This window comes from Falco cherrug, chromosome 3 (assembly GCF_023634085.1).
Source record: "Falco cherrug isolate bFalChe1 chromosome 3, bFalChe1.pri, whole genome shotgun sequence".
In the NCBI taxonomy this organism is placed as follows: Eukaryota; Metazoa; Chordata; class Aves; order Falconiformes; family Falconidae; genus Falco; species Falco cherrug.
Window position 1 is genome coordinate 13889939 of NC_073699.1, and position 448361 is coordinate 14338299.

The window sequence follows — 448361 nt, forward strand, 5'->3', positions numbered from 1 at the left end:
AAGACCACCGGGGCACCTCCGCCGCGCTGCTCCCACTGCAAGGCAGGAAGACCTCGGTGCTCTGGAAAAGTCTACTGCAAGGAAAGGAGCCCTCGGCTGACGGCCGCCCTACTTGCACCTCAGACCCGCTCCCTTCCCCTTGGTGCTCCTGCCATTTCACTCCTTTGCCTCAATAAAGTTCTCCCGCATGCCAGCCTCAGGTGCCTCCTCTTCCTTTCTTCTAAGGCTCTTCCAGCCTCACCCGGCACAGAACCGGGACTCAACAGGCCATCGGGGTGGGTGGACAAGGACCACAAGACCTCTCTTAGGAAGTATCGCCGCAGCAACACCACCTGCTGGCAAGCCGGTGGGCTTCCAGCCCGTGACACAAGCCCTTCACTTGCCCAAACAAAGGCTTGGACACGCTAATGCACTTCCACCCATGCCTCTGACGCAAGCTCCTCCTGTGCGCTGGGTTCACTTTGGCTGGATGCCAGGTGCCCGCCAAGCCGCTCTGTCACTCCCCCTCCTCAACTGGAAAGGGGAGAGAGAACACAACAAAACGGTTTGTGGGTCGAGGTAAGAACAGGGAGGGGATAGAGTCGTCAAAGGGGTTGGGTTGGAAGGGACCTTCAAGATCATCTAGCTCCAAGCCCTCTGCCGTGGGCAGGGACACCTTCCACCACACCAGCTTGCTCAAAGCACCATCCAGCCTGGCCTTGAACAGCTCCAGGCAGGGGGCAGCCACAGCTGCTCTAGGCAACTTCTTCCAGCATCTCACCGACCTCACGGGAAAGAATTTCTTTCTCATATCTAACCTAAAGCTACCCTCTCTCAGGTTAAATCCGTTACCTGTCGTCTTATCACTACACTCCCTGGTCCAGAGGCCCTCCCCACCTTTCCTGAGGGCCCCCTCAAAGTACCGCATGGCCGCTGCAAGGTCTCCACAAAGCCTCCTCTTCTCCCGGCTAAACGATCCCAACTCTCTCAGCCTGTCTGCAAAGGGGAGGTGCTGCACCTCCTCCTCATCTTTGTGGCCCTCCTCTGGACCCGCTCGAGCAGGTCCATGCCTTTCTTATGCTGGGGGCCTTCAGAGCCGAATGCAGTACTCCACTCTCACCAGAGCCGAGTAGGGAGGGAGAATCACCTCCCTCGACCTGCCGGCCACGCTGCTTTTGACGCAACCTGGCATACGACTGGCTTTCTGGGCTCCGCGCGAACGTTGCCGGCTCATACTCAGTTCTCCATTCACCAATACCCCCAAGTCCTTCTCCGCAGGGCTGCTCTCAATGCACTCACCGCCCGGCCTGCAGCCATCTTTGGGATTGCCCCTGGCACTTGGCCTCGTGGCACTCCATGAGCTTTGCACGGGCCCACCTCCCAAGCCTGCCACGGTCCCTCTGGATGGCATCCCTTCCCTCTAGAGCATCAACCGCAACACTCAGCTTGGCGTCATCCGCAAACTTGCCGAGGCTGCACACTCCAGCCCACTGTCCGTGGCCCTAACAAAGATGTTAAATCATACTGGCCCCAGCACGGACCCCTGAGGGACACCACTCATCACTGGGCTCCACTCGGACATCGAGCCTTTCATTGCAACTCATTGAGAGCACCCATCCAGCCAATCACACACCGAGCGGTCCACCCACCAAGTCCGCATCTCTCCATTTCAGAGACAAGGATCTTGCGCGGGACAGTATCAAATGGTCTGCACAAGTCCAGGGACGTGACGCCAGTCGCTCTTCCCTTACCCACCAATGCCTTAATCCTGTCATAGAAGGCCACCCCATTTGTCAGGCACGCTTTGCCCTCTGTGAAGCCATGTTGGCCGTCAGCAGTCACGCCTCCCTTTTCCAGGTGCCTTGGCATACTTTCCAGGAGGATCTGCTCCACGATCCCGCCAGGCACGGAGGTGACGCTGACCGACCTGTCGTTAACCTGGGTCTTCCTCTTGACCTTTCTGAAAAGGAGGGTTACCACCTGCCAACTTGCTGTGGGGACGCTCCATCCCACTGCCCGGATCACAGACGAGGATGCTGAACACGGCTGCCCCCCAGCGCCTGTGAGCGCGCAAGGGGAGACAGCGTCAAAGACTCTTCTACAAAGCTGAAGTGAACACCACCCACGTCTCTCTCCTTGTCCACAAAGCTAGCCACTCCAACACAGAAGACAGGGAGGTCAGTCAAGCACGATTCCCTCTTGGTAAATCCATGCCGACGGCTCCTCATCACTTGCTTGTCCTTCAGCAGCTTGGCAACGCTTCCGCGGAGGATTTTCTCCATCACCTCCCCTGGCAACAAGGACAGGCTCACCAGCCTCTGCTCTCCCACATCTTCCTTCCCGCCCTTCTGCAAGACAGGAGGCCTAAGAGCAATCTTCTGGACACCCGCAACTGCCCCCAGGAGCTATGACCTTTAAAAGACAATTGAGAGTGGCCTCCCAAGGACATCAGCCAGCTCCCCCAGCATTCGTGGCTCTGACTCATCAGGACCCAGGGACTTCCGTACATCCAGTCCCAAGGCACACCTTCCCACTCCCTTCCTCTTCCTCAGCAACAACAACGGCTCGCCCCACACACAGCCTGCAAAACGCTCATCCCGGCTCAACTGGGGCAGGCCTTGCCATTCATCGACCCTTCGGCATGCATCCACCACCACCAGGGCCTCGCTCTGCTGTGCCGTGCAGCGTGCTTATGTCCAACCACCCTCGGCAATCTCCAAATTCTCTTTCTGCCCGTCTCACACTGTGCAGAGAAATGGCCTCCCCTCCTCGGCATTCACCCCAAGTAAAGAGCCCAAAGGCCCTGGCTCCCCAGCCTCCCCCGCCTGCCGCTCCCACTCCACCTCTGCCTCTCGCCACACTCACGGGCTCTCCAGAAATTCACCTGCCTTGGTGAGCTGGCCCACATCAAGCACTGTGGCACGCCAGACACCAGGCTGCAAACGTGCCACCACAGCTAAGGGGTTCGCTACGGAACGGGCAGCACCAGCACTGGTGGAGCCAGGCAGGGCTCCCCACGTCACAGGACCGGCGAGCTCTCGGCCAGGGCTGCCGGGATGGCGGCCTGCTCTCCCAAAAAGGCCTCCTCTGCCTCTGCCCGCACCGACACCCCCAGGGACGGACCCCAGGGGGCACAAGCCGGGACACGCAGGCCCCTTTCTCCCAGCTACAACCTTACAAGCAAGGCGGGCACCAAGGCACGCACAGAGCACGCTCAATGGCAAAGGCCAGGCCTCAAGGCAGGCTTAGCAAGCTGGCAGCAAGGCAGGCACGGAGCAAATGCCACTGAGGGGGCCGCCACTCCTGCCCGCAACAGCAGAAAGCCCAGACCAACCTTCCGGGGCTGCGAGGAAAAGGAGCCCCTCCTTCCCAGCGCACCCACAAAACACATCACACGAGTGCCACAGCATGACCTCACTGACGACACCCCACCCCTCCTAGGCTTCGGTCACATGTTCTGCATGCCCTGACACGCGCCATCAACACCAAGCCTTTGGCCTCTAATATTTGCACCTCAAAGCTGCCGCCAGGACCAAGTGGACATGTCCTCAAGTGGAGGACACTACATTGCAGAACTGCGGGGGAAAAACGCACACCCCCCCTCATTACTCACCAGGCTGTGGCACGCAACAGCTTCTTGCTGCAAAACACCGCGTTGTGCAAAGGCTGTCCCGCCCCTCAGGGTCCAGCATAAAAGCTGGCCCAGCACCTCTCTCTCTCACACGCTGCTCCTGGTGCCTTCTCCTCCGCGGTCAACAAGGTGAGCCTGAAGCCCCTTCCCCTCCTTCTCCTGCCGCACCCACCCCATCTCTTCCAGCACGCGCTGCCTCCAGACTCAGCAGTGCCGACGCCTCCCCACCGCCGCGCTCCCCGCAGCCCCACACCGTGCCTCCACATTCCCCTGCCCTCCTGTAACGCCACCCCTCGCGCCCCCACCACCCTCCGCTTCCTCAACACCCTCTCTTACAGGGCCCCTCAACACCACAGACATGGCCTGCAACAACCTCTGCAGCCCCTGCGGACCCACCCCGCTGGCTAACAGCTGCAACGAGCCCTGCGTCAGGCAGTGCGAAGAATCCCGCGTCGTCATCCAGCCTCCCGCCGTGCTGGTCACCCTGCCGGGACCCATCCTCAGCTCCTTCCCCCAGAGCACCGCCGTCGGATCGTCCTCATCGGCTGCCGTGGGCAACATCCTCAGCTCCCAGGGAGTGCCCGTCTCCTCCGGCGGCTTCGGCTATGGCTTCGGAGGCCTGGGCTGCTATGGTGCCAGAAGAGCCTGCTACCCCTGCTAAGGGCTCCTTACACCACGCCTGATACCAGCCAACCACACGCTAGAAGCCAAGTCACGGATTGAGGACCTACCTTCAGGCTCCTGCTGCCACATGGGCTCGCCGTCCGTGGCTCCTCCGCCCCTCAAGGCACAAAGCAAGCAGCGAAGGGGCCAGCCCGCGGTGCCTGGAAACATGAGCTACCTACCTCCTCCTCTTCTCCCACTGTCTTCTTTGCATCGCCCCTACAGCTACATCCGGTACTCTCTGCTGCAAACACCTTCTCACAAGCCAAAGACCACCGGGGCACCTCCGCCGCGCTGCTCCCACTGCAAGGCAGGAAGACCTCGGTGCTCTGGAAAAGTCTACTGCAAGGAAAGGAGCCCTCGGCTGACGGCCGCCCTACTTGCACCTCAGACCCGCTCCCTTCCCCTTGGTGCTCCTGCCATTTCACTCCTTTGCCTCAATAAAGTTCTCCCGCATGCCAGCCTCAGGTGCCTCCTCTTCCTTTCTTCTAAGGCTCTTCCAGCCTCACCCGGCACAGAACCGGGACTCAACAGGCCATCGGGGTGGGTGGACAAGGACCACAAGACCTCTCTTAGGAAGTATCGCCGCAGCAACACCACCTGCTGGCAAGCCGGTGGGCTTCCAGCCCGTGACACAAGCCCTTCACTTGCCCAAACAAAGGCTTGGACACGCTAATGCACTTCCACCCATGCCTCTGACGCAAGCTCCTCCTGTGCGCTGGGTTCACTTTGGCTGGATGCCAGGTGCCCGCCAAGCCGCTCTGTCACTCCCCCTCCTCAACTGGAAAGGGGAGAGAGAACACAACAAAACGGTTTGTGGGTCGAGGTAAGAACAGGGAGGGGATAGAGTCGTCAAAGGGGTTGGGTTGGAAGGGACCTTCAAGATCATCTAGCTCCAAGCCCTCTGCCGTGGGCAGGGACACCTTCCACCACACCAGCTTGCTCAAAGCACCATCCAGCCTGGCCTTGAACAGCTCCAGGCAGGGGGCAGCCACAGCTGCTCTAGGCAACTTCTTCCAGCATCTCACCGACCTCACGGGAAAGAATTTCTTTCTCATATCTAACCTAAAGCTACCCTCTCTCAGGTTAAATCCGTTACCTGTCGTCTTATCACTACACTCCCTGGTCCAGAGGCCCTCCCCACCTTTCCTGAGGGCCCCCTCAAAGTACCGCATGGCCGCTGCAAGGTCTCCACAAAGCCTCCTCTTCTCCCGGCTAAACGATCCCAACTCTCTCAGCCTGTCTGCAAAGGGGAGGTGCTGCACCTCCTCCTCATCTTTGTGGCCCTCCTCTGGACCCGCTCGAGCAGGTCCATGCCTTTCTTATGCTGGGGGCCTTCAGAGCCGAATGCAGTACTCCACTCTCACCAGAGCCGAGTAGGGAGGGAGAATCACCTCCCTCGACCTGCCGGCCACGCTGCTTTTGACGCAACCTGGCATACGACTGGCTTTCTGGGCTCCGCGCGAACGTTGCCGGCTCATACTCAGTTCTCCATTCACCAATACCCCCAAGTCCTTCTCCGCAGGGCTGCTCTCAATGCACTCACCGCCCGGCCTGCAGCCATCTTTGGGATTGCCCCTGGCACTTGGCCTCGTGGCACTCCATGAGCTTTGCACGGGCCCACCTCCCAAGCCTGCCACGGTCCCTCTGGATGGCATCCCTTCCCTCTAGAGCATCAACCGCAACACTCAGCTTGGCGTCATCCGCAAACTTGCCGAGGCTGCACACTCCAGCCCACTGTCCGTGGCCCTAACAAAGATGTTAAATCATACTGGCCCCAGCACGGACCCCTGAGGGACACCACTCATCACTGGGCTCCACTCGGACATCGAGCCTTTCATTGCAACTCATTGAGAGCACCCATCCAGCCAATCACACACCGAGCGGTCCACCCACCAAGTCCGCATCTCTCCATTTCAGAGACAAGGATCTTGCGCGGGACAGTATCAAATGGTCTGCACAAGTCCAGGGACGTGACGCCAGTCGCTCTTCCCTTACCCACCAATGCCTTAATCCTGTCATAGAAGGCCACCCCATTTGTCAGGCACGCTTTGCCCTCTGTGAAGCCATGTTGGCCGTCAGCAGTCACGCCTCCCTTTTCCAGGTGCCTTGGCATACTTTCCAGGAGGATCTGCTCCACGATCCCGCCAGGCACGGAGGTGACGCTGACCGACCTGTCGTTAACCTGGGTCTTCCTCTTGACCTTTCTGAAAAGGAGGGTTACCACCTGCCAACTTGCTGTGGGGACGCTCCATCCCACTGCCCGGATCACAGACGAGGATGCTGAACACGGCTGCCCCCAGCGCCTGTGAGCGCGCAAGGGGAGACAGCGTCAAAGACTCTTCTACAAAGCTGAAGTGAACACCACCCACGTCTCTCTCCTTGTCCACAAAGCTAGCCACTCCAACACAGAAGACAGGGAGGTCAGTCAAGCACGATTCCCTCTTGGTAAATCCATGCCGACGGCTCCTCATCACTTGCTTGTCCTTCAGCAGCTTGGCAACGCTTCCGCGGAGGATTTTCTCCATCACCTCCCCTGGCAACAAGGACAGGCTCACCAGCCTCTGCTCTCCCACATCTTCCTTCCCGCCCTTCTGCAAGACAGGAGGCCTAAGAGCAATCTTCTGGACACCCGCAACTGCCCCCAGGAGCTATGACCTTTAAAAGACAATTGAGAGTGGCCTCCCAAGGACATCAGCCAGCTCCCCCAGCATTCGTGGCTCTGACTCATCAGGACCCAGGGACTTCCGTACATCCAGTCCCAAGGCACACCTTCCCACTCCCTTCCTCTTCCTCAGCAACAACAACGGCTCGCCCCACACACAGCCTGCAAAACGCTCATCCCGGCTCAACTGGGGCAGGCCTTGCCATTCATCGACCCTTCGGCATGCATCCACCACCACCAGGGCCTCGCTCTGCTGTGCCGTGCAGCGTGCTTATGTCCAACCACCCTCGGCAATCTCCAAATTCTCTTTCTGCCCGTCTCACACTGTGCAGAGAAATGGCCTCCCCTCCTCGGCATTCACCCCAAGTAAAGAGCCCAAAGGCCCTGGCTCCCCAGCCTCCCCCGCCTGCCGCTCCCACTCCACCTCTGCCTCTCGCCACACTCACGGGCTCTCCAGAAATTCACCTGCCTTGGTGAGCTGGCCCACATCAAGCACTGTGGCACGCCAGACACCAGGCTGCAAACGTGCCACCACAGCTAAGGGGTTCGCTACGGAACGGGCAGCACCAGCACTGGTGGAGCCAGGCAGGGCTCCCCACGTCACAGGACCGGCGAGCTCTCGGCCAGGGCTGCCGGGATGGCGGCCTGCTCTCCCAAAAAGGCCTCCTCTGCCTCTGCCCGCACCGACACCCCCAGGGACGGACCCCAGGGGGCACAAGCCCGGACACGCAGGCCCCTTTCTCCCAGCTACAACCTTACAAGCAAGGCGGGCACCAAGGCACGCACAGAGCACGCTCAATGGCAAAGGCCAGGCCTCAAGGCAGGCTTAGCAAGCTGGCAGCAAGGCAGGCACGGAGCAAATGCCACTGAGGGGGCCGCCACTCCTGCCCGCAACAGCAGAAAGCCCAGACCAACCTTCCGGGGCTGCGAGGAAAAGGAGCCCCTCCTTCCCAGCGCACCCACAAAACACATCACACGAGTGCCACAGCATGACCTCACTGACGACACCCCACCCCTCCTAGGCTTCGGTCACATGTTCTGCATGCCCTGACACGCGCCATCAACACCAAGCCTTTGGCCTCTAATATTTGCACCTCAAAGCTGCCGCCAGGACCAAGTGGACATGTCCTCAAGTGGAGGACACTACATTGCAGAACTGCGGGGGAAAAACGCACACCCCCCCTCATTACTCACCAGGCTGTGGCACGCAACAGCTTCTTGCTGCAAAACACCGCGTTGTGCAAAGGCTGTCCCGCCCCTCAGGGTCCAGCATAAAAGCTGGCCCAGCACCTCTCTCTCTCACACGCTGCTCCTGGTGCCTTCTCCTCCGCGGTCAACAAGGTGAGCCTGAAGCCCCTTCCCCTCCTTCTCCTGCCGCACCCACCCCATCTCTTCCAGCACGCGCTGCCTCCAGACTCAGCAGTGCCGACGCCTCCCCACCGCCGCGCTCCCCGCAGCCCCACACCGTGCCTCCACATTCCCCTGCCCTCCTGTAACGCCACCCCTCGCGCCCCCACCACCCTCCGCTTCCTCAACACCCTCTCTTACAGGGCCCCTCAACACCACAGACATGGCCTGCAACAACCTCTGCAGCCCCTGCGGACCCACCCCGCTGGCTAACAGCTGCAACGAGCCCTGCGTCAGGCAGTGCGAAGAATCCCGCGTCGTCATCCAGCCTCCCGCCGTGCTGGTCACCCTGCCGGGACCCATCCTCAGCTCCTTCCCCCAGAGCACCGCCGTCGGATCGTCCTCATCGGCTGCCGTGGGCAACATCCTCAGCTCCCAGGGAGTGCCCGTCTCCTCCGGCGGCTTCGGCTATGGCTTCGGAGGCCTGGGCTGCTATGGTGCCAGAAGAGCCTGCTACCCCTGCTAAGGGCTCCTTACACCACGCCTGATACCAGCCAACCACACGCTAGAAGCCAAGTCACGGATTGAGGACCTACCTTCAGGCTCCTGCTGCCACATGGGCTCGCCGTCCGTGGCTCCTCCGCCCCTCAAGGCACAAAGCAAGCAGCGAAGGGGCCAGCCCGCGGTGCCTGGAAACATGAGCTACCTACCTCCTCCTCTTCTCCCACTGTCTTCTTTGCATCGCCCCTACAGCTACATCCGGTACTCTCTGCTGCAAACACCTTCTCACAAGCCAAAGACCACCGGGGCACCTCCGCCGCGCTGCTCCCACTGCAAGGCAGGAAGACCTCGGTGCTCTGGAAAAGTCTACTGCAAGGAAAGGAGCCCTCGGCTGACGGCCGCCCTACTTGCACCTCAGACCCGCTCCCTTCCCCTTGGTGCTCCTGCCATTTCACTCCTTTGCCTCAATAAAGTTCTCCCGCATGCCAGCCTCAGGTGCCTCCTCTTCCTTTCTTCTAAGGCTCTTCCAGCCTCACCCGGCACAGAACCGGGACTCAACAGGCCATCGGGGTGGGTGGACAAGGACCACAAGACCTCTCTTAGGAAGTATCGCCGCAGCAACACCACCTGCTGGCAAGCCGGTGGGCTTCCAGCCCGTGACACAAGCCCTTCACTTGCCCAAACAAAGGCTTGGACACGCTAATGCACTTCCACCCATGCCTCTGACGCAAGCTCCTCCTGTGCGCTGGGTTCACTTTGGCTGGATGCCAGGTGCCCGCCAAGCCGCTCTGTCACTCCCCCTCCTCAACTGGAAAGGGGAGAGAGAACACAACAAAACGGTTTGTGGGTCGAGGTAAGAACAGGGAGGGGATAGAGTCGTCAAAGGGGTTGGGTTGGAAGGGACCTTCAAGATCATCTAGCTCCAAGCCCTCTGCCGTGGGCAGGGACACCTTCCACCACACCAGCTTGCTCAAAGCACCATCCAGCCTGGCCTTGAACAGCTCCAGGCAGGGGGCAGCCACAGCTGCTCTAGGCAACTTCTTCCAGCATCTCACCGACCTCACGGGAAAGAATTTCTTTCTCATATCTAACCTAAAGCTACCCTCTCTCAGGTTAAATCCGTTACCTGTCGTCTTATCACTACACTCCCTGGTCCAGAGGCCCTCCCCACCTTTCCTGAGGGCCCCCTCAAAGTACCGCATGGCCGCTGCAAGGTCTCCACAAAGCCTCCTCTTCTCCCGGCTAAACGATCCCAACTCTCTCAGCCTGTCTGCAAAGGGGAGGTGCTGCACCTCCTCCTCATCTTTGTGGCCCTCCTCTGGACCCGCTCGAGCAGGTCCATGCCTTTCTTATGCTGGGGGCCTTCAGAGCCGAATGCAGTACTCCACTCTCACCAGAGCCGAGTAGGGAGGGAGAATCACCTCCCTCGACCTGCCGGCCACGCTGCTTTTGACGCAACCTGGCATACGACTGGCTTTCTGGGCTCCGCGCGAACGTTGCCGGCTCATACTCAGTTCTCCATTCACCAATACCCCCAAGTCCTTCTCCGCAGGGCTGCTCTCAATGCACTCACCGCCCGGCCTGCAGCCATCTTTGGGATTGCCCCTGGCACTTGGCCTCGTGGCACTCCATGAGCTTTGCACGGGCCCACCTCCCAAGCCTGCCACGGTCCCTCTGGATGGCATCCCTTCCCTCTAGAGCATCAACCGCAACACTCAGCTTGGCGTCATCCGCAAACTTGCCGAGGCTGCACACTCCAGCCCACTGTCCGTGGCCCTAACAAAGATGTTAAATCATACTGGCCCCAGCACGGACCCCTGAGGGACACCACTCATCACTGGGCTCCACTCGGACATCGAGCCTTTCATTGCAACTCATTGAGAGCACCCATCCAGCCAATCACACACCGAGCGGTCCACCCACCAAGTCCGCATCTCTCCATTTCAGAGACAAGGATCTTGCGCGGGACAGTATCAAATGGTCTGCACAAGTCCAGGGACGTGACGCCAGTCGCTCTTCCCTTACCCACCAATGCCTTAATCCTGTCATAGAAGGCCACCCCATTTGTCAGGCACGCTTTGCCCTCTGTGAAGCCATGTTGGCCGTCAGCAGTCACGCCTCCCTTTTCCAGGTGCCTTGGCATACTTTCCAGGAGGATCTGCTCCACGATCCCGCCAGGCACGGAGGTGACGCTGACCGACCTGTCGTTAACCTGGGTCTTCCTCTTGACCTTTCTGAAAAGGAGGGTTACCACCTGCCAACTTGCTGTGGGGACACTCCATCCCACTGCCCGGATCACAGACGAGGATGCTGAACACGGCTGCCCCCAGCGCCTGTGAGCGCGCAAGGGGAGACAGCGTCAAAGACTCTTCTACAAAGCTGAAGTGAACACCACCCACGTCTCTCTCCTTGTCCACAAAGCTAGCCACTCCAACACAGAAGACAGGGAGGTCAGTCAAGCACGATTCCCTCTTGGTAAATCCATGCCGACGGCTCCTCATCACTTGCTTGTCCTTCAGCAGCTTGGCAACGCTTCCGCGGAGGATTTTCTCCATCACCTCCCCTGGCAACAAGGACAGGCTCACCAGCCTCTGCTCTCCCACATCTTCCTTCCCGCCCTTCTGCAAGACAGGAGGCCTAAGAGCAATCTTCTGGACACCCGCAACTGCCCCCAGGAGCTATGACCTTTAAAAGATAATTGAGAGTGGCCTCCCAAGGACATCAGCCAGCTCCCCCAGCATTCGTGGCTCTGACTCATCAGGACCCAGGGACTTCCGTACATCCAGTCCCAAGGCACACCTTCCCACTCCCTTCCTCTTCCTCAGCAACAACAACGGCTCGCCCCACACACAGCCTGCAAAACGCTCATCCCGGCTCAACTGGGGCAGGCCTTGCCATTCATCGACCCTTCGGCATGCATCCACCACCACCAGGGCCTCGCTCTGCTGTGCCGTGCAGCGTGCTTACGTCCAACCACCCTCGGCAATCTCCAAATTCTCTTTCTGCCCGTCTCACACTGTGCAGAGAAATGGCCTCCCCTCCTCGGCATTCACCCCAAGTAAAGAGCCCAAAGGCCCTGGCTCCCCAGCCTCCCCCGCCTGCCGCTCCCACTCCACCTCTGCCTCTCGCCACACTCACGGGCTCTCCAGAAATTCACCTGCCTTGGTGAGCTGGCCCACATCAAGCACTGTGGCACGCCAGACACCAGGCTGCAAACGTGCCACCACAGCTAAGGGGTTCGCTACGGAACGGGCAGCACCAGCACTGGTGGAGCCAGGCAGGGCTCCCCACGTCACAGGACCGGCGAGCTCTCGGCCAGGGCTGCCGGGATGGCGGCCTGCTCTCCCAAAAAGGCCTTCTCTGCCTCTGCCCGCACCGACACCCCCAGGGACGGACCCCAGGGGGCACAAGCTCGGACACGCAGGCCCCTTTCTCCCAGCTACAACCTTACAAGCAAGGCGGGCACCAAGGCACGCACAGAGCACGCTCAATGGCAAAGGCCAGGCCTCAAGGCAGGCTTAGCAAGCTGGCAGCAAGGCAGGCACGGAGCAAATGCCACTGAGGGGGCCGCCACTCCTGCCCGCAACAGCAGAAAGCCCAGACCAACCTTCCGGGGCTGCGAGGAAAAGGAGCCCCTCCTTCCCAGCGCACCCACAAAACACACCACACGAGTGCCACAGCATGACCTCACTGACGACACCCCACCCCTCCTAGGCTTCGGTCACATGTTCTGCATGCCCTGACACGCGCCATCAACACCAAGCCTTTGGCCTCTAATATTTGCACCTCAAAGCTGCCGCCAGGACCAAGTGGACATGTCCTCAAGTGGAGGACACTACATTGCAGAACTGCGGGGGAAAAACGCACACCCCTCCTCATTACTCACCAGGCTGTGGCACGCAACAGCTTCTTGCTGCAAAACACCGCGTTGTGCAAAGGCTGTCCCGCCCCTCAGGGTCCAGCATAAAAGCTGGCCCAGCACCTCTCTCTCTCACACGCTGCTCCTGGTGCCTTCTCCTCCGCGGTCAACAAGGTGAGCCTGAAGCCCCTTCCCCTCCTTCTCCTGCCGCACCCGCCCCATCTCTTCCAGCACGCGCTGCCTCCAGACTCAGCAGTGCCGACGCCTCCCCACCGCCGCGCTCCCCGCAGCCCCACACCGTGCCTCCACACTCCCTTGCCCTCCTGTAACGCCACCCCTCGCGCCCCCACCACCCTCCGCTTCCTCAACACCCTCTCTTACAGGGCCCCTCAACACCACAGACATGGCCTGCAACAACCTCTGCAGCCCCTGCGGACCCACCCCGCTGGCTAACAGCTGCAACGAGCCCTGCGTCAGGCAGTGCGAAGAATCCCGCGTCGTCATCCAGCCTCCCGCCGTGCTGGTCACCCTGCCGGGACCCATCCTCAGCTCCTTCCCCCAGAGCACCGCCGTCGGATCGTCCTCATCGGCTGCCGTGGGCAACATCCTCAGCTCCCAGGGAGTGCCCGTCTCCTCCGGCGGCTTCGGCTATGGCTTCGGAGGCCTGGGCTGCTACGGTGCCAGAAGAGCCTGCTACCCCTGCTAAGGGCTCCTTACACCACGCCTGATACCAGCCAACCACACGCTAGAAGCCAAGTCACGGATTGAGGACCTACCTTCAGGCTCCTGCTGCCACATGGGCTCGCCGTCCGTGGCTCCTCCGCCCCTCAAGGCACAAAGCAAGCAGCGAAGGGGCCAGCCCGCGGTGCCTGGAAACATGAGCTACCTACCTCCTCCTCTTCTCCCACTGTCTTCTTTGCATCGCCCCTACAGCTACATCCGGTACTCTCTGCTGCAAACACCTTCTCACAAGCCAAAGGCCACCGGGGCACCTCCGCCGCGCTGCTCCCACTGCAAGGCAGGAAGACCTCGGTGCTCTGGAAAAGTCTACTGCAAGGAAAGGAGCCCTCGGCTGACGGCCGCCCTACTTGCACCTCAGACCCGCTCCCTTCCCCTTGGTGCTCCTGCCATTTCACTCCTTTGCCTCAATAAAGTTCTCCCGCATGCCAGCCTCAGGTGCCTCCTCTTCCTTTCTTCTAAGGCTCTTCCAGCCTCACCCGGCACAGAACCGGGACTCAACAGGCCATCGGGGTGGGTGGACAAGGACCACAAGACCTCTCTTAGGAAGTATCGCCGCAGCAACACCACCTGCTGGCAAGCCGGTGGGCTTCCAGCCCGTGACACAAGCCCTTCACTTGCCCAAACAAAGGCTTGGACACGCTAATGCACTTCCACCCATGCCTCTGACGCAAGCTCCTCCTGTGCGCTGGGTTCACTTTGGCTGGATGCCAGGTGCCCGCCAAGCCGCTCTGTCACTCCCCCTCCTCAACTGGAAAGGGGAGAGAGAACACAACAAAACGGTTTGTGGGTCGAGGTAAGAACAGGGAGGGGATAGAGTCGTCAAGGGGTTTGGGTTGGAAGGGACCTTCAAGATCATCTAGCTCCAAGCCCTCTGCCATGGGCAGGGACACCTTCCACCACACCAGCTTGCTCAAAGCACCATCCAGCCTGGCCTTGAACAGCTCCAGGCAGGGGGCAGCCACAGCTGCTCTAGGCAACTTCTTCCAGCATCTCACCGACCTCACGGGAAAGAATTTCTTTCTCATATCTAACCTAAAGCTACCCTCTCTCAGGTTAAATCCGTTACCTGTCGTCTTATCACTACACTCCCTGGTCCAGAGGCCCTCCCCACCTTTCCTGAGGGCCCCCTCAAAGTACCGCATGGCCGCTGCAAGGTCTCCACAAAGCCTCCTCTTCTCCCGGCTAAACGATCCCAACTCTCTCAGCCTGTCTGCAAAGGGGAGGTGCTGCACCTCCTCCTCATCTTTGTGGCCCTCCTCTGGACCCGCTCGAGCAGGTCCATGCCTTTCTTATGCTGGGGGCCTTCAGAGCCGAATGCAGTACTCCACTCTCACCAGAGCCGAGTAGGGAGGGAGAATCACCTCCCTCGACCTGCCGGCCACGCTGCTTTTGACGCAACCTGGCATACGACTGGCTTTCTGGGCTCCGCGCGAACGTTGCCGGCTCATACTCAGTTCTCCATTCACCAATACCCCCAAGTCCTTCTCCGCAGGGCTGCTCTCAATGCACTCACCGCCCGGCCTGCAGCCATCTTTGGGATTGCCCCTGGCACTTGGCCTCGTGGCACTCCATGAGCTTTGCACGGGCCCACCTCCCAAGCCTGCCACGGTCCCTCTGGATGGCATCCCTTCCCTCTAGAGCATCAACCGCAACACTCAGCTTGGCGTCATCCGCAAACTTGCCGAGGCTGCACACTCCAGCCCACTGTCCGTGGCCCTAACAAAGATGTTAAATCATACTGGCCCCAGCACGGACCCCTGAGGGACACCACTCATCACTGGGCTCCACTCGGACATCGAGCCTTTCATTGCAACTCATTGAGAGCACCCATCCAGCCAATCACACACCGAGCGGTCCACCCACCAAGTCCGCATCTCTCCATTTCAGAGACAAGGATCTTGCGCGGGACAGTATCAAATGCTCTGCACAAGTCCAGGGACGTGACGCCAGTCGCTCTTCCCTTACCCACCAATGCCTTAATCCTGTCATAGAAGGCCACCCCATTTGTCAGGCACGCTTTGCCCTCTGTGAAGCCATGTTGGCCGTCAGCAGTCACGCCTCCCTTTTCCAGGTGCCTTGGCATACTTTCCAGGAGGATCTGCTCCACGATCCCGCCAGGCACGGAGGTGACGCTGACCGACCTGTCGTTAACCTGGGTCTTCCTCTTGACCTTTCTGAAAAGGAGGGTTACCACCTGCCAGCTTGCTGTGGGGACGCTCCATCCCACTGCCCGGATCACAGACGAGGATGCTGAACACGGCTGCCCCCAGCGCCTGTGAGCGCGCAAGGGGAGACAGCGTCAAAGACTCTTCTACAAAGCTGAAGTGAACACCACCCACGTCTCTCTCCTTGTCCACAAAGCTAGCCACTCCAACACAGAAGACAGGGAGGTCAGTCAAGCACGATTCCCTCTTGGTAAATCCATGCCGACGGCTCCTCATCACTTGCTTGTCCTTCAGCAGCTTGGCAACGCTTCCGCGGAGGATTTTCTCCATCACCTCCCCTGGCAACAAGGACAGGCTCACCAGCCTCTGCTCTCCCACATCTTCCTTCCCGCCCTTCTGCAAGACAGGAGGCCTAAGAGCAATCTTCTGGACACCCGCAACTGCCCCCAGGAGCTATGACCTTTAAAAGATGATTGAGAGTGGCCTCCCAAGGACATCAGCCAGCTCCCCCAGCATTCGTGGCTCTGACTCATCAGGACCCAGGGACTTCCGTACATCCAGTCCCAAGGCACACCTTCCCACTCCCTTCCTCTTCCTCAGCAACAACAACGGCTCGCCCCACACACAGCCTGCAAAATGCTCATCCCGGCTCAACTGGGGCAGGCCTTGCCATTCATCGACCCTTCGGCATGCATCCACCACCACCAGGGCCTCGCTCTGCTGTGCCGTGCAGCGTGCTTACGTCCAACCACCCTCGGCAATCTCCAAATTCTCTTTCTGCCCGTCTCACACTGTGCAGAGAAATGGCCTCCCCTCCTCGGCATTCACCCCAAGTAAAGAGCCCAAAGGCCCTGGCTCCCCAGCCTCCCCCGCCTGCCGCTCCCACTCCACCTCTGCCTCTCGCCACACTCACGGGCTCTCCAGAAATTCACCTGCCTTGGTGAGCTGGCCCACATCAAGCACTGTGGCACGCCAGACACCAGGCTGCAAACGTGCCACCACAGCTAAGGGGTTCGCTACAGAACGGGCAGCACCAGCACTGGTGGAGCCAGGCAGGGCTCCCCACGTCACAGGACCGGCGAGCTCTCGGCCAGGGCTGCCGGGATGGCGGCCTGCTCTCCCAAAAAGGCCTTCTCTGCCTCTGCCCGCACCGACACCCCCAGGGACGGACCCCAGGGGGCACAAGCCCGGACACGCAGGCCCCTTTCTCCCAGCTACAACCTTACAAGCAAGGCGGGCACCAAGGCACGCACAGAGCACGCTCAATGGCAAAGGCCAGGCCTCAAGGCAGGCTTAGCAAGCTGGCAGCAAGGCAGGCACGGAGCAAATGCCACTGAGGGGGCCGCCACTCCTGCCCGCAACAGCAGAAAGCCCAGACCAACCTTCCGGGGCTGCGAGGAAAAGGAGCCCCTCCTTCCCAGCGCACCCACAAAACACACCACACGAGTGCCACAGCATGACCTCACTGACGACACCCCACCCCTCCTAGGCTTCGGTCACATGTTCTGCATGCCCTGACACGCGCCATCAACACCAAGCCTTTGGCCTCTAATATTTGCACCTCAAAGCTGCCGCCAGGACCAAGTGGACATGTCCTCAAGTGGAGGACACTACATTGCAGAACTACGGGGGAAAAACGCACACCCCCCCTCATTACTCACCAGGCTGTGGCACGCAACAGCTTCTTGCTGCAAAACACCGCGTTGTGCAAAGGCTGTCCCGCCCCTCAGGGTCCAGCATAAAAGCTGGCCCAGCACCTCTCTCTCTCACACGCTGCTCCTGGTGCCTTCTCCTCCGCGGTCAACAAGGTGAGCCTGAAGCCCCTTCCCCTCCTTCTCCTGCCGCACCCGCCCCATCTCTTCCAGCGCGCGCTGCCTCCAGACTCAGCAGTGCCGACGCCTCCCCACCGCCGCGCTCCCCGCAGCCCCACACCGTGCCTCCACATTCCCCTGCCCTCCTGTAACGCCACCCCTCGCGCCCCCACCACCCTCCGCTTCCTCAACACCCTCTCTTACAGGGCCCCTCAACACCACAGACATGGCCTGCAACAACCTCTGCAGCCCCTGCGGACCCACCCCGCTGGCTAACAGCTGCAACGAGCCCTGCGTCAGGCAGTGCGAAGAATCCCGCGTCGTCATCCAGCCTCCCGCCGTGCTGGTCACCCTGCCGGGACCCATCCTCAGCTCCTTCCCCCAGAGCACCGCCGTCGGATCGTCCTCATCGGCTGCCGTGGGCAACATCCTCAGCTCCCAGGGAGTGCCCGTCTCCTCCGGCGGCTTCGGCTATGGCTTCGGAGGCCTGGGCTGCTATGGTGCCAGAAGAGCCTGCTACCCCTGCTAAGGGCTCCTTACACCACGCCTGATACCAGCCAACCACACGCTAGAAGCCAAGTCACGGATTGAGGACCTACCTTCAGGCTCCTGCTGCCACATGGGCTCGCCGTCCGTGGCTCCTCCGCCCCTCAAGGCACAAAGCAAGCAGCGAAGGGGCCAGCCCGCGGTGCCTGGAAACATGAGCTACCTACCTCCTCCTCTTCTCCCACTGTCTTCTTTGCATCGCCCCTACAGCTACATCCGGTACTCTCTGCTGCAAACACCTTCTCACAAGCCAAAGACCACCGGGGCACCTCCGCCGCGCTGCTCCCACTGCAAGGCAGGAAGACCTCGGTGCTCTGGAAAAGTCTACTGCAAGGAAAGGAGCCCTCGGCTGACGGCCGCCCTACTTGCACCTCAGACCCGCTCCCTTCCCCTTGGTGCTCCTGCCATTTCACTCCTTTGCCTCAATAAAGTTCTCCCGCATGCCAGCCTCAGGTGCCTCCTCTTCCTTTCTTCTAAGGCTCTTCCAGCCTCACCCGGCACAGAACCGGGACTCAACAGGCCATCGGGGTGGGTGGACAAGGACCACAAGACCTCTCTTAGGAAGTATCGCCGCAGCAACACCACCTGCTGGCAAGCCGGTGGGCTTCCAGCCCGTGACACAAGCCCTTCACTTGCCCAAACAAAGGCTTGGACACGCTAATGCACTTCCACCCATGCCTCTGACGCAAGCTCCTCCTGTGCGCTGGGTTCACTTTGGCTGGATGCCAGGTGCCCGCCAAGCCGCTCTGTCACTCCCCCTCCTCAACTGGAAAGGGGAGAGAGAACACAACAAAACGGTTTGTGGGTCGAGGTAAGAACAGGGAGGGGATAGAGTCGTCAAGGGGTTTGGGTTGGAAGGGACCTTCAAGATCATCTAGCTCCAAGCCCTCTGCCATGGGCAGGGACACCTTCCACCACACCAGCTTGCTCAAAGCACCATCCAGCCTGGCCTTGAACAGCTCCAGGCAGGGGGCAGCCACAGCTGCTCTAGGCAACTTCTTCCAGCATCTCACCGACCTCACGGGAAAGAATTTCTTTCTCATATCTAACCTAAAGCTACCCTCTCTCAGGTTAAATCCGTTACCTGTCGTCTTATCACTACACTCCCTGGTCCAGAGGCCCTCCCCACCTTTCCTGAGGGCCCCCTCAAAGTACCGCATGGCCGCTGCAAGGTCTCCACAAAGCCTCCTCTTCTCCCGGCTAAACGATCCCAACTCTCTCAGCCTGTCTGCAAAGGGGAGGTGCTGCACCTCCTCCTCATCTTTGTGGCCCTCCTCTGGACCCGCTCGAGCAGGTCCATGCCTTTCTTATGCTGGGGGCCTTCAGAGCCGAATGCAGTACTCCACTCTCACCAGAGCCGAGTAGGGAGGGAGAATCACCTCCCTCGACCTGCCGGCCACGCTGCTTTTGACGCAACCTGGCATACGACTGGCTTTCTGGGCTCCGCGCGAACGTTGCCGGCTCATACTCAGTTCTCCATTCACCAATACCCCCAAGTCCTTCTCCGCAGGGCTGCTCTCAATGCACTCACCGCCCGACCTGCAGCCATCTTTGGGATTGCCCCTGGCACTTGGCCTCGTGGCACTCCATGAGCTTTGCACAGGCCCACCTCCCAAGCCTGCCACGGTCCCTCTGGATGGCATCCCTTCCCTCTAGAGCATCAACCGCAACACTCAGCTTGGCGTCATCCGCAAACTTGCCGAGGCTGCACACTCCAGCCCACTGTCCGTGGCCCTAACAAAGATGTTAAATCATACTGGCCCCAGCACGGACCCCTGAGGGACACCACTCATCACTGGGCTCCACTCGGACATCGAGCCTTTCATTGCAACTCATTGAGAGCACCCATCCAGCCAATCACACACCGAGCGGTCCACCCACCAAGTCCGCATCTCTCCATTTCAGAGACAAGGATCTTGCGCGGGACAGTATCAAATGCTCTGCACAAGTCCAGGGACGTGACGCCAGTCGCTCTTCCCTTACCCACCAATGCCTTAATCCTGTCATAGAAGGCCACCCCATTTGTCAGGCACGCTTTGCCCTCTGTGAAGCCATGTTGGCCGTCAGCAGTCACGCCTCCCTTTTCCAGGTGCCTTGGCATACTTTCCAGGAGGATCTGCTCCACGATCCCGCCAGGCACGGAGGTGACGCTGACCGACCTGTCGTTAACCTGGGTCTTCCTCTTGACCTTTCTGAAAAGGAGGGTTACCACCTGCCAACTTGCTGTGGGGACGCTCCATCCCACTGCCCGGATCACAGACGAGGATGCTGAACACGGCTGCCCCCAGCGCCTGTGAGCGCGCAAGGGGAGACAGCGTCAAAGACTCTTCTACAAAGCTGAAGTGAACACCACCCACGTCTCTCTCCTTGTCCACAAAGCTAGCCACTCCAACACAGAAGACAGGGAGGTCAGTCAAGCACGATTCCCTCTTGGTAAATCCATGCCGACGGCTCCTCATCACTTGCTTGTCCTTCAGCAGCTTGGCAACGCTTCCGCGGAGGATTTTCTCCATCACCTCCCCTGGCAACAAGGACAGGCTCACCAGCCTCTGCTCTCCCACATCTTCCTTCCCGCCCTTCTGCAAGACAGGAGGCCTAAGAGCAATCTTCTGGACACCCGCAACTGCCCCCAGGAGCTATGACCTTTAAAAGATAATTGAGAGTGGCCTCCCAAGGACATCAGCCAGCTCCCCCAGCATTCGTGGCTCTGACTCATCAGGACCCAGGGACTTCCGTACATCCAGTCCCAAGGCACACCTTCCCACTCCCTTCCTCTTCCTCAGCAACAACAACGGCTCGCCCCACACACAGCCTGCAAAACGCTCATCCCGGCTCAACTGGGGCAGGCCTTGCCATTCATCGACCCTTCGGCATGCATCCACCACCACCAGGGCCTCGCTCTGCTGTGCCGTGCAGCGTGCTTACGTCCAACCACCCTCGGCAATCTCCAAATTCTCTTTCTGCCCGTCTCACACTGTGCAGAGAAATGGCCTCCCCTCCTCGGCATTCACCCCAAGTAAAGAGCCCAAAGGCCCTGGCTCCCCAGCCTCCCCCGCCTGCCGCTCCCACTCCACCTCTGCCTCTCGCCACACTCACGGGCTCTCCAGAAATTCACCTGCCTTGGTGAGCTGGCCCACATCAAGCACTGTGGCACGCCAGACACCAGGCTGCAAACGTGCCACCACAGCTAAGGGGTTCGCTACAGAACGGGCAGCACCAGCACTGGTGGAGCCAGGCAGGGCTCCCCACGTCACAGGACCGGCGAGCTCTCGGCCAGGGCTGCCGGGATGGCGGCCTGCTCTCCCAAAAAGGCCTCCTCTGCCTCTGCCCGCACCGACACCCCCAGGGACGGACCCCAGGGGGCACAAGCCCGGACACGCAGGCCCCTTTCTCCCAGCTACAACCTTACAAGCAAGGCGGGCACCAAGGCACGCACAGAGCACGCTCAATGGCAAAGGCCAGGCCTCAAGGCAGGCTTAGCAAGCTGGCAGCAAGGCAGGCACGGAGCAAATGCCACTGAGGGGGCCGCCACTCCTGCCCGCAACAGCAGAAAGCCCAGACCAACCTTCCGGGGCTGCGAGGAAAAGGAGCCCCTCCTTCCCAGCGCACCCACAAAACACACCACACGAGTGCCACAGCATGACCTCACTGACGACACCCCACCCCTCCTAGGCTTCGGTCACATGTTCTGCATGCCCTGACACGCGCCATCAACACCAAGCCTTTGGCCTCTAATATTTGCACCTCAAAGCTGCCGCCAGGACCAAGTGGACATGTCCTCAAGTGGAGGACACTACATTGCAGAACTGCGGGGGAAAAACGCACACCCCTCCTCATTACTCACCAGGCTGTGGCACGCAACAGCTTCTTGCTGCAAAACACCGCGTTGTGCAAAGGCTGTCCCGCCCCTCAGGGTCCAGCATAAAAGCTGGCCCAGCACCTCTCTCTCTCACACGCTGCTCCTGGTGCCTTCTCCTCCGCGGTCAACAAGGTGAGCCTGAAGCCCCTTCCCCTCCTTCTCCTGCCGCACCCGCCCCATCTCTTCCAGCACGCGCTGCCTCCAGACTCAGCAGTGCCGACGCCTCCCCACCGCCGCGCTCCCCGCAGCCCCACACCGTGCCTCCACATTCCCCTGCCCTCCTGTAACGCCACCCCTCGCGCCCCCACCACCCTCCGCTTCCTCAACACCCTCTCTTACAGGGCCCCTCAACACCACAGACATGGCCTGCAACAACCTCTGCAGCCCCTGCGGACCCACCCCGCTGGCTAACAGCTGCAACGAGCCCTGCGTCAGGCAGTGCGAAGAATCCCGCGTCGTCATCCAGCCTCCCGCCGTGCTGGTCACCCTGCCGGGACCCATCCTCAGCTCCTTCCCCCAGAGCACCGCCGTCGGATCGTCCTCATCGGCTGCCGTGGGCAACATCCTCAGCTCCCAGGGAGTGCCCGTCTCCTCCGGCGGCTTCGGCTATGGCTTCGGAGGCCTGGGCTGCTATGGTGCCAGAAGAGCCTGCTACCCCTGCTAAGGGCTCCTTACACCACGCCTGATACCAGCCAACCACACGCTAGAAGCCAAGTCACGGATTGAGGACCTACCTTCAGGCTCCTGCTGCCACATGGGCTCGCCGTCCGTGGCTCCTCCGCCCCTCAAGGCACAAAGCAAGCAGCGAAGGGGCCAGCCCGCGGTGCCTGGAAACATGAGCTACCTACCTCCTCCTCTTCTCCCACTGTCTTCTTTGCATCGCCCCTACAGCTACATCCGGTACTCTCTGCTGCAAACACCTTCTCACAAGCCACAGACCACCGGGGCACCTCCGCCGCGCTGCTCCCACTGCAAGGCAGGAAGACCTCGGTGCTCTGGAAAAGTCTACTGCAAGGAAAGGAGCCCTCGGCTGACGGCCGCCCTACTTGCACCTCAGACCCGCTCCCTTCCCCTTGGTGCTCCTGCCATTTCACTCCTTTGCCTCAATAAAGTTCTCCCGCATGCCAGCCTCAGGTGCCTCCTCTTCCTTTCTTCTAAGGCTCTTCCAGCCTCACCCGGCACAGAACCGGGACTCAACAGGCCATCGGGGTGGGTGGACAAGGACCACAAGACCTCTCTTAGGAAGTATCGCCGCAGCAACACCACCTGCTGGCAAGCCGGTGGGCTTCCAGCCCGTGACACAAGCCCTTCACTTGCCCAAACAAAGGCTTGGACACGCTAATGCACTTCCACCCATGCCTCTGACGCAAGCTCCTCCTGTGCGCTGGGTTCACTTTGGCTGGATGCCAGGTGCCCGCCAAGCCGCTCTGTCACTCCCCCTCCTCAACTGGAAAGGGGAGAGAGAACACAACAAAACGGTTTGTGGGTCGAGGTAAGAACAGGGAGGGGATAGAGTCGTCAAGGGGTTTGGGTTGGAAGGGACCTTCAAGATCATCTAGCTCCAAGCCCTCTGCCATGGGCAGGGACACCTTCCACCACACCAGCTTGCTCAAAGCACCATCCAGCCTGGCCTTGAACAGCTCCAGGCAGGGGGCAGCCACAGCTGCTCTAGGCAACTTCTTCCAGCATCTCACCGACCTCACGGGAAAGAATTTCTTTCTCATATCTAACCTAAAGCTACCCTCTCTCAGGTTAAATCCGTTACCTGTCGTCTTATCACTACACTCCCTGGTCCAGAGGCCCTCCCCACCTTTCCTGAGGGCCCCCTCAAAGTACCGCATGGCCGCTGCAAGGTCTCCACAAAGCCTCCTCTTCTCCCGGCTAAACGATCCCAACTCCCTCAGCCTGTCTGCAAAGGGGAGGTGCTGCACCTCCTCCTCATCTTTGTGGCCCTCCTCTGGACCCGCTCGAGCAGGTCCATGCCTTTCTTATGCTGGGGGCCTTCAGAGCCGAATGCAGTACTCCACTCTCACCAGAGCCGAGTAGGGAGGGAGAATCACCTCCCTCGACCTGCTGGCCACGCTGCTTTTGACGCAACCTGGCATACGACTGGCTTTCTGGGCTCCGCGCGAACGTTGCCGGCTCATACTCAGTTCTCCATTCACCAATACCCCCAAGTCCTTCTCCGCAGGGCTGCTCTCAATGCACTCACCGCCCGGCCTGCAGCCATCTTTGGGATTGCCCCTGGCACTTGGCCTCGTGGCACTCCATGAGCTTTGCACGGGCCCACCTCCCAAGCCTGCCACGGTCCCTCTGGATGGCATCCCTTCCCTCTAGAGCATCAACCGCAACACTCAGCTTGGCGTCATCCGCAAACTTGCCGAGGCTGCACACTCCAGCCCACTGTCCGTGGCCCTAACAAAGATGTTAAATCATACTGGCCCCAGCACGGACCCCTGAGGGACACCACTCATCACTGGGCTCCACTCGGACATCGAGCCTTTCATTGCAACTCATTGAGAGCACCCATCCAGCCAATCACACACCGAGCGGTCCACCCACCAAGTCCGCATCTCTCCATTTCAGAGACAAGGATCTTGCGCGGGACAGTATCAAATGGTCTGCACAAGTCCAGGGACGTGACGCCAGTCGCTCTTCCCTTACCCACCAATGCCTTAATCCTGTCATAGAAGGCCACCCCATTTGTCAGGCACGCTTTGCCCTCTGTGAAGCCATGTTGGCCGTCAGCAGTCACGCCTCCCTTTTCCAGGTGCCTTGGCATACTTTCCAGGAGGATCTGCTCCACGATCCCGCCAGGCACGGAGGTGACGCTGACCGACCTGTCGTTAACCTGGGTCTTCCTCTTGACCTTTCTGAAAAGGAGGGTTACCACCTGCCAGCTTGCTGTGGGGACGCTCCATCCCACTGCCCGGATCACAGACGAGGATGCTGAACACGGCTGCCCCCAGCGCCTGTGAGCGCGCAAGGGGAGACAGCGTCAAAGACTCTTCTACAAAGCTGAAGTGAACACCACCCACGTCTCTCTCCTTGTCCACAAAGCTAGCCACTCCAACACAGAAGACAGGGAGGTCAGTCAAGCACGATTCCCTCTTGGTAAATCCATGCCGACGGCTCCTCATCACTTGCTTGTCCTTCAGCAGCTTGGCAACGCTTCCGCGGAGGATTTTCTCCATCACCTCCCCTGGCAACAAGGACAGGCTCACCAGCCTCTGCTCTCCCACATCTTCCTTCCCGCCCTTCTGCAAGACAGGAGGCCTAAGAGCAATCTTCTGGACACCCGCAACTGCCCCCAGGAGCTATGACCTTTAAAAGATGATTGAGAGTGGCCTCCCAAGGACATCAGCCAGCTCCCCCAGCATTCGTGGCTCTGACTCATCAGGACCCAGGGACTTCCGTACATCCAGTCCCAAGGCACACCTTCCCACTCCCTTCCTCTTCCTCAGCAACAACAACGGCTCGCCCCACACACAGCCTGCAAAATGCTCATCCCGGCTCAACTGGGGCAGGCCTTGCCATTCATCGACCCTTCGGCATGCATCCACCACCACCAGGGCCTCGCTCTGCTGTGCCGTGCAGCGTGCTTACGTCCAACCACCCTCGGCAATCTCCAAATTCTCTTTCTGCCCGTCTCACACTGTGCAGAGAAATGGCCTCCCCTCCTCGGCATTCACCCCAAGTAAAGAGCCCAAAGGCCCTGGCTCCCCAGCCTCCCCCGCCTGCCGCTCCCACTCCACCTCTGCCTCTCGCCACACTCACGGGCTCTCCAGAAATTCACCTGCCTTGGTGAGCTGGCCCACATCAAGCACTGTGGCACGCCAGACACCAGGCTGCAAACGTGCCACCACAGCTAAGGGGTTCGCTACGGAACGGGCAGCACCAGCACTGGTGGAGCCAGGCAGGGCTCCCCACGTCACAGGACCGGCGAGCTCTCGGCCAGGGCTGCCGGGATGGCGGCCTGCTCTCCCAAAAAGGCCTCCTCTGCCTCTGCCCGCACCGACACCCCCAGGGACGGACCCCAGGGGGCACAAGCTCGGACACGCAGGCCCCTTTCTCCCAGCTACAACCTAACAAGCAAGGCGGGCACCAAGGCACGCACAGAGCACGCTCAATGGCAAAGGCCAGGCCTCAAGGCAGGCTTAGCAAGCTGGCAGCAAGGCAGGCACGGAGCAAATGCCACTGAGGGGGCCGCCACTCCTGCCCGCAACAGCAGAAAGCCCAGACCAACCTTCCGGGGCTGCGAGGAAAAGGAGCCCCTCCTTCCCAGCGCACCCACAAAACACATCACACGAGTGCCACAGCATGACCTCACTGACGACACCCCACCCCTCCTAGGCTTCGGTCACATGTTCTGCATGCCCTGACACGCGCCATCAACACCAAGCCTTTGGCCTCTAATATTTGCACCTCAAAGCTGCCGCCAGGACCAAGTGGACATGTCCTCAAGTGGAGGACACTACATTGCAGAACTGCGGGGGAAAAACGCACACCCCTCCTCATTACTCACCAGGCTGTGGCACGCAACAGCTTCTTGCTGCAAAACACCGCGTTGTGCAAAGGCTGTCCCGCCCCTCAGGGTCCAGCATAAAAGCTGGCCCAGCACCTCTCTCTCTCACACGCTGCTCCTGGTGCCTTCTCCTCTGCGGTCAACAAGGTGAGCCTGAAGCCCCTTCCCCTCCTTCTCCTGCCGCACCCGCCCCATCTCTTCCAGCACGCGCTGCCTCCAGACTCAGCAGTGCCGACGCCTCCCCACCGCCGCGCTCCCCGCAGCCCCACACCGCGCCTCCACATTCCCTTGCCCTCCTGTAACGCCACCCCTCGCGCCCCCACCACCCTCCGCTTCCTCAACACCCTCTCTTACAGGGCCCCTCAACACCACAGACATGGCCTGCAACAACCTCTGCAGCCCCTGCGGACCCACCCCGCTGGCTAACAGCTGCAACGAGCCCTGCGTCAGGCAGTGCGAAGAATCCCGCGTCGTCATCCAGCCTCCCGCCGTGCTGGTCACCCTGCCGGGACCCATCCTCAGCTCCTTCCCCCAGAGCACCGCCGTCGGATCGTCCTCATCGGCTGCTGTGGGCAACATCCTCAGCTCCCAGGGAGTGCCCGTCTCCTCCGGCGGCTTTGGCTACGGTTATGGCCTCGGAGGCCTGGGCTGCTATGGCGCCAGAAGAGCCTGCCTGCCCTGCTAAGGGCCCTCCACACCACACACACCCTGCAAGCCACGGCATGGACTGAGGACGCACCTCCCGCCTGCTGCTGGCACGGGGACCTGCCACCCGCACCTCCTCCTCTCAAGGCACCAAGCAAAGTAGCACGGAAGGGGCCAGCCCCGGCTGCCAGGATACATGGCCCACCTACCTCCTCCTCTTCTCCCACTGTCTTCTTTGCATCGCCCCTACTGCTACGTCCGCTACGCTCCGCTGCAAACGCCTGCTCACAAGCCAAAGACCACCGAGGCACCTCCCCCGCGCTGCTCCCACCACAGGAAAGGAAGACCTCGGTGCTCTGGCAAAATCTTCTGCAAGCAAAGGACCTGGGCTGACGGTCACCCTACTTGCACCTCAGGACGGATCCCTTCCACTGCGTGCTCCTGCCTTTTCACTCTTTTGCCTCAATAAAATCTCCTGCATCCCAGCACCACACGCCTCCATCTCCTTTCTTCTCCCAAGGCTCTTCCACTCTAAAACGGCACAAAGCCAGGCCTCAACAGGCCGGCGGGGTTGGGGGGAAAAGGGCACTCAGCCTCTCCGAGGGCACAGGCCACCAGCGACAACACACACTCGCACCTGCAGGCATACACAGCATGACACAAGCCCAGCACTGGCTCAGAAAAAGCCTCCGATACGACAACGCTCCCTGCGCACACCTCCGACCGAGGCTCCCCGTGCCAACACACGCTTGACTAACTCTCTTCCGCACCCTCCCCAGCAAAAAAGGATCACAGAAACATTTAGAGATGGGCAGGAATCTCTGCAGAGCATGTCCTTCCACCCCAGTGCTCAAGCAGGGCCAGCTAGAGCAGATTGTCTGGGACCACAGCCACTCGCGTCTTCAGTACCTCCGAGAATGGAGCCGCCACCACCTCTTCCACTCTTTGACCACCCTCACACTGAAAAAGCCCTGCCGCCTTTGCCCGGGCAATTCCAGATGCTTTCACTTCTGAACATGGCCTCTTGTCCTACCACTGATCGCAAGCCTCTGGGCACAGCCCTTCAGCCGCTTTGCAGGCCACCGCACCGGCCGCTTATGCAACCCGCACTTTCTCAGCTCGTCTAGGAGCACGTACCAGGAGACAGCGACAAAGGCTTCCTTCAAGTACGCCTCAGCAACAGCCACTGCTCTCCCCTTGCCCAACGCCCACTCGCCTCAACGCGGAAGACACGCAGCTCACTCAAGCATGATTTGCCCTTCCAAAATCCACGCCAAACACCCCCCAACACCTTCCGTCCGTCCTGGCCTTGGCAGTGATTTCCAGCAGCATTGCTTCCATCACCTGCCCCGGGAACAGGCTCAGGCTCACCGGCCTCTGCTTTCCCAGAGCCTCCCGCACCATCTTCTGCGGGACACGAGGGGTACCAGCTCCCTTCCACTCTTCAGGAGCTGCCCCCAGGCACTATGACCTTTCCAGGAAAATGCACAGCGGCCTCACAAGGAGGCCTCCGCAATGCCAGATGCCTCGGCATTCCTGGGAGCAACACGACAGGCCCCGGGCACTTACAAACACCCACTCCCACACCACTCCTTCCTACCTCCCTTCATCTTCCTCAGCAACAACCACAGATCACCTGACAAACAGCCTGAAAAACACTCACCTTGCCTCAGCGGGGGCAGGCCTTGCCACTCATCAACCCTTCCGCACGCACCACCACCACCACCACAGCCTCGGCTCTGCAGCCCCGTGCCGCATGCTCAAACCCAGCTCCCCTCGGCAATCGCCAAATTCCCTTTCACCCTGCCAAGCTCTGCGCAGAGAACTGGCCTCACCCCTCGACACTCGCCCCAAGCACAGACCCCACCAAAGGCCCAGGAGTGCCAGCCTCCCCTGCCTGCCGCTCCCAGCCCTGCTCCGCCTTTCAGCACACATACGGGCTCTCCAGAAACTCACCTGCCCTCGCACGCTGCCTCATACACAATCATAAGAGTCACTTCGGTTGCAAAGGACCCTTAACATTATCGAGTCCAACCGTAAACCTAATAGTGCCAAGGCCACCACTAATCCATGTCCCTAAGCGCCACGTCTACGTGTCTTTTAAACACCTCCCACAATGGTGACTCAACCACTGCCCTGGGCAGCCCCTTCCAGTGCTTGATAACCCTCTCGGTGAAGAAATTTCTCATCATAGCCAAACTAAACTTTGCCTGGCGCAACATGAGGCCCTTTCCTCTTGCCCTAGCACTTGTTGCTAGGGATGAGAGACTCACAACCTCCTCGTTACAGCCTCCTCTCAGGTACTTGGAGACACCGATAGGGCCTCCCCTCAGCCGCCGCCTTCTGAAAACGCAGTAGCCCCGCTTCCCTCAACCGCTACTTCTAAGGCTTCTTCTCTCGATCCTTCACCGCATTCGCTGCTCTCCTTTGGATGCGTCACACCACAGCCCAAGCCCCACCTCAGGGGTCCACGATGGAGGGGCCAACACAAGCACCGGCGGAGCCAGGCAGGGCACCTCTCGTCACAGGACCGGCGAGCTCTCAGCCAGGGCTGCCAGGAAAATGGCCTGCTCTCCCAAACAGCCCTCCTCTGCCTGCCCGCACTGACACCCCCAGGGACGGATCCCAGGGGGCACAAGCCCAGACACGCAGGCCCCTTTCTCCCAGCTACAACCTTTCAAGCAAGGCGGGCAACAAGGCACACACAGAGCACGCTCAGTGGGAAAGGCCAGGCCTACAGTCAGGCTTAGCAAGCTGGCAGCAAGGCGGGCAGGGACCAAATGCCATGGAAGGGGCCGACACTCATGCCCGGCACACCTCCAAAGCCCACAACAGCCTTCCAGGCCCATGAACAAGTGGGGGCCCCTCTTCGCAACGCACCCGCAAACCACACCACACGAGTGCCACGGCATGACCTCACTGACAACACCCCACCTCTCCTATGCTTTGGCCACGTCTGCCAAATGCCCTGACACGCACCTTCCATGCAAATCCTCCCAGATACCTGCTCTCACTTCAAAGCTGACGCCAGGGACAGACGGACACATCCTCAAGACGAGGACATGAGAAGGGAGCGTTGTGGGAAGGGACACACCCCCCACCTCATTACCTGCCAAGCTCTGGCACGCAACAGCTGCTTGCTGCAAAATGCCGTCACGCGCAAAGCCTGTCCCGCCCCCTCAGACCAGCATAAAAGACGGCCCAGCGCCTCTCTCCATCACACGCTTCTCCTGACGCCTTCTCCCCCGCAGTCAACAAGGTGAGCCTGAAGCCCCTTCCCCTCCTTCTCCTGCCCCACATGCCCTGTCTCTTCCAGCACGCGCTGACACCAGACTCAGCAGCCCCCACGACTCAACACCACCACACTCCCCGCAGCCCCACACCGCGTCTCCACACTCCCTTGCCCTCCTGTAACGACACCCCTCGCCCCCCCCAACACCCTCCGCTTCCTCAACACCCTCTCTTACAGGGACACTCCACACCGCAGACATGGCCTGCAACAACCTCTGCAGCCCCTGCGGACCCACCCCGCTGGCTAACAGCTGCAACGAGCCCTGCGTCAGGCAGTGCGAGGACTCCCGCGTCGTCATCCAGCCTTCCACCGTGCTGGTCACCCTGCCGGGACCCATCCTCACCTCCTTCCCCCAGAGCACCGCCGTCGGATCCTCCTCATCGGCTGCTGTGGGCAACATCCTCAGCTCCCAGGGAGTGCCCGTCTCCTCCGGCGGCTTTGGCTACGGTTACGGCCTCGGAGGCCTGGGCTGCTATGGCGCCAGAAGAGCCTGCCTGCCCTGCTAAGGGCCCTCCACACCACACACACCCTGCAAGCCACGGCATGGACTGAGGACGCACCTCCCGCCTGCTGCTGGCACGGGGACCTGCCACCCGCACCTCCTCCTCTCAAGGCACCAAGCAAAGTAGCACGGAAGGGGCCAGCCCCGGCTGCCAGGATACATGGCCCACCTACCTCCTCCTCTTCTCCCACTGTCTTCTTTGCATCGCCCCTACTGCTATGTCCGCTACGCTCCGCTGCAAACGCCTGCTCACAAGCCAAAGACCACCGGGGCACCTCCCCCGCGCTGCTCCCACCGCAGGAAAGGAAGACCTCGGTGCTCTGGCAAAATCTTCTGCAAGCAAAGGACCTGGGCTGACGGTCGCCCTACTTGCACCTCAGAACGGTTCCCTTCCACTGCGTGCTCCTGCCTTTTCACTCTTTTGCCTCAATAAAATCTCCTGCATCCCAGCACCACACGCCTCCATCTCCTTTCTTCTCCCAAGGCTCTTCCACTCTAAAACGGCACAAAGCCAGGCCTCAACAGGCCGGCGGGGTTGGGGGGAAAAGGGCACTCAGCCTCTCCGAGGGCACAGGCCACCAGCGACAACACACACTCGCACCTGCAGGCATACACAGCATGACACAAGCCCAGCACTGGCTCAGAAAAAGCCTCCGATACGACAACGCTCCCTGCGCACACCTCCGACCGAGGCTCCCCGTGCCAACACACGCTTGACTAACTCTCTTCCGCACCCTCCCCAGCAAAAAAGGATCACAGAAACATTTAGAGATGGGCAGGAATCTCTGCAGAGCATGTCCTTCCACCCCAGTGCTCAAGCAGGGCCAGCTAGAGCAGATTGTCTGGGACCACAGCCACTCGCGTCTTCAGTACCTCCGAGAATGGAGCCGCCACCACCTCTTCCACTCTTTGACCACCCTCACACTGAAAAAGCCCTGCCGCCTTTGCCCGGGCAATTCCAGATGCTTTCACTTCTGAACATGGCCTCTTGTCCTACCACTGATCGCAAGCCTCTGGGCACAGCCCTTCAGCCGCTTTGCAGGCCACCGCACCGGCCGCTTACGCAACCCGCACTTTCTCAGCTCGTCTAGGAGCACGTACCAGGAGACAGCGACAAAGGCTTCCTTCAAGTACGCCTCAGCAACAGCCACTGCTCTCCCCTCGCCCAACGCCCACTCGCCTCAACGCGGAAGACACGCAGCTCACTCAAGCATGATTTGCCCTTCCAAAATCCACGCCAAACACCCCCCAACACCTTCCGTCCGTCCTGGCCTTGGCAGTGATTTCCAGCAGCATTGCTTCCATCACCTGCCCCGGGAACAGGCTCAGGCTCACCGGCCTCTGCTTTCCCAGAGCCTCCCGCACCATCTTCTGCGGGACACGAGGGGTACCAGCTCCCTTCCACTCTTCAGGAGCTGCCCCCAGGCACTATGACCTTTCCAGGAAAATGCACAGCGGCCTCACAAGGAGGCCTCCGCAATGCCAGATGCCTCGGCATTCCTGGGAGCAACACGACAGGCCCCGGGCACTTACAAACACCCACTCCCACACCACTCCTTCCTACCTCCCTTCATCTTCCTCAGCAACAACCACAGATCACCTGACAAACAGCCTGAAAAACACTCACCTTGCCTCAGCGGGGGCAGGCCTTGCCACTCATCAACCCTTCCGCACGCACCACCACCACCACCACAGCCTCGGCTCTGCAGCCCCGTGCCGCATGCTCAAACCCAGCTCCCCTCGGCAATCGCCAAATTCCCTTTCACCCTGTCAAGCTCTGCGCAGAGAACTGGCCTCACCCCTCGACACTCGCCCCAAGCACAGACCCCACCAAAGGCCCAGGAGTGCCAGCCTCCCCTGCCTGCCACTCCCAGCCCTGCTCCGCCTTTCGGCACACATACGGGCTCTCCAGAAACTCACCTGCCCTCGCACGCTGCCTCATACACAATCATAAGAGTCACTTCGGTTGCAAAGGACCCTTTACGTTATCGAGTCCAACCGTAAACCTAATACTGCCAAGGCCACCACTAATCCATGTCCCTAAGCGCCACGTCTACGTGTCTTTTAAACACCTCCCACAATGGTGACTCAACCACTGCCCTGGGCAGCCCCTTCCAGTGCTTGATAACCCTCTCGGTGAAGAAATTTCTCATCATAGCCAAACTAAACTTTGCCTGGCGCAACATGAGGCCCTTTCCTCTTGCCCTAGCACTTGTTGCTAGGGATGAGAGACTCACAACCTCCTCGTTACAACCTCCTCTCAGGTACTTGGAGACACCGATAGGGCCTCCCCTCAGCCGCCGCCTTCTGAAAACGCAGTAGCCCCGCTTCCCTCAACCGCTACTTCTAAGGCTTCTTCTCTCGATCCTTCACCGCATTCGCTGCTCTCCTTTGGATGCGTCACACCACAGCCCAAGCCCCACCTCAGGGGTCCACGATGGAGGGGCCAACACAAGCACCGGCGGAGCCAGGCAGGGCACCTCTCGTCACAGGACCGGCGAGCTCTCAGCCAGGGCTGCCAGGAAAATGGCCTGCTCTCCCAAACAGCCCTCCTCTGCCTGCCTGCACTGACACCCCCAGGGACGGATCCCAGGGGGCACAAGCCCAGACACGCAGGCCCCTTTCTCCCAGCTACAACCTTTCAAGCAAGGCGGGCAACAAGGCACACACAGAGCACGCTCAGTGGGAAAGGCCAGGCCTACAGTCAGGCTTAGCAAGCTGGCAGCAAGGCAGGCAGGGACCAAATGCCATGGAAGGGGCCGACACTCATGCCTGGCACACCTCCAAAGCCCACAACAGCCTTCCAGGCCCATGAACAAGTGGGGGCCCCTCTTCGCAACGCACCCGCAAACCACACCACACGAGTGCCACGGCATGACCTCACTGACAACACCCCACCTCTCCTATGCTTTGGCCACGTCTGCCAAATGCCCTGACACGCACCTTCCATGCAAATCCTCCCAGATACCTGCTCTCACTTCAAAGCTGACGCCAGGGACAGACGGACACATCCTCAAGACGAGGACATGAGAAGGGAGCGTTGTGGGAAGGGACACACCCCCCACCTCATTACCTGCCAAGCTCTGGCACGCAACAGCTGCTTGCTGCAAAATGCCGTCACGCGCAAAGCCTGTCCCGCCCCCTCAGACCAGCATAAAAGACGGCCCAGCGCCTCTCTCCATCACACGCTTCTCCTGACGCCTTCTCCCCCGCAGTCAACAAGGTGAGCCTGAAGCCCCTTCCCCTCCTTCTCCTGCCCCACACGCCCCGTCTCTTCCAGCACGCGCTGACACCAGACTCAGCAGCCCCCACGACTCAACACCACCTGCTCCCCGCAGCCCCACACCGCGCCTCCACACTCCCTTGCCCTCCTGTAACGACACCCCTCGCGCCCCCCAACACCCTCCGCTTCCTCAACACCCTCTCTTACAGGGACACTCCACACCGCAGACATGGCCTGCAACAACCTCTGCAGCCCCTGCGGACCCACCCCGCTGGCTAACAGCTGCAACGAGCCCTGCGTCAGGCAGTGCGAGGACTCCCGCGTCGTCATCCAGCCTTCCACCGTGCTGGTCACCCTGCCGGGACCCATCCTCACCTCCTTCCCCCAGAGCACCGCCGTCGGATCCTCCTCATCGGCTGCTGTGGGCAACATCCTCAGCTCCCAGGGAGTGCCCATCTCCTCCGGCGGCTTTGGCTACGGTTACGGCCTCGGAGGCCTGGGCTGCTATGGCGCCAGAAGAGCCTGCCTGCCCTGCTAAGGGCCCTCCACACCACACACACCCTGCAAGCCACGGCATGGACTGAGGACGCACCTCCCGCCTGCTGCTGGCACGGGGACCTGCCACCCGCACCTCCTCCTCTCAAGGCACCAAGCAAAGTAGCACGGAAGGGGCCAGCCCCGGCTGCCAGGATACATGGCCCACCTACCTCCTCCTCTTCTCCCACTGTCTTCTTTGCATCGCCCCTACTGCTACGTACGCTACTCTCCGCTGCAAACGCCTGCTCACAAGCCAAAGACCACCGGGGCACCTCCCCCGCGCTGCTCCCACCGCAGGAAAGGAAGACCTCGGTGCTCTGGCAAAATCTTCTGCAAGCAAAGGACCTGGGCTGACGGTCGCCCTACTTGCACCTCAGAACGGTTCCCTTCCACTGCGTGCTCCTGCCTTTTCACTCTTTTGCCTCAATAAAATCTCCTGCATCCCAGCACCACACGCCTCCATCTCCTTTCTTCTCCCAAGGCTCTTCCACTCTAAAACGGCACAAAGCCAGGCCTCAACAGGCCGGCGGGGTTGGGGGGAAAAGGGCACTCAGCCTCTCTGAGGACACAGGCCACCAGCGACAACACACACTCGCACCTGCAGGCATACACAGCATGACACAAGCCCAGCACTGGCTCAGAAAAAGCCTCCGACACGACAACGCTCCCTGCGCACACCTCCGACCGAGGCTCCCCGTGCCAACACACGCTTGACTAACTCTCTTCCGCACCCTCCCCAGCAAAAAAGGATCACAGAAACATTTAGAGATGGGCAGGAATCTCTGCAGAGCATGTCCTTCCACCCCAGTGCTCAAGCAGGGCCAGCTAGAGCAGATTGTCTGGGACCACAGCCACTCGCGTCTTCAGTACCTCCGAGAATGGAGCCGCCACCACCTCTTCCACTCTTTGACCACCCTCACACTGAAAAAGCCCTGCCGCCTTTGCCCGGGCAATTCCAGATGCTTTCACTTCTGAACATGGCCTCTTGTCCTACCACTGATCGCAAGCCTCTGGGCACAGCCCTTCAGCCGCTTTGCAGGCCACCGCACCAGCCGCTTACGCAACCCACACTTTCTCAGCTCGTCTAGGAGCACGTACCAGGAGACAGCGACAAAGGCTTCCTTCAAGTACGCCTCAGCAACAGCCACTGCTCTCCCCTCGCCCAACGCCCACTCGCCTCAACGCGGAAGACACGCAGCTCACTCAAGCATGATTTGCCCTTCCAAAATCCACGCCAAACACCCCCCAACACCTTCCGTCCGTCCTGGCCTTGGCAGTGATTTCCAGCAGCATTGCTTCCATCACCTGCCCCGGGAACAGGCTCAGGCTCACCGGCCTCTGCTTTCCCAGAGCCTCCCGCACCATCTTCTGCGGGACACGAGGGGTACCAGCTCCCTTCCACTCTTCAGGAGCTGCCCCCAGGCACTATGACCTTTCCAGGAAAATGCACAGCGGCCTCACAAGGAGGCCTCTGCAATGCCAGATGCCTCGGCATTCCTGGGAGCAACACGACAGGCCCCGGGCACTTACAAACACCCACTCCCACACCACTCCTTCCTACCTCCCTTCATCTTCCTCAGCAACAACCACAGATCACCTGACAAACAGCCTGAAAAACACTCACCTTGCCTCAGCGGGGGCAGGCCTTGCCACTCATCAACCCTTCCGCACGCACCACCACCACCACCACAGCCTCGGCTCTGCAGCCCCGTGCCGCATGCTCAAACCCAGCTCCCCTCGGCAATCGCCAAATTCCCTTTCACCCTGTCAAGCTCTGCGCAGAGAACTGGCCTCACCCCTCGACACTCGCCCCAAGCACAGACCCCACCAAAGGCCCAGGAGTGCCAGCCTCCCCTGCCTGCCACTCCCAGCCCTGCTCCGCCTTTCGGCACACATACGGGCTCTCCAGAAACTCACCTGCCCTCGCACGCTGCCTCATACACAATCATAAGAGTCACTTCGGTTGCAAAGGACCCTTTACGTTATCGAGTCCAACCGTTAACCTAATACTGCCAAGGCCACCACTAATCCATGTCCCTAAGCGCCACGTCTACGTGTCTTTTAAACACCTCCCACAATGGTGACTCAACCACTGCCCTGGGCAGCCCCTTCCAGTGCTTGATAACCCTCTCGGTGAAGAAATTTCTCATCATAGCCAAACTAAACTTTGCCTGGCGCAACATGAGGCCCTTTCCTCTTGCCCTAGCACTTGTTGCTAGGGATGAGAGACTCACAACCTCCTCGTTACAGCCTCCTCTCAGGTACTTGGAGACACCGATAGGGCCTCCCCTCAGCCGCCGCCTTCTGAAAACGCAGTAGCCCCGCTTCCCTCAACTGCTACTTCTAAGGCTTCTTCTCTCGATCCTTCATCGCATTCGCTGCTCTCCTTTGGATGCGTCACACCACAGCCCAAGCCCCACCTCAGGGGTCCACGATGGAGGGGCCAACACAAGCACCGGCGGAGCCAGGCAGGGCACCTCTCGTCACAGGACCGGCGAGCTCTCAGCCAGGGCTGCCAGGAAAATGGCCTGCTCTCCCAAACAGCCCTCCTCTGCCTGCCCGCACTGACACCCCCAGGGACGGATCCCAGGGGGCACAAGCCCAGACACGCAGGCCCCTTTCTCCCAGCTACAACCTTTCAAGCAAGGCGGGCAACAAGGCACACACAGAGCACGCTCAGTGGGAAAGGCCAGGCCTACAGTCAGGCTTAGCAAGCTGGCAGCAAGGCAGGCAGGGACCAAATGCCATGGAAGGGGCCGACACTCATGCCCGGCACACCTCCAAAGCCCACAACAGCCTTCCAGGCCCATGAACAAGTGGGGGCCCCTCTTCGCAACGCACCCGCAAACCACACCACACGAGTGCCACGGCATGACCTCACTGACAACACCCCACCTCTCCTATGCTTTGGCCACGTCTGCCAAATGCCCTGACACGCACCTTCCATGCAAATCCTCCCAGATACCTGCTCTCACTTCAAAGCTGACGCCAGGGACAGACGGACACATCCTCAAGACGAGGACATGAGAAGGGAGCGTTGTGGGAAGGGACACACCCCCCACCTCATTACCTGCCAAGCTCTGGCACGCAACAGCTGCTTGCTGCAAAATGCCGTCACGCGCAAAGCCTGTCCCGCCCCCTCAGACCAGCATAAAAGACGGCCCAGCGCCTCTCTCCATCACACGCTTCTCCTGACGCCTTCTCCCCCGCAGTCAACAAGGTGAGCCTGAAGCCCCTTCCCCTCCTTCTCCTGCCCCACACGCCCCGTCTCTTCCAGCACGCGCTGACACCAGACTCAGCAGCCCCCACGACTCAACACCACCACGCTCCCCGCAGCCCCACACCGCGTCTCCACACTCCCTTGCCCTCCTGTAACGACACCCCTCGCCCCCCAACACCCTCCGCTTCCTCAACACCCTCTCTTACAGGGACACTCCACACCGCAGACATGGCCTGCAACAACCTCTGCAGCCCCTGCGGACCCACCCCGCTGGCTAACAGCTGCAACGAGCCCTGCGTCAGGCAGTGCGAGGACTCCCGCGTCGTCATCCAGCCTTCCACCGTGCTGGTCACCCTGCCGGGACCCATCCTCACCTCCTTCCCCCAGAGCACCGCCGTCGGATCCTCCTCATCGGCTGCTGTGGGCAACATCCTCAGCTCCCAGGGAGTGCCCATCTCCTCCGGCGGCTTTGGCTACGGTTACGGCCTCGGAGGCCTGGGCTGCTATGGCGCCGGAAGAGCCTGCCTGCCCTGCTAAGGGCCCTCCACACCACACACACCCTGCAAGCCACGGCATGGACTGAGGACGCACCTCCCGCCTGCTGCTGGCACGGGGACCTGCCACCCGCACCTCCTCCTCTCAAGGCACCAAGCAAAGTAGCACGGAAGGGGCCAGCCCCGGCTGCCAGGATACATGGCCCACCTACCTCCTCCTCTTCTCCCACTGTCTTCTTTGCATCGCCCCTACTGCTACGTACGCTACTCTCCGCTGCAAACGCCTGCTCACAAGCCAAAGACCACCGGGGCACCTCCCCCGCGCTGCTCCCACCACAGGAAAGGAAGACCTCGGTGCTCTGGCAAAATCTTCTGCAAGCAAAGGACCTGGGCTGACGGTCACCCTACTTGCACCTCAGGACGGATCCCTTCCACTGCGTGCTCCTGCCTTTTCACTCTTTTGCCTCAATAAAATCTCCTGCATCCCAGCACCACACGCCTCCATCTCCTTTCTTCTCCCAAGGCTCTTCCACTCTAAAACGGCACAAAGCCAGGCCTCAACAGGCCGGCGGGGTTGGGGGGAAAAGGGCACTCAGCCTCTCTGAGGACACAGGCCACCAGCGACAACACACACTCGCACCTGCAGGCATACACAGCATGACACAAGCCCAGCACTGGCTCAGAAAAAGCCTCCGACACGACAACGCTCCCTGCGCACACCTCCGACCGAGGCTCCCCGTGCCAACACACGCTTGACTAACTCTCTTCCGCACCCTCCCCAGCAAAAAAGGATCACAGAAACATTTAGAGATGGGCAGGAATCTCTGCAGAGCATGTCCTTCCACCCCAGTGCTCAAGCAGGGCCAGCTAGAGCAGATTGTCTGGGACCACAGCCACTCGCGTCTTCAGTACCTCCGAGAATGGAGCCGCCACCACCTCTTCCACTCTTTGACCACCCTCACACTGAAAAAGCCCTGCCGCCTTTGCCCGGGCAATTCCAGATGCTTTCACTTCTGAACATGGCCTCTTGTCCTACCACTGATCGCAAGCCTCTGGGCACAGCCCTTCAGCCGCTTTGCAGGCCACCGCACCGGCCGCTTACGCAACCCGCACTTTCTCAGCTCGTCTAGGAGCACGTACCAGGAGACAGCGACAAAGGCTTCCTTCAAGTACGCCTCAGCAACAGCCACTGCTCTCCCCTCGCCCAACGCCCACTCGCCTCAACGCGGAAGACACGCAGCTCACTCAAGCATGATTTGCCCTTCCAAAATCCACGCCAAACACCCCCCAACACCTTCCGTCCGTCCTGGCCTTGGCAGTGATTTCCAGCAGCATTGCTTCCATCACCTGCCCCGGGAACAGGCTCAGGCTCACCGGCCTCTGCTTTCCCAGAGCCTCCCGCACCATCTTCTGCGGGACACGAGGGGTACCAGCTCCCTTCCACTCTTCAGGAGCTGCCCCCAGGCACTATGACCTTTCCAGGAAAATGCACAGCGGCCTCACAAGGAGGCCTCCGCAATGCCAGATGCCTCGGCATTCCTGGGAGCAACACGACAGGCCCCGGGCACTTACAAACACCCACTCCCACACCACTCCTTCCTACCTCCCTTCATCTTCCTCAGCAACAACCACAGATCACCTGACAAACAGCCTGAAAAACACTCACCTTGCCTCAGCGGGGGCAGGCCTTGCCACTCATCAACCCTTCCGCACGCACCACCACCACCACCACAGCCTCGGCTCTGCAGCCCCGTGCCGCATGCTCAAACCCAGCTCCCCTCGGCAATCGCCAAATTCCCTTTCACCCTGTCAAGCTCTGCGCAGAGAACTGGCCTCACCCCTCGACACTCGCCCCAAGCACAGACCCCACCAAAGGCCCAGGAGTGCCAGCCTCCCCTGCCTGCCGCTCCCAGCTCTGCTCCGCCTTTCAGCACACATACGGGCTCTCCAGAAACTCACCTGCCCTCGCACGCTGCCTCATACACAATCATAAGAGTCACTTCGGTTGCAAAGGACCCTTTACATTATCGAGTCCAACCGTTAACCTAATACTGCCAAGGCCACCACTAATCCATGTCCCTAAGCGCCACGTCTACGTGTCTTTTAAACACCTCCCACAATGGTGACTCAACCACTGCCCTGGGCAGCCCCTTCCAGTGCTTGATAACCCTCTCGGTGAATAATTTCTCATCATAGCCAAACTAAACTTTGCCTGGCGCAACATGAGGCCCTTTCCTCTTGCCCTAGCACTTGTTGCTAGGGATGAGAGACTCACATCCTCCTCGTTACAACCTCCTCTCAGGTACTTGGAGACACCGATAGGGCCTCCCCTCAGCCGCCGCCTTCTGAAAACGCAGTAGCCCCGCTTCCCTCAACCGCTACTTCTAAGGCTTCTTCTCTCGATCCTTCACCGCATTCGCTGCTCTCCTTTGGATGCGTCACACCACAGCCCAAGCCCCACCTCAGGGGTCCACGATGGAGGGGCCAACACAAGCACCGGCGGAGCCAGGCAGGGCACCTCTCGTCACAGGACCGGCGAGCTCTCAGCCAGGGCTGCCAGGAAAATGGCCTGCTCTCCCAAACAGCCCTCCTCTGCCTGCCCGCACTGACACCCCCAGGGACGGATCCCAGGGGGCACAAGCCCAGACACGCAGGCCCCTTTCTCCCAGCTACAACCTTTCAAGCAAGGCGGGCAACAAGGCACACACAGAGCACGCTCAGTGGGAAAGGCCAGGCCTACAGTCAGGCTTAGCAAGCTGGCAGCAAGGCAGGCAGGGACCAAATGCCATGGAAGGGGCCGACACTCATGCCCGGCACACCTCCAAAGCCCACAACAGCCTTCCAGGCCCATGAACAAGTGGGGGCCCCTCTTCGCAACGCACCCGCAAACCACACCACACGAGTGCCACGGCATGACCTCACTGACAACACCCCACCTCTCCTATGCTTTGGCCACGTCTGCCAAATGCCCTGACACGCACCTTCCATGCAAATCCTCCCAGATACCTGCTCTCACTTCAAAGCTGACGCCAGGGACAGACGGACACATCCTCAAGAGGACGACATGAGAAGGGAGCGTTGTGGGAAGGGACACACCCCCCACCTCATTACCTGCCAAGCTCTGGCACGCAACAGCTGCTTGCTGCAAAATGCCGTCACGCGCAAAGCCTGTCCCGCTCCCTCAGACCAGCATAAAAGACGGCCCAGCGCCTCTCTCCATCACACACTTCTCCTGACGCCTTCTCCCCCGCAGTCAACAAGGTGAGCCTGAAGCCCCTTCCCCTCCTTCTCCTGCCCCACACGCCCCGTCTCTTCCAGCACGCGCTGACACCAGACTCAGCAGCCCCCACGACTCAACACCACCACCCTCCCCGCAGCCCCACACCGCGCCTCCACACTCCCTTGCCCTCCTGTAACGACACCCCTCGCGCCCCCCCAACACCCTCCGCTTCCTCAACACCCTCTCTTACAGGGACACTCCACACCGCAGACATGGCCTGCAACAACTTCTGCAGCCCCTGCGGACCCACCCCGCTGGCTAACAGCTGCAACGAGCCCTGCGTCAGGCAGTGCGAGGACTCCCGCGTCGTCATCCAGCCTTCCACCGTGCTGGTCACCCTGCCGGGACCCATCCTCACCTCCTTCCCCCAGAGCACCGCCGTCGGATCCTCCTCATCAGCTGCTGTGGGCAACATCCTCAGCTCCCAGGGAGTGCCCATCTCCTCCGGCGGCTTTGGCTACGGTTACGGCCTCGGAGGCCTGGGCTGCTATGGCGCCGGAAGAGCCTGCCTGCCCTGCTAAGGGCCCTCCACACCACACACACCCTGCAAGCCACGGCATGGACTGAGGACGCACCTCCCGCCTGCTGCTGGCACGGGGACCTGCCACCCGCACCTCCTCCTCTCAAGGCACCAAGCAAAGTAGCACGGAAGGGGCCAGCCCCGGCTGCCAGGATACATGGCCCACCTACCTCCTCCTCTTCTCCCACTGTCTTCTTTGCATCGCCCCTACTGCTACGTCCGCTACTCTCCGCTGCAAACGCCTGCTCACAAGCCAAAGTCCACCGGGGCACCTCCCCCGCGCTGCTCCCACCGCAGGAAAGGAAGACCTCGGTGCTCTGGCAAAATCTTCTGCAAGCAAAGGACCTGGGCTGACGGTCGCCCTACTTGCACCTCAGGACGGATCCCTTCCACTGCGTGCTCCTGCCTTTTCACTCTTTTGCCTCAATAAAATCTCCTGCATCCCAGCACCACACGCCTCCATCTCCTTTCTTCTCCCAAGGCTCTTCCACTCTAAAACGGCACAAAGCCAGGCCTCAACAGGCCAGCGGGGTTGGGGGGAAAAGGGCACTCAGCCTCTCTGAGGACACAGGCCACCAGCGACAACACACACTCGCACCTGCAGGCATACACAGCATGACACAAGCCCAGCACTGGCTCAGAAAAAGCCTCCGATACGACAACGCTCCCTGCGCACACCTCCGACCGAGGCTCCCCGTGCCAACACACGCTTGACTAACTCTCTTCCGCACCCTCCCCAGCAAAAAAGGATCACAGAAACATTTAGAGATGGGCAGGAATCTCTGCAGAGCATGTCCTTCCACCCCAGTGCTCAAGCAGGGCCAGCTAGAGCAGATTGTCTGGGACCACAGCCACTCGCGTCTTCAGTACCTCCGAGAATGGAGCCGCCACCACCTCTTCCACTCTTTGACCACCCTCACACTGAAAAAGCCCTGCCGCCTTTGCCCGGGCAATTCCAGATGCTTTCACTTCTGAACATGGCCTCTTGTCCTACCACTGATCGCAAGCCTCTGGGCACAGCCCTTCAGCCGCTTTGCAGGCCACCGCACCGGCCGCTTACGCAACCCGCACTTTCTCAGCTCGTCTAGGAGCACGTACCAGGAGACAGCGACAAAGGCTTCCTTCAAGTACGCCTCAGCAACAGCCACTGCTCTCCCCTCGCCCAACGCCCACTCGCCTCAACGCGGAAGACACGCAGCTCACTCAAGCATGATTTGCCCTTCCAAAATCCACGCCAAACACCCCCCAACACCTTCCGTCCGTCCTGGCCTTGGCAGTGATTTCCAGCAGCATTGCTTCCATCACCTGCCCCGGGAACAGGCTCAGGCTCACCGGCCTCTGCTTTCCCAGAGCCTCCCGCACCATCTTCTGCGGGACACGAGGGGTACCAGCTCCCTTCCACTCTTCAGGAGCTGCCCCCAGGCACTATGACCTTTCCAGGAAAATGCACAGCGGCCTCACAAGGAGGCCTCCGCAATGCCAGATGCCTCGGCATTCCTGGGAGCAACACGACAGGCCCCGGGCACTTACAAACACCCACTCCCACACCACTCCTTCCTACCTCCCTTCATCTTCCTCAGCAACAACCACAGATCACCTGACAAACAGCCTGAAAAACACTCACCTTGCCTCAGCGGGGGCAGGCCTTGCCACTCATCAACCCTTCCGCACGCACCACCACCACCACCACAGCCTCGGCTCTGCAGCCCCGTGCCGCATGCTCAAACCCAGCTCCCCTCGGCAATCGCCAAATTCCCTTTCACCCTGTCAAGCTCTGCGCAGAGAACTGGCCTCACCCCTCGACACTCGCCCCAAGCACAGACCCCACCAAAGGCCCAGGAGTGCCAGCCTCCCCTGCCTGCCGCTCCCAGCCCTGCTCCGCCTCTCAGCACACATACGGGCTCTCCAGAAACTCACCTGCCCTCGCACGCTGCCTCATACACAATCATAAGAGTCACTTCGGTTGCAAAGGACCCTTAACATTATCGAGTCCAACCGTTAACCTAATACTGCCAAGGCCACCACTAATCCATGTCCCTAAGCGCCACGTCTACGTGTCTTTTAAACACCTCCCACAATGGTGACTCAACCACTGCCCTGGGCAGCCCCTTCCAGTGCTTGATAACCCTCTCGGTGAAGAAATTTCTCATCATAGCCAAACTAAACTTTGCCTGGCGCAACATGAGGCCCTTTCCTCTTGCCCTAGCACTTGTTGCTAGGGATGAGAGACTCACAACCTCCTCGTTACAGCCTCCTCTCAGGTACTTGGAGACACCGATAGGGCCTCCCCTCAGCCGCCACCTTCTGAAAACGCAGTAGCCCCGCTTCCCTCAACCGCTACTTCTAAGGCTTCTTCTCTCGATCCTTCACTGCATTCGCTGCTCTCCTTTGGATGCGTCACACCACAGCCCAAGCCCCACCTCAGGGGTCCACGATGGAGGGGCCAACACAAGCACCGGCGGAGCCAGGCAGGGCACCTCTCGTCACAGGACCGGCGAGCTCTCAGCCAGGGCTGCCAGGAAAATGGCCTGCTCTCCCAAACAGCCCTCCTCTGCCTGCCCGCACTGACACCCCCAGGGACGGATCCCAGGGGGCACAAGCCCAGACACGCAGGCCCCTTTCTCCCAGCTACAACCTTTCAAGCAAGGCAGGCAACAAGGCACACACAGAGCACGCTCAGTGGGAAAGGCCAGGCCTACAGTCAGGCTTAGCAAGCTGGCAGCAAGGCAGGCAGGGACCAAATGCCATGGAAGGGGCCGACACTCATGCCCGGCACACCTCCAAAGCCCACAACAGCCTTCCAGGCCCATGAACAAGTGGGGGCCCCTCTTCGCAACGCACCCGCAAACCACACCACACGAGTGCCACGGCATGACCTCACTGACAACACCCCACCTCTCCTATGCTTTGGCCACGTCTGCCAAATGCCCTGACACGCACCTTCCATGCAAATCCTCCCAGATACCTGCTCTCACTTCAAAGCTGACGCCAGGGACAGACGGACACATCCTCAAGAGGACGACATGAGAAGGGAGCGTTGTGGGAAGGGACACACCCCCCACCTCATTACCTGCCAAGCTCTGGCACGCAACAGCTGCTTGCTGCAAAATGCCGTCACGCGCAAAGCCTGTCCCGCCCCCTCAGACCAGCATAAAAGACGGCCCAGCGCCTCTCTCCATCACACGCTTCTCCTGACGCCTTCTCCCCCGCAGTCAACAAGGTGAGCCTGAAGCCCCTTCCCCTCCTTCTCCTGCCCCACACGCCCCGTCTCTTCCAGCACGCGCTGACACCAGACTCAGCAGCCCCCACGACTCAACACCACCACCCTCCCCGCAGCCCCACACCGCGCCTCCACACTCCCTTGCCCTCCTGTAACGACACCCCTCGCGCCCCCCCAACACCCTCCGCTTCCTCAACACCCTCTCTTACAGGGACACTCCACACCGCAGACATGGCCTGCAACAACTTCTGCAGCCCCTGCGGACCCACCCCGCTGGCTAACAGCTGCAACGAGCCCTGCGTCAGGCAGTGCGAGGACTCCCGCGTCGTCATCCAGCCTTCCACCGTGCTGGTCACCCTGCCGGGACCCATCCTCACCTCCTTCCCCCAGAGCACCGCCGTCGGATCCTCCTCATCGGCTGCTGTGGGCAACATCCTCAGCTCCCAGGGAGTGCCCATCTCCTCCGGCGGCTTTGGCTACGGTTACGGCCTCGGAGGCCTGGGCTGCTATGGCGCCGGAAGAGCCTGCCTGCCCTGCTAAGGGCCCTCCACACCACACACACCCTGCAAGCCACGGCATGGACTGAGGACGCACCTCCCGCCTGCTGCTGGCACGGGGACCTGCCACCTGCACCTCCTCCTCTCAAGGCACCAAGCAAAGTAGCACGGAAGGGGCCAGCCCCGGCTGCCAGGATACATGGCCCACCTACCTCCTCCTCTTCTCCCACTGTCTTCTTTGCATCGCCCCTACTGCTACGTCCGCTACTCTCCGCTGCAAACGCCTGCTCACAAGCCAAAGACCACCGGGGCACCTCCCCCGCGCTGCTCCCACCGCAGGAAAGGAAGACCTCGGTGCTCTGGCAAAATCTTCTGCAAGCAAAGGACCTGGGCTGACGGTCGCCCTACTTGCACCTCAGGACGGATCCCTTCCACTGCGTGCTCCTGCCTTTTCACTCTTTTGCCTCAATAAAATCTCCTGCATCCCAGCACCACACGCCTCCATCTCCTTTCTTCTCCCAAGGCTCTTCCACTCTAAAACGGCACAAAGCCAGGCCTCAACAGGCCGGCGGGGTTGGGGGGAAAAGGGCACTCAGCCTCTCTGAGGACACAGGCCACCAGCGACAACACACACTCGCACCTGCAGGCATACACAGCATGACACAAGCCCAGCACTGGCTCAGAAAAAGCCTCCGATACGACAACGCTCCCTGCGCACACCTCCGACCGAGGCTCCCCGTGCCAACACACGCTTGACTAACTCTCTTCCGCACCCTCCCCAGCCAAAAAGGATCACAGAAACATTTAGAGATGGGCAGGAATCTCTGCAGAGCATGTCCTTCCACCCCAGTGCTCAAGCAGGGCCAGCTAGAGCAGATTGTCTGGGACCACAGCCACTCGCGTCTTCAGTACCTCCGAGAATGGAGCCGCCACCACCTCTTCCACTCTTTGACCACCCTCACACTGAAAAAGCCCTGCCGCCTTTGCCCGGGCAATTCCAGATGCTTTCACTTCTGAACATGGCCTCTTGTCCTACCACTGATCGCAAGCCTCTGGGCACAGCCCTTCAGCCGCTTTGCAGGCCACCGCACCGGCCGCTTATGCAACCCGCACTTTCTCAGCTCGTCTAGGAGCACGTACCAGGAGACAGCGACAAAGGCTTCCTTCAAGTACGCCTCAGCAACAGCCACTGCTCTCCCCTCGCCCAACGCCCACTCGCCTCAACGCGGAAGACACGCAGCTCACTCAAGCATGATTTGCCCTTCCAAAATCCACGCCAAACACCCCCCAACACCTTCCGTCCGTCCTGGCCTTGGCAGTGATTTCCAGCAGCATTGCTTCCATCACCTGCCCCGGGAACAGGCTCAGGCTCACCGGCCTCTGCTTTCCCAGAGCCTCCCGCACCATCTTCTGCGGGACACGAGGGGTACCAGCTCCCTTCCACTCTTCAGGAGCTGCCCCCAGGCACTATGACCTTTCCAGGAAAATGCACAGCGGCCTCACAAGGAGGCCTCCGCAATGCCAGATGCCTCGGCATTCCTGGGAGCAACACGACAGGCCCCGGGCACTTACAAACACCCACTCCCACACCACTCCTTCCTACCTCCCTTCATCTTCCTCAGCAACAACCACAGATCACCTGACAAACAGCCTGAAAAACACTCACCTTGCCTCAGCGGGGGCAGGCCTTGCCACTCATCAACCCTTCCGCACGCACCACCACCACCACCACAGCCTCGGCTCTGCAGCCCCGTGCCGCATGCTCAAACCCAGCTCCCCTCGGCAATCGCCAAATTCCCTTTCACCCTGTCAAGCTCTGCGCAGAGAACTGGCCTCACCCCTCGACACTCGCCCCAAGCACAGACCCCACCAAAGGCCCAGGAGTGCCAGCCTCCCCTGCCTGCCGCTCCCAGCTCTGCTCCGCCTTTCAGCACACTTACGGGCTCTCCAGAAACTCACCTGCCCTCGCACGCTGCCTCATACACAATCATAAGAGTCACTTCGGTTGCAAAGGACCCTTAACATTATCGAGTCCAACCGTTAACCTAATACTGCCAAGGCCACCACTAATCCATGTCCCTAAGCGCCACGTCTACGTGTCTTTTAAACACCTCCCACAATGGTGACTCAACCACTGCCCTGGGCAGCCCCTTCCAGTGCTTGATAACCCTCTCGGTGAAGAAATTTCTCATCATAGCCAAACTAAACTTTGCCTGGCGCAACATGAGGCCCTTTCCTCTTGCCCTAGCACTTGTTGCTAGGGATGAGAGACTCACAACCTCCTCGTTACAGCCTCCTCTCAGGTACTTGGAGACACCGATAGGGCCTCCCCTCAGCCGCCACCTTCTGAAAACGCAGTAGCCCCGCTTCCCTCAACCGCTACTTCTAAGGCTTCTTCTCTCGATCCTTCACCGCATTTGCTGCTCTCCTTTGGATGCGTCACACCACAGCCCAAGCCCCACCTCAGGGGTCCACGATGGAGGGGCCAACACAAGCACCGGCGGAGCCAGGCAGGGCACCTCTCGTCACAGGACCGGCGAGCTCTCAGCCAGGGCTGCCAGGAAAATGGCCTGCTCTCCCAAACAGCCCTCCTCTGCCTGCCCGCACTGACACCCCCAGGGACGGATCCCAGGGGGCACAAGCCCAGACACGCAGGCCCCTTTCTCCCAGCTACAACCTTTCAAGCAAGGCGGGCAACAAGGCACACACAGAGCACGCTCAGTGGGAAAGGCCAGGCCTACAGTCAGGCTTAGCAAGCTGGCAGCAAGGCAGGCAGGGACCAAATGCCATGGAAGGGGCCGACACTCATGCCCGGCACACCTCCAAAGCCCACAACAGCCTTCCAGGCCCATGAACAAGTGGGGGCCCCTCTTCGCAACGCACCCGCAAACCACACCACACGAGTGCCACGGCATGACCTCACTGACAACACCCCACCTCTCCTATGCTTTGGCCACGTCTGCCAAATGCCCTGACACGCACCTTCCATGCAAATCCTCCCAGATACCTGCTCTCACTTCAAAGCTGACGCCAGGGACAGACGGACACATCCTCAAGAGGAGGACATGAGAAGGGAGCGTTGTGGGAAGGGACACACCCCCCACCTCATTACCTGCCAAGCTCTGGCACGCAACAGCTGCTTGCTGCAAAATGCCGTCACGCGCAAAGCCTGTCCCGCCCCCTCAGACCAGCATAAAAGACGGCCCAGCGCCTCTCTCCATCACACGCTTCTCCTGACGCCTTCTCCCCCGCAGTCAACAAGGTGAGCCTGAAGCCCCTTCCCCTCCTTCTCCTGCCCCACACGCCCCGTCTCTTCCAGCACGCGCTGACACCAGACTCAGCAGCCCCCACGACTCAACACCACCACCCTCCCCGCAGCCCCACACCGCGCCTCCACACTCCCTTGCCCTCCTGTAACGACACCCCTCGCGCCCCCCCAACACCCTCCGCTTCCTCAACACCCTCTCTTACAGGGACACTCCACACCGCAGACATGGCCTGCAACAACTTCTGCAGCCCCTGCGGACCCACCCCGCTGGCTAACAGCTGCAACGAGCCCTGCGTCAGGCAGTGCGAGGACTCCCGCGTCGTCATCCAGCCTTCCACCGTGCTGGTCACCCTGCCGGGACCCATCCTCACCTCCTTCCCCCAGAGCACCGCCGTCGGATCCTCCTCATCGGCTGCTGTGGGCAACATCCTCAGCTCCCAGGGAGTGCCCATCTCCTCCGGCGGCTTTGGCTACGGTTACGGCCTCGGAGGCCTGGGCTGCTATGGCGCCGGAAGAGCCTGCCTGCCCTGCTAAGGGCCCTCCACACCACACACACCCTGCAAGCCACGGCATGGACTGAGGACGCACCTCCCGCCTGCTGCTGGCACGGGGACCTGCCACCCGCACCTCCTCCTCTCAAGGCACCAAGCAAAGTAGCACGGAAGGGGCCAGCCCCGGCTGCCAGGATACATGGCCCACCTACCTCCTCCTCTTCTCCCACTGTCTTCTTTGCATCGCCCCTACTGCTACGTACGCTACTCTCCGCTGCAAACGCCTGCTCACAAGCCAAAGACCACCGGGGCACCTCCCCCGCGCTGCTCCCACCGCAGGAAAGGAAGACCTCGGTGCTCTGGCAAAATCTTCTGCAAGCAAAGGACCTGGGCTGACGGTCGCCCTACTTGCACCTCAGGACGGATCCCTTCCACTGCGTGCTCCTGCCTTTTCACTCTTTTGCCTCAATAAAATCTCCTGCATCCCAGCACCACACGCCTCCATCTCCTTTCTTCTCCCAAGGCTCTTCCACTCTAAAACGGCACAAAGCCAGGCCTCAACAGGCCAGCGGGGTTGGGGGGAAAAGGGCACTCAGCCTCTCTGAGGACACAGGCCACCAGCGACAACACACACTCGCACCTGCAGGCATACACAGCATGACACAAGCCCAGCACTGGCTCAGAAAAAGCCTCCGATACGACAACGCTCCCTGCGCACACCTCCGACCGAGGCTCCCCGTGCCAACACACGCTTGACTAACTCTCTTCCGCACCCTCCCCAGCAAAAAAGGATCACAGAAACATTTAGAGATGGGCAGGAATCTCTGCAGAGCATGTCCTTCCACCCCAGTGCTCAAGCAGGGCCAGCTAGAGCAGATTGTCTGGGACCACAGCCACTCGCGTCTTCAGTACCTCCGAGAATGGAGCCGCCACCACCTCTTCCACTCTTTGACCACCCTCACACTGAAAAAGCCCTGCCGCCTTTGCCCGGGCAATTCCAGATGCTTTCACTTCTGAACATGGCCTCTTGTCCTACCACTGATCGCAAGCCTCTGGGCACAGCCCTTCAGCCGCTTTGCAGGCCACCGCACCGGCCGCTTACGCAACCCGCACTTTCTCAGCTCGTCTAGGAGCACGTACCAGGAGACAGCGACAAAGGCTTCCTTCAAGTACGCCTCAGCAACAGCCACTGCTCTCCCCTTGCCCAACGCCCACTCGCCTCAACGCGGAAGACACGCAGCTCACTCAAGCATGATTTGCCCTTCCAAAATCCACGCCAAACACCCCCCAACACCTTCCGTCCGTCCTGGCCTTGGCAGTGATTTCCAGCAGCATTGCTTCCATCACCTGCCCCGGGAACAGGCTCAGGCTCACCGGCCTCTGCTTTCCCAGAGCCTCCCGCACCATCTTCTGCGGGACACGAGGGGTACCAGCTCCCTTCCACTCTTCAGGAGCTGCCCCCAGGCACTATGACCTTTCCAGGAAAATGCACAGCGGCCTCACAAGGAGGCCTCCGCAATGCCAGATGCCTCGGCATTCCTGGGAGCAACACGACAGGCCCCGGGCACTTACAAACACCCACTCCCACACCACTCCTTCCTACCTCCCTTCATCTTCCTCAGCAACAACCACAGATCACCTGACAAACAGCCTGAAAAACACTCACCTTGCCTCAGCGGGGGCAGGCCTTGCCACTCATCAACCCTTCCGCACGCACCACCACCACCACCACAGCCTCGGCTCTGCAGCCCCGTGCCGCATGCTCAAACCCAGCTCCCCTCGGCAATCGCCAAATTCCCTTTCACCCTGTCAAGCTCTGCGCAGAGAACTGGCCTCACCCCTCGACACTCGCCCCAAGCACAGACCCCACCAAAGGCCCAGGAGTGCCAGCCTCCCCTGCCTGCCGCTCCCAGCTCTGCTCCGCCTCTCAGCACACATACGGGCTCTCCAGAAACTCACCTGCCCTCGCACGCTGCCTCATACACAATCATAAGAGTCACTTCGGTTGCAAAGGACCCTTAACATTATCGAGTCCAACCGTTAACCTAATACTGCCAAGGCCACCACTAATCCATGTCCCTAAGCGCCACGTCTACGTGTCTTTTAAACACCTCCCACAATGGTGACTCAACCACTGCCCTGGGCAGCCCCTTCCAGTGCTTGATAACCCTCTCGGTGAAGAAATTTCTCATCATAGCCAAACTAAACTTTGCCTGGCGCAACATGAGGCCCTTTCCTCTTGCCCTAGCACTTGTTGCTAGGGATGAGAGACTCACAACCTCCTCGTTACAGCCTCCTCTCAGGTACTTGGAGACACCGATAGGGCCTCCCCTCAGCCGCCGCCTTCTGAAAACGCAGTAGCCCCGCTTCCCTCAACCGCTACTTCTAAGGCTTCTTCTCTCGATCCTTCACCGCATTCACTTCTCTCCTTTGGATGCGTCACACCACAGCCCAAGCCCCACCTCAGGGGTCCACGATGGAGGGGCCAACACAAGCACCGGCGGAGCCAGGCAGGGCACCTCTCGTCACAGGACCGGCGAGCTCTCAGCCAGGGCTGCCAGGAAAATGGCCTGCTCTCCCAAACAGCCCTCCTCTGCCTGCCCGCACTGACACCCCCAGGGACGGATCCCAGGGGGCACAAGCCCAGACACGCAGGCCCCTTTCTCCCAGCTACAACCTTTCAAGCAAGGCGGGCAACAAGGCACACACAGAGCACGCTCAGTGGGAAAGGCCAGGCCTACAGTCAGGCTTAGCAAGCTGGCAGCAAGGCAGGCAGGGACCAAATGCCATGGAAGGGGCCGACACTCATGCCTGGCACACCTCCAAAGCCCACAACAGCCTTCCAGGCCCATGAACAAGTGGGGGCCCCTCTTCGCAACGCACCCGCAAACCACACCACACGAGTGCCACGGCATGACCTCACTGACAACACCCCACCTCTCCTATGCTTTGGCCACGTCTGCCAAATGCCCTGACACGCACCTTCCATGCAAATCCTCCCAGATACCTGCTCTCACTTCAAAGCTGACGCCAGGGACAGACGGACACATCCTCAAGAGGACGACATGAGAAGGGAGCGTTGTGGGAAGGGACACACCCCCCACCTCATTACCTGCCAAGCTCTGGCACGCAACAGCTGCTTGCTGCAAAATGCCGTCACGCGCAAAGCCTGTCCCGCCCCCTCAGACCAGCATAAAAGACAGCCCAGCGCCTCTCTCCATCACACGCTTCTCCTGACGCCTTCTCCCCCGCAGTCAACAAGGTGAGCCTGAAGCCCCTTCCCCTCCTTCTCCTGCCCCACACGCCCCGTCTCTTCCAGCACGCGCTGACACCAGACTCAGCAGCCCCCACGACTCAACACCACCACCCTCCCCGCAGCCCCACACCGCGCCTCCACACTCCCTTGCCCTCCTGTAACGACACCCCTCGCGCCCCCCCAACACCCTCCGCTTCCTCAACACCCTCTCTTACAGGGACACTCCACACCGCAGACATGGCCTGCAACAACTTCTGCAGCCCCTGCGGACCCACCCCGCTGGCTAACAGCTGCAACGAGCCCTGCGTCAGGCAGTGCGAGGACTCCCGCGTCGTCATCCAGCCTTCCACCGTGCTGGTCACCCTGCCGGGACCCATCCTCACCTCCTTCCCCCAGAGCACCGCCGTCGGATCCTCCTCATCGGCTGCTGTGGGCAACATCCTCAGCTCCCAGGGAGTGCCCATCTCCTCCGGCGGCTTTGGCTACGGTTACGGCCTCGGAGGCCTGGGCTGCTATGGCGCCGGAAGAGCCTGCCTGCCCTGCTAAGGGCCCTCCACACCACACACACCCTGCAAGCCACGGCATGGACTGAGGACGCACCTCCCGCCTGCTGCTGGCACGGGGACCTGCCACCCGCACCTCCTCCTCTCAAGGCACCAAGCAAAGTAGCACGGAAGGGGCCAGCCCCGGCTGCCAGGATACATGGCCCACCTACCTCCTCCTCTTCTCCCACTGTCTTCTTTGCATCGCCCCTACTGCTACGTACGCTACTCTCCGCTGCAAACGCCTGCTCACAAGCCAAAGACCACCGGGGCACCTCCCCTGCGCTGCTCCCACCGCAGGAAAGGAAGACCTCGGTGCTCTGGCAAAATCTTCTGCAAGCAAAGGACCTGGGCTGACGGTCGCCCTACTTGCACCTCAGGACGGATCCCTTCCACTGCGTGCTCCTGCCTTTTCACTCTTTTGCCTCAATAAAATCTCCTGCATCCCAGCACCACACGCCTCCATCTCCTTTCTTCTCCCAAGGCTCTTCCACTCTAAAACGGCACAAAGCCAGGCCTCAACAGGCCAGCGGGGTTGGGGGGAAAAGGGCACTCAGCCTCTCTGAGGACACAGGCCACCAGCGACAACACACACTCGCACCTGCAGGCATACACAGCATGACACAAGCCCAGCACTGGCTCAGAAAAAGCCTCCGATACGACAACGCTCCCTGCGCACACCTCCGACCGAGGCTCCCCGTGCCAACACACGCTTGACTAACTCTCTTCCGCACCCTCCCCAGCAAAAAAGGATCACAGAAACATTTAGAGATGGGCAGGAATCTCTGCAGAGCATGTCCTTCCACCCCAGTGCTCAAGCAGGGCCAGCTAGAGCAGATTGTCTGGGACCACAGCCACTCGCGTCTTCAGTACCTCCGAGAATGGAGCCGCCACCACCTCTTCCACTCTTTGACCACCCTCACACTGAAAAAGCCCTGCCGCCTTTGCCCGGGCAATTCCAGATGCTTTCACTTCTGAACATGGCCTCTTGTCCTACCACTGATCGCAAGCCTCTGGGCACAGCCCTTCAGCTGCTTTGCAGGCCACCGCACCGGCCGCTTACGCAACCCGCACTTTCTCAGCTCGTCTAGGAGCACGTACCAGGAGACAGCGACAAAGGCTTCCTTCAAGTACGCCTCAGCAACAGCCACTGCTCTCCCCTCGCCCAACGCCCACTCGCCTCAACGCGGAAGACACGCAGCTCACTCAAGCATGATTTGCCCTTCCAAAATCCACGCCAAACACCCCCCAACACCTTCCGTCCGTCCTGGCCTTGGCAGTGATTTCCAGCAGCATTGCTTCCATCACCTGCCCCGGGAACAGGCTCAGGCTCACCGGCCTCTGCTTTCCCAGAGCCTCCCGCACCATCTTCTGCGGGACACGAGGGGTACCAGCTCCCTTCCACTCTTCAGGAGCTGCCCCCAGGCACTATGACCTTTCCAGGAAAATGCACAGCGGCCTCACAAGGAGGCCTCCGCAATGCCAGATGCCTCGGCATTCCTGGGAGCAACACGACAGGCCCCGGGCACTTACAAACACCCACTCCCACACCACTCCTTCCTACCTCCCTTCATCTTCCTCAGCAACAACCACAGATCACCTGACAAACAGCCTGAAAAACACTCACCTTGCCTCAGCGGGGGCAGGCCTTGCCACTCATCAACCCTTCCGCACGCACCACCACCACCACCACAGCCTCGGCTCTGCAGCCCCGTGCCGCATGCTCAAACCCAGCTCCCCTCGGCAATCGCCAAATTCCCTTTCACCCTGTCAAGCTCTGCGCAGAGAACTGGCCTCACCCCTCGACACTCGCCCCAAGCACAGACCCCACCAAAGGCCCAGGAGTGCCAGCCTCCCCTGCCTGCCGCTCCCAGCTCTGCTCCGCCTTTCAGCACACATACGGGCTCTCCAGAAACTCACCTGCCCTCGCACGCTGCCTCATACACAATCATAAGAGTCACTTCGGTTGCAAAGGACCCTTAACATTATCGAGTCCAACCGTTAACCTAATACTGCCAAGGCCACCACTAATCCATGTCCCTAAGCGCCACGTCTACGTGTCTTTTAAACACCTCCCACAATGGTGACTCAACCACTGCCCTGGGCAGCCCCTTCCAGTGCTTGATAACCCTCTCGGTGAAGAAATTTCTCATCATAGCCAAACTAAACTTTGCCTGGCGCAACATGAGGCCCTTTCCTCTTGCCCTAGCACTTGTTGCTAGGGATGAGAGACTCACAACCTCCTCGTTACAACCTCCTCTCAGGTACTTGGAGACACCGATAGGGCCTCCCCTCAGCCGCCGCCTTCTGAAAACGCAGTAGCCCCGCTTCCCTCAACCGCTACTTCTAAGGCTTCTTCTCTCGATCCTTCACCGCATTCGCTGCTCTCCTTTGGATGCGTCACACCACAGCCCAAGCCCCACCTCAGGGGTCCACGATGGAGGGGCCAACACAAGCACCGGCGGAGCCAGGCAGGGCACCTCTCGTCACAGGACCGGCGAGCTCTCAGCCAGGGCTGCCAGGAAAATGGCCTGCTCTCCCAAACAGCCCTCCTCTGCCTGCCCGCACTGACACCCCCAGGGACGGATCCCAGGGGGCACAAGCCCAGACACGCAGGCCCCTTTCTCCCAGCTACAACCTTTCAAGCAAGGCGGGCAACAAGGCACACACAGAGCACGCTCAGTGGGAAAGGCCAGGCCTACAGTCAGGCTTAGCAAGCTGGCAGCAAGGCAGGCAGGGACCAAATGCCATGGAAGGGGCCGACACTCATGCCCGGCACACCTCCAAAGCCCACAACAGCCTTCCAGGCCCATGAACAAGTGGGGGCCCCTCTTCGCAACGCACCCGCAAACCACACCACACGAGTGCCACGGCATGACCTCACTGACAACACCCCACCTCTCCTATGCTTTGGCCACGTCTGCCAAATGCCCTGACACGCACCTTCCATGCAAATCCTCCCAGATACCTGCTCTCACTTCAAAGCTGACGCCAGGGACAGACGGACACATCCTCAAGAGGACGACATGAGAAGGGAGCGTTGTGGGAAGGGACACACCCCCCACCTCATTACCTGCCAAGCTCTGGCACGCAACAGCTGCTTGCTGCAAAATGCCGTCACGCGCAAAGCCTGTCCCGCCCCCTCAGACCAGCATAAAAGACGGCCCAGCGCCTCTCTCCATCACACGCTTCTCCTGACGCCTTCTCCCCCGCAGTCAACAAGGTGAGCCTGAAGCCCCTTCCCCTCCTTCTCCTGCCCCACACGCCCCGTCTCTTCCAGCACGCGCTGACACCAGACTCAGCAGCCCCCACGACTCAACACCACCACCCTCCCCGCAGCCCCACACCGCGCCTCCACACTCCCTTGCCCTCCTGTAACGACACCCCTCGCGCCCCCCCAACACCCTCCGCTTCCTCAACACCCTCTCTTACAGGGACACTCCACACCGCAGACATGGCCTGCAACAACTTCTGCAGCCCCTGCGGACCCACCCCGCTGGCTAACAGCTGCAACGAGCCCTGCGTCAGGCAGTGCGAGGACTCCCGCGTCGTCATCCAGCCTTCCACCGTGCTGGTCACCCTGCCGGGACCCATCCTCACCTCCTTCCCCCAGAGCACCGCCGTCGGATCCTCCTCATCGGCTGCTGTGGGCAACATCCTCAGCTCCCAGGGAGTGCCCATCTCCTCCGGCGGCTTTGGCTACGGTTACGGCCTCGGAGGCCTGGGCTGCTATGGCGCCGGAAGAGCCTGCCTGCCCTGCTAAGGGCCCTCCACACCACACACACCCTGCAAGCCACGGCATGGACTGAGGACGCACCTCCCGCCTGCTGCTGGCACGGGGACCTGCCACCCGCACCTCCTCCTCTCAAGGCACCAAGCAAAGTAGCACGGAAGGGGCCAGCCCCGGCTGCCAGGATACATGGCCCACCTACCTCCTCCTCTTCTCCCACTGTCTTCTTTGCATCGCCCCTACTGCTACGTACGCTACTCTCCGCTGCAAACGCCTGCTCACAAGCCAAAGACCACCGGGGCACCTCCCCCGCGCTGCTCCCACCGCAGGAAAGGAAGACCTCGGTGCTCTGGCAAAATCTTCTGCAAGCAAAGGACCTGGGCTGACGGTCGCCCTACTTGCACCTCAGGACGGATCCCTTCCACTGCGTGCTCCTGCCTTTTCACTCTTTTGCCTCAATAAAATCTCCTGCATCCCAGCACCACACGCCTCCATCTCCTTTCTTCTCCCAAGGCTCTCCCACTCTAAAACGGCACAAAGCCAGGCCTCAACAGGCCGGCGGGGGTTGGGGGGAAAAGGGCACTCAGCCTCTCCGAGGGCACAGGCCACCAGCGACAACACACACTCGCACCTGCAGGCATACACAGCATGACACAAGCCCAGCACTGGCTCAGAAAAAGCCTCCGATACGACAACGCTCCCTGCGCACACCTCCGACCGAGGCTCCCCGTGCCAACACACGCTTGACTAACTCTCTTCCGCACCCTCCCCAGCAAAAAAGGATCACAGAAACATTTAGAGATGGGCAGGAATCTCTGCAGAGCATGTCCTTCCACCCCAGTGCTCAAGCAGGGCCAGCTAGAGCAGATTGTCTGGGACCACAGCCACTCGCGTCTTCAGTACCTCCGAGAATGGAGCCGCCACCACCTCTTCCACTCTTTGACCACCCTCACACTGAAAAAGCCCTGCCGCCTTTGCCCGGGCAATTCCAGATGCTTTCACTTCTGAACATGGCCTCTTGTCCTACCACTGATCGCAAGCCTCTGGGCACAGCCCTTCAGCCGCTTTGCAGGCCACCGCACCGGCCGCTTACGCAACCCGCACTTTCTCAGCTCGTCTAGGAGCACGTACCAGGAGACAGCGACAAAGGCTTCCTTCAAGTACGCCTCAGCAACAGCCACTGCTCTCCCCTCGCCCAACGCCCACTCGCCTCAACGCGGAAGACACGCAGCTCACTCAAGCATGATTTGCCCTTCCAAAATCCACGCCAAACACCCCCCAACACCTTCCGTCCGTCCTGGCCTTGGCAGTGATTTCCAGCAGCATTGCTTCCATCACCTGCCCCGGGAACAGGCTCAGGCTCACCGGCCTCTGCTTTCCCAGAGCCTCCCGCACCATCTTCTGCGGGACACGAGGGGTACCAGCTCCCTTCCACTCTTCAGGAGCTGCCCCCAGGCACTATGACCTTTCCAGGAAAATGCACAGCGGCCTCACAAGGAGGCCTCCGCAATGCCAGATGCCTCGGCATTCCTGGGAGCAACACGACAGGCCCCGGGCACTTACAAACACCCACTCCCACACCACTCCTTCCTACCTCCCTTCATCTTCCTCAGCAACAACCACAGATCACCTGACAAACAGCCTGAAAAACACTCACCTTGCCTCAGCGGGGGCAGGCCTTGCCACTCATCAACCCTTCCGCACGCACCACCACCACCACCACAGCCTCGGCTCTGCAGCCCCGTGCCGCATGCTCAAACCCAGCTCCCCTCGGCAATCGCCAAATTCCCTTTCACCCTGTCAAGCTCTGCGCAGAGAACTGGCCTCACCCCTCGACACTCGCCCCAAGCACAGACCCCACCAAAGGCCCAGGAGTGCCAGCCTCCCCTGCCTGCCGCTCCCAGCTCTGCTCCGCCTTTCAGCACACTTACGGGCTCTCCAGAAACTCACCTGCCCTCGCACGCTGCCTCATACACAATCATAAGAGTCACTTCGGTTGCAAAGGACCCTTAACATTATCGAGTCCAACCGTTAACCTAATACTGCCAAGGCCACCACTAATCCATGTCCCTAAGCGCCACGTCTACGTGTCTTTTAAACACCTCCCACAATGGTGACTCAACCACTGCCCTGGGCAGCCCCTTCCAGTGCTTGATAACCCTCTCGGTGAAGAAATTTCTCATCATAGCCAAACTAAACTTTGCCTGGCGCAACATGAGGCCCTTTCCTCTTGCCCTAGCACTTGTTGCTAGGGATGAGAGACTCACAACCTCCTCGTTACAGCCTCCTCTCAGGTACTTGGAGACACCGATAGGGCCTCCCCTCAGCCGCCGCCTTCTGAAAACGCAGTAGCCCCGCTTCCCTCAACCGCTACTTCTAAGGCTTCTTCTCTCGATCCTTCACCGCATTCGCTGCTCTCCTTTGGATGCGTCACACCACAGCCCAAGCCCCACCTCAGGGGTCCACGATGGAGGGGCCAACACAAGCACCGGCGGAGCCAGGCAGGGCACCTCTCGTCACAGGACCGGCGAGCTCTCAGCCAGGGCTGCCAGGAAAATGGCCTGCTCTCCCAAACAGCCCTCCTCTGCCTGCCCGCACTGACACCCCCAGGGACGGATCCCAGGGGGCACAAGCCCAGACACGCAGGCCCCTTTCTCCCAGCTACAACCTTTCAAGCAAGGCGGGCAACAAGGCACACACAGAGCACGCTCAGTGGGAAAGGCCAGGCCTACAGTCAGGCTTAGCAAGCTGGCAGCAAGGCAGGCAGGGACCAAATGCCATGGAAGGGGCCGACACTCATGCCCGGCACACCTCCAAAGCCCACAACAGCCTTCCAGGCCCATGAACAAGTGGGGGCCCCTCTTCGCAACGCACCCGCAAACCACACCACACGAGTGCCACGGCATGACCTCACTGACAACACCCCACCTCTCCTATGCTTTGGCCACGTCTGCCAAATGCCCTGACACGCACCTTCCATGCAAATCCTCCCAGATACCTGCTCTCACTTCAAAGCTGACGCCAGGGACAGACGGACACATCCTCAAGAGGACGACATGAGAAGGGAGCGTTGTGGGAAGGGACACACCCCCCACCTCATTACCTGCCAAGCTCTGGCACGCAACAGCTGCTTGCTGCAAAATGCCGTCACGCGCAAAGCCTGTCCCGCCCCCTCAGACCAGCATAAAAGACGGCCCAGCGCCTCTCTCCATCACACGCTTCTCCTGACGCCTTCTCCCCCGCAGTCAACAAGGTGAGCCTGAAGCCCCTTCCCCTCCTTCTCCTGCCCCACACGCCCCGTCTCTTCCAGCACGCGCTGACACCAGACTCAGCAGCCCCCACGACTCAACACCACCACGCTCCCCGCAGCCCCACACCGCGCCTCCACACTCCCTTGCCCTCCTGTAACGACACCCCTCGCGCCCCCCCAACACCCTCCGCTTCCTCAACACCCTCTCTTACAGGGACACTCCACACCACAGACATGGCCTGCAACAACCTCTGCAGCCCCTGCGGACCCACCCCGCTGGCTAACAGCTGCAACGAGCCCTGCGTCAGGCAGTGCGAGGACTCCCGCGTCGTCATCCAGCCTTCCACCGTGCTGGTCACCCTGCCGGGACCCATCCTCACCTCCTTCCCCCAGAGCACCGCCGTCGGATCCTCCTCATCGGCTGCTGTGGGCAACATCCTCAGCTCCCAGGGAGTGCCCATCTCCTCCGGCGGCTTTGGCTACGGTTACGGCCTCGGAGGCCTGGGCTGCTATGGCGCCGGAAGAGCCTGCCTGCCCTGCTAAGGGCCCTCCACACCACACACACCCTGCAAGCCACGGCATGGACTGAGGACGCACCTCCCGCCTGCTGCTGGCACGGGGACCTGCCACCCGCACCTCCTCCTCTCAAGGCACCAAGCAAAGTAGCACGGAAGGGGCCAGCCCCGGCTGCCAGGATACATGGCCCACCTACCTCCTCCTCTTCTCCCACTGTCTTCTTTGCATCGCCCCTACTGCTACGTACGCTACTCTCCGCTGCAAACGCCTGCTCACAAGCCAAAGACCACCGGGGCACCTCCCCCGCGCTGCTCCCACCGCAGGAAAGGAAGACCTCGGTGCTCTGGCAAAATCTTCTGCAAGCAAAGGACCTGGGCTGACGGTCGCCCTACTTGCACCTCAGGACGGATCCCTTCCACTGCGTGCTCCTGCCTTTTCACTCTTTTGCCTCAATAAAATCTCCTGCATCCCAGCACCACACGCCTCCATCTCCTTTCTTCTCCCAAGGCTCTTCCACTCTAAAATGGCACAAAGCCAGGCCTCAACAGGCCGGCGGGGTTGGGGGGAAAAGGGCACTCAGCCTCTCTGAGGACACAGGCCACCAGCGACAACACACACTCGCACCTGCAGGCATACACAGCATGACACAAGCCCAGCACTGGCTCAGAAAAAGCCTCCGATACGACAACGCTCCCTGCGCACACCTCCGACCGAGGCTCCCCGTGCCAACACACGCTTGACTAACTCTCTTCCGCACCCTCCCCAGCAAAAAAGGATCACAGAAACATTTAGAGATGGGCAGGAATCTCTGCAGAGCATGTCCTTCCACCCCAGTGCTCAAGCAGGGCCAGCTAGAGCAGATTGTCTGGGACCACAGCCACTCGCGTCTTCAGTACCTCCGAGAATGGAGCCGCCACCACCTCTTCCACTCTTTGACCACCCTCACACTGAAAAAGCCCTGCCGCCTTTGCCCGGGCAATTCCAGATGCTTTCACTTCTGAACATGGCCTCTTGTCCTACCACTGATCGCAAGCCTCTGGGCACAGCCCTTCAGCCGCTTTGCAGGCCACCGCACCGGCCGCTTACGCAACCCGCACTTTCTCAGCTCGTCTAGGAGCACGTACCAGGAGACAGCGGCAAAGGCTTCCTTCAAGTACGCCTCAGCAACAGCCACTGCTCTCCCCTTGCCCAACGCCCACTCGCCTCAACGCGGAAGACACGCAGCTCACTCAAGCATGATTTGCCCTTCCAAAATCCACGCCAAACACCCCCCAACACCTTCCGTCCGTCCTGGCCTTGGCAGTGATTTCCAGCAGCATTGCTTCCATCACCTGCCCCGGGAACAGGCTCAGGCTCACCGGCCTCTGCTTTCCCAGAGCCTCCCGCACCATCTTCTGCGGGACACGAGGGGTACCAGCTCCCTTCCACTCTTCAGGAGCTGCCCCCAGGCACTATGACCTTTCCAGGAAAATGCACAGCGGCCTCACAAGGAGGCCTCCGCAATGCCAGATGCCTCGGCATTCCTGGGAGCAACACGACAGGCCCCGGGCACTTACAAACACCCACTCCCACACCACTCCTTCCTACCTCCCTTCATCTTCCTCAGCAACAACCACAGATCACCTGACAAACAGCCTGAAAAACACTCACCTTGCCTCAGCGGGGGCAGGCCTTGCCACTCATCAACCCTTCCGCACGCACCACCACCACCACCACAGCCTCGGCTCTGCAGCCCCGTGCCGCATGCTCAAACCCAGCTCCCCTCGGCAATCGCCAAATTCCCTTTCACCCTGTCAAGCTCTGCGCAGAGAACTGGCCTCACCCCTCGACACTCGCCCCAAGCACAGACCCCACCAAAGGCCCAGGAGTGCCAGCCTCCCCTGCCTGCCGCTCCCAGCCCTGCTCCGCCTCTCAGCACACATACGGGCTCTCCAGAAACTCACCTGCCCTCGCACGCTGCCTCATACACAATCATAAGAGTCACTTCGGTTGCAAAGGACCCTTAACATTATCGAGTCCAACCGTTAACCTAATACTGCCAAGGCCACCACTAATCCATGTCCCTAAGCGCCACGTCTACGTGTCTTTTAAACACCTCCCACAATGGTGACTCAACCACTGCCCTGGGCAGCCCCTTCCAGTGCTTGATAACCCTCTCGGTGAAGAAATTTCTCATCATAGCCAAACTAAACTTTGCCTGGCGCAACATGAGGCCCTTTCCTCTTGCCCTAGCACTTGTTGCTAGGGATGAGAGACTCACAACCTCCTCGTTACAGCCTCCTCTCAGGTACTTGGAGACACCGATAGGGCCTCCCCTCAGCCGCCGCCTTCTGAAAACACAGTAGCCCCGCTTCCCTCAACCGCTACTTCTAAGGCTTCTTCTCTCGATCCTTCACCGCATTCGCTGCTCTCCTTTGGATGCGTCACACCACAGCCCAAGCCCCACCTCAGGGGTCCACGATGGAGGGGCCAACACAAGCACCGGCGGAGCCAGGCAGGGCACCTCTCGTCACAGGACCGGCGAGCTCTCAGCCAGGGCTGCCAGGAAAATGGCCTGCTCTCCCAAACAGCCCTCCTCTGCCTGCCCGCACTGACACCCCCAGGGACGGATCCCAGGGGGCACAAGCCCAGACACGCAGGCCCCTTTCTCCCAGCTACAACCTTTCAAGCAAGGCGGGCAACAAGGCACACACAGAGCACGCTCAGTGGGAAAGGCCAGGCCTACAGTCAGGCTTAGCAAGCTGGCAGCAAGGCAGGCAGGGACCAAATGCCACGGAAGGGGCCGACACTCATGCCCGGCACACCTCCAAAGCCCACAACAGCCTTCCAGGCCCATGAACAAGTGGGGGCCCCTCTTCGCAACGCACCCGCAAACCACACCACACGAGTGCCACGGCATGACCTCACTGACAACACCCCACCTCTCCTATGCTTTGGCCACGTCTGCCAAATGCCCTGACACGCACCTTCCATGCAAATCCTCCCAGATACCTGCTCTCACTTCAAAGCTGACGCCAGGGACAGACGGACACATCCTCAAGAGGACGACATGAGAAGGGAGCGTTGTGGGAAGGGACACACCCCCCACCTCATTACCTGCCAAGCTCTGGCACGCAACAGCTGCTTGCTGCAAAATGCCGTCACGCGCAAAGCCTGTCCCGCCCCCTCAGACCAGCATAAAAGACGGCCCAGCGCCTCTCTCCATCACACGCTTCTCCTGACGCCTTCTCCCCCGCAGTCAACAAGGTGAGCCTGAAGCCCCTTCCCCTCCTTCTCCTGCCCCACACGCCCCGTCTCTTCCAGCACGCGCTGACACCAGACTCAGCAGCCCCCACGACTCAACACCACCACGCTCCCCGCAGCCCCACACCGCGCCTCCACACTCCCTTGCCCTCCTGTAATGACACCCCTCGCGCCCCCCCAACACCCTCCGCTTCCTCAACACCCTCTCTTACAGGGACACTCCACACCGCAGACATGGCCTGCAACAACCTCTGCAGCCCCTGCGGACCCACCCCGCTGGCTAACAGCTGCAACGAGCCCTGCGTCAGGCAGTGCGAGGACTCCCGCGTCGTCATCCAGCCTTCCACCGTGCTGGTCACCCTGCCGGGACCCATCCTCACCTCCTTCCCCCAGAGCACCGCCGTCGGATCCTCCTCATCGGCTGCTGTGGGCAACATCCTCAGCTCCCAGGGAGTGCCCATCTCCTCCGGCGGCTTTGGCTACGGTTACGGCCTCGGAGGCCTGGGCTGCTATGGCGCCGGAAGAGCCTGCCTGCCCTGCTAAGGGCCCTCCACACCACACACACCCTGCAAGCCACGGCATGGACTGAGGACGCACCTCCCGCCTGCTGCTGGCACGGGGACCTGCCACCCGCACCTCCTCCTCTCAAGGCACCAAGCAAAGTAGCACGGAAGGGGCCAGCCCCGGCTGCCAGGATACATGGCCCACCTACCTCCTCCTCTTCTCCCACTGTCTTCTTTGCATCGCCCCTACTGCTACGTCCGCTACTCTCCGCTGCAAACGCCTGCTCACAAGCCAAAGACCACCGGGGCACCTCCCCTGCGCTGCTCCCACCGCAGGAAAGGAAGACCTCGGTGCTCTGGCAAAATCTTCTGCAAGCAAAGGACCTGGGCTGACGGTCGCCCTACTTGCACCTCAGGACGGATCCCTTCCACTGCGTGCTCCTGCCTTTTCACTCTTTTGCCTCAATAAAATCTCCTGCATCCCAGCACCACACGCCTCCATCTCCTTTCTTCTCCCAAGGCTCTTCCACTCTAAAATGGCACAAAGCCAGGCCTCAACAGGCCGGCGGGGTTGGGGGGAAAAGGGCACTCAGCCTCTCTGAGGACACAGGCCACCAGCGACAACACACACTCGCACCTGCAGGCATACACAGCATGACACAAGCCCAGCACTGGCTCAGAAAAAGCCTCCGATACGACAACGCTCCCTGCGCACACCTCCGACCGAGGCTCCCCGTGCCAACACACGCTTGACTAACTCTCTTCCGCACCCTCCCCAGCCAAAAAGGATCACAGAAACATTTAGAGATGGGCAGGAATCTCTGCAGAGCATGTCCTTCCACCCCAGTGCTCAAGCAGGGCCAGCTAGAGCAGATTGTCTGGGACCACAGCCACTCGCGTCTTCAGTACCTCCGAGAATGGAGCCGCCACCACCTCTTCCACTCTTTGACCACCCTCACACTGAAAAAGCCCTGCCGCCTTTGCCCGGGCAATTCCAGATGCTTTCACTTCTGAACATGGCCTCTTGTCCTACCACTGATCGCAAGCCTCTGGGCACAGCCCTTCAACCGCTTTGCAGGCCACCGCACCGGCCGCTTACGCAACCCGCACTTTCTCAGCTCGTCTAGGAGCACGTACCAGGAGACAGCGACAAAGGCTTCCTTCAAGTACGCCTCAGCAACAGCCACTGCTCTCCCCTCGCCCAACGCCCACTCGCCTCAACGCGGAAGACACGCAGCTCACTCAAGCATGATTTGCCCTTCCAAAATCCACGCCAAACACCCCCCAACACCTTCCATCCGTCCTGGCCTTGGCAGTGATTTCCAGCAGCATTGCTTCCATCACCTGCCCCGGGAACAGGCTCAGGCTCACCGGCCTCTGCTTTCCCAGAGCCTCCCGCACCATCTTCTGCGGGACACGAGGGGTACCAGCTCCCTTCCACTCTTCAGGAGCTGCCCCCAGGCACTATGACCTTTCCAGGAAAATGCACAGCGGCCTCACAAGGAGGCCTCCGCAATGCCAGATGCCTCGGCATTCCTGGGAGCAACACGACAGGCCCCGGGCACTTACAAACACCCACTCCCACACCACTCCTTCCTACCTCCCTTCATCTTCCTCAGCAACAACCACAGATCACCTGACAAACAGCCTGAAAAACACTCACCTTGCCTCAGCGGGGGCAGGCCTTGCCACTCATCAACCCTTCCGCACGCACCACCACCACCACCACAGCCTCGGCTCTGCAGCCCCGTGCCGCATGCTCAAACCCAGCTCCCCTCGGCAATCGCCAAATTCCCTTTCACCCTGTCAAGCTCTGCGCAGAGAACTGGCCTCACCCCTCGACACTCGCCCCAAGCACAGACCCCACCAAAGGCCCAGGAGTGCCAGCCTCCCCTGCCTGCCGCTCCCAGCCCTGCTCCGCCTTTCAGCACACATACGGGCTCTCCAGAAACTCACCTGCCCTCGCACGCTGCCTCATACACAATCATAAGAGTCACTTCGGTTGCAAAGGACCCTTAACATTATCGAGTCCAACCGTTAACCTAATACTGCCAAGGCCACCACTAATCCGTGTCCCTAAGCGCCACGTCTACGTGTCTTTTAAACACCTCCCACAATGGTGACTCAACCACTGCCCTGGGCAGCCCCTTCCAGTGCTTGATAACCCTCTCGGTGAAGAAATTTCTCATCATAGCCAAACTAAACTTTGCCTGGCGCAACATGAGGCCCTTTCCTCTTGCCCTAGCACTTGTTGCTAGGGATGAGAGACTCACAACCTCCTCGTTACAGCCTCCTCTCAGGTACTTGGAGACACCGATAGGGCCTCCCCTCAGCCGCCGCCTTCTGAAAACACAGTAGCCCCGCTTCCCTCAACCGCTACTTCTAAGGCTTCTTCTCTCGATCCTTCACCGCATTCGCTGCTCTCCTTTGGATGCGTCACACCACAGCCCAAGCCCCACCTCAGGGGTCCACGATGGAGGGGCCAACACAAGCACCGGCGGAGCCAGGCAGGGCACCTCTCGTCACAGGACCGGCGAGCTCTCAGCCAGGGCTGCCAGGAAAATGGCCTGCTCTCCCAAACAGCCCTCCTCTGCCTGCCCGCACTGACACCCCCAGGGACGGATCCCAGGGGGCACAAGCCCAGACACGCAGGCCCCTTTCTCCCAGCTACAACCTTTCAAGCAAGGCGGGCAACAAGGCACACACAGAGCACGCTCAGTGGGAAAGGCCAGGCCTACAGTCAGGCTTAGCAAGCTGGCAGCAAGGCAGGCAGGGACCAAATGCCATGGAAGGGGCCGACACTCATGCCCGGCACACCTCCAAAGCCCACAACAGCCTTCCAGGCCCATGAACAAGTGGGGGCCCCTCTTCGCAACGCACCCGCAAACCACACCACACGAGTGCCACGGCATGACCTCACTGACAACACCCCACCTCTCCTATGCTTTGGCCACGTCTGCCAAATGCCCTGACACGCACCTTCCATGCAAATCCTCCCAGATACCTGCTCTCACTTCAAAGCTGACGCCAGGGACAGACGGACACATCCTCAAGAGGACGACATGAGAAGGGAGCGTTGTGGGAAGGGACACACCCCCCACCTCATTACCTGCCAAGCTCTGGCACGCAACAGCTGCTTGCTGCAAAATGCCGTCACGCGCAAAGCCTGTCCCGCCCCCTCAGACCAGCATAAAAGACGGCCCAGCGCCTCTCTCCATCACACGCTTCTCCTGACGCCTTCTCCCCCGCAGTCAACAAGGTGAGCCTGAAGCCCCTTCCCCTCCTTCTCCTGCCCCACACGCCCCGTCTCTTCCAGCACGCGCTGACACCAGACTCAGCAGCCCCCACGACTCAACACCACCACGCTCCCTGCAGCCCCACACCGCGCCTCCACACTCCCTTGCCCTCCTGTAATGACACCACTCGCGCCCCCCCAACACCCTCCGCTTCCTCAACACCCTCTCTTACAGGGACACTCCACACCGCAGACATGGCCTGCAACAACCTCTGCAGCCCCTGCGGACCCACCCCGCTGGCTAACAGCTGCAACGAGCCCTGCGTCAGGCAGTGCGAGGACTCCCGCGTCGTCATCCAGCCTTCCACCGTGCTGGTCACCCTGCCGGGACCCATCCTCACCTCCTTCCCCCAGAGCACCGCCGTCGGATCCTCCTCATCGGCTGCTGTGGGCAACATCCTCAGCTCCCAGGGAGTGCCCATCTCCTCCGGCGGCTTTGGCTACGGTTACGGCCTCGGAGGCCTGGGCTGCTATGGCGCCGGAAGAGCCTGCCTGCCCTGCTAAGGGCCCTCCACACCACACACACCCTGCAAGCCACGGCATGGACTGAGGACGCACCTCCCGCCTGCTGCTGGCACGGGGACCTGCCACCCGCACCTCCTCCTCTCAAGGCACCAAGCAAAGTAGCACGGAAGGGGCCAGCCCCGGCTGCCAGGATACATGGCCCACCTACCTCCTCCTCTTCTCCCACTGTCTTCTTTGCATCGCCCCTACTGCTACGTCCGCTACTCTCCGCTGCAAACGCCTGCTCACAAGCCAAAGACCACCGGGGCACCTCCCCCGCGCTGCTCCCACCGCAGGAAAGGAAGACCTCGGTGCTCTGGCAAAATCTTCTGCAAGCAAAGGACCTGGGCTGACGGTCGCCCTACTTGCACCTCAGGACGGATCCCTTCCACTGCGTGCTCCTGCCTTTTCACTCTTTTGCCTCAATAAAATCTCCTGCATCCCAGCACCACACGCCTCCATCTCCTTTCTTCTCCCAAGGCTCTTCCACTCTAAAATGGCACAAAGCCAGGCCTCAACAGGCCGGCGGGGTTGGGGGGAAAAGGGCACTCAGCCTCTCTGAGGACACAGGCCACCAGCGACAACACACACTCGCACCTGCAGGCATACACAGCATGACACAAGCCCAGCACTGGCTCAGAAAAAGCCTCCGATACGACAACGCTCCCTGCGCACACCTCCGACCGAGGCTCCCCGTGCCAACACACGCTTGACTAACTCTCTTCCGCACCCTCCCCAGCCAAAAAGGATCACAGAAACATTTAGAGATGGGCAGGAATCTCTGCAGAGCATGTCCTTCCACCCCAGTGCTCAAGCAGGGCCAGCTAGAGCAGATTGTCTGGGACCACAGCCACTCGCGTCTTCAGTACCTCCGAGAATGGAGCCGCCACCACCTCTTCCACTCTTTGACCACCCTCACACTGAAAAAGCCCTGCCGCCTTTGCCCGGGCAATTCCAGATGCTTTCACTTCTGAACATGGCCTCTTGTCCTACCACTGATCGCAAGCCTCTGGGCACAGCCCTTCAGCCGCTTTGCAGGCCACCGCACCGGCCGCTTACGCAACCCGCACTTTCTCAGCTCGTCTAGGAGCACGTACCAGGAGACAGCGGCAAAGGCTTCCTTCAAGTACGCCTCAGCAACAGCCACTGCTCTCCCCTCGCCCAACGCCCACTCGCCTCAACGCGGAAGACACGCAGCTCACTCAAGCATGATTTGCCCTTCCAAAATCCACGCCAAACACCCCCCAACACCTTCCGTCCGTCCTGGCCTTGGCAGTGATTTCCAGCAGCATTGCTTCCATCACCTGCCCCGGGAACAGGCTCAGGCTCACCGGCCTCTGCTTTCCCAGAGCCTCCCGCACCATCTTCTGCGGGACACGAGGGGTACCAGCTCCCTTCCACTCTTCAGGAGCTGCCCCCAGGCACTATGACCTTTCCAGGAAAATGCACAGCGGCCTCACAAGGAGGCCTCCGCAATGCCAGATGCCTCGGCATTCCTGGGAGCAACACGACAGGCCCCGGGCACTTACAAACACCCACTCCCACACCACTCCTTCCTACCTCCCTTCATCTTCCTCAGCAACAACCACAGATCACCTGACAAACAGCCTGAAAAACACTCACCTTGCCTCAGCGGGGGCAGGCCTTGCCACTCATCAACCCTTCCGCACGCACCACCACCACCACCACAGCCTCGGCTCTGCAGCCCCGTGCCGCATGCTCAAACCCAGCTCCCCTCGGCAATCGCCAAATTCCCTTTCACCCTGTCAAGCTCTGCGCAGAGAACTGGCCTCACCCCTCGACACTCGCCCCAAGCACAGACCCCACCAAAGGCCCAGGAGTGCCAGCCTCCCCTGCCTGCCGCTCCCAGCCCTGCTCCGCCTCTCAGCACACATACGGGCTCTCCAGAAACTCACCTGCCCTCGCACGCTGCCTCATACACAATCATAAGAGTCACTTCGGTTGCAAAGGACCCTTAACATTATCGAGTCCAACCGTTAACCTAATACTGCCAAGGCCACCACTAATCCATGTCCCTAAGCGCCACGTCTACGTGTCTTTTAAACACCTCCCACAATGGTGACTCAACCACTGCCCTGGGCAGCCCCTTCCAGTGCTTGATAACCCTCTCGGTGAAGAAATTTCTCATCATAGCCAAACTAAACTTTGCCTGGCGCAACATGAGGCCCTTTCCTCTTGCCCTAGCACTTGTTGCTAGGGATGAGAGACTCACAACCTCCTCGTTACAACCTCCTCTCAGGTACTTGGAGACACCGATAGGGCCTCCCCTCAGCCGCCGCCTTCTGAAAACGCAGTAGCCCCGCTTCCCTCAACCGCTACTTCTAAGGCTTCTTCTCTCGATCCTTCACCGCATTCGCTGCTCTCCTTTGGATGCGTCACACCACAGCCCAAGCCCCACCTCAGGGGTCCACGATGGAGGGGCCAACACAAGCACCGGCGGAGCCAGGCAGGGCACCTCTCGTCACAGGACCGGCGAGCTCTCAGCCAGGGCTGCCAGGAAAATGGCCTGCTCTCCCAAACAGCCCTCCTCTGCCTGCCCGCACTGACACCCCCAGGGACGGATCCCAGGGGGCACAAGCCCAGACACGCAGGCCCCTTTCTCCCAGCTACAACCTTTCAAGCAAGGCGGGCAACAAGGCACACACAGAGCACGCTCAGTGGGAAAGGCCAGGCCTACAGTCAGGCTTAGCAAGCTGGCAGCAAGGCAGGCAGGGACCAAATGCCATGGAAGGGGCCGACACTCATGCCCGGCACACCTCCAAAGCCCACAACAGCCTTCCAGGCCCATGAACAAGTGGGGGCCCCTCTTCGCAACGCACCCGCAAACCACACCACACGAGTGCCACGGCATGACCTCACTGACAACACCCCACCTCTCCTATGCTTTGGCCACGTCTGCCAAATGCCCTGACACGCACCTTCCATGCAAATCCTCCCAGATACCTGCTCTCACTTCAAAGCTGACGCCAGGGACAGACGGACACATCCTCAAGAGGACGACATGAGAAGGGAGCGTTGTGGGAAGGGACACACCCCCCACCTCATTACCTGCCAAGCTCTGGCACGCAACAGCTGCTTGCTGCAAAATGCCGTCACGCGCAAAGCCTGTCCCGCCCCCTCAGACCAGCATAAAAGACGGCCCAGCGCCTCTCTCCATCACACGCTTCTCCTGACGCCTTCTCCCCCGCAGTCAACAAGGTGAGCCTGAAGCCCCTTCCCCTCCTTCTCCTGCCCCACACGCCCCGTCTCTTCCAGCACGCGCTGACACCAGACTCAGCAGCCCCCACGACTCAACACCACCACGCTCCCCGCAGCCCCACACCGCGCCTCCACACTCCCTTGCCCTCCTGTAACGACACCCCTCGCGCCCCCCCAACACCCTCCGCTTCCTCAACACCCTCTCTTACAGGGACACTCCACACCGCAGACATGGCCTGCAACAACTTCTGCAGCCCCTGCGGACCCACCCCGCTGGCTAACAGCTGCAACGAGCCCTGCGTCAGGCAGTGCGAGGACTCCCGCGTCGTCATCCAGCCTTCCACCGTGCTGGTCACCCTGCCGGGACCCATCCTCACCTCCTTCCCCCAGAGCACCGCCGTCGGATCCTCCTCATCGGCTGCTGTGGGCAACATCCTCAGCTCCCAGGGAGTGCCCATCTCCTCCGGCGGCTTTGGCTACGGTTACGGCCTCGGAGGCCTGGGCTGCTATGGCGCCGGAAGAGCCTGCCTGCCCTGCTAAGGGCCCTCCACACCACACACACCCTGCAAGCCACGGCATGGACTGAGGACGCACCTCCCGCCTGCTGCTGGCACGGGGACCTGCCACCCGCACCTCCTCCTCTCAAGGCACCAAGCAAAGTAGCACGGAAGGGGCCAGCCCCGGCTGCCAGGATACATGGCCCACCTACCTCCTCCTCTTCTCCCACTGTCTTCTTTGCATCGCCCCTACTGCTACGTCCGCTACTCTCCGCTGCAAACGCCTGCTCACAAGCCAAAGACCACCGGGGCACCTCCCCCGCGCTGCTCCCACCGCAGGAAAGGAAGACCTCGGTGCTCTGGCAAAATCTTCTGCAAGCAAAGGACCTGGGCTGACGGTCGCCCTACTTGCACCTTAGGACGGATCCCTTCCACTGCGTGCTCCTGCCTTTTCACTCTTTTGCCTCAATAAAATCTCCTGCATCCCAGCACCACACGCCTCCATCTCCTTTCTTCTCCCAAGGCTCTTCCACTCTAAAACGGCACAAAGCCAGGCCTCAACAGGCCGGCGGGGTTGGGGGGAAAAGGGCACTCAGCCTCTCCGAGGGCACAGGCCACCAGCGACAACACACACTCGCACCTGCAGGCATACACAGCATGACACAAGCCCAGCACTGGCTCAGAAAAAGCCTCCGATACGACAACGCTCCCTGCGCACACCTCCGACCGAGGCTCCCCGTGCCAACACACGCTTGACTAACTCTCTTCCGCACCCTCCCCAGCAAAAAAGGATCACAGAAACATTTAGAGATGGGCAGGAATCTCTGCAGAGCATGTCCTTCCACCCCAGTGCTCAAGCAGGGCCAGCTAGAGCAGATTGTCTGGGACCACAGCCACTCGCGTCTTCAGTACCTCCGAGAATGGAGCCGCCACCACCTCTTCCACTCTTTGACCACCCTCACACTGAAAAAGCCCTGCCGCCTTTGCCCGGGCAATTCCAGATGCTTTCACTTCTGAACATGGCCTCTTGTCCTACCACTGATCGCAAGCCTCTGGGCACAGCCCTTCAGCCGCTTTGCAGGCCACCGCACCGGCCGCTTACGCAACCCGCACTTTCTCAGCTCGTCTAGGAGCACGTACCAGGAGACAGCGACAAAGGCTTCCTTCAAGTACGCCTCAGCAACAGCCACTGCTCTCCCCTCGCCCAACGCCCACTCGCCTCAACGCGGAAGACACGCAGCTCACTCAAGCATGATTTGCCCTTCCAAAATCCACGCCAAACACCCCCCAACACCTTCCGTCCGTCCTGGCCTTGGCAGTGATTTCCAGCAGCATTGCTTCCATCACCTGCCCCGGGAACAGGCTCAGGCTCACCGGCCTCTGCTTTCCCAGAGCCTCCCGCACCATCTTCTGCGGGACACGAGGGGTACCAGCTCCCTTCCACTCTTCAGGAGCTGCCCCCAGGCACTATGACCTTTCCAGGAAAATGCACAGCGGCCTCACAAGGAGGCCTCCGCAATGCCAGATGCCTCGGCATTCCTGGGAGCAACACGACAGGCCCCGGGCACTTACAAACACCCACTCCCACACCACTCCTTCCTACCTCCCTTCATCTTCCTCAGCAACAACCACAGATCACCTGACAAACAGCCTGAAAAACACTCACCTTGCCTCAGCGGGGGCAGGCCTTGCCACTCATCAACCCTTCCGCACGCACCACCACCACCACCACAGCCTCGGCTCTGCAGCCCCGTGCCGCATGCTCAAACCCAGCTCCCCTCGGCAATCGCCAAATTCCCTTTCACCCTGTCAAGCTCTGCGCAGAGAACTGGCCTCACCCCTCGACACTCGCCCCAAGCACAGACCCCACCAAAGGCCCAGGAGTGCCAGCCTCCCCTGCCTGCCGCTCCCAGCCCTGCTCCGCCTCTCAGCACACATACGGGCTCTCCAGAAACTCACCTGCCCTCGCACGCTGCCTCATACACAATCATAAGAGTCACTTCGGTTGCAAAGGACCCTTAACATTATCGAGTCCAACCGTTAACCTAATACTGCCAAGGCCACCACTAATCCATGTCCCTAAGCGCCACGTCTACGTGTCTTTTAAACACCTCCCACAATGGTGACTCAACCACTGCCCTGGGCAGCCCCTTCCAGTGCTTGATAACCCTCTCGGTGAAGAAATTTCTCATCATAGCCAAACTAAACTTTGCCTGGCGCAACATGAGGCCCTTTCCTCTTGCCCTAGCACTTGTTGCTAGGGATGAGAGACTCACAACCTCCTCGTTACAACCTCCTCTCAGGTACTTGGAGACACCGATAGGGCCTCCCCTCAGCCGCCGCCTTCTGAAAACGCAGTAGCCCCGCTTCCCTCAACCGCTACTTCTAAGGCTTCTTCTCTCGATCCTTCACCGCATTCGCTGCTCTCCTTTGGATGCGTCACACCACAGCCCAAGCCCCACCTCAGGGGTCCACGATGGAGGGGCCAACACAAGCACCGGCGGAGCCAGGCAGGGCACCTCTCGTCACAGGACCGGCGAGCTCTCAGCCAGGGCTGCCAGGAAAATGGCCTGCTCTCCCAAACAGCCCTCCTCTGCCTGCCCGCACTGACACCCCCAGGGACGGATCCCAGGGGGCACAAGCCCAGACACGCAGGCCCCTTTCTCCCAGCTACAACCTTTCAAGCAAGGCGGGCAACAAGGCACACACAGAGCACGCTCAGTGGGAAAGGCCAGGCCTACAGTCAGGCTTAGCAAGCTGGCAGCAAGGCAGGCAGGGACCAAATGCCATGGAAGGGGCCGACACTCATGCCCGGCACACCTCCAAAGCCCACAACAGCCTTCCAGGCCCATGAACAAGTGGGGGCCCCTCTTCGCAACGCACCCGCAAACCACACCACACGAGTGCCACGGCATGACCTCACTGACAACACCCCACCTCTCCTATGCTTTGGCCACGTCTGCCAAATGCCCTGACACGCACCTTCCATGCAAATCCTCCCAGATACCTGCTCTCACTTCAAAGCTGACGCCAGGGACAGACGGACACATCCTCAAGAGGACGACATGAGAAGGGAGCGTTGTGGGAAGGGACACACCCCCCACCTCATTACCTGCCAAGCTCTGGCACGCAACAGCTGCTTGCTGCAAAATGCCGTCACGCGCAAAGCCTGTCCCGCCCCCTCAGACCAGCATAAAAGACGGCCCAGCGCCTCTCTCCATCACACGCTTCTCCTGACGCCTTCTCCCCCGCAGTCAACAAGGTGAGCCTGAAGCCCCTTCCCCTCCTTCTCCTGCCCCACACGCCCCGTCTCTTCCAGCACGCGCTGACACCAGACTCAGCAGCCCCCACGACTCAACACCACCACGCTCCCCGCAGCCCCACACCGCGCCTCCACACTCCCTTGCCCTCCTGTAACGACACCCCTCGCGCCCCCCCAACACCCTCCGCTTCCTCAACACCCTCTCTTACAGGGACACTCCACACCGCAGACATGGCCTGCAACAACTTCTGCAGCCCCTGCGGACCCACCCCGCTGGCTAACAGCTGCAACGAGCCCTGCGTCAGGCAGTGCGAGGACTCCCGCGTCGTCATCCAGCCTTCCACCGTGCTGGTCACCCTGCCGGGACCCATCCTCACCTCCTTCCCCCAGAGCACCGCCGTCGGATCCTCCTCATCGGCTGCTGTGGGCAACATCCTCAGCTCCCAGGGAGTGCCCATCTCCTCCGGCGGCTTTGGCTATGGTTACGGCCTCGGAGGCCTGGGCTGCTATGGCGCCGGAAGAGCCTGCCTGCCCTGCTAAGGGCCCTCCACACCACACACACCCTGCAAGCCACGGCATGGACTGAGGACGCACCTCCCGCCTGCTGCTGGCACGGGGACCTGCCACCCGCACCTCCTCCTCTCAAGGCACCAAGCAAAGTAGCACGGAAGGGGCCAGCCCCGGCTGCCAGGATACATGGCCCACCTACCTCCTCCTCTTCTCCCACTGTCTTCTTTGCATCGCCCCTACTGCTACGTCCGCTACTCTCCGCTGCAAACGCCTGCTCACAAGCCAAAGACCACCGGGGCACCTCCCCCGCGCTGCTCCCACCGCAGGAAAGGAAGACCTCGGTGCTCTGGCAAAATCTTCTGCAAGCAAAGGACCTGGGCTGACGGTCGCCCTACTTGCACCTTAGGACGGATCCCTTCCACTGCGTGCTCCTGCCTTTTCACTCTTTTGCCTCAATAAAATCTCCTGCATCCCAGCACCACACGCCTCCATCTCCTTTCTTCTCCCAAGGCTCTTCCACTCTAAAACGGCACAAAGCCAGGCCTCAACAGGCCGGCGGGGTTGGGGGGAAAAGGGCACTCAGCCTCTCCGAGGGCACAGGCCACCAGCGACAACACACACTCGCACCTGCAGGCATACACAGCATGACACAAGCCCAGCACTGGCTCAGAAAAAGCCTCCGATACGACAACGCTCCCTGCGCACACCTCCAACCGAGGCTCCCCGTGCCAACACACGCTTGACTAACTCTCTTCCGCACCCTCCCCAGCCAAAAAGGATCACAGAAACATTTAGAGATGGGCAGGAATCTCTGCAGAGCATGTCCTTCCACCCCAGTGCTCAAGCAGGGCCAGCTAGAGCAGATTGTCTGGGACCACAGCCACTCGCGTCTTCAGTACCTCCGAGAATGGAGCCGCCACCACCTCTTCCACTCTTTGACCACCCTCACACTGAAAAAGCCCTGCCGCCTTTGCCCGGGCAATTCCAGATGCTTTCACTTCTGAACATGGCCTCTTGTCCTACCACTGATCGCAAGCCTCTGGGCACAGCCCTTCAGCCGCTTTGCAGGCCACCGCACCGGCCGCTTACGCAACCCGCACTTTCTCAGCTCGTCTAGGAGCACGTACCAGGAGACAGCGACAAAGGCTTCCTTCAAGTACGCCTCAGCAACAGCCACTGCTCTCCCCTCGCCCAACGCCCACTCGCCTCAACGCGGAAGACACGCAGCTCACTCAAGCATGATTTGCCCTTCCAAAATCCACGCCAAACACCCCCCAACACCTTCCATCCGTCCTGGCCTTGGCAGTGATTTCCAGCAGCATTGCTTCCATCACCTGCCCCGGGAACAGGCTCAGGCTCACCGGCCTCTGCTTTCCCAGAGCCTCCCGCACCATCTTCTGCGGGACACGAGGGGTACCAGCTCCCTTCCACTCTTCAGGAGCTGCCCCCAGGCACTATGACCTTTCCAGGAAAATGCACAGCGGCCTCACAAGGAGGCCTCCGCAATGCCAGATGCCTCGGCATTCCTGGGAGCAACACGACAGGCCCCGGGCACTTACAAACACCCACTCCCACACCACTCCTTCCTACCTCCCTTCATCTTCCTCAGCAACAACCACAGATCACCTGACAAACAGCCTGAAAAACACTCACCTTGCCTCAGCGGGGGCAGGCCTTGCCACTCATCAACCCTTCCGCACGCACCACCACCACCACCACAGCCTCGGCTCTGCAGCCCCGTGCCGCATGCTCAAACCCAGCTCCCCTCGGCAATCGCCAAATTCCCTTTCACCCTGTCAAGCTCTGCGCAGAGAACTGGCCTCACCCCTCGACACTCGCCCCAAGCACAGACCCCACCAAAGGCCCAGGAGTGCCAGCCTCCCCTGCCTGCCGCTCCCAGCCCTGCTCCGCCTCTCAGCACACATACGGGCTCTCCAGAAACTCACCTGCCCTCGCACGCTGCCTCATACACAATCATAAGAGTCACTTCGGTTGCAAAGGACCCTTAACATTATCGAGTCCAACCGTTAACCTAATACTGCCAAGGCCACCACTAATCCATGTCCCTAAGCGCCACGTCTACGTGTCTTTTAAACACCTCCCACAATGGTGACTCAACCACTGCCCTGGGCAGCCCCTTCCAGTGCTTGATAACCCTCTCGGTGAAGAAATTTCTCATCATAGCCAAACTAAACTTTGCCTGGCGCAACATGAGGCCCTTTCCTCTTGCCCTAGCACTTGTTGCTAGGGATGAGAGACTCACAACCTCCTCGTTACAACCTCCTCTCAGGTACTTGGAGACACCGATAGGGCCTCCCCTCAGCCGCCGCCTTCTGAAAACGCAGTAGCCCCGCTTCCCTCAACCGCTACTTCTAAGGCTTCTTCTCTCGATCCTTCACCGCATTCGCTGCTCTCCTTTGGATGCGTCACACCACAGCCCAAGCCCCACCTCAGGGGTCCACGATGGAGGGGCCAACACAAGCACCGGCGGAGCCAGGCAGGGCACCTCTCGTCACAGGACCGGCGAGCTCTCAGCCAGGGCTGCCAGGAAAATGGCCTGCTCTCCCAAACAGCCCTCCTCTGCCTGCCCGCACTGACACCCCCAGGGACGGATCCCAGGGGGCACAAGCCCAGACACGCAGGCCCCTTTCTCCCAGCTACAACCTTTCAAGCAAGGCGGGCAACAAGGCACACACAGAGCACGCTCAGTGGGAAAGGCCAGGCCTACAGTCAGGCTTAGCAAGCTGGCAGCAAGGCAGGCAGGGACCAAATGCCATGGAAGGGGCCGACACTCATGCCCGGCACACCTCCAAAGCCCACAACAGCCTTCCAGGCCCATGAACAAGTGGGGGCCCCTCTTCGCAACGCACCCGCAAACCACACCACACGAGTGCCACGGCATGACCTCACTGACAACACCCCACCTCTCCTATGCTTTGGCCACGTCTGCCAAATGCCCTGACACGCACCTTCCATGCAAATCCTCCCAGATACCTGCTCTCACTTCAAAGCTGACGCCAGGGACAGACGGACACATCCTCAAGAGGACGACATGAGAAGGGAGCGTTGTGGGAAGGGACACACCCCCCACCTCATTACCTGCCAAGCTCTGGCACGCAACAGCTGCTTGCTGCAAAATGCCGTCACGCGCAAAGCCTGTCCCGCCCCCTCAGACCAGCATAAAAGACGGCCCAGCGCCTCTCTCCATCACACACTTCTCCTGACGCCTTCTCCCCCGCAGTCAACAAGGTGAGCCTGAAGCCCCTTCCCCTCCTTCTCCTGCCCCACACGCCCCGTCTCTTCCAGCACGCGCTGACACCAGACTCAGCAGCCCCCACGACTCAACACCACCACGCTCCCCGCAGCCCCACACCGCGCCTCCACACTCCCTTGCCCTCCTGTAACGACACCCCTCGCGCCCCCCCAACACCCTCCGCTTCCTCAACACCCTCTCTTACAGGGACACTCCACACCGCAGACATGGCCTGCAACAACTTCTGCAGCCCCTGCGGACCCACCCCGCTGGCTAACAGCTGCAACGAGCCCTGCGTCAGGCAGTGCGAGGACTCCCGCGTCGTCATCCAGCCTTCCACCGTGCTGGTCACCCTGCCGGGACCCATCCTCACCTCCTTCCCCCAGAGCACCGCCGTCGGATCCTCCTCATCGGCTGCTGTGGGCAACATCCTCAGCTCCCAGGGAGTGCCCATCTCCTCCGGCGGCTTTGGCTACGGTTACGGCCTCGGAGGCCTGGGCTGCTATGGCGCCGGAAGAGCCTGCCTGCCCTGCTAAGGGCCCTCCACACCACACACACCCTGCAAGCCACGGCATGGACTGAGGACGCACCTCCCGCCTGCTGCTGGCACGGGGACCTGCCACCCGCACCTCCTCCTCTCAAGGCACCAAGCAAAGTAGCACGGAAGGGGCCAGCCCCGGCTGCCAGGATACATGGCCCACCTACCTCCTCCTCTTCTCCCACTGTCTTCTTTGCATCGCCCCTACTGCTACGTCCGCTACTCTCCGCTGCAAACGCCTGCTCACAAGCCAAAGACCACCGGGGCACCTCCCCCGCGCTGCTCCCACCGCAGGAAAGGAAGACCTCGGTGCTCTGGCAAAATCTTCTGCAAGCAAAGGACCTGGGCTGACGGTCGCCCTACTTGCACCTTAGGACGGATCCCTTCCACTGCGTGCTCCTGCCTTTTCACTCTTTTGCCTCAATAAAATCTCCTGCATCCCAGCACCACACGCCTCCATCTCCTTTCTTCTCCCAAGGCTCTTCCACTCTAAAACGGCACAAAGCCAGGCCTCAACAGGCCGGCGGGGTTGGGGGGAAAAGGGCACTCAGCCTCTCCGAGGGCACAGGCCACCAGCGACAACACACACTCGCACCTGCAGGCATACACAGCATGACACAAGCCCAGCACTGGCTCAGAAAAAGCCTCCGATACGACAACGCTCCCTGCGCACACCTCCGACCGAGGCTCCCCGTGCCAACACACGCTTGACTAACTCTCTTCCGCACCCTCCCCAGCCAAAAAGGATCACAGAAACATTTAGAGATGGGCAGGAATCTCTGCAGAGCATGTCCTTCCACCCCAGTGCTCAAGCAGGGCCAGCTAGAGCAGATTGTCTGGGACCACAGCCACTCGCGTCTTCAGTACCTCCGAGAATGGAGCCGCCACCACCTCTTCCACTCTTTGACCACCCTCACACTGAAAAAGCCCTGCCGCCTTTGCCCGGGCAATTCCAGATGCTTTCACTTCTGAACATGGCCTCTTGTCCTACCACTGATCGCAAGCCTCTGGGCACAGCCCTTCAGCCGCTTTGCAGGCCACCGCACCGGCCGCTTACGCAACCCGCACTTTCTCAGCTCGTCTAGGAGCACGTACCAGGAGACAGCGACAAAGGCTTCCTTCAAGTACGCCTCAGCAACAGCCACTGCTCTCCCCTCGCCCAACGCCCACTCGCCTCAACGCGGAAGACACGCAGCTCACTCAAGCATGATTTGCCCTTCCAAAATCCACGCCAAACACCCCCCAACACCTTCCGTCCGTCCTGGCCTTGGCAGTGATTTCCAGCAGCATTGCTTCCATCACCTGCCCCGGGAACAGGCTCAGGCTCACCGGCCTCTGCTTTCCCAGAGCCTCCCGCACCATCTTCTGCGGGACACGAGGGGTACCAGCTCCCTTCCACTCTTCAGGAGCTGCCCCCAGGCACTATGACCTTTCCAGGAAAATGCACAGCGGCCTCACAAGGAGGCCTCCGCAATGCCAGATGCCTCGGCATTCCTGGGAGCAACACGACAGGCCCCGGGCACTTACAAACACCCACTCCCACACCACTCCTTCCTACCTCCCTTCATCTTCCTCAGCAACAACCACAGATCACCTGACAAACAGCCTGAAAAACACTCACCTTGCCTCAGCGGGGGCAGGCCTTGCCACTCATCAACCCTTCCGCACGCACCACCACCACCACCACAGCCTCGGCTCTGCAGCCCCGTGCCGCATGCTCAAACCCAGCTCCCCTCGGCAATCGCCAAATTCCCTTTCACCCTGTCAAGCTCTGCGCAGAGAACTGGCCTCACCCCTCGACACTCGCCCCAAGCACAGACCCCACCAAAGGCCCAGGAGTGCCAGCCTCCCCTGCCTGCCGCTCCCAGCTCTGCTCCGCCTCTCAGCACACATACGGGCTCTCCAGAAACTCACCTGCCCTCGCACGCTGCCTCATACACAATCATAAGAGTCACTTCGGTTGCAAAGGACCCTTAACATTATCGAGTCCAACCGTTAACCTAATACTGCCAAGGCCACCACTAATCCATGTCCCTAAGCGCCACGTCTACGTGTCTTTTAAACACCTCCCACAATGGTGACTCAACCACTGCCCTGGGCAGCCCCTTCCAGTGCTTGATAACCCTCTCGGTGAAGAAATTTCTCATCATAGCCAAACTAAACTTTGCCTGGCGCAACATGAGGCCCTTTCCTCTTGCCCTAGCACTTGTTGCTAGGGATGAGAGACTCACAACCTCCTCGTTACAACCTCCTCTCAGGTACTTGGAGACACCGATAGGGCCTCCCCTCAGCCGCCGCCTTCTGAAAACGCAGTAGCCCCGCTTCCCTCAACCGCTACTTCTAAGGCTTCTTCTCTCGATCCTTCACCGCATTCGCTGCTCTCCTTTGGATGCGTCACACCACAGCCCAAGCCCCACCTCAGGGGTCCACGATGGAGGGGCCAACACAAGCACCGGCGGAGCCAGGCAGGGCACCTCTCGTCACAGGACCGGCGAGCTCTCAGCCAGGGCTGCCAGGAAAATGGCCTGCTCTCCCAAACAGCCCTCCTCTGCCTGCCCGCACTGACACCCCCAGGGACGGATCCCAGGGGGCACAAGCCCAGACACGCAGGCCCCTTTCTCCCAGCTACAACCTTTCAAGCAAGGCGGGCAACAAGGCACACACAGAGCACGCTCAGTGGGAAAGGCCAGGCCTACAGTCAGGCTTAGCAAGCTGGCAGCAAGGCAGGCAGGGACCAAATGCCATGGAAGGGGCCGACATTCATGCCCGGCACACCTCCAAAGCCCACAACAGCCTTCCAGGCCCATGAACAAGTGGGGGCCCCTCTTCGCAACGCACCCGCAAACCACACCACACGAGTGCCACGGCATGACCTCACTGACAACACCCCACCTCTCCTATGCTTTGGCCACGTCTGCCAAATGCCCTGACACGCACCTTCCATGCAAATCCTCCCAGATACCTGCTCTCACTTCAAAGCTGACGCCAGGGACAGACGGACACATCCTCAAGAGGACGACATGAGAAGGGAGCGTTGTGGGAAGGGACACACCCCCCACCTCATTACCTGCCAAGCTCTGGCACGCAACAGCTGCTTGCTGCAAAATGCCGTCACGCGCAAAGCCTGTCCCGCCCCCTCAGACCAGCATAAAAGACGGCCCAGCGCCTCTCTCCATCACACGCTTCTCCTGACGCCTTCTCCCCCGCAGTCAACAAGGTGAGCCTGAAGCCCCTTCCCCTCCTTCTCCTGCCCCACACGCCCCGTCTCTTCCAGCACGCGCTGACACCAGACTCAGCAGCCCCCACGACTCAACACCACCACGCTCCCCGCAGCCCCACACCGCGCCTCCACACTCCCTTGCCCTCCTGTAACGACACCCCTCGCGCCCCCCCAACACCCTCCGCTTCCTCAACACCCTCTCTTACAGGGACACTCCACACCGCAGACATGGCCTGCAACAACTTCTGCAGCCCCTGCGGACCCACCCCGCTGGCTAACAGCTGCAACGAGCCCTGCGTCAGGCAGTGCGAGGACTCCCGCGTCGTCATCCAGCCTTCCACCGTGCTGGTCACCCTGCCGGGACCCATCCTCACCTCCTTCCCCCAGAGCACCGCCGTCGGATCCTCCTCATCGGCTGCTGTGGGCAACATCCTCAGCTCCCAGGGAGTGCCCATCTCCTCCGGCGGCTTTGGCTACGGTTACGGCCTCGGAGGCCTGGGCTGCTATGGCGCCGGAAGAGCCTGCCTGCCCTGCTAAGGGCCCTCCACACCACACACACCCTGCAAGCCACGGCATGGACTGAGGACGCACCTCCCGCCTGCTGCTGGCACGGGGACCTGCCACCCGCACCTCCTCCTCTCAAGGCACCAAGCAAAGTAGCACGGAAGGGGCCAGCCCCGGCTGCCAGGATACATGGCCCACCTACCTCCTCCTCTTCTCCCACTGTCTTCTTTGCATCGCCCCTACTGCTACGTCCGCTACTCTCCGCTGCAAACGCCTGCTCACAAGCCAAAGACCACCGGGGCACCTCCCCCGCGCTGCTCCCACCGCAGGAAAGGAAGACCTCGGTGCTCTGGCAAAATCTTCTGCAAGCAAAGGACCTGGGCTGACGGTCGCCCTACTTGCACCTTAGGACGGATCCCTTCCACTGCGTGCTCCTGCCTTTTCACTCTTTTGCCTCAATAAAATCTCCTGCATCCCAGCACCACACGCCTCCATCTCCTTTCTTCTCCCAAGGCTCTTCCACTCTAAAACGGCACAAAGCCAGGCCTCAACAGGCCGGCGGGGTTGGGGGGAAAAGGGCACTCAGCCTCTCCGAGGGCACAGGCCACCAGCGACAACACACACTCGCACCTGCAGGCATACACAGCATGACACAAGCCCAGCACTGGCTCAGAAAAAGCCTCCGATACGACAACGCTCCCTGCGCACACCTCCGACCGAGGCTCCCCGTGCCAACACACGCTTGACTAACTCTCTTCCGCACCCTCCCCAGCCAAAAAGGATCACAGAAACATTTAGAGATGGGCAGGAATCTCTGCAGAGCATGTCCTTCCACCCCAGTGCTCAAGCAGGGCCAGCTAGAGCAGATTGTCTGGGACCACAGCCACTCGCGTCTTCAGTACCTCCGAGAATGGAGCCGCCACCACCTCTTCCACTCTTTGACCACCCTCACACTGAAAAAGCCCTGCCGCCTTTGCCCGGGCAATTCCAGATGCTTTCACTTCTGAACATGGCCTCTTGTCCTACCACTGATCGCAAGCCTCTGGGCACAGCCCTTCAGCCGCTTTGCAGGCCACCGCACCGGCCGCTTACGCAACCCGCACTTTCTCAGCTCGTCTAGGAGCACGTACCAGGAGACAGCGACAAAGGCTTCCTTCAAGTACGCCTCAGCAACAGCCACTGCTCTCCCCTCGCCCAACGCCCACTCGCCTCAACGCGGAAGACACGCAGCTCACTCAAGCATGATTTGCCCTTCCAAAATCCACGCCAAACACCCCCCAACACCTTCCGTCCGTCCTGGCCTTGGCAGTGATTTCCAGCAGCATTGCTTCCATCACCTGCCCCGGGAACAGGCTCAGGCTCACCGGCCTCTGCTTTCCCAGAGCCTCCCGCACCATCTTCTGCGGGACACGAGGGGTACCAGCTCCCTTCCACTCTTCAGGAGCTGCCCCCAGGCACTATGACCTTTCCAGGAAAATGCACAGCGGCCTCACAAGGAGGCCTCCGCAATGCCAGATGCCTCGGCATTCCTGGGAGCAACACGACAGGCCCCGGGCACTTACAAACACCCACTCCCACACCACTCCTTCCTACCTCCCTTCATCTTCCTCAGCAACAACCACAGATCACCTGACAAACAGCCTGAAAAACACTCACCTTGCCTCAGCGGGGGCAGGCCTTGCCACTCATCAACCCTTCCGCACGCACCACCACCACCACCACAGCCTCGGCTCTGCAGCCCCGTGCCGCATGCTCAAACCCAGCTCCCCTCGGCAATCGCCAAATTCCCTTTCACCCTGTCAAGCTCTGCGCAGAGAACTGGCCTCACCCCTCGACACTCGCCCCAAGCACAGACCCCACCAAAGGCCCAGGAGTGCCAGCCTCCCCTGCCTGCCGCTCCCAGCTCTGCTCCGCCTCTCAGCACACATACGGGCTCTCCAGAAACTCACCTGCCCTCGCACGCTGCCTCATACACAATCATAAGAGTCACTTCGGTTGCAAAGGACCCTTAACATTATCGAGTCCAACCGTTAACCTAATACTGCCAAGGCCACCACTAATCCATGTCCCTAAGCGCCACGTCTACGTGTCTTTTAAACACCTCCCACAATGGTGACTCAACCACTGCCCTGGGCAGCCCCTTCCAGTGCTTGATAACCCTCTCGGTGAAGAAATTTCTCATCATAGCCAAACTAAACTTTGCCTGGCGCAACATGAGGCCCTTTCCTCTTGCCCTAGCACTTGTTGCTAGGGATGAGAGACTCACAACCTCCTCGTTACAACCTCCTCTCAGGTACTTGGAGACACCGATAGGGCCTCCCCTCAGCCGCCGCCTTCTGAAAACGCAGTAGCCCCGCTTCCCTCAACCGCTACTTCTAAGGCTTCTTCTCTCGATCCTTCACCGCATTCGCTGCTCTCCTTTGGATGCGTCACACCACAGCCCAAGCCCCACCTCAGGGGTCCACGATGGAGGGGCCAACACAAGCACCGGCGGAGCCAGGCAGGGCACCTCTCGTCACAGGACCGGCGAGCTCTCAGCCAGGGCTGCCAGGAAAATGGCCTGCTCTCCCAAACAGCCCTCCTCTGCCTGCCCGCACTGACACCCCCAGGGACGGATCCCAGGGGGCACAAGCCCAGACACGCAGGCCCCTTTCTCCCAGCTACAACCTTTCAAGCAAGGCGGGCAACAAGGCACACACAGAGCACGCTCAGTGGGAAAGGCCAGGCCTACAGTCAGGCTTAGCAAGCTGGCAGCAAGGCAGGCAGGGACCAAATGCCATGGAAGGGGCCGACATTCATGCCCGGCACACCTCCAAAGCCCACAACAGCCTTCCAGGCCCATGAACAAGTGGGGGCCCCTCTTCGCAACGCACCCGCAAACCACACCACACGAGTGCCACGGCATGACCTCACTGACAACACCCCACCTCTCCTATGCTTTGGCCACGTCTGCCAAATGCCCTGACACGCACCTTCCATGCAAATCCTCCCAGATACCTGCTCTCACTTCAAAGCTGACGCCAGGGACAGACGGACACATCCTCAAGAGGACGACATGAGAAGGGAGCGTTGTGGGAAGGGACACACCCCCCACCTCATTACCTGCCAAGCTCTGGCACGCAACAGCTGCTTGCTGCAAAATGCCGTCACGCGCAAAGCCTGTCCCGCCCCCTCAGACCAGCATAAAAGACGGCCCAGCGCCTCTCTCCATCACACGCTTCTCCTGACGCCTTCTCCCCCGCAGTCAACAAGGTGAGCCTGAAGCCCCTTCCCCTCCTTCTCCTGCCCCACACGCCCCGTCTCTTCCAGCACGCGCTGACACCAGACTCAGCAGCCCCCACGACTCAACACCACCACGCTCCCCGCAGCCCCACACCGCGCCTCCACACTCCCTTGCCCTCCTGTAACGACACCCCTCGCGCCCCCCCAACACCCTCCGCTTCCTCAACACCCTCTCTTACAGGGACACTCCACACCGCAGACATGGCCTGCAACAACTTCTGCAGCCCCTGCGGACCCACCCCGCTGGCTAACAGCTGCAACGAGCCCTGCGTCAGGCAGTGCGAGGACTCCCGCGTCGTCATCCAGCCTTCCACCGTGCTGGTCACCCTGCCGGGACCCATCCTCACCTCCTTCCCCCAGAGCACCGCCGTCGGATCCTCCTCATCGGCTGCTGTGGGCAACATCCTCAGCTCCCAGGGAGTGCCCATCTCCTCCGGCGGCTTTGGCTACGGTTACGGCCTCGGAGGCCTGGGCTGCTATGGCGCCGGAAGAGCCTGCCTGCCCTGCTAAGGGCCCTCCACACCACACACACCCTGCAAGCCACGGCATGGACTGAGGACGCACCTCCCGCCTGCTGCTGGCACGGGGACCTGCCACCCGCACCTCCTCCTCTCAAGGCACCAAGCAAAGTAGCACGGAAGGGGCCAGCCCCGGCTGCCAGGATACATGGCCCACCTACCTCCTCCTCTTCTCCCACTGTCTTCTTTGCATCGCCCCTACTGCTACGTCCGCTACTCTCCGCTGCAAACGCCTGCTCACAAGCCAAAGACCACCGGGGCACCTCCCCCGCGCTGCTCCCACCGCAGGAAAGGAAGACCTCGGTGCTCTGGCAAAATCTTCTGCAAGCAAAGGACCTGGGCTGACGGTCGCCCTACTTGCACCTTAGGACGGATCCCTTCCACTGCGTGCTCCTGCCTTTTCACTCTTTTGCCTCAATAAAATCTCCTGCATCCCAGCACCACACGCCTCCATCTCCTTTCTTCTCCCAAGGCTCTTCCACTCTAAAACGGCACAAAGCCAGGCCTCAACAGGCCGGCGGGGTTGGGGGGAAAAGGGCACTCAGCCTCTCCGAGGGCACAGGCCACCAGCGACAACACACACTCGCACCTGCAGGCATACACAGCATGACACAAGCCCAGCACTGGCTCAGAAAAAGCCTCCGATACGACAACGCTCCCTGCGCACACCTCCGACCGAGGCTCCCCGTGCCAACACACGCTTGACTAACTCTCTTCCGCACCCTCCCCAGCAAAAAAGGATCACAGAAACATTTAGAGATGGGCAGGAATCTCTGCAGAGCATGTCCTTCCACCCCAGTGCTCAAGCAGGGCCAGCTAGAGCAGATTGTCTGGGACCACAGCCACTCGCGTCTTCAGTACCTCCGAGAATGGAGCCGCCACCACCTCTTCCACTCTTTGACCACCCTCACACTGAAAAAGCCCTGCCGCCTTTGCCCGGGCAATTCCAGATGCTTTCACTTCTGAACATGGCCTCTTGTCCTACCACTGATCGCAAGCCTCTGGGCACAGCCCTTCAGCCGCTTTGCAGGCCACCGCACCGGCCGCTTACGCAACCCGCACTTTCTCAGCTCGTCTAGGAGCACGTACCAGGAGACAGCGACAAAGGCTTCCTTCAAGTACGCCTCAGCAACAGCCACTGCTCTCCCCTCGCCCAACGCCCACTCGCCTCAACGCGGAAGACACGCAGCTCACTCAAGCATGATTTGCCCTTCCAAAATCCACGCCAAACACCCCCCAACACCTTCCGTCCGTCCTGGCCTTGGCAGTGATTTCCAGCAGCATTGCTTCCATCACCTGCCCCGGGAACAGGCTCAGGCTCACCGGCCTCTGCTTTCCCAGAGCCTCCCGCACCATCTTCTGCGGGACACGAGGGGTACCAGCTCCCTTCCACTCTTCAGGAGCTGCCCCCAGGCACTATGACCTTTCCAGGAAAATGCACAGCGGCCTCACAAGGAGGCCTCCGCAATGCCAGATGCCTCGGCATTCCTGGGAGCAACACGACAGGCCCCGGGCACTTACAAACACCCACTCCCACACCACTCCTTCCTACCTCCCTTCATCTTCCTCAGCAACAACCACAGATCACCTGACAAACAGCCTGAAAAACACTCACCTTGCCTCAGCGGGGGCAGGCCTTGCCACTCATCAACCCTTCCGCACGCACCACCACCACCACCACAGCCTTGGCTCTGCAGCCCCGTGCCGCATGCTCAAACCCAGCTCCCCTCGGCAATCGCCAAATTCCCTTTCACCCTGTCAAGCTCTGCGCAGAGAACTGGCCTCACCCCTCAACACTCGCCCCAAGCACAGACCCCACCAAAGGCCCAGGAGTGCCAGCCTCCCCTGCCTGCCGCTCCCAGCCCTGCTCCGCCTCTCAGCACACATACGGGCTCTCCAGAAACTCACCTGCCCTCGCACGCTGCCTCATACACAATCATAAGAGTCACTTCGGTTGCAAAGGACCCTTAACATTATCGAGTCCAACCGTTAACCTAATACTGCCAAGGCCACCACTAATCCATGTCCCTAAGCGCCACGTCTACGTGTCTTTTAAACACCTCCCACAATGGTGACTCAACCACTGCCCTGGGCAGCCCCTTCCAGTGCTTGATAACCCTCTCGGTGAAGAAATTTCTCATCATAGCCAAACTAAACTTTGCCTGGCGCAACATGAGGCCCTTTCCTCTTGCCCTAGCACTTGTTGCTAGGGATGAGAGACTCACAACCTCCTCGTTACAACCTCCTCTCAGGTACTTGGAGACACCGATAGGGCCTCCCCTCAGCCGCCGCCTTCTGAAAACGCAGTAGCCCCGCTTCCCTCAACCGCTACTTCTAAGGCTTCTTCTCTCGATCCTTCACCGCATTCGCTGTTCTCCTTTGGATGCGTCACACCACAGCCCAAGCCCCACCTCAGGGGTCCACGATGGAGGGGCCAACACAAGCACCGGCGGAGCCAGGCAGGGCACCTCTCGTCACAGGACCGGCGAGCTCTCAGCCAGGGCTGCCAGGAAAATGGCCTGCTCTCCCAAACAGCCCTCCTCTGCCTGCCCGCACTGACACCCCCAGGGACGGATCCCAGGGGGCACAAGCCCAGACACGCAGGCCCCTTTCTCCCAGCTACAACCTTTCAAGCAAGGCGGGCAACAAGGCACACACAGAGCACGCTCAGTGGGAAAGGCCAGGCCTACAGTCAGGCTTAGCAAGCTGGCAGCAAGGCAGGCAGGGACCAAATGCCATGGAAGGGGCCGACACTCATGCCCGGCACACCTCCAAAGCCCACAACAGCCTTCCAGGCCCATGAACAAGTGGGGGCCCCTCTTCGCAACGCACCCGCAAACCACACCACACGAGTGCCACGGCATGACCTCACTGACAACACCCCACCTCTCCTATGCTTTGGCCACGTCTGCCAAATGCCCTGACACGCACCTTCCATGCAAATCCTCCCAGATACCTGCTCTCACTTCAAAGCTGACGCCAGGGACAGACGGACACATCCTCAAGAGGACGACATGAGAAGGGAGCGTTGTGGGAAGGGACACACCCCCCACCTCATTACCTGCCAAGCTCTGGCACGCAACAGCTGCTTGCTGCAAAATGCCGTCACGCGCAAAGCCTGTCCCGCCCCCTCAGACCAGCATAAAAGACGGCCCAGCGCCTCTCTCCATCACACGCTTCTCCTGACGCCTTCTCCCCCGCAGTCAACAAGGTGAGCCTGAAGCCCCTTCCCCTCCTTCTCCTGCCCCACACGCCCCGTCTCTTCCAGCACGCGCTGACACCAGACTCAGCAGCCCCCACGACTCAACACCACCACGCTCCCCGCAGCCCCACACCGCGCCTCCACACTCCCTTGCCCTCCTGTAACGACACCCCTCGCGCCCCCCCAACACCCTCCGCTTCCTCAACACCCTCTCTTACAGGGACACTCCACACCGCAGACATGGCCTGCAACAACTTCTGCAGCCCCTGCGGACCCACCCCGCTGGCTAACAGCTGCAACGAGCCCTGCGTCAGGCAGTGCGAGGACTCCCGCGTCGTCATCCAGCCTTCCACCGTGCTGGTCACCCTGCCGGGACCCATCCTCACCTCCTTCCCCCAGAGCACCGCCGTCGGATCCTCCTCATCGGCTGCTGTGGGCAACATCCTCAGCTCCCAGGGAGTGCCCATCTCCTCCGGCGGCTTTGGCTACGGTTACGGCCTCGGAGGCCTGGGCTGCTATGGCGCCGGAAGAGCCTGCCTGCCCTGCTAAGGGCCCTCCACACCACACACACCCTGCAAGCCACGGCATGGACTGAGGACGCACCTCCCGCCTGCTGCTGGCACGGGGACCTGCCACCCGCACCTCCTCCTCTCAAGGCACCAAGCAAAGTAGCACGGAAGGGGCCAGCCCCGGCTGCCAGGATACATGGCCCACCTACCTCCTCCTCTTCTCCCACTGTCTTCTTTGCATCGCCCCTACTGCTACGTCCGCTACTCTCCGCTGCAAACGCCTGCTCACAAGCCAAAGACCACCGGGGCACCTCCCCCGCGCTGCTCCCACCGCAGGAAAGGAAGACCTCGGTGCTCTGGCAAAATCTTCTGCAAGCAAAGGACCTGGGCTGACGGTCGCCCTACTTGCACCTTAGGACGGATCCCTTCCACTGCGTGCTCCTGCCTTTTCACTCTTTTGCCTCAATAAAATCTCCTGCATCCCAGCACCACACGCCTCCATCTCCTTTCTTCTCCCAAGGCTCTTCCACTCTAAAACGGCACAAAGCCAGGCCTCAACAGGCCGGCGGGGTTGGGGGGAAAAGGGCACTCAGCCTCTCTGAGGACACAGGCCACCAGCGACAACACACACTCGCACCTGCAGGCATACACAGCATGACACAAGCCCAGCACTGGCTCAGAAAAAGCCTCCGATACGACAACGCTCCCTGCGCACACCTCCGACCGAGGCTCCCCGTGCCAACACACGCTTGACTAACTCTCTTCCGCACCCTCCCCAGCCAAAAAGGATCACAGAAACATTTAGAGATGGGCAGGAATCTCTGCAGAGCATGTCCTTCCACCCCAGTGCTCAAGCAGGGCCAGCTAGAGCAGATTGTCTGGGACCACAGCCACTCGCGTCTTCAGTACCTCCGAGAATGGAGCCGCCACCACCTCTTCCACTCTTTGACCACCCTCACACTGAAAAAGCCCTGCCGCCTTTGCCCGGGCAATTCCAGATGCTTTCACTTCTGAACATGGCCTCTTGTCCTACCACTGATCGCAAGCCTCTGGGCACAGCCCTTCAGCCGCTTTGCAGGCCACCGCACCGGCCGCTTACGCAACCCGCACTTTCTCAGCTCGTCTAGGAGCACGTACCAGGAGACAGCGACAAAGGCTTCCTTCAAGTACGCCTCAGCAACAGCCACTGCTCTCCCCTCGCCCAACGCCCACTCGCCTCAACGCGGAAGACACGCAGCTCACTCAAGCATGATTTGCCCTTCCAAAATCCACGCCAAACACCCCCCAACACCTTCCATCCGTCCTGGCCTTGGCAGTGATTTCCAGCAGCATTGCTTCCATCACCTGCCCCGGGAACAGGCTCAGGCTCACCGGCCTCTGCTTTCCCAGAGCCTCCCGCACCATCTTCTGCGGGACACGAGGGGTACCAGCTCCCTTCCACTCTTCAGGAGCTGCCCCCAGGCACTATGACCTTTCCAGGAAAATGCACAGCGGCCTCACAAGGAGGCCTCCGCAATGCCAGATGCCTCGGCATTCCTGGGAGCAACACGACAGGCCCCGGGCACTTACAAACACCCACTCCCACACCACTCCTTCCTACCTCCCTTCATCTTCCTCAGCAACAACCACAGATCACCTGACAAACAGCCTGAAAAACACTCACCTTGCCTCAGCGGGGGCAGGCCTTGCCACTCATCAACCCTTCCGCACGCACCACCACCACCACCACAGCCTCGGCTCTGCAGCCCCGTGCCGCATGCTCAAACCCAGCTCCCCTCGGCAATCGCCAAATTCCCTTTCACCCTGTCAAGCTCTGCGCAGAGAACTGGCCTCACCCCTCGACACTCGCCCCAAGCACAGACCCCACCAAAGGCCCAGGAGTGCCAGCCTCCCCTGCCTGCCGCTCCCAAGCTCTGCTCCGCCTTTCAGCACACTTACGGGCTCTCCAGAAACTCACCTGCCCTCGCACGCTGCCTCATACACAATCATAAGAGTCACTTCGGTTGCAAAGGACCCTTAACATTATCGAGTCCAACCGTTAACCTAATACTGCCAAGGCCACCACTAATCCATGTCCCTAAGCGCCACGTCTACGTGTCTTTTAAACACCTCCCACAATGGTGACTCAACCACTGCCCTGGGCAGCCCCTTCCAGTGCTTGATAACCCTCTCGGTGAAGAAATTTCTCATCATAGCCAAACTAAACTTTGCCTGGCGCAACATGAGGCCCTTTCCTCTTGCCCTAGCACTTGTTGCTAGGGATGAGAGACTCACAACCTCCTCGTTACAACCTCCTCTCAGGTACTTGGAGACACCGATAGGGCCTCCCCTCAGCCGCCGCCTTCTGAAAACACAGTAGCCCCGCTTCCCTCAACCGCTACTTCTAAGGCTTCTTCTCTCGATCCTTCACCGCATTCGCTGCTCTCCTTTGGATGCGTCACACCACAGCCCAAGCCCCACCTCAGGGGTCCACGATGGAGGGGCCAACACAAGCACCAGCGGAGCCAGGCAGGGCACCTCTCGTCACAGGACCGGCGAGCTCTCAGCCAGGGCTGCCAGGAAAATGGCCTGCTCTCCCAAACAGCCCTCCTCTGCCTGCCCGCACTGACACCCCCAGGGACGGATCCCAGGGGGCACAAGCCCAGACACGCAGGCCCCTTTCTCCCAGCTACAACCTTTCAAGCAAGGCGGGCAACAAGGCACACACAGAGCACGCTCAGTGGGAAAGGCCAGGCCTACAGTCAGGCTTAGCAAGCTGGCAGCAAGGCAGGCAGGGACCAAATGCCATGGAAGGGGCCGACACTCATGCCCGGCACACCTCCAAAGCCCACAACAGCCTTCCAGGCCCATGAACAAGTGGGGGCCCCTCTTCGCAACGCACCCGCAAACCACACCACACGAGTGCCACGGCATGACCTCACTGACAACACCCCACCTCTCCTATGCTTTGGCCACGTCTGCCAAATGCCCTGACACGCACCTTCCATGCAAATCCTCCCAGATACCTGCTCTCACTTCAAAGCTGACGCCAGGGACAGACGGACACATCCTCAAGAGGACGACATGAGAAGGGAGCGTTGTGGGAAGGGACACACCCCCCACCTCATTACCTGCCAAGCTCTGGCACGCAACAGCTGCTTGCTGCAAAATGCCGTCACGCGCAAAGCCTGTCCCGCCCCCTCAGACCAGCATAAAAGACGGCCCAGCGCCTCTCTCCATCACACGCTTCTCCTGACGCCTTCTCCCCCGCAGTCAACAAGGTGAGCCTGAAGCCCCTTCCCCTCCTTCTCCTGCCCCACACGCCCCGTCTCTTCCAGCACGCGCTGACACCAGACTCAGCAGCCCCCACGACTCAACACCACCACGCTCCCCGCAGCCCCACACCGCGCCTCCACACTCCCTTGCCCTCCTGTAACGACACCCCTCGCGCCCCCCCAACACCCTCCGCTTCCTCAACACCCTCTCTTACAGGGACACTCCACACCGCAGACATGGCCTGCAACAACTTCTGCAGCCCCTGCGGACCCACCCCGCTGGCTAACAGCTGCAACGAGCCCTGCGTCAGGCAGTGCGAGGACTCCCGCGTCGTCATCCAGCCTTCCACCGTGCTGGTCACCCTGCCGGGACCCATCCTCACCTCCTTCCCCCAGAGCACCGCCGTCGGATCCTCCTCATCGGCTGCTGTGGGCAACATCCTCAGCTCCCAGGGAGTGCCCATCTCCTCCGGCGGCTTTGGCTACGGTTACGGCCTCGGAGGCCTGGGCTGCTATGGCGCCGGAAGAGCCTGCCTGCCCTGCTAAGGGCCCTCCACACCACACACACCCTGCAAGCCACGGCATGGACTGAGGACGCACCTCCCGCCTGCTGCTGGCACGGGGACCTGCCACCCGCACCTCCTCCTCTCAAGGCACCAAGCAAAGTAGCACGGAAGGGGCCAGCCCCGGCTGCCAGGATACATGGCCCACCTACCTCCTCCTCTTCTCCCACTGTCTTCTTTGCATCGCCCCTACTGCTACGTCCGCTACTCTCCGCTGCAAACGCCTGCTCACAAGCCAAAGACCACCGGGGCACCTCCCCCGCGCTGCTCCCACCGCAGGAAAGGAAGACCTCGGTGCTCTGGCAAAATCTTCTGCAAGCAAAGGACCTGGGCTGACGGTCGCCCTACTTGCACCTTAGGACGGATCCCTTCCACTGCGTGCTCCTGCCTTTTCACTCTTTTGCCTCAATAAAATCTCCTGCATCCCAGCACCACACGCCTCCATCTCCTTTCTTCTCCCAAGGCTCTTCCACTCTAAAATGGCACAAAGCCAGGCCTCAACAGGCCAGCGGGGTTGGGGGGAAAAGGGCACTCAGCCTCTCTGAGGACACAGGCCACCAGCGACAACACACACTCGCACCTGCAGGCATACACAGCATGACACAAGCCCAGCACTGGCTCAGAAAAAGCCTCCGATACGACAACGCTCCCTGCGCACACCTCCGACCGAGGCTCCCCGTGCCAACACACGCTTGACTAACTCTCTTCCACACCCTCCCCAGCCAAAAAGGATCACAGAAACATTTAGAGATGGGCAGGAATCTCTGCAGAGCATGTCCTTCCACCCCAGTGCTCAAGCAGGGCCAGCTAGAGCAGATTGTCTGGGACCACAGCCACTCGCGTCTTCAGTACCTCCGAGAATGGAGCCGCCACCACCTCTTCCACTCTTTGACCACCCTCACACTGAAAAAGCCCTGCCGCCTTTGCCCGGGCAATTCCAGATGCTTTCACTTCTGAACATGGCCTCTTGTCCTACCACTGATCGCAAGCCTCTAGGCACAGCCCTTCAGCCGCTTTGCAGGCCACCGCACCGGCCGCTTACGCAACCCGCACTTTCTCAGCTCGTCTAGGAGCACGTACCAGGAGACAGCGACAAAGGCTTCCTTCAAGTACGCCTCAGCAACAGCCACTGCTCTCCCCTCGCCCAACGCCCACTCGCCTCAACGCGGAAGACACGCAGCTCACTCAAGCATGATTTGCCCTTCCAAAATCCACGCCAAACACCCCCCAACACCTTCCGTCCGTCCTGGCCTTGGCAGTGATTTCCAGCAGCATTGCTTCCATCACCTGCCCCGGGAACAGGCTCAGGCTCACCGGCCTCTGCTTTCCCAGAGCCTCCCGCACCATCTTCTGCGGGACACGAGGGGTACCAGCTCCCTTCCACTCTTCAGGAGCTGCCCCCAGGCACTATGACCTTTCCAGGAAAATGCACAGCGGCCTCACAAGGAGGCCTCCGCAATGCCAGATGCCTCGGCATTCCTGGGAGCAACACGACAGGCCCCGGGCACTTACAAACACCCACTCCCACACCACTCCTTCCTACCTCCCTTCATCTTCCTCAGCAACAACCACAGATCACCTGACAAACAGCCTGAAAAACACTCACCTTGCCTCAGCGGGGGCAGGCCTTGCCACTCATCAACCCTTCCGCACGCACCACCACCACCACCACAGCCTCGGCTCTGCAGCCCCGTGCCGCATGCTCAAACCCAGCTCCCCTCGGCAATCGCCAAATTCCCTTTCACCCTGTCAAGCTCTGCGCAGAGAACTGGCCTCACCCCTCGACACTCGCCCCAAGCACAGACCCCACCAAAGGCCCAGGAGTGCCAGCCTCCCCTGCCTGCCGCTCCCAGCTCTGCTCCGCCTTTCAGCACACTTACGGGCTCTCCAGAAACTCACCTGCCCTCGCACGCTGCCTCATACACAATCATAAGAGTCACTTCGGTTGCAAAGGACCCTTAACATTATCGAGTCCAACCGTTAACCTAATACTGCCAAGGCCACCACTAATCCATGTCCCTAAGCGCCACGTCTACGTGTCTTTTAAACACCTCCCACAATGGTGACTCAACCACTGCCCTGGGCAGCCCCTTCCAGTGCTTGATAACCCTCTCGGTGAAGAAATTTCTCATCATAGCCAAACTAAACTTTGCCTGGCGCAACATGAGGCCCTTTCCTCTTGCCCTAGCACTTGTTGCTAGGGATGAGAGACTCACAACCTCCTCGTTACAACCTCCTCTCAGGTACTTGGAGACACCGATAGGGCCTCCCCTCAGCCGCCACCTTCTGAAAACACAGTAGCCCCGCTTCCCTCAACCGCTACTTCTAAGGCTTCTTCTCTCGATCCTTCACCGCATTCGCTGCTCTCCTTTGGATGCGTCACACCACAGCCCAAGCCCCACCTCAGGGGTCCACGATGGAGGGGCCAACACAAGCACCGGCGGAGCCAGGCAGGGCACCTCTCGTCACAGGACCGGCGAGCTCTCAGCCAGGGCTGCCAGGAAAATGGCCTGCTCTCCCAAACAGCCCTCCTCTGCCTGCCCGCACTGACACCCCCAGGGACGGATCCCAGGGGGCACAAGCCCAGACACGCAGGCCCCTTTCTCCCAGCTACAACCTTTCAAGCAAGGCGGGCAACAAGGCACACACAGAGCACGCTCAGTGGGAAAGGCCAGGCCTACAGTCAGGCTTAGCAAGCTGGCAGCAAGGCAGGCAGGGACCAAATGCCATGGAAGGGGCCGACACTCATGCCCGGCACACCTCCAAAGCCCACAACAGCCTTCCAGGCCCATGAACAAGTGGGGGCCCCTCTTCGCAACGCACCCGCAAACCACACCACACGAGTGCCACGGCATGACCTCACTGACAACACCCCACCTCTCCTATGCTTTGGCCACGTCTGCCAAATGCCCTGACACGCACCTTCCATGCAAATCCTCCCAGATACCTGCTCTCACTTCAAAGCTGACGCCAGGGACAGACGGACACATCCTCAAGAGGACGACATGAGAAGGGAGCGTTGTGGGAAGGGACACACCCCCCACCTCATTACCTGCCAAGCTCTGGCACGCAACAGCTGCTTGCTGCAAAATGCCGTCACGCGCAAAGCCTGTCCCGCCCCCTCAGACCAGCATAAAAGACGGCCCAGCGCCTCTCTCCATCACACGCTTCTCCTGACGCCTTCTCCCCCGCAGTCAACAAGGTGAGCCTGAAGCCCCTTCCCCTCCTTCTCCTGCCCCACACGCCCCGTCTCTTCCAGCACGCGCTGACACCAGACTCAGCAGCCCCCACGACTCAACACCACCACGCTCCCCGCAGCCCCACACCGCGCCTCCACACTCCCTTGCCCTCCTGTAACGACACCCCTCGCGCCCCCCCAACACCCTCCGCTTCCTCAACACCCTCTCTTACAGGGACACTCCACACCACAGACATGGCCTGCAACAACTTCTGCAGCCCCTGCGGACCCACCCCGCTGGCTAACAGCTGCAACGAGCCCTGCGTCAGGCAGTGCGAGGACTCCCGCGTCGTCATCCAGCCTTCCACCGTGCTGGTCACCCTGCCGGGACCCATCCTCACCTCCTTCCCCCAGAGCACCGCCGTCGGATCCTCCTCATCGGCTGCTATGGGCAACATCCTCAGCTCCCAGGGAGTGCCCATCTCCTCCGGCGGCTTTGGCTACGGTTACGGCCTCGGAGGCCTGGGCTGCTATGGCGCCGGAAGAGCCTGCCTGCCCTGCTAAGGGCCCTCCACACCACACACACCCTGCAAGCCACGGCATGGACTGAGGACGCACCTCCCGCCTGCTGCTGGCACGGGGACCTGCCACCCGCACCTCCTCCTCTCAAGGCACCAAGCAAAGTAGCACGGAAGGGGCCAGCCCCGGCTGCCAGGATACATGGCCCACCTACCTCCTCCTCTTCTCCCACTGTCTTCTTTGCATCGCCCCTACTGCTACGTCCGCTACTCTCCGCTGCAAACGCCTGCTCACAAGCCAAAGACCACCGGGGCACCTCCCCCGCGCTGCTCCCACCGCAGGAAAGGAAGACCTCGGTGCTCTGGCAAAATCTTCTGCAAGCAAAGGACCTGGGCTGACGGTCGCCCTACTTGCACCTCAGGACGGATCCCTTCCACTGCGTGCTCCTGCCTTTTCACTCTTTTGCCTCAATAAAATCTCCTGCATCCCAGCACCACACGCCTCCATCTCCTTTCTTCTCCCAAGGCTCTTCCACTCTAAAATGGCACAAAGCCAGGCCTCAACAGGCCGGCGGGGTTGGGGGGAAAAGGGCACTCAGCCTCTCTGAGGACACAGGCCACCAGCGACAACACACACTCGCACCTGCAGGCATACACAGCATGACACAAGCCCAGCACTGGCTCAGAAAAAGCCTCCGATACGACAACGCTCCCTGCGCACACCTCCGACCGAGGCTCCCCGTGCCAACACACGCTTGACTAACTCTCTTCCACACCCTCCCCAGCAAAAAAGGATCACAGAAACATTTAGAGATGGGCAGGAATCTCTGCAGAGCATGTCCTTCCACCCCAGTGCTCAAGCAGGGCCAGCTAGAGCAGATTGTCTGGGACCACAGCCACTCGCGTCTTCAGTACCTCCGAGAATGGAGCCGCCACCACCTCTTCCACTCTTTGACCACCCTCACACTGAAAAAGCCCTGCCGCCTTTGCCCGGGCAATTCCAGATGCTTTCACTTCTGAACATGGCCTCTTGTCCTACCACTGATCGCAAGCCTCTGGGCACAGCCCTTCAGCCGCTTTGCAGGCCACCGCACCGGCCGCTTACGCAACCCGCACTTTCTCAGCTCGTCTAGGAGCACGTACCAGGAGACAGCGACAAAGGCTTCCTTCAAGTACGCCTCAGCAACAGCCACTGCTCTCCCCTCGCCCAACGCCCACTCGCCTCAACGCGGAAGACACGCAGCTCACTCAAGCATGATTTGCCCTTCCAAAATCCACGCCAAACACCCCCCAACACCTTCCGTCCGTCCTGGCCTTGGCAGTGATTTCCAGCAGCATTGCTTCCATCACCTGCCCCGGGAACAGGCTCAGGCTCACCGGCCTCTGCTTTCCCAGAGCCTCCCGCACCATCTTCTGCGGGACACGAGGGGTACCAGCTCCCTTCCACTCTTCAGGAGCTGCCCCCAGGCACTATGACCTTTCCAGGAAAATGCACAGCGGCCTCACAAGGAGGCCTCCGCAATGCCAGATGCCTCGGCATTCCTGGGAGCAACACGACAGGCCCCGGGCACTTACAAACACCCACTCCCACACCACTCCTTCCTACCTCCCTTCATCTTCCTCAGCAACAACCACAGATCACCTGACAAACAGCCTGAAAAACACTCACCTTGCCTCAGCGGGGGCAGGCCTTGCCACTCATCAACCCTTCCGCACGCACCACCACCACCACCACAGCCTCGGCTCTGCAGCCCCGTGCCGCATGCTCAAACCCAGCTCCCCTCGGCAATCGCCAAATTCCCTTTCACCCTGTCAAGCTCTGCGCAGAGAACTGGCCTCACCCCTCGACACTCGCCCCAAGCACAGACCCCACCAAAGGCCCAGGAGTGCCAGCCTCCCCTGCCTGCCGCTCCCAGCTCTGCTCCGCCTCTCAGCACACATACGGGCTCTCCAGAAACTCACCTGCCCTCGCACGCTGCCTCATACACAATCATAAGAGTCACTTCGGTTGCAAAGGACCCTTAACATTATCGAGTCCAACCGTTAACCTAATACTGCCAAGGCCACCACTAATCCATGTCCCTAAGCGCCACGTCTACGTGTCTTTTAAACACCTCCCACAATGGTGACTCAACCACTGCCCTGGGCAGCCCCTTCCAGTGCTTGATAACCCTCTCGGTGAAGAAATTTCTCATCATAGCCAAACTAAACTTTGCCTGGCGCAACATGAGGCCCTTTCCTCTTGCCCTAGCACTTGTTGCTAGGGATGAGAGACTCACAACCTCCTCGTTACAACCTCCTCTCAGGTACTTGGAGACACCGATAGGGCCTCCCCTCAGCCGCCACCTTCTGAAAACACAGTAGCCCCGCTTCCCTCAACCGCTACTTCTAAGGCTTCTTCTCTCGATCCTTCACCGCATTCGCTGCTCTCCTTTGGATGCGTCACACCACAGCCCAAGCCCCACCTCAGGGGTCCACGATGGAGGGGCCAACACAAGCACCGGCGGAGCCAGGCAGGGCACCTCTCGTCACAGGACCGGCGAGCTCTCAGCCAGGGCTGCCAGGAAAATGGCCTGCTCTCCCAAACAGCCCTCCTCTGCCTGCCCGCACTGACACCCCCAGGGACGGATCCCAGGGGGCACAAGCCCAGACACGCAGGCCCCTTTCTCCCAGCTACAACCTTTCAAGCAAGGCGGGCAACAAGGCACACACAGAGCACGCTCAGTGGGAAAGGCCAGGCCTACAGTCAGGCTTAGCAAGCTGGCAGCAAGGCAGGCAGGGACCAAATGCCATGGAAGGGGCCGACACTCATGCCCGGCACACCTCCAAAGCCCACAACAGCCTTCCAGGCCCATGAACAAGTGGGGGCCCCTCTTCGCAACGCACCCGCAAACCACACCACACGAGTGCCACGGCATGACCTCACTGACAACACCCCACCTCTCCTATGCTTTGGCCACGTCTGCCAAATGCCCTGACACGCACCTTCCATGCAAATCCTCCCAGATACCTGCTCTCACTTCAAAGCTGACGCCAGGGACAGACGGACACATCCTCAAGAGGACGACATGAGAAGGGAGCGTTGTGGGAAGGGACACACCCCCCACCTCATTACCTGCCAAGCTCTGGCACGCAACAGCTGCTTGCTGCAAAATGCCGTCACGCGCAAAGCCTGTCCCGCCCCCTCAGACCAGCATAAAAGACGGCCCAGCGCCTCTCTCCATCACACGCTTCTCCTGACGCCTTCTCCCCCGCAGTCAACAAGGTGAGCCTGAAGCCCCTTCCCCTCCTTCTCCTGCCCCACACGCCCCGTCTCTTCCAGCACGCGCTGACACCAGACTCAGCAGCCCCCACGACTCAACACCACCACGCTCCCCGCAGCCCCACACCGCGCCTCCACACTCCCTTGCCCTCCTGTAACGACACCCCTCGCGCCCCCCCAACACCCTCCGCTTCCTCAACACCCTCTCTTACAGGGACACTCCACACCACAGACATGGCCTGCAACAACTTCTGCAGCCCCTGCGGACCCACCCCGCTGGCTAACAGCTGCAACGAGCCCTGCGTCAGGCAGTGCGAGGACTCCCGCGTCGTCATCCAGCCTTCCACCGTGCTGGTCACCCTGCCGGGACCCATCCTCACCTCCTTCCCCCAGAGCACCGCCGTCGGATCCTCCTCATCGGCTGCTATGGGCAACATCCTCAGCTCCCAGGGAGTGCCCATCTCCTCCGGCGGCTTTGGCTACGGTTACGGCCTCGGAGGCCTGGGCTGCTATGGCGCCGGAAGAGCCTGCCTGCCCTGCTAAGGGCCCTCCACACCACACACACCCTGCAAGCCACGGCATGGACTGAGGACGCACCTCCCGCCTGCTGCTGGCACGGGGACCTGCCACCCGCACCTCCTCCTCTCAAGGCACCAAGCAAAGTAGCACGGAAGGGGCCAGCCCCGGCTGCCAGGATACATGGCCCACCTACCTCCTCCTCTTCTCCCACTGTCTTCTTTGCATCGCCCCTACTGCTACGTCCGCTACTCTCCGCTGCAAACGCCTGCTCACAAGCCAAAGACCACCGGGGCACCTCCCCCGCGCTGCTCCCACCGCAGGAAAGGAAGACCTCGGTGCTCTGGCAAAATCTTCTGCAAGCAAAGGACCTGGGCTGACGGTCGCCCTACTTGCACCTCAGGACGGATCCCTTCCACTGCGTGCTCCTGCCTTTTCACTCTTTTGCCTCAATAAAATCTCCTGCATCCCAGCACCACACGCCTCCATCTCCTTTCTTCTCCCAAGGCTCTTCCACTCTAAAATGGCACAAAGCCAGGCCTCAACAGGCCGGCGGGGTTGGGGGGAAAAGGGCACTCAGCCTCTCTGAGGACACAGGCCACCAGCGACAACACACACTCGCACCTGCAGGCATACACAGCATGACACAAGCCCAGCACTGGCTCAGAAAAAGCCTCCGATACGACAACGCTCCCTGCGCACACCTCCGACCGAGGCTCCCCGTGCCAACACACGCTTGACTAACTCTCTTCCACACCCTCCCCAGCAAAAAAGGATCACAGAAACATTTAGAGATGGGCAGGAATCTCTGCAGAGCATGTCCTTCCACCCCAGTGCTCAAGCAGGGCCAGCTAGAGCAGATTGTCTGGGACCACAGCCACTCGCGTCTTCAGTACCTCCGAGAATGGAGCCGCCACCACCTCTTCCACTCTTTGACCACCCTCACACTGAAAAAGCCCTGCCGCCTTTGCCCGGGCAATTCCAGATGCTTTCACTTCTGAACATGGCCTCTTGTCCTACCACTGATCGCAAGCCTCTGGGCACAGCCCTTCAGCCGCTTTGCAGGCCACCGCACCGGCCGCTTACGCAACCCGCACTTTCTCAGCTCGTCTAGGAGCACGTACCAGGAGACAGCGACAAAGGCTTCCTTCAAGTACGCCTCAGCAACAGCCACTGCTCTCCCCTCGCCCAACGCCCACTCGCCTCAACGCGGAAGACACGCAGCTCACTCAAGCATGATTTGCCCTTCCAAAATCCACGCCAAACACCCCCCAACACCTTCCGTCCGTCCTGGCCTTGGCAGTGATTTCCAGCAGCATTGCTTCCATCACCTGCCCCGGGAACAGGCTCAGGCTCACCGGCCTCTGCTTTCCCAGAGCCTCCCGCACCATCTTCTGCGGGACACGAGGGGTACCAGCTCCCTTCCACTCTTCAGGAGCTGCCCCCAGGCACTATGACCTTTCCAGGAAAATGCACAGCGGCCTCACAAGGAGGCCTCCGCAATGCCAGATGCCTCGGCATTCCTGGGAGCAACACGACAGGCCCCGGGCACTTACAAACACCCACTCCCACACCACTCCTTCCTACCTCCCTTCATCTTCCTCAGCAACAACCACAGATCACCTGACAAACAGCCTGAAAAACACTCACCTTGCCTCAGCGGGGGCAGGCCTTGCCACTCATCAACCCTTCCGCACGCACCACCACCACCACCACAGCCTCGGCTCTGCAGCCCCGTGCCGCATGCTCAAACCCAGCTCCCCTCGGCAATCGCCAAATTCCCTTTCACCCTGTCAAGCTCTGCGCAGAGAACTGGCCTCACCCCTCGACACTCGCCCCAAGCACAGACCCCACCAAAGGCCCAGGAGTGCCAGCCTCCCCTGCCTGCCGCTCCCAGCTCTGCTCCGCCTTTCAGCACACTTACGGGCTCTCCAGAAACTCACCTGCCCTCGCACGCTGCCTCATACACAATCATAAGAGTCACTTCGGTTGCAAAGGACCCTTAACATTATCGAGTCCAACCGTTAACCTAATACTGCCAAGGCCACCACTAATCCATGTCCCTAAGCGCCACGTCTACGTGTCTTTTAAACACCTCCCACAATGGTGACTCAACCACTGCCCTGGGCAGCCCCTTCCAGTGCTTGATAACCCTCTCGGTGAAGAAATTTCTCATCATAGCCAAACTAAACTTTGCCTGGCGCAACATGAGGCCCTTTCCTCTTGCCCTAGCACTTGTTGCTAGGGATGAGAGACTCACAACCTCCTCGTTACAACCTCCTCTCAGGTACTTGGAGACACCGATAGGGCCTCCCCTCAGCCGCCACCTTCTGAAAACACAGTAGCCCCGCTTCCCTCAACCGCTACTTCTAAGGCTTCTTCTCTCGATCCTTCACCGCATTCGCTGCTCTCCTTTGGATGCGTCACACCACAGCCCAAGCCCCACCTCAGGGGTCCACGATGGAGGGGCCAACACAAGCACCGGCGGAGCCAGGCAGGGCACCTCTCGTCACAGGACCGGCGAGCTCTCAGCCAGGGCTGCCAGGAAAATGGCCTGCTCTCCCAAACAGCCCTCCTCTGCCTGCCCGCACTGACACCCCCAGGGACGGATCCCAGGGGGCACAAGCCCAGACACGCAGGCCCCTTTCTCCCAGCTACAACCTTTCAAGCAAGGCGGGCAACAAGGCACACACAGAGCATGCTCAGTGGGAAAGGCCAGGCCTACAGTCAGGCTTAGCAAGCTGGCAGCAAGGCAGGCAGGGACCAAATGCCATGGAAGGGGCCGACACTCATGCCCGGCACACCTCCAAAGCCCACAACAGCCTTCCAGGCCCATGAACAAGTGGGGGCCCCTCTTCGCAACGCACCCGCAAACCACACCACACGAGTGCCACGGCATGACCTCACTGACAACACCCCACCTCTCCTATGCTTTGGCCACGTCTGCCAAATGCCCTGACACGCACCTTCCATGCAAATCCTCCCAGATACCTGCTCTCACTTCAAAGCTGACGCCAGGGACAGACGGACACATCCTCAAGAGGACGACATGAGAAGGGAGCGTTGTGGGAAGGGACACACCCCCCACCTCATTACCTGCCAAGCTCTGGCACGCAACAGCTGCTTGCTGCAAAATGCCGTCACGCGCAAAGCCTGTCCCGCCCCCTCAGACCAGCATAAAAGACGGCCCAGCGCCTCTCTCCATCACACGCTTCTCCTGACGCCTTCTCCCCCGCAGTCAACAAGGTGAGCCTGAAGCCCCTTCCCCTCCTTCTCCTGCCCCACACGCCCCGTCTCTTCCAGCACGCGCTGACACCAGACTCAGCAGCCCCCACGACTCAACACCACCACGCTCCCCGCAGCCCCACACCGCGCCTCCACACTCCCTTGCCCTCCTGTAACGACACCCCTCGCGCCCCCCCAACACCCTCCGCTTCCTCAACACCCTCTCTTACAGGGACACTCCACACCACAGACATGGCCTGCAACAACTTCTGCAGCCCCTGCGGACCCACCCCGCTGGCTAACAGCTGCAACGAGCCCTGCGTCAGGCAGTGCGAGGACTCCCGCGTCGTCATCCAGCCTTCCACCGTGCTGGTCACCCTGCCGGGACCCATCCTCACCTCCTTCCCCCAGAGCACCGCCGTCGGATCCTCCTCATCGGCTGCTGTGGGCAACATCCTCAGCTCCCAGGGAGTGCCCATCTCCTCCGGCGGCTTTGGCTACGGTTACGGCCTCGGAGGCCTGGGCTGCTATGGCGCCGGAAGAGCCTGCCTGCCCTGCTAAGGGCCCTCCACACCACACACACCCTGCAAGCCACGGCATGGACTGAGGACGCACCTCCCGCCTGCTGCTGGCACGGGGACCTGCCACCCGCACCTCCTCCTCTCAAGGCACCAAGCAAAGTAGCACGGAAGGGGCCAGCCCCGGCTGCCAGGATACATGGCCCACCTACCTCCTCCTCTTCTCCCACTGTCTTCTTTGCATCGCCCCTACTGCTACGTCCGCTACTCTCCGCTGCAAATGCCTGCTCACAAGCCAAAGACCACCGGGGCACCTCCCCCGCGCTGCTCCCACCGCAGGAAAGGAAGACCTCGGTGCTCTGGCAAAATCTTCTGCAAGCAAAGGACCTGGGCTGACGGTCGCCCTACTTGCACCTCAGGACGGATCCCTTCCACTGCGTGCTCCTGCCTTTTCACTCTTTTGCCTCAATAAAATCTCCTGCATCCCAGCACCACACGCCTCCATCTCCTTTCTTCTCCCAAGGCTCTTCCACTCTAAAATGGCACAAAGCCAGGCCTCAACAGGCCGGCGGGGTTGGGGGGAAAAGGGCACTCAGCCTCTCTGAGGACACAGGCCACCAGCGACAACACACACTCGCACCTGCAGGCATACACAGCATGACACAAGCCCAGCACTGGCTCAGAAAAAGCCTCCGATACGACAACGCTCCCTGCGCACACCTCCGACCGAGGCTCCCCGTGCCAACACACGCTTGACTAACTCTCTTCCACACCCTCCCCAGCAAAAAAGGATCACAGAAACATTTAGAGATGGGCAGGAATCTCTGCAGAGCATGTCCTTCCACCCCAGTGCTCAAGCAGGGCCAGCTAGAGCAGATTGTCTGGGACCACAGCCACTCGCGTCTTCAGTACCTCCGAGAATGGAGCCGCCACCACCTCTTCCACTCTTTGACCACCCTCACACTGAAAAAGCCCTGCCGCCTTTGCCCGGGCAATTCCAGATGCTTTCACTTCTGAACATGGCCTCTTGTCCTACCACTGATCGCAAGCCTCTGGGCACAGCCCTTCAGCCGCTTTGCAGGCCACCGCACCGGCCGCTTACGCAACCCGCACTTTCTCAGCTCGTCTAGGAGCACGTACCAGGAGACAGCGACAAAGGCTTCCTTCAAGTACGCCTCAGCAACAGCCACTGCTCTCCCCTCGCCCAACGCCCACTCGCCTCAACGCGGAAGACACGCAGCTCACTCAAGCATGATTTGCCCTTCCAAAATCCACGCCAAACACCCCCCAACACCTTCCGTCCGTCCTGGCCTTGGCAGTGATTTCCAGCAGCATTGCTTCCATCACCTGCCCCGGGAACAGGCTCAGGCTCACCGGCCTCTGCTTTCCCAGAGCCTCCCGCACCATCTTCTGCGGGACACGAGGGGTACCAGCTCCCTTCCACTCTTCAGGAGCTGCCCCCAGGCACTATGACCTTTCCAGGAAAATGCACAGCGGCCTCACAAGGAGGCCTCCGCAATGCCAGATGCCTCGGCATTCCTGGGAGCAACACGACAGGCCCCGGGCACTTACAAACACCCACTCCCACACCACTCCTTCCTACCTCCCTTCATCTTCCTCAGCAACAACCACAGATCACCTGACAAACAGCCTGAAAAACACTCACCTTGCCTCAGCGGGGGCAGGCCTTGCCACTCATCAACCCTTCCGCACGCACCACCACCACCACCACAGCCTCGGCTCTGCAGCCCCGTGCCGCATGCTCAAACCCAGCTCCCCTCGGCAATCGCCAAATTCCCTTTCACCCTGTCAAGCTCTGCGCAGAGAACTGGCCTCACCCCTCGACACTCGCCCCAAGCACAGACCCCACCAAAGGCCCAGGAGTGCCAGCCTCCCCTGCCTGCCGCTCCCAGCTCTGCTCCGCCTTTCAGCACACTTACGGGCTCTCCAGAAACTCACCTGCCCTCGCACGCTGCCTCATACACAATCATAAGAGTCACTTCGGTTGCAAAGGACCCTTAACATTATCGAGTCCAACCGTTAACCTAATACTGCCAAGGCCACCACTAATCCATGTCCCTAAGCGCCACGTCTACGTGTCTTTTAAACACCTCCCACAATGGTGACTCAACCACTGCCCTGGGCAGCCCCTTCCAGTGCTTGATAACCCTCTCGGTGAAGAAATTTCTCATCATAGCCAAACTAAACTTTGCCTGGCGCAACATGAGGCCCTTTCCTCTTGCCCTAGCACTTGTTGCTAGGGATGAGAGACTCACAACCTCCTCGTTACAACCTCCTCTCAGGTACTTGGAGACACCGATAGGGCCTCCCCTCAGCCGCCACCTTCTGAAAACACAGTAGCCCCGCTTCCCTCAACCGCTACTTCTAAGGCTTCTTCTCTCGATCCTTCACCGCATTCGCTGCTCTCCTTTGGATGCGTCACACCACAGCCCAAGCCCCACCTCAGGGGTCCACGATGGAGGGGCCAACACAAGCACCGGCGGAGCCAGGCAGGGCACCTCTCGTCACAGGACCGGCGAGCTCTCAGCCAGGGCTGCCAGGAAAATGGCCTGCTCTCCCAAACAGCCCTCCTCTGCCTGCCCGCACTGACACCCCCAGGGACGGATCCCAGGGGGCACAAGCCCAGACACGCAGGCCCCTTTCTCCCAGCTACAACCTTTCAAGCAAGGCGGGCAACAAGGCACACACAGAGCACGCTCAGTGGGAAAGGCCAGGCCTACAGTCAGGCTTAGCAAGCTGGCAGCAAGGCAGGCAGGGACCAAATGCCATGGAAGGGGCCGACACTCATGCCCGGCACACCTCCAAAGCCCACAACAGCCTTCCAGGCCCATGAACAAGTGGGGGCCCCTCTTCGCAACGCACCCGCAAACCACACCACACGAGTGCCACGGCATGACCTCACTGACAACACCCCACCTCTCCTATGCTTTGGCCACGTCTGCCAAATGCCCTGACACGCACCTTCCATGCAAATCCTCCCAGATACCTGCTCTCACTTCAAAGCTGACGCCAGGGACAGACGGACACATCCTCAAGAGGACGACATGAGAAGGGAGCGTTGTGGGAAGGGACACACCCCCCACCTCATTACCTGCCAAGCTCTGGCACGCAACAGCTGCTTGCTGCAAAATGCCGTCACGCGCAAAGCCTGTCCCGCCCCCTCAGACCAGCATAAAAGACGGCCCAGCGCCTCTCTCCATCACACGCTTCTCCTGACGCCTTCTCCCCCGCAGTCAACAAGGTGAGCCTGAAGCCCCTTCCCCTCCTTCTCCTGCCCCACACGCCCCGTCTCTTCCAGCACGCGCTGACACCAGACTCAGCAGCCCCCACGACTCAACACCACCACGCTCCCCGCAGCCCCACACCGCGCCTCCACACTCCCTTGCCCTCCTGTAACGACACCCCTCGCGCCCCCCCAACACCCTCCGCTTCCTCAACACCCTCTCTTACAGGGACACTCCACACCACAGACATGGCCTGCAACAACTTCTGCAGCCCCTGCGGACCCACCCCGCTGGCTAACAGCTGCAACGAGCCCTGCGTCAGGCAGTGCGAGGACTCCCGCGTCGTCATCCAGCCTTCCACCGTGCTGGTCACCCTGCCGGGACCCATCCTCACCTCCTTCCCCCAGAGCACCGCCGTCGGATCCTCCTCATCGGCTGCTGTGGGCAACATCCTCAGCTCCCAGGGAGTGCCCATCTCCTCCGGCGGCTTTGGCTACGGTTACGGCCTCGGAGGCCTGGGCTGCTATGGCGCCGGAAGAGCCTGCCTGCCCTGCTAAGGGCCCTCCACACCACACACACCCTGCAAGCCACGGCATGGACTGAGGACGCACCTCCCGCCTGCTGCTGGCACGGGGACCTGCCACCCGCACCTCCTCCTCTCAAGGCACCAAGCAAAGTAGCACGGAAGGGGCCAGCCCCGGCTGCCAGGATACATGGCCCACCTACCTCCTCCTCTTCTCCCACTGTCTTCTTTGCATCGCCCCTACTGCTACGTCCGCTACTCTCCGCTGCAAATGCCTGCTCACAAGCCAAAGACCACCGGGGCACCTCCCCCGCGCTGCTCCCACCGCAGGAAAGGAAGACCTCGGTGCTCTGGCAAAATCTTCTGCAAGCAAAGGACCTGGGCTGACGGTCGCCCTACTTGCACCTCAGGACGGATCCCTTCCACTGCGTGCTCCTGCCTTTTCACTCTTTTGCCTCAATAAAATCTCCTGCATCCCAGCACCACACGCCTCCATCTCCTTTCTTCTCCCAAGGCTCTTCCACTCTAAAATGGCACAAAGCCAGGCCTCAACAGGCCGGCGGGGTTGGGGGGAAAAGGGCACTCAGCCTCTCTGAGGACACAGGCCACCAGCGACAACACACACTCGCACCTGCAGGCATACACAGCATGACACAAGCCCAGCACTGGCTCAGAAAAAGCCTCCGATACGACAACGCTCCCTGCGCACACCTCCGACCGAGGCTCCCCGTGCCAACACACGCTTGACTAACTCTCTTCCGCACCCTCCCCAGCAAAAAAGGATCACAGAAACATTTAGAGATGGGCAGGAATCTCTGCAGAGCATGTCCTTCCACCCCAGTGCTCAAGCAGGGCCAGCTAGAGCAGATTGTCTGGGACCACAGCCACTCGCGTCTTCAGTACCTCCGAGAATGGAGCCGCCACCACCTCTTCCACTCTTTGACCACCCTCACACTGAAAAAGCCCTGCCGCCTTTGCCCGGGCAATTCCAGATGCTTTCACTTCTGAACATGGCCTCTTGTCCTACCACTGATCGCAAGCCTCTGGGCACAGCCCTTCAGCCGCTTTGCAGGCCACCGCACCGGCCGCTTACGCAACCCGCACTTTCTCAGCTCGTCTAGGAGCACGTACCAGGAGACAGCGACAAAGGCTTCCTTCAAGTACGCCTCAGCAACAGCCACTGCTCTCCCCTCGCCCAACGCCCACTCGCCTCAACGCGGAAGACACGCAGCTCACTCAAGCATGATTTGCCCTTCCAAAATCCACGCCAAACACCCCCCAACACCTTCCGTCCGTCCTGGCCTTGGCAGTGATTTCCAGCAGCATTGCTTCCATCACCTGCCCCGGGAACAGGCTCAGGCTCACCGGCCTCTGCTTTCCCAGAGCCTCCCGCACCATCTTCTGCGGGACACGAGGGGTACCAGCTCCCTTCCACTCTTCAGGAGCTGCCCCCAGGCACTATGACCTTTCCAGGAAAATGCACAGCGGCCTCACAAGGAGGCCTCCGCAATGCCAGATGCCTCGGCATTCCTGGGAGCAACACGACAGGCCCCGGGCACTTACAAACACCCACTCCCACACCACTCCTTCCTACCTCCCTTCATCTTCCTCAGCAACAACCACAGATCACCTGACAAACAGCCTGAAAAACACTCACCTTGCCTCAGCGGGGGCAGGCCTTGCCACTCATCAACCCTTCCGCACGCACCACCACCACCACCACAGCCTCGGCTCTGCAGCCCCGTGCCGCATGCTCAAACCCAGCTCCCCTCGGCAATCGCCAAATTCCCTTTCACCCTGTCAAGCTCTGCGCAGAGAACTGGCCTCACCCCTCGACACTCGCCCCAAGCACAGACCCCACCAAAGGCCCAGGAGTGCCAGCCTCCCCTGCCTGCCGCTCCCAGCTCTGCTCCGCCTTTCAGCACACTTACGGGCTCTCCAGAAACTCACCTGCCCTCGCACGCTGCCTCATACACAATCATAAGAGTCACTTCGGTTGCAAAGGACCCTTAACATTATCGAGTCCAACCGTTAACCTAATACTGCCAAGGCCACCACTAATCCATGTCCCTAAGCGCCACGTCTACGTGTCTTTTAAACACCTCCCACAATGGTGACTCAACCACTGCCCTGGGCAGCCCCTTCCAGTGCTTGATAACCCTCTCGGTGAAGAAATTTCTCATCATAGCCAAACTAAACTTTGCCTGGCGCAACATGAGGCCCTTTCCTCTTGCCCTAGCACTTGTTGCTAGGGATGAGAGACTCACAACCTCCTCGTTACAACCTCCTCTCAGGTACTTGGAGACACCGATAGGGCCTCCCCTCAGCCGCCGCCTTCTGAAAACACAGTAGCCCCGCTTCCCTCAACCGCTACTTCTAAGGCTTCTTCTCTCGATCCTTCACCGCATTCGCTGCTCTCCTTTGGATGCGTCACACCACAGCCCAAGCCCCACCTCAGGGGTCCACGATGGAGGGGCCAACACAAGCACCGGCGGAGCCAGGCAGGGCACCTCTCGTCACAGGACCGGCGAGCTCTCAGCCAGGGCTGCCAGGAAAATGGCCTGCTCTCCCAAACAGCCCTCCTCTGCCTGCCCGCACTGACACCCCCAGGGACGGATCCCAGGGGGCACAAGCCCAGACACGCAGGCCCCTTTCTCCCAGCTACAACCTTTCAAGCAAGGCGGGCAACAAGGCACACACAGAGCACGCTCAGTGGGAAAGGCCAGGCCTACAGTCAGGCTTAGCAAGCTGGCAGCAAGGCAGGCAGGGACCAAATGCCATGGAAGGGGCCGACACTCATGCCCGGCACACCTCCAAAGCCCACAACAGCCTTCCAGGCCCATGAACAAGTGGGGGCCCCTCTTCGCAACGCACCCGCAAACCACACCACACGAGTGCCACGGCATGACCTCACTGACAACACCCCACCTCTCCTATGCTTTGGCCACGTCTGCCAAATGCCCTGACACGCACCTTCCATGCAAATCCTCCCAGATACCTGCTCTCACTTCAAAGCTGACGCCAGGGACAGACGGACACATCCTCAAGAGGACGACATGAGAAGGGAGCGTTGTGGGAAGGGACACACCCCCCACCTCATTACCTGCCAAGCTCTGGCACGCAACAGCTGCTTGCTGCAAAATGCCGTCACGCGCAAAGCCTGTCCCGCCCCCTCAGACCAGCATAAAAGACGGCCCAGCGCCTCTCTCCATCACACGCTTCTCCTGACGCCTTCTCCCCCGCAGTCAACAAGGTGAGCCTGAAGCCCCTTCCCCTCCTTCTCCTGCCCCACACGCCCCGTCTCTTCCAGCACGCGCTGACACCAGACTCAGCAGCCCCCACGACTCAACACCACCACGCTCCCCGCAGCCCCACACCGCGCCTCCACACTCCCTTGCCCTCCTGTAACGACACCCCTCGCGCCCCCCCAACACCCTCCGCTTCCTCAACACCCTCTCTTACAGGGACACTCCACACCACAGACATGGCCTGCAACAACTTCTGCAGCCCCTGCGGACCCACCCCGCTGGCTAACAGCTGCAACGAGCCCTGCGTCAGGCAGTGCGAGGACTCCCGCGTCGTCATCCAGCCTTCCACCGTGCTGGTCACCCTGCCGGGACCCATCCTCACCTCCTTCCCCCAGAGCACCGCCGTCGGATCCTCCTCATCGGCTGCTGTGGGCAACATCCTCAGCTCCCAGGGAGTGCCCATCTCCTCCGGCGGCTTTGGCTACGGTTACGGCCTCGGAGGCCTGGGCTGCTATGGCGCCGGAAGAGCCTGCCTGCCCTGCTAAGGGCCCTCCACACCACACACACCCTGCAAGCCACGGCATGGACTGAGGACGCACCTCCCGCCTGCTGCTGGCACGGGGACCTGCCACCCGCACCTCCTCCTCTCAAGGCACCAAGCAAAGTAGCACGGAAGGGGCCAGCCCCGGCTGCCAGGATACATGGCCCACCTACCTCCTCCTCTTCTCCCACTGTCTTCTTTGCATCGCCCCTACTGCTACGTCCGCTACTCTCCGCTGCAAATGCCTGCTCACAAGCCAAAGACCACCGGGGCACCTCCCCCGCGCTGCTCCCACCGCAGGAAAGGAAGACCTCGGTGCTCTGGCAAAATCTTCTGCAAGCAAAGGACCTGGGCTGACGGTCGCCCTACTTGCACCTCAGGACGGATCCCTTCCACTGCGTGCTCCTGCCTTTTCACTCTTTTGCCTCAATAAAATCTCCTGCATCCCAGCACCACACGCCTCCATCTCCTTTCTTCTCCCAAGGCTCTTCCACTCTAAAATGGCACAAAGCCAGGCCTCAACAGGCCGGCGGGGTTGGGGGGAAAAGGGCACTCAGCCTCTCTGAGGACACAGGCCACCAGCGACAACACACACTCGCACCTGCAGGCATACACAGCATGACACAAGCCCAGCACTGGCTCAGAAAAAGCCTCCGATACGACAACGCTCCCTGCGCACACCTCCGACCGAGGCTCCCCGTGCCAACACACGCTTGACTAACTCTCTTCCACACCCTCCCCAGCAAAAAAGGATCACAGAAACATTTAGAGATGGGCAGGAATCTCTGCAGAGCATGTCCTTCCACCCCAGTGCTCAAGCAGGGCCAGCTAGAGCAGATTGTCTGGGACCACAGCCACTCGCGTCTTCAGTACCTCCGAGAATGGAGCCGCCACCACCTCTTCCACTCTTTGACCACCCTCACACTGAAAAAGCCCTGCCGCCTTTGCCCGGGCAATTCCAGATGCTTTCACTTCTGAACATGGCCTCTTGTCCTACCACTGATCGCAAGCCTCTGGGCACAGCCCTTCAGCCGCTTTGCAGGCCACCGCACCGGCCGCTTACGCAACCCGCACTTTCTCAGCTCGTCTAGGAGCACGTACCAGGAGACAGCGACAAAGGCTTCCTTCAAGTACGCCTCAGCAACAGCCACTGCTCTCCCCTCGCCCAACGCCCACTCGCCTCAACGCGGAAGACACGCAGCTCACTCAAGCATGATTTGCCCTTCCAAAATCCACGCCAAACACCCCCCAACACCTTCCGTCCGTCCTGGCCTTGGCAGTGATTTCCAGCAGCATTGCTTCCATCACCTGCCCCGGGAACAGGCTCAGGCTCACCGGCCTCTGCTTTCCCAGAGCCTCCCGCACCATCTTCTGCGGGACACGAGGGGTACCAGCTCCCTTCCACTCTTCAGGAGCTGCCCCCAGGCACTATGACCTTTCCAGGAAAATGCACAGCGGCCTCACAAGGAGGCCTCCGCAATGCCAGATGCCTCGGCATTCCTGGGAGCAACACGACAGGCCCCGGGCACTTACAAACACCCACTCCCACACCACTCCTTCCTACCTCCCTTCATCTTCCTCAGCAACAACCACAGATCACCTGACAAACAGCCTGAAAAACACTCACCTTGCCTCAGCGGGGGCAGGCCTTGCCACTCATCAACCCTTCCGCACGCACCACCACCACCACCACAGCCTCGGCTCTGCAGCCCCGTGCCGCATGCTCAAACCCAGCTCCCCTCGGCAATCGCCAAATTCCCTTTCACCCTGTCAAGCTCTGCGCAGAGAACTGGCCTCACCCCTCGACACTCGCCCCAAGCACAGACCCCACCAAAGGCCCAGGAGTGCCAGCCTCCCCTGCCTGCCGCTCCCAGCTCTGCTCCGCCTTTCAGCACACTTACGGGCTCTCCAGAAACTCACCTGCCCTCGCACGCTGCCTCATACACAATCATAAGAGTCACTTCGGTTGCAAAGGACCCTTAACATTATCGAGTCCAACCGTTAACCTAATACTGCCAAGGCCACCACTAATCCATGTCCCTAAGCGCCACGTCTACGTGTCTTTTAAACACCTCCCACAATGGTGACTCAACCACTGCCCTGGGCAGCCCCTTCCAGTGCTTGATAACCCTCTCGGTGAAGAAATTTCTCATCATAGCCAAACTAAACTTTGCCTGGCGCAACATGAGGCCCTTTCCTCTTGCCCTAGCACTTGTTGCTAGGGATGAGAGACTCACAACCTCCTCGTTACAACCTCCTCTCAGGTACTTGGAGACACCGATAGGGCCTCCCCTCAGCCGCCACCTTCTGAAAACACAGTAGCCCCGCTTCCCTCAACCGCTACTTCTAAGGCTTCTTCTCTCGATCCTTCACCGCATTCGCTGCTCTCCTTTGGATGCGTCACACCACAGCCCAAGCCCCACCTCAGGGGTCCACGATGGAGGGGCCAACACAAGCACCGGCGGAGCCAGGCAGGGCACCTCTCGTCACAGGACCGGCGAGCTCTCAGCCAGGGCTGCCAGGAAAATGGCCTGCTCTCCCAAACAGCCCTCCTCTGCCTGCCCGCACTGACACCCCCAGGGACGGATCCCAGGGGGCACAAGCCCAGACACGCAGGCCCCTTTCTCCCAGCTACAACCTTTCAAGCAAGGCGGGCAACAAGGCACACACAGAGCACGCTCAGTGGGAAAGGCCAGGCCTACAGTCAGGCTTAGCAAGCTGGCAGCAAGGCAGGCAGGGACCAAATGCCATGGAAGGGGCCGACACTCATGCCCGGCACACCTCCAAAGCCCACAACAGCCTTCCAGGCCCATGAACAAGTGGGGGCCCCTCTTCGCAACGCACCCGCAAACCACACCACACGAGTGCCACGGCATGACCTCACTGACAACACCCCACCTCTCCTATGCTTTGGCCACGTCTGCCAAATGCCCTGACACGCACCTTCCATGCAAATCCTCCCAGATACCTGCTCTCACTTCAAAGCTGACGCCAGGGACAGACGGACACATCCTCAAGAGGACGACATGAGAAGGGAGCGTTGTGGGAAGGGACACACCCCCCACCTCATTACCTGCCAAGCTCTGGCACGCAACAGCTGCTTGCTGCAAAATGCCGTCACGCGCAAAGCCTGTCCCGCCCCCTCAGACCAGCATAAAAGACGGCCCAGCGCCTCTCTCCATCACACGCTTCTCCTGACGCCTTCTCCCCCGCAGTCAACAAGGTGAGCCTGAAGCCCCTTCCCCTCCTTCTCCTGCCCCACACGCCCCGTCTCTTCCAGCACGCGCTGACACCAGACTCAGCAGCCCCCACGACTCAACACCACCACGCTCCCCGCAGCCCCACACCGCGCCTCCACACTCCCTTGCCCTCCTGTAACGACACCCCTCGCGCCCCCCCAACACCCTCCGCTTCCTCAACACCCTCTCTTACAGGGACACTCCACACCACAGACATGGCCTGCAACAACTTCTGCAGCCCCTGCGGACCCACCCCGCTGGCTAACAGCTGCAACGAGCCCTGCGTCAGGCAGTGCGAGGACTCCCGCGTCGTCATCCAGCCTTCCACCGTGCTGGTCACCCTGCCGGGACCCATCCTCACCTCCTTCCCCCAGAGCACCGCCGTCGGATCCTCCTCATCGGCTGCTGTGGGCAACATCCTCAGCTCCCAGGGAGTGCCCATCTCCTCCGGCGGCTTTGGCTACGGTTACGGCCTCGGAGGCCTGGGCTGCTATGGCGCCGGAAGAGCCTGCCTGCCCTGCTAAGGGCCCTCCACACCACACACACCCTGCAAGCCACGGCATGGACTGAGGACGCACCTCCCGCCTGCTGCTGGCACGGGGACCTGCCACCCGCACCTCCTCCTCTCAAGGCACCAAGCAAAGTAGCACGGAAGGGGCCAGCCCCGGCTGCCAGGATACATGGCCCACCTACCTCCTCCTCTTCTCCCACTGTCTTCTTTGCATCGCCCCTACTGCTACGTCCGCTACTCTCCGCTGCAAATGCCTGCTCACAAGCCAAAGACCACCGGGGCACCTCCCCCGCGCTGCTCCCACCGCAGGAAAGGAAGACCTCGGTGCTCTGGCAAAATCTTCTGCAAGCAAAGGACCTGGGCTGACGGTCGCCCTACTTGCACCTCAGGACGGATCCCTTCCACTGCGTGCTCCTGCCTTTTCACTCTTTTGCCTCAATAAAATCTCCTGCATCCCAGCACCACACGCCTCCATCTCCTTTCTTCTCCCAAGGCTCTTCCACTCTAAAATGGCACAAAGCCAGGCCTCAACAGGCCGGCGGGGTTGGGGGGAAAAGGGCACTCAGCCTCTCTGAGGACACAGGCCACCAGCGACAACACACACTCGCACCTGCAGGCATACACAGCATGACACAAGCCCAGCACTGGCTCAGAAAAAGCCTCCGATACGACAACGCTCCCTGCGCACACCTCCGACCGAGGCTCCCCGTGCCAACACACGCTTGACTAACTCTCTTCCGCACCCTCCCCAGCAAAAAAGGATCACAGAAACATTTAGAGATGGGCAGGAATCTCTGCAGAGCATGTCCTTCCACCCCAGTGCTCAAGCAGGGCCAGCTAGAGCAGATTGTCTGGGACCACAGCCACTCGCGTCTTCAGTACCTCCGAGAATGGAGCCGCCACCACCTCTTCCACTCTTTGACCACCCTCACACTGAAAAAGCCCTGCCGCCTTTGCCCGGGCAATTCCAGATGCTTTCACTTCTGAACATGGCCTCTTGTCCTACCACTGATCGCAAGCCTCTGGGCACAGCCCTTCAGCCGCTTTGCAGGCCACCGCACCGGCCGCTTACGCAACCCGCACTTTCTCAGCTCGTCTAGGAGCACGTACCAGGAGACAGCGACAAAGGCTTCCTTCAAGTACGCCTCAGCAACAGCCACTGCTCTCCCCTCGCCCAACGCCCACTCGCCTCAACGCGGAAGACACGCAGCTCACTCAAGCATGATTTGCCCTTCCAAAATCCACGCCAAACACCCCCCAACACCTTCCGTCCGTCCTGGCCTTGGCAGTGATTTCCAGCAGCATTGCTTCCATCACCTGCCCCGGGAACAGGCTCAGGCTCACCGGCCTCTGCTTTCCCAGAGCCTCCCGCACCATCTTCTGCGGGACACGAGGGGTACCAGCTCCCTTCCACTCTTCAGGAGCTGCCCCCAGGCACTATGACCTTTCCAGGAAAATGCACAGCGGCCTCACAAGGAGGCCTCCGCAATGCCAGATGCCTCGGCATTCCTGGGAGCAACACGACAGGCCCCGGGCACTTACAAACACCCACTCCCACACCACTCCTTCCTACCTCCCTTCATCTTCCTCAGCAACAACCACAGATCACCTGACAAACAGCCTGAAAAACACTCACCTTGCCTCAGCGGGGGCAGGCCTTGCCACTCATCAACCCTTCCGCACGCACCACCACCACCACCACAGCCTCGGCTCTGCAGCCCCGTGCCGCATGCTCAAACCCAGCTCCCCTCGGCAATCGCCAAATTCCCTTTCACCCTGTCAAGCTCTGCGCAGAGAACTGGCCTCACCCCTCGACACTCGCCCCAAGCACAGACCCCACCAAAGGCCCAGGAGTGCCAGCCTCCCCTGCCTGCCGCTCCCAGCTCTGCTCCGCCTTTCAGCACACTTACGGGCTCTCCAGAAACTCACCTGCCCTCGCACGCTGCCTCATACACAATCATAAGAGTCACTTCGGTTGCAAAGGACCCTTAACATTATCGAGTCCAACCGTTAACCTAATACTGCCAAGGCCACCACTAATCCATGTCCCTAAGCGCCACGTCTACGTGTCTTTTAAACACCTCCCACAATGGTGACTCAACCACTGCCCTGGGCAGCCCCTTCCAGTGCTTGATAACCCTCTCGGTGAAGAAATTTCTCATCATAGCCAAACTAAACTTTGCCTGGCGCAACATGAGGCCCTTTCCTCTTGCCCTAGCACTTGTTGCTAGGGATGAGAGACTCACAACCTCCTCGTTACAACCTCCTCTCAGGTACTTGGAGACACCGATAGGGCCTCCCCTCAGCCGCCGCCTTCTGAAAACACAGTAGCCCCGCTTCCCTCAACCGCTACTTCTAAGGCTTCTTCTCTCGATCCTTCACCGCATTCGCTGCTCTCCTTTGGATGCGTCACACCACAGCCCAAGCCCCACCTCAGGGGTCCACGATGGAGGGGCCAACACAAGCACCGGCGGAGCCAGGCAGGGCACCTCTCGTCACAGGACCGGCGAGCTCTCAGCCAGGGCTGCCAGGAAAATGGCCTGCTCTCCCAAACAGCCCTCCTCTGCCTGCCCGCACTGACACCCCCAGGGACGGATCCCAGGGGGCACAAGCCCAGACACGCAGGCCCCTTTCTCCCAGCTACAACCTTTCAAGCAAGGCGGGCAACAAGGCACACACAGAGCACGCTCAGTGGGAAAGGCCAGGCCTACAGTCAGGCTTAGCAAGCTGGCAGCAAGGCAGGCAGGGACCAAATGCCATGGAAGGGGCCGACACTCATGCCCGGCACACCTCCAAAGCCCACAACAGCCTTCCAGGCCCATGAACAAGTGGGGGCCCCTCTTCGCAACGCACCCGCAAACCACACCACACGAGTGCCACGGCATGACCTCACTGACAACACCCCACCTCTCCTATGCTTTGGCCACGTCTGCCAAATGCCCTGACACGCACCTTCCATGCAAATCCTCCCAGATACCTGCTCTCACTTCAAAGCTGACGCCAGGGACAGACGGACACATCCTCAAGAGGACGACATGAGAAGGGAGCGTTGTGGGAAGGGACACACCCCCCACCTCATTACCTGCCAAGCTCTGGCACGCAACAGCTGCTTGCTGCAAAATGCCGTCACGCGCAAAGCCTGTCCCGCCCCCTCAGACCAGCATAAAAGACGGCCCAGCGCCTCTCTCCATCACACGCTTCTCCTGACGCCTTCTCCCCCGCAGTCAACAAGGTGAGCCTGAAGCCCCTTCCCCTCCTTCTCCTGCCCCACACGCCCCGTCTCTTCCAGCACGCGCTGACACCAGACTCAGCAGCCCCCACGACTCAACACCACCACGCTCCCCGCAGCCCCACACCGCGCCTCCACACTCCCTTGCCCTCCTGTAACGACACCCCTCGCGCCCCCCCAACACCCTCCGCTTCCTCAACACCCTCTCTTACAGGGACACTCCACACCACAGACATGGCCTGCAACAACCTCTGCAGCCCCTGCGGACCCACCCCGCTGGCTAACAGCTGCAACGAGCCCTGCGTCAGGCAGTGCGAGGACTCCCGCGTCGTCATCCAGCCTTCCACCGTGCTGGTCACCCTGCCGGGACCCATCCTCACCTCCTTCCCCCAGAGCACCGCCGTCGGATCCTCCTCATCGGCTGCTGTGGGCAACATCCTCAGCTCCCAGGGAGTGCCCATCTCCTCCGGCGGCTTTGGCTACGGTTACGGCCTCGGAGGCCTGGGCTGCTATGGCGCCGGAAGAGCCTGCCTGCCCTGCTAAGGGCCCTCCACACCACACACACCCTGCAAGCCACGGCATGGACTGAGGACGCACCTCCCGCCTGCTGCTGGCACGGGGACCTGCCACCCGCACCTCCTCCTCTCAAGGCACCAAGCAAAGTAGCACGGAAGGGGCCAGCCCCGGCTGCCAGGATACATGGCCCACCTACCTCCTCCTCTTCTCCCACTGTCTTCTTTGCATCGCCCCTACTGCTACGTACGCTACTCTCCGCTGCAAAAGCCTGCTCACCACCGGGGCACCTCCCCCGCGCTGCTCCCACCGCAGGAAAGGAAGACCTCGGTGCTCTGGCAAAATCTTCTGCAAGCAAAGGACCTGGGCTGACGGTCGCCCTACTTGCACCTCAGGACGGATCCCTTCCACTGCGTGCTCCTGCCTTTTCACTCTTTTGCCTCAATAAAATCTCCTGCATCCCAGCACCACACGCCTCCATCTCCTTTCTTCTCCCAAGGCTCTTCCACTCTAAAATGGCACAAAGCCAGGCCTCAACAGGCCGGCGGGGTTGGGGGGAAAAGGGCACTCAGCCTCTCTGAGGACACAGGCCACCAGCGACAACACACACTCGCACCTGCAGGCATACACAGCATGACACAAGCCCAGCACTGGCTCAGAAAAAGCCTCCGATACGACAACGCTCCCTGCGCACACCTCCGACCGAGGCTCCCCGTGCCAACACACGCTTGACTAACTCTCTTCCGCACCCTCCCCAGCAAAAAAGGATCACAGAAACATTTAGAGATGGGCAGGAATCTCTGCAGAGCATGTCCTTCCACCCCAGTGCTCAAGCAGGGCCAGCTAGAGCAGATTGTCTGGGACCACAGCCACTCGCGTCTTCAGTACCTCCGAGAATGGAGCCGCCACCACCTCTTCCACTCTTTGACCACCCTCACACTGAAAAAGCCCTGCCGCCTTTGCCCGGGCAATTCCAGATGCTTTCACTTCTGAACATGGCCTCTTGTCCTACCACTGATCGCAAGCCTCTGGGCACAGCCCTTCAGCCGCTTTGCAGGCCACCGCACCGGCCGCTTACGCAACCCGCACTTTCTCAGCTCGTCTAGGAGCACGTACCAGGAGACAGCGACAAAGGCTTCCTTCAAGTACGCCTCAGCAACAGCCACTGCTCTCCCCTCGCCCAACGCCCACTCGCCTCAACGCGGAAGACACGCAGCTCACTCAAGCATGATTTGCCCTTCCAAAATCCACGCCAAACACCCCCCAACACCTTCCGTCCGTCCTGGCCTTGGCAGTGATTTCCAGCAGCATTGCTTCCATCACCTGCCCCGGGAACAGGCTCAGGTTCACCGGCCTCTGCTTTCCCAGAGCCTCCCGCACCATCTTCTGCGGGACACGAGGGGTACCAGCTCCCTTCCACTCTTCAGGAGCTGCCCCCAGGCACTATGACCTTTCCAGGAAAATGCACAGCGGCCTCACAAGGAGGCCTCCGCAATGCCAGATGCCTCGGCATTCCTGGGAGCAACACGACAGGCCCCGGGCACTTACAAACACCCACTCCCACACCACTCCTTCCTACCTCCCTTCATCTTCCTCAGCAACAACCACAGATCACCTGACAAACAGCCTGAAAAACACTCACCTTGCCTCAGCGGGGGCAGGCCTTGCCACTCATCAACCCTTCCGCACGCACCACCACCACCACCACAGCCTCGGCTCTGCAGCCCCGTGCCGCATGCTCAAACCCAGCTCCCCTCGGCAATCGCCAAATTCCCTTTCACCCTGTCAAGCTCTGCGCAGAGAACTGGCCTCACCCCTCGACACTCGCCCCAAGCACAGACCCCACCAAAGGCCCAGGAGTGCCAGCCTCCCCTGCCTGCCGCTCCCAGCTCTGCTCCGCCTTTCAGCACACTTACGGGCTCTCCAGAAACTCACCTGCCCTCGCACGCTGCCTCATACACAATCATAAGAGTCACTTCGGTTGCAAAGGACCCTTAACATTATCGAGTCCAACCGTTAACCTAATACTGCCAAGGCCACCACTAATCCATGTCCCTAAGCGCCACGTCTACGTGTCTTTTAAACACCTCCCACAATGGTGACTCAACCACTGCCCTGGGCAGCCCCTTCCAGTGCTTGATAACCCTCTCGGTGAAGAAATTTCTCATCATAGCCAAACTAAACTTTGCCTGGCGCAACATGAGGCCCTTTCCTCTTGCCCTAGCACTTGTTGCTAGGGATGAGAGACTCACAACCTCCTCGTTACAACCTCCTCTCAGGTACTTGGAGACACCGATAGGGCCTCCCCTCAGCCGCCGCCTTCTGAAAACACAGTAGCCCCGCTTCCCTCAACCGCTACTTCTAAGGCTTCTTCTCTCGATCCTTCACCGCATTCGCTGCTCTCCTTTGGATGCGTCACACCACAGCCCAAGCCCCACCTCAGGGGTCCACGATGGAGGGGCCAACACAAGCACCGGCGGAGCCAGGCAGGGCACCTCTCGTCACAGGACCGGCGAGCTCTCAGCCAGGGCTGCCAGGAAAATGGCCTGCTCTCCCAAACAGCCCTCCTCTGCCTGCCCGCACTGACACCCCCAGGGACGGATCCCAGGGGGCACAAGCCCAGACACGCAGGCCCCTTTCTCCCAGCTACAACCTTTCAAGCAAGGCGGGCAACAAGGCACACACAGAGCACGCTCAGTGGGAAAGGCCAGGCCTACAGTCAGGCTTAGCAAGCTGGCAGCAAGGCAGGCAGGGACCAAATGCCATGGAAGGGGCCGACACTCATGCCCGGCACACCTCCAAAGCCCACAACAGCCTTCCAGGCCCATGAACAAGTGGGGGCCCCTCTTCGCAACGCACCCGCAAACCACACCACACGAGTGCCACGGCATGACCTCACTGACAACACCCCACCTCTCCTATGCTTTGGCCACGTCTGCCAAATGCCCTGACACGCACCTTCCATGCAAATCCTCCCAGATACCTGCTCTCACTTCAAAGCTGACGCCAGGGACAGACGGACACATCCTCAAGAGGACGACATGAGAAGGGAGCGTTGTGGGAAGGGACACACCCCCCACCTCATTACCTGCCAAGCTCTGGCACGCAACAGCTGCTTGCTGCAAAATGCCGTCACGCGCAAAGCCTGTCCCGCCCCCTCAGACCAGCATAAAAGACGGCCCAGCGCCTCTCTCCATCACACGCTTCTCCTGACGCCTTCTCCCCCGCAGTCAACAAGGTGAGCCTGAAGCCCCTTCCCCTCCTTCTCCTGCCCCACACGCCCCGTCTCTTCCAGCACGCGCTGACACCAGACTCAGCAGCCCCCACGACTCAACACCACCACGCTCCCCGCAGCCCCACACCGCGCCTCCACACTCCCTTGCCCTCCTGTAACGACACCCCTCGCGCCCCCCCAACACCCTCCGCTTCCTCAACACCCTCTCTTACAGGGACACTCCACACCGCAGACATGGCCTGCAACAACTTCTGCAGCCCCTGCGGACCCACCCCGCTGGCTAACAGCTGCAACGAGCCCTGCGTCAGGCAGTGCGAGGACTCCCGCGTCGTCATCCAGCCTTCCACCGTGCTGGTCACCCTGCCGGGACCCATCCTCACCTCCTTCCCCCAGAGCACCGCCGTCGGATCCTCCTCATCGGCTGCTGTGGGCAACATCCTCAGCTCCCAGGGAGTGCCCATCTCCTCCGGTGGCTTTGGCTACGGTTACGGCCTCGGAGGCCTGGGCTGCTATGGCGCCAGAAGAGCCTGCCTGCCCTGCTAAGGGCCCTCCACACCACACACACCCTGCAAGCCACGGCATGGACTGAGGACGCACCTCCCGCCTGCTGCTGGCACGGGGACCTGCCACCCGCACCTCCTCCTCTCAAGGCACCAAGCAAAGTAGCACGGAAGGGGCCAGCCCCGGCTGCCAGGATACATGGCCCACCTACCTCCTCCTCTTCTCCCACTGTCTTCTTTGCATCGCCCCTACTGCTACGTACGCTACTCTCCGCTGCAAACGCCTGCTCACAAGCCAAAGACCACCGGGGCACCTCCCCCGCGCTGCTCCCACCGCAGGAAAGGAAGACCTCGGTGCTCTGGCAAAATCTTCTGCAAGCAAAGGACCTGGGCTGACGGTCGCCCTACTTGCACCTTAGGACGGATCCCTTCCACTGCGTGCTCCTGCCTTTTCACTCTTTTGCCTCAATAAAATCTCCTGCATCCCAGCACCACACGCCTCCATCTCCTTTCTTCTCCCAAGGCTCTTCCACTCTAAAATGGCACAAAGCCAGGCCTCAACAGGCCGGCGGGGTTGGGGGGAAAAGGGCACTCAGCCTCTCTGAGGACACAGGCCACCAGCGACAACACACACTCGCACCTGCAGGCATACACAGCATGACACAAGCCCAGCACTGGCTCAGAAAAAGCCTCCGATACGACAACGCTCCCTGCGCACACCTCCGACCGAGGCTCCCCGTGCCAACACACGCTTGACTAACTCTCTTCCACACCCTCCCCAGCCAAAAAGGATCACAGAAACATTTAGAGATGGGCAGGAATCTCTGCAGAGCATGTCCTTCCACCCCAGTGCTCAAGCAGGGCCAGCTAGAGCAGATTGTCTGGGACCACAGCCACTCGCGTCTTCAGTACCTCCGAGAATGGAGCCGCCACCACCTCTTCCACTCTTTGACCACCCTCACACTGAAAAAGCCCTGCCGCCTTTGCCCGGGCAATTCCAGATGCTTTCACTTCTGAACATGGCCTCTTGTCCTACCACTGATCGCAAGCCTCTGGGCACAGCCCTTCAGCCGCTTTGCAGGCCACCGCACCGGCCGCTTACGCAACCCGCACTTTCTCAGCTCGTCTAGGAGCACGTACCAGGAGACAGCGACAAAGGCTTCCTTCAAGTACGCCTCAGCAACAGCCACTGCTCTCCCCTCGCCCAACGCCCACTCGCCTCAACGCGGAAGACACGCAGCTCACTCAAGCATGATTTGCCCTTCCAAAATCCACGCCAAACACCCCCCAACACCTTCCGTCCGTCCTGGCCTTGGCAGTGATTTCCAGCAGCATTGCTTCCATCACCTGCCCCGGGAACAGGCTCAGGCTCACCGGCCTCTGCTTTCCCAGAGCCTCCCGCACCATCTTCTGCGGGACACGAGGGGTACCAGCTCCCTTCCACTCTTCAGGAGCTGCCCCCAGGCACTATGACCTTTCCAGGAAAATGCACAGCGGCCTCACAAGGAGGCCTCCGCAATGCCAGATGCCTCGGCATTCCTGGGAGCAACACGACAGGCCCCGGGCACTTACAAACACCCACTCCCACACCACTCCTTCCTACCTCCCTTCATCTTCCTCAGCAACAACCACAGATCACCTGACAAACAGCCTGAAAAACACTCACCTTGCCTCAGCGGGGGCAGGCCTTGCCACTCATCAACCCTTCCGCACGCACCACCACCACCACCACAGCCTCGGCTCTGCAGCCCCGTGCCGCATGCTCAAACCCAGCTCCCCTCGGCAATCGCCAAATTCCCTTTCACCCTGTCAAGCTCTGCGCAGAGAACTGGCCTCACCCCTCGACACTCGCCCCAAGCACAGACCCCACCAAAGGCCCAGGAGTGCCAGCCTCCCCTGCCTGCCGCTCCCAGCTCTGCTCCGCCTTTCAGCACACTTACGGGCTCTCCAGAAACTCACCTGCCCTCGCACGCTGCCTCATACACAATCATAAGAGTCACTTCGGTTGCAAAGGACCCTTAACATTATCGAGTCCAACCGTTAACCTAATACTGCCAAGGCCACCACTAATCCATGTCCCTAAGCGCCACGTCTACGTGTCTTTTAAACACCTCCCACAATGGTGACTCAACCACTGCCCTGGGCAGCCCCTTCCAGTGCTTGATAACCCTCTCGGTGAAGAAATTTCTCATCATAGCCAAACTAAACTTTGCCTGGCGCAACATGAGGCCCTTTCCTCTTGCCCTAGCACTTGTTGCTAGGGATGAGAGACTCACAACCTCCTCGTTACAACCTCCTCTCAGGTACTTGGAGACACCGATAGGGCCTCCCCTCAGCCGCCGCCTTCTGAAAACGCAGTAGCCCTGCTTCCCTCAACCGCTACTTCTAAGGCTTCTTCTCTCGATCCTTCACCGCATTCGCTGCTCTCCTTTGGATGCGTCACACCACAGCCCAAGCCCCACCTCAGGGGTCCACGATGGAGGGGCCAACACAAGCACCGGCGGAGCCAGGCAGGGCACCTCTCGTCACAGGACCGGCGAGCTCTCAGCCAGGGCTGCCAGGAAAATGGCCTGCTCTCCCAAACAGCCCTCCTCTGCCTGCCCGCACTGACACCCCCAGGGACGGATCCCAGGGGGCACAAGCCCAGACACGCAGGCCCCTTTCTCCCAGCTACAACCTTTCAAGCAAGGCGGGCAACAAGGCACACACAGAGCACGCTCAGTGGGAAAGGCCAGGCCTACAGTCAGGCTTAGCAAGCTGGCAGCAAGGCAGGCAGGGACCAAATGCCACGGAAGGGGCCGACACTCATGCCCGGCACACCTCCAAAGCCCACAACAGCCTTCCAGGCCCATGAACAAGTGGGGGCCCCTCTTCGCAACGCACCCGCAAACCACACCACACGAGTGCCACGGCATGACCTCACTGACAACACCCCACCTCTCCTATGCTTTGGCCACGTCTGCCAAATGCCCTGACACGCACCTTCCATGCAAATCCTCCCAGATACCTGCTCTCACTTCAAAGCTGACGCCAAGGACAGACGGACACATCCTCAAGAGGAGGACTTGAGAAGGGAGCGTTGTGGGAAGGGACACACCCCCCACCTCATTACCTGCCAAGCTCTGGCACGCAACAGCTGCTTGCTGCAAAATGCCGTCACGCGCAAAGCCTGTCCCGCCCCCTCAGACCAGCATAAAAGACGGCCCAGCGCCTCTCTCCATCACACGCTTCTCCTGACGCCTTCTCCCCCGCAGTCAACAAGGTGAGCCTGAAGCCCCTTCCCCTCCTTCTCCTGCCCCACACGCCCCGTCTCTTCCAGCACGCGCTGACACCAGACTCAGCAGCCCCCACGACTCAACACCACCACCCTCCCCGCAGCCCCACACCGCGCCTCCACACTCCCTTGCCCTCCTGTAACGACACCCCTCGCGCCCCCCCAACACCCTCCGCTTCCTCAACACCCTCTCTTACAGGGACACTCCACACCGCAGACATGGCCTGCAACAACTTCTGCAGCCCCTGCGGACCCACCCCGCTGGCTAACAGCTGCAACGAGCCCTGCGTCAGGCAGTGCGAGGACTCCCGCGTCGTCATCCAGCCTTCCACCGTGCTGGTCACCCTGCCGGGACCCATCCTCACCTCCTTCCCCCAGAGCACCGCCGTCGGATCCTCCTCATCGGCTGCTGTGGGCAACATCCTCAGCTCCCAGGGAGTGCCCGTCTCCTCCGGCGGCTTTGGCTACGGTTACGGCCTCGGAGGCCTGGGCTGCTATGGCGCCAGAAGAGCCTGCCTGCCCTGCTAAGGGCCCTCCACACCACACACACCCTGCAAGCCACGGCATGGACTGAGGACGCACCTCCCGCCTGCTGCTGGCACGGGGACCTGCCACCCGCACCTCCTCCTCTCAAGGCACCAAGCAAAGTAGCACGGAAGGGGCCAGCCCCGGCTGCCAGGATACATGGCCCACCTACCTCCTCCTCTTCTCCCACTGTCTTCTTTGCATCGCCCCTACTGCTACGTACGCTACTCTCCGCTGCAAACGCCTGCTCACAAGCCAAAGACCACCGGGGCACCTCCCCCGCGCTGCTCCCACCGCAGGAAAGGAAGACCTCGGTGCTCTGGCAAAATCTTCTGCAAGCAAAGGACCTGGGCTGACGGTCGCCCTACTTGCACCTTAGGACGGATCCCTTCCACTGCGTGCTCCTGCCTTTTCACTCTTTTGCCTCAATAAAATCTCCTGCATCCCAGCACCACACGCCTCCATCTCCTTTCTTCTCCCAAGGCTCTTCCACTCTAAAATGGCACAAAGCCAGGCCTCAACAGGCCGGCGGGGTTGGGGGGAAAAGGGCACTCAGCCTCTCTGAGGACACAGGCCACCAGCGACAACACACACTCGCACCTGCAGGCATACACAGCATGACACAAGCCCAGCACTGGCTCAGAAAAAGCCTCCGATACGACAACGCTCCCTGCGCACACCTCCGACCGAGGCTCCCCGTGCCAACACACGCTTGACTAACTCTCTTCCGCACCCTCCCCAGCAAAAAAGGATCACAGAAACATTTAGAGATGGGCAGGAATCTCTGCAGAGCATGTCCTTCCACCCCAGTGCTCAAGCAGGGCCAGCTAGAGCAGATTGTCTGGGACCACAGCCACTCGCGTCTTCAGTACCTCCGAGAATGGAGCCGCCACCACCTCTTCCACTCTTTGACCACCCTCACACTGAAAAAGCCCTGCCGCCTTTGCCCGGGCAATTCCAGATGCTTTCACTTCTGAACATGGCCTCTTGTCCTACCACTGATCGCAAGCCTCTGGGCACAGCCCTTCAGCCGCTTTGCAGGCCACCGCACCGGCCGCTTACGCAACCCGCACTTTCTCAGCTCGTCTAGGAGCACGTACCAGGAGACAGCGACAAAGGCTTCCTTCAAGTACGCCTCAGCAACAGCCACTGCTCTCCCCTCGCCCAACGCCCACTCGCCTCAACGCGGAAGACACGCAGCTCACTCAAGCATGATTTGCCCTTCCAAAATCCACGCCAAACACCCCCCAACACCTTCCGTCCGTCCTGGCCTTGGCAGTGATTTCCAGCAGCATTGCTTCCATCACCTGCCCCGGGAACAGGCTCAGGCTCACCGGCCTCTGCTTTCCCAGAGCCTCCCGCACCATCTTCTGCGGGACACGAGGGGTACCAGCTCCCTTCCACTCTTCAGGAGCTGCCCCCAGGCACTATGACCTTTCCAGGAAAATGCACAGCGGCCTCACAAGGAGGCCTCCGCAATGCCAGATGCCTCGGCATTCCTGGGAGCAACACGACAGGCCCCGGGCACTTACAAACACCCACTCCCACACCACTCCTTCCTACCTCCCTTCATCTTCCTCAGCAACAACCACAGATCACCTGACAAACAGCCTGAAAAACACTCACCTTGCCTCAGCGGGGGCAGGCCTTGCCACTCATCAACCCTTCCGCACGCACCACCACCACCACCACAGCCTCGGCTCTGCAGCCCCGTGCCGCATGCTCAAACCCAGCTCCCCTCGGCAATCGCCAAATTCCCTTTCACCCTGTCAAGCTCTGCGCAGAGAACTGGCCTCACCCCTCGACACTCGCCCCAAGCACAGACCCCACCAAAGGCCCAGGAGTGCCAGCCTCCCCTGCCTGCCGCTCCCAGCTCTGCTCCGCCTTTCAGCACACTTACGGGCTCTCCAGAAACTCACCTGCCCTCGCACGCTGCCTCATACACAATCATAAGAGTCACTTCGGTTGCAAAGGACCCTTAACATTATCGAGTCCAACCGTTAACCTAATACTGCCAAGGCCACCACTAATCCATGTCCCTAAGCGCCACGTCTACGTGTCTTTTAAACACCTCCCACAATGGTGACTCAACCACTGCCCTGGGCAGCCCCTTCCAGTGCTTGATAACCCTCTCGGTGAAGAAATTTCTCATCATAGCCAAACTAAACTTTGCCTGGCGCAACATGAGGCCCTTTCCTCTTGCCCTAGCACTTGTTGCTAGGGATGAGAGACTCACAACCTCCTCGTTACAACCTCCTCTCAGGTACTTGGAGACACCGATAGGGCCTCCCCTCAGCCGCCGCCTTCTGAAAACGCAGTAGCCCCGCTTCCCTCAACCGCTACTTCTAAGGCTTCTTCTCTCGATCCTTCACCGCATTCGCTGCTCTCCTTTGGATGCGTCACACCACAGCCCAAGCCCCACCTCAGGGGTCCACGATGGAGGGGCCAACACAAGCACCGGCGGAGCCAGGCAGGGCACCTCTCGTCACAGGACCGGCGAGCTCTCAGCCAGGGCTGCCAGGAAAATGGCCTGCTCTCCCAAACAGCCCTCCTCTGCCTGCCCGCACTGACACCCCCAGGGACGGATCCCAGGGGGCACAAGCCCAGACACGCAGGCCCCTTTCTCCCAGCTACAACCTTTCAAGCAAGGCGGGCAACAAGGCACACACAGAGCACGCTCAGTGGGAAAGGCCAGGCCTACAGTCAGGCTTAGCAAGCTGGCAGCAAGGCAGGCAGGGACCAAATGCCACGGAAGGGGCCGACACTCATGCCCGGCACACCTCCAAAGCCCACAACAGCCTTCCAGGCCCATGAACAAGTGGGGGCCCCTCTTCGCAACGCACCCGCAAACCACACCACACGAGTGCCACGGCATGACCTCACTGACAACACCCCACCTCTCCTATGCTTTGGCCACGTCTGCCAAATGCCCTGACACGCACCTTCCATGCAAATCCTCCCAGATACCTGCTCTCACTTCAAAGCTGACGCCAAGGACAGACGGACACATCCTCAAGAGGAGGACTTGAGAAGGGAGCGTTGTGGGAAGGGACACACCCCCCACCTCATTACCTGCCAAGCTCTGGCACGCAACAGCTGCTTGCTGCAAAATGCCGTCACGCGCAAAGCCTGTCCCGCCCCCTCAGACCAGCATAAAAGACGGCCCAGCGCCTCTCTCCATCACACGCTTCTCCTGACGCCTTCTCCCCCGCAGTCAACAAGGTGAGCCTGAAGCCCCTTCCCCTCCTTCTCCTGCCCCACACGCCCCGTCTCTTCCAGCACGCGCTGACACCAGACTCAGCAGCCCCCACGACTCAACACCACCACCCTCCCCGCAGCCCCACACCGCGCCTCCACACTCCCTTGCCCTCCTGTAACGACACCCCTCGCGCCCCCCCAACACCCTCCGCTTCCTCAACACCCTCTCTTACAGGGACACTCCACACCGCAGACATGGCCTGCAACAACTTCTGCAGCCCCTGCGGACCCACCCCGCTGGCTAACAGCTGCAACGAGCCCTGCGTCAGGCAGTGCGAGGACTCCCGCGTCGTCATCCAGCCTTCCACCGTGCTGGTCACCCTGCCGGGACCCATCCTCACCTCCTTCCCCCAGAGCACCGCCGTCGGATCCTCCTCATCGGCTGCTGTGGGCAACATCCTCAGCTCCCAGGGAGTGCCCGTCTCCTCCGGCGGCTTTGGCTACGGTTACGGCCTCGGAGGCCTGGGCTGCTATGGCGCCAGAAGAGCCTGCCTGCCCTGCTAAGGGCCCTCCACACCACACACACCCTGCAAGCCACAGCATGGACTGAGGACGCACCTCCCGCCTGCTGCTGGCACGGGGACCTGCCACCCGCACCTCCTCCTCTCAAGGCACCAAGCAAAGTAGCACGGAAGGGGCCAGCCCCGGCTGCCAGGATACATGGCCCACCTACCTCCTCCTCTTCTCCCACTGTCTTCTTTGCATCGCCCCTACTGCTACGTCCGCTACTCTCCGCTGCAAACGCCTGCTCACAAGCCAAAGACCACCGGGGCACCTCCCCCGCGCTGCTCCCACCGCAGGAAAGGAAGACCTCGGTGCTCTGGCAAAATCTTCTGCAAGCAAAGGACCTGGGCTGACGGTCGCCCTACTTGCACCTTAGGACGGATCCCTTCCACTGCGTGCTCCTGCCTTTTCACTCTTTTGCCTCAATAAAATCTCCTGCATCCCAGCACCACACGCCTCCATCTCCTTTCTTCTCCCAAGGCTCTTCCACTCTAAAATGGCACAAAGCCAGGCCTCAACAGGCCGGCGGGGTTGGGGGGAAAAGGGCACTCAGCCTCTCTGAGGACACAGGCCACCAGCGACAACACACACTCGCACCTGCAGGCATACACAGCATGACACAAGCCCAGCACTGGCTCAGAAAAAGCCTCCGATACGACAACGCTCCCTGCGCACACCTCCGACCGAGGCTCCCCGTGCCAACACATGCTTGACTAACTCTCTTCCGCACCCTCCCCAGCAAAAAAGGATCACAGAAACATTTAGAGATGGGCAGGAATCTCTGCAGAGCATGTCCTTCCACCCCAGTGCTCAAGCAGGGCCAGCTAGAGCAGATTGTCTGGGACCACAGCCACTCGCGTCTTCAGTACCTCCGAGAATGGAGCCGCCACCACCTCTTCCACTCTTTGACCACCCTCACACTGAAAAAGCCCTGCCGCCTTTGCCCGGGCAATTCCAGATGCTTTCACTTCTGAACATGGCCTCTTGTCCTACCACTGATCGCAAGCCTCTGGGCACAGCCCTTCAGCCGCTTTGCAGGCCACCGCACCGGCCGCTTACGCAACCCGCACTTTCTCAGCTCGTCTAGGAGCACGTACCAGGAGACAGCGACAAAGGCTTCCTTCAAGTACGCCTCAGCAACAGCCACTGCTCTCCCCTCGCCCAACGCCCACTCGCCTCAACGCGGAAGACACGCAGCTCACTCAAGCATGATTTGCCCTTCCAAAATCCACGCCAAACACCCCCCAACACCTTCCGTCCGTCCTGGCCTTGGCAGTGATTTCCAGCAGCATTGCTTCCATCACCTGCCCCGGGAACAGGCTCAGGCTCACCGGCCTCTGCTTTCCCAGAGCCTCCCGCACCATCTTCTGCGGGACACGAGGGGTACCAGCTCCTTTCCACTCTTCAGGAGCTGCCCCCAGGCACTATGACCTTTCCAGGAAAATGCACAGCGGCCTCACAAGGAGGCCTCCGCAATGCCAGATGCCTCGGCATTCCTGGGAGCAACACGACAGGCCCCGGGCACTTACAAACACCCACTCCCACACCACTCCTTCCTACCTCCCTTCATCTTCCTCAGCAACAACCACAGATCACCTGACAAACAGCCTGAAAAACACTCACCTTGCCTCAGCGGGGGCAGGCCTTGCCACTCATCAACCCTTCCGCACGCACCACCACCACCACCACAGCCTCGGCTCTGCAGCCCCGTGCCGCATGCTCAAACCCAGCTCCCCTCGGCAATCGCCAAATTCCCTTTCACCCTGTCAAGCTCTGCGCAGAGAACTGGCCTCACCCCTCGACACTCGCCCCAAGCACAGACCCCACCAAAGGCCCAGGAGTGCCAGCCTCCCCTGCCTGCCGCTCCCAGCTCTGCTCCGCCTTTCAGCACACTTACGGGCTCTCCAGAAACTCACCTGCCCTTGCACGCTGCCTCATACACAATCATAAGAGTCACTTCGGTTGCAAAGGACCCTTAACATTATCGAGTCCAACCGTTAACCTAATACTGCCAAGGCCACCACTAATCCATGTCCCTAAGCGCCACGTCTACGTGTCTTTTAAACACCTCCCACAATGGTGACTCAACCACTGCCCTGGGCAGCCCCTTCCAGTGCTTGATAACCCTCTCGGTGAAGAAATTTCTCATCATAGCCAAACTAAACTTTGCCTGGCGCAACATGAGGCCCTTTCCTCTTGCCCTAGCACTTGTTGCTAGGGATGAGAGACTCACAACCTCCTCGTTACAACCTCCTCTCAGGTACTTGGAGACACCGATAGGGCCTCCCCTCAGCCGCCGCCTTCTGAAAACGCAGTAGCCCCGCTTCCCTCAACCGCTACTTCTAAGGCTTCTTCTCTCGATCCTTCACCGCATTCGCTGCTCTCCTTTGGATGCGTCACACCACAGCCCAAGCCCCACCTCAGGGGTCCACGATGGAGGGGCCAACACAAGCACCGGCGGAGCCAGGCAGGGCACCTCTCGTCACAGGACCGGCGAGCTCTCAGCCAGGGCTGCCAGGAAAATGGCCTGCTCTCCCAAACAGCCCTCCTCTGCCTGCCCGCACTGACACCCCCAGGGACGGATCCCAGGGGGCACAAGCCCAGACACGCAGGCCCCTTTCTCCCAGCTACAACCTTTCAAGCAAGGCGGGCAACAAGGCACACACAGAGCACGCTCAGTGGGAAAGGCCAGGCCTACAGTCAGGCTTAGCAAGCTGGCAGCAAGGCAGGCAGGGACCAAATGCCACGGAAGGGGCCGACACTCATGCCCGGCACACCTCCAAAGCCCACAACAGCCTTCCAGGCCCATGAACAAGTGGGGGCCCCTCTTCGCAACGCACCCGCAAACCACACCACACGAGTGCCACGGCATGACCTCACTGACAACACCCCACCTCTCCTATGCTTTGGCCACGTCTGCCAAATGCCCTGACACGCACCTTCCATGCAAATCCTCCCAGATACCTGCTCTCACTTCAAAGCTGACGCCAAGGACAGACGGACACATCCTCAAGAGGAGGACTTGAGAAGGGAGCGTTGTGGGAAGGGACACACCCCCCACCTCATTACCTGCCAAGCTCTGGCACGCAACAGCTGCTTGCTGCAAAATGCCGTCACGCGCAAAGCCTGTCCCGCCCCCTCAGACCAGCATAAAAGACGGCCCAGCGCCTCTCTCCATCACACGCTTCTCCTGACGCCTTCTCCCCCGCAGTCAACAAGGTGAGCCTGAAGCCCCTTCCCCTCCTTCTCCTGCCCCACACGCCCCGTCTCTTCCAGCACGCGCTGACACCAGACTCAGCAGCCCCCACGACTCAACACCACCACCCTCCCCGCAGCCCCACACCGCGCCTCCACACTCCCTTGCCCTCCTGTAACGACACCCCTCGCGCCCCCCCAACACCCTCCGCTTCCTCAACACCCTCTCTTACAGGGACACTCCACACCGCAGACATGGCCTGCAACAACTTCTGCAGCCCCTGCGGACCCACCCCGCTGGCTAACAGCTGCAACGAGCCCTGCGTCAGGCAGTGCGAGGACTCCCGCGTCGTCATCCAGCCTTCCACCGTGCTGGTCACCCTGCCGGGACCCATCCTCACCTCCTTCCCCCAGAGCACCGCCGTCGGATCCTCCTCATCGGCTGCTGTGGGCAACATCCTCAGCTCCCAGGGAGTGCCCGTCTCCTCCGGCGGCTTTGGCTACGGTTACGGCCTCGGAGGCCTGGGCTGCTATGGCGCCAGAAGAGCCTGCCTGCCCTGCTAAGGGCCCTCCACACCACACACACCCTGCAAGCCACAGCATGGACTGAGGACGCACCTCCCGCCTGCTGCTGGCACGGGGACCTGCCACCCGCACCTCCTCCTCTCAAGGCACCAAGCAAAGTAGCACGGAAGGGGCCAGCCCCGGCTGCCAGGATACATGGCCCACCTACCTCCTCCTCTTCTCCCACTGTCTTCTTTGCATCGCCCCTACTGCTACGTCCGCTACTCTCCGCTGCAAACGCCTGCTCACAAGCCAAAGACCACCGGGGCACCTCCCCCGCGCTGCTCCCACCGCAGGAAAGGAAGACCTCGGTGCTCTGGCAAAATCTTCTGCAAGCAAAGGACCTGGGCTGACGGTCGCCCTACTTGCACCTTAGGACGGATCCCTTCCACTGCGTGCTCCTGCCTTTTCACTCTTTTGCCTCAATAAAATCTCCTGCATCCCAGCACCACACGCCTCCATCTCCTTTCTTCTCCCAAGGCTCTTCCACTCTAAAATGGCACAAAGCCAGGCCTCAACAGGCCGGCGGGGTTGGGGGGAAAAGGGCACTCAGCCTCTCTGAGGACACAGGCCACCAGCGACAACACACACTCGCACCTGCAGGCATACACAGCATGACACAAGCCCAGCACTGGCTCAGAAAAAGCCTCCGATACGACAACGCTCCCTGCGCACACCTCCGACCGAGGCTCCCCGTGCCAACACACGCTTGACTAACTCTCTTCCGCACCCTCCCCAGCAAAAAAGGATCACAGAAACATTTAGAGATGGGCAGGAATCTCTGCAGAGCATGTCCTTCCACCCCAGTGCTCAAGCAGGGCCAGCTAGAGCAGATTGTCTGGGACCACAGCCACTCGCGTCTTCAGTACCTCCGAGAATGGAGCCGCCACCACCTCTTCCACTCTTTGACCACCCTCACACTGAAAAAGCCCTGCCGCCTTTGCCCGGGCAATTCCAGATGCTTTCACTTCTGAACATGGCCTCTTGTCCTACCACTGATCGCAAGCCTCTGGGCACAGCCCTTCAGCCGCTTTGCAGGCCACCGCACCGGCCGCTTACGCAACCCGCACTTTCTCAGCTCGTCTAGGAGCACGTACCAGGAGACAGCGACAAAGGCTTCCTTCAAGTACGCCTCAGCAACAGCCACTGCTCTCCCCTCGCCCAACGCCCACTCGCCTCAACGCGGAAGACACGCAGCTCACTCAAGCATGATTTGCCCTTCCAAAATCCACGCCAAACACCCCCCAACACCTTCCGTCCGTCCTGGCCTTGGCAGTGATTTCCAGCAGCATTGCTTCCATCACCTGCCCCGGGAACAGGCTCAGGCTCACCGGCCTCTGCTTTCCCAGAGCCTCCCGCACCATCTTCTGCGGGACACGAGGGGTACCAGCTCCCTTCCACTCTTCAGGAGCTGCCCCCAGGCACTATGACCTTTCCAGGAAAATGCACAGCGGCCTCACAAGGAGGCCTCCGCAATGCCAGATGCCTCGGCATTCCTGGGAGCAACACGACAGGCCCCGGGCACTTACAAACACCCACTCCCACACCACTCCTTCCTACCTCCCTTCATCTTCCTCAGCAACAACCACAGATCACCTGACAAACAGCCTGAAAAACACTCACCTTGCCTCAGCGGGGGCAGGCCTTGCCACTCATCAACCCTTCCGCACGCACCACCACCACCACCACAGCCTCGGCTCTGCAGCCCCGTGCCGCATGCTCAAACCCAGCTCCCCTCGGCAATCGCCAAATTCCCTTTCACCCTGTCAAGCTCTGCGCAGAGAACTGGCCTCACCCCTCGACACTCGCCCCAAGCACAGACCCCACCAAAGGCCCAGGAGTGCCAGCCTCCCCTGCCTGCCGCTCCCAGCTCTGCTCCGCCTTTCAGCACACTTACGGGCTCTCCAGAAACTCACCTGCCCTCGCACGCTGCCTCATACACAATCATAAGAGTCACTTCGGTTGCAAAGGACCCTTAACATTATCGAGTCCAACCGTTAACCTAATACTGCCAAGGCCACCACTAATCCATGTCCCTAAGCGCCACGTCTACGTGTCTTTTAAACACCTCCCACAATGGTGACTCAACCACTGCCCTGGGCAGCCCCTTCCAGTGCTTGATAACCCTCTCGGTGAAGAAATTTCTCATCATAGCCAAACTAAACTTTGCCTGGCGCAACATGAGGCCCTTTCCTCTTGCCCTAGCACTTGTTGCTAGGGATGAGAGACTCACAACCTCCTCGTTACAACCTCCTCTCAGGTACTTGGAGACACCGATAGGGCCTCCCCTCAGCCGCCGCCTTCTGAAAACGCAGTAGCCCCGCTTCCCTCAACCGCTACTTCTAAGGCTTCTTCTCTCGATCCTTCACCGCATTCGCTGCTCTCCTTTGGATGCGTCACACCACAGCCCAAGCCCCACCTCAGGGGTCCACGATGGAGGGGCCAACACAAGCACCGGCGGAGCCAGGCAGGGCACCTCTCGTCACAGGACCGGCGAGCTCTCAGCCAGGGCTGCCAGGAAAATGGCCTGCTCTCCCAAACAGCCCTCCTCTGCCTGCCCGCACTGACACCCCCAGGGACGGATCCCAGGGGGCACAAGCCCAGACACGCAGGCCCCTTTCTCCCAGCTACAACCTTTCAAGCAAGGCGGGCAACAAGGCACACACAGAGCACGCTCAGTGGGAAAGGCCAGGCCTACAGTCAGGCTTAGCAAGCTGGCAGCAAGGCAGGCAGGGACCAAATGCCACGGAAGGGGCCGACACTCATGCCCGGCACACCTCCAAAGCCCACAACAGCCTTCCAGGCCCATGAACAAGTGGGGGCCCCTCTTCGCAACGCACCCGCAAACCACACCACACGAGTGCCACGGCATGACCTCACTGACAACACCCCACCTCTCCTATGCTTTGGCCACGTCTGCCAAATGCCCTGACACGCACCTTCCATGCAAATCCTCCCAGATACCTGCTCTCACTTCAAAGCTGACGCCAAGGACAGACGGACACATCCTCAAGAGGAGGACTTGAGAAGGGAGCGTTGTGGGAAGGGACACACCCCCCACCTCATTACCTGCCAAGCTCTGGCACGCAACAGCTGCTTGCTGCAAAATGCCGTCACGCGCAAAGCCTGTCCCGCCCCCTCAGACCAGCATAAAAGACGGCCCAGCGCCTCTCTCCATCACACGCTTCTCCTGACGCCTTCTCCCCCGCAGTCAACAAGGTGAGCCTGAAGCCCCTTCCCCTCCTTCTCCTGCCCCACACGCCCCGTCTCTTCCAGCACGCGCTGACACCAGACTCAGCAGCCCCCACGACTCAACACCACCACCCTCCCCGCAGCCCCACACCGCGCCTCCACACTCCCTTGCCCTCCTGTAACGACACCCCTCGCGCCCCCCCAACACCCTCCGCTTCCTCAACACCCTCTCTTACAGGGACACTCCACACCGCAGACATGGCCTGCAACAACTTCTGCAGCCCCTGCGGACCCACCCCGCTGGCTAACAGCTGCAACGAGCCCTGCGTCAGGCAGTGCGAGGACTCCCGCGTCGTCATCCAGCCTTCCACCGTGCTGGTCACCCTGCCGGGACCCATCCTCACCTCCTTCCCCCAGAGCACCGCCGTCGGATCCTCCTCATCGGCTGCTGTGGGCAACATCCTCAGCTCCCAGGGAGTGCCCGTCTCCTCCGGCGGCTTTGGCTACGGTTACGGCCTCGGAGGCCTGGGCTGCTATGGCGCCAGAAGAGCCTGCCTGCCCTGCTAAGGGCCCTCCACACCACACACACCCTGCAAGCCACAGCATGGACTGAGGACGCACCTCCCGCCTGCTGCTGGCACGGGGACCTGCCACCCGCACCTCCTCCTCTCAAGGCACCAAGCAAAGTAGCACGGAAGGGGCCAGCCCCGGCTGCCAGGATACATGGCCCACCTACCTCCTCCTCTTCTCCCACTGTCTTCTTTGCATCGCCCCTACTGCTACGTCCGCTACTCTCCGCTGCAAACGCCTGCTCACAAGCCAAAGACCACCGGGGCACCTCCCCCGCGCTGCTCCCACCGCAGGAAAGGAAGACCTCGGTGCTCTGGCAAAATCTTCTGCAAGCAAAGGACCTGGGCTGACGGTCGCCCTACTTGCACCTTAGGACGGATCCCTTCCACTGCGTGCTCCTGCCTTTTCACTCTTTTGCCTCAATAAAATCTCCTGCATCCCAGCACCACACGCCTCCATCTCCTTTCTTCTCCCAAGGCTCTTCCACTCTAAAATGGCACAAAGCCAGGCCTCAACAGGCCGGCGGGGTTGGGGGGAAAAGGGCACTCAGCCTCTCTGAGGACACAGGCCACCAGCGACAACACACACTCGCACCTGCAGGCATACACAGCATGACACAAGCCCAGCACTGGCTCAGAAAAAGCCTCCGATACGACAACGCTCCCTGCGCACACCTCCGACCGAGGCTCCCCGTGCCAACACACGCTTGACTAACTCTCTTCCGCACCCTCCCCAGCAAAAAAGGATCACAGAAACATTTAGAGATGGGCAGGAATCTCTGCAGAGCATGTCCTTCCACCCCAGTGCTCAAGCAGGGCCAGCTAGAGCAGATTGTCTGGGACCACAGCCACTCGCGTCTTCAGTACCTCCGAGAATGGAGCCGCCACCACCTCTTCCACTCTTTGACCACCCTCACACTGAAAAAGCCCTGCCGCCTTTGCCCGGGCAATTCCAGATGCTTTCACTTCTGAACATGGCCTCTTGTCCTACCACTGATCGCAAGCCTCTGGGCACAGCCCTTCAGCCGCTTTGCAGGCCACCGCACCGGCCGCTTACGCAACCCGCACTTTCTCAGCTCGTCTAGGAGCACGTACCAGGAGACAGCGACAAAGGCTTCCTTCAAGTACGCCTCAGCAACAGCCACTGCTCTCCCCTCGCCCAACGCCCACTCGCCTCAACGCGGAAGACACGCAGCTCACTCAAGCATGATTTGCCCTTCCAAAATCCACGCCAAACACCCCCCAACACCTTCCGTCCGTCCTGGCCTTGGCAGTGATTTCCAGCAGCATTGCTTCCATCACCTGCCCCGGGAACAGGCTCAGGCTCACCGGCCTCTGCTTTCCCAGAGCCTCCCGCACCATCTTCTGCGGGACACGAGGGGTACCAGCTCCCTTCCACTCTTCAGGAGCTGCCCCCAGGCACTATGACCTTTCCAGGAAAATGCACAGCGGCCTCACAAGGAGGCCTCCGCAATGCCAGATGCCTCGGCATTCCTGGGAGCAACACGACAGGCCCCGGGCACTTACAAACACCCACTCCCACACCACTCCTTCCTACCTCCCTTCATCTTCCTCAGCAACAACCACAGATCACCTGACAAACAGCCTGAAAAACACTCACCTTGCCTCAGCGGGGGCAGGCCTTGCCACTCATCAACCCTTCCGCACGCACCACCACCACCACCACAGCCTCGGCTCTGCAGCCCCGTGCCGCATGCTCAAACCCAGCTCCCCTCGGCAATCGCCAAATTCCCTTTCACCCTGTCAAGCTCTGCGCAGAGAACTGGCCTCACCCCTCGACACTCGCCCCAAGCACAGACCCCACCAAAGGCCCAGGAGTGCCAGCCTCCCCTGCCTGCCGCTCCCAGCTCTGCTCCGCCTTTCAGCACACTTACGGGCTCTCCAGAAACTCACCTGCCCTCGCACGCTGCCTCATACACAATCATAAGAGTCACTTCGGTTGCAAAGGACCCTTAACATTATCGAGTCCAACCGTTAACCTAATACTGCCAAGGCCACCACTAATCCATGTCCCTAAGCGCCACGTCTACGTGTCTTTTAAACACCTCCCACAATGGTGACTCAACCACTGCCCTGGGCAGCCCCTTCCAGTGCTTGATAACCCTCTCGGTGAAGAAATTTCTCATCATAGCCAAACTAAACTTTGCCTGGCGCAACATGAGGCCCTTTCCTCTTGCCCTAGCACTTGTTGCTAGGGATGAGAGACTCACAACCTCCTCGTTACAACCTCCTCTCAGGTACTTGGAGACACCGATAGGGCCTCCCCTCAGCCGCCGCCTTCTGAAAACGCAGTAGCCCCGCTTCCCTCAACCGCTACTTCTAAGGCTTCTTCTCTCGATCCTTCACCGCATTCGCTGCTCTCCTTTGGATGCGTCACACCACAGCCCAAGCCCCACCTCAGGGGTCCACGATGGAGGGGCCAACACAAGCACCGGCGGAGCCAGGCAGGGCACCTCTCGTCACAGGACCGGCGAGCTCTCAGCCAGGGCTGCCAGGAAAATGGCCTGCTCTCCCAAACAGCCCTCCTCTGCCTGCCCGCACTGACACCCCCAGGGACGGATCCCAGGGGGCACAAGCCCAGACACGCAGGCCCCTTTCTCCCAGCTACAACCTTTCAAGCAAGGCGGGCAACAAGGCACACACAGAGCACGCTCAGTGGGAAAGGCCAGGCCTACAGTCAGGCTTAGCAAGCTGGCAGCAAGGCAGGCAGGGACCAAATGCCACGGAAGGGGCCGACACTCATGCCCGGCACACCTCCAAAGCCCACAACAGCCTTCCAGGCCCATGAACAAGTGGGGGCCCCTCTTCGCAACGCACCCGCAAACCACACCACACGAGTGCCACGGCATGACCTCACTGACAACACCCCACCTCTCCTATGCTTTGGCCACGTCTGCCAAATGCCCTGACACGCACCTTCCATGCAAATCCTCCCAGATACCTGCTCTCACTTCAAAGCTGACGCCAAGGACAGACGGACACATCCTCAAGAGGAGGACTTGAGAAGGGAGCGTTGTGGGAAGGGACACACCCCCCACCTCATTACCTGCCAAGCTCTGGCACGCAACAGCTGCTTGCTGCAAAATGCCGTCACGCGCAAAGCCTGTCCCGCCCCCTCAGACCAGCATAAAAGACGGCCCAGCGCCTCTCTCCATCACACGCTTCTCCTGACGCCTTCTCCCCCGCAGTCAACAAGGTGAGCCTGAAGCCCCTTCCCCTCCTTCTCCTGCCCCACACGCCCCATCTCTTCCAGCACGCGCTGACACCAGACTCAGCAGCCCCCACGACTCAACACCACCACCCTCCCCGCAGCCCCACACCGCGCCTCCACACTCCCTTGCCCTCCTGTAACGACACCCCTCGCGCCCCCCCAACACCCTCCGCTTCCTCAACACCCTCTCTTACAGGGACACTCCACACCGCAGACATGGCCTGCAACAACTTCTGCAGCCCCTGCGGACCCACCCCGCTGGCTAACAGCTGCAACGAGCCCTGCGTCAGGCAGTGCGAGGACTCCCGCGTCGTCATCCAGCCTTCCACCGTGCTGGTCACCCTGCCGGGACCCATCCTCACCTCCTTCCCCCAGAGCACCGCCGTCGGATCCTCCTCATCGGCTGCTGTGGGCAACATCCTCAGCTCCCAGGGAGTGCCCGTCTCCTCCGGCGGCTTTGGCTACGGTTACGGCCTCGGAGGCCTGGGCTGCTATGGCGCCAGAAGAGCCTGCCTGCCCTGCTAAGGGCCCTCCACACCACACACACCCTGCAAGCCACAGCATGGACTGAGGACGCACCTCCCGCCTGCTGCTGGCACGGGGACCTGCCACCCGCACCTCCTCCTCTCAAGGCACCAAGCAAAGTAGCACGGAAGGGGCCAGCCCCGGCTGCCAGGATACATGGCCCACCTACCTCCTCCTCTTCTCCCACTGTCTTCTTTGCATCGCCCCTACTGCTACGTCCGCTACTCTCCGCTGCAAACGCCTGCTCACAAGCCAAAGACCACCGGGGCACCTCCCCCGCGCTGCTCCCACCGCAGGAAAGGAAGACCTCGGTGCTCTGGCAAAATCTTCTGCAAGCAAAGGACCTGGGCTGACGGTCGCCCTACTTGCACCTTAGGACGGATCCCTTCCACTGCGTGCTCCTGCCTTTTCACTCTTTTGCCTCAATAAAATCTCCTGCATCCCAGCACCACACGCCTCCATCTCCTTTCTTCTCCCAAGGCTCTTCCACTCTAAAATGGCACAAAGCCAGGCCTCAACAGGCCGGCGGGGTTGGGGGGAAAAGGGCACTCAGCCTCTCTGAGGACACAGGCCACCAGCGACAACACACACTCGCACCTGCAGGCATACACAGCATGACACAAGCCCAGCACTGGCTCAGAAAAAGCCTCCGATACGACAACGCTCCCTGCGCACACCTCCGACCGAGGCTCCCCGTGCCAACACACGCTTGACTAACTCTCTTCCGCACCCTCCCCAGCAAAAAAGGATCACAGAAACATTTAGAGATGGGCAGGAATCTCTGCAGAGCATGTCCTTCCACCCCAGTGCTCAAGCAGGGCCAGCTAGAGCAGATTGTCTGGGACCACAGCCACTCGCGTCTTCAGTACCTCCGAGAATGGAGCCGCCACCACCTCTTCCACTCTTTGACCACCCTCACACTGAAAAAGCCCTGCCGCCTTTGCCCGGGCAATTCCAGATGCTTTCACTTCTGAACATGGCCTCTTGTCCTACCACTGATCGCAAGCCTCTGGGCACAGCCCTTCAGCCGCTTTGCAGGCCACCGCACCGGCCGCTTACGCAACCCGCACTTTCTCAGCTCGTCTAGGAGCACGTACCAGGAGACAGCGACAAAGGCTTCCTTCAAGTACGCCTCAGCAACAGCCACTGCTCTCCCCTCGCCCAACGCCCACTCGCCTCAACGCGGAAGACACGCAGCTCACTCAAGCATGATTTGCCCTTCCAAAATCCACGCCAAACACCCCCCAACACCTTCCGTCCGTCCTGGCCTTGGCAGTGATTTCCAGCAGCATTGCTTCCATCACCTGCCCCGGGAACAGGCTCAGGCTCACCGGCCTCTGCTTTCCCAGAGCCTCCCGCACCATCTTCTGCGGGACACGAGGGGTACCAGCTCCCTTCCACTCTTCAGGAGCTGCCCCCAGGCACTATGACCTTTCCAGGAAAATGCACAGCGGCCTCACAAGGAGGCCTCCGCAATGCCAGATGCCTCGGCATTCCTGGGAGCAACACGACAGGCCCCGGGCACTTACAAACACCCACTCCCACACCACTCCTTCCTACCTCCCTTCATCTTCCTCAGCAACAACCACAGATCACCTGACAAACAGCCTGAAAAACACTCACCTTGCCTCAGCGGGGGCAGGCCTTGCCACTCATCAACCCTTCCGCACGCACCACCACCACCACCACAGCCTCGGCTCTGCAGCCCCGTGCCGCATGCTCAAACCCAGCTCCCCTCGGCAATCGCCAAATTCCCTTTCACCCTGTCAAGCTCTGCGCAGAGAACTGGCCTCACCCCTCGACACTCGCCCCAAGCACAGACCCCACCAAAGGCCCAGGAGTGCCAGCCTCCCCTGCCTGCCGCTCCCAGCTCTGCTCCGCCTTTCAGCACACTTACGGGCTCTCCAGAAACTCACCTGCCCTCGCACGCTGCCTCATACACAATCATAAGAGTCACTTCGGTTGCAAAGGACCCTTAACATTATCGAGTCCAACCGTTAACCTAATACTGCCAAGGCCACCACTAATCCATGTCCCTAAGCGCCACGTCTACGTGTCTTTTAAACACCTCCCACAATGGTGACTCAACCACTGCCCTGGGCAGCCCCTTCCAGTGCTTGATAACCCTCTCGGTGAAGAAATTTCTCATCATAGCCAAACTAAACTTTGCCTGGCGCAACATGAGGCCCTTTCCTCTTGCCCTAGCACTTGTTGCTAGGGATGAGAGACTCACAACCTCCTCGTTACAACCTCCTCTCAGGTACTTGGAGACACCGATAGGGCCTCCCCTCAGCCGCCGCCTTCTGAAAACGCAGTAGCCCCGCTTCCCTCAACCGCTACTTCTAAGGCTTCTTCTCTCGATCCTTCACCGCATTCGCTGCTCTCCTTTGGATGCGTCACACCACAGCCCAAGCCCCACCTCAGGGGTCCACGATGGAGGGGCCAACACAAGCACCGGCGGAGCCAGGCAGGGCACCTCTCGTCACAGGACCGGCGAGCTCTCAGCCAGGGCTGCCAGGAAAATGGCCTGCTCTCCCAAACAGCCCTCCTCTGCCTGCCCGCACTGACACCCCCAGGGACGGATCCCAGGGGGCACAAGCCCAGACACGCAGGCCCCTTTCTCCCAGCTACAACCTAACAAGCAAGGCGGGCAACAAGGCACACACAGAGCACGCTCAGTGGGAAAGGCCAGGCCTACAGTCAGGCTTAGCAAGCTGGCAGCAAGGCAGGCAGGGACCAAATGCCACGGAAGGGGCCGACACTCATGCCCGGCACACCTCCAAAGCCCACAACAGCCTTCCAGGCCCATGAACAAGTGGGGGCCCCTCTTCGCAACGCACCCGCAAACCACACCACACGAGTGCCACGGCATGACCTCACTGACAACACCCCACCTCTCCTATGCTTTGGCCACGTCTGCCAAATGCCCTGACACGCACCTTCCATGCAAATCCTCCCAGATACCTGCTCTCACTTCAAAGCTGACGCCAGGGACAGACGGACACATCCTCAAGAGGACGACATGAGAAGGGAGCGTTGTGGGAAGGGACACACCCCCCACCTCATTACCTGCCAAGCTCTGGCACGCAACAGCTGCTTGCTGCAAAATGCCGTCACGCGCAAAGCCTGTCCCGCCCCCTCAGACCAGCATAAAAGACGGCCCAGCGCCTCTCTCCATCACACGCTTCTCCTGACGCCTTCTCCCCCGCAGTCAACAAGGTGAGCCTGAAGCCCCTTCCCCTCCTTCTCCTGCCCCACACGCCCCGTCTCTTCCAGCACGCGCTGACACCAGACTCAGCAGCCCCCACGACTCAACACCACCACGCTCCCCGCAGCCCCACACCGCGCCTCCACACTCCCTTGCCCTCCTGTAACGACACCCCTCGCGCCCCCCCAACACCCTCCGCTTCCTCAACACCCTCTCTTACAGGGACACTCCACACCGCAGACATGGCCTGCAACAACTTCTGCAGCCCCTGCGGACCCACCCCGCTGGCTAACAGCTGCAACGAGCCCTGCGTCAGGCAGTGCGAGGACTCCCGCGTCGTCATCCAGCCTTCCACCGTGCTGGTCACCCTGCCGGGACCCATCCTCACCTCCTTCCCCCAGAGCACCGCCGTCGGATCCTCCTCATCGGCTGCTGTGGGCAACATCCTCAGCTCCCAGGGAGTGCCCATCTCCTCCGGCGGCTTTGGCTACGGTTACGGCCTCGGAGGCCTGGGCTGCTATGGCGCCGGAAGAGCCTGCCTGCCCTGCTAAGGGCCCTCCACACCACACACACCCTGCAAGCCACGGCATGGACTGAGGACGCACCTCCCGCCTGCTGCTGGCACGGGGACCTGCCACCCGCACCTCCTCCTCTCAAGGCACCAAGCAAAGTAGCACGGAAGGGGCCAGCCCCGGCTGCCAGGATACATGGCCCACCTACCTCCTCCTCTTCTCCCACTGTCTTCTTTGCATCGCCCCTACTGCTACGTCCGCTACTCTCCGCTGCAAACGCCTGCTCACAAGCCAAAGACCACCGGGGCACCTCCCCCGCGCTGCTCCCACCGCAGGAAAGGAAGACCTCGGTGCTCTGGCAAAATCTTCTGCAAGCAAAGGACCTGGGCTGACGGTCGCCCTACTTGCACCTTAGGACGGATCCCTTCCACTGCGTGCTCCTGCCTTTTCACTCTTTTGCCTCAATAAAATCTCCTGCATCCCAGCACCACACGCCTCCATCTCCTTTCTTCTCCCAAGGCTCTTCCACTCTAAAATGGCACAAAGCCAGGCCTCAACAGGCCGGCGGGGTTGGGGGGAAAAGGGCACTCAGCCTCTCTGAGGACACAGGCCACCAGCGACAACACACACTCGCACCTGCAGGCATACACAGCATGACACAAGCCCAGCACTGGCTCAGAAAAAGCCTCCGATACGACAACGCTCCCTGCGCACACCTCCGACCGAGGCTCCCCGTGCCAACACATGCTTGACTAACTCTCTTCCGCACCCTCCCCAGCAAAAAAGGATCACAGAAACATTTAGAGATGGGCAGGAATCTCTGCAGAGCATGTCCTTCCACCCCAGTGCTCAAGCAGGGCCAGCTAGAGCAGATTGTCTGGGACCACAGCCACTCGCGTCTTCAGTACCTCCGAGAATGGAGCCGCCACCACCTCTTCCACTCTTTGACCACCCTCACACTGAAAAAGCCCTGCCGCCTTTGCCCGGGCAATTCCAGATGCTTTCACTTCTGAACATGGCCTCTTGTCCTACCACTGATCGCAAGCCTCTGGGCACAGCCCTTCAGCCGCTTTGCAGGCCACCGCACCGGCCGCTTACGCAACCCGCACTTTCTCAGCTCGTCTAGGAGCACGTACCAGGAGACAGCGACAAAGGCTTCCTTCAAGTACGCCTCAGCAACAGCCACTGCTCTCCCCTCGCCCAACGCCCACTCGCCTCAACGCGGAAGACACGCAGCTCACTCAGGCATGATTTGCCCTTCCAAAATCCACGCCAAACACCCCCCAACACCTTCCGTCCGTCCTGGCCTTGGCAGTGATTTCCAGCAGCATTGCTTCCATCACCTGCCCCGGGAACAGGCTCAGGCTCACCGGCCTCTGCTTTCCCAGAGCCTCCCGCACCATCTTCTGCGGGACACGAGGGGTACCAGCTCCCTTCCACTCTTCAGGAGCTGCCCCCAGGCACTATGACCTTTCCAGGAAAATGCACAGCGGCCTCACAAGGAGGCCTCCGCAATGCCAGATGCCTCGGCATTCCTGGGAGCAACACGACAGGCCCCGGGCACTTACAAACACCCACTCCCACACCACTCCTTCCTACCTCCCTTCATCTTCCTCAGCAACAACCACAGATCACCTGACAAACAGCCTGAAAAACACTCACCTTGCCTCAGCGGGGGCAGGCCTTGCCACTCATCAACCCTTCCGCACGCACCACCACCACCACCACAGCCTCGGCTCTGCAGCCCCGTGCCGCATGCTCAAACCCAGCTCCCCTCGGCAATCGCCAAATTCCCTTTCACCCTGTCAAGCTCTGCGCAGAGAACTGGCCTCACCCCTCGACACTCGCCCCAAGCACAGACCCCACCAAAGGCCCAGGAGTGCCAGCCTCCCCTGCCTGCCGCTCCCAGCTCTGCTCCGCCTTTCAGCACACTTACGGGCTCTCCAGAAACTCACCTGCCCTCGCACGCTGCCTCATACACAATCATAAGAGTCACTTCGGTTGCAAAGGACCCTTAACATTATCGAGTCCAACCGTTAACCTAATACTGCCAAGGCCACCACTAATCCATGTCCCTAAGCGCCACGTCTACGTGTCTTTTAAACACCTCCCACAATGGTGACTCAACCACTGCCCTGGGCAGCCCCTTCCAGTGCTTGATAACCCTCTCGGTGAAGAAATTTCTCATCATAGCCAAACTAAACTTTGCCTGGCGCAACATGAGGCCCTTTCCTCTTGCCCTAGCACTTGTTGCTAGGGATGAGAGACTCACAACCTCCTCGTTACAACCTCCTCTCAGGTACTTGGAGACACCGATAGGGCCTCCCCTCAGCCGCCGCCTTCTGAAAACGCAGTAGCCCCGCTTCCCTCAACCGCTACTTCTAAGGCTTCTTCTCTCGATCCTTCACCGCATTCGCTGCTCTCCTTTGGATGCGTCACACCACAGCCCAAGCCCCACCTCAGGGGTCCACGATGGAGGGGCCAACACAAGCACCGGCGGAGCCAGGCAGGGCACCTCTCGTCACAGGACCGGCGAGCTCTCAGCCAGGGCTGCCAGGAAAATGGCCTGCTCTCCCAAACAGCCCTCCTCTGCCTGCCCGCACTGACACCCCCAGGGACGGATCCCAGGGGGCACAAGCCCAGACACGCAGGCCCCTTTCTCCCAGCTACAACCTAACAAGCAAGGCGGGCAACAAGGCACACACAGAGCACGCTCAGTGGGAAAGGCCAGGCCTACAGTCAGGCTTAGCAAGCTGGCAGCAAGGCAGGCAGGGACCAAATGCCACGGAAGGGGCCGACACTCATGCCCGGCACACCTCCAAAGCCCACAACAGCCTTCCAGGCCCATGAACAAGTGGGGGCCCCTCTTCGCAACGCACCCGCAAACCACACCACACGAGTGCCACGGCATGACCTCACTGACAACACCCCACCTCTCCTATGCTTTGGCCACGTCTGCCAAATGCCCTGACACGCACCTTCCATGCAAATCCTCCCAGATACCTGCTCTCACTTCAAAGCTGACGCCAGGGACAGACGGACACATCCTCAAGAGGACGACATGAGAAGGGAGCGTTGTGGGAAGGGACACACCCCCCACCTCATTACCTGCCAAGCTCTGGCACGCAACAGCTGCTTGCTGCAAAATGCCGTCACGCGCAAAGCCTGTCCCGCCCCCTCAGACCAGCATAAAAGACGGCCCAGCGCCTCTCTCCATCACACGCTTCTCCTGACGCCTTCTCCCCCGCAGTCAACAAGGTGAGCCTGAAGCCCCTTCCCCTCCTTCTCCTGCCCCACACGCCCCGTCTCTTCCAGCACGCGCTGACACCAGACTCAGCAGCCCCCACGACTCAACACCACCACGCTCCCCGCAGCCCCACACCGCGCCTCCACACTCCCTTGCCCTCCTGTAACGACACCCCTCGCGCCCCCCCAACACCCTCCGCTTCCTCAACACCCTCTCTTACAGGGACACTCCACACCGCAGACATGGCCTGCAACAACTTCTGCAGCCCCTGCGGACCCACCCCGCTGGCTAACAGCTGCAACGAGCCCTGCGTCAGGCAGTGCGAGGACTCCCGCGTCGTCATCCAGCCTTCCACCGTGCTGGTCACCCTGCCGGGACCCATCCTCACCTCCTTCCCCCAGAGCACCGCCGTCGGATCCTCCTCATCGGCTGCTGTGGGCAACATCCTCAGCTCCCAGGGAGTGCCCGTCTCCTCCGGCGGCTTTGGCTACGGTTACGGCCTCGGAGGCCTGGGCTGCTATGGCGCCGGAAGAGCCTGCCTGCCCTGCTAAGGGCCCTCCACACCACACACACCCTGCAAGCCACGGCATGGACTGAGGACGCACCTCCCGCCTGCTGCTGGCACGGGGACCTGCCACCCGCACCTCCTCCTCTCAAGGCACCAAGCAAAGTAGCACGGAAGGGGCCAGCCCCGGCTGCCAGGATACATGGCCCACCTACCTCCTCCTCTTCTCCCACTGTCTTCTTTGCATCGCCCCTACTGCTACGTCCGCTACTCTCCGCTGCAAATGCCTGCTCACAAGCCAAAGACCACCGGGGCACCTCCCCCGCGCTGCTCCCACCGCAGGAAAGGAAGACCTCGGTGCTCTGGCAAAATCTTCTGCAAGCAAAGGACCTGGGCTGACGGTCGCCCTACTTGCACCTCAGGACGGATCCCTTCCACTGCGTGCTCCTGCCTTTTCACTCTTTTGCCTCAATAAAATCTCCTGCATCCCAGCACCACACGCCTCCATCTCCTTTCTTCTCCCAAGGCTCTTCCACTCTAAAATGGCACAAAGCCAGGCCTCAACAGGCCGGCGGGGTTGGGGGGAAAAGGGCACTCAGCCTCTCTGAGGACACAGGCCACCAGCGACAACACACACTCGCACCTGCAGGCATACACAGCATGACACAAGCCCAGCACTGGCTCAGAAAAAGCCTCCGATACGACAACGCTCCCTGCGCACACCTCCGACCGAGGCTCCCCGTGCCAACACACGCTTGACTAACTCTCTTCCGCACCCTCCCCAGCAAAAAAGGATCACAGAAACATTTAGAGATGGGCAGGAATCTCTGCAGAGCATGTCCTTCCACCCCAGTGCTCAAGCAGGGCCAGCTAGAGCAGATTGTCTGGGACCACAGCCACTCGCGTCTTCAGTACCTCCGAGAATGGAGCCGCCACCACCTCTTCCACTCTTTGACCACCCTCACACTGAAAAAGCCCTGCCGCCTTTGCCCGGGCAATTCCAGATGCTTTCACTTCTGAACATGGCCTCTTGTCCTACCACTGATCGCAAGCCTCTGGGCACAGCCCTTCAGCCGCTTTGCAGGCCACCGCACCGGCCGCTTACGCAACCCGCACTTTCTCAGCTCGTCTAGGAGCACGTACCAGGAGACAGCGACAAAGGCTTCCTTCAAGTACGCCTCAGCAACAGCCACTGCTCTCCCCTCGCCCAACGCCCACTCGCCTCAACGCGGAAGACACGCAGCTCACTCAAGCATGATTTGCCCTTCCAAAATCCACGCCAAACACCCCCCAACACCTTCCGTCCGTCCTGGCCTTGGCAGTGATTTCCAGCAGCATTGCTTCCATCACCTGCCCCGGGAACAGGCTCAGGCTCACCGGCCTCTGCTTTCCCAGAGCCTCCCGCACCATCTTCTGCGGGACACGAGGGGTACCAGCTCCCTTCCACTCTTCAGGAGCTGCCCCCAGGCACTATGACCTTTCCAGGAAAATGCACAGCGGCCTCACAAGGAGGCCTCCGCAATGCCAGATGCCTCGGCATTCCTGGGAGCAACACGACAGGCCCCGGGCACTTACAAACACCCACTCCCACACCACTCCTTCCTACCTCCCTTCATCTTCCTCAGCAACAACCACAGATCACCTGACAAACAGCCTGAAAAACACTCACCTTGCCTCAGCGGGGGCAGGCCTTGCCACTCATCAACCCTTCCGCACGCACCACCACCACCACCACAGCCTCGGCTCTGCAGCCCCGTGCCGCATGCTCAAACCCAGCTCCCCTCGGCAATCGCCAAATTCCCTTTCACCCTGTCAAGCTCTGCGCAGAGAACTGGCCTCACCCCTCGACACTCGCCCCAAGCACAGACCCCACCAAAGGCCCAGGAGTGCCAGCCTCCCCTGCCTGCCGCTCCCAGCTCTGCTCCGCCTTTCAGCACACTTACGGGCTCTCCAGAAACTCACCTGCCCTCGCACGCTGCCTCATACACAATCATAAGAGTCACTTCGGTTGCAAAGGACCCTTAACATTATCGAGTCCAACCGTTAACCTAATACTGCCAAGGCCACCACTAATCCATGTCCCTAAGCGCCACGTCTACGTGTCTTTTAAACACCTCCCACAATGGTGACTCAACCACTGCCCTGGGCAGCCCCTTCCAGTGCTTGATAACCCTCTCGGTGAAGAAATTTCTCATCATAGCCAAACTAAACTTTGCCTGGCGCAACATGAGGCCCTTTCCTCTTGCCCTAGCACTTGTTGCTAGGGATGAGAGACTCACAACCTCCTCGTTACAACCTCCTCTCAGGTACTTGGAGACACCGATAGGGCCTCCCCTCAGCCGCCGCCTTCTGAAAACGCAGTAGCCCCGCTTCCCTCAACCGCTACTTCTAAGGCTTCTTCTCTCGATCCTTCACCGCATTCGCTGCTCTCCTTTGGATGCGTCACACCACAGCCCAAGCCCCACCTCAGGGGTCCACGATGGAGGGGCCAACACAAGCACCGGCGGAGCCAGGCAGGGCACCTCTCGTCACAGGACCGGCGAGCTCTCAGCCAGGGCTGCCAGGAAAATGGCCTGCTCTCCCAAACAGCCCTCCTCTGCCTGCCCGCACTGACACCCCCAGGGACGGATCCCAGGGGGCACAAGCCCAGACACGCAGGCCCCTTTCTCCCAGCTACAACCTTTCAAGCAAGGCGGGCAACAAGGCACACACAGAGCACGCTCAGTGGGAAAGGCCAGGCCTACAGTCAGGCTTAGCAAGCTGGCAGCAAGGCAGGCAGGGACCAAATGCCATGGAAGGGGCCGACACTCATGCCCGGCACACCTCCAAAGCCCACAACAGCCTTCCAGGCCCATGAACAAGTGGGGGCCCCTCTTCGCAACGCACCCGCAAACCACACCACACGAGTGCCACGGCATGACCTCACTGACAACACCCCACCTCTCCTATGCTTTGGCCACGTCTGCCAAATGCCCTGACACGCACCTTCCATGCAAATCCTCCCAGATACCTGCTCTCACTTCAAAGCTGACGCCAGGGACAGACGGACACATCCTCAAGAGGACGACATGAGAAGGGAGCGTTGTGGGAAGGGACACACCCCCCACCTCATTACCTGCCAAGCTCTGGCACGCAACAGCTGCTTGCTGCAAAATGCCGTCACGCGCAAAGCCTGTCCCGCCCCCTCAGACCAGCATAAAAGACGGCCCAGCGCCTCTCTCCATCACACGCTTCTCCTGACGCCTTCTCCCCCGCAGTCAACAAGGTGAGCCTGAAGCCCCTTCCCCTCCTTCTCCTGCCCCACACGCCCCGTCTCTTCCAGCACGCGCTGACACCAGACTCAGCAGCCCCCACGACTCAACACCACCACGCTCCCCGCAGCCCCACACCGCGCCTCCACACTCCCTTGCCCTCCTGTAACGACACCCCTCGCGCCCCCCCAACACCCTCCGCTTCCTCAACACCCTCTCTTACAGGGACACTCCACACCGCAGACATGGCCTGCAACAACTTCTGCAGCCCCTGCGGACCCACCCCGCTGGCTAACAGCTGCAACGAGCCCTGCGTCAGGCAGTGCGAGGACTCCCGCGTCGTCATCCAGCCTTCCACCGTGCTGGTCACCCTGCCGGGACCCATCCTCACCTCCTTCCCCCAGAGCACCGCCGTCGGATCCTCCTCATCGGCTGCTGTGGGCAACATCCTCAGCTCCCAGGGAGTGCCCGTCTCCTCCGGCGGCTTTGGCTACGGTTACGGCCTCGGAGGCCTGGGCTGCTATGGCGCCGGAAGAGCCTGCCTGCCCTGCTAAGGGCCCTCCACACCACACACACCCTGCAAGCCACGGCATGGACTGAGGACGCACCTCCCGCCTGCTGCTGGCACGGGGACCTGCCACCCGCACCTCCTCCTCTCAAGGCACCAAGCAAAGTAGCACGGAAGGGGCCAGCCCCGGCTGCCAGGATACATGGCCCACCTACCTCCTCCTCTTCTCCCACTGTCTTCTTTGCATCGCCCCTACTGCTACGTACGCTACTCTCCGCTGCAAACGCCTGCTCACAAGCCAAAGACCACCGGGGCACCTCCCCCGCGCTGCTCCCACCGCAGGAAAGGAAGACCTCGGTGCTCTGGCAAAATCTTCTGCAAGCAAAGGACCTGGGCTGACGGTCGCCCTACTTGCACCTTAGGACGGATCCCTTCCACTGCGTGCTCCTGCCTTTTCACTCTTTTGCCTCAATAAAATCTCCTGCATCCCAGCACCACACGCCTCCATCTCCTTTCTTCTCCCAAGGCTCTTCCACTCTAAAACGGCACAAAGCCAGGCCTCAACAGGCCGGCGGGGTTGGGGGGAAAAGGGCACTCAGCCTCTCTGAGGACACAGGCCACCAGCGACAACACACACTCGCACCTGCAGGCATACACAGCATGACACAAGCCCAGCACTGGCTCAGAAAAAGCCTCCGATACGACAACGCTCCCTGCGCACACCTCCGACCGAGGCTCCCCGTGCCAACACACACTTGACTAACTCTCTTCCGCACCCTCCCCAGCAAAAAAGGATCACAGAAACATTTAGAGATGGGCAGGAATCTCTGCAGAGCATGTCCTTCCACCCCAGTGCTCAAGCAGGGCCAGCTAGAGCAGATTGTCTGGGACCACAGCCACTCGCGTCTTCAGTACCTCCGAGAATGGAGCCGCCACCACCTCTTCCACTCTTTGACCACCCTCACACTGAAAAAGCCCTGCCGCCTTTGCCCGGGCAATTCCAGATGCTTTCACTTCTGAACATGGCCTCTTGTCCTACCACTGATCGCAAGCCTCTGGGCACAGCCCTTCAGCCGCTTTGCAGGCCACCGCACCGGCCGCTTACGCAACCCGCACTTTCTCAGCTCGTCTAGGAGCACGTACCAGGAGACAGCGACAAAGGCTTCCTTCAAGTACGCCTCAGCAACAGCCACTGCTCTCCCCTCGCCCAACGCCCACTCGCCTCAACGCGGAAGACACGCAGCTCACTCAAGCATGATTTGCCCTTCCAAAATCCACGCCAAACACCCCCCAACACCTTCCGTCCGTCCTGGCCTTGGCAGTGATTTCCAGCAGCATTGCTTCCATCACCTGCCCCGGGAACAGGCTCAGGCTCACCGGCCTCTGCTTTCCCAGAGCCTCCCGCACCATCTTCTGCGGGACACGAGGGGTACCAGCTCCCTTCCACTCTTCAGGAGCTGCCCCCAGGCACTATGACCTTTCCAGGAAAATGCACAGCGGCCTCACAAGGAGGCCTCCGCAATGCCAGATGCCTCGGCATTCCTGGGAGCAACACGACAGGCCCCGGGCACTTACAAACACCCACTCCCACACCACTCCTTCCTACCTCCCTTCATCTTCCTCAGCAACAACCACAGATCACCTGACAAACAGCCTGAAAAACACTCACCTTGCCTCAGCGGGGGCAGGCCTTGCCACTCATCAACCCTTCCGCACGCACCACCACCACCACCACAGCCTCGGCTCTGCAGCCCCGTGCCGCATGCTCAAACCCAGCTCCCCTCGGCAATCGCCAAATTCCCTTTCACCCTGTCAAGCTCTGCGCAGAGAACTGGCCTCACCCCTCGACACTCGCCCCAAGCACAGACCCCACCAAAGGCCCAGGAGTGCCAGCCTCCCCTGCCTGCCGCTCCCAGCTCTGCTCCGCCTTTCAGCACACTTACGGGCTCTCCAGAAACTCACCTGCCCTTGCACGCTGCCTCATACACAATCATAAGAGTCACTTCGGTTGCAAAGGACCCTTAACATTATCGAGTCCAACCGTTAACCTAATACTGCCAAGGCCACCACTAATCCATGTCCCTAAGCGCCACGTCTATGTGTCTTTTAAACACCTCCCACAATGGTGACTCAACCACTGCCCTGGGCAGCCCCTTCCAGTGCTTGATAACCCTCTCGGTGAAGAAATTTCTCATCATAGCCAAACTAAACTTTGCCTGGCGCAACATGAGGCCCTTTCCTCTTGCCCTAGCACTTGTTGCTAGGGATGAGAGACTCACAACCTCCTCGTTACAACCTCCTCTCAGGTACTTGGAGACACCGATAGGGCCTCCCCTCAGCCGCCGCCTTCTGAAAACGCAGTAGCCCCGCTTCCCTCAACCGCTACTTCTAAGGCTTCTTCTCTCGATCCTTCACCGCATTCGCTGCTCTCCTTTGGATGCGTCACACCACAGCCCAAGCCCCACCTCAGGGGTCCACGATGGAGGGGCCAACACAAGCACCGGCGGAGCCAGGCAGGGCACCTCTCGTCACAGGACCGGCGAGCTCTCAGCCAGGGCTGCCAGGAAAATGGCCTGCTCTCCCAAACAGCCCTCCTCTGCCTGCCCGCACTGACACCCCCAGGGACGGATCCCAGGGGGCACAAGCCCAGACACGCAGGCCCCTTTCTCCCAGCTACAACCTAACAAGCAAGGCGGGCAACAAGGCACACACAGAGCACGCTCAGTGGGAAAGGCCAGGCCTACAGTCAGGCTTAGCAAGCTGGCAGCAAGGCAGGCAGGGACCAAATGCCACGGAAGGGGCCGACACTCATGCCCGGCACACCTCCAAAGCCCACAACAGCCTTCCAGGCCCATGAACAAGTGGGGGCCCCTCTTCGCAACGCACCCGCAAACCACACCACACGAGTGCCACGGCATGACCTCACTGACAACACCCCACCTCTCCTATGCTTTGGCCACGTCTGCCAAATGCCCTGACACGCACCTTCCATGCAAATCCTCCCAGATACCTGCTCTCACTTCAAAGCTGACGCCAGGGACAGACGGACACATCCTCAAGACGAGGACATGAGAAGGGAGCGTTGTGGGAAGGGACACACCCCCCACCTCATTACCTGCCAAGCTCTGGCACGCAACAGCTGCTTGCTGCAAAATGCCGTCACGCGCAAAGCCTGTCCCGCCCCCTCAGACCAGCATAAAAGACGGCCCAGCGCCTCTCTCCATCACACGCTTCTCCTGACGCCTTCTCCCCCGCAGTCAACAAGGTGAGCCTGAAGCCCCTTCCCCTCCTTCTCCTGCCCCACACGCCCCGTCTCTTCCAGCACGCGCTGACACCAGACTCAGCAGCCCCCACGACTCAACACTACCACGCTCCCCGCAGCCCCACACCGCGCCTCCACACTCCCTTGCCCTCCTGTAACGACACCCCTCGCGCCCCCCCAACACCCTCCGCTTCCTCAACACCCTCTCTTACAGGGACACTCCACACCGCAGACATGGCCTGCAACAACTTCTGCAGCCCCTGCGGACCCACCCCGCTGGCTAACAGCTGCAACGAGCCCTGCGTCAGGCAGTGCGAGGACTCCCGCGTCGTCATCCAGCCTTCCACCGTGCTGGTCACCCTGCCGGGACCCATCCTCACCTCCTTCCCCCAGAGCACCGCCGTCGGATCCTCCTCATCGGCTGCTGTGGGCAACATCCTCAGCTCCCAGGGAGTGCCCGTCTCCTCCGGCGGCTTTGGCTACGGTTACGGCCTCGGAGGCCTGGGCTGCTATGGCGCCAGAAGAGCCTGCCTGCCCTGCTAAGGGCCCTCCACACCACACACACCCTGCAAGCCACAGCATGGACTGAGGACGCACCTCCCGCCTGCTGCTGGAACGGGGACCTGCCACCCGCACCTCCTCCTCTCAAGGCACCAAGCAAAGTAGCACGGAAGGGGCCAGCCCCGGCTGCCAGGATACATGGCCCACCTACCTCCTCCTCTTCTCCCACTGTCTTCTTTGCATCGCCCCTACTGCTACGTCCGCTACTCTCCGCTGCAAACGCCTGCTCACAAGCCAAAGACCACCGGGGCACCTCCCCCGCGCTGCTCCCACCGCAGGAAAGGAAGACCTCGGTGCTCTGGCAAAATCTTCTGCAAGCAAAGGACCTGGGCTGACGGTCGCCCTACTTGCACCTTAGGACGGATCCCTTCCACTGCGTGCTCCTGCCTTTTCACTCTTTTGCCTCAATAAAATCTCCTGCATCCCAGCACCACACGCCTCCATCTCCTTTCTTCTCCCAAGGCTCTTCCACTCTAAAATGGCACAAAGCCAGGCCTCAACAGGCCGGCGGGGTTGGGGGGAAAAGGGCACTCAGCCTCTCTGAGGACACAGGCCACCAGCGACAACACACACTCGCACCTGCAGGCATACACAGCATGACACAAGCCCAGCACTGGCTCAGAAAAAGCCTCCGATACGACAACGCTCCCTGCGCACACCTCCGACCGAGGCTCCCCGTGCCAACACATGCTTGACTAACTCTCTTCCGCACCCTCCCCAGCAAAAAAGGATCACAGAAACATTTAGAGATGGGCAGGAATCTCTGCAGAGCATGTCCTTCCACCCCAGTGCTCAAGCAGGGCCAGCTAGAGCAGATTGTCTGGGACCACAGCCACTCGCGTCTTCAGTACCTCCGAGAATGGAGCCGCCACCACCTCTTCCACTCTTTGACCACCCTCACACTGAAAAAGCCCTGCCGCCTTTGCCCGGGCAATTCCAGATGCTTTCACTTCTGAACATGGCCTCTTGTCCTACCACTGATCGCAAGCCTCTGGGCACAGCCCTTCAGCCGCTTTGCAGGCCACCGCACTGGCCGCTTACGCAACCCGCACTTTCTCAGCTCGTCTAGGAGCACGTACCAGGAGACAGCGACAAAGGCTTCCTTCAAGTACGCCTCAGCAACAGCCACTGCTCTCCCCTCGCCCAACGCCCACTCGCCTCAACGCGGAAGACACGCAGCTCACTCAAGCATGATTTGCCCTTCCAAAATCCACGCCAAACACCCCCCAACACCTTCCGTCCGTCCTGGCCTTGGCAGTGATTTCCAGCAGCATTGCTTCCATCACCTGCCCCGGGAACAGGCTCAGGCTCACCGGCCTCTGCTTTCCCAGAGCCTCCCGCACCATCTTCTGCGGGACACGAGGGGTACCAGCTCCCTTCCACTCTTCAGGAGCTGCCCCCAGGCACTATGACCTTTCCAGGAAAATGCACAGCGGCCTCACAAGGAGGCCTCCGCAATGCCAGATGCCTCGGCATTCCTGGGAGCAACACGACAGGCCCCGGGCACTTACAAACACCCACTCCCACACCACTCCTTCCTACCTCCCTTCATCTTCCTCAGCAACAACCACAGATCACCTGACAAACAGCCTGAAAAACACTCACCTTGCCTCAGCGGGGGCAGGCCTTGCCACTCATCAACCCTTCCGCACGCACCACCACCACCACCACAGCCTCGGCTCTGCAGCCCCGTGCCGCATGCTCAAACCCAGCTCCCCTCGGCAATCGCCAAATTCCCTTTCACCCTGTCAAGCTCTGCGCAGAGAACTGGCCTCACCCCTCGACACTCGCCCCAAGCACAGACCCCACCAAAGGCCCAGGAGTGCCAGCCTCCCCTGCCTGCCGCTCCCAGCTCTGCTCCGCCTTTCAGCACACTTACGGGCTCTCCAGAAACTCACCTGCCCTCGCACGCTGCCTCATACACAATCATAAGAGTCACTTCGGTTGCAAAGGACCCTTAACATTATCGAGTCCAACCGTTAACCTAATACTGCCAAGGCCACCACTAATCCATGTCCCTAAGCGCCACGTCTACGTGTCTTTTAAACACCTCCCACAATGGTGACTCAACCACTGCCCTGGGCAGCCCCTTCCAGTGCTTGATAACCCTCTCGGTGAAGAAATTTCTCATCATAGCCAAACTAAACTTTGCCTGGCGCAACATGAGGCCCTTTCCTCTTGCCCTAGCACTTGTTGCTAGGGATGAGAGACTCACAACCTCCTCGTTACAACCTCCTCTCAGGTACTTGGAGACACCGATAGGGCCTCCCCTCAGCCGCCGCCTTCTGAAAACGCAGTAGCCCCGCTTCCCTCAACCGCTACTTCTAAGGCTTCTTCTCTCGATCCTTCACCGCATTCGCTGCTCTCCTTTGGATGCGTCACACCACAGCCCAAGCCCCACCTCAGGGGTCCACGATGGAGGGGCCAACACAAGCACCGGCGGAGCCAGGCAGGGCACCTCTCGTCACAGGACCGGCGAGCTCTCAGCCAGGGCTGCCAGGAAAATGGCCTGCTCTCCCAAACAGCCCTCCTCTGCCTGCCCGCACTGACACCCCCAGGGACGGATCCCAGGGGGCACAAGCCCAGACACGCAGGCCCCTTTCTCCCAGCTACAACCTTTCAAGCAAGGCGGGCAACAAGGCACACACAGAGCACGCTCAGTGGGAAAGGCCAGGCCTACAGTCAGGCTTAGCAAGCTGGCAGCAAGGCAGGCAGGGACCAAATGCCACGGAAGGGGCCGACACTCATGCCCGGCACACCTCCAAAGCCCACAACAGCCTTCCAGGCCCATGAACAAGTGGGGGCCCCTCTTCGCAACGCACCCGCAAACCACACCACACGAGTGCCACGGCATGACCTCACTGACAACACCCCACCTCTCCTATGCTTTGGCCACGTCTGCCAAATGCCCTGACACGCACCTTCCATGCAAATCCTCCCAGATACCTGCTCTCACTTCAAAGCTGACGCCAGGGACAGACGGACACATCCTCAAGAGGACGACATGAGAAGGGAGCGTTGTGGGAAGGGACACACCCCCCCCCCACCTCATTACCTGCCAAGCTCTGGCACGCAACAGCTGCTTGCTGCAAAATGCCGTCACGCGCAAAGCCTGTCCCGCCCCCTCAGACCAGCATAAAAGACGGCCCAGCGCCTCTCTCCATCACACGCTTCTCCTGACGCCTTCTCCCCCGCAGTCAACAAGGTGAGCCTGAAGCCCCTTCCCCTCCTTCTCCTGCCCCACACGCCCCGTCTCTTCCAGCACGCGCTGACACCAGACTCAGCAGCCCCCACGACTCAACACCACCACACTCCCCGCAGCCCCACACCGCGCCTCCACACTCCCTTGCCCTCCTGTAACGACACCCCTCGCGCCCCCCCAACACCCTCCGCTTCCTCAACACCCTCTCTTACAGGGACACTCCACACCGCAGACATGGCCTGCAACAACTTCTGCAGCCCCTGCGGACCCACCCCGCTGGCTAACAGCTGCAACGAGCCCTGCGTCAGGCAGTGCGAGGACTCCCGCGTCGTCATCCAGCCTTCCACCGTGCTGGTCACCCTGCCGGGACCCATCCTCACCTCCTTCCCCCAGAGCACCGCCGTCGGATCCTCCTCATCGGCTGCTGTGGGCAACATCCTCAGCTCCCAGGGAGTGCCCGTCTCCTCCGGCGGCTTTGGCTACGGTTACGGCCTCGGAGGCCTGGGCTGCTATGGCGCCAGAAGAGCCTGCCTGCCCTGCTAAGGGCCCTCCACACCACACACACCCTGCAAGCCACGGCATGGACTGAGGACGCACCTCCCGCCTGCTGCTGGCACGGGGACCTGCCACCCGCACCTCCTCCTCTCAAGGCACCAAGCAAAGTAGCACGGAAGGGGCCAGCCCCGGCTGCCAGGATACATGGCCCACCTACCTCCTCCTCTTCTCCCACTGTCTTCTTTGCATCGCCCCTACTGCTACGTCCGCTACTCTCCGCTGCAAACGCCTGCTCACAAGCCAAAGACCACCGGGGCACCTCCCCCGCGCTGCTCCCACCGCAGGAAAGGAAGACCTCGGTGCTCTGGCAAAATCTTCTGCAAGCAAAGGACCTGGGCTGACGGTCGCCCTACTTGCACCTTAGGACGGATCCCTTCCACTGCGTGCTCCTGCCTTTTCACTCTTTTGCCTCAATAAAATCTCCTGCATCCCAGCACCACACGCCTCCATCTCCTTTCTTCTCCCAAGGCTCTTCCACTCTAAAACGGCACAAAGCCAGGCCTCAACAGGCCGGCGGGGTTGGGGGGAAAAGGGCACTCAGCCTCTCCGAGGGCACAGGCCACCAGCGACAACACACACTCGCACCTGCAGGCATACACAGCATGACACAAGCCCAGCACTGGCTCAGAAAAAGCCTCCGATACGACAACGCTCCCTGCGCACACCTCCGACCGAGGCTCCCCGTGCCAACACACGCTTGACTAACTCTCTTCCGCACCCTCCCCAGCAAAAAAGGATCACAGAAACATTTAGAGATGGGCAGGAATCTCTGCAGAGCATGTCCTTCCACCCCAGTGCTCAAGCAGGGCCAGCTAGAGCAGATTGTCTGGGACCACAGCCACTCGCGTCTTCAGTACCTCCGAGAATGGAGCCGCCACCACCTCTTCCACTCTTTGACCACCCTCACACTGAAAAAGCCCTGCCGCCTTTGCCCGGGCAATTCCAGATGCTTTCACTTCTGAACATGGCCTCTTGTCCTACCACTGATCGCAAGCCTCTGGGCACAGCCCTTCAGCCGCTTTGCAGGCCACCGCACCGGCCGCTTACGCAACCCGCACTTTCTCAGCTCGTCTAGGAGCACGTACCAGGAGACAGCGACAAAGGCTTCCTTCAAGTACGCCTCAGCAACAGCCACTGCTCTCCCCTCGCCCAACGCCCACTCGCCTCAACGCGGAAGACACGCAGCTCACTCAAGCATGATTTGCCCTTCCAAAATCCACGCCAAACACCCCCCAACACCTTCCGTCCGTCCTGGCCTTGGCAGTGATTTCCAGCAGCATTGCTTCCATCACCTGCCCCGGGAACAGGCTCAGGCTCACCGGCCTCTGCTTTCCCAGAGCCTCCCGCACCATCTTCTGCGGGACACGAGGGGTACCAGCTCCCTTCCACTCTTCAGGAGCTGCCCCCAGGCACTATGACCTTTCCAGGAAAATGCACAGCGGCCTCACAAGGAGGCCTCCGCAATGCCAGATGCCTCGGCATTCCTGGGAGCAACACGACAGGCCCCGGGCACTTACAAACACCCACTCCCACACCACTCCTTCCTACCTCCCTTCATCTTCCTCAGCAACAACCACAGATCACCTGACAAACAGCCTGAAAAACACTCACCTTGCCTCAGCGGGGGCAGGCCTTGCCACTCATCAACCCTTCCGCACGCACCACCACCACCACCACAGCCTCGGCTCTGCAGCCCCGTGCCGCATGCTCAAACCCAGCTCCCCTCGGCAATCGCCAAATTCCCTTTCACCCTGTCAAGCTCTGCGCAGAGAACTGGCCTCACCCCTCGACACTCGCCCCAAGCACAGACCCCACCAAAGGCCCAGGAGTGCCAGCCTCCCCTGCCTGCCGCTCCCAGCTCTGCTCCGCCTTTCAGCACACATACGGGCTCTCCAGAAACTCACCTGCCCTCGCACGCTGCCTCATACACAATCATAAGAGTCACTTCGGTTGCAAAGGACCCTTAACATTATCGAGTCCAACCGTTAACCTAATACTGCCAAGGCCACCACTAATCCATGTCCCTAAGCGCCACGTCTACGTGTCTTTTAAACACCTCCCACAATGGTGACTCAACCACTGCCCTGGGCAGCCCCTTCCAGTGCTTGATAACCCTCTCGGTGAAGAAATTTCTCATCATAGCCAAACTAAACTTTGCCTGGCGCAACATGAGGCCCTTTCCTCTTGCCCTAGCACTTGTTGCTAGGGATGAGAGACTCACAACCTCCTCGTTACAACCTCCTCTCAGGTACTTGGAGACACCGATAGGGCCTCCCCTCAGCCGCCGCCTTCTGAAAACGCAGTAGCCCCGCTTCCCTCAACCGCTACTTCTAAGGCTTCTTCTCTCGATCCTTCACCGCATTCGCTGCTCTCCTTTGGATGCGTCACACCACAGCCCAAGCCCCACCTCAGGGGTCCACGATGGAGGGGCCAACACAAGCACCGGCGGAGCCAGGCAGGGCACCTCTCGTCACAGGACCGGCGAGCTCTCAGCCAGGGCTGCCAGGAAAATGGCCTGCTCTCCCAAACAGCCCTCCTCTGCCTGCCCGCACTGACACCCCCAGGGACGGATCCCAGGGGGCACAAGCCCAGACACGCAGGCCCCTTTCTCCCAGCTACAACCTTTCAAGCAAGGCGGGCAACAAGGCACACACAGAGCACGCTCAGTGGGAAAGGCCAGGCCTACAGTCAGGCTTAGCAAGCTGGCAGCAAGGCAGGCAGGGACCAAATGCCACGGAAGGGGCCGACACTCATGCCCGGCACACCTCCAAAGCCCACAACAGCCTTCCAGGCCCATGAACAAGTGGGGGCCCCTCTTCGCAACGCACCCGCAAACCACACCACACGAGTGCCACGGCATGACCTCACTGACAACACCCCACCTCTCCTATGCTTTGGCCACGTCTGCCAAATGCCCTGACACGCACCTTCCATGCAAATCCTCCCAGATACCTGCTCTCACTTCAAAGCTGACGCCAGGGACAGACGGACACATCCTCAAGAGGACGACATGAGAAGGGAGCGTTGTGGGAAGGGACACACCCCCCACCTCATTACCTGCCAAGCTCTGGCACGCAACAGCTGCTTGCTGCAAAATGCCGTCACGCGCAAAGCCTGTCCCGCCCCCTCAGACCAGCATAAAAGACGGCCCAGCGCCTCTCTCCATCACACGCTTCTCCTGACGCCTTCTCCCCCGCAGTCAACAAGGTGAGCCTGAAGCCCCTTCCCCTCCTTCTCCTGCCCCACACGCCCCGTCTCTTCCAGCACGCGCTGACACCAGACTCAGCAGCCCCCACGACTCAACACCACCACGCTCCCCGCAGCCCCACACCGCGCCTCCACACTCCCTTGCCCTCCTGTAACGACACCCCTCGCGCCCCCCCAACACCCTCCGCTTCCTCAACACCCTCTCTTACAGGGACACTCCACACCGCAGACATGGCCTGCAACAACTTCTGCAGCCCCTGCGGACCCACCCCGCTGGCTAACAGCTGCAACGAGCCCTGCGTCAGGCAGTGCGAGGACTCCCGCGTCGTCATCCAGCCTTCCACCGTGCTGGTCACCCTGCCGGGACCCATCCTCACCTCCTTCCCCCAGAGCACCGCCGTCGGATCCTCCTCATCGGCTGCTGTGGGCAACATCCTCAGCTCCCAGGGAGTGCCCGTCTCCTCCGGCGGCTTTGGCTACGGTTACGGCCTCGGAGGCCTGGGCTGCTATGGCGCCGGAAGAGCCTGCCTGCCCTGCTAAGGGCCCTCCACACCACACACACCCTGCAAGCCACGGCATGGACTGAGGACGCACCTCCCGCCTGCTGCTGGCACGGGGACCTGCCACCCGCACCTCCTCCTCTCAAGGCACCAAGCAAAGTAGCACGGAAGGGGCCAGCCCCGGCTGCCAGGATACATGGCCCACCTACCTCCTCCTCTTCTCCCACTGTCTTCTTTGCATCGCCCCTACTGCTACGTACGCTACTCTCCGCTGCAAAAGCCTGCTCACCACCGGGGCACCTCCCCCGCGCTGCTCCCACCGCAGGAAAGGAAGACCTCGGTGCTCTGGCAAAATCTTCTGCAAGCAAAGGACCTGGGCTGACGGTCGCCCTACTTGCACCTCAGAACGGTTCCCTTCCACTGCGTGCTCCTGCCTTTTCACTCTTTTGCCTCAATAAAATCTCCTGCATCCCAGCACCACACGCCTCCATCTCCTTTCTTCTCCCAAGGCTCTTCCACTCTAAAACGGCACAAAGCCAGGCCTCAGCAGGCTATTCAGCTTTCTGGGTAATCATCCATTGCTCAGCTTCCTTTACGCCTGCTGAAGCTGTCCTATCCGAATACGGACATGTTTGTTGTTGAAGACAGCTGTGCATTTGTTCCCGATGGTGTCAAGACCAACACAGTTATGTAAATTTTTTCATTCCAGCACATGATGCACACCCTTACAAAAGTTTGGATACATTATTGTTCATCTGGCGATGCCTCTTATGCAATCTCTTCCTTTCAGCACACTTTTAACCATCTCATCTCCTCAGCACCACTCTCCACCCCTCACAAAAACTGTTGCAGTGAAGCAGAAGTGAAAGCTGCAATAAACAGAGCTTAAAAAATGAAGGAGAAAAGTACAGAGGCACAATGTGTAATTTCCCAACAGGTGTTCAGGTTTTGCCTTTGTTTCCATTCCATATTCCGAAGGGCATTGGCAATACTCTACTCTATTCTCTCCTGGAGCCATTTCTGCCCAAGGCATCTCTCTGATTTCTTAACATTCTCCCACTATTTCTCTGAAGAATAGTTCGCAACCAGCATCAAGAGAATACTTGAGAAGTACCACACTATCTTCTGCTCTCTGCCTCACACTGAAAGCTCCATAGAGCCAGACTTGAAGACCTTCAAGTGCACATCACCTTTTGTTAAAACCTTGCTCACTAAGGGTGACTCCATGCACCCTTATTGAGGGAGTGCAGATAACCTCATTGCCACGATGCTTAGGCAGGAGAGTTGGCACAAAAGCCCCAGCACACATCAGCACTGCTCACCTGGGGAATAAACCACAAAACACCCATGAGCTTCCTTTAGGCAGACCACACAACAGCCAGTGACTCATTGGTCCCATTGAATATCTCCAAATAGATGACTTGCAACTTCACACAACACCCAGCCCCTGCACGTCTGTCCTGTAGAGCCCGTATGCATCTATTACAGCACTCTAGTCACACAAGCTGTCCTACTAGTCTCAGGGAGTTCTGTGATGCCATAGTTCTGTGATCTGGCAACTGGCTCTTGCTCCTCCTGCTTACTTCACAGGCTCTGCACTTTTGCCTACAAGTGCCTCAGGTCAACTCTTTCCTAATCCTGTCTTTGTTCTTCCAAAGGGTTCTCCCGTCACCTCATCCATTGACTGATGAACCCAGCCTCTGCTTCTTCACTTGCCTGCCAGCAACAGACATCACTCCCAACAGAACCAGCTTACAGCCCTCCTCACCTGGTTTTACAGTGCCATGGAATGGTTGAGGTTGGAAGGGACCTCTGAAGATCATCTGGTCTGACCCCTCTGCTCAGGCAGAGCCACCTAGAGCTGGTTGCCCAGGACCGTATCCAGACAGCTTTTAACTATCCCCAAAGATACAGATTCTACCACCTCTCTGGGAAACGTATGCCACTGCTCATCACCCTCACAGTAAAAGTGTTTCCTGACGTTCAGAGGGAACCTCCCGTGTTTCAGTTGGTGCCACTGAGCAGCACTGGAAAAAAACTGGCTGCATCCTCTGTGCACACTCCCTACAGGTACTTACAGGCATTGATGAGATCCCCTAAGCCTTCTCATCTCCAGGCTAAAAAGTCCCAACTCTCTCAGCCTTTCCTCATATGAGAGATGCTCCAGTCCCTTCAACATCCTTGAGGCCCTTCATTGGACTCTCCCCAGTATGTCCTTTTCTCTCTTGTACTGGGGAGCCCATCACTGGACACAGAGCTCCACAGGTGATCTCACCAGTGCTGAGATGTGCTGGCAATGCAGCCAAAGACACCGTTATCTTTCTTAGCTGCAATGACACATTGCTGCCTCATGTTCAACTTAGTGTCCACCAGGACCCCCAGGGCCTTTTCTGCAGAGCTGTTTTCCAACTGGGTAATCCCTAGCATGCATCCTGGTGCCAGGGGTGGTTCCTGCCCAGGGACGGGACTAAGCACTTCCCCTTGAACTGCACAAGGTTCCCATCAGCCCATTTCTCTAGCCTGGTGAGGTTCCTCTGGGTGGCAGCATGACCCTCTGGCTTATCAGCCACTCCTCCCAGCTTGGCATCACCTGCAAACTTGCTGAGGGTATGCTCTGCCCCATCATTCAGATATTTAATGAAGATTAACATTAAACAGCAGTACTGAGCTCAGCTCTGGGGCCCGCAGCATAAGAAAGGCATGAACCAGCTCGAGAGCAGGTCCAGAGGAGGACAGGAAGATGATCAGGGGGTCAAGCACCTCCCCTTTGAGGACAGGCTGGGAGAGCTGGGGTTGTTCAGCCTGGAGAAGGACAGACTCCAGGCAGATCTTATAGTGGCTTTCCAGTACTTAAAGGGGGCCTACAGGAAAGATGAGGAGGGACTCTTAATCAGTGATAGGATGAGGGGTAATGGATTTAAACTGAAAGAGGGGAGATTTCAGTTAGCATTTAGTTAGAAATTCTTCACTGTGAGGGTGGTGAGGCGCTGGCACAGGCTGCCCAGAGGAGCTGTGTGTGCCCCATCCCTGGGAGATCAAGGCCAGGCTGGACGGGGCTTTCAGCAACTTGGCCTAGGAGAAGGTGTCCCTGCTCTAAGCAGGGGCATTGGAACTAGATGATCTTTAAGGTCCCTTCCAACTCAAACCATTCTATGATTCCCTGTGATTCCATGATTTAATGCAGCATTGACCCCTGGGGTACACCTCTAATTACTGGCAGCAGGCTAGACCCCACGTCCAGCTGGTTTTCAATACACAATCACTGTCTGATGAGCCCATACTTCATCAGCTTCTCTACGAGGATCACACCAGCCCTGACCTCAGCCCCATGAATTCAGCCTTCCCTCACCACAGCCAGGCACTCCCTCAGCACCCTCAACAGCCAGCCAATCGGGGGCAGGTGACAGCCTGCCAATCAGGGGGTGGCTAACAGCCTGCCAATCAGGGGGCAGCTGCAGAAGCCCCTGGAAGCTTCCAGAACGCACCCTGTCAGGACCCCAAAATCAGCATCTCTGGTACAATAAATAGATCATGTTCACCAAACAGCCCCCAAAAAACTGCTGGGAGGGATAGGGGGTGAACAAGGGAATGAATGAGTGGAAAAGGTGCTGAAAACCGAACCAAATACCTCACACAACAGTGTGTGAGTTAGGGGACTCAGAGGGGTAAGAGAGAGGGAAAATGCCCTGATTAAATAACCCCCCCAAAAAAACTATTCAATGAATACATCAACAGACCCTGCCCTTCTTGCCCATGCTGCAGGGTACCAGGGATATCGACATGGGGTACCCTGTCATCACCCTTCCCTTGCTATGGTCCCCAGCCCAACCACCTGATAGTCCCCACAACACCATCTTCCCTCACAGTGGGTTCCCAGGGCCACCCACACAGGGTCCTGTGTCCCTGTCCCCACCTTGGTGTGAGGTTCTGAGGCAACCCATCAGAGGTGTCCAGGTCACCACCCACCCTGCTGTCAATCACCAAGTGACCCACATGGCAGGCTGTAGAGGAATTACAGAGGAATGAAGGCAGGTTAATTATCATTGATAATATACAGCTGTGGGCTGGCTTCAGGGGCGGTGGGTTGGTTGATGTGGATAATGTGCAGCTGTGGCTGGTTCCTGCTAAGTGGTTAAATAGCTCTAATGGGTGATGAAGGGGAGGACTGTATCAAGAGATACCTGAAAGAAGCAGTGGGAAGAGGGAGTATGTGTGTGCCCTGGATGTAGGAGAGACACTGGGAGAAGCAGAGAGAAGAAAGTGACTCAGATGAGGAGAGGAAGGATGGATGAATGTAGGAGGCCCAGAGAAGGAAAAAATCCAGACAAAGCAGAGGCAAGAAGCAGGGTGGACTGGTCTGAAGGGGCTGAAGAAACAGCATGGACAGTAGATGAACTTTTGAAGCTTTGTGGGGGATTGGTGGCTGTGCTGGGGCAAGGTGTGGGAACTACTTAGTGAAGTTAACCTGGTATGGGCTGGTAAAAGCCTTGTTGCAGCCAGCTAGTTTTGATAGTGCTGCAACAAGAGCACTTTACCCCTATCTGCATGTTCCCTATTCAGTATGTGTGGGGGTTCCTAAAATACTGCCCCACCTTTCTATGGAGTCCAGCACCCACCTCAGCAGAACCTGGGAAGCCTTGCATTTATCAGACCTTTCCACCACCCATATGGATGCAAGCCTCTGGCTTGCAGCCCTGTGCAGCATGCTTGCCTCCAGTTCCCCTCTACAACATCCTCCTGTGTGGCAAAGATAGTCATGGTGGCAGTGAGTTGCAAGGCATCAGGGATTGTGCTGTTTTCTCAACTGCTCCTTGCTCTGACCAGATGTACCCCAGGTTCCTGAGTGCACCATGAGGGTCACATCTTTGACATTGGTGTGGTACCTTGAGGTCACTTGGTGGACCATATGGATGGCAGGATACCATGAACCTCCTCAACCCCTCTCCCTCGTCCCACCATGGACACATCTTTTTGCTGTTAGCATCTGGCCTTTGTTTAGGTTTGTGTTAAGCAAGCTGTGTCTAGAAGATGTAAAGCCCACCAGAATAAAGCCAGGAGCTGGGTGCAGAGACACGCAGACATGAATTGACTGCTGGGCTGCTTTTAGCTCTCACAGACTAGATCTGGGCACCATGAGGATGCTCCTTCTGAACCCTCAGCCCGGAGAAGCTGTCTTGTTGATTGGGTTAGAGGTGGTAAAAGCTGTCCCTGTGCTTGCCTTCAAGGGCATGCCTGCATCTTCATGTCCCTGCAGCCCATGGCTGATTCCAGAGCCTTCCTCTCCCAGCTCATGCAGAACATTTCAATGCTGTGTGTGACAAGGAGATGTGGATAAATGTAATTGGGGTGGTGCACTTAAGGGGGGAGATGGGGTTGATGCTGCTGCAGCTTATGCAATCATACCTTGATGGAAGGGTACATTTATTTTTTTCACTGCTTCTTCTGTTTAATCGTTGGGGGGTTGAGAGATGTTTCAAGTCTTTCATAGCTTAAAAATATTAAAACATAATAGTCTTCTGTTTCCATGGCAACAGATAGCGGGTATTCATGGGCTTGAGATGTTGGCATCTTGCATTTGTTTCAAGGTTTAAAAGACAGAGCAATTTGCTTCAACATTCCCAGAAAGCACCACCCAGAGAGAAGGGAGGCTGTGGCCTGGAAGGGACAAGCAGAAGCCAAAGCTTGGTCCCAGGGCTTCGGGCTGTGAACCTGGGGAAGCTGCAGTTTGCAGCTAGGGTGATGTGCATCTGGCTGGGGGCTGGGGTTTCCATGCCTCCTGCCCTTGTAGGCAGCTGGCCTGGGCACTGGGGGGAGGCAGAGATCTCTGTGATATCATCTGGGAGAAGAGGGCCATTACCACCTTCTTGCCATGAAGATGCTCAGGGGGCTGGAGCACCTCTTCTATGGGGACTGGCTGAGAGAGTTGGGGTGGGTCAGCCTGGAGCAGAGAAGGCTCCGGGGAGACCTTAGAGCACCTCCCAGTACCTGAAGGGACCCACAAGAAAGCTGGGGAGGGGCTTTGTACAAGGGCCTGTAGCAATGGGACAAGGGATAATGGCTTTAAGCTGAAAGCAGGGAGTCTTTGGTTGGATATTAGGAAGAAATCCTTTACTGTGAGGGTGGCGAGGTGCTGGCACAAGTTTCCCAGAGCAGCTGTGGGTGCCCCATCCCTGGCAATGTTCAAGGCCGGGTTGGATGGGGCTTGGAGCCACCTGGTCTGGTGGCAGGTGTCCCTGCCCATGGCAGGGGGTTGGAACTAGATGATCTTTAAGGTCCTTTCCAACCCAGACTGTTCTAGGATTCTATGACCATCCTGGGACTGAGGATCTGCTGTTCTCCCCAGCAAGGGCAGTGCAGGGCATTGCAGCTACGTGGGGACAGTCATGTCCCTGCAGTTACTTTTCCCCTCCCTAGGAAAGATGATCTCCAAATTCATCATGCCAGGACCAGCAGCAGGCAGGTACAGACTGCCTGAGCTTGGCCCACTGCTCTTGCTTGTGCATGTTTATAGCATCATAGAACATTTTGAGTCGGAAGGGACCTTTAAGAGTCATCTAGTCCAACCCCCTGCCAATGAACAGGGACATCAACATCTTCAGTGCCGAGGTGGGTACCTCTCCCCTAAGACCCACTGCTCTGGCTGTCCCAAGTGATGCTGAGGCACCATGCCAGATGTGTCTCTGCAGAAACCCTGAGCACAGGGCTAGGAGTGTAAGCAGGACCCCAAGCCTCTTCTCTCCAGATGTGTCCTCCTTTCTCAGCTATTGTATGTGCCTCCAGCTTTCTCTTCCTTCCATCCCTGTCACTTTCTGGGACCATTACCATCCTGTACTGGGGTTTCAAATCCTCTTGCCTCAGGTAATGAGTTCATCCTGGGCAGTGTCTCCATGCCACCAGCATGCTGGTTTGAACCGATGGCTCCATGCTTTCCATCTCATCAGATTTTGGTGTCCTCAGCTAGGCTTCATGCCTTCCCTACCCAATGCAGGCAGCCTTGTGCTCTTCAGAGCTTGTTGCTTTATCTGCAAGCCCCAGGAATGTATTGATGTATCTGTTCTTCCTCTGTGACACAACTTTTTTGTGGAGAACGAACAAGCTTTTTTTTTTTTTTTTTTGGTAAGTAAAATTCTAAGAACTGCCATTACCTCAGCACCTAAAGTGTGTTTGATCATGTTCAAGTGACACTGCAGGAACTGCAGGTACATTATTTAAGTAATTACAGGACAGCTTTAAAATCCAGCACAGTTCTCACTATTAAAAATATGTCCAAATACTCACATTTCCATTGGATGACATGCAGGTTAACTGCATCTTTCATTGTGACTCTCTCCCCAGGGGTTTGCGGTAAAGCTCCAGCATCCGGAGTTGTAGGAAATCAATAAATCTCCTGCTTCAGCTTGAAAAAAAAATGGATAAAAAGTGGTAATTGAAATGCAGAAAATGACAAAATAGGACCCATATCTTCTTTCTTAGAAAAAAATCCCACTATTTGAGGAAAAGGGGCTTTTTCTGTGCTGAGGGTGGTGAGAAACCGGACAAGGTTGCCCAGAGAGGTGGTCAATGCCCCATCCCTGGCAGTGTCCAAGGCCAGGCTGGATGGGGCTCAGAGCAGCCTGGTCTGGTGGGAGGTGTCCTTGCCTGTGGCAGGGGGTTGGAACAAGGTGATCTTGAAAGGTCACTTCCAGCCCAAACCGTTCAATGATTCTGTGAGTATCTGATGACTGTCTATGTTCAGTCTTTCCGCTTCATGTTCAGACACCCTTCTTTAGAAACCTCTTTCATATCTTAATGGGGCAAGGTGTACCTGTGTGTGTCCAGGCTGTCTGTGCATGCACCAACACTGCTGCACCTCCAAAGAGCCAGTTTCCCACGTTGAACGTGGTCTGTGGCCTGGGTGACCTCTGCTGGCCTTAGCAGAAGGTGTCTCCGAGCACTGCCCCTTCTCGGCCAGGACACTGCATGGAGCAGACTCAATCTCTGCCATGCACAGTCGCTTTGCAAACATGCAGCAAGGCCAGCAGTGCTGAGCAAACACAGCAAAATGAGCTGCAGGGCTTTGGGCCTGTGCCAGTGCTGGGAAGCTGGCTCTTTGGAGCTGCAACGGTGTTGGTGCGCAGTGTGCAGAATGGCTTTGGCTGCAGGCTGGTCCAGTTCAACATCTTCATTAGTGATCTGGATGATAAGGCAGAGCATACCTTCAGGAAGGGGTGAGGTTTGGATGCACAGTGAGTGTCAGGGGCACCCCTGGCTGTCAACGCCCTCGCAGACATCCCATGCAGGAGGTGATATGGAGAGGACATCCTTGCGCACAGTGATGTGCTAATGGGTGCTTGGACACAAGGTGACCCTGCTGAAGCAGGGGATGGTGTCCTCCAGTAAAGCTGTCACTTAAGAGCAGAGCCCCATCTTGAACATACCACAGACTCCATGGCCTATCCCATCACATGCACATCCACACTGAGCTCATCCAGAGACAAGTTTCAGGGCTGGTTTTAATCCAGTTCCTTCACCCAATCTCTTTTGAGGTTGCAGTGAAGAGCATGTGGACCCAATCCCCTTGGTTTCCAGCAGCCTTTGTGCAGGATCACATCTCTCTTTGGCGTAAGCGAAGATGATGGCAATGGTCTTTCCTGGATCAGAGTGCCCAGGGGAATGAGGCAACTGCTCTTTTATTCTGTATAAATCAGATGGAATTGAAAAAAACTAGTAACAACAGCTCAAAACTAAATGCAGGGCAGAGAGGGGACACGGAACAGACATGGGATGGGACACAGACATGGGGGGATGGGACACGACACCACCCAAAAAAATACCCAACACCCCAAAAAGCAACATCGATCTGAAGCAGCAGAAGGAAGCCACCAGGAAAAGACAAAAATGTTGGTAACTCACCATTTCCCGGGCTCTGTCCTGTACTCTGCACGTCTGAAAGAAGCTCAGAGGAGAAAACGTGACGTTCTTGGGTCTTTCTGCTCCAAAAAGCCACTGGTTGAATGTCAACAAGCTGTTACAGCTGCAGCGAAGAACATTAGATGAGCACTCAGGAGCCCCAGGCAACCCTGCACTGGAGACGCCAATGCCAGCACCATTCTGGTGAGACAACCAGGAGGACAGTCAGCCAAATTCCTTCAAATTTGCAAGTCAGGAATTTCGCTGAGGCTTGAAAGGTAATAAAAAAGTTTTGCGGGTGGCTTCGTACCGTGACCAAACTTGTCCCCTCCTGACAAACTGAAGTCAATGGGCTGCTTCTCCCAATTCTTTTTAGCAATGTCATCCCCGGATATTTGGGCATGGGGGAAAAGCTGCTCCAAGTTCTGGTATCCTCAGCCCAGGTGTCACCCTGGCCAGGTGTCCCTCATTGGATGTGTCGTGTGTGTCCCCCAACCATTTTGGGCTTCATTCTTCAGGTGCTCAGGCCATTGGGGTGCTCCCTGTTCTGCACAAAGGGGGGGATGGCGTAGGAGAGGTGCCAGTGGGCATCGTGGGGAGAAAATGTCTGATGGAGCAGGAGGGAGGTGATGGGAGGTGGATTAAAGGAGGTGAAATCAGGCTGGTGAGAGAAGAGTTGAGACTTGAGGAGACAAATTGCAGTGGGGACCCCCAAGTCAGGGAGACGAGGCAGTGCTGGCTTGGCCTCAGGGGGCTGGACACCCCCCTACTTCTGGTCTGGTATCCCCATCCATCCCAGTGACACCAGGGAGGTACTGGGTACATGTGGGTGGAGGTCAGGGGGTGTGGGGACACAAACAGGCAGGGGGGTAGGGGGGTGCGGGTCCCAGTGGGGTGCTGTGGAGTGTGGGGGGCGCAGGTCCCACGGGGTGTTGTGGGGTGCGTGGGGGTGAGGGTGTCACGGGGTGCTGTGGGGTGGAGGGCGGGACGCAGGTCCCACAGGGTGCGGTGGGGTGGGAGGGGCGGGGGTGCCATGGGGTGGGGGCAGGGGAGCGCAGGTCCCACGGGATGCTGTGAGGGGGGGGGGGGGGGCTATGGGGCACAGGGGGGTCACTGTGGGGTGCAGGTCTTAAGCAATAGCAGCATGCTGTGGGGCACAGCATGTCTGTACGCATGCACACGTGTGGGACAGGTATGTGGTAACGAGCACGTGGTTTGTGCACACATTGCGCAGCGTGTGTGCATGCAGTGTGCAATATGCGTGTGTGTGGGTGTGCATAGGTACCAAGTGTACATATGGGCATGTGCATGCAACGTGTTGCACAGACATATGTGTGTGTACAGGGACAGACACGGGCGCTACGCACCTCTTGCGCATGCAGACAGTGTGAAAGCATGCGTACATACACACCATGTGTACATGCCTGTGCAGTGGCTACAGGTAACACGTGAGTGCTGCACGTGCACGTACGTGAGCGCACAGTCCGTATGCATGTCGTGTCTGTGTGCGCGCGTCCGTGAAGCAGCTATGGGTAACGTGCACGTGCAGATGTGCGCATGTGCACACAGTATATATGTGGGGGGGCGGGTGAGGGGTCTGTGCAATGGCTACCGGCTGCGCGTGTGCTGCGCGTGCACGTGAGCACACAGAACGTGCGCATGCGGCAAGCGTATCCGTGGGGTGGGTACAGGTAACACACGTGTGCACGAGCGCGCGCGCACACACGCACACACGCGTATGTATGCGCGTGAGTACGCCGGCCAGGCGCATGCGCCGTGCGTGTCGGCGTGCCGTGCCTGCGTGCGCGTGCACAGGGCACCTCCGCACACACGCGTGCCCACGTGGGGCTGCGCGTGCACGCCGGTACGTGCCCACGGGCACGCACGCGCGGGTGCCCGCCCCCACGTCCATGTGCGCCCGCCGCCGAACTACCGCTCCCGTCAGCCCCCGCGGCTCACCCCCTCACCCACCCGCCAAGGCTCGGGGGCGGGGCCCGGGGCGGGGCTGGGGGGCGGGGCGCTGCTCTGGCCCCGCTCCCCAGGCCGCTCCTCATTGGCGGCGCTGCCGTTGTCGCTGGTGACGGCGGGACGCGGCGGGGCCGCGGCGCGAGCGCTGGCCTCAGTCAGCGGCGGGGCGGCCGCGGGGTAACCGGGGTAGCGGGCAGGGGCAGGCGGGTCGCCGGGGCCATGGGAGGCCGAACCGGGGCCGCCGCCGCTGCCGCCGCCGCCTCTGCTGCTGCTGCCGCCGCCGCTGGTGAGCGGTAGGACCGCCGGGAACATGGCGGAGAGGTGAGAGCCGGTACCGCGGGGTGGGGTTGGGGGGGGGGCGGGGGAGTTGAGCCCGCTGAGGGGCCTGAGGCCTACGGAGGGGCCCGCCTGGGGTCCGCGCCCCCTGGCCTAAGCGGCCCAGACCACCCTCAGCGCCCCCGGAGGCCCTGAGGGGGGTCTGGGGCCCTTTTTCTTACCCCTTGGGGCGGGTCTTCCCTCCCCACACAGATCTCTGTAGGGTTTCGGGGCTGCTCCCGCCTCTTTGAGGTGACCTGAAGCATGTTCCACCCCCCCACCCCCCACCTCGGGGAGTACCTGTTTGTGCCCCTTTTTGGGGTGGGGGCGTTTTCTCTTCCTTCTCTGCTCCTTCTGGGTGTATGAGGAGGGGTGGGGGGAGAGATGTCAGCACCACCCTGATTTTTATTTTTATTTTGGGGAGGGGAGGAGGGCAGCCCTACCTGCTCTGTGTGATGTAGGCTTGGATTCTAACCCCACCCTGCTTTCTGTGGGCTCTTGGGGTGCGGGTGAATTCCAACCCCACTCTGCCCACCCCCAGCTTTTGGTGGGGGGAGGGGGGGGGGGAGCTGGATGCACCCACCTGGTTCCCTGTGGTTGCAGTAGGGAGATGGGGGGGTTGTGTGCTGCATCCCAACCCCACCCTTATTTCTAGGGGAGCATTGGGAAAGGTGGAGGGGGCTGCATCCCACCCTGCTCTCCGTGGGGGGTGGTTATGGTGGGGCCATGTCCCACCCTGCTCCCTATGGAGGGGCTGGATCTTACCCTGCTCCCTGGAGGGAGGTTATGGAAGGGCTGGATCCGACCCCATCCTGCTCCCTGTGGCTGCTGTGCAGGGGGGGGTTATGGATGGAACCCACCACGTGGGATGCAGCCGGGGGAGGTATTTTTACGGAGGTGAAGGTGTGGCAGGGCAAAGTGGGGGTGCCTGGGGAGTGGACAGGGTGATGTGTGAGTGGGTGTGGACAGAGGGATACGCTGGGGAAGGGGTGTAGGCAGGGATCAGGCTGGGTGTGCTGGGGGGGGGGGGAATGCAGTAGGGTGTGTGGAGGTTGGGGGGGGACACACTGGCCTTGGTGGGGGGAGAAGTGGCTGAGTTGTGATGTTTGTGCAGAAATGAGGCTTATTTATTTCACATGTGGTGGATGGTGAGCTGCTGGTCGGTGGGGTGGTTGTTTTTTTTTTTTCTCTCTCTGCGCTGCTCTGCTGCTTCCCCAGACCTGCATTCTCTAGCTGCAAAAACTGCAGGATGGGATTTTTTTTTTTTCTTCTCCTTCCTTGGCGATAGCAGTTTAATCAACCCTTGAGTGACCTCTACAGATAAACCCGCAGCTGCTATGCTCCAGTACCTCACCCGGCATATGCAGCTGGGTGGGCTTAAGGAAAAAAAGAAAAATATATTTTTAATTTATTTTCTTTTAAAATGGGGGGCTGGGTGTAAGCTGTTGGGTACCTGCAAGCAGCAGGTGGCTTGGGCAGGGGTGTGCCTCTTGTCTGGGTGTATCTGGACGGGTCATAAGCAAGATGTGATGCTGTGCTTCGTGCCATTGGGCCGACATCAGTGGCTTTGCCATGCTGTCCGTAGATGGTTGGTTGATTGATCTCCTCCATGAAGCGTCTGTCCAGGCACTAGCTGCGGCTGAATGTTAATATGCCACATGATCATTAAAAACAGCGTGATTGCACCTTGCTGCAAATCTGTTGCCATCATTTGCAGCGGCGCTGAGAGCTGATTTCTTTGGTGCTAGAGGGAAGCAACACCCTTGCGATTCGATCATCTGGCTGCTGAAAACTGTCTCACTGCTGACTTTGGGGAGGATGGGGAGACTGACAGTAATTGGTATCTGGTGCTTGTGGATGTGAGTTAGTCTCTGGATATGAGATCTTGGCTTACGCTTGTGAGATGCGATCCTACATTAGCTGATAAATGCCTCTTGTAGTTCTCTTACTGAGTATTGTTCCATGCTCTACACCTCTTGTTATTTGGAAGGGAGAAGCTACCTGTTTCTTCCCCATCGTTTAGGGTGGGTGCAAGGAAGGCTCAAGACGTCTAGTGGTGTTACCCTTCCTCCAGTCAAAGGGAAGCACAAACATCTCAAATGGGGTTTTGTAGATCCTCGCCCATAAGCAACCAGTAACTTCTTTCAGCGCATCTTGGCTGGTATGTATGCTCAGCTGAACAAGAGCTATCTTCCCAGCCTAAAATTTGGATTAATTTAACTCTGCCGGAGTTCCAGTTGCTGATGACAGTGTACCTCATTCCGCCAGTACCTGTAAAGGCTTTCGAGCCGAAGTGACTCTTTCATGTTAATCCCAATGACTTGAGTTATGCTAATACCCTTGGGACAGAGAATTTCAGTGCTCTTCTTTTGGGAGGAAAGGCGTATGTTGAGGCCCTCAGCCTCTAGGGAAGTCTTTGCTCTGATGCTAAAGGAGCCACTGATGGGTTATTTCCCACTGAAATCTGTGGTTGCTGTATTCTTCCTGCTGCAGATCCAGACAAACCAAATTCTAGCCTGTCTGCAAGCCAGATGTCTTCATGTAGCTCTCTTCCAAAGGAGCTGGATATAGGTTCAAAGGAGCTTTTCAAAGGAGGCTGCTAGCAAGACATCAAGATTCGTCAGTGGCCTAAAAAGAGGGGAGGGAGTGAACTTGCTGTCTTCCTGGTGAAATTAATATAGCTGATATAAAGGTGCCTGAGAAGTGCTCAAAGCTGAATTTCTGTGATTTATTGTTAATTTCATTTCAGGAGCCTGTAACTGTAATTCCTGGGTATACTCTACATGGCTTAAATTAGGTCATTAACTATCCTAATAAGAGACGCAGAAATGCCATAGTCTCCTGTAACCTGCAGCTCTGAGGGAGCAAGAGAGAGGAGATGCAGCCAGATGGCCAGGAGCCCAGAGCTTTGTAGCTTGCAGCTGAATAAAAGGATGGTGAATAGATGCAGGAGGATAAATGTAGTTAAATTGAGTGCCTGCTGTGTCTTTGCTGGGAGGGTCCCACTGTCACGTGCCACAGGACTTGCTGCTGGGGTGTTGCTTTGGGGTGGTGGGAGCAAGGAGGGGTCGGAGATTGGTAGAATCATCTAGGTTGGAAAAAGACCATTGAGTCCAACTATAAAAGGTTGGAGGGAGAAGGAAGCTGCTCAAATCTAGACTGTGAAAGGTTATCCAAATCACGACTGATGTTGCATTTCACAAAGGATTTTCCAGATAGCAGTGATGGTGAGTGTGTGATTGGTGGGTGCACAGTTTTTATTTTTATATTGGGGGGAGGAGCACAGGGCAGAGCAGACAGGCAGGGCAGGAGGTTTTCTGCTGCTGTTCTGTTGAGACAGGAGCCACTTTCTACCCTGGTTGCAACCACAAAGTGGTTTTTATGGTTGCTCATAGACGGCTGCTGCATCTGTTAAACTTAACAGTGATGCTGGGTGTACTCTGGACCAGCTTTATGAGGATTAATGAAGATACGTGTATGTACACTGACAAACCTAGCAACATGAGAGCGGTGAGATGATACAGGTTGTGTGGATGGGAAGACCAGCTTTTTATTCTGATTTAAAAGTAAATCCCTTCTGCCTTGTTCTTCCTAACCTATACTGGGCATTTTGGACCTGTGATTGTGGTTTATAACTATATAAGTGTAAGCTAGCATCATCTTGAAGTAGGAATGTAGAGCCTAGACCTGATGGTTGAGAAAGTCTCTCCAACCCATCAACTAGTTGTAGGGTTTCCAGACATTTTAGATAATATAGTTGAATGCTAGATCCTGTCCAAAATAATACAAACCCGTATTTTACAGAGTGACTGGCTTCTGAAAAATAGGAAGATACCAAATGTGTTTGCACGATGTTTAACATCAGACATGTGCTGTCACACAGCCCTGCGTAAGGGCAGAGATGCCCCGCTGTGCATCCCAGGAGCGCAGTAGATCTGTGTGTCTTTGTTTTGCTTACCTGTTTACAGAGCTGTTCCTCCACTTCTTTAGTATTAAGAAACTGAAAAAAATCTGGGACAGTCCCAGCAGCCTTCTGTCTGTACATAACTATCTTTAGATCTGTGCCTTTCAGCAGTTGAAATCTCCCCTATTTGCTGTGGTGTGATATCTACAACTCGTCTCTCAATTAGGATTCATTGTAGAATGTCCATGGCAAGACTGTAGAATCATAGAATGGTTTGGGTTGGAAGGGACCTTAAAGATCATCTAGTTCCAACCCCCCTGCCATGGGCAGGGACACCTGCCACTAGACCAGGTTGCTGAAAGCCCTCCAGTGCCAGGGGGGAGTAAGGGATGTCCAGGCTGTGTGTTGGGCCCTTCCTGACAGACTGAACTTTCCTGTGAAACTTTTCTTCCTTAAGAGAAATGATGGGGTCTTTTTTGCTAAATATTTCAGCTTAGACTGGACAAAGCATCAGAAAATCTTGTCATATTGACCACCGTGACCCTTAGCATCAGAAAATCTTGTCATATTGACCACCGTGACCCTTCTTTAACAGGAAAGTAGAGGCCTATTGCATCATGTAGGTTCTCTCTAAGGACAAGCCTGATGGTCTCAGGTAGAGCTCCAGAGAAGGATGTTGTGTGTGTTTAAAGCTTTGCCAGGAGCTATCCCAGAGAATTAAGTGAATACACAGTTCTGTACCTGAATTTGAAGGTGACCTGCTTTGGTCTTGATCAAGTCCTTAAGCTGCATGCCATCAGCTCCTACCACCACGTGGGGGTTGTCATCTGGGAAAGGTTTGTGGGGTTGAAGTCTTTAGCTGCAGAAACACGTAGTGTGTTGGTGGAGACAACTTCCCCCCACAAAGTAATTTCCTTAGATAGTGAACTAGTAGCAGCTTCCTCAGTTGCTGTTCCTATTGTGGTTTCTCCTAGTTCAGGTTAACTGACCTGACCATTATTTCTTCTGGATCAGTCTGCTCAGACTCCTCAATCTGCATTTAGGCTGCTGAAGCTGAAGATCAAGGGCAAGTTTCTAGGTAAACTATAATCTAGATGGCAGACATCATGTCTCATGGGTAGGTATCTTGGTTTTAAGACTGGTTTGGGCAAGGCTCAGGTCCTCAAACTATTCTGGCAATCTGCTCTTGCTAAGACCAAAGACTTGTGGTATGTTGTTCCTCTTCTGAAAGACGAAGCTTTTAGAAGTTCACCTCTAGTAACTTGTGAATATATATGATTTAAAAACAAACAAACAAAACCCCTACCCAACAACTTTTAAACAAAACCCCACAAACCAAAACAAAACCACTAAATACAACTGAGAGGTCTGTAGGGACTGGGCTGATTCCAGGAGTAAAATTTATGTGTAAACTGGTAGGGCTGGAAGTTCCCTGATAGTGCGGCAGAGCTGTGGAGGGGACCAGCTCTCAGGACCAGATTGTAAATAGTCAGGTGTGGGATTTTCAGGCTTGACTGTAACCACCTTCACTGTACAGCAGTGTTTTTACGGCACGCTTATTTGGACATGTTTGCCCTAGACAATAAATACCAGTGAGAACTTCATTTTGCCTGCTGATTAAGATCACTACAGATGTTTAAATTACCTCTTCCCTCTAGTACCTTTAAAAAACAATTTCTTGTTCCTGTCTTCAGCAGCCATGCTCTCCTTCCTGCATTTTTGCTTCAGTGATTATTTCCTTACATGCTCTAGATAACTCATTGAACCTAGACCTTTCCTCTTCCTCCTCTGTCTCGTCTCAAAAATAAACATTTCTGTTGTAATACTTTTTTCACTTTGCGACTAATCCAGGCTGGCTATTTTTAATTTCAGTTGCCAAGAAGTGAGCAAAGGATAAATGTACTCCAGGTGCTGAGGGGAAGAAGTGGAGCACTGTCTAGATAGCATCTGCCCTGTGCCCTTGGAATTAGGCGTTACTCCTTAAATTGCTACCAAGAACCCCCAAAGCTGGTTTTCTGGGTTTACCAGCTCCTGACTAGCAGTGAAAGAACCACATTGTGCTGTTACAATGGGAGGTGCCTCGTTTCTCAAGTTCTTCATCCCTCGCCATTTCTCTGCCCTTAACGGATCTGGTGGTTGTATTTATTTTCTTCTCTTGCTGCTGGGACTTCTCCTACCCTTTAAGTATTCTCACAAACAGCTCTGCAACAGGCAGTCTTTATGGATGCCATATTTTTCGGGAGCCAAATATGTTGCTTTGATTTTCAGTGCTGTCCTAGCTGATTGGCAGGCAACTGGATCTCCTTACATCCGTGCTCTCAAACAAAGAAAAAAAAATACTGTTTTCAGATTGTTTAAATATTTTTAAACAATAAATGGGAGGGAGATGGAAACGACCAGAGAGGGCTCATTAATTGTGATGTTTAGTAACCCTGTGGTGTAATTCAGAAAGCAGAAACCACTATTCCTGCAGTGAAAGATGTGGAAATTCCTGATTGTTGATTAACATCTCATAAAACTTGCAGGAAATGAGGCCTGAAATAGACTGTCAGAGGGAGAAGGCTTCGCTTACTGTATTTTACAGGTGGTGTGATCCTAGAAGGTTTTGTTCCTGGATTGAACGTCGATTGGAAGTTATGTTCCCGGTATGGAGCTCAGCTTTTTGACTTCTGGCTAACGTTAAAGTTTGCTCATTAGCACCGAGTTTTTAATGCACAGTTTGACTCTGAAGAAAGCTCTTGCTGGAACGGAGAGAGGGGTGTAAGGAGCAGGGGATTAGTGATATCTGGGCTTAAGTGTGCAATAGAGGAAGCATGCCTGGAGGCTGGCCAGTGTCATGGCTGCCAGTGACTTGCTTCAGTTGATATCTGACCTAAAGGGGGCTTGCAGGCTGCTCTTACAGTGCTGTGCATAGAGACTGGGGTTAATGAATTAAAAACCTCAGCAAACATTGGATAAAAATGCTGTGTTGCATACCAAACCTTAGAATTTCTGGCCTTGCTTTGGGATGGGCATATTCTGCATCTCTATGTAGAATCATAGAATGGTTTGGGTTGGAAGACACCTTTGCAGATTGCCTAGTCCAACCCCCTGCAATGAGCAGGGACACCTTCCACTAGACCAGGTTGCTCCCAGCCCTGTCCAGCCCGGCCTTGAGCTCCCAGGGATGGGGGCACCCACAGCTGCTCTGGGCAGCCTCTGCCAGTGCCTCACTACCCTCAACAGTAAAGAATTTCTCCCATGTAAATGTGCCCTCTTTCAGTTTAAAACCATTTCCCCTTGTCCTGTCACTACAATCCCTGACCGAGAGTCCCTCCTTTTCTTTCCTGTAGACTCTCTTTAAGTACTGGAAGGCTCTATAACATCTCCCTGGCGCTTTTTCTCTCCAGGCTGAACAACCCCAATGGTGTTCCCATTCTACAGACTGGAAGACAGGAGACCTTAATGTGTCAAAAGGCATCCAGTAAAATAATACCAGAGTTTGTGATCTCAACTCTCTGGGCCAAGCGTGGTTTTGACCAGGTGGTCCCCTTCCTTTTTACCATCAAAAAGTATTTAAAAAAAAAAAAAAAAATCTCTGACTTGGAGCTAGGAGCCTTCCTTGTGGTGTAGCCCCTACAGAGAACACATGTGTCTGGTCCATTTGTGCTCTTGTCAGGTGCACACGGTTCCTGGGCTGCCTCTTCCTGAGGTGATGACATTTCTCTGTCTGCCTCGTTGCATTTTTATTGATCTTCCCTCTCTGCTCTGCGCTCTGCCAGAATGTAAATGACTTCCACGGGCAACGTGTTTGGAAACCCAAGCTTTTTACCATCCAGAAACATTACTTACTCTGCGAATTGAAGCTATAGTATTATGTTTTTTATTGATCTTTCTGTAGCGCTTCTTGCAAGCCTGAGAGCACTTCACACACAGTTGGGAGAGATCGCTGCATTAGATGGAAAAGTGCAATCGCTTATTGACTGCAGTGTGGCAGCTTCCTTTCCAGAAGAGAAGGATGGACAGTAGGGTGCATTTAAATAACAGTGGAATTTAGGTTACTATAGTCAAACATGTTTTGTTCAGGATGTTTAGACAAACCATCCCTCTTTCAAGTCTGAACCCTTTAAAAGACTACGAATGAAACTGCAACAGCTGTCCCTGGTAGTGTGCTGTGATGCAGAGTTGCATGTGGATACAAATGGGAAAAATGCTGCTTCTTGAAGAGCCTGTCTTGCTTCCTTTCAGTATGCTGAGGTGGGGGGGGGGGGGGGGGGGGGGGGGCGGGGGGATGTTGGTGCCCATCTGTTAAATTGCTCACGTTGAGCAACACATCTCAGGCTGACCAAGCAGTGCACTGAGCACACATGGAAGGCTTTGGAGGATGTACAGATGTATCATCGGATTTATTAGTAATTAAGCTGTCTTCTAAGTACTTTCTGAATCCTGTTGCTGACCTGAAGTTGGCTTTCTGGATGCTGTTGTTTCTGCTTCATAAACTTCTTTGTTGTCATTAATCTAATGTGTGCATCTGTGAATCCATGTCCCCTCAAAGGCAGGGACAGGAGAAACTGTAGAGCTTTCCACATGTGCCTGGTATACTGTGGTGGCTGAGGCTTTAAAAAAAAATAAATACAACAAATGCAAAAACACAAACACCTCTTACTCTGGCAACATTTAGTGTGGTCAGGAACATTTGGGAAGAATTAGAAAAAGAAGAAGGAAAAAAATAAAAAAAACCCCGAAAACAAAACAATCACCAGGCAGAAAAATCGCTCGTGGGAGAACAGGAGTTGAGGGATTTGTGTGCACCCATCTCCGAGCAGATCAGCAAGTTCTTGGTGAGGTGTGTGGTTTTCTTCCCCTACCCAGAAAAGTAGTGGGATTTGGGTGAAATGAGTGCTCATTTCACTGACGAGGTTGTTTGCTGAGGCTGCTGGGCTCTGATTCCCTGCTTTGCATCTGCTTGATTAAGCATGACCTCTGCTACTTGCTGCTTGGGGTTTTGTTGGAGTTAAGATCATGTTTCAGCCCTCACCGGTTAAATCCAGTGGCTGTGCAGAGAAGGGAGCAGTTTGGCTCCCCACAGTCCCTGGCAGCCTGTGCTGCTGTGGGTATGGCAAAAAGGGAGCGTGGGGAAGAGAAAGAAGTTGCTCAGGTCACAGTAGGTACCTCGGGCTTCTGGTGGTTGTCTCTCAAGGACATTGGCAGTGCCCAGAGGAGCCTCCCACATGGCAAGCTTTCTTTTTCAGGCAGTTTTCCTTTCCAGGGCAGGAAGGAGACTGAGGTCTGAGTGATTTGAAACCTTTGCAATGTCCCTGGTGGGTTTCTCACCTTTCTCCTTCATGGCAGTGTATCTCAATGCTTATTTGAAAGGCAACACTTTCTCTACCTCTCCAGTTCCTAAAAACCTTCCTGTCAAATCTTTGATCTCTACCTAAGGCCTGCTCTGAGAGATAAGAGCAGGGCTATGTCAGTATGCCAGTCTACATCCAGGGTTAATATCAAAGCACTGGGATTACTAGAGCTCAGGGCTGGGGTTTTTTCTCTGTCTGGCTTTGGGGAGAGCAGAAGGGTGCTGCTTTGCTTCATTGCACTAGGCAGGACTTGCCATTTAGACGGATCTCCATCCAGATTTATGCATTGGGACTTGCCATTTAGAATCACAGAACTGGTTTGGTTAGAAGGGGCCTTTGAAGGCCGTCTAGTCCAACCCCCCTGCCATGGGCAGGGACATCTCCTGCTACACCAGGTTGTTCAGAGCCCCCCGTAAGGCCTGGCCTTGAATGTTTCCAGGAATGGGGCATCGACCACCTGTGTCTCACCACCCTCAGTGTAACAAATTTCTTATCTCCCCTCATAGTTTAAAACTATTACCCCTTGTCCTGTTGCTGAAGGCCCTATTAAAAAGTCTGTCCCCATCTTTCTTATAAGCCCCTTTTAATTATTGGAAGGCACCAGTTCGGAAGGATCTCCATCCAGAGTTATGCATCAGGACTGGCTGAGCAGCAGTCACCAAATCTCTGTTTCTAGAGAAGGCTGCAAGCACACATTTCCTCTTCTCGTGCTCAGAGCTGGCTTGATGATGCTCCAGTGCTGGTGCAGAAGGCGCACAGCACTGACTGCGAGGTGCTGGGCCTCCGTGGGGATTCCTGACACAGGTCGTGCCGCGTGTGGATGGGAAACGCTGCTTGCTGGGTTGCAGCAGGCTCGGGGAGGTCTCACGTTGCTAACTTGCAGTCTCTGTGTGGATGATGCGAGCAACAGAGCAGCTTGCATCAGGAGTGTATCCCTGAGTGTGGCTTAATGAAATTGAGCAGTGGGGTGGCAAAAGCATACAGGAAGCTTTTTTTTTTTTTTTTTCCTCTCCTTTTCACTTCAGAGTGAAAGGACTTTGATTCCTCCCCCTGCCCCACCCAAGGCTGCAGAAAGCATTCAGCTCCCTACTTCCACCTTCTGTGCTGTTTTCAAGAGATGCTGTTGAATCTGTCAGAACTCCCAACAGCACTGCCGTAAAGAAAAATTGCAAATTAATACATCAACACAGCTTTCATTTAGAAGCCCTTTCTTTTCCCCTTTAATTCTGCATATCTAACATCTGAATGTCACCTTGAGGAATCTATATTGTAGTGTGGCTGTTCAGTGCAGTGGATGGTATTTGTGGAAATAGGTGGAGCATGTGCTCAGAAAATATCCCCCCCTCTCCGGAAAAAAAAGCCAGTGTTTTAGAGCTCACCTTAGCACATTTCTGTTTTAGACTTTTCTCTTTTTTATTATTTTCTTTCAGTAGGAAGTTATCTAGGTTTTTGTTCAAGGTAAGTAATGTGCCTAGAACTTCAAACCTTGACAAATGCCTCTGCAGTAATTATTTTTCTGTCAAACTTGAGTTCAACTAAGCAATGTACCTTTCTTCTTCAGCTGCAAGTGAGAAGGTGCAGTGGACAGGGGGTTTTATTACAAACAGGGGTGGGAATAAGTTCTCTAAGATGAGGAGGCTTGCTTTGAATGTATTGGTCAGGGGGGTTAAAGTCAGCTGGATTAAGAACGTGTAACACCTGCCTTACTCAAAGTATGTTCTACTATGGGATGGGCTTCCAAGCCGAGGCAAGACTCCTGACAAAAGGGGTCTTTCTGTGAATTGTCTTAACAGTGTCAAAAAGTAGGGTTTTGTACTGGAGGATGAAACCAGTCAACCTTATTTCCAGGCATGCCTTTGCTACTTAAACAGAGCATAGAACGAGGTTGAGGAGGGCTGGTGTGCAGAAGGCAATAGGAGGAAGATGGAATAATGCAGTGGGGGGGAAAGCAGGGCTTATTTTGTAGTCTCTGCAATCCCCCAGGTTGTCTTCTGAAAAGATGGTGACGCTCCAAACAGGAGACTAATACAAACCCTTGGTAGAAACCAAGCTTGGAGTGCAGGAGGAACAGGTTTGGCAGCAGAACCCTCTGTTGTCTGATGCTCCTCTGCATAAGAAGTATCTGATCCAGACCTGTAAGCCACATGTTATATTTTTCTTGTCACGGCTGCCTCGTTTCATGTGGCCAGTACTGATAGGCGTACCTGTGAACATTCCCATCTATTACAGGAATCTGTTATAAATTGCTCCAAGAATGGATTACAGATGGTTAGAGATAGCACTCCAAAACACGAAGGAAAGTTTGGCTGCAGTTTATGGCCATGGCTATCCGCTTCAGATGCTGTGCTCTTGTAAACAGTCTTGCTTGATCTTACCTGAATATGGATGCACTTTCCATCAGCTCTTGCCCATGCAGCACTGCAGGCATTATTTGGCTGTTCCTCGAGCATGTTACTTTAGTGAATCAACGTGTCTTGTAAGCAAATGGAGGGGTCTGTAGTTATTTGAATCTGTAGGTGCCTATCCTTCTAGCAATAGGGAAAATATAAAAATCTGTATATGTACTTTTGGATGTTCCTGGCATATGCCTCTCCATCTGCACTTAGAGCATGCAGATAATGTGGCTAAAACCACACTTGCAGATAACACTGTATAAATTTTCCCCCTATGAAGTGCAAATATCTCTCATTAAGACTTTTAACTAGGGAAAAAGCAAACTTTTTGGGGTATAATTTTGCAAGAATACGTACATATAAGGCAAGTCTACTCGGGCACTGCAGATAAGTCTCGTAGTATAACAGCGTGCTTCAAAGCACCCTACCAGTGCTTGCCTTCAGAATGGAAGCATGCTTCCTTTGCGTTAGCATGAAGACTGGCAAATAGTATGCATAGCTGCCCGTACACTGAAAGCAGAAACAAAAATACTTTGTTTTGGCACCCTGGGGTTAGATGCTACAAGCTAGTTTCAAAGCTAAACCATCTAGTGGCTCTGTTTCAGATCCCACTGCAAAGACATGAATTCTAATTCCCTTCTTTGTTCCCTTTCACAGAAATGAAAGTTGCAAAAAACTAAATGGGGAAAACTGAGGCTAGAGCACTGTATTTAATATGCTAGTGCCATGAACAGATGTTCTGTAGTTGGTTTCATTCTGGAGAACTTGTGAGCTTGGAAAAGGGACCTACAGAGGCTACTGGGGAAGGCTGCAAATCTGCACACCAAAGTAATTAAAGGTTATCAATGACTCGTATATTTCCCTCTGCCCACATAACTTTGATCCGAGAGCTTGCTTTCTCTTTTTGTGATGTATTCCAGACTGTCCTGTATGGCAGAAATCATTTAACCCTGAGAATTATCTTGTGATTTTCAGATCCCATCCCAAGGTATCCCTGTGGCTTTAGTGTCTGTGTAGCAGGGAAGCAGCTGTCATGTAACTACTTTCATCTTGCCTCCATTCAACTCAGTTTCACATGGCTACCAGGATCTTGCCTAGCAGCAGGATCTTTTTGTAAGAAAATGCTGTCTTGGCTCTAGAATACTTTTTTTTCCTTGATTCTTCAGTATATTGAGAACTTAAAGTGCTGACCACCTACAGTTCTGAAAACATGCATGGGATTTATCCCAAATTGATGAGAGACTTGTGTGGTGTGTTCGTCTCAAGGATGTGGCACTGAAAGTAACAACATTTGGGGTAAGTTCTTGTCCAGTCTCCACTGCACTGATAGTTTTACAGGTAGAGATCAAATGATTTTGAGACAGATTTGAAAGGCTGGAAGTTTTCTGGTAATTTGTTCATTGAAATTACTAAAAGAGGCATTGATACCATGGTAGGACACCCAAAATTGAAATTAATCTCCCACATGGTAGTGTGCTCCTCCAATTGCAGTATATCATGGCTAAATCCTGAAAACCAAAACTGCCTCAGTGGGGATTTGTTAGAGTTGCACCACAGGGGCCTTAAAGCCCTGAAATTTCGCACCCTCCCTGAAGGCCAGCCACCTGCCTTACATGGAGAGCGATCCCTGACCCCTGACATGGGAATAAAATGGATTTTTTGGGGTAATATCAAACACACTGCTTTTCAGCTGTGGATTCCCAAACCTCTCCATGGGACTGTAGGTGTGAGGGATAAGGAACATCATACAGTGTCAGCGCTGAGCCACATTGGAGATTGTCTTCAGCTGGGAATCTGGACTGGCATGGAACTAGTTTATCTGTTTGGGGACGATGTCTGAGATGTAATGTCCTTGGCTTGGGCTCAGGCATGATTTCAGGAGGGAAAGGAGCTGAAATAGGATTGTTTATACCAAGTTGGAGCAACATGTTACAAGCCCAATGTCCTGTCTCCTGACAGTGGACCCTGTCTTCATCATCTGTGGTCGTGGGAGATTGGTACGCAGTGATCACAGCTCTGCGTCCATGACTTTATGTAGCTGCAAAGGGTTTTGTGAGTGATGGTAGAGCTTTTAATGGAACCGGACTTCAACATGATGGCATAAAGAAAAAGTTAGCATTTTTGGTGATCCTGGTGTCCTCTTAACAAAGTTTTAATATGTATGTTGACTGTGTTGGGAACATACGAACTTAAATATCTTCGAGGTGAATATCTCCTAATGGTTTAAATATCTGGATCTTAAATATTGCTAAGTATCCTTTATTTTCCCATTCCCTAAGTGATATTTTAATCCTACAGTTTGCTGAAATATAATTGCCGTGCCCTTCTGTGAGTAGACTCTTGGAAAACTGTTATCCTGGAGCTATATGAAGGCTGGTTATCTCCTGTTTTTTAAAGACAGCCTTTGTGGGAGGCAAAGGTGCAGCTCTCCAGGAGGTACAAGGAGACCTTCCCTTCCTTGTTAGCTCTCTAGCATGGACACAGACTAGCAGCTGTAATGAGGTTATGGGCAAGGTGACTTGGTCCATAGCATTCAAAAGTATATCCAGAGAGTGTTTCCTACTGGTAAATATCCCACCTATGCTACAAAATCAGCCCTCTTCCCAGGAAGGTGAAGAATTGGCTGCTGGAAGACAAGATCCAATTAGTTGCAGCAATCAATGGCAATCAGTTAAAAACTACACTCCCTGGACTATGAAACTCTGAGAACATCTGTCCATGGTACCTTTAAGGCAAGATGTGGTTGGTTGAGCTAGTTTTGTGATGTTACCTTTTAACTTAATTTGGTTTAGCTTAGGAGGAACTTCAGGTTACATGAAATCTTAAACCTGTTTTGACTCGAGCAGCCTCCTTGCTGAGTGACTTACCCACTTCAGGGTTGTGTAATCATATTTTCTTTCTAATACATCTCTAAGAAGTGGTTAGACTGGGACTAGAAAGGCACTAATGTCTAAAAGATCTATAGAAACCTACAAAACTCTGTCAAAGAGCAGGGGTCAGCAAGCAGGAGAAAAAAGGAATGAGCAGTAAATGACTTAAGCCCTGTATAATTAATAAGTGGTAGGGACAAGGTGGTGTGTCAGGAAGACAGGATTGATTGCCAAAGTAGAAACATGGGGGGGAAAAAAACAGCGTGACTATAGTGTTAATATGAAGGGACATAAACTAGCAAGAAGAAAAGTGAATGTGAAGGAGGGAGAGGATACTCCAGGCTACACATCGAAGTTGCATGTGGTGAGAGGAACATAGAGGCTTTTTGATAGTGATAAGGAATGAAGTGGAGTGCAGGCTCGGGAAACACAGTGAAGTTCAAAGTGGCTGCAATGAGGCCATGGACAGCACTTCAGTTCCTAAGCAGCTGCTGGGTTCCTAAGTGATACTTGTTATTAATGTATTGCCTTTACCCGTTTAATACAACTCTGAGTACAATGCAACCTTGGGTACAGTGGCGAAAACACAGCACATAAAAATATTCCAGCAAAACTTAATTCAGGGAGAATATAGGGACGTTTAATGGGTTTGTTGGGGGGGGGGTTAGCCATTCTTTTCCTGGAAAGTCATGCAGTTAGGAATGCTTTCAAGGTACTCAGGCAGTGCAGAAATACATGAGCTTAAGAATTGCTCTCCTGAGATATGCCTGAAGTGGTAAGATCTAGCATGGACCAAAAGCCTTTGTAAGCAAGTCTTGTATGGGTCTTTTGGAGTAGTGGCAAATACTTGCTGTAGTAACATAAATGTGTAATATCCCTTTTCACATCAGTGAGAGATAACAGCAGAAACTGCTGGAGCAAGAACAGCGTATACCTCAGTACAAGTACTGTCAAAACTAGAAGGGTGAACAGGGTGGTGTAGGGGGAAAAACTAGTGAAAAATTATTTTTGTCTGCCCCAGAGGTCTGCAGACGGGCTCCAGCTGAAGTCTGGCACGAGTAACTGAGTGATCGGTGTTAACTGTGACTTGGAATAATTTGAATTGTACAAAGTGCCATTTAAACTATTTAGTAAATGCTTTTTGCACCTGCTCATGCAGTCAGTCTTATGAAAGATAACATTATTTAGCTTGGAAATAATGCAAAGGATGATTATTTTACAAGCAGAAACTAAGGCAGTGGAAGACTTCAGGTGAGCATTAGAAGGTTTCCAGATGTCACATGAAGAGCACCTGTCTGAGCAGGGAGTAGTACAGGTTAACAAACTGATACTGCTGCTAGCTTTCTTTTGTGCAATTTGCAACTCAAGGGAGTTGCAATTTTCTACTTAAGGAAGCAGAAATAACATGGCCATCTCCATTTCTTGGAGTGAAATGTCCAGCGTAACTCCTGCATGTTCATCTCTGTTTTGCTGTGTGGTGGGTATTTTGCTGGAAGTAGCTGTGCCCTTGGCACTTCCCTCACTTTCATCTGAGCTGCTGTTAATGATATGGTTGGCATTAGTATTTGACGATCTTGTAGCTCTTGCTCTGTCTGCTTCATAGAACCAAAAACTCAAGGGGAGAACTTGAGGTTGGGAAGAAGTATTGTCATTCATCCTGAACAGTTGAGAGAGAAGTGAACTGTGCATTAATGGGCAGGATGCCAGAGAGAGAGGGTGACCATACTTAAGTACAGAGAGATGGTCTGAGGATGCCCCCGAAGAGACAGAAGTTTCTGATCCTTCTCAGTGAATGGAAGTTTGTATTGTAGACAAATGTGTTGCCAAGAAATGCTGAAAGTGAGATTTTTAGAAAGTAACAAAGTGATGGTATCCAGCCACTGCACAAAAACCCCAGTGCTGGAGTGCTAGTATTCAGTGATAACAATTGGATGCCAGCTGTGGGTGAGGGGTAGTATTTTCAAGACAGAATTAAGCAATGTGTGTGAAGTGGCTGAGTCACCATCCCTGGAGGTATTTAAAAGATGTGTAGGTGTGGCACGTAGTAGGGACATGGTTTAGTGGTGGACTTGGCAGTGTTAGGTTTATGGCTGGACTCGATCTTAAAGAGTCCAAGTGTTCAATAGAGTAATCTGCATTGGAAGTGGTGCACAGCGCTGTCCCATTTGTCGCTTTCTTTTCAGCGTTGTACTAAAGGGTTTGCAAGGATGAACAAGGAAGGGAAAAATAAAGGGCTGTAATGTGAAGGGAGTTATTTGGGGGTTAAGCGTCTCTGTTGCTTTAGAAAAGCTGTCAGACTGAACCTACAGTGATTGCACCATTGCAAAGGCAAAATGAATAAAATTTAAATAGGCAAAGAAGTCCTTACAAGTTGGGCTCTGCGCTTGCTACCTTTGTTGTAAATCCTGATTGATATCGGTGCGGGAGGAAAATTAAGACAAAGCTTTCCTGATGTTGCTTGTAGCTGAAGCTATATGCTACTTTCTTCCCTTGAAAGTCTCTTCTGCTGATGACTAAATGCTGCCTTTCATAGCAGAGCTGTTGAGATACTCAAAGTATTTTTGGCTAGGAAAGATAATGAAGTCTTAATGCAGCAATCCAATTGATACAGAAGATGAAAAGACACAAAGAACTTGATTTAAAATCCAAGTGTTGCAGGACACAGAAACAGAAATGACAAAGTGTGTGAAAACTCATCTCCTAGCCATCTTCTTCCAGGCATTCGTTTTGTTCTAGGGGCTGGGAGATGAGATGGCAGGGCAGCTTGAAGTGCATCCCTTAAATGAGAAAAGGAGTGGGGAGGGTTTCTGAGGAGCCTCTGTATATTTTAAAAAACAAATAAAAATACAGTGTATCTGTACTTCAAAACCTCTTATCATACTTTTCATAGCCTATAACTTAGGAACATAGTAGACTTCCAAGGAGAGGGAAGACATGCTTGTGGGTGTTGAACTTCCTGAGGTGACTGCTAACATAAGATGTGGTGTGGAGGAACAGGAGACTTGCATTGTGACATACAGCTTGAATTGCTTTGTTGGTGTAGTCTGACCTGCACTCTGACTAGTGCTTTTAACGTTCCTGAGGAGGTGACCCTAAGTCTCCTTTCCAAAGCCATGCTACTTGAAGAGAGAGTTCCTTGACACCATCCTTAAGCTCAGTTCAGCTCTTAAATTGGAAGGAGTGCCAGTTCAGCTGTACTATTGTTCTAGCTTCTAGTCCTTTAGTCCAGTGTATCTCATGTTCCTTGAGACAAATGAAATACAGATGTTAAATGCAAACTCTTCCAACTTGGTCCACCAATTTTGTATGATGTACTTACTGCCCTTATTGTTTTAGGTTCACTTATTATTCACAAATTTTCTTTTATCTGCTAAAAGCAAGAAAAAGCCTTAAACGGGTCCATAGGGTGAAAATGTCTGGAGCAGATTTTTACATCCAACTCAGCTGGAGAAGGAGAAAGAAAAGTAATTGAAAATATTCAATACTTCATGAGCCACAGTCCAAGAAAACTTATAATGCAGCTGTAATACGATTTGGTTTTTAGAGCTCTCTGTATTGATTTGTCACTTTAAAAGCTGTCGTGCTCTGTGTCCATTGCACACGGAGGGAGGAAAAAGAAAATGCTTTATAAATAAATTTCTGAGGACATACAGAGTGCACTTGGAGTAATGGCTGGACCATAGTAGAGTTGCTTATTTGCTCTCGCATTGTGCTTTGGCTGTTAATGGTGTGTAAATTTTATTTCTATTTAAAGCCACTGTGGGATTTAATTTTTCATTGTTTCAAGTGCAAGGAGAAAAATGGAGGAGTGGGCAGGACCTCTTTGGGGCCCCTGCTTTAGGATACATCTCAGTGGGTATCTGTCTGTCTCCCCACCTCAAACGCTAGCCTTGCCTGATTATCAGGGAACAAGCACATTTTAGACTAAACATATGTCTTATACTTGCCTCTGGTTATGGCACTCAGTACTGGTGCCATTTATTAGCCTCAGTAGCAATAAATTATAAATGTGCTAGGGAAAAAAAAAAAGCTTGATGTTTAAGGAATTTTCTTCTTCTCTTCTACTCACCATCTTGCCTCAATTTTTTTAATTATTTTTTTTTGCTATCATTTAGGCCATGTGACCATGGCTTTTGAGAGCACAAGGCATTGACTTTCAGACTGGCAGGGAAACTTCTCTCCAGCTCTGATGTTGCTCTAAGCAACTGGTGCCTGGAAAAGCTGAATTGAGCAGAGTGAGCATGTTGGCTGAAGCAATCCCTGGTACCAAGTGGTGAAAGCATTGCTTAGAGCTGTGTAGAAAGCACCCTTGACCCATGTTCGGTATGTCTGGCAGTTCCTATTGCGCCTTTGCAATTTGTTGCCCAGTCAGCTGAAATAGTCTTTTCTCAGGACTGGAGATCTCGTGTTCAGTAGGGATAGGACCGTTGGGGTATCTGTCTATCTTAGCTTCAACTTGTGAACAAGGACTTGCCTAGTTCTTAATGAGTTTCCACTCTTTTCAGCACAAGTTTTGGGTTTATGATATCTCACTTGTGATGGTGTTGAGGGGTGGGACTAGTTTTCCTTTGCCTCTAAACACTGGACCATATTGAAAGAGTCCATTGGGTAGAGGGCACAGCCATGATGTTCCATACAGTTGTAGAAGAACAACAGAGCAGTCTGGTGTTGTCTAGAAAGTACAGGGCCTGGGAGGTGCAGCTTCTGAAGGCCAGTGCAGCTGATGCCACTTGGTAGCTCATTACCGCCTGGCAATGAAGCTTTCATTGCCTTCCCTTCTGGGATTGCAGGTAAAATGCCATTTTCCCCTTTTTCAGGGGACGTGTGTGGCTAAGCAGTGCTGCAGGGCGTGACAGTTCTGTTTGGAGCAGGCTGCAGAGAGGCAAACCATGCTCTTATAGCTGTATCAGTGAGTAGGTGCAGCCTCTTTGATGCATCTGCACTCTGCTTGCTTAAGTGTGTCTTTGGGGGTGTTTCTCCCCTAAATCAGGCCTGGGAGTCCATCTCCTTGTAGGTAGACAGAACTAGACATCAGTTGGTGACAGAGCTCACTTTGAAAGGATGCCCCTTGGAGGGTGACCTCTGATAAGCACGTCCCTTGGCCTGCGGTCTGAGCAGTATCCTGCCTGGCGTCTGTCTTGACAGTTGTCAACATGCATGCCATATCGATGAGCTCAAAAGGAAATTGTCATCACCCAACACAGAGCCAGTCCCTTAAACCAACGGAAGGGCTCTGTATTGATTTGCATTCGTCTGTCTTGGGCAGCAGTGCTGCTGTATCGAGAGCAGATCTCCCTTTAGATGCGCTAATGCTTCGGGCTCCTTGCCAACTTTTAGGTCCATGGCATGTAAGTTTACCATCAGGTTCTCCTGTTTCTGCAGATTCTGGGACTCTTGATCAGGGAGTGCAGTGATAGGATGAGGGGTAACAGATCTAAACTGAAAGAGGGGAAATTTAGACTAGATAGAAGGAAGAAATTTTTTATTGTGAGGGTGGTGAGGCACCAGCACAGCTTGCCCAGAGCAGCTGTAGATCCCTGGGAGTGTTCAAGGCCAGGCTGAATGGGGCTTGGAGCAAGCTGGACTTGTGCAAGGTGTCCCTGCCTGTGGTTGGGGTGTGGACTAGATGATCATCCAAGGGTCCTTTCCAGCCCAAACCATCCGATGATTCTATGATTGTCTCCTGCTGCTGCCACTTTGGGAGAAGTTGTGCTCAGGGACTGTTGATGCTGCTGATGCTTCTGCTGTTGGTGGAGGGCGGATAGCTATTTACCGCAAACTGAATGCTCGGTCTAACTTGTTGTCCCATATGTGGTGATCTGCTCTTATAGGTGTTGAGAAACAAGTTGATAAAAGGAGCTGAGGATCTAATCTGGAGGCCCAGGTGGTACAAGGCTTGAATAAAAATACAGCAGAGCAGTAGGGACTTCTGACCGTCATTTTTTGCTGGATGTTTTCCAAAATAGCCTTTTAGGTCTACAGAGTTATTCACTTTGCTTTTCATTGTTGGCTAGCAGCACCTATTTTTTTCATTTTACTGTTTTTCTAAGCAGTACGTTCTTTGATTGTCTCTGCACTAGGTAAACTTCCTTTCAAACACCTTGGAACTGAAACTATAGCCAGTGTCAAGCTGACTACAGACCTTCTCCGTAGACACTTAGGTAAACTTGCTTTATTCACTTGGAGAACACCCAGAGCAGTTCAGACTTCAGCAGTTCTCATGGTTTCTGGTGGTAAATGTTTCTGCTGAATTGTGTGAGAGGTGTATGCAAAGAGCGCTTTGATATTGTGAGTTGCAAGCGTAGTCTGAAACCCTTACCATGCAAGACAGGCAAAGCAAGTTCTGAAATGACGATGTCTTCTTCATGCCTAAATAACTACTGTTGTCCCCCAAGCTCCAGAAAACGTTGTGGTAAGATCCATTATCCTGAAAGGCAATGAACAGCCAGCGTTTCCTTCAAGTCACTAAGTAGTGTCTGGGTGGTGATTTGACTAATTTTACTGCTGCAGTGCTCTGCTCAAGGGATCTAATCAGTGAGCAAATGGAAGGGCTGGCTGATTCTGCAGACCATGCCTTATCTTACTGTCTTGCTGTTTGGGTTCGAGGGACCTGCTTGGCTTTGTCATTTTAAAGCAAGTTCCCAAAGTTGTGTTTTTTTTTTTCTTCAGGGCCATATTACTGGATTAGAGGCTTTACTGTAAGGCTTGGGCACAGAATAGCTGCTGATGTAAACAGCTTCTCCTTAAAAACTGCGCTGCGGCAGCATGCACACAGGCTTTTCTGTCAGCAGAGTACTGCGACTTTGTTGAACTGCAGGAGGCCTGTTGGGCTCTTTGAATCGCTCTGGTGGTGTAGCAGGTTAAGAGCCTTTCCATAGACAGTCCCTGTGACTCGGCCACTGCGTAGTAACATCCAGCTTGAATCACCACTGCACCGATAATCATGTTAAATATAGCAGTTCTGTCCAAATTCTCTTGTCATTCTTAAAATGTCCATTACGTAGCATCCTTTTAACCTGGTTACCTGGTTTTCTATGGCCTTTCAAAGGGATCCCTTCATTTCCTCTGCTCTATTTTTCCTGGCCACCTCTGTTGCAAGGATGACACAGATAGAAGAGAAATTTTTGCTTTCCCAAAGGGACAGAAGTCTGATTTTTCTCATGTAAGGCATCACTCATATAATCAACCTTTCTGATTCTTTGTTCTAGGCACATATTTTTGGAAGAGGATGTTGCTGTGAATTGCTGAGGACTCTTAAAAAGAAGTAGGAAGGTTTAAATAAAAAGGTAGCGAGTTCAGAGGAAGGATTTTGTAGCCTGTAGCCCTCTTTCTCACCACATATAGTATGTGGGAGTTGAGACTTGGGTCATTCGTCAATCCTAGGTAATAAAAACAGATCCTAATTGCTAGCAGTCCTTGGCTGTGTTATACCAAAACAGTTTCCAGTACTGTCATTCCAAAAATGACAGTATAGAAAATGAACCATTTTCATAACAGTCATTTCCCTGTTTCTCCAGTCCAAAGCTCCAGATCTTCAAACATGTGGGCGATGGGTGGACTGGTTGAAACTCTTTCAGTTCAATAGCAGCTTTTCTCCTGTTTTGTTCTTCAGAGTGGTGGAGCTTGGCCTTCCGTATCTTTGAGCATTTGTTTTGGGGTGTTAGTTTGAGAAAACCTGGGAAAATGGGCAGGAATTATTTTGTCTTAAAATGAAGTTACAGGCTTTAGGGTAGGGAATAAATCCATTTTAAATGAAGTGGGGGTGAAGGAAGTGGGCTCTATGCTAGGAAATTGGTCAGTGGCTTTGCTGTAGAACCACTACCTGAGTTGCTAAAAGTGTTTTTGTTTAATGAATCCTCTTTATGAACACCAGAGACAGCACTGACTTCCGTGTCAACCTGTTCTTCCTTCAAAGAACAGAGTTAACTGGCACTGTTGATACTTGCTTGAATTTGCTATCTGCTGGCCAACTTAATTTTCTGCTCTGATGAGCCATCTTAACATAGTGCAATAGCCTAGCTTAAAAATCTGCTTTGAGTCCTAAAGACTTAAAATTTTCTATTTAAATATGCCTGATGCAAAATGAAGTTTCTGACTTGACTGGTACTGCAGGTATTTCAATTACTAGCTCTGGTTTACAGCTTGGTTATCCCACAGCAGTCTCTCTTGCAGTCTATCTTCCAGTCTGTAGCAATAACCACAAATCCCAAAGTTTTGAGTCAGCTCCTCATCTGTGCTGGCTCCAGAGTATTTCTCCCCACACACAGAACTCCTCTTTGCTTGGCTTTCCTACTTGCCAGCATGGCAATCATTACCTGCTCTGGCACTGAATAAATAGCAATTAATCATACTGACAGCTATGTGATGACTTCCAGGGCACCTACTATTAAACACTATAAGACCAAATCTTATTTTACTGTGTCTACCTTTAGCCAGTCAGCTGTTCTTCCTCCTTTCCTTTACTGTTCATGTACTATAAACTTTGCCCCATCCATGGTTTTTTCCTGTTGCATTATTGTAATATTAATATGTTGAAGAATTGCTATGTGCTTGCACTAGTCATGCTAGTGTATAGACATCTGCTTTTGGCGGTAGAGTGCCAAGCTCAATGAGCTGCTGTCCAGACCAATGCTGTTCTTCTAGTGACTTGACATCTCAAGTTTAGATGAGGACTGGATGCCTGGGGATGGGGATGTGTTTATAAGTGCGACTAATCTTACGTATTTTTCTCATACATATTTTACATTATTTTTTCCTTCATTTACATCATCTTACAATAATCATATATATTTTACCTTTTTATTTTTCCCCATTGCTAAGGAGTGGGTAAAGCCCTGACATAAAAAATGCCTCAGTGTCATGTGATGGTGGGGTTGGTTTTAGGTCTCAGGATTTCACGGGCACGTTTAGTTTTTATATATGTGTGTTACTCATCTGCACCTTTCATAAAGCCAGAGATTTGCTGCATCTCTGGTGTGTTTTAGATGCTACACTCCGTCGGTGGATCCATACTGTCAGAAGTACTCGAGTACCAGGCTGCCTTGCTGGAAGAGCAGACCTAAATGTGTGTGTTCAGCTGCGAGAAGGGTTAAAGCTCCTTGGACCTTCTGTCTATCCACTCAGTCTCTACTAACTGGAGTTCTAACACTTTTCTCATTGAGCTGTAGGCTCTTCCATAGCTAGCTTGTATGTATAGGGCTGTAACTTTAATGCTGGATTCTAGCCAGCTTGTTTCTATTGCGTGGACCTGTTTGTGGCTATTGGGATATAGCTCTAAAAAGCACTTAAGGGATGGCAAGCTATGCTGAGGGTCTAGCAGGGCAGTACTCTCTGGTGAGTACTCGTGCAAATGTGCATGCGCAGCAGCGCATTGAGTCCTCGACTGCTGCCTGTTGGCAAGTTGAACTTCAAACACACAGCATGTCAGCTACTCTGCCGTGACTCCCTCAGTCCCCTTTCTCAACCCGTTAAAGTGCCTGCAGCTTTGTTACCATATTTTGACACAATCAGCTGCAATAAAGTTTTCAAGGTTGTAAGTTCTTCTAGTTCAGTCCATATCTGCCTCTGGTGTAAAAAGCAAATTACTAGACCCAAGCCTGCTGGTTTGATATCCTCTTTTCTTGGAAGTTTCAGAGTCTCTCTTACCCTTAGTAATTTCCCACCTTGGCAGATCTGTCATGACATGGTTTTGCTACCTATAGTGCTGTGGAACTGGACCTGCATCTTGAATGTCAGCATTCAGTGGAAAACCCCTAATGAATAAACTGTCACGTCTGGCTGCTGTGCAAGGTTATACTTTTAGGAGTAGATATTTCTGTAGGTAGTTGGCTCAGCCTTGCTTAGGCTGCAGACATTACACATACCACCAATGATGCAATTTTCTTAAACTCCTTACTGTAGCTGGGCTCCTTCTCCCTGGAGACCTTCTTCTACCTTATTATGGTTTGGGTTTGGATTTTTTTTTCTCTCTTACCCCTTCAGAGGCTTTACAATACAGCTTTCCGTTCAACCTTTGTTTCTGCTCTTACCTGTTGTATATGTGGCCACTAAACCAGGATTTGCTGGGCTGTCCCTGTAGCTGTAATAGGTCAGGGAGGTCTGAGAAGCAGGAACTGGGCAGCCATGTGAGATTTGCTGGAGAACTTGCTCCCTTCTGCCTTTATTTCTCACTTCTTTCTTCTCCATTTCTACTCTCTTGCTTTTTCACACCTTTTCCATCCTCCTTGTCAGCTGTAGCAGAAACCCCTCAACTGCCTTTATCCCTGGGAGGAAAGACTTTGTATTCTGGCAGAAAGCTGCAGAAACTCACACACACACACAAACAAAGAAAAAAACCCAAAAAAACAAAACCTTCCTGGTAGCTTTTCCTGTAGCTGCTAGAGTCCAGTGACACTGCAGAGGTGTGCTAACTCAATCTACAGATGAGGGGCTTCAGGAAGCTTCTCATTTTGCAGCCTGAGGGCCTCTGTACTGTTCCCCAGGGATCAGCCTTGTGGGTTTGCTTTTTCTCCCATCACTGGTTTTTTGGGAGTTGGTGGTTTTTTTGTCACTCTCTGCACAAGCTGTCTTGCATCTTGCTGTGAGTGCCTAAGTATTGCTTTTTCCAGTGCTCTTGGTATGACTGCTTTTCTTGTGCCCAAGTTGTTGTTTCTACTCTTCTTTGCTTGATTTTTCTCCAACTGTTGAGTTGCTACAGTCACACTTTTTGTCTTTTTTGTTTGGGTTTGTTTTTTTCTTCTTCTGTCCTCCCACCCCTGTTGGTCTCGCTACCATTCCTTCGGTATCTTGTTAGGGGAAAGATATTTTCACACTTCAGGATTTCATGGAATCTTTTGATGTTTGCATGTGCAAACTTATTTACATCTTCGTACTGCTGGTACCTTGCTGTGTCTTTCAGGTGGCATATTGTTGATATAGCTCTGCGTATCCTGATGGGATGTAACCATCGTGCTGAGAGACTACTGCTAGCAACTAATCCATGTAAAATTTGTATTAATTTCTGGCTGTTTTAGTAGAGGGGGGGGAATTGTTTGACCACTGTGAGCTGTAACCACATATTAACAAGAGGCTGAAATGAAAATCCAGGGTGCAGGATTTTGGAAAAACATGGTGAAAACCTAAGCTATGCAAAGAATGTCCTCTGACCTTCATTTAAGCCACAGTAAAATGGCTCTTGGTTGTGTCAAATTGTGATTAAATGATAAAATCCTTGATTACTGTGAGCTTGCTTCCTCAAGAGTAACTTGAGGTGATGAGCCTCTTGGGAGAGTGGTTTAAGGCTATGCCTCTGCTGGGTGAGGTGCCTTCAAAGTGGGGATTTTGACTGCTCTCTCGTAGTAGCAAGTCTATATGTGTGTCTTGGCGGTAGTGTGGAAGGTGGAGGTTACTAGATCTCTTAAAAAATGAGCTTTTCACTGCTGCTCTGCTATTACATCCACAATTATTTTTTGGACAGTTACACATGCAAAAGTCATTGCTGAATATCTATTTCCCTAGCTATTAGAATGGTTGCAAGTGACCCTGTCCATGGATGTCCACCCTGTTTGCACTGAGGAAAAATACTACCATAACCCCTCCATGAAGTAAATTACCATTTGAGAGGTGTTTTGAGGAAAGGAGTGGGCTGGAGAAGACTTCAGTCATTCAACTTCTTGTAACTGAGTTTTAATATGGGGAAGGTATGGCTCCATGCGATGGGGATGGGAACACGATGCATGCAGAGCAGCTGACTGGCTAGCTGGGAAACCAAAATACATAGTATGGAGTAGGAGGGAACAGATTTTGATGTGGTAGGGAACAAAAGGTGGTGTGGGCTGGCGTGGAGTTGCTTTGAGCCTTGAAGATGGGAAGAATTTAACCTAGATTCTTGCACCAAATCTGAAGATGAGTTACCCATTTGCTTCTGGTATGTAGATGGACAGCGTTGTTTGGCCCTGCTGCAGACTGCCGTATAGTTTATTTTTGGAGAGTCCCTAGTGCAACCACAAGCTAAGGGCAGTGACCTGGTGTAGAAGGTGGGGGATGACCTGGTATAGAAGGTAACCTGAAGAATTCTTTGGGGTGGGCTAAAATGGGCTCATGCATGTGATCCCACATGGTCAAGTGTGTTTCGGGGAGCACACCAACCATGCATGGTAACAGATCTGTGCGTAACATTTTGAGGTGACTTACTGAGCTTACCTTCAATGACAGCTACAGCAGGATTTTAAACTCTGAATTAAAACCTGGTTTATGATCCTGGTCCGCAGGTACGTTCCAAAGCTAATAATGGATGTTAAGGAGTGTTCTGGCTACTGGCAATTAACACTGCTAATGATGGAAATTTCTCATTACTTCCCTCGTGATTGCAGAGGGATGCTCCTGGTGCAGCCCCCTTGTGCTGCAGCCATTTTATGAGCATCTTCAAATACAGTTATGCAGCAATAATTAAAAAAAAAAAAAGTGCATATCTTAAGGAGACAGATTGCTGCCTTCATCTGTCTCCTGATTAGATGCCAGGGCTGCACCATGCTACAATAACTTCATTCTTTTTCTTTTCAACATGTGCCTTCCATATATCACCATCTTTTATTGAAATATTATTCTGCTGGGTGATTTTGACCATCTAGAAAGACTTGTCACTGCAAGCAGGTACCCAGCTGTCTGCTTGCTAACTGAACTTGTGAAAACCTTGAAGCATTCAGGCCCAAAGGTGACCTGCAAGGCAGGAGGAGGGAAACAGGAAGGCAGTGGAGACAGTGTGCTTTGCTCTGAGAGAGGCTGATTTAAAGCAATAATTCTGCTTGTTTTACCATAGTATTCCTCATCAAAATCTGAATTTTAAGTGTAGTTTTCAAAGGTCTCTAAGCAACCTGCAACCATGTGTGGCTTATCTTGGCACAATCCCAGCATCCTGTCTCTTCCTTTGGCTTGTCACCAGCCAGGAAGCTTCCTGCTGATTTGGAGTGGTAGGAGATGGCTGTCAGTGTCCTCTACTTCGGAAACCCACTGTCTGCTGTTGGCAGCTGATGTAGCTGGTTTAGTTAGTCCCTGGAGGTCTGCATGACAGTGCTGATGATAAGGATTCAGGCCCTTCTGAGATCACGTGCATGGTTATTTGGGCAGAATCCCCTTGACCTTGAAAATGAAGGGAGATGCAATCCCACCACTCTCAACTCAGGGACATCAAGCAAGCCAGATTTGGCAAGTATCCTTTGTGGCTTGTAATGCAGTCTAAACTGTTTGCTCTGCTGTGGTCTTTTATGTAACGTTATGCTTTTTTCTTGTTTGCAACACATACTGGGTATAAAAACTAGTGTATTCAGTTGTGTCTCTGCAGTCCAGATCTTTGAGTGCTTATGTTTTAATGTCATCATTTAGCATGCTGCTTCCTCTTCATGCCTCCTAGCCTCTTGCAAATCTGACTTTAAAGAATGAAGATGTAAAACAGGACTCACTTGTGGGCTGGATAGCATTTCTTCTGGAGTTGTTTTTTTTTTCCTGTGTCAGTGAAGTTGCTTTACTGGCTCTCCTGATGTTACATTCAGTGCTGAATAGGTGCCTAACTGCACTGTAATATCTTAATTCATGTTTGCATGGCTTCTTAGAAAGATGACCCTGTCTGACTGAAATTGTGCAATGTTGTTTTTCCACCTGTAAGCAGTAACCGTAGGAGTTCAGCCACTCTTCAGAAAATAATCTTGTGTAATACTGAAGTTAGGGAAACAAAAAAATAATTTATGCCATCGAGAGCATGTGCTTAAGTCCTCCACTGGTTCTCAACTCTTGTTTTTTAAGCAATCTTCCTAGGTAATAAGAAAAACTGGAGGGTGGGGGCAGGGGGCACAGCGTCTCCTGGCTTTGTATAGTTGAACAAATGAGGCACAGAAAGAAACCTGTATGACTCCCTTTAAGGAGTCATTCTGTTAAGAGACTGCTCTTACATAGTTATCCTAGTCTCTTCATTCTGGCAGCCTTTCTCTAAAAACGTGAATTTTCATGGTCATGGGATTTGGTTTAGGCACAACTTGCCGTCGCTTCTGAGGTTCCTCGGGTGTGGAGGAACCTGGGCTCCCTTCCCTGGGGGTGCGATGCAGTCCCTCAGCAGTGGCATGCTTCTGATGATGCAATCTTGGAGTGAAGGAATACGGCTGACAGGCTTGCTTCCTGCTAGAGCATTCCTGTTTTCTGTGAAAAGTCTGATTTCAATAAAAGCTACCCTTAAACTGCAATAGCAGCATTTTATTGAGGGCTCCTATTGAACTTGATGCCTTTTTTGGAGGAGTTCAGTGACAGTGGAGGGAGGAGAAGCTAGTTGATGGCTTGTGTTGGGGGATAATGATGCCAAACTGTCTCATAACGAAAATATTGCTGCTGTTCTTGCTGAACATCTCCACTCTGCAAGATTCAAGGTTGGCAGGAGCACTGCAGCAGTGGCCCTCTGAGTGTTACATGGAGCTGGTGTTCGGATGGCCTTGAGGACACCTTAACTGCTGTGCTGTTTCCTGTATTTAAAACTCAGTCGATGGCCAAGGCCATCATGCGATACAAGCTCTTATGTGCCGAGCAAAGTGGAAGAACTGCAATAGGCGTCTGACACACTGATGATATTAAACTATTTCTAGCAACTGTCCTCATCGTGGCAGGCACATGACCTAACTCTCGATACGTAGCTGTCATGGCAACTGTAAAGGTCAGCATACTTTCTGGCTAATACTTAAGGTGGGCAGATAATACTTTTCTGCTTTGGGCAAGCGAGCATCTGTTTGGCTTGAAGCTTGGGGCAAGAAGTTTGGTCTGGGTTGTCTGAGCTTTTCTTGAACCTATAGGTCTCCAGGTGGCCCTGAAAGGAAGGGAGGTTGTTCAGCTGTCCTAATGTACTGCTAATAGATTACTAGGAGATAATTAAAATTACTCTTCAGCAGCTTGTAATTATCCCTTGCATTTGTTTGCTGCTTGAGACACAGCAGCTGTGTCATAAGCAGAAAAGAGGTCTGGTAGAGTGAGGCCTCCTGGCTGTCTGCTGGTGGATTGGGCATTTGTCTCCATGTCTGTTGGATTTTGCACAGTCAAGCTGTCAGAGCTTGATGAGTTGTGATGCTTTGTTAGCTCCAGGGCAGTGCAACCTCACTACTGAGCAACCTGTATGGCAGGCTTTAACCAAAATGGCCAGTACCTGCACCAAACTACCCAACAGTCATAGAGACTCTGGATTTTGGTTGTAACTTTTTTGCCTTGTCAGCCAGTGTGCTGCTGGGAGGGACAGTGCAGTTGTGAGTGGGCATCTGGTGATGGTGGATGGGAGACTTGGGCCCCTGGAGTTTCAGAATTTTTTTTTTATTATGGATGGTGAAAAAAGGACAGATACTAAACACACCAAGTCACTTGGAGACACATGGAAGACCTCAAAGACCACCAGCAGGACTGCAGACCTCAGAGGCTGCCAAACAGTTTGGGTTTTGGTTTGGGATTTATTTCTTCCTCTGAAGATGCCAACATCAGTGATACAAGTGTGGCTTACTCAAAGTTCTGAGCTCCTTGACCTGGTTCTCCAAAAGCTGCCTCTTCCAGCTTTTGAAGAAAGGTCTTGAAGCCACCCTACAGAGGCTGGCAGACAGAGAGGAACCCCCCGTGCTCGTGGTGTTAGTGTAGGAAGCAGTAAATCTGTTGGAGACCTGATTCAGCTGAAGAATAGCAGACAAAAACTGTGCTCTGGTAAGAAGGGGCTCCTGGTGAGGAAGACAACAAGTGTAAGACTGCTCTTCTGTTAGCCAGTACTTGTTGGCTTGAAGTGACCATGGGAGATCACAGGTCTCAGGACTTGAGTGAAGTATCTTCTGATGATACTGAAGTGTAATGATTGAGGGCACCTTTTCTGATTCTTCCAGCAGTGGCAGAAGTCTTTGTTATGGACTTCAGCATCCTGATGGGTTGTCCTTGATTTTAAGGAAAAATCCAACTGCTGAAGCTGATTCTGTGCACAAAACACCTGGATAGCTGGTGTGGTGTCTTTAGGTCCAGAGGTTGCATCTCTATTTTGATCCTACACAGCTGGAAAGAACTTCTCCCAATAAGCTTGTTATGAGGTACAGAACCAAATACAAACTTGGATTTTTGTTAAATAGAATTAGCAGACTTAACACCCTAATTAATAAGGGTTTACAGTAGTCTTTCAGAATAAGTGAATGGTATCCCTCCTGCCTGTGGACTGGGCCTTTCTCTTCTCTCCCTATTTTTTGGGAGGTTTTGTAATACAACTTTTGTAATACTGTTTTGTGAAGCACTTGTGTCTCTTTCTGACTAAGAGTTTACTTACAAAGCCGTCCCTCCCAGAGGATGACAGAGGAAAAGGCTGGTGGAATATGGTGGAGTCATCTTCCTGTTGACTTCTAAGTTAATATATCTTAAGTATTTTGTTTTGGCTTTTTTGAGTTGCTTTTTATTGCGTGCAGGTGATGTGAACTGCACTTTACCAAACTAAAATTACCACCTTCACCCAGAGTAATTCAGCTGAGTCTGGGAAGTGGTCAGTGAGCTTTAAAAAGCACTAAAAAAAGCATGACAAGATGATATTGTTATAGAGGGAGCAGGCTTCAAACATGAAATTAATGAATGTACACTTTAACATTTTCGCTGGTGTCCTACGCTTTCCCAGAATCAACCAGATAAGTGGGTTTCCTGCCCTGTCAACCCTCAGAGATGAATATTCCCTTTATCACGCTGCCTGCCTTTCCCTATGATGTACGTCCCACAGTATGATGTCAGAGAAGCTTATATACTGCAGAGTAACAAACAGATGTTGTGAGGACTGGAACAAAGGTGGGTGTCTTAATGGGAAGACTTGCGGCACTGAAAACCTGCCAGCACCCCTCGTCAGCACTGGGGCTGCTTTTGTGGTGTTGGTAATTCAGTAAGAGCTCAACATCTTGCAAAATGAAGTTGAGAGCATTTGATTTGAAGGGCAACAGGAATACAAGGCTTCTCTTCTGATATGATTGACCTATTTTCAGTAGCATCTAATTATTTTTTTTTTTAAAGACTGATTCGTTGAGGAACTCTTATCTCCACCAGAAAATACAGTCCAACATCTTGGACAGGAGTTACGACAAGCACTGCAGGAAGAGTTACGCAATGAGATCTTCATGAACATGTTGTTCTAGATGCATGAGAATGGGAAGGAGACTTTAAGCTGCTTTTCTAGAAAGATGACTGTGAATCACTTTGGGGTTCTGTCCTTTGTGAGTGAAGCTGTAAATCTGTGGTGCTTGCAATAATGCTTTCACAGCCCACCCGTACCATACTGCACGCATAGATGGAGTAGCATCTCTTAGCTGTGCCTCTAGTTGGGTGAACTAAAGTTTGAAATTAAAATTTAAAAAACCTGACTGTTGACGTCCGCATGTGCTTGCTAAAAATATGAGCACACTTTCCTGTGTACGGTATTAGCATAGTTAAACTCTTGTCATTGGCATCACAGTTTTGCAAGAAGCCAAGCGGGCACAGCTGAAGGAACATGTTTGAAACAGGATTTGTCATCTGCAAGCTGTCATGGTTCCCATGACCTACTATTTTGTGAGAAACCATTCAGGTTGGAAACTTGCTTCGTGGGCACAAACATACCAAAGGAGTGGGTCACTACTGAGGACTATTATTTTTTTATTATTATTTTTTTGCATAGTAGTTCCCCTCATGCAAGCAACTAAGTGGAGGAAAGGTATCTGTACCACAGGGAGAATTAGATATAATCCACAATGTAGTGAATCTACCTTGCTTATTTTCTGGAAGATGCCTTCAACTCAAAGAATTATTTTGGTTGCTCCTGTTGTATAAGCAGAACCTTCCTCTGTGGAAATGTCCTTTTCAACCTTGCTGGCTTGTGGTGATGCTCAACATTGAGAATCTTGTTGAATGAACTCAGGTCAAACCTGGATGTATCAGCAGTGGTGAAAGCATCATGCACTTCCCCAGAGACATACCCTTATCTCAATCCTAAAGTGCAGCTTTACAAATTATTTTTGAAAGCCAAAATCTGTTCTAGTGAACAGATTTGCTAGCTTTATTTGTCCTGAGGTTATACTTTTGCTTGCACAAACACTGCTTTTTACTTGCAGTGGGCTATGCAACTGAGAAGTGGTGTTCATCATTGGTGTGGAATAGCAGAAACAATCCTGCATGGTTTTATTGTCCTTACTTTTCTGCTTCAGTTCTCTGAAGTGGTATGGGAGCGCTGCTTGCTGGGCGGAGACAGGGTGCTTAGCCGGTGACCTGCCAAGATGATGTAATGGTGCTGTGCGGCAGATATTTAAGTTGGAAGGAGGAAGGAATTCTTCAGAAAAACGGGGATACTGCTCAAACTGTGACGAGCTCTCAGCGCCAGCATCACTAAACCCTTCTTTCCCAGATCCACACCCCAAGCACACACAGCGCAGACTGAGCTTGGGTTTATGACAACCCCACTCTTAGGTGTTTACTGCGTGCTTACACATTCTGTGGCACTTAGATATAGTAGTAGTTAAAAGGAATTTAATAGTTTTCCTAACCTAATGATCCGTGTATCCTAGATTCTGGGTCGTACCACTGAAATTTACTGTTAGGAACAGCCAGGTGATAAATATTCCCTGCTGCAGAGCTCTGTCTGCTATATCCGTCGGCTGTGTTGCTGGTGACCTAAGCTGGCACAGGCTTAGGTATGATGTACTTCAGGTCTGTGTGCAGTATCATCAAATTCAGCTTGAAAATTCATGTAGCATCTCCTCTTTGTTCAGTGGTTGGCATTTGGCAGGTTTAACCTTCCAGCCTTCACGTATGGTCTAAAGAGATGAAAAGGCTGGTGCAAGACCAAAGGATGTGGTGGTCTTGGCGGGAGAGCATGGTTTTGATTCAAGTATGAGCTTTAGACACAAAGTAGTTGGATTTGGTGCCAAGACTGCACAATGTTTCTTTGAATTGCTTTGTTTTAACTGGTGTCGCAGCAGATGCTGGCACCGGTTAAACAGGTGCTGAGACTCAGCTGAGAACTCCAAGAAGCAAAACACAAGAGCACAGCAGAAGGAATTTGGAGGCCTCAGCCGACGAGAGACACGTTCTTGCTGCCAGTGGAGTTGGGTGAAATCAGAGAGCAGAGTACTACCTTAATTCCCCTATGTGCATTAAACAAAGGTCTGAATTAGTTTATCTCAAAATAAAGACACGGTGCCAAGCAACAGCAGTAACTCTAGCCCCAGTGTGCCCAAGGTACAGCTCGTCTTTTACATAACTGGTATTTCCCAGCTGACGGACAGACAAAACCATGCCGACTTCTTTAAATGTTTACTGGCTTGGTGATGATTAACAGTCATCAGTGACAGGAGGGAAGAGACAAAAGGCACTCCTGAATATTTGATTCCTTGTCCTCTCAACATTACAGTTGTTATAATCAAAAGGTTAAGTGGAGATCAAAAATAAATAGGAAACTTCGGCTGAGGAAGCTGCATTACTTGAGAGCCTTTTCAGGCTCTCTGGGAGGCACAGTGGAAAGGTTAAAATTTGCAGCACAAATGTTAGCTGTGATCTCACTTGAGTGAGAGTCTCAAAATATATCTCGAGTCTTGGTTCACAAAATGAAAGCTTAGAAGCCTGCCTTGGATGAGAGGCAAGAAGGCAGCAGGACTGAAGGGCACAGAAGCAGAAACTTGTGAACCTTCAAGATATTGCCTCACCCCCTTGGAATGGTTTGTCATGCAGCCTGGACTGCAGAGCATGATGTGGCGGATTAAACAAGAGGGCCATTGAAGGAGTGGGTGCTTAGCCAGATGTTTTCAGGGACCTTGACAATAGCCCTTTCATTTCTTGCGCCCAAGTTCCTATCAAAACCCAGCATAGCTCTGTGAGGAGGGAGGCTCGTGGTGGCTGATGTAGCTGCTGCCTGGGTTAGGAGGCTCATTGGTGGGGTGAATGTGCCAGAACAGAATAAAAGGAGACAGGTAGAGGCTGTCTCTGAACGGTAGAACCTCCATGGAAGACAGAATCAATATCCTCAATCTGTCAGAAGTGCAAGGTGGAGACTAGAAGAAGGGAAAGCTAGTTCTAACTTCAGTTATCTTTGTAAGACTTGAGGAGAAAATGTTACATGGGTTAGATTTCTGAAACCTTTAAAAGCTAATATTTGTATCAAATGTTTGTTTTGTACTGTCTCGTCTCAGATTTTCAGAGCTAAATTAATTTCATAAGTTTGTTCTAGCTTTTGTTGTTCTACACGTGTTACAGAGGTGCCACTTAATACAATTTGTTCCTTCCCACAAACCTTAAAACTTGTCTCGAAGGTCTCGCTGTGAAGCTGTTATGGGTGCTTTGAAGCTTAAGGTGTCAGATGTGAAGTCATATAATCCCTATCGATGTTATTCATCAGTGGAGAAGCTGGTGGGAGGTGTTCATGAATAATTCAGAGAGGCTATGGAGTCTATCCTTAAGAGATGTTCAAAACTCAGCTGGACACAATCCTGAGCAATCTCCCCTGGCTGGCCCTGCTTCAAGCAGGAGGGTTGGACTAGGTGATCTCCAGAGGTGTCTGCTAACCTCAACTGTTCTGTCATTCTATGAAAACACTCTTCTAGGGTGCAGGACTCTACTTTAAGCCCAGATAAGGGCTTAATTGCACTTTCCCTGGCGTGTTACCACAGATCCTTCTGCACAGAAGAAGGTAATGAGAATGACCGAAAGGGGAAAAGCAGCTGTCTTAAGAGGCTGTGAAAAGTCTGGGGCTCCTCCACTTACAGAGAAGTTGGGTGATGGTGGGGGGAATAGGATGTTTGTGGGCTCAGGAGGGTGGTGGTAAGATGAATGCAGAAGCTCCACAGCACTGGAACCAGAGGAGCCTCACATGAGTTAGGAGAGGATGCATTTGGCATGGGTGAGAGGACTTCTCCTAGTGGGTAGCAAACTTCTAGATATTTATCACTATCCCTATCCACAGAAGGTTGTGGAGACAGACCATATTAGGAGGTTTGGAATGGATTTTTTTGATTTAGAGATACTGGGAACAGGCAGGAATGGCTGCTCTGACCTTGAAGTGACTGAGGGTACTACAAAGGGGATGGAGACAGTGATCAAGTTGTGTTTAAACAGCATCTCCTGATGCCGCCATTGGAAAAGTATGGAGCTGTTCTGGCCCAGGAGAGTGTATCCCATCTTTACCAATAGACTAGCGAAACCCATATTTTGGATGTGCCGGTTCTGTTCAGCACCCAAGTTGCTGCTCAAATTGCTGTCTTGCATTTCTTATTTTTATTTCTTGTTTCTACTTCTGTGAAGAACATGAACACATTTGAGAGGCCACGTGGATACTTGAGTTAACAGTTTCCAGAGTACACCAAGCTGGGGGTGACCCTCAGGATCCTGCAAGTCAGGAAGATGCTTGGATCGCTTGGCTTGAAAAGATACTTAGTGTATCAGATGGTATGTACGTATGAGGGCTTTGGTTGCTGCTTCTCTATGGTAGCCTGCTCAGAGGGTCCATTCTCATGCTAAAGTTACTAGGAAATAAGATTTTTTTTCTTTCTTTCCCCTTCCCAAGCATTTCATAAATTTGTAATTTGCTGCTTAAGGTGGTCTTGTGGTCTCCTCTTCCTGACTGCACATCTGATGGCAGCTTTTCCTCTGGTGACTCCTCCTCTGTAGTCAGAGGACCGTGGCAGCCTATGTTGAGCACCTATGCAACGTGGCATGCTTCAGCCTGGTTTTCTTCCAGCCTTCCTTTACAGGATGCTGCTGTCCTCCTTTATAGGGGATGCAGCTGCTGAGTATCTGTGGGAGTGGAAATGTGAGTGCACTATTCACCTTGTAAAATTGGTTGTGCCTTTAAATTGGAAATACAGTTTTATCATGCTCTCAGAGAGCTACTGTGTAACTTCTTAGGGTGAATTGTGAGGTGAAGTGGTCTCTCATCTCAACAGCTAGTATTCAATAAAACTGGAAGCTGTCCAGATGAAAAGAAATAACTGTAAAAAAAGCTACCCTTAAAAATTAATTTAGCTTTAAAATAAGAAAACTATTTATGCTGTGTTCAGCTGTTGAACACAGGAATATAGGAGTTTCTGTAGTCCATTAGTTTCTTCCATTTTTTCATTACAACTTTAAGAGAATTTTCACTTGCTTAATCATTTTATCCTACCTAATTATTCTATATTTAAAAATAAAACCTCCCCAAACAAATGAAAAAAAACCAAACCCACCCTCATTTAAAAAAAAAAAAAATCAATCCTGTGCTGTTTTCAGAGTCATGGAACTTTTTTTAAGACCTGGATACCACCTAATTGGCTATACTGAGAGGCTGGAGGTCCTTGCTCAGTGCTGGGCACATACAGAGAATGGATTGTCATAAATAAAATGGTAAACACCTGCAAAGGGAGGTGAGGGAGACGCAGCAGGATGAAAAGCATAGCGCTGCAGAGAGCTTATTTTCCTCTTGCAAGGTTTAAGATGCTGCAGCATTGAGATAGCAATTGCTTAGGAATGTGTAGGGTAATTTTAAGTTCACAATAAATGTTGGTGCGTAATTAATTTGATTATTTGAGGTTTATTATTGGATCCAAACCCTATTTCCTGTTAATTCCTTGGCGTTCCCTTGCCATTCACAGCATTGGGGTAGGGTGGAAAAAGCGTTTATGAATTCATAACTCAACAGAGAAATAAACAGCAATTTGTACAACGTAGCTGCTTGATACAGCCTCGCTTAGGAGAACTACGAATACAGCTAATAAAACGTGTTGGGGACCCTGGATCTTGGTGCTTGGGATGGCGGTTTGAGGGGCTGAGAAGAATAATGTGTATATACAGCTTGGTTTAGACCCAGATGTGTGTGTGCACAGTATTTCAGGTGGTGTGCATGGCTCAGGATGGGATCAAATCAAAATATGCCTAAAACAGGATCTTGAATTTTAAAACCCTAAATATAGAGTAGGAATCTGAAGCACTTTATTATTTTTTTCCAGCACCTACCTGATACTGGAGATGGCTGAAATTATTTAGGACTTTCAATGTATTTTTGGCTTTAAAGATTCAACTCTTTATTTTAGACCTGAGGGTGCTTCTGTGCCCAGAAGCATGTGATCTCGCTGCTGGTATATTTGTTGATCAAAAAGTTATGGCTTCTCAGAAGAAGAGTGGTGAGGCTTATAGGGAATAACAGAACATCAAAGACATAGCTACCGGATAACCAGATGAATCATTAGTAGCTGAAATTGACTTATGATGGTGTAGAGCTTTTGTCAAAAATACCTAAAATTCAGATGGAGATCAGTCAATTTTTGTGTGGACCCACTATGCTTGTGTCATAGAAGGTAGTTTTTCTGTTCACTTTTCAGTAGAAAAGAATCAAAATATATTCAGAAACAGTGGTTGTGGTGGTTACTTATCACCTTTGAAGTTAATAAGTTTCTTCATATAGATGATTGATCCAGCAACACATCTTTTCAGTAGTGTCACACCCTTATGGATGGTATGAAAGCTCAGCCGTGGCATCCAAACTGAAAGCCCTCTGTAGCTAACATCTCTAACCTGGGCTGCTGTCATCTTCTAAGTAGAAAAGTGGTTCTAAGGGAGCATTTGTTCCCAAAGTATAGGGCTGTTTAATGTTTTCTTGGGTATGTTGGCACTTCTGGAAAGCATGGTCTGTTGGGGAATCGCTGCTTTCTGCAGCCTGCTCACACCTGTGTTCCACTGCTGCCTTCAGCCTTCTTGGTCTTGTGAGTTAACTGCTGGAAACCTTGTCCCGTGCTGGCTTTCAGAAATCTGAATGGTAGAGATCTATCTCCAGACCAGCTATGGTGCACTTAGTAATTACACTTGAAAGCTAGTGCTGAATTCCAGGGATTCCCAAAAGATTCCAGGTACCGAGGGTCACATATGGACTCATGGGGTTTGGGTTGGAAGGGACGTTCGAAGGCCATCTAGCCTGAGCCCGCTGCCATGAGCAGGAACACCTTCCACCACACCAGGTTGCTCTGAGCCCTGTCCAACCTGGCCTCGAATGTTTCCAAGGATGGGCCATTGACCACCTCTCTGGGTAACTTGGTCCAGTGCTTTACCACACTCAGCGTAGCAAATTTCTTCCTTCTATCTAGTCTGATTCTACCCTCTTTTAATTTAAAACCATTCTCCCTTGTCCTATCAATACAGACCCTACTAAAAAAATCTGTCCCCATCTTTCTTGTAAGCCCCCCTTAAGTATTGAAAAGCTGCAGCAAGGTTTCCCTGGAGCCTTCTCTTCTCCAGGCTGAACAAGCCCAGCTCTCTCAACTCTTTAGTGGATGACTTTGTTTCATCTGATCCAGTATCTTAATTTGAGATGATCTGCTTCTAAAAGGGAAAAAATTAGCACTGAAGAGCCCGTTTGAGTATTCTCCTGAAGCATGCTCAGCTCTAAGCAGGGACATGAAGTTAACACTGACAATAAAGTAATTGGCTCAAAGGCAGGTGATATTTTGAGTTACTGATGAAATACACTGTGGAGCTGCAGGTGGTAGAACTGGAATATTATTGTCTGCCTCAGGAATTATCTGAATTATTATTCATAACATTGAAAGAGCTGCAGTGGCAGGTAGTTGCTGTTAACTGTGTCGGTGTTGTATGTGTCTGGATGTGGAGCTCGGTGTAGCCCATCTAAGACTCTGTAGGGCAGTAGATGGCTCCTGCTCTGAAGAAGCTATGGCTTGAATAGAGAGGGTCAGAAAAGCAGAGATAAACCAAGCAAAATTAACAACACAGTTGTAGTTACTGTGTTCTCTGGGATGCTTGGCTTGGTGAATCTACCAGAAAGAAGAAGAAATGATGGGAGAAGGGGATTAGTGTGGGCAGAGGAAGCCTAATCAAAGCAGAAGGCAGTTCTCTAAAGCCAAAGACTCTTCTTGAAGCAATTTTTGTGACTGGTCCAACTGGATGGAGTTTGAGTGGCTTTTCTCATTTCAGAAAGCTCTGTGGTAGTGCATAGGACAGCAGCGAGGGCACCCTGTGTGGGGCAGATGTGTGGCTAGAGATGGCAAGTGCTGGGAATGGAGGTGGTCCCTGTGGTGTTAAAGATGCAGGAGGATAAAACCATGATTAGAGTTGAGAACATAGGCACAAGCTTAAAGGCTATAGTCCTGCATGTGCTGGCTGGAGAGGTGTTGAGGATTTCTCGCTCCATTTCAATGGTCACAGCAAAATCAAGTTTTGGAAGCAAGCTCCCGACTATTTTGTGTAGAAATTCAAACCTGCTTTTCCTTCTTAACAGTCAACCTACAAATCTGCACCTAACCAACTGAGTCAATGATATTTATGCTCTACCTTGCTGGTTTTCTGTCTCCTAAACAGCAAATCCAGCCTGCTACGAGGCTTCTGACTTTCAGCTCCTGCTAATTCATATTCTGCCTTTGGTTTTAATTTGAAAGGCCTCATCAGCTGTGTTTCCAGCCTGAGCCCATGTCTAAAGGGTGATTGGAGGGAGGATGTTGTTGCTTTACAGATGTGGAAATGAAGTAGTGAGTGCCTGGAGTTCACCCAAGCCCATGGTAAAGCCTTGAAGGGACACACAGTGTGAGACCGGGACTTGGCTGCAAAACTCATCCTGTTGCCAAATAATTGGATGCTAGCCTCACCATCACAGAGATCGCTGTAATCTGAAAGCCATAGTTAAGTGATAAAAACATGGCATGACAAAAAGTATGAGATAAGAGTATCTAGACAGAGATTCATGAAACACTGAAACTGTATTACCCAAATCTTCATTTACTGAAATGAGCGTACGAGTGAAGATTTTCTCAGTGCATGCTTTCAAATGTCAGTTCTCCTATAGAACTCTGGCATGGATGTCTTGTATAAATAGACTTCGACTAGTTGTTACTGGAGCTTCCAGTTCCCACGCTGATTCTTATCAAAAATTAGTTCCCAGCCAAAGCTGTATTTTTCTTTTTTTCAAGGGATTTATCACATCAAAACAAGTCTGTGGCTTACTGCAGGGCTGAAACTGCCACACTTATGTACTTGGACTAGTAATGACCTGCTGAGCCACTAGAAAATGGCATGGGGTTGCTTTAGCCCTCCCTGCCTCTTCATTAAGACTGGAACCAGGAACTGGTTCCTGTCTGGCAGCTTTGGGTTTGATAATCACCTGCCTGCACAAGGGGTGAGATCGTGCACCGATGCTTCCATTTTATATTCCTGGCTTCAGATAGTGTTGAGCAGTTGATAGCTTGATGGCATCAATTTTTTTTTATTATTTTTTTTACTGAGTGCTTGTCTACATCCCTGCATTGCTGGCACAATGTGATACAACCGGCTACTCCACTGATTGCCATAGCAGGGAGTGTTCTTTGAGAGGCACCCGCCAGACGCTGCAGGAAACTAAAACTGGAGTCGAGTTCATTTAAGGATTAGGTGTTTGTAAGGTACCTGTAATTGCCCTGCCTGACCAAAGTCAGAGAAAGAAATTAGGATAACACAAACCCTCTGTAGATATTTGAATCCCCGATAGCATCAGGACTTGTTGAAATTTGCAGCTGGCTCTCGCAACTGGAGGTGTGTGTTCAGAAGTGCCACTAAGGAGATTTTCCTGCTTTTAGCAGGTCAGTGTCTTGGTTTCCAGTTGTTTTCTTTGAACGCTGAGGTCAACCCAAAGCACCTAGTTTTGCCAGGAATGGTCCTTCTTTAGGAAATCTCCTGCTTGCTTGGCTAGCCTGGTGTCTGAGATGCTTGCTGGCTTTGTTGATCCAGAGGGGACCATCTCACCTCAATATTAAACTGAATGTCAGTGTAGCTATTCTACAATAGATGCTGTCATGTACCACTAGGAAGCCAAATTGTGTAGGCTGTGTGCCAGGAGCGTGGCTGGTGCTGTTTCCTCCCTCTTTGTATCATCCAATGAAGCTGGGGCTTCCTTAGGCTCTAGAAACAGCAAATCCAGAAAAAAAAGCACCACATGTATTTGCACCACTGTATGGAGAACATGCCTATATATATATATATATATAATTATAGTTTGATAACACTGAGCTGAGCAGGGCTTGCTCTGCTGCAGGAAGGTCAAGCAGAAAAAGCTTGGGGTTCCCCAGACCTAGTACTTGGCTATTCTTTGGGTTCCTGATTTCTTTCAACTCTTTGTCTTTCTGTGCTTAGCATGCAGTATGCATTTAATTCCTGTCGCTAAATTGGCAATAAAATTATGGAACTGGTAAATTCTGCCATGGAGAGCCTAACGCCTGTGGTATTAGAGTATGATGCATTTTTGCATCATAAAACTTAAGATACACTCACTGATGCTGTTATGGGTGTTAATAAAAGATTGTTTTCCTCAAGGGCTGTGCCATCTGTGAATACATTTTTTTTCTCAGAATATCTGCAGGGAAAGATAGTCTACAACCACCAAAATCTAAAGTACATCATGTAAATGGCATGAACAAAATCTTCTCCGTTCGGGTGGCCGAGTGCTTTCTGACCTCTCCCACTTCCAGTCCTGCACTGTAAATATTATGTAAAAGGAAAGAAGCTGTTCAGAACAGCTCTTACTTTTTTTAATGGTTGGGTCCGAACATGCTACACCAAGGACATAAACTGGTTTAGAAACAAAATCTCTTTAATGTGTGTTGATTTACGGGCGCTGAAGTTGTTAGTAGAACTCATGGTCTGTAGAATATTTCAGGCGGAAAAAAAAATTATCTCAAAAAATGGAGTGGATCTTTGAATATTCCTGAGAATGTTAATTGCTTTCATTAAATTTTTTTTATAAAGGTTTTAGAAGCAGTTATGACCTTTTCCTTGATCTACCAAGTCTGAGTGGCATAGTTGGACTGGGAAAACCTGTGCCACCAGCAAGTCCCTTCTTTTGTAGCTGAAATTTGGCAAGTGGGGGGAATCTCAACAATGATACCCAGTGCCTCTCATATCAAATAGTTTGTCTGGTTTTTGTTGTTTTCTTTTTTTCCTGTTAATCTATGATTTCTGGTGGACTTTTCTAGTAGGAGCCTATGGGAAGAAAATGCAAGTTAAGCGCATGGCTGCTGGCCAGGTGGGTAATGGCTGTACCTGGAGAGCTGAGGGAAGTTTGGCATATCTGACCCAAATCCATGGTCCGTGCATTGGATTTGAAAGCATAGGTTATGCAGCAAGTATCTTCTCTGGTAATCAAGCAGAGGTATTAAATACTTTTAAGTGACCTAAATGAATGGATAGATGGGACGAAGGTCATGAGGATTCAGGTGCAGACTCAGCTGTGCTTAAATATTTTAGTCCACAGTTAAGTAGGTTGGCATCATTACCCTGAACACTTAGTAAGTATTGATAGAAATAAAACACTGGACTTTTGATTTATTGCTGTTCTTGGTCTCATGTCACTTCTGCATGTTATACCAAGCACTGAAATGACCAGCGTTCGATTCGCTAGTGATATATCCTGGGTGGACAGAGGTCTAGCTTCTGTCTATCTGCTGTCATCCAGGTGGTAGGGCAGAGCATTCGCATCCAAAGCAGCATGGCCGGCAGGGCGAGGGAGGGGATTCTGCCCCTCTGCTCCGCTCTGGGGAGACCCCCCCGGAGCATTGCGCCCAGCTCGGGGGTCCCCAGCACAAGCCAGGCAGGGACCTGCTGGAGCGGGGCCGGGGGAGGGACACGGAGCTGGTCCGAGGGCTGGAAGCCCTCTGCTGCGGAGAAAGGCTGGGAGAGCTGGGGGGGCTCAGCCTGGAGCAGAGGAGGCTGCGGGGAGACCTGGCTGCAGCCACTCAGTGCCTACAGGGGCTGTAGGAAGGTGGGGACGGGCTTTTTAGCAGGGCCTGGGGCGACAGGACAAGAGCTGATGGTTTTAAGCTGAAAGAGGGGAGACTTAGAGGGGACATCAGGAAGACATTTGTTAGGGTGAGGCACTGGACCACGTTGCACAGAATGGTGGTAGATGTCTCATCACTGGAAGTGCTCAAGGCCAGGCTGGACAAGGCTGGGAGCAACCTGGTCTAGCAAGAGGTGTCCCTGCCCACAGCAGAGGGTTGGACTAGATGACTTTCAAAGGTCCCTTCTAACCCAAACCATTCTATGATTCTATGAGCCCACCACATCCCTCCCTTTGCTGACACTGTGATATTGACATGGAGGAGGGTGAAGAAGTAATCCCATCCTGGTTATCTGTAAAAAAAGAGATCAGGGCCAGTTACTAATTGCATACAGCTATAATAGTGAGATATAGCTTTGGCATGCAAATAGGTTGTATCTGTGATGCAATACCTCTTAATTGTGAATGAGAAGGGAGAGGGTGATCAGTGCATCGCTGCCTGCTGAGCGGGGAGGCATTGTGCATGGGGATAAACAGAGGTGCTTAAACAGGAGTCTGCTCTTCTCCCTGGAGAATTTGCCTACTTGTAATCAAATTCCTACTGAGAAGATAGTTTTCTCCAGTAAACTAAGCATGCAATGCAGTCCTTGGCTTGAGAATGGTAAATGGTTAGGGTAAGATTTGGATCCTGTTGTCTCTCACTTGTGTGTGTTGGAGAGCTGAAATAAAAGACCAGGAAATTGCAAAGTGCTGACCCCATCTTGCACAGTGCATCTTTTTGGTGTCTGCATGGCTTTAGGTTCCAGGGTGAAAGATGGTACTTCAAAATGAGTAACACTGAATAGCAATGCAGAACGCAGCCGTTCAGAGCAAATATAGCAGTGTTTGTCGAACTGTAAGTCAGCTGTCTGCAGCTAATTACAGAGATGTCAGGGAGTTTTGAATTTGTCAGCTGAATTTAAGATTGTAGAATGTTGCTTGGAAAATGTCTTTATTAAAAACCAAAAAAATCCCTCAAAGAACAACGTATTTACTTGTGGGGGTTCTGGGGTTCTGGCCCATACTGTTGTTCTGGTGGCTGTGCTGTAAGCTGATGAGGGACATGTAAAGGTAAGTAAGGCAGCAGCAGTGCTAGCAGGGCTAGGAGTGGGTCAGGGACCTGGAAGGCAGCATGTGCCCAACTTGCCAAAACTCCACTGCTGGTCAGTGGCCCAGTCACTGGTCCTCTTCCATCTGCAGAGTGGCAGAGCAGCTGTAGATGCCCCATCCCTGGAAGTGTTCAAGCCCAGGCTGGATGTGTTCAAAGTTGTAGCCTGGGAGGTTTTTGGTTTTGGTCTTTCTTAAACCACTGAAGGGAAGCAAGGGGAAAAAACAGGTAGGATAGGATATTTTCAGTTGGAAGGGACCTACAATGATCATCTTGTCCAAATAATTCCCAACTAAAGAGTAGCTGTGAATTTGTGCAAAGTGAAGCCTGTTCCTACCATAATAATATAGGAGGATGGGGCTTTGAGCAACCTGGTCTAGTGGAAGGTGTTCCTGCCCGTGGCAGGGGTGTGGAACTAGACAATCTTTAAGGTCCCTTCCAACCCAAACGATTCTATGATTTTATGATCCTTCAGCTGTCCAATTCACCAGAGCACTGGGTGGACACTGACTCATTCCAGGCCCTGTGAAGGTGAGTGGACTCTACCAGGTAGATTTACCAAGGCAAGCATCCCAGAAGACACAACAGCTACAAATGTGTTAATTATTTGGCTTAGCTTATCTCCGCTTTCTTGACCCTCTCTATTCAAGCTGTAAGTTCTTCAGAGCAGGAGCCATCTGCTTCCCTACAATGTCTTGGATGTCCTACCAGACCCCATGAAGAAGGGTGGAGAGGCTGTTGAATGGATGTTTGTGCAAGGGCGTTAAGAGGCACCACATAGTCACCTGTCACCTGGACCTTGTCACAGCTAGGAGCTGGTAATCTCTGAGACATTGCTTTACTTTGCTTTAAACGTTTTCCAGGAAGGAAGGGGTGCCTGAGTCTCAGCTCATTGATGGCCAATTCACAACTCCGTGTCTTTGCCCAAATCCTCCCTGCCCTTGTTGGTTCAAGCCACCCCAGGCTGGTAGGGGTTGATGTCAGGGTGGGAGTTCCATCCCAGCTTCACTGTAGAGGATGTAGCGTTGAGTGGAATGAGGCAGGATAGGAAAAATCAGATGACGGTTGACCTTTCTGAGAGGGCCGGTGAATCCGGACAGCCTGGCTTTGGCTTTGTTCATCAGTGAAGGCTTTGTCCCTCAGCTGTGATGCTCCTTGTTTCAGCTCATAGATAGTCTTCAGCACAGAGAGACTCTGGACCATTTTTCTGACCTTCAGCTAGAGGGTTTTATGACTCTCATGGTCTTCTATGCCATAGGGGATATTGTAATTTTACAGATGAATAAACTGTGGCAAACTAATGCAGAACCTCTTCTGAGCAAAGCTCAGACAGTAAAGCTTTCTCCAAATGAACTTTAATGTGCCCATTACTCTTCAGCAATTAGTAGGTACCAGTACAGGATGAAATCCATTGCAGTAGGTGTTGACAAACCTGTGGTGAGACTCCTTGTCCCCAGAGCTTTCCTGTTTTCTAGAAGGATGAAGGAGGTTGAACACGAGTTGGAGCTGGATGCCTGAAATCCTCCTACTTGTTTGTTGGTTTTTCCCCCCTGAAAGTGTTGGTGTACATCAGGCAGATGTTCAGTGCAGTGAACTTTCCAAGTCACGAGTGCATGAACTTGCTGCCATTCTCCAGAACAAGGTCAGTCTGTAACATCATTACGTGGGCACCGGCGATGAGCTGGGAGCCTTGGCTCAGCCTTTGTCTGCCCGGGTCCCTGCGGAGAGGGTGCAGCCCTGAAGCCGAATGCCATCGCTATGTGGGAACAAACAGCCCTTTTTTCAAAGGGAGAGAAGCCTTTTCACACAACTGGCCAAAGGCTCAAGCATCCGGTGTGTGGGACAAGGGGGAGAGGTAGAGATAGCATGCTGCAAGCCTCGGCCACGGCCTTCGGTGGCAGCTGAGATGGAGCAAAACTAAATCTTGATGCAGTAAGTGAGCAGGCTTAGCTCTGCTTTTGATAAAAGCAGAAGACCTTCGGGAAGTCCTACATCATTCTGGTAGGAACAGGCTTCACTTTGCACAAATTCACTGCTACTCTTTTGTTGGGATTTCTTTGGATGAGATGAGCATTGTAGGTCCCTTCCAACTGAAACTACCCTATCCTATCCTACCCTTTTTTTCCCCCTTGCTTCCCTTCAGTGGTTTAGGAAGGACTAAAAAGGGACAGCCTCCAGGTCTATCTTTTTCTTACCTTGGGGCAGACTACTGTGCTTGTGCACTTTTCATGGGAGCTCCATAAAGGTAGAATCTGTATTTATTGCACTTGAAGGTGTCTGGACATTTCAGCTAGTTGGGATATGGAAGCCCATGATGAGAGGAGCGGCATGAGGCTCCATATGCATTTCCCGGCATGATTTTAAATTCAGGATCTGTGATCTCATTCTGAAAAGGCAGGCTCTTTCCTCTACATTTGCATCATGTTGGCTAGTAAATATTCATCCTGCCTTTGCTGCTGGTTGCAGTAGCCCATTTCATTTAGGACCCTTCTCCTTGTCTACAAACCTCTGTTTGGTAAATGTCAAAGCACCATGTAAAGTTTGTTTGATTAGGCTTTTGGCAAATTGATAGAGGGATTTTGGATTACAGGAAAATTACTGATAACTGGCTTTCAAGCTGTCCCTCTGGTACTCTGTTAATGACTTTGTGGAATTCCCACATCTCCAGTGCCTCACATTTGGGTTGTCTTAAATCATTAAAAAGAGGAAAGAAAAAAAAAAAGAGCACAGGCTCTCCATGCTCCTGCCAAGTAGGTCAGGGGTTTCCCAGTTGTACGGTTTGGAAAACGGAGACATTATTCAGAGCGACTTTCTCCAAGTCGCATGGTGAGTTGAAGACAACTGAAGCACAATAGTGGTTTCAAGCATTAGTTCAAGACTGGTCTTCAAGTGATAATAAATCATTTGGCCTAATCAGAGACAGATTAAAATAAATCTTGGCAAAACCTGGCAAAGTAAATGGCACATTCCTGAATTCTGCAGTGTAGGAGAAGCTGCAGGGACACAGTCCAAGAAAAGTGAAGGGTGGGCAATTGGTGCTGCATAAAATGAGACAAACACCTCCTTGCATTTTAAGCTATTGAAAATGCCACCTGATGCTTCCCGTAGGAGGAAATAAGCCAAAAAGTTGTAATGGTTCTGCTACCACTGTGGGCTTTGATGTTTTTTGCTTGATCACAGCGGAAAAAACAGCAAGGCAGGAATATCACCATGGTCTCACCATGATATCAGACTTTAAGCTCAGAAGAGCTAAGCTGCTGCTCTTTACAGAGTTAGCTTATGGGATTGCGGTGTGTGGATAATCATAGAATCATCAAATGGTTTAGGTTGGAAGGGACCTTCAAGGGTCCAACCCCCCCCATGGATTTTCAGCTGTCAGGTTGCTCAGAGCCCTGTCCAGCCTGGCCTTGAATGTGTCCAGGGATGGGGCATCAACCACCTCCCTGAGCAACCTGGTCCGGTGCCTCACCGCCCTCAGCGTAACAAATTTCTTCCTTGCGTCTAGTCTGAATCTCCCCTCTTTTAGTTCAAAACCATTACCCCTTGCCCTGTCGCTACAGGTCCTACTAAAATGGTTGAAAAGGTTTTAATGTAGAAGGAGGAGGAGGTCGATTTGAATGACAGCAGGTTGGTGGTCATTGTTCAGTCTAATGGGGACAGAGTGGGAGTGAGGTAGGGTGGAAGGATGCCCTTCAATGGGAAGGGGAGAAAAAAGCAGTGGGTTTTAAAGAGTAGCTGGTAGGATTGACAGGCTGGTATCGACACCCTGGCATGCTTCTGACTTTAAAGAATAAAAGAGCCTCTTTGAGCAGTCCTAAAGCAATCAGTAGAAAATAACTCATTTATGAAATGGGTACTTCTAGCTGGGAGAATCATTACACTCAGAATCCCTCCTCTACTGTAATTTTAGTTTAATATTAAACTACTCAGGATAAATTGTTACTCAGGAAATTTTTTAGGCAGAAGGTGACATCGGGGAGAAGAATATGGAGCATTAAAAATGGATGATACAGTGTCATTTCTTGACTACTTGCCTGAGATATTAAATATGTAGGATTTAAAGCCCAGATTTTGTGTTGATTACACCATGGCTCTGAGGCTATCTAGGTCTTCTCCAGACTGCTGCTGCTTGGGCAAAATGGGGTTTTGCCTTGTCTGGCTAGGCAGAAGGACCTCTTCTCATGTCAGATCTCTTTCTCTCATCCTTTTATAATCGGAGCCTATTCTTCATCCCCTTTGCAAGCCATCTGCTGCAGCTGTAAGTTCAAAACTAATATACTGTGAGGTCAGCTTCCCTTTTTTTTTTTAATTTCCTTTTTTTTTTTTTTTTTTCCTGAAATAAGGCAGATTTAAGACAACAGGACCTGCCTTAGAGCAGGGGTCCTCAAACTACAGCCTGTGGACTGGATACGGCCCCCCAGGGTCCTCAATCCGGCCCCCGGTATTTACAGAACCCCCCTGCCCCCCCCCTGCCAGGGGTTGGGGGGGAAACCAAGCAGCCGCAGATGACTGCCTGCCACTTCATCCACGCACCGGCCCCCTGTGTAAAAAGTTTGAGGACCCCTGTCTTAAAGTATCAAGATCAGGGCTCTGTAAGTGTATGGGAAATAACTCATGTGGCTGCTGGGCAGTCTTCTCCTGTTTATAATTACTCTGTTCAGGTTTTTGTAGCAGGCGTGTTGTGAATGGGCTCTGAAATGGGCAGAGTGCAAACTTTCTGGGGGAAAAAAAAAAAAGCAACCCCTTGTTTCCCGTCTAAGCATCATGTATTTAGGAGCCCAACTAATTAAGCTCTTCTGAAAGAGCTGTCTGGCTCCAGCAAACAGCTTCTCTGTGGTTCTTTCTGTTGCAAAACCCTGAGGGAGGCTGGATTGGGAGGGCAGTGCCATCACCCACACTGCTTCGAAGGGGAGGGCTCTCTGCCAGGCCCTCTGGAGTTAGTCTGCCCACTCACTGCCCTCAGGGAGGCATGCAACGACTTGCTTTCACAGCCTCTCAGCAAAGCACCCCAAATTAGACCCTTCAGGTGGATGCGTCGTCAACCGAAAGGAAGAAGGTCGCCCTGAAGACTTGTCTTCTGAGCAGCCTGGAGGGATGGTGTGAGATGGCAGATGAGGGGATGACGAGACTTCTCTATGGAAGGAGGTGGGCATCAGGCTTATAGATAGAACAGCCTTATATCGCTGATGGCACTAATAGCAGATTTGACATGAATTTGTTTTGTGAATGTGACTTTCTTTTGCTTCACTGGGTTCAGTCATGCTTCTGGAAGCGAAAGCTTAGATAATAAACTGTCCCATTGAAACTCATCTTCTCGTGGTTTTGTGCTGCCCCAAAAGCTGCCTGGTGCCATGCTGCTTGTAGCAAGAGCAGGCTATAATTCATGGGCTTCCCTCATCGAAGCTCTCAACAACAGAGCTGTAAAGCCCTGGGGAGAGTGGGGATGATGGAGGGAGGGGACATCCAGAGTCTCTGCCTGGGCAGATGGAGATCTGTCAGCAGTTTTGACAGCAGAGGCTGATGGGTTTCTGGACTGAGCTTCGTTGCCGCACTTAAACTCTTGCAGAGCCTGTTTACCTGCTGTTGCTGATTATCTGGTTTCCATGGTGTTGTTTTTTTTATTGTTATTATTTTTATTAGGTTTACAGTTTGGGCTTTTGTGCTTAAAGTGAAGGAACAGAATACTTCTTCATATGCCTTGCTCATTAAATCCTTGCACTCACATGGGCAGCTCGTATACACAACAAATATTGACGGCAAAGGCGAGCTTAAGTGGTTAAGGACTGCTGAGAGCAAGCATTCCCTGGCAGGGGGACAGCCTTGCCCTTTATTGCTCTTTTCCATCCTCACTTGCTGTGACTGCATGGAAGCACTCCAGAGGGCTTCAAGAAACACTGCAGGCTCTGTTCCTGTCCCATGTCCTATGCAGACAGCGGATGCGGTCAAGGGCCACGGTCTGTGCAAGCGTGGGGCGCATGGGATGGTCCTGGAGGCATTGCACTGTGTAAGCCCATCACACGTGATCTTCTGAAAAGGGCTATACAGTTCTGGCCAGCTATTTGATTGCAGCCTGCAACATTGAGAGCTGCCCCAGGTCCTCCCTAGCACTGCTAAGTCTGCCCTATCCCGATTTATTCGAATAAGGCGAGCTTTCATCTCATATCCAAGCTCTTTCACTGTGGGGCTGAGTGTGTGTCGCTGTCTGGGACATGAAATCCTTTGCTTTGGATCAAAATGTTTTCTTCTTGGTGAACTGCGCTGCTGCAGGACTAGAGGAATGAGCTTTTTGTGCTCTAATTTCAGAGTCGATGTTTTTTTTGTACTCTAATCAAGAGGTTTGATGCAGTAATTAAAAACATGGACTTAATCGGTATTCTGCGGCATGTAAATTCAAAGGAGAAATACAAGTCAAACTTTTGAGACCAAAGCACTTTTGCACTCACTGAGTCTATTGTAATTAGGGGTGCGGTGCTTAAGGAATATCAATTAGCCCCATGGGTGAGGCTGGGGAGCAGAAAAATGCTGCCTCCGCCCCTATTCCCCAGTGGGAGTTTAGGAACTGCCTGCTGAGCTAAGCATGGGAGACAGCAAGCGACAAGGACCAAAGTTTGTTGGGGGAGGAAGTGTATCCCCCAACCTCCTCCTTTAAAAACAAACAAACAAGCAAAAATAAACCTAACCACTTTCAAGAGTAGGTTGCAACTTTATTAGCTGGTTTTGCCAAATGAGTTTAAATCACCTCTGTCGTTCCCCTGGGGATAGCAGTTGCTGCTTTAATTGCAGTAGCAAATTTCAGAAGACTTGTAGCAGTTGTTGAAAAAGGGGGTTGGTTGATCTGACTGCATGCAGCAGTTGGCCTCTACATACAGACAAGTGTCCTAACAGAGCATTTGCTTCTCTGGTAGATTGCTGCCTTAAATGAGATGTGGTGCCTCAGAAGACACTTATTCTAGCCATATCCCCAAGAATGTGCTGAAGGCATCTCCCTATCCTTAGAATATCTAAATTATAGCTAAATTACCCTGTTAGTCCCTGGGAATCCTGTAAGACTCCTCTGGATGAATAATGATGCAGGAACTGATCAGTTAACGAGTAGTTGCTAGGGTGCAGGTGATGGAGAGCTGCTCAGGTATTCAGTGAACAAGCCCAACTGGCAGCAGGTTTGTTTTCAGTTGGGTGACTACAACAGTTCCAACAGAAAAATGGGTTTAAAGCTTTAAAAGAGAAGGCTGCAACAGTTAAAAACAGTCAACGTAGAAGGAAAATAGCTATAGTAATTATGGTGGTAAATGCAGTGATCAGGAAGAAGGGAAAAATGATAGGGCAGAATTATCAATTAGATGCTGACTCAGGAGACAAAATGACAGAGGGAGAAATGAGTGCTGAGAAGTTAGCTTTGTGGTTAGCCAGTGTGTACAAAACTTGCTCTTAACCACGCTACGGGCCTATTATTCGATGCAAGGGATATACTTGTCGGTAATACAGAAAATGCAGAGGAGCTCAGCTGCCTTCTAATGTAATTTAACCTAGTACTGTTTGGAAAATGGAGACAGAGGGCAAAGTTTAGCTGCATTTTTAAGAAATTGGATCATTTATGGCAAATAGAATCATAGAATATCCCAGGTTAGAAGGGATCTTAAAAGATCATCTGGTCCAACCTTCAGACCAAGCTTCAGTGAGCTCTTCAGACCATCATTTTTCAGTGAGTCTTGGAAACTGAACAAAACCAGACAGTCTAAATAAAAGCTAATATTGTGCCAACCTATTAAAAGGGTAAACAGCAAGATCCAGGTAACTGTCCTGGCAACCTGGTGTTTGGGGAAAAACAATGCGTTGGCTGGTAGAAAACTATTAATAAAGATTTAGTGGCACTGTGAGGTCATATAGCATGAATGTATGTGTCATGTTGACCTCCGATTCTGGCAGAGACAGGAAAGTTGATCTGCTATTGTTTTAATTCTGGGAGGATCGAAGGCAACTGGTAAATAATGAAGGGAACAAACTGGACCTAGATTATGCGGTAAAGTGCTGCTGGTGGTGGCAGGACCTGGGGACCTAGAGAAGTGATTTCTCTTCTGTGGGCTAGTTGTTCATGACTTTCTGTGCCTTGTTGGAGTTTGCTGCTTGCTGGCATCCAGATACCTGAAAACAGTTGCCAGATGTCTGTGGTGCTCTGCTGGTCTGGTGGACAACCAGGTCCAAATACTGAGACTACAACAGAAACTAGGCTGAAATTTTTGGATTAAGGTTAGATGGTTTTTTTCAAGCTTTCCACTAGCATGTTCTAAAAGGGAAGAAGTACTTCCATAAGAAAAGCCCTTTAAGCAGTAGTATTTCTATTTTGAAGTTAAAACTAGTTCAGGGAGGTCTGAAGGCCTAAGTCATCTTAAGTCTTAACAAGAAGGTTAGACTGAGAGATAAGTTTTAACTTTTCAGTTGTGGCATGTGAGATCACTTTTTTTAAAAATACTCATTTCACTGGCAGCTGCTAGCTGTTTTCCTCTGAGATCTGGTTAACCCAATTTCTCCTCCTGCAGTGTCTGCAGTAACAAGATAGACTTCAGTCTGGTACCAGGCATGTCGCTGCGACATGTGGTGCTGTGGCTTTGTTATAAGGACCCGTGAGGAATGATGGAAGGGGACTAAGGTGCATGAGATACACCTGCTGCTGCTGCTGTGTCCCTCCTCTGCTTGCTGGCTCCCTAAATTTGGCTGCAACATCTCCTGCTTGACAGCATCTGGGGTGCACAGCTTGAGCCTGGACCTCTGCCGTGCTTGGTGCTGTACATAGCTTTAGCCTATTTAGACAAGGCAGAGGAGGTCCTGTGAGGTCTGATGTGCCTTAAAGGATCTGGGAAAGCTGGGGGAAGCCCAGCAATGGGCTGATCTCTTTCTGTTTGAGTATACTGACTGCTGAAGTGTTGGGGGACAGACTTGGCTTTGCATAGGTGGGCCAGAGTGCCCTGAGAACCTCTAGCGCTGTAGAAAGCAGTGTCAAACACAATTAAATGCAGAAAACCTATGTGGAAATGAGAAGAGGTGCTGTACTGCCTTAAGACATGGTGTGATCCCTTAATAGGTCTGTTCTGAAGTAGTTAGTGCTGTGCTAATGGACATCATCCCACTAATGGGTAGAAGCAAAGAACGGGAACTGACTCCTCGAGGTTGCACCAAGGACTTCACCTGCAGCGCTGTGTTCAGCTCTGAGTCCCCAACATAAAAAGGACACGAACCTGTCGGAACGAGCCCAGAGGAGGCCACGAAGGTGCTCAGGGAGCTGGAGCACCTCTCCTATGGGGACAGGCTGAGAGAGTTGGGGTTGTTCAGCCTGGAGAAGAGAAGGCTCTGGGGAGACCTTAGAGCACCTCCCAGCACCTGAAGGAGGAGGCTATAAGAAAGCTGGAGGACTTTTTAGCAGGGCCTGTAGTGATAGGACAAGGGGGAATGGATTTAACCTGAAAGAAGATAGATTTGGGTTAGCTATAAGGAAGAAATTTGCTGTGAGGGTGGCGAGGCGCTGGCACAGGTTTCCCAGAGCAGCTGTGGGTGCCCCATCTCTGGCAGTGCTCAAGGCCAGGCTGGATGGGGCTGGGAGCAACCTGGTCAGGTGGGAGATGTCCTTGCCCATGGCAGAGGATTGGAACTAGATGATTATCAAAGGTCCCTTCCAACCCAAACTGTTCTGTGACGATTGTATGACTCTAGATATTGTCCCTGTACCTGCTTCTTCCTCATCTCTGGTTCCAGCCTTGGGATCACAGGAATAAATGATCACGTTTAGCCAAACTTCACTTATATTTCTGCTCTGCTGTCATCTTTTCTAGAAGTTACTGTTCTACATCTGTCCTCTTACACATACAGTGCTCAACCAGAACATGCAGCCTGTGGAATGTATAACCTACAAAAAACCCAAAGGACAACTTGAAAGGCTTGCTACTACTGGGAGATTTGTTTGTTCTCAAGTACCTGACAACTGCTACCATAGCTGCATCTCCATAAAAATGCTGCTCTTCAGTTAGTTTTAACTAGTGAGATGCATTTTTTTTTTCTTAAAGATGAGACTCTTTGGCTTAGCTGTTTTGAATGTGGGTAGCTGAAGGACCGTCATGGGGAAAGACTATGGCTTTGTGTTGCCTTTCCTGGCAGGAAAGCATGGCAAAAACACTTGTTGTGGACTTCAGCTCTCTCTGGCCGCTTCTAAGCATGTTGCTTTGCATCCCTGTTGCAGTCACAGAAGAAAGAGCGGTGGATAAAATGGGGTCATGAGCACAGCCAGGCTTTCTGTGGTTTCTAAGTATTTCAGACACTTGCTGCCACCTGACATAACAAAAAAGAATTCAGCAGTTTATTATAATAAACTATGTACACACCCTGAAGATGTACAGGTGTCCTAAGTGTAGGTCCATGGGCATTTTTAATTAATTTGAGATGTATTTCATGCCTGGGCTTGACGCAGAGGTGAATGGACTTTCTTTGGCCATGTAGCTGACAGATGTCAGGGCATGAGCCTGGTCAGGTCTTCAGTGCGCTTCCTGCCTTTTTCTGAAATGGCTAAATCACAAAAAGCTGAGGGATATGGAGTAAAAAAGGAAGTGATTTGCATGTGGTTGGATGAAGCTGCAGAAGGTTAGGGATTAAACAGCACTGAGAGAACTGGAAGTTTACCAGGGTATGAGACCTCCCATGATCCAAAGGCTCTAGAAATTTTTCTGGGAGCACTGGTTACCATAATGCTTGCTAACATGCTATGGCACTCAGCACTCAGAGGCTCCTTCCCAGAGACAGATCATGCATTCTGTCTGGACCGGGTGGCCCAGAGAAGCTGTAGATGTCCTGCCCCTGGAAGTGTTCAAGGTCAGACTGGATGGTGCTTGGAGCAAACTGGTCTAGTGAAAGATGCCCCTGCCCATGGCAGGTGGATTGGAACTAAATGATCTTTGAAGGTCCCTTCCAACTCAAACCCTTCTATGATTCTACAGTTCCTTACCCTCAGTCCTTCCTTCTTGAACATCATCTTCACCTGTAGCTGTTGCTGCGCTCTCTCGAAACTGAGCCGTGACTTGTTTTCCCTTACAAAGACTGCCTGTGTGTTGTGGGCTCGGAATTATTGGACAGCCTGAACCTCTGCTCGAAGCAGTGTCAGTGTTGAATTCATCTGGGCTGCATAGGGCTTTGTGCAGTTGGGTCTTGAAAACCTCCAAGCACAGATTCAGCAGCCTTGTGGGGCCCCTTTTGCAATGTTTGACCATTATCAAGAAAAATGTTTCCTTGTGAAATATGGAAGTATTTTTCCATTCTCATTCTGCCAGGGAGAAGTGGCTCTTCATGTAAGTGGGAAAGACTTGGTTTGTATCAGTTTGCATTCAACAGATTATTTTTTTTTCAGCATTTGAATAAACTACTTCATTCTCAGTCTTCTGTGTTTTTGTTCAGTGGCAATCAGGATGGTTAAATATAGTTATTTTTGTAATACAGTTAAACACCTCCAGATACCATTACCACTTTCCTTGCATGTATTCATGTCACCTGTTTTTCCTCCCCACATTGGAATTCTTCAGGAAAAATGTATAACATCTGTTTTGCACTTGTGTTAGTCCAGCTTCGCTCAGCCTCCTGATAGATAGTGGGCAGCTTACTCTTTTCTGCACTCATGCAATTCCATTCATGCTTTTGGGTGCTGGGAGATTTGGGAGCTCATTCTGTATAACTTATGAGTTTTGATGATATGCTGCTAGTCCTTTTAACTTCTGTATGAATAAATGTCACTACGTGTACGTAACAACTCTGCCAGCTAATCCCATCTTTTCTTCAGGATAGACACAGGGATGGGATTTTTGACCAAAAAAATGATCAGAGGGCTGGAACACTTCTGTGAAGAAAGGAGGGGTTGAGGTGGTTCAGCCTAGAACAGAGAAGGCTCCAGGGAGACCTTCTTGTAGCCTTTCAGTACTTAGAAGAAAGTTGGGGACAGACTATTTAGTTGGGCCTGTAGGAGTAGGACAGGGGCTAATGGTTTTAAACTGAAACAGGGGCAATTCAGACTAGATACAAGGAAGACATACACTGTGGGTGGTGAGGCACTGGCACAGGTTGCCCAGAGAGGTGGTCAATGTCCCAACCCTGGAAACATTCAAGGCCAGGCTGGATGGGGCTCTGAGCAACCTGGTCTGGTGGGAGATGTCCCTGCCCGTGGTGGGTGGGTGGACTAGATGATCTTCAAATGTCCCTTCTAACCCAAACCATTCTGTGATTCTGTGAACTTGACCACCTGGCTGCTGATTTGTGCCTGCTGTTGTAGAGCTAGGACAAATGCATGATAAAATGATGGTGCTAGCTGAAAAATTTGGCAAAGAAACCCTGGTGTGTGGGGAAAGTGGAGCAGGGAAGTGTGTCTTCCTGGCAAGACCTTTGTCAGGGCTAAGCTGCCTTCCCATGGGCTGTCTGAAAAAGATGCTGCAGGGAGGGGTGCAACAGGGATATGGGACTTACTTCCAAGTGAGGAGTCCGAGGGAAAACTCTGTAACCTTGAGTGCTAAAGTTTAACATTGCTTTGCAAGAAAGGTCCTTCTGAAATGTAGCTGTATGCCAATTTACATATTGCACCATATGATTCTTAAAGAGTTAAATGTGAACTGGAAGACTGTGGCTTTGACGTGATGGCAAAGAGCATGCATAAATTGTGGGGGAAGCCTTACAAGTCAGTACAAGATGCTGAGAACAGGCAGTAGGACATGGTGTTTCAGCTCTTTGGACTGCCTGCCTGCTGGGCATGGACTGAGTTCAAGCCAGGAGCTGTGCCTGCCTGTGAATAGCTCCGGAGGCTGAAAACATCCAGGGCTTCAGCAGCTCTGGCTCTTGTCACAGTGACCAGGAGCGGGTGTTCAGCCAGATCTTGTCATGCTGATCATCTTCTGGGCTGCTTCCTCACTTAACGTCCTCAATTCTCTGCTTTATGGCCAAGAAAATAGACTTGCAATGATGTGAGATCTGTTTAAGAGTTTAATGCCCTCTTTGGTCCAGCTTCCAGGTGATGAAACCAGGGTCTCCTGCATGGCATAGTCTCTGCTGCTAGGACCTAGGCTTATCCTGATAAGATGTGGAAATTTCATGAAGCTGTAAAGACTTAAGCTAGATTTTCTGGCTTGTTTTCTGTTGCTCTCCACCTGGGCAACAGCAAAGGAAAAGTGAATTGATGTTCTTTATCTTACTGCAGACCGCCACATGTGTCTCTTTGGATGTAACTTAGGTAAAACCGTGAAGTGACCCCAACGAGGTGCTGAGTAGCATTTGGGGAATGACCTGGGAAAAGCCAGAATACCAGCGATGGAGTGTTGAGAGATGCTCTGGCAGCCGCCCAAGTCATCTGTCTGGGGGAGCTGGCTAACCTCCACACCATGTGCTTCAAGATCCTTCACTGGCAAATGAAAACTCAGTGCTGGAGCGTGTTCCAGATCAATCTGTTCCCGCTGGAAGCCGAGCGCAGACACTCCATATATTACTGTGGACTGGCCAGTATGTGCTGTATAAACAAAGGCAGGAACTGTTGTTGTGTGGCACTTCATCAATGCTTATTTAGCTCCTAGTCCTGAGCAAATGAAACTTGGCATGGGCTTACTTTTCTTGTTTTGTCTTTCCAAAGAACGAAACCAGTTGTTAGTTACCAGGGAATGTTTGGAACAGTTTTCAGGAGATTAGAACAGCGCCTCACCAACCTACAGATGCTGCAGAAGAAGCATTCCTCCATGTTTCCACCCCAAACAGTTATGCTCTGTATTCAGATACCCAGAGAAGTGGGTTAAATATCAGGCATTTGAGCATAATTCAGCTCAATATTACTATCGAAGCAATTTATCTGGCTAATTTTGGTAAAATATGTTTTTAAGTGGATTAAGGTAATTAAATGATGTTATCATTAATAGCTTACGTGATAACATGTCCTGCCACGGGGCCCTTCTTATCTGTGACCTCACTGTAACAAATCGGGGCCCACCAAAGATGATGATTAGTGTTGCAGAGGCAGCACAACATAATTTTTTAGTCCTTTAGTGCTACAGTAGGCTCAAACCTCCAGGTTTTATATTTCAGAAGCATTTGCCTTTAATGCTGTAGCACAGAGTCAAGACTCTGTAGCAGGGCGTTTGGTCTTTTTCACATTTAGGGTCAACACAATTCACCAAGTGCTGCTGATCCCCTCTTGGAAGAAAACAGAGATACCATCCGTCTTACAGAAGGAAAACCAAGAGCAGTTGTTGCGCAGTGAGGACAGCACAGCAGGAGCATGAGTTTCCACAGGAGATGCGATAGCAGGGGAGGATATGCTGCCACTCCGTACATGGGTAGCCGCAGTGCTAATTTTCGGGGCTACAATGATGTAGGCATCGGTTTTGCTTGGTAGCATATGAGGACTGCTTTTCACTGAGGGTGCCCAGCAGCAGGCAGAGCTGGCAGTGTACTAAAAGCCTTGAATAGCTCAAGCTGAATGGAAAAGCTGGGAGGTTTGAGGCCTCTGTATTTTTTTGCCTTTTGTTTTAGTACCAAATTAGCAAACGGCACTCTTTTATTTCTGTGCACGGCTGTAGGTCTTCTAGAATTTGGGGGAGGAGGAGGAACAAAAGCAAGCTGCTAGCAATATATCATTTTGAAACCAGTATGTGGCTGTTGACAAATAGGCATGTAGTTATGGTAATGCACAGCCCACCTTCAGACCCTAGAGATCAGGATTTAATGGCAGGTTTCTGTACTTTTCCCTGATCAGAAAAAATGCAGCAAGTTCTCTGAAGAGTTTTGATCCTTAGAGCTGTCAAACACTAAATGTTTTATGTGCCCTGTCAATTCAGGCAATGCTTTGGAATAGGATGAACACAAAATCTCCATAAATGGCATAAACAGCTGGGATTAAGGGCACAGCTCTTACGAAACACCTACTTCTGTGCTCACCCAAGGTGGCTGCAGCCACCTTCTTGGGCCTTGAGACTTCATGGAACTGAAACACATTAACCTCTCCTCCTGCCTGGCTCCAGATTTGGAGAGCATCTCTTTGAGAGGAAGGTTTTGTTGTTTCCTCTGTATGGCTGGAGACTTTCTGTTTGACAAGAGCAAGAAATTGTGGCATCCCAGCCCCTCTGTGGAACAAGGAGAGAGGGATACATGGAAGAGTCGTCTTACTTGCCACTGTATGAGCTGTTTCTCTCCTTCCTGGATACAGGCTGGGTGATGAGTGGATGGAGAGCAGCCCTGTGGAGAAGAAATCGGGGGGACTGGTGGATGAAGAACTGGGCACGAGCTGCAATTGCAATGTGCGCTCACAGCCCAGAAACCCAACCGGCTCCTGGGCTGCACCCCGAGCAGCGTGGCCGGCAGGGCGAGGGAGGGGATTCTGCCCCTCTGCTCCGCTCTGGGGAGACCCCCCGCAGCACTGCGCCCAGCTCGGGGGTCCCCAGCACAAGCCAGGCAGGGACCTGCTGGAGCGGGGCCAGGGGAGGGACACGGAGCTGGTCCGAGGGCTGGAAGCCCTCTGCTGCGGAGAAAGGCTGGGAGAGCTGGGGGGGCTCAGCCCGGAGCAGAGGAGGCTGCGGGGAGACCTGGCTGCGGCCACTCGGTGCCTACAGGGGCTGTAGGAAGGTGGGGATGGGCTTTTTAGCAGGGCCTGGGGCGACAGGACCTGGGGGGCGGCTTTGAACTGAAAGGGGGAGATTTAGATGAGATATTTGGAAGAAACTCTTCACTGTAGGAGCAGTGAGGCCCTGGCACAGGTTTCTCAGAGCAGCTGTGGGTGCCCCATCCCTGGCAGTATTCAAGGCCGGGTTGGATGGGGCTTTGATGACCTGATCTACTTGAAGATTTCCCTGCCCATGGCAGGTGGGGTTGGAACTGGATGATCTTTAAGGTCCCTTCCAACCCAAACATTCTATAGTTCCTTGTGATAACCAAGGTGGGCTCATCCCACTTCATGCAGTCCTTGGCAATTGTGTCCATAGCAAGTCTTTTCAATTCTTCTCTAGTTGGCCAGCCAGGTAACACCTTCAGCACTTGAGAAGCGGGGGTGGAAAGCCAAATTTCTCTGGGCTGTTAACAGCAGAGGATAGCTCTAATCCTCAAAATGGGATTATTGCCCACAAAATGCTCAGTGAAATGCAAAGGAAGGCTAAGGCATGAAACCAAGAGTGTGAAGCACACCGGAGCTGTTTGCGTGTTTGGTCGGGCTTCCTGTGCTGCACCACGTGTTGTACAATCTGGATGCTTTCCAATGCACCATGAAGTGATGTCGCTGCTGGTGTTTTCTTCCTTTTCTCTCTGCTGGAGTGGGCTGGGGCGATGTAACTACATATGGATGTCTTTGCATAGCAGAGGTCTATGCAGCATCAGACCAGGCTCTGGAAAGTGCTGTTGTGCAGGAACGAAGCTTTACCCCTGCACCAGACAGCCCAGTGTAGCTGAACAGATGGTGCTGCAGCCTGATCATTCCAGGAATGTCATCCCAGCCGTTGAGTAATTGGTGTGGGGGAGAGCCTCTTCCTTGCCGAGGACCAGATGGGTCCGCTGTGTCGTCTTAGAGGGCATTGCATTACTGTGAGCATTTAACCAGAGCTGAGCTTCTTCAGCCTGGAGAGGAGGCTGAGGGTGGATGCAACTGTTATCTTCACCTACCTAATGGGGTGATAGTGAAGACGGAACAAGGGTCTTCCATGGATGGCATGCTGGGGAAGAATGAGACTTGGTGTTCAGTGGCAGCACAGGGGGCTCTCAGTTAGGTCATTTGCAAGGTCTTCACCTGATATAACCTAGACAGGCTGTGAGATGTCCATCCTTGGAGATTTCAGAATCTGGCTGAAAAAAGACCCTGAGTAGGATAACTTCAAAGTTACCTGTGCTTGGGGGAGGAAGGGAAGGTGCTCAGGTGAGTTCCAGAGGTCTGCTCCGGCCTAAAATATTATAAAAAGAGGGGGAAACATGGTGTTTGGTTGTAATTCCTGTGCTGTAAGCTTTCCATCTCCCATCTAGAATAAGGATTGAGACCTTTAGAAAGGGCTGGTGTGTTCTTACTCTTCTGGGGGTTTTATTTGGGTTTTGGGGGTTTTTTTTGGAAGATGCACACTGTTTTCCCTAGTTGCAGAAAACTTGGTGCATTCTCATCTTAGATTTCTTCCTCCTTTTCTCCACAGCCTTGCTCCAGCTGGGACACAGAGGTTTCCTTTTCTTTTGTATATGTGGACCTCTGGGAAGCTACCGTAATATAAGTGTCCGAAATTTATAGCAGGGAGCAGCCCTCCTCATCCTAGCTGACCATCCAGGCCAAGTTTTGAGGACTATCCTATAGTTGTCACATTTGCCTGCCGAAGGGTGTGTGCCTCAGGAATCTGCTGCTTTTGCCAGAGGAGTCTCTGGAAACAGCAAATGCTCTGACACCTGCCAAGTCACTCTCTTGTGGTGGGTTATTTGGTTTGGGATGGGGTTTTGCTCTTTGGGCAGGTTTCCTTTTACAAAATTTGTTCCAAGGACTGGCGAAACGTGAAAGCGTTCCATTTCATTGCATTCATTTAATATGATTCATGTATAAAAGTAGACCTTTTAGGTGAAATGTTGCTTATTGACATCCATGATCTGTTTCTCAGAGTTAAATATCCAAGTTTTAATAATGGACAGGAACAAACTGCAAACATTTATTTCTGGCATTCTTTTTTTTTTAAGTTTCAAGGTTATTTAGGCCTCTCTTGCAATTGTTCAATTTATCCATAAGGTCAGCTGGATTTCTTTTCCCTAAGAGAGAGAAAAGCGAATGCAGTTTTGCTCACAGGCTATGCTGCGTACACTTCGTAATAATTGACTTTGTCATCTCATCCAAGAGCACTTGTGGAAAGTCTTTGAAAACAGCTGGTCTGCTTTGCTCCTGCACTTTTTTGGGGTAGCTTACATTATATAAAAGCATAATGATTGTGCATAAGGCTGATAGAAAAGGGGAGAAGCTTGAAAAACATGGTGCAGAAAGGTACCCTTGCTTTTCAGCTTGTTGTATAACTAATAAAATAGTTTTTGCTCATGCAGGGTCTTTATGATACAGTGTGAGAAGGTGCGCATGCTGGAGGTAGGAATCCAGGAATCTTTAGTACCAACTTTCATCCAAATAGGTTAAGCATGTTCTATGTTGGATTGCTTTTCTTGTATGCTTTTATCGAATCAGAAATAACAAATTGGGTTTCCAGATTGAGCAGGAACACTAGGTTTCATTGATTCTTCCTGATGCCTTTGTTTTCCCTCCCATGTGCATCCACGGCATCTTGTTAGATTATAAAGTGGTCTGGTCCTGGACCAGGCATATTTGAATAGCCTTTAAAGCTTCGGAAGAAGCTGTCTTTAGTACCTGTATGAACCCTTTGAGCTCCACAGCTGATATTTAGGGGGGTGGTTTCTGCAGCATCCTGGGGGGAACTGACTCAACGTTCAGTGTGTGTTCATGGAGAATAGATCCGTCAGCCGCTCTGCTCAGCATGATGCTCTGGATGCTCAAACTGCTGATTTACCAGAAGAGAGTCATAGAATAATCAAATTATTGAATGGTTTAGGTTGGAAGGGACATCTGAAGGTCATCTAGTGCAAACCCCCCTGCCATGGGCAGGGACATCTTCTGCTAGACCAGGTTGCTCAGACCCTTGTCCAACCTGGCCTTGAATGTTTCCAGGGATGGGGCATCCCCTCTCCAGGCAGCCTGTGCCAGCACCTCGCCACCCTCAGTGTAACAAATTTCTTCCTTGTGTCCACCCTACATCTCCCCCTTTCAGTGCAAAGCCGCCCCCCAGGTCCAGCCCTCGGACCAGCTCCGTGTCCCTCCCCCGGCCCCGCTCCAGCAGGTCCCTGCCTGGCTTGTGCTGGGGACCCCCGAGCTGGGCGCAGTGCTGCAGGGGGTCTCCCCAGAGCGGAGCAGAGGGGCAGAATCCCCTCTCTTGACCTGCTGGCCACGCTGCTCGGGGTGCAGCCCAGGAGCCAGTTGGGTTCCTGGGCTGTGAGCACACATTGCCAGGTCATGCCCTGTTTGTCACCCCCTAGTCCCCCCGATTTCTTCTCCACAGGGCTGTTCTCCATCCCTTCATCCCCCAGTCTGGACTGTTATGGGGGGTTGCCCCAACCCAGGTGCAGGACTTTGAAACTGGCCTTCTTGAACCTCATGAGGTTCACAGAATCACAGAATGGTCAGGGTTGGAAGTGACATGAGCGTGAGCATGTTGGTTTTGCTGTGTTTCTCTCCATGCCTGTGTCTCAGCAATCATCAGAGATGCCTTTCTTCTCACTGCCTGGGCTTTTTTGACTTTCATAGCAGAGATGCTCTTGGTTTTGGGATTCCCTTCTGCTGCTGTGTTAATTCTCACTGGTGTAATGATGATATGGAGGAGAAGCTCATCTCACAGGGTATCTCCTTCAAGTGGTCACATAGCGTGTGCAACCCCCAGGAGAATTTTAAACTTAACTCCTGAAATGCAAGGCATTTGCATCTCCTTGGGAGCAGAAATGGTCCTCGGGGAGGGCAGGGAAAGGGATGCTTGGGGCTTTGCTGGGAAGGTGCAGACCCATATTTCTCCTAGATGAGGAGAATGTTTGGAAGAAGGGGGAGATGGGGGGCAACCTGCTCTTCTAACTCACTTTTAAATCATCCTGGCAGCCTGAATGACAGATCTCACACCAACTGTGCCGAGCAATTGGATTCTATACCCGGGCACAAGGCATGCTATCAAGAGTGATTTATAATATTGGAACACATGGCCAGGTTTCAGTGTGGATAGCTGGCATTTCCTCTCCGTTTTGCCTCTGCTTTTTGTCCGTGGTTGTGTTTGGAGGAACGATCAAGGCTTTTTCTTTTCTACCGCTTGCTCTGGTAGCGATATACAGTGCTTGGGGAGTAAGGAAGTGGCTTAGGCAGGTGGTGGTGAGGAGCAGAAACTCCGACTGTTGCACAGATCCAGTGCATGGTTGTGAATTTGCTCCTGCATATCTGCAAAGGATGGAGAGATTTTGTGCTGGGTCAACCTGTGTGCAGCAAGCTTCTCCCTGCTGCTGTGCTGCAGGGGGTGGTTCTTTTGCTAAATGAGATTTGCTGTCTAGGGCTACTGTCTTGGTGCTTTGAAGCAGCGAGCATTTCATGTTTTACAGCATTATCTCCTAGTCCTATAAGTATCACCGCATCACTGTCGGGAAGAGGGGGAGTGCTGCTTCCTAATGTTTTCTTCCTATCACAGCAGGACCAAGAGGTTATCTGATATTTAGGTGGGAGCAGGCTCTTGCTGGTAATCTCTGCCGTTGTTCAGAAAGGTCATCTTGTCTTACAGGCTCTAATTGCTCCAATCATCGCAAGGATTTTTAGGGTCAAACTCTGCATTTACAGGATGCAGCAACTGCAGTGGTTAAATTGAGTTGACATTCTGGGAACAAGGATTGCTTGTTTTCATCCCCAGGCTTTCTGCAGCCCCGCTTGGCATGAGTCATCCCAAGTCACCGTCCCTCCTCCTCCTCCTCAGCTCTTCATGTTGTCCCGAGCCCAGCCGCGATGGGAAATCAAATGATGTCAGGACCATGACAGGTGGCTGCTCTCTGGCCTCAAAGCGGGGCAAATCACCTGCTCATGAGCAGCTGCCGCTTCCAGCCCTGCTCCGCCACTGCTGAGGCTCATGCATGAGTTAGGAGGACAAGGTTCTTCTGCCTTGCCCTGAGCAAAAACTCCCCTAAGACCCTGCTCGGTATTTGCAAGGCAGGCACTTGACCCCAGCGGAGCTGTGCCAGTGTTGAATCTTGCTCTGGCAAGCCCACAGGGAGGATGCATATTTTTCTCTGTGTGTCAGATCTGGTGTTCGTAGTTCCCCAGTCTTTTTGCAGACGTCCCAATTTCTTAAATATTTCAGAGTTCAAAAGCACAGGGTGTGCTTTCAGACTTGCTTTCCACAACTTGCGGTTAGGTTTAGTAAATCTGTGAAAACAACCTTTTCCAGACACCCATGCAATTCTAGTTAGTGCTGAAGATAAAATTAGTTTATTGCAGATTACTCCTTGTTCTCCAGCATTATCATATAGTCTCCTTTTCCTCCCAGTGATGTTTGTCATGAGAACTCTCACGAAAGGACAAACTTGGCACTGGGGGCTAACCTGGTATACCACAGCTGGAAGTTAAATATTTAAGGGTGTGTATTTACAGGCTTGCAATCCTATGCTGTAAACTGCTTTAACTTCCCTACATTCAATCTGCAAAATGCTATTAACCCCCTGTGCTCAGATACCACTTGAATTCACAAAGAGAAAGTGTGAAGTTTTACTGCTTTGGTGGAATTGTTATGCTTTTCCCGCTGCCTTCAGACCCTGATAACTTTGGGGTTTACTCTTGCAGTGGCACTGATGTCAGTGTGTGACACCTTAGAGCACGCCAGCCAGTTCGTGGTCATAAATTTCCTGCTCATTTAAGGGCTTGCACATTGTCACCAGTGTAAGAGTGTCACTATGGTGAGACTTGCAGCCTTGCCTTTCCTATACCCAGTACATGCTATCCCCATCCACACTTGGGCTTTTTTCCATCTAGGCTTTATGTTGTTTAGTTCTGAAGCCGTAAATTAAGTCTTTTTCCTTCAGAATTGGATCAAATTGAAATTTCCACAGCGTCAAAATGAAGCTTTTCTTAATCAATGAGTTAAAAAAATAGTAGTTCAAGGAAAGGGTGCCTTGCACACATGGTGAGGAGGGTTGGGATTCAGCAGCTGCAACCCTCCATACTGGAATGCCTGCCTGCCCCTCTCCGTCGCTGAGCTGCGGCTGCCTGCCCAGCTCCCAGACAAGAGCTCTGCCACTGCCCCTAACCTGGCTTTTTTCTTTCTCCTAAATATGATCAGCCACCATCCTTAGGGATGCTGGTACTCCTGTCCCCAGAGCCCAAGGATATCAGTCATAGAATCATAGAATCGTCAAACGGTTTGGGTTGGAAAGGGCCTTTGAAGGCCATGCAGTTCAACCCCCTGCCACGAGCAGGGACACCTCCCACTAGATCAGGTTGTTCAGAGCCTCGTCCAACCTGACCTTGAATATTTTCAGGGCTGGGGCTTTGACCACCTCTCTGGGCAGCCTGTGCCAGTGCCTCACCACCCTCATTTGTAAAAAAAATGTCTTATCAGTCTTCCATCTACTTTGTGTATCTTGGAGTTTGTCCCTTTCTGTTTGTCATGAAGTGGGTTTGGGGTGGGTTTTTTTCTCTCTTTAAAAAACAGGTTTAAGCTTTAGAGTAGCAGATCTTGCATGGCTAAGAAAATACACAGAACAGGATCGCTGCACCCTGGGATCAAACCATTACAAACAAGGGACATCCCAGCTTTAGCTTTTGATCACGCAGAAAGCATCGTAGGGGAGTAAACTGCAAAACTGGGGAAGAAAAAAAGACCCAGTTCAGCTGAGCTGTAGTAAGGACCCATCTCTGCATCAGCTCTGCCTGCACGAGTCTGCCAGGGCAGTGACGCAGCTGGGCACACAGCCATGGGGAATTTGGGGGGGGGGGGGGGGGGGGGAACATAACATCCTTGCCAATATTTTTATAGATTTTGCTGGCTGGGAGCTCGGCTTTGTGGTGTTTGATATACAGCCCCTGATGTGCTTGTTTTCTTCATGGTCTTGGAATCGAAATGGGGGCTTCTTACATTTGCAGAATTTCTTTTTCCAGAAATTTTGGGGGTGGGAGGTAAGTTTCTGCCTTCAATTCTGATCACTGCTGATTTTTCTTGATCTGCTACAGGTTGTTGCTTGTTCATAGGCTTCTGACAAATGGCTTAAAGTTCAAAGCATTCCACTCAATATTTCACACTTCCAATATTGCAAAGATATTATTACTATTAATAACACATTAATCATCTTTCCTCTGAAGATTTTGATGGGAAAAGCAAAATAAGATTTATTTATTTTTTAAGAAGCATTAGAATCAGTGTTGGCAAGTCCCAGTGCTCGGGTAATCTTTAGTCTGATTTTTAGAAACTTCAGCACTGAAAATTTGGGTTTGTGAATACAACACTGACACTGAAGTTGTACTAATGTCTAGACCTGATCGGGGGAGACATATGGCTTGTTCTTGGAGTGCCAGCACAGATGAAGCCACCATCCAAAATGATCCATCTTCAAGGTGGAAACCATCTGCTGCGTTGCTTTGAGGAGATGCAGCTTCACCCAGAATCCACCTCAGTCCCACCTCAGACGGTGGGTGAGAGCTCCCCTGGAAAACCCACTCTGCCTGTCCTGAAACTGCCCTGCAAACCCTGGCACTGGGGAATCTCCAAGTCCCTAAGGTGTAAGACATGTCAGCATAAGGTGTCTTGCTAGTTGGTCTGGCTGGAAAGACGTGGTTTGAACCCTTGTTTTGGATCTGGTTTGGCTAGAAACCCATGTGGTCTTACAGATTTAAGAAAAGCAACCCCACAGATACTTGAGAATATCAAGTTCTTCTCCTGGGCTGATGGATCTTCTGGGTGTTCAGCAGGGTTCTATGATGAATGGAAATGCAGAATCCCTTAAGTAAGGGAGAAGTTTCTTAAAAGCATCCCCAAAGCAACTGTGCATTGCTTATCTCAGCATCCTGGAGAGGACACTGGCTGCACTGATGGGTGAACACCGCACCTGCTCTTTCCCTCTCTAGCTCATCCCATGTCACCCTCCAGCTCTCTCTGCCACCAGTATTTGAATGAACAATGGCAGCAAACGACTCGGGCAGCTCAGCCCAGTGCTGCTGCCTCTCCCACGCCATGCAGGCTGAGCTCTCCGGTCCTCAGCAAAGAGCCAGTTTGTGTCCTTCTGTCCTCAGCCATCCTCTTCCCTTTAAAACAGAACTTCGTAGAGGCTGATATCCTCAAGACCTTGACCTCTTCAACTTGATTGAAACAAGCTGAGAAGCTAAAAAGTTATTAATTGGTGTATGGAGAGATATAGGATCACATAAGCCTCCGGCTAAAATGCTTGAGCTACTTTGAGAAGCTTGAGGTCAACCCTGCGAATTTGCTACTTTCATGCAGATACTTGATTCATCTCTGCCTGTTTGTGTTATCTGCTTTCTGGCAGCTTTCTAGACTCTTTTGGGGGGAGTTTAAAGGAGATAATGCATAGCTAACGCTCACGCTGTGAAGTTTGGATTGGGAGCATCGTATGTGCCAGAAAGCGGTCAAACTTGTTCTGATAAGAGGGAAGGAAATTGGATCCATCCTATCCTCTTTCTGAAGCTGTCCTTTGAAGTCGTGGGTTTTTTGTGTGCAGACTGGTGTCTTATCCCTGTGTCCTCTAGGCCAGAAGGCATATAACAATGCCAAAGACATCAATGCAAAATAGGACGTTTGGCGATGGGAGCAGGTAGAAAATCTTTGCACAGCTTCAACTCTGCTCACCGCAGCATAGGTTTCTCTGGGAAGGAGAAAAAATGTCCGAGGCAGAGCAGGGTGATCCCTCCCCCCAGTACTTTGCTGCTTCTGGGGATTTCCTAACCTTGGAATATCCTATTTAATAGCTACCAATGGGTTTGTCCTCCTTGAACTCATCTAATTCTGCTTTGAACCTATTTATGGGTTTTGGCTGCATTGCTAAATACATTCCACAGCTTAATTATGTGCTATGAAAAGTAATTTCCTTTAGTTGTCTTTTAAACCTACTGCCTGATAACTCCAGAGCAACCAATAAAACACATCCTGAAAAACATGAGTAATCATTTCCTAGTCCTCTTTTCTGCGTTACTTTTTAGGTATAATGTGAAACTGGATTTTCAGCAATGTCTCTGCTGATCTGAAATAGTCTTTGGCTATGTTTTATGCTCCTTTGGGATTTCTTTGCTGCGAGGGCAGCGAGGCGCTGCTACAGGCTGCCCAGAGCAGCTGTGGGTGCCCCATCCCTGGGAGCTGAAGGCCAGGCTGGACGGGGCTGGGAGCAGCCTGGTCTGGTGGGAGGTGTCCCTGCCTGTGGCCAGGGCTGGGACTTGGGCGGTCTTTTAAGGTCCCTTCCAACCCAAAGCACTCTGTGAGCCTACGATTCTACATTCCAGACTGCCCTGGCTGTCCTTTCCTGAGTCTAGCAGATATATAAAAATATATATGTATATATATATTATTTTTCTTTAAAGGGCTGCAATGGCACAAACATGCTAGATGTGAGCACTTTTTGGTGGACTTGCCCAACGATGTGGTCTTTGTCCTGTTTATTCCTTCCCAGTAATTCCTGACACCTGGGATAGGGAAGGTGGCTTGTGACAGCGCTTTGGGATTCCTCTTGGATCCCAGCTGACACTCAGCACCGTCTTACCACTAAGGCATGGAGACCCTAAGCTCATGACCAAATACCATCTCATTATGGTTCATTTCATCTGTGACATCTTCAAGCCTTTTTTTTCTGACATCTTGGTTTGACACAGTTTATTCATTCAGGTTTATCCTCAAATACGAAAGACTTTAACGTGGGAACGCCCCTCATATTTGAATTTAGTCTTCCTGCTGTGGCGTTATTTTTGGTTGCTTTTTTCTCTCCTTGTTTATCTATCAGCTATTCCCCACACCCGCTCACATGCCATTTCCTAGTAGATTCCTTTATTGAAGCTTTAATTTTCTTTTACCGTCTCCATTTTAGTTTAGTTTCTATGGGAACAGAGACAAAGATGGAAATGGAAACTACCTACTCTCATCTTCCTACTGGGACACGTAATTTTGTATGTATAGTGCAGTAGCTGAGAGAGGCTGATGTTCAGGAGGCTGCTTGGCTTCATCCAACAGGTCTTGTGTGAGTGAGCGGTGGAGTTAGATCAGACAGTGGGTTACAACATGATGTTCTTAGTTGCTGCTTTGTCTGCACTCGGGGGCAAAAAGGCTGGGAAACCTCTGTGGGAGTGTCTGCGAGCAGAAATACTTGCCAGGCAGCCTCCTGCCCTCCTGGGGACTGTTCCTTGGTGTTAAGCCTGAGATCTCTGGTGGTGAATCTCATCCCAAATCTCAGGGATTTTGATTCCCAGTGGAAGTGGGGTATTGCAGCAGGGATGGGTTGTCTGGTTTGGGAGCCCTGACGTGGTGCTCAGTCCAGTGCTGGAGAACATCAGATGTCCCTCCTGGGTCTCAGCTCCTGAGTCCCTGGTGGAGTCAGCGCGTGGTGGGGAGGAGGCAGCACACTGAAATGATCCCTTGATCAGAGAGAGATGCACGTTCCCCTGCCCTGCGTGGGCAAGGCAGCCTCTGCACATAAAACAAATCCTGAACAAATGGCAGCGCTTAGGTTTGTTCCTTCTGCTTTCTACAAGGTTTTTCTCACAGCTCGCCCATGACTAGGGAGGGCTAATTTTGTTTGTACTCAGCCTTTGTTGCTTGAGCAGACCTTTGCAAAGAAGCAAAGGCTTATGCAAGGTCTCTGTAGTTCCCATAGTGATTGTAATATTAATATTTAAAAGCGGTGTTCCAGGTTATCCAGATACCTGTTTCTTCAGAAAAGAAAGGAGCTGGCAAGAGCTGTAGTTCCTGGTGTCAAGCTGGCAGAGAGGGCTGGGAGGCTTATCCCTATGCAAAAATGCTCCTCCATGGTTTGGCTTCCAGAGAAGTGCTGAAGAAGAGCCTGGCTAGCTGGGAACAAGTGGCCCAGGAGCTTTCTCAAAAAGCATTTCAAGTGAACCGCCTGCAGCAATGGCATATCTAAATACATGTTGCCCCAGTTTAACCAGGGCCAGGAATTACTTAGGGTGTATAATTTAGATTGCAAATTACTCTTGAGTTGCAAATCTCATGTTCATATCTCCAGCAAATAAAAGGCACCAGATGACTTAGGAGAAGTTTAGCACAGACACTGTTGGTTCTGTCATGCCATGTTGCCCCTATGTGTGTCCTTACCTCTTCCAGAGTAGCTGTGTGAGCAGGGGTGTCCAAAACAGCATCTCTGAAACCTGGCTTGCTGGCAGTCTGCAAAAGATCGAGTGATCTGCAGCATCCTGCCACTCATTTTTCAGCTGTCAAATTCCCTCTAGACAACTACAGTACCCCACGGTTTTCCATGCAGCGCTGTCATCAGGCTTTAAACAGCAAAGGGGATGGCTGGGATGATGCAGCACTGAGCAAAAGGTGTTTGAGATGCCTTTAAGCACCCCCCACGCAGCAAGAAAAAGGACCCACAAAGCTCTTTTTAACATGTGGTGTAGCAGGCTGGTGTTGGAAAGAAAAAGATCCTGCTTGTTTAAGGTTTAGACTTTTAAACTAAAAGAGGGGAGATTTAGACTAGATATAAGGAAGAAAATTGTTACACTGAGGGTGGTGAGGCACTGGCACAGGTTGCTCAGAGAGGTGGTCAATGCTCCATCCCTAGAAACATTCAAGGTCAGGTTGGACAAGGCTCTGAGCAACCTGCTGTAGTGGGAGATGTCCCTGCCCATGGCAGGAGGTTGAACTAGATGACCTTCAGAGGTCCCTCCCAACCCAAACCATTTGATGATTCTATGAAATATAGCAATTTGTTGCCATTAAACTGAAAATCATTTTTCCCAGGCTTGCTTGCTAGGTGGCATCTTGTCTTCTCCCAAGTGAGTCGCTTGGGCTCCCTGGCTCAGCGTCGCTTCTTCCAGACCCTGGAGCTGCCTGTGTACACTGGAGGGCATGAAGGAGAAAAAGTCCAGGCCTGCTGGGGATCACTTATTTACACTCATTTTCCCAGTCCTTTTTCTGACGCAAATTAAACTGTGCTGCCAGAGAGGGAATATGAGATTTTTTAATTATTTTTTTTTAATTTCTTAACAGAGTAGGTGGTTGTTGTGCAACTCAGAGAAGTTATTTATACATTTCTGTACTCTGTCCTTATCTTGCGGTGTGCTTTCCTCCTCCAGTGCAGCCGTGGGTGGAGAACTGCAGCTCCATTTCTTCCTGGAACGTCTTTTCTGTTCCCTTGATTACCAGAAACAAAAGCTGGAGGTACCAAGTTAAACTTAAAAGCCTGGGGGCAAGAGTTTCATCTTCTCTTTCATGTCTTTCTGAGACATTGATCACTCTGGCTTTGGACCCAAAAATATCGTCTAGGGCAGTAATTTTTTCAGCAGCAGTGTGCAGACTGCCGGAGATGTAGGAGACCTGGGGTTTGTGGAGACTGGCACACTAAGCTGTGTTATCGGTGGCATCCCACTGCTCAAGGAATGCCTCTCTTTCATACAAACAGTCCCAAAAATCCTGTAGGCAGGATCAGAGCTCTCTGTGTCATGCTCATTAACGAGGCTCTGTCGTGGCACTAATTGCTTGAAGCTTCCTGTGAAGATGAAGGATGTGTGCATGTGGAGGGGGTTGCTTCTCAGTGAGGGTCAGCACTTCCTGGTGTAAATCCTGGTGCTCTCCCGAAGGCAAGAAGTAATTTGGGGTCATTTGGTCATGGTGTCTGGGAGACTGAAGATGACAACTCCAGCAGAAGGACACAACGTCCTGCAGAGCCCAAACTTGTTGGAGAAAACAGTAATGAAATACCTGGGGGCATGTCTGTGTGCCCAGTGTAGCTCATATATAACTCCAAAAAAGCTTAAAACTAATCTGACTTCCAGTCTAATAAATACAAAATGTCTGAGGGTCGCGTTGAGTGGAATAGGCTCTGACACGCATGGAAGGTCTTCGTTAGTGCTTTGCCCTGAAGCTCATTATCTGGTTTAGAAGGAGGTGGTAGGGAGGTAAGCGGTAGGGAGGAGAGTGATCAACCTCCTGCTTGCAGTGGTCTGCTGGGAGAGTAGGAGGGACTCCCCATGGGAAAGTGTAGTTTGTTCTAGTCTTTATCCTACAAAAGAGGTACCGCTGGAGGTAGAGCAGTGACAGTATGGTTGGGACCATGTTGGACCATGATTATGGATTATACAGGTAGTCTGCAACTACATCTCAACACCCACTCCCCCCTAAGTTGCTCCTGAGCATCCTTGTGGTGGCCTTCAACAGTCAACCATTGGTCTGGAGTGAGCTCTGCGTCCCCATCACATCCCTGTGGTCTTGGTTCTCTGCTTTTCATGGTTTCTTAAATTAGCTTGAAATTTCTGGCACCTTGCTTTATTACATTTTTTTCCAGATGGTTCCTTTCCATCCTACCTACTCAGGTAAATTAGAAATGGTTTTTCATAGAAAAGAATATGGTTTGAATCTGGAGATGCTGGGAGCAGTCTGTAAGCACTTGAGGAAGTGGTTGCATGCAAGAAGTTTGAAATGTTGAGATTTACTATATTCAGAGAACTGATCAGGAAAAGTCGCTTTGGTTTTTTGAGAGCTATCTGAGGTGACAAAGCTGTTAAGTTTAGGAAACAGTTTCAATATAATTGATGTTTTTAAAACAAAAATCAATCCTCTGAAAGCAGTGGTTTGATTCCATGAATTTGAAAGCACACAGCTTTTGGTCTTGTTTGATTCGTAAAGCAGGTCAGGTGAGAACAGTTATCTCTAGCTGTACTTACCCACCTGTGCTGCATCACTTCAGACTTCAACGTGTAGATTGCACTGCTACCTTTGAACTGGTGGAGATTTCTGGATACAGCGGGTATGTTTTGAGTCGATCCATAGAATCACAGAATCATCGAAGGCTTTGGGTTGGAAGGACCTGTGAAGGTCATCTAGTGCAAACCCCTGCTATGGGCAGAGACATCTTCAACTAGATCGGGTTGCCCAGCCTGGCCTTGAGATCCCAGGGATGGGGCATCAATCTCCTCTCCAGACAGCCTGTGCCAGTGCCTCACCACCCTCAGCGTAACAAATTTCTTCCTTGTGTCCACCCTACATCTCCCCCTTTCAGTTCAAAGCCTCCCCCCAGTCCTGTCACCCCAGGCCCTGCTAAAAAGCCCGTCCCCACCTTCCTACAGCCCCTGTAGGCACTGAGTGGCTGCAGCCAGGTCTCCCCGCAGCCTCCTCTGCTCCGGGCTGAGCCCCCCCAGCTCTCCCAGCCTTTCTCCGCAGCAGAGGGCTTCCAGCCCTCAGACCAGCTCCGTGTCCCTCCCCTGGCCCCGCTCCAGCAGGTCCCTGCCTGGCTTGTGCTGGGGACCCCCGAGCTGGGCGCAGTGCTGCGGGGGGTCTCCCCAGAGCGGAGCAGAGGGGCAGAATCCCCTCCCTCGCCCTGCCGGCCACGCCGCTCGGGGTGCAGCCAGGAGCTGGTTGCGTTTCTGGGCTGTGAGCGCACATTGCTTGTTCATGTCCAGTTCTTCATCCACCAGTCCCCCCGATTTCTTCTCCACAGGGCTGCTCTCCATCCACTCATCACCCAATCTGTGCTGGAAGTGGGGACTGCCCTAAACCAGGTGCGTGAAGTAGTTTGTGTGTGTCAAAACCCAGAATCCACCACTTCTGGGTAGCTGCTACTGTTTTGGTGCTATGAAATGAGGCATTAATGGCACAAGAAACTATTGCAACAATGCAGTTCTGTACCAGGAGGAAAATGCAGCTCTCATTTAGGACCTTTGAACTTCATTAACAATCCTTCCTCCCTTTTTAACCTTTTTAAGGTTTATTAACATCTCCATCCATAGAGCTTCTCCAGTTTCTGCACTCCCCAGCACAGCCCCTGATCTTTGCCCATCCCTGGAGCAGCTGGCCCACCAGCATGGTCCAGGTGGATCCATGCTCTGCAGGTCTCCATGCCCAGGCATCATCCAGCAACCACCACAAGACTTCCAGCTGTTTAAGGAGAGCACAAAACCATCACCTAATGTTCCTGCTGGCTCCATCCCTCTGCACAAGTTTTCCTAGGGCTGTGCAGCTGGATCGGCTCACGCTCAGCTGTCTGCACAGTCCTGTATTGGGGCACGATGCATTTTTTTTGTAGCTCAGATGCACAGGCTCCTCATGCACCCACTGATCGATGAGTCATGTGATCCCTGGGTCACCAGCCTGTAAACTGCTGAGCAAGATGGGGAGAAAGCTCTTCATCACAAACAGCATCCGGAGAGGGGCTTTTCTGTTTGGTCAGCATTTGGAGCTTCTTCTCCTGACAAAGAATTGTGAATGATGCTTTTGGAGGAACAACACCAACCCGCCACGTCCTGTGCGACAACAGGGGTTATTCTGCTTTTTTATGTTAAAAAGTTCACTGAAATCTTATAGAATCATAGAACCATCGAATGGTTTGGGTTGGAGGGGACCTTTGAAGGTCATCTAGTCCAACCCCCCTGCCATGGGTAGGGACATCTTCAACTAGACCAGGTTGCTCAGAGCCCCATCCAGCCTGGCCTTGAATGTTTCCAGGGATGGGGCATCAACCACCTCCCTGGGCAACTGGTGCCAGTGCCTCACAGCCCTCAGCATAACAAATGTCTTATTTCTTAGCACTCTTGGAAATCACGAGCACATCAGCTAGCAGGAGAGCCTCACAGCCAGCATCTCCACTTTGTTTCCCTGCCAGTCCCTATCAAATGGAAGTTTTGTTTCTCTTTCCAAGCCATAAGGTTCGAGATCCCACTCTCCTGCCATGGGAACGGACCCCCTGCTACCCACAAAACCAATGCTGATTAACTTTTCCTGACAGCCTCATCATGTGCCCCGTGCCGTAATGTTCCTACCGTCGACTGGCGCTGCGATAGTTACATTACATCACATCTCATCTTCACCGCATCAGCCTGCTAACCTTCCCCTGACATTGCAAAGGAAGTCAGATCCCGTCCTCATCAAAGCAGCGCACAGCGTTAATACGCACAGCCAACGGCTCTTGCCTGCCAGAGCAGGAGTTTCCTTTTTTTTATTTTGTTTGAAAGGGATGAGCAAAGGGTTGAGGCCAGTATACAACTGATTCACTTTGATAGAGAAGTTTATTATTTCCTAAGGTGGCTTTAGAGTTCAGTTTCTGCCTCGTCAGCACTTTCACTTACACTGAAATTACTGCAGATACATGTCAGGACAGAGCAGAGGTCTTTGTTTGCTCCCACTGTCCTGAAATAGCTATTGCCTAGCAGGGGATGCAGTGCTGCTGGCAGTCACATGCTGAATCTCTTTTCAGATCCTTAAAAGCTGCAAGGTTTGGGGCATTTATGCAGTCACAGAACAAGGCCAGGAGCTACTGAAGTATCAGGCTGGATCCCGAGCTCCGATTTGGTCTGACATTCACCCGTCTCCCCACATGGATGTATGAAAAATGGGACACAAACCGGCAAAGTGTGCTGGCAGCCCAGAAACCCAGCCGGCTCCTGGGCTGCACCCCGAGCAGCGTGGCCGGCAGGGCGAGGGAGGGGATTCTGCCCCTCTGCTCTGGGGAGACCCCCTGCAGCACTGCACCCAGCTCGGGGGTCCCCAGCACAAGCCAGGCAGGGACCTGCTGGAGCAGGGCCGGGGGAGGGACACGGAGCTGGTCCGAGGGCTGGAAGCCCTCTGCTGCGGAGAAAGGATGGGAGAGCTGGGGGGGCTCAGCCTGGAGCAGAGGAGGCTGCGGGGAGACCTGGCTGCGGTCACTCAGTGCCTACAGGGGCTGTAGGAAGGTGGGGATGGGCTTTTTAGCAGGGCCTGGGGCAACAGGACCGGGAGGTGGCTTTGAACTGAAAGGGGGAGATGTACGGTGTGTTGTAGCGCTCTCCAAACTAGCCAGCTGCAACAAGGTCTTTTACCATCTCATACCAACATACTCTTCATGCCAGTCCTTCTGCTGCCTTCTCCTAGTCTCACCTCATCCAGGGCACATGTTCTCTCTTTCTTCTCTCTGCTTCTTCCTCCTCTCTTCCTCAGCTGCTCCCTCTTCATTGGCTGCCCAACCTCCTAACAGAACCAGCCACACCTGCACTTTATCTACATCAGCCAACACACCCCTTCCCCCCAAGCCACCCCACAGCTGTATATTATCAATGTTAATTAACCCAGCTTCATCCCTCTACAAGGGTGGACACAAGGAAGAAATTCTTTGCTGTGAGCACAGTGAAGCACTGACACAGGCTGCCTGGAGAGGGGATCAATGCCCCATCCCTGGAAACATTCAAGGTCAGGTTGGACAAGGCTCTGAGCAACCTGGTCTAGTGGGAGATGTCCCTGCCCATGGCAGAGAGTTGGACTAGATGACCTTCAAATGTCCCTTCCAACCCAAACCACGTTTCACTTATTCTTTGCCCATTGAGCTGTAGCAACTGCTCTTCTACCCTCATGTAGAAGATTTGGTGATGTGGTTCAGCCTAGTTCACTGCAAGGGAGGGGAACCGAAATTATTTTGTGACCATCAGAAAGAGATTTGCCTGAGGACCATTACTGTGGTATGGTGGATGCAGGACAGCTGGAGTCAAACAACCACATAATTGTCTTGGGATTTTGGTGGGAGCATGCCCAATTTTGGGGGTCATCTATCAGCATGACTCCCTAGGCAGGATGAGGAGGGTGAGGACCAGTGTGCACGGGCAGCACAGCAATTTCATGGTTTGGCTTTCCAAGGGAGCAAACAGTGGAGAAGCAGAAGCTGTTTGCCTGGTCTCTGTGGGCTGGCTGAGGATCCCATGTCAGCCAGCCCTTGTGGCATGTTGCTTCTCCATTTAAGAATTCCCCAGCTTGGCACCTGTACCCTAAGCAGGTAACTCCTGCTCAGTGGGAAAGGCAGGATTTTTTGGGGGGTGACTCCATCCCACTTGAAGCTTTTCTACCAGCTCCAGCTGCTATAGAAGAAGCTGTGCTCCTTTGATAGCCTGTCCTGATTTTTTCAAGCTTCCTGCATCTGTCAGGCCAGTTAGTGAAAAAGTATTATACCTTTCAGCTTAATGATGTATTTTCGTAAAAATGTTCATTGGCACTGAAATTACTAGTACAGAAAAAATCCCCAGCTCCTAAACACTTTGATATTCTGCTATTACCTACCTACTGATAATACTGTTTTATTGCTGGTGCTCAGCAGTTCTGTATCTGCACTGTGCCTGTCTGTGTTCATCAGCCTGGGCTTTCTAAATCTTGGCACCAAGGAACTATGTTTTTCTGGTGGTTAAAATAATTGCTTTAAGTAAAATATTCCTGCAAGATAACATGCATAACAAATAAAACAACGTGCATAATAACAAAATTGTTCTGCTCAGAGTCCGGGTGTTTAAGAATCAAAACAACATAGTGTAGATTCGTTATAGATTATAGATCATCCCTGGAAACATTCAAGGTCAGGTTGGACAGGGCTCTGAGCAACCTGATCTAGTTGATGTCCCTGCTCATGGCAGCAGGGTTGGACTAGAAGACTTTTAAGTGTCTCTTCCAATGCAAACCATTTGATGAATCTATGATTAATTTATTTTAGTTTAGTTTTTAATTCTAAAGGTGAGAATGAGATGGGAGTCTTCGTCCTTGTGGGATCATGAACTAACAGGGGATTTTTGTTCTTGGACATGTTTGGATCTGGAATGCCAGCATGCTGAAGCCATCACCCAGGGTTGATCTGGGCGAGCAGAGCACCTCAGAGGCTGTAGCTCCAAGTGTCTTGCTCTCATTCTTCTAGGGTAGGCTTGGACCAGGTCTCCAAAACCTCACTGAGGAGTGGCAATTTGAACTGCTATTGCTTTGTTAACTTGAAGCCTCAGTTCTGGGTAAAGCTGATTCTGCTTGATCCTCCTGGGCATAGTTTACTCCTTCTTGGAAGGTTCAAGAGTTAAAAAAAACAAACAAACAAAAACAAAACCCAAACAATCCAGCTTCTTCCCCCTCCAGTTACACAGGAGGTCCTTGCTCTGAGCCTGTTCTTTCTGACCGAGATGCCCCCTGAATCGGAGGGGGTTTCGGACCCCATTACACCCTGATACAGAAAGATGCTTTCTCAGCTATTTTTCCCCTTGTAACTGCAGTTATCAATAAATTCCAAGTCGTTTAAAGTGTAAATTACTTTGTAATTTAAGCTTTTCCTAATCGGATTGGCCGGTGGCATTAATTTCTGCGGTGTCTGGAGGGATACGGAGGAGGCTTTCTGGAGAGATGTCTGGATGAGGGTCACCCAAGTTGCTCTAGAGCATCCGTTATTAACATTAAACTTAATGACACAAATTCTGGCTTGTTAAAACCCAAATCACAACACGAGTGCTGTAAGCCCTTTGATGGCCCCCACGCCTTGGGGTTGTTGTTATGAACCATTGTTCTGCATCACAGCCTGAACCTCGCAGGGGTGGGAGGTTCATCACACCGCCCGTGCCCGCAGCCCATCTGGAGGGTCTCTTGCGCTTATTGCATGGAGGGGTGACCAACAGCATCCCTCAAGCAACCCTTCGACATTCTCAACATACAGCACACACACACACACACAAAAAAAAAAAAAAGTTTTGAAGGAGGCAGCATTGCCGGGCATTAAATACGCAGCAACTAGTGTCACAACCATTAAACTGATGGGGCACGTAGTGGAAACACCTGACAAAGATGAGTCAGAGGACCCAAACAGTGGGATGTCCTTGCCTGGTTTCTACAGCAGTGAGGTGAGGCAGGTATTTGTTCTCTTTGGGATTTGTCACCACGTCTCCAATCCTGTACTGCTCTGGGGTGGAGGAAGGAAAACATAGCATCATTGCTGTAGGACCGAGTCTCCTTCCCAGGGAAGCACAGGATGACAATCCTCTTCTTAAATAGCAAAATAAACTTGCAGTTCAGTTGATTCTTATGGCCTTTTGAATAAAGTTACAAAGTTAAACTAAGCCTAGGGTTCATTTCAACTGGCTTTGCATTTTCAGAAATCTAATCCAAGCCTCAAGTGGGCTCTTTTTTGGGACAGTGCAGGGGGAAAATGGAGTTTTGGTGAGTCTCTGGACTTTTTTGGAGTGTTTCCTTTACAATGAGGCAGAGGTTTTCTAGGCAGCACTGTGAGTCTGGGGCTCCCTGAGCACCTTCCACTCTTCTGCATCAGTTATAAATCCCTTTAACCCCACGGCAATAAGGTCTGCACTGTCATGGACCATACTCAACGGGCTCTTTAAATTCAGATTACTGCACTGCACAGTGCTACAGTGAGATAGGTCTGAGGCTGTTTGGCTACCAGAGCTTGCGCAGACTCCTCTGCTATTCCTCAAGGAGGTTTTTTGGCTGGTGCAGTAAATAACGATGGTAATTCTGGGTCAAGACTGCATGTGGTACCCAGATTAGCTGTGCCATAGCTATGCACATTGCCCATCTCCCTGTAATCCCCACTGCTGTCCTGTTGTGTCATACCTGAGAAGTATGGTGTGTGGACTCTTACTTTGGGCAAATTCTCAGGAATTTTAGCCCTGGAGTTTGCATTTCTGAGGGGCGAAATGCAACATGGGAGTTTTTTGCAAAATTTAAGACAGGGTCTGGAATAAGACATGCCTTTGTTAGAGCCCTGTCTCCTAGTCCCATGAGGTTTTGTTTCCAGATTTGCTATCATGAGTACATCAGCTTCCCTGCCTGTGCCACAGGTCCAGCTGCTCCAGACACGTGGATTTTGTTTGACTTTCAGGCAGAAGAATCTTGGATTTGTTTATCTGATCGAAGATTTTTGTTCTCCCTTTCTGCTTCTAGTGCAGGGCTGCAGAGGTTGGCCCTTGGCTATTGATCCTCTGCTTTGCAAAGGTGTGGCGTATTGAGCTGCTTGAGTTGATGAATTACCCCAGTAAATTAAAAGACTGGGGAGGGAGGAGAAATGTGAACACTAAATTCCTTCTTCTCCAACAACAGGGAAAATAATGATGCAGAGAGAGAGAACCTGTAGCCCAGACACTGCCCAACGTTATTAAGCTGATAATTCACACTGAAAACCAAGAGGAAATTAAGGGCTCTAGGACAAAAGGTCCTATGTTTTCTTAACATACTAACTTTTTCTTTTGAGGTGCTGCAGGCCTTGGCTGGTTTACAGCCCATGATGATCCGCTTCTGTTGGGTCCAAATAGACCTTCATCTTCTTCAGGCTCAATGGGGCTGTTTTTATTCTATCCCATCCTGTCCTACCCTACCCTGTCCTAGCCCAGTCCAGTCCAGTCTATTTTTACTTCCCTGTGATAACTGTGGAGCTCTTGAGCTATCATTTCACCCTAGAAGAGCCCTGGATGAAGGACTTTTTATTCCTCCCTGATCAGATAGCTTAATATATTCTTGGTAGGAAGATCCAAAACCCTGCTGGAGCAGCTGCTCTTAACCCTGTGGAGGGGATTTTAAAGAGAAGAATTAGAACTGGGAGCTGAGTGCTGACATCGGTCTAGGGCCAGAATCATTTCAGTGGAAAATGCTGGGTCGGTGCATCATGCTCAGAGCCAAATTAAAGCCTTCAGTGGAAACCTGGAGAAAATAATTAACTCTGCAAAGCTTGAGTTGGCCTCCAGCTGTACTGTCATGCTGCATTAAGGCTGCTCTTTAGGTCTGAGTTTTGCAGAATGAGACGAGGCCTGGTATAGGATTTACACATCTCCGAGTGCTTTTAGTCTCTGTTCTGCAAGGAAAGGCTTAACTGCACCTTTTTCTCTCTCTGCCAAGAAGAGGTGGAGACGTTTTCATCATTTAGATATGTTTGTTCAAAGCTGGGAACTTCTGGCACCTGAAAAGCCCGCTCCTTTTTTTCAATCCTGCGGTTTAAATCGCATTGGAAGATGAGCTGGACCAGCCAGGGGGCTTGGGGCCAGGCTGCCAGTGCCTCCGGCTGCCGGGGGACAGGTAAGTGCCCCCACGAGGACTTTCCTTCTTGCAAGTGCTTGAGCAAATTGAGCATTTCTGAAAACCCCGCAGGGGACCGGCTCCCAGTAAAAGGCTGCGAGATTTGATCAGTCACTTGTCTGACTCACTAAATGTGTCAGTTTTAAATGCCACCTAGTTTGATAAGCTTCACTTAGCACTACTCCTTTTGTTTTTCCTTATCTATTTCTATACCTTTCTTAACAGACTTGCAAATGCAGATGAGGACAAATTCCAAGTAAGAAATTTTAGTTAATACAAACATCCCTTGTCTCTTTTTACATAAACCCACACAAAAAATGAATAATTTGAATAAGATGTGGCTGCCCAAAAGCCTCTGGTATTCCCTGAATTAGCAAAAGGTGACATCTGCAGTGTTTGGGGTAATCTGAAAAATGGGTTAAATTGTCTGTTCTTTGGGATTACAACTTCTTTTAATCCTCTTTTGCATTTCTAAGCTTCGTTTACTGCTTTATGATTTCAGTAACCCCCTTCGCTGTGTTTCTGAGTCAGCTGGGTCACCACGTTGGGCTGATGGTGCCTGGCCCTTAGCTCAGCAGGGGATGGGGTGATGGGAAGAAAGATCAACCATTTTCTGCTCCATATTTTAGTGATGAGCTCCATATTCTTTGCAGAGGCCAACGTGAGACCAAATCCTAATTTAATAAGGGTGCACAGAGGGCACCAAGCAGTATGTGGCTGATCTCTTTGCCCTGGTATCCAGTGATAGGATGTGTGGGAATGGCTCAAAGCTGCACCAGGGGTAGTTTAGGCTGGACATTAGGAAGCATTTCTTTAGCGAGAGGGTGGTCAAACCCTGGAACAGGCTTTCTAGAGAGGTGGTCAATGCTCCAATCCTGTCAGTGTTCAAGAGATATTTGGACAATGCCCTTAATAACGTGCTTTAGGTTTTGGTCAGCACTAAATTGGTCAGGCAGTTGGACTAGGTGATTGTTGTAGGTCCCTTCCCACTGAAAATAGTCTCGTCTCTTCTCTTCCTCTTCTCTTCCTCTTCTCTTCCTCTTCTCTTCCTCTTCTCTTCCTCTTCTCTTCCTCTTCTCTTCCTCTTCTCTTCTCTTCTCTTCTCTTCTCTTCTCTTCTCTTCTCATCTCTTCTCTCCCATTCCATTCCATTCCACTCTATTCTATTCTGTTCTACTCCTCCACACGGAGCCAAGGTCATGGTCAGGTCTTTCGGTCCTCGCTGGCTTCATCCCTCCCACCACTGGGTTTCGGTGTTGATGCAGCCTGTGGTTATCACTGACTCGAGGTGTGTCGGGGTGGGTGGTTTAGGGAATGTGCTGGGGGTGGGACGCACACGCTGGAGAGCTGGCGCCTTTGCCAGGTGTTGAAATCAAGACAGAGGAAAGGGGTGTTGGCAGAGCCGCGTGGGAGCCCAGTGCCGGCACACCGGGCTTCGTGCCGGGGAGCAGCGCTACTCCAGCTGGGCTGAAGGGGGTCAAAGCCATCGTCTTCAAGTCTTGCATGGGCATATGCTGCCAGGCTTGGTTGTCTGGGTGGCAGCACAGAGCTGCGGGGTGGTCTTGCAGAAAAAGTAAGTTCATCACCAGGTTGGTGCCTCTGGCTGGGCTCGGTCCATCCAGTCTCTCATCTTCCCCCTGCCCTGTACTGCCGACGTCGTGCTGAATATGCTGCGGCCACCGGGTCTGTGTCCCAAAGAGTTCCAACTGTAAAACACAGAGGGTTCGGGGTGGAAGCTGCGAGCCGGAGCGAGTGCTGGGGTGCTGTAACCTGGGCATGTGTTTTAGCTGGCTTACAGACTTGCTGAATTCCCTCAGGAGCTGAAAACTAGGAATTGGTTTGCAGCCCTTTGCAAATACTCTCTTTAGTGTAAATAATGCTGCAGGACTCGGCATCAATGAGGCCGGAGGAAAGAGTTGCTGTCCTCACCCAAGCTGCTCTTCTTCTCCATCTTGCCTCCTGAAATGCTGCTGAGCACTCGCTGCAAGCATTGGCTCATAGAATCAGAGAATGGTTTGGGTTGGGAGGGACCTTCAAAGGTCATCTAGTTGAAATATCTCTCTGTCTCTGTTTGTTCTCCTTCAGGCTGGAATGGGTGGAAATCATCGAGCCTCGAACTCGGGAGCGCATGTACGCCAACCTCATCACGGGGGAGTGTGTATGGGACCCCCCTGCTGGGGTGCGGATCAAACGCACAAATGAAAACCAGTGGTGGGAGCTCTTTGACCCCAACACCTCCCGTTTCTACTACTACAATGCCACCACACAGAGGACAGTGTGGCACCGGCCACAGAACTGCGATATCATCCCTCTGGCCAAGCTGCAGACCCTGAAGCAGAACACGGAGTCACCAAGGGCTTCCACAGAGAACAGCCCCGGAAGGAGCAGCAATGTCAGCAGGGAGGGCAGCACCAGCTCCTCCCTGGAGCAGGAACTGGAGGGCAGCGAGAAGGTGCAGGAGCAGAGATCAAGCCGTCAGTCAACCCAGTATGCCGTAGTGAAAGAAGAAACGGAAAGGTAAAAAAAACAAGGCTGTCTCTGCTGTCACATCACAGGCGCGTGTGACTGAGCTCGGTGATGGGTTGGTGCAATTAAATTGTGAGTTCAGATACCCTGGTAGCCTCCCAGTGCTGTGGAAGAGCGGAGTCCTGGTCCTGCAGCTCTTTCTCTCTCTTGCGCAGATGTAGTTTGTGGATGGCTTCTCTAGCTAGATTGCTCATGGGTCACTGCACCAAGTCTTGGAGAGTGGGTTTGCTCCTCCATAAAATAATCACTTACAGGAGGAAGAGGTAAAAGCATCTGTGAAAGGTGTTTCTCCTTCTTAGGGGCAACTTAGGTGTTTCCTCCAGAAAGGTACATTAGAGAAATAATTTCTTTTCCTCTGAATTACATGGTTTTATAGAGTGGTGTGGTTTTAAATCATTTCCCTGGATAAGATCTTCCTAACAAAGCAGCATGATTCATGCTGCAGCCATGGGTTGTCCCACTGGTCTATGGAGCTCCTAGCAGAGATGACTTCTTTTGTAAAGGAGACGCTTCAAACTGTACAGTAAGTTATTGTCCAGTTTCTAAGTTCCAGCTGCATACGGACAACATACTGAAGCATCTGCATTGCTGCTCCATGTGCTTTATTTCATGCTTTTATGGCTTGCAAGCTTCAGATCAGGCAGTTCATTACTTAATATATTTGTATTCTATTAAACAATGACTCTTACAATGTTAATAGCCCAACAGTGTCACTGGCGAGCAATCAGCAGCGTGATTTCTGCTCGCAACTAGTTCTGCTTCCTTACAGCTGGCACACAGAAACTGTGGCTGGGTGATCTCATGGCCGTGCAGGATGGGAACAGGAACTCCCAGCTCAGCAAGTGCTTTCATGTGGGACCTCAGACGCAGCCTTGCCTCCGTGCGTCTAGCCTGTGAGGGTAGGCTTGATCTCCCCGAGCTCTTGGAAGATTCCCTGATAAAAATGCTGAGTGTGGGGATGGCATCTTCCCTTGCAAGGCAGGTGGTGTTTGGAGAGGGAGATAGTTTCGGTGTTCAGTCACAGGGGTGCTGGGTGAGCTGACTGGCATTCACTGCAGGAAACACGGCTGCCCATGGTGGCCAGGTCCAGCTGGGGCTGTTCCGGGTATGTGCTGCTAGCTATTTAATCCAGTCTTTGCTTGGACATCCCCAAAAATACCAAGCCCTGACCTTTGATAGGACAAGGGGTAATGGTTTTAAACTAAAAGAGAGTAGAAGGAGATGAGATGTAAGGAAGAAATTTGTTATGCTGAGGGTGGTGAGGCACTGGCACAGGTTGCCCAGAGAGGTGATTGATGCCCCATCCCTGGAAATATTGAAGGCCTGGTTGGACAGGGCTCTGAGCAGCCTGGTGTGGTGTAAGGTGTCCGTGCTCATGGCAGAGGTGTTAGACAAGATGACCTTCAAAGGTCTGTTCCAACCCAAACCATCTGATGATTCTGTGACCTGCTACAGGCAGCAGCCTACTGTACTCTGCCCATCACCCCCTACTTCTAGCTTGTGGCCTCAACTAACGTCCGTCAGAGACCGCTTGTGCAGGCTACACCCAGAAACATGTAAATCCTCAGCTGTGGGGAATACAGATTCACTCTGGAGTGGGAGTGCTTTGTCAAATGAAACTACCAACATCCAGAATAGCCAGGACCCTGCTGCCCACCCTGCGTCCTGCTTTGTCTGACCGTAGCTGGAATGGGGAATATATTTCTCCCACCCCTTTGTGCTGGGCATTGCACAGGTATGGCACAATAACACCTTTCCTGAAGAGTTTCAGGGTAAAGACCAAGGGACTCCAGGCAGTCTTTGGAGTTGTGCTGAAACCAGTTGTTCTTTTTCCCAGGGTCATGGTGGCTGGCCCATGTGCAAGCAGAGTTCTCTCTCTCTCCCATCTCCTCCCTCCCAGCACCAAACACTTCCCTTGTCCACATCTGTAACTCTGCTTCACTGCTCTCTCTATACCTCCATCCCACCCACATTCACCTTCCCACCACCCTCTGGGTTGTCCAGTTTCTCCTTCATCCAGCTTGATGCTGCTAAGCTACAAGTGGCTTGTTGTCTTCAGGTATGTGCCCTGTCCTGGCATGTGCCCTTCTTGAAGGCTGCGTAGATAATGCCAGGCATCAAGAGAAATAAATGAGGTGCTGTCTGCATCATACCCAGAGGGTTTCCCAGCACTTGCCCTTGCGTGAAGGGATCCCATCTCCCATACCTGCATTTGGATGGGCAGGGGAAGTCATCCTGGGCACAAGGAACAGGAGCAATCACTATTGGAGCCTGTTTTGGGGGGTGCAGAGCAGAATCATTGGGTTTTGTTTCTAGGATTGCAGTTGCTGTTTCATAACATGCTGCCCTCTGGGGAGCGCTCTGTGCTGCAGCAGGCTGGGCTCAGCAGCTCTCTTTCTCAAGTACTTACTCCTGCAGCTCCATATTTCACACAACAAGCACCTGGAATGGACTTTCACCTCTCCCTGCTGGACACAGCCAACAACTCAGCTCATGGCTGGTAAACAAGCTGCTCGCAGCTCCCAGCCCTTGGGCTGAACTGGTCCCAGTTGCCCATGGGAATCTGGTGTTCTATGTCTGTTTTTAAACTCCCCATCACTGTCTTCTCCAGACTTCATAGCAGCTCCAAGAGGAACCTGGAGGTCGGTGAAAGTCATGGTACACAGTGCCCCCACGGGTGGTAGCATTGCAAATTTCTTCCTTGTGTCCACCCTACATCTCCCCCTTTCAGTTCAAAGCCGCCCCCCAGTCCTGTCGCCCCAGGCCCTGCTAAAAAGCCCGTCCCCACCTTCCTACAGCCCCTGTAGGCACTGAGTGGCCGCAGCCAGGTCTCCCCGCAGCCTCCTCTGCTCCGGGCTGAGCCCCCCCAGCTCTCCCAGCCTTTCTCCGCAGCAGAGGGCTTCCAGCCCTCGGAACAGCTCCGTGTCCCTCCCCCGGCCCCGCTCCAGCAGGTCCCTGCCTGGCTTGTGCTGGGGACCCCCGAGCTGGGCGCAGTGCTGCGGGGGGTCTCCCCAGAGCGGAGCAGAGGGGCAGAATCCCCTCCCTCGCCCTGCCGGCCACGCCGCTCGGGGTGCAGCCCAGGAGCTGGCTGGTGAAGCAGGAGCTTGTTCCTGAAGCACTGTGAAAGGTTGAGGGGGATCAGGTGAATGGGTTTTGATCTCCCTGGACTTTGCTGCCCAAACAGGTGGGGGATCAGTGGCTCCCTGGGTGAAGGTCCATTCCCCATAGCATTTGCATGCTAGACCACAGAAGCTAGTGTGGACACTGCAGGTCACTAATCCTTCGTGTCCTCCACCCACATGTTCTCTTTTCTTTTCCAATGCTTGGGGATGCAAAGCTGCTTAGTAGAGTGGGAAGAGAAAGGACTGCACCTGGGCTCTCAAATAGAAAGGTTTAACCCATCGAGACCTCCTGCTGGTGGAGAAGAGCAGGCCAGCCATGGGGAGGCTTTGCTTCTTGCTGCTGGAGGGTTGTGTGTCCTTTCAGCCCCAGCAATTTGTAGTCTTGGCCTTGCTGGGGACCAGCAGAGTGCATACCAGGTCTCCTAGCTTTAAAAATAAATCAAAAATTTTAAAAAAACAGATGCCACTAGAGGGAGCAGATATTCCTGTTCGCTGGACAGTTTCTACCTGCCTCCCTGGGGTGACAAAATGATCCTGTCCCTTCAGCTCAGCCAAACCATGGCAGCATCCTGCTTCACTGGAAGCACACTAAAGTCTCTTGACCTCCATGTCCTGGCTGGAAAAAATCACATTCCTATGCTGACCTGGCCTCCTGAGCAACTGGGCTGGGCATTCTGGAAAGCCTGGGAAGCTTTGCTGACACGTCAAGGTCACTGTGACCCATTAAGGGAGAGATTTCTGAACATTAAGGAACCCTTGGAGGGGCTGAGGATGCTGCAGCATGGTCTGTCGATGCCACGCAGCCTCACAGCTCTTGCCACAAGGGAAGTCTGCCTGCAAAAACAACTTTATTCCCACCAGAAGTGGGATGGTCTTTGCTGCAGCCTTTGCAAGGAAGGGGAGATGCTGTGGGTTGAAAGGGGAGATGTGGTTGAATGTGGTTGGCATGGCGTGACATTTCCAGCAGGAATGGGGCAGATGGGAAGCTGTAGAAGCACCAGTGTAACACCAGCAAATGGTTAGATCCATGTGGAATGGGTGTGGAAGTGGGTAAAGTACAGGCAGGCATGAAGGCCTTGTATGCTGCTGGAAACAGCTGCCGGGGATGTGGGATGCCATGGTGGGGTGTTTGCCCTGTAGCTGGATGACCAGAGGGGGTTTTATCTGGCTCTGATTTCTGTAGCGAAGTGCAGATGAAGAAGGAGGGCTTGCTTACGCTGATCTGCAGGAAAGCTTCCAGGGATGCAGAGATTTCATCTGCAAAAGTGGCTGATGCTCTCAGGCCCAGGACAGATAAGCCGAACATGAGCTGTGCAAATTAAAAATTGATTTTTGATTGTGGTGATAGCAGCTGCAAAGGGCAGAGCTGGTTCAGGCGTTTGTGCCTTGAGCTTCTCAGCATTCAGGGTATCTCTGCATTTTAGTGTTGGTTTCTGACCCCAAGCAACTTCCAGGCACAAGCTGAAAAAACACATATTTCTATAAAATATACTTGTTCTGTAGCTGCCCAAGTCTTAAAACTTAGGAAAGCTGCTTCAGGCAAGGAATGTTACAGGCAGACAAACCACGTGTTTCTTGTGGGGCTTAAAGTATCTGAAGACATGAAAACTTCTGCAGAAGGAGGCAGTGAGTACCATGCCTCATTGTACCTAAAGCATGAATAGGAAGCCACTTGGCAAAGGTCAGACAGTTGCCAGCTCTCAGTGACCCTGTGGATGAAGCTTTTTTTATTTTCCCTTCATCTTTTGCTTGCAAGCATTGAAGTATATACACCCATGGATGCCCTGGGCAAGCAGATGTGAAGTGGTGACTGATAGTGAGCCAGATCTTGAGTTTACATGATCTTTCAAGACACCTCCAGCCCTGCTTTCGGTGACATCTCTGATGCTGTATGGCTGTCTGCCCACCAAAGTGCTGGCCTTGACCTGGTGGGTGTATAATTGCTGGCTGTGGGAGGTGAGAGTCAAACTGCTCTATTTCAGTCTTCCTCAATGAAGAGCATTGCTGCAGCCCCTTGTTGTAGGGGTCATAGAAACATCGAATTGTTTGGGTTGGAAAAGATCTTCAAAGATCATCTAGTCGACCACCCCTGCAAGGAGCAGGGACATCTTAAACTAGGTCAGGTTGCTCAGAGCCCCATCCACCCTGATCTTGAGTGTTTCCAGGGATGGCGCAATCCAGGGATGGGATGGCCTTCAAGGGCTGATTTTGGCAAGGCCAGACCTGCTGGGCATTGTTTGAGCACTTGCAGGGCTCCAGGGTGTTGGTAGATAGCTCCTGGGATCACTGATCTCTCAGCACCCAGGGTTGCATCTGAGCCTTGCTGTCCATGGGCAGCCAAGGAGGCACCCTGGGATGGGGCCGATATGTACAATATCCATGGGGGAAGCAATTATTTGCGGTCACCTCTGCATGGGACAGTTGGTGTTTCTAATCCTCAACTCTAACAACCCCAAGATGAGGATGGATCCAGGCATCGTGTGATGTGTTGGAGATGACAACTGGAAATACTTCATTTGCATCAAGAGAAGGAAACAGAAGGGGATTATTTGTGAGGCTGGGGAGGTGGTGGATCTAGTAAACAGGGTGGGTGGAGAGCAGGCTGAGTAATCACCTTCAGTCAGAGACATGGCTGAAGTCTCCTTGGTAGGACAATGTAAAAAGTTGTTTTTCCAGTTCTTGGTTTTGTTTCTCATTGAAGAACCACAGCTGGAAGGGAGCTCTGTAGATTATCTGGTTGAACCTCCTGCTTCATGTTTCACAGTATTCTTAGAGTCATTTCAGCAAGGTTTCTGGCTAAGCGTTTCCCTCCTGAACTTGTCTGGTCTTAAAAGGGAGGTCAGGGGAAGTGGGCAAGTTTTGAGCAACTAATATTGTTGGAGTTTGCACTCAGAGGTGCCCCACACTCTGTGGTGATTGAAGGATTTAGGAACCAGAGCATCTGGTTTGGTGGGAGATGGTGGAGGCTGCTCTGAGTCCATTCCTCATGTCCTCGGTGCAGCTGTGGACCAAGTTGGGGATGGATCCATCACACGTGCAGGTTGGGGATGCCGTCAGCCCTTGCATCCACAGGGAATGTGCTATTGCCGAGCACTTGGATCTCGCTGGACTTGCTTGGCACTGCTGTAGTGAGATGGGATTTGTGCGTAGCTATAATTAGCAGCTGGATCTGGCTCTGGAGACTGCGGTAGGAAGCAATGCTGTGTTGTCTCAGTTCAGTGAGCTAGTGTCTGCTCATCTTCGGGATCTCAATAACAGGTTTATCTTGGTGGTCAGCAAAGGTAGAGCCCTTCCCAGCAGGGATTTCTTGCTTATGGTGGCTCGCCCTAGACTTTGCCTTGCTTGTCTTAAAATGGTAACTTTTCTACAAAGCATAACATGACAGCTGTGAAATCTCGGGGCGGGCTGCAGCCAGCACTTCAGCTGGGTTCTGTGTCACTGGGACTTTCTACGCTGTCTGAAAGTGTCTATGGTTATTGGTCCGTGCAGAGTCTTCCTATTGCTCAAAATCCTTGGAGAAGGCTTTGGAGGGGCAGAGGGGACCTCCTTCTTGGAGCTCATGCTGTCATCCACGGAGGACTCAGCTGTGCTGCCAGTGGGCAGCATCTCTAACTCCTGCTTCACCAGGGAGGAGTGACAAGGGGAGGCTTGAAGGACAAGCAGGTGGATCTTCTCTGACCATCAGAAGAGCTTTCCTTGGACCACCACCCAGGACTCTTTGAGAACAGGGGGTCTGTACCAAAGTCCCATCTGCTGTGAAATTGTGCCTGAGTTATTTCTCAAGACTTGAACTTTTCTTGCAGGTCTTCCCGTGATTCTGAAGGCATCATGATATTGGAGAAGACAAAATGCAGCACTTAAATCTTCCTGGATTAAGTGTAGCTGAGCTGAAATAGCTGAGGGGTATTCTCTTACAAGCCAATCCCTGAGATGCACCGGAGCTGTCTGGGGTCAATGTGTGATGGTAATAGGTCCTGTCAGGTGTCTTGGGCAGAGCAGAGCAGCTGCAGGTAAATGCACGGCTTTAAAACACAAAGTATTCTCCCTGATGCAGGCAGCAGCCATTTTCTAATTGCAAGAGCCCAAAAAAGCAGCTTTGTGGTATAAAAGATGGCTCAAACCTAGAAAATGTGTGTTTTGAGTGTCTGGAAAGCTGTTTCTCCGTGCCTTGAGTGAACAAAACCACAATTTTGTTTGCAATTCTCTGAATTTATGTACTTTTCCAAAGGCTGTGGGGAAAACCTGCCGTGCTCGGGTTTGGAGTGCCGGTGGATCAATGAAATAAGTCTCTGCAGCATCTGCTGCATGGGGATTTTCCAGGTCCCAGCAGGAATACTCAGCCCTCCTCCAAAACAAGCCTCCACTATGAAGAGAAACTGAGGAAGGATGTGGAGTTACTTCAGAAAACGGTGCAGCAGGGCTACTTGATCCCCAAAATCTTCCTTCCCAACATCTTGCCTCCAGCAGTAGCATAATGCATGGAATTCAGAGCATTTCTTCACCCAAGGGCTGGATTTTCCCAGCTGAATGACATCTCCATGCCTAGTGTGAAGATTTTGTGGGTGCTGGCTACATTGTGCATGTTCCTTTGCATCTCAGGGTTTGTGTGTTGAGGAGCACTTCTCCTGCAGATGGGTCAACATCATGCCAACAGACCAGCTACATCATGGGAAGCACAAGTTGCCTGCATCCCTGTGCCAAGAGCAAGTGCTTCTTCTCAACTTAGGAGTACTCTACCCAGGACAGAAAGTTGCCAGTGGTTGCACAGGCTGCAAGGTCATGCATGGGCCTGGCTTCAGTGCAGGTTCAGGCAGGATTTGTAGGATGGGCTTTCTTCTGGGTTGCCATCTCTTAAACACCACAACTTGATTAACTGTTCTGCCTTGAGGTTACAGAAGGGTTATTTTGATGCATTGGCACAGGCAGCTCGGGCAGAGGAGGGATGTGACCGTCACTGCTGGAGTGGACAACTAGGGTGCCACTTGTCCCCTTCCAGCTGATGAATCCAAGTGCTGAGGGCTTCTCACAGGGGAAGGGTGTGGAGGATACATTCAAAACCCATAAAGCTCTAGGAGTGCTGTTTTGGCATTTCTGAAATTGGCAATAATTAAGTTCTGTTCCTTGTTGCCTTCTCCATCTGCTGGCACCAGAGGACTGAATGTTTCTGTTTCCTGAGCGACCACTCCCAAGGTCTAGAAAACACCCTGCAAGCAGCCAAAGTGACCTGTGAAAGTACAGACTTCTCCATGCATGCCATGGAAGGACTCATTCTGAAACAGCATTTGGTGTCCTTCATGCCTCTATTGTGTGTTCATCTAGAAATGGGTGTCTTGGTCTGCCAGTATCCTAAGGCTGGAACAGGGCCACCCATGGCTGAAACAATATTTTTATGGGTTAAGTCCATAAAGCTTGGTCAATATTTAATGCTGCAATAATTAACCATGGGAAGAGTTTTCCAAAGAATGTGCCAGGTTCTTGATGGCTGTTACTAACCTGCTCCTTTCTGATATATGTGCCTGACTGACTCTTGGAGTGAAGGCATGGAGTCAGGAGCTTCTTCTAGGTGAAGGTCCAAGGGCTGGAAGCCCTCTGCTGCGGAGAAAGGCTGGGAGAGCTGGGGGGGCTCAGCCTGGAGCAGAGGAGGCTGCGGGGAGACCTGGCTGCGGCCACTCGGTGCCTACAGGGGCTGTAGGAAGGTGGGGACAGGCTTTTTTACCAGGACATGGGGCAACGGTTTTAAACTGAAAAAGGGTGGGTTTATACGGGACACAAGGAAGAAATTTCTTATGATGAGGGTGGTGAGGCATTGGCACAGATTGCAGAGCAGCTGTGGATGCTCCATCCCTGGCAGTGTTCAAGGCCAGGTTGGACGGGGCTGGGAGCAGCCTGGGCTAGTGGGAGACGTCCCTGCCTGTGGGGACAAAAAAACTAGATGATCATTGAAGGACCCTTCCAACCCAAATCATCTGAAGATTTGATTTTTTGTTCCACTACAGGAACAAAAAGTAGGAGGAATTTGTTGAAGCCTGGAGTCTGCTCACTGGCTGCTGTTACCACATCAGATAGTCTGCGTTTACACTGATCTAGATGAGCCCTAAGTAGTTGCATCGTCCCTCCCGTCACAGAAGGGCAAGGAGGATTGTCCAGAAGCCCTCTACCCTGCCAGTCTCCAGCACTGCGGGGACATCGTCCCATACCCAGACCACAGCGTACCACTGCAAATCCTTTTCTTCCTGGTGTTTTATCCGCAGGGTGTTCTGTGCAAGCATTTGTGCATACAGCCAGCAGGCAGAGCAGGAGGTCAGGGGACTAAGGCCCCCTCCTCGGCTCTGGTGGGCAGAAAATCCAGCACAGGCCCTGCCTGCCCTCAGAGCAGGCTCAGAAGAGTCCTGCTCACTGCTACAGGGATGCTGCTGGCCTGGGGGAAGGGAACGTTTGAGGAAATTGTAGGTATTACTGAATTTGAGACTTTTTTTTTCCCCTCTTATTTGCTGCCTGTAGCAGAACAGCCACACCCCTGCTGTTTCCGTCACCATGCTCATTTCTTTCTTCCCTCCTCCCCATAAGCCTTGCAGAGATAGTCACTCAGTTATTTTTCAGCAGATGTGAGATTCCACCTTACCAAACAAACCCAGCAAGATCCGAGGCAGTGACCTTCAATAGATGCCACTTTGACCACAGCCCTGACCTGTTGCCAGGGGTGCAGCAGCAGACCATGGCACGGGCTTCCAGGGCCACCTCAAGGGCTTTTACATAGACCTGCTCCAAACTGCTGCTGCTTTAGCCTCCATGGTGGAGTGCCAAAGGTCCATATGGTTTTGCTAATAGTTGCAGTGCATGTTTGCTTTGCTCTCCTGTGTCCTCTCACTTCCCATTTTCGCCTTCTATTGGACACACCTTGCCTAATATAAGGATTCATGTCCTCAGGACATGGGATATTCCAGCACCCAGGTGAGCAGGGCTGGGGCTCAGTCTCCTTTTTCCACCCAACAGCCTTCAGGCAGTCCATTTCAAACAGCTGAATCCATCACAGCTGGGTTGCTCTGAAGGTTTTGGGTTTAATGATTACCGAGCAGCTCCCCAGCTTCATGCTCTTCTGTTGGTTGCATGAGATCCCAAATTTCACAAACCTTGTAAGGCGTGATGGTGGGGAGGATGCTAATTGGAACCATTGGGGCTGGGGGAGACAGACAGCTTCATCTGCAGCATGGTGGGAATGGGTTTTCAGACTGTAATTAAAGGCAAGAGCTCCGCAGGAAATCACTTTCCAAGGCCATGCGTCTTCCTCCATCGCTTTCACATGCTGCAAGCAGATTGTGCATTGCACAGAGGCTGCACACAGAGCCAAGCTCCCAAATACAGTTTTCCAATGTCTTTTTGTCTTGTTTTATCCCTGTTATTAACTTAGCCGGGGTCATTTCCACCCATATCATGACAAAAGCCCAGCACTCCTTCTCTCCAAGTCAGATTCTCATCTGCTGATGCTTGGCATTGCTATGTTTTTCTTCTAGTGAGCATAGCTGGTCAAAGAGCAACTCGGTTGGGCTAGATGATCATTGTAGGTCCCTTCCAACAGAAATACTCTGTTCTATTCATGCCTTTACATTTCTTGTAGCTCCTCTAAGCAGATCATGAGGATCATGGAAGTCAGTTGGGTTGACCTGTGTTTCTGCTGCTGGGTATCCATATGGATATTGGGTGAGTGACCTCTTGTGATCACCTACTATAGGTTGCCAACAATTGCTGCCTTCTCTTAAGTATCGAGAGAAGATTTGATGGTTTCACGGATGCTTCTGCTCACCTTGTTATGAGAAGCTCAAGTACTGAACCACTTCAGGGTGGGCTTCATGGCTGATGTTGGATCCTCTGGCCATCAGTCTAGAGAAGTTCGTAGAAGCTTAAAATCATTGAATGGTTTGGGTTGGAAGGAACCTTCAAAGGTCATCTAGTCCAGCTGCCCCTGCAGTGAGCAGGGACATCTTCAACTAGGTCAGGCTGCTTGGAGCCCTGTCCAACCTGACCTTGACTGTTTTCAGGGATGGGGCATTGCCCAGCAGGGAGCAGCAGTGCCCTTGAACAGCCGGAGCATGATGGTTGTCTTTGCAGGCATACTCCTTCTTCAGTTGCGATCTCTCAGTATCCCCACTTTGTCTGGATTATTTGATTCCCCCTGGATGGGAGAACGTCTCACTCAACTTCCTTTGGCTTCAGTTTCCTTTCCCCCCCCTGCCAGCACCACAGGCGCTCAGGTGCTGGCCACATTGGGTCTTGCCCCACCTGTCTGAGTGAGTTTTGCACCAGATGTGACCTTTATCATGAGGCTGTTCAGAAACATGTCTTCTGGGCTTAACAAGTGTCATGGGCCTCTTCACTAATTTGGTTTCGCTCACCCTGCTCTGGTTCTGCGCACTTACTGTGGTCACAGCAATAATGATGTGAGCCGAGCTGTTGGGTGGTGAACCACTTGAAAAAGTATGTGGATATTTGGAGACGACTGTGAGTGGAAAATGCCTTTCCAATACAAAACTATCAGCATCTCAAGATTTAGCTCCACTTCCTCATACCATTCGCAAATATTTTAGAGAAAAATGTTCATATCTTGAATTTCTTGCTCTAAGCTCTAAGATGAAATCAGGGACAAAGCGCTCAGTCCTGTTTCTTTTTAATATCCTTCTCTTGAATTCTCTGCTGCCTGCTGCAAAACAGGACTCGGATTAGACAGATATTTGTCTAATGCAGCCAAGTGCTTACGTAGATCATCAGACCCAAAATACAGTTTACATAACTGCAAAGAAAACCATCTTTTAACTTTTATTAGAAGCAGTGGCTGTAATTAAGAGTATGAAGCCTTGCAGGCCAGTGATTAGAACAGAGGATTAGGTGCTGGGATTTCATTTCTATTCCTGGCTTTGCCATCGAGCTGTGCTATTTCAGTCAAGTCACTTTCCCTTATTTTAAAAATAAAAGCAATGCTGGTCTCCAAGCCACTGTGAAATGTGCCACTTCCTATTCGGGGGGGGGGGGGGGGGGGGGGGGCGTGTGGGGCGGGTATGCGGGAATGCTTCATTTATTCTTTTTATAATTTCTTAGAAGTTTGCTGTTCTGCCAGAGGTTCCCATGCTCCATGCTACCAGAAGCAAACTTGTGTCTATACTGGAGCCTTTGCAATCCACAGTTCAGGGTATTAATGGCAAATCACCTTCCAAGTGTCCTCCACCCCAGCTGAGAGAAGGTACATGCCAGGAGAGAGCTCCCATTGGAAAAAAAAAAAAAAAAAAAAAAAAAAGCAAAGCTGCCTTTTGCAAACACCACTGGCTCTGAGAGAGGTGGGAGATGAGAGGCAGGTCCAGATGTGCCCCTCCTCCAGGTATGCTGCTCCTTCTCACACCTCACTGCAGTACAGAAGCAGCTAGTGGCATTTCAGGCACCAGGGTTCATGTTGTTGCTCCTGCTGCTCTCTGCAGTTTTGAGGCTCACCACTCTTTTTTGTGCCCGCTGAGGTTTGTATCAGCATCGTGCCAGGGAAATGTAAGCATTGCAAGCACGGGAGCCGATCAGCCTTACAGTACACATGCCCTGTGTGTGCTGAGATGAAGCAGTGCCACCACTGGACAGCAAATGTTGGGAGCTTTTAGCAGCAGCTGCTGTATCTCAGTAGCATGTTGAAAACCTCGCCCAGGCATCTGTCTTAGCAATTGTCATAAAAGACATTTGGCAATCAGTTTTGGAATCTGGCTCCAGCATAATTAGGTTTGTACAAGATCCCATTAGTCAGACAGGGGATTAGCCCGGAGTCCTGGGTCCCGGCTGCGTTTGGGCAGGTGATGTGGTGGTTGGTGCAGGAGAATTGGAACTGGAAGGTGCACTCATCTTGTGGCATTTCAATTTGATGGGTTTTTCCCCGTATTAAGCTGCCTTAATTTCCTTGGTCAGGCCAGCGTAGGGCTCAGGAGTCACTGTCAGGCTGTGAGCACCCTGCGGCTCTTGATGTATATGGTGAGGAGGGTGCAGCTGCAACATGGGCTGGAGCTGCAAGAGCTCAACATGTTTTTCTGGAGCCTGTTCTGCTACAAGCACCAGGCTTGTTGGTGCATGAGGTTGTTCTGGAATAGCTCCAGGATGTGAAAATCAAGATTTGTCGGCTAGAGCCTCAGGCTCCCTTGAAGAGCCACAGAGACCTGGGGTTTGTGGGGAGATCTCTTCCCATTGCAGTAAGAAGACTGTTGATGTTTCTTGTCTCTCAGGGTAGACTTAACATGTTACAAGGCCTCCTGTTTCAGGATTAAGCATTCAGATTGACAATTATGGTGGAATAACCATTTTGTTTACATTTAGCGTAATGCATGTAGCATTTTTGTTACATCTTAGCCTAATGCAAGTCACAGAATCATCGAATGATTTGGGTTGGAAGGGACCTTTGAAGGCCATCTAGTCCACCCCCCCTGCCACGGGCAGGGACATCTTCAACTAGACCAGGTTGCTCAGAGCCCCATCCAGCCTGGCCTTGAATGTTTCCAGGGATGGGGCATCAACCACCTCCCTGGGCAACCAGTGCCCATATGATGAGTCTCACCACACTCATCATAAAAAATGTCTTCCTTATATCTAGTCTGAATCTCCGCGCCTTCAGTTTAAAACCATTCTCCTTTGTCCTGTTGCTACAGACCCTGCTAAAAAGTCTGTCCCCATCTTTCTTGTAAGCCCCCTCTAAGTACTGGAAGCCTGCTGAACACCCCCAGCTCTCCCAGCATTTCCTCATAGGAGAGGCATTCCATCCGTCAGATCATCTTCGCGTCCTCCTCTGGACCCACTCCAACAGGTCCATGTCTTTCCTGTACTGAGGACTCCAGAGCTGGACACAGTACTCCTGTGCAGCGGTACTGCTGTTGCTAAATGTGGCAAAACCCTGGAAGTCACAATATTAAGGGCACATGGTGGGGTGAAGTGTGCACAGGCAGCTCCTGCCAAGCAAATGGTGTGGCATGAGGATATCTTGACATATTTGCAACAATTTCATCATCTGCATGAGTGTGAAGACACTTAGCACTGATTTGAATTCATTTTTGGTGCATTGTTTAGACCATATTAAACACCTGCTTGACTGGTGCCATCCAGAATTGAAGGGCTCTTGGTTTGGTTTAGTTAAAGTGACTTTAGGGGCAACTTCAGAACCTGAGCTACAGACATTTTTAATTTTAGGGGAAGGCTGGGTTGCTTTTCGTAAAATAAATGGTCCCAGAAAGCTAAGTATATTGACTTAAGTACATCTTATAGTACAAACAGGACTGGGATTTGGGTACAGAGTCTTGATCCTGCTTAGCCTCCCAACAGAAGCTGGAGGAAAGGGAAACGTAGTGAAAGCACTTAAAACACACTGTCTTGAGCAAGGATTTTGCTTCAGATGTTTGTCCACCAACAAAAGAGAAAAGAATATTGCTAAAGTTATGGTTGCATCAGCCCCACCATGGTTTTGTCTCCTTGTGGAAGGAAGAGGACGTGGAAGATGTAGTGAGCGTCTCTGGTACAGACGATGTACAACCTTGCCACTTTGGAGAGATGGGCTTTGTATAGTCTTGCCAGTTGTCTCAAGTTGTGACAAACTAGTGCTCATTTTAGTCTCCTGATGTCTCTTTTGGTCTTCAGCTTCATTCTTGCAGAGGTGCAGGCTTTGGCTGTGCTCACCAGATTTTTTTAAATGGAAAGCAAGTGAGGTTGTAGGCAAGAAATGATGGGGTTGGGAAGGAAGAGGCTACTCAAGGGAGTGCCACATTGAGGGTGGCATTAGCAGGGGTATGGTGGCATCTGCAAGGGTGGCAGCTAAGGGAAAAGCAACCTGCCCACAGCCCTGAATTCCCTGAGTTAAAGGTTGGTCAGCGTTAACCTTGATCATGGAGCAAGTCTGCTTGGAAGCCATTTCTGTGGACAGGGATGACACAAAGGTGGTTGGGAATGGCCAGACCAATACAATTGCCATCTGTGATGGTATGACTACTACCTGGATGATGAGAGCATCCACCTTGACTCTGCCTAGGGTTTGGATGTATCTTCCATGGCATCCTTGTGTTCAAATTGGGACATTAAAGTCTAGACAGGGACACTACTAGGTGGGTGAAAAACTGGATCATCAAGTTCAGAGGGTGGTAGTTAATGGTTGATACCCAACCTAATGGTTAGCTGCAAGGGAAGCTCCTCCCAGGCCCATCCTGGGACCTATCCTGTTCCATATCCTTATCAATAAACTGCGGAGCAGACAGAAGTCGCCCTCATCTGCAGACCAGCTGCTTTGCTTGAGGGCACGGCTGATGTTCAGAGGGGCCCAGAGGAGTGAGGACAGGCTGGAAAGAACCTCCTGAAGCTCAGCAAGGCCAGATGTAGCGGTCAGGATTGACGAACCCTCTCTGGGCAATGGCTGGCTGGGTAACAGTTCTGCTGAGGACCCAGGAGTTCTGGGGAACTTTGCGCTGAATGCAGGTGAGCAGCATGCATTGGTGGCAAGGGGGGCTGGTAGCATCCTGGGCTGTAGCACCAGGCCTATAGCCAGTAGATCAAGGGAAGCAATTATTCTTCATTAGACCACAGCTGAGCAACTGTATGTAGTTTGGGGCTCTCCAGGACAAGAAGAACTTGATAAACTTGAGCGAGTCCAGCGGAGAGCCACCAGGATGGTCAGGGGCTGGAGCACATGATGTGTGAGGAGGAGGTGAGGGAGCTGGGCCGACTATGCCTGGAGAAGAGAAGGTTTCTGGGGAGACCTCAGGGCACCCTTCCAATACCTAAGCAGCACAATTGCGGCACTGCTGTAGCAGGACCAGTCAGCCTTTTGGTTAGAGCAGGATTTTGCTTTCTGTGATCAGCTTCTTGCCAATTTCTGGGTATGGTTTTGCCCATCAGGACTTGTGTGTGCAATGTGGTCCTCAGACCCATGTCTGTGGAAGCTCTTAACGCTATTCCTCTCCTTCCACTTCAGAAACTAATTTGGGTTGAGCTTTCTAGATTATCCCCATACCCACAGAGTTCAGGAGTTGTTTAAGATGCAGCTTTTACCTAAGAGCACTTCTGCAGATGTTCATGGGAAACCCATGGTGGTGTTTTGGTACCTATGTCTCTCTGCAGCCAGGTCGGAAGAGCAACTTGTAACTGTGCTTGCAGCTCAGTTTGCAGCTGGATGAGTCAATTTAGACAGCGAGCTGCATGGAGCTGTGCAAGCAGTCAGGGGCTGCTGAGGAATTACTGTGCTTTTTCTGCTGCTCCATCCTTTTCTGGGGAGGACAGCAGCCTTTGGCTGAGGTTGGTTGAAGCACTCAACCCACCTTAGTGAAGTCTGGTGGGAACACCATAGGAAACCCACCTGTGAAAGCAAGTTTTTCTTTGATTGCCTTGCTTCAGTTTTCACTCAAACCGACACCAATCATTGGTTTGGGCTCCTGTAAAGCAGAATAATAGGCCTGTGGTGCTACGTTAACTAAATCAGTGAAGGAGGAGGACCTCTTTGCTTCATCTTTGCACCCAACATGAGAGGGGCTGTCAGTACAACCACTTATGTGAATGTTGGGTTTTTTTTATGTAGGTTGTCCCACAGCTGTCAAGCTATCTATGGCTTCACCAGGCCATGCAGCATCTTCATTACCACCAGTTCGCTTCCTTGCTGCTGGCATCCCATGTAAATCCAGGTGCTAAAATCTGCAGCAAGGACCACCTTCAGTTTCTTTTCTGGCCAAGGCAGCAGCCTTCCAAGCGTCTAGTTCTCCAAGTTACTTTCTTAGAAAGATCAGTGGTGTGAGCATGAAGGTGGACCTCTGAATGAGAATGGCTGGTACAGGTACTGAGCGTCTTGGTGGTGGCTTGAACATCACACATCCCACTGGGTATGTAGTTTTGGGGATTGAGTACCTACCCATGGTGGTGGCCCAACAAAGTCTTGCTTTTTGTGCACTCTCACTTCCTTGTCGTTGCTGTTGGAAGCAGTGGAGGGAGGAGACTTTGCTCCAAGGTTGCCATTGCAGTCTTTCTTCTCATCTCTTGCATCTTCAGCCTGTGTCTTCATAGGCGCTCGCCTTGGTTTGTCAGCTGTGCTCTACCCTATGATGGCCATCCAGGCATCCCTTCATCTGTTTTACACAGCTGTGTATTGCTCGGTGGATGTTGGCTATAAAAAATAGCTGAGAATCTGTTCACAGCTGGGACATGTGTGGTCCAGGTCTGGTGCTGCTGTTGTGGCAGCAGCTCAGCGTCTGGGTTTGGGACTTGATGCACATTGGTGTGGTGCTGTGACCCACAGTCCCAGAGAGCCATGCAGAGCTGAAAACCCTCTGTATCCATGAAACCTGGGATCTGGAGGAGTGGGACATAAGGGGGTGTAGACCTTACTGATGTCAGTGGAAGAAGCTGTTGTCCATCACACAAGGCTGCAGGGAGTTCAGCCTTTGCCTGTTGGTTTTGATGGTCCTGCTTTGGTAGTGACCTGACTCCAGTTGAGTTGTTAGAAGGCAGCCCCTATGTTCCCACCAGACTTTCCCCGGGGATACTGCTGTATGTCTTTGCCATGCCCTGCCACTGCAGAGGAGGCTGTTCCCATGCATGGAGGTGTTCTAAACCAGGGAGGAGACCATCTTCTTGGGAAACCACAGGCTGGTGAGTGCTGTGGCAGCCAGAACAGGCACAATAGCTCTGAAGACAAGACATGGGCTTGGAGAAACATTTGTCCTTTTCCCAAAATCAGTTCAGAGCCTTATTTTCTGATAAGCCAGGGCAAGCACAGGCATTTGTAGGGGCTTTTTCTGTGCAAAAAATCTGTTTGCACCCCATGTGTGCAATGTGGAGGCAGGCAATATCATTTGCTTATCTGCAGAGGCCTCCTTGATGCAGCCAGGCTGTAGCAATGCCAGTTATCCTTCTGCAAAGAAAGTTAGGCTGGAAGGAGTACAGACAGAGGTGCATCGACTCCTTGAAGCCTGACAGAATTGCTCTGGAGGGCTTTAGTCTTGTCGATGCAAACCTGATTGCAGCTGAAATCATCAGAGTAAGCCTGCTGTGAAGACAGAAGTGTGGGACTCCTGCCTGACCTGGGCTTTGGGGCTGCTAAAACCAGTGCCCGTAATGTCTTCTGCACATCCTCAACCCCCCAGGGTGGAGGATACCACTGCACCCATCTTGGGCAGGGCACTGCTGGCATCAGGGCAAAAATAGAAGAAAAGTCCTTAACCTTCCAGTTTACCTCCTGGTAAGGAGTGTGCTCCCACACCCAGGGTTTATTCAAGGCATAACATTTCAGGAGCTTGCGCTTATCATTTTTAAAGTAGCAAAGGCTGGGATGCTCGGAGAACCTTCCTGGGCTAGATGTGGGCGTGCAGGTAATCCTGCACTTTGGTCTGATTCTGCCTGCACCCAGGGAGCTCCTGGCATACCTCAGGTCTCCTGGGAGGAGAATATGACAAGAAAAAAAAACAACCTCCAGCTGAGCCTGCTGGCAGCAGCAGCAGCATTTTCACACAGTGCAGTGGTGTATGCAGCCTCTGCTCTGGGAGCGAGCAGAGACCCTCCAGGGATGCTCAGTGGTTTCCAGCTGCCTGGTTCATGGCAAGCAGGTATGATGCTCTGCTAGGAGACGATTCTGACTTGCAGCATCAGCAGGACTGCACTTGGGACATCAGCAGAGCAGCAGGAGGGAGGGAAGGGGTCTACATTGGCAGATTGCAGCTCGGGGACCCCTGACCCCCCTGAAGCATCCCTCCTCCCTCCTGCACCATCTCCAAACACCCACTTAGTCCCATCAAGGATCAAAGAAGCTGAAACCATTGGGCAGCGATTGTTTTGGGCTTATTCCCTCTGTTCCAGGTGCCAGGATCAATTTCCACATGCCCCTTTTCGGATGCTCCTCTATCACTCTGGTTATTTTGGCAGACTACCAGGACAGGTGGTTTTGGCAACAAGCCTGTGCCAGGCAAAAATCAACTGAGAGCTGTTTGCAGCCACAGCTGATGGAGCTATTGCTACAGAGATCTTGCCAAAACCAGCCCCCAGTAAGCTCCCAACACCGGTCTGATGCTGAGCCCCCCTCAGAGCCCAGTGAGCCGACAAAATGATAAGTAGGTGTCAGCTTTGCCCATAAAAACCCTGTGTCAGTCCTGCTGGGGATGGTGATTCACAGCAGTTGTGGGGCTGATGTCCCTGAGTCTTTTTCAAAGCATATGTGTTTTGTGCCGCCTGTGCAAATGTGGCATTTATCTTCCCTTGCACTATTTCCAACGATCCCTTCTCATCCCATCATGTACCTGGAGGTGTATTCCAGGCAGAGCCATTGCTTGGTTTCCTACCATCCTTCCTCCTGCTTGGATGCTGCAGTGAGTAGGGGGCTTTGAAGGACCGGCTATGGCTCAGCAGGCAACACCAACCTGTGCCGAGCTGCGCCCAGTTCACATCCAGCCTTACAGAGCCTTGTTTCCCAGGTTGGGCTTAACATCAAGATTTGGAAGGTGCTTTTTCTCCCCAGGAAAATGATCACTTTTGTCTGTCTGTCCCCACTGCCACGGGGAGTGCTGGAGATGCTGGCATGCAGCAGAGATGGAGGCAGGCTGTTAAGGCGTCAGGAGGACCCCTCAACAGAGGAAAGGTATTGTAACCTCACAAAAGTGTGCTTTTTCACCAAACCATCAAAAACTTTCAGTTGGAAAGGACATTTAAAGACCATCTACTTCAACTCCCCTACAAGGAGCGGGGACATCTTCAACTAGATCAGTTGCTCAGAGCCCCATCCAACCTGACCTTGAATGTTTCCAGTGATGGGGCAGACTCTTGGGTCCTGTTTTGCCCCAGCTGTGGTGGAATATACTCAAATACGCCTTGGGTGCATGCTATGGGAATGGAATGGTGGTCGCTTTTCTTGTAGCGAGATGGATGTTTAGGGTCACTTTTCCACTGCTGAAAGACCAAAGTGGTGAGTGTCAAGCCGTTGGGCGTTAATGCTGATCTCAGCCCACATTTAGACATGACAAGCTGTTTAAAGGTGTTCCTGTGGTGTACTGAGGTGTAAGTGGGATGATCCAGAAGAGCTTTCACGGATGTTCCAGCCCCCTTGCAGCCAGGGTCACTGAGTATTTGGGCAGAGATGATTTTCCACTGCTAGGCCCCCAGATACTTGCAAGTCTCTTTCCTTCACCCTTTCTCCCCAGGTTTTTTCCATGGATAGGGCAGATGAACAAGGGATCAATTTGTTTTCCATGCAGACAGGATGGGCTGAGGCTTCCACATCTCACCAGTGTGACACATCCACTGTGCCCAGCACTGTGTGGGCTTGTGAGCGGGGGTGAACACAGCTGGGGAAAGCAGCAATCCCCCCTTCCCCCCTCCTAACTTCCATTTCGTAACTTGCCTTCGTCTTGAATCAAATGGGTTTCATTTCCCATCAGCAGTAATTATCCCCATCCACACTAGCCTGGCATCCTCTGGCATGTCTGGACTGTCTCCGCCAAGGTTTCTATGCAGACAGAGTTGACAGCTGAGCGAGTCCATCCCGCCGAACACCCGTTGAGATGCAGAGAGAGCAAAAGATTCGGGCTGGAGCCGATGCTGATGCCTGGAGGCAGCATGGTGGGAGCCAAGCAGGAGATCTCCACAGGGATCTGCGGCAGGATGGGGTGGTGGTTGCACAAACCTGGGGGTGGCCGAGCCGGCTGCACTTGCTTCTCCAAGACAAGCTGAATTTCAGGGGTTCATTAAAAGTCACTCATTGAGATTTCAGCATAAATGAATACCTGCTGGAAGCAGCAGGCGTGGAGCTTGCTGGAGAGCCAGGGGCAGGCTTGCCAGCTATTTAATATTTAAGTAGCAGCATTGTTAGATTCCTGCTAACCCAGCTTCCCCATGGGCAGCAGTGTAATGGAGCATTTGTCCCCTACCCTTTGCCTGCCCCCCCAGTAAGCTATTTTTTCGAGGTTTTTAAGCCAACGCCTTATGAATTGTGCTTGGCAAAGATCAGGCTAACAGAGTCATTGGATTAAAAGGAAGAAATTTGTTAGGATGAGAGTGGTGAAATGCTGGACGAGGTTGCCCAGAGAGGTGGTCGATGCCCCATCCCTAGAAATATTCAAGGTCAGGTTGGGCGGGGCTCCAAGCAACCTGATCTAGTTGAAGATGTCCCTGCTTGTTGGAGAGGGTTTGGACTAGATGACCTTCAAAGGTCCCTTCCCACCCAAACCATCCGATGATTCTATGATTAAGGTGATTTCTGCAATACCTGTCTCTAACCAGTGACTTAGCGCTGCTGCTTTTCGTGCCTGTTAGCTAAATGGAGATGGTGGAAGACCTGACTTGTGCTCTTCTGTGCAGTCACCCCGCTGTTCTGAGAACAAAGCAGCAAAAGGGTTTTGCTGGTGGGACTTTGCAGCCCGGCACAAATCTGAGTGGCGCTTGAATGCAGCACGGCATGCATGAGCATCAGTTATAGGGTGGCATTTGCTGTTGGTCTTGCTGAAGTTGGTGGGATGATCGAAGGTCCATAGTTACACTGGAAAGGCCAGTGGTCTTTTTGTCTCCCGAGACCATCAGCCTGCTTGCACCCCACACAGCGTGCTGTGCCTCTGAACCAGGGACGCAGGGTTTGTATCTTTAAGCAGGGCTTTTCCAGCCTCCACACCAGTTAGGATTGCCCAGGATTAGACTGAAATGGTGATGTGATGGGACTAAAGCAAGCCCCAAGCCAGGTCTGGGGAGCGATCTGTGCCATTCTTCATGTGCTGTATCATGCATGTGGGGCTTTCATGCCATAGCTGGTGGCACATATGAGTCTAGGTCACCAGGAGGGCCTTTGTCTGCAGAAGCATCATCCTGGTGGTGCTACTTGAAGGGGTGCAGGCTTTGAGATCTGCAAACTCAAAGGTCTGCAAGTTTTTAGCCCCCTTGACTGCTCCTTTCTGAAACCACGTAGATCTTTGCTTTTGTGGGTCTAAGTCTGATTGCTGAGAGTCTGTGTGGTTTGACAAGTTTCCACGGTCCTGCAGCAGAAGAGGTATTTTTGCTGAGTTTTGACAGAAGCACTTGCTTCCCCAGAGGGATTTGCTGCCTGTAGTTAAGATTTTTGCCAAATCTGAGCCGGCTGTCCCCAGGTAACCAGCCCCTGGCCTAGCAGGGAAGCAAGACAGGTCTTGAGCTACTGTTGGTTTTGTAGGCTGGGCGGATGTTGCAGCACTCCAACCTGCTCCAGGAGCACCCTCAGCTTCTTGCAGAGGTCCTTCTCTACAACAGGCTCCAGGTTTCAGCAGGAAAATGAACAAGCAAGAGACCAGTTTTATTTATTGGCAAGACCAAGGATTAAATCTTGGCTCTACAAGCTGAGGCTCAACGTGTTGAGTCCAGCCAGGATGGGGAGCTGCTCCTTGGTCTGGCCCTCTTCTGCTTCCTGGGGACACAGACCCTCACTGCAGAAGTAGTCACCTCCCTTACCTGGCCCCAGGCAGGGTGGTGGCATCTTTGACCCTTGACTCCCTTGAGACATCACAGCTTCAGGGAGAGGCACCTTCAGGAAACATAAAATGACATGCAGTGTCACAGCCTGTTGTCTCTGTGCTTCTGATGAAACACACGTCGTGCTCAGTCGATGCCACACTTCCACAGTTAATGCAGCGTAGCCTGCAGCAGCTCCCTGACCACCATCACACTGAGCTTCCATGTTTCCAGGCAGGGTCTTATCTGGGCACCGTGTGACCCACCTGCCATACTGTAATACCTTAGAGATGTCTTTTTGTTTTGGAAAGCTTCTTTTAAATGCCTTCCAACCCCCAAAATCTCCCCTTGAAGTTGAAGGGACCCTACCCACCTGCTCTGTTCAACACAGGAGGTGTGGAGACACCTGGTCCATCCAACCATGGCTCCCAGTAGAGACGGAGCAAGCCTCTGCATCTCAAACATCAGTAACCTTGAGACTCAGAACCAAAAGTAGGTCTGCAAAATGTCTGTGGATTATCAAAGATGAAACATATCATCATAATTTGGTATCTCTCAACTTTAGCATCCCTCAGCACCTTTGTCCTCCAGAACAGGTTACCTGGTGGAAGACTGTCACCAGTTCCCTGATTGTCTCCTGCTTGTGGCATGATACTTCCTTCCAAAAGAAGCCAGACCTCCAGTTCTAGGGTCACAGGTCAGCTAGCCACATCTTTTTTTTAGTCTTGGAAGTCTATGTACTGTGACTTCATGGCATCCTTTTTGTTCAGAACTTGAAAAAATCACCCCGAAAATAACAAGTGGGACCTTAGCAGTGGCAGCAGAGGTGTGAGTTTTCATCTCCTGTAAGGTACAGAAGAGCAGAGGGGACGTCCCAGATGTTAACATTGCTGTGTTCATCCTGACCTTGAAGCTCACAGCTCTTAGTGTTGCAGATGGATGCAATCCTTGCCATCAATCTCATTTGCAGCTTCACTGGTAAGAGTTGATTGTGACAGTAAGGGAGCCAAGTCTGACTCATCAGTACTTGAATGAGGAGCAATGCCACCCACAGTGTGCCCACAGCGATTTTACTCCTGATCTGGATCAACTGGTGGAATGGATTTGAAGCTCTCCAGTTGATCTCAATCTTACTGCTTTGCCTGGCATTTTTGGGCCATGCATGGATTGTATGTCAGCAAGACTGGAGGGTTTAATCAATTTATCTCAAGAAGAGGAGGTGGCAGCCTAAGGAAACTTTCTTTAAGATGATGAGGTGTTCATATATGTCAAGTTAGCATATGTATTTGAGAGCAAACCATGTTAAGCTGTTCTGCCCCACCAGCCTCATGGGCTGTTCGTGCTCCTGGGCATGTAGGACAAGAGTTGTACTGTACTGTGTGCTGCACAAAATAACAAACTGGGAGCAGAACATCCCTCCTTAGATATTTCATCCAAGTTTTGAAGCCAGATGTGAATAACCTCCATTCACCTATGAGCTCACACATCCCTCACCGCATGCATCCAGCTGGCATGGGCCAGAATATTAAAAACTGCATAACTCTGTGGTCACTTCAACAGCCTTTGCTGTATTTGGAAGAGCCTTTGCACCCACTGATTGGAAAGCATCTGAAATTCCAGCAGCTGTGCGTTGGCCGAGGAGCAGCGAACGTCGTTACTGGGAATTTACGGTCAGCTCGTTTTCTGGTAATTGGCTGGCCAGATGCTTGCGGTGCTGCTGTGTGCTCCTTAAATCCTCTCTGTCAGGTGAGCATGAGAAGAGACGGAGATTTTGGGAGCCAGCGCCCAGAGGAGGCTTCATCCCCACTTTGCTCCCGGATTCCCATTGCCTTTAGCAAGGAAGGTTTGCCCTGAGACACAAGGAGACATGCTAGGTGTCCTTACTTACAAATGTTTTGAAAAACATGAGGCCAGAAGGAACAGCTGATGACCAGGTGAATTTTATTATTATTTTTTTTTTAGAAGGGAGGGGAAGAGCTGAGGTGCACAGTGGGTAGAAAACTAATAGAATTTGTTGCACTGGGAAGCTGTGGAGGCTGACCTTGCTGCACGTTCAGGAAGGGGTTAAAAAAATTCAAGACAACCGGTCCATAAACATCGCTGAAGTGGGTACCTTGGAAGACAGCTCCCTGCTGTCACCCCTAACACAGGGACTGGGTGCTGTGAGGCATGAGGGCATGGACCACAGGCAGCAACCAGGGTCATGAGCTGTCCATAAACAGCATCTCTTGCTGCCATGGTTTGAAGCAGAGTATGGGCTGGAGACACCATTGCTCTGACCCAGGAGGACATTTCTTACCTTGCAGATCTTTACAAAAGGTCCATGAAGTAGGGCAAATGGACAGATTTTGTATAGGGAAGCTACGGTGATCCTGAAGTCTTTGGTTCCTGGGGAAACCTGGGGAAAAAGGGAGTCTTCTTTCAGCTCCAACAGCACCAGGTATTTGCCTGGATGACATAGTCCTTGAAGGTTCTCCAGGCCATGGTTGGGCAGGGATGCTACCGCCAGAAGAGCAACCTGTTTGCCATGAGGGTCTTTCCTTTGCTCATCTTTGATCACAAGAACTTGCCTGAAGAAGACTTCCCTTGAGGTCTTTCCCTTACATCCATTGCCTTTCTCTAAAGTAAACATTAGATATGGCCTCTTTCAGCAGCAGGGCTATTCATTAGGAAGCTTCCTGAGCATTAATTCCCTTCCATCCAGGGCTTTGCCCACTGGGGAGAAGATCCTGGAGCCACGGATCTGGGTACAGCACCAGGCATCAGAGCTGATGCCTTTCTCTTGAGAAGACACTGAGTTGTGGAGGAGGAGGAGCACTCATTCACGTGCACTCAAAGGGAAAAAGGGATTAAGCAATTCAACACAGTCATAATTCCAGGGCTCAGAAGTCTCATTAAAATTAGCTTTGACAGAAGCTTAATTTTATAGCCTCTTGCTTGAATAAAATTTTTGAGGTCTATCCTATTAGGAAGATTTGTTTCTTTTCCTTTTTTCTTCTTCTGAAACCAACATGTGATCTGAATTCTATTAACAGGAGCATCTTAATGTGTGCATAGGGGGGTGTTAACACTCTTTCCTGCTCAAAATGAAGTTATTTCTCCAGATGTTTGTTGTCATGTTTCAATGCAGAGCAAATGTCTAATAATTTGCTCAGTGCCTGGTGTTTTCTGAACAAGCCTGATTATTTGCACAACCCCACAGTGAAGGGCTGTTGAGGCAAAAAAAACCCAAACCCTTTCCTGTGCTCATTGAGCAAATACTGGACAATACTGGAAAGGGTGTCCTTAGATAAAGACAAACACCTGGTTGCATGCCTTATTGGGAGGTGTTGGAGAGTCTCAGTGTAGTTACTAGGCTGCTGGGCAAGCGTGAAACCAAAAGGAAAGTGGAGCAAGAGTGGGTTTGTTCTTACAGGAGAGGCTTTAAGTTGGTGGTGGTCCAAAAAGCAGCAGTGAATGCTGTCCTGCCCCTCCAGATGCTTTTTTCCACGTTTCTCCAATGAGTGCACTCAGGTAAGGTGTCTCCTGGAATAGGTTGGTAGCTATTGGTGCCATGACTTTCTCCATCTCATGGGAGTGAGGGCTCTGTGGGCTCAGATTTAACTGACTGCAAGGCGGTAGATAAAAATGTGCCGAAAAGGCCTTTTCTGGGGCTTACCGCCTCTGCCCGTGTTGGCTCTGACCATCTGAGACAAGCAAGGAGCAAGAGCGATGCTCAAGGCATGAGGAAGGGCTGCACTTGGAAAGGACCATGGGTGGGACAAAGCTATGAAATGTTCAGGGTCCATCCAGGCACGTCTCCAGCTGTTCTTCACAAAAAAAGTGTCGTTTAAGGGAGAATGTGGTGTCTGCAGGGTTTGAAATGAAGCTGGAGACAACAGCCATGGAGGGCTTGGTCCTCATCTGCTAAACAACTGGTAAATGACTCAAAGCTTGATGCAAGAAGGTGGGAGTAGGTCCTGAGGGCAGAGCCCAGACTGGTGGGGACCCAGAGCCCATGTCTATGGCCGCATCTTCATTAATCCTAAAGTGAAGGAGACTTTAATAAGGGCATGCAGGCGTTGCAGTCACTGTTGGTAACTCCTTGTTCACTATTACTGTATTGCAGTTCATCGCCATCTGGAGTGTTTGAGAAAGAATATGACATTTATCGGGATTACAGTGCGGAAGGTCAACTCCTCCACTACAGGTAGCTGAAATTTCCCTCCAGTATCGGGGTTGGGGTCTACATCGTGGCCTTGGCAGCGAGGTGGGTGTGTGGGACAGCCTGTGTGCTACCAGCTGACCTGTGGGGATGGCACAGCAGATAACACCAATGTTTTCTTTGTGCTGTCCTGGTCCTCCCCCCCATCTCCTTCCCTTCATGTGTTACAATTTTTAGCTTTAATACTGCCCTTAAATGAACCCTAAGATGTATTTTGATGGTTCTTTGGAGCAGGGACCATCCATCCTCTTTATGCCATGGTCCTCATTGGAGTGACTCCTACCCATCACCAGAAACCGGAGCAGGACGGGAGGAGCACCAGGACTGTCTGGTGATGGGGTCACACCTCAGGGTGAGCTCCTGGTTTGTGGGGTTTCATTAGGCTCCACCGTCAGGACAGGACTCACCTGGTTCTGCTGATGCACCCCAGTGCGTCCCATCATGGCAGGGTGATGGCTTGAACGTCTCTCCACACTAGAACTGGTTTCTAGGGTCTTTCCTAGGATTTTTGCATCAACTGTAAATAGGTTTGTGTGGGTATGGGTTTAATCTGTCAACACAGTGAGCCTGACTGATTCAGTGCGCTGCCTCCATAGGGCCCTGGAGGTGGGAAAGCCTCCAGAGAAATGAGCCATCTCTTGCATCCTGTGGGTCCAGCTGCTTTCAGAGTCCATTTGTAAGTCAGAGGGGAGCTTTCTCTTGCCCAGATCAGGATTTCAGGTGCTAAACCAAATACCACCTCCATCTTTCATGGATTTATGTTGCTAGAAATTAATACGATGTCATACTTGTCTTCATTACAGCTCAAAATGCCCCTCTTAGAGTTTGCACGAGTGATTCAGGTGTACAAACACTGTGACTTCTCACCAGTACCGATATGGACTAATGCCTTGGATGTGGGCAAAGTATCACCAGAACTGATATAGATAAGTCTGTGTCTATGTCTGAGTAGATGAGCAGAGATAAGGGAACGATCATTTGCTGGGCTCCTGGAGCCTGGGCCAGCACCTGCATCGCTGCTTGCAAAACAAGCTTTTTTCCTTCAGAACCCAAAGTGCTGTGAGCAGGGATGGGTTGGTGGGGGCTGAAAAATTGCTATTGATACAGCCCAGATGGCTCCTTGGCCACCCTTTGTCAGCGGCCAAAGGAGGCATCTTGGCTGACCCACCTCCTCCTGCCCCAGAGCTTTTGAGAGATGTCCCCCTTGGTCACCACCAGCCAGGATGGGGATGGTGGTGAGGGTCTTCAAACTCTGGGACCTCCCCAAAGACCCAGACAGACCCATCTTGCCCTGATCCCATCCAAGCCTGCACAGGTAGGGTTGTGTGGTACCTGCTGGCATCATCTAGATCAAATCAGGTGGGAGCAGGGAGGATAAACACCTGCACTGGATGCTTTTACTGATACAGGCCTGCACATCAGTGGTGGCCTGAAGCCTTTCTCTGTAATACAACATTCATCCCAATTCCTGCCTTTAACACAGCAGGTCTATAGACTATAGTCAGATTTTGGGGGGTTTTGGGGTTGATATCTGCCTGGTTGCTCTGAGCTTTGACAGATAACCCCAGTTTCTGGGTTTTTCTGGAGATGCAGGTGAGCTGAAGCACCTCTAGCTCTTGCTTTGCTTCCCATGCTGGCAGCGGGGACAGGGAGGGCACAATGCTCTATGCTTCCCTGGCATGATGGCCTGTGTTCCCTTCCCTGCTGCTCAGTGATGGCACAGGCTGGCAAGCTGGTCCACAGTGGCATGGTTAGCAGTTAGTCTCCATCCCTGTTCAAGACACGTGCGAGTGGAAAATCACCCAACAGCACTGGCCGTGTGCCATCCTGCCTGCCCTGTAATTCACTGCTTCTGCAGTGACCTCCCAGGAGCATCAGAATTAATTGCCATTTAAGCAAGAGGGGGAAAACCAAGCTTTCTAGGAGAGGAAACAAATAGAGTAATGGTGTCTGGTGTTCATTCTCACCTGCAGAATGCTCTCCTTCAGCATGGGGTGAGCTCAGAGAGACCTGCCCAAGGACAGCTTTACTCCAAAGCGTCCCTTCCGTACATGTGGGGATGCAATTCCCTGTCTGCAGGCACAAGTGAGGAAGAGTGGAACACAGCGTGATTTGGCAGGCCTGGATCTGCTGTTTGGTTTGGAAGTGGGGTTTGCAGGTGCCTCCTCTGCTCTGCTGTTAGGCATCACGCATGCTTCAGTTGGAGCTGGCAGTGGGAGCTGAGCCTGCATTCAGCTGCAGCCAGGCGAGATGGACTGGTGATGGGGACATGGAGCAGTGACAGGCACACCACGCTCTATCCTGAGTTTTTTCTGCAAACAGGGTTAGTGATTCGGCACTGATGGGTTCTGACCTGCCGCCAGCTGGGTGGCAGTGCCGGATACAGGCTGCAGTTGGAGACAAGGGACAATGCGGGTTTTGGGGACAAGGTCCCCACCCACCAGCTGGCTGATGCCCGTGGTTGCCCAAGCAATTAAAAGATTCAATTTCACTGCGGTTAGCACACATGACCTGTTTGCATCAGCATGTGCTTTGCTACAGGAGATGCCTCCATCTTCCCAACCCCAACTTTACTGCTTATAAAAACCCACAGACAGCCCTTGCTGCCCTCCCCCCAGTCACTTCCAGCCAGGAAGCTAATTAGCAGCTTTGCTTAATTAGTTGAGGGTGGACTTCCTTCTGGAAGAAAAGTCTCAAGTGCCCTCTGTCTGGGTGCTGCCAAGCGAGATGGAGAGAGGAGCCTGAGCTGACACAGCCCTGGGTGAGACTTTTTTTAACCATGTGAGTGCCACATGCATGCTGCTCTGGCACTCGTAAAAGCTGAAATCAAAGCTTGCCAGTCCTACCTCATGATGGCAGGGATGTTTTCTTATTAATGGGGTTAATTTTAAGGAGAAGGGTGTGTGGACATTCTGAAATTCACCCTGCATAAAGGCATCATGGTTTCAGCTTCTCCAAAACATAGCTGGCAGCCCTTCCTTGGATGGATCAAGTCTGGGCAGATCCCATAGGGTGGAAAGGCTGTGGCTGGAGGCAGCAAACAAGGCACAGGGGAGGCCACCTGGAAGCCCAACTTTGGCATCTACCTCTGAATGGGTCAGAGAGACGCATGCATGGTCCCTCGTGGGAATGGGAGGACCCTTGAGGTACTTCTGCCTGAAGTGTCCAAGACCTGGATGGGGGGACCACAGTCCAGACACCTCGTTCTGATGCTCAGCAACAGGTTTTCAGGAAAAGCTGGCTCTCCAGCACCCTTGGCCAGGTTGCAAAGGGATGGGGGAATCTCAGTTCTTCCCACGGGCTCATGCCAGCACTGAGGTGGTGATTGTGAAATGGGCTGGCACCCAACCAGAGCTTTAAAGACGCCATCATGGAGTGGGCTGAGCCCTCAAAATGCTTCCACCAGTGCAGTGCTGCCCCAGCTCCTCCAAATCAAGCCCTGAAATTGAGATGCTTCCAAATGCCATTCATTAAATCATCCTGGGGACTTCACAGTTGGGTGGGAGATCAGGTCTCCAGGCCAACAGCCTTCTCAGATCTTTCCAACACTCTCCTCCTCACCAAGTCTTGCATTAGTCCCTCAGATTTTTCTCAAAGCCATTGGAAGGGCATGTTGTCTCCTTTGATAGCCAAGATAAGAGATGGTCAGACAGCATACTTGGGAGAGGGACAGAGGTTTGAGTTACACAACACATCTGTAGGTCTGTGGTGGCTGAGGAAGCTTGGTGAGATCTAGGCTGTGGCTTGCTGCATTCTGGGTGTGTGTCATTCATTTCCGTCACCTTCTCCCCTTTGGCTGGGAAGGGAGAAGCTGGAGGACTTACAGATGTTTGGACAAAGTGTGGGAGCAAGGTGGCTTGTGAGGGGACAGCTGTCCTCACATGAAGGCTGGGTACAGGCAGATGGAGAAGCAGAGGGTTGGCTGATGGAGGAGAGGTTCTGTGGGGTTCAGCTGGGAGACCGTCCTCATCCATGGCATCATCATTCCCAAGTGCAGCTGAGGTTCAGCTGCCTGGGTCACCCCACAAGCTGCAGCAGCATCCTCAGGAGCAGGCAAGGGTTTTTTCCACTTCCTTGACAGCGCTGTCTCAGTGCTCCTGGCCAACAATTGCTATGGGAGATTTTCTAATATAATGAAGATTAGTGGGTGTCATTAAGAGGATGACGTCTTGCTCCATCTGTCTAGAAGGCATTTGTAGGAAAGCCCTTGCAACCAAATCCCATTGAGACAGGCAATTACGGTAACTGTTCTTAACCCTTTCCTCTTTATTCCGTCTGGTTTGTGGTCCCTGGAGCCCAGTTGCTTAACATCCTCATTTTTCCTCCTATGTTCTGTTGAGATGGCTGAACTCTTTGCTAATCCATGCGGTGGTTTTGTCAAGAAGGCTGTTTGTTTGTGGGACAAATCCCAGGTCTCTGTCATTGTCCCATGCTTGTGTTGGCCAGTCAATGGGTGGAGGGTCTAAGGCTGGTCTTCACATCAGAGACCTTCAACTTGCTTCTCTGAATCTGTCTCCTCTCCCAGCACACAGCTGATCTGCTCCTGTGACCCTCTTTGTTCCGTACTGCTGGTAGGGTGAATGTCATGTGCTACATGCAGGTGGTCAGGGCTTTGTGGCCACCAGGAAGACGCTGGAGCTTCCTGATGGAGGGAAACACAGCCTGCTGGACACGGAGCACAGAAGCAAAGCATTAATGTCCCTCTTCTCCCCTTTTGCTCCCTGGGAAACAGGAGGTTCATTACTTGGGAACTTGCAAGAACAGAAGAACCAGAGCCAAAAATGTGCCCCTGTCCCTGCTGTAGGCTCTTCTGCTCTGGGAGAAGGTGAGAAATCTGTTCACTTGAATATGCACACTGTCCAGCTCTTAGGGACACTTCCAGTTTGGCTTGGCTGCTCCGTTTGATCTGTAACTCTTGGGTCAGACATGGAAGTAGAGGTCATCAGTGGACTGTCCTCCAGTAGCGGAGCAGCTGGAATAGCTCCTAGGGCCTGGACCTGCTGCTTCTTTGTGAGCCCCTGCCTGTCCACCCCTGCTTTCTGCTCCCAGCAGCAGTGATGGCAACCTGCATGCTTCAAAGCCACGCTGAAACCCTTGTTCTGTGCTTCAGAGCTGAAAAGCTGAGGCCACCCACCCACCACAACTCATGTCTGTGCCCTGTTGTGTCTCCAGCTCTGCCGTCTCACTTGCCCTGGCTTTGTCTCTTTGGTAGAGAGGTAGGATGTCCAACCCGTGAGCAGGGAGAAGTGGATCCTTGTTCTGCTGGGGGCATGTTAGGAGAGCAGGACAGCAACTGCTTCATCTGCATGGGATCCTTGCAATATTCTTGACGTGGTCTTCCTCAATTTGTCTTGGACCTTCCCAGGCAGGAGAGTTTAAAGAGGTCTTTGATCCTCTTGTAGTTTTCAACATCTCATACTCAACAGGAGTCACTTGATAGCTGACTGTCTAGCAAAGCAAATATGGAAGTGAGAAGAGAATCGGGGTTGGCTTCCAAAAGACCTGGCACCATCTCTCTGGTACCTCCACAGTGCTTCATGTGGCACATCAGGCACCTGAGGTTTAGGAGGTGGTTGTGTGTCTGTCTGCTGGCCAACCTTTGTTTTGAGACATGGCTGCAGTTTGCCAACATTTTACAGCTGTCCTCCCCTCTTGGCTCTCACACAGGTTGCGTGCTCCAGATGTTGCTAGATTCATTCACCAGCAATGGGAGCGCTCAGTGTCCAGCACCTGCACTGATCACATTCAGCCCTTCTCTGTCTAGGCAGCAACTAGCTGGTTGTTGGTGCTGTAGTGCCTTCACATGGATGCAGGGAACAGATAGAATTTTGTACTGTTGGCAAGAAGGTATGTGAAGCCAGGTAGCAAATTCGAGAAGAAACTTGTAGGAGCTTGGAAGAAACCTGGGACAGAGGTGAGGAGCCCACCACACCAGACTCTGAACACGGCTCCTGCCAGCTGACCATGCACTGGATATTTGAGCACAAATACAGCCATGACACTGGGGAGAAGAAGGTCTCCAGTCCCTTCTGGTTGCAACCTCTAAATTCATCAGAGCTTCCTGAGGATGCCCATACCCTGGACCCATCCTGGGGATGGGACCTCATCATCTCTGGGCTGAAGCTCCCTTTGCCCCGGTGTCAGTTTTAGCCAGGGCAACTGCGAGGCCACATTCCTCTTCCAACAGTGACAAAGATGCATGGCTTAAGCATGCCCACAGAGACTTGCCAGCCAAGGAGACACCTGCCCAGCAGAAGTGGCATGGTGGCCATTCCAGCTGTCCCGCGTGGGGACACGTGCTACTGCCAGCTGCTCAATTTATCCGCCATCTCATTCTGCTCAGGCTTCATCGTTTATGACTGTGAGTTAAGACCACAGTGTAAGGCTTCTCTGTAAATAAATACGCCCGTTCCTGATATTTAAAGATATATCTGTTGCCTGGTTTCTTTAGAAGTAATGAAGGAGGTGCAGACCTAACACTGGTGTTCCTTGGAGAGCCATGAGATTAAAATCCCATATTTTGGAAGAAAACTGAAGAGCGGTTTGGCAGGTTCATCGCTGTTCTTGGGCATACTGCTGTGGTATAACCTTCTGGGCTGGGACCTCTGCCCCAACTCCAAGTCTTCATGGGACAGAATGGAGCCAAACCCAGTCTCTTCTCCCCATGCAGCTAAAGCTGGAAGTCCCTCTGTCTGATGGCTTCATTTTTGAGGAGCTGGAGCATCCTTCTTGAATGTAACTCGGAGCCCAGACCATGGAGCTGGGAGCTCCTCCACACTTTTTGCTACAGCCTGGCACTTTCTCCATGCTCAGCCAAACATTGATCTGTAGTCTTGCTTTGAAAAGTCAACCACCGTCCTTGTCCTCAGCATGAGCTGGATAACTTATATCAAATATGCACCTGTAGTGCCCAGATGATGGACCTGTATTGGCCTTCTAAGCCAAAAGCAATCCTTCCTGCTGAAGGGCTTCTAGCAAACAGATGAGCCTCAGGTCCCAGGACCTGTTCTTCAAAGCCACAGTGCTGCTGATGGCAGTATCTGGTTGTTTCCACACAAACCAGGGCAGCAGGTCTAGCTTGGCTCCATGGCCAAAAACTTCTCTGAGAGGAGAAGCTACTTAATCAACCTTGCCGCAGCCATGGTAGCAATCAGAAGCTTCAGAGTCTCCTGGGATGGGTGGAGGTGAGCCTATGGGAGAAGGTGCACATCACCCCAATGCCCAGAGTCCGGGCTTGGAAACTGGTCTTGTAGTAGTCCTTGGTATGTGGCAGGTCATATCCCAGAGCCTGATCAAAGATGCAGGAGAGGTCTACTGGTGAGGCAAGAGCTGAAGAGCTGAAGGCACCAGGCTGCAGACTAAGCCCGGGGGTGTTTGTAGCAGGGATGAATGATTCAGGTTGGAAATACCAGGAGGATGAAGGGCTTCAGCTTAGCAAACGGGGAGGGCTGCGCCCCAGGGCATGTGAAATCTGCTCAGGATAGGCAAGAGCTACAAAATCACCATTGTAGGAACTTGTTGTCATGCTTACGGAGACAAAGAAGGCAGATCCCCTATTGATCTGCTATTTAAGGAAATGTCACTTTTTGTGTCTGTATTTTGCAGCTAATTCCTCTTAATGATAAAGGCTTCTCTGTGCTCCCTTCCCCATGTTCCCTCCTCCCTCTCAAAGAAAGCAAAAATCTCATCTTGTTCCAGTGACATTTGGGTTTCAGAAAACAGGCTATTTTGGGTGATTGGTTTAATCATACATCTGAGATGGGGAGAGCAGCCTGACTGCCTCCTGGGGATCTGGCGTTCGGCTTCCTGCAGGCAGCCATGCCCTCCGCGCGTGGTGCCTTGCATGCTGTGCCTGCCTCGGCTGCCAGGACAGGTTGTGGGTCTGCCAGCCTGGCGGACTCTGTTCTTGTGCTTCCTCCTGGTCAGTTCCTAACGAGACTGATCCTGAGAGGCTCACTGGAGACCACCCTGGCCACCATGGCTTGTCCCCTTGTAGCATGAGAGCTTGCTGATCACAAACCAAGATGACAAAGTGAGTGCTGTGGCCACGTATGGCAGGTAACCAAAGCTAGCACAGACCTTCAGCAAGGTCAGCTTGGCCTTCAGCAATGAGCTACCAGCCCACAGCTCACCAAGGACAGCCGTCCAAGATCGTTTCAGCGTTTGCTGATTAGCTTCAGCCCACAGAAACCCTTTGCTGTGGATTCATAGCCTCCAACTTAGGGTGTGGAGGGTGAGCTGCAGACCTGTCCACCACACCGTGCTCCACTCAATGTGATGTTTAGAAACCACTGCCAGAAAACAGGGCGTATCATCACCTCAGCAGTGCCTCAGAGCCCTGCTTTCCCCCTCACTGCTTCAAAAAGAGCGGCTAAAAAATTCTGCGCTGTTGAATGGGATGGAGGAGACAGGAAGGCTCATTATCTCCCTCTTGTCTTGATTCAGCTTCCGCTATTGCTAATTAGAGCGGATGCCATGGGAGCAGCTTTTCGAGAGAGGAGTTAGCAATGCTCGGGCAGCAAACGTGGGAGATATTTCATGTAGAAATCTGGTGTTGCGGGCCTGAAGCTGAAAGCGATCTGATAGCATGGTCCAGAGACAAGGGATCAGACAATCCCTGAATGTTGTAGCCTTCTCCTTCCATTCAAAAACATACAAATTTAAAAAAAAAAAAAAAGGTAATTTAACAGGGTGGCTTTTCCTTGCCTTGGTCACAGATATCAATCCTTTGGTAATATTTTACTTGGAGAATGGAATCATCATGTGCAGAGGAGCCTTGTGAGACACCTTTGGCACCCTTCAAACCAAGCTTTGCAGTCAACGGAGACAGGCTGAAGGTTGGACTTCAGCCTTCCCATCACTCTGAATTTCCCCCAACAACACTGAGCCTGATACTCAGCTTTCAGGACATGCCATGATTCATGTTGTAGCTGTGAAATGGTCCTCATGATCTCGCCACTGGGATTTAGCAGGAGACAGCTGTGATGTCATCCCATTTGTGGTAATGCTGCACCTTCTCTGTGGTTCCTCCACAGATGGGTGATCCTGCCTAGAGCAAAGACCTAGTCCTGGATCATCCTGGGAAGAGGTTGCAGGTCATGGAGCTGGTCTCCTGCCACACGGCTCCATCTGGAGCTGTCAGCTCCCCATCATCCCACCGCAAGCAGTGAGCAACGTCTGGTGTCCGTGAATACAGGCAGCAAGATCAGTTCATCTCCTCCTCATCCCGACAAGTGTAAAACTTGTTCAGATTGCAGTTCCTCTTGGTTCTCCGCATCAGAGAGACACATCAGCCCATCCCAACCAAAGCTAAAGCAGGACAAGAGAGGGAGACCCACAGGCAGCAGTAAGCAAATGCAAGGAAGCTTGAAGGATGAGAAACACACAACAAAACACAAGCTCGAGGGTCCTCCCTGCTGTGCCAGGCTGGTTTTACACTGGCTTTGGGTACCAAGTGCAGCCTAACTGGGAGAGTTCAACCTGAGCCGTGGCTCAGCTCTGTCCTGCCCCATCCAGACCATTGCTAGGACACGGTCCAGTATGAATTTGACCACATAAACTGGTTTAGCATCACTGAGGTTAGTGCAGGGTTTGGGAAGCTTGAGCCTGGCACTCACACTTCTCTCCAGATAACAATTTTATTCCCTTGATCACACTTGTTTCTGTATGAATTGATTTTGACCATACCTGCAGGTTTCTTAGAAAATTAAGTCCAAGGAGGTTGTGAGATTTCCAGGTGTGTAGATAAACATGGGAAGAGAGATTGCAAGTGTAGAAGAAGGATTGGAGAGACCATGGTGTGGTGGTGGACATGCCTTCAGTGACCCCTAATCTCAAAAGCTGTAAGCAGTGAGCACTTGAGCAGGAATTTAAAATTTCAGGTTCAGTGTAAGCTCTGAGATATTTATATATACTGTAAGCATGTAATTCTGTACATGCAAATTTTGGGGAACAGCAATACTTGCAGATGAAAAGCAATGAAGTCTTAGGGATGGGGGATTATAGACTGTATTCCTATCCTCTATTTTAGTTATAAATTAGTAAAACATTGAGTTTTCCGGTGGCTTTTGTATAGCTGCAGACACCGGATCGCTGTCCTAAGGACAATTTCCTAGCTGTAAAATTTCAGAGGGAACATCAAAAGCTTTGATCTGAAGCCCAGGCATATTCTAGGCTTGCTGCGGAGAGCAGGCAGGCTCCTCCCAGCTGCCCACCTTTGCCTGCATTTACAGGAAGATATTTGTGTTGCCGGAGCAGCATCGGGCAGAGTGCCAGGTACAGGGAGGTTTTCTGCCGACGGCTCATTGCTGACCCCAGGCTTCCCAGCGGGACACGCTTGGCACGGCGGCCGCCCATCCCCGGCTGTGCTGGTGGTACCCAGCTGGGAGGAAAGTGGGCTGGGCTGCATCCCTCCACCCCACCCGGGGGGGTTGCGGTTGGTCCAGTTTAGCATCTAACGGGAGATCTTAAAGGCATTAAACCGGGAGGGTGGTGAAAAGCTGTGGGAAGGAGATGCGCCCAGCTCCCGTGGCCAGGGGAGGAAGGTGAGGAGGAGCGGGGGTACCGGGACAGTGGGAACAGCCTGGGGACAGCACAAGGACCTGGTTGTGTTGTGGGGTGGTGGCTGGGTGCCCAGGGATCCTGTGCTTTTCCAGTGGCTGTGAGTCCAAATGCCTTCACAGGACATCGGAAACCAATATATTTGAATTAATCATTCAAATTAAGGGCTTCCCCAAGAGGGGAAAACCCATTTAATTCTAGTACTAAATTATGTCCTTCATCTGCAAAGTCTAAATAATGCCAGCAGTAAAAAACTTGTCTTGAAAAAATGAATATTCTTGCTTTTAAATCTTCTTTGGAGAAGCGTTGCCATATCATTCACTTAAAAGCCAGAATGATGCTGTTAAAATAATTGTACTTAAGCCCAGCTGTGACCTGTGATTTATTTGCTGGTCCTGCATTGAGTTAATGCAGCTGCCGATCAACTACATTAAAGGCATTGTGGTAGAAATCAGTAACATAAAAAAATAAATTTTGTTTGTTGTGAGGTTTTTTTAAGGTAAATAGAGCTGTGGATGGTATTAATTATTGCTGGCATCAAAATAATCATATTTAAGTGTCGGGGAAGGTGTCTACCTGCCTGCAGCAGAGACAGTGCAGAGTGATGTTTGCTTGCATCTCCAGCAAAAGCAACTGGAAGCAAAGCAATTCCTGGGCGAGGGAGCCAGGCAGTGTGAAAGCAGCGTGCACACTGTTCACAGAGCATGCACAGAGCGCGTGGAGCCCAGCAGTCTGGCACCGGAGATTTCTCCTCTCACCTCTGTCACTGACTTTCCAAAAGCTGGAATAAGATCAGGGAGAGGGTGCTTAAGCAGGCAGAGATTCAAGAGCCTAAGTTGCTTGAGTGCTTTGGAAAAACCCTCCCCTAAATCAATTAAATGTTTCAGTCCACAGAAATTTCGCAAATTTGCAAGGAAATTGATCTTGCTGATAGAAGATTAGAAGGATTTGGGAAGTAGTTTGTCATGGAAAAGTACGCAGAGTCGTAAGTAAAATCTTGCCTTCTCCACAAGGAGAAAATAGTAAAGGGAACCCAGTGCCAAGCCAGAGATAACAGAAATACTTTGAATTTCTGGAGGACCTCCTGTGCCAGGAGTGGCCAGCCTCAGCGGGGCTCTCCCTCTTCTAGCAGCATTGCTTTTCATTTATTGGAGTAACTGAGTGGCTCATGGGCACGGTGGCTGCAGCAATTTAACTGCAAAAAGGCCTTTCACAATATTCCTTTTGCAGGCAGAAAATTCAATTTAGTCTGTAGCAATGCTTTCTAGTGTTAAGCAATAATCCAGGGCAGTACAACAGAGCTTTCAGGTTTATTGGTTGCTGTTCCTTAATATTTTGATTGAAAGCTCTGCCTTGGCTAGATGATTTGACAGTCAGGGCTGCTTTGCAGGGATTTTTTTTTTTTTCATATCCGCTGTTGCCAGATGCAGGCTGCTGTCTGAAATATTAATGCAAGCTGCAGATCCAGGAATTAAAGAGGTTCTTCACCTGGCTTGAGTTAAAACAGCTGGACCTGGGATGGATGCATGTCTGTATGGGGATGGTGGAAGACCTGAAGCATGGGTCTCTGCAGAGCATCACTTGGTGCTCATCTCTTACTGCTTTGTGGTACCCTGGTTTTTAGCTTAGAGGTTGGGAGCTGCTGGGGTGGGAAAAGGGCATCAGACCAGGCAGCTCTTCCTTACGGTGCTGCTCTTGATTTTCAGCTCTCCCTCCTCCTCCCTGGTGCTTTTCTGCTGCCAGGTCTGCAGGCAGGGATGCACACCGAAAACCTGCAGGTGACAGTGGCAGGACAAGATGAATGTCCTTGCAAGAAGAGGAGTCGCTGGGAAAGATAACAGCATGGTTGCAAAACCTTCTCCATCTATGCAGATGAAGTGCCTGTGGCTGCGGATCCAGGCTCCGCATGTCGGGGGGGAAAGGTCTGCCATCCCTGCCACACCTCCCTGCCGGCTCCCAGCAAGGCATCGCTGCCCATGAGGCAGGGATAACCCCAGCCATCCTGCCGTTGGCACCTTGCCCCAACCTTTGTGGTGTTGCCGCATCCCGGAGTGTGGCCATGACTCTGTTCTGGCCACCACACTGGTCCTGCTGTGACCCAGACCATAGATGTGTCCTGGGTGGCACTGGGGGAACACCATGTTTCGAGGGGTTGGGGGAAGATGTTCCCTCAGCTTTCCCTGGCTTTGTCTCTTTGCTCAGCACTGGTCTCCCCTCCTTTTAGCTGAAGAGGCAGAGAAACACCAGCAGGTTGGTCTCCCATAGCTTTGGAGATGTCTTGCTCTTCTGCAAATAACTTGCAGGAGAACAGCTGCCCATCCCCATCATCCTCTGGCCTTTGTGGTCCCACCAGTGTCACCTTGGTGCATCTGAGGGGCTTTGGGGACATCTTCAGTGTGTCTTTCTAACTGTAGCAATGCTGGAGGAGCAGGAGGAGATGGGGCTTAATGACACCAAGGTGACACACTGACGGCAGCTTGTGCCACTCCAGCAGCATGGCTTTGCCAAGTGTTGTCAGGGCCGTGTGATGCAGAGGCTTTCCAAGAGTGCTGATATTTTTAGGGCAATGGCTATTAATCACTCCTTGGCAGCTGATTGGCCTTACAGCCTTCAATGACTCCTTCTGCGGTGCTGGGACTTCATACTTAAAAACAAGCAAGAGCCTCAACCTCATCTCCAGAAACAAAACATGCATGGGCATGGCTGGATTTTGAATTACTTGTCTGTGTGTAATAGAAAAATGTGGGGAAAGGAGTATCAGAAAAGAGAGATGTAATGAGGGCTTGGGCTGTCAAGCGGCCCTGGAGCAGACAGCAAAGATCTTGGCTCCCAGTTGTTCGCCCATGAGTTTTGGGGGACCCCAGGGAGGCACCTGGAGCCTCCCCTTCCTCTGTGATGTGCTGTAAATCACTAATGAGCCAGTATGGTCCCATCCCAGGTTAGAGGATTAATGGGGGAAGCCTGTTTCTGAGCAGTAGAGGGAGGTGGGTGCTGATGCTCATGGTTTGTGGTCGTGCTTGAGACCAGAAACAATTTCTTTACCTACTGCAGAGAAGGAACCAGCTCCCAGGACAACAATTTGCTTGGTCCCGTCCCACCACAAGTTCCATAACATTGCTTATCCTTCCCTCATGTGTGGAGTTTTGCCATTAAAAGCAATTGGAGGATGCAAGGAGATGCCAAGAGGAGCTGTGAGATTTGGTCTAGGATTGCAAAGAGCTCAGAGATGTCTGTGGGGAGTGTTCTTTGCTGTCAGGCGATGAGTCCAGCACAGACATGGGTTAGTTATGTGTCATGCAGTGGATGATGGTGCAAGATCCAGCCTGTGGGATGCAGGAAACCTGATGATAATTTCCACTGTACCAGGTATGCTGCTTTGATGGTGCCAAAGCTGGACTGTGCAAGCAGTGGTGGGTACCAACCCCACATTAACAAGCAGAAGATATAGTCCATCACTTGGTGACTCAACAGCTTGTGCCATGGGTCATGAAATTGCTTGCAGATGATTAAGAAACCCGAAGGCAGCTGGTGCTCACAGCAGGACCCCTGGCGTGAGCAGCTCCGAGTGGGACATGCTGCCTGGCTCTGCTGGCAATCCTCGCTGACTCTTCTGCTTTCTTGCTTTGAAAGCTTTGAGGTCTGTATATGAAAAGTAGCTTATTCAGAAAGATTAATGACCTTCAGCTGTGGAGAGGAGGAGGAGCAGAAGACATAGAGAGTGACTGAGGGCTCACAGACCCCTATTAGGGGAGGAGAGCCCCACAGGAGCTGCACCCTGCAGCAAAGGAGTTGCACGTATGAACCTCAATTAACAAACCGACTCTCAATAGAATTTCCAATTCTACTTCAGTCTCAAAAAAGGCATTTCAGTGATTTTAACCATCAGAAGCACATATGTTCCTGTACTCCCTGCCTACAGCAGCGGAGGGTTTCTTTTTCATTTATTCACCTGAAGAATGATGCCAAGTTTTGCCTTGTTGGTTTTTGTGGAGCTTGGGGTGATTGTAGGAAGAGCCAAGAGCTTCTGCAGACAAGGCACTCTCCTGCAGTCACTCCAGAATGGGGTGCCACCATCCCCTTGGTTTTCTGCCCTTATGTTTACAGGGTCCATTAGATCCTCAGCAGTGAGCAATGGCATCCATGTGCCTAAACCATCAGAGCAGCCACACCACATATCCCAGGGCTGGTGGTCTGCCTTGGCCATGCTGCTCTGGTTCCTCCCAAAAAGCTCCAGCTGATGCCAGGTTGGCCAAGACTCTTGCACAGGGTTCAGCCAGAAAAAGCAGTACGTGCAGGAGCAGAGTAAGAGGTTTCTTTTTGTTTATGTTGGCTGGAAATCAAACTTGTGGGGTTTTAGCTTTGGCCAGTTTGAAGGCTAAAGAGATTGGATCTGATAAAAGCAGAGTCCAGGGACTGAAAGAAGATGCTTGAGATGTTCTGAAACACAGAGCCCACCTGCCAGTTGCATATATGTTTATGTTTAATGGGAAAGCCAGCACTGAAAGCATCAAAAAGCATGTGAGGAACCCATGACTGGTGCCCCACAGCCCTTGTGGGATGAGCAGGAGTGTCCTGGTCTGGCAGCTCCACCACATTGCTCCAGGTCTGATTTCCCTGGCTTCCACGCAGCCTTGGTCCGATCATCCATCCTTACTTCTTCTTCTAGTTTGTTATGCTCAAGATGCAAGTCCCCATCTGTTCTGGTGGCTGCTTAACCGTGGTCCTAACCAGCAGCATGATCTGGAGGGGAGGTGACGAGGATGTGCTGGGTACCGCAGGATGAGTTAAGCAGCCAGTTTCATCCTTGCAAGGGTACCTTGGGCTTCCCAACCTGAAAACTGGACCTTGAACTCACTGATTTGGTGGCAGAAACAAGACAATGTCCATGGAGGTGGCATGCAGCCAGTGGTGGTTGGTGAAGGACATTAAGGGCAGGCCAGTGACCCAGGCTGTAATTACTGCAGTTAGTAACCATGGCAAAAATAAATAGGTGTCCTCTGTGGTCAGATAATTGATGAAGAAAGAGGAGACCTTGATTAACATCCATGCGGCATCATTCTTGGTGGGTTCATAATCCCTTCTCACCTGCTGGCATCACACTGCCTCCGGACTCTGGTGGGAAATCAGCCTGTTAATGACAGAGCAGGAGGGGGATGAAATTTGTCCTTGGTGATCTCCATAGCAGATCTATCTTCTTACCTCACTCATCATTTTACTTTGATGATGCTGGGCAATGCAGCCAGGTGTTCCTTGGTGTTTCTGACACAGCAAGGCTTTCCCTCATGACCCTGCCCTGATAGTTCGTGCTGGCCAGGGCATGCTCCTATGGTTGTGGAGGGAGTTTCAGCGGTCTGAAAGGGCTCAATGAGTGGTTGAGATCCATCAACCAGTGTGGAGGGACCAGGAGGGACACAAACTCATGCAGGTCTTCACCAGCAAGAAGTTGGCAGAAGTCTCAAGTCGACAGGAGCTTGAAAAGCTGCAACAGAAAGGGAAGGAATAAATTGTTCCTCACATGCCCTGGAGCGAAGACAAAGTCATGGGCAAGCAACAAGCAGGGTGCCGGGAGACGGTGGAGCCTCATGCAGGGAGATATATATATATGCTTCCTTGTGGGCATTTTTCTGCAAAACTTGGTAACTGGACTCACTCCACCTTTTTCTGAAGGACAGAAAGGACAAGTGGCTATGAAAAAATAACTGAGAATGAGAGAGGAATGAACTGGGAGAGCAGACGGTGCCTCCGGTATCTTCTGTGCCAGCATGGGAGTCAGTGAGGAACTGATAACACAATGTTCTTCCCTGTGCTTTGGGAGACAGCAGCAAACTCCAGCTCAGAGCCCTCATGCAAGACAGGCAATACTTTTCCTCCTGAGTGTCCACTGTCTGGATAGCATCTCCCAAGGACTTGAAACATGGATTGAGCAGATGAAAAACCGAAAAACCTCTGTTAGTTGGAGTGATCCACATGCTACCACCCTGCACCAGGTTCTGCAGGGGCAGAAGAGCATCTTCTTGCAGAACACACCACCCCCTGCAGGCAGTGGCCAAGAAATCTTTTGAACAAGGTGGAAAAGACGGCAAAACTGAGATAGCTAAGATGAAAATCAAAACATGGTCTTAAGCAGGTAGAAGTAGAGAAGGCAGCATGAGCTGGCCAGAGCTGGTGGCTCTGCAGCCCTCTCGAAGAAACGAGGAACCATCTTCAACCTTCAGGACATGACGCAGAAGATTTTGCTGTAGGTGTTCCTCCACAAAAGCAGGGGAGAGGGTTTAATTCTTACTTAATGTTGTAACTTGGCATAAGGAGTGCTGCCTCCAGCTCTCAGGCTCCATGAGATCCACTGAGAGTAGTAGGTGGTGAGAAGTGTGCATTGGGCAAGGCATCAAACGGGGTGTTTTGGCACCAGAACTGGAGCCAAGGCTGGTGGGTTGTTCAGTGTGACCTCTGAGAGCTGTGCTGGTGATGGGGTGTCTGGAGATGGTGAGTGCTGCCAAAAAGGAGTGGGAAGGCCCTCTTCTTCTTCTGGGCATTGACCTCCCTCATCTCTGGGATTTCATTATGAGAAGAGGCTCCAGTGACTGTAACCAAGGGTCTCCAGGTTCAAGAGATCCAGTATGGAGTTGGCAGTAACTCAGAGTCTCAGACTATTAACTGTTTCAGAGCAGAAGCATGATCCAGCTCTTGGGCCAACTCTTCATGGTGTGAGGTCATAGTGTCTCTCACTGGAGCCACCATGGGTTGGGACAGCCCTGGAGAATGAATCTGAGCCAGGTGACAAGGATGCAGCCAGTGGTGGCTGGCTGCTGCCCTTCCCACCAACGGGGTCCATGGAGCACAGGAGAAGGGTTGATCTCCAAAGGTCACCCGACATTTGGAGGAGAATGAGGTGCAGACCACATCCCTAGTGTGCCTGCAGTTTGGGGAGTGATGGGGATGGAGGCATCTCTGTCCCGCTCCAACGTCACATCCTACTGCTGGGAAATTTGTTTCCTGGCTCTTGCCCAAGGTTATGATGATGTTATGAAATTATTTTCTCCTACTCCCCATCTGACAGCAGCATGTTGGCCAGGTGGTGGGCAACATCCCAAACTAAGTGATAGTTGCCTTTGAGGCTGGAGCAGCATAGACATGTCTAAGGCTGAAGCCCAAGCCTGGCTGAAATTTTGCTTCTCTGAGTATTTGATACTTTATTTTGTGAGGAGGTGGTAGCTTGAGGCAGTGGGCTGGTCCAAGCCTTGATGTCCACTCTCCTGTAGTGGAGATTTTCCAAGGTGGATGATCAGCCAGCTTGGAGCTACCCCTGGAGAGGTGGATTCCTTTGAGAAGGATTGAGTTGCGTCCCATCCTTGGGCTTTCTAGCTCATCCCAGGACACTGAACAGCCCTGAGGGGAAGGTTTGACCAGCCCAGCTGGAGCCCAGCCAGCCTTGTCCAGGTTGCACAGCTCCCTGCAACCCAGTCCCAAGGAGTTAATCCTGCAGGGCCAAGAGTATAGTTATTTCTGCCTATTAATTATTAATAAAGAGGGAAAAAAACCTCTTGGATTCATTGTGAATTGCAATTACGGTTGAAACGGAGAACCTGCAGGCATGCTGCTGGAGCATTGGTGATGGGAGACGCAGCTTTGCGCGACATATCATTTAGAGATGTTACCCATCAGGACTATCAAATGCCTTCATGAAAAGATGGACTTCAGGTAGAGATGAAAGAGGTCTCCTCCTGGCCCTGGTGGAAGGCTCCAGGCTTTTTTCACTTATGGATGAGTTGGTCTCCACTGAGCCCTTCTTGGTTGAGCTCCTGGTGCACTCCACATGTCACCTGGCTGAATTTTCATCCCTGCTTGCACCAGGAGTGCCAAAGAAGCTGCCTGTTGGATGGCTATTTGGGGATGATTATTCACATCTCAGAATTAAGAAGGTCCCTGTTGGCACTTGTTCACACATGGATGTTGCGTGTATGCAAACAGGCTCCACCAGGCAGTTTCCAGCTTGATGCCATGCGGGTTCGGGGTGTGCAGGTACAGTCCCTGCAAACCACGAAACATCAAGATGCTGTAGGGTGCTCCACGTTGAAAGATGTTCAGTGGAAGTGTGCAGGGTATCATCGCACAGGATGCAAAGTGGCTGAGGGATGCAGTAAGCTCCAGCATCAAGAAGAGGAAGCTGCGGGCATCCACCACCACCACTCCAGCTTCTGCTTGCCTCTCCGTGGGCATCATGCACATCCTCAGAGCCCTGCTGAGCTGCTTATCCCATCTGGGGCTGGCCCTAGGCATTTATTTTTGGTGATGAAGGGGATGGAAGACAGCTACTGCTCTCACCTGCTGTAGTGCTTGTGCTCCATCCCTTTGGAGGCCAAGGTGTCCATGCATCATGCGGGTTTGGGCAGTTGGCTAAGCTGTCCCTCCCCTCGCTGCCCCAGCAAGTCAGTACTCCACTTTGGTGCTGCCAGAAGTAGTTGACCCATGGCCTTGGGGTGCAAGGCAATGGGGGCTCATGTTCTGTGGGGCTGGGACATCCCTGCACAGGTCAGGGTTGTGTTTTCAAGCCCCCCCTGAGCTATTTAGCATCCCCACAGGAGCCAAACCGTGGGCAGAGGTTTGGTCCCCTGCCCCATCACCCCACTGCAGACTCCCTCTGCAGCAGAGGTGGCAAAGTCTGAAGGTTTTTGCCTTCAAGTTCTTTTTAAACCATGCTTGGGATTATTATTTTTTCCTGCTTTTAATATAACCCAGCTCCATCTAGGAACTGGAGGAGGATATTAATCCTGGGCAAGGGGTCGGATGGAGTGGGTGAGATAGGTTAATCCTGGGCGCTGCGAGGAATGGAAAGCAAGAAGAGGTGGGAGAGATGGGGCTTGTGCATAGGCAGCTTCTTCTCACCCTGGGATGGGAGATCCCAGCAAGGGACCAGTCCCAGGTGGGGACCATGGTGGGGTCAGTCCCCGCTCCCTGCAAGGATCGCGCACCCAAACATCCATGAAACTGTCCCAAATGTATGTCTGCCCCAACACTTGTCCCCAGCAGATGGCCATGCTCACTCCTCCATCACCATTCAGCTCGAAGAGCTCCAAGGCACGAGTAGGGAGGGCTGATTCAGGGCTGTCACCTAGAGTTGTGCTCCAGGGGATGTCATTGCATTTCAGGGCTTGGCTTTCCAGCCTGTGCATCCTTCATGAACCCTGGGGGTTGCTGAGGTCTCTGGGAGCCAGGGAAGCATGCAGGCTGATGCCACTGCGTTTGGAACGGTGGCAATGCCCTCGTCTCTCCTTCACTGACATGCTCCTCACCTGATGGGAGAGGCTTAGGGTGCTTGGACACATCCATCCGCTGGGCTCTCCTGCAACCAAGGGTCTGGGGGGTCCCAGGGCAGTGGTACAGGGTTGTCTGTCCACCTGTGGGCATGGGGGCTTCGCTCGCTGATGGCGGCGCTGTGTTTCTCCCCACAGGACATCGTCCCTGCGATGGAATGCTGGCACCAAGGAGCGGATGCTGATCAAGGTGACCGACCGTGAGCCCAGCTTCCTCATGCACCAAGGCAATGGCTACACACCTGAAAACCAACTGGGCACCCGTTCGCGGCGACCTTCAGGGGGCCAACAGTCACCCAACCTACAAACCTTCACTCCTGACACCGATAACTCTGTTTTCTTCCCAGAGAGGAAGCAGTCACCCTTCTTGAAGAGGGCTGAGCACGTGGGCAGCTGCTCGCCACTGCTTGGCCGGGGGGACTCCTTCTGCTCCCCCCTCCAAGCCCAGCACCGCAAGCACTCCAGCGAGTCGCAACCCTCCTCACCCCGCTACGCCTATGAGCCCCCCCTTTACGAGGAACCCCCCATGGAGTACCAGGCTCCCATCTATGATGAACCTCCTGTGGACATGCAGTACGAAGCCAGTGGGAGCTATAAAGCTGGCTCACCACAGAAATCGCCCATCCGTAAACCTCACCCCTTCCTGCAATCACCCAAGCAAGGCTCCAACTCGCCCTACCAGCAGTTGGTTCTCACCAAACAGAAGTGTCCCGACCGGTTCATGAGCCTGGAGTACAGCCCTGCTGGCAAAGAGTATGTCAGGCAACTGGTCTACGTCGAGCAGTCAGGCTCCAGCCCCAAGATAAAGACGGGGCTGAGGCACAAATATTCCCCCAACCCCATCGGCGGCTCCTACTCACTGCAGCACAGCCCCTGCCTGGTCCGGGACCAACGCTTAGAGATCAAATCAGGTGACTACAGCAGCATGGAGGGACCCGACTTCTGCCCTGGCCCAACAGGTGGCCAGGTGGCCCAGAGCGAGGATGCCATGTCTTGGTCCAGCCAACAGGACACCTTGTCCTCCACCGGCTACTCGCCCTCCACCAGAAAGCGGAAAAGCCGAAAGCCTTCTGTGTCCCATGACCCAAACACCTCCTCCACAGATGGCTCAGGGGACAGGGAGGTGTTGGGTGAGCAGATGCTGGGTGAGGAACGAGCCACCCCAGGACCCAACAGGTCACCAATGAATCGTACAGACAGCAAGTCAGCAGAGGCGGAGGTGGCACGGGGCTTCCCCGAGCCCTTCCTGGCACAGGCACGCCTGGCTTGGGAAGCCCAGCAAGCCCACTACCACATGAAACAACGGAGCAGCTGGGATTCCCAAAAGGACGGTTCAGGCTATGAGAGTGACGGTGCCCTCCCTTTGCCCATGCCGGGTCCAGTGGTGCGAGCCTTCAGCGAGGATGAGGCATTGGCACAGCAGGAGAACAAGCACTGGAAGAGGAACACCTTCGAGAAGCTGGGCTTCCCCCAGATCCTGCTGGAGAAGAGCGTCTCTGTGCAGACCAACCTGGCCTCCCCCGAGCCCTACCTGCATCCATCTCAGGTAACGTCCTTGGGGATGTTCTCGGCGCTGGGGGGCTTCACCATGTGCCCCGCCCCACCAAACCTCACACACCACATGGCATCTCCTCGGGTGTGGCACCAGGTTGGGCAGACCACACCATATGGCAGTGCAGCATCCCCACCACCCTCCTGGTTAAAGCTCCTTCTTCTTGTAAAGCTGGTTTAAATCCCTGCAGATCCACTGTAGATCCGGCAGGATGGTCCCCAGGGCAATCCTGCACCTTCATAGCCACCAGGCACCAGCGTGGGCACCTCTGCACCGTGGCACCCTCAGAACTGTGCTGCGGCTTCAGGCACTGCTTCTCCTCCCTTGGTCTGGCTGCTGCTCGGTGGGAGCCAGCTCCCAGACCCCGAGCAACCACCTGGGTCCCAGGGAGTCACGAGCACTCGTTCCCAGCTGTGCTCAGCGCTCCCAGCCCATGCACAGGGCTCGTGCACTTTGCAGTGACTCATCGTGCATTTCACATCACTGCACCATCAGATGGCAGCGGCACAGGAGATTTCCCTTAGCAATCCTGCAGTGGCTCAGTCCGGGCTTCATAGCATCCTCCAAGAGCACTGGATTCTGGGGACACCCAAAATGCCATCTCTGGTCCCCGTCCATCTGGAGGAGACATGGGTGCAGGGATGTCCCTTCTGCAGAGCAAGGGCAGATGGCCAGGGTGTGCAAAAGCATCAAGAAGGTCAGCCCCTTTCTGCTCCCTCCACCTGCTTCCATTTTCAAAGGGGTCCTCTGCCAGAAACGAGGGTTTGCTCACCAGATCGCTCCCCGCCATAGCAGTTCAAGGTGCTGGGGCAGCACTGCTGATCCTTGACTCTTGCAGTGAGCAGGAAGAGGCAGTGCTACGCTTGAGTTGGGATCTTGACCCACCATCCCAGCTCCAGCTATCCAAGTGATGGATGAACCCATCACCAGACCCACCAGTAACTCCGAGGCAGTTTCCAGTTTTTCCCAGTGAGGACTGAAAGTAAGTTGGGGAGCTTTGTCACCCTGGTGTAAGCTATCCTGTCTGGTCACAGGCAGCACCCCATGCGGGTCCTGCCTTGGTCTCTTCCCTGGCACATGGGAATGGACAGCGCTGCTGACCTGGCTGATAGATTTGATTTCTCATAGAAGGTGGTCCTTAGCACACTGGTCCCTCAAGATGGTCCTTAGCAAATTGGTCCCTCAAAGTTGCTTCCTAGCAAGCTAGGCCCACAAAAAAGTTGCTTCTTAGCAAGCTGATCCCTCAAAACCTTGGGATGAAACAGCCACAAGCACACCAGCTTTCCAGGATCTTCTTCCCAGGGCTCTGAGCTGCCTGTTCCCTCCCTGGGACTGAGCTGCCCTGGTCCTGGAGACCCCTCCTGTCCCACGCTCCCATGCCAGAGGAGCTCCTGGGGCTGCCATAGACCATTGTGACAGTGTAGCCCTCTTGCTGCTGACAGCCCTCCATGGGCTCTGACCTGGACCTGCTGGCGCTGGTGCCCATCTTAGAGTCCATGAGATGTTTCCCATCAGCGTCTCCTGGCTTCTGGCTTTCAGCTTTCATGTCTTTTACCCTCCAGCATCTGACACCCATAAAGCTGCCCCTCTGACCTGTAGTGCCCGCTCTGGGGAAGGATGGTGACACTGCCCACGTCCCCGCAGCCAGAGGAGCCCAGATGTGGGGTGCAGAGGTGGGGAGGTGAAGACAAGGGTTTCTGGAAGAAGACCACTTGATTTGCTTTTGGATGCAATGAGGAGTGATGTAAGGACGCTAGGAGAGGCTATAATGGCTTTTTTTAAATGGATGTTGGCACCGTGTGTGGGTATGGTTACTCTGGTGAGAGTAATCCAACCTGGAAAAAGGCCTGGAAGGTGGAGCTTGTTATCAGCAAGGAAGAGAAAAACCGAAAGACCCAGGACATGGACCTGGGAAACAGTAAATAATGTGGAAAATGCTTTTTTGCCCATGGGGATACGTAAGGAAATCAGTGGGACATCACATCCAAAGACGGCAAAAGAAAATTCCCCATGCACGTGTCCCCAGGCACTCACTGCTGCACAAGGGGGTGCAAACCCAGAACTGGAGAGCTCCAAGCCTGCTTTGGATGCTCATGTTGGCCAGGAAGAATAGCTGCCACCATTAGTGATCCTATGCCTTCTTCTGCATGGAGCTCAGGATGTGGTGGGACTCTTCTTCGCTGCCCAGGTGTTACTGTCTGGTTGACCATGTCTGATGCTTTCCTTAAGCACAGCGACACCCATTCCAGGAAGAGCAGATTTCCAACCAAGGTGGTGAGACACCGGAACAGGCTGCCCAGAGCAGCTGTGGGTGCCCCATCCCTGGGAGCGCTCAAGACCAGGCTAGACGGGGCTGGGAGCAACCTGGTCAGGTGGGAGGTGTCCCTGCCTGTGGCAGGGGGTTGGATTAGATGGGCTTTGAATGTCCCTCTCAACCCAAGCCACTTGATGATCATATCTAAGATTGTCACATGGTTTTAATTTGGTTTTTCATGCCCCCATCAGCTGAGGAACCTTCACCACTGGTTGAAATGGCAGCCTCTTGTAGCAGACCCAGACCTGTGGCCAGCCCTGGTGGGCAACTTTGTGTGGAAGATTATCACGGGATGTCGTGTGGGGAGATACAGAGACCTGGCGGAGGACAGAAGCACACAGATGTGACAAGGTGGCACAAGCAATGGGAACATGCCCAGTGTCACCAGTGGTTGGCCCCACAGTGGCCCCACACTGGGGTGCATCCAAGCCCGATCCACGTGGCACCAGGACCTCCTGTCCCCACAGCACGCTTGAGTTGGCTTCTGGGGTTGAGTGTTCCCCTAATCCCTAAGATGAAAGGAGGGTCACCCCATGGGAAGGGCAGCAGCCCCCTGCCAGGAGGTCATGGCCCGCTGCCATTGACACCCGGTTGCTTATCCCCTTGTAGCCCTAGGCTTCCCCTAAGTTCATTTAGGACTGTGCTAATTAGGGCTGAAGCTAATTTTGTATTGGCACTAGCAGCAGGGGATCCATCACATTTTGCTGCCTGTGTCACTCCCCAGCCTGACCACACTGTCCATTGGAGTGGACTTGGCTGGAGAAGGATGATGTCCCCAGCTGACATGGTCCTTTGCTTCTCCCTGGGTGCCCTGGATGAACAGCATGCCTGTGGCCCAGCTCAGGGACCAGTTTTTGGAAGAGCCACAGCAGCAATGGCTGCTGAGCAGGAAGCCTTGAAGTAAATGCTGCATCTCCTTCCACCGAGAAAGTCCTACATGCCTTCAGCTGACGAGCAGGTTGGAGGACACAGAAGGACCTTTTGGGTGATGTGGCCTCCATAGGAATGGTGGGGCTGGGTCCCTTGAGGGGTGAAGCTCCTGTGTCGCTATGGTCAGGTCCCTGCTGTTGTCTCTGCAGTGCAAGATGGGAGCTGAGTGACATCAATGGAAAGAGGAGACCTCAACACTGGGAAGGGATGAGCTGTTGAGCAAGGGGACAGGAAACTTGACCTGTTTGAAGAAGTAGAGGCTTTGTTGTCTACCAGCAGCTCTGGTGGCTCTTTGGGTGGCTTCCTTGTCCCCTCCTGGACCTGCCACCTCCATGTGGTTGTGGCTCCCTCCAGCTTGGTTCTCTGCTTTTCTTCCCCAGTTCCTCATCTAAAGCCCAGCCCTGAGGCTGTGGCACCACTGCATTCACCTTGCACACAGTCCCTGCTCAAGGCCACCACACTGTTCCCCTGCACATGGTGAGGACAGCAGCGTCACCTCTGGATGGTGTGGCATGTCCTTGCTTCCCTGTCAAGGGAAGGGCTCGCCTCCTGCCTGCCCATGGGTCACATCCCCCAGGCCACCAAACCCAAGTCATGCTGGCCCAGACATGGCACTTGCAGAAAAGGGAGCTGACAGCCGATGAAGCCACGCTGGCTGGCTGCAGGAGCAGGGAGCAGTCAGTCCCAACTGTCCCTTCTCCGTGTTGGTCATCAGCTGTTTGGGTGTCCCTCCGCCTTCTGGGGTGATATCCATAAGCAGTGCTGGTTCCAGTAGTAGAAGGACACTGCTCTGCAGGGGTACCCTTTGCTGAGTCCTTCCCAGCTGGGTGCTCTGCAGGCAAGGTTAGGTCCTGGGCAGCTCATGTCCCTCTGCACATGGGATGTAAAGAAACAGCATCCATGTTGCTCATGGTTTGGAGGAGCCACCATCCTCCTCCTGGGTATGTGGCCACTGGAGAACCATGCTTGAACATGATTTTGGGGAGAGGGGCTTATTTGGGGGACTTGTTACAGGTGAGTGTGTCCCCTCTCTGGTGAGCCCGAAGGACTGGTGGAACCCAAAGTCATTTGCCCTTTGCTTCCCACACATTACTAATAGCCAGCAGCTGCTTCTGTCCATGACTGCAAGGCGCGAGTGGCCAGGGTGCCAGGCATGGAGTCCAGCACATTGGCTTTTGAGTGGCTTCACTTATCCCTACTGGTCCCCTCCCTCCTGATGCCAATCAGTGTCACGACCTGCCTTGGCCACTGGCACTGGACCAGCTCCACTTGCCCATGACGGGATTGAGGAGCAGCTCCTTGGAGAGGACATAGCTTTTGGTGCAAGTGTGGGGCAACTTCTTTATGCTGCAACAGTTAGCTGGACTTGTTGGTTTCTTGGTTGATTCGTTGTATTGGCTGTGTGGCCATGCTGTTAGTAATACTAACTTGTCTGGCTGTTGTCTTCTAGTCAGAGGATCTTGGTGCCTGCGCCCAATTCGAGAGCAGCAGACAGACCAGGAACATGATGCCTAGCGCCAGCTGTGTCTTCCCCACCTTCAACCTGCGGAAGCCCTCCTCAGAGACGGACATTGAGAACTGGGCCTCCAAGCACTTCAACAAGCACACCCAAGGGCTCTTCCGCAGGAAGGTGTCCATCGCCAACATGCTGGCCTGGAGCAGCGAGTCCATCAAGAAACCCATGATCATGACCAATGACCGCAATGTCAAGAAGGAGGCGTGCGAGATATTTAAACTGATTCAGATGTACATGGGGGACCGGCGGGCCAAGACGGACCAGCTCAACGTGGCCTTGGAGATTGCCACCAAAGGCTGGAGCATGCAGGGTCTGAGAGACGAGCTCTACATCCAGCTGTGCCGGCAGACCACTGAGAACTTCCGTTACGAGAGCCTGGCCCGGGGCTGGGAGCTCATGGCCATTTGTTTGGCCTTTTTCCCACCCACTCCCAAATTTCATTCCTACCTAGAAGGATATATTTACAGGCACATGGATCCAGTGAATGACACTAAAGGTAAGAGAGAAACTGCTGCCCGGTGGCTTTGCTCCTGCTGATGTTGCAACCCATTTTTTTATTCTTATTTTTTTCCATTCCCCTTCGCATTCATTAGTCTCCTTGTTGAAAGGTGGGCGAGGAACTCATCCAGCAGCCCTCCCAGAGGTGCAACGAGTGGGTGGTGCCTTTACTGCTGTCCTTTCCTCCCCAGCACACATAAATCCAGCATGAGACCCAACACAGAATGAGCTTTGACACCTTTGCTGCAGGCTCAGCATCACCTCTGGAGTGGGTGGCTGTTAGGAAGAGTTCCTGGGACTTCTGGCCCACGATTACACCTTTAGAGGTCCCTTCCAACCCAAACCATTCTGTGATTCTTTGCTTTCACCAACCCAAACCATTCTGTGATTCTGTGCTTTCACCATTACCATCTCCATCTCCAAGTGCTTCTTCTGTCTTCTCAAGTAGGTTTGGATCAAAAAAAAAACCATGCTGGCAGGGGAGCCAGCTTGATTCCCAGCTCCTGAGGTGGTTTTTGGTCATGGCAGATAAAAGAGACATGAATATGGACTATCTGACCCAAAATGGGTGGGAATTCTGGGAGCCCCTCTCCAGTCCTGGGCTCAGCTGTCCCCGCTTCTTCACCACTGGTGTTGTCTCACAGGTGATGGGATCTGGTCTGGCAGGGCCACAGGCATCACCAGTGCCTGCCCTGAGTCTGGCAGGAGGGGATGCTGCCTGCTGGCCACCCACAGCACAGCTGGAGGGTTGGGTGTCCCCACTTCCCATGGGTTGGTGCCATCTCACAGCGGGTGGTGGATGAGGCAAAGGTGGGGATCTGGGAGGTCCTGGGTTTTGGCCATTGGCCAGTCACCCTTGGGAGACGGAGTCCGAATTGCTCCAGGGTTTTTTGGGTACCCTTTGGCTCCCAGAGTATGGCAGGGACATCTGGGGGGCACCAGCATCACGTGGAGCCTCGGTGGATCTGACCAGCTTGGGAACAAGAGATGAACCCAACTGAGGTGTCCACAGGGAAAGCTGTAGGGTGGTCAAGAAAGCCCCATGGGCAAGAGCATCCCTGAAGGCATCAGGACAGGACAGGCAGCGAGCGCTGGTGCCGGCATGCCAGCTTGGGGCTGATGCATGGGCAGGGGAGACCCTCCCCCTGCCCCGTCATGGCACAGCCAGGGTTGGGAGGGCTGGGGACTGCCTGTGTCTGTCCCCCCCGCCTGCCTGCAGCAGAGGTGTCAAGCTCATTTCATCGCCATCGCTGCGCTCATGCGGTGAAAGCCAGTGCTCGGCTGGGAGAGGCTCCCCCCACGCCCCCTTTGGCAGCGTGCCTGCACCAGCTCTGCTCCAGCCGGCCCCGCCAGCCGTCACCTGGTTGGGTTTTATTCTTTATTTCCATTTTCATTTTTAATTTCATTTTTGGTTTTCTTTCGTTTTCATTTTATTTATTTTATTATTTTTATTTTCATCTTTATTTTTCATTTTATTCATTTTCATTTCCTTTTTAGTCAATTTTTATTTTCATTGATTTTTATTTTAATTCTTATTTTCATTTTATTTTCATTTTTGTTTCCATTTTCCCCTTCCCTTCCGTTCCCTTGTCTTCATCGCTTTGTTTGTTTCCCAGTGACCCAGCACATTAAAGAAATCCTGGAAAGGACCAATAAGAAGAAATCCAAATTGAGAAAGAAACCCAAGCCCTATATCGAAGAGCACGATGGTAGGGGCCATGTCACCGCTCGCTTGGGGCTTCTTTCTCTTAGCCCTAGTAGCCAACTTCCTTCTTTTCAGCCTTTCATCTCCCCCTACACCCCCCCACTCCCCCTCGGCTCTGCTCACTGCCTGGATGCTTGGAGGGGCTGCGCTTGCCGGGGCCAGGGGGTGTGGGGAGGAGGGGGCAACCACAGGATGGCAAAAACATCTTTAATGTAGTGTTTAATCTAAATACAACTAATTTAAATATAATACATAATGAATAGATATAAACTATATAAATATATGAACATATCATCAATTTATATTTTTATATATTATATCTAACATTAGAAATATATATTATCTGTTATATAATATGAACATATATTATATATGTTGTACATTAAATAGGTGGTATTTAATACAGATAATGTAAATATAATATATAATAAATATAATCTATACGTGTATGATATTATATATGGTGTTACAAATAGATCTATAACATCATATATAATTATTTTATATAGATTTAATATTCTACAAATAGCAGTGTGTAAGTATATATTATATATAGTGTTATACATAAATGTATAATGTTATATATAATGATATCTATAAATGTACGTGAATGTATTATATGTAGTAACAAGAGGGGGAAGTAGGGATTTAATTAAGCGGAGCCACTTAGAAGGTGCTGATGGGTTTTCTCGATGACTGAGGGGTGACCCTGAGGTGGGCACGAGCATCCTTGGTGCCGCAGCCGTCACCAGTGGGGCGGGTGTGGGGACATGGGAATGAGACCCTTTTCCCAGCATCCCCCCGGGTTTTAGTGGGGGTTGCCTGGAACTCGCCAACCGGACTGGGATGCCAGTGAAGGCTTGGCGTCCTAGATGAAACCAAGAGGTTCCCGGTGCAAGGTGAGGGACCTCAACCTGGAGCCCCAGCAGCGGTGGGGCTGGGACCTGGAACTTGGTGGGTGGAGGCACCCCCAGAAACGGCTTTAACAGCATCCATGGATTAAGGTTGCTGTTCAATATCTTCATCAGCGATGTAGATGGTGGGACTGAGTGCACCGTCAGCAGGTTTGGAGATGACATTAAGCTGAGTGGTGGGGTCGACCCGCCTGACGGACCCGGACAAGCTGGAGAAGTCAGACTCACGTGAACCTCATGAGATTCAACCAGGCCAAGGGCAAGGTCCTGCAGCTGGGTGCAGGCAAACCCTGGTAGTCACACAGGCTGGGGGATGAAGGGATGGATAAGTACTTGGGGACATTCCTGGGTGACAAGTCCCCACTTGGAGAAGTCCCCACTGGACATGAGCCAGCAATGTGCACTCGCAGCCCAGGAAGCCAACCATCTCCTGGGCTGCGTCCAAACTAGCAACCTGATGCCCCTGCTCATCGCAGCGGGGCTGAGCTAAATGACCTTCAAAGGTCCCTTCCAACCCAAACTATTCAATGATTTGATGAATGGGCACCAGATGTGGGGTCACCCAGTCCTGGACATCCCCCAAGCCCCCTCCGTCAGAGTGGCTTCAGGCCCCACCATGCATCCACCAGCCCCTTTGGAGCATTTACTGCAGTGAAAAACTATCAGGGAAACCCTTTGAAAACAACAGCCTCAGAGACAGAAGGAAAAGTACGTGATCCCAAGTCTCCAAGCTTGGTTTTAACGAAAAAGTGCCCGTTGCGGGATCGGGACGGTGAGCAGCTGCCAGCCACCAGCTCTTCTCCAGGAGCCCTTTTTCCCTTCTTTTGCAGCAATATTAAATAGAAAAGGCACATTTTTAGCTCCTGGAGCTTTCTCACCAGCATGACAGGGTCAGGATGCTCCAGGACATGTGGCTCCAGTGGCACAAAAGCCACACCAATGGCAGGGCCAGTGCTGGCATCATGGTTTCAAAGCTACCAAAGGAGAGAAGGTCCAAGATGATGGATTTTTTTGTTCAGTTTGCCTGTTTTTAGGCTCTTGGAAGCATTTATAGGGCTGCCAGCATCTTCTGGGGTGGTCCAAAAAGTACCATCAGGTCCTCAGGGCTCTCCGCTGCAGGATGCTGGAGCACCCCTTGGGATGAGCTCATTGGCATCTTGGAGATGATCTGAAGGTTGAGGGTGCCATCTCCTTATTGAAGCAAATCAGGAGGAGAGGATAGATGGTGCGGAGAGGGATGAGAGTGGAAGTAGTGGCATCAGGAAGAGAAGGTAGATGGTGTAGGGGAGGTGACAGTGTAAGTGATGGCTGCAGGGTGAAAAATCAGCCCCAAAAGCTGGGACAACCCTGCATGAGGCCACCAGAGTGAATGGGGAGAGGATGGAGCTGAGGAGGCTCCAGGGCTCCACGTTTAGTGGGTAGGAGGACATGGCTGCCTCAAGGTCTGAAGCTCTTGGGGAGTGGGTTGCGTTGTGGGGACAGTCCCTGCAAGAAGGGTCCCAAGGGGACTTCGTCCTCCTCAAACCGCTCCCTGGGAGTGGTGATGGGGACAGAGATGGAGTAGCAGCAGCACTGACCCACCTCCCGGGGGGACCCTCATACCCTCCTGGAGCTGGGATGAGTGTCACCCCCCTTGGCAGGGGGCAGACACCCCCCATGACCCAGAGCTGACACCCCACTCCCACCCCACCCCACTCTCTGTTTTCTCTTGCAGGGGTGGCAATAAGCACTTACGCCAAGTACTGCTACAACAAGCTGCAGAAGGCAGCTCTGACAGGCGCCAAGAAGGTATCGTCCAACCATTGGGCATGGGAAGGGCAGCGGTGGGCAACCACCCCCCAGCTGGGGCCACCAAGGGGGCTGCTGGGGTGTGGGGATGGGGTCTGGAGGAGGAGGAGGAGGAGATGAAACTGGAGAGCGCTGGAAGCAGCAGAGCAGCTTGTGCCAGATCTATGGTGAGGATACTCCAGGCACCTCCAGCATGGTTTGCCCATCACTGCATCCCCTCCAGGGACCTTCTGGGGTCCCCCAGGTCCTTCCCAAACCTGCCCATCACCAGCAGATCAAACAGGGATTAAGGAAATGATCCTGGGAGCAGAAGTCCAGAGCAAAAGCATGCCAGGGACTGAAGAGGATGCTGCAGCAGCTCCCATCTACCCCAGCTTTCAGTGGGGGGCTGCCTTGCTGGCCCCTCACTCCTGGGTTGCTGTCACCACGGCAGCACGCCAAGCCAGATCCGTCCCTCGGGCCATCACTGCCGTTAGGGTGGCAGCTGATTTATTTAATAAAGTACCCCAGATAAGGATTAATGTACAGCCTGGGATGCTCTTCATGGTGGCACCACCATCACCACCACAGCTGCCTCAGTGTCGCCCTCCTCGTTTCGTGGGGATAGAGAGAGACACCGGGACCTCTCCTCCGTCCGCAGCAGCTCAGCTCTTCCCAGTAACATCTGCTGAGACAAGGCCCAGCAGTGGGAGGGGCTGTGTCACCCACTGGGCTTCCCAAGGGCTCGTTGGTGGCCATATCCTGCTGACTTTTTAAGGCAAAGACAGGAGCGACTGAGGACCTGAAGGCCACCAGCAGCTCGAGGCATGGCTGGGGCAGCTCGTTCTGTCATTGGCTCTGTCTGGAGTACAGGATCCAGCTGTCAGGAAGCTGCGTCCATCTCCTCTCCTGCGTCCCACCACACACATGTCCACTGCGTCCATCTCCTCTCCTGCATCCCACCACACACGTCCACTGGATCCATCGCCTCTCCTGCATCCCACAATGCACATGTCCACTGCGTCCATTTCTCCTGCATCCCACCATGCACATGTCCACTGCATCCATCTTCATTCCACCACACACACACATCCACTCTAACCATCTTCTCTTTTGTGTCTCACCATGCACACATCTGCTGCATCCATCCCTTCTGCATCTTGACAAGGCTGCCCACATCTCCTGCGTGGTGGGAAGAACAGCAGTGCCCTCCTGTGACCAAACCACCCACCCAGCCGTTGAGGGAACTGGGAGGTTTCCCCTGGCCCCACACCATGCAGGATCCAGTGCTGGTGGCAGTGGCAGTGCCCCCGCTTCAAACAGGCACAGATAAACCAGCCTTGGTGCTGGTGCTGTGCTTTCCAGAAGCATCCCAGAGCCATGGCTCATCTTGTTGATGTAGATGCTCCAGCATGGCCGTGGCCCCATGGCAGAGCATGGAGGTCCTACCAAGCACCATGGGGAGAGTCCCCAGGGCTGGATTCACTTTTGAATCAAGATGGTAGGTGGAGGCATCTGCCCACCGGACGCATTTTGGCACTGAGCTGCTGGTGTGCAGCGCCACTGGAGATTTTGGCCAGGTTGGCTGGAGTTCATCCATGGCTCCATCCACTGTCCCCATCACGTGATGGGCTTAGGCTCTGGATGTGTCACAACCAGCCCTAGAGCTCGGCCATGGGGTGATGGGGTTGAGCAGGACTACACATGCCCATCGTGGCTTCGGGGACACCAGCTGCAGGTCCTGACAGCACCGGTGGCTTCTCTTGTCTCTCACAGGGCCTGAAGAAGCCAAACATCGAGGAGATTCGCCATGCCAAGAACGCCGTCTTCAACCCTTCCATGTTCGGCAGCTCCCTGCAGGACATCATCAACATGCAGAAGGAGCGGTACCCTGACCGGCAGCTGCCCTGGGTGCAGACCCGCCTCTCTGAGGAGGTCCTGGCACTCAACGGGGACCAGACCGAGGGCATCTTCAGGTAAAGCCACTTATGGCTGTGGGGAGACCCCCAGAATGGTGGCAACCCAGATCTTTTCATGGGGGAAGCCATAATGACTCGCCTCATTATGGGGCAGCTACCCCCCTCCCCATGTCCCCATGGGTGCCTTCTCGTGTGGGACAGAGAGCAGCCCCCCAGCTCCTCCTTGCTCCAAGGCCATGGGGATTTCTCCATGGCAGGGTCATGCCTGTTCTCTGGCGCCCACCAGAGTCATGTTGGGGTCTTGGGGTCTGCACACCACCCACCAGCCCCATGCCACATCCCGGTGGGGCAGCAACCAGGTCCCAAAATGGCTCCATCCCCAGCTGATGTCCCCTCTTGTCTCTCCTTGAACTCTGCAAGCACCCAGAGGGACCCCCAAAGCCTGCCGGGGTGTGAGGCAGGTGGGTCCCCATCTTTTTCTTGGTGGCTGATGTTTCTTCCCCCTGCAGAGTCCCTGGTGACATCGATGAGGTCAATGCACTCAAGCTGCAGGTGGACCAGTGGAAGATCCCCACTGGCCTGGAGGACCCCCATGTTCCCGGTAGGATGCTGGGGCGCTGTGTGGGGTGCAGAATCAGGCTCTCCATCCACCAAGTCTCACATCTCCCCATCTTCTCCCCGATCCTCAGCCTCCCTGCTGAAGCTGTGGTACCGAGAGCTGGAGGAGCCACTGATCCCCCATGAGTTTTACGAGCAGTGCATCACCCACTATGAGAACCCCGAGGCGGCCATTGCTGTCGTCCACTCTCTGCCCAGGATCAACAAAATGGTGCTGTGCTACCTCATCCGCTTCCTACAGGTATGGCCAGGGCCCCCCCTGTGTCCCCTCTGAGGCCACCTCCCAGCCTGGTTGCCTCTCTTGAGGTGGCTTTGGGTTCCTCACATTGCTGTGGGGTTACCCACATGGTGACACCCATCTCTTCCAAGAACCAGGAGGTCCACGTGGTGCCTCCACCTGTCTCCCACCACAACATCACCGCTGCCTTCCTCCTCCCTCCCACCACAGGTGTTCGTGCAGCCAGCCAACGTAGCTGTCACCAAGATGGATGTCAATAACCTGGCCATGGTGATGGCCCCCAACTGTCTGCGCTGCCAGTCAGACGACCCGCGGATCATCTTCGAGAACACCCGCAAGGAGATGTCCTTCATCCGGGTGCTCATCCAGCACCTTGACACCAGCTTCATGGAGGGCGTCCTATAGCAGCTGCCACTGAGTCCCCCCCATGAGCCCCCTCCCTCCGACCCCACTCGGCCGAGGAGCACAAGCCAGACCCTACAGAAGAAGGGTGTTGGGTGGCTCACACACACCCCGGCCCAACACCATGGCACCCTTGCCCATCTCCATCCCCCTCTGCCCATCTTGCAACAAGACACAGGACTGTTCCCCATGCCCCACCCCGATCCTCTGGCCATCTCACTGCCCACCTCTTCACCAGCCAGAGGCATCAGCCACTTTAGGGGGTCCCCAGGGACAGCAGCACCTGCAGAGCAGGCAAGGAGCATCCTGGTTCCCCACGGACAGGCGGCATCTCCAGCCCAGGTGTCCTGCATGGCTGTGGGTGGCAGCAGGGACCTGGCGAGCGGGTGATGGTGTAGGGTACAGCGGAGGCTGGGCAGGGACGGGGGGAGCCAAATGGGCTCCCCCGCATCTCTGTTGGGTTTGGGTCTTTGGCTGAGAGCAGATCTGTGGGGCAGCCATGGGGCAGGGAGCACCTCCAGGGTCAGGAGGAGCCGCTGGTGCTGAGCTGAGCAAAGGTCGAGCACCCAGAGAACGTGGCACATTAGGGACCAGAGCAGCAAGTTGTCCCAGTGCCAGGAGAGTCCCAGCCCACAGGGAAGAAGACCACGGGCACAACGGGGGTGCATCTTGCGGCAGAGCTGGGTGCACCCAGGAGTGGGTGCTTGGGGTCCCTTTGGGAGCTGTTGTGCCCCAGGTGGCTCATTGCAGCCCGTTGCCCATCCTGGGGTGCTGGAGGACCTGGGCAGGCAGGTCACTGCCCACAGACAACACAGTGCCCATCCTTGGCACTGCACCGGATCCATCTCACCACATGCTGGCATCGCTGGACCCCAAAGGACCTGTCTCATCACCCACCATGTCTGCTTGGCCCTGCTGGACCTGTCACAGGACCATCATCTGCTGCTGGCCTTGAAAGACCCATCCTGACACCTACCATGTCTGCTTGGCCCTGCTGGACCTGTCACAGGACCATCATTTGCTGCTGGCCTTGAAAGACCCATCCTGACACCCATCATCTCTGCCTGGCCCTGCTGGACTCATCTTGGCACCCATCATCTCTTCCTGGTCCTGCCCAACCTACCTTGGCACCCATAATCTCTGTTTGGTCCTCCTGGACCCACCTTGGTGTCCATCATCTCTTCCTGGTCCTGCTGGACCCATCAGGGTGCCCATCATCTTCTGCTTCTCCTGGACCCATCTTGGCATCCACCATCTTCTGCTCCTGCTGGACCTACCTTGGTGGCCATCATCTCTGCTTTGTCCTGCTGGACACATCTTGGCATGTCATATCCTAATGGTCCTCCTGGACCCACCTTGGAGCTCATGATCTCCTCCTGGACCTGCGCACACCATTTTGGCACCTGTTATCTCTGCTTAGCCCTGCTGGACACATCTTGGCACCTGTCGTCTCCTTCTGCTTCTCTGGACCCAGTGTGGTGCTTGTCATCTCCTCCTGGTCCTGCCCAACTCATCTTGGTACCCTTCCTCTCTGCTTGGCCTTGCTGGACCATCTTGGCACCTGTCATGTCGTGCTTTTCCTGGACCCATCTTGGTGCCTGTCATCTCCTGGTCCTGCCCAACCCATCTTGGTGCCTGTAATCTGCTTGACCCTACTGGACCACCTTGGTGCCCATCATCTTCTGGTCCCATTAGACCCACCTCAGTGCCCATCACCTGTTCCTAGTCCTGCCCAACTCATCTTGCCACCCATGATCTGTGCTTGGCCCTGGTGGACACATCCTGGCACCTGTAACGTCCTCTTGCTGGACCCACCTTGGCACCCATCATCTCCTGCTTCTCCTGGGCCCGTCTTGATGCCTGTCATCTCCTCCTGGTCCTGCCAAAGTCATCTTGGCACCCATCATCTCTACTTGACCCTGCTGGACACATCTTAGCACCCATCCTCTCCTCTAGGTCCTGCCCAGCCCATCTTGGCACCCATCATCTCCTGGTAGTGCCAAACCCATCCTGGTGCCCATCATCTCTGCTTGGCTCTGCTGGACCCATCTTGGTGCCTGTCATCTCCTCCTGGTTCTGCCAAACCCATCTTGGCCCCCACCATCTCTGCTTGGCCCAGCTAGACACATTTTGGCACTCGTTATCTCCTCCCAGTCCTGCCCAGCCCATCTTGGAATCACATCATCTTCTTGTCCTGCCCAACCCATCTTGGGACCCATCGTCTTCTCCTGGTCCTGCCCAACCTGTCTTGGTGTCATCTCTGCATGGGCTGGCTGGACACATATTGACACCCATCGTCTCCTCCTGCTTCTCCTGGACCCATCTCAGCACCCACCATCTCCTCCTGCTCCTGGCCAGCCTGCCTTGACACCCATCATCTCCTGCTCTTGGACCCACCTTGGCACCCCCATCTCCCCCATCCGCACCACTGGAGTCGAAGGGCCCCCCCAGCAGCGGGATGGGTCCCCCCTCCCCATGGCCACCCCCAAGTGCCTTCGGCTCCACCCAGGGCAAAGCAGGACCGTTGGGGGCACCCAAGGACCCGAGGGGCACCCACCAGGGCAGGGGGGGCACCCATCAGAGTATATAGGTCTATAAAGAGAGTTATTAATTAGAACCCCCTAATTTTTGGGCCAGATGCTATTTTCTCAAGGGGGGGGGGCGCCCAGGGGGGATGTGGGGGGCTCCCCGGGGTGGGGGTGTCTCCTGGAGGGGACAGCCCAGCGCTACCTCCCAGCTCTGCTCACTGCCAGGTGCCGGGGGGGGGGGGGGGTGGGGGGGCAGCAGGGGGGTCCCGGCTTCCTCAGTTTCCATTGAATTATTTTTATTTTCCTCCAGTTTTTATATTTTTTTCTTGATTTTTTTCTCTCTCCTCCCCCTCCAATTTTTTTTTTAGACTCAAGGTTTTATTTATTATTAAAAATGAGAAAATTATTTAAAAAAAAAAAAAAAAAGAGACAAACCCACCCCCGCCACGGCGGGACCCTCCCCACAGTGCTGTGGGGGCAGGGAGCAGGATCCGGCCCCCCTCCCTCCCCCAGGGGTGGGGGGGTGTTTCGGGGGGGTGGAGGGGGTCCCATGGGCTGCCGAACTCTGTAATTGGGGGGGGTGGACGTATAGAAGCGCCGCCCCATCATGTGAATAAAGCTATGTATGGACAGTGCTTTGTTGCTGCTCGTTCACTCTGGAGCAGATCAAGGGCTGGGGGGTGGGGGGGGGGGGTGGTGGGCACAGAGGCCCTATAGGGGTGGCTGCAAGGGCCTGGCTGCACGCTATGGGGTGTGCAGGGCTGTATAGGGCCCATGTAAGCTGCAGAGGGCTCTATATAAGGCCCACCCATGCCATATAGCCTCTATAGGGGTGTACATAGTCATGAGCACCTGCCATGCAGGCTGTATAGTGTATGGGCACCCCCTGCAAGCAGTATAGGGTGTACCAGGCAGTATAGGATGCATGGGGCAGTGTGCGTACCCCCACCACCACCCCCAAGGGTGTATGGGATGTATAGATCCACCCAGGGGGCGTAGGAATGCACATAGGGTGTATGCAGGGTGTATAGGGGTGCTGGGAGGTGTATAGGGTCAAACAGGGGGTGCACATGGGATATACAGGGGCATAGCAAGAGATGGGGAAGCACTGCAGTATATATGGGTACATGAAGCTGCATAGAGTATGGATAGGGTGTATATAGGGGTATATAAACGTCCCCAGAGGTACATAAATCTACACAGGGATATATATAGGTGTACATAAAGATGCCCAGGCTACACAGAGGGGTTGCACAGGGGTGCAGGGAAGGGGCACAGGGAGGGTATGACAGTGTATAGGGTGCATGGATATATGGGTGTGTATAGGGCACAGAGTGGGTGCAGGGGTGTATAGGGTGCAGGGGTGTCTGTAGGGGTGGGTTGGTGTATCTAGGAGAGGTATGGGTGTGTACAGGATCACGTGCATCTATACAGGGGTGCGAGCATGTCTATGGAGTGAGTCTTTATAGGGGTACATGGGTCTCTATAGGGGTCTGAGTATCTATAGGGGGTGTAAGGAGTGTGTATAGGGGCACACGGGGTGTATGGGTGTCCATAGAGGAGGGTGTCTATTCAGGTATGGGTGTCTGTAGGGAGTATGGGTATCATCTGTAGGCCAGGAGATTATCTGTAGGGGCAGCTGGATGTGTACAGATAGTATGGGTGTCTATAGGGGGTACAGGTGCCCGCATGGGTGCCTATAGGTGGTATGGCTGCCTATAGAGTTGCATGGGTGCCTATAGGGGGTGTGGGCATATACAGGGGTGCACAGGGGGTACATGGGTGTCTATATAGTGTGTAATGGTGTATGCAGGAGCGCACGTGCCGGTGTCTATAGAGGTGCGTGGGTGTCTGTCGGGGTGCAGAGATGCCTGCAGCAGTTCACGGGCCGTGCGGGGTGGGGCGGGTGCCCATGGGGGCTGTGAGTGTCTACAGGGGCGCCCAGGGGTGCATGGGTATCCATAGGCAGCAGGGGTCTACGGGGGCTCTGGGAGTCCATAGGCAGCGGGGGGCTGCCTACAGGGGCTCTGGGTGCCCAAAGGCGACGGGAGATCTACAGGCGCTCTGGGTGTTCCCAGGGGCAGCTCCCCCGCCCCGGGCTTCCGGGGCCGGCGCAGGCTCCGCCCGGAGCGGTGCCGCTGTGGGACCGGCCCGGACCGGCCGCTTCCGGGGGCGGGGCCGTGGGGGCGGGGCGGGGCCGGGGCGGTGTGTCGGGGCCGCGCCGGGGCGGGATGCGGCTGGTGGCGGCGCTGCGGGCCGGGGCCGGGGCCGGGTACCGGCAGGGGCAGAGCCCGGCGCCGCGCACCCGCGAGTACTTCTACTACCTCGACCACCAGGGCCAGGTACCGACACCGCACCGGGGCCCCTCGCTCCGGGGGGGCGCGGCACCGGGGGGTAAACGGGGGCACCGGGTCCCGGGTGGATCCCAGCCCAATCCCAGACACAGGGATCCCGGACAGACCCCACAGAGGCCCCAGGTGGGCCCTGGACAGATCCCAGATGGATCTCGAACAGCCCAGACAAGCTCAGGACAGATCTCGGACAGATCCCAGACAGATCTAAAAAAAACCCCTGGGCGGAGTGAGGACAGACCCCAGACCAATCCCAGATGGATCCCAGACAGACCCCAGAGAGACCCTAGATGGACTCAGGACAGACCCCAGACAGGGACCCCGCACAGATTCTAGTCACACCCCAATCAGACTCCAGACAGATCCCAAACAGATCCCAGAAAGGCCTGGGACAGGCCCCAGATAGATCCCAAACAAACCCAAGACAAATCCTGCAGACAGATCCCTCTCCAAAAAACTCTAGACCCACTCAGGACAGATCCTGGATGGATGAAACTCAGACAGATCCCAGAGAGATCCCAAGGAGAACCCACATGGGTCCATGGCAGATCCCAGATGGATCCTGGACAGATGCCAGTGAGACCCCAGGCAGACCCTGGATGGATCGCAAAAGATCCCAAACAGACCCTGGACAACCCCCCACCCCACCACCACCAAAAGACCCTAAATGGACGCGGGACAGACCCCAGGCAGACCCTGGATAGATCCCAAAAGGATCCCAAACAGACCCTAGATGGATCCCAAAAGTATCCTGCCAGGATCTTCCTGCCAGGGGCTTCAGGCAGTTTTGAGGCTTTTTTCTGCTTTTCCACAGCTTTTCCTGGATGACACTAAAGTCAAGAACTTCATCACGTGCTTCAAAGGTACCAGCACCCCCAGAACCCCCACCCTCCCCGCCCCCCCCTCATCCTTAATTGGGGGGCAGAGCCTTAATCAGGATCTGATCCTTAACTGGGGTCTCATCCTTCATTGGGATCTCATCTCAGTTGTGGTCTCGGGCTTAATTGGGGGGAGGGGCAGCTGCGCACTTGGCAGCAGGGTCAGGGAGGGAGGGTGCCCCCCACACCGGTGCCTTTGCAGGTTGTTATTTGCATATTCATTACCTTATTAATTAAGTAGCTCCTGCTATTAATAGCTTCCGCTTGCGCTTCCCGGCACAGTAATTCCTCCAAGCCGACTGCTCCTCCCTCTGCCAGCCCCCCAAAATAGGGTCCCACTAATGAACAGCCCCCTACCCCGCGGCTAATCACCCCCCTGGGGGTTAACTGCGGGGGCGCAGTGAGCTGACACCTGCCCGCCCGGCAGATGTAGGGTTCCTCACCTTCTTCTTCAAGCGGCTGGAGCCGAACCGGAGCGGGCGTTACGAGGCCGAGTTCCCGTTCCTGTCACTCTGCGGCCGGGAGCGGAACTTCCTCCGGTGTGACGATCGTCCCATCGTCTTCACCCAGCTGCTGCCGGGTGCCGGCGGGCGCCAGCTCCTCTCCTACTGCGGCGGTGGTGAGCGCCTGGCTGTGCCCTTCCAGCCCCAGAGCTTGGTGATGTTGCCGGAAAACGGGCGGCTCTACCATCCGGCACCGGCGCAGGCGGGTGGCGCAGGCTTGGTGCGCTCAGCGCTGGCCTTCGAGTGGAGTCCCGGCTTCGAGTACGGCTGCGGGCAGGCGCAGCCCCCCACTCATTTCACCTGGGAAGGGCAGCGCTACCAGCTCACCCAGGAACTGCTGCCGCTGCTCCGCGCCGGCACACCGGGCTGTGCTGGGGAAGCGCTGGCTGTCCCCATCACCCCACGTCAGGGCTGAGGTGGGGATCCCAAGCCATCCCCATCACCAGTGAGGTGGGGATGGGGTATGGACCCCCAGCACCCCCACGCCGATGAGAAAACAGGGGGCAGACCCAGCACCGGCTCACCCATGGCAGGGTGTGCCCTGCCGTGGCGGCCAGGACCCCTGCTAGGCTCTGGGGAAAAAAAAAAAAAAAAAAAAAAAGCTAAAACCTCACGGGCGAGCTGTGCTGTCTCCTCACTGCAGTGCGCCAAACGCCCCCCGGGACTTGGGGTATGGGGGGGCTTTGGGGAACAAAGCACAAGTGCAGAGTTATTGCAGGGTCTGCCCTAAGCAGTGCCATGGTTGCAGTTTCTGTCATAACCCCAACACCTCCCAAGCAACTGCAATTTATTAACCAGACTCCCGGCATTAATTAATCAGCTAAGGATGGCCTAGACACCGGTCTGCCTGTAGTCGGCGTGCTGTCCCAGAGACACGAGGCATGGCCTGAGACACGAGGCCGGCTGGGGCTGATGCTGGTGAACACTGAGACAGTGAAAGGTATTGGAAAAGCACCAGGACAAGGAGGAAACACCAAATCTGGGGAGGAGGGAGGGGCTGCGGCGCATCGGTGAGGCTGCGGCGCTTCACCGGGTGCCATGGGGCAGGGGGAAGGCTCCAAGCTTTGCACCAGCTACAAGGCAAAGTAGTCGAGGGCGCTGTGCCGGCAGAGACTGGTGGTCCAGACAGCGCTGGCTCTGCCAGAGTTCACCAGCATCTGGCGCAGCTTGGCGCTCACCGCAGCGAAGCGTTCCTCATCCACCACGTCCTCAAAGAGCCAGCCAGAGGCAGAGGGCAGCTGGGGCGGCTCCTGGCTGTAGCAGTCCACGGGGTAAGGGTAGACAACCAGGTGTAAATCTGGCAGAACCACAGTTTTCCCTAACAAGGTCTGGAGTCCCCGCGTGGAAAGGGGGTTGCCAAAAAGTCCCAGGCAGTGGAGACGGGAGCAACGGCAGAGGGCCGGCAGCAGGGCCTCCAGCCGGGCGTCTGTCAGCTGGCACTCCATGAGGTCCAGGTGGAGGAGAGAGGCCGAGGTCTCCTCCAGGAGATGCTGGAGAGGTTGGAGAAAGTTCTCGGAGATGTTGTGGCCGCTCAGGTCCAACTTCTTCAGCGCTGGAGCATGAGGGCTTTGGGAAAGGAAGGCGAGGTCGCTGGGAAGGAGGTAGCAGAAGGCCAGCTCCAGGCTTTCCAGGGGAACCTGCAGGTCACTGCCGGGGTGGGGAGAGTGAGCCATGAGCCCCCCGAGGCCGTCACCGTGCAGGGTGTGGGCCAGGAGGGAGCTGCCACCGCACTAAACCTTGTATTAAATCTTTGAACGATGCGGGGGACGGTTCCCATATTCCTGGTGGAACCAAACCACACTAGGGAATGGCAGCCAACCCACCCAAATCCCAAACCCCCACGTGCGAGCGGGAACCCTTGAATTCCCCACCCCAGGGCAGGTCAGGGACCTGCTCCGCCAGGAACTTACCCGAGAAGTTGCCTCAGTTTCCCTGAAAGCCGGGAGGAACCCAAGTTGAGTTCCTTAAGGCAGGGCAGCCTTCCTAGCTCCATGGCGAGGCGCTGGAGGCCGGCATCCGTCCCCGTCACAAGCCGCCGCACATCGATGTTGCTGTAGGGCAGCTTGAGGCTGAGGAGGTTGGTGAATCTGGCGAGGTGCGGCAAAATGGCACAGAGGCCTGCCAGGCCCAGGTTGTTGAAGCGCAGATCCACCCGCCGCACGCCGGTGGGTTCCAAGGACTCCAGCAAACAAACGGTGCTGGCAACAGAGAGCTCCTCAGCGTGGAAATCCCGGCATCTGAGGCACAGGGGGCTGGCCGTGCCAGTCTGTAGAGCATCCCGTAGGATGCCATAGGACGTGCAGTTGACAAAGAGATCGGCACGGACCTCCACGCCGATGGGCTGCAGGGCCGCTGAGGCACCGGAGGGACCTTTATGTCGCTTGGAGCCGCGTTTCAGGCACTCGCTTTGGTGTTTGGAGACTTCAATGCAGGCTTTGGCCAATGCCACTGTGCCAGACCACAGACTCATCCTCTCCGGGCCGCGGTCGGTGTCGTCGTCCTGGAGACCCGTCATGTCCAGCACCCGCAGGCAGCACCGTCTCTTGCTGGGCAAAGACAAGAAACAGGTAAATAAACGAGCAGGGAAACTGGGGAACTGCAACAACCATGCAGCTGGCTCCTGGGAGAGCTGTGGCTATCTGGTGGCTCACTCCTGCCCTGAGGCAGGGTGAGGGTCACAGTCCTGCTCTCCTCCAGTGTTACCGGTGCACAAAACAAACCCAGTGCCAACCCACAGCTCCCTCCCTTCACCACAGCCAGAGCTCGCAGCCCCAGGACAAGCATCGTCACCTCCATCACCCCGAGGAGGAAGGAAACGGCTCTCATGGCATTTGGCATCCCAGTACCCACCTGGTGCCATGGCAGGGCTCCTGCAGCACCTGGCGGAGATGTGCCACGACAGCCAAAATGACAGCCTGCACACACAATTTGCTGGGTTTCTCCCCAAGGAGTGGGTGACGGTCACGGTAACGGCTATGGTGGCCCAGCAGCTGCTGGAAGCTGAGGACGGGGAAGGGCCACATCCCCACCAGGTCCCGCAGCGCCAGTGTCCGCCCGTCCAGGAAAGCGGCTTGGAAGAGGACGGGGTAGAGCTCAGCGGGGAGCAAGTCCAGGGCACGGCGGGCACTGGGGTGGTGGCTCAGCAGCCGGCGGGCACAGAGGAAGACGAGGGAGTGCATGGCACCCGGCACCGAGGGGCTGTGGGCAGGGAGGGAGCAGACAGACAGCAGGTGAGGCTGGGGGGTGCAGAACATGGCTCCACAGGCAGCCCCACGGCGCAGGGGCAGCCCCACGGCACCTCCTCAGCAGGCGGCACACATCCTGCCCCTCAAAGGCCCCCCACGGCAGGAGGGTAGAGCCCCTCACCAAAGGGGCACCCCATGGTGAGACCCGTAAACTGCCCCCCCTAGCACACGGGCCCCCCAGCACCTCTAACCCGGCCACCCCATCATAGGGACCCCCAGTCCCCCCAAAATGGCGTCCCCCGGCCCCGCCCCCTCACCGCGCTCCCGCAGCCCCCAGCTCTCCACTGGGCCCGCCGCTGCTCCGCCCCTGCGCATGCGTGCTGCCGCCTGACACGAGCGCGCACCAATCAGAGAACGCACTCTCATAGGGAAGGCGGGCCCAAAACCGTTCCTCGGCGACGCCACAGCTCTTCGCTTTCTTATTGCCTTCTGCCGCTGTCCGTCACCTCTCCTTCCCTTCCCATTGGCTGAGGCGCGGCGGGAGCGGGAGGTTCGCTTCCCTGCCGCTCCCCGCTCCCCCGCCGCTCTGAGGCTCGGGTGCCTGAGTACCCCCGGGCGCCATGGAGCGGCAGCAGGAGGTGAAGGCCCTGCTGAAGCAATGGGAGGCGGCCTTCCTCCGTGAGCGGCGGCGCAGGCCCAGCCAGGTAGCCGGTGCCCGGGGACGGCGCGTGGGCCGAGGCCCGTGGGGCCCTGCCCCGGCTGGTGCTGGCGGCGGGGCTGCGGCAGCACCCGGGTGGGCCGGAAAGCCCTGACGGGGATCCCCCGGGGGGGGCTGCTCGCTCGCCGGGAGCCCGTTTCCCGGGATCACTGCCCCGGCGGGCAGCACGCTGCGCCCCCGGCAGGGTCCCTGCCTCTCCCTGTAGCCTGTTTCCTGCACCGGCAAAGCCGAGCGAGGCTCCCCTGGCAAAGCCTGACGACACTGCCGTAAGGCCCGTCATTTTGTACCTAAAGAAGTTACAGAACAGACATCCTCGAGTCTGGAACAAGCGTAACACTGCCCCAACCACAATTTTATTTGGGGGAAAAAAAACCCAAACTAGCAAAGAGATAGAAGCCCTTTCTCGTTCTGCAGTCACAGAAAATAACGATAATTTCCTCCATAGCCTGAAATAATGATCTCTTGCGCATTTGCCTTGCAGGCGGACATCGAAGCAGCTCCAGAGGACACCCAACGTGAGTGGCAGCTGTGCCACCCTACCACCCCAAGGTGGTGCTTCAAGGCTGGGGGTGACCCCTCATGCCAAGGGTTTGACATCGAGGGGGCAGTCTTTAGCAGCATATGTTAATGCAGAAACTGATGAGGTTTTACAGTAAGTACCACGTGTACCCAAAACCAGCCTTTACTTGCTGTTACAGGGCTCTACAAGGAGTACAAGATGCTCAAGAAGCAAAGAAAGGAGTTGGATCCTTCCCAGCTTAGCCCCTCCTGCCAGCCAGCAGCACAGGAGATTCCAACTACAGAGCAGGTACTGGAGAAACCCCCACTCTGGCCTTGAGTTTTGTCTCCAGGAGCCTTTCCTCACCCTTGATGCAAGCGCTTCAGGGTGTTTCCACTTTGTCCTTCACTGCAGGCAAAGCCACGGTTGTCCCTCCTGTTTATAAAGCAGTTTATTTGACCTTAGGAGGGAAAATTGTCCAACTGGCACCATATAACACCTATTTTTGGCTTGGTGGATGAATAAGGCACCCCAAACAGAGCATGTAAGGGTGGGGGTAGGAAATTTAACACCTGCAGTCCCTCATGTGCTTTACACTCGCCAGCATCCAGGCTGCTGAAAGTGCAGGCTTTCAGCAATTGCCTCTTAACTCAATACAATTGCCTCTTAACAAGGCAACAATTAAGCCAGTCCCTGTACTTCAGGTGAGGCAATAACTGCTCCAGGGTTTTTTTTTCTCCCCAAGAGGTGCTGTATGTGCTGTCTGCGCTGTCTGTGGCCAAAAGACACTGTGGCGTGATAATACCGTGCTTGTTCTCCAGCTCCTTTCTCCTCTTGGAGGTATTGGAGCTCATCTTTGTGATAGGATTCACAGTTTGGGGATTTAAAAGTTTGGATTTAACAGGTTAAGGGATTTAATGGTTTGGATTTAATAGTTTGTGGGTGTCATTTGCAGGTGCCAGACTTCGGTTGTTGGGGTGCACACCTGAACCGGCAGCCAAAAGCCCCCAAGCTGAACCATCGCAGCCACGCTGTGCCAAAAGCCTCAGTGCAATACTATGGGATGAAGCTGAAATCCAACCTGGGAGCTGCCAGGAAGGTTAGGGCTTGCTGGGAATCAGCACTGAGCACTGCGGCTCAGAGAAGCTTCTCCTGAAGCTGCTTGTGACCTCTTTTCCCTCTTGTGGCTGCTCAGAAGTCATGGCCTGCTCCGGCCAGAATCCCCCACTGTTAGTGGAGGGTGGGAGCTGGGGGTAGGGAACACCCACAAACACTGGCAAGGGTCCTGTTTGATTTGGAGGCAGGGCACTGAGTTTCAGTGGATGACCTGACCCCTGTCTGTCCATCCCCCGACATGCAGGAGACACCCCTGACCCCAAGGAAGACCCTGACTCCCAGGAGGACCACAGCTGTCCCTAGACTTCAGACAAATTTGGGGAGTGGTGACAAAGCCGCATCCTCAGCACCGGCAGAGCCTTTGCAGAGCAAGGGAGGCGAGCCGGGAGATCTCCTCCTTCCTCCCTCAGTGTCAGAGCTGGCCCCCATCATCCTTGCTGCGGGGCTGAAGTCCCCACCACCACCACTGCCACCGAATAAATTCCAGCAGCTGAAGCAGACAGTGGCACAGAGGCTGGGCTCGCTGGATCCTGCCTGGCTGCAGAGGTGCCAAGGGACACCTGGGGATGAGGGGACAATACTGGGTGCCACGCAGGAAGGGGAGCAGGGAGAGGTCAGCTGGGCCCCCTCAAAGCAGGAAGGGACTGGTGGAGAAGTATCGGTGGGAGATTCCAGGAGGAAAAGGCCATGTGGAGATGGTGGAGACAGCATGGCAGCTTCCACAAAGCTCAAGCGGTGCCGCCAAGGCTCAGCCGAGGGAGCGTTAAGTGCTGCCAGCGGGCTGAAGCAGAGCAAGGAGGAAGGGGAGGAGGAGAAAGAGTGTGTGGCAACCCCAAAGGAGAGTGAGAAGGTGCTGGATTCCTCAGAAAACCTCCTGGGGGAGGTGGAAGAGGAGAAACCCAGATCCACCCGCAGAGCAGTCACTGCCAGGTAGGTCCTGTCCCTTGTCAGCAATGCTGGTGTGCTGGCAGCACTGCTGGGTGCTGTGCTGCAAGTTCATCTGCCTCAATGTAGCTCACTGCTTGCTTCAAACTCCTGTTGGGGCATTGCTGGAGCCCTTCAGTTCCCAGCCCCCACCAGTGTTTTCCCTGGGAAACAAAGCCAGCAGTTAAACCAAATCAAACAGGCTGCAGCAATGCCTCGTGGCACTCAAAAGCACCAAAAAGTGGTCAGAAAAGGATGCTGAGGGAGCAAGGGGACTTTTTCCTATCAATTTTTATAAATAGTGAGCTGTTCTTTCCTTAATTCCTCCTTTGTGTTTGGCAGGGGAAGGAATAAGTTTTGGGGGGTTTTGAGTCTGATTTTCTTATGTAATTATGCCCTGCGTGCCTTTCACTTCCCCCTGAGTGTCTGCATCGCCTTCAGTTGCATTTAGGGGACAAAAGATTTAGAGATTATTTTCCTCAAAGCCATTCCGTGAGCCGGGAGCGGAGGGGTGGAGGATGGGGACATGATGGCCCCCCACACATGGGCAGGGGGGTTCCTAGCCAACCTCTCTTCCCAGCAGAGCACCTTCACAGAGACGCGGCAACTTTGTCAAGCTTAACCTGAAGAAGAAATCTCATGTCCGAGGTTATGCCCTGCGGGGAAATCGCCTTCGCAAACAGGTAAAGCCGTGCCCAGTGACTGCCTCAGCACTGCCAGCACCTCCCAGGGTATCACTGAAAGCCTCCCGCTGGACAGAACTGTGCTGCTGTCACCACCAAACCCATTTCCAGTCAAATTTAAATTCATCCAATCCAATACAAATTCAAAACTTCCAGCTGTCGCTCGTTGTCATGCCACTATTTGAATTTCCATATTTTGCTTTTAGTTAATTTATGTTGTGACACTGTAGGAGAGCGGCACAGGCACAGCTTGGCTCCCTGCCCCTCCTGCTGCTACCTGAGCTTCCCTGTCTTCAGTGGCAGCTTTGCCCTGAAGACCCTGTGTTAGGGGAAAGACCTCACTGTAGTGGGCTTGTCCTGCAGGGTAAAGAGGGCACTCGGCCTTTCCAGCTTCAGCTCTGCCACAAAAACCTGTTGATTTGGTTTTTTTTAATATCTCCCCATTAATCAATGTGAAATCCTTTAGGATCATCTCTGGGTGAGGCAAGCAGCAGCTGGAAGAAAATGGCCTATGTTTTTTTAAAGCTCGGCATGTTTATGCAGTGCTTTGGCAAAAGCCCGGTGCCATGGTGAAGTCAAATATAATAAAATATACCTTTAATAAAAATAAAAGTATAAAAATAACTGGAGGTGGTCCTGCTTTGCAGGTGTGGAAGCAGAAGTGGCAGAAGAAAGCGGAACAGTACGGGGGAGGCACCAGATCCATTGACCGAAGCTCAGACATCTGCTTCAGTTGTGGCAGGACAGGACACTGGGCATCGGCGTGCCGGGGCCAAGGTGAGGCTTTGGGTGCTGAATTAGGGGTTTGTTTGGCAAAGCTGTGGGCCGAGTTCAGATCTGGCTGTGCCGGAGCAGATGTGACAGAGGTTGGAGGACAGGAAACATTGGTCAGGCGTTCCCACCTCCCTGCAGCTTCTCTCTGCTGTTGGCTTAAGGGTTTTCGGGGATAATAACTTGGGGGCAGAGGATGAAAAGATGAGGTGGTTTCTTTACCGTGGATTTAAGTAGAGAAGAGACCCCTTTCCTGCCTGCAGGGACGGCTGCTGGCCTGCTGCCAGAGGAGAGCAGCCATGCCGATGAAGAAGAGGAGGCTCCCCTGCCCACGCTGGAAGAAGTGGCTCGCAGGACCAACAGCATCTGCCCAGAGCTCTCTGGTGAGGCCCAGGACTTGCCGCGCTGCTGGCTCGCCTCGCTCTCCAGTGACACGCCGTGGCTGGCTCTGGGATGAACTCTTGGGGACATAGAATTGTTTCCTTTTCCCCCTAAGAAGTTTGTTTGAGCTCCTTGGGGGGGTTTCCCTGGGATCAAAAGGTGGTTTTGCCAGCCTGGGTTTATGCTGGGATGCGTATCCTCCAGGAACGCCAGCCTAAAATACAGGCAGGCTCGCCAGGCTTGCTCCTGTGCAGTGGTGGGAGTCCAGGCAGGGTAGGAAAATCCATCTGTGCATTCTGACTGCTGCCTTCATCCCTAGCAGAGAGAAGAGGCAGCAGCCGGGAAGGATCTGAAAAGATTTTGGAGGCACCAACTTACCTGGATGTGCGAAGGATGATGTACGAGCCACCTGCTCCCCCTGTGCCCATGGAGCCCCTCTACAGCCTGGGGCCGGAGGGGAAGGTTCGAGGTATGGCTCCCTGCTGCACACCAAGTAGGGCCACGTGCGTTTGGCCCTCTGGTCCCTGCCTGACTGTGTGTCCTTCCCCTGCAGAGACCCCAGAGGAGGTGTTCAAGGCTCTGAAGGCGCTGGGCTACAGCTCCTTCCGCCCGGGCCAGGAGGTGGCCATCATGAGGATCCTCTCAGGTGGGTTTGTTTCCCCCACGACCTCTCTTCCTCTGCGGGGTTTGGGCTCCCTGTGATCCCCTCCCACACGGGTGGTCCCCAACCCCCCGTTCTGCCAGGCCTGTCCACACTGGTGGTGTTATCGACGGGGATGGGGAAGTCCCTCTGCTACCAGCTCCCCGCTTACCTGTACCACAAGCGCTCCAAGTGCATCACCTTGGTTGTCTCCCCTTTGGTATCCCTGATGAATGACCAGGTACGGCTTGGATGTCCCGGTTTTCCCACCCCAACTCCTGCTTAGACGCTGCTGGGTGTGCAGTGCTGCAGTTAAAGGCTCACATGCACCCAAAATGGGGAGGTGGGTGTTCGGTGGTGACTCCCCCCCAAGTCACTGGAGGCACGAGTGGGTGACAGGCCTCGCTTCCAGGTCTCGGGGCTGCCGCCATGCCTGAAGGCTGTCTGTATCCACTCCAACATGACCAAAGCCCAGCGGGAAGCAGCGATGGAGAAGGTGAGGGACTCAGGGCTGCCAGCCTCAGGGAGACACGTGTGTGTGAAGGTGTCCCCAGTGCCACCTTGCTCGTGCAGCTGCGTGATCCCAATGAAGGCAGTGCTGGACAGTAGCAGTGCCAGTCAGCCTGCTTCCCTGGGAGAGCGGGTAAAACACCCCTTGTGTCGCTCTGGTGCTCCCCGCAGGTGAGGCAGGGCGGGGTGCAGGTGCTGCTGCTCTCCCCTGAGGCGCTGGTTGGTGGAAGCAGCTCAGGATCTGGCTGCCTGCCCTCTGCTGATCACCTGCCGGCCGTAGCCTTTGCCTGCATTGATGAAGCTCACTGTGTCTCCGAGTGGTCCCACAATTTCCGTCCCTGCTACCTGCGGGTCTGCAAGGTGTGAGAGGGGAAGCCCACCCTGAGGCGGAGGGAACCCGTTGGGGTGAGGAGGGACGTCAGGCTCCCACTTTTTCCCTCTTGGCAGGTTCTCCGGGATCACCTGGGCGTGCGCTGCTTCCTGGGGCTGACAGCCACTGCCACCCTGGCCACAGTGCGGGACGTGGCCCAACACCTGGGTATCCCAGCAGAGGAAGGGATAGCGGTGCGCTCCACCGCTGTGCCCCCAAACCTGCACCTCTCAGTCTCGATGGACAGGGACAGGGATCAGGTAGGGACCAGGATGGGTCTAAAGAAATCAAATTAGTTGCTGTGACACTGGGTTCAGGGTGTATCTCCTAGAAGATCCCCAAGCTCTTTTGGGGCACCTTTACCTCCTCTGTCCACAGGCCCTGATCTCCCTGCTGCGAGAGGAGCGTTTTGGGTGCCTGGACTCCATCATAGTCTACTGCACGCGGCGGGAGGAGACAGTTCGCATTGCGGCACTCATCCGGACCTGCCTCCAAGGAGTGCTGGTCAGGGAAGCCAGGGAGCCAGGGCAGGACACTGCTGAAAGGAAGAAAGCGAAGGGTAGGTGAGGTAGCCTCACTCTCCAAAGGGAAGCATGAGCCCAAAACATCCTGTCTGGTGAATCCACACTGGAACAGAGAATCCCTAGGGAGCGAGCTGTGCTTGCAGGACTCTCCACGGAGGTTTCTGGCTCCATCAGCCACCTCCCCCAGGTGCAGAGCAATGCCCTTGGCAGCAGTAAGGCATTTATCTTCCCCCATCTGCATCGCAGGCTTTAAAACTGGGCTTTGATTTTTTTTTCTAGTGACAGCCGATAATGATGGATGCTTATTAGCTGTGGTTAATAAAGCTGGGTGGTGGGATTAGTACACAGGGAGCCTTCGTTGTACAGCTCTGCAGGGTTTTTCTTTCCAAACCTGGTAGCTGTGACTTAGAGTCTTTATTTTTCCCTCAAAATCCACAATTGGATCCATGGCCGAGCTCTGCCTCGCAAAGTGCTGGACGTGTTTGGCCCCAGGGATCCTCTCCCCAGCCTGCTTTGTTTGCTGAAGCTGGGTGAGCTCGTGCCATCCCGCTTCCAAACCAACCAGGGCTTGACGACTTCTGGCAGCTAACAAGGAGCACACATCCCTTTGCCAGGAAGCAGCAGCCCTGCTCCTGCCCAGCACTGATGTCTGCCACAGGCAGGGTTTGCTGCTCGTTTCCATCCCTGATTTAATTAACAGCTGTGCTTTTGAGAAATCACTAATTAAATGCCATTAAAACATCTCTCCCCACTTGCTTTCAGCAAAGAAGAGTGGTCGCCAGCCGCTGAAGTGGATTGCAGATGCTTACCATGCTGGCCTATCCGCTGCCGAACGCTGCCGCATCCAGAACAGCTTCATGAGTGGCCAGCTCCGCGTGGTGGTGGCCACGGTGGCTTTCGGCATGGGGCTGGATAAATCAGATGTCCGTGGTGTTGTACATTACAACATGCCGAAAAATTTTGAGAGTTACGTGCAGGAGATTGGACGGGCCGGGCGAGACGGTGAGCCAGCTCACTGCCATCTCTTCTTGGACCCGGAGGTAATGCTTGCCAGTAGGGTGGGGGGGTCCCCCTAAATTCTGGGGGTCTTTCCCCAAGGCTTCCCGCTGCCTCCCCAGGGCAGGGATCTCCACGAGCTGCGACGCCACATTTACGGTGACACGGTGGATTTTTTCACTGTCAAGAAGCTGGTGCAGAAGGTTTTTTCTCCCTGCAAGTGCTTGGAGCTGCACCAGAAACACCAGGATGTCATCAGGGTGAGGAAGGGGCTGAGGCCCCCACTCCCGTGGCCTTCCCAGCTTCTTAACTCATTCAGTAATGAGCTAACAAGGCAGAAGAACCTTTGTGGGCTGGTGGCCGCATTGGGGAGCTTAAATCAGTTGAGGGAAGGTTGGGGTGAAGTGAGCTGTGGTGTAAGATCTGGCCAGGAACAGGCAAGAGAGCAGTTGAGATGTCACACAAGGGAAGGCAGGAGCCTGCCTGTCCTCTGACTGGTGACACCACACTGCGTGGTGCATCCCTTGCAGGATGGGGAGGTGAAGGATGCCAAAATGGCCGAGCTCTTGGAGGAGATGGTGGAAGAGGACAGTAGCGTGACGAGGCAGAGCAGGCAGCGGGTGTGCTACAAGCACGAGCGAGCTATCCCCATCCAACAAACTGTGGAGTCCCTGGACATACGGGAGGAAGGTGAGGTGGGGAAATCGGCCCCAAGTGAGGCCAGGGGGGGTCCCAAAGGGGATCAGGGTCCCTCTGCAGCTCCTCCCTGTCTTGCAGGCATCGAGACCCTCCTGTGCTACCTGGAGCTGCACCCGCAGCGCTGGCTGGAGCTGCTGCCTCCCACCTACTCTTCCTGCCGGCTGCAGTGCTATGGGGGACCCCAGCAGCTCCGGGCCACAGCGCGGAGGTTAGAGCTGCGCCGAGGGGCACCGCTGTGAATGCCACAGTGTTCCCTGTGCCAGGAGCAAGCCACCGCAGCATAGTCTCTGCTGGGTGGGAGCTGCTCCACGGTTCTGGGGTCTGCTGGAGGTAAAAAACAGGCTCCAAGCCATGGTACCAGTGGGTTCCTGGTGTCTCTTGCCCTCAGGTCTCCCCCTGTCGCTGTCTTCATGGCCCGGGAGCGCCTGGCAGGGAGGGACCACAGCCAAGCCAGCTTGCTGGAGTTCGACATGGTCTCGCTGAGCGACTCCATGGGTTGGGAAGTAGCGCTGGTGAAACGTGCCCTGCGCCAGCTCCAGTGGGATCCACAGCTGCGGAAAGGTACTGGTGTCCCTGCGTTCCTTGGAGGGGTGAGTCCCTGTGACACCAGCAGCTGGCTGGGTTTCAGTGCCGGATCTGGGTGAGCACCAGCTCAACCAGCTCTTGGCGCCTTCAGACAGCTGCAGCGCAGGGAAGAGTGGGGTCATGGTAGAGTTTGGAGATTTCTCTTTCCACCTACGTGCTTACGGTGACCTCACCGACCAGGAGCTGGACTCCGTCTGTGATTTCCTCCACCAAAGGGTGGTGGCCAGGGAGAAGATGGCTCTTGGCCAACTCCGCACCTGTTTCCAGGCCTTCCAGAGGTGAGTGTGGGTGAAGACCACCCAACCCCTACAGACCACTCCCTCCCAGTTTGGGACCCGTTTTGGTACTGGAAAGGGAGGAGACTGATGTCAGGGCACAGTGTGGCCTTCCAGACCTGCAGTCCTCACCCTGTGGAGGAGGAGGAGGAGAAGAGCTCCTGCCTGAAGGCTCTGCTCAGCAACTACTTCGAGAAGGAGCCTGCTGGAGAGCAGGCTGAACATGGCTGTGAGGAGGAGGAGGAGGACGAAGATCTCAGTGATGCTAAAGTGAGCAAATCCACTTTTATTGGGAGCTGCTTCAGGCTCTGACTGTCAGCTGGTATTTCTGGTACACGGCACCTCCAGTTTAGGTGACACCAGAGATGGGTTTGGGATGAGGAAGAGGAGGGAGGCCCTTGCTATGTCCCTTCTTTTGCAGCTGCGGGAGTGGGAGAGCCAGATCCGCGCTGACATCCGCCATTTCCTTGCCATCCGCCAGGACGAGAAGTTCTCTGGCCGAGCCATCGCCAGGGTATTTCATGGCATTGGTAAGAGTGGTGGGCAGGTGCCAAATTGGGTGTCTTCCACCTTGCTCCGGCACCTGCCCATCCCCTCCTAACCGGGGGCTTTGCCCGCTCCCTGCAGGCAGCCCCTGTTTCCCCGCCCAGGTCTATGGCCGTGATCGCCGGTTCTGGAGGAAATATCTCTCCTTCGATTTCCACCGGCTCGCCCGTCTGGCCACCGAGGAGATCCTGGCCAGCAGGTGATGGCAGGAGCCGAAAGGGCAGAGCCACCCCATGCTCCAGGGACGGTGGTGCCACACAGGCCATCACTGTGGCCCTCGGGGCTGTGCCAGCTGCCATCACCCCCCGAGGACCCCGTTTGGGGCGGTGAGCAGAGACCACCCTTCCGCCAAGAAGTGGGGCAGAGGAAGCACAGGCTTGTTCGTGGTGCGCGCTGCCCCTGCCTGCCTTGCCCTGCTGCTGCGTAGGAGCGGCTGGGGAGGCCAAGTGCTGCCTCCGACAGGGGTCCTGCCTCCTCGGGTGGGCTGCCCGCCCTCAGCCTGTCCCTGTGCCGGCAGGGATTTTTGTCTGGATTTTAATAATGAATTAATAAAGGACACTGATCTTTAACCCCTGTGCCGCTGCCTACAGTTCACTGCCTGTGCCTTGGGGAGTGAATTGGCTTTGGGTGACGACCCTCCTTCATGGGGGGGGGGGGGGGGGCGTTGCCATGGTGATGTAGCAGTGTTGTTACTATGGCAATAGGGAGAGGGGGGGTCTGTTGCCATGGTGATGCAGGGGGACTGTTACTGGCCTGTGGGGGGGCCATGGTGATGGGGGTCTATCACCATGGCAACAAGGATGTTGTCCTAGTGATGTAGGAAGTCTGTTGCCATGGTGATGGGGGGGGTAGGATGCCCATTGCCGTGGCAAAGGGACATCTATCGCCATGGCAAAGGGACATCTATCGCCGTGGCTGTCAGTGCATTGTGGGAGGATGCCACCACCCCTGCCCTCACTGCACCCAGCGAGCTGTGACGGCCCTGGGACAGCCAGGCGCCACCGTGGCTCTGGCCCCCTGCCCACACCGCCCCAGCAAGCAGCTGCTTGAGGTGCCAGTGGGGAACCAGAGCAGCTGGCACCATGTGCCATCCTCCTTCCCTACCCCCTTTCCAGCCAAAGTTGCGTGCTCTTTCCCAGCACCTAGCTCTTGCGGAGCTCCAGGAAGGATGAAGCCCTTCCCCACCCTGAAACACAGATTGGGTTTTGCTGTGGGCAGCTCTTGAACAACCAAAACCATCCAAGCAAGGCTGGGGTGGAAACTGGTATCCAACTGGAGAGCTTTACGCCCCAGTTTCCTCCTGGCGCTGGGCTCCCGTGGGACGCACCGTCCCTCCCCAGCACAGTGTCTTCTGTTTGGGAAGGTCACACCACAGGAGCACCCACCAGCATTGCCAAAACACTTCTAAACATTAACTGGTGGAGCTGGGTGCCAAGCCTGTGACATCCCCAAGGACTGCTGACGCCACACAGCCTCCTCCATCCCTCCTCCTCCTCCACCAGCCCTGGAGAAAAGCCTGGCTCACAGCACAACCCACTGCACAGGTGGTAAAAGCCAAGGGCTGGCCACCGGAGCTTTCCTCTTCATCCTCTTCCCTTTAGGTTTTCCTGGTGTTGTGCCGGAGCAGGGACGTGGTGAGGGTACACCGGCGGCCGGAGCATCAGGGAGGGGCTGGCAGGGACTTTCCAGCCTTCCTTCACCAGCCTGTCTTGTGGTAAGCACCGACAGCTTCCACCCAGACAGCGGGTCGGGACCGTCTCCCCACTGATCAGGGTGGTCCCTGACCACCACGTCCCCCTTCCACCACGGCCCGCTACACTATGGCCCTGCCCTGGGCTCTGCTACTGCTCGGTGAGGTCCTGGCACAGGATGCAGCCGCCCAGGGCTGCCTCCTTCCGCCGGCTGGTGAGTCCCAACCCTTTGCCCTTCCTTGCCAGTGGAAGCACCCCTGGTGGGACAAAGCCTTGCTGGGGTGCCTCGGTGGTGGGCTGACCCCCGCCTTGGCAGGTTATAACGCAGCGCTGGGGCGCCCAGCCCGCCAGTCCTCCGTCTTCCCCAACATCAGCATCGCCACCAACGCAGTGGACGGGAACCGGGACGGCGTCTGGCACCACGGCTCCTGCAGCCGCACACGGCGAGAGCGGGAGCCCTGGTGGAGTGTGGACCTGGGTGGGCGCCGCGCCGTGGCGGCTGTGGTGGTAAAGAACCGGCAGGATTGCTGCTGGCAGCAGCTGTGGGGAGCGCAGGTCCATGTCGGGGACGCACCAGCCGAGCGTGGCAGGGACAACCCCATGTGAGCCAAAAATGTGGGGTTTGGAGGGAGTGTCCCCACCCCACTGGTGCCACTGTCTCCTGAGCCCCATCTCTTCCACCCCGGCAGCTGTGGCGTCATCACGGACACCGGTCCTGGCTCACTCAGTACCATCTGCTGCCAGGGGCTGCAGGGCCGCTATGTCTCCATCCTCATCCCCAGCCGGGAGGATGCGTTGGTGCTGTGCGAGGTGGAGGTGGTGCTCCAGGGCTGCCTCCCCCTGCCCGGAGGTGAGGGGCTCCCAGGGAGGCAGTGGGGGCTGGTGGGGCAGCAGTCAGGGGCCGGCAGCCTCGTGCCATGCTCCCACTGGCAATTCCAGCCCCCAACGTGGCGCAGGGCCGCGCCGTCACACAGTCCTCCACGCTGAATGCCATCAGCCTGGCTGCCAATGCCGTGGATGGGAGCAGCAATGCCAGCTGGGAGCACGGCTCCTGCACCCACACTGAGAAGGAGCTGGAGCCGTGGTGGCGTGTAGACCTGGGCCATCGGCACACTGTCTACTCCGTCACTGTCACTAACCACCACAACTGCTGCTGGGAGAGCCTTCTCGGCGCCCAGGTCCACGTTGGGGACTCCCTGGCTAACCATGGCAAGCGCAACCCTGTGTGAGTGGGGTCCCCAGCAAGGTCCCCCCACCCAGCATGGGACTGTCCCGCCGGCCATAGCTGTGGCGGTTCCCTCCCGGCAGCTGCGGGGCCATCTTGGACACTGGTCCCGGCTCCACCAGTACCATCTGCTGCAACGGGCTGTCGGGTCGCTATGTCTCTATCATCATCCCTGGGCGGGAGGATTTCCTCATCCTCTGCGAAGTGGAGGTGACAGCCCAGAGCTGCGTCCCCCCGCCTGGCGGTAAGGATTGAAGCCCTCCCAGCAGGGAGCTGATACCTACCCGGTGGCTGCCAGCAAGCGCTGACCTACCTGAGCCCTGCAGAAGCGATTTGGTTCCTGCAGCGCCGGGGGGAAAGGGGGGGGCATGAGGGCCCCAACATGGGGGAGGGGGGTGTCACATGTCCCTGAGCCGGTGGCACATCAGTGTGCCAGTATGCAGTGCCTGGAGGGACAGATGGAGGCCGCAGTGCCGGCTCTGTGCCCAGGGGTTGATGCCCAGCCACGGGTCATCGCTGGCATTGAGCACCTAGGGCTGGTGTCACTGTCCCATGGTGTCCCCCAGCCCAAAGCCTGGCCCTGCGGCGCCCAGTGGCACAGTCCTCCACGGCCAGCCGAGCCAGCAGTGCCATCAACGCCGTGGATGGGAACCAGGATGGGAACTGGCAGCACGGCTCCTGCTCTCAAACCAAGAGGGAGTTGGAGCCATGGTGGACAGTGGACCTGGGCCATCGCCATGCTGTGGCAGCTGTGGTGGTGAGGAACCGCCTGGACTGCTGCTGGCACTGGCTGAAGGGTGCCCGCGTCCATGTCGGGGACTCCCTTGCCAGCCATGGCACCAACAACCCCATGTGAGTGCCACAGTGTTGACACTGTGGTGCACGGCTGCTTTGGCGCTTGGCCACCCTCACCCTTGTCCCCCTCCTTGTAGCTGCGGCACAGTCACAGATACCAGCCCTGGCTCCACCAGCACCATCTGCTGCCACGGGCTGCGCGGCCGCTACGTCACCATCACGATCCCTGGCCGCGAGGAACGGCTGAGCCTGTGCGAGGTGGAGGTTGTGGAGCAAGGCTGTGCTGTGCTGCCAGGGGGTGAGTGGGTTTGGGGGGCACCGCGGGGTCTTCTGGGGACATGGCACCCCCAGCCCAGCTGTTCCCGCAGCCCAGAACATGGCCCTGGGCCGCCCGGCCACCCAGTCCTCCATCCTGGATGCCAGCAGCAGTGCCGCCAATGCCGTCAACGGGGACTGGGATGGCAATCAGGAGCACGGCTCCTGTGCCCACACCACAGAGGAGCTGGAGCCATGGTGGCGTGTTGATCTCGGCCACCAGCACGCCATCTATGCCGTGGTGGTGAAGAACCGCCATGACTGCTGCTGGGAGCGGTTGAAGGGGGCTGAGGTCCGCGTCGGTGACTCCCCGGTTGACCGCAGTCGGCACAACCCTGTGTGAGCACCAGCCCCATCCTCTCTACTGGGAACACCACTGGCACTGTGCTGGCTCATCCTGCCCCCTCCTCTCCCGCCAGCTGCGGCATCATCACAGATGCCAGCCCCGGTTCTATCAGCACTGTCTGCTGCCATGGCCTTCGCGGTCGCTACGTCTCCATCCTCATCCCCGGCCGGAAGGATGCGCTGGTGCTGTGTGAGGTGGAAGTGATCCGGCAAGGCTGCACCCCGCTGCCAGGAGGTGAGCTGTCAGGAGAGCCCACCTCCCCCAGGAACCCCAGCACCCACCAACCCACCCCATGGTGTTCACAGCCCTCAACGTGGCGCGGGAGCAGCAGGCGACACAGTCCTCCACCTCCAATGGCTCCGGCTTCGCATCCAAGGCGGTAGATGGGAACCGGGACGGCGTCTGGCACCACGGCTCCTGCAGCCACACACGGCGAGAGCGGGAGCCCTGGTGGAGTGTGGACCTGGGCAGACGCCGCGCCGTGGCAGCTGTGGTGGTAAAGAACCGGCAGGATTGCTGCTGGCAGCGGCTGCGGGGAGCACAGGTCCATGTCGGGGACGCGCCAGCCGATCGTGGCAGGGACAACCCCATGTGAGCCAAAAATGTGGGGTTTGGAGGGAGTGTCCCCACCCCACTGGTGCCACTGTCTCCTGAGCCCCATCTCTTCCACCCCGGCAGCTGCGGCATCATCACGGACGCTGGTCCTGGCTCACTCAGTACCATCTGCTGCCAGGGGCTGCAGGGCCGCTATGTCACTGTCACCATACCCAGCAGGGAGGGGCAGCTGGCGCTTTGCGAGGTGGAGGTCTACACTGTCTTCCCCGAAATCTGAGGGGCTCCTGGGGGGCAGCTGATGTGCTACCAGGGGCCGGCACTCAGCAGGGGGCTCCGGCTGCTCCCTGGCGCCTCTGCGTGGGGCATCCCCCAGGATCAGCCCCACCAGAGGGGCTCCACGAGCAAGCCTTGGTCCCTCCCCAATAAACACGGCCATGGATCCCATCCACCGCTTGTGCCTTTCCTTGGGTTCACACCAGCACAGGTGCTGCATGGCCACGCGCGGGGTCCCCCCACAACCCTGCAGCCCCCCAGGAGGCTGCGGCACTGGAGGGGATGGATTCCAGCAGGGAGTCGGCATCAGGAGAAGTGGCGCAGGAAGGCGGTGTGGAAGCGGGTGAGGGCGAGCAACACTGGCTCCAGTGTCTCAGCTGGTGGCAGCAGTGACAGCCTGGGGGGCAGGAGAAGGGGGGCAATTGAGTGGAGGTGGGGACACGCCCCCCACCCTGACCTGAGCCCTCCGGTGTTACCCGATGTGGTAGGTGCCCTCTGGCTGCCCAAACTCGCTCCCTGGGGCCAGCACCACCCCCGTTGCCTCCCGCAGCTCCTGGCAGAAGAAGACGTCGGGCTCCAGGCCCAGCACCTGGAGGAGCAGCAAGAGCATGGGCACCCTGCGCCATGGGGGCACCCTCTCCCCTGGGCGTCCCCTGTCCCCAGGGGGCCACAGGGTGCCCTGTCTCCCCAGGGTACCCCTTGTCCCCAGGGTGTCCCATACCAGGGGGCTCCCCACATGCCCCCAGGATGGCTCCCGCCACCCTGGAGACCCTCATAGCCACATGATGCCCCATGTCCCCAAGATGCCCAGCACTCCCACAGTGCTCCGTCTCCCCAGGACATCCCATACATCAGGGTTCCCCGCACTCCCACAGCACCCCTGTGACTGGGGTGGCTCTGTGCTCCCAGGATGCCCCATGTCCCCAGGGTGTCCCATGTCCCACACCACAGGGTTCCTTGCACTCCCACGTCCATGGGTTGACTCTCGCCCCAGGAAGCCTCACGCGCCAGCACATCCCCAGGATGCCCCAAGTCCCCAGGATGCCCCACGTCCCTCCCCAAGATGCCCTGTACTCCCAGGATGCCCCCTGTCCCCCAGATGCCCCCTGTCCCCAGGGTGCCCCATCTCCCCAGGACACCCCACATCACAGGGCTCCCCACACTCTCACCCTGTCTCACACCCTTGGGATGACTTCCGTTCCCCACAGCGCCCCTCTCCCCGTCCCCACCCCCCACCCCGGGTCCCCCCTCCCCACGGCCACCCGTGGGTGCTCACCCGGGCCTGCTGCAGGGCGCGGGGCGGGAGCTGGATGCGGGGGAAGGCGCGGGCGCCGCCCTGCACGGGCTGGCAGCAGATGCCGGGGGCCCGGCCCAGCACCTCCTGCACCCGCCGGGCGTTGTGGGCCAGGTCCCGGCGCAGCCCCTGCCTCTGCTGGGGTGGGAGGGGGCTGAGCCGGGCGGTGGGGTGGGGCAGGGCATGGGATGGGATGGGAGGGGGATTGCCATGGGATTGGAGATGGGATGGGGAGGGGGATTGGGATGAAGATGGGGATGGGGATTGAAATTAAAATGGAATGGGAATGGGATGGGGATGGAAATGGGATGGGGATTGGGAGGGGATGAGGGTGGGAATGGGGATGGGGTGGGGATGGAGATGGAGATGGGGATGGAATGAGATGGGGCACATGCACCAGCTCCCACCTCCTCCAGGGCCTTCTGTATGGGATCCCCCTCATCTGGCGGGTCCATGAGGAGGTCAAGCAGGATCCGCCCCAGGACACAGGGCCGGGGGATGGACTGTGCCAGCTGGAAGGGCAGTGTGATTCCCTCCTCAATGTTGACCAGCTCCAGGAACCCCACACGGAAACCACTCCTGCGGGACACAGTGCTGCTCCTCATCCCACACACACACCCAGGAGGCCCTGGCACAGCCACCCGTCGCCTGGCAGTGCCAGCACTCACTCGCCTGCCACGCTTTTGGAGAGGGAGTAGAATGAGACAAGCTGGACGGTGGAGGCGAGCGGGGCACCCATCTCCCACAGCACCCGCTTGAAGGAGAGGAAGGGGCAGCCAGGGAGGAAGGCTCGTTCCTGCTGTACCTGCGGCACCCAGGGCTCAGGGGGAGCCAGGCTGGGGGGGCACAGCCACCCCTCAGCCCACCCCCGCACCCACCTCATCTGCCAGCAGCAGCAGGTGTTCCTCAGCCACCAGCCGGATGATGTCCTCCATGCTCTGCCGGCTCAGCACATGCCCTGCCAGGGGGAGCCCACTGGTGTCCCTCCATGCATGGGGAGCCCACTCACATCCCCCCACCTGGGGAAACTGAGGCACGGGGACACCACCACCCCCAACTCACCCGTGGGGTCTCCGGGGTTGACGATGCAGAGCACCTTGGGGTGGCATCTCACCCGTGCCTGCCGCAGCACCTGCCGCAGCGCCTCGCCAGCCACAGCCCAGCCCTGCTCCTCGGCCAGCGGGTACGGCACGGCCACGGCCCCCGCCAGCCCCGCTGCCGCTGCATGCAGCGGGGGGCCCGGCACCGGCACCAGCACGCCCGTCGGCTGCACCACCCTCTCATCCACTACCAGTGACAAAACAAACTGGGATGGGGATGGGGATGAGCTCGGGGAGTCCAGCATAGGGACCCCGCTCACCAAGGACGGTTGCTCACCGGGAGGATGCTAGCAGTGCCATTGCAGAGGATGATGTTGCGAGGGTGGCAAGGGACACCGCCGTCGCGGCGCTCAAGGAAACGGGCAACCCTGGTAGGGACCCCCAGCGCCCGGTGCTCGTGGTTGTAGCCTCCTGGGGACAGGACAGACCCGCTCCTGAGCACCATGAATCCCATGGGACCCCAACAACCCCCTCCCTCAGTGGCCTCAATGGGAAAGGGCACTTCATGGGGCTGGCACTGGGCAGACCATGGGCCTGGGCACCCCATAGACCAGGCACCCCATGAGCTGTGCTGGGCACCCTATAAGCCATACTAGGCACCCCTCTGCCACCATGCTGGGCACCCCATGGGACCGGTGCCACCTACTCCATGGGTCATGCCAAGCACCCCATGCGCCATGTGGGGCACCCCATGGGCTGTACTGAGCACCCTATAAGCCACAGCAGACCCACCCACCCACACTGAGCACCCCATGGGACACCCCCCCCCACGCAGCCTATAAGCCATGACAAGGGTGACCCCAAGCTCCCCATGTGCTGGCAAGGGGCACCCCACACTGACACTGCTGGGCACCCCGTGAGCTGTGCCACACCCTACCAATGTTGCTGGCATCCATCTCCTGCAGGATGCGCCGTGCCCGGCGCTGGGCACTCTCGGGCACAGCGGGGCTGCCCAGCAGATCCGGGTAGGCACAGGTGGCCGCGACCTGGGGGACAGGGAGCTGGGCTGAGCCTGGCCATGCTGGGGGACATGGTGACAGGTCAGCAGTGTCAACCCCAGTGCCCAGCAGTACCTGGCGCAAAACAGCCAGTGGGCCCCGTCCCACTGCATGAGCGTCGTCACCACTGCAATCCACAGGGACACCAGGCACCAGTACCGCTGGCTCCGATGTCCCCAATGTCCCCTGTGCCATGGCCATGGCCGCCGCGGTTGACACTGTCCCTGCAGGGAAATGCCAAGGGGTGGTAAAGGGGAGGGAAAAGGGGCGGGTAATGGGGCGTGTAACGAGGCCACGTGCATGGCATGGTCACAAGGGGACAGCCAGATGGCCAGGACCCTGTCCACCCTGGCACACCATGCACTGCCAAACCCCTAACCATTAACCCAGCCCACCCCCACCCCCGGCTGCATGCACCCGCCACTTCAGCTCCTGTCCCAGCCATGGCAGCGATCAGCACCCCGGGGGGCACTGACACCCCCCTGTCTCAGGTGAACCCTAGCAGCCAGCGCACACCGCCACCTCCACTGCAGCCTCTGCTTGAGCAGGCTACTGCCATTGAAGGCGAGCTGACCCAGGTGAGACCCCTACAACCACCCACGGGTCCCCAGAGCCACCCAGAGCCCCATGGGACACAGACACCCAAAGCCACAGACCCGCATGGGATCCACAGCTGACAACCATGGTCCCATGCTCCCATGGGTCCCCACAGCCACCCATGGGTCCCCATGGCCACCCAGAGCCCAATAGGACCCACAGACACCCATGGCCCCAGAGTCCCACGAGGTGCCCATGCCCACACATGCTCCCAGAGCCCAATGGTGTCCCCACAGCCACCCCAACCCTGCAGCCACCCATAACCATTCCTGTCCCCAAAAACACCTCCCTCCCTATGCCCATGCACATCCCTGTGTCACCTTCCAGGTCCCTGTGGTCCCCAGGTCCCTGAAGCCCCCCATCCAGGTCCCCCCATCCACCCTGATCCCATGTCCCCAAAGTCACCCACTCCCCATGGCAACTGTGCCTCCCCTCAGGTCCCCACAGCCCCCTGTGCCCCCACATCAGGGTGTCCTAGGATGCTCTGTAGTGCCATCCTCCAGCCCCACCGCCTATGACCATGTCCCCTGGGCCTCGGGGAGGGGGGTATAGGGGGACAGAGGACAGTGGCCTTGCTGAGCCAGCTCCTGTTCCCAAGGGAGAGGACAAGTCCTCCACCGAGGTCATCTGCTGCCATTCAGGGGATGCAGTTGCTGCCGGCCGCCAGCCCCCTCACCTACCTCCAGCAGGTAATGGGGAGCCCCATGGCTGCCTGCACTTAAAATCACAGAATCGTGGAATCGTTTAAGTTGGAAAAGACCTTGAAGATCGACAAGTCCAGGGTTGACTGAGCACAACGGGATCTATGATCCTCAGCTCCCCCCCCAGCACCCTGGTGATGGGTGGGGGGCTGAGTCCTGACCTTAGGTGATGGGGGGTGGGGTGGATCCTGACCTCGGGGTTACCCAGGGTGTTGGGGGGGGGGGCGTGTTGGGGGAGGGGGTGACCAAGGGGGGTTGGCCGCATCCCCACAGGTGGCTGCCATCTGCGCGTATCCCACACTGCTGGACGCCGAGTGCATGCCGGCGGACACCAAGCAGCGCGCACGCCAGATCCTGCAGCACCTGCAGGGTGGCAGCCCAGGTACAGTGGGGATGGGCACACCTCAAGGGGGCCAGCCCCCCATATGGGTAGTGGGGCATGGGGGGATCACCAGATGCAGTGACACCGTATCTGTCCCCAGGGTCCTACAACCTGGAGTACATCACTGACACCGTGGCCAAAAAAGTGGCCCGTTACTTGGAGCAAAGGGACAATGGCATTCCCAGCGATCCCCACTGCATTGTCCCCTGCAGTGGCACCGCCTCAGCCATGGTGGTGAGCGTGGGATGGGGACCAGCAGTGGCAACTGCATGGCCATGGGGACACTGAGGACCCTCCAGCCACAGCAGCTTTTCCCAGCAGGACGTGGTGACGCTGGTGGTGGATGAGAGGGCGCCACAGCCGACGGGCGTGCTGGTGCCGGTGCCGGGCCCCCCCGCTGCATGCAGCGGCAGCGGGGCTGGCGGGGGCCGTGGCCGTGCCGTACCCGCTGGCCGAGGAGCAGGGCTGGGCTGTGGCTGGCGAGGCGCTGCGGCAGGTGCTGCGGCAGGCACGGGTGAGATGCCACCCCAAGGTGCTCTGCATCATCAACCCCGGAGACCCCACGGGTGAGTTGGGGGGGGTGGTGTCCCCGTGCCTCAGTTTCCCCAGGTGGGGGGATGTGAGTGGGCTCCCCATGCATGGGGGGACACCAGTGGGCTCCCCCTGGCAGGGCATGTGCTGAGCCGGCAGAGCATGGAGGACATCATCCGGCTGGTGGCTGAGGAACACCTGCTGCTGCTGGCAGATGAGGTGGGTGCGGGGGTGGGCTGAGGGGTGGCTGTGCCCCCCCAGCCTGGCTCCCCCTGAGCCCTGGGTGCCGCAGGTACAGCAGGAACGAGCCTTCCTCCCTGGCTGCCCCTTCCTCTCCTTCAAGCGGGTGCTGTGGGAGATGGGTGCCCCGCTCGTCTCCACCGTCCAGCTTGTCTCATTCTACTCCCTGTCCAAGGGTTTCGGGGGGTGAGTACCAACACCTCATCCCCCCCCCCAGACCCCCCGAAACCCCCTTTGCCAGCCCCCTCCACCTCCTTCTCCCCCAGGGGTGGTTTCCGAGCAGGTTTCTTCGAGCTGGTGAACATTGACCCAAGTGTCCTGAAGTGCTTCTACACATGGGGGATGTCAGTGTATCCCTCCATCCTGGGTCAGGTGATGTTGGAGATGGCCATGGAGCCCCCACTGCCCAGTGACCCCTCCTATCCAGCCTTTAATGAGGTGGGTAGTGCCAAGACCCCTCCTCACAGCCAGCTGCCACCGGGACACACAGGTCTTACTGGTGGCAGTGGGGGGATATCCCACGCTCCAGCCGAAGGACAGGCAGGTGCTGTGTGGGCCCATGCCTGTTTCTGGCTCCATCCCCATCCTATCCCCATTCCATCCCATTTTCATCTCCATCTTATCTCCATCCCCGTCGCCACCCCCATCCCTATCACCATCCCCATCCCATCCCCACTCCCAATCCCATCCCAATCCCAATCCCCACCCCAAGCCCAATCCCATCCCCATTCCAATCCCACCCCCATCCCAATCCCCCTCCCCATCCCATCTCCAATCCCATGGCAATCCCCCTCCCATCCCATCCCATGCCCTGCCCCACCCCACCACCCGGCTCAGCCCCCTCCCACCCCAGCAGAGGCAGGGGCTGCGCCGGGACCTGGCCCACAACGCCCGGCGGGTGCAGGAGGTGCTGGGCCGGGCCCCCGGCATCTGCTGCCAGCCCGTGCAGGGCGGCGCCCGCGCCTTCCCCCGCATCCAGCTCCCGCCCCGCGCCCTGCAGCAGGCCCGGGTGAGCACCCACGGGTGGCCGTGGGGAGGGGGGACCCGGGGTGGGGGGGTGGGGACGGGGAGAGGGGCGCTGTGGGGAACGGAAGTCATCCCAAGGGTGTGAGACAGGGTGAGAGTGTGGGGAGCCCTGTGATGTGGGGTGTCCTGGGGACTTGGGGCACCCTGGGGACAGGGGGCATCAGGGGGACAGGGGGGTATCTGGGGGACAGGAGCCACCCCAGTCACAGGGGTGCTGTGGGAGTGCGGGGAACCCTGATGTATGGGATGTCCTGGGGAGACGGAGCACTGTGGGAGTGCTGGGCATCTTGGGGACATGGGGCATCATGTGGCTATGAGGGTCTCCAGGGTGGCGGGAGCCATCCTGGGGGCATGTGGGGAGCCCCCTGGTATGGGACACCCTGGGGACAAGGGGTACCCTGGGGAGACAGGGCACCCTGTGGCCCCCTGGGGACAGGGGACGCCCAGGGGAGAGGGTGCCCCCATGGTGCAGGGTGCCCATGCTCCCGCTGCTCCTCCAGGTGCTGGGCCTGGAGCCCGACGTCTTCTTCTGCCAGGAGCTGCGGGAGGCGACGGGGGTGGTGCTGGCCCCAGGGAGCGAGTTTGGGCAGCCAGAGGGCACCTACCACATCGGGTAACACCGGGGGGCTCAGGTCAGGGTGCTGGGGTGGGGGGTGGGGGGAGTGCTATGGTGCATGGTGGGGGTTGGGTGACGGGGGGGTAGGGAGCCCTTGGGGCTGATGCTTTGTGTGGAGGGTGGGCAGTGCTGGGGGCTCGGGGATGGCAGGGGAGATGGTTCGGGTTGGGTGATTGTGGTGATGGCAGGTACTAGGGGCTGGTGGGCTGGGGCTGGAGGGCTGGTTGTGTTTGAGAGGCTGGCACTGGTTGGCACTGGGTTGGGTGTTAGAGGCTAGTCAGGGGGGTTCGGTTGGGTCAAGGGGGCTGGGGGAGCTGGGGGATCGGGGCTGGGGGCTGGTTTGTGCCGGGACGTTGGGCTTTGGTTCTCAAGCACAGAGGTTTGGGGAGCTGGGCTGGAATGCTGGGGTTGGATGTTGGGGGCTGCTTGGGTTTGGGGTGAGGGGAAGCTGGTTTGGGTTGGGATTTGGGGGGCAGGGAGGTCAGGATGGATGTTGGGGGCTGGCAGTGGCAGAGGTTTGGGGGGGGGGGCTGGCTGCGATGGGGTGGGGGTGAGGACAGGTTAGGGAGGCCCAGCTGAGGTCAGACAAGAGGGACGTCATGGATGGTGGGGCTGGGGGAAGGGTTGGGATGGAGAGGCTGGTTGGGTACCATTGGATTGCTACACCAGGATGTTGTTGGGGGACAACAGGACTGGGTGAAGGGGGGATGTGGGACCACCCACCACCCCACCACCCTGTGCCCCCCAGGCTGTCGCTGCTCCTGCCGGCTGAGACGCTGGAGCGGGTGCTGCTCACCCTCACCCGCTTCCACGCCGCCTTCCTGCACAGCTTCTCCTGACATGGGGGCGACCCTGGCCCCCTATCTGCCCCCTCAACCCCATTAAAGCCCCCCACAGATCACACCATGCCTCTGCTTGCCCCCCACAGGGAGCCCGAAGGGACCCACGACATGAGTTTTGGGGTGTCTCAGCCCAACCCTGCTGGGTGCTGGTGGGGTGGAGGGGGCACCCATGGGTGGCAGGTTGTAGAGGATGCTTGGCTCGACCTGGCTGGTCACTACCCTTTTATTAGTGGGGTTGCTGAGAGGAGAGCTGGCCCTGCCTACTGCTCCCGTACCATCCCCCCCCAGGGGACACAGGGGCAGCAGGAGGGCGACCAGCCCTGGCACACGAGGTGCCCTTGTGTCCCCCAACAAAAAGGCACGAAGAAGTTGAAGGCACTTCAGGGACCACCTAGGGCAGAGTCCCGGCCCATGGCACGTGGAGCCCGGTGGGGAGTGTGGAGTGGTGGGTGCTGAGGGGGGCACAGGGGGGTGCCGGGGCTGGGGGGGTGCCGGTGTTAGGAGTACTCCTTGACGAACTTGGTGTAGAAGCTGCTGAGCTTCTCCAGCAGGACCTGCAGCTTCTCAGTGGGTGGCAGGATGGTCATCCTGGGATACATGGGGGGCTGACACCAGGGCTGGGGTGGGGGAACACCCCCCAGCAGCTCTCTGAGCCCCATATCTCCATCTCTACCCCCTAACAAGCTCCTCACCACCCTGCACCCAACCCACTGGGCACCCAAGACCCCCTTCTCCCTGCACCCCTAGACCTTGCACCCTCCCACCCCCACCTCCCCAGCCAACTCAAACTGAGGATGAGGGTCTTAGGGTGGGGTTCCAGCCCCATGGTGGGACCCCAACCTCATGCCCACCCCTGACCCCCTCACCAACACCCACCCCCATCCCCCAGGCACCCACCGAAAGTGGAAGGTGCCTTCCCGCTGCCCGAACCCGCTGCCCGGCACCACACAGATGCCCGTCTCCTCCAGCAGCTTCATGCAGAAGAACATGTCAGGGGCCTGACCCTGCGCCTGCGGGACAGAATGGGGCTCAGCACCACACACGGCCATGGGTGGGCACAGGGAGCATCGGACCCACAGATGGGGCAGGGCGCCACCCCATGCACCATTAAGGGCCTCGATCACTGCCTGGGACTCACCTTGCCCAGCCCTGTATGGCTCAGGACTCATCCTGCCCAGCCCCACAGCACTAGGGCTGATTTTTTCCAGCCCTACATTGCCCAGTATTCATCCTGCCCCGCCCCACAGCACCCAGGACTCACCCTGCCCAGCCCCACATTGCCCTGGATTCATCCTGCCCAGACCCACAACATCCAGGACAGATTCTGCCCAGCCTCAGCACCCAGGACTCATCCTGCCCAGCCCCACAGCACCTTGGCGGCGGCCAGGGCACGGGGCGGCAGCTCGATGCGGGGGAAGGAATACATGGCGCCCTGCACAGGGTTGCAGCGGATGCCGGGCACCTGGTTGAAGATCTCCTGGGTAAGCCGGGCCTTGTGCGCCAGGGCGCTGAGCACCGCCTTCTTCTCCTGCTGGGACAGCCGGGCTGGGGACATCTCCTTTCTATCCCATCCCAACACATCCCCATCCTCATCCTATGCCCAGCGCCATGCCCAGCCCATCTCATCCCATCTCTATCCCCATCCCCATCCCCATCCCCATCCCCATCCCCAACCCATCTCTATCCCATCCCATCCCCATCTCATCCCATTACACCCCCATCCCATCCCCATCCCATCCCTATCCCAACCCCTATCCCAATCCCCATCCCCATCCGATCCCATACAGCAATAAAGAGCTCATATGAAGGATCCCCAGGCTGTGGTGGATCAACGACAGTATCCAGGAGGATCTGCCCAGGCACAGGTGGGCACAGCCGCACTGACACCAGCTTGGCCAACTGCTGCTGCACGTCAGGGTCCATGTTCACCACCTCCACGTACCCACTGCGGAACCCGCACCTGGCATGACATGGCCCGAGGAGTGATGGATGGGAACCCACGGAGGAGCCCTGGATCCACAGATCGGAGCTGTGGATGGGGACCCATGGACAGGAACCAACAGAGAGGGACCTACGGATGGGGGTCTATGATGGGAACCCGCAGAAAAGAGCCGGCAGGCTGTGGCTCTATGTCCTCTAACACCCACAGAGCTGTGTCACGTCCCTACAGGGTCATGGCATCACTATCCCCACCCTTGGGACCCACAGAGTGGTGGCATCATCACCTCCACCTCAAGAGATCCATAAGGTTGGAGTATCTCCATCCCCTCCCCTAAGGACCCATGGGGCCATAGCATCACCAGCTCCACTCCTGGAACCCACAGGGCTGTGACATCACCACCTCCACCCTAGGGGATCCATGGGGTGCTGGCATCTCCATCCCCACCCTTGGACCTACAAGGCCATGGCATCATCATCTCCATCCCAGGGGATCCATGGGGTAGCGGCATCCCCATCCCCACCTTTGGACACACAGGGCTACGTCATCTCCATCCCTATTCCTCAGTCTGTGGCATCCCTAGGACCTGTGAAACCATGGCCACCCACCCCTAGGGTGACGGTGGTGGGACTCACTCGCCCATGAAGCCCTTTGAGACAGAGTGGAAGGAGGCCAGCTCCACCACCTCCGAGTAGGGCGGCCCCATCTCAAACAGCACCTTCTTGAAGGAGTGGAAAGCCGAGCCCTCAGCATAGATGTTGTCCTGGTACACCTGGGGTGAGGAGGTGGCGGGGTGTTACTCAGATGCTGAGGTTTCCCCGGGGAGGGGGGTCACCCCGTGGGTCTCACTCGCCTCATCAGCCATGAGGAAGAGCTTCTCCTCAAAGGCAAACTTGATGACGTCCTCAATGCACTGCCGGCTCTGTACCTGTCCTGGGGGGACACAGCATCAGGAGACATCGTGGTGCTGGCACTGGGGGCTCCCAGCCCCCCCACCGGCTGGGTTCCGGGGGACTGAGCCCACATACTGGTTGGGTTTTGGAGGTCCTGGTCCCAGCACTGTTAAGGCATTGGGGGTCCCAGCCTTGGCACCACCAGAGCACAGGGCATCCCAGTCCCAGCCCTCGTGGTGCCAGCCACAGTCCCAGTCCCAACAGGGAACTGGGGTCCCAGTCCAGCCCAGGGGTCCCAATCTAGTTTTGGGGTCCCAGACCAGCCCTGGGGTAACAGTCTAGTCTTGGCGTCCCAGTCAAGTCCCAATGTCCCAGTCCAGTCTTGGGGTCCCAGCCAAGCCTCAGGGCCCCAGCCCCAGGGTCCCAGCCCAACCCTGGGGTCCCTGTCCAGTCTTGGGGTCCCAATCCAGCCCTGGGGTCCCTATCTAATCTTGGGGTCCCAATCCAGCCCCAGAGTCCCAGCCCTGCCTCGGGGTCCCAGCCCCGTCTCGGGGTCCTGTCCCCAGGTACCAGTGGGGTTGCCGGGGTTGATGATGCAGAGGACGCGGGGGCAGCAATGCTGACGCCCCTCAGCCAGTGCCCGCCGCAGCTCGGCCACATCCAGCGCCCAGCAGTGCTCCTCGTCCAGGTAGTAGTTGAGCTGGACGGCGCTGAGCTCGGCGATGGCCGCCGAGTAGAGGGGGTACTGCGGGATGGGGATCAGCACCCCCGTGCGGGACCCCCCCTCGCCAGACACCAGCAGCTTCAGGATGCTCTGCGGGGGAGGGGAGAGGGGCAGCATGGGCATGGGGACAGTGTGGGGACAGGATGGTGAAGGCATGGGGACGGTGTGGGGACAGGGTGGTGTGGGCATGGGGACAGTGTGGGGAGAAGGAGGGTGAGGGGACAGGGATGGTGTGAGCACAGGGACAATAAGGGGACGGGGGTGGCGTGGGGACAAAGGATGGTGTGGAGACAGGGACGGTGTGGGGCTGGAGAGGTCATGGGCATGGGGACAGCAGGATGGGGTTGGTGTGGGCATAGGGGCAGCATGGGGACAGGGATGATGGGGGCACTGCAATGGCATGGGGACAGTGTGGGGACAGGGACACCATGGGGACAGCATGGGGACATCACAGGCACAGGGACGCTGCAGGCAAAGGGATACCATGGGGACAGGGACAGCGTCAAAAGAGCTTGGTCACCATGGGCAGGGTGCTGGCATGCACCCCACGGAGCCATGGGGACACAAAGGAAGCATGGGGACAGTAGGGACACATCATCCCCAGTGCCACCCCCCCATCTTGGCACTGCCCATCCTGGGGCCGGTGCCAACCCTGGCACAAAAGTCCCTTTGTGAGCATCCGCCGTGGGAACGGCTGGCGGGTGGCACCCAGCCCAGGGCCCGGGTGATGCTGGGGATGGCCGATGTCCCCATACCACGATGGCATCGCTGGCCCCGGTGGAGAGGAAGATGTCCTGGGGCTTGGCGGGGACACCATCACGGCGCTGGAGGAAGCGCGCCACGTCCTGCCGCACCAGCTCGATACCAGGGCTGGCACTGTAGGCACCTGGCAGAAGGGACACAGGGGTGACAGAGGCATCCGGGAGGTGACACTGGGGGGGTCCCTTCCACTGCGGGGCACGGGTACTCACCAGCGCTCTGCCCGGCACAGGCTGCCAGCAGCCGGCGGGCGCGACCCTTGGCATCCTGGGGGATGGAGGGCTCGGCGAGCAGCTCCGGGCACAGGCACAGGGCGGTCACCTGCCAGGGGACCCGCTCAGCCCCGGACACCTGGGTCCGCGCCGGACGCCTGGGTGTCCCCATCCCCCTGTCCCCCCCATGCTGTCACCCAGAGCTGGGTACCTGGCGGAGGAAGGTGATGGGTTTCTGCCCCATGGCGTGCGCATCACCAATGTTCGCCTTGATCACCTCGGTGAAGGGCTTGGGGACACCCTGTGGGGATGGGGACAGTGTGGGCACAGGGACAAGGAAGGAGACAGTGACAGAGTTGGGGGACAGGGACAGGGAAGGGGACAGGGACAGGGATGGGGACAGTGTGGGGACAGTGACAGATTCAGGGACAGGGATGAGGACAGGGATGGGGACAGGGATGGGGACAGGGAAGGGGGCAAGGTCAGTGACAGTGACAGAGTCAGGGACAGGGAGGGGGACAGGTATGGTGTTGGGGATGAGGACAGGGACAGGGAACAGGGGTCAGGGGTGACAATCTGGCCACCCCCACCCAGGGATGGCACCACTGTGGCTTGGGTGGCACTTTCAACAGGGTGACCCCAGGCCCTGGCACAACCCCAGTGTCCCCTGTCCCGGGGGGTGGGTGGGACATGGAGACAACTGGGACATGGGCACCCTAGGGATGGTTGGGACTTCGGGACCCCAGGGGGCACAGCTGGGACATGGGGACAAGTGGGACACAGGGCCCTTGGGGACACTGGGGAACAAGGACACTGGGTCCCCAATGCCCCACACCAGGTCTCCAGCCCCGGGTGGCCATGGCCACCTCCCGCCCAGCCCTGGACTTTGGCCACCTCCGCCAGAGGCCGGACTCTGCCCCAGACTGGCAATGCCTGCCACCACCACCCCTGTCACCTGCTGTCACTCCCATCACTTCCTGGCATCCGTCACCCCCGTCACCCTCTGCCACCATCACTCCATCACCCCCAACACCATTGTCACCCTTGTCACTGCCATCATCCTCCTGTCACCACCACCACCCTGTCACCCCTTGTCACCTCCCATCACCCACTGTCACCCCCTGTCATGCCCAGCCACCCCTGTCACCCCACCATCACCCCCCCATCATCCCGGGGCACTGGGGGACCCTGTCAGTGTCCCATGGGGAGTCACACTGCCACAGACACCCAGGGTGCCCCTACCCCCACCCAGCACCCAAGGGTGCCCGGGCTGGGTGCCAGGGACAGGGAGTGCTGGGGCAAGGTGAGGCTGGCACCCTGCCCCGCCACCACCTGCCCGCAGGGGCTGCAGGGACACCCCCACAGGACACCCCCACTACCACGGGACACCCCCTGCCCACGGGACACCACTTCCCACCCAGGGGACACCCCCGACCCATAGGACACCTCCCCCCACCCAGGGGAGACCCCCACTGACGGGACACCCCCTGCCCAGGGGACACCCCCCCGCCCAGGGGAGACCCCCCCATAGGACTCAGCTGACTCCAGGGTGGCAGTTGGGGGGCGCACAGGTGGATTCAGGGACATGGCAGCGGGGGGGGCATGGGGAGGGGGAGAGGTCCCTCCTGGGAATGGGGTGCTGGGCCTGGGGGTACCCGGTTTGGGGATATCCCGGTCTGGGGGTCCCCAGGGTGCCAGGTGTGGGGGTGCTGGGTGGGGGGTGCTGTGTCCGGCGGTGCCCCAGATAGGACACCCCAGCCTGGGAGGTGCCCAGGTGTGGGGGTGCCGGTGTCTAGGGGTGCTGGGTGGGGGGTGTCCAGGTCAGGAGTCCCCAGGTCTGGGGGTGCCTGGGGGGGGTGCCCAGTCTGGGGGTGCTCGGTTTGGGGATATCCCGGTCTAGGGGTGCCAGGGGTGGGGTCCCGGGGGTGCTGGGGATGGGGTCCCGGGGGTGGGGGTCCCGGGGTACCTGCCGCAGGTCCTGCTCCAGCTGCAGGGCGCGGGTGACGATGGGCCCCCGCACCGCGTACTCCACCCGCCGCACTGCCGGGTTCATGGTGCCGGGGGTCAGCACCGGCCCGCGGCCGCCCCCGGGGCCCGAACCCGCCGCTGCCGCCGCCGCCGCCGCCATGGTCCGCCCGGCCGGGAGCCTGCGGGGCCGCAGCGTCCTCAGAGCCCGCATCGCCCCCCCGGGGCCACCGGCACTGGACAGCGGCCGGGCCCGCCCCCCCGGCACCGCCCCGGGCACCGGGCACCAGCACCGGGCACCGGCACCGGGGGCAACGGGCACCGGCACCAGGCACCGGCCGGATCCGCACCTCCCCGGCGCCGCCCCGGGCAACGGCCACCTGCACCGGGACACTGGCACCGGGGGCAACGGGCACCGGGGACACCAGACACCGCCACGGGCAATGGGCACCGGCACCGGGGACACCGGCATCGGGGGCAAAGGGCACCGGGGGCAATGGGCACCAGCACCGAGGGCAACGGACACCGGCCGGATCCACCCACACCTCACGGCCGGCACCGTCCCGGGCACTGGCACCGGACAGCGGCCGGACCCGCCTCCCCCGCCCTGGGCAACGGGCACCGAGCTCGCCTCCCCCCAGCACCGCCCCGCGCACCGGGCCTTGGGCCCCGGTCCCGGTCCCCGGCCAGACCCACTTCCCCCCCCCCGCACTGCCCGGACACAGGCACCGGTCCCGGGGGTGTCCCCCCGCCACGGGGTGTCCTGGCCCACGGTTGGGGGGCACGGGGTGCGGGGACACGGGGGGACATGGGGGACACGGGGGACAGGACATAGGAAGCGGGAACATGGAGGAACACAGGACATGGGACACATGGGACATGGGGACACAGGGGGACACGGGAGGACACAAGAGGACATGAGACGTGGGGGACAAGGGAGGACACAGGACGACACAGTACATGGGGGGACACAGGACTGGAGGACGTGGGGACACGGGGTATAGGGACATGGGGACACAGGGGACACGGAGTACAGGGACATGGCGACACAGAACAAGGGGACAGGGGGGACCTGGGACCGGGGGACACAGGGCTGTGGGGGACACAGGACACGGGTGACACAGGTGACATGGGACACAACAGGTGGATTCGGGGTGTGACGCCCGGGGGACACACGGAGAGCCGGGCCCCGGCAAGGGGCCACGGGCTGAGATCCCCAGGGGCACGTGGGGGACTGGGACCCCCGGGGACACGCGTGGGGCTGGGACCCCCGGGGGCACGTGGTGGGCTGGGACTCCCGGGGACCGGAGTCGGGGGCTGGGACCCCCGGGGACACGCGTGGGTCTGGGACCCCCCGCCGCCCCCCGGCCCCACTAACCCGCGCTGCTTCATGGCCCCGCTGCCCACAGCGCCCCCTGCCGGCCCTGCCCGCCACCCCGCGCCAGCCCCGCCCCCCGCGCCAGCCAATCCCCGCCCACCCCAACCCCATTGGCTGCCGCTGCTCCCGGGGGGGGGGGTGTGTGCCCCACAACTGCCGGGGGCGGGGGGACCCCTGGCTATGGGGGAGCCACGGGCACCCCGCTGTGGGTGCCCCACAGCCCCTCTCCCCAGGGGTTGCCCCACAACCCCCCTCCCCCAGGGGGCGCCCCATAGACACCCCACTGCGGGTGCCCCACGGCCCCCTTCCCCATGGGTGCTCCAAAACCACCCACAGCATGTGGGGTGTCCCACCCCCCTTACTTCCACGGCGCCCCCTCGCCATGGGGCACCCCACATGTTGCCCTCTGGGGTGCCAGGGGTCCCAACCCCACATGTTGCCCTCTGGGCTGCCAAGGGTCCCAGACCCACGTGTTTCCTTCCGGGCACCCTGTTCCCGTGGGTGTGGGGCAGCGCGAGCCCTTATCAGCCCCACGCAGTGGGGAGGCAGCACAGCCCATGCCCCCCCAGCCCCCCCTGCCCCCCAGCAGCCCCCTCCCCCCCAGCAGCCCCCTCCCTTGGCGCAGAGCCTCATCCCAGGGGGCCCCAGCGCCCCCCCGGCGCCTCACCTGTGTCCGGGGGGGGGGGGGGGGGGGGCTGCGGGGTGACGGGGGACCCTGTGGTGTCACCGCCGCAGCCTGACCTTTGCGAGCAGCTGCGTGCCGGCTCCTAAATATACCCGGGGGAGGCAGCTGCCCGGCCGCCTGCCGGCCCCCAGCCCGGGGAGGTGGGGGGGTGCACAGGGGGCGGGGGGGGGGCACCACGCCCTGCCCACGCCCTGCCCACACCCTGCCTGCACCCTGCCCACACCCTGCCTGCACCCACACACCCCGCGGGGGGGCCAAGGACAGGGCTATTTTTACCACGTCTTGGAGCAGTGACACCGGCGCAGGGACAAGGAACACAAGGGACACAGGAACCACATGCCCCCCAGCCCCGGGCGGTGCCGCGGGGTGAGGGGGCCGGGCAGACCCCCACCATACGGCACAGAGACAGCAGGTGGTGCAAAATGACAAGGCTTTGATTTCAGCAGAAAAAAAGGCCCCATTTTCAAAACAGTCAAAAAGAGGCAAAAAACACTCCACACCCCCCAGCCGAGGGGCCAGGGCCACTGCAGCGCCGGGGGGGTTGGGTGCTGCACCCACGGGTGCCGCAGCCACTCACATCACCTTACAGCAGCGCTGCTTCTCGGCCGGCGCCTCCTCAGCCGGCGCCGTCAGCTTGAGGAGCGGGGGGTCTGCGGAGCCGGGGGCTGGGGGTGGGCCGGGCGCCCCCCCAGCCGGGTGCTCCTCGGGGCGCGGGCGCTGGAGCTTGGAGGCTGCCCGGTGCCGCTTGAGGTCTGCCAGGGTGTGGTGGGCTTTCTCCCGTGCCACATCCACCCCCGTGTCCACCGCAGTGCCGCCGCTGCCACGCTCTGACTTTTTGGAATAGAGGGCTGTGCCGTTGCGCTGTGGTGGCGGCTCGGGGGGCTCTGCTGGCGCCGATCCCGTGGGATCCTGCCGGGAAAGAGGGACACCATGTCACCGCCCCAGCAATGCTGCGCACGGGGAACCCTCGCCCAAAGTCCCAGCAACTCACGGCCAAGTGGCAGCGGAGCTCGGCGTCCGTCTGCCGGTCCTCATCCTCGCTGTCGCGGTGCTCGGTGCGCTGCCAGACAATGGCCTCCCGCTCATGCTCCTTACGGTACAGGTTGGTACGCTCCGAGACGCTCACCCGCCGCACCACCTTCCTAGGACAGAGATGTGGGGAGAGTTCAGTATGGCACACGGAGCCCCTGCACCCCCCTCCTCAGTGCCGGTGGTTACGGCTACGGCAGCAAGGGTCCCTCCGGCCTTACCCACGGCTGCCGGCACTGGAGGTGCGGCGCTGGAGCAAGGATTTGTGTTTCTCATGGGATTTCATGACGGCATCGTGTTTGTGCTTCAGCTCTAGGAGCTTGGCCCGGACCTCCTCATCCCCACAAACATCTGCAGCAAGGATAGTGGCGTCACCTGGCGAAAGGGGACGAGCCACCGGCACTCCAAAAAACCTCAGCAGCGTCCCACAGGGATGGAAGATCCCCCCCCACCAAAACAACAACTCACCTAGGGGGGTCTCATCCAGCACCGACTTCCCGTTGAGGTCGGCACCGTGAGCCACCAGCAGCTCCACCAGCTGCACCTGGGCAGACAAAGGGCACGGGGTGAGCAACAGCAAAACCCAGCAGAGGCTGCCCGCCCTGCCCGTGCCTACCTGCCCCCAGCAAGCAGCGGCATGGAGGGGCTCCCAGCCATCCTCGTCCCTGGCGCTGGTGCCAGCCCGGTGCTCCAGCAGCAGCTCAGCCGCCTCCATGTAACCGTTGGCCACCGCGATGTGCAGCTGCCGGGGATGGGGACGCGGTTGGGGGTGGCTCAGCCATCACTGTCACACCCCTCCTGCTGTCACCCCTGCCTCTGCCCATCCTACCAACGTGGCGCCGCCGTGTCCCCGTGGCGCGTCCAGGTCAGCCCCTGCCTGTACCAGCTGCCGGATCTCCTGCACCATGCTGCGCTCGGTGGCAGCACGAGCCTCCTCAATCTTCTCCTGGGTGATACCTGCTGGCAGGAGGCAGGTGAGGGGGGGGACACCGGGCCCTGACCACCACCCTGTCATATTTCTGCCTTCACCTGGCAGCCAACACCGCTTCACCAGCACCATGCTGGCACGGTGAAGCTCACCCTGCTCTGCCATGGATGTCTCAATGCAGTCAAGGGTCACTTCATCCTCACACAGGTCGTAGGGCATGTTCCCGTCCGAGTTGACGGCAAGGAGGTCAGCACCACTGTTTTGGAGACAGGCACAGCAGTCAGGGACATCCCGCAGCTGCTGCAGTGCGCAGCCCCAGTTCGGTGACACCCCCTGGCTGTGCCGTGGTACCGTTGGATGAGGAGCTGAACCAGGCGGAGGTGGCCACAGGTGGCGGCAGCATGGAGCGGCGTCCAGAGCTCGCTGTCACGGGCGTTGACATCGGCCCCCGCTTCCAGCAGCACTGTCACCACATCACCGTAGTCATCGATGCAGCACTGGGAGGGAGAAAGCACCACCAGCAGTTATGGGGTGCACCAGTATTGGGGAAACCTTCCCCAAAGCACCCCAAAATCTCCCGGGGATGGAGCCAGCATGGATTCAGGTACTGCAGAGGGATGGAGCCGGTGCTGGGACACCCGCACATCCCCAGCAGGCTGGAGGGAAGCAGCTCCCCAGTGGGGGCTTCACCAGGCCGGTGCACACCATGTCCAGATGCCAGCTGGGTTCTGTCACACTGGCTGACACCAGAGGGGCATGATGCTTAACTCCAGGCACCCAAACAGCCAGTGAGCACTGGCACGGCACAGCTGTGCCCTCCCCAGTGTGGCACTGCTGGGATGGACACAGCACTGCCCTGCCCAAGCCCTGATGCCACCACCTTATCCAGCCCGCGGCGTGGCAAAGGCTTGGCACGTCCTCCAGCATGTCCCCCCGCACTCAGGTCTGGCCATGCAGCAGCCTGGCATCACCAGGTAGAGCTGGTCAACAGGATGGAAAGGATGGAGGGACAGAAGCCAGAAGCCAGAGCTGCTGTAACAGCACTGGCACGGCATACCTGGTGCAGCGCGGTGAGACCGTCCTCGTTGCAGAGGTCGGGGCTGATGCCATTCTGCAGGAACTGCCGGACTACAGAGAAAGAGGGTTTGAATGAGGGTCCTGCCAGCCCTCGGAGCATCCCGCCAGGGCTGAAACTGACACTTTGGGACTTTGGGCTCGCTGCATGCAAAGTCCCACCGCACCAGTGCCAAACTCTCTGGTACCTCCAGGCGCCCAGTAAAGCCACAGCCGGCAGCAGGTGGGATCTGGGGTCCCAGGCACTGCAGCTGGATTTATGGACACTGGCTATGAGCTGCTACCTCATTTTCAAGAACACTTGGAGGCAAAATTGGGATTTATGTCCCACTTTTAACCCCAAAACCATTTACTTGGGAGTTTTTAGCGGTTCAAGCTTTCCCAGAGCCCCCACCGAAAGCAGTAACTCTGCCATTCCCACCACCGGCACCCACCTTCCTCAGCATCATGCCGGGCCGCCGCCTCCAACAGCTGGACACTGGCGGGGAATGTCACCCTCTTCCCTTGGCTGTTGCTCTTCCTCCTCCTCCTCTTCCTCTCAGCTGCCACCTTCATCCCCTGTATCTCCTTCTCTGTCTGCGCCCATTTTTTCAGCTGCTGGGCCCGGCGTTTCTGAGCGTGTTTCAGCCGCTCCGGCGTGCTCAGCCGTGCCACCGCTGGCATCTCCGCCAGCAGCTCCAAGTGCTCAGCCATGGCAAGAAGCTTTGCCGGAGAACGGAGTGTATCCCACCGGGAACCGGGTATGGAGCTGCTAGCTCCCCCACCAGCATCACCCACAGTCCCTCAGAGCAGGGACGGGTTTGGCTTAGCCCTGTATCCCAGTGCCTTCCCCAAGCTTCACCGCCAGCTCCGGAGACAGGGATCGGCGTTTCGGAACCATCTCCCTTGTCCCAGTGCTCCCTGCCTCCTCTTATAGCACCCAATACCACAGGCAGGGGGGTGGGCCAGAGGGTGCCGTTAAGCCTTGAGGGGGGCGATCCCCCCCCAGCACCTCACATTCACCAGTGGTTTGGAACAGAGCTGGCCAGCAACACCGGATCCAAAGGCACGGAGGAGCAAGGCAGGTGTCAAGGCCAGAGAAATCCTGCCAGTCCAATCCCAAATGCTTGTTTGCCACCTAATTATCCCAATGAGCTTTTGCCTTCCTGCCCCCTGGAAGCGTTTGCCGGTCATTCAGCGGCCGCCACCTCTCCAGTCTTGCCGAGGAGCTGATAACGCAGCTTGGAAAGCTGCCGACGGGCAGAGGTACAGGCAGTGCTGCCAGAATCGGGGCAGCTTCTCAGGTATCGCTGTGCTGGGGCTCCAGCCTCTCCCAGCTGTGGTGAGATGAGCTTCACTCAGTGGCTGGAATCCTATGGGAAAAAGGGAAAGAAATCGTTAAAGGATGGGGAGAGGCTCAGCACAGCCTGGCTTTGCCAGTAAGAGCTGCGCCGTGCCCAACCCACCACTGGTTTTTGCCGTCTTCCTAATCCAGGATTAACCTACAATCCAAGTTGAAGTGAATTCCCCAGGGCCCCAGCCCAGGAGCCGCCTTCACCGAAGCCACCGCACCCCAATGAGCGCCGGCACAGCTATGCCAACAGCACACCGGTAACCTTGAGGGGTCACCCACCACGCTGGCAGGCGCGGACCACACCTCACCAGGAAGAAACACCGATCCTCTGCCGGCCAAGGGGAGCCTGGCACGTCCTGGCCAGAGCAGCCTCGCCAGCACGCGCCGGTTTGGCACAGCCACGCTGGGAGAGCCGCAGCCGAGCACCTCGCGCCCACGCCAGCATGGCCCAGCGGGCAGGGCGCGTCCCACCAGCGGCAGGGATGGGCAGGGACAGGCAGGGACAGGCAGATTCCAGCACAGCCGGCGCCCTGCGGTCGGTCCCCAAACCGGGTTCCCCTGCGAGTCGCCACGACTTCACCGGGCAAAGTCCGGCAGGGAAAAAAAAATTCCTGCACCTTAATCCCAGCATAAATCCCTCAGGAACGCCGAGGCCAACGCCGGCAGCAAATCCTCTCCGAAGTCGGCCTGCAATGGAAGAGGGGATCGCACGGACAGCAGGACCACCGGAGCCTCCGCATCTGTCCGTCCATCCATCCGTCTGTCCGTCCATCCATCCATTCGCCCGTCCAATGGGACGCGGCTCCCCGGGACGCGCTGGCCGGAGCCCGGGGCCGCATCCCTGGCGCCACCCGGCCCCGAGCCGAGCCGGCGGGCTCCCCCGAAATGCCCCCCCCAGAAATGCCCCCCCAGGGATGCCCCGGACTGCGGAGCCCGCGCCCGCTGCCGCGCCCGCCGCAGGGCCGGTGGCGGCTCCGGTGGCGGGCCCCGTGACGGCCGGGCCCCCATTACCATTTGTAATGTCTCCGCCTGCCCAGGCAGCACCAGCCCCCCCCTCATCATTTATTAATCACCCCGCGCGTCGCCGCCGGCGAGGCCGCAGCGGCTGCCGGGGCGGGGGGACACCCTGACCCCCCGGACGCGCGCGGAGAAGGAATGCCGGGGTCCTGCCCTGCCCGCCCCGTGACACCCCTCGGCACCCAATCGGGGTCACCGCCGGGCCTGGCATCGGCGCTGCCGCCACCCCCCCGCCAGGGCTCGGGAGAGTCGGGGACCCCGGGTCCGGCCCGCGCTCCGGCGGTGCCCCGCGGGACCCCCGAGCCTGGGGGCTGCACCCCCCCGGCCGTACCTGACGGTGCCGGGGCCGCGGCCCTGCCCGCTCGGCCGCCGCTGCTCGGGGCGGGGCCGCCGCCGCCGCTCGCCATGGCAACGCGCCGCGCTTCCGGCGAGGGCGGAAAGGGCGGGGCTCCGGCCGGAAGAGCGGAGCGCTCGGCCACGCCCGGGAGGCGGGCGCCCCCTGGCGGGCCCCGGGATGGGGGTTGCGCGAGGCCACCGGGGGCGGAGAGGGGAGGGGCTGGGAGCTCCCTGTCCCTGCCCCCGTCCCCCGTCCCCCCTCCGGACGTGAGGGGAGGGGGAGGGTGCAGGGGGACAGGGAGAAGTGGGGACTGGAAAGACGGGGCCGGGGGGGCACAAGACAAGGGGTCGTGGGGACAGGGGGGACGGGAAAGGGATAGGGCACAGAGGGATGGGGGACGGGGACATTGGGACAGGGGACATGGAAATATGGGGATAGGGGACAGGGAGACGGGGACATGGGACAGTGGGACTAGGGAACATGGTGTGGGGAAGGGGACACGGGACATTGGGGCATGGGGACAGGGCTGAGACGTGGGGCACAGGTAGGTACGGACAGGGCAGTAGCCCAGGGACGTGGCAGAGGGGCTCACGCGGTGGGGGGCCGGGGACAGAGACACCGGTGGTGGCAACGGTCACCTCTGTCCACACAGCTCCGAACTGGGCCTAGTGTCCCACCCCGTGTCCCACCCCTCCCTGTGTCCCCTGTCCTCCACAAAGTGTCCCTCCCGCCCCCTCACCCCCCGGTGTCCCCACCCCCCCAAGCGTCTCTGTCCCCCTAGGTGTCCCCATCTGTTCCTCCACCGTGTCCCCCTGTCCTCCCCAGGTGTGTGTACCCCAAAGCATCCCCGTGCGCCCTCCCGCCCCCCCAGTGTCTCCATGTCCACCCCCCAGTGTCCCCTCGGGGGGCACAGATACACCCCTTCACCCACGGGGGACCCTATGGGGACACCCACGTGCCCCACACTGTCCCCTGTGTCCGAGGAGGGGGTGGGGGGCCCCCGGGCAGCACCCAGCACCCGCGGCTCAGCTCAGCACCTTTATTGCAGGATCTCACCGCAGCACCACGAGGGGGGCACAGCCCCCCGGCACCCCCCGCACCCCCCAGCTGTGCCCAATTCGAGATGGGGGAGGGATCCCCAAACCTATTGCACTGATCCCGGGGCGCCCCCCGGCCCCTCAGCAGCCGTAGGGGCTCACGGGGACACCCCCCCAGGGCTCACCCAGCTCCAGGGGGAGCCAGAGGGGGTGGGGGGTGGCACGAGGAGCACAGACATAGCAGGGGACGGTGCAGAGGGGAATGAGGGGGGAGTGTTGGGGGTCCCAGTGGGCCGGGTCTCCTGGCAAGGGGGTGCCCCCCGCCCAGGGCATGGGGGGCGGCGGGGGTGGCGGCGGGGAGGGCGGGGGGAGGCAGGCAGGGCACTGCAGCAGGCGCTCGATGGAGAAGGGGGCGGTGGGTGGGGGGTGCTGGGGGGCGGCGGGGGGGCTGGAGGGGGGCTCGGGGGGGTAGGGGCAGCCCCGTAGGACGAAGGGGGCCAGGTCCCGCGCGAAAGCGGCCGCTCCCCCCCGCGCCACCGCCGTGTTCTGCAGCTTGAGGGCGTCGGGGGGGATGCGGCTCACGTCCACCGTCCAGTAGTTGCCCTTGGCCTTGGGCTTGGCCGGGTCCTTCAGCACCTGCGGGGGGGGCGCAGGCACCGCTGGGACCCCCGCCCGCACACGCGCCCCGGGGCGCCACCCCCTGCGCCCCCCGCAGCTGCACCCCGGGAACGGCACCCCCCCGCCGGAGCCCACCCCTCGGGCAGGCCCCCAGCCCGGCCCCTGCCGCGGTGGGACACCCCCCCGCCCCATCCCCAGGGAGACCCCCCCCTCCCGGAACCCCCACCCTGACGGGACCCCCCAGCCCTGCCGCTCCCCCCCAGGGATCCCCCCAGCTGCCACATCCTCAGGGACCCCGCCCTAAGGGCCCCCCCTGCCTCATACCCCAGGTCTCCCCAGCCCAGCCCCTACCCCAGCCCAGAGACACCCCCTACCCCGAGGACCCCCACCCCAAGGGCCCCCTGCCGCCCCGGCCCACCTTGGCGAAGCAGGGGTTGGAGGAGAGGTTGTGGCGGATGGAGTCCTTCCAGCCCTGGTAGCCCCCCCCGAAGAAGGGGAAGAGGCTGCCGATCTCCTGGATGATCTGGGGGGGGCCCGTCAGCCGGGGGGGTCGCACACCCACACCCAGGCTCCCAGCGCCGCCCAGTGCCCCCCAGCACTGCATGGCTGTCAGCCTAGTACAGCCCGGTGCCACAGCACCACAGCCCAGTACAGCCCAGTATGGCCCAGCCCTGCACCCAGTGCAGCCCAGTCCCCCACACCCCAGTGCTCCAGTGCAGCCCCATCTCCCAGCACGGCACGCTGGCACCCCAGTGCTCCCAGTACATCCCAATCCCCCAGCCTCGCAGTACACACCTCTCCCAGTACAGCCCAGTCTCCAGCCCTGCTCCTTTGAGCTCCCAGTGCAGCCCAGTCCCCTGGCACAGCTCCCCAGTGCTACCTGTACAGCCCAGTCTCCAGCCCTGCAACCATGTGCTCCCAGTTCAGCCCAGCCCACTGGCATGGTTCCCTTGCACCCCAGTCCTCCTAGTAAAGCCCAGTCCCACAGCCCCACAGCCCAGTGCTACCAGTACAGCCCAGTCCCCAGCCTTGTAACCACGGGCTCCCAGTACAGCCTAGTCCCCAGCCCTGCAACCATGTGCTCCCAGTTTAACCCAGTTCCCCGGCGTGGCTCCCCAGTGCTCCCAGTTTAGCCCGGTCCCCCGACGTGGCTCCCCAGTGCTCCCAGTTTAGGCCAGTCCCCCGGCGTGGCTCCCCAGTGCTCCCAGTGCAGCCCAGTCCCCCGGCACGGCTCCCCGGCCCCCCAGTGCTCCCAGTACACCGCAGCCCCGCTCCCCAGGCGTCCCAGTGCCTCCCAGCCCCCAGCCCAGCCCCGGCTTCACACCCGTGTCCCTTCGCGGGGCAGCCCCCGGCACCCCCGGCCCAACACTCCCCCGGGACCCCCCCGCCTTCCCCGGCACAACACCCCCCAGGACCCCCCGAGACTCCCCCGCCTTCCTCGACACCCCCGGCCCAACACCCCCCCGCGACCCTCTGCCTCGGCATCCCCACCTCGGAACCCCTCGGAACCCCCTGGCCCCACCAGCCTCCCCCCCCGGGGGGGTGTTGGGTCGGGGGGCAGGGGAAGGCGGATGGGTCCCGGGGTGTCTCGGGGCCCCCGGGGTCGGTACCTGGGCGAGCTTGAGGCGGCGGCCGGGGGCGGCGCGGATGACGAGGGCGATGAGCGCCAGGTAGGAGTAGGGGGGCTTGGGGTGCCGCCGGTACCGCTGCCGGCCCCGGGACCCCCGGGACCCCGGCCCCGCTGGCATCGGCTCCGCTCGGCTCGGTTCAGCCCGGCCCCGTCGCTCCCCGCGGGGCACCGACGCGGAGGCGCCGGGTCGGGTCGGGCTTTATCAGGGGCCGGCACCCCCCGGGGCGGGGGGGATGGGCACTGGGGCACAACAGGGGGGGGCGGGGGCACCCCGACACCGTGCCCTGCCCAGTGCCCCCAGTGTGCCCAGTGCCACAAGTGCACCCAGGGGGCCCCATTGCAGCCGGCGTGCCCAGTGCCCCCAGCGTACCCAGTGCAACAAGTGCACCCAGTGGCCCCATTGCAGCCGGTGCTCCCAGTGCCCTCAGTGTATTCAGCGCTCCAGCTGTGCCCAGGGTCTGGGACCACCGCACCCAGTGGCCCCAGTGCAGCCCGTGTGCCCAGGTGTGGGACCAGTGCCCCCAGTGGACCCATTGCGCCCAGCGCTCCCCGAGCCACCGGTGCCCCCAAGTCTGGGACCAGTGCCCCCACTGCACCCAGTAACCCCCATTGTGCCCAGCGCTCCCAGAGCCACCAGTGTCCTCAGGTCTGGGAACAGCGCCGCCACCGCAACCAGTCCCCAGCTCCCTAGCCCCCACCATCCCAGTAGCACCCCACCCCCACCACTCTGTCCGGTGCCCCCACCCCCGCGTGCCGCCCGCCTTTTGTTGTGCAAAGGCCCCGGGGCCGCCAGCCCGGCTCCGCCACCCCCGGGGGGCACAGGGCGGGGGGGCAACGAGGGGAGAGGGCGAGGGGTCAGAGGATGGAGGTGAGGGGCCAAGGGGCGCGGCACAGCGTCAGGGGGTGTCGCACGGTAGTTTGGGGAGGGTCGCCCTGCTCCCCCCCCCCCCCCCCCCCGAGTGTGGGCTTTGTATCCCATGGGGCTGCCACGGGGCGGGGGCTGGGGAGGTCCCCATACTTGTGTCACCCCCCTCACGACAGACACTCCACGCGTCCATGCCACCACCTGCTTTTTACTGGGTCCCATCACGGCGGGTGGAGTGGCACGTCACGGACAGCGGGGTCCGCTCGGGGCGGGGGGGGGGGCTGGGGTGACATGGGAGGGGGGGTGACAGGGCCACGGCCAGGGGGACACAGGGAGGGCTGACTTGGGTATGGACGTGGGGGGGCCATACAGGGTGGGTGCATGGGTGCCGGGCCTGCTTTGGGTGCTGAGGTGTCCGAATGGGTGTGGGGGAGGGGGGGGTTTGCTCCCGTGCCCCCGGGAGCCCCCTCAGTCTCAGGGCGGGGGGTGCTAGCCATGCAACGCGGGGTGCACGATGTCCCCGGGGTGGCTCAGCCACACATCAAAGATGCTCTTGTTGGGGGGCATGGCCTGCGCCCCCCCCTCGGGCTCAGACCCCAGAGGAGGCCCAGGGGGCACCGGGGGACTGGGGGGCAGCACCCCCCAGCGCAGGGCGAGGAAGGGGGGACCGCTCGGGGGGGCCACGGCGTTGGGGGCCACGGCGGTGCTGTAGGACGTGGGCAGCTGCCCCCAGGCCAGGGGGGGAGCGCAGCCCCCCCCCGCAGGGTCAGAACTAGGGACACCGCTGGAGGCCCCCAACTGCCCACACTGGGGGGGGGCGGCGAGGTGGAGGATGGGCGTCGACCCCCACAAACCGGCCGCGGGGGGGTCCCGCGGGGCTGCCGGGGGGGTCCCCAACTTTCCCAAGTTGTGCCCTCCCCCCTGCGGGAAGTCCTGGAGCAGGGACGCAATGGAGAAGATGGAGCGGTGCTGGAGGGGTCCCGGGGGGCTGAGGGGGCGCTGGGGGGCGGCGGGGGGGCTGGAGGGGGGCTCGGGGGGGTAGGGGCAGCCCCGTAGGACGAAGGGGGCCAGGTCCCGCGCGAAAGCGGCCGCTCCCCCCCGCGCCACCGCCGTGTTCTGCAGCTTGAGGGCGTCGGGGGGGATGCGGCTCACGTCCACCGTCCAGTAGTTGCCCTTGGCCTTGGGCTTGGCCGGGTCCTTCAGCACCTGCGGGGGGGGCGCAGGCACCGCTGGGACCCCCGCCCGCACACGCGCCCCGGGGCGCCACCCCCTGCGCCCCCCGCAGCTGCACCCCGGGAACGGCACCCCCCCGCCGGAGCCCACCCCTCGGGCAGGCCCCCAGCCCGGCCCCTGCCGCGGTGGGACACCCCCCCGCCCCATCCCCAGGGAGACCCCCCCCTCCCGGAACCCCCACCCTGACGGGACCCCCCAGCCCTGCCGCTCCCCCCCAGGGATCCCCCCAGCTGCCACATCCTCAGGGACCCCGCCCTAAGGGCCCCCCCTGCCTCATACCCCAGGTCTCCCCAGCCCAGCCCCTACCCCAGCCCAGAGACACCCCCTACCCCGAGGACCCCCACCCCAAGGGCCCCCTGCCGCCCCGGCCCACCTTGGCGAAGCAGGGGTTGGAGGAGAGGTTGTGGCGGATGGAGTCCTTCCAGCCCTGGTAGCCCCCCCCGAAGAAGGGGAAGAGGCTGCCGATCTCCTGGATGATCTGGGGGGGCCCGTCAGCCGGGGAGGCCGCACCCCCACCCCCGTCAGCTACCCTCACCCACTCAATCGCGCACCGGTCCTGCCCCCCCTTCCCCGGTCAACCCCTGCCCTGTGGGACGCCCCAGCCCCGCACCCATGGGATCCTTAGAGCGTGCACCCCAGGGACTCCCCCCTACTGACACTCCCGCCCTGGACCCCCACAGCCGGCAGGTGGAGTGAGGGCAACTGGCGCGACAGAGCCGATAGAGCGACAGAGGCGACAGACCCCCCGGCGCCGGCAATCCGGCCCCCCGCCGGGGCATCCGGCTCTAGGGCTGGCGGCGCCGGGGGGTGCCGAGGCCCGGGGCCTGGGGAGGGGGCGGGGGGGCCGGGGGCGTCGGGATCCCGTAGCTGCGTGGGGGGTCCCGAGGGCTCCCGATGGTCCGGGGGAAAGTCCCGGGGCGTCCGGGGGGGGCTGCCGGGGTCCGGGAGGGGGGGGTGCCGAGGCGGGGGGTCGCGGGGGTGTTGGGTCGGGGTTTGCCAGGGAAGGCGGGGGGGGTACCGGGGGGTGTTGGGCCGGGGAAGGCGGGGGGGGGTCCTGGGGTGTCTCGGGGCCCCCGGGGTCGGTACCTGGGCGAGCTTGAGGCGGCGGCCGGGGGCGGCGCGGATGACGAGGGCAATGAGCGCCAGGTAGGAGTAGGGGGGCTTGGGGTGCCGCCGGTACCGCTGCCGGCCCCGGGACCCCCGCCCTGAGCCCGGCCCCGAGCGCGGCCGCACGGGCGGCACCGGCGGCATCACCGGGGGGGAACCGGGTGGAGGCGGCTGGGGCGGCTTTATGGGGGAGCAGGCGGGAGGGGCGGGAGGGGCGGGATGGGATGTGGTGGGATGGGATGGGATGGGATGGGATGGGGATGGGGATGAGGTGGGGATGGGCTCCGGGGTGGGGATGGGGATGAAGATGGAATGGGATGGGAATGGGAATGGGGTGGGGATGGGGTGGAGTGGGATGAGGTGGGGTGGGGTGGGATGGGATGGGTTGGGATGGGATGGGATGGCTGCAGAGGTGGCTGCCACACGCCACCAGGATCAGGTTCCCCCGTGTTGATGGTGGCAGCTCCAGCTGGTCCCAGGGCTGAGCCACCCCTGGGAGGTGAATGGATGGCCAGGCCTGCGGCCACCACAGGGCCAGGAGCCAGGGGACAGTGGACGTCCCGGCCACGGCCGAGGCCCCCCCGCCACCGTGGGCCCCACACGCCTGCCCGCACCGGAGCGACTTCGCCCCCAGCGTGCACGGGGGTGTGCAAGCCCTGCATGTGCAACCCCAGAGCCGTGCCCGCACCCCCCCACACACATGCGCACCCTTCCCTGCGCACACACCCTGCACACTCGCCTGGCACCCTGCACACCTTTGTGCCTGCCTTGCACGCCCCCCGCGTGCCTTTTCACCCTGTGGCAGGGTGACACATGAACACGTGTTTACGGGTGATGCATGTGCCTTCGCACAAGCCCTGCGCCCCACCCCCCCCATGCATTTGCACGGTGCTGGGCATGCCTGTGTGCACGCCCCGTGCACCCTTGCACACCCTTGCACAGTTGTGTGTGCTGCATGCGGGCCGTTGCACACCCTTGCGTACCCCGTGCACCCCTGTGCACACACACCCCACCCCCGCGCACCCCACGCACCCCTGTGCACGTGCCCCACACATGCTTGCACGCCCCCCACGTGCCTTTGCACGCCCTCGCACACCCCAGGCACCCTGCACAGTGCACGGCCCGTGCGTCCCCGCACCCCGCCCGGCGCCCCCCTGGCACCCCTCCGCACACCCCCGCACACCTACACACACACACACCCCCCCCGTGGCCCCGGGCTCGGTGCTCTCCCCGTGGCCCCCGCCCCAGGCCCCGCCTCTAACCCCGCCCCGCCTCTAACCCCGCCCCGAGCCGAGCCGAGCCGAGCCGGCCATGGCCGCGGCGGGCGGGGCGGGCCGGGCGCTGCCCCAGGCCCTGCTCTGCGCTGTCTGCCTGCTCTGCGCCCGCCCCGCCCCCCAGGTTAGCGCCGCGGCCGGGACCCCCCCGCTCTCCGCCCCCCCCGCCCCCCCCTGACCCCCGTGCCCCCCAGGCCCCCCCGTCCCCCGCCCCGTGCCACCAGGCCTGCCACCCACCACAGCCCTGTCACCCGCTGTGCCACCGGGCCCCTTCCCCCACCCCCACCCCCATCACCCCTTGGCCACCAGTCCCCTGTCACCGGGATGGCCCCGTGTCACCGGGATGGGGCCCTGTCACCGGGATGGCCCCATGTCACCGGGATGGCCCCGTGTCACTGGGATGGTCCCTGTCATCCAACCACTCCCATGTCACCAGGATGGGGCCCTGCCACCGGGATGGCCCCATGTCACCGGGATGGCCCTGTGTCACCAGGGTGGAGCCCTGTCACCGGGGTGGTCCCATGTCACCGGAACGGGGCCCTGTCATCCAGCCACCTCCCTGACACCGGGATGGCCCCATGTCACTGGGATGCTCCCTGGTCACTGGGATGGTCCCCTGTCACCACACTGCTCCTGTGTCCCTGGGCCAGCTGGGTGTCACCCTGTCCCTGCGCCCCGGCAGGTGGCAGGGGGCCCGGCGGCCGGGTTTCTGCTGCAGGCACTGGCGGCAGCGAGCGACGCGCTGGAGCCCGTCTGGCCCGGGGGGGGCCCTGACCCCCTGCCCGGCACCTGGGTCTCAGCCATGCTGGGCCAACCGCTGGTGGCCTTCGGCCTGCACCGCCTCAGCGGCGACCGGGCCACTGCCAACCTGCTGCTGGGGGGGGCCGTGGCCCTGGCCCCCGCTGCTGCGCAGCTCCCGGAGGAGGCTCGGCTACTGGCCGCCCGCGCCGTCACTGTCCTCACCGCCGCCACAGTCCTTATCCTCGCTGCCCTCACTGCCAACGGCCCCGCGGCGCTGGGCAGCCTGCTCATGGCTGCTGCCCACCTGCTGCCACCCGGCACCGGCCATGGCGGGCACCCCTGGGTGCTGGCAGCCGGGAACCTGGCACTGCGGCGAGCCCTGCGTGCTGCCAGCCACCACCCACCGCAGTAAAGCCACGTGGGGTGGCCATTGCCTTCACTGAGTGCCTCTGGGTCTCGTTTCATGGCGTCGCTCAGCGGGGACCCTGCTGCCACCATCACCAGCAGGCGCTGGGCCCTGTTGGGCCGATCCCCTGGGGCTGGGGGCCAGCACGGGGCCCCGAGGCAGCAGCAGTGTCCCCGGTGCCGTGGCTCAGAGCTGGGGCCAGCACCCATCGGGGCCGCAACGGGCATGGCATGCACGGCACCCACTGGCTCAGCTGGGAGAGGTGGCACCCTGGGGTGGGGGTCCCTGGCACAACATGGCACCCAGGGGTGGGGGTCCCTGGCATGGCACTCTAGGGTCCCCAGCACGGCAACCTGGGGTGGAGGTCCCTGGCACAGCACTCTGGGGTGGGGGTCCCTGACATGGCACCCTGGGGTGAGGGTTCCTGGCACACAACATGGCACCCGGGGGTGGGGGTCCCTGGCCCAGCATGGCACCCAGGGGCAGGGGTCCCTGGCACAGCACCCTGGGCCATGGCAGCTCTTGGGCCCCGCTGCAGGGTGGCAGGACCTCAGCTCTGTAGGGAGCCTATCAGCCTGGGCTGGACCAGGGGCACTGGGAGCACTGGGGGTACTGGGCCTGGGGGCAGCAGTGGCTTTCGTTGTACTGGGGCTGGGGGCATGCCCAGTACATGGGGGAGTACTTGTCTGAGGCTGAGGGCACTGGGGCACTGGTCACATTGGGACTAGGGGCACTGGGGGCTCTGGGGGCACCAGTTGTACTGGGGCTGTGGGCACTGGGGGCACTGGTTACGCTGGAGCTGGGGACCCCAGTTGTACTGGGGCCTCAGGCACTAGTTAAACTGGGACAGGGGACACTGGCTGCACTGGGGCTGGGGGTGCTGGTTGTACAGGGCTAAGGGTACTGGGTGTACTGGTTGCACTGGGGCTGGGACCACTGGGGGCAGTGGTTGTACAGGGCACTGGGGGCACTGGTCACACCGGAGCTTGGGGCCCCATTTGTACTGGGGTTGTGGACACTGGTTAAACTGGGGAAGGGGGCACCGTGGGCACTGGTTGTACAGGGGCCAGGGGCACTGGTCATACTGGTTGCGCTGGGGCTGGGGGCACTGGTCACACTGAGGCTGGGGGCACTATGTGTATTGGTTGCATTGGGGCTGGGGCCACGGGGGCATTGGTCATACTGGGGCTGGGGGCACTGGTGGTACTGGCTGCACAGGGGCCGAGGGCACCGGTCGCACAGCATCAGGGAGTGGTCCCTGGGCCACATTAGGCCGGACTGGGAAGCACTGGGCCGGACTGGGGGGCACTGGGAAGCACTGAGCCAGACTGGGCAGCACTGATAGCACCACCGCCCCCCGGGCGCCACCGCCCCGCCCCTCGCACAGGCCACGCCCCCTCGGGCTCCCCTCGCCCATTGGCCCACTCCCGATATGACGCACGGGCCACGCCCCACTGCTGCCCCGCGGCGGGGGGGGCGGTGCCGGTGGAGAAGCTGGCGAGGCCCGGCCCGGTGGGGGGCGTAGCCTCGGCGGCGGCGTGCCATCTCATTGGCCACGTGGGCTCCCTGCCCGCCCCCCGCGGGTCACGATTGGCGGGGCCCCTGACGGGCCGGGAGGGCGGGGCGGGGGGGTGGCCAAGATGGCGGCAGCGGCGGTGGCGGGGTGAGGCGGCGGCGGCGATGATGTCCGGGGCGGAGGATCGCGAGGCCGGCGGGGGCCCGGCCGCCCCCTCCGCCCCTTCCGCGGCCCTGCCCGGCCCCGCGGCGGCGGCGGGCGGCCCGGGCGAGGCGGGAGGCGGCGAGGAGGCGGGCTCGCTGCTCGGCGGGGCCCGGCCTCACGGCGAGGCGGGCGCCGACCCCGACGCGCCGCCCAAGAAGCGGCTGAGGGCGGCGGGGACGGGGGCGGGTGGGCCCGAGGGGGCGGCGGGCAGCGTGAAGCTGGAGGAGCGGCTCTACTCCGTGCTGTGCTGCACTGTCTGCCTCGACCTGCCCAAGGCCTCGGTCTACCAGGTACGGCCGGGCCCCGCGGCTCCCCCCCCCCTCCCCCCCCGGGGCCTTCCGGTCCCGACACCGGCCACCGACACCCCCCCCGGGGCCTCCCCTCTGGTTACTGCCCTCCTCCCGGCCCACCCCAACGCGGGGCCTCCCGGGCCTATCACCGGCCACTGACACCCCCCCCCCGGCGGGACCTCCCCGCTGGTCACGGCCTCCCTTGCCCCCTCCCCCCCGCTGCTCACCCACACCCCAGCACCTTCCCATGTCTCCCCTATCAGTCACCACCACCCCGGGGGCCTTTGTGGGACCCTGTGGGTGGCCAATAGCAGCTCATACACGCCCCGAAGGCCTCTGTGGCCCCTCACCCATCACTGACACCCACCACCCACCACCCCTTGACTGGTCGCTGATACCCCCTCCATTTCTCCTGAGCACCCCTCAGCACCCTGCCAAGCCAGGGGAATCCCCTCAAGCCAGGGCACTGGACCCCTCTGTGCCCCCCTCACACCAGGGGGACACCACTGGTCCCAGTCACCCTGAGGCCCTGGGGAACTCCCACCCCTGCTGCTTTCCCCTGGGGGCTCCTTAGCCCTGCTCTGGGCACCCACTCCCTGCTGGGGGGTCTCCCCTGTCCCCGCTGCTACTTGCTGGGGGCTTCAGGTGTTTCCCCCCCAGCTTGGGGGCTTTCGGGCCTGCTCCCCCTTTATGGACCCTACCCCCACCCTGGGCGCTCATCCCTGAGGGTACCAGTCCTGTGTCCCATCGCCCCCCCTTCCAGAACCCCAGCACCCACTGCTCGCCTTCCTCCAGCCCCTTCCCACTGACCCCATGGAGGGCTGGGCCCAGCCCCCCTTCCCATTTTACCCCGGTTTGTGCCACCCTGGGAGATTCCCTGGCCCAGAGGAAGGCGGGGGGCTCCCGGTGGGGAGCGGGATGGGCATTGGCAGCGCTCACCAGAGCGGAGCCACTGGTTACATAAAGGTGCCGGCGGGTTTCCCTCCGGCCAGCATCCATTTCGTGGCACACGGACCCGTCAACAGCCCCATGGTGACGACGGAGCTGCCGGCACGGCTGTTTGGTGCTTTGCTGGCAGAGCCCGCGTTCCTGGTGGCACCGGTGGCGTGCCAGTTGGCCATCGGTTTCAGCGACGGCAGAGCCTGGACACGAAGGTCATCCCCTTGGTGATCTCACGCCTTGCTGGTCACATACTAAGAGTATCCGGCAGTGGCGCAGCCAGCCACAGCGGTGGCAGAACCTGGGGGGGAATGGGGGGGCTTCCCCCGGCTTCCTTTGGGGGCGTTAATTTGTGGGGGGTCTAAGATGGCCGCTGGCTCGGGGAGGTGAGATCCCCCCCCCCCCCCCCCCCGGCCCCGACAGTGATGATTAAGAGCACAAAACCCTCGCCAGAGCCACGCCTGGTGAGAGATCCCCACCGATCCGGTGCTGGTGCTTGCCAAACCGGCTCTGTGTGCCCGACGGCGGGGTGGGGGGGGGGGCTGCGTCCTTCATGGCCTCCTCTTTCCTCCTCTGCTCCTGCGGTCACTTGTCCCCCTGTTTAATTATTTATGACGAGGGCTTTGCCAGGGATGTAATTAAAACCGGGAGCAACCGCGGTGTCGGCCGGTGGTGTGGCTGTGGCGGAACCTTCCCACCATCGGGTAGGTTCGTCGGGGCCAAGCCCTGACGAGCAGCTGTAATTACACGCTCACGCCAAAGCGGAGCCGTCACCGCTGCGGTTGTGCGAGCTCTCAGCTGGTGCTCGCCTCTTGTTTTGGCTCGCTCGCTGGTATTTTTAGCGCGGCAGCGACGAGGCACCGTGGTGGAAGCCAGCAGCTCACCAGGACTGTGCCGAGCCCAAACCATGAGGGATTTTTAGCTAGACACAGCCCCACATTCATCCCAGAGCTGTTGCGGGTATTTTGGAGCTGGGACCCTCACTTTGTGAGTGTGCTTTGGCACCATCGTGGTGGGGCCGGTTTAATGCCCGGCTGCTGCGCTCTGGGCCCGGCAGGAGGGAAAATCTGAAACCTTTTGGAGCCAGAACAATGGATGTCCTGGGTAAGCAGATCGGACGCTAATCCCTGCGGCAGGGTCAGGCCTTTCCCATCCCAGCTGAGGATTAAAGCTTTTTCCGGCGCTCCCAGGGGGGATGTTTTAACGAGCTCCTCCTGGTCATTGCACCGGCAGGAATCTTGCTGGAATTTGGGGGGTGACCCCCCACAACAGGCTGAACCCAGCTGCTGTGTCCTGGCCAGGTGGGGAAGCTGCTGGCTGTGCCTGGTCAGTCCCAGAGCTTGTCCTGGAGGTGCTGGTGTTTCGTCAGAGTGCTCCGGCTTCCCGCTGGATTTGAGGGAAGGATTTTCACTGCAGGAGCCTGAAGCCACAGGCAGGAGCTTTCCGATCTGTTGGGAGCAGTCGCGTGTCCCTCGAACAATCCCTGTGGTGACCAGAGACTATGGGGAAGCACCCAGCCTGGGTGCCATCTGCCTCCTGACACCCTCTGGCAGCTCCCGATGGATTTGGTGGTACCTTCTACCTGCTCTGCTGGGTGTTTCATAGGTGATGCCGTTGCCCACACCACCTGCTGCGATGAAGGCAGCTTCTCCCATCCTCCCATGGCATTGCCTGTGGCAAACTCTGGAACGCTGGCACTGGCTCTTTGCTCTCAGGGGGCTGCTCTTTCCCTCTGGTTTTCAGGATGGACGGAGGAATGGTTTGGGATCGCTCCGGTGCCTGAGGTGCTGACAGGATTGATCCAGTGCCACTCGCTGCCACAAAGTGTCCTAGGCCTGCATCCCTTCTTCCCCTCCTCGAGGGTTTTGCCCAGCTCAGCAGCTGTTGTAAACATGTCTTAAACTGATTTTTTTTTTTTTTCCTCAAAAGAGATATTTTTTTGATGCGAAGAGGGAAAACTAAGTTGAGTGTGTCTGCGTGCTGGAAGGAGATGGTGATTCTGGCAATCTGTGGCAAAGCCAGCATTGATCCTCTCTTGTCACCGTATCAAAACAGGAATGAATTGGAGTAAAACAGATTGATTGGAGTGTTTTTATCAGCCTGTTGAAGCCTCCCTGCCCAGCAGCCCGGCCCCACTCTGCCCTGAGATGCGGGATGCTGTGTTTGGCTACGGAGCTGGTCCTTGGCACGTGGGTACCCAGTGTGGAGGTGGACTTGCTGTGCCAATTGGAGACCTGAGTCCCATCCCGGTGATCCAAGCCCTCGGAGCCAGTGGGATTGTCTGCACCGATGGGTCTTCCCTGGTCCCCCTCGGTGGGCTCTGGGGCTTCATGCTGATCCTGCTGGTTTAACTCTGGGCGGGGGGGGAATCTCGAGTCTGCCAGAGCTGTCAGCACTCACATGGCAGCTGGGGAATGTCCTGGCCTTCAGGATCCCACAGAGTTGGGGGATACAGGGAGCGAGGGAAGCTTCTCCCTGCCCCATTTTGGTGTAACTCTCTCATTCCCCACGGCAGGAGGTGCCTGGGGGCTTCCTCTCTGCCCGGCTGTTTTTGGCTTAGTACCCAGCTCACCCCAAGCCCTGTGGGGTTGGGGGGGCAGCTTGCACCCCAGATGCACACACAACCCGTGCCCTCCCCCCCCCCGCCCGCCCCCTTCCAGACACGGGGAACTGGATTCCTGTGGGATGGATGGAAACCAGGGTGGGAGGAGAAGGGAAGCTGGATGAAACCTTTCCCTTCCTCTCCCGTGCCAGGCAAAAGAGGTCAGTCCTAATTACAGAAGCAACATGCCTGGGCCAGTCTGAGAGCCCGCAGGCACTGGCCGAGGCTGGAGTTGCTGCCTGCCCGGGCTCCAGCTTTGCAAAAACGCAGGCAGCCAGGGTCAGGGCTCAGCCGGCCAGTGGGAGCCATGTGTCGGGCAGGATTTTTAGGAGGAGTAGGGGCAGCAAAGCGTCATCCTGTTGATGGGTCTGAATTCACTTTATTTGCCTTTGCATGACTTGGTTTGCCCTGTGGTGGATCCCATGAGAGTCTGATGCTTTATTTCTCCTCTTCCACAGTGCACCAATGGCCACCTGATGTGCGCCGGCTGCTTCATCCACCTTCTGGCAGACGCTCGACTGAAGGAGGAACAAGCCACTTGCCCAAATTGCCGCTGTGAGATCAGTAAGAGCCTGTGCTGCCGAAACCTGGCTGTGGAAAAAGCTGTCAGTGAGCTTCCCTCTGAGTGTGGCTTCTGCATGCAGCAGTTCCCCCGATCCCTCCTGGAGAGGCACCAGAAAGAGGAGTGCCAGGACAGGTAAAGAGCTTTGCCTCCCTTTGGCAGGGTGCTGGCATTGTTGCATGGCTTGTGGTGCTTGGCTGGCCTGGCGTGGAGATGTGTGGGGTTTGGGAAACCTTGCTGCCTGGAGCAGGGGGTCCTGGTAGAGCTGACGTGCATGGTGCTGAGCCCCCACGGTCAGGGTGCCGCAGACTGGAGGGCTTCTCCAGCTTTCCAGTGCTGCCGGAGCCAGATCCTGTGTCGGGGTAAAGCCATCAGCACGCAGCAGCGCCCCATGTCCCCTCCAGCCCCTGGCATGGGCTGCCCCAGAATTCCCTCTGGCTGTGTCCCACTTCTCTTGGGAGGTGGCAGTGGTTCGGGGGAGGATGTGGCACTGCTTTGGCATGCAGCAGAGTCCCCCTCCCTCCCGGTCGCTGCTGGTGTGCCGCTGTGCCCGGTCTGCAGCTGCCTGCATTCCTTGTGAACCTGCCGCACTGGCGCTACCCAGCAGTTTTCCACGGGGTGTGAAACGGCTCTCCTGGCTTTGCTGGCCTTGCTGCCGGATTGGAGTCCGGCAGGAGCGAGCCTCTGCATATCCCTGCTGTCCCTACTGCTCTTCCTGGTGCTGGGACAGCGGGATCCATGTTGGTTGTTGCGTGGCATCCCAATCCAATGAATGTTCATGCTCGTTTTCTCCCTGACCCCAGGGTGACCCAGTGCAAATACAAGCGGATCGGGTGCCCATGGCAGGGTCCCTACCACGAGCTGACGGTGCATGAAGCCGAATGTACCCACCCCACCAAAACCGGCAACGAGCTGATGGAGATCTTAGATGAAATGGACCAAACGAGGAAAAAAGAAATGCAGCTTTATAACAGCATCTTCAGCCTGCTCAGCTTCGAGAAGATCGGCTACACAGGTAATGGCTCACTCGGGACGCCAGTGGCAGCTTCTCCGGCCCTTCTGCCGCATCTCCTCCGGCGCCAACACTGTTTCTGTGCTGCTGAAAACTGGTTTTATCTGGCGTGGCGATCGATTTAGTAGCGGCCGAGGGCTCTGCTGAGCATGTGGTGGCGTTTTGACTCGAGCCTCCATCCTCGACCACGAGCCCAGCGGCCAGAGTTTAAAACCAAACACATAAATGACATTCCCCGTGATGTTTTGTTGAGTTCTGGAGAAGCACCGGCAACGCTTCAACACCCCCAGCTTGCTGTCGCCTTCCCACTGTTCTTGCTTTGCCGAGGGGTTTCACCGAACCCCTCTCCCACCCGCTGGAAAGCTGCCGGTACCACGGCAGCGGTGTTTGTGGGACTTGGCTGATAACGGGAGTGAAAAGCCCCGCTGAAGCGGCAAGACCAGGTAAGCTGGGCCTTCCCTTAGGGCATCAGTGTTAAAACCGGGCCTGGAGCCGCTGGCATTGGCTGGGTGTGCTCTGAACACCAGGCAGCGAGAGAACCTGAGAGGGGAGGTGGTGAGCTGGGGCTGGAGGGACAAAGGCTTTCCCCCCAGCTGCCCTCCCGGTGTGCCGGCACTGTGGGGACAGAGGGTGCTCCCGGCAGCACAGCTCGCTTGTTCCAGCGTCACTGGTGTGGATGTGGCTGGGGATCCGGTGAGAGCAGCCCAGGCGTTTTGGCAGCTGGGTTGTGCCGGCTGGTGGCCCAGCCATACGCCGGCCCTCGCAGCCCTCGTGCCGGGGCACAGCCCCGGTGAAGCTGGGCAGCTCGGTGCCGAGGGGCCATGGTGCTGGGCTGCGGTGGCAGCGATGCTGCCTGGCAATGGGAGTGTAGTGTGGCTGGAATAACTGATCCCCCTCCTCTGTCCAGGTTTTGCCGGCCAGGCTCTCCTCTCCCTTTCTCTCCTGGAAGTGCCGACGACAGTGTAAGCGTGGGCGGAGGGCACCACACCGTCCCTTGCGCCTGTGGTTACGCTGGGCGAGGCCACGGTCCCTACGCCGAGACCGCAAGCGCCCAGCTTCTCCCTAACCTCCCCCCTGGCGCCTTTGCCAATGCCGTGCTGGGAGCATCCCAGTGCCGCGTGCCCGCACCGGGAGCCTCTGGGCCGCATCACCGGTGTTTGTGCCCTGCGGTTACGCTCACCACGCTGCCTCACTCGCCGGTTTGTACACCTGATCCAAATAAATGCTGCCTTACTAACCAAACTGTATCCTGTCTGTCTGTCCTGCCGCGCCGACGGACACTGTGGATCCTTTCGGCAGCTGGTGGTGGTTGCCAGCACACTGCTGGGTGCTGGTGAAGCCCTTCAGCAGCTGGTTGTGGTTACCGGTGCTGCGTCAGACACTCGTAAATCTTTTTGGCAGCTGGTGGCAGTTGCTGACATGCCGTCGGATGCTGGAGAAGCCTTTTGGCAGCTGGCAGTGGTTGCTGGTGTGGTGTTGGATGCTGGTAAAGCCTTTTGGCAGCTGGCGGTGGTTGCTGGCACAGCATCAGCTGCCGGTGAAGCCTTTTGGCAGCTGGTGGACACCAGTAATGCCTTTGGGCAGTCTTCGGCCACGTGCTGCCCCTCTGGGCACCGTCTCCGATCGCAGAACGGCCATGGGCTTGTTGCATCCCATGGGTGGCAGGGCTCAGCATCCATCCTGGGTCACAGCTTCACTTTTGGCACCGGTGTTGCTAGTGTCACTGAAGGGGGGGGGGGGGGGGCGGGGGGCTGCTCCCACCTGACCCCAATATCCCTGCGTTTTTTTTCTTTATTTTATTTCTGTTTTTTCCAGAGGTGCAGTTCCGCCCTTACCGCACCGATGACTTCATCACGCGGCTGTACTACGAGACGCCGCGCCTGACCGTCCTCAACCAGACATGGGTGCTGAAGGCACGGGTGAACGACTCAGAGCGGAACCCCAACCTCTCCTGCAAGCGCACCCTCTCCTTCCAGCTCATCCTGAAAAGCAAAATCAACTCCCCCATGGAATGCTCCTTCCTCCTCCTCGAGGGCCCCTACGACGACGTGAAGATCCACCCCGTCATCTACCACTTCGTCTTCAGCAATGAGAACAACGAGACGGATTACATGGCGCTGCCCATCGATTCGGTGGAGTGTAACAAACTGCTGGCGGCTAAAAACATCAACCTGCGGCTTTTTATATTTCAAATCCAAAAATAGGACTGGGAAACCCACCATTGGACCCGCCCCCACCACCTCATCACCACTGGGATCTCGCCCAAAGTGCAGTTTCGAGGCAAAAAAAAAAGAAAAAAGAAAAAAAAAAAAAAACCAACAGAAACCCAACCCACGCAAAATTGAGAGAAATCTGCATGCGCCGGCATCGATGCTGCTTCTCCTCCTGCGTCGGCAGCACGGCTGTGGGGGGGGGGGGGCGGCAGGGCTCTGGTTTTGGGGAGGGGGGCGGCCATGGGGCTCAGTAGTATTCTGTACAGCGGCTCCTCTGGCTGTTTTACTATTAGAATAAAAAAAAAAGGGGAATTTTCCAATTATTTGGCGGTTTTTGAAACTTCAGCAAGTGGCAGAGACTGTGGCGCTGCCGCTGCCGGGGCCGTCCCCTCTGCCTGTGCCTCAGACCAGACCCACGGGGGTTGGGGTGGGCTGCACCTCTTATTTGACCAAGATTTGAGTTGTTTGACAGAAAACTGGAGTTGGGATTTTTGTTTTTTTGGTGGGTTTTTAAAACAGATTGAGTGTTTTCTTGGTTGGTGGTTTTTTGTTTGGTTTTTGTTTTTTTTTTTTAACCAAAATTGAGGGGTTTGTGAGTTTGCTGGGAGTGTTTTATTTGTTTTGGTTGGTTGTGGTTTTAACCAAAATCAGAGTTTTGGAGGTTTTTAACAAAATTTGAGTTGGTTTGATTAGGTTTTTTGTCAAAACTGGGGTGGTGGGTGTGTTTTAAAACAGAAATTGAGATTTGTTTGTAACCAACATTTGAGGGTTTTTACACCAAAATTGCAGTAGTGTGTTGGAGTTTTTTTTAAATCTAAATTGGAGGTTGAGTTTTTCCCAAATTTGAGTCTTTAAAACTGAAATTGAGTGCTGGGGTGTGTTTTTTACCACAATTTAGTTGTTGGGGTGTTTTAACCAAAATTGGAATTCTTTTTTTTTTCTTTACCAAAATTGGAAGGTTCTTTTAACCAACATTTGAGTTTGCAGTGGTTTTTTTTAACCAAAATGGAAGGAATTTTTTTAAATCAAAATTGGAGCTTGGATTTTGCTTTGGTTTTGTTATTTTCTTTTTTTTTAACCAAAATGATAGTTTTTAAAATCAGAATTGGCATGTGGTTTTTTGTTGTGTTTTTGTGTGGTTTTTTTATTTAAACAAAACAGAAGGTTTGGGGGTTCTTTAATAAATCAGTGTTTCTTTATTTTTAACCAAACAGGGAGGGTTCTTTTTTTTTTTTTCTTTTTTCTTTTATGAAAACTTGAGGGTTAAAAAAAAACCAAAACAACCTAAACCCCAACCACCCCCAAACTCAGTTTTGGCTTTAACCCAACTTGGAATTGCCTTTTTTGGGGGGGTTGGGGGGGTGTTGAGTTTTTTTTTGGGGGGGGGGGGGGGGTTACCAAAACTGGAGAGGGGGGAGGGGGATGTAAACTAAAAGGGGAGGGGTTGTGACAGCAGACACCCCCCCCTCCTTAATGAATCAATTAATCAATTTTATATCACTACAGTAATGCAAGGGACAAGGGGTGGAGGTGGGGGAGCACAGGGGCTCCTAGGGATGCCCAGGGTGCTGTCCCCCCACCCTGAGGCAGGGTGCTGAGGCACGTTGCTGGCAGCAGGTGCTGCTGGGTTACTTAATGAGGGCCACCCACTAATTAGCTCTTCCCTGCCCTGCAGTAATGGGTGATAGGGGGCAACTGGGGCTGCGGCTGGGGAAACTGGGGGTGGGGGGGAGACAGGGTGCACTGGGAGCCACTGGAGAGCACTAGGTGTACTAGAAGCACTGGGGCTACGGGGCTGGGGGGTACTGGGGGCTACTGGGAGCCACGGGAAAGCAGTAGGAGTACCGGTATCACTGGGGCTACTGGGCTGGGGAGCACTGGGAGCTACAGGAGAGCACTAGGAGTACCGGGAACACTGGGCTGAGGGGCACTGGGGGATACTGGGAGAGCACTAGGACCTACGGGGGAGCACCGAGGCCTACTGAGCGCACCGGGGCGCACTGGGAGCGCTTATGACCCCAGCCGGGGGCCGCCCCCTTCCCAGCGCCCCCACGCGGCCGGGCGCGGGGCATGCCGGGAGTGGTAGTCCCTGTCCCGGGCAGTGGGAGGCGGACCCGTCTTCCGTCTGTAGCCAATGGGAGACCGCCTCCCGGCTTTCCCCGCGCGGATTGGCGAAGTGTGGCGGCGCGCTGGCCAATGGCGCGGCTGGGCGGGCCGGGGCCCAGCGGCGGCGGCGACGGCGGGGGATGAACGCGGGGAGCGCGCGGGAGATTCGCCGTGAGTCCGGGACCCCCCCGGGATCCCCCGCGACCCCCCGGGACGCCCTGGGGCCTCTGGGGCACCCCGGGCTCGGCCCCCCCTCGAGCGGCCCCCCTGGGCTCCGCGGGCCTGCCCCAGTCCCGCCGCCCCCCAGGCCGCGGCCCGGTGCCCTACACGGCGCCCGGCCCTCTCCCCGCGCCGGTAGCCCCCTCCCGGCCCCCCAAGCTCCTCAGCCCTCCGCCCGCGGCGGGCCGCCCCAGGGGGGCTGTAGACAACCCCCACCCCCCAGCTCAAGGGGCCGTGCTGGGCACTTTTGGGGGTCCCTGGCGGGGGTCCCCACCAGTCCTGGGCCATGTTGGGGTACGCGTGGCCGTGGGGGGGGGGTCACACTGGGCTGAGCCCCCCGTCACCGCACCCTGCAGAGCTGCAGAAGGCGAAGGAGAAGGCCCAGCGCAGCGGGAGCCTGGTGGAAGAGGCTGCGGTCTGTAACCAGCTGGGGGAGATCCTGGCCAGCCATGGTGCGTCCTCGCGGTCCCCCTCGGCCCCCGCCCCCACAGCCGGGGGGGCTCCTCGCCCCCTCCCCGCCCCGGCGCCTCTGACAGCCCCCGCGGTTGCCGGCAGGACGCTACGAGGAGGCTCTGGAGGAACATCGGCAGGAGCTGCAGCTGCTGGAGGGGGCCGGGGACAGCATCGGCTGCGCTGTGGCCCACCGCAAGATCGGCGAGCGCCTGGCGGAGCTGGAGAACTACGAGGCTGCGCTGAAGGTGGGGGCCCGGTTCTTGGGGGCAGGGGGCATGTCAGGGGGTTGGCGGGGGTCTCAAGCCTCTCCCCCACCCTGCAGCACCAACACCAGCATCTGGAGCTGGCCAGGTCCCTGTCAGATGACACGGAGCAACAACGAGCCTGGGCCACCATTGGCCGGACGTACATGTTCATGGCAGACAGCCGCACGCAGGGGGAGGAGGCAGCGGGGCTGCCGGCGCTGCGCAAGGCTGAACAGGCTTTCCACACCAGCCTGGCCATTGTGGAGGAGAAACTGGAAGGTGAAGCTGCGCCGGGTGGCCGCAGAGGCACATCCTAACCCTGGGAGGGCTTCGCCAGCTCCCAGAGTGGCCGTTTTTTTCACCAGGAGCTGTGCCGCACCGGGAGCTGACGGAGATGAGGACCCGGCTGTACCTCAACTTGGGTTTGGTCTACGACAGCTTGAAGGAACCAGCCAAGTGTGACAACTACATCAAAAAAAGCATCTTCCTCTCCGAGTAAGGAAGGGCAGGGCTGGCGGGAGCTGTCCGGCAGCAGGTTTAGGGGGAAACCAGCAGCAGCAGTGGCTCCGTTTGCAGGCAGGGGCAGCTTTATGAAGATCTCTACCGTGCTTACTTCAACCTGGGGAGCATCCACCTGCGGGAGGGTGAGCACTCCGGGGCCCTGCGCTGCCTGGCCCGGGCACGCGACTGCGCCCGCAGGATGAAGGAGAAGGGGATGGAGAGCGAGTGCTGCAGCAGCACAGCCCAGGTGGGTGCTGGGAGTCAGCACCAGACCCCTCCCCGCACTCCCCCGGGGTTTGGTGCCCCCCGTGATGGATGTCCCCGCTGTCACCCAGGTCCTGCTGAGTTTGGGTGACTTTGCGGCCGCCAAGCGCTCACTGAAGCAAGCCTACATGCTGGGCTCGCGGCAGCCCTGGCAGCGAGACCTCATCCGATCCAACCTCCGTTATGGTGAGCCTGGGACAGTGTCCTCAAGAGACAAACAGTGTCCCCAGGAGAGGGGAAGTGTCCCAGGGGGCTGCCAATGCTGCCCCATGCTGGCCCCAGCTCTGCTCTATTCCCCCCCCTTCCTCTTCTGTTCTGCTGTGGGTCAGGGCTGGGAGGACACCCACAGGTCCCCAGTGACACTTGAAGAGATGCTGACCCTCCCCTGGAGTGGTTCTGGGGTTCTCTGATGCGCCCTGATTGTCACCCCCACAGCCACCAAGGTGGTGCGGCTGCAGGAGGCTCTGGAGGAGGCAGCGGCTAGTGACCCATCAGCAGCCCTGGCCCTCTGCGAGCAGCTTGGGGACACCTTCTCCAAGCACGGGGACTACGGCCGGGCTGCAGAGTACTACCAGAGGCAGGTGAGTGGGGCTGGTGGAAGGGATGGGGGAGGTCCCAGGGAGTCGTCCCTGCTGACAGGGTGTCCCTGGGGGCAGCTGACCTTTGCCCAGGCGCTGGGGAGGCCAGCGGGGGAGCTGGCCGTCATCCATGTCTCACTGGCCACCACCTTTGGAGACCTGAAGGACCATGTGCGAGCTGTCCACCATTACCAGCAGGAGCTGGCCCTGCACCAGGGCAATGCACTGGAGGCGAGCTGGGTCCCTGGGGGTGCTCCTTGGTCCTTGGGGGGGTTCCCTGGGTCCCTTGGCTATGGAGGGGGGTGCTTAGCGAGGCTATCCCTGTGTTGGCGTGGGAGGTGACAAGGGCACAGTGGCTGTGGGGACCCGTGGGGTGGGGTGGCCCATGCCCCTCAGGGAGGCTGTGGGGCTCAGTGTGGGACCCCCATGCCCTGCCTGGGGAGGGTCCATGGCTCGGCGTAGCCCCCACTGGAGGCAGGCACTGACCACAGCTGTGCCCAGGAGGGGGAAAACATGGCTGAACATGGCACTGGCCATGGAGGAGGTGGGCAAGCCCCGTGCCGAGCTGCAGCCCTGCTTCCAAACAGCCCTGGAGCGAGCGGAGGTGGCCGGAGATCCCCGGCTGCAGGTGAGGAGGGGGACAGGAACCCCTCCCAGTGTGTGTGTGTGTGTGTATGTGCCCCTAGGCTGGCAGATGACCTTCCTCATTCTCTTCTTCCTCCCCAGAGGCAGATCTTGCAGCATCTCCACTTGCTGCAGCTGCGGGATGGTGACACCGAGGCTGCCGCTGGCACCGTGGCCCGGCTGGAGGGGCTGGGGGGCTCCAGCAAGGAGGAGGAGGAGGAGGAAGAGGAAGAACTGGAGAGTAGTGAGACTCAGGACGAGAGTGAGCTGGAGCTGTCGGAGAGCGGTGAGGGGGCACAGTGGGAGCTCTGGGGGGAGCAGGTCCCCTGGCAGTGTCCCCACAGATTGGGGTCTCCCTCATGGTGGGGGATCTTTTCCAGAGGGGGAGGAAGATGAACTTGACGGCTACAGCAAGAGCGTCCCCGGGCGCCGGCGGATCAGCAAGGTGAGAGGTACTGGGTCTCCCCCTGACCCCCCATAGAGGGTGAGAGGGGTTCTCCCCCTTCCCCTGATTCCTCCAAAGAGGGTCGGGGGGGTCTCACGGTTGCTGAGGTGCATTTCCGGGGGTCCCCATCATCCCCCTCTGTGTCAGCAGTGGAACCGGCGGAACGAGCGGGGTGAGACCCCCCTGCACCGCGCCTGCATTGAGGGTGACCTGCGCCGCGTCCAGCTCTTCCTCAAGCAGGTAGGTGAGGGGAATGGGGGTCCCCCACACCGCGGGGGGGTCCGCAGGAACTGCAGGTCATTCTGGGGAAGCGGGAGAGGGTCCCTGCGGCCCCTTGGCCGAGCCCAGCCTGACCAAACACTCCCCTCTTTTCTAGGGGCACCCCCTGAACCCCCGCGATTACTGCGGCTGGACTCCGCTGCACGAAGCCTGCAACCATGGGCACCTGGGTGAGTTGCAGGGGGATGGGGGCATGGGCAGAGCCCCCCTGTCCTCACCTCCGCCTCCTCCTGTCTCCCAGAGATCGTTCGGCTGCTGCTGGATTGGGGGGCGGCGCTGGATGACCCTGGGGGTCCAGGCTGCGAGGGCATCACCCCCCTGCATGATGCCCTGAGCTGTGGCCATTTTGAGGTGGCCGAGCTGCTGGTACAGCGGGGAGCGTCGGTGACGGCGAGGAACGCCAGGGTGAGCTGCTGGGATGGGGAGGGGGGACCCTAAGAAGGCAGGGGGGGTGCACTGGGTTGGCCTTGTGTCCCCCCTGTAGGGCCTGACACCGCTGGGTACGCTGGAGGAGTGGGCGAGCACCTACAGCAAGGAACTGGACCAGGAGACGCGGCAGCAGTGCTGGGCGGCCGAGCGCCTGCTCAGGGAGGTGGCGGCGGGACGAGGTGGGATGCAGCGCCGGCGTCCCCCCCCGCCCTCTGCTTTTGGGGTGCCCGCAGTGGGCTGAGGGTGCCGGCATCCCCCCTGCAGCCCCGCCACAGCTCTCCCAGGACTCGCCGCTGTTCGACGCCGAGTGTGCCGAGCCCCGAGCCCTGCAGCCTTGCTCGCCACCAGTGGTGGAGCCGGGGGACAGTGACATGTCGCCGCTGAGGCCGGTGAAGAAGCGGCAGCGGGTGCCGGGGCTCGGCAGGCGGGAGGGAGCGGGTCTGGAGTCGGCCGAGTACGAAGCCGCCATCCGGGGCCTCGGCAGCGCCAAGTCCCTTCTGGGTGGCGGCACCATGACAGCGTGCCGGCAGCTGGCACCACGGCCGGCCCTCATCCCAGCCGAGCAGTACCTGGAGGAGGATGACTGGTTGGAAGATGACCTAGGGGGGTCCCGGGGGGGCCGTAAGCGGCCCCGCCGGGAACCCCAGGAGCCGGCAGCCACTTCAGAGGACAGCACGGGGCCAGAGAGCAATGGCAGGGTCCCTGCTCCGGCCCAGCACCAGCCCCGGCACCGCCAGAGCGTGCAGAGCCGCCTCACCCGCCTGGTGGAGAGGATCCCACTGGGGCGCTCCCGGGAATGCCGACCCCCCGAGGCAGCCGGGCCCCCTCTCCCCACCGAGGGTGAGGGCAGGGGGAGCCCCCCATGCCCACCCACTGCCCTGCCTGCCCTCCGGGTCCGCGTCCGGGTCCAGGACAATGTCTTCCTCATCCCAGTGCCACAGAGGTGAGAGCTTTGCTCCCCATTCCTGCTCTGGGACCCCCCCCCAGCGTCCCCTTTGGGACCCCCGTGCCAGGCAGCAGCACTCGCGGGTAACCCTGCGGGTCCTGCTGTTGCGGCAGCGAGAGCCGTGCCGTGGGCTGGCTGGCGGAGCGGGCAGCCGAGCGGTACTACCAAACCTGTGGGCTGCTGCCGCGGCTCACCCTCAAGAAAGAGGGGGCTCTCCTGGCCCCCCAGGACCTGGTTGGGGACGTCCTGCAGAGCAACGAGGAGGTGAGCGCTGAGCCTGGACCCCCACCCCATGCCGGGCATCGTTGCCAGTGGTGGCAGCGGTGCCATTGGTGTCGCTCTGGCGTGGCAGGTGCTGGCAGAGGTGCAGTGCTGGGACCTGCCGCCCTTGGCCGAGCGGTACCGCAGGGCCTGCCAGAGCTTGGCCGTGGGTAAGGACCCCCCCGGCCCCTCAGGGACTGGCCCCACTGGGATCGAGGGTCCTGTGCTGGGGGGGTAACGCGTGTCATGGGCCGGTGTGGGGCCAGCAGCAGGATTAGGGTGTCCCTAAAGGGGTTGAGGAGGCCCTGGGGACCCCCCCAGGGCCACCCAAAGGCCGCCAACACCTCTCCCCGTGCCCCTGCAGAGCCGCACCAGCTGTTGCTGAAGGTGATGGAGCTGCAGGAGCAGAGCCCGGGGCTGGGGGTTGGGGGTAGCCTGGCCCTGCGTCCCCCCCACCTCCCCCCGCTGCTGCGGGCCCTCAAGCTGCAGGCACCTCTGCGGCAGCTCTGGCTGCGTGCCTGCGGGCTGTCGGATGACATGGCCGCCGATCTGCTGGCCACGCTGGCCACCCTGCCCGCCCTCACCCTCCTCGACCTGGCTGGGAACCGTCTGGGCGCCCAGGGGCTGCGGCAGCTCGTGCCCCAGCACCCCGGCACCTTCCAGGTAGGGCCAGCGGTGGGTGGCACTGGGAGTCCCACCTCCATCCTGGCAGGACTGGGATTCCTGGTGCTGGCCTTGCCAGGCTGAGGCGGGGTGCCTGGCTGATCCCCCCTAAATCTCTTCATCTGTCCCCCAGATTTCTTTGTTCATCTCTGAAACCCCTCCTCTCCCCCTGAAACCCTTTCTCCGTCCCCCAGCTCTCTCATGTCTATCCCCATAACCTCTTGCCTGTCCCCCAAATCCCCCGAACACCTCCTCTGTCCCCCAGATTTCTTTATCCATCCCCAAATCTCTTGCCTGTCCCCTACACGTCTGTCTCCCCTAAATCTGTCCTGTCCCCCCTAAATCTGTCCTGTCAATCCCCTAAACCTCTCATGTCTGTCCCCAAAGATCCTCTTCATCCCTGAAACCTCTCACCTATCCCCTACATCTCTTCCCCCCCCCCCAGCCCCTGCCTGTGTCCCCACATCTTTTCTCCGTCCCCTGAACACTCGGCTGTCCCGGCAGAGCCTGGAGGAGCTGGACCTGAGCCTGAACCCTCTGGGCGATGCCAGCTGCCAGCCACTGGCCCTGCTGCTGCGGCGCTGCCCGGCGCTCACCACGCTGCGGCTGCAGGCCTGCGGCTTCACCGACAGCTTCGCCCTGGACGGTAAGTGGCCGCAGCCCCATGCCGGCAGCGCCGGGCACCACGTGGCTCTGACCGCGCCGGGCACCACGTGGCTCTGACCGCGCCGGCATGTGCTCCCCAGGAGCTGCGCGGCTGCAGACGCTGTCCCTGTCCTGCAATGCCCTGGGCGCAGCGGGGCTGGAGCGGCTCCTCGGTGGCCTGGCGTGCCACAGCCTCGGCCGGCTGGAGCTGGGCTCTGTTACCAGGCCGGGGCTGCGGCCCCTCACCGGGGCCCTCGGCAGGTACCTGGCACAGGTGAGAGCGGGCCCCATGGCGGGACCCCACTGGGGGGAGCGTGCTGCCCGGGGCTGTGCCGACACCGACACCGGTGTGCCCTTCCCATAGGAGGGCTGCGCTCTGAGCCACCTAACACTCTCCGGGAACTGGCTGGGTGACAGTGACATCCTGGAGGTGGCCAGGTGAGGGGACAAGGGGACCCTGGGGAAGTCTGGGGGCGATGGGGAGTGGACAGGGCAAGTCCGTGCAGCAGGAGCCTGACCCTCCACCAGCCAGGGGAGACTCTGTGCTGTCTCCAGCATGGGAGCACGGTGCGGGGACACCCTGGGGGATCCCTTTGGGGACAAAGGAACCCCCCCTGGGGCTGAGGGGAGGACAAGGAGGACCCCCTTGCCATCTCTCCCAACCTGCAGGTGCCTCCCCACTTGCCTGGCACTGGCTTCCCTGGATTTCTCAGCCAATCCCAGGATCAGCGCCACGGGGCTGCGGACACTGCTCTCTGCCCTGGAAGAGAGGAGCCAGGGGCTGGAGTTCCTCAGTCTGGCAGGTAGGGCAGCAGTGCAAGCAGTGGCACGGGCAAGCCCCCTGGGAGCTAACAGCAGCCCCCTCCTTCTTCCCAGGCTGCTCCGTGGAGGGGCCGTTGGATGACACGACCTGGGCCAGAGCTGCCAGCCAGATCCGAGATCTCCGGCTCTGCAGTCAGCATGTCAGACGGAGTGACCAGCGTGATGCTGGCAAAGCATGGCACGGTCCTGCCGGCACAGCACTCGGCACCGTCATGCGGCACCGTAAGCTCTTCTGTAAGAGCAGCTAAAGCACTAGCATCACCCACGTCCTGTGATTTTTAACCTGCGCAGCCATTACAGCCTATATTTATGAACGCAAATGGTGCTTTTTTGGGTCACTGTGTCACCGGCACTCATGAGGCAGGTGACAGATGAGAGGTTTATTGTTCCCAGCTTCCTCTCAACACTAGTAAGGACCGGGAGGGGACTGGGAGGCTCATACTGGGAGGGAAGAGCAGTGCCAGCACATGCCAGATGGATCAGGAGTGGAGGAAGCGGTTGAAGGCGTTGTAGGCAGATTCCAGGTCAAACAACATCTGCCGGACCTGGGAATCATCCAGCTCGTCCGATGCTGACATCCCGCTGAGCGTCTGGAGCCTGGGAGAAGGGGGGGAGCTGCAGCAGCGGCACACTGGCACGCCAGAACGGTGCTGGTAGCAATGCCAGCACACTCACCACTGGTTGACTTTCTGTCTCCCCTCGAAGTCGGGGGGCAGGTGGCTCATCCGGTTCATCGTCTCCATCAGCTCCCGTAGGTCTGGCTGGATCTGGGGAGAGAATGTGGGGTGAGCTGTCAAACCGGCGCTGCCAAATCGGGGCTCCTGGCACTGCCATGGCACGTGGCTGAACCGCGGTGCCCTACCTCGTCCATGGCTCGGATCTCCAGGCGCAGCTTGTCCATCACCGTGATGAAGAGCTGCGAGAGAAGAAGCATGTTTGCCCCACCCATGTCCCTTCCCCCCGCCCCCACTGGAGCTGAGCCCCAACCCCCCGGCACCGTACGGAGACTATATCGGCGATGCAGCGGTTGAGGTTGCCCTTGTCGTCCTTGATGGTGATGGGCCGGTCTTCCTTGATCCTCTCCATGGCCAAGGGGCAGTCAAGCTGTGGGGAGATGCCACCGTCAGCAGCGCAACCGGCACCCAGGAAGCCCCACCAGCACCGGGGGCATTGTCGATGCCTCGGCTCACCCGGAACTTGCGGCAGAAGTCATCGATAGAGCTGACCTCGGAGCCCTGCACTTGCTTGAGGGCGGCTTTGAACTGGACCAGGAGGCGGGAGCAGGCAGCCGTGTACCTGGGGAGTGGCAGGGCGGGGGTAAGGGCCGGGATCCTCCCCCAGACCCCCACCCTCAGCTGGAGGGACCCCACCGACCCTCTGCTGAGGGGGCCGAGCACTTACTCATTAGGAGAGACACAGTCCTTGATGTAGGCTTTCTCCAGCGCCTGCAGCGTCTTCACCACCGCAAAGAGCTCGGCCATGTTGTCATACCTGCCACCGCAGCGGGGCCCGCGGTGGAGAAGGGGGGACCACGATGGGGGAGAGGGTCCCCAGGAGGGACGGGGACCACGGTAGAGAGTGGGGGTTGGGGCGGTGGGGGAAGGGGGTCTGGGGCGGGGGTCGGAGCAGCGCGATGGAGAGGGCCCAGAGCTGCATCCCACCACGGGCCGTGATGCGGGGGGTGATGGGGGGAGGGGCTCCCCAATGGGGAGGGGGCTGTGTGACTGGGGGAGGAGGGGGGGCTCTGTGCCTGGGGGGGTGTCTGTGACGGGGGAAGCTCCGCAGTGGGGGGGGGGGCTGTGTGACGGGGGGGGGAGGGGCCGCGGCGGCGGTTGCGGGGTCCCACACTCACTTCTCGCGCTCCCGGGCGTTCTTGTAGAGCTTCACCTCCTGCGGGGGAAGGGGCGTCAGCGGGGGGGTCCCGGGGGGGGGGGGGGGGGGCGGGGGGGCCGCACACTCACCTCATACAGCTCCGGCTTGGTCCCGGGCGCTGCCGAGGGAACGGGGCGGCGTTAAATGGGGCCGGGGGGCGGGGGGGTCCCGGGGGTCCCGTCCCGCCGCCGAGGCCTCGGGGGGCAGCGGAGCCGCCCCCGCCGCGCTCACCTCCCGTCCCGGGCGGGGCCGCGATACCGTGAAACATCCCGGAGGGGCCGAACCCCGCGCCCCCCCGCCCCGCCGCTGCCGCTGGGCCGCGCTTCCGCAAAATGGCGGCGGCCGCTTGGCGCTCGGCTGGTCGCGCCTGGCGGGGCGGGGCGGGGGGCGGGACGAGCGGCTGGTTTTAGCGGGAAAAGCCGCGCCGGGGGGGGGGCGCCGCCCCCGGGGGCTGCTGGGTGGCACTGCTCGGTGGGGAGGGGGGAGTCGGGGGCGGTTGCTCTGGGGGGTGGTGGTCTCTGAGGAAGAGGGGAGGCTCCGGGGAGTGGGGGGCTCGGGGGAGGGAGGGGCCAGTGTGGGGGAGGGGGCTCTGAGGGATGGCCACGGCAGAGACCCCCGGTGGGTGGGAGCACGGGCGGGTGTCGGTGAGGGCGGCTGGTCAAGGTCAGGGGGAGGCCCACCCACTGTTGAGTGCCACCTCACGGGCTGCTGACCTCTGACCCATTGGCCACCAACCCACTGACCCAGGAAATCCCCCAGCCCCAAAAGGAAGCTGAGGCCCAGCGCGTGGGCTAATTACTGTGAGAGGCGGCTCATTACTTGGCCAATGGGAAACCCCGAAGCAACCGAGGAGCTGGTGACCCACGAAGGCCGAAGGCCAACGTTTTTGCTGGCTGAGCTGCACCATCTGCCGGGGGTGCCGAGAGCGGGGGCGGCGGGCACTGGGGGCGACCGCATGGCTGCCTGCTGTGCCCAAACCTGAATAAGGGGACAGAACCCCCTGCCCTGGCGCGTGGATTGGCGCTGCACGGATCGGCTCCATGCTTGCGGCACAGCACCGGCACTGCAGGCATGGCGGGGAGCACCGTGGACAGGTGTCGGCGATGCAGCCCTGCCCAAAGGCAGTTTCCAAAGGAGAGTGGCAGCCAGCTGGAAATGGAGGAGGAGGAGGAAGAGGAAGGGGACCTGCCCTCAGCTGGCCTTGCTGGTGGGGCAAGGAGCGCGGTGAGGTGGCAGCTGGTGCAGCCCGTCATAAACCCGCCTGTAGCAGGAGGGGTCAAGGCCAGTGATCAGTGTTCACTTGCCACGCCAGGGTAAAGGTAGCGGGCGAAAGAATGCCCGAGCTGGGGGAAGCACTTTGACCTTCACCACAGGGCGAAGCCGCGACGTGCCGGGATGGGCTCTGTGGACCGCAGGGTTCACGGTAGGTTTGGTCTGTGTCAGTAGCCGGGGCGGCACAGGTCGTTCCTGGGAACAAGACAGCAGAGAAATATAGGGAATAAAGAAACACCAGGAAAACACATTGGCACCTCCAAATAGTTCCCACTGAGACGGTGCCCAGGCGATGTCAAGACATTTGCTTTTCCGTAGCCCCGTGAGCGCGTGCTGCAGGCACACCGGACAGTGCAGCGAGCCGGTTGTCGCTCACCCGCCCGACCCCCTGGTTACGGTGAGCCTGGAAAATGGCCAGTGCGCAGGACGGCCAGGCAACTCTGGCAAGAGCAGTCTCGACCCACGCACCAGCTCCTCGCGGCTCGCTGGGGGTCCCCAATGCCAGCAGAGCTGAGAAGTGCCACCGAGCTCTGGCTGCCCCCAAAGCGGGGTCATTGCGTGTGGGTCATTGCATGGCTCTGCGCCTTCGGGGGCCCCATCTCTGGCAGGTGCCGCGGTGGTTTGCTGTGGAACGCCAGACGGCGACGCATGCCCTGCTCAAGGCTGCTGGCTGGCGCCTGCAGGCACTACAGGACACCCAGATTTCCGAAATCAGAGTGTCTTCTGCTTTAGAAAAACCATGGGGTTAAATATAGGAACAAACAGGAAAATGACGAGGAAAATCCCCAGCACTCTATTGTGTCACCACGTGAAGAAACAACCTCGCTGACTCTTTGGCAGCTGCCGAAGCACTGTGCCGGGCTCGTGATGGCTGCCTGGCCCCGGGGCTTGTGGCCAGCTGTCCTCCATGCCCAGGCCCTGCCTGCCGAGTGTCCCGCTGGCACCGTCCTTCCCCACTGCCACGGGCTCTGCATCGCGCCGCGCTATTGCCAGTGTTGGGGTGGGAAGGAGCTGTTCCACGAGCTGAGAGCTTTTGGCCTGGCTTGAGGGATCCACACCTGGCTTAAGCAAGTCCCAGTTAATTAGTTTAATGAAGGGCTGTTTGCATTTCCTGGGGAAGCCGAACAAAGCTGCCCTCGGTTAAGCAGAATGGCCCAGATAAAGAAAAATGGATTTCAACGAGAAAAACCAAAATCGTTTTTTTCTTTAGGAGGCTTTGGAGGGGGCCTGGCTGGGACAAGCTGCAGGAGGAGCACAACCCCCTGCCCTCAGTGGCCGCGACAGGGGGACAGAGGTGCCAGAGGGAACCTGAGGCGGGATGGAGGCACCTGGTTTGGGGCAGGGTCTCCTGCCCCACAGCGACGGGGGCTGTGGTGGTCCCGCCTCTGTGTCCCTCTGTCACAGGAGTCACTTCCCTTCCTGACACCTTCTAACCGGCCACGCGCTCTGTGGCCAGATGAAGTTTGAGCTCAAAAAAAGGGGAAACTTTAACAAAAATCCTGGCTTTCGTCAGGAAACATTGAACTTGGGTTCAAATGTTGAAGATCCTTTGGGAGAAGTCGTTTGGCTTCGTGTCTCCTGGGAGCAGGATGAGCCCCAGCTGCATTTGGTTGGGGTGTGTCTGCGTGGTCTTCTGTGCATCTGGGGCTTGGTGGGTGGATGGAAACCCTGCCAGGAGGAGGAGGAGGTGCTGAAGAGGAGGAAGAAGAAAAAAAGAAGAGGAGGAAGAAGAAGAAGAAGCAGAAGAGAAAGAAAAAGGGGTGAAAGAAAAGTAGGAAGAAGAAAAAGAGGAAGAAAAGGGAGAATAAGGGGAGAAAGAAGAAAAAGAGGAGAAAGAAAAAGAGGAAGAAGAAAGAGGAAGAAGAAGAAAAGGAGGAAGCAAAAAAGGAGGAAGAAGAAGAAGAGAAGGAAGAAGAAAAGAAAGAAGAAGACGACTAAGAAAAAGAGGAAAAAGGAAAAGGAGAGGAAGAAGAAGAAGAAGAGGAAGAAGTGGAAGAAGAGGCAGAAGAAGAGGAGGAGGAGGGGAGGTTGCCCTCCCTGTGCCCACCCCAGGCCACAGCATGGCCTCCCCTCACCCCCGGAGCTGTTCCGGCTTTGGTGGTGAAGCTTTTGGAGACGTTGGGTACCACGGGGCCACCCCACACTGATGCCATCACCTGGGCGGCGAGGTGGGCATGTCAGTTGGGTTCCTGGTCTTGTGGAGATGCCTGGCCAGCAAGTGAGAGCTGTGTGAGGCTGAAGGAAGGCAAGGGAAGGCCAGAGCCCCTGCGCCTCAGTGTGGGCTGGGATCTGACTGGCTGGGAGCAGCCTTGCGGAGAAGCCCTGGGGGTCCTGGTGGGCACCAAGCTGAGAAGGAGCCAGCAGCATGCTGGGCAGCGGTGGAGGCAGCAGGTGGTGGGCTGCTGACAGAGACTGAGGTGGCCATCCTGCTCTGCCCTGTGCCTGGCACCTTGTGTCCAGCTCCCCACAACTTGAGAAGGTTGTAAACATACCAGAGAAGGTCCAAAGGAGGCCATGAAGATGATCCAGGGGCTGGAGAGCCTGCCCAAGGAGGAAAGGCTGATGGAGTTGGGTTTCTTCTCTGTGGAGAAGGCTCAGGGTGGACCTCGCTGCGTACAAGGGGTGCTGTATGGGGTCTACGGGGCAGGGTTTTGGTAGTGGGGGGGGCTGCAGGCATGGCTTCTGGTGAGAAGACACCAGGAACTGGCCCTGTGTTGGACAGAGCCAGCTCCAGACACTCCAGGGTGGACCTGCCGCTGGGCAAAGCTGAGCCCATCAGCGACAGTGGTGGCATCTCACGGGGGGAGACAGCGGGAGAGGAGCAGCCCTGTGGAGGCCAAGGTCAGGGGGGAAGGCTCCAGGAGAGATTCCCCTGCGACCCACGGAGCCCACGGTGGAGAAGTTTGCGAGGACAGTCTCCCATGGGTGGGAGCAGGGGAGAGCGCGAGGAAGACAATGTGGCAGAGCCGAAGCATCACAGACAGACCCCAAACCCTGTTCCCTGTCCCTCTGCAGGAGGAGGAAGAGGAGTTGGGAGTGAGACCAAGCCTGAGATGAAGGCAGGTGGGCGAGAAGATGTTTTAAAATGTTCCTATTTCTCATTGTCCTACGCTGGTATTAAGTGACAACAAATGAAATTAATTTCCCAGGGGTGGCTCTGTGTCGCCACAGTGGTGGCCAGTGAGCGATCTCCCCGTCCTTGCCTGCACTCACAAGCTCCTCGTCCTGTTTCCCCCCCGCCGCATTGATGGCGGGGGGTGGCAGAGCGGCTGGGTGGGCGGCTGGCAGCCAGCCACTGCCAACCCGCCCTGGGCAGCCACTGAGCAGATGGAAACTGCCCCTTTTCTAGGAGCTGTACGGCGAAGCCAGGGGGCACCAGGTGCAGGTGACACCAGGAGAGGTCTCATCTTGACCTGAGACGTGTTTTCCAGCCAGAGTGATCGACCTGCGGGACAACGCGGTGGAGTCCCTGTCACCGGAGGGGACCTCACCCAGGCCCCTTCATCGCAGAGGGTTGGACCAGGCCATCTTGGAGGTCCCCATCCCACCTGGGCTGGGATCAGCCTGAGCTTTGGGTGGACCTGGGTGGTTCCTCAGCTCCTCAGTGCTTCCTCAGCCAGTGGTTCCAGGGATCCCAGCTGACACGCTACTCCCCAGCAACTGGGGATGTCCCCAGCAGCACCCACCGAGCCAGGTGCCCCCAGAAGTGGACGAGCATTGGGGTGACCTGCTGGGAACAGTCTGTCCCAGCATCACCGGGGGCATCAAACCATTTAGTGAAGGAGCAGCTTCTGGAGGCAACCACCAATGGCAGCACCTCGTCGCGCCTGTGTGGAAGGTGGCACATCCCCTGCAGAGGACCCTGTTCCCACCGGTGACCCTGCGGGTGTTTTGGGGTGCCCCGTGGGGCCGTGGCAGCGTGGCATCCCTGGCTTCTGCCACTACCTGCAGCAGCTCGGCAAAGGCTTTTGGCAGCGCAGGTTGCTGGGAGGAAGGAGGAGCTGCGAAGTGCCCGTGGGCCACTGGGGCTCGTTGCCCTGGCACGATGCCGGCTGTGACCTGGCACGATGCCAGCTGTGACCGGCACCAGCTGAGCTCTGCCTTCCCCACACCAGAGATGAATGCCCAGCAATACCAGCCCTGATGGGTGCAGGGTGGAGGAGGGATGGATGCTGGGGATGGCGGCTGGGAGCCAAACCATCATACTGGTTTTAGCCACAAACCCCACCTCCTCTCCATATCTACTCCCCCATGCCACCTCACTCCCACCCAGCGCTGTGCCGGCACCGCGGCCGCCCCCTGATCACACCCCAGCTGCGGTGGCCAGAGCTGGGGCATCGTGCGGGGAGGTTTATTCTTTTATTGCCCTTAGCGAGACCACCCAGTCACAGGGGTATTGGCTGCGATGCCAGCATTGCCGGTGGCGGCCAGAGGTGACCGGTGGCAGACATGCTGCAGGGCAGCCAGCTGGCCATACCACACTTGCTCCCGCACCTGCTTCTTACAGAAGATGAGCAAAGCCTGCAGCTCTCGGGGCTGCCGGTGGCTTTCCCGGCAACACCACGTGCTGCTGGGACAAGCTTGTCCTGGAGCTGGACTGTTTGTACCGGAGCAATCACTGTTGCTGGCCTCACTCACCCCCAGCTGGGGCTTTCCCAGCACGAGGTGCCGGTCGTCCCAGGGTTTTCCCAGCTGCACTTCCCGGTGCCAGCCCTGGCACGGCTGGAGGGCTCTTGCCACCCCACCTGTAGGGCAAAATGCAGGTATCCCCCAGCCCAGGTGGGACGCAAACCCCCAGTCCCCAGCCCCGGAGGACGATGCCTTATCCATGAAGCCGCTTGACCCGACTGCCTGCACAGTGGGCACATGGCACCGTGGGCCAGGGTCACTGCCAGGGGCGCTGATGGGCACCAGCGCGTTGCTGGTGGTACCAGGGGGCATGAGGCGGCTGGTGGAGCTGTCGGCCTGGCTGCACTTTGGCTGTGGGAAGAGGTCACGGAGGTCACGGCACCGTGGCATACGCTGGGATGGGTGCCAGGATGGCTGCCCTGCCCCACCCCTGCTGTGGCATGGCTGTGCCAACACCGGGCACGGGGGCACCGGCAGCAGGAGGCTATGGGGCACCCGGCCATCTCCTGGGACATCGGCACCCGCTGTGCTGCGGTTGGGCTATACTGTTCCACGCCAAGCCACCATGCACCGTGCCATGCTGTGGGGTACCACGCTGTGCCGTGCCGTGCCATGTTGTGCCATCCCATGCCATGCTGTGCCATCTCGTGCCTTGCCATGCTGCTCAGCACTGATGCATCCATGTCTGTTGGGCACCACCACAGTGCTGCAAGGCGCGGCCAGCAGCCATGACAGGGCCACCGTGAGCCACTGCATCCCCTCACCGGTGGGCAGCGAGGTGCCAGCAGTGCCGGCAGGGCTGGCAGGGCTGTGGCAGGGCTGACACCCTTCCAAGCACCAGCACTGTGGGTGTGAAGGGACAGCTGCTGCGGCCACCGGCACCTCTCACGTCCCTGTGTCACAGGCACCGCACCACACAGGTGGCGACCTGCTTGGCACAACGCCGGTGTGGGACATGGTTCCTTCCCGGTGGGGTGTCACAGGCACCCTGTGTGCCAGGGAGGGGTGCTGGGGCAGCCAACCACCCCTGGGGGAGCAGCACATCCAAGGGTGAGCCACGCACCTGATCTTGGTGCTTGGGCTTCAGGCAGGGACCGGGGGCGAGCCTGGCACCCAGGGGCAAGCCCAGCACCCAAGAAGTTGAGCTGAGCCCCCAAGGGCTACCCCAGCACCCAGGGGTGGGCCCAGCACCCAGTTGTAAGCTGAGCACCCGACAGTGAGCTGAGCCCCTTGGCGTGGACTGTGCACCCAGGGGTGACCCCCAGCATCCATGGGTGACCCCAGCACCTGAGCCAGGTGCCGGAGGTGAGCAAGGTGCCTGGGGAGGGCCCAGCACCCGGGGCTGGCCCCAGCACCTGCGGGTGACGTTCGCACCCGGGCATGAGCTTCGCACGGCAGCCGGTGCCAGAGCCGTGCCAGGGGCTGGGTGGGGGGACACCAGTGCCCAGGGTGGGTGTACCAGCACCCAGGGTGGGGTACCAGCACCCATGGCGCAGGTGAGGGTGGGGGGTGCTGGCAGCAGAGCGGGGACTCGGGGGGGCCGGGCACGGGCGCAGCTGCTGTGCCGGGCCCTGAGGAATGGTTAACCCGGGGCAATCTCACCCCGAGCCAATCACCGCCACGGCCCCGGGTGCTTTTACAGCCCTGGCGCCCCACGGCACACCGGCATCAGCACCGCCTGGGCAACCCCTGGCTTGGCGGCACTGCGGCCCACCGGTGCTCTGTGCCACGGGGACCCTGGTGCCATGACCCTGCTGCTGATCCTGCTGACCCTGGGTCTGGGGGCGAGCAGCCAGGAGCCCCCCGGTGTCACCGAGCTGGTGGCAGCACTCGAGGCCCTGCTGTCGTCGGGAAGCGGGTCCCTGCCCCACAGCGCGCTGCAGTCCCTCGTGGACATCGCTGCCAGCCGTGCGCAGTGCCACACCGGGCCGTGTGGAAAGGTGAGTGCCCGCGCCGGCAACGCCGGGCCGTGTGGAAAGAAAGGCAGGGCGGGCAGTGAGGGTCAAACTCCAGCTCGCCAGCGTGCCATGGTGCGGCACAGCACGGCACGGCACGGCTCGGCATGCCTCAGCACCACACAGCACTGGGCAGCGGTGCGTGGCACGACATGGCACTGCCTGGCCTGGCATGGCATGGCGTGGCGTGGCGTGGCGTGGCGTGGCACAGCACCGCGTGGCACCATGCAGCGGTGCATGGCACGGCACGGCACTGCCCGGAATGCCTTGCAGCACTGTGCTGCGGCGCTGCACAGCACTGCGTAGCACCATGCGGCAGCGCACGGCACAACTGGGCAAGGCACAGCACAAGGACGCAGTTCTGAGCCTCGTCACCCCCTGCACCTGCCCCAGGGGTCCCTGTGGTGCTAGTGCCTCTGTGCGGGTGTGGGGGGCACCAGGGGTCCCCAAACCCCATGGGGTGCACAGCCATGCCATGCCTGCCCCTGTGCCCTGGGGACTGGCCCTGCTGCCCTGGGGTGCTTCTGCCCCCTGCTCTTTCTGGGGTGCCCAGGGGGTCCCACGGCGGGCTTTTGGGGTGCCCATGGGGCTGGGGGCCCCTGTAGGGGTGCCAGTGTCAGTCCCACTGTGACCAGTATCCCTGTGCCCAGTGGTACCATTGAACCCCCGGCACCCAGACCCCACAGCACCCTAACCCCATGGCATCTTGACTCCCCTGGCCCCAGAGCACTCTGACCCCCATGGCACTGTGACCCCCAGCACTCTGTCCCCATGGCACCTTGACCCCCCCTGTCCCTGCAGTGCATCTCTGGGGGCGCCATCCTGGCACTGGCAGGGAAGCCAGGTACCACCGCCCAGCTGGAGGCCACCGACCTGCCCTGGGTGGGCGCCGCTGTCCTGGCCACCCTGTGGGACCCCCCTGCCTCCTGCACCGACGCCACCTTGGGGCTCTGGGCTGCCCGCACACAGGCGCTGCACCGTGCCTTCACCGCCACTGCCACTGCCACCAGCACTGCCACTGCCATCAGCACTGCCACCAGCACAGGCAGCGGCAGTGGCGGCCCCAGCTTGTGGGAGGTGGCGGCTCTGCTGGCAGCCGTGCAGCCCAACTACCGCAGCAACGACAGCCACGAGGTGAGGGGACGCGTGGCACAGGGGGGACACTGGGGGCCATGGGATGCAGTGAGGGGACACACCGCACCGCCACAGGCAGGTGTGCCCTCAATGTAGACAGATGTGCCCCGGGGAGGTGACGCACAGCACAGCCATCACTGCACAGACACATGCACCCCAGGGAGGTGACACTAGTGGCACAGCCAACACAGTGTGGCCACATGTGCCTTGGGGAGGTGACCGCTGTGTCACAGCCACCATTGCACAGCCCCCCGCACCCTGGGGAGGTGACACGTGGCACAGCCACCATTGCACAGCCACATGTGCCCCGGGGAGGTGACACATGGCATGGCCACCATTGTGTGCCCCCCTGTGCCCAGGGGAGGTGACCACCATGTTGCACTGTCACATGTGTGGCGGGGGTGTTGGCAGGGGTGCACGGTGTGGTGCGGGCAGTGATGGCGGTGTGGTGCAGGGCTGTGTGGATGCAGCGGGCGTGCTGGCGGCAGGGGCGGCAGTGTCACCACGGGTGGGGGCCGGGCGGGTGCTGGCGGCCCTGGGTGCCCTGGTGCTGCACGGCCGCTGCCTGCGCCCCCCACCCACCCCCAGCTTCTTCCTCCATCGCTTTGGCCGTGGCGGCCTCTCACCAGTGGGTGAGTGGGGGGTGGTTTGGGGTGCTGTGGGGCAATGCGGGGTTATGTGGGGTGATGTGAGGTGATGCGGGGTGATTTGGAACAGTGTGGGGTGCTGTGGGGCGATGTGGGGTGATGTGGGACGCTGCGGGGCTATGTGGGGCTATGTGGGGTGGGGGGCAGTTGCCCCCTCAGGGGGCAGGGTCGTAGGGGCAGCCAGGTCCTACTGGTGGCAGGGGGCGGGGGGGGCGGTGCTAGTGTGGGGCAGGGATCTGTGGGGTGGGGGAGATGGGGCAGGAGCAATAGGGCTGTGGGGCTGTGGGGTGGGAGGGTGTGGGGCAGAGCGTGGGGCAGGGGATGTGGGGCAGGGGGTGTGGGGCAGTCTGTAATGGCACCTGGCAGGGCTGAGCGTCCCTATGAGCAGCCACCCAGGGGCCACCCCCAGGCCTGGGGCCCCCTCCGGCCATGGGGACATGGACCGGGACAGGGACAGACACCCCATGGTGCTGCCCCTCCCCCACACTCAGAGGCAGCCGCAGGACACGGTGAGTGGGGGCACCGGGAGGGGGGCAGGGTGCCTGGGGGGGGTGGATCAGGGTGCTGGGAGGTCAGGGTGCCCTGGGGAGGGTCAGGGGTCCCTGGGGGGTCAGGGTGCTCATGGGGGGGGTCAGTGGTCCCTGGGGGCATCAGGGTGATAGGGGAGGGATCAGAGTAATGGGAGGTCAGGGGTCCCTGGGGGGGGCAAGGGTCCTTGGGGGGGTCAGGGTGCCCTGAGGGAGTCAGGGTGCTGTGGGGGGGTCCCTGTTGGTGGTCGGTGCACCCCGGGGGTGTGGGTGCCTGGCACTGAGGTCATGCCCCCCAGAGGTACCTGCCCTCCCCCACACTGCTGCAGGCCCTGGGGCTGCCCGGGGCGGCCGCACTGCCCCGGGGGCAGCTCCCACGCCTGCGCCCCACGCAGCAGCAGCAGCAGCTCGCCTGCCGCCCCCCCTGCCGCCGGACCCCTACTGCTATGCGCGTGGCCACTGGCACCATGGCTGCCAGCCCCACAGCCACCAGCCGTACAGCCACCAAACTGATGGCCACCGGCCCCACAGTCACCAGCCCCACAGCCACCAACCCCACAGCCATGGGCCAGCTCAGCATTGCTGAGAGTAAGTGCAGAGGGGGACCAGGTCCTGCCATAGCATGGGGTGGCATTGCGCACCCCTGGGGACAGGGACAGTGTCCCACTGTGGCATGGGGTGGCATCACCTAGCCGCAGGGACAGTGTCCTGCTGTGGCATGGGGTGGGTACAGTGTCCTGCCATGGCATGGGGTGGCATCTGCTGCTCTGGGGACAGGGACCATGTCCCCTGTGGCTTGGGGTGGCATCACCCAGCCCTGGGGACAGGGACAGCGTCCTATCATGGCACGGGGTGGTATCTGCTTGCTGTGCTGGGGCTGGGAGCATACTCCTGCTGTGCCTGTATCCCTGTGCTGTGACGGCCCTGTCCCTGCAGGTTACGTGCTGGGGTCATTGGCAGGGCTGGGGCTGTCCCTGTGCCCGCTGCTGGCGCTGGCGCTTCTGCGGTGTCCCCTCTGCCACCGTGCCCAGCGCTGCCTGCGCCCACTGCTTCTGGGGCTGGCAGCCGGCGCCCTCACCGGGGACGCCCTGCTGCACCTCCTGCCCCAGGTGGGACATGGGGGACATGGTGACATGGTGGGGGCACAGAGACATGGGGACACAGCAGGGACATGGGGGGACATGGCGGGGCACAGCGTCATGGGGGTATCAGAGGGACATGCGGGAAATGTGGGCATGGGGACACAGCAGGGGCATGGGGACATGGTGGGGTTGGGGACACGGGGGGACATGGGGCATGGGGACACAGTGACATGGAGACACAAGGTCATGGAGGGGCAATGGGACATGGTGGGACATGGGGACACAGGGGGGCAGGGAGGGCACGGGGATGTGGAGGGGACATGGGTGTACGGGGGGGACACGAGGCCACAGAGGGAACGGGAGGGGGCACATGTTGGGGGGGGACGCGTGTGCCCGCTGGCGTGGCAGTGCCCATGCATGTGCAAATGTATCGATGCGTGTGCTCTTGTGTGCGTGCGTCCCTGCGCGGGCGTGTTTGTGCTGGGCATGTGCTGACATGGGTGCGATTTTGCAGTCGCGTGTCAACGCACACGTGTGCGCGCTGCCCTGTGTGCGTGTGCACACACACAGGCCTTTTTGCACAGCCCCACGTTTGGGCACATGCAGACTGGGCACCTGCGGCCGTGCACACACGTGTGTAAGCCTGTGCGTGTGTGCACACGTGTGTATGGGGCTGGGCTGACCCCTGCCCCCCTGTGCTGCTGCAGTTCCTGGGGCTGCACACCCATGGTGGGGGTCCTGGTGCCCACGACGGGAGTCCCGAGCTGCCCTGGACCCTGGTGGTCGTGCTGGGCGGGCTGTATGCCGCCTTCCTGCTGGAGAAGCTGCTGGGAATCCTGCTGCCCCCCCGGCCAGAGGTGGGGGCTGCGGGGCAGGGTGGGGGTGTTGGGGGCAGGGAGCCCTGTCTATGGGGCAGGGACCATGGAGCTGTATCCATGGGGCAGGAGACCCACACGCCCCCTGCCCCCAGGTGAAGGCAGACGAGAACAGTCTCAGCCAGAACCCCCTGGAGCTGCAGAACCGGGGTACAGCACCACTCCCCGCCCCCCCATCCCCCCGGGTAAAAAGGGAACCCGACCCAGGTGGGACTCGAACCCACAATCCCCAGCTCCGGAGGCTGATGCCTTATCCATTAGGCCACTGGGCCGCTGCGCGGCTGCCGGCGGGGCTGAGCTGCTGCTGGGGGCCGGGGGCCGGGGGCCGGGCGGGCGGGGGGCGCTGTGGGCGCTGTTGGGGCTCTGGGGGGGCTCCGGGGGAGCCGCGGGTGTCCGGGAGTGCTTGTGGGTGCTGGGGGGGCGTCCGTGGGTGCCCGTGGGGGCCGGGTGGGTTCCCTGGGGGTGCCTGGGGGTCCTCATGTGTGCCCGTGGGTGCCCTGTGGGTGCTGGGTGGGTGCCCGTGGGTGCTGCATGGGTGCCCTGTGGATGCCCATGGGTGCCCTGTGGGTGCTGGGTGGGTGCCTGCGGGTGCTGCATGGGTGCCCTGTGGATGCCCATGGGTGCCCTGTGGGTGCTGGGTGGGTGCCTGCGGGTGACCCGTGGGTGCCCTGTGGGTGTTGGGTGGGTGGCCATGGGCGACCTGTCAGTGCCCATGGGTGCTGGATGGGTGCCCTGTGGGTGCCCATGGGTGCTGGGTGGGTGCCTGTGGGTGACCCGTGGGTGCCCTGTCTCCCCTAGGCCCACAGGTGCTGCCCTGCATGGTGACCCTGGGGGACGCGGCCCACAGCGTGGCGGATGGGCTGGCCCTGGGGGCTGCCTTGGCCAGCTCCTGGCGAGCTGGGGTGGCCACCGGGCTGGCCCTGCTCTGCCATGAGCTGCCCCACGCCCTGGGTGGGTGCTGGTTGCTGGGGGGGCTGGGGGGGGCTGGGTGCAGGTGGGGGCGGGCTGGGTGCCCGATGTGGGGGCTGTGAGGCAGGCGGTGGGTGGCAGGTGGGTGCTGGGTGGGTGCTGGGGGAACGAGGGGGGTTGGGTGCTGGGAGCTGGGTGGGTGCGAGGTGCCCGGGGGTGCCAGGTGTGGGCTCTGGGTGGGTGTGGGGCTGTGGGGTGGGTGCTGGGTGCAGGGTGGCTGCCAGGTGGCTGCCCTGGCTGAGCTCTGTGTGTGTGCTGCGTGTGCTCTGTGTGTGTGCCACATGTGCCACATGTGCCGCATGCTGCATGTGCCGTGTGTGCCACATGCGCTGTGTGTGCTGCGTGTGCCACATGCGCTGTCTGTGCTGCATGTGCCACATGGGCCACATGTGCTGTAGGGGACCTGGCGGTGCTGGTGCAGGCGGGGCTGAGCTGGCAGCGGGCGCTGGCGCTGGGGCTGGCGGGGGCCCTGCCCATCCTGCCGGGGATCTACATCGGGCTGGCCCTGGGCACCGCAACCGCTGCCCGCACCTGGCTGGGCGCCCTGGCCACTGGCCTCCTCCTCTACCTCGCCCTCTGTGACATGGTGAGTCAGTGCTGATGGTGCCGCAGCGTGTGCTCGGTGTGTGCTGCTCTGGCTGTGCCGTGCGGGCCATGGTGTGCCATAGGTGCCGAGTGTGCCGTGCCACGTGTGTTGTGCATGCCACGTGTGCCATTGCATCTGTGCCACAGGTGCCATGCTGTGTGTGTCGTGTGTGCCACATCTGCAACGTGTGCTGTGCTGGCTGTGCCATAGCTGCCACGTGTGCCATGCCATGTGTGCCACATGTGCCACTGTGTGGCTGCCAAGCCATGCGTGCCATTGGTGCCATAGGTGCTGGCTGTGCCATGCCATGTGTGCCACACGTGCTGTGTTCTGCATGCCATGCTGTGTGTGCTGCACTGGCGTGCCGTGTATGCTGTGCCAGGTGTGCTGTGCCATGCCACGGTATGTGTGCTGTGTGTCCTGTGTGCCGTGCTGTGTGTGCTGCACTGTGCACGTGCGGTGCCATATGTGCCGTGTGTGTCACACTGCGCGCATGGCACCCTGGTGTGTGTGCTGTGCCGCACTGTGCTGGCTGCCCCCTCTGCCATCCAGCGGCACCATGCCCGCCATGCTGGGGGGACGGCCGGCCACGTGCCCCTCTGAGCCTGTGTCCCTCCAGGTGCCAGCCATGGTGGCAGCACGGGACCGGCAGCCATGGGTGCTGCTGGCGCTGCAGAGCACTGGGCTGCTGGCAGGCTGGGGGCTGCTGCTGCTGCTGGCCCTCTACGAGGACAGCATCCTGCGCTGAGCGCCACCGGCAGCGCCCCCCAGCCCCGCTGAGTGCCGTCCTGGCACCACGTCCTCTGGGCATGGCCTGGCATGGCCCAGCACCGCGCCCCAGCACCGAGCACCGGCCCCTGAGCCGCGCCCCAGCACCCCGGCATGGCCGGCGTGGGCCAGCATTGCCGCCGCCACGCCCGGGCGCCCTGTCTGTGCTGGCGGGCACAAAAGCAGCCAAATAAAGATGGTGGCGGGTGGTGGCGCCACAATGCCCGAGCCCCAAGGCTGTAGGGCTGGGGGGCCTATGGGGCTGGGGGCCTATAGGCCTGGGGGGGCTATGGGGCCTGGGGGCTATAAGGCTGGGGGGGGGGGGTAGGGCCTGGGGGGCTGTAAGGCTGGGGGGTTATAGGGCTGGGGGGCTATGGGGGCTGTAGGGCCAGGGGGCTATGGGGCCAGGGGGGCATGGGGCCGGGGGCGGCTGTAGGGCCAGGGGCTGGCCCAGGCTGCACAGCCCCTATGGGGCCCTATGGCCTGTGGGCAGCCTATAGGGTGCAGGGCCCCTATAGGGTGCAGCCCCTGGGCACGTGGGGCTGCTATAGGGTGCAGAGTCCCTACAGGGTGCAGCCCGGGGGGGTGCAGAGTCCCTATAGGATGTAGGCTTCCTATAGGATGCAGGGTGTCTGTAAGGTGCAGGGTGCCTACAGGGTGCAGCCCAGGGAGGTGCCGGGCCCCTATAGGATGCGGGGTCCCTATGGGATGTCGCCGGGGGCTGCCGGGCCGCCGGTTGCGGGCGGAGGGCCGCCGGAGGACCGCCCTCTCGTTGGTGGCGGCACAGCGCGGCCCGCGCGCCGCCGCTCTAGCGTGAACTTCCGGCCTCTCTCTGGCAGCCGCGGGCCTTGGGCCCAGCTTCCGGCGCTGCGTGCGGAGCGAGGCGGGTGTGGGGGGCGGTGGGGGGCCCGTGGGGCTGAGGGGGACCCCCGTGGGGCTGAGGGGATGCGTGGGGTGATGGGGGGTGAAGGGCCTGTGGGGGAGATGTGGGGCGAGATATGGGAGGCTGGGGGGGGGAGCCCTGTGGGGCTGAGGGGGACCCCCATGGGGCTGAGGGGATGCGTGGGGAGATGTCGGGCTGAAAGGCCTGTGGGGGAGATGTGGGGCGAGATATGGGGCTTGTGGGGGAAGTGTGGGGCCCGTGGGGATGTGGGGAGAGCTGTGGGGCGATATGGGGCTCAGGGGCCTGCGGGGGAGCCACGGGGCGAGATCTGGGTTCCTGGGGCCTGTGGGGCTGAGGAGCCCGCGGGGGGCTGGGGGGCAGCGTCGGGCTGAGGGCCCGTGGGGGGCAGCTCAAACCCGAGTGAGCTCTTTTTGGGGAGAGAGGGGCAGAACCTCGCCACAATCGGGGATCTCTCAGGGTGCTGAGCCACCCTGTGGGCCCGGCCCCCCAGGAAGCCCCTGGTTTTGCTCCCTAGGGGGGTGTCCACGGGTGGCACAGCCTGCGGTGGGGGCAGGGTGATGTATGCCGTCTACAAGCAAGCCCACCCCCCCACGGGGCTGGAGTTCTCCATGTTCTGCAACTTCTTCTCCAATGCTGAGCGCAACTTGGTGGTGGCTGGCACTTCCCAGCTCTATGTTTATCGCCTCAACCATGACTGCGAGGTAGCATCCCCACCCCCCGAAAAAAAGCCCCCCTAAACCCTCCTTGTGCCCCTCTCCCCCCAAATTTTGAGGGGTGTGTATATTGGGGGCTGATGCTTAGGCCCGTTTTCCCTTGCAGACAGCTGCTAAAGGAGAGAGGAATGTGGGTAGGTGATGGGGCGGTGACCCCCCCCCCCCCCCCGACTCTTTTTTGGGTGATTTCCCCCTTTTTAGCATTGAGGGGGTCCCTGTGTTGTTGGTGTGCCCATGAGAGACCTCCTGGGACTGGGGGGGTGCAGTGGGGAGAGCCGGGTTTGGAGATTTACTCCCAAGAGATGAGCTGCGGGGGCAGATGGGGGCGGAGGCAGGGACAGCACGAAGGAAGGGCAGGGACAGGCAGGGATAGGGGTTGGGCAGGGGCGTCCCACTCCCAGAGCCGCTGGCCAATGTGGGGGTGACAGCAAGCTGGGGCAGCTGACACGGGGGTCAAGAGAGGGGATGCCCCTCGGGGAGGTCTGGGCAGCACCCCCCTGCCTGCCCTGCCCACCCTGCTCGCTCTGCCTGCTCTTTCCTGCCCGCAGAAGGCAAAGGGCACAAGGAGAAGCTGGAGCTGGTGGCCTCCTTCGCCTTCTTTGGCAACGTCATGTCCATGGCCAGTGTGCAGCTGGCGGGGGCCAAGCGGGACGCCCTGCTCCTCAGCTTCAAGGATGCCAAGGTGGGCTGGGGGCCCCCGACTCCCTGGCTGGGGGGGGGGTTGGCAGGGGGGGCTCCTGCCCATCACCCCCTTCCCATTCCAGCTCTCTGTGGTGGAGTACGACCCTGGCACCCACGACCTGAAGACACTCTCCCTCCACTACTTTGAAGAGCCGGAGCTGCGGGTGGGTGCCGATGCTGCAAGGTTTTGGGGTTCCCCCCTCGTGGTGGTGGTTCCCTAAGAACTCGTGTGTCCCCTCCCTGGTTTTGCCGGCAGGACGGCTTTGTGCAGAACGTCCACATCCCCCGTGTGCGTGTGGACCCTGATGGGCGCTGCGCCGTTATGCTGATCTATGGCACCCGGCTGGTGGTCCTGCCCTTCCGCCGCGACACCCTGACAGATGAGCACGAGGGGCTGGTGGGAGAAGGGTGAGTCCCCCCACGCCGCTGCACTGCGAACCACCGCCTCCCTGCCACCCGTGGGTGCTGGGGGGGGTCTCCTGAGCTATCCCCCCGCCACCTGCAGGCAGAAGTCCAGCTTCTTGCCGAGTTACATCATCGATGTGCGGGAGCTGGACGAGAAGCTCCTCAACATCATCGACATGCAGTTCCTCTACGGCTACTATGAGCCCACCCTCCTCATCCTCTTTGAGCCCAACCAGACCTGGCCAGGGTGAGCCTCTCACGATGCCCCAGGGGGGCCCTTGCGGTGTGCCCCAGGGGGTGACGCAGCCCTTGTCCTTGCGCAGGCGGGTGGCGGTTCGCCAGGACACGTGCAGCATCGTGGCCATCTCCCTCAACATCATGCAGAAGGTCCATCCTGTCATCTGGTCCCTCAGCAACCTGCCCTTCGACTGCACCCAGGCGCTGGCCGTCCCCAAGCCCATCGGTGAGTGACGGTGACACCATGGTGATGGTGCTGTGAGACCGTCTGGTGACGGGGGGTGGTCTTTCTCTTGGCAGGAGGAGTGGTGATCTTCGCTGTCAACTCACTGCTGTACCTCAACCAGAGCGTGCCGCCCTACGGCGTGGCCCTCAACAGCCTCACCAACGGCACCACCGTCTTCCCCCTGCGTAAGGGCTGTCCTCCTCCTCCTCCTCCTCTTCATCCTCCTCCTTGTCCTCGTCCTCCTCCTCCCTGTCCTGCAGCAGGGTGGGGGCTCTCAGCTGCCCTCTCCCCACAGGCATGCAGGACGGGGTAAAGGTGACGCTGGACTGCGCCCAGGCCACCTTCATCTCCTACGACAAGATGGTCATCTCGCTGAAAGGAGGGGAGATGTAAGCTGTGGGGCGGCCGTGGGGCACCAGGGGGTGTCGGTGGGGCTATTGTGGAGCCCCGTGTCCTTGTGGCCGAGGGTGCCACCGTCCCTGCTGTGTCCCCTCTGTCCCCAGCTATGTCCTAACACTGATAACAGATGGGATGAGAAGCGTCCGCTCCTTCCACTTCGACAAGGCGGCTGCCAGCGTCCTCACCACTTGTGTAAGCCCTGGCAGGGCAGAGGGGAAGGTGGGGACCCCTGTGTCCTCACTGTGGGGTCCTCTGTCATCCCCCATCCCCCCTGGCAGATGGTGACGATGGAGCCAGGGTACCTGTTCCTGGGGTCACGCCTGGGGAACTCCCTGCTGCTCAAGTACACTGAGAAGCTGCAGGAGCCCCCTGCCAACGGGGGCAAGGAGCCACCTGACCGGCAGGTGAGGCCCTGGGGGACCCCAAGCTCCCGCCCCAGATCCCAAACCCCATCCTGGGTCCCCAAACCCTGTTCCCAGATACCCAGACCCCCACCCTGGGTCCCCAAGCCCAGCTCCAGCGAGGGGCCCTTGGGGGCAGTGCAGAGGGGCTCCCAGCTCTCCCATCCCTGCAGGAGGAGCCCCCAGTGAAGAGGAAGCGGTCAGAGTCCTCGGGGACCTGGGCAGGTGGGTGCCAGCACCGAGACCTCCCCCGGTAGCCACGCCGGAGGCTCCACCGGCATGGGGAAGGGGTCTGACAGGGAAAGTGGGGTCTCAGTGTCACTGGGGCTGGTGACGGGGTGGCACGATAGTGACGCGGGCTCCCTGTGCCGCTGGCTAGGAGGGAAATCGGCGCCGCAGGATGAGGTGGATGAGATCGAGGTGTATGGCAGCGAGGCACAGTCGGGCACCCAGCTTGCCACCTACTCCTTTGAGGTAGTACCCCTGGAGGGGGGGGACACCCTGCTGCCCCCTGCCGTGTCACCCCTGCATCCTCGTCCCCCTCATCCCTTCCCCTCCAGGTCTGCGACAGCATCCTTAACATCGGCCCCTGTGCCAACGCCGCCATGGGCGAGCCGGCGTTCCTCTCAGAGGAGGTGAGTCCCGGCACGGGCTGGGCAGCCCCGGTCCCTGCCTGCCGCTGCCACAGCCCCGGTGTGGGGACAGTGTGGTGACATCAGCCGCTTCTCCTGCTCCCAGTTTCAGAGCAGCCCGGAGCCGGACCTGGAGATCGTGCTGTGCTCTGGCTACGGCAAGAACGGAGCCCTCTCCGTGCTGCAGGTCAGGCTGCACCGCCGGTGCCGCGCTTGAGGCCAGGGGCTGCGGTGACCCCCCAGGCAAAGTCGGTCCCCGTGCGAGTCCTGCCCCCCGCCCCCTGCCCCCCCAGCACTGTGCAAAGGCCTGCCCCGTTGGGAGCGTCCGCGGCAGGTCAGGTACCGGTGCCACAGCAAGGACCTGGGCCAAACCAGGGCTGCCCCCGAGCGCTGGGCGCCGCCTGTACCCGCCCAGCCACACCGCCCGTGCCGCCCACGCTCCCCACACCGCCCGCACTCACCTTCCCCCTCACCCGCAGAAAAGCATCCGGCCCCAGGTGGTGACCACCTTCGAGCTGCCCGGCTGCTACGACATGTGGACCGTCATCGCGCCACAGAAGAAGGAAGAGGTGGGTGGCCGTTGTCCCCCCACCGCAAGGGGACATCCATGCCCCTGTCCCGGCATGGTGGTGTTCACCGGGGCTTCTCCTTCCAGCCGGATGACGCCACGGCGGGGGAGAACGCTGAGAAGGAGCCTGCTGCCCCCAGCCCCCCTGAGGAGGACGGCAAAAGGCATGGCTTCCTCATCCTCAGCCGCGAGGACTCCACCATGGTGCGGCTGGGGCCGGGGGAGTGGCCGGGGCGACAGGGTGGTGGCAGAGGGCTGGGTGGCACGTGGCTGTGCCAGCTGTGGTGGCTGCTGGGTGCTGGCCATGCCATGTCCAACCTGGTGTGCCCCGTCCCTCAAAGATCCTGCAGACGGGGCAGGAGATCATGGAGCTGGACACCAGCGGCTTCGCCACGCAGGGCCCCACCGTCTTTGCCGGCAACATCGGCGAGAACCGCTACATCGTCCAAGTGTCGCCGCTGGGTATCCGGCTGCTGGAAGGAGGTGGGTGATGGTGGGTGGCGGGAGCACCCGTGGGTGCTGCGGGCCCTCCCTCCACCCCCGCTGCCCCTCCCCGGCTGCAGTGAACCAGCTGCACTTCATCCCGGTGGATCTGGGCTCGCCGATTGTGCACTGCGCCGTCGCCGACCCCTACGTGGTGATCATGAGCGCCGAGGGGCAGGTCACCATGTTCGTCCTGAAGAGCGACACGTACGGGGGCCGCACGCACCGCCTCACCCTGCAGAAGCCCCAGCTGCACCACGTGAGTGCTGGTAGCCAAGTTCCCCCTCGGCGAGGGGTCCTGGCGTGGCCACGCAGCCCCTGGCAGCTGCCCTCTGGTGTCCCCAGCAATCCAAGGTGATCGCGCTCTGCCTCTACCGGGACATCAGCGGGATGTTCACCACGGAGAGCCGGGCAGCCAGCACCCGGGACGAGCTCTCCCTCCGCACCCACTCGGAGGCAGAGACCCTCATCCAGGACATCAGGTGGGCGCTGGCAGCTGCCGGTGAGGTGCTGGGGACCAGGCTGTCCCCTCACGGGTGTGCCCTGGCGGGACACGGGCATGATGGCTCGGTGTTTTTCTCCTGGTGGGCGCAGCAACACGGTGGATGATGAGGAGGAGATGCTCTACGGGGATTCAGGGGCTCTTTTCAGCCCGGCCAAGGAGGAGCCGCGCCGCAGCAGCCTCCCCTCCACTGACCGGGACCCCCACCAGTACAAACCAGAGCCCACCCACTGGTGCGTGCTCGTGCGGGAGAACGGCGCCATGGAGGTGAGAGGCTGGCGGGGGTACCGTGGGGGGGGGGGGGGGACGGGGACACGCCACTGCCACGCTGTGGTGGCGATGTTCCCTGCCCTACACCTGCCCGTGCCGTAGATCTACCAGCTGCCGGATTGGCGCCTGGTGTTCCTGGTGAAGAACTTCCCGATGGGGCAGCGGGTGCTGGTCGACAGTTCCTTTGGGCAGCCGGCGGCCCAGGGCGACGGCAAGAAGGAGGAGGTGACGCGGCAGGGGGAGCTGCCGCTGGTGAAGGAGGTGCTGCTGGTGGCACTGGGCAACCGCCAGAGCCGGCCCTACCTGCTGGTGAGGGCTGCGGGGGAGTGTGGGGGTTGGGGGGGCCAGGGGGGTGTTGGGGGCTGCGGGGGGCGGTGGGGGCCAGGGGGGTGCTGGGGGATGCTGGGGTCTTGGGGGTGTGTGTTGGGGGGGGTATTGGGGATACTGGGGGGATGTTGGGGTCGTTGGGGATGCTGGGGTGTGTTGGGGATACTGGGGGGATGCTGGGGGACATTGGGGATACCGGGGGGATGCTGGGGGCTGTTGGGGGATGCTAGGGGGCATTTGGGATGCCAGGAGGCACTGGAGGGATGCAGGGGATGCTGAGAGATGCTGAGGGTGCCAGAGGGATGCCGGGGAGGGGGTGGTGTTGCAGATGCCAGGGGTGCTGGAGGGACGCCAGAGATGTTGGGGGATGCTGGGGGATTGTGGGCAATGCTGGAAGGATGCAGAGGGATTTCAGGGGGTGCTGGGGATGTTGGGGATGCCGGAGGGATGCTGGGAGATGTGGGGGATACCGCAGGTGTGGGTGGATGTGTGGATGCCAGAGGAATGCTGGGGGATGCTGGAGGGATGCCGAGGGGGATGTTGGTGATGCTGCAGGGATGCTGGGAGATGTGGGGGCTGCTGGAGGGATGCTGGAGAAATATGGGGGCTGCTGGAGGGATGCTAAGGGATGCTGGGGATCCCTGGGGGATGCCTGGGGGATGTTGGGGATGCCAGAGGGATGCCGGGAGATAGGGGGAATGCTGGTGGAGGAGCAGCGGGGCTCAGCCCCCGGCTGCCTGGCAGGTGCACGTGGATCAGGAGCTGCTCATCTATGAGGCCTTCAGCCACGACTCCCAGCTGGGCCAGAGCAACCTCAAGGTCCGGTTCAAGAAGGTGAGAGGCGGGGAGGCTTTGCCAAGGCCCGTGCCACCATGGTGCTGGTGCTGCCACGGCCCCCCTGCCGCGGTTTCCCCCGCCACAGGTCCCCCACAACATCAATTTTCGAGAGAAGAAGCTGAAACAGTCCAAGAAGAAGCCAGAGAGTGCAGGGGGCGAGGAGCCGGGGGGGCCCCGTGGCCGCGTCGCCCGCTTCCGCTACTTTGAGGATATCTACGGCTACTCGGGGGTGAGTGTGGTCATGGCAGGGACCGGCCGGGTCCCCCCAGTTTTGCTGAGGGTAACCGTGTGTCCCTGTCTGTCCCCCCCAAGGTTTTTATCTGTGGCCCCTCCCCACACTGGCTCCTGGTGACTTCGCGGGGGGCCCTGCGCCTGCACCCCATGACCATCGACGGCACCGTCGAGTCATTCGCTCCCTTCCACAACATCAACTGCCCTAAGGGCTTCCTCTACTTCAACCGGCAGGTGGGACTGGGGGGTTCCAGGGGAACTTGAGGGGGTCGGGGGGGGTTCCAGGGGGGTCGCAGGGTATTTGTGGCCCTCTAGGGGCATCCTGGCAAGGATTTGGGGAGTTTCGGGGGTGTCCCACAGTGTTTGGGGGGCTCTGGCAGGGTTTGGAGGGGTCATGGGGGAATTTGGGGGGTCCCAGTGGAGTTGGGGGGGCTCTGGGGGATTTTGTGGGGTCCCAGCCACACTGACGGGTTGCTGCTGGGACAGGGGGAGCTGAGGATCAGCGTCCTGCCGGCCTACCTCTCCTACGATGCCCCGTGGCCCGTACGGAAGATCCCGCTGCGCTGCACCACACACTACGTCGCATACCATGTGGAGTCCAAGGTGGGTCACCGCGCTGCACCGGGGGTCCCTGCCTGCTGCCAGGCTGTGCTCTTCCTCCCCAGGGTGCCCCCACCCCGCCTCCTCCTCCTCCTCCTCCTTCTTCTCCAAAGTAACCCCGTCCCATTGGGAAGCCACTGAGTGCCACCGTCTCTGGGGCAGGGGATGAAGCTGGGCGGGGGGCTCCCCTGGTGTCTCCCTGTCCCTGTGCCAACGCCGGTGTTGCTGGCAGGTCTATGCTGTGGCCACCAGCGTCATCAACCCCTGCACCCGCATCCCCCGCATGACCGGGGAGGAGAAGGAGTTTGAGAGCATCGAGCGGGGTGAGTCCCCTGTTTCCCCACCCCGTCCCCCCAGCCCTGTGTCCCCCTCGTGCTGAGCTGTGTCCCCCCCTTCCCTGCAGACGACCGCTACATCCACCCGCAGCAGGAAGCCTTCTCCATACAGCTGATCTCCCCGGTGAGCTGGGAGACCATCCCCAACACCCGGTGAGCACTGTGGAGCTGGGCCAGGGGTGTCCACCCCTATCCCCCACACGAAAAAAGACCCTCAGGGCTGGGTTTCACCCTTGGTTGGGGATTTGTGTCTGATCCTGCCCCCCTGTCCCCCCAGCATCGACCTGGAGGAGTGGGAGCACGTCACCTGCATGAAGACGGTGTCCCTGAAGAGTGAGGAGACGGTGTCGGGGCTGAAGGGCTACATCGCCGTTGGCACCTGCCTGATGCAGGGTGAGGAGGTGACCTGCCGTGGACGGGTGAGTGGGGGCCACCTGGGGGTCCTGGGGGACACCTGGGGGTCTCATGGTACACACAGGGGTCACAGAGGTCTTGGGAGGGATGGCTGGGGGGTCTCAGGGGACACACAGGGGTCCCAGGCGTTGGGGGAGGGATGCCCAGGGGTCTCAGGGGACAGTTGAGTGTCTTGGGGGATGCATAGGGGTCTCAGGGAGGACACAAGGGTCCTAGGGGCCTTGGGGATGCTTGGGGGGGGGTGTCTCAGGGGACAGTTGGGGGTCTTGGGGGACAGTTGAGGGTCTCAAGGGACACACAAGGTTCCCAGGAATTTTAGGGGGACACCTGGAGTCCCACCCAGGGGTCTTGGGGGATACTTGGGAGTCTCAGGGGATAGTCAGGGGTCTTGGGACACACACAAGAGTCCTGGGGGACAGTCGGGGGTCTCAGGGGTCTCGGGGACAGTTGAGGGTCTTGGGGGACACCCAGGTCTCTCAGGGGACACACAAGGTTCCCAGGGATTTTGCGGGGACACCCAGGCTCCCACCCCAGGAGTCTTGGGGAACAGTTGGGGGTCTTGGGTGACACCTGGGAGTCTCAGGGGACAGTCGGGTCTCAGGGGACATACAAGGTTTCCAGGGATCTCAGGATCCCACTGAGGAGTCATATCCAGGGGTCTTGGGGGATACCCAGGGGGGCTGTTGGGGCTTCCAGGGGACACCCATAGGTCTTGGGGGGCCACTGGGGGCAGGGGGCCTGGCACAGGGAGGGCTGCCCCCACCCCTGCCCACACTGCTGCCCTGCACTGGGCTGGGGGTGGCCCAGCTCCTGCATGTCCCTGTGTCCCCCCAGATCCTCATCATGGACATCATCGAGGTGGTGCCGGAGCCAGGGCAGCCGCTGACCAAGAACAAGTTCAAGGTCTTGTACGAGAAGGAACAGAAGGGTCCGGTCACCGCCCTCTGCCACTGCAATGGCTACCTCGTCTCGGCCATTGGCCAGAAGGTGAGGGGCCACCGAGGGGCTGGAGACCCCCCATGGGTCAGGGCACCCTCTGTGGGGACACAGAGGGGCTGGGGACCCCCCTATGGGGATGCTGTGGGGTTGGGGATCCCCCGTGGGCTGTCCGAGTGGCCACCGTGGGGCCACAGACTCCTCTGTGGGGCCACCAGAGGGCCAGGGGACACTCTGTGGGGCCTCTAAGGGGCTGGGGACCACCCCCATGGGAACACTGTGAGGTTGGGGACCCCCTTTAGCATATCCATGGGGCCACTGTGGAGTTGAGGACCCTCCGTGGGGCATCTGTGAGGCCACCACAGGGCCAGGGGACCCTCCAGGGGTCCACCAAGGGGCTGGGGACCCCTACAATGGGCCCACCAAGGGGTTGGGGACCCTCTGTAAGGTGTCCGTGAGGCTGCCCTGGGGCCATGGGCCCACCGAGGGGTTGGGGACCCTCTGTGGTACCACGGCAGGTTTGGGGTGTCACCTGTGTCCCCCCATTTCCCCACTGCAGATCTTCCTGTGGAGCCTGAAGGACAATGACCTGACGGGGATGGCCTTCATCGACACCCAGCTCTACATCCACCAGATGATCAGTGTCAAGAACTTCATCCTGGCCGCCGACCTGATGAAGAGCATCTCCTTGCTGCGCTACCAGGAGGAGAGCAAGACCCTCTCCCTTGTTAGCCGGGTAAGCTGTCGCGGTGGTGGTGGCGGCACGAAGCTGGCTCACTGCCCCGGCACGACTGCAGCGAGCCGATGGGTTGGTTTTTTTCCCCTTGCAGGACGCAAAGCCCCTGGAGGTGTACAGCGTGGACTTCATGGTGGACAGCACCCAGCTGGGCTTCCTGGGTCCGTGGCTGTGCTGCCGTGGCAGCGGGAGCGGTCTGGCGGGCTCCGGCGATGCCGGTGTTTTCAGCTCTCCAGTAAAACTCTTCGTCTTCCCGCAGTGTCCGACCGTGACCGCAACCTCCTGGTGTACATGTACCTGCCGGAAGGTGAGGGGCTGCTGGGGGGGGCTCGCTGGGCGCTGCGCCAGAGCGGGGCTGTGCCAGATAGGGGCTGGACCACTGCCATTCCGGGCCGTGTGGTGCCACACCGTGATGTGCCGCCCCTCCGCAGCCAAAGAGAGCTTTGGCGGGATGCGGCTGCTGCGGCGCGCCGACTTCCACGTGGGCGCCCACGTCAACACGTTCTGGCGGACGCCGTGTCGCGGCGCTGCTGATGGCCCCAACAAGAAAACCAGCGCCTGGGAGAACAAGCACATCACCTGGTTTGGTGAGCCCCGGGTGCTCGGGCTGGGGGCGGGTGGGTGGGGGTGGGCTGCCAGGATTGGGGGTGCAGGGGTGCTGCAGGGCTCGGTGTCCTCGGGTTTGGGGTGCCGGCATCGGCAGCACCCCAGGTTTTGGGGTGCAGGCGGCGCCCCACTCCCCTTCCCCATGCCGGGGCTCCCCCGCTGCCTGCAGGGTCATGGCACTGGGGGGCTTGACCCCCCCCCACAACCCCCCGGGCCCCCCTGACGGCCCCTCACAGCCACACTGGACGGGGGCATCGGGCTGCTGCTGCCCATGCAGGAGAAGACGTACCGGCGGCTGCTGATGCTGCAGAACGCGCTCAGCACCATGCTGCCCCACCATGCCGGCCTCAACCCCCGCGCCTTCAGGTACCGCGCCCCGCGCCTCCCCCCCATCCTGTGCTGCGCCCGCTTGTGCCCCACGGCTGCGCTGGTGCTGTGGGGTGTCACTGGGAGGTCCCCGGTGCCGGTGCCACCCTGCGGCGGTCGCCCGCAGGCTGCTGCACGTGGACCGGCGCATCCTGCAGAACGCGGTGCGCAACGTTCTGGACGGGGAGCTGCTGAACCGCTACCTCTACCTCAGCACTATGGAGCGCGGCGAGCTGGCCAAGAAGATCGGCACCACGCCGGACATCGTCAGTGGGGCTGGGGCCGGGGTGTGGGGCAGGGCCATGGGGCAAGGGCAGAGCTGTGGGGCAGGGCCGTGGGGTGTGGGATGTGTGGCAGGCTGCCCTCAGCACCACAGGTCTCTGCCACACACATGCTGTGTGCTGGGGCTCCCTGCCCCACACATTGTGCCCCACGTGCTGCACCCCATACAGATGCACGTGCCCCCCACCCCCCTGACGCTTCTTCCCCCCCCCCCACAGATCCTGGAGGACCTGCTGGAGATCGACCGGGTGACGGCTCACTTCTGAGGGACCCCCAGCCCCCCCAGCCCCAGAACTTTTATAAAGAAAAGAGGAAAAGCAGCCCTGTGGCATGTCTGTTCCCGGGGGGGGCGGGGGTTTATTGGGGGACAGGGCCGCGGGCCCCCTACGCCCGCAGGTACTCGTAGAGCTGCTGGCTGTGGGGCAGCACCCCACAGGCCGCCAGGAGCCGCAGGGCCGAGGCTGTCAGCTTCATGGCGATGCTCTCCAGCCTGTGGGGGGGCACGGGGGGGCTGTGGCAGCCCCTACAGCCTTGTTCCCCCCCCCCCCTTTTTTCCCCCCTTATCTCCCCCTTATTCCCCTCCTTTTCCTTCCCCTCCCCACCTTTCCCTCTTTTCCTCCCCCTCTTTTTTCCATATCACCCCCTTTTCCTTCCCGTTATCCCCACCCTTTTCCTTCCCCTAATCCCCTTTTTTCTTCCTCTTATCCCCCCACCCTTTTCCTTCCCCTTTCCCCCTTCCTCTCCCCTTTTTTCTTTCCCTTTCTCCCCCCTCACCTCAGCGCCACCTCGAACTTGAGGCTCTCCCAGGCAGCCCTGGCCCATCGTGCCGCGCTGCTGCCGGCGATGCCGGAGGCTCTGTCTGCGCTCAGCCGGCTCCAGCTCCGCACAGCGCTGCCGGGGGGTCGGGTTTTCCCCCCCAATTTTTATTTATTTATTTTACGCGTGCCCACCCACCCCCTGCCCCCTCCCCTGCCCTGTTACCTCCTGGCCATGAGGAAGTATCGGTCAACGGGGGCGCCGAGGGCGGCGTTGATGCTGCGGACGGTGTTGATGTTGCGGAAGACGAGCAGCATGGGCCGGGGCAGCGCGCGCAGGACGCTTACCACACGCTCGAAGCGCTGGGCTGCCATCTCCTGCATGTAGGCGCGTTCCTCCCGCGTCAGCGCCGCACCCAGCGCCAGCGTCCCCGCTGGCAGCGGCCGCTGCATCAGGATCTCGCAGAAAAGGAAATAATCTGGGGGGGTGGAGGGGGGGGAACACGACGGCGACGGGGACACAGTGAGGGGTGAGGTGGGGCTCTGGGGTGAGACACATGGGGGGACGCGGCCGCCTGCTCACCCTCGACGCCCAGCTCGGCCGAGCGCAGCCGCATGGCGGTGTCATCACGCAGGACGATGGCGCGCCAGAGCTGGCACAGCGCCGCGCGGTCCCTGCGGCCATGCCGGCCCTCAGCAGGGTGCCCCACACTGGGGACCTCCCCATCGGGTCCCACCTCCCCTTGAGGTCCCACCCCCCCTTGAGGTCCCACCCCTGATTTTGGGGATCCTCCTTGCTATTAGGGGCAACTCCCCCCCCCCCCCCCCCCCATTTCTGAACAGTTTCCCCCAGCTTGGGGACCTCCCCACCCAGTTTAGGGACCCTCCCAATTTTAGGGACATCTCTGATTCGGGGACTCCCCAACGATTTTGGGGACCCCCCCAACGATTTTGGGGACCCCCCCTCAATTTTGGGAACAGCTGCCCCAAGTTTTGGGACATTCCCCCAAAATTTGGAGGCACACCCCCCCCCCTCCCCAACACTTGGGTACCCACCTCTTTTTTGGCATACCGGCAATTTTGCCCCACCCCCGGTTTTAGGGAACAGACCCCCACACACACCTTGGTGACCCCCCCCCTTGGCCCCCACCTTTCACTGAGGAACTCGTAGAGGCCGTGGTCCAGCAGGACGATCTGGGCTTTGCCGTCGGGGCCGCGTCGCACCAGCACTGAAGGGGAGCGTGTTGGGGGGCACGCCACAGCCCCCGGGACCCCCCCAAAGACTCTTCCCCCTCCCCCCTCCTGACAGACCCACACACACTCCTTAGGCCACCCCCCCACTCCTTAGGCCCCCCAACCTCCTTGCCCCCTCCCCCCAGTCCTTCTGGGACCCCCCTCCTCGGGACCCCCGTACCGTTCCCAGGGTGGGGGTCAGCGTGGATGAAGCCGGTGTAGAAGATCTGCTCGGCGAACACCCGGATCAGCTTGTCGGCGGCCTGCGGGGGCAGCCGGCTCCATCCTGGGACCCACGGGGATCCCCCGGAGACCCTCCAAGAAACCCCAGGAAAATCCCCTGGACCCCCTAAGGATACCCCAAGACCTGCCAGGAAACCCCCTTGGGATCCTCCCCGGGGACACCCCTGACCCCTCCCCCCCCCCCCCGCCCAAGACCTCCTAGGACACTCCCAGGGACCCCCATGGGCTCCCCAGAACACCTCAAGACTTGAGGACTCCCCAAGGGACACCAGGACACCTCAGAGACACCCCCATGATTCCCCCAAGACCCCGAGGACCCCCCCCCAGGAACCCCAGGACTCCTCAGAGACCCCCTAGGGACCCCAAAACCTTCCACAGACTATCCAGGGACCCCAGGACCCATCAGAGACCCCTCCAGGACACCCCCAAGACCCAAGGACACTCCTAGGGACCCCAAGACCCCTCAGAGACCCCCCCAGGATCCCCCCAAGACCAAAGGACACCCCTAGGGACCCCCGGAACCCTCAGAGACCCACAGGGACCCCCCAGAGTTCCCAGGGCCCCCCAGCCCCCCCCGGCTCTCACGTCCTGCACGCCCAGGCCCTGGCTGCGGATCCCCTCCACGTTGGTGATCTTGCAGCCCTCGCAGAAATCGGCCGTCAGCACCCGCTGGGGACAGTGACAGGACGGCGTCACCCTCCCCAGGTCCCCCCCTGGTGCCCGACCACCCCCTCGGGGGGTGTCCCCTTGTCCGCTCCCCCCCCCCCACCTTGCTGCACTTGTCCCAGTGCACACGCGGCACCACCACGTAGGTACAGTGCCGCAGGTCCCGTGCGCAGCGCTCCGCGTTCCGGCCCTCGTTCTCGAAGTCCAGCTCCCGTGCCAGTGTCCCTTTCAGCTCCTGGGGGGGGTGCCGGGGGGTGGGTTTGGGGGTCTGGGGGTCCGGGGGGTCCGGGTGCCCCCACACGGTACCTGCAGCACCCAGCCCAGGGCAAAGCCAGGGTGCATGAACTGGACGATGCGCAGCAGCAGCTCCAGCGTCCGGATGTCACCCTCGAAGCGGTCGCGCAGATCGATGTATTGAACCTGGGGGGCGCGGGGACAGGGGCGCTGCTGTGGGGGTCCCCAAGGGCTGGCACCTGTCCCCAACCAGGGGGGCACGGGGACAGGGGCACTGCCGTAGGGGTCCCCAAGGGCTGGCACCTGTCCCCAACCAGGGGGGCACGGGGTCAGGGGCGCTGCTGCGGGGCTCCCCAAGGGCTGGCACCTGTCCCCATCCGTGGGTCCCACCTTGACGGCAACGGGGGTCCCGTCCTGCAGCGTGGCGCGGTGCACCTGGGCCAGGCTGGCCGCCGCCACCGGCTCGTAGTCGAACTCCTGGAAGAGCCCGGCTGCCGTCGTCTGGAAATCCTCCAGGAACAGCTCGTCCACCTGCGGGGATGGGGACGGGGACACGGGGGAGCGGGACACGGGGGCAGTGATGGGACGTGGACAGGACGCGGACGGCATCAGAATGGGGACAGAGTGGCAATGGGGGTGGGGACAGGACAGGGATGGTGTGGGGACAGGGATGGGCACAGGGACAGGACAGGGATGGCGTGGGGACAGGGACAGCACAGCGATGGGGGCAAAGTGGGGACACGGGGACAGTGGTAGGACGTGGACGGGACACAGATGCTGTGGGGATGGGGACAGAGCAGCAATGGGGATGGGGACAGGGACAGCACAGGGATGGGGGCAAAGTGGGTATATGGGGACAGTGGCGGGATGCAGATGGTGTGGGGAAGGGGTGGGCATGGGGACAGAGATATGGGGACAAGACAGGGGTGGGGGCAGGGATGGGACAGGATGGGAACTGGGACAACGACAGGACACGGACAGTGTGGGGAAGGGGACAGGGATGGGGCAGGGACATGGGGATGGGAATGGGGGTAGGACAGGAACGATGTGGGGACTGGGATGGGGACAGCATCCCCAGGGTGGGGACGCAGTGGGGACACATACTGGACAAGGACAGTGCAGGACAGGGATGGGGACATGGGGACAGCGTGGGGGTGAAGACAGGACAGGAACAAGAATGGGGACAGAGGGGGGAGGGGGATGGGGACAGGGACTGGACAAGGACAGTGTGGGGACGGGAAGGGGGACATGGGGATGATGATGGGACAGGGATGGGAACATGGGGATGGGAAAAGTGGGGACAATGACAGGACAATACCAGGAACGGCATGGGGACAGTGTGGGGACAAAGAACAGGACAGGGACAAGGGTGGGGACAGCGTGGGGACAGGGACTGGACAAGGACAGAGCAGGGACAGGGGGACGAGCACAGGACGGGGACAGTGCGGGGGACAGGGAGAGGACAGGGCAGGAGGGCATCTGGGGAGACCCCCGCGCCGAGGGGCTCCCCCGGCAGAAGCGGCGGGCGGGGGCTGCGGCGTCCCCACGGGGTCCCCAGGGTGTCCCCGCGGGTCCCCACCTCGCGGTAGCCGCGGCGCAGAGCCTGGTCCTCGAGGCGGCGCAAGGTGGCGGCGAACTCGGGGGGCAGCAGGTGGTTGAAGGCGCAGAGCCCCTGCCCCAGCTTGATGTAGAGCCCCCCGTTGCGCAGGGCCCCCCGCAGCAGCCGCTCCGCTGCACGCTGGTGGCACCGCGACATCCCCGCCGCGAACGCTGCGCTGTCCTGGGGGCACCAGCACCCTGAGCGCCCCAACCGCCCCTGAGCCCCTCAACCGCCCCCTGAGCCCCCAACCAGCCCCTGAGCCCCCCAAGCACCTGCCCAGCCCCCCAACCCCCAACCCCACAACTAGACTCTGAGCCCCCCACCAGGTCAGCAAGCCCCCCAGTTGCCCCCTGAGCCCCCAACCCACCTCCTGCAGCCCCCCAATCGCCCCCTGAGCCCCCCAACCAGCCCCAGAACCCCCAACTGGCCCCTGAGCCCCCAACCCACCTCCTCCAGCCTCCCAACCGCCCCCTGAACCCCCAACCCACCTCCCCCCTGAGCCCCCCACCCACCTCCTCCAGCCCCCGCAGCGCCACATTGGCTGTCCACCAGTAATCCAGCGAGATGTGGACACCGACAACCAGTGACCTGGGGGGAAGACGGGCAGTGTCGGGGGTGGGGCTCAGCTCAGGGGGACCCCTGTGTCCCCCGCCCCGCCCCCCACCTGCCGAAGCGTCCCACGCCGTCCAGCAGCAGCCAGAGCCGGCGGCGGTCGCGGCGCTCTGCCCGCAGGTACCAGGCGGCCGCGGGCAGCCCCAGCCCCAGCGCCAGCAGCGCGGGAGCCAGCAGCGCCCCACGGCGCCTGTGGGGCCGTCAGACCCTGCCCCATAGCGCTGCCCCACAGCCCCCTGCCCTATAGCTCCGCCCCACAGCCCCCTGCCCCATAGTGCTGCCCCACAGCCCCCTGCCCCATAGCTCCGTCCCACAGCCCCCTGCCCCATAGTGCTGCCCCACAGCCCCCTGCCCCATAGCTCCGTCCCACAGCCCCCTGCCCCATAGTGCTGCCCCATAGCCCCACCCCGTAGCCCCCTGCCCCATAGCCCCGCCCCGCAGCCTCCCGCGCACCACAGCCCCCCCCGCCCCACGTACTCCACACCCCACTGCGCCTCACAGCCCGTACCCGAGCCCCACGTCCCCCCTGTGCCCGAAGCCCGACCCCCCCACATGTCCTCCATGTGCCCCACTTCCTCCCTCCCCCCCCCCCGCCCCAGACCCCCCCCCCCGCCCCACAGCTCACCGGGGGGCCGGGGGGGCGGCCCGGGCGCGCGCCGGGTGCCGCTGCAGTGCTGCGGGGCGCAGGCGGCAGAGCCGCACCTGGGGGGGGCGGGGCGGGGGGGCTCGGTGGGACGCCCGGGGTCACCCCACGCGCAGGGAACGCGCGGGGCACGCGGCCCCACACGCGCCCCCCCATGGGTGCCCTCCCCAGCGTGCCGGGGGGCCAGGAGGGCTTCGGTGGACCTGGGGGTCCCGGGAGGGGGTCGGGGATCCGGGGAACTCCGGGGGTCCCGGGGGGGGTCCCGGGGGGTAGGGGTGTCCCGGGGTGAGGATGGGGTCCCGGGGGGGATCCCGGGGGGTGCGCGTCCCGGGGGGTGTCCCAGGGGGTGGGGGGGGTCCCGGGGGTCCCGGGGGGGGTTAAGGGTGGGGGTGGGGTTCCGGAGGGGATTGGGCAGGGTGGGGGTGTCCTGGGAGGGTCCCGGGGGGGTCGGGGGGTGGGGGTGTCCCGGGGGTCCCCGGGGGTCCCGGCCCCGCCCTCACCGCCGCGCGCAGCCCCATCGTGCTCCGCCGTCACCCGCCGCCGCTGCGGGACGGCCCCGCCCCCCGCGCGCCCCCATTGGCCCGCACTCCCACCGCCGCGCACGGACCGCGCTCCCATTGGTCGCGGGGCAGGGCGGGCACCGGAACTGCCACGCCTCCTCCAGGGCGGTGCTCCATTGGTGAGCACCGAGGGGAGGGGCGGAGCGACCCGCCCCGCCTCGCGATCGGATTGGCCACTCTGCGGGAATGGGCAGAGGGGGCGTGGCCGGGCCGGCCGTGGCCAAGGTCATCCGGGGGGCGGGGCGGGGGAAGGGCAAGGTCGGAGGGCGGGGCCTGCGGGCGTACAGCCCCGCCCCCACGGGGCGTAGCCGGGGGGGTCTCGGAGGCGGGACACGGTCCCAGCGCTGGCCCCGCCCCCGCCCCTCCTCCTCCAAGATGGCGGCCGGCGGCAGGTGAGTGGCGGCACCGGCCCCCTCCCCCACCGCGCCCCTCCCCCCGCCCCGGCCCCCCCCGACACCGCCCCGGCAGGGGGGGCGGGGCAACGGGGCCTCCCCTCCCCCACCGGCGGGGCTCGGCCGCGGACCCGGCCCGGCTCCCCCTCAGCCCAGCCCCCCTCTCCCCCCAGACCCGCCGCCGCCGCCGCCCCCCCCCCGCCGCCGCCGCCGCCGCCGCAGCTGCCCCGCCCCCCCCGCCTTCCTCGTGCACGAGACGCCGGACGACATCCTCCTCGTGCTGCCGGGGGGCGGGGCCGCCCCGCGCCCCCCCCGACCCCCTACCGCCCCCCGCCTCCCGCGGCGGCGGGAGGCGGGGGGCGGCGGGGGGTCGGGGGGGGGCGGTGGGCGACGGGGGCGGGTCGGGGCCGCAGAGCGCCTGGGGGTCCCGGCTGCCCCCCGAGATCCTCGGCCGCATCTTCCAGGCGGCGGTGGAGCAGGAGGGGGCCGTCCCCTTCCTCTGCAGGTGGGCGGAGTGGGAGAGGGGACACTTGGGGGGCTGCCTCACACGCGTGGGGCGGGGTCGCCCCCCTGACGCCCTGTGCCCCCCAGGGCGGCCCGCGTGTGCCGGCTGTGGGGCCGCGCCGCCGCCCAGCCCCGCCTCTGGCGGAGGGTCTCGCTGGGGGGGCGCGGGCCCCACAGCCCCGGCCGGGACCTGGGCGCGCTGCGCCGCCTGGCGGCCAACAGGTGGGTAACACCCCCCAGCACCCCCGGCACCCCCCGGGCCCCCCCGGGCCCCGGCACCCCCCGCCCAGGTTCTGCCTCCTGCAGGAGTTCGAGCTCTGCGACTGGGGCGGCCACGTGGGCGCCGTGCTGGAGGTGACGACGGGGGTGACCCACACATGGGGGGGGTGACCCACACCCGGGAGTGACCCACACCTGGGGGAACCGCCTCTGCTCGGGGGGTTCTGCCCCACATATGTGGGGCTGCCCGGGACTCGGGGCGGGGCGATTTCACCGTGGGGTGCTGGCTAGGCCCCACCCCCCTGCTGCCCCGAGGCCCCTCCCCCCAAGCCCCCCCCCCCCCAGCGTTCCCCCATCTCCTGTCCCCAGGGACACCCCCATTCCCAGACACACCCTCCCCCCAGAGACCCCCTGCCATCCCAGCGCTGCCCCCAAGTCTGCTGCACCCCGGAGAGACCTTCACCCCCGGACACCCGCCCCCGGCTCCCCCCCACCCCCCCTTCCCCTTTCACTACCCCCCAGCGTCCCCCCATCTTCTGTCCCCAGGGACCCCCCCCATCTCCCCCCCAGGGACCCCAGGGACCCCGTCCCATCCCAGAGCTCCCCCCCAGGGACCCCCCCAGTCTCCTGCACCCCGGGGGGACCGGGACCCCCGGACCACCCAGCCCCCCAAGCCCCGCCCACCCGCAGGCGCTGGGACAGCACTGCCCCCTGCTGGCCTCGCTCTGCCTGCGCCGCTGTAGGGGGGTCCCGGCCCCCCCCCTGGCCCAGCTGCCCCCACCGCTGCCCCCGCCTGCAGCGCCTGCAGCTGTGCCACTGCCAGGTGGGGGCGGGGACAGGGGGGGCAGGGACACGGGGGGGGGGGAGGGAACCCCCTGGGGGGGGGCATGGGTATCCTGGAGGGGACCCCCGGGGGGGGGGCACGGACACGGGGGGGGGCACCCTGGGCACGGAGACCCGTGGGGATCGTGGACTGCTGGGGGGGGGGTGATGGCCAAGTGGGAGTGGGAGGAGGTGTCCCGTGAAGGGCATGTGGACACCCGTGGGAGGGGGCAGGGCGCTATGGGGGGGCGGGGAAGGAGGCGCTTACAGCCACCCCGTGGGGGGGACTGGGATCACCAGTGGGAAAGGGATGGCACCCATCGGGGGGGTGACCCGTGGGGGAGTCAGGGACATCCGTAGGAGGGGGGGTTGCTCGTGGGGGATGTCACCCGTGGGGGGGTGACCCGTGGGGGGACTGGGGACACCCGTGGGAGGGGGGATCGCCTTTGGGGGGTGTCATCCGTGGGGGAAGGTGACCCGGGGGGGGGCTGGGGACACCCGTGGGAGAGGGGGTCACTTGTGGGGCAGGTCACTGTTGGAAAGGTGTGGCCCCCAGTGGGAGAGGGGGGTGTCACCCATGGTGGAGGGTCACCCGTGTGGGAGAGGGTGTCACCCGTGGGATGTCACCCGTGGGGGTGTCACCCGTGGGGTCGTGCCCGGTGCAGCAGGTGGAGCCCTCGGCCGTGGGGGGGTTCCTCGGGGCCACCGGCCCCCGCCTGCAGCAGCTGCTGCTGAGCTGCGCCCCCCGCCTGGGCACCATACTGGCCATGCTGGCGGTGAGTGGGGACCCCCTCCCCGCCCCCTGCTCCCCCCTGCCCCCGCCCCGCGGGGACCCCCGTGACCCCCCGGCACCCCCAGGGCGGCTGCTGCCCCGAGCTGCGGCTGCTGGAGCTGGACACGGCGCTGGGGGGCGCCGGCCCCCCCCCTGCCCCTGCCGGTCGAGGAGCTGCAGGTGGCGTGTCCGCACCTCCAGGTACCCCGCCCCCACCCTGGTACCCCCACCCCTGCCCCCACCCCTGCCTGCACCTCCAGGTACCTCCACCCACATCCCGGTACCCCTGCTTGCCCCCCTGCCACCACCCAGCCCCCCTGACCCCCTTGCCCCTCCTGACACCCCCCCCTGACACCCCATGCCCTCTCTGCCCCCCCTAACACTCCTCGGCCTCACCCGACACCCCCCAGCCCCCCCCGACTCCCACTGCCCCCCCCAGCCCCCCCTGCACCCCACCAACACCCCCTGCCCCCCCCGACCTTCCTGGACCCCCCTGACCCCCCGCCCTCCCTGCTCCCCCCCAAACCCTCTGTGCCCCAACACCGCCCCCACCCCCCCCTGACACCCCTGCCCCCCCAGGTGCTGCGGCTGCTGAACCTGAGCTGGGCCCCGCGCCAGCGTCGCCGCCTCGGCCCCGGCTTCCCCCGGCTGGAGGAGCTGAGCCTGGCGGGCACTGGCGGCACCGGCGTGAGCGACGAGGTGCTGGGGCGGGTGCTGTGCGCCTCCGGCCACCTGCGCCTGCTCGACCTGCGTGGCTGCACCCGCGTCACTCCCCAGGCGCTGCTGCAGCTGCCCTGCCCCGGTGAGACCCCAACGCTGCCGCGCCCACGGCCTGTGCTATTCCGTGCCGTGCTGTGCTGTGCCACACTGCCGTGCCATGCCATGCTATGCCATGCCACACTGTGCTGTGCCATGCTGTGTTGTGCCGTGATGTGCTGTGCCATGCTGGCCATGCCATGCTGTGCCACACTGCTCACGGCAGAAAGGGCTGTCACACTGTGTCGTGCTGTGGTGGTGCTACAGTGCTGTACTGGGCTGTGCCATGATGGTGCTACAGCGCCATACTGGACCTTGCCATGCTGGGTCACGCCATGGTGGCCATGCTGGGCTGTGGCATCTTGGCCATTCTGGGTGTGCCATGCTGTACCGTGCCATGCTGTGGTGGCAGCATGGTGCCATACTGGGCCTTGCCACGTTGGCCATGTGGCGCCATGCCATGCAGTGTTGCCCACACCGTGCCATGATGGCACTGCAGTGTCACACTGGGTTGTGCCATACTGGCCATGCCATGCTGGCAATGCTGTGCTATATTTGGTAACATCATGGTGGCAACAATGGGCTGTGGCTCTTGGCCACGCTGGGCGTGCCATGCTGTGCCATGCCACAGCAGCAATACCATGTGCCATGCTGGGCTGTGCCGTGCTGCACAGGCCATACCACACCATGCTGTGCTGTGCTGGCAATGCTGCACCACGCTGGGTCACACCACGGTGGCAGTGATGGGCTGTGGCATCTGGGCTGTGCCGGCTGTGGCTTGCTGCACCACACCATGTTGGCTGTGCCATGCCATGATGGCACTATGGTGCCACACTGGGTCACACCAAGGTGGCAATGGTGTGCCACCCCGTGCTGTGCCACGGTGACTGCGCAGTGCCATGCCGTGCCACACCATGTTGGCTGTACCACGGTGCTTGGCCACAGCAGTGTCAGCTGCGCTGTGCTGTGCCAACCATGGTCTCTGCCAGCAGATCTGGAGCAGCTGTACCTGGGGCTGCCCTGCGGTGTGGAACAGCTGCCCCGTGTCACCGAGGGCAGTGCCGGGCTGGTGTGGCGGTGGCACCGGAGCCTGCGGGAGCTGGACCTGGCTGGGCGCAGCTTCAGCGAGGAGGACCTGGCACGGGCGCTGGCTGCCTTTGGCCCTGGCTCCCCCCTGCGCTCCCTCAACCTGGCCGGCACCAAGGTCACTGCAGGCGCCCTCAGGTCAGCAGCAAGCACAGCCAGGGGGACCCCCCCCGTCCCCCCCCACCCCTGTGGCTGTCCCCGTGGGCTGACATGTCCCCCCCAGCACCCTGCTGCCCGCCTGCCCACACTTGGCCTTCCTCAACCTGGCGGCGTGCCGCTGCCTGCCCCGTGGCACCAAGCGAGCCCACCGTGGGGTCCCCGAGGTGCGCCACTGCCTGCAGCTGCTGGGCGGCCACAGCGAGACCCCCCTGGACCAGCCTCCCCCGGACCAGCTCCCCCCGGACCAGCCCCCCGGCGAGGACCCTCTCGGCCAGCCGCTGCCCCAGCAGGCCTAGGGGGAGCCAGGACCCCCCAGTGACGGGGCCATACTGCACCCCCTACCCCCCATCGGTGTGTCCCCCACCCCCGAATTTGGGGGGTCTCACCCGGGGCCGGGCAATAAAGGGCTCCCTGGCGCTGCAGCTCCTGGTGTCACTTGTGTGTGTGTGTCCCAGACTCCCCCGCTGATGCTCCCGTGGGTGGCACAGCACCTATGGCCGCCTGATGCAGCACCCCCAGACCTGGCACCCCCTGCCGTGGGGCATCTGTGGGGCTGGGCCATGGGGGGTCACGGGGGTCCGCCCCCCCCCCAGCCGTGGGGCGCAGGACGGGCCCATCTCTGTGCCCCCTTTGTGCCGTGTCCCCCGCTGTGTCCACACCCTGCCCCACAGCCTGCCCCATACCCTGCCCCACGGCAAGGCTCTGCACCCCACGCCCTGCCCCACACCCACACCACGGTGACCGCCAGCCCCACGGCATGCCCCAGCCCCATGGTGGCTCCTGGCCCACCCCCACGACCCCCCCAACACTCCCAGCCCCATGGGGGGGGCGGGGGGCAGGGCTGGGGGAGGGGCGGCCGGTGGGCGCAGCCGGCCCGGGGGGAGGGGCAGGGTGCTCTGATGGGCTCCCCACCCCCCCCAGCTGCGTCCCGGGGACCCTCCCCCCGCGGGACCCCCATGGGGGGAGGGGGGTTGTGTCCCCTCCCCCCCTCGAGGGGGGGAGGGGGCCCCGGGGACGTGGGGTCGCGCCACGTGGGGCCATTTGTCACCCACTGGCAGCAGCCGCCGTCATTTGCATATTGATGACCCTTAATGAGGGCCCCCCACCCCCCCTCGCCCTGTAATGAGACGGGCCCGGCCCAGCTGCTGCCCCCACCCGGGCCCCACTCATTAAGATGTTAATTAGCCCCGCCCCCGGCACCCCCTCCCCAGCCTCCCCCCCCAACCTCCCCCACCCCGAGCTGCACCCGGGCAACCCCTGCGCCCCGCGGGGCAACCTCAGCACCCGGCTGGGCAACCTCAGCACCAACTGACACCGTCAACCCTTGGGGGGGCAACCCCATCCCCCTCGGGCAACCCCAGCAGCCAGCCGGGCAAGTTTAGTCTGGGAGGGGTAACCTCAGCGCCCCCATGGTCTGTGTCAGCACCCATGGTACAGCCACAGGGCCTGGAGGGCAACCTCAGTGCCCAATGGGGCAAACGCAGCACCCGGTCAGGCAACCTCAGTGCTTGGAGAGGCAACCACAGCACCCCATGGGGCAGCCACTGGGCCTGGCGGGCATCATCAGTGCCCAGTGGGGCAACCTTAGCATCTGGTTGGGCAACCTCAGTGCTTGGAGAGGCAACATCAGTGCCCAGTTGGACAACCTCAGCATCCATAAGGCAACCTCAGCATCCATGCGACAACCACTGGGCCTGGTGGGCAACCTCAGCATCTGTGAGGCAACCTCAGCACCCCATGGGGCAGCCACTGGGCCTGGCTGGTATCACCAGTGCCCAGTGGGGCAACCTCAGCACTCACTTGGGCAACCTCAGCACCCATGGGACAACCACTTGGCCTGAAGGGCAACCTCAGCTCCCAAGGGGCCAACCCCAGCACCTCATGCCCCTTGCACCCCATACCCCACCACGGATCACCCCCCGCCTGGCCGGGACAGTTAATGAGATGCTAATGAGATGCTAATGAGGTGCTGCGATTGCCCACAGCACGATTGTCAGGGAGACGGGGGAGGGGCCAGCAGCCTCCGGGTGGGGGAAGGGCTCACCTGAGCCCCCACCTGCCCCCAGCCCTGGGCTGCATGTGCGTGCAAGCACACATGTGTGTGGCCATGTGCCTGCGTGGGGGTGTATGTGCAGGCACATGTGTGGCTGCATGTACGACGTGTGGGGCTGCGTGTGTGGTTGCATGTGCAGGCATGTTTGCACCTGTGTATATGTCCCCTTATGCATGCTCATGTGTGTCTCTCATGCATACGCATGTGCCTGCATGCCCGTGTCTGCATGCACACGCATGTGTTGGTGTGTGTGCATCTGTGTGCCCACCTCTGCCTCCACACATGTGATGAAACCATGATGCGCATGTTGCACACGTGTGTGTCTCCTTCTCTGTGTGTTGGCTTCTGTGCACACGCATGTCGGCATGCACACGTGTGCCCCTGCCTGCAATGGCCCCAGCCGGGGTCTCCCCCAGCCACACGCCCCTTGTACAGGCGAGCGCACACGCTGCCCTGCACAGCCCCACAGCCCATGAGTGCTGATGCCCACAACGGAGGCAGCCCCCTGTGTGCGGTCACGTGCCCCACTGCACGCTCATGCCCTCCACATGTACACACGCACGTCCCACCCCGGGCAGCACACACATGTATGCCCCCCCAGGCGTGCTCACACCCAGCACTGCTGTGTGATTGCGCTCGCCCATCCCCCTGTCCCTGTTCACCTACCCGCACACACCACTGTGCATGCTCATGTGCGCCCCAGCCCCACCCCATCCCACCCTATATCCATCCCATTCACATCCCAAACCCATCCTGATCCCTATCCCATCATAACTCCATCCCCATCCAATCCCTATTCCATCCCATCCTCATCCCATCCCCATCCTATCCCCATCCCATCATATCCCATCTCCATCACATCCATCCCATCCAATTCCCAGCCTCATCACATCCCATTCCCACCCCATCTTGTGCCATCACATCCAATCCCCATGCCATCCTCATCCTAATCCCATCCTCTTCAATCACATTCAACCCAGTCCCTATGCTGCCCCCATCCCCATCCTATCACATCCCACCCCATGCTGTTCCTATTCCTATTCCTATCCTATCCCATCCCACCCCATCCCATTCCAGCCCTATCCCATCCCTATCTCAAACCCATCCCCATCCACAACCTATACCCATCCCCATCCCATTGCAACCCCATCCTATCCTCATCCAATCCCATCCTTTCACCATTCCATACATGTTCCCATCCCCATCCAATCCCATCCCCACCCCCATTTGCATCCCATCCCAACCCAACCCTAACCCCATCCTAATAATTCCCATTCCAAAGCTGTTCTATCCCCACCTCCATGGCAACTCTATTCCTATCCCATCCTATCTCTATCCCATCTCACTCCCATCCCATCCCATTCCAATCCCATCCCCATCCACTCCCCATTTCCATTTCATCCCCATTGCACACCATCCCATTCTCATTCTCATCCAATTACATCCCATCTCCATCCCCACTCCATTCCCATCACATGCCCATCCCATCCCATTCCCATACTTATACAATCCCATCCCATCATCATCACATTCCCATCCCACCTTGATACCATCCCATCACCAGTCCCATCCCAAACCCTGTCCAGTTCCCATCCCCATCCCATCTCCATCCCATCCTATCCCCTCTCCATTCCATCCCATCATCCTCATCCACTCCCATCACCATCCAATCCACTGCAGATCACCATCTCATCCCCATCCCCACGCCATCTGATCTTCATTCCCATCCCTTCCCCATCCCATCCAATCCGTCCCCACCCCACCCCATCCACTCCAGATCCCTGTCCCGTCCCCATCCTGTCCCATACCATACCCATTCCATTCCAATCCCATCCCCATCCCATCCCACCACATGCCATCCCCATCTCCATCCCTTTTCCAACCCATGCCCATGCCATCCCTTCATCTCCATCCATTCACGATTACCTATCCCCATCCCACCCCATCTCTATAGCATCCCCATCCCCATCTCCACCCTATCCCTTTCCAACCTGATCCATCCCATTCCATCTCCATTGATCCCATCTGATCCCCATCCCATCCATTCCCATCCCATCTGTCTTATCGCCATCCCATTCCCATCCAATCCCACAGCCATACCGTCATTCACATCCTCATCCCATCCTTCACACCCCCATCCCATCCCATCCCATCCCATCTCATCCCAATCACCATCCCATTCCATCCCATCCCTTCCCATTCTATTCCCATCCCAATCCTTCTCTTCAGGTTCCCATCCCATCCCAATCCCAATCTCATTCCCATCCCATCCCCATCCCATTCTCTCCAGGTTCCCATGCCCACCCCACCCTGTTCCCCTCCGCATTCCCGGGGATTTCCCGGGATTTCCCCTCTCTCCCCTGGGATTCCCCGCCCCCCCGCTCCCCGCTGGCCCCTCCCCCCCGCGGGGGTCCCTCCCCCCCGCAGGCGCCGCCCCCCGGCTCTGCCCGCCCCCCGCTGCCCGTGCCCGCCGCCGGGCCCCGCCGCCCCCGTTATAAGCGCCGGTGCCGGCCGGGCCGCGCTCACACGGCGCCGCGATCGCAGCGGCGGCCCCGGCCCGCGGCAGCCCCGGGCGCTGTCCGCGGTGCTGAACCCGCGGCGCCAGCCGGGCGCTGCCCGCGGTGCTGAGCGGCGCGGCGCGGGGCGCTGTCCGCGGTGCTGAGCCGCCGCGGCGGAGCCGGAGCTGTCCGCGGTGCTGAGCCGCCGCCGCGGGGCTGCGCCTCCCCGCCCGCCCGCGCCCCCGCCCGCTGCCCCGGGAGCTCCCCGCCGCCCGCCCCGCCGGTCCATGCCCCATCGCGGCGGGGCTGCGCCGGTGCCCAGCGCTCCGGGCGCCGCCGGGCGCGGCCTCGCGGAGACGGAGACGGCGACGGCGGCGGTGGCTGCGGGCGGCTCCGGACCGGAGCTGGGCGGCCGCGCCCGCCGCACAAAGCCGTAGGCTCGGTTCAACACCCGCCGCCCCCCCGCCACCCACCCCCCCCAACCCCCACCGGGGGGGGCCCTTTGTGGCGGCGGGGCCGGGCCCGGGCCCCGGGAGGAACCATGCCCAGGTCGTTCCTGGTGAAGAAGGTGAAGATCGATGACTTCCCCGCCGGCCTCGACGCCCCGTACGGCAGGACCCGGGCGGATTTCGGCTCCCGGTTACACGACAAGGGTAAATACCGCCGCCGCCGCGGGGGAACCGGGGCCCACCGCATTCCGCCGCGCCGCCCGCCGCGCCGGGCCGGGCCGAGCGGGGACCGGCAGAGCCGCACCGGGCCGAGCGGAGCCGAACCGGACCGGGCCGAACCGAGAGCAGAACTGAGCCGGGCCGAACAGGGCCGCGCGGACCCGGCCGGGCCGACCCGTCCCCGGCGCTGCCTTTTGTCTGCCGGAGCCAAGTTCAAGGGCAAGCGGCGGCACGGAGCCCCCCGCGGCCGCGGCCCCGCAGCGCCCGGCTCGGCCCGGCCTTTGTGCGGAGCGCGGCCCCGCGGGCGGCCCCGGCCGGGCCCGGTGCGGCGGCGGCTGCGGCGCGTTGCGTAACCGGCACCGAACCGCCGCAGAGGGGCCCGGCCCGGTCCGGCCCGACCCGCCCAGCTGACCTTGAACAGGGCCGGGAGCAGCGGGCGGGGACGGGGCCGCCAAGGGGACAAGGGATGAGGATGGGGACGGGGATGAGGATGGGCACAAGGGATGGGGATAACAAGGACAAGGGATGGGGACGGGGATGATGGGGACAGGGACAAGGGAAGGGACAGAGAGAGGGGCTGCAGGCAGGGACCGGGATGAAGGCAGGGACCGGGGGCTGCGGGCAGGGACAGGGACAAGGGAAGGGACAGAGCCAGGGGCTACAGGCAGGGATGAGGAAGGAGCTGCGGGCAGGGACAAGGGCAGGGACAAGGCTGGGGGCTGCAGGCAGGGGCAGGGATGGGGACAAGGGAAGGGACAGCAGCAGGGGGCTGCGGGCAGGGACAGGGACAGCGGCAGGGGGCTGCGGGCAGGGACAGGGGCAGGACAGGGGGCTGCGGGCAGGGACAGGGGCAGGGATGGGGACAGCGGCAGGGGGCTGCAGGCAAGGAGAGGGATGGAGGCAGGGACCACAGGCAGGGACGGGGCAGGGACAGGGATGGAGGCAGGGACAGGGGCTGCAGGCAGGGACAAGGGTAGGGACAGGGGCAAGGACGGGGCTGCAGGCAGGGACAGGGACAGGGCAGAGGGCCACAGGAAGGGACGGGAATGGAGGCAGGGACAGGGCCGGGAACTGCAGGCAGGGGCAGGAGCAGTGATTGGGGTAGGGACAGGGTCAGGGGGCTGTGGGCGGGCCCGGGGACAGGGACAAGAGAAGGGACAGGGTCAGAGGGCTGTGGGCATGGCAGGGGACAGGGCCAGAGCTGGGGGCTGCAGGCAGGGCTGGAGGCAGGCAGGGTTGGGGGTAGGGGGGGCATCCGGGGCGGGGGTGGGCAATGCAGAGGCAGGAGTGAGGGCAGGAGGCAGGGAAAGGGCCACAGCAGGGGTAGGCAGGTCAGGAGGGGTAGGCAGGGGTACGGGCAGGGGTGCAGGTGATACTGGGGCACGGGGTGCCACGGCTGCCTGCTGGGGTGTCGCTGAATGGGTATCCCCTCTCTGTCCCTGCCCCGTTCCTGCCTGCTCCCCCTGCCCACCCCACCGCCACCAGCAGGGTACATCAGTGAGTACATGGCGCCGTCGGTGTACGAGGGGGACGGCGAGGCTGCGCTCAAGGTGCCGTCGCCGGATGCCATCTACCCCGGCACCCGGGGGGACTACGGGGCGGGGGACTCGGAGCCGCCCGACAGCCCCCACTCGGGAATGGCGGGGGGTTACATCAATGGCGACGCGGCAGTGAGCGAAGGCTACGCCGTCGATGCTTTCTTCATCACCGACGGGAGGTCACGGCGTAAAGCGGTGAGCGGGACGCGGAACCTGCAACGCCATACCTGTGGGGAGTGCGGCAAAACCTATGCCACCTCCTCCAACCTCAGCCGGCACAAACAAACCCACCGCAGCCTGGACAGCAAGATGGCCAAGAAATGTCCCACCTGCGGCAAGGTCTATGTCTCCATGCCAGCCATGGCCATGCATCTGTTGACCCACGACCTCAAACACAAATGCGAGGTGTGTGGGAAAGCCTTCAGCCGACCCTGGTTGCTGCAGGGTCACATGCGGTCGCACACCGGGGAGAAACCCTTCGGCTGCGCCCACTGCGGCAAGGCCTTCGCCGACCGCTCCAACCTGCGCGCCCACATGCAGACCCACTCCGCCTTCAAGCACTTCAAGTGCAAGCGCTGCAGCAAGACCTTCGCCCTCAAGTCCTATCTCAACAAGCACTATGAGTCCGCCTGCTTCAAGGGAGCCGGACCCCCCCTCAGCCCCCTCCACGCCTGATGGGGTGCCCACCCACCCCCCAAAAATAATTTCCTCCCTGCCATTGGTGCACTCGCACGCAGCTCCCCCCTACCCACCTCTCCCTGCGTACTTGGGGTGGCCCTGGGTCTGCTGGCTGCACCCGGGCACGGGGAGCATGCCCAGGGTGACACACCCCCCCCCGACGCCCCCCAGCCTTGCATGGGTGCCCTCAGCTTGGGGTGCACCCCAAGATCAAAGGGACACCCCCCACCTTCCTTGCACGGGTGTCCCAATCCTGGGGTGGACCCCGAGATCAGGGTGATACCCCCTCCCTTTCTTTGCATGGGTGCCCCAGCCAGGTGACCCTCCTCCTTTTTGCATGGGTGCCCCAGCCTTGTAGTGCACCCCAAGATCAGGGTGACACCCCCCCATCCTTGCATGGGTGCCCCAGCTCTGTGCTGCACCCCAAGATCAGGGTGATACCCCCCCTTCTTGCATGGGTGCCCCAGCCTTGTAGTGCACCCCAAGATTAGGGTGACCCCCCCTTCTTGCATGGGTGCCTGGGTCCTATGGTGCACCCCAAGGTCAGGGTGGCCCCCCCTCCCATGCACGGATACCCCAGCCTCATGCCATAGCTCAGTCCAGGGCCCCCCCTTTGCATGGGTACCCCGGCCTTGTGCCGTACCCCAAGATCAGGTTGACCGCCCCCTTTGCATGGGTGCCCCAGCCCTGCACCCTAACCCCACCCCGGGGTCACCCCCCCCCTTCTTTGCATGGGTGCTTTAGCTCTGGGCTGCACCCCAAGATTGGGGTGACCCCCCCAGCTCTGGGCTGCACCCCAAGACAGGGGTGATGCCCCCATCTTTGCACGGGTACCCCGGCCTTGTGCCATACCCCAACCCAGGGGTCACCTCCCCCTTGCGTGGGTGCCCCAGCCGTGTGCTGTACTCCAAGACCAGGGTGGCCCCACCTCCCTCGCAGGGGTGTCCACCCCCGGCAATAAGCTTCCCCCCCCCCCCCCCATGGCACAGCGATGCCTGGGGGTACCCCGGCACCCCTCCCTTGCCCCAGATACCCCCAACCTTGCAGGGTACCACCCCCGTACCCCCCTGCATGGCTACCCTCACCCTGGGCACCCCAACTTTGCTGGATACCCCCTTTCGGGTACCACCCCCCCACCCCCACCCCGCATGGCCACCCTCACCCTGGGCACACCGACCTTGCACGGGTACCCTGACTCCGGGTACCCCCTACCCGCTCACGGGTACCCCCCCCGGGGACCCCCGTACTTGCAGGGTACCCCCACCCCAGGTACTCCCCCAGGTACCCCCGTAGTCGCAGGGGACCCACCCGGGTACCCCCATCCTTGCACGGGTACCCCCCTGGGTACCCCCCCTTGCAGGGTACTGCCCCCCCGGGTACCCCTAGTCTGTGCACGGGTACCCCTCTGGGCACCTGGGCGGTCTCACCCCCGGGTCCCCCCATCCCTGCGCCCCTTCCCCTCTCCGGGGGCTCTCCCAAATCCCCCGGCCCCCCCCAACTCGAGAGGGGGAGCCCCTACTCCCCCCGCTGGGGGGCGCCCTTCTTTCCCCGGGGGCTGCCCCCCTCCCCCAGATTCCTCCTTCTGAGGGGCTGCCCCGCCTCCCCCGCCGGGGGGCGCCCTTCCCCGAGAGCACAACCCGGCCCCGCCGGGCCCCTCCCCCCGCTCCATCTCCCCTCTCCTCCCCCCCACCCGGTTTTGGAGCGGGCCCCCCCGCGGGCCCCTCCCCCCCCCTCCCCATCCCCCTCCTCCCCCCCCACGATGCCAAAGTCTTGTCACTTTTGGGAGGGACTGAAGGGAGGCGGGGGAGGGGAGGGGGCTGGAGGGGGAGGGGCCCCTAGTCGCCCCCCCCCATTCCCCTCCCCCCCTCCCCCCCCCCCGGGGACTCTGCATGCAAAAAAAAAAAAAAAAAACCAACAAAAAAAACAAAAAACCCACAAGTATTTAAATCTATGCCAATTTTTGACGCTTTTGGAGCCGAATGATCTATTTCTTGATTTGCCAAACTGTAGATAGTCTCTCCGAGGGCAATATCTCTCCGTAGGAGTCCGGTACTGAACCTATAGAGCAATAATTAACGTCGTGCATGGTATTTTTAAGAGAAATAGTATTAACGAGGAATCAGGTACATTTTAATCCAATATTCTTAATAGCGACGAATATCAGGGATGATGCCAGAGTAGCGCTAGCCCCCCCCATATGCACTGCCCGCCTGCCCCCCCCTAGGCCTCGCCGCCTCCCCGGGACCCGCCGGCACTCGCACACGCCTCGCACACGCGTGCACGCATGCAGCATGCAGGCTGCTGGCTTGGTGGGCGCCACGTGTGCGAGCATTGCAGGCGCTCTGGGCACACGTGTGTGCATGCAGCGCGTCCAGCCGGCGTGTGGCGTGGGTGTTGCGTGGGAACTACGGCCAGTGCGCTGCGGTCATTCGGCATATGCAATGCATGCCCAGCACACATGCGATGCACGCAATGCACGCTCGCTGCATGCCCCGCGAGGGCAGCACGCCTGTGACACTTGCCCCTGCAAACACGCTGCAAATGCTGCGCACGCCACACACACCACACGCTCTGCACACACTGCGCATGCTGCAAACGCTGCAATTACTGCAGGTGCTGCACACACTGTGCACACTGCAAATACTATAAGTGCTGCACATGCTGCAAATGCTGCACGCACCACAAACACTGCACATGCTGCAGATGCTGCACACGCTGCAGACACTGCACACAGGGCGAACACTGTGCGCATGGCAAATGCTGTGAGCTGCAAACAGTGCAGACGCTGCGCATGCTGCAAACACTGCTGCACACATTGCAAATACTGCGTGCACCGCAGGCGCTGCAAACACTGCACATACTGTAAACACTGCAAACACTGCACACACTGCTAACGCTGCACACAGGGCAGACACCGTGCACTCTGCAAATACTGCAAACTGCAAACAGCGCACATGCTGCAAACACTGCAGATCCTGCACACACTGCAAATACTGCATGCACCGCACACACTGCAGATGCTGCACACACCACACACTGCATATACCACGTGTACTGCACACACTGCAGACACTGCAACTACTGCATGCGCTGCACCCACTGCACATGCTGCAGACACTGCAGAGACTGCAAACACTGCATGTGCTGCACACGCTGCAGACACTGCAGAGACTGCACACACCACTGGCGCCACACACGCCACACGCACCGCAACCACAGCACCCACCGCACCCCCGGCCCTGCCGCGGGCCCCACCCTCACACCCCTCCTCACCCTTAGCACCCCCCGGGGCCCTGCCGCTGCCGCTGCTTTCGCCCCGTCCCAGGCCGGTGGGCACCCACCCCGCGGCGGGCAGGCCTGGCAGCGGGATCCCGCCACCCGGCCGGGGTGACAGCAGCAGCAGGAGGGGTC

General features: G+C 57.7%; 56 protein-coding genes, 1 non-coding gene and 6 pseudogenes across 80 annotated transcripts; 55 read left to right on the forward strand and 8 right to left on the reverse strand.

The window, feature by feature from the left end:
- The first annotated feature begins 3959 nt into the window (after nt 1-3959).
- LOC129735704 (feather keratin-like) lies at nt 3960-4271 on the forward strand. The gene has a single exon (XM_055705870.1). The coding sequence runs from the start codon at nt 3969-3971 to the stop codon at nt 4269-4271; it is 303 nt and encodes a 100-aa protein (XP_055561845.1). The 5' UTR covers nt 3960-3968.
- A 4228-nt stretch (nt 4272-8499) lies between these two features.
- On the forward strand, nt 8500-8811 carry LOC129735702 (feather keratin-like). The gene has a single exon (XM_055705868.1). It carries the CDS (start codon nt 8509-8511, stop codon nt 8809-8811), a length of 303 nt encoding a protein of 100 aa, XP_055561843.1. The 5' UTR covers nt 8500-8508.
- Nucleotides 8812-13039: 4228 nt separating this feature from the next.
- Nucleotides 13040-13612, forward strand: LOC129735674 (feather keratin-like). Its single transcript, XM_055705740.1, has one exon. It carries the CDS (start codon nt 13049-13051, stop codon nt 13349-13351), a length of 303 nt encoding a protein of 100 aa, XP_055561715.1. The 5' UTR covers nt 13040-13048; the 3' UTR covers nt 13352-13612.
- A 3967-nt stretch (nt 13613-17579) lies between these two features.
- LOC129735701 (feather keratin-like) lies at nt 17580-17891 on the forward strand. Its single transcript, XM_055705867.1, has one exon. It carries the CDS (start codon nt 17589-17591, stop codon nt 17889-17891), a length of 303 nt encoding a protein of 100 aa, XP_055561842.1. The 5' UTR covers nt 17580-17588.
- Nucleotides 17892-22119: 4228 nt separating this feature from the next.
- On the forward strand, nt 22120-22431 carry LOC129735707 (feather keratin-like). Its single transcript, XM_055705942.1, has one exon. The coding sequence runs from the start codon at nt 22129-22131 to the stop codon at nt 22429-22431; it is 303 nt and encodes a 100-aa protein (XP_055561917.1). The 5' UTR covers nt 22120-22128.
- A 4230-nt stretch (nt 22432-26661) lies between these two features.
- LOC129735742 (feather keratin-like) lies at nt 26662-26977 on the forward strand. The gene has a single exon (XM_055706270.1). It carries the CDS (start codon nt 26669-26671, stop codon nt 26975-26977), a length of 309 nt encoding a protein of 102 aa, XP_055562245.1. The 5' UTR covers nt 26662-26668.
- A 3449-nt stretch (nt 26978-30426) lies between these two features.
- Nucleotides 30427-30735, forward strand: LOC129735708 (feather keratin-like). The gene has a single exon (XM_055705943.1). It carries the CDS (start codon nt 30427-30429, stop codon nt 30733-30735), a length of 309 nt encoding a protein of 102 aa, XP_055561918.1.
- A 3448-nt stretch (nt 30736-34183) lies between these two features.
- LOC129735689 (feather keratin-like) lies at nt 34184-34492 on the forward strand. Its single transcript, XM_055705825.1, has one exon. It carries the CDS (start codon nt 34184-34186, stop codon nt 34490-34492), a length of 309 nt encoding a protein of 102 aa, XP_055561800.1.
- Nucleotides 34493-37939: 3447 nt separating this feature from the next.
- LOC129735497 (feather keratin 1-like) lies at nt 37940-38248 on the forward strand. Its single transcript, XM_055703781.1, has one exon. It carries the CDS (start codon nt 37940-37942, stop codon nt 38246-38248), a length of 309 nt encoding a protein of 102 aa, XP_055559756.1.
- A 3449-nt stretch (nt 38249-41697) lies between these two features.
- Nucleotides 41698-42006, forward strand: LOC129735499 (feather keratin 1-like). The gene has a single exon (XM_055703791.1). It carries the CDS (start codon nt 41698-41700, stop codon nt 42004-42006), a length of 309 nt encoding a protein of 102 aa, XP_055559766.1.
- Nucleotides 42007-45456: 3450 nt separating this feature from the next.
- LOC129735500 (feather keratin 1-like) lies at nt 45457-45765 on the forward strand. Its single transcript, XM_055703792.1, has one exon. The coding sequence runs from the start codon at nt 45457-45459 to the stop codon at nt 45763-45765; it is 309 nt and encodes a 102-aa protein (XP_055559767.1).
- A 3450-nt stretch (nt 45766-49215) lies between these two features.
- Nucleotides 49216-49524, forward strand: LOC129735501 (feather keratin 1-like). Its single transcript, XM_055703793.1, has one exon. It carries the CDS (start codon nt 49216-49218, stop codon nt 49522-49524), a length of 309 nt encoding a protein of 102 aa, XP_055559768.1.
- Nucleotides 49525-52974: 3450 nt separating this feature from the next.
- Nucleotides 52975-53283, forward strand: LOC129735502 (feather keratin 1-like). The gene has a single exon (XM_055703794.1). The coding sequence runs from the start codon at nt 52975-52977 to the stop codon at nt 53281-53283; it is 309 nt and encodes a 102-aa protein (XP_055559769.1).
- Nucleotides 53284-56733: 3450 nt separating this feature from the next.
- On the forward strand, nt 56734-57042 carry LOC129735503 (feather keratin 1-like). The gene has a single exon (XM_055703795.1). It carries the CDS (start codon nt 56734-56736, stop codon nt 57040-57042), a length of 309 nt encoding a protein of 102 aa, XP_055559770.1.
- Nucleotides 57043-60150: 3108 nt separating this feature from the next.
- Nucleotides 60151-60802, forward strand: LOC129735504 (feather keratin 1-like; annotated as a pseudogene).
- Nucleotides 60803-64252: 3450 nt separating this feature from the next.
- Nucleotides 64253-64561, forward strand: LOC129735505 (feather keratin 1-like). The gene has a single exon (XM_055703796.1). The coding sequence runs from the start codon at nt 64253-64255 to the stop codon at nt 64559-64561; it is 309 nt and encodes a 102-aa protein (XP_055559771.1).
- A 3450-nt stretch (nt 64562-68011) lies between these two features.
- On the forward strand, nt 68012-68320 carry LOC129735506 (feather keratin 1-like). The gene has a single exon (XM_055703816.1). The coding sequence runs from the start codon at nt 68012-68014 to the stop codon at nt 68318-68320; it is 309 nt and encodes a 102-aa protein (XP_055559791.1).
- Nucleotides 68321-71770: 3450 nt separating this feature from the next.
- Nucleotides 71771-72079, forward strand: LOC129735507 (feather keratin 1-like). Its single transcript, XM_055703818.1, has one exon. The coding sequence runs from the start codon at nt 71771-71773 to the stop codon at nt 72077-72079; it is 309 nt and encodes a 102-aa protein (XP_055559793.1).
- A 3450-nt stretch (nt 72080-75529) lies between these two features.
- On the forward strand, nt 75530-75838 carry LOC129735508 (feather keratin 1-like). The gene has a single exon (XM_055703819.1). The coding sequence runs from the start codon at nt 75530-75532 to the stop codon at nt 75836-75838; it is 309 nt and encodes a 102-aa protein (XP_055559794.1).
- Nucleotides 75839-79288: 3450 nt separating this feature from the next.
- Nucleotides 79289-79597, forward strand: LOC129735509 (feather keratin 1-like). Its single transcript, XM_055703820.1, has one exon. It carries the CDS (start codon nt 79289-79291, stop codon nt 79595-79597), a length of 309 nt encoding a protein of 102 aa, XP_055559795.1.
- A 3450-nt stretch (nt 79598-83047) lies between these two features.
- On the forward strand, nt 83048-83356 carry LOC129735510 (feather keratin 1-like). The gene has a single exon (XM_055703821.1). The coding sequence runs from the start codon at nt 83048-83050 to the stop codon at nt 83354-83356; it is 309 nt and encodes a 102-aa protein (XP_055559796.1).
- Nucleotides 83357-86806: 3450 nt separating this feature from the next.
- Nucleotides 86807-87115, forward strand: LOC129735511 (feather keratin 1-like). Its single transcript, XM_055703829.1, has one exon. The coding sequence runs from the start codon at nt 86807-86809 to the stop codon at nt 87113-87115; it is 309 nt and encodes a 102-aa protein (XP_055559804.1).
- Nucleotides 87116-90565: 3450 nt separating this feature from the next.
- LOC129735512 (feather keratin 1-like) lies at nt 90566-90874 on the forward strand. The gene has a single exon (XM_055703830.1). The coding sequence runs from the start codon at nt 90566-90568 to the stop codon at nt 90872-90874; it is 309 nt and encodes a 102-aa protein (XP_055559805.1).
- A 3451-nt stretch (nt 90875-94325) lies between these two features.
- On the forward strand, nt 94326-94634 carry LOC129735513 (feather keratin 1-like). The gene has a single exon (XM_055703831.1). The coding sequence runs from the start codon at nt 94326-94328 to the stop codon at nt 94632-94634; it is 309 nt and encodes a 102-aa protein (XP_055559806.1).
- A 3450-nt stretch (nt 94635-98084) lies between these two features.
- Nucleotides 98085-98393, forward strand: LOC129735514 (feather keratin 1-like). Its single transcript, XM_055703832.1, has one exon. The coding sequence runs from the start codon at nt 98085-98087 to the stop codon at nt 98391-98393; it is 309 nt and encodes a 102-aa protein (XP_055559807.1).
- Nucleotides 98394-101843: 3450 nt separating this feature from the next.
- LOC129735515 (feather keratin 1-like) lies at nt 101844-102152 on the forward strand. Its single transcript, XM_055703833.1, has one exon. It carries the CDS (start codon nt 101844-101846, stop codon nt 102150-102152), a length of 309 nt encoding a protein of 102 aa, XP_055559808.1.
- A 3107-nt stretch (nt 102153-105259) lies between these two features.
- Nucleotides 105260-105911, forward strand: LOC129735516 (feather keratin 1-like; annotated as a pseudogene).
- A 3107-nt stretch (nt 105912-109018) lies between these two features.
- On the forward strand, nt 109019-109670 carry LOC129735517 (feather keratin 1-like; annotated as a pseudogene).
- Nucleotides 109671-112777: 3107 nt separating this feature from the next.
- LOC129735518 (feather keratin 1-like) lies at nt 112778-113429 on the forward strand (annotated as a pseudogene).
- Nucleotides 113430-116536: 3107 nt separating this feature from the next.
- LOC129735519 (feather keratin 1-like) lies at nt 116537-117188 on the forward strand (annotated as a pseudogene).
- Nucleotides 117189-120295: 3107 nt separating this feature from the next.
- Nucleotides 120296-120947, forward strand: LOC129735520 (feather keratin 1-like; annotated as a pseudogene).
- Nucleotides 120948-124386: 3439 nt separating this feature from the next.
- On the forward strand, nt 124387-124695 carry LOC129735756 (feather keratin-like). Its single transcript, XM_055706452.1, has one exon. The coding sequence runs from the start codon at nt 124387-124389 to the stop codon at nt 124693-124695; it is 309 nt and encodes a 102-aa protein (XP_055562427.1).
- Nucleotides 124696-128145: 3450 nt separating this feature from the next.
- Nucleotides 128146-128454, forward strand: LOC129735765 (feather keratin-like). Its single transcript, XM_055706497.1, has one exon. It carries the CDS (start codon nt 128146-128148, stop codon nt 128452-128454), a length of 309 nt encoding a protein of 102 aa, XP_055562472.1.
- A 3450-nt stretch (nt 128455-131904) lies between these two features.
- Nucleotides 131905-132213, forward strand: LOC129735766 (feather keratin-like). The gene has a single exon (XM_055706498.1). The coding sequence runs from the start codon at nt 131905-131907 to the stop codon at nt 132211-132213; it is 309 nt and encodes a 102-aa protein (XP_055562473.1).
- A 3450-nt stretch (nt 132214-135663) lies between these two features.
- LOC129735763 (feather keratin-like) lies at nt 135664-135972 on the forward strand. The gene has a single exon (XM_055706495.1). The coding sequence runs from the start codon at nt 135664-135666 to the stop codon at nt 135970-135972; it is 309 nt and encodes a 102-aa protein (XP_055562470.1).
- Nucleotides 135973-139422: 3450 nt separating this feature from the next.
- Nucleotides 139423-139731, forward strand: LOC129735764 (feather keratin-like). The gene has a single exon (XM_055706496.1). The coding sequence runs from the start codon at nt 139423-139425 to the stop codon at nt 139729-139731; it is 309 nt and encodes a 102-aa protein (XP_055562471.1).
- A 3450-nt stretch (nt 139732-143181) lies between these two features.
- On the forward strand, nt 143182-143490 carry LOC129735757 (feather keratin-like). Its single transcript, XM_055706453.1, has one exon. The coding sequence runs from the start codon at nt 143182-143184 to the stop codon at nt 143488-143490; it is 309 nt and encodes a 102-aa protein (XP_055562428.1).
- Nucleotides 143491-146940: 3450 nt separating this feature from the next.
- LOC129735521 (feather keratin 1-like) lies at nt 146941-147249 on the forward strand. Its single transcript, XM_055703835.1, has one exon. It carries the CDS (start codon nt 146941-146943, stop codon nt 147247-147249), a length of 309 nt encoding a protein of 102 aa, XP_055559810.1.
- Nucleotides 147250-150699: 3450 nt separating this feature from the next.
- Nucleotides 150700-151008, forward strand: LOC129735522 (feather keratin 1-like). The gene has a single exon (XM_055703836.1). The coding sequence runs from the start codon at nt 150700-150702 to the stop codon at nt 151006-151008; it is 309 nt and encodes a 102-aa protein (XP_055559811.1).
- Nucleotides 151009-154458: 3450 nt separating this feature from the next.
- Nucleotides 154459-154767, forward strand: LOC129735523 (feather keratin 1-like). The gene has a single exon (XM_055703837.1). The coding sequence runs from the start codon at nt 154459-154461 to the stop codon at nt 154765-154767; it is 309 nt and encodes a 102-aa protein (XP_055559812.1).
- Nucleotides 154768-158217: 3450 nt separating this feature from the next.
- LOC129735762 (feather keratin-like) lies at nt 158218-158526 on the forward strand. Its single transcript, XM_055706494.1, has one exon. It carries the CDS (start codon nt 158218-158220, stop codon nt 158524-158526), a length of 309 nt encoding a protein of 102 aa, XP_055562469.1.
- A 3454-nt stretch (nt 158527-161980) lies between these two features.
- On the forward strand, nt 161981-162289 carry LOC129735750 (feather keratin-like). The gene has a single exon (XM_055706386.1). The coding sequence runs from the start codon at nt 161981-161983 to the stop codon at nt 162287-162289; it is 309 nt and encodes a 102-aa protein (XP_055562361.1).
- A 3450-nt stretch (nt 162290-165739) lies between these two features.
- On the forward strand, nt 165740-166048 carry LOC129735524 (feather keratin 1-like). The gene has a single exon (XM_055703838.1). The coding sequence runs from the start codon at nt 165740-165742 to the stop codon at nt 166046-166048; it is 309 nt and encodes a 102-aa protein (XP_055559813.1).
- Nucleotides 166049-176984: 10936 nt separating this feature from the next.
- On the forward strand, nt 176985-325154 carry ARHGAP39 (Rho GTPase activating protein 39). Of its 6 annotated transcripts, none has more exons than XM_055704560.1 (11): nt 176985-177186; nt 261194-261625; nt 288302-288382; nt 308407-309814; nt 314515-315076; nt 316695-316787; nt 319412-319485; nt 321241-321440; nt 321893-321984; nt 322073-322242; nt 322450-325154. In XM_055704560.1, exons 1-11 carry the CDS (start codon nt 177176-177178, stop codon nt 322642-322644), a joined length of 3318 nt encoding a protein of 1105 aa, XP_055560535.1. In that variant the 5' UTR covers nt 176985-177175; the 3' UTR covers nt 322645-325154. The 6 variants fall into 6 exon arrangements, with proteins under 6 accessions (XP_055560535.1, XP_055560534.1, XP_055560537.1 ...); XM_055704559.1 differs by lacking the exon at nt 176985-177186 and adding an exon at nt 226548-226722; XM_055704562.1 differs by lacking the exons at nt 176985-177186; nt 316695-316787 and adding an exon at nt 226548-226722.
- A 2120-nt stretch (nt 325155-327274) lies between these two features.
- On the forward strand, nt 327275-329471 carry C3H8orf82 (chromosome 3 C8orf82 homolog). Its single transcript, XM_014276963.3, has 3 exons — nt 327275-327511; nt 328335-328383; nt 328826-329471. Exons 1-3 carry the CDS (start codon nt 327401-327403, stop codon nt 329314-329316), a joined length of 651 nt encoding a protein of 216 aa, XP_014132438.2. The 5' UTR covers nt 327275-327400; the 3' UTR covers nt 329317-329471.
- Nucleotides 329472-329605: 134 nt separating this feature from the next.
- LRRC14 (leucine rich repeat containing 14) lies at nt 329606-332471 on the reverse strand. Of its 2 annotated transcripts, XM_055704565.1 has the most exons (4): nt 332404-332471; nt 331752-332099; nt 330812-331447; nt 329606-330548 (listed from the first exon to the last, which is right to left on the reverse strand). In XM_055704565.1, the coding sequence occupies exons 2-4, from the start codon at nt 332078-332080 to the stop codon at nt 329975-329977; spliced, it is 1539 nt and encodes a 512-aa protein (XP_055560540.1). In that variant the 5' UTR covers nt 332081-332099; nt 332404-332471; the 3' UTR covers nt 329606-329974. The 2 variants fall into 2 exon arrangements, with proteins under 2 accessions (XP_055560540.1, XP_005435535.3); XM_005435478.4 differs by lacking the exon at nt 332404-332471 and having other exon boundaries at nt 331752-332318.
- An 85-nt stretch (nt 332472-332556) lies between these two features.
- On the forward strand, nt 332557-342892 carry RECQL4 (RecQ like helicase 4). Of its 6 annotated transcripts, none has more exons than XM_055704557.1 (24): nt 332557-332790; nt 333286-333319; nt 333503-333612; nt 334259-334402; nt 334664-335349; nt 335924-336026; nt 336674-336803; nt 337061-337180; nt 337498-337647; nt 337732-337824; nt 337923-338059; nt 338231-338314; nt 338500-338688; nt 338776-338958; nt 339077-339257; nt 339985-340262; nt 340341-340478; nt 340749-340908; nt 340996-341125; nt 341306-341478; nt 341594-341780; nt 341882-342047; nt 342199-342307; nt 342428-342892. In XM_055704557.1, exons 1-24 carry the CDS (start codon nt 332707-332709, stop codon nt 342439-342441), a joined length of 3783 nt encoding a protein of 1260 aa, XP_055560532.1. In that variant the 5' UTR covers nt 332557-332706; the 3' UTR covers nt 342442-342892. The 6 variants fall into 6 exon arrangements, 5 of the variants coding, with proteins under 5 accessions (XP_055560532.1, XP_055560531.1, XP_055560529.1 ...); XM_055704556.1 differs by having other exon boundaries at nt 337501-337647; nt 342405-342891; XM_055704554.1 differs by having other exon boundaries at nt 342405-342890.
- Nucleotides 342893-343233: 341 nt separating this feature from the next.
- On the forward strand, nt 343234-347549 carry LOC106630901 (uncharacterized). Its single transcript, XM_055703839.1, is given in 9 exon segments — nt 343234-344616; nt 344704-344980; nt 344983-345240; nt 345300-345483; nt 345934-346515; nt 346517-346688; nt 346769-346984; nt 346987-347286; nt 347374-347549. Coding segments are annotated over 9 exon segments (2616 nt in total). The 5' UTR covers nt 343234-344143; the 3' UTR covers nt 347528-347549.
- Nucleotides 347550-347682: 133 nt separating this feature from the next.
- LOC114016986 (alanine aminotransferase 1-like) lies at nt 347683-351200 on the reverse strand. Of its 2 annotated transcripts, none has more exons than XM_055705582.1 (10): nt 350991-351200; nt 350795-350903; nt 350195-350328; nt 349880-350123; nt 349696-349775; nt 349486-349571; nt 349225-349396; nt 348800-348955; nt 348000-348112; nt 347683-347920 (listed from the first exon to the last, which is right to left on the reverse strand). In XM_055705582.1, the coding sequence occupies exons 1-10, from the start codon at nt 351114-351116 to the stop codon at nt 347830-347832; spliced, it is 1311 nt and encodes a 436-aa protein (XP_055561557.1). In that variant the 5' UTR covers nt 351117-351200; the 3' UTR covers nt 347683-347829. The 2 variants fall into 2 exon arrangements, with proteins under 2 accessions (XP_055561557.1, XP_055561556.1); XM_055705581.1 differs by having other exon boundaries at nt 347685-347920; nt 349486-349622; nt 350991-351199.
- Nucleotides 351201-351250: 50 nt separating this feature from the next.
- Nucleotides 351251-355909, forward strand: LOC129735669 (alanine aminotransferase 1-like). 4 transcript variants are annotated; one of them, XM_055705584.1, is made up of 11 exons: nt 351251-351493; nt 352111-352379; nt 352487-352595; nt 352696-352829; nt 352917-353161; nt 353266-353345; nt 353419-353552; nt 353633-353804; nt 354220-354375; nt 354893-355005; nt 355757-355909. In XM_055705584.1, exons 5-11 carry the CDS (start codon nt 352939-352941, stop codon nt 355845-355847), a joined length of 969 nt encoding a protein of 322 aa, XP_055561559.1. In that variant the 5' UTR covers nt 351251-351493; nt 352111-352379; nt 352487-352595; nt 352696-352829; nt 352917-352938; the 3' UTR covers nt 355848-355909. The 4 variants fall into 4 exon arrangements, with proteins under 4 accessions (XP_055561559.1, XP_055561558.1, XP_055561562.1 ...); XM_055705583.1 differs by having other exon boundaries at nt 352111-352201; XM_055705587.1 differs by having other exon boundaries at nt 352111-352201; nt 353470-353552.
- Nucleotides 355910-356057: 148 nt separating this feature from the next.
- Nucleotides 356058-362534, reverse strand: LOC102048849 (alanine aminotransferase 2). Its single transcript, XM_055705579.1, has 11 exons — nt 362344-362534; nt 360589-360678; nt 360378-360486; nt 360162-360292; nt 359253-359496; nt 358643-358722; nt 358425-358561; nt 357636-357810; nt 357223-357378; nt 356748-356860; nt 356058-356438 (listed from the first exon to the last, which is right to left on the reverse strand). Exons 1-11 carry the CDS (start codon nt 362503-362505, stop codon nt 356348-356350), a joined length of 1488 nt encoding a protein of 495 aa, XP_055561554.1. The 5' UTR covers nt 362506-362534; the 3' UTR covers nt 356058-356347.
- Nucleotides 362535-364818: 2284 nt separating this feature from the next.
- PPP1R16A (protein phosphatase 1 regulatory subunit 16A) lies at nt 364819-370232 on the reverse strand. Of its 5 annotated transcripts, XM_055705577.1 has the most exons (12): nt 370118-370186; nt 369387-369456; nt 367871-368788; nt 367420-367490; nt 366714-366859; nt 366515-366618; nt 366264-366391; nt 366051-366176; nt 365903-365978; nt 365656-365809; nt 365397-365547; nt 364819-365314 (listed from the first exon to the last, which is right to left on the reverse strand). In XM_055705577.1, the coding sequence occupies exons 3-12, from the start codon at nt 368127-368129 to the stop codon at nt 364979-364981; spliced, it is 1551 nt and encodes a 516-aa protein (XP_055561552.1). In that variant the 5' UTR covers nt 368130-368788; nt 369387-369456; nt 370118-370186; the 3' UTR covers nt 364819-364978. The 5 variants fall into 5 exon arrangements, with proteins under 5 accessions (XP_055561552.1, XP_055561551.1, XP_055561550.1 ...); XM_055705576.1 differs by lacking the exon at nt 369387-369456 and having other exon boundaries at nt 370118-370232; XM_055705575.1 differs by lacking the exon at nt 370118-370186 and having other exon boundaries at nt 369387-369648.
- A 4410-nt stretch (nt 370233-374642) lies between these two features.
- FOXH1 (forkhead box H1) lies at nt 374643-376800 on the reverse strand. The gene is made up of 3 exons (XM_055705574.1): nt 376593-376800; nt 375880-375984; nt 374643-375479 (listed from the first exon to the last, which is right to left on the reverse strand). Exons 1-3 carry the CDS (start codon nt 376755-376757, stop codon nt 374763-374765), a joined length of 987 nt encoding a protein of 328 aa, XP_055561549.1. The 5' UTR covers nt 376758-376800; the 3' UTR covers nt 374643-374762.
- Nucleotides 376801-377901: 1101 nt separating this feature from the next.
- Nucleotides 377902-379067, forward strand: TMEM276 (transmembrane protein 276). Its single transcript, XM_055705472.1, has 2 exons — nt 377902-378011; nt 378570-379067. Exons 1-2 carry the CDS (start codon nt 377925-377927, stop codon nt 379038-379040), a joined length of 558 nt encoding a protein of 185 aa, XP_055561447.1. The 5' UTR covers nt 377902-377924; the 3' UTR covers nt 379041-379067.
- Nucleotides 379068-380651: 1584 nt separating this feature from the next.
- Nucleotides 380652-389155, forward strand: ZFTRAF1 (zinc finger TRAF-type containing 1). Its single transcript, XM_055705471.1, has 4 exons — nt 380652-381044; nt 385044-385282; nt 385951-386162; nt 387975-389155. Exons 1-4 carry the CDS (start codon nt 380715-380717, stop codon nt 388361-388363), a joined length of 1170 nt encoding a protein of 389 aa, XP_055561446.1. The 5' UTR covers nt 380652-380714; the 3' UTR covers nt 388364-389155.
- A 1393-nt stretch (nt 389156-390548) lies between these two features.
- TONSL (tonsoku like, DNA repair protein) lies at nt 390549-398166 on the forward strand. The gene is given in 25 exon segments (XM_055705796.1): nt 390549-390649; nt 391054-391149; nt 391253-391395; nt 391473-391674; nt 391761-391890; nt 391972-392143; nt 392232-392346; nt 392596-392741; nt 392817-393077; nt 393079-393366; nt 393465-393648; nt 393743-393807; nt 393955-394047; nt 394184-394256; nt 394328-394491; nt 394571-394694; nt 394780-395458; nt 395575-395725; nt 395814-395892; nt 396087-396385; nt 396890-397031; nt 397132-397304; nt 397395-397468; nt 397700-397833; nt 397907-398166. Coding segments are annotated over 25 exon segments (4212 nt in total). The 5' UTR covers nt 390549-390618; the 3' UTR covers nt 398101-398166.
- A 51-nt stretch (nt 398167-398217) lies between these two features.
- VPS28 (VPS28 subunit of ESCRT-I) lies at nt 398218-400091 on the reverse strand. 2 transcript variants are annotated; one of them, XM_055705794.1, is made up of 9 exons: nt 399956-400091; nt 399814-399842; nt 399704-399742; nt 399254-399360; nt 399043-399148; nt 398855-398956; nt 398715-398768; nt 398528-398619; nt 398218-398449 (listed from the first exon to the last, which is right to left on the reverse strand). In XM_055705794.1, the coding sequence occupies exons 1-9, from the start codon at nt 399990-399992 to the stop codon at nt 398332-398334; spliced, it is 684 nt and encodes a 227-aa protein (XP_055561769.1). In that variant the 5' UTR covers nt 399993-400091; the 3' UTR covers nt 398218-398331. The 2 variants fall into 2 exon arrangements, with proteins under 2 accessions (XP_055561769.1, XP_055561770.1); XM_055705795.1 differs by having other exon boundaries at nt 399254-399343; nt 399705-399742; nt 399956-400090.
- Nucleotides 400092-412044: 11953 nt separating this feature from the next.
- Nucleotides 412045-412117, reverse strand: TRNAR-CCG (transfer RNA arginine (anticodon CCG)). Its single transcript has one exon. It is a non-coding gene; the product is annotated as a tRNA-Arg (tRNA).
- A 384-nt stretch (nt 412118-412501) lies between these two features.
- On the forward strand, nt 412502-414303 carry SLC39A4 (solute carrier family 39 member 4). Its single transcript, XM_055703462.1, has 3 exons — nt 412502-412796; nt 413213-413400; nt 414020-414303. The coding sequence occupies exons 1-3, from the start codon at nt 412664-412666 to the stop codon at nt 414146-414148; spliced, it is 450 nt and encodes a 149-aa protein (XP_055559437.1). The 5' UTR covers nt 412502-412663; the 3' UTR covers nt 414149-414303.
- A 631-nt stretch (nt 414304-414934) lies between these two features.
- Nucleotides 414935-426680, forward strand: CPSF1 (cleavage and polyadenylation specific factor 1). Of its 3 annotated transcripts, none has more exons than XM_055705352.1 (38): nt 414935-415051; nt 415587-415773; nt 415892-415919; nt 416334-416467; nt 416550-416630; nt 416723-416874; nt 416972-417118; nt 417195-417334; nt 417409-417519; nt 417630-417723; nt 417838-417925; nt 418012-418137; nt 418308-418359; nt 418514-418608; nt 418695-418769; nt 418873-418953; nt 419246-419335; nt 419422-419538; nt 419676-419817; nt 419898-420076; nt 420163-420299; nt 420412-420586; nt 420692-420898; nt 421661-421750; nt 421839-421982; nt 422066-422218; nt 422471-422587; nt 422817-422907; nt 422988-423072; nt 423197-423338; nt 424168-424320; nt 424829-425005; nt 425100-425166; nt 425265-425312; nt 425437-425592; nt 425889-425977; nt 426105-426243; nt 426478-426680. In XM_055705352.1, exons 2-38 carry the CDS (start codon nt 415630-415632, stop codon nt 426663-426665), a joined length of 4434 nt encoding a protein of 1477 aa, XP_055561327.1. In that variant the 5' UTR covers nt 414935-415051; nt 415587-415629; the 3' UTR covers nt 426666-426680. The 3 variants fall into 3 exon arrangements, 2 of the variants coding, with proteins under 2 accessions (XP_055561327.1, XP_055561328.1); XM_055705353.1 differs by having other exon boundaries at nt 425848-425977; nt 426478-426579; XR_008731439.1 differs by lacking the exons at nt 414935-415051; nt 426478-426680 and having other exon boundaries at nt 415483-415773; nt 425781-425977; nt 426105-426125.
- On the reverse strand, nt 426588-432821 carry ADCK5 (aarF domain containing kinase 5). The gene is made up of 15 exons (XM_055705354.1): nt 432746-432821; nt 432228-432304; nt 431655-431792; nt 431503-431578; nt 430970-431170; nt 429781-429921; nt 429463-429576; nt 429260-429391; nt 429076-429159; nt 428429-428510; nt 428165-428243; nt 427598-427689; nt 427241-427493; nt 427034-427150; nt 426588-426749 (listed from the first exon to the last, which is right to left on the reverse strand). The coding sequence occupies exons 1-15, from the start codon at nt 432761-432763 to the stop codon at nt 426644-426646; spliced, it is 1710 nt and encodes a 569-aa protein (XP_055561329.1). The 5' UTR covers nt 432764-432821; the 3' UTR covers nt 426588-426643.
- A 2089-nt stretch (nt 432822-434910) lies between these two features.
- On the forward strand, nt 434911-437939 carry FBXL6 (F-box and leucine rich repeat protein 6). The gene is made up of 6 exons (XM_055703846.1): nt 434911-434962; nt 435479-435518; nt 435601-435715; nt 436094-436316; nt 437263-437494; nt 437580-437939. The coding sequence occupies exons 1-6, from the start codon at nt 434911-434913 to the stop codon at nt 437809-437811; spliced, it is 894 nt and encodes a 297-aa protein (XP_055559821.1). The 3' UTR covers nt 437812-437939.
- Nucleotides 437940-442085: 4146 nt separating this feature from the next.
- SCRT1 (scratch family transcriptional repressor 1) lies at nt 442086-446787 on the forward strand. Of its 2 annotated transcripts, none has more exons than XM_055705357.1 (2): nt 442086-442719; nt 444220-446787. In XM_055705357.1, exons 1-2 carry the CDS (start codon nt 442608-442610, stop codon nt 444945-444947), a joined length of 840 nt encoding a protein of 279 aa, XP_055561332.1. In that variant the 5' UTR covers nt 442086-442607; the 3' UTR covers nt 444948-446787. The 2 variants fall into 2 exon arrangements, with proteins under 2 accessions (XP_055561332.1, XP_055561333.1); XM_055705358.1 differs by having other exon boundaries at nt 444223-446787.
- Nucleotides 446788-448361: the final 1574 nt, after the last annotated feature.

Excerpts from the sequence above, each read along its gene's own strand:
- LOC129735704 (XM_055705870.1), top strand. The coding sequence starts at position 3,969 with ATGGCCTGCAACAACCTCTGCAGCCCCTGCGGACCCACCCCGCTGGCT.
- LOC129735702 (XM_055705868.1), top strand. The coding sequence starts at position 8,509 with ATGGCCTGCAACAACCTCTGCAGCCCCTGCGGACCCACCCCGCTGGCT.
- LOC129735674 (XM_055705740.1), top strand. The coding sequence starts at position 13,049 with ATGGCCTGCAACAACCTCTGCAGCCCCTGCGGACCCACCCCGCTGGCT.
- LOC129735701 (XM_055705867.1), top strand. The coding sequence starts at position 17,589 with ATGGCCTGCAACAACCTCTGCAGCCCCTGCGGACCCACCCCGCTGGCT.
- LOC129735707 (XM_055705942.1), top strand. The coding sequence starts at position 22,129 with ATGGCCTGCAACAACCTCTGCAGCCCCTGCGGACCCACCCCGCTGGCT.
- LOC129735742 (XM_055706270.1), top strand. The coding sequence starts at position 26,669 with ATGGCCTGCAACAACCTCTGCAGCCCCTGCGGACCCACCCCGCTGGCT.
- LOC129735708 (XM_055705943.1), top strand. The coding sequence starts at position 30,427 with ATGGCCTGCAACAACCTCTGCAGCCCCTGCGGACCCACCCCGCTGGCT.
- LOC129735689 (XM_055705825.1), top strand. The coding sequence starts at position 34,184 with ATGGCCTGCAACAACCTCTGCAGCCCCTGCGGACCCACCCCGCTGGCT.
- LOC129735497 (XM_055703781.1), top strand. The coding sequence starts at position 37,940 with ATGGCCTGCAACAACCTCTGCAGCCCCTGCGGACCCACCCCGCTGGCT.
- LOC129735499 (XM_055703791.1), top strand. The coding sequence starts at position 41,698 with ATGGCCTGCAACAACTTCTGCAGCCCCTGCGGACCCACCCCGCTGGCT.
- LOC129735500 (XM_055703792.1), top strand. The coding sequence starts at position 45,457 with ATGGCCTGCAACAACTTCTGCAGCCCCTGCGGACCCACCCCGCTGGCT.
- LOC129735501 (XM_055703793.1), top strand. The coding sequence starts at position 49,216 with ATGGCCTGCAACAACTTCTGCAGCCCCTGCGGACCCACCCCGCTGGCT.
- LOC129735502 (XM_055703794.1), top strand. The coding sequence starts at position 52,975 with ATGGCCTGCAACAACTTCTGCAGCCCCTGCGGACCCACCCCGCTGGCT.
- LOC129735503 (XM_055703795.1), top strand. The coding sequence starts at position 56,734 with ATGGCCTGCAACAACTTCTGCAGCCCCTGCGGACCCACCCCGCTGGCT.
- LOC129735505 (XM_055703796.1), top strand. The coding sequence starts at position 64,253 with ATGGCCTGCAACAACCTCTGCAGCCCCTGCGGACCCACCCCGCTGGCT.
- LOC129735506 (XM_055703816.1), top strand. The coding sequence starts at position 68,012 with ATGGCCTGCAACAACCTCTGCAGCCCCTGCGGACCCACCCCGCTGGCT.
- LOC129735507 (XM_055703818.1), top strand. The coding sequence starts at position 71,771 with ATGGCCTGCAACAACTTCTGCAGCCCCTGCGGACCCACCCCGCTGGCT.
- LOC129735508 (XM_055703819.1), top strand. The coding sequence starts at position 75,530 with ATGGCCTGCAACAACTTCTGCAGCCCCTGCGGACCCACCCCGCTGGCT.
- LOC129735509 (XM_055703820.1), top strand. The coding sequence starts at position 79,289 with ATGGCCTGCAACAACTTCTGCAGCCCCTGCGGACCCACCCCGCTGGCT.
- LOC129735510 (XM_055703821.1), top strand. The coding sequence starts at position 83,048 with ATGGCCTGCAACAACTTCTGCAGCCCCTGCGGACCCACCCCGCTGGCT.
- LOC129735511 (XM_055703829.1), top strand. The coding sequence starts at position 86,807 with ATGGCCTGCAACAACTTCTGCAGCCCCTGCGGACCCACCCCGCTGGCT.
- LOC129735512 (XM_055703830.1), top strand. The coding sequence starts at position 90,566 with ATGGCCTGCAACAACTTCTGCAGCCCCTGCGGACCCACCCCGCTGGCT.
- LOC129735513 (XM_055703831.1), top strand. The coding sequence starts at position 94,326 with ATGGCCTGCAACAACTTCTGCAGCCCCTGCGGACCCACCCCGCTGGCT.
- LOC129735514 (XM_055703832.1), top strand. The coding sequence starts at position 98,085 with ATGGCCTGCAACAACTTCTGCAGCCCCTGCGGACCCACCCCGCTGGCT.
- LOC129735515 (XM_055703833.1), top strand. The coding sequence starts at position 101,844 with ATGGCCTGCAACAACTTCTGCAGCCCCTGCGGACCCACCCCGCTGGCT.
- LOC129735756 (XM_055706452.1), top strand. The coding sequence starts at position 124,387 with ATGGCCTGCAACAACTTCTGCAGCCCCTGCGGACCCACCCCGCTGGCT.
- LOC129735765 (XM_055706497.1), top strand. The coding sequence starts at position 128,146 with ATGGCCTGCAACAACTTCTGCAGCCCCTGCGGACCCACCCCGCTGGCT.
- LOC129735766 (XM_055706498.1), top strand. The coding sequence starts at position 131,905 with ATGGCCTGCAACAACTTCTGCAGCCCCTGCGGACCCACCCCGCTGGCT.
- LOC129735763 (XM_055706495.1), top strand. The coding sequence starts at position 135,664 with ATGGCCTGCAACAACTTCTGCAGCCCCTGCGGACCCACCCCGCTGGCT.
- LOC129735764 (XM_055706496.1), top strand. The coding sequence starts at position 139,423 with ATGGCCTGCAACAACTTCTGCAGCCCCTGCGGACCCACCCCGCTGGCT.
- LOC129735757 (XM_055706453.1), top strand. The coding sequence starts at position 143,182 with ATGGCCTGCAACAACTTCTGCAGCCCCTGCGGACCCACCCCGCTGGCT.
- LOC129735521 (XM_055703835.1), top strand. The coding sequence starts at position 146,941 with ATGGCCTGCAACAACTTCTGCAGCCCCTGCGGACCCACCCCGCTGGCT.
- LOC129735522 (XM_055703836.1), top strand. The coding sequence starts at position 150,700 with ATGGCCTGCAACAACTTCTGCAGCCCCTGCGGACCCACCCCGCTGGCT.
- LOC129735523 (XM_055703837.1), top strand. The coding sequence starts at position 154,459 with ATGGCCTGCAACAACTTCTGCAGCCCCTGCGGACCCACCCCGCTGGCT.
- LOC129735762 (XM_055706494.1), top strand. The coding sequence starts at position 158,218 with ATGGCCTGCAACAACTTCTGCAGCCCCTGCGGACCCACCCCGCTGGCT.
- LOC129735750 (XM_055706386.1), top strand. The coding sequence starts at position 161,981 with ATGGCCTGCAACAACTTCTGCAGCCCCTGCGGACCCACCCCGCTGGCT.
- LOC129735524 (XM_055703838.1), top strand. The coding sequence starts at position 165,740 with ATGGCCTGCAACAACTTCTGCAGCCCCTGCGGACCCACCCCGCTGGCT.
- ARHGAP39 (XM_055704559.1), top strand. The coding sequence starts at position 226,682 with ATGGCAGATGAGGGGATGACGAGACTTCTCTATGGAAGGAG. Across the intron at positions 309,815-314,514 it reads CCTACCTGCATCCATCTCAG|TCAGAGGATCTTGGTGCCTG; the intron begins GTAACGTCCTTG and ends GTTGTCTTCTAG. Across the intron at positions 322,243-322,449 it reads ACCTCATCCGCTTCCTACAG|GTGTTCGTGCAGCCAGCCAA; the intron begins GTATGGCCAGGG and ends CTCCCACCACAG.
- C3H8orf82 (XM_014276963.3), top strand. The coding sequence starts at position 327,401 with ATGCGGCTGGTGGCGGCGCTGCGGGCCGGGGCCGGGGCCGGGTACCGG. Across the intron at positions 327,512-328,334 it reads ACCTCGACCACCAGGGCCAG|CTTTTCCTGGATGACACTAA; the intron begins GTACCGACACCG and ends GCTTTTCCACAG. Across the intron at positions 328,384-328,825 it reads CTTCATCACGTGCTTCAAAG|ATGTAGGGTTCCTCACCTTC; the intron begins GTACCAGCACCC and ends CCCGCCCGGCAG.
- LRRC14 (XM_005435478.4), bottom strand. The coding sequence starts at position 332,155 with ATGTTCTGCACCCCCCAGCCTCACCTGCTGTCTGTCTGCTCCCTCCCT. Across the intron at positions 331,448-331,751 it reads GAGCCCTGCCATGGCACCAG|CAAGAGACGGTGCTGCCTGC; the intron begins GTGGGTACTGGG and ends GTCTTTGCCCAG. Across the intron at positions 330,549-330,811 it reads AAACTGAGGCAACTTCTCGG|TGACCTGCAGGTTCCCCTGG; the intron begins GTAAGTTCCTGG and ends CCACCCCGGCAG.
- RECQL4 (XM_055704554.1), top strand. The coding sequence starts at position 332,707 with ATGGAGCGGCAGCAGGAGGTGAAGGCCCTGCTGAAGCAATGGGAGGCG. Across the intron at positions 337,181-337,497 it reads CATCTGCCCAGAGCTCTCTG|CAGAGAGAAGAGGCAGCAGC; the intron begins GTGAGGCCCAGG and ends CTTCATCCCTAG. Across the intron at positions 337,648-337,731 it reads GCCGGAGGGGAAGGTTCGAG|AGACCCCAGAGGAGGTGTTC; the intron begins GTATGGCTCCCT and ends CTTCCCCTGCAG.
- LOC114016986 (XM_055705581.1), bottom strand. The coding sequence starts at position 351,116 with ATGGCCATGGCACAGGGGACATTGGGGACATCGGAGCCAGCGGTACTG. Across the intron at positions 350,124-350,194 it reads GCACTGCTAGCATCCTCCCG|TTTGTTTTGTCACTGGTAGT; the intron begins GTGAGCAACCGT and ends TCCCCATCCCAG. Across the intron at positions 349,397-349,485 it reads TCCAAAAGCGTGGCAGGCGA|GAGTGGTTTCCGTGTGGGGT; the intron begins GTGAGTGCTGGC and ends TGTGTCCCGCAG.
- LOC129735669 (XM_055705584.1), top strand. The coding sequence starts at position 352,939 with ATGAGAGGGCGCCACAGCCGACGGGCGTGCTGGTGCCGGTGCCGGGCC. Across the intron at positions 353,162-353,265 it reads CAACCCCGGAGACCCCACGG|GGCATGTGCTGAGCCGGCAG; the intron begins GTGAGTTGGGGG and ends TCCCCCTGGCAG. Across the intron at positions 353,553-353,632 it reads CTGTCCAAGGGTTTCGGGGG|GGGTGGTTTCCGAGCAGGTT; the intron begins GTGAGTACCAAC and ends CTTCTCCCCCAG.
- LOC102048849 (XM_055705579.1), bottom strand. The coding sequence starts at position 362,505 with ATGGCGGCGGCGGCGGCGGCAGCGGCGGGTTCGGGCCCCGGGGGCGGC. Across the intron at positions 357,811-358,424 it reads TCAAAGGGCTTCATGGGCGA|GTGCGGGTTCCGCAGTGGGT; the intron begins GTGAGTCCCACC and ends ATGTCATGCCAG. Across the intron at positions 356,439-356,747 it reads GAAGGCACCTTCCACTTTCG|GATGACCATCCTGCCACCCA; the intron begins GTGGGTGCCTGG and ends CATGTATCCCAG.
- PPP1R16A (XM_055705576.1), bottom strand. The coding sequence starts at position 368,129 with ATGGCTGAGCACTTGGAGCTGCTGGCGGAGATGCCAGCGGTGGCACGG. Across the intron at positions 366,619-366,713 it reads GTTCAGCTCCTCATCCAACG|TGGTGCTGACCTCCTTGCCG; the intron begins GTACCACGGCAC and ends TCTCCAAAACAG. Across the intron at positions 365,315-365,396 it reads AGCTCCGCTGCCACTTGGCC|GATCCCACGGGATCGGCGCC; the intron begins GTGAGTTGCTGG and ends CTTTCCCGGCAG.
- FOXH1 (XM_055705574.1), bottom strand. The coding sequence starts at position 376,757 with ATGCCGCCGGTGCCGCCCGTGCGGCCGCGCTCGGGGCCGGGCTCAGGG. Across the intron at positions 375,985-376,592 it reads GCCGCCTCAAGCTCGCCCAG|ATCATCCAGGAGATCGGCAG; the intron begins GTACCGACCCCG and ends GGGCCCCCCCAG. Across the intron at positions 375,480-375,879 it reads CCAACCCCTGCTTCGCCAAG|GTGCTGAAGGACCCGGCCAA; the intron begins GTGGGCCGGGGC and ends CCCCCCCCGCAG.
- TMEM276 (XM_055705472.1), top strand. The coding sequence starts at position 377,925 with ATGGCCGCGGCGGGCGGGGCGGGCCGGGCGCTGCCCCAGGCCCTGCTC. Across the intron at positions 378,012-378,569 it reads GCGCCCGCCCCGCCCCCCAG|GTGGCAGGGGGCCCGGCGGC; the intron begins GTTAGCGCCGCG and ends GCGCCCCGGCAG.
- ZFTRAF1 (XM_055705471.1), top strand. The coding sequence starts at position 380,715 with ATGATGTCCGGGGCGGAGGATCGCGAGGCCGGCGGGGGCCCGGCCGCC. Across the intron at positions 381,045-385,043 it reads CCAAGGCCTCGGTCTACCAG|TGCACCAATGGCCACCTGAT; the intron begins GTACGGCCGGGC and ends CCTCTTCCACAG. Across the intron at positions 385,283-385,950 it reads AAAGAGGAGTGCCAGGACAG|GGTGACCCAGTGCAAATACA; the intron begins GTAAAGAGCTTT and ends CCCTGACCCCAG.
- VPS28 (XM_055705794.1), bottom strand. The coding sequence starts at position 399,992 with ATGTTTCACGGTATCGCGGCCCCGCCCGGGACGGGAG. Across the intron at positions 399,743-399,813 it reads CCAAGCCGGAGCTGTATGAG|GAGGTGAAGCTCTACAAGAA; the intron begins GTGAGTGTGCGG and ends CTTCCCCCGCAG. Across the intron at positions 398,450-398,527 it reads AGACAGAAAGTCAACCAGTG|GCTCCAGACGCTCAGCGGGA; the intron begins GTGAGTGTGCTG and ends CCCTTCTCCCAG.
- SLC39A4 (XM_055703462.1), top strand. The coding sequence starts at position 412,664 with ATGGTGACCCTGGGGGACGCGGCCCACAGCGTGGCGGATGGGCTGGCC. Across the intron at positions 412,797-413,212 it reads TGAGCTGCCCCACGCCCTGG|GGGACCTGGCGGTGCTGGTG; the intron begins GTGGGTGCTGGT and ends CATGTGCTGTAG. Across the intron at positions 413,401-414,019 it reads ACCTCGCCCTCTGTGACATG|GTGCCAGCCATGGTGGCAGC; the intron begins GTGAGTCAGTGC and ends GTGTCCCTCCAG.
- CPSF1 (XM_055705352.1), top strand. The coding sequence starts at position 415,630 with ATGTATGCCGTCTACAAGCAAGCCCACCCCCCCACGGGGCTGGAGTTC. Across the intron at positions 418,360-418,513 it reads GTCCTCGGGGACCTGGGCAG|GAGGGAAATCGGCGCCGCAG; the intron begins GTGGGTGCCAGC and ends GCCGCTGGCTAG. Across the intron at positions 422,588-422,816 it reads CATACCATGTGGAGTCCAAG|GTCTATGCTGTGGCCACCAG; the intron begins GTGGGTCACCGC and ends TGTTGCTGGCAG.
- ADCK5 (XM_055705354.1), bottom strand. Across the intron at positions 431,579-431,654 it reads GGCGTGGGACGCTTCGGCAG|GTCACTGGTTGTCGGTGTCC; the intron begins GTGGGGGGCGGG and ends TCTTCCCCCCAG. Across the intron at positions 431,171-431,502 it reads CGCTGCGGGGGCTGGAGGAG|GACAGCGCAGCGTTCGCGGC; the intron begins GTGGGTGGGGGG and ends TGGTGCCCCCAG.
- FBXL6 (XM_055703846.1), top strand. The coding sequence starts at position 434,911 with ATGGCCAAGTGGGAGTGGGAGGAGGTGTCCCGTGAAGGGCATGTGGAC. Across the intron at positions 435,519-435,600 it reads CCATACTGGCCATGCTGGCG|GGCGGCTGCTGCCCCGAGCT; the intron begins GTGAGTGGGGAC and ends CGGCACCCCCAG. Across the intron at positions 437,495-437,579 it reads GTCACTGCAGGCGCCCTCAG|CACCCTGCTGCCCGCCTGCC; the intron begins GTCAGCAGCAAG and ends TGTCCCCCCCAG.
- SCRT1 (XM_055705357.1), top strand. The coding sequence starts at position 442,608 with ATGCCCAGGTCGTTCCTGGTGAAGAAGGTGAAGATCGATGACTTCCCC. Across the intron at positions 442,720-444,219 it reads CTCCCGGTTACACGACAAGG|CAGGGTACATCAGTGAGTAC; the intron begins GTAAATACCGCC and ends CACCGCCACCAG.